At 45.6% G+C, this 576,716-nt stretch overlaps 1 protein-coding gene across 1 annotated transcript; it reads left to right on the top strand.

Annotated features, from left to right (window-relative positions):
- The first annotated feature begins 148,239 nt into the window (after window positions 1-148,239).
- On the top strand, window positions 148,240-419,816 carry FECH (ferrochelatase). The gene is made up of 11 exons (XM_078674860.1): window positions 148,240-148,456; window positions 170,582-170,699; window positions 179,723-179,845; window positions 195,486-195,634; window positions 257,887-258,021; window positions 262,605-262,711; window positions 324,420-324,518; window positions 334,160-334,267; window positions 335,531-335,695; window positions 384,481-384,540; window positions 418,570-419,816. The coding sequence occupies exons 1-11, from the start codon at window positions 148,387-148,389 to the stop codon at window positions 418,702-418,704; spliced, it is 1,269 nt and encodes a 422-aa protein (XP_078530986.1). The 5' UTR covers window positions 148,240-148,386; the 3' UTR covers window positions 418,705-419,816.
- The last annotated feature ends 156,900 nt before the right edge of the window (window positions 419,817-576,716 follow it).

The following is a 576,716-nucleotide window of genomic DNA, read 5'->3' as shown; positions in this document are numbered from 1 at the left end:
TATCGTAGTCTGCACACGATGTCAGGACACTGTCTGTAATGACCGTATGCTGCCGAGACTGCGTGACTAAACCCAGTCAGTCCGTGGAGTAATGAACAAAAGGTGTGCTGTATGAGAGGGATCAAGGTGGACTGGGATGGCAGAAATAGTAAGGGGTAAGGAGTTGGGCTATAGGTTATGTAGCACCATTAGTCAGGGTTTTATGGCAGGAGAGGGATGTCTGGGATGTGATACCATTACAGTGGGGGTGGACTGGTATTGGAGTAGAGGGTATCTACCTCGAGACACTCGCCCAGGGAATAGCGTCATTCAGCCCAAATGTATCTAGCTGGAGACGATGCACCCATCTCTGTTCAAGCCTGAACAAAGCTTGTCTAGTCATGGCTGGTTGGGACTCAAGCACTAGCCATTGGATGCTGTCGGCCGGGTGATTATGTTGTTTATAATGTTCATACATTCTCGTATGAGTTTAGGAACATCGTATGTTGCTTTTATGCTCCGTTATTCTCAATTTGACCTGTCTCATGGTCATCCCGACGTAAAATTTGTCACAAGGGCAGATAAGGAGATAGACACACTTGGAGCTGTTACAGTTAGTATGTCTATTCAGTTTCCAAGTGAAAGAGTCTGTTAATGTGATTTCTTTACACTGTCTAGATTGGGGACAAACGGCACAGCCTCCGCACGGGTAATGTCCAACCACGGGTGGAAGGTCCCATAATGTGCGTTGTCCACCAACAGATGATTTCTTAGGCCGTGTATGTATCAGGGAGTCTTTGAGGTTTGTTGTTCGTTTAAATGCAAACCTAGGCTTGGGTAAATCAGTACCCCCTGAATTGAGGATGCCCCAGTGCTTGTTCACTGTTTTCTTAATGAAGTTTGAATTCCTGGTGAAACTAGTGACACATGTTATAAGATTGTCGCGTTCTTTTTGGTGTACTTCTAGGAGGGCATCCCTATGGTTGTTAAGGGCTCTCTTACTAGAGTCTCGTATCAATTTGGTGGGGTACCCTCTGTCGAGCAGCTTACTTTGTAAGGAATTAGCTTCCTGTCTGTAATCGTCCCTTGAAGAGCAATTCCTACGTATCCTCAAGAATTGACCGAAGGGAAGATTTTCGCGTAGTGCTCTGGGGTGATGACTGTTAAACAGAAGGAGGCTGTTTCTGTCCGTCTCTTTACGAAACAGAGTGGTACTCAGACCGGCTGGTCCCAGCCGTATCGTGAGGTCAAGGAAGGGTAAAGCTGTCTCTGACATCGTCCCAGTGAATTTCAAGTAGGGATTCTGTAGGTTAATCCAGGTGCAGAACTGATTACAACTCTCTCGGTCACCCTTCCATAGTATCAGAATGTCGTCGATGTACCGACGCCATAGTGTAAGATGTTGTCGGAAGGGGTTAGAGTCGGGATAGATCAACTGGTCTTCAAAGGCCGCCATGTAAATGCAAGCAATGCTAGGAGCAAAGGTCGAACCCATAGAGGTACCTCTGATCTGGTGGTACAACTGTGAACCATATTGGAAGAAGTTTTCCGTCAATGCAATACTTGCACATGCCATGATGAAAGATATAGGGGTAGGCGAGGACCACTCCTGCTGCATCAAGGCGGATTCCACGGCTTCAAGTGTGGCTGCCTGGGGAATGTTCGTATATAATGCTTCTACATCAAGCGTGAGAAGTAGGTCTACATCTTCTCGCCCTTCAATTGACTCAATGAGACGTAAGACATCTCTAGTATCTTGGAGGTAGGAGGGTATTTCCTTTACAATGGGTTGAAGAAACACATCACAAAACTTAGATAGAGGTTCTAATAATGAGCCAATCCCAGAGACAATGGGTCTCCCTGGGACTGGACTGGTCCCTTTATGAATTTTAGGTAGAGTATAAAAATACGGGACCACAGGATGCTTCGTCAGAAGAAACTCTGCCTCTTTTTTAGAGATCCAGCTATTGGCTTCACCTTCAATGATCAGACTGGAGATGTCTGTAATTAGTCTGTTAGTTGGATCTGCTGGGAGGGGTCTATAGTGGGTAGTGTTGGCCAGTTGGCGCTTACACTCTGTGTCATAGTCGATGGCGTCTTGTATGACAGTTGCTCCCCCCTTGTCAGCTTGTCCTGTAGAGCCCATGTTAGGCCACCTGCATTGCCTGAAACCAGAGATTGTGACAGAGAAACACGTTGTGTGCAGCTAGGGTTGCCACTTTACCAAGAGTAAAAAAACAGCAATTTGTTGTTGTTTTAAGAGTCTGCAAGGGCCCAGACGTGATCTAAATAGGACTTTAAAGAAAATCCTATGTATTAATTTGCAACATGACTTTTTGATTCATATTTGCTGTTTGAAGTAGGTACAGATAAGAGCTAAAAACACTGCCTTGAGGTGATTTTGCTTATTTTTTTGTACCAGCCTAGACATTAACATACAGATAACGCCAGTAGAAAACCAGTCAGTTGCAACCCTATGTGCATCCCATTACAACCGTCTGATCTCATTCTGTATTGGTCTGGAGGCGGGAGACCCTCTTGACCCACCAGTATTCGTCTCACGAGAACCACTGCTTTCAAGGCTACACAGGCCCATCCGTGGTACAGACTGGTGGTGGCAGGTACATATCATTCCACAGGATCATCAAGGTCGAGCTATATGAACTATATATGTTATGGGGGATGGGTTCCTGAGAATTGACCTACCCCAATTAACCATTGTTTGCCGCCCTCTTCACTATGTGGATTACTGATCAGGAGAGGATGCTTATGACCTGCTTTAAGCCAGCACTACAACACTGATGTCCACTGACAGCATTGGTCATTGCCTGATCTTGGATCAAGTGTTACCAATATTTATTCTCTTTCAAACTCCCCCATATTTATCCTGCCTCCAATCTACAGGATCTGAGCCATCCCATACCTATCATTACCTCAACCTCTTCTATTGTACATTGTCGGGGTAATCACCATGTGCTGACCTGATGATCACGCACTGACTCATGTCAAAACCTAAAGCCACATGTCAGCTATTCCTCACAGAGGCAGTAGGTGGGATATCAAAAACAGACTCTAAAAAGATGGCAGATGTCACACTACCACATGCTCATGAAGGAACTTGCCATAATTCGGTTGACCAAGGACTCTATAAGAGAAGACACCATGCTTACTGCAATAAAGGTCAAGTTATTGAGGTTTCAATTGGCCTCCTTTCAAACGTGGATGGATCTGACACATAGGGGTCGATTCTGATCCGGTAAAAACCGCTCCGAATAGCCGTCCGCCGTATGTACGCCGAAGTACGATTCGTACCAGGAGCCGGACTCTGTACGAATCGTACAGAGACCGTACGACTCGAATCCCTGTACGAGTCTCCGTCGGAACCCGCTGTACGCGACATCCGTATGGTTCGTGGCTGGTTTATATGACCCAGCAAGTACGATACGTGTCAGGTATGCACCGTACGACCCTTTACTACGGGAGCTGAAAAACAGCCGTAAAAGCAGAGTTCGCGACGAAACAGGTACGGAAAGCCCCCCCCGGTACGGTGCGTACCCCCCATGATCGCAGGGGTACGCACCGTACCCTATGTACGCTGGGTGTACGGTGCGTACCCCTGCGATCATGGGGGTACGCACCGTACCCCATATACGCTGGGTGTACGGGGCATACCCCTGCGATCATGGGGTACGCACCGTACAGTGTGTATGTGATTGTGCGCTTTTCCGTACGAATCACCCTTACCTGACGTGGACCGTACGGATCGCGTCCTGATATCCCGTTCCGGATCGTACTCATCGGGTCGTACGGCGTGTGTATGAGTCGTACGGAGAGGGCTCCAGCTACGAATCGTACGGACGGTTTTTCTACCGGATCGGAATCGACCCCATAGTATGGTGGCAGCTCTGGAGGATCAAGAGAAGCTCATGAACAAAGCTCCCAATGTGGGTGAGGCACCTTGTCACCATCAGACAAAGACAACAGACATGGAACACAGACCCCACAAGGAACAATGTCTCCTTTTGTAGTGAAGGCAGGGCACACATTGCTATGTTAGTTTAGCCTTTTTGTCATTTAAATGCCATTTTGCCACTTTGCAGCTTTTACAGACGACACTGCATATATCTGTTATTGTAAGTTAGACTGCTTGACTTTTCTTCACATGAGAAATCCTCGTTTTCAACATCCCTAGACTTACACCAAGATCTCTGTCTGTACAGTGTGTGCAGAAGCCTCCAAAGTTAACAAAACAATGTAAGCTGTTACTCAGGCTGATCAGCTCATGCTCTAGACATAACATGAATACAGCTGCGGCTGACTGAAATTCTAGCGCCTTTAATATTTCACTGCATGCATGATTAGAACACTTAGAGAAAATCTGTTTCCTGAGAGAGAGAGCTTGTTGCAGATCCTGATATGATTCACCTCTTCTGATCTTTGAGGTATGGGGTTTCCCATTCAAGCCTAAGAGACCTTCTATTATTATTATAAAACATAGCTCCTAGCAAGGGAGGGTGGTACACTAGCACTATAGGTCCTGTTTCCACTAGCATTATAATATGCTTTCTCCTTTTGTGTTGTATGGAATTATAACAATGCTGATCGTATTATTATTAATCATATGCCTACTTATGTTTGCAAAAATACTGCATCTTAGAGCACGTCGTTAAAATAAACATTTTAAACTTTTCTGCGTCTCTATTTACTCATGTTGTGGACTGGTTTGAGAATATAACGAAAGAGTGTTCTTGATTCCCACCATTCCTGAGAGTAACCTATGTCGCATGTTCTGGGTTGTCTAATCATTGGTACCTTTGCTATAGGACGAATAGCTAATGAGACACTGATGCTAGTTGGTTAGGGGTTCTAGGTACTGAGGTGAGTTTTTTGGTACACCACAATTCACTGAGGTCCTGGGTATCTGTGCACAGTTCTGTGTATGAGCAGAATCTCCGCAACACTTTATGAAAATAGAGACTATTGATACGTAGGAGTTCTTGTCATCCTTCCTCCCAGACTTGATCAAACAACATTTAGGCCCCTCTAGAATTCCAACATGTTTACTGGGTCTGTGCAAATGACCCCCAAAATACAGTTATTCTCAACCTATTATAACATGCTTTCTCCGCAACACACTAAAGCACGTAAGGTCATCACTGCTGCCTGGAAACATAATGAGCTGCTGCTCCATTGTGACCCAGAATATATGACTTTTCACAGGATATACTACAGTAAAAAAGAATTCTCACACTATGCCCCCTGGTTTGCAAGCCCACTGGCTTGCAAGTTGGACATCACATATGAAACCAGCAAGGATGCTTCTGATTATCAATGGCAATATGGTACACTTTCACACAGATAACTGCGTGAAGGGGTTGTGAAGTGGGCGTTCCGCTGTGACACCCATTGCTTTTTGAGGCTGACCCAGATTTACAGGCAGTGCCAAAAACGAACGCCATGCAAAAAGCAGGTATTAGAGTGGCGAAACGAGAAGAAACAGTTTTATTTATCCTTGTTTTTACTTTTTCTTATATAAAGAGCAAAACGCCATTAATGATTGTTTTTGTGTATGAAGGTGTCCCTTTCTGTACAAAAACAATCTTTAAATAATGGCGATTTACTACATCTACCACACATTCGAAGTAGCAAATCGACATTACTGATGTGTAGGAAGGGACACTTGCATTCGCATCCTTGAACTATGACGCTAGGGTGTGTATGTTGGCTTTGGGCTGCTATTTTTAGTGCTAGGGATAACACAGAGGTGCACCGTATTCTAGTAAATATGGCACATCCCTGCATTTTGGAAATGGCGCAGTGCTGCAAAATTTGCCACTGCACCATTTCCTTGTACATATGCCCCTCATTTACAATGCCAATTATTCCCCAGATCTAAGAAACTGTGCAAATCCATTTTTTTTTACCTAAGTGCCTTTATTTATGGGCAGTATGTTTGTGCTGACAGCAGAGAAGACATCACAAACAGGGAGAAAAGGTGAGGAGGCTGTCTGCGGCCCAACACAGAGAGCATCTCAGCCCACAATTCCAGGGATCTACAAAGATGACTACATTCTTCTCCCACATACTTATAAGTGTACTTAATCCTTTGCCAACTTTTTTAAACCCCACTATACCTCCTTGTCCTGACACTACTGCAGCTGAGAGGAACTTCTGAGACAGCCTTTGCTTACATATTCTCCGAAGTTGACATCAGGGCTTTGCTTGATGGGGCAACTGACATTGAGGAAATTGAGACCGAGATCGCAGACTCACCTTACCGCAACCTGCTCGGTGAGGATGGCCTCCTGGGCAAATTCCACAGGAATTATAAATCTGTAGCTGCTCCTGTTCTGTTGGACATCTTTAAGACGTCAAAGGATACTTTTTGGGTTCGTCCATCATTTATCGGGGTGCTAATAACTTTGCTAACCTAACTGGGCATAAACATCTTTCAACATTTGAATTTCAAGCCTATATCCCCGGTCCACACTGATGGAAGACCCTGGCAAATCCTCCAGAAGGTAATTTCTAGTTTGATTCACAAATCACAGGTCGGTTTCGTATCTGGGCAGAACAACCACATATCATATGAGACTACTGTCGGATGTACTTTGGCAGGTGAAAGTGGTAGACTTCTTACTGTACTCAATGGAGTAGTGGGGGGATTTTTGTTCCGAACGTTGGGGAAGGCCAGCCTTGGTCCTCATTTCCAGACCAAAATCAGGTGGCTTTATCACAACCCTACAGCCTGAACGGACTGCGGAGGGTTCTTGTCTGACACTTTTTGTATCTGTGGGAGCACCAAGCATGGCTGTTCACTCTCCCAAACTGTGTTCATGCTTATGCTGGAAACTCTGGCATCAGCAATTAATCAATCAGAAACTATCATTGGTAGACACTGCAGCCGATAATACTAAGGTGATACTCTATGCACCTCCTCCTTACATTGCCAGTATTATTGATTCCAAGTCTTATTTCACTCCAACTCTTTTGCCTCAGTTATACGCCACAGAATAAACAGAGCTAGGTACAAAACTCTGCCCCTCACAAGGGGTATTACGATAGAGGGGATAGAATGGTCTGGCTTCAAATGCATAACATCCGATTTTAAGGCATTCTTGTCTCAGGCACCTGGCTGACATCATTATTTTTGGCACTTGTTAAAGCTTGCATTGGAAAGAGGATGGGCTATATTAACAGTAGACTGTTATTGACATGGTTGTAGTTCTCTTATCATTTTTTGACAGATGAGAGGCAAGGCACACACACCACCATGCGGACATTGCATTGATAAACCATCGTGGTGCGTTCATTATGCAACCACTGCATCATGTGCAAATATACAAATTACACTTTAGGGGTGCACTTTGTGTTTCACTGCAAATATAATGAACTCAATGGTCGTGACGTAATGTATGTTGCGTGGTATATAGAAACAGAAGACTGTTATGCATACGGTGGTAGTTTACTTACCGTTTTTTGACAGACGAGAGAAACAGCCTGTACACTGCACACTAACATGCGGACATTGCATTGATGAACCATCCTGGTGTGTTAATTATGAAGTCACAATGTCATGCGCACATATAAAAATGACATTAAGGGGTGCGCCTTATGTTTCATTGCAAATGCACTGAACTCAGTGATCGTGAACAGTGCAACGAGTTCCGATATTTTCAATGGACGGCACACAGAGCTACACTGCAACAGATAGACTCGCTGATACTTGAACAGAGTGAATTTCAATCCACTTGGAACAGTATCTGTTGTTATCACATATTTGATCGAGTTGTGCTGAACAAGAGAAAAGGTTGCCAGGGAGGTTAGTGCCACCCCACAAGTAGTAGTCACTAAATCAGAAGGAGACCGATGTCCAGCTCAATGGCCAGCTGCATATTGACCACATATTAGATACAGTTTTTATGCAAAATAGAGAGGCAACAGAAATAATTTTGAGTAGTCACACTAAATATTGAACAGGTGCTTGTAGATCTTGGTGTAGTATTTTCTTTTTATTGTGTACGTGTTGTGATTGATCATGAGCTTCATGAAGGAATATATCTAAGATCTCAGGGGCATATTATCAAGAACGGCGATAAAATTATCGCCGCTTTAGCGGTAGGAAACTGCCGCTAAAACGGAGATAATGGGCTTGATAATATGTCCTTGTGAATTCCCATAGCAGCCCAGGTACTGGTGTTAACCTGGGCTGCTATGGGAATTTACAAGGGCATATTATCAAGCCCATTATCGCAGTTTTAGCGGGAGTTTCCTGCCGCTAAAGCGGCGATAATTTTATCGCCGCTCTTGATAATATGCCCCTGAGTCCCTTAGGAGTATGTTGGGAGAAACCCAAGGATCTGATCTAGGGTGACCAACCGTCCGTAAATTTCACGGACAGTCCGTAATTTTGGCCGTCTGTCCGTTGTCCGTGAAGGATTCTTTAACGGACGCCATTTGTCCGTCATTTTAACTGGGCACCGGTCCCACTACCCTAAAGCCGGCACAGCTTGCACCCACCTCCGTTCTTCACTCCGATGCTGCACCAAAGCTCCTCAGATACCCATCAGCATTGGAGAGGCACAGCGGGATGGCAACCCTCACACCTCCAGAACTTGATGAGCTGTTAAGAGGTGCTCGAAGGTGACTGAGAGGGAGGGGCTGCAGCTTCAGGAGCAGGGGCATCCATTCAGATGCAAACAGCCCTGAATGGTCACGTCTCTGTAGTTTAGAGGGGGCTCAGACATTCCATTTCTACCCAGGGCCCCAAACATCCTAGACTCCGCCAGATTACACAGAGGCAGCACGTGGTTCTCTTCACAGAGCTTAATCACTGTCACTAAATTGTAAGCAAACCTTGGTTCTTCAAACATGCAGTCTATAATGTGATAAAATAAAGAAAAGGCACAATCATAACAAAGTATGGAGGACAATCAGTTCAATCAGTTCTCTTAGAATATCTCCTGTAAGTACTGTACATCACAGTGGGGGATGGCATTTTGGACAGAGAGCCGGTCTTCTCGTTGTCTTGTGCAGGAGGGGGCGAGGAGCCCAAGATGATACTAGAATACTGCATGCGCACCCCTGTGCCCACCCTGGTGGATCCTGTTCCCCCTCCTGTGATGGCTCCTGTCCCCCCTCCCCCCGCCTGTGATGGCTCCTGTCCCCCCCTGTGGTGGCTCCTGTCCCCCTCCTCCCCCCGCCCGTGATGCCTCCTGTCCCCCCATGAGAAGGATGGATGGATGGATGAGGGGATGGATGGATGGATGAGGGGATGGATGGATGGATGAGGGGATGGATGGATGGATGGATGAGGGGAAGGATGGATGGATGAGGGGAAGGATGGATGGATGAGGGGAAGGAGGGGAAGGATGGATGAGGGGAAGGATGGATGAGGGGAAGGATGGATGAGGGGAAGGATGGATGAGGGGAAGGATGGATGAGGGGAAGGATGGATGGAGGGGATGGATGGATGGAGGGGAAGGATGGATGGAGGGGAAGGATGATGGATGGATGAGGGGATGGATGGAGGGGAAGGGTGGGTGAAAGGATGGAGGATGAGGGGGAGGATGGATGATGAGGGGGAGGATGGATGATGAGGGGGAGGATGGATGATGAGGGGGAGGATGGATGATGAGGGGGAGGATGGATGATGAGGGGAAGGATGGATGATGAGGGGAAGGATGGATGGATGGAGGGGTGGGTGAAAGGATGGATGGATGGATGGATGATGAGGGGAAGGATGGATGGATGACGGGAAGGATGGATGACGGGAAGGATGGATGAGGGGAAGGATGGATGGATGAGGGGAAGGATGGATGGATGAGGGGAAGGATGGATGGATGAGGGGAAGGATGGATGGATGAGGGGAAGGATGGATGAGGGGAAGGAGGGGAAGGATGGATGAGGGGAAGGATGGATGGATGAGGGGAAGGAGGGGAAGGATGGATGAGGGGAAGGATGGATGAGGGGAAGGATGGATGAGGGGAAGGATGGATGAGGGGAAGGAGGGGAAGGATGGATGAGGGGAAGGATGGATGAGGGGAAGGATGGATGAGGGGAAGGATGGATGAGGGGAAGGATGGATGGAGGGGAAGGATGGATGGAGGGGAAGGATGGATGGATGAGGGGAAGGATGGATGGATGAGGGGAAGGATGGATGGATGAGGGGAAGGATGGATGGATGAGGGGAAGGATGGATGGATGAGGGGAAGGATGGATGGATGAGGGGAAGGATGGATGGATGAGGGGAAGGATGGATGGATGAGGGGAAGGATGGATGAGGGGAATGATGGATGAGGGGAAGGATGGATGAGGGGAAGGATGGATGAGGGGAAGGATGGATGGGTGGGTGAAAGGATGGGCGGGTGAAAGGATGGGTGGTGATGAGGGGAAGGATGGATGGATGATGAGGGGGAGGATGGATGGATGGATGATGAAGGGGAGGATGGATGGAGAGGCGAAGGATGGATGATGAAGGGTGGGTGGATGATGAAGGGTGGGTGGATGATGAGGGGTGGATGGATGGATGAGGGGGTGGATGGATGATGAGGGGGTGGATGGATGGATGATGAAAGGGTGGATGGATGGATGATGAGGGGGGTGGATGGATGGATGATGAGGGGGTGGATGGATGATGAGGGGGTGGATGGATGATGAGGGGAAGGATGGATGGATGATGAGGGGGTGGATGGATGATGAGGGGGTGGATGAATGGATGATGAGGGGATGGATGGATGATGAGGGGGTGGATGGATGGATGAGGAGGGGGTGGATGGATGAGGGGGAGGATGGATGGATGAGGGGAAGGATGGATGGATGATGAGGGGATGGATTATGAGGGGGAGGATGGATGGTGAGGGGGTGGGTGAAAGGATGGATGATGGGTGGGTGAAAGGATGGATGATGGGTGGGTGAAAGAATGGATGATGGGTGGGTGAAAGGATGGATGGATGATGGGTGGGTGAAAGGATGGATGAGTGGGTGGATGGCGGGTGGGTGAATGGTGGGTGAAAGGATGGGTGGGTGGATGGTGGGTGAAAGGGTGGGTGAATGGTGGGTGAAAGGATGGGTGCGTGGATGGTGGGTGGGTGAATGGTGGGTGAAAGGATGGGTGGGTGGATGGTGGGTGGGTGGATGGTGGTTGAAAGGATGGATGGTTGGGTGGATGGTTGGGTGGATGATGGGTGGGTGGGTGGATGAGTGAAATTATGGATGGATTGATAAGTGCAAGGGTGAATGAATGAGTGAAACGTATGAGTGAAAGGGTAGATGTAAGGATGGATGAGTGAGTGAAAGGGAGGGTGGTGGACAAAAGGATGAATAGATGTGTGAAGGAGTGAAATGATAGATGGATGAGTGATAGGGTCAATGGATGGATTCATGAGTGGATGAGTAGATTTGATGGGTGGGTGGATGAGTGGATGGAAGGAAGGCTGGCTAAGTGAAAAGGTCGATGGAGAGAGAAAGGGAGGATGGATGGATGACTAAACGAGTGGATGGGTGGAAGATTTAGTAAGTGAAAGGGTGGCTGGATTGGTGAAAGGGTAAATGGCTGGATGGATGAGTGAATGGATGGATGGATGGGATGAAGAGTGGATGGATGAGTGTACAGATGGATAGGGTGAAAGGGTGGATGGATGGATAATGGATGGATGAGTGTAAGGATGGATGAAGGGATGGATGAGTGAAATGATAGATGGAAGGATACATGATGGATAGGTTTGCAAATGGTTGAATATGTTTGGAAATGGCTGGGCTTACTTATATACTATTGCGCGACCTCTGACGTGTCTGTAAAACGTACCTATTGTCCTGAAGTTTTGTCCTGAATTTTGACCTCCTGTCCTGAATTTGTGTCCTGAATTTTGACCCTTTGTCCTGAATTTTTACACTCACCGTCCAGAATTTGCACCAATGCCAGTTGGTCACCCTAAATTCTGATCACTTATATGAACGAGAGGGACATATTATGTGACCATAGGGAAAAGTGACTGGAGCCTTTTTTGTTGAATCACAGCCTTGAAGAAGCGGGGTTACCAGTGAAACACATGAGTTGCTCACATCGAGATTTGGTGCTAATATCGAAACTGCCAGCTACACTGAAACTGCCAACTAATATTGAAACCTGAAGGTCTGTAATGTGAGACGCGACAGACAGACAGACAGACAGACACACACACACACACACACACACACACACACACGGGGTGTTCCTAAAAACCAATGTGAGCGGTGTGTATGATGGGAAAAGTGCAGTGCTGGCTTATAAATGGTTAAAACTAGCTACAAGGTAAGCCACATACAGTTTATTATTGCTACCCTGTGCTAGGATTAAAAACAAATTACATGTAGTGCTACTTCCGACATTAGATGCAGTCACACTGAGTAGTGATCAACATGTTTCAGCCTCAGACCTAGACAGTGTCATGGCTTTCAACAGCATCTATAATAAAACTACTGCTACGTGTAGGTGAAGAAAGGAAATAATAATGCTTGTTAAATAAAAAAAAATACTAAACCAGTGATCCTGCGACTCAACGGATTCAGTGGTAGTACCGCTTTCATTCCAGAGGAGAGCCAAGGAGTGTGTCGGTGGGACAGAAAGACCGATATTCAACACAGGTGCCATAAATAAGTCGATGATATGGGATTTTTGTTCTGTTTACGCAAATATTTTGTTAGAATTATAAGTCAGTGTATCTTAGTAGTAGGATAGTACTGTATGAAAGAAAAAAGATGTGGCATTACAAATTATCTTTAATGACATTGAATTTTCAGATTGTTTTGACATTTAGTTTGCCCATGTGGAAGAGAGGGCAAGATGACCTTTGAGAATGGTGATAGGTATGATCTTAGCACCTGGACATGATATTATTAGCATATCCCCTTACATGTTCCTCTGGAAGTTTCTGTACGTCTCCTTATCGTGGCATCAGAAAAAATATTATGTCAGGATATTGGAGAACCTCAATCATTTATAACTGGGAGTGAATGTGCCATAAAAACTGTAATAACAACTATCATCTCCTAGATAGGGTGCTTCCAAAAGCTGAAAAACGCCACATATGTGAGGATTGTGGCATATTACCAACAGCTTCAATAGCTCTTCTCTCTGAAGCTTTAAGAAACCAATGCTTTTAAAAAGAATAGAAAATATTATATTGGCTTTTTTCGAAAAATGCTATCCGTATGCCTAACTCGCCAGTAATCCTATTGCAAGCGTTGGAGAGAAAGTGAGGTGGCAATTGTGAGATACAGCAGGGTGCCAGTGCCCATAAAACTCTGGAGACGAGGAGTGAAGAGCTGCATAGATCTATAGCAGCCGGTGATTGTAAAACACAATGTCCAGCTTTTTTCCCTGTGGATTTTAGTCAATTTCATCATTGTCGCCCAGGCTGTCCACTAAGAAAACCGTTGTATAATTAAGCACACTCGGCTGTTTTCTCAAAATAGCATTGATTTTTCCATGTGAACTATAATCATCGCTCCTCAGAAGAAGAAAGAGTATTACCCCTCCTGCAGGACACGTGCAGGACACGTGAAGGTCACCTGTGGTGTTTTAGATCTTAACAACCTGGTCACTTCTCTATTCAACGATGGCATAAACTAGGAACATCCGCTTTGTAAAGATGTGCTTACACTTTTAGAACCTTGACTCTTCTACAAATAATGAAAGAGAAAAAATATTAGTATTTAAAGTAGATGGTGAAAATATAGAAGTTGGCATAGGAAGTTGAAAAAGGCTATTTACATTGATAAGAAGAACAATACCGGTTTTCTTGACTGGGATAGAAGTCAGTAATGTCTGTTCCCATATATAGATATGTAACCCCTTTAACATCAGGTGCAGTTAAAAAATGGTCCGCTTAATGTGTGTAATACTGCACCCTGGTTCTCCTGGCACAAAAAATGACTTTTTTTTGTTTTTAAACAAATTTTATTCATTATCTCCAGTTACAGTACATGAACAAATTATTTTTCGAGAGTCATTTTCCACATAGGAGGATCACATACATGTGCATGATGATTACATTGATTGCATAGTGTTATATTGCAACTTAAATTTATATCATAATTGTAGTCCCGACTCCTTGGAACTCAACTGAACAGTTTCCATCCTGCTATGGTATCTCTTTCCATCCTACTATTACAAGAATTGTACTATTTTCCAGGACGAATAATTAGCTGGTAATATAACAAACAAGCATTTGCAATGCAATGGGTTTCGCATTTGGGACCTTATACGTATTTAGCGTACAGACGTACTGTGTAACAACCAAAGTAAAAGAGCCTGTCCTCATGGGAGGTTACAAATGAAGACAAGACGGCACTAAGTAGGCTGAAAAGGGGGTGATTGCTGAAAATCTTTGAGAGTTGTTTAACATGAAACTGTCTTTAGTTCCATGTTCTCCAAAGTTGAACAGAAGGGCGAGTAGACGTTCTTCTACATTCTCAAGCACTTAAATGAACACTCACAAGCAGCTGGATGGGCCTCTTTCAACACTCTTCTCTGCAGTTAAAAACACTTGGATGTGCATTGACAGGGGTCAAGATTTGCATTCCCAACAACGCAGACGTGCATTCACAAGTGCTCAGACCAGGTGTGCATTCACAGGTGGCCAGTCTGTTCAGAAGGTTCAAATTTACATCCACAGGCTTCATAAATACTCTATATGGTGCTTACAAGGAAACAGTTTGCAGTTTAAGAATTCAGCTGTGCCTTTACAAACTTTCAGAATTAATACCCACACAGATGTTCATTCAAGAGTACTCAGGTTTGCATTCCTAATTGCAAAGCTGTCCGTTAACAGGTGAGTAGGTGGAGTATAATCACCTGTTTGTCTCATGCCTTTCTTGTTCTGCTCGGCCAAGCTTCTTAGGTCATGCGTCTAGATTTACTAGGATTGCGCAGGCACTTGTGCGCCGATACACAATTAACGCTGCATTTTTAGGCCTTTTGTACACCCTACTGTTTTCCCCTGAGACACTTCATTGCATCTGCAATTGCACCCCCACTGCTGTGCGCCAAAGCACCAACTCTGGCTATGTTGAATCCGCACCCCGTGACCATGACCCAAGAAAAGCTCAGCAAGTGCAGCCTCACTGGCGAAATCTACGCACCATATCCAAACATGGTGAAGCATCGTTCTCTGCCCTGGCCTCACATTTCCAGAGGTTCCCACCAACGGTGCTCGTTCACCTCTTAGCCAGTGCACTGCTCAATGGTCACGGTCCGTCTACAACTCCAGGCCCCAGCGAGTGCCTCAACTGAATAATGCTGAAATGGGACCCCTACAGAAATCGCAGGATTCTCCCTTTGCCCCAAATCACAAAATACGCACTGAGCCACATCTACGAGGCTCTGAAGCAACATACACACCACGCAGCACTCTACGAGCTTCTTAATACACTCACAAATGAGGCTACCCAAAGCGTAAAACACTCTCCCACTCCACACAGGACAACCTTTCGCTCTCACTTCGATGCTATGGCGCAGCTTGTACTGCACTCCGTGGAACAGCCATTCACTCTGGGGCAGCCTTTCACTCTTGATCAGGGCCGGACTGGCCGTAGCGGGCACCCAGCAATCCCCCGTTGCACCGCAGAGGTAGGGGGCCGTTTTTGTTACAGGGCCGTTTTCGCAGCATAGCTGCAAAATCGGCCCTGTAAGAAAATCGGCCGAAAACCGACCCTGGCAAAGAGCTCGGTGGCACCCCCAAAGGGGGGGGGGCGGGGGGCAGGGGGTGGCGTGGGGGGGGGGGGCGGCCGAGCACTTTGCCAGGGCCGGTTTTGGATGCCAGTCTGGCCCTGCTCTTCATCACCCAATGGGACAGTCTCTCACACACTCTCCTACTCCACAGGACAGCCTTTCACTCTCACTTTTAAGCTACGGCGCAGCCTGTACTCACTCGCACTCCGTGACTCAGCCTTTCACTGTATCTCCAAAAACGTAGAACAGCCTTTTACGCGCCGTCCCACTCTTTGGTGGGACGGCCTTTCACTCTCTCACTATTGCTATGTTTCAGCCTTGTTTTCTTACTCACACCCTGTGCAACATCCTTTCGCATTAAAACTGTGGGGCAGCCTTTTACTCTCTCCCCGCCCCATGGAAAAGATTTCATTCTCTTTCACTCTTCATGGAACAGCCTTTCACTTTCTCCCATTCCGTGAAACACCTGTCACTCCCATGCTGTCGAGCAGCCTTGCACTTTCACTGGAGCACCAGACGTGTCTATTTTATCACAGTTTTGCCCCCTTTTACATAACAGAAACCAGTCTACGAGTCCTCCTGGCCGCAACAAGCTCCTTTGGCTAACGTGCCACCTGGGTTGCATTTAGGCTCAGCAGCTGCACAGTGTATGCTCGAGGCTCCAGTGGCCACTGAGGTCCGTCGCACAATAAACAGACCACGCAGATGTCTTAAGTGTATAAGGCCATGTATTAGGACCAGGCTGCACAACAATAAACAGTAAACACAAATAAAATCAACATCAATAACAAAACCCCCACATCAACTCTTCCTCGCTTCACTCTCTTCACCCACTCTTACTCATGTCTCCAACCACTCCATGCCCATGCCCATTCCGTTCCTCATCCATATCCCCAAAACTCGTAGCATCCTACCCCGATATCACCTGGCATTCCAGTCATGCCTCCAGCTCCCCACATCACTCAAATACCCCCCCAGAGGGATGGGTGCGCCCACTCTTGACTCCCCAACCCTCCAAAGTATCACCTACCCCGCAGCCCGGCCTAAACTGGCATGCTATGCCAACCCTATCTCCAAACCCTCGCAACTGCAGGGTGCGAGGGTGGCCTCGCAAAAACTACCCTCCCGATGATGCAGAGCACAGGAAGAGGAAGTTGCCTTCCTCCCCTGCGCTCTTATATCAACCCCCTACCTCCACCCCTTGACCCTGCCTGGTCCTACCCCTGCGCGAAAGACCCTGGGGGAAGACTAGTCTGCGACTCTGCTTCCCCCAGGGCCGAGCATCGCGCAATAAACAGACCACGCAGATGCCTTAAGCGTAAAAGGCCATTTATTAGGACCAGGCTGCACAACAATAAACAGTAAACACAAATAACATCAACATCAATAACAAAACCCCCCACATCAACTCTTCTTCGCTTCACTCTCTTCACCCACTCTGACTCATGTCTCCAACCACTCCATGCCCATTCCGTTCCTCATCCATATCAACAAATCTCGGAGCATGTCACCTGGCATTCCAGCCATGCCTCCAGCTCCCCACATCATACAATCTTCCCCTCCCCCGAGGGATGGGTGCACCTGCTCTTGACTCCCCCACCCCTCCAAAGTATCGCCAACCAGGGAACCCCCCTTAGGGCAGTTACCTGAACCCCTCTCACCCCCGGGTCCCATACAGTGCATCTTTCAACCACACCCACTCACACAGTACTGCAACACCAGATCGACTCATTCCACAGCTTACTGACCACATCTCATCTCCATCATATAGTAAGCATTCCCCAATTGTGAAAGATGCACTCCGTCATCCCTGAACAGTAGCGGTTCCTCAAGTCGCAGTCCAGCATGCGTAATGACCTTAATCTCCTTGTCCCCACAGAAAAGTCTCATCACTCTGTTGAGCTTCCGTCGGGCCTTCTCCACAGCCCCATACTTTCCTGGGAACAAACTCAGTCCAGGCAATGCAAGTCCCTGCCAGTCTGTGTTTTAGCACCTCCAAGTCCCTCTGCATCAGCTGTAAGAGCGCCAAATCCGATAGCCGAACCAAATCGTTCTCCCCCAAGTGTATGATCAGTAAATCAGGGCATCCTTTTGGGGGACCATCTTCGCGAGCCAGGGCAATAGTGCCCCCCCATCGCATCCCCCCTTGCCCCCACCAATGCACCTCATGCTGTTGTCCTTTGAGTCCCAGGTTACGGCCGTACACCTGTTGCTCTGCATACTTGGATGCCCAGTGAACAAAGGAATCCCCCACGATCCAAGTGACCTTCTTGGCCTCCGGTCCACCCACGCACCCTATGAAAGAGAAATATGTTAGAAACAAAGCCTAGAACCCCGCACAAATTCCCCAACCTGTTACCCCATGCCCCCACACTCCTCACTTCCGCACATTCCACTCACAGCACCGAGACTTCCACCTCCCAATCTGCTGAATACTGTCCCAAGACCACCCTAGCTAGGCTGCTGCTGTCGTAGCCCCAATGCGAAAGAGTGAGTCCCGAAACAAGCCGTCTCCATCCCCAAGCACCGCAAAGCCATACACAACACCGCCAACAACTGCCCAGATGTCACCTTCACCCCAGACCTGTGACAAAAAATGTCGCCACTCGCACCATGCGCGGCAAGTAAAAACGTCTTCCATTCAGTCACCGGACACATGCCCCCCCACCAGTCTCGCACAACCAAACCCACTTGCCCCGACCCAACTGATCCGTCTTGGAGTGACCTAACCAAATCCCCAAGGGCCCACCATCCAACCTAATGTACTCATACCGTCTGCCACACACCACCCACGTGCCCAGCAACTCAGACACCCGAAAGGCCCCAAAGAACATCCATATCATGCACAAACAGAAAACATGCACAAAGCGGCAAAGCCCCAAGCAGCTGAACCAACAAATCAAATGTGATTGCCTCCCGCAATACCCCTCCTCCCCCCTGCCTCTCCCTGCTCCAACCTCGGAGTACCCTACTTATAATCACATCCTTCGTAGGATCAAACCCAAAGAACAAGCCACAATTAAATGACACTTCTTCCAATTTTCCTGATATAGTCGTAGCTGTCAGCCCCCTGTCAATGCAATGCAATACAAACTGCAACACTCCTTGCTCCACCGCTGAGCGATCTCCCAAAGCAGAATCCCCACTCCATCCCATAATGGATCCAAATTCCACCCAAGCCAGTTGGTATGTCCTTCTTGTGGAATCAGCAATAGATTTTTCCACCAGGCCTATCACCCTCACTACCCCAAGGCCCAGATGCCGTCCGGCAGATTGGTCTTGCACTGATCCGCTCCTGGTGCCAAACGCTGGAACCGCTGCCACTGCGAACGAGACAAAGCATATGCAATGTCATTATTCGCTCCAGGGACATGCTTGGCTCTAAAAACCACATTCAATCGCAAACATTTCAACATGAAACTTCTCAGCAGTCACAGCACTCTCAGGTCCCTTGCCCTCTGACGGTTAACCAGCTCAACCACAGTCATGTTGTCCACGTGGAACAGCACAGATCTGTTCTGAAACTCCGGACCCCACACTTCCAGTGCCACCAGCAAGGGAAAAAATTCCAGAAACGCAATGCTCCTCCCCTGCTTTACCCAGTGAGCCGGCCAGCTCTCTGCGCACCACCTGCCATCCCCGAAAATCCCAAAACCAGCTACCCCGGCTGCATCGGAGTAAATTTGACATTGCCAAACCATCCTGTCATCCTCAAAATCCAGGGACACCCCGTTGAAATCCTTCAAGAATGTCAGCCATGTCCTCAAGTCCGCCCGAACCCCCATGGAGATCTGGACCCTGTGGTGCGGAAGAACTGCCCACGGCATGATCATGCCGAGCCGCCAGCAGAACGTCCGTCCCGCCCTGACCACCCTGCATGTGAAATTAAAAAACCCAGCAGTTGTTGCACAGCCCTCAACGCAATCCTCTTGTTTCCGATCACCCACAACAGGCACGCCTGTACCTCTGTCACTATCGCGGCAGGGAGCCGAGCAATCCAATGTATGGAATCCAGCTCAATGCCCTGGAATGTCAGGCTGCCGCTGGGCCCAGCTGTCTTTTTGGCGGCAAAGGTGACTCCAAAGCACTGTGACATCTCCTGGAAGTGTGACAGGGCCCTGCCACAGTCCCCAGAGTGTGCCTTCTCCAGAAAGAGGAAGTCGTCCAGATAGTGAGTAACGTTCCGATGCCCGCTGATCTGTGTGAAGGCCCACTGCAAAAAGGTGCTAAACAGTTCAAAAAGCACGCAGGAAATTGCACACCCATGGGAAAAACCTTGTCCACATAGATAGCCCCCCGAATTGCATCCCCAGCAGCAAGAAATCCGAGGGGTGTATAGGCAGGAGTCGGAAAGCTGACTTGATATCACATTTTGCCAGCTCTGCCCCCGGCCCACACACCATTACTAGGCGGATCGCATCGTCCACTGACACGTAAAGCACCCTAGAGTCCTCCTCCGCAATAAAATTGTTCACAGACTGTCCTTCGGGCCACGAGAGATGATGTATCATCCATAACTCACCCTCCTCCTTCTTGGGAACCACCCCCAGCAGAGAGATGATTAAGTCATCCGCCGGCCAGTCGCTAAACGGGCCAGCTATTCTCCCCTCCTCCACCTCCTTCTGCAATTTGGCAGCTACCACTCCTGGCAACTCCTTCGCTGATTTTACATTTTCAGCCCATCTCTTCACCCTGTTACCCTGATAGCCCACCCGAAAGCCCTCCGTGAAACCCCACTGAATTCTCAAAGCCACCTCCTGATCCGGGTAACATGAGAGCCACGGGGCCATCGCCTCCACATTAACCGTTGTAGGCCCCAGTCTGTCCAGCCTGACCTCTCTCTTTCGAGTTACGCCACTGTTCCGAGGGGGTGACCAGTGTAAGGCAATGGGTAAGGGCATGCTTCCCACCACACTTGGAGCACTCATGTTTGAACTTACAAGGGTAGCGCAAGCAATATCCCCGGTTGTAGCTTCAACAGGCCCCTGTGTTATAACTGCCTGGTTTGGTGGTCTGGACTGTGCTACTGGCACCGGCGGTGTTTCCCCCCGCCCTGCTGTGGGCAGGACACGGCGTAAAAGACTGATACACCACCGGCAAACCGCTGGCAGTGTGGGTAGATGCGGACGAGTGCATGGATGCCATCCACTGCATCCACAATTCCTGATCCACATCACCCCAATGCTTGTCTGGATTAGCGCTAACCCTGGCCCTGAACTCCTCATCGTAACTCAGCCACGCAAACCCCCCGAACTGCATTTGGGCCTTCCTGATGATGTCCATATACTTCATTAGCGCTATGGCCCTATCCAGGTGCTTCTCACAGTAAATACTGGCGTAAATGAGAACCGCCGAAGTCCAATTCTCCATAGTCATGGGAACCCTGGGCCGTCTAGTCAACTCCCACTCCTCCTTCTTGGAATCCTCCTTCAACTGCACCTTCCTATGCAATAACTTAAACGTTTCCACATACTCGTGTTTCCAGATTCGACTCTTAATCTTATCAGACAGGTGGGAACCCAGGGGCATGGCCAGCCCCATGTAGGAAAGCTTTTTCTGGGGCTGACAACAGCAGGGTACTCCCCCCGCTCCACCCTGGGACCGGGGTACCCATCCTAGACCCCCTGGAGAGGTCAATGGGATCATCCTCCCAAAGCCCCAAACCAACCACCCCCCTCCATCCCCAGCACTCAATACAGGCACTATTCCCCACAAATGGGCACTGAGTCCTGAAAAACGCCCCTTCCTCCCCTCCCTCGCGCTCCTCCGCATTAGATAGAAGCTCCCTGGTGGCAGGCAGAGCGGATAGAGGCGCTCCCGCACCCTGGCCAGAAAACTTCAATTGTGGGAAAACCACACGGGAGGCAGGCTCTTCGGCCGGTGGGCTACTGAGCCGCGCCCTGCCCGAGCGCATTCAAACCCTGCGGCAGCGGCTCCTCTTGGCACGTGAGTATCGCCGCAGCCACCCCCGCAGAGGCCACACATGGCGCCCTCGCAAACCCCACCCACGCCTCCCCGAGCACACCGGGCCGAAGGAGATCCTCCCTCCCCGCGTGCCCGAGCAGCCGCAACGCCTCCCTCACCTCATCAGCAGAGACTCCAGACATGCCTGCAACCGTCGCGACCTCACCAGACCTGGGCCAAACCACCGGCCAGTGGCTCCTGCATGCCGACAACCTCCACAGTTAGAAAACCCGCAAAGTTAATGGAACACTCCCTGGCCTACACTACCTGACGCCCACTATCCTCACACCTCGCAAAAACTACCCTCCCAATGATGCCGAGCACAGGAAGAGGAAGTTGCCTTCCTCCCCTGCACTCTTATACCCACCCCCTAACTCCACTCATTGACCCTGCCTGGTCCTACCCCTGGGCGAAAGACCCCAGGGGAAGACTAGTCTGAGACTCTGCTTCCCCCGGGGGCCCAGCATGGGGTTGGGTCCCGGCAGTGGCAGGGATCCGATAATTCATGATTATTTTTAATTTACAGCGCTGCGGCGCAATCACTGCCATTATATTGCTGCAGCCTCCAAAAACAATAAGCAGCGGAAACATAAAACAAGTTATACCATCATCTGAGGAGGAGCAGCGTCCGGGCACGGGGGCAGTGGTGCTGTACAACGGCACAGAGGCAGCAGGCTGAAGCAGCTTTGGCGCAGCACGCAGGCACAGAGGCAGGCAGGAGGAGCCTTGTCGCTGCACACCAGCAGAGGCAGCCTTGACACTGTACAACGGCAGACAGAGGCATAAGTAAGAGAGCCGTTTGTATTGCGCATGTCATTAGGACAGGTCAGGCAAAACATAGTGCAAAGTCACCAACCAATCACGGGAAAAAAAGCATTGAAAATACAATAGGATTTGGATTTACCCAAGACCTATTGCATTTTAAATGTATTTAAATGGATTACTGCAACGCACTGTATGCAGACATTAATAAGAGCCTTATCCAACGCCTCCAGACTATCCAGAACGCGGCTGCTAGATTTGTCCTGATGTCCCTAATACCTCCTCAGCCACTCTCGCCAGGAAGAGTCTGCACTGGTTGCCGATCCAGTCCAGGATCTCTTTTAAAATGTTATGCCTGGTTTTCAGTGCCCTATCTGACGGGTGCTCTGAAGCTATTGGCTCCCTCCTGATCCCTTACACTCCTAGCAGAAGCCTACGTTCTGCCTCTAAGAACCTTCTATCTGTCCCTCGAACAAACAGAGTCAGATGGGGCGGAAGGGCCTTTCCTCTATGGCCCCTAAACTGTGGAATGCCCTCCCCTCCGAGTTAAAAACTCAACCCTCTATGGCCCTTTTTAAGAAAGTCTTAAAAACGCGGCTTTTCATCGAGGCCTATCAGTAAGCATGCCCTCTGAACCTGGACTATGTCTGGTTAGGCGCCTTGACGCCCATAGGGCAAAGTTGCGCGTTATAAGTTTAGCTTCATTCATAAGTGCGGGCATGAAAGAAGGCATGAACGGGGGAGGGTAAGGGGGTGGTTGTGGTACAAAAAGTAACAGACAGCGGGAGGGAACGGGGCGTGACAGGGGAAAAAACGGATTTATTAGTAAAGGGTTTGATAGCCTGAGAAGAGGAAAAATGACGCCATGGCAGTCAGGAGGGATCTAAGATGCCAAAAACCAATCAAAATGCAGGATTTTCAATTGTAGCCAATCAAATTTAGGCCGGAAAGTGGGCGGAGCTTCCCCCACTATAATGTATACAGCATCTCTCGCCGAGACAGCGCATGCGCTGCCTAGGCAAAACCTAAAAATGAACATCAGGTAGACTCTGCTCCGTATGCAGCTAGGAGACTTGTTCTAAAGACACCATAATGTTGTCTGGGTCTACTATTGAACACTGGAGAGAGTAGAACTGCTGTGTGTGTTTCCTTAAAGCATTTATTTCTTAAAGACACAAAGAAGAAGGTCAGGGCAACAATACCCAGCACCAGTCGTCATGGCGTGTCGTGGCTACAGTATGGTGGTTGAAACTAGGTGCAATGGACCCAGGACATGACTTTCATACATCCCAAAAGGGTGGTATATAACCCCGAAAAGAAGATTTAAGCAACAATGGCCCTGCACTCAAAACTACAAGTAGGTAATTGGTAAAGGCAATTAATGTCCAAAGTCCAACACAAAGAAGTGATGTTATATATTCCCAAATGAGAGTGTTAATCGACTCACGCTCTTTCTTTTGGGAAGATATAACTTCAAATTTTTGTGTTGGACTTTGGACATTAATTGCCTACTTGTTGTTTTGAGTGCAGGGCAATTTTTGCTTAAATCATTATTTTTTTGTTATGAGTATTTGTTGGGACGCCGCTATCAATCCAGCAGAGTTTCTCGGCATGGCACCTAAAGCAAAATTGGAGCAGGAGATCCAGAAATCTATGCACTCGAGTGTTCCTGTTGGTTTTTAATGTGCAGGACTGAAATTTTAAGCTCACTTTGCTTCCAGTCTCATTCATGAGATGTACAATATTTGTTTTGGGGTTTCCTGACTGTATGAATGGTTCATTTCCCAAAGAAAGTTTTTAAAAAGTGTTATGTTATTTTTTTTTTACAGGTCAGTCCCCATATAAATCCCATGCAGCTGTTCTTTCTGAGGCATACATGTGCTCTACTGCTTGTGGCAAGTACTGTACAACATTAAAGGGTCAGTGATTGATAGCAAGTGAAACTTAATCATTCTGCAAGGCTGTCATGTAAACATCACCAACCCCCACCTGCAACATCCTATAAGATTTGGGCTGTGCCATAGTGGGACATCTCATGGCTCACCTTCAGTAGAGATTAGCCTCCAGGCTGTGTGACACAGGTTGTGGTGTTGCGGTATTGGGGTCAGGTTCATGGATGTCAATTCACTGAAATGCCAGTGGTAGCGGAAGTGACATCACATGCCCTTTGACCTCCACTTTCACTCACACGCACATACTTACACATACACATCTAATTCTCACATATACACTCACACATAAACACACTCTCACAAGGAAGCACGCCCACAAGATACATTTAAAATAATTTTTTACTAACCGCAGCTCCCATGGAAGGGCATATTCCAGCTTATTTTACTCCATTTTTATTACACTATTAGTGAATAATGTATTATATTTATTTACTTTTAGTGTAATAAAAAATGACAGAAAATAAAGAATGGAGCCCCAGCTGCCCCTGTGTACATGGTACTGAATTTGCCACCTCTGAGGCGAGGGGTCGAAATCCACTGCCAGGGGTAGCAAAGCGCAAGTCAGGGGTTGCAGCTGCGAGGCCTGCCCATCCCTAAGTGAAGTCCATGGGCAGGTTTCGCTAGTGTACATGTGTACTGACAAAACAGAAGTCTTCTTGCTTGGCAAAAATGTTATAACGTGCTTCCAAGCTGCAGACCTTTGAAGTTTAAAGAAAGGCTTTATTTCTGTGGACGCCAGCAGATATGGGCCCAGGGGGTGATAAAACATTTAGACAATGGCTGATGTGGGTGCTTTGAGTTTAGAGCACTGACGGCATCAAAAAGGTACTACTTAATGATTGAACTTGAACTATTGTCATGTACCTTAGCATGGGGACATTAGTCATAAGTGTACTACTCACTATTGATATGTAGCAAAAAATGTGTACTTAAAATAACAAAGGAATGATATTGTATTGAGCGGATGGGTTACTGCGGCACAAACTTAACGGATATCCCGCCCGCCATATTACAAATGCCATAGGATATAATTCAGTTATAATGGGGGGGACAGGATACCCATCACATTTGTTACTGAGTAACCCTCCTGTAGAACTCTAAACCAGGCACTAAGTCATTGATGAATGTTTGGTCTCTTATGAGGAAGGATGCTGATAGCAAGCATAGTTTGCCTTGCTGCAATGTTTTAGACTGATCAATATGTAATATAGCAGATTTTCAATTAAGTTTGTCTTTGGTAAGTGTGGATGAAAGTAAGGGTGGTAGTTATTTGTATTGTGAGGTTACTTGAACTGGAAAGGAATAGCTGCTTATGATGTATGAAGAGAAAGTTAGTGGTGTTTCTGAAGATGATGGAGATCTGTGATGAAAAAGGATTAGGCAATGAAATGGATGAGCAGGAGAGAAAAGGTTTATTTTAAGAATTACAGGCTTTCACAGTGGGAGGAGAATTAGCTTGGGAAGACAAAAGTTCAAGGGCGATCTAGATTATTTCTCTTGTGAATACACAAGTTATTTTCATGTTGACTGATGTCATTTTGGGACACCTAGCACAAAAGGAAGAGTTCAGAAGAGTTTTAGACGGCTGGACATGGATGTGGTAAAAAATTAGTGCAGGTGTAAGGCTTGTCGATCAATTGACATGTCAATGAAACCTGTGGCTGTTCCATCATTGACCATTGGGTGACCATAAGGGCCGAGACAGAAGTTGGCAAAGTGGTTTTGGGGGATTTTTTGCATGTCATGCGTTTTGAATGTGGCTTCTCACCAATAAGCCACACCCAAACACTGCACTCCCACCTGGAAGGCAAATATATAATTACACCTTTGAATAATATACAGTTTTAAGCATGTCCTACCACCCCTGGCACAACAAGACTGCAACACAAAACAAACAGCACCTTTGGAAAAGGAGTTTTATTTAACAAAATGCAAAGATGCAAAGACTATCACTTTTAGAATAAGGCTTGGGGTTTATTACATAATACTCTCTAAACAAAGGCTATCTCAAATAGCAAATACATTAGATTCAAATATATGTAGCAAACTTCTAATCTAAAGGCATGAATCAATAACTGAGCAAACTATAATACTGATTAATAAACAAGCAATAACTGATTTAAGATAAGATACACTGGACGTCCTGCAAGAGATCAGAAATATATATATACACAGAGTAGAGAATCACTCTGGATGTGCACCTCCCACACCACAAAGAAAACACCTCAAACGATCACAGCCACTGGCTCACATCACAATGGCAATAATCACAAAACTCAATACATCACCTGATGCATACCCTGCCCACTTCTGGCTGGGGGAAGTCTTCACACAGCCGGAGATCGGAGCTCAGCAATCATGGTTCAATCCGAGATAGACACGTCTGCCCTCACTCAGAATCCAAACTCCCAAAACTTACACTTCCAACTTCCACCAGACCAGTGAAGGCTCCCCCTTTTAATACAAATGGAAACATTGGTCGAAGCTTCTAGCAAGCCACGCCTCCTTTTCCCATCAGATTAAGTACCACTCCGTGCCGGGGACACAGCATTGGTTGATCAGGCCTCTGCTATGCCTTCGAGAAGGAGCCTGCACATTCCTCTGATAAGAACCGGTTTCTACTAGCACACAGAGTGCAGAAAACAAGTGAAAGCAAAACATCACTTCTCACCTAGAAAGGCTCAGAAGATGGAGTCGCTTAAGCATAGGCCACTAATGCAAGATGGCATAAGATTATACCAAAGCCAATAGGCAAGCCCTGCCATTAAGCTATATAAAGTCAGAAAACAGAATGGTCAAAGCCAATAGTAAGAACTCATAATTCTCACCACTGACACATTCCTACACAACTGCACACCTTCAAATGCACATCCCACACGCTCTGCTCTTGGCAAGACTGTTCCACTCAGTAACAGCTCCCACTGAAAGACAGCAAGATTACAGAACAGAAGAGAAGCAGGCAAATGCAGGACCATCCTACATTAAGGAACACATTAAAATGAATTAAAATGGTGGTGGTGAGGGTCATCATAGGGTGCCAAAATCACAAGAGTGGCTCATTTATTACAGTCATGGGATTAGTTAGTTAGTTGATTATCTTTCTAAATGGCCCGATTGTTAGTAAAGCAGCCACAGTAGTGGCCATTGACATTTTGGAAAACATTTTTGAAAAAGAGGGGTTTTGGACAACAGAATGGAGTGAACATCTAAAAGGATATTTGTAGGAAGCTGAAATAAACACAAGAGGGTAACTTTGTACCATCTCAAGGCAAATGGACATTGTGAGTATATGAATACAGTAGTAAATAAAATGTGGTTTTGTTCCAGGGCGGGACCAAGACAGTCACCTACCTACAATAGCTGCTAATCCTGAGGTAGGTGTTTTTATTCCAGGAATAATAAATTCAGTCGTAAGACCTTCTAAATATCTGAAGATGGCTACGTATGAGTCCAAGAGAAACCTCGTTCTCTACCAAAGGTTATGCTTTATGTTAGACCTGCCATTTATTGGCATGGTTACCCCTGACTTTTTGCCTCTACCGCCTCCCTTTTTGATGCTGTGATAGATTTCGTTTTGCTGGCTTAGATGCTTTGGGCATTTTGCCACTGCTGATCAGTGTCAAATTGCAAGTGTTCCCTGTATAAAGTGTTATGGTAATTGGTTGTCCATAATTGGAATGTTTGTCTTACTAGTAAAGTCTCTAGTATAGTGCACTATGTGTGCCAGGGCTGGTAATGCAAATGATACTAGTGGGCCTGCAGTACTAATTGTGCCCTCCTCACAAGTAGCCCTAAAAAGAGATCTCAGGCCTGCCACTTCAGTGCCTGCGTGCAGTTTTTTAACTGCCTTGTTGTTCTGACAAGTGCCCCCACTTGCCAGACCTTCCCTTCCCTTTTTACGCAGATCAGACAACCATACAGTAGGCCCAAGGTACCCCCCTGGGCAGGGTGCAGTGTATGTGAAAGGTAGGACATGTACTGAGGTGTGTACCATGTCCTGACAGTGAAATAATGCCAAATTCGTTTTTCACTGGTGCAGGGCCATCTTGCCCATAGGACAGAATAGGGAATGTTGTGTCACATGTTTCCAGCATATCTCCCCATAGACATAAGATGGAGAGATGGAGGTTAGTGTTCCTGAACTCAGAATTTAGTAACATCTTTTTGTGAAGATGGTTTTTGAATTGTATGCTTAGAAACCATGCTATTAGAAGTGGCTGGTTTCTTGTCTCAAACCATCCTGTGTGCCTCTGCCTGTTTGTGTATTGACCATCTGGGTTTGGATGTGACCGGGTTTGGGGAGTTTCCTGACCTCAGAGAGGGGTAGGTGAGACAGCAACAGGCTGGTCTGCATTTGATGTGAAGGAGGAGGCGTATCCCCCCTGGATGTGATGAGGGCTGTGTTGCTGCCACAAAAGGATGTCTCCACCTCCTTCTGAGCGTCTGGGGCCCAGACCTTCACTATCAAAGGGTGTGCACTGGCAGGAAGACACCCAGGTCTGGTTTGGACTGGGGCCACAGCCCCCTGAACACGAAGACTTCAAAGGCATTTAGGGGTATAAGTGTGAGAGCTGAAACCCCTGAACTCAAGACTGAAATCCAGATTGAGGAAGGATTGGACCTACTTCGTGCTCAAGAGGAACCTCTGCCAAAGAAGAACAGCTGAAGAGACTGAAGAAAAGTACTGCCCTTGCTGTGTGTTCTGGGGCTGGCCTGCAGTTTGCTGATTTGACTAAGGAGAGGACAAGGTACTTTGCTGTGTGCTGTGTCCTGAAGTAGCGTGTCTCTATGGGCCAAAGGAATGCTGGTCCTTTGTAGTGGAAACTCAGGAACATAAAAGTTTCCAACCGTGTCTCAGCAACGCTTGGTGCGTGGTGCTTTTGCATGCCTGAGACTGCTGCGTGGGGTGTGGTACTGTTTATGGGGTGCCCCGTGATCGCATTGCCCCCCCCAGCGTGAAGCATCGCCCAAGCTGCTGTATTGCTGTTTGTGGCCAGAGTCGTCATCGTAACTGAGGATGTGGGTGAGGATTATCGCCGCAGGCCCGTGCAGCAACATGCTAAAGGATTTCTTGAAGCTAAGAGAGCTGCAGGGTGAAAGGGATTGTGATCGTTGTTCACCAAGACGAATCTGCCCAAGATTGTCAATGACGGAGAAGGCAGCGCCGTAACTCGTCCGGTTACAACATCGCCTAGCACCAGAGCTGCAACGTCATCGGGGCCGCTCAGCAGGACGTCCGACGAGTGGGGGGGGGAGAGAGAGAGAGAGAGGCAGCACACCCTCCTCAGGTAAGATTTGTACTCCGGTCGGGAGCCGCAAGCGTGTGTGGCCTGAAGAGGCATCCAGAAGGAGTACAGGAGTGCTCCACGCTCTCTCCCGCTGCACCGCGTAAGACGCACTGAGTCCCCGAGCGGCCCGTACTTGCCTAGCAGTACTGGGGCTGCACTTTTAAGTGTATGACCGTTGTCTCTGTTGTAGGGGCCTAGGGGGGCCCGAGTTGACAGCGCAGATTGGCGTACAGCTGTATTCCTTGCATTACGAACTGCCTGATTCTTGCATTACGAATCGCATTATTCTTGCATTACGAACTGCCTGATTTGTGCATTACGAATCGCATTATTCTTGCATTACGAACTGCCTTATTCATGCATTATGAACTGCATTATTCTTGCATTACGAATCACATTATTCTTGCATTACGACCTGCATTATTCCTGCATTACGAACTGCATTAGTACGTGCATTAAGGACTGTGTTATTACTACATTACGAACTGCATAGCATTGCATTAGGACTGCACTAGATCATTGTGAACTGCTCATAATACCACAAGAACCTAGAAGTGATTGCTGAACTAATAACCGGCAAAGTAAAATATTATGAATACGCATATGTTGGATTTCTTTCGTTTGGTCTCATCGTATTCCTTTTGATAAAGATACCGCTATTTTTATAAAAAACAGTGTGGTGTCCATTTGTGGTGTTATCACTGTGTTACTGGGAGTGTGGTTGCAAATACTTTACACATTGCCTTGGAGATAAGCCTGGCTGCTCATGCCAAGCTTCCAGAGGGTGAGCAGGGGTTATCTAAGAGTGCGTCCCTCCTTTCCGCAACTAGAAGCAAGGGTCCCTATTTGGACTAAGGTACCTACCTCAACCAACTAGAGACCCCCAGTTCTAACACTGTATTTTACTGCTTTTACATAAAAAAATAAGACATAACATAAGGGGATATGGGAGAATAAGGGGGTAGGGGATTCAGTGATCCACACACTGGGTTTTTAGGCAAATTGTCAAAAACACAGTCTACTTATGCTTTTAATACTTTCATACACACATCCTAAAAAAAGTAATGACATCATTCATCCTCGTTCTGATCAATCATAAACAATGTCATATATTAACCTTTCTAGAGGGCATTACAATTCTAGATATACAAATGCAATCCCGGGCTCAAATATCTTTACTGATGGGAGACTTTAACCTTTGGATTGACAAGGAACACAACAAACATTTTTCCAAAGTAATTGACAAATGTACTGTTCAACCAGCTGGTCTATGCTCCAAGTCAGAGCCAGTCACACCGTTACTCTACTGTTCTCCTATGGTATGAATTCCTCAGTTGGTTGGTAAACCTCAATCACTGACATATCACTCCATAAATACATCCTCCACATTGTGCTCTAATACTTACCACCAAAAGGCCTTATGCTCTCAGCCCTGATCACCAACGGAAGCCTTACAAATCCATAAGAGGAACAGTAAATGGTTCAATCTTCAAACAGTTCAGCAGAAGAGGTTGGAGCGCAAACCCAGTTGCCTTTTGGAAGATGACAATATAGAGGATACATTCTAATACAACATCTTGAACTCGTCCAACCAAAATAGAGCAATTTTCAAAACATTTGTATTGAATGGCTGAGCCACGTTCCACCAAAAGTGTGCCAATAGCCACACAAGAGTTCTGCAAATATCTACTCAACTTCTTGCTGATAGAAATAAAACAAATCCGTGCCAGATTGCTAGATCCACAACCCAAATATCATATTAAGCTTAGTATTTCTGCATTTGTTCACACACCAAATTCAAAAGCAAGTAATATTACACTCAAAGCAAATTAAACATTCTAATCTTTCAGCAGTCCACTGCTCAATATCTAGTAATAAACAATGAACGAACTCTCTAGTTTATAAAGTCATGGAATGACTGACTCATTTATCAAGCATCACATTGTTCCTAAACCCATACACCACACAATCATAGCGCACTTTTAAAAAAAATAGAATGCTGATCTCAATAAATGTGCCAATATCATGCCATTTCAACCAACCACCTGCAAGCAAGATCTTGGAGACACAAATTACTGTAAAAGACATAAATACTGTGTAATTCTCAGCTACCAGTTGGGTTCAGACTAAAAATAAACTAAGAATCCACATTGGCAGACATCAGAGAAGACCTTCTGTTATCCCTGGATTCCAAAAAAGAAAAGAAACCTGGAAATCCTTACTCTTCTGTGTCTATCTGCAGCATGACACAGTGAGTCTGGGGGTGCCTATGCAGCATCTACAACAAGAGGCCAGCATATAGGGCCCAGCACTGCAGTGGATCATTGTCTGACATATCCCAACAAGTTGCCCATGCCCCCGTCCAGAGCCATTGTACACGGAGTTCCATAAGGATCTGCCTTATCGCTTCTCAGTATATACATACAAGTGATGCACAACTGATTTCCTACTTCAGTCGCAATTGCAAATATATGCGGACGACCTTCAGATACATATTTCATATGAAAACAACCAATATCAATGTGTTGAGAGCTCCATCTGTATAAGGCATATGTATTTCTGGATGAGATAAAACATTTTTTATGTCTGAATTCTTCCAAAACAGATGTGTGCATGTTTCTCTTTGACCACCCCCTTTTGTACCGTGTTTCTCTTTGACAGACATATGCTGTGATCTACAAATGTCTCAGGTAAACAATTTTGATACTATATATAGAACATTCTTGGAAATTCTTGATAATATTTTTGTAATCTTTGTGATATTATGTTAATGTTGTATTATCAAGTGATCTCAGTAAAGTGCACTGACACTCCACCCAGCGCTTGGTTCACACTTAACAAAACTATGTTTAAATAAATGTGACCATTTTTTATTAACTGTTCAGGGAGTATGTATTCTTCATCGGCTCGTAAATCACAGTCATACCATTAACACTCAGATTTTCAGAGCTATCTAGTTTGCTTGTGACGCCAATTATGGTCTGGCACGAACGCCACTTATGCTTCACTTTATCCCTGGCCTCCATTTTCTCACTAACCTCTAGTGGGCCTGCTTTTTTAATTGGAGGTGGACAGAGCAGATCACAGGGAGGTGGTGGTGGGAATAGGCCATAAATGCAACTATTAAATCATCTGTCTGTGCCTTTCCCATCTGCTCCTTTCTTGCACTGTGCCTCTCAGCCCACATATCTACTCCCCCATAACTTCCCCTGGATGTACCTCTCATTTTTGCACCTGTACCGTACACCAGCACGTCTGCCTGCCATCACTTCTCCCTACCTAGGCTCCTCCCTCCCCAAACCTCTTCGTGCCAGAACCTCTTCCTGACCTGACAGAACCTGCCTCTTCGTGTGCTTCTCCTTGCCAACACCTGTCCCAGCCTGCTCTTCTCACAGCAAGCACCTTTCATGCATGTACTCATGCAGACTGCGCATTTCATTTTCTTTCTGCCCACATGTCTCTGCTTCATCCTTCGAGTACATGTTTCTGGCCATCCCTCTAACTCTCTCTGTCCCTACATCTTCCTGCACATCGCCCAGCCTTCACGCCTCCCTGTCTGCATCTCTCCCAACCGGCAACCAGGCCCCTCCTATACCAACCTCTTCCTCTTCCTGGTTATAGTTCTCCCCAATTGTAACTTTCCTTTAACCTCTTCCAGCCTGCTCTTCTTCTTGCCTGTACCTACCTCTGGCCATACCTCCACTGCCCATCCCATGCACAACCTGCCTGCTCCCAGCCCATACCTTTCCCAGCCACACCTGGCTGCTCACACCTTTCCAAGACAGTACCTCTCTCAGTCTTTCTGCCTGGATCTTCCCTTGCTCACACCACTTCCTCCTTTTACCTCTCACTGGCTGTACTTCCCTTTGACTGTATCTCTCCCTACAAGCCTTTCTCCCCACCCTCATCTCTCCTTCCGCATACCTCTCGTAGCCTGCACCCAACCAGTACTACTCATTGTTTGTAGGTCTTCCAGGTCAAACCTCTCTCTGCCCATACCTCTTATTGTCCATTACTCTTTGCCCTTTCCTTCCTATATTTGTTCACATACATTATTTAGGCCTCAGTATTAGAGAATGCCAATAGGTCTGGCATATAACCGAAAATAGATGCGAGACCTATTTGGTTTTGCCAATGCTTGTTTAATAAAGTCACCACCTTCACTTTCACATCTGCCACTCTATTGTGGTGAACATTAATGTTTTGTTCTGTGGAAGCGGCTGGGGAAGCCACCATTGCTTGCACTAGTGGTTTACCCCACTGGTGGCCAACACAAAAGCATTTCTGCATTGGCTCCCACCCCCTCCTAACGCTGATCAAGGACATCACTGCACCGTCTTTGATGCACTGGACCATGGCCACAGGTAGACTGGACGGTCTTGCGGTACTCCTCCAGTGCTAGCTCTCTCTCCCTCTTCCCCAGCAGCAAAATAGTCAGGAGAGGCGACGTTGGAAAGGGAAGAGTCTCCTCTTTATAATAGTGTCTCTCCCAAATCAATGTCTGTCAGGTATTATGGCCACGCTGAGATGCTCAAGCAGGAATCTGCTAGGCCACCTGAGATATGTTCCTTTGAGTGGGTCAAACTCCCCCCCCCCCCACCATATCCCACTTCCAGTCTAGGGTCCTGTAATGTCTTGCTGGGTATAAACGCACGCAGACACCGAGTTGCTAATCACAGCTTCTTTATTAGAGTCCTTCTTCCTCGTGGGCTAATGGCTAACTGCCGTCCCTAGCTCCCTTTCCGCCCGCCCTCATCCCCACTTAGTGCCTGACTTCTGTGGTCACTGCGGACATCATTACAGGGCTTTACCCCATGAAAGTAACACATCTTTTACAATTTTGATGATGAGGAAATGTTGCTGTCACCTAGTATAGCAGGTAAAGGGGCTGCACCTCCTTGGGTTAATAAATGTGTTTTCCCTGTCCTGGAGGGAGCAATTTTGCCCCGTCCCCTGGTGAGGGTAAAATGGTAGCTGCCATTTTCTCTTTACCCTGCTTGTGTTTGGGTCAGGTCACCAGCGTTATGTTTTTTTTAGGAGGCGCCCCCTCCGGTCCCAGATATAGACGTCGACCCCCATGATTGTAATCATTAATTAACTTTTACCCTTCCCTGAAGGGAGGGCACTGCCACCTAATTGCTTCCACTCCTGCCGAGGGAAGGTCAAAAGGTGGTGGCCATTTTGGATTTGTCTTTTCTGCACCTGGGGATCTTGTGTCCCCTTCCATTGGTGAACAAAGTATGCAAAAACTCCTCTGTCAGGTTAATTTTGCTTATGAATTCTAATCCTCTTTTAATGATGAGAGTGTGCGCCCTAATTGTGTTTTGTGTTTTTATGTTATTCTTGTATTTTCGCATTATTGGTTCATTGAATATTGGAATTACATTTCACTTTGCCTTGATGTGTGTCTTGCAAGTTGTAGGTTGCTTTTTAACTGTATCTTGAGGGCTTGCTTCTTGGCACTACACAAGACAAGATTTTAATGTATTGCTTGCTTCCAGTTGTATCCTACTGTCACTTACACTGTATTACATTGCCTTCTCACTTGCTGCACATATCACACATGCAACATTCTTAGTGTAATAACATTTGACCAAGTACCTCTGAATTCTGCCTACCACACAATAACCGAGAAAACTGTTCTAAATAGGAAACATTTTACACAAACTATAGAGCCCAGCTCGATTGGATCAATTTAAGAACCCTCCTGTGTACCTAAAGAGAAAAGAATCCTTTTGTTTTAAAGAACTCTTACCCACCAGGTGTACCCCTTGGTGGCATGCTCCATCATAGTGTTACTTCCCGTCCTATTGCGGAACACGGCATGCTACATCCTATGAGAAGCACATGAGAACTTTATTGGAAAAGGAATAGGATAGTGAATGGGGAATAGTATAATCATTCCTGATGAAAGCCACAAGCATTTGGGAAAATCAGTGGCGGAAACATGTTGACTCTAAGAGGAAGTAGGGGTAACTAGAGCCCCAGGACTTCCTAACTTTTCCTGTTTTAAATCATAACGGCTGGTGCCCCAATTTAAACGTTAGGGCTACCAGGCAGGTATTTTCTAACGAGTAGCCCTCCCCCACTCACTACCCTATTCTTTATAGTTATACTCTTTAAGTGGAAAATGTATATACAGGGGCACAGCTGTTAAGCGAGCTGTACAAAGCTGGCACCGTGGCTTGTGGTACAATTTGAACAACACAAGTTTGTGGGACAATAGAAATTCACTGCAAAGGAGTCCCTCTGGCGCTTATTGGTAAAATGCTTAAAAAATAACAACACATTGCATTGCAACAAACTTCTATCTCTGAAATTCTCAGACAGGAGGGAAGTACATATGCTCACTACAATTCATGACGAGAACACTTCTCGAGTCATGATTTGGGGTCAGGTGACAAAAGTGCACAAGCATCACTGAATACTTGAGTATAGCAAGTACATGGATAAAGGAGATACAACTGACTAGCTATTTCAAGCATATGATGCGACTCAAAACTCACACATGGTACAAGGAGTTGGCTGCCCACCTGATCCATATGGCACTGTACAATGCGTGCGTTATCTATAGTCAGACTACCACACTGCTCGGGCTTGTGCAGGTAAGAGCGGTGGGGCCTGGTTGGGAGGGGATTCGACAGACGACCACGAGGGAAAATTAAATAAATAAATAATTTTTCGTCATCTGTTGAAATCCCCCCCCCCCCCCACCACCACCACCGGTCTCCACCACTTTTACCTGCACCAGCCGCGCCTGCTGCCACTGTAAGGGCTAATGTCCTTCCTTAACTCTCAGTTGGTCATTAGTGCTAAACTTGCTTCTATAGTAGCAGAAGCTTCTACTGCATCTGCTTCATAGGATATTAGAAGGCTGTGCGATTGATATTTTGCAGACCTAATTCCTACAACATAGAAGAGTTAAACATATCACAGATGCAGAGTTTGTCTTCAGCAAGAAAAGAGGCAAGAGAGTCTACTACTGTCCCCGCCTCAGCTACTCCTAGTCATTCTAACTTGCTTGATACTAAACCTCACAAAAGTGAAGTCCTGGAAAACGGTCGGGAGTACTCAATTTAAGAGTTAGTATGTGACTTTGGATAGGTGTGCACCATGGATACATACATTCACAGCCCATTACTTAACTTGTCTACACAGCTTTTCAGATTGTTCCATCTGAGTTGGAAAAGCTTTTTGATCTCACCTAAATACATTTCCAGAAGCAGAGAATTCAATCTAGTATCGCGCTAAATTGGACAGCATGTAATTATGTGCTATGTGCTGAGGTGCTACGTAGCTACCGTGTCATTTGCATAAACTGTATATGTATGTCTGGGTCTGCTTTGTTTCTGAAGCTTGTTCTTTTGTTTAATAAAAAGAATATTAAAAAGTAAAATAAATACATTTCCATATTCTATACCTTTGTTTCTTCCTCTTTGGGCGATTGTCTTTTCATTCACTTCAGTAAATAGTTACACATTGGCCACACTTGTGGCTCGTTAGCCATCTTCATCCTCTGTCAAAACATGGCAGATATTCTGTACACTATATTAAAAATGCATAATAGTTAACGTGCTGCACCTACCACATTTTGACAGAGTATCCTGTCAGCCACACCTTAATGGTTCTTAGCCTTTCTCAAAACGCTTTTTTGAGAGAACTGCTGGCCCAGGATTTTTACTCCAATTTACAAATGTAGATATGCTTTCACTGATGAGCGAGTCAAAGAACCCCCCACCCCACCAACTTTGTACCACTGTGTGAAAGGAGTTGGATTTAGCACAGTGAAGGCATAAGAAAGACAAGTCCAGAGCGGCACTAGTAAAAGTTCACTTAGAATCCTGACTAATACTATGCAGATGCTGAGTGGGGCAGACATAAAACCATAGTAAAAGCTCAGCCTAAACTTGTTTTCATAGGGATCTTTACAGAGAGTAGGCAGATGGTCACGGTAGGAGTGAGACGCAGATCACTGAACTCATCAATACTCATTTAGATCTTGCTAAAAAAAACACATCTCTCTAACCACGCATATAGGTACACCTGGTAAACAACATGCCTGAGGCACCTGTACACTGTGCAAATGCCAGACAACACAAAAGGATATCCGATGATGAAACAGGCTATTCTATGTGAGTGAGTGTCTACCTTCCTATGCAGTTTTGACCTATAGTCATGAAAATTAAGAAACACACAAAAATGAGGTGTCAAAAGGTCATGATACACCACTAGTGGAATTTTGATATCCATGATATACTTGTTTATTGCCAATGTGGAATTTTATACCCTTTATCCTTCTTAGGCTTCTCCTGGCGACAAGTATTCTGGCAATTATGGACGTGCTGTCTCTTTGTGAGAAAAGAAGTTTGACACTGCATCCAAATGTAGTCAGTGTGACCTCATGTAGGGTGGGACTGGAGTTTTTGGCCCCAGGGTTAGCCGGCAGAAAGTTAAATTACCAAATCCAGACATTTCTGCAAAGTAATCACCCAATGGAGTCGAGAGTGGTGTGACTTAAGTGAATCCCGCTACATATTCTTACTCTGGTTGCACTGCAAATGTCAAACTTTAGCTAAAAATCATGGATTTTCCTTAAATTTTTTACTCATGGGCGGTGGGGGGGGGGGGGGGCGTTTGCCCAAGACAAGAACACACCAAATCAGTGACCATGCGAAAATCCCATTGACACAAACTGATAAATTCAGCCACACAAGTGAGGTACCTCTTTGATAGGGATAAGTGTGGCAATACTGGGTGGTAGGATTTTTATAGATCCCCACATATTCTGGAACTTCCCTGACAAAAATGTAAGAAAAAACAGATTTTAGCTAAAGTTTGAGGTTTACAAGGCATTCGCAGTAAGAAAACTAGAGGTATCAAAGCACGTCACATTACTTCCCTTGGTATATAGTTTTCAGAGCTTTCTGGGTTTGGTAGGTTTTTCTGGTTGTTGGCCAAGCCCAGGCCCAAATATCACTTCCTACCCACATTGGCGGTATGGGTCAATTTGAAGCCTTAATGTTTTCTGTTGCATTTTGGGGTCTTTTGAGTCATGTGGGATAAGTCAGCCACATAAGTGGGGTACCTTTTTGTATCAGAAGTATTGGAACTCAAACCAGTAGAACATTTGTTTTCATCAATCGAACGTCTCTACATTTTTTGCTTTCACATGTAAGCTAACGTGCAAAAAATAACACAATTTTCTAAATAGGCACTCTGAATCACATTATTTCATGGGTTATCTCATACAAATAACCACTGTTCCTACATTAATTATCTTGGGTACATATCAAAAATGCATTTTTCATTCATTACATTTAACCGTACAAATTGATTCATGGTCGGTGCAGAATGAAAAATCAGCACCTTAGTTGTTGGCTCTGGAAATTGTGTGTTTTTGCAAAAATAAACAAAACTGTATATCCCTATGACCAAAAGAGTCTGCCTGCCATAATGATGTATTATCACCCACTGGGGTCAAAAATTACAGATGAAAATGTTGTTCCCATTTCTATTTTTTCCAACTTATTTTCATTACTTTATTATTTCAACACTTTAGTTTCTTTGGGGAAGCCATGAGTGATCTACAAAAATGGCCTCTTCCTGAATTTGGAACTGGGTCTCCTTTTCTATAAATGTAAAGCCTTCCTGGTTCACCCATGTGTTTTACACCTGTACAGCAAGTAGGTAGAAATCATAAAAAAGAGAAATCTACTACTATTTCTAAAATTGACCCAAATATCAAAAAAGGGCTCAGCACGGAGTGGTTGGGATAGTGTCATGGGTGAACGGTTAAGCATCAGCACATTTTCAACATAGATGAGGCTGTTTATCCTTTACTTCTATTGGGGGAGCACTAGTTGACTTTCCCACCCCTCCAATAGTCACAATCTACTCCTGCCCCCACCTTCCCATCCAATGAGTTTTCCCTATAACTTGAGGTTACGTAGTTTTTGACTCCGCTTCGTATCTAGCCGCCATTTTGTGTCCAGCCGGCAATTTCTGTTGCCTCATTCAGGCAGCACGGCGAACACTGTGTTTCTGTATTTTCAGCGGTCTACGTATTCTTCGTGTCAAGTGAACCCCCTGCCCTTGTTTACGAAACCGATGTCAGGGTCTGGCCGAGTCCACTAATCCATGTCTAGGCTGATTGATCCCTGTCTCGACTGACTGTTTGGCTCTCACTATTCTTCCTGACTTTATCTTATTTGACTGGCCTTCGCTTTTCTCTTCCAGTATTCTCTTGTTACATAAACTATCCTTTGAAGCATTCAAACATGTTCTACCACCTGCAAATTGAATTACGGGCACTAGTGCTGATTAACTTGAGGGGAGGAGAGCACACGGGGTCTGAAGGAAGGGTGTGTTTTGGACATTAGATAGCTTGTTTTCGAACTATTCCTATTCGTCAGTTTTGTATGTTTGGGAGTGGGCATTGTAAATCTGTGTACTATAATAGATTGGGCCCCACGGAATTAAGTGGCAGTCTCCTGAGAATCAACTTTTTGTAACTTCTAGGACCACTGTGCTTAGCTGCAGGTAATAAACCTGATTTTCTACGCCCAACAGAGTGTCTTGTGTCTCTGTTCGACAAGGCAGGTGAACCCGGAGATATTAGGCGTGCCCTGCGCCGCTTGGCCCATAAGGCCCGGTTCTCCAATTGGCGGCCCAACGTGGGGCGACTTCAGTGGTAGTGGTTCAGCCCGAGGGTCGTGAGGAGCTTCGCAAGAAAATTCTGGAGGATTCGCGAACCACGTGAGTGACCCCTGTATGTCGAAGTGGACCAAAAGTCTTTTGAAGCGCGGCTACTCCTTTCCGACGGCTGCTGACGACTGCTGCCCTGACTGTCGCCCTGCTTTGGCCCTTTGGTGATGATTGGTATCGCGAGATGTTAGACGGACATCTGTTGGCTTGAGAAACCATTTAGTTAAGTATTCGTGGGTAGCGCCCACTCTTTGTTTTGTTTTTGTTATTCGATTAGTGCACTAATCGAAGCCGAGGGGTAAGTACGTTTGTGCTGTGACTATATTGTCTTAAAACCTCTTGACGTTTGAAAAATCCAGTTCGTTACGAAATGCCTGGATTTAGTAAGTTTAGGAAATTCTGTTTTGGTTGTTCTCGGGATTCCCGGCTAGAGGATTCTTGTCCAGTTCCTCCGGTTGGAACTCCCACTTATGAGCTCTATTCGAAACATGGTCTTGGTCCTATTATTTTTAATGAAACATGGATTCGATACAAAAAGAAAGATGGTGTTTTACAGTGGCCACAAAATGGTAGCTTTGAGCTCGATATATTAAATAATTTGGAAGCAATTTTGTTTAAGAGAAAAGCCCGGCCGGCAATGTTTGACTCTTTCCGCCTTTGGCGTAAGGAAGCCAAACAGAAAGAAATTAAACAAGCAAAGAAAGATAAAAAAGCGCAAAACATGACAATTTTACAGGCTGCCCAACAGTTTAAAAATGACGAAACTGATCAGCTGATTGAAGTTTCAGAAAGACAGCATTGTATGGCAATAGATAGATGTTATCCTGTTTTGCCTACTTCCTCAAAGAGTAAGGGTCCTGACGAAGATCCTTTCATGTCCCATTTACTTACACTACCTCCACCCTATGTATTAGGTGCTCCATTACAACCTGCTGCTAATCCAGTTATTCCGGTTCTCGCACATTTGCCTCTTCCAGTGATTCCACTTCCGCCTCCTTTGCCACCGACTTCTGTACCTCAATCTTCTGTGCTTCAGTCTCCTTTATCTTCAGTTTCTTTTGCTACTAGTTCTTCTCCTGTTTTACAGAATACGTTGTCTCCTGTTCTAGTGTTGGATTCCCCTACAGCTCGACAATGATTAGTTAACACTGTTTCTGGTCTCTTGTCACCTTTTCTTCGGCCTCTTTCTTTTTCTACTGCTTCATCTCGAAGGCAATCTCGTAGTCAGATTCCAGAATCAGAAGAGCGGATTAAGTTAGATTCTGTTGCTCGTAATTGGATCATGAGTAGTTTACAGTGTAGCGTGCGAGATATTTTAGACACTTTTCTTCAAAGGAATGCGCCTACGCAGAGATATGTCTTCAATGTTATGTGTAATACTCTTATCAAAGCATGGGGAGATATGGAATTGGATTTACCCCCTCAGGGTTTGTTCGAGATACAGGATCAATTTGATAAGGTACTTATTGTGGGTCCTGATGTAGAGCATGCTGTTCAAAAACTTGTTACTTTCCGGTCTTCCTTTTTCTCTCTCAAGCTTCTCTTGAACATGATCCTGCGGTTTGACGTAAAATGACACAATATCCTATGCAAGAAGTTCCTCCAATATGGAGAGATGCGGTTGCACAGGCAGGCAATGTTCCAGGTGTCCCAGCTCATTTTCAGCGTATATGGGTACATGATCCTTGGAAAAGATCGGAGGTGTTGGCGCTTAAACAGTCTTTACCGGATCCTCGTAAGAATCCTGCTGGGTATTATAAAGAGTTGTCCCAGACTGTTGATGCGTGTATCATGAATTTGGCAGATATTGATTTGCTGATGGGCAATGTAGTCCCACAGGCTATATGGGCTAAAATTCATAGGAAAGACCATGATCAAGCTTTAGGTGGTGCTTGGGCTGCTATAGTAGCCGCAGATGCAGGACAAATAGGTGGTGCCAAACCCGATGATTTGATCACGGAATTACCCGGTAGAATAATAGCTCTAATGAAAACGATGATGCCTGCTGTACGCGTTAACTGGGATAAGTTGGCAGCGTGCAAACAAAAGACGGATGAAAGTGTCTCCGATTTCTTTACTCGTTTCGAAGAAACTTTCATCGACCATAGTGGTCAAGATATGAGTACTGAAGGTGGACAGCGATTATTCGTAGATAAATTTGTCTTTAATCTACTTCCGGAATTATCTCATAAATTGAAACAATCAGAGAGTTCATGGGCCGTTTCATCGACTACCCAGATATTAGCTACTGCTCAGTATTATGAGAATAAATAGGGATAAGGAAGAAAAGGAAAAAGCAGAGAAAAAGACTAAAGAATTGAAAACGAAGATTCTTTTGCAACAGGCTTATCCCCACGTTCTGATCAGCCCCAATCGCAACAGCCTCCACAGTTTCAAAGATTATTGCAGAAACCTACACCTTTTGTTCCGCGACCTCTGTTGGGTCCTAATCAATGTGCCTATTGCAAAGAGGAAGGTCATTGTAAGATTAATTGTCCGGTTCTACTACAGTGTACTGGTGGACAATCAGTACCACGAGGTCGTGGTGGTTTCCAGTCAGCATCTAGGGGTAGAGGGCGAGGTGCGGTGTCTCAAGAACAGCGTTCCTTACATCCTCAGAATACTATGAATTATTTTGATCAGCAATGACGATTATTATGTCGAGAGTGAAAGTCCCGATTTTCAGACTAGCTAGGACAGCCGTAGACAAAGTAAGGGAGTCGTATCAGTTCCAGTGGATCAGAATGGACCTTATGTTGATGTTGTAGCATTGGGTGTTACAGAACCATTTCTTTTGGATACTGGTGCAATGAGAAGTTCTATTATACATTCCAAACTCCCTGAGGCACCTTTGTCTGGCTTAACGAATGTTTCCGTAGGATTCTCTGGCGCCCCAGTTAGTAACCCTATTTCTTGTCCTTTGCCTATTTCCATTGGTCCGTATGATTTAGAAGCTCCACTTCTTTTGACGACGGGTTGCGGAGAGAATTTATTGGGTTTGAATTTATTGAAACGCTTGCATGCTACATTGTATTGTTACCCTTCTGGTGTACATCTTACTTTGGGTGATAAATTGACTTCTCCGATGTACGTATCTAAAGACCAACTGCCACTCGAATTGCGTTCACTTCCTGCTACGCTTTGGGCTACGCGTCCGAATGATGTTGGTTTGCTTCAAATTCCGCCTTATGTGATTACTGTTAAGCCTGATTTTAAGTTGCCACGCATTCCTCAATATAAGATCTCTAATGATGGTGAGAGAGCTTTGCTGGCTATTGTTTATGACTTAGTTCAGAAGGGTGTGGTCGAGGAGACCAGAGGAAATGTTTGCAATAGTCCTGTTCTGCCTGTTCGTAAGCGTATTGATCCTTCTCAGCCACCTGTGTATCGTTTTGTGATTGATCTTCGAGAGGTCAACAAAATTGTTGTCCCTCAGTTTCCTGTTGTCCCGGACATTACTGCTTTGCTCACTATGATTCCTACTTCGGCAGCTTGGTTTTCGGTTATTGATATCAAAAATGCTTTCTTTAGCATTCCTATTGCTGAGGAAAGTAGGGATCTCTTTGGCTTCTCTCTCGGAGGCCGAAGCTTCCGATTTAAACGTGCACCTCAAGGCTATTGTGAGAGTCCCTCCATCTATAGTCAGGCTTGGAAATCTCAGCTTGACACTTTTTCTTTGCCTCCAGGTGCTACTCTTATCCAATATGTGGATGATTTGCTAGTGGCTGCCGATTTGGAAGCTGTTTGTAAAAATGTGACTGTGTTACTTTTGCAACATTTGTCTGACTTACATCATAAGGTGTCACTTTCTAAGTTACAATATTGTTGCCAAGAGGTTACCTATTTAGGTCATCTCTTGTCAAAGGAGGGAAGGCGATTGATCCCAGAACGTATCGATGCAATTGCACGAATGTCTGTGCCATCCACACAAAGAGAGGTGCGTGCTTTCTTAGGCATTACCTCTTATTGTAGACAATGGATCCCGAATTTTTCCCTGCTGGCTAAACCTTTGTTGGCACTTACTCTGAAAGATACACCCCATCCTCTTCCTTGGACTGATGAATGTCAGAAGAGTTTTTCTGATTTACGTACTGCTTTGTGTTCTGCTCCGGTGTTGGGTACTCCAGACTATAGTAAGCCTTTCACACTCTATGTTCATGAGAGAGAAGGTTGTGCGTGGTCAGTCTTGACACAACAATTTGGAGACAAACAAAGGCCATGTGCCTACTTTTCGGCTACTTTGGATCCAGTAGCCAAGGCATTACCGAGTTGTCTCAGAGCAACAGCAGCAGCGGCGATCTCCATTCGTCAATCTGCTGGACTAGTGTTAGATCATACTCTTAATGTTATGGTGCCACATGCAGTAGATACCCTTTTGAACAGAACAAAGACACAACATTTAACGAGTGCTCGTTTGTCTGGATATGAGTTGACGCTTTTAGCTAGTCACATACATATCAAGAGATGTAATGCTTTGAACCCAGCAACATTGTTACCTGTTTTAGATGAGAAAAATGTACAAGACCAGCATGATTGTTTTCTTCGTACAGAAGACGAAACTAAAGGTCGAATTGATTTAAAAGATACACCACTTGCGGATCCGGATGGAATCCTGTGGGTAGATGGATCTTGTTTTAAGCTTCCTAATGGCGAGACGACAGCAGCTTATGCTGTTACAACTTTGCATACAGTAGTAGAAACTGCACGCATTACACAGAATTCAGCGCAAGCTGCAGAGTTAATTGCATTAACGAGAGCATGCGTGTTGGCGAAAGGAAAGAGAGTGACCATTTACACAGATAGTCAATCTGCCTTTGGCGTTGCTCATAGTTTCGGCTGTTTGTGGAAGGAAAGAGGATTCTTTACCTCCCACGGCACTAAAATACAGCATGGTCAGTTGGTAACTGACCTTCTTGAATCACTTGTTTTGCCTGCTCAAGTAGCGATTGTGAAGTGCCGTGCACATAAAAGGATTACTGATGATGTGGGTCGAGGGAATGCATTTGCGGATGAAGTAGCGAGGGAAACAGCGAAAGATGTTGAAAGTCACATGTATGTTGCAGGCCCCACAAGATGGGTCGCAGAAGGAGGTATGTGAGAAGACACAGTAGAAAGCGTGAAAATGATTCAGAAGGAAGCGACTGGGAAAGAATTGAGTAAGTGGAGAGAGAGTACGGGAATGTTGGACACGATGGGATGTTGGACGGAGTTATCAGTGCATCAGCGGTGGTTGTTACCAGCTGCGTATGTATTACCTGTAGTTACTATGGCACATGGACCAGCCCATATCAATGCAAGGGGTATATGTAAACTTCTGGCTCCAGTATGGCAGAATGAAGGTATTCGCAAATGTGCAGAAAATGTGGTGAAGCATTGTATTGTTTGTTTGCTGTACAATCCAGGAAAGGGAACACCAACTCCGGCAGGTCATTTTGCTCCCCCTACGTATCCTTTTGAGGTATTACAAATAGATTACATTCACATGGAACGTTTTAACGACCTCAAGTATGTCCTGGTGGTGGTTTGTGCCCTTTCCAGATGGATAGAGGCCTAACCCCTAAAGGACAATACTGCTTTGTCCACTGCCAAAGTTCTTTTGAAGGAATTTTTCCAGAGGTTTGGTTTGCCACGCATTGTCTGGAGTGACAATGGGAGTGAATTCGTAGGTCAAATTATGCAGAAGGTGTGTGTGGGTCTTGGTATTAGACAGAAATTCCATGCGGCAAACCACCCTCAGTCAGTGGGTTTGGTAGAGTGTTATAATGGCACTCTCAAGCTCAAATTAGCGAAGATTCAGGCCAGCACAGGTCTCTCCTGGCCTGATGCCTTGCCTTTGGCACTTCTCTCAACAAGAACGACAGTTCATTCTCGTTTGGGGCTTAGCCCATATAAAATTGTTTTGGGATGCCCAGCCAATGTTTGGGGAGTACCTCGACCTAAGAAATACTCGGACATTCCATATCCATTGTTGGTTGACTATCTGCATGACCTCACCACTAAATTATGTGTTATTCGTCAACAGGTACAAAACGCTTTGCCGGAGGCCTCCTCAGATCCAGGACACTCCATCCAACCTGGGGATTGGGTGTGTCTGAAAAACTTCCAGAGGAAAAATAACGTGGAACCTCGTTGGGGGCCGCCGAGACAAGTTTTGATAACCACTCGTACAGCAGTGAAGGTCGTTGGGAAGAAAAATTGGATCCACGGCGTGCACTGCAAAAGGGTACCATTACCTTTACCTTATGACCAGTGGGTCCGAGAAGGTGTGGTGATAGCGAATGTGAAAAAGTACCCAGATTTGTACCATTTAGTAGTGCACGCCTGGACTGGACAAATTCTGAAAAAGAAGACTACGACGTTTTGCAGGAAGCTGTACCATCGCACTTGCGTCTGAATACGTCAGATCCAAAGACTTTGTTTAAATACCAAACGATACCTGGCAAGACGCGGCACAACCTACGACCAAGGTTGATCAAGGACAATTGAACTTTGTGTTTTATAAATTTTGCTTTTATTAAAAACATTCCTTTTCCATTATCCATCAAGTTGCAGGGTCACGGTAGGAGTCTTAGGCTGTGACCTGAATAGTGACTAGGTCAACAGGACTTGCAGTGTCATAGGACGGCTAACAATCACAGCCAAGTGATTAAGGAAGATTATCGTGAGCAACGCCTTTAGAGTAATGGATAACGAAATGGAAGGGGGCGATAATAAAATGATGAAAAGAAACCATTATAAGAAGTTACTGTTTAGTCGTTGTGGCATAGCATTATGCATTTTAGTATGTTTATGCAGTTTATTAGCATGTGTAGGATGGATTGTACACATTATGCAGCCAGCACCTGCTCCTACTTCTGTCTCTTTGATTCCCTCTACTACTATTTCTCCGCACAAATTCTATGCACTCCCAGACCACGAGCAAATGAGGAGAACGGAATATCTCAACAATTCATTTATCCAATTGTTACATCAGCATCAATTGGTAGTAACTACTACTGACTGTTGGGTCTGTGGGCTCATGCCCCACAATACAGAGAGAGGGATGCCGTATTTAGTTCTCCCATTTTCATATCAAGGTTCTGCTTGGGCTTATCTGGCTATGTTTTCTAATGCATACCAGAATCAACTTCGATATCCTCTTGGTGGGTCCTATAATGGTGGAGTAGATTTTAGCCACAGTCCTTTGATAAAGGGAATAGTAACCATGGCAAAAATTGCTGACATCAGTAAAATTCCCAAGGATGAGAAGCAAGCATATGATGGGTGGAATGTGACTCGTTATATCACTAGCCTCACTGACAAGATTAAGGAGAAAAGATCTTCACCAATCTGGACTATACCTCATAAAGATAATTTGTGTTTACAAATAAATGGCCAGAACACTAAAATCAAACAGGAAAAGAGTCATTGTTCCCATACATATGTTTACACACCCTCAGTTTCTTCACCGTTGGTACCATCTCAAGGTACATATTTTATCTGTCATGATAGAGCTTATACATGGCTTCCCACATATTTCTCGGGAACATGTTATATAGCTTTCCTTCTTCCTCCGACATATACTGCTCCTGCAGATCATCACAGAAAGAGATATGGTAGAGGGGTTATTGATTCTGAAGACACAGCTGGACAAGAGGGAGGAGATTTTCTGAAAGGGTTTCTTCCCTTTTCGGGTCCAATAGTTAATAGTAGAAACATCAGACGTCTAGTCCGTGTGGTCGATGCTACCATAAACATAACTTCTGGAGCATTGAATAATTTGACAGCTGAACTTCAGGTGGATCGTCTTATGACTTTACAAAACCGGATGGTTTTAGATATCGTCCTTGCAGATAGAGGAGGAGTCTGTAAATTAATTGGGTCTAGTTGTTGCTTTTACGTTCCTGATAATGCCCCTACAGTATACCAAGCCATTTCTAAACTACATGTCATCTCCGAGTCCATTCATCATGATACTGGAGATTGGTCTGTGATGGGATGGTTTTGGGGACTACTGTCCACATGGGGATGGAAAGTATTAACTTTCTTTGGAGCGATTTTAGCGATCATCTTTTCTTGTTGCCTCTGTTTACAGTGTGGCCCAGCCATCTGTGGACTTTGTGTCACTGTATGCGTTCCAAAACCAGTGTCACAGAAAACAGAGAATATTACAATGATGCTACAGCAACAACTCAATGACCTCATGACCATTGACATCGACTCAGACTAGCATGAGTCCTTTTGTGCTTTGCCTGAGTGTGGCAAAAGGAGGGTCTAAGGTTACATAGTTTTTGACTCTGCTTCGTATCTAGCCGCCATTTTGTGTCCAGCCGCCATTTTGTGTTGCCTCACTCAGGCAGCACGGCAAACACTGTGTTTCTGTATTTTCAGCTGTCTACGTATTCTTCGTGTCAAGTGAACCCCTGCCCTTGTTTACGAAGCCGATGTCAGGGTCTGGCCGAGTCCACTAATCCATGTCTAGGCTGATTGATCCCTGTCTCGACTGACTGTTTGGCTCTCACTATTCTTCCTGACTTTATCTTATTTGACTGGCCTTCGCTATTCTCTTCGTGTATTCTCTTGTTACATAAGCTATCCTTTGAAGCATTCAAACATGTTCTACCACCTGCAAATTGAATTACGGGCACTAGTGTTGATTAACTTGAGGGGAGGAGAGCACACGGGGTCTGAAGGAAGGGTGTGTTTTGGACATTCGATAGCTTGTTTTCAAACTATTCCTATTCGTCAGTTTTGTATGTTTGGGAGTGGGCATTGTAAATCTGTGTACTATAATAGATTGTGCGCCTCTGAATTAAGTGGCAGTCTCCTGAGAATCTACTTTTTGTAACTTCTAGGACCACTGTGCTTAGCTGCAGCTAATAAACCTGATTTTCTACGCCCAACAGAGTGTCTCGTGTCTCTGTTCGACAAGGCAGGTGAACCCAGAGATATTAGGCGTGCCCTGCGCCGCTTGGCCCATAAGGCCCGGTTCTCCAAACTCCACTTTTTCCTTGCCCTTACTTGCTACTTCAATTGCTTTCTTAATCCACTGTATGTTTGCCTGCATGACTGCCATGCACTGTAAATCATTTGACACTACACCTTACTGTCAAGCCCATATCTGTTGATTGTGAAGTGTGATGTTGGTGCTTTCCACAAGTGATGCAGGATATAGAAATAGAATTTCAAGATTGGATACTGTTTTGTGGCCCCCCTTTTTTAGGTCTTGTCTAGGCAGTACATGCGCGGTCTCTCAAGACGTTCTGTATCTACTGTATGGGCTTTTTCAGCACACCCATCTGTTTTCATTTGTTCACTCATGTGGCTTTCAAAATTACTTTGTTTTTTTTGGTGCACTCGAAACTGGCCCTGTCACATGGATCAATTCACTATTGGCCATATATCTTAGTTTCAGCTCACTATTTTTTCTTTTGCCTTGACTTGTTTGACTTTCCGAACGCACTCAGACGAGGGCTGCAAATCATGTCCTTATCTTGTTTTCCATTGTCTTTGGTTTGACAAGTACTTTTTAGGTCTCGTGACCTATCAATGCGCATGCGCATTGAGAGAAGCGAGACTATAGGGCTTTAAACAAAGTTTACCTAACTGTGGCGATTTGGTGCTGTGCCCGTGGCTTTTAGGTCAATGCGCAAGCGCATTGACCTAAAATGCGCGTGCACATCACCAAATCGCCGTCTGTTCCCTCAGCCGCACTCCTCCCACACCTTTGAAGTGAAGCTTAGCTTCACTTCAAAGGCCCCGGCTGCTTCACACCCTCATGCCGCTCTCCCCGCTCCGCCCCCTCCCCTGCCCGCCGTGTGCATTTCTCCTCCCCCCCCCCTCCCCACAGCAATGCCCTCCGTCTTGTTTCCTTTCTTGTTTTTCTTTCAGGTGAGATATCTTTTCCATCATTTGCGATAATACAGTTCTCATATGCTCTAAATCACAGTTGCCATTTGACCTGTGGTTTACCAGGAATCTGGAGAAATGGACTGGGTTAATGATTAAATAACTTATTTGAAGCCATACTTTAACAAGTCAAATAATTTTCACAATGAAACAAGCAGAGGAAACACACCTCAAAGCTAGTTAAGTCTTGAAAGTTGCCTCAATGCGTTCCTGCATATAAGCTTCTGTTGCAATAATAAACTGTGTGAGCAGTGAAAGGTTGTCTATATTTAGCGCACTCTACTCAAGCACATTATACTGAGCGTGTGTGACATTCCCAGCATGCACGGAGAAAACATCACACAACCATGACGGCACGCATTGGTACACAAATGTCTCAGGAGGCTGACGTGCACAGCTTGGAACAGCGCGCGCAATAGACTCAAGGCAGTAGGATGTGGGGTTCAAAATCTGCACATGAAGCACGTAACGATGTAGTGATTTTTTTGTTTGAATCTGTTATTTGAGTTTTTCAAGATTTCCAAAATAGTACAACATGCACATAGCTCATATAATTGTTCGAGGTTCGTGTCAGACAGTTACAGGGAAATTAACTCGTGATTCAAATACTGCTAAAAATAAAACAGAAAACTGTAATAATAAAACAAGCACTGGCATAGCCAATAGGCCTCGCCTTTGGAACCTTATATGAACCCATCTCAACCCCTCACCCTCACACCCTCAACCCCTCACCCTCAACCCCTCACCCTCAACCCCTCACTCACCCCCTCACCCTCAACCCCTCACCCTCTCACTCACCCTCAACCCCTCACCCTCAACCCCTCACCCTCACCCTCACACTCACTCACACTCACCCTCAACCCCTCACCCTCACTCACCCTCAACCCCTCACCCTCACTCACCCTCAACCCCTCACCCTCACCCACCCTCAACCCCTCACCCACCCTCAACCCCTCACCCTCACCCTCAAACCCTCACCCTCACTCACCCTCAACCCCTCACCCTCACTCACCCTCACTCACCCTCAACCACCCTCAACAACCCCTCACCCTCACTCACCCTCAACCCCTCACCCTCACTCACCCTCAACCCCTCACCCTCACTCACCCTCACTCACCCTCACTCACCCTCAACCCCACTCACCCTCAACCCCTCACCCTCACCCACCCTCATTCACCCTCACCCTCACCCTCACTCACCCTCACTCACCCTCAACCCCTCACCCTCACTCACCCTCACCCTCACTCACCCTCACCCTCACTCACCCTCACCCTCACTCACCCCCACTCACCCTCAACCCCTCACCCTCACTCACCCTCACTCACCCTCAACCCCTCACCCTCACTCACCCTCAACCCCTCACCCTCACCCACCCTCAACCCCTCACCCACCCTCAACCCCTCACCCACCCTCAACCCCTCACCCTCACCCTCAAACCCTCACCCTCACTCACCCTCAACCCCTCACCCTCACTCACCCTCACTCACCCTCAACCACCCTCAACCCCTCACCCACCCTCAACCCCTCACCCTCACTCACCCTCAACCCCTCACCCTCACTCACCCTCACTCACCCTCACTCACCCTCACTCACCCTCAACCCCACTCACCCTCAACCCCTCACCCTCAACCCCTCACCCTCACTCACCCTCAACCCCTCACCCTCACTCACCCTCAACCCCTCACCCTCACTCACCCTCACTCACCCTCACCCTCACTCACCCTCAACCCCTCACCCTCACTCACCCTCAACCTCTCACCCTCACTCACCCTCAACCCCTCACCCTCACTCACCCTCAACCCCTCACCCTCACTCATCCTCACTCACCCTCAACCCCTCACCCTCACTCACCCTCACCCTCACTCACCCTCACTCAACCCCTCACCCTCACTCACCCTCACTCACCCTCACCCTCACTCACCCTCAACCCCTCACCCTCACTCACCCTCACCCTCACTCACCCTCAACCCCTCACCCTCACTCACCCTCAACCCCTCACCCTCAATCACCCTCAACCCCTCACCCTCACTCAACCTCAACCCCTCACCCTCACCCTCACTCACCCTCAACCCCTCACCCTCACTCACCCTCAACCCCTCACCCTCACTCACCCTCAACCCCTCACCCTCAATCACCCTCAACCCCTCACCCTCACTCAACCTCAACCCCTCACCCTCACCCTCACTCACCCTCAACCCCTCACCCTCACTCACCCTCAACCCCTCACCCTCACTCACCCTCAACCCCTCACCCTCACTCACCCTCACCCTCACTCACCCTCAACCCCTCACCCTCACTCACCCTCAACCCCTCACCCTCACTCACCCTCAACCCCTCACCCTCACTCACCCTCAACCCCTCACCCTCACCCACCCTCAACCCCTCACCCACCCTCAACCCCTCACCCTCACCCTCAAACCCTCACCCTCACTCACCCTCAACCCCTCACCCTCACTCACCCTCACTCACCCTCAACCACCCTCAACAACCCCTCACCCTCACTCACCCTCAACCCCTCACCCTCACTCACCCTCAACCCCTCACCCTCACTCACCCTCACTCACCCTCACTCACCCTCAACCCCACTCACCCTCAACCCCTCACCCTCACCCACCCTCATTCACCCTCACCCTCACCCTCACTCACCCTCACTCACCCTCAACCCCTCACCCTCACTCACCCTCACCCTCACTCACCCTCACCCTCACTCACCCTCACCCTCACTCACCCCCACTCACCCTCAACCCCTCACCCTCACTCACCCTCACTCACCCTCAACCCCTCACCCTCACTCACCCTCAACCCCTCACCCTCACCCACCCTCAACCCCTCACCCACCCTCAACCCCTCACCCACCCTCAACCCCTCACCCTCACCCTCAAACCCTCACCCTCACTCACCCTCAACCCCTCACCCTCACTCACCCTCACTCACCCTCAACCACCCTCAACCCCTCACCCACCCTCAACCCCTCACCCTCACTCACCCTCAACCCCTCACCCTCACTCACCCTCACTCACCCTCACTCACCCTCACTCACCCTCAACCCCACTCACCCTCAACCCCTCACCCTCACCCCTCACCCTCACTCACCCTCAACCCCTCACCCTCACTCACCCTCAACCCCTCACCCTCACTCACCCTCACTCACCCTCACCCTCACTCACCCTCAACCCCTCACCCTCACTCACCCTCAACCTCTCACCCTCACTCACCCTCAACCCCTCACCCTCACTCACCCTCAACCCCTCACCCTCACTCATCCTCACTCACCCTCAACCCCTCACCCTCACTCACCCTCACCCTCACTCACCCTCACTCAACCCCTCACCCTCACTCACCCTCACTCACCCTCACCCTCACTCACCCTCAACCCCTCACCCTCACTCACCCTCACCCTCACTCACCCTCAACCCCTCACCCTCACTCACCCTCAACCCCTCACCCTCAATCACCCTCAACCCCTCACCCTCACTCAACCTCAACCCCTCACCCTCACCCTCACTCACCCTCAACCCCTCACCCTCACTCACCCTCAACCCCTCACCCTCACTCACCCTCAACCCCTCACCCTCAATCACCCTCAACCCCTCACCCTCACTCAACCTCAACCCCTCACCCTCACCCTCACTCACCCTCAACCCCTCACCCTCACTCACCCTCAACCCCTCACCCTCACTCACCCTCAACCCCTCACCCTCACTCACCCTCACCCTCACTCACCCTCAACCCCTCACCCTCACTCACCCTCAACCCCTCACCCTCAATCACCCTCAACCCCTCACCCTCACTCAACCTCAACCCCTCACCCTCACCCTCACTCACCCCCTCACCCTCACCCTCACTCACCCTCAACCCCTCACCCTCACTCACCCTCAACCCCTCACCCTCACTCACCCTCACAACACATATTGTGTTACAATAGGTGTCACATTTGCGAAAGATAAAACTATTGGCATTGTAAATAACAAAGCTATTAATTTCGCTATTTTCAAAACAAGCACATACATAAAAAATGTGTCCTTTACAATACCATTAGCTCAAACTTTCCTAATGCGAGACCTATTGCATTGCTGTGCTTCTCTCCCCTGCTGCACTCTCCTGCTCTCTAGAGATGTGGCCTAACGACCAGAGCTGCCATCTAAGTCACGTAAATACAAAACATGTTGCATTCCAAATGCTATAGGTGTCACATTCGCGAAAGTTATAACTATTGGCATTGTAAATGACAAAGCCATCAATTTAGCAATTTTAAAAACCAACAAATAAATAAAATATGTCATTTATAAGACCAATAACTCCAACTTTTCTAATGCGAGACCTATTGCATTTTCAATGCTTGTTCTAGCCAGTGGCTATGTTGTTTTTCATCCTATAAAATTTTTGGTTTCATTAGCACAAATTTCCAAACCTTTTTTTTTTTTTTAATTTTCAAAACCTTTATTAACACTCATACTCATATACACAGCTATTCGCCTACAACCATACATGGCCGGCAGCAATTTACTTTCAGTAATACAGTGCGCAACAGCAATATACTCATTTACTTGTCATTCAAGAAGCAGTTGTCAGCCTTTGGGCAGGTTACAGAAGAGCTCCACAGCAGCACTTTCAGACGCCACTAGTACAGTATCTGCATTGGCTTGGGGGGTAGTGTCAAGCGACAATCAGCAAACCCTTGGACACCAGAACAGTTAGCAGTTATACACAGCTCCATCTCATCAATTATTTAATCACCTGGTGGTATCTCAACTGTATCATCCAGCTGGAGCCTATAACATCATCAGCTAGATACCCCGTCCTCATATATGTGGAGGTTGAGTGACCTGTCCACCCCTCCATAACTCTGCAAGCTTATGATCCAAGCATCTCTTTTACCCCTTGTGTGAGCAATCCCAGAAGAGTGTCGGTCCCATTCCCTCCCATCCTCCTTATCTTTGATCGCACCTCACAGATTTCCAAACCTTAAATAATATATTTGTTTAATGGGAGTGTAGTTTAAGAAGACAGCCGACAGTAGGATCAACCTATTTACATTGTGTTTTTGACAGCGTGATTATTTGAATATGATTAAAGAGGTAACGTAAGCTTTCTGTTATTGCTCAGTTTTAGGAAAATGGAAGCAGCTTTAAGTTTTGTGCTTTCAACTCGTGATGCTTTCTTTTAGGTTTCAATTGTTGGTGAAATAAAACCAATATCAAGGGATCCCTCATCATGCTCCCTAACCAGGGCATGTAATGTGAGGTTACTTAACAATATATTATGCAAAAAGGCGGAGCACAACCACTGCAGCATCACCTCAGCATCAGTGTAGCACCACCTCAGCACCACCTGAGCATCACTCAGCAGCACCTGAGCACCACCACAACACCAGCACAGGACCTCAGCATCACTCAGCACCAGCGCAGCACCACCTTAGCACCAGTGTAGCACCTCCTCAGCACCAGCGCAGCATCACCTCAGCAGCAGTGCAGTACCACCTCACTACCAGTACAGCATTACCTCAGCATCAGTGCCGCAACACCACCTCAGCATCACCGCATCATCACTCAGTGCCACCGCATCATCACTCAGTGCCACTGCATCATCACTCAGTGCCACCACAGCATCACTCAGCTCCAGTGCAGCATCTCCTCGGCATCACTCCATACCAACACAGCACCACATTCTCATCATTGCACCAGCACAGTACCAACTCAGCAACCGTGCAGCCTCACCACAGCATCAGCACAGCACCACCTAAGCACCAGCAGAACATTACCTGAGCACCACCAAAGCATTACTCAGCACCACCTCAGCATCTCTAAACATAACCCCAGTATAACTCATCACCACTTCTGCACAAACATACTACCACCCCAGCACCATCACAGCCTAAGTGCAGCACCACCTCAGCATAAGCACAACACCATATCAGCACAGCACCACCTTATCAGTGCAGTACCACTTTAGCACCAGCACACCACCTCTACAGCACCAGCGCAGTACCACCTCAACATCAGCACAGCACCATCTCAGCATCAGTGCACCACCACCAGCACAGCACCACCTGAGCTCCAGCGCAGCACCACCTGAGCACCAGCGCAGCACCACATGAGCAACAGTGCAGAACCAACTCAGTACAGCACCACCTCCTCATCAGTGCACCACTGCTAGTGCAGCACCACCTCAGCATCAGCACATCACTACCTCAACATTAGCACAGCACCATCTCAGCATCGGCACAGCACCACCTCCACAACAGTGCACTTTCACCAGCACAGCCCACCTCAGTACCAGTGCAGCCCCACCACCACGACTCAGCATGCACCAGCACAGCATTACTCAGCATGCACCAGCACAGAATCACTAAGCACGTATCAGCACAGCATCACTCAGCCCCTCCACAGCATCACTCAGCACGCACCAGCACAGCATCACTCAGCACTACCACAGCATCACTTAGCACCACCTCAGCACCAGTGCTGCATCTCCTCGGCATCAGTGCACCACCACCACTAGTGCAGCACCAGCGCATCCCCATCTCAACATCAGCACAGCACCACCTCAGTACCAACGCTGCACCGCCTCAACAACAGCACAGCACCATCTCAGCATCATCAACATATCAGCACAGCCTCCGCATCAGTGCAGGCTGCGACACCAGCGTAGCCCCACCCCAGCAGCAATTTAGCACCAACGCAGAGCCACTTCAGCATCAGTGCACCACCACCTCACTATCAGAACAGCACCACCTCAGCACAGCACCAACTCAGCATCACTCAGCACCAGCTCAGCACCATCTGGGCACCAGTGCAGCACCACCACCTCAGCATGACTCGGCACCACCGCAGCATAACTCAGCACCACCTCAGTATCATTCAGCATCACCTGAGCATCACCTCTGCACTAGCACACCACCACCTCAGCACCAGGTCAGTGTACTTGGTTATATATTAGGTTACAAAAATGCTAATACCACTTTATTATAACTTTTCAACATGCTGCACAGCAGCCAGAATGCTCTATAACAGAGCTTAAAGACATTAGCAAAGTCAATGGCTCTGTGTTGCAGATTTGGGCATTTTCTACCATACATACTTTGCATGAGTGTCTTTATGCTGTGGGATCGTATTTAAGATATGGATGACAGTTAGGTAAGAAGACAGCTGTTCTTTAACCCTTTTGGGGCTTTATTCCCTCTTTTTGGATATTATTGCACTACCACAATGCAGCAGGGGCCACCTGGATTTCAGACTTGTGTAGGCTATGATCATCCTGTGTTTCCATTGCTCAAGGCCCCCTGTATATTGCGCTTTGTACATCATAAATGCTGTTATACATTGAGTTGGTAATCCTATCCCCTTGGAGGTTTGCAACTTAGTAGACCTTTATGATGTATGTTTGCCTGATCTTAAGTCTCATTGGGCCACTGAAGAGATTTGATTCCATCAGTGGGATATTATTAATGGCTCCACCCTTTTGTCCACAGATCTATTCATCATATATAGATCAATCTGCTTGGACCCACATATATTGGTAACACTGAACATCGCGGTTACTTCAATTGGATTATCATTGGATCTCCTGTCCTCAGTAAGTTATTCGTACCGACTCAAGATGATATTTAGTATCTAGTCCATTATGTTGCAGTGCCATGCATAGGTCAACTGATTTTGTTACTACCCATATTTCTAGACCTGGCGAGACGATCCTCTCCATCAATAGCGGTGCTACTCCCTCAGATCTTTATTTATTACACCATCTTTTTGAAGACTCCTCTTATCAGCATAAGGTATATCTTAGCCTATATTGCTTTCAGCTCTTTCTCTTTAGCCTACTCTCTTTATCAAATAGTTGGAGCGGCTTATCTGTTACGAAGTTAGAATATATAATACTATACATAACGTGCTTTGATTTTTGACTGTCCCGGATGCTTCAGGTCACCTTCTCCCATGTCAGAGAATCAAATTACACTCATGGGGAGGTTAAGATTCAACCGGTTGTCCCTATTGGTTATCTATAGAAAGAATTGTACTATTCACTACTACATCTTTTTCTCTCTTCAAACTGACATGTATCCTCTCATTTATTTTTCCAAATCAGTTCTTCCCATTTCTCCCTTGTTGGTTTTCAATTCTCTACTTTCTTTCCCTCTCGCATGTTCTCTCAAATAAATATTGAGCACCACTGGTGCACTAGAATATGCATTCTAGCAACGGGTTATGCTTCAAATCCAATATAGAGATTATGGATACAAAGAGATTACCTATACATTAATTATTGTTCAAGCAGTCTGTTTGTCCATGGTTTTTAAAAACTTTAATAGTCCTGACTAGACATAGACAACACTTTCTTGAATCTGTCAAATAGGAAAACATGTTGTTGAATCTGGTTAGGCCTTTTCATGTTCTTATGTATATATGCATATGTTTTTATACATTTTTTGATATGTGTCATATATGTTTGTTCATATATTTTTGTTTAAACAGCCCTGAAGAAGATCCTCTTTGGGACGAAACGCGTCGGCTGTATGGTGCTTCATTTTTTCTATCTGAAATAAAGAAATCAAACTGAGGAACTTCGATCTCCGTGACTCATTGGAACCGTAGATTAAGTACTGACTTTTCTTATGTTAACTATCGTGGTGCACCTGTGCTGTTATTCTTAACTGATTCCGTTCCCTAGGGAACGGCACTGTTACAGCGGGTGCTATTCAGTGTGCACACAAACCCCTGTGAAACCAGTGGGGGCAATAATTATCATCTGGGGCTACTTTATGTTAGGTGCTCATCCTAAGAAGGTTCCACTGTAAGGTCTCTTACTTGCATCTCTGTGTAAACACTTATAAAGTCCCAAAGGCAAGACCTGTTGTCAATGCCGGTGCACGTTTCCTCTAATGGCAGGCGTTTTTAGGTATCTTTAATTAAAAAGTGCACATTTCTTAACAACTGTAATGGTACCCTGCAACGTTATTTAGTTCCAAAGTTTATTAGGAGGGATTCTTCCCTTTTAATATGTCCTAGCGACCTTGTTAAGAAGGCTTTCTTTCAGAACCACTCGTTTTGGTGAATAACTGGTAGGCAGAGTCAGAAAAGCAGAACTTAGTCATCTGACTGATTATAGCGCTGAAGTATGATTTGTCCTGAATGCAAGCAAAACGTCCCAGTTATGCATGATATGAGTCCAAAGTGAGACGTGGACTTGAGTATCCATATGCATCTGGGAACAGTAGCAGAGATAGATAAATCTCTATAGTAAAGCTTTAGCCTACAGAATAAATTGTCTAGTCCTTTTCTATTACCAATGTATCATAGCAGTACATAATAAGTGGTCCCAGTGCAGTGGAAACATAGAAGTTAAATGGGGGGATGCAAACTATTCAAAGCAACATTCAAGATATATATGAACAAGGCTGATATTATTATCCCAATGTTATTTAATGAAATTGACATATGAAGACAATATGCTAGAACTGTTTGTGATTATATGTCACCATCACTTATAATCTTTGACTATCACTTCTCAATCACCCCCTCCCTTCTTTTCGGGCACTGCTATTTTCAAAGTTGCCATCCTTATATGCGACTTAAGATTTGTTCTGTGCATATTTTCAATGTGATTAAATAACATTGGGATAATATCAGCCTTGTTCATATAGATCTTGAATGTTGCTTTGAATAGTTGGCATCCACCCATTTAACTTCTATGTTACCACTGCACTGGGACCACTTATTATGTACTGTCTAGCACCCAGGTCTCAGTGACTCCGGGTTTGACCCTTTTTTGTAATTAATGTATCATAGCAGGCTGGCAATCTGAAGGGAGGCTACATTTTGGTGAGAACTCGCCTAAACCACAGTTGTCCTTACAAAAAAGGTATGCAAGCTTGTGATGGTGACAGCTCCTTTTGCAACTTTCTTCTCTTATAAGCTGTGATTTGATTGTTAACAGAAGTGTACCCCCCAAAAAAAGAAATGATGCAGCTAAGCTAAACTGTAAGCTATAAAATGTATGTAGACTATCACAGTTTTTAATGCACAAAATGTTCCATCATTTTTCACAGTGCCAGCCAAGCTACACAAACTAGCTAATCAAGAATTGGAAATGAAAACAAAAGCCACTAAAGTTAACCAAGATAATGTGTGTTGCCCTTTCTTGTCACAGTCTATCTGCATTTGACATTTTTGTGATTTTTATGGACAAGGTCAAAGTCTGAGGGCAGAGAATTTAGAAAAGGAATATCAAAACCTACATCAGGCTATCCAGATTCGGGTGGGACAGCACACCCCAAGACCAGCACTACAATGAATATATATGAAAAGAGCCGCTTTATGCACAGATGCGTATCACATCAAAATGAGTACTATTGAATTGGGTAACAATAAACATGTGCTATTGAGCGCCAAAATACCCAATGCGTGAACGTGCACTTTACAAATACACATGTTATGTTATTTTATCAATTAACATCCCTTGCCAATGCCTCACAGACTACCAGTATGCCTTGGTATAAAACTCAGGGGCATATTTACAAGGAAGTGGCGCAGCGCGGCGTTAGCCTCCTTGGCTCAACACCATGCTCTGCCACTTCTGAAATGCAGGGCTGCACAGCATTTACACTTTGCAGCCTTGCGTTTCCCCCTGCGCTGGCATTAATTTAGCCTCATAGTGCCAACGCAGGCACCTTTGCACCATAGTGCAAGAGTGCCTGCGTTGAGGGAAATGATTGCTTATGTGCAGGAAGGTGTTCCTTCCCACACAAACAATCTGAAATGGAATTTTGAAACTTCTACGTGTGCTGCTTAATGCAGCATACATAGAAGTTGCAAAACATCATTTTTTTAATGATTGTTTAGGTTTATGGCATTTAGTTTTTTCTATGTGTGCTGCACAACGCACACAGATGTAAACAGCAAAAACGAGGAGAAATTAAACATTTATCCTCCTTGTGCCAGGGTAAGACCAGGCTTTCCCTGGTCTTAATTTTGGCGCTGCCTCCTATTTACGCCACCCTTGTAAATATGGGGCTGCATCAAAATTAATGGGTGTTGCGGTGGAACACCCACCACAACACCCATTGCCTGCCCATTTCACGCTAAGTTTTTCGTGAAAAGGTGCCTTATTCACAAGGCAGCATCAAGCCACGTTTAGTGGCTTAACGCCACCTAGCGAATAAAGTGAAGCCCCTATTGCCAAAGGAACGTTGAAAAAAAGTGACATTCCTGTGACGATAGGGGCTTGTAAATCTGCCCCTCAATTCCTAAATAACACCAAAACTCCATCCCTAAAAGCCACCCTTACACCTTATCAAACAGTTCTTCAACAACTCATGCACATTTGATTTCCTCAATCTATTCTCCATCACCCAAACAACCTTTTTGGCAAGTAACTCCACTCATAACAACCTTCCAGCCCCTCACCCCTGTCCTTCCTCCAGCTGATCCACCAGCCCGGCAGTGTAACCAACCTTAATATGGCCTTACAACAATGACCATACCTGCCACCAACACATCTGCTCATCAGAGGCAATTTCCAAACAAAGAGTTCCCCTATGCACCTGTGTCACTCACCTAAAAGCCCTACTTCAATTACTCTACATCAGGGGGGAGGGTGGACCTACATGAAATGAATTGCCTGCTTGCTTCCCTACGGTGACCAACATGCCACCCGGAACCCAAAGAGGGACAACTATCTCATTTTTAACCCTTGCCAACTTCACCCTTGTGCCCACTGCAGTCCTTAGACTGAAAGGCTCAGGGGCAAGACTCCATTGTCGCCTGCCTCGGGGCCCCCCCCCCAACGCAAGTCCCTATTGGGTGGGACAGCGCCCCCGGAGAACTTCATATTTGAAAAAGGTTGCTTTATTAAGCCAAGTGTGTTTCACATCAATATACACCCGTCATGGCCGCACAGACTGCCATTAAGCCTCACAATACGACTAAATTCCTAAACTAAAAGTCACGCCCACAGCTGATTTTCTCAGCATTTTTGCTGTTTCTATGAACATATATATATATATATATATATATATATATATATATATATATATATATATATATATATATATATATATATATATAAACTCCAGCCTGTCCCTCGATGCACTTTCCGTGCGGACAAGAACGGGACACCAAATAACGCCACAGCCAGACTGAAGATATTTTCACAAGTGATATGCTTTTATTCGTGCATACAGGGTGCAAAGCCTTGTCAAACGCGTTTTGGGCACCGGCTGTGCCCTTGCTCACTGACCATATATATATATATATATATATATATATATATATATATATATATATATATATATATATATATATATATATATTACCTACTGGCGGTCGCCAGTAGGTAGTTATAGTTAGGACCTAGCTACCATAGGAAATCCGCAACATTCTATTGGCCACCTCCGCTCCGCTCCTTCCCTCAAAGTTTCGGGGGGATCCGTGAAGTGGGGGCTGAGAAAAAAGGGGGGTCCCAAAACGGGTTTTCCCCATGTTAATTTCCATAGGACGTTCTGACACGGCTACAGCCCGAACCGCTCAACGGAATTACGCCAAACTTTGCAAAATTGTAGGGACTGGTACGCAGATGTGCCTTTGCTATATTTGGTGAAAATTGCTCCAGTGGTTTTCTAAAATTAACTTCAAAAACACATATATATCTATAGGCACGCTCCGAGCGCTCACCGGTACGCGTACCGGTGAGCGCACCCGGCGCGCTACGGGAGTGCGCGAGCGGAAAGCTGATTGGCTCTCGGATGTCTGTCAACATTCTAAACAGTCCGGAGAGTCAACCATCATGTGTTTCGGTAGAATCGAGACACTAGAGGTGAAAATGAAAAGGGGGAAATGATTAAAAGGGAGCAGGGTAGACACCCCTTGACCCCCTAGGTTTTCTGAGGGGGACCTAGAAGGACCGTGAAGGGCAAAAAACATATTTTTTTTTGTTGAAATTTTCGCGGGGTAAGCGCTGGGTGCGTTCCCAGGTACGCTCACCGGTACGCGCACCCTGAGCGTACCACGGGGAAAAATAGTGTAAAAAAATAGAGTAAAAAAATAATTTAAAGTGCTGAGAGGTAAGTTAGCTCTGAAAAAAGCTGTTGTGTTATGTGGGTGTTTTTGTACCTACAACTAGGTACCAATGCAGAGTCTCAAATTTAAGAGGAAGACTCTATTCCCCTCATCTGTAAAATGTACACCATCTCTCCTATAGATGCCTTGCATGTTGTAACGCAAGTTGTTGTGGTAAATGGAACCCATACCATAGTCTCTGAGGAAAGCAGAAACAGATGTATTCACATGTTTCCTTGCTTTCTCAATCTGTGGACAAAATTGGTTGGACCAGTTCCATTTTTGCCTTTGGCATATATTAGAAAATACCAAGGCAGTTTTGGGAAAAAGTGACATCAATTGCCCAAAGATGTCCTTTAAAAGCATTTCCAGACCTACCCCAGTCAAAGTGCCCAGGTCATTTCCACCACAGTGCACAATTATGAGGTCAAGGTGTGGTAGATACATAAAGGATTTTATCAATGGTATCAATTGGTGACTTCTTAATCCTCTCTGTCCAATCCACACAATGTCCACATTTGGTAAATCAAGGTTGTAAATACCTCTGTTACTTGCAAATGTTTCACTCCAGAAGACATAGCTATGACCCACAAACCAGACTTTTGGCATCTTGAAGGTAGATGTGCTTGTATTCAGAGGAGTTGTGGAAATGAAATGGCAGTTTGAAAGTAGGAGTTATGAAAAAAAAGTGGTTGAGATTCAGTGCACTTGAAAAACAAGAAATGAGTGGTGCTTTCTTAAAATTCACCACTGAAAATTAGGGTGCATGCTTTTTTTTTTTTTAAGAAGTCATTGTAATGGTTGAGAAAAAGTTATTTAAAGAAACATTGCACATGATTAGCTAGTACATTGAGAGGTCAAACACCCTTGCTGGATTATTTTGCAACATAGTATGATGAACTTTTCAACTGTGTGCTGGGTTAGGAGGGAGTTACCATGGTAACAGGGTGAATGAGAACTGGGGGGATGGGTGAATATTATGTGAGTTTCAAAGTGTTGAAATGTACAACCAATTAAAATGTGCAGTTTGGTTTTGAATTTGTGTGGGAAGAATTTTGATTGGTTATGTACAAGAATATCGGTCTGAAATGAGAAAGAATCTGTGCCTTTATTCTGAGGCTCCAGTGACGGAAGCATTATTCAGAGATTCTGCTTAAGAAAATCTGTTGTGTGTGTGACTGACACTGTTCTACATCTTTCAAAGCATTTGTAAAGGGGAGTAATGATTTTTTTAATAAAGATAGACGCTGTATGCACTATGGGAAAGATTAAGAAGCATATTGTGCTTCTTTATTCTTGCATTTTGTGTCAAGTGTTTTTTGTAATGCTGTTTAAAAATAGTATGGTGCATATTGGTGATGGATTAAACCCAGATCAGTTGACTGGGGGTGAGTGTTTGATTTGCTCAAACGCTCCGTCCATCATCCCCTTTTGTATCGCTTTGTTCGCCCTAAGTGTGGCAGGGTATGCTCAGACGTGAGTCCCTTGCTCACTTGGCCATTGGATTCAAGATAGCCTGGCTGATGAGGATTATGAATCCGAAACCGGTCCCAGGATGGTTGTTTCCGGACCATGGAAGACATGGCTTGGCAGTTCGGGCTGGACTGTTCCCATGAGGCACAGGGTCAGACTGATTTGCATATAGCCATGTCTGAAATGGGGTGGCTGAGTGGGCTAAAGAATGGTGATGGATTAAACCCAGATCAGTTGACTGGGGGTGAGTGTTTGATTTGCTCAAACGCTCCGTCCATCATCCCCTTTTGTATCGCTTTGTTCGCCCTAAGTGTGGCAGGGTATGCTCAGACGTGAGTCCCTTGCTCACTTGGCCACTGGATTCAAGATAGCCTGGCTGATGAGGATTATGAATCCGAAACCGGTCCCAGGATGCTTGTTTCCGGTCCATGGAAGACATGGCTTGGCAGTTCGGGCTGGACTGTTCCATTGAGGCACAGGGTCAGACTGATTTGCATATAGCCATGTCTGAAATGGGGTGGCTGAGTGGGCTAAAGAATGGTGATGGATTAAACCCAGATCAGTTGACTGGGGGTGAGTGTTTGATTTGCTCAAACGCTCCGTCCATCATCCCCTTTTGTATCGCTTTGTATTTGTAGTGGTCATTTAAATGAGCTGTGCTTTGTGTCAAAAATGATTTACTATGGAAAATGTTTTCTGGTAAAAAGTCTGGCTTTTAAATTTTGGTCAAGGATCACACTGAGTGTCTGTTTGAAATAAGAGATTACATTTTCACATTTTTCAATAATGTCACCTGTGCCTTCTAACAGTTTGCCTCTCTTAGCTTAAAGGGTATTCTTTGTTTGTGTCTCACCTTACTCTGTGCCTGTGTGATCCATTTAAAATCAAGCTTCACTCACAGTGTGATCTTAGGCACATGACCAGGATGTTACATGTAATGAGAAATGAATGTTATGTCTTGCTTATATATAGGTGGCCTGTGTTTTGCCAGTAGAGACAATGAAATAATATGAGAAGAGACACACATACTGCTTGCAGAGACAGACATGGTAGATTATATGTAACATTCTGGTCATGTGCCTAAGATCACACTGTGATTTTAAATGGATCTGGGTGAATAATTTGCTTAGTTAATGATTTTAAAAATATGGAAATACATGTTTTCTTAAAGTCAGTTAGGCTTTAGACAAAACATTCATTTCTCATCTCAACGACACACCCTGGATCTTCATTGCACAGCTTAGAGCCTATTTGTAAAGTAAGAGGCCTAACAGACATGCTGCCTAAGATTTCCTACTAGTACATATGCTAACGTCTAACTGACTTTAAGAAAATATGTATTTCCATATTTTTAAACACATCAACTAAGGAAATTATTCACCCAGATCCATTTAAAATCAAGCTTCACTCACAGTGTGATCTTAGGCACATGACCATGATGTTACATGTAATGAGAAATGAATCTTATGTCTTGCTTATATATAGGTGGCCTGTTTTTTGCCAGTAGAGACAATGAAATAATATGAGCAGAGACACACATACTGCTTGCAGAGACAGACATGGTAGATTATATGTAACATTCTGGTCATGTGCCTAAGATCACACTGTGAGTGAAGCTTGATTTTAAATGGATCTGGGTGAATAATTTGCTTAGTTGAGGAGTTTAAAAATATGGAAATACATGTTTTCTTAAAGTGAGTTTGGTTTTAGACATAACATTCATTTCTCATTTGAACGGCACACTCTGGATCTTCATTGCACAGCTTAGAGCCTACTTGTAAAGTAAGAGGCCTAACAGACATGCTGTCTAAGATTTCCTACTAGTACATATGCTAAAGTCTAACTGACTTTAAGAAAACATGTATTCCATTTTTTTAAACACATCAACTAAGCAAATTATTCACCCAGATCCATTTAAAATCGAGCCTGACTCACAGTGTGATCTTAGGCACATGACCAGGATATTACATTTAATGAGAAATGAATGTTATGTCTTGCTTATATATAGGTGGGCTGTTTTTATTCATTTCTAATTACATGTAATATTCTGGTCATGTGCCTAAGATCACACTGACTGTCTGTATGAAATAAGGAATTATATTTTCACATTTTTCAATAATGTGACCTATGTCTGCTCACAGTTTCCATTTCTCTAACTCTCATCAAATTATTCACCTAGATCCATTTAAAATCAAGCTTGACTCACAGTGTGATGTTAGGCACATGACCAGGACGTTACATGTAATCTACCATGTCTGTCTCTGCATGCAGTATGTGCGTCTCTGCTCATACTATTTTACTGTCTCTACTGGCAAAAAACAGACCACATATATATAAGCAAGATATAACATTCATTTCTCATTTCAACGGCACACCCTGGATCTTCATTGCAGAGCTTAGAGCCTACTTGTGAAATAAAAGGCCTAACACACATGCTATCTAACATTTGTCAAAAATGTTAAAGCCATACTTTTTACCATGAAACATTTACCAGAGTGAGATGAGACACACGCAAAGAGAGAAATGACACACAAAAAGAGAGAGAGAGATGGGGCAGGCACAGAGTGAGATGAGACACAGTCACAGAGTGAGAAAATGGAAAGTCGCTCAGCTAAGTTCAATGTAAAGATTAACATATGTGGATTCACCGTTTTATAGTTCGTGAGGTATGCTGCCCGGGAGGCGTCTCTTGTCTGGGACTGTGATGTATTCTTATAGGTTCTGTATCGATCCCCCTATTCCTGACCCTGTTCTGGTTAACAAGTTAACTAGCAGCCATCCCATGATGCAGAAACCGTTATCTGATTAAGCCACACTACGGCACAGGAACGTGTTATCTGATTAGGTCATAACGCTTGCCATCTAATTAGACAAGCGATATTCCTCCAGCCCCTGATAAGGCATACGGAGTTCTCAAAACAAATCAAACCTATGACAACCTGGGAAAAACCCTGCGGCCATTGTTTTGATTTCATCGAGAACTTCAGCAAAAGAATGTGCTAACGACCAAGTCGTATGACATCCTTATTGACGTATCTATGTCCATCCTTACGTCAATCTCGGCACCTTACAGGTATAAATATTACCGGTATTGCCTTAAGCAAACACACGCGGTGGTGACGAGATCGGAGCAGCCAGACTTGCCGAAGCCCAGAGCAGAGCAGACCCCGCTGGCGCAGCCCCGCCTTCCTGACGCGCTGAGAACGAGACGCTGCTTTCTCCTGCCGAGAAATCCAGCTCCGGCGCTTCCGGGTAGCCCTCGCAGGCAGCCTGGAATATCGAGACCAGAGACGAGAGATACCATCCCTCATTCATCCTAGATTCAAGGTACAGAACTGAATAACCCCCTTGCAGAGAATTCTTGAGTCAGTCACTTGGCAAAACAAACTTAACTTAAACTGCTACTTTCTATTCCCGCCCACGTATTAGGCTTAGGTCAGGTACACCGGGGTAGGCGTAGTTAGAAACACCAGTTGAGTACGATTAGTCAAATGTATATGTGTATGTATCTATTTTATCCATTTTAAACCACCTTATGGCTTAGAAACCATATAAATGTTTTTACAGTATTATTTTATACTTCTGCTTTTATTGTATGCACTTTACTTAACCATAAGTATTGCGATAATATCGATCCATTTCTCTTGTATGAGAAAAGAGACTGATCAATAAATAACATCTTTTATTGAACACGCCCGTCTCTTCCTTTTCTCTACAATCTGGTGAGACTAAGAATGCACGTACTGACTGAGTAAAATAAGTTGTCTTTTGTTTTCACACGACTCTAGAGATACACTCTTGATTAGGGGAGAGCAAAGTTGTCATGTTCTATGGTTGTCAGAAACTAAATCCCTTCTTGTCTATCCAGGGAGGTTCAACTCCTCCTTGCCTATTCGAGAAAGTTTCTAGTGAACTCTGAGCTAGCTGGCAAACCCAAAACTTTAAGTCTAATATCGACAATAGAAGACCTAGTTAACGTCTGGTCTAGGCCTATACTATTGAAGGTATTATTCCAATGCGCAGAGCCTATTGGGATAATAGGAACTACACTACATGGCGCCCAAACGTTTGGAAAGGCGATAAAACTAACGCAAGACATTAGAGTAACTCAGTCGTGCTTTTTCACTCAGACCACTTTTTTTCCCATAATACTCCAAAGACGTCTGGAGTGGGTGAAAGGTCATATCCGCCAAACCTCGCAGGAGGAAACTCCTATGTATGGTTCTTGGTATAGTCAACGTTGAAGGATACACTGTTCCAAAATATTGTGCATCTAATCTTTGTTCCCATAAGAAACCTGATCTGCAAACAAACAAAATAACCTTCCTGACAGTAGAATGTCAGACACTGAAGAAGAAAGAGAGATAGCTAGAGTAGCAGCTGAACTTGTAGCAGCTGAGAATACTATGCAAGAAGCAGACCCGGATATAATACTCATCCCGGTCAACAAAAGGAAATCTATAACTTTAAAACTTATAGAAAATGGACTGACACCTAGAGGTGGCACAGTCATATTCGTAATAGAGGCACACGAATATCGGCAGACAGAGGTATTCTATTCATGGATACACTTTCCAGCAGCAAATGCTGTAACAAAGGTCTTCCACTATTACAAAACAGAGGAACCTCCTGATGAATACACTCCTTTTGAGGAGGTGGAAGTACCACTTAAATTTCAAGAGCACGCGCTCGTTTAATGGCGCCCTAAAACACAACAATCACATCACCAGGCTCGGTCCATTAGGTAGACCAGGAGCAACGTGGCCGGTCCTAGCCGGATACACACCACATCCAGACATCGAAAGAATGTCTGCAGCAGATCTTCTAATACAACTAAAACAATTAATAAAAGTACATAGACAATTAGTCCAATATGTAATGCGGACTTCAACAATCCAACCAGCAATTAAAATTCCACAGCTGACCCCTCATCAGGGGAACACAAATAAAATTACACCACAGAACATACAGTCCTGCCTAGGTAAAGTACCAGCTAAAAGGGAACAAATACCATTCTGGTTAGCACAAAAAATCACCCAAATAGAGGCGGTGTTTCCAGACACCACCCCTGTGGATAAACACAGGATTCTGACTATCTGTCTTCCAATGGGAATCGCACCACACGTGGAGGACTGTGACACTTGGGGTACAGTCTTTGCTTCCATCTACACAAAAACGCATGGTGTTCCATCCATCTCGGTAATACCAGATGTGCAAAAAAAAATTCAAGATGAATACGGTCCAGAACCCGCTTTAACTCTTGGTATGAAATTACTGAAAGACTTCAAGCAGGTCTCGGCTATATTACTAGCCAATATAAAGGGAGAAGCAGCAAACGTGGCGATCCGCCAAAGGTTAAAAGAAACAGATATAGCAGACCAACCAGCTGAAATTGCCAGAATTATAGAAAAATCCTATGAGGAACTAGGTAGAGATAGTTTAGGTGGAATACCAGTAAAACCCCAACTGATTGAAAGTCCTGAAAAAATATTTATTAAAAATCATCTAAACAGTCAAAAGAAGAACTGGGATGGAAACAAACAATCTAATCCAAAAGAAAAGAGATTCCAGTCCAGAGGAAGGTCTCCTCGGCGGAGAGAACGATCTCCGGACCAAGGACCCAAGTCTCCCCAAAGTGAGCCCTCTGTGAAAAAATACAACCTTAGAAATAGGGATAATATAAAGAAACCGGATAGATATCAAGATTTTGATACACGTCCCTCTCAATCTTTTCAGACTTCCTTGCAGAAATCGGAAAGAAGAGGACGATCGGAACCCAGGGAAGGGCACGTCAAGTCCAAAGACAAGGAACCTGCTCATCCAAATAAGAAATTACAATTTCCAAAAAAGAAGGTAGCCAGTATTAAAGTAGTTAACAATGCCGAGAATACTGAGGACACAACTGAAAAACGGAGAATGGGCTCAGACAATGCTAGACAGCGCAGCAGAAGTGAGCATAGCTCGCAAAGTCCTTATGAATCATCTGGAGACAGTGGACACGAATGAATATCTTCAAGTGGAAACTGCAGATACCAGAGTTAGCAAACCTCACAAAATATATGAAATAACTTTACGTATAGAAGGGGATAAGACTAGAAAAATAAGGGGACTATTTTGGGATAATCTCTCCAAGGGCTATGACATCCTTCTAGCTGAAAAAGACTGGCCACCAGAGTTTGTCAGGGACTGCCCTCATGGCGAAGAAATAATTATGCCTGCCTTCTCAAATCATATCCCAATTCATAAAAAATACACACTTGCTAGAAAGTGGGCAGTAGCTCAAGCTCCTGCTTTATATAAAAATCACGTAGGATGGGATGAGGACTCTCCTCCTCACAAAATCCAGTTAAAATCACAACCTACTGCACAAAGACAGTACCCAATTAAGCAAGAAGCTAAAAAACAGGTAAAAGAAATCCTAGATCAATTAGAATACCAGGGGGTGATTGAAACTTGCACCTCACAAATGAACAACCCTTTGTTTCCTGTCTCCAAACCAGACAATTCATATCGTCTAGTTTTGGATTACAAACACCTTAACTCATGTTGCAAAACTTTTGCAGTGCAAAACTCGCATAGTGCAGCGCTAATGAATAACATAGTGCGCAAAAAATACAAAACAACATTAGACATCTCTAATGGATTCTTTTGTCAAAATATAGCACCAGAGAGCAGATATTTGTCCGCGTTCTCAATAAATGGCGCTCAAAAACAATTCTGTCGGTTACCCCAAGGGTTCAAGAACAGCCCAGGATTATTCTCAGCGAGAGTAACAGAGTTACTACAAACATATGATGACGAAGCATTATCGTATGTCGACGACATATACCTAACAGATGATGACTTGGATACTCACTTGAAGAGAGTGAACACCATAATACTTGGGTTCGCAGCAGAGGGTTACAAATTCAACTTTAAAAAATCTAGAATTGCCCATCTAACAGTCCTGTTCTTAGGATATGAATTATCAAGTGAAGGCAAAAGCCTGGCTGACAATTTCCTAGAGAATTGTGCCGTACTCCAAGCACCTAGAACACTAAAAAACTTACAGTCAATTCTAGGCTTCCTAAATTTCGGAAAAACATACATTGCAAATTACGCAGAAAGGGTCAAGCCCCTTTATGATCTAATAAAACCAGATTTTAAAAGAACCAATTGGACTCAAATACACACAGAAATTCTGAGATCCTTACAAACAGACATGTTAATAAAAACAAAATTAGAAACACGTGATAACACACGCAATCTTGTGATTCGAGTCATCCCAGGAAGATGCGGATTCACATACCTGACCTCTAATGAGGGAGAAAAGGTACCAATTGCATTCAACTCACACTTGTACACAGAAGCTGAAAACAAGTTCAGCATTAAAGAAAACATTGTTCATGCAGTTCAAACCGCAATAGCTAGAGAAAAAGATAAAGCTGACGGTAGACGTATTACAGTCAGAACAGCAGAATCATCCTTTGAGACATTAACAACACCATGTAATTTACCAACAACAGCATTGAATCCGGAATGGATACAATGGGTGAATTCAATTACAACGGACAAAGTAAAATACTACTTTGATCCAGAATTAAAAGAATTGAAAAATCTAGAATATGAAAGAACATTCCCTCTGCCAATCGACATTCTGCCCTTACGACAATACGCCTGTGTAATCTATACAGACGGACATGCTCAACCCTCCGTTTGGGGAGAACAAGCATACAACCCCACATGTGAGATTACAAAAGAAGTGTGGCGCGGAGGTAAACTAAGACCTCTATTAACAAAAACACACTCAGTAGAAACTAATTCAGAACAACAGACTGAAATAATAGCATTGAAAATGGCGCTAGATAATGCAGATCGCGAATTCCCGACACTCATAGTGTCCGATTCATATTACTGCGTCAAATCATATAACAACGATTTGCAGACATGGATTCAAAACGGTTACAAAGATGACACAGGTGCAACAATAAAGCAAAAACTGATTTGGGAACAAATAGTTCTGTTAAAAAAAGAACTACCAAAGACTCACGTGATACACTCACTGAGTCATCAACGTGATGGCGTTCACGTTGCAGGGAATTCATTGGCTGAGACAGCCACAGCGGTAGCAACTAAATCGGCTTCCGTAGCTAGAAAAAAGCGTACAGTGAAATACATTGAAACAATGCTGGCGGTGAAAACGTCATCAAAAGGCGACTGCTCAGCGCTACCGATCAACTATCCACTCAATTATACATACATAATCGATGCAAACTCCGTCCCTTTTGCTCGAATCCCTGGAGTGGGGGATAGGGTAATTCCAAACAAGCTCCAAACAACGGGTGACCTCTTCACACCGTGCTGCTGCACTGCTGTAGATGAGGGTACTGACCTCACAACATCAACCTGATTCACCCATATTAAACTATGTAATCCACAGTAATCTCCATTGGTCCATAATATTAGTCCATAGTTCATCCATTTTTATAGTACTCACTCTGGTGACAGCACAAATAATAGAGAATGTTTTCATTTTATTTCGCATTTTCAAATGTCATTTGTTGCCATAAGCTTGAACAAAGACATGTGCTTGTAACATTCCATAGTCCGGTGTTATTAAAACAACCCAATGCATTTCGAACAAAAGTTCTTCGTCAGGGGTACTGTAAGTAAGTCAGAAAAAACCACATGAATAAACAATATTCTGTACTCGATGTTACATAAACACCACTAAAAGTGACATCACCTTTTAACCCTCCACGCCCAACTGAAACCCCTTATGTGTGTGCTTCATAAACAAAAACCTCAAGTGAACGTTAATTTCCCCAACATTCTCTTGCTTTTCATTCCACCCACCGTATCAACTGTCTGTGACAACCTCCCTTTCTGTTAACCCGTCTAAACAGCCTTACGCTCTTTACCTCGTTCCACCAAACCAGCAGTTTGTTTCTCAGTTTGCTTGCAAAGTAACGGCTCATTTCCCGTCGTCGTGTCCTTCTTAAACCCACCCTTCGCACATTAGCCCAATCAGTACCCAATTAGACTAGCCACGTAACCCGCCCTGTGTCGTAATTTAAAAAAGAATCATAATCCAGTGCCTACCATTCCCACAGTGCACCACCCTTGATGCCAAAAAACAATAAGCGTTCCTCTACTTCAATAACGTATCTGATCTTACACAAACATGAAATCATGATAAACGTGAGCAAAGTCCTCAGTGTTCATAGAAAAATATAAGATAAATAAATCATTCAGATTCAATAATGAAAATGTACGGATATATCATGTAGTCAAAACTGAATAACACCTCCGTAGGTCCATCTATGTTATTATGCTTTCGTGCTGTCATTATTCAAAGTGATTCTTTTACTTTAGTTCATCCATTCGTTCTCTTGTGGGGTGCAGCTTCGCGGTTGGACGTGAAATAGCAAAGCAAATACATGAGGGATAGCGAGTGCACACCTTCTCTTCTTCTGTTTTAATTACTGGCTTTAAACTACCTTATTGATTGTATGCGTGCATAACAGCGCTGTGCACGTCCTGCACAGCTAATCCAAAATAGCTCCAAACAACGGGTGACCTCTTCACACCGTGCTGCTGCACTGCTGTAGATGAGGGTACTGACCTCACAACATCAACCTGATGTTTTTCGAACAAAAGTTCTTCGTCAGGGGTACTGTAAGTAAGTCAGACGGGTTAACAGAAAGGGAGGTTGTCACAGACAGTTAATACGGTGGGTGGAATGAAAAGCAAGAGAATGTTGGGGAAATTAACGTTCACTTGAGGTTTTTGTTTATGAAGCACGCACATAAGGGGTTTCAGTTGGGCGTGGAGGGTTAAAAGGTGATGTCACTTTTAGTGGTGTTTATGTAACATCGAGTACAGAATATTGTTTATTCATGTGGTTTTTTCTGACTTACTTACAGTACCCCTGACGAAGAACTTTTGTTCGAAATGCATTGGGTTGTTTTAATAACACCGGACTATGGAATGTTACAAGCACATGTCTTTGTTCAAGCTTATGGCAACAAATGACATTTGAAAATGCGAAATAAAATGAAAACATTCTCTATTATTTGTGCTGTCACCAGAGTGAGTACTATAAAAATGGATGAACTATGGACTAATATTATGGACCAATGGAGATTACTGTGGATTACATGGTTTAATATGGGTGAATCAGGTTGATGTTGTGAGGTCAGTACCCTCCTCTACAGCAGTGCAGCAGCACGGTGTGAAGAGGTCACCCTTTGTTTGGAGCTATTTTGGATTAGCTGTGCAGGACGTGCACAGCGCTGTTATGCACGCATACAATCAATAAGGTAGTTTAAAGCCAGTAATTAAAACAGAAGAAGAGAAGGTGTGCACTCGCTATCCCTCATGTATTTAATTCTAAACAAGGACAGGAGAACGTTGTTAATAGCAGACGCACATATGGGCGAGGGTCTCAGACACCTCAAACTAAAAGATTCTCTGGAAGAATTACAATCAGTGTACTGGTGGCCAGGCATGAGCCTGCAGTATCACATTTTTGTAAAAAATTGCCCGAACTGCAACAGAAATCGCAGTGGCGAGAGAAACGGTATACTACCGTGGCGTTCCTCTCCAGAAAGGATCAACAGTAATAAGCCAAGCGTCCGATTAACATATACAGGCTAGTTTCGACTTATAATGTAGATCCCCAGCACTCGGCTGACGTCTGGACTGTTATACAAAGATTTGCGAGTCTAAATGGCATATACGCTAGGAGCATGCTACGTTTGACCAATGTTTTCACTTTAGCCCTCAAGCCTGTGGGGAAACATGGCTAAATGAGCATAGCACAGCGGGATTCTTCTCACTTCCTTCCTGAGGGATACGGGATGGTGTAAAGAAAAAACCAAGGCATAAAGCTATCTATAACAGAAAGGATATTAGGTTCGGGAGCTGGGTGGGTCAAACATCTAATAAGTGTCCAACGTAGTCTAAATAACCTGCCAAGAAATTCTCTGAAGGGATTCAGTCCGTACGAATTATTGTTTGGAACTAGGATGTTAGTCTTAGATCTTGACAGTCAGACTTCAGTGGTAAAGGAAAAAAGCTTTGATATCAAAGACCGTTTGGCTATTTTGCAGGACTTAAACAAAACAAGAAAAGACCTGAGCAACATAAAGTTGAAACAGCAGCCAACAACCACTGAAGAACCACCACCTGTCCCAGCAAGACCTGTCTGGATTCCAAAAGTCGGGGATCTAGTCAGAGAAAAGATCGCGGTAAAGAAGGAATTTGGGCCTTCTTACAGAAAAGCAGTTCCTGTCTTGTCTATCAACGGGACAAGATCAGTTGTACTACCGCCGCTTGCTGGTAAAAAGGAGAACCGAGTTGTATCCATCGACCTGGTAAAACCACAATCATGTGGCCGATAACAAACAGTAGGCCAAGTGGACTCCCGATAAGTAGTAGAACACCAAGATTTGCTACCAATACAGAGGTCCAAACTAAGAGGCTAATCACATTCGAAACGCCTACAGAAGAACAACAAGGACTATGCAACAATGCATTGGAACTTAAACCTCTGAAAACCCAAATAAAAACATTTAGTAGAGACACACTAACCTACAATGAAGTAACAAACGAATATGCAAGAAACAGTAATCCTGAAGCAATTGGAACAATTGACAGAACTGCATCCGGCTACTTCATAAACTTCGATGATTCCTCTGGAGACCTAAGTGAATCAAAAACACAGCCATCAACAAAAACCTTTAAAGATAAAGCTAAAGAACTTTTGAAACAGCTGAAAGAAACATATCTGATTTCTCCATGGATTGAATTTTGGGTGGGCTTTGGTGCATTTATCCTCATACTTTGGCTCATCATGGTACTAACTTTGGGACGCTTCATTGAGGGAAAATATGCTAAAATGGACACAGCAAGTCAGAAAATCAACTTGATCCTCAAGCCACACACATCTTCACACGTCGAGAAAAGAGAACTTTCTTCAGTCAACTTCACAGCCAATCCTATACCGGGTGGGGTAGCATGGGACAATACTGACTACGAAATTTATGGTCCGGTCGAAATCCTGAAATATCCACACCAAATCAAGATCTCATTGAGTGACTTTGTAAAAACAAGCTCATTTGCTGATGATTGGGACTTTGAAAGTATAAATAATATGATGTCTGACTTAGTGATGTCTGCTAAATTTACCAAACATGATTATTTGCAGGGTTCGACTAATTATGATAGTATGTACTGTTACAACCACTATGGTAACCATTTTCTACATAAATCTGCACAACCTAGAAATGTTTTAAATTATAATCAATGGGAACATTGTGCAACCCCTCCAAAAGGAAGCTCAAGAACCTTTTACGACAAATATTCATACTTTTCAGGGTTCAACACAAGTAATGCTGAAACATTTTATTTCAAATTGTCAAATAAGACAGGGACAAAGACCATGCTAACAAACACAAAATTGATATATTCAGACTCATTTTTTGAACAAATGAATACTTTTGGTTTTGATTATTGGGACAAAAATGTTGAAGTTAAAAGTGTTTGGGGTACAAAAGAATGGCAAGTACAAGGTATAGAATCATTGTTTAGAGCCTGCATGATCCCAGAACAAATTATATTTTTAAATGACACTGTTCAACAAACCACCTGTCTTGGCTTAGCCAAAATAAAAAAAACTTAAATAAACCGTCTATTCCAAAGCGAACAATGGACAGCAATAGCTCTACAGATGAAGAGATAGACGTAAACTATATATTAAACTAAAACAGAACACATCATGATTGGAAACAGTGGTTTATCTGGCCGACAGATACTAATAACTGTCAAGACAGATTCCTGAACAAAAAACAGGGGTTCAAATTGACCAGGCCAGACCCTAGATATTCCCAAAGACAACACCCAGGGATAATAACCACCTACAGTGTGGGCAAATTATGCCTTCAATGGCTACAAACTTCCACACTGACAGAAATTAAGCAACACCTAACTTTACTTACTGATGGTGCTGACTTGCGTGATTTCATTATGGGACCGCGCAAACAGCGTCAAAAACGCTTCATAGCAGCCTCTGTATATGCAGCTTACAATGAGGCCTGGAAGGTAACTCAAATTGAGACAGCGGAAAGTATACGGGAAATTGACCGTATTAATTTGGAAAAATCACTTTCTGTAGTGGACAATGGGTTAATGACTCTGTCCTCCAGAATTTTTTCTTTGGACAGCATTGTGTCTTCAGCAATCGACATAATATCGCAAGACTTACTGTTGTTACAACACGGTCAGTCTCAATTGCGTTCTATTGTACAGCTTGGCTGGACGTTACAAAATCTGCGTTCAGGCTATGTGCCTTGGCGTTTAATCAACACAACGTCACTATTCAATATCTTTAACCTTACTGATAAACAAATCAGTATGGCACAGAAGGGTGCTGATTATACAATCCTGAGCATTGAGAAACTCGATAGATTACCAGTGACAATGTCAGAACGACCTGTCAGTGAATGGATAATACATGGGATAATTAATATTCCAATATCAACCTTCAGGTTTCAATACTGCCAAAAATATATACAGGCTGGCATGTACGAAAAATTGGGAAAAGGGTACATTAAGACAACATGGAATTTGCCCTATTCACAGGCATGTGTCAGTAATAAAGGACAGAAAGTGTTTCTTAGTGGCAATAATTGTGCAATGTCACTAAGCGGTACACTTCTGTGTAATGGAATTAGTTTGCATGGAGCCTGTGAAGGGAACTCAAATAACCTTTCATGTCACCAGCTAGGCACACCTGCAACAGAGATAGAACCATTTTTTCAAAGACTCTATAATGGGAGTTACATTCTAATTGTGGACCGCAGATGTTGTAGTCTTATGCCCGGGACTCCTTATCTCGTAACTACGACTGCGAAGGTCAAGTGCTGTGGACGCTTATTGTTCCCCAGCTCCTTTCCAGACAGGGAGGCAAGGGCATGGCCTAACTTGAAAATTACTTCTATTCGAATAGATACTTTAAGCAGAATGAAAACAGTGCTTCTTCAGACGCCGACCAGACTCACGTCATCAAAAGAAACGTATGATCTCCTAGTCGCAAGGACGACTGCAGAGATTCACTCATTGTTATCAACTAATTCCCCCATACATTTCGCGGAAATCCTGAATGAAATCTTAAATATTTCTGATACCAGTGGAGTCTCAAAAGTATTTAAGACAGTATTTTCGATGGCATTAACACCATTCAAAGCCATACTGGGTATTTTTCCAGATTTCGTCCATTCGATTTTTGGCGGACTTCCCCTCATTTTGGGACTAATTGCAGGAATCCTATTCTTGGTCCTAATATTTCGTTATGGCAAACCATGTCACAGACAAAACACCTGCGACAAGGGAAGAAACAATCCGAGCCATTAGATACCGGGACCGGATATCAAAAATCCTGGGACTATCCCGGCTTAGAGACCTGAACATGACTTGGTTTCTTTCATTTCGACCAATGTGGCATCGATGTGTTTTACCTGTATTAAGGTGCCTGCTGTGCGGAGAAGAATGCGTGTTGGACACCTGTCTGACGCTACAATCAGATGCGCCAATGGATGCAGAAACATTGTGGAGTCCAATAACGGCTCATGCTTTGTGCTGCCCTCAACGGCTACCAATCCTGATGACGGCATTCGTGGAAACTTCACCACTACGATTTAGGGGTAGTGAAGTTCAAGATGAAAGCAGCATCGATCAGGTACGACCTTCTGTCAGCAATACTAATTAAAACGTCAATGGAGACAATCATGCGCACGAATGCATGGTTACACCTTTTTCCGAGTTAGTGCAACTCTCCCAGGAAGCTGTTGACAGCTTTTTCGACAGTCTAAATGATATGATGTTCTCACCAGAGCAGAAATAGAGACTTTTGAGCAAGCTAGCACACGGCGTTCCAAACACCCTGAATTTGGCCTTCAACTTTAATGATAAAATTACATGAACAATTTTCCCTCCAGTTCACGGACAGCAAATTTTTCGGCAGCCCCAAAATATTTGTACGATTTTTTCGGGACACTAATCATCTGCTTAAAGTAAGAACTATTCTTAGAGAACTACAATTTCTATTTTTAGAAACTTTATAGACATTAGCTGCCCGCTGGTATGTTCATAATTATGTTTATTCTGTGATGAAATGGTCTCGAACTTTTTTTCTGTATTAAGAGCCATTTCATGTGTAAATTCTCATATACAACTTAGCAATAGTGTATACATATGCGTGATTACTTTAGCATTATTCTACAGCGTGAGTGCATATAATACATATGACTGCTTTTTCCGTATATTAGATAATTTCGAAATGCATTATGTGTATTTTGGGGTGGTAAGGTATACACGATACTCTACAGTATGTTTTACTATGCCTAGATTCGTAAATATGGCCATAGTTAGCGTGGAGTGGGTGTGATGTATTCTTATAGGTTCTGTATCGATCCCCCTATTCCTGACCCTGTTCTGGTTAACAAGTTAACTAGCAGCCATCCCATGATGCAGAAACCGTTATCTGATTAAGCCACACTACGGCACAGGAACGTGTTATCTGATTAGGTCATAACGCTTGCCATCTAATTAGACAAGCGATATTCCTCCAGCCCCTGATAAGGCATACGGAGTTCTCAAAACAAATCAAACCTATGACAACCTGGGAAAAACCCTGCGGCCATTGTTTTGATTTCATCGAGAACTTCAGCAAAAGAATGTGCTAACGACCAAGTCGTATGACATCCTTATTGACGTATCTATGTCCATCCTTACGTCAATCTCGGCACCTTACAGGTATAAATATTACCGGTATTGCCTTAAGCAAACACACGCGGTGGTGACGAGATCGGAGCAGCCAGACTTGCCGAAGCCCAGAGCAGAGCAGACCCCGCTGGCGCAGCCCCGCCTTCCTGACGCGCTGAGAACGAGACGCTGCTTTCTCCTGCCGAGAAATCCAGCTCCGGCGCTTCCGGGTAGCCCTCGCAGGCAGCCTGGAATATCGAGACCAGAGACGAGAGATACCATCCCTCATTCATCCTAGATTCAAGGTACAGAACTGAATAACCCCTTGCAGAGAATTCTTGAGTCAGTCACTTGGCAAAACAAACTTAACTTAAACTGCTACTTTCTATTCCCGCCCACGTATTAGGCTTAGGTCAGGTACACCGGGGTAGGCGTAGTTAGAAACACCAGTTGAGTACGATTAGTCAAATGTATATGTGTATGTATCTATTTTATCCATTTTAAATCACCTTATGGCTTAGAAACCATATAAATGTTTTTACAGTATTATTTTATACTTCTGCTTTTATTGTATGCACTTTACTTAACCATAAGTATTGCGATAATATCGATCCATTTCTCTTGTATGAGAAAAGAGACTGATCAATAAATAACATCTTTTATTGAACACGCCCGTCTCTTCCTTTTCTCTACAATCTGGTGAGACTAAGAATGCACGTACTGACTGAGTAAAATAAGTTGTCTTTTGTTTTCACACGACTCTAGAGATACACTCTTGATTAGGGGAGAGCAAAGTTGTCATGTTCTATGGTTGTCAGAAACTAAATCCCTTCTTGTCTATCCAGGGAGGTTCAACTCCTCCTTGCCTATTCGAGAAAGTTTCTAGTGAACTCTGAGCTAGCTGGCAAACCCAAAACTTTAAGTCTAATATCGACAATAGAAGACCTAGTTAACGTCTGGTCTAGGCCTATACTATTGAAGGTATTATTCCAATGCGCAGAGCCTATTGGGATAATAGGAACTACATTACAGGACGCCCAGTAAACTATGAAATCGTGCTACCAATTGGAAATTAGAAGCATCCCCTGGCGCTCCACTCTCTGATAAATTCAAATAGATTCAAAGAAAAGTTCATACAATGTTTTGATTCAACGGAATCATATTTTATACATAGATTCAAGTTGTCAAGTATTTCATTCAGATTGTAAAGTTCATTGGGTAATGTTCAAAATCACAAACAACACATTTTCACGTCCGATGCATTTCGGGCTACTTGCCCTTCATCCGGGACAACAGCTAGAAGCAAGACAAAAAATACTATTCAAATCGCTGTGAATATCATCTATACTGCAAAACATTTACATTTCATGTCGTGTGTATAACTAAAACTGCAAAAGTGCCCGTGAACGTAGTGCTCTCCCCTGATGTGCGAGCATGCAAGACTTACACGGAACCATCATAAACTCACGTGTTGTTCACTACGATCTCACTCGAACTTTGCAAATGATGCTGGGGGTTAAACAAGGATACAGATAAATGTACAATTTGAGCTGAGAGGTTATAACAAAAGACTTGACTGCCCTGGTTTAGTTAACTTACTTTATGTACGCATAGCGTCTCCTGTGTGTGTCGAGAGAGTTCTGGATCGCGTCTGGCGCGAAGCAGTTAAAAAAATGGTAGCCATTCATGTCAAGTATAAGATACCTATGAGTATGCTGTTTCAAGGAAGACATAGCGTGATTGGCTGAAGTGCCGATCATGTGATCGGAAGTCCACCAATCGGTGGTAAACATTGTGAAATATAAACAAAAAGACGTGTAGATCGATTGCAAAGGTAAATACACATTAAAGTAAACACATGATGATTAAAATGTACTTGGATGCACAGATCAGCCGCCAATAAATTCCAACAACGGAAAAAGGTCATAAAGAGTTATAGTCATTATTATAGATAACATGCAAATTCGATGCGGTCTCAATGACCGCATCGAATTTGCATGTTATCTATAATAATGACTATAACTCTTTATGACCTTTTACCGTCGGACGTGAAAATGCGTTGTTTGTGATTTTGAACATTACCCAATGAACTTTACAATCTGAATGAAATACTTGACAACTTGAATCTATGTATAAAATATGATTCCGTTGAATCAAAACATTGTATGAACTTTTCTTTGAATTTATTTGAATTTATCAGAGAGTGGAGCGCCAGGGGATGCTTCTAATTTCCAATTGGTAGCACGATTACACAGTCACAGAGTGACATCAGACACAGGTACAGAGTGATATAAGACACGGGTACAGAGTGAGATGGTGCAGGCAGAGAGTAAGATTAATAATGAAACTGTACTGCACTGTTACTGTGACACAGTCGCTGTGGTATAAAGTAACTTATGTGGTAAACTAGTGTTTATATCGTTTACTTATTGTAATTGATATGTAGTATATTTGTAGTGGTCTATAATATGTTATTTTTTCTTTACCACAGATTGAAATCATCTATAGAAAGATAAAAGAATATGCCATCAAAAGAAATATGAGCAGCATTTAAGGTCCAACAAAACAGAAATACAAGACTCATCCAAAACAAAATCTTCAGTCAAAAAAAATAATGCTCCTGGTAAGCAAACTAAGGATTTCTTCAGAAAGTTATTGAAATGTCAAAGAAAAAAAAGACGTTGTTTCAAAGAAGAATAAGCCATCACTAAGTAGAAATAAGAAACTGTGCCCCTCAAAAAATGTTCGACCTGTAGAAGGAGATGATATTGTCTATTGCAATAGAAGGAGAAATCAATTTATTGAAATTCGTAGGCGAATGTTTTATAACAGAATTATATCCAATTTATTAAAAAAATGTAAAGAGGTATCAAAAAAGAGTGCTTTTTACAAAAAACAAAAAGCATAGTGAAGATTGTGGATGAAGCATTTAAAGTGAAAAATAAATTATATAGTTTAGTAATCAATAGAATTCGTACACTGGATAAGGTAATCAATGTGTTCAAATCAAAATGTAAGTGGAAAAGAGTAATTAATCGGACAAATTTTTGTGATGTTTTTTCTGGAGAATGGAAGCATAGTTCCAGTTGTGAGCCATTTTTTAATGAAGAAAGTTACTTTCAGGATAATGATTTGGTGCATGCAGTTGACACCAGTGGTCGAGCATATGAGGTGAAGGACGGTTGTCCGGTTGAAAAAGAAAGGATTGTACCTAGAAATACAGAAGAGGTGTTAGCTGATGAAGTTTTAGGGAGATGTCCTAAGGCTCCAGTGTATACTTGGAATTGTAGTAGTATTTGTAGTGTGCGACAGGAATCAATTGATTTGTTTCGCAGTTTCTTATGGACTTATACTAAGAAAAGTCTGAAGCAAAAATTGAAAATTTTTGCAAGAGTTAGATCCTTGTAGAGTGAGAGAAAAAAACAGGTTTGCATGGGCATTCACTGGCTTGTCTTTCAAGAAAAGTATGTCACAGTGTTTTTCACCATTTTAGGATGTTAGCAGTGCATCATAATAAAGTGAGGAAATTAGTGAGAAGGTTGTATTATGCAAAAAGTCCAGCACTTAAGCTAAAACAGTTAAACAGTGCTCTTTTGCATGGAACTGAATTAGACGTGGAGAAGATTTGTGAAGAAATTGAGTTTTGAAACTTTGGTGAAAAAGAGGACAGTGCAGAAAATGATACAGTAATAGAAGGTAATGTAGAACAGAATGTAGAGATTTCACGTACAGAAACATTTGACCATGAAATTACAAAGTTTAAGGCCAATTCAAATGAAAGGCCTAATTTTACTTGTGTGTGTTGTCGACGAACTCATAAGAATCAAGACTAGATTAGTTGATTTATATGTAAAAAGTGAAATGGAAAATAATAATGAGTGGAAGGATTTTGCAACTTATTTGTTGGTAGAAAATGGTTTTGATTTGGGTTCTGATCAACGTATTTGTAAATATTGGTATAATAAATTAAATGAAAACAGAATGCTTGCTAAAGCTTTTCATAATAATCTGGAGTTGGTAGACATTCCTTCTGAATTGATGGATTTAAATACCTATGAGTCTATTCTGATTCAATGTGTTCATCCTTTTCAGGCTATTGTTCGCATGGAGCCTAAGACAGGGAAATTGCCTCCTTCCGATTTACAGAGAGGATTACAGGGAAGAGTTGTTTATTTGCCTCTAGATTTTAAGAAAAATATTGATATAATTGGTGTAGAAAAAGTAGAAGAGGAACCTCTGGTTATTTTAGTTAATGGTGTTCCGACAAAGAGTAAAAAATCTGGCAAGAATTAGTGGATGTTAGGAAAGTCAAAAAGGCAAGGTTGTATTTGGTTAAAAATAATCACTACTACAGAAATGTATATATAGGAGAAGAAGAAACAACTGTAGAAGAGGACAGTGATTTCTCAGCTGGGCAAATTGAAAAAGTTGATGTCTCTAGAAGTGAAGAAATTTATGAACATTATAGTGTTCATCCATTGCATTCCAAAGAAGTAATGGGGAATGCTATTGACTTGTTTCAAATGAAAGAAGCAAAAGGAAGTCCCATTAGTGTATGGGAAGAAAGTTTGGAAGCTCGTTGTTTTCCACAGTTATTTCCAATAGGTCAAGGTAGACGATATGATGACCGACCTGTGCAGATACCAGCATCTGAATACCGGACATCTAGATTATATGCAGAAGATCCAAGGTTTCGTCAATGCATTCCATATTTGTTCCATCTACTGTTTGAGAGTGACTTGTCTGGACTTTCTTATGCAGTCAACCATATACTGAAAAGTGGAGTACATCTACAAATTGTTTCGGAAAGGGACTTTATGGATAAAGTGAAACTGGAAGACAGTGTTTTGGAATCTCACCTAATTAATCTCATGACATGTCAGCGTGGTACTAATGAGTATTGGTACCGTCGTCATGGGGAATTAAAATGTATGCTAAGAAACTTAGGAACTCCTACATGGTTCCTCACTCTTAGCTGTGCGGAGTATGCTTGGGAAGACTTACTTGAATTTCTACGAGAGGCAAATAAAAACATTGAAAATATTCCGGAGAAATGGAACTGTGTTCTTTGGATCCAGTTAATGTATGCAGGTATTTCGATCATAGGTTTGAAGCTATGATGTGTTTTATTACAAACAAAACAAATCCTCCGCTTGGAGAGATTTTGGATTTCTTTTGCAGAAAGGAGTATCAAGCAAGAGGTGTTCCTCACATACATATGCTGCTATGGATTAAAGATGCACCAAAATTTGGAACAGATTCAGATGAGAAAGTGATGAGTTTCATTGAACAGTATTCTACATGTGCTGTTCCGAAAAGTACAGAAGAAAACAATTTAAGACATCAAGTTTTACGCTTTCAAACCCATCGTTGTGGAAAATACTGTCGTCGAAAATACAAATCCAAGGACAAGTTCTACACAAAATGTCGTTTTGCATTTCCACGTCCAGTAACATCGAAAGGAAGAGTGAATAATTTTATGTCTTCGCTGCGACATACTGTGACAAGAAAATCACCTAAAAATACATACAACCTAAGAAGAAATGAGGAATCCAAATATATAAATGGCTACAACCCAGTCATTTTGTCCATGTGGAATGCTAACATGGATATTCAATATGTTGCTGACAACTCTATTGCTGTGGCTCGATATGTGACGTCTTACATCACAAAATCAGAAGAGACGGAACTGAAGGAAATGTGGGAAGAGATTTCACATGAAGAGTCTAAGCAAGAAATTATACAGTTATAGTCTGAAGATGTTGTCGCATCGAGAAATTGGAGCATATGAATGTTCTGATCGGTTATCATCAGCAAGTCTATATGCCAAATCTAGAACCATCATTTGGGTGAGTCTAGGTCTTGCTGCAACACGAAACCGAGTTTTGAAATCTGTACAAGAAATAGAGTATTTGGCGGAGAAATTACCAGACAGTACAGATATTTTGAAGACAAACATGTTGGATACATACTATCCAAATAGAAGTAGTCATCTTGAGAACGTTTGCCTCTATGAAGTTTTGCAAACCTATACTTTTAAGAGGAACGTCACAGAAGATATCAATAAAGGTATGTATGCTGTAATTGGATGTGAAGGCTGTCTGGTGAAACAAAGAAAAGGCCATTTGATTAATCATCGACAATTGAGTTGTGAATCTCCAGACAAAAGGGAATTTTATTACTTAGCTCTTTTGCAAATCTTTAAGCCTTGGCGTACAGAAGAGGAACTACTTGGAGATTTTTTTACTTATGAAGATTCGTTCAATGCAACCAAGGATACCATAGAATGTCCTGTTTTTTCAAATAATCTGCAAATGTTGAACGAGGAAATACAGCAAGAAGCTACAATTGCAGCAGAGATTGCTAGAGACAGTTCTCAAGACAGTCATAGTTCTGCTTCATTGAGTCAGGATCCACTAGGAGGACCAATTATACAAAATAAAGCTGCCACTGCCATGGATGAAGTTGAAAGAGCCATGGAACAAGCTCAGGAGGATGTAGTTAACTTAGAAGATTTGGAAAAAGAACTAAACGTTGAGCAGAGACAAATATATGACAAAGTCACAGAACAGATTGAGCATGGTTTATCTCATGAGAAAAAAGAGTGCTCATGTACATCATTTATACCTGTCCGACTCTACGCGAGTGGAGAAGCAGGAACTGGAAAAAGTTTTCTGATTAAAGCAATTGCAACTTATCTACAGAAAAGAACGGAGTCATCGCTGTCTTGTGTTGTTACCGCTCCAACTGGGTTGGCAGCACATAACATTAAAGGGCTTACTTTACATCGGTTATTGATGCTACCAGTAGAGCATGATAATAAATTACAATACCACAAGCTATCTGGAGAAGCTTGTTCTGAAGTTTCCCGAGTCTTGAAGAAAATTAAACTTCTTATCATTGATAAAGTAAGCATGGTATCAAATGTAATGCTTGCTTTTGTGCATTTAAGAATGCAAGAAATTCTTAAAACAGAGTATGATGTGTTATTTGGAGGCAAACACATCATTGTTTTTGGAGATCTACTGCAACTAACTCCAGTGAAAGGACAACCAGTGTTTAAAATGCTTACACATGAAGATACAAGGAAGTGTCTAGGAAGCATTGGAAATGTTAACATATGGTTAAATTTCAAATATGCAGAACTGCTACAAAATATGCGACAGGCAAAGGATGAAGATTATAAAAAGATTCTACAAGATGTAAGAATCGGAAAAGTAAGTGAGCATAGGAAAGCAGCTTTACATGCACGATTAATTTCAAATTTGTTTCCAAAAGAAAACATTCTCCCTGAGAATATTTTTAAGAAAATTCCAGAAAACAAATCTGTCATATGGTTGATGCCAACTCTGCAAGAATGTTCAATCTTCAACAACAAAATGTTAAAGTTGGAAAATCAAGAGATTGTGAAACTGGAAGCTATTGATAAAATAGAACATGAAGGAGCAACTATTATCTTGTCAGAAAAGTTTAAGTCAAAATTGGATTCTTTAGAGAATACAATATCTAAAACTGCTGGTTTGCAAAAGACTCTGTATGCATCTTTAAATTGTCGTATAATTTTACGACGTAATTTACATGTGGAAAGAGGTTTAGTAAATGGAGTAATGGGTCATGTTGTTGATTTTGTGAATTACCGAAATAGAGATGGAATTGAATTTATAAAAATTAAATTTGATGGTATTGAAGAAGTACAACAAATCAGTCGTTGTTCTGCCCGATTTTTGCATGTGAAAGATTTATATGTCCGCCGAAAACAGTTTCCTGTTTCTTTGGCATATGCGGTGACTATTCATAAATCTCAAGGTTTAAGTGTAGATAGTGCTTTGGTAAATATTGGAAGTTCTGTGTTCAAGGAGGGTATGGCATATGTTGCTTTATCTCGAGTCAGAACTTTATCAGGATTGTACTTGATTGATTTTGATGAGACAAAGATTAATGCAGATCTAAATTGTGTAAAAGAATATAATAGGTTAAGAAGAGAGTATGCTCCAAATTTACCTCAATATCCTTTATTTGAAAAGCGTGTGGTAGGCCGAAAAAGAAGAAATGAGAAAAATTGTAGTGAAGTTGTAGCAAAAAGAATAAAAATAGTTATTTCGATATAAAACCATATCATAAAAGCGATACATTACATCAATAAAAAAAACAATTTTAGCAATGCACAATGTAAAAACCCTTCAGAATCAACAACGAGAATAAAAAATACATTAGGCATAGTATAAAAAACTGGTACAGGCAAAAAACACATTACTGGATCAACAGTTTCTTTGCAGTTCTTATTCGCCAAGCCCAGCCCAGAAATTTTGCCATACAACAGGCAAAAAAGGGTCGGGCATCGGTACGCAGTATACGTAAGGCTTCCAAATGTGATCTAGTGCCCAAGCTCCTATATAAAGGCTTCAACCATCTCAACCTTGGCACCACGTAGGCATAGCACTCAAACAATATATGAGCAACAGACTCAACCCTTGAGTCGCAGAAGGGACAATAAGGTACAGTTTGTAATGGTGGTTTCCAGGTGGAAGTTAACAACCCTAAAGGGAGTACTCCCACCCTGAATTTGAAGTACAGTGACCTATCGCCCGAGTTATGGATTAGATCCAGATAGGGTTCCCTGTAGCAAAAACTGGGCAACAGATTTACAATGTTTAGGATTGCACAGTCTCTCGTTATCCACCCATGACCAATAAGCCTTCTTTAATAATTGTTTTGACGGTGCTGATCTATTAACCCACGCGTCTCCTAACCCCAACTCATAGAGAAGCCACTTTACCTCCCTGAGCCAGGGTACCTTATGCCAACCCGAAAGGGATAAGAGTTCACCTAAGGCATCTGCGTAGCAACACAATTCTGGGACGTTCCATATCCTGGCCCATAATAAAAGGGGGCGTAACCTTACTTGCTCACATATTGGGCGCGTGCCTGCATCTAGCAAGAGTGGAATTGTAGGGGTACTGTGGGGTAACTTCATAAGATCTTTGTGGAAGTTATTTTCGAGGAACGATAAGGTGTCAACTCTCTGAATGCCCCACAGTTCTGCACCATACAAAGCTGCACTCACCACCCTTGCCCTGTAAATGTCTAATAGTGCCCCAATAGGTTTTATAGATGAGGCACGTTGTTCTTTGAGCAGGGCGCCTGCGACCCTCTTATGGGTCAGAAACACCTTTTGGTGGTGTGCCTCCAACTCATAGTGTCGCAAAGTCGGATGCCCAGGTAGTCAAATTCTTTGACTCTTTCAAGTGGAACAGAATCTAAAGCAGGAGGGGCAACAGATTTCCTAGGGGGATTAAGGACAAGGAATTTGGTCTTGCCTATATTTATAGACAGGCCCCTGGTATCGCAGAAGGCCTTAAACCTGGAAAGCAACTTTTGAATGCCTGCTGGTGATTTTGAGATTAGGAGGGTGTCATCCGCAAATAGGAGCGTCGGAACTTTCCTCCCAGCCAGGGAAGGTGCATCTGATGGATGTTGAAGAAGATGCTCCACCACTCCGTTGACATAAAGAGAGAACAGAGTGGGGGCAAGCACACATCCCTGGCGGACGCCCCTATTTACAGGGATACTAGATGTTTTTTCCCCTTGAACACCCCACCTAATCTGAGCAAAGTTGTTTTCGTGGAATTTTATAAGCAAAGCCAACAAGTAAGGGGGTAAGCCTAACCTGTCGAGGACATTCCACAATTGGGCGCGTGGGACCAGGTCGAAGGCAGTTCGCAAGTCAATAAAGACTAAATACAAACTGCCCCCACCCAGCACCACTACTTTCCAATATATCATTAGAAGGCGAAATGTCTGCTCGATGGTGCCTGTCCCTGTTCTAAAGCCTGCCTGGAAATTTGACAGAATCTGGTTTTCTTCAGCCCACTGCAAGATCCTGCTTAGTACCACTTTACCCGCAACCTTTTGCGTTGAATCCAGCAGACTGATAGGGCGATAATTGGCTGGGTCGTCCCTACAACCTTTCTTGAAGATAGGGACGACCTCAGCACCCCTCCAAGAGTCAGGGAGAGAACCTCCCAGCATGGCCTCATTTAAAAGTGAAGCAATTAATCTGCTCCACAATAATGGGTATTTCTTCAGTAAGTCACCCGGAATCCCATCAGGGCCTGCGGCCTTGTTGGATACAATGCACCCGATTGCCCTTTCAACTTCCTCAGTGGTGAAAGGACAGTCAATAATTGGAATATCAACTGGGGGACTGGGCAAAAGATCCACAGTTGGATGGAGTGCCCCCTTGGGAGCAGAATAAAGCTTGGAGAAGTGGGCAAACCAGACGTCACCAGGGATATTACAGGTTAGCTGTTGATCAAGAGGCTTGTCCCTTGCTCTCAGCAAATCCCAAAACCCCTTGGAATCTTTCCTAGTGCTTGCCTCCACTAACTCACACCAAAAGTTATATTCATGAGCCTCCTTGACCTCTGCCATGGTTTTTTTATAAATTTTCCTTGCGATTCTGATATTGGCTGGGACCTTACTCTTCACTGCGGAGATAAGTTCCCCCTTGGCAGCCCGACATTTGGAGGAATACCACTTGTCTCTTGCCTTAGAGACACCTTTCGGTACAACCCTCGCACTGGAGTGGGGAATGGTAAACAGTACGCTTAATGCCGCAATAGTTTCTATAAATATCGGTAAGACAGCTTGCCTGGTGGGACTTAGGGCATCGAGCCGTGACCCCACCACTGACATGGTGGTCCCTGCTTGCGCCATCCTTACTTCATCCGCTGCTGCTTTTGCCCACTTTAGGCGCCTGCCACAGTTTGAAGGAACAATTTCATGGGTGGATTTCCACTTGTGGATGGACTTGTCTCGGTTCCCAACCTGCCAAGGAGGAATGAGGGTTAAGGAAAGAGGATTATGGTCACTATCACAAGTCGCTATGACCTCCATGTCTTGGTGGAAAGGCCAGAGATTGTAGTTTAGCATGATATAGTCAATTCTGGAGGTGTGTCCCGTCCTGTTATAAGTATGCGCACCCCTGGAATCCGAATTGGATCGTCCATTTGTTGGTCTCAGGTCGTGTTCCATGCAAAGTGCATTGATGTCTATCGCATTTTGCGTCCATTTAGGGATCGGATCTAGGGTCAGGATAGGGATACCTCTCCTTGTGTCCTCTTCAAAAGAGTCCAATATGTCCTCCCTGGCCAATGGCTCAAAACAGCAGTTGAAATCGCCTGCAAGGAGAACATAAGAATCGATAGTGCAGGCAGCTAAATCGCTGCTTAAACCTGTTGCGGTTAGACATGATGCCCCTCCCCTAGCTCCCCTCAAATAAAGATTGAAGACTTCAAGCTTCCTTCCCCCTTGGAAGTGTATAGTTATCCTCTGGAGGTCAGGAGATTGAGTGATCCTTTGGCTTACACTTACGCCTAGTGCGATACTGACCAATATAATAAGGCCGCCAGACGGGCGACTTTTGCATCCATGTTGTTGCGAAGCTGGGACAAAGTAGGTTGTGAAGCCTACTCTGTGCCTGGGTTCTAGGCACCAGGTTTCCTGTAAAAGGCAGATGTTGTAAGGGTCCAAAAAAGCGTTCCATTCAGGGATTTCAAGGTTGCGGGCAAGCCCTGCCACATTCCAGCTTAGGATCTTTAGCAAGGGTTCAAGTGGAGTAATTTCCCTTGGAGAATAGACAGATGTAGCTGGATAAGTCACAGTGCCTGCCACCCCTGCAGCCGCTCTAGATAACCTTGATGGGGATTCAATCTGCCAATGATTAGAGTGTATTGCAACTCCGGACGACTTCCTATCTATAGGGACATCCTGGGTAAATGTCAGAGGAATCATACAAGGTGAATCCAGCCGTTCGGCTACGCCTTGCGAATCTAAAGAGCGAGAAGGGAACAATCCCCCCTCTATAGACAAGGTATGTGGTATTCCTACAGAGCCTAGGGGGCTAGGAACTGGAGGATCGTTCAACAAGGAGAGAGGATCTGCGAGCCCTAAGGCCTTGGGTGAGGGTGGTTTTTCCATTTGCTGGTGGGCAAGTTGCCTAGGGAGTCAATCTACCTCCTCCAGGCTGGCAAATCTATTGGAGGTTGGAAGGCCATTCCAATGTAAAGGAAAATCCTTTTGGGTGTTAGGATAGTTCTTCAATGCGTGGTGATGTACCAGTGACCAGTCATCCACCTGAATATGTCTGGGAGGTGGTGGGTAAAAAAAGGAGAGTGGCCTAGGTATAACAAAAGAACCTTCGCTGATAGGCCAAGAACAGATGTGATGTGCCGTGTGCGGGTCCTCAAAGGTCACCACAATACAGTCCCCAGGGCTGGTTTTCCTTGTAGGACCCACCCAGGGAATTCTACGTACCATCAAAACTCTGCTTCTCCGGCCGTTGGGAATTGGTCTATTTGCATTGAGCCAATGCATTATCTTATTCCTCAGAGACCAGTGGTTCTCGTGTTGACCATTTTCGATCCGGGGGACGCCCGTCAACACGACCGCATAATCATTGGCCTCTGGAGGAAGATCAATGTAACCCCCTCTAAAGTTATTCTTAACAGAAGTGCCCTGGGTTGAATGGTTAGCCACTTCACTGGGAGGGGGTCTAAAAGGGACGCCAGCGTTGGGATTTTCTAATGGCTGTGGAATGGGGCGCTTAGGAGGCTTAGGTTTTGAGGCAACGGCGGTTTGCTCCACACCCATGGTCCGTGGTTTGGGAACCGGCCGTACAGAGGCTGGTACTGGGGGGGGAGGTTGCGGGGCATGTAATGTAGGGACTGATGGTAATGGGTCAACTACAAGGAGACCCTGATTTTCAAGACTTCTCAAGCCGAGAGTGGCCAGAGCAATAATGCTCTTTTCCATCTCTAGCAAGTTGTTTTCAATGCGTGAGAGTCTAAGGTCGAGGGGGGAAAGAAGTTTCTTAAGAGTTTCCCAAACTAGCCCTATAAATTCCCCTTCGTTCCTTTCCAAGCCCTCTACATGTAGGCCCACATCCTCTAAGGTGGTAGTGGAGGAAGCAACGTCTAACCCCTCTCCCCCTCCATCCCTTGGTGGTTGCTCACTAGAGGTGCACTCTTCTTTTACGTTAGGTACTGGAACGCTAGTCAATTTTAGATGTTGTGCAACCGCAATTTTTGCCTTCTTGCGGGAGTAAGCAGAGCGAGAGTTGCGTTTCCTTTTAGGTTGCTTGCCATTATTAATATTACAACTAGATGATTTGAAGAATACCGGGGAGGGGGGTTTAGAAATAACAGCCCGTTTGGGGGAAACAGCAGGTGGATTCGCTTCATCTGACTTAACTGGTGGCTCAAAAGGCGGGGGAAGGGAGGGAGAGATCGGGGTGTGATGAACATCAACCTGCGTGAGTATACAATGGGGAATGGCAGGACGCTCCGGGGTAACCGCAGTGGCTATATGGCCTAGGGAGGATTTTTTGGAAGTTGCAATGACCTGGGACAGTCTTCTAGCAGCAGCCAGTTCCAGGGAGACCCGAGTTTGTAATTTAGAAATTTCTTGATCTATGGCTAGGTTAGTACGAGTAATAAAGTCATCCATAGGGCCATTAATTGGTGGGCCACTCTTGGCGTCCTTACTCCGAGTTACCCTGGTGCACATAACTTAAGCTACACGCAGGCAACCGCTAAGACTAGGAGTGGAATTAGGTGATATGATGGTATACCCAATTACTCAATAGAAGAAATAACCCGGGAAGGGCGAAAGAGGGTGGGCCAGACCAGACCGCTCAGACCTCGAACGGCCTCAAACGGCCCGCTCTTAGCCCGGTCTTTGCCCCGGGCTGCGTCCCGCGCTGCGGGAGTCTAATTGTGTAATATAGGAGGCGTGGTGGGCGGGCCAGCGGGGAGAGCGGACCGGATGCTGTCTCCGTGGTCTCGCAGCGACTCCTGGATGCTGGAGTCCCTGCACGCTCGCAGCCCCGCCGAGCCTCAGCCCCTTACCTCCGCCTTGCTGCTCCTAGATACCGGTGAATGATGCACTGCGCACACCTGCGCGAAGCGGCACCCGCGTAGCGGGTGCGGCGAGGAGTTGGCTGGTTCTCCCTCAAGGACCTGCAGCGTCTGGTGAACAATGCCGGTAAAGTGAAATGCCCCAACAGGTAGTGGTGGGAGTCGCCTTTAACAGCCTCAGGCGGACGGGTGGTGGGCCAGCGGGGAGAGCGGACCGGATGCTGTCTCCGTGGTCTCGCAGGGACTCCTGGATGCTGGAGTCCCCGCACGCTCGCAGCCCCGCCGAGCCTCAGCCCCTTACCTCCGCCTTGCTGCTCCTAGATACCGGTGAATGATGCACTGCGCACACCTGCGCGAAGCGGCACCCGCGTAGCGGATACGGCGAGGAGTTGGCTGGTTCTCCCTCAAGGACCTGCAGCGTCTGGTGAACAATGCCGGTAAAGTGAAATGCCCCAACAGGTAGTGGTGGGAGTCGCCTTTAACAGCCTCAGGCGGACGGAGGGCGGGCCAGCGGGGAGAGCGGACCGGATGCTGTCTCCGTGGTCTCGCAGGGACTCCTGGATGCTGGAGTCCCCGCACGCTCGCAGCCCCGCCGAGCCTCAGCCCCTTACCTCCGCCTTGCTGCTCCTAGATACCGGTAAATGATGCACTGCGCACACCTGCGCGAAGCGGCACCCGCGTAGCGGGTGCGGCGAGGAGTTGGCTGGTTCTCCCTCAAGGACCTGCAGCGTCTGGTGAACAATGCCGGTAAAGTGAAACAAGCATTGAAAATGCAATAGGTCTCGCAATAGAAGAGTTTAACTTTTTTCGTTTTGCAAATGGATGAGTGGCGTTGCGTGGATGAGTGGCGTTGCGTGGATGAGTGGCGTTGCGTGGATGAGTGGAGTGTGAGTGGCGTTGCGTGTGTGAGTGGCGTTGCGTGTGTGAGTGGCGTTGCGTGTGTGAGTGGCGTTGCGTGTGTGAGTGGCGTTGCGTGTGTGAGTGGCGTTGCGTGGGTGAGTGGGGTTGGAATGCAATAGGTTTCGCATTAGAAAAGTTGTAGTTATTGGTCTTGTAAATGACATAATTTATTTATTTTTTCGTTGTTAAAATTGCTAAATTGATGGCTTTGTCATTTACAATGCCAATAGTTATAACTTTTGCGAATGTGACACCTATAGCATTTGGAATGCAACATGTTTTGTATTTACGTGACTTATATGGCAGCTCTGGTCGTTATGCTACATCTCTAGATAGTTTTATCTTTCGCAAATGTGACACCTATTGTAACACAATATGTGTTGTGAGGGTGAGTGAGGGTGAGGGGTTGAGGGTGAGGGGTTGAGGGTGAGGGGTTGAGGGTGAGTGAGGGTGAGGGTGAGGGGTTGAGGGTGGGTGAGGGGTTGAGGGTGGGTGAGGGTGAGGGGTTGAGGGTGAGTGAGGGTGAGGTGTTGAGGGTGAGTGAGGGTGAGGGGTTGAGGGTGAGTGAGGGTGAGGGGTTGAGGGTGGGTGAGGGGTTGAGGGTGAGTGAGGGTGAAGGGTTGAGGGTGAGTGAGGGTGAGGGTGGGTGAGGGTGGGTGAGGGGTTGAGGGTGAGTGAGGGTGAGTGAGGGTGAGGGGTTGAGGGTGAGTGAGGGTGGGTGAGGGTGAGGGGTTGATGGTGAGTGAGGGTGAGGGTGAGTGAGGGTGAGTGAGGGTGAGTGAGGGTGAGTGAGGGTGAGTGAGGGTGAGTGAGGGTGAGTGAGTGAGGGTGAGTGAGTGAGGGTGAGTGAGTGAGGGTGAGTGAGGGTGAGTGAGTGAGGGTGAGTGAGGGTGAGTGAGGGTGAGGGGTTGAGGGTGAGTGAGGGTGAGTGAGTGTGAGGGGTTGAGGGTGAGTGAGGGTGAGGGGTTGAGGGTGAGGGGTTGAGGGTGAGTGAGGGTGAGGCTGAGGGGTTGAGGGTGAGTGAGGGTGAGTGAGAGTGAGGGTGAGTGGTGGGTTGAGGGTGAAGGGTTGAGGGTGGGTGAGGGTGAGGGGTTGAGGGTGGGTGAGGGTGAGGGGTTGAGGGTGAGTGAGGGTGAGGGGTTGAGGGTGAGTGAGGGTGACGCACTGTGCACCCAGTAAATGCACATTACAAGGGAGCTCGATCTTGAACCAGTATTACCTTGACGACCAGGATAAGGGCCTAAGGGATCTAATGCCTTACTTACCAACACTTCACTCACCTATGCCTCATGTACAAACACCTACATAGATAAAAGGGTGCTTGCCCTAAATGTATTTAGTTGTGCCCTGGAGGTTTCAGCGCCGTGTTGCGGCGCCTGCGGGCCTGGTTAGAAAGAAGCTGAAAAGTTGAGCCGCTAACTCCCCTTTTGTTTTTTGGAACAACTTCTGCATTGTTTCATTCCATCTCTTTGTGAGTTGTGCTCTGGTGCGCACGCAGCTCGTGAACAGACTTCATTTAATAAATACTGCGTGACAGTGTTTAATCCAGTCACCTAATAAGGGAGTTTACGGAACACACAGTCTTGCGGAAATTAAACAAGTGTGATAGAAAGTATGATGCAAGCCTCAAGCCCTTGATTCGGCCATGCCCCCTTCCAGATTCCGGTTCCAACCTAGCCATTCTGCCTAGATTTAGCAGATCATGAGGCACAGCGCAGGCTCTCGAAAAGAGAAGACGACAGCCTTTGATGCAGAGCGCAAGTGAAGCTGCTGGCGGCAGATACATTCAGGCCCCTTTGTCCAGCCGAACCACGTGACCGTCTTTAAAGGGTCCGAGGTCGGGATGCTATCAGAGACAGTGTGCCCTGTGAAAAGATGGAGAGATAAGAGGTAGCTGCCCCGCCAAGTCTCTCGGGGGCTGGGAGCCACTGCACACCTTTGATGTCTCCCCTCCCCATACAGATAAAGCAGACCAGAACCAACTGTAAACTGCTGAGTAATGGCGTCACTGCAAATCACTCCAGGCCCGAGGTGTCATGGGATGCCAGCTCCACATACGGTGAACCCGAGCAGAGTCACACACATAGCACTGAGGGCTTAAAAGGTGAAAAACACTGCTCGTTAAAGCGTGTAAAAGAATACCAAAAACTGCCGTGAATGCACCCAGGGACGCTGATGGGAGGATGACGGACACCGGGCTGCAACCTCACACGAACCTTTTGATGGTTAAAGCAAACGATGCAACCTGCTAACGAACATTTTACTAAATGGACATGCCCTGTATGCCAGTTTTAGGAACTCACGTGCTGCTACTTAAAATCTCGTGGAAGGAAACATCTGTGCTGCGTCACCGCAAGTCTTTTAATAAGTGGCATCGTTAGGTTTGGAAGGGCCTGCAGAAAGGCGCATAATACACTGGCAAAAAATGCTTATGATTTATTTCCCTGTCAGGCCTACGCTGATATCTGCGTGTTTTAGGGCGGAATTAAAACAAGAAAAGTAAAATAAAGGGAGACGCCGTGAAAGGACGAGTGACTGGAGAAGGGAGCACAAAAAATGAGGAATAGAGAGAGAAGAGAGGAAGAAAGGAGGGGATTGAGTGCAGAAAATACAGTCCGAGAGAAGGGAAAAAGAAAAGAGGAGCGAAATATTCAGAAGAATTCGATGGTGAGAAGGAAAAAAGCGGAGAAAGGGTAGGTGTGAGAAAGAATGGAGAGAAAAAAGGGACAACGAGGTTGAGCATGAGGGGCGAGAAGGAAAACAAGCTCTCGGCATTACGTGGCGGGAGGGGGCGGGGGAGGGTAGCTGTGCACGTCGAGTCCGAACAAAAAACAAGTGAAAGCGGGATGTAATTAGGGGGGAGGAGAAGTCTGGGCAGGCAGGATGACTCAGGGGAGGGGGCGGAGCGGGGCAGAGCGGCATGTGGGTGTGAAGAAGCCGGGCCTTTGAAGTGAAGCTAAGCTTCACTTCAAAGGTGTCGGAGGAATGCGGGCGGCTGTGCACGCGCTTTTAAGCTCAATGCACATGCGCATTGAGCTTAAAAGTCACGGGCACTGCAAGGAATCGCCACGATTCCTTGCTTCTTAGTTAAAGCTTGTTTAAGCCGCAATAGGCTCGCAAGCTCGATGCGGATGCGCATCGACAGGCGAGACCTAAAAATAGATGAACCAGTAATTGTAAGCAGAAACGAAAAGGATTCAGTTAAAGATGTTATTGGATTTCAGTTTGAAAACAGTTCTGGTGTCAACTGCTATGCTAATGTAGTGGTTAACGTTGTTTTTTTTCTCCAAACTGTACAAGAAAAGATTGCTGAAAATCGTGATCAAACATTTTGTTGTTTATTGAATTCTGTGTTTGAGAAATGTAGCAGTGATAGAACAAAAATACAAAGTGTTTCTGAAATTCGAAATGTTTTAGACATATGTTCTGGTGTAAATCAATTTTCACAGAATATTCAGCAAGATTGTCAGGAATTTCTAATGTATATGCTTGTTGTATTGCAAGATGAAGGTGTAGATGTAGAAAATCTTTTTGGCCTTTCTTATAAATGGCAGCATGACTGCGACAATTGCTCCTTTTCAAGTAGTACTACAATACACACTAAAAGATTTATATATTTGACTTTACCAGACTGCAAATCAGTGTCATTTAATAATCTAGTTAGACAAGCAAATCAAAACATGGTCTGTACTCAATGTAAATCTGCAATGCTATCAACATTATTTATACAAATATATGGACAGTATGTAATTTTAATGTTCCAACGATGTAGACCTGATGGAACTAAATTGACAACTTTAATTAAAAATGTTGTGGCTTCTCAATTATCAATTTCAGGAAGAACCTTTGCAACTGCAGCAATTATTTACCATGAAGGTCCTTCAACAACATCAGGACATTACACAGCTTATTTAAAATGTCAAAAAGGCTGGAAACACTGTAATGATACTCAATTGACTTTCAAACAACGTTTGCCTTCTGACTTACAAAATTCTTACCTAGTGTTCTTACAACCGAAATTTTAGGGAAGGTAATTGGCCTATGAAGATTGCAGCAGTTAATAAAACTTAGTTTGGTGTTCAAAATTACTTTCCGAGTGAGAGTGATCAAGATAATAAAAAACATGTAGTTCTCATTGAGGTAGTATAAGTATATTATGTAGTGTGTGCTGTGAGTATTATAGAAAATATTAATAAAAAGTAAACTAGAGGTGGAAATAAAACTATTGTTTCATAATGTAAAAGATGTTGGAGCTTTTCTTTCAGAAACTCGGGTAAATGAGAGATTAAGAATACTCTTGAGTAATTTCCAAAGAAAAGGACTTTACATATACTATTTGGCCTCGTGGAAAAGTACGTGGATCAAAAGTGAGTTAAGATATGTTTTTTCTAAATTTTACATTATTTATTGTAACGTTGTATGGGTTTTTTAAACACAATCATTTTGATTGTGTTTTTTTTGCCCGCTGTTATATGATGAGTAGTATTGAAGTCACTGTTTTAAGTGAAATTCAATATATTCTGAGAACAGCAAAAATAAACCATATAACATATTGTACAAATTATTTTGTATTTTGTATTATCAAATATATATTATTCTCCCCTTGTCTTATCCTCACTCACCTTTTTCCACCCTCTATCACTCTTCTTAACTCACTCTCACTGGCCTTCTGTCACTCTCCCTTACCTCCCTTCCCTTATTCCACTTTCCTCACTTATCCTTATTCTCTATTCCTTCACTGCCCTTTCCCTCTCTTCCATCCACCACTTTCCAGCTGTCAGTCACTCTTCTTCACTCCCCTTCCCCCCTTTCTTTTCTCCTTCAATAATTCCCCTTCTCTCACTCAACTTACTCCACTTCACTCACTCCTTCGCTCACTCCCTCTGTCCTCTCACATCCTCACTCCCCTTCCCTCACTCCCTCTCTCTTAGCCTCACTCTGTCGGTCCTCTCAGTCTCTCACTCCTCTTCCATCACGCTCACTCCCTATAACTCATCCACACTCCCTTACTTACCTTTCTTTGCTCTCTCACTCAGTCCCTTTCTGCCACTCTTTCCTTCACTACCTCATTGTTCTCACTCCTTCACTTCCCTTGTCTCATGCTCACTTGCTTTTATCCTCTCTCTATCTTCCCTTTTTCCTCAACCTCACTGCCCTTCACTCACCCTCCCTCACCCCTGTTCCCTTACTCCGGTTCCGCCAGTTATCCTCATTCATCATCCTTAACTCCCCTTCCTCTTTCTCTCCTCACGCACTCACCTTTTCCCCTTCCCTTTGCTTCACTTCTCTTCCCTTTCTTTCCTTCCTTTGCTCCCTCAGTCATTCTCCTTCCCTTACTCACCTTACTGCCCTTTACTCACTCTCTCTCACTCCCTCTGTTCTCTCATATTATCACTTGTCTTCCCTCACTCCTTTTCTGTTACCTTCACTCCCATTGTCTCCTCACTGTCTTACGACCCTACATTCACCCTCACTCACCTTCCATCCCTCATTGTCATTATTCCACCGTCATTCACTCCTGCTTCCCTGTCACTCACTCCCCTTTCTTTACTCCCCTTTCTTCCTTTAGTTTTTCTAATGCACATTCCTTTAGTATCTTACTCACCTTCACTTTATTTCTCTCTAATGCTCTTCTTCTCTATCACTGAATGTATCCATGTCATTATCCTTTTAGTAATTTGCTCTCCCTCTATTTCTTTTTAACTCTCTCTGACCTTCACCATTCCTTTGTTTTCGTTTCTGAGTCCTTCACTCCTACTTTATCTCTTACTATCCTTTTATGACTTTTAATCTCCTACTTTGACTCTTGTATTGTAAAATATATATTAAAAATATTCTAACTTACTTTTTTTTTCTCTTTCACAGATATTAAATTTACTGAAAATATGTAATTAAGTTTACATTACTTATAAGGTAAGGTTGACGTACAAAATGTACTTTCTCAACACTCTTTTCCTTAACCTCACTACTCTTGTCTCATGCTCCCACACACCTGTTCCCTTACTGCGCTTCCCTCCTTTATTCTTAATCCCCACGTTTACTCCCCTTTTCCTCACTCCTCTCTCACACTCACCTTCTTTCAGACCATCTCCTTTACTTTCCTTCCTCTCTTCCCTTTCTTCACTCCTTCACTCTTTTCCCTTTGCTTACTCTCCTTACTCCACTTCACTAACTCCTTCTTTTACTCTCTTTGTCCTCTTACTTCTACACTTCCCTTCCCTCATTCTCTCTCCGTTAGCCTCATTCTCTCCGTCCTCTTAGTCTCGCACTCCTCTTCCGTCACGCTCACTTCCTATAACTCAGCCATACTCCCACATTCACCTTCTTTAAGACCTTCTCTTTTACTTTCCTTCCTCTCTCTTCCCTTCTGTAGTGTGCCTCATCCAGGACACCACACCTTCCTTCACTCCTTCACTGTTTTCCCTTCCCTTACTCTCCTTACTCCACTTCACTAATTCCTTCTCTTACTCCCTCTGTTCTTTTACTTCTACACTTCTCTTCCCTCATTCTCTCTCTGTTAGCCTCATTCTAGCAGTCCCCTTAGTCTCTCACTCCTCTTCTGTAACGCTTACTCCCTATAACTCAGCCATACTCCCACACTCACCTTCTTTCAGACCTTCTCCTTTGCTTTCCTTCTTCACTCTTCCCTTCCTTCACTCCTTCACTCTTCCCTTCCCTTTACTCTCCTTACTCCACTTCACTAACTCCTTCTCTTACTCCCTTTGTCGTTTTACTTCTACACTTCCCTTCCCTCATTCTCTCTCGGTTAGCCTCATTCTCTCCGTCCCCTTAAGTCTCTCACTCCTCTTCTGTCACGCTCACTCCCTATAACTCAGCCATACTCCCACACTCACCTTCTTTCAGACCTTCTCCTTTACTTTCCTTCCTGTCTCTTCCCTTCCTTCGCTCCTTCACTCTTTTCCCTTCCCTTACTCTCCTTACTCCACCTCACTAACTCCTTCTCTTACTCCCTTTGTCCTCTTACTTCTACACTTCCCTTCCCTCATTCTCGCTCTGTTAGCCTCATTCTATCCGTCCTCTTAGTCTCTCACTCCTGTTCTGTCACACTCACTCCCTATAAATGAGCCATACTCCCACACTCACCTTCTTTCAGACCTTCTCCTTTACTTTCCTTCCTCTCTCTTCCCTTCCTTCACTCTTTCACTCTTTTCCCTTCCCTTACTCTCCTTACTCCACTTCACTAACTCTTTCTCTTACTCCCTTTGTCCTCTTACTTCTACACTTCCCTTCCCTCATTCTCTCTGTTAGCCTCATTCTCTCCGTCCCCTTAGTCTCTCACTCCTCTTCTGTCACGCTCACTCCCTATAACTCAGCTATACTCCCACACTCACCTTCTTTAGACCTTCTCCTTTACTTTCATTCCTTTCTCTTCCCTTCCTGCGCTCCTTCACTCTTTTCCCTTCTGTTACTCTCCTTACTCCACTTCAGTAACTCCGGCTCTCAATCCCTCTGTCCTCTAACTTACTCACTCCCCTTCCCTCAATCGCTCTGTGTTACCCCCATTCTCTCCGTCCTCTTAGTCTCTCACTCCTCTTCTGTTACGCTTACTCCCTATAACTCAGCCACACTCCCTCACTTATCTTTTTTTCCTCCCTCACTCAGTCCTCTTCTCTCACTCTTTCCTTCACTTCCTCTGTCTCCTCACTCCCTCACTCCTTGTCTCACGCTCACTTGCCTTTATCCACTCTCTATCACCACTCTTTCCTCAACCTCACTGCTCTTCTCTTACCCTTCCTCACCCCCGTTCTCTTACTCAGTTTTCTTCACTTATCCTCATTCCTCTTGTTCACTCCCCTTCCCCTCACTCACCTCCCACACTCACCTTCTTTCAATCCCCCTACTTCACTTCCCTTCCCCTCTCGTCCCTTTCTTTGCACCCTCACTCATTTTCCTTTCCTCTCTCACTGCACTCCACTTCACTCACTCCTTTTGAAGTTGTAAAGAATACAGCTCTTTTTGGAGAATTGGAGGTAGTTCTAAAAAGAACAGTTTTTTTCTTCTTTTTTAGGTTGTATTTTTTTTTTACTTTTTCCGAACGTTTTAAATTTTTTTTTTTCTGAACAAAAACAAAAATAGGGAATGCCAAACTGCTCAACAGGAGCAAAAAAAGGGGAAAAATTAGGGATGGGGAGGGCAGCGATGGTCTTCTATTTTGCGTACAATTAGCATGATACTCTGCTCTCCGTAGCAAAGCAGTTCGTCACACTGCTTACATTGAATGGTGATATCAGTAAATACTGGTTGTATGTTGGGTATCAGCTCCACTGCTCTTCCTCTCCCCGATGATGTTGCTCCTCCGGTGGAAGTTGAGGCGCCATCTCTCGGGGGATTACGTGCCAGGTCCCTGACACTCTCCCGGGCATAGTTCTGGGGGTGCCTCCTTTGAACATGCCTGATCATTGTTGAGTTGCCAAAGCTATATTTTTTGGAGCGGTCACCACGAGATAAAACAGTGTGGCAAATCTTACACTCCACCTTAGGAGCATTTACCTTCTTTTCCCCTGCTCGAATTGTAAAAAATTTCCATATGAAGTGCTCCTTCACCTTTGGCTGAGGAGGGTCCTCCTGGATAAACTCATCAGAGTCCTCACTGCTGCTGGGTGGTCTTGCAGCCATTCTTTTCACTGAATTGAAGAGCAGAAGGAAATAGGTCTTGCTGTCTCCAAAGTGAAAGAGGTAGTGAAGGAAATGGGTGGGGTTTTCATTAGTTGTAAAAAAAAAAAACTGTTAACCAATGAAAAGTGTTATTTTAAGGTCACATGACTTGACGCGCTTACGCTGCGCGCACCGTAGCGCTTCTGGGGGCGCTTACGCGGCACGAACGTAGGCGCTTCCAGGGGCGCTTACGCAGCGCGCCTGAATGACGTTTTGCTAGCTTTTCGGAAATGTGTTTAAAGTTAAAATACGGTTATTTAAAATCAAAAATACTACTTTTATAAGTATGCCACTGAATGTCTTGCATTATTATTTACTTTAAATACATACTTTTTTTTCCCCGCACGCGGGAATAGCGCTCTCGCTGCACTCTTGGGTGCGCTTACCGGTGCGCGCACCCTGAGCGCTCCAAGACAAAATGATTAAAAAAAAAACATGAAAAATACATTGAAAAATGAATTTTAGGATAAAATAAAGAAAAAAAATTGTTATAAAAACAGCTACTAAAAATAATTAATAATTCACTTTAAAAATTGTAGGTTACAAACTCTATATAGCAAGGAATTAGCTTTTAAAAAACCTTTGAAATTCACTGAAAAAACCATAGGTTTCACACCAGTTATAGTTAGCTGAACATTTTACTCATACAAAACCATTGAAATTCCCACGTTACAGTTAGTTGGACTCACTATAACTCGCGCGCCCGCAATTCACTGCTGATGATGTCACATATTACATCATTCATGACATGGTCAGTGACATCACTGATGATATCACTGGTGACATCTCAAATGACATCACTGATGACATCTCAGATGAGATCATCCATGTGATAATATAATGCACCTCCTCACACTCTAATCTAACCTTTGATACATCCAGTGTTGAATACAGACTACCATTCCTAAAACCATTGACACACCCCAGTTACTACATACACACTCACTGATTCCTAAGTCTACACACACATCCACTCATTCACCCATACAATCACTCATACATACAGTCACTCATCAATACAACACTATCATATGCACTCATACGCCTATACAGACACTCACACACTGCCACTCATCCATGGAGTTACTCACAAACCTAGTCAGTCATGCAAAGAATCAATCACACTCCCATTTCCTCATCTATACAGTTATACACACATAACCTTACTTATTCAAACATATATTAACACATACTTACTCTCTTTTACAATCACTGATACAAGTACACATTGATCCATACAGTCACTTACGCAATCACAGGCTCTCATGTATAGTCATTGATATATGCCAACTCTCACATGCACTGTGTTTTACATATGTACTTACTTGGACATGTAGCACTGAGATATCCATTCACTCACCAACACACCCATGCACACAGGCAACCGCCCATACAGCTGTTTCCACATGCACTCTTGAACCCATACACCAAGTGAATCAACTGCTCACACATCTATGCACAGAGTCACACACCTTCCAGCCACCCCCACACACACTCACCCTCACATACAAATACTTATCAACCAATCAATAACCCATATAGCCACTCATATAGCTACTAATCAACACATGCAGCAACTTACACAACAACAGACATAATGATGCACACATTCAGACAGTTTAGTCACTAACCCATGCATTCAGTAAGACACATTTAATCACTCACTCATACAGTCAGTCACGCACCTACTAAATCCTTCATCCAGACACTCATTCTTCAATATGTAAAACATATTTTAACTTTACAGAAACACACAGACACTGGATGATGTCATCAGTGATGTCATCTGAGATGTCATCAGTGATGTCATTTGAGATGTCACCAGTGATCTCATCAGTGATGTCACTGACCATGTCATGAATGATGTAATATGTGACATCATCAGCAGTGGATTGCGGGCGCGCGAGTTATAGTGAGTCCAACTAACTATAACGTGGGAATTTCAATGGTTTTGTAGGAGTAAAATGTTCAACTAACTATAACTGGTGTGAAACCTATGGTTTTTTCAGTGATTATATTATATATATATATATATATATATATATATATATATATATATATATATATATATATATATATATAAATAATTTTCTCATTTGTGTCCCTAACGAAGCCGCACTCCCCAGCAACCTACATTCAGTCTTGTGGCAAATCGGCAATTACATCAGCAATACTCTTCTTTGCCCATCGCGTTTCAAATAGCCAATATCCTTGATCACAGGCTGACTTGATGGCATCACAAACACCACGGACCACTCGTTTGTTTTCACGTAAAAATGTGCCTTTATTCACGGGCTCAGTATCTGCGGAAGTGAGCAGCAAGAGGAAAGCACCAGTTGGACATCAGCCTTCGGTGCAGGCCCCAATTCTTCCACATGGTAAATCAGACAACAGAATGGATCACTTTGTGGGGTTTGAGAGTGATGAATAGAGTGGCATTCTTAATATACACTAGTTTGTATTGCGAGAAATTCCCTGAGCATTCAGGCACCTTGTTTAATTCCATTGACATCATGAGCAAGGCACAAGTGATATTTGGAGGGATGGCTTTGGTGTGGTATGGTGAGGAATTTAGGACCTGGTTAGCAGAGGATGCAGAAGGTAAATGGGGTCAGTTGGACATGACCCACTCCCACCACATACACAGCTAGTGGTGTCCAAAGGATTTATAAATCCCCTTACCAGGGAAGCACACCCAGGGAGAAGTGGACGGCGCAGGTAGGGGGGCAAGAAGGACAGGTGGGGCATGGTTATCTTAATAAAGGCTTTTGCAGTAGAGAATATTGCAAGTTCCAACTCAACTACTCTAAGTGTAGGGGGAAGCATCCCATCACCCACTATGCCCACTTTAGGAGCGCAGCAGTTGTCAGTCTATACAAGTAGGGACAATGGCAGATGGTGAGAAGTGGTGGGCAGGAATACCTAAGAAAGGACTCATACGTCAGTTAAAGTGGACAGGTTGACATGTAGAATGAAGCTTGCTGTTAGAAGGTTATACATTTTGTTTTGAATTATGAGAGTCCACATGAAAGACAGTGGGCAGAGAATGTATGGTCATTCAAACAACATAGAGGGAAGTTGATGAGGGAAGAATGGCAGGTCCATTTGTGGAGAGGATGTTGGTCAGGCTTATGGCCTCGCCCATTGTGGTTGTCTCCAAAAAGAAAAGAGCGAATTTCGTCTTATCCAGCATTTGTCACGGCGGAGGTACCTTTCATGACTGATTTCAGAGTACGGGGCATGGTATCAGTTAAATACATTATGGTGGATGATGCTTGGTAAACTTGGAGAGCCATTGCACAATATATTCCAACCGATGAAGAACGTAATTAAGGATAAAAGCAGGGAGATGGCTTCATATCACAAAAATACAAGCATCTCACTTGAGAAATGGTATGGAGAGCCAAGCAAAAAGGTCTTGTTTTGAAAAAGTTTTTCGAGAAGCTTTCAATTTTGCACAGTAATGTGAATTAGAATTGTTTTTTAATTTTCCCTATTTTTTCAGTTAAAAAAAACGGTCTTGGTTGTGAAGAGACCTCAAATACAAGGGATCGAAAAGCATCAACCTTTTCTGCAAAAAGAGAGTTGAATAAATTAAGTTAAATATTTTATGGGCAACCAAAGGACTGTGATATAGGCCCTGGATAATCATCAGTAGATACAACCCATGGGTATTGCTGGAATCTAAGAGTCCCCTTAATAAAGGGAAATTAACATAGACTTTTTTTGTGCTTATGAATAGCAGCAGACTGGTTTTGGGGATAATTTAGTTTGCTTGTCAATTTAGTGTTTGGAAATAGGTTTTGCTTTGGGAAATGGTTGTAATATGTGTAACCTAAATGCAAGAAACACTTGTTTTGAATGTGCTATATGTAATTTTGATTTGATCATATCTTTTTTTGTGTGATACAATGTGTTTGATACAAGGAATGTTTACAAAAGAAACAAAAAATTGGTAAATAAAAAAAAAAGAAATCAAGGTGCACAGTAATTAAAATACCGAACCTCAAAGAACAAAGTTGTTGCAAATAATTCCAGCCAAGGCAAAATAAAGCTGTTTATACTTTTAGAAAGAAAACATTTCTGTGCTCTTAACGTTGGTGTGTGTGCCTGCAGCCATCCCCAATACCTGCCTGGGTGACAGCTGAAGTCTGTGCATACTCTTTAGACAGCCACACACAGGAAGGGCTGGGTGTGACGGGGGATACATCTGCATTCATTTGCATATTGATAGTGTTCTTGGGAAGAGAAAGGGAGCGATGATTCACACATACATCTGAATAGGTTGTGTCTCACCCTCACACAAAGGGCTGATTTACCCCTTCCTAGTTTCTGAAGCTAGGGCTGGGCTAAAAGGAATCCTTGTGCACTTCGAAAAGGCTCTTTTGAATTTACCCCCTACATCATAGGCACTTTGTAGTCTAAGTATTAGGGCTCTGGCCCTATTAAATCAGTACACTAGTGGAACTTGAAGAAACTCTGCTGGAGTAAAGGCTGCTGTGCTGAAGGATTGCCACTCTGCTGTGCCTGACTGTTCCAAGGAACTGCTTCCCTGCTATGTTGAGCTGCTCTGCTGCCTGCTGTTCTCTGCCCTGCTGGAGGACCAAGAATTAAGCACCAGAGTGACTCAAGGGCTTGCCCCCTGTTCTCCCTGAGGTCATCAAAGACCTTGCTGCCTGCTTCTTCTACTTCACCCTTGCAGAAGCTTTCCATGAAAACTTCAGGGCACCACTCTGGGAAGAGTCAAGATTCTCATATAGTGAACAAGCACCCGGGGCTCAGCGCGCTTGACTTAGCAGAGACTCTGCTGGTGGCCCTTTTTGCTCATACCCACCATTTCCCCCCCAGAAACTAAAACGAAAAGCCTTTCTGATCTGTGTGCTGAATAAAGGCACCACCAGCTGGTTTCTTTAATTTCGCGGCAGTGGGAGAAACCCCCCTCAGCGCGGTCCCCTTCAGCAATGCATGGTTGCCAACTAACGTAGGTGGAGCCAGCACCGATCACCAGCTTCAGCCCTAGTAGCCTGACTGCTGCATCCATTCTGCCTCCATTCGCCTGCAGAAGAGGAACAGCGTACAGCAATGTGGGCCCCATGTCCGAGGCCTCCAAACACCCTCAACGAACCCCCACGAGGTACCTTGTAAATACAGTCAACGCAGGTGGGCCCTGAACTGTAGCCGTGATTCATTTAAATGTGATATCTCTTGCTCTATTGATTTGATTTTTGTTTTCATAGCCTTATTTAATACAGATCAATATCTCCTGTTTTTCTAAACCTGTGTGGAGTCTTTTTGTGGTGTATTCATTGTGTTACTGTGTGTTGCACAAATACTTTACACATATCTTTGATTTGTAGCTTGTTTACCCTGACTAGAGTCGAGGGTTCTGCCTGGCTGAGGTGCATACCCTAGCCAACCAAAAGCCCCATTTCTAACATGGTTCATAATATGCTGCAAAATAAGAAAGTGCAGGTGTTGTTGGGCCACTTAAATTTAGTGGGCAGGTGGTGTGTCCAGGACTGTAGGTTTTTGGCTCTTTGCCGAGCAGGGCTATCGCTATTACACCACAGGGTGCTTTTGATGGCAGGTGTCAAGGAGGACTTGTGAATATAAGTAGATTTTCTGAAAGGTTTAAAGAAGTGCCCTTACAAAGGCTGTGGGAGGAGGCAGAATGTTATTATTTCCAGATTTTTTCAGATGCTGCTGGCAGTGGTGGTTTTGGTTTGTACTGGCAGGGGTGGTGGAGTTCTGAGCAGAGGCCAGAGTAGTGGAGGCTGGATTTCTTTCCTCTGGTGTTTGTCCTTGTACTGAGAGAATAGAGGGTCCAGGAAAGAAGATGGTTTTCAATGTCGACAATATAGAAGTTGTCAACATGGGGAACAGAATCAGCTAGTAATGTGTGCATTGTGACGTTGTGAGTTTTTGTGTTTAAATGACAATTTTTTTTAGCTGTGTTTTCTTATTTGCAGTGGAGGAGATTCCGTGGGCTTGCACTGGGAGGGGAGCAGAAGAAGACACTGATTCCAGAAGAATTCTCCCAGAAAGAAGATTGAGGATGCTTCAGTTACTTGAAGGTTCCTTGGGTCCATCTACTAAGAGAAGGTTACATGCAGGCATGGGTGGATTTATAGCCTCAGCAGCAAAGGGGAGGTCAGTAGATGTAGAATGCAGGGGGATGTGTTGCCTGGATGTGGTTAATTTGCTCTGATTCATATTGCGAAGGGCTGATCTCCAGTGACATTTGCTTGCAATAATAGCATTTTATTTGGCAAATTTCCCTTGGGGGGGGGGGGTAGGACACAGGATCTAGACGTGTTGGGCTACAGAGAATGGTAAGACAAAGTTGAGAAGGCAGCCAATAATGGCGATATTGGAGAGAATTGTACTGAAAGTGGCGTGGTGTGTGCTACTGATAAGGAGATGTTACTCTTGTCATTAATGGTGGGCTTTTCTTCAGGGTATTTAGGGTGTTTGAATTTGTTGTTATCGGGGTAGGGAGATGTTTGAGGAGGCAGGACATGAAGGATACAACATCAGTACTTGAGGTCTCATTTGGGAAGTCTAAGCTTGAAAGTGGTAAAATTATTTTGTTAATTGGGAACAGAGTGTATGCCTCATGCGGTGGTTTAAACATTTTCTTTGGGGGAGAGAAGTGGATTTTTAACAATAGGGGGGATGTAAGGTATCAAGTTTACAATTGCTTTTTGTTTTACATAAAGTTTTACAGTTGCTGCAATTAACAGATAGTGCATTTGAGACACATTCTTTTAGTATAGGGGTGGCTACAGAAGCTAGTGGAAGGGGATGCTCAGGGGCAAATATGAGGGGACCAGGAAGATGGAGGACAGACAGCTGTAAGAGATTCATGCGCCCAAAATTATTACTTTAATAAATAGCTTAGTAACATTAAGTTTGTCACTCTTTCTTGCAGTTCGTGTTCCTGTCCTGGAGTATCATTCTATCTGGATTTGCAGCTATTCCTTTCATAGTGTTTGTTGAATGGTCAGCTGACCATGTGCTCTGAGGACCTTTTGGAGGCAGCTAGATTTTGACAATGCAGCCTTCCGAATTCAGTAGTGGGGAAAAGGTGGAGATCAGATGGGGGAGTTGTTACCATGCCTGGTTGCACAGATTTATTGTTGATACACTTGTACGAGAAGGATTTAGTACAGTTGAAGGGGTTGGTATTGATAAAAGCATAAAGCTGGATCTAACAGAGATAAAAAGGTTGCGATCAGGTATGACTTTTGGTATGGACTGTCTGATTGCGAGGAGAAGGGGTGCATCTTTCCGTCATGGGGACGGAAATCTACCAGCAGCAGCCGAGGGTTAGGCTTGATGGCCTATTGGCTTAACACCTGTGGAGAAAAGGAGCGGGGTAGAAAAACACCTCTGTAATTTTTTTTCTGAGTGGCAGGTATGGAGATTGTTGACAGGCCACAAGAAGGTTTATCAGGTGGAAGAATTAGGGCATGCACCGAAGCCTGATGTCCAACTGGTACTTTCCTCTTGCTGATCACTTCCGCAGATACTGAACCAGTGAATAAAGGCACGTTTTAATGTGAAAACAAATGAGTGGTCTGCAGTGCTTGTGATGCCATCAAGTCAGCCTTGGATCAAGGATACTGGCTATCCAAAACGCGATGGGCAAAGAAGAGTATTGCTGATGTAATTGCCAGTTTGCCACAAGACTAAATGTAGGTTGCTGGGGAGTGTGGCTTTATTTAGAGGTACAACAAATATAACTATTGTGGGCAGGGTAGGCTGCAGCTTTGATGTACTCTAAGCTTGAAAGCTTTCGAAAGGTATGTAGTAGCCTATGCTGGTTTAGAATCTCTCTAGTGCAGAACTTCACTGCATGGGTGTTCTGGTGATATTGCCGAGAATTGTACTGAAAGTGGCATTGGTGTGTGCTACTGGTAAAGAGGTGTTACTCTACTTCCACAACCGAAAGAATTCATGGAGAAGTCTTCTGGACGGAGTTCGGAGTTGTAGAAACTGGTATTGCATCCGATTCCCAAGACGGCTTCAAGAAACACAGTGTGACGATCGCGGACAAGTTTGGGGCAGAGTACAGCAAAACGGAAGTCAGTCAGTGGCTGGAACACACCACCGAGCCTGCGTTCCAGCAACGTTCAAGTTGTAGCATGAGTGACGTGAAGTCGTGTGGTGATTAAAACGCGTTACTGAGGTTCAATGCTGAACCGCACAGCTCTTTTCCTGGTAATACTTCACAGTGCCTCTATGTATAGCAGGAGAACAGAGGTGTAGCAGGGGAACGTTGTACACGCTGAAGTCTGCCAGCCAGCTGATTTGTGTCTGACGTCACAATAGGAGCGGAAGTGAGTCAAGACGCTGTTTTTTTCACTCTTGTTTTGGATTTATATCTTTATTAACATTGTGTGTATGGTGAAGAACGTCTCTACAAGGAAAATTTTATGAAACATTTGTAATAATATGATCTGTAGCCAGGATACTACAACATTGCTGAGTTGTTCTATAGTCACTACAATACAGATTGGCCAATAGTTGGTTCATTTTTTTGGTAACTCTGACATACCATGTTTCTCAAGTCTTAATATTCATTATTATTTTGTGGGTTTTACATGAATGTAACAATTTCTTAATTTTATGTTATTTACTTAGTCCTTGCATTTTGTTGATTGTAGAAATATGCTGTTTCATCACCTTCACCATTTTTAGAAACATCTGGTGAACCACCCATCAAATGGAAGCAGTGGTTTGATGGCTTTGAAACCTATCTTGGTACGATTGGTGCAAACAGATATAAAGTAGAACACAAAAAATATCTTCTGTTGCATTCGTTAGGTTTTGAAGGCAAGGTAATTTTAAAACATCGTCCTCCTCCAGTTGTTGATGGTGAAAACGAACTCAATGAATATTACGACACAATTAAAAGACTTAAAACAAGATTTGATGTTCAACCTAGCATAGTTGTTCTCCGCCACCCACAATTATTTTGTTTTATGTACACAAAACACAGGGGAAGATGTTGATAATTACGTCACAGCTCAGAGGAGACTTGTAGCAGAGTGTCAGTTTGAAAACTTTGCTGATCAATTGGTTAGTGATCAATGTATCTGTCACTGTACAGTCAAAACTATCAAACAAAAATTGCTTTCTAGGTAGCAAAAAGTATAGAGACTTCACAATTGTCTATTGGGTTTGCTTCCAGGGTTTTGTCTCCTTTTCAGAAAGGAAGTATTCAGTTAGTTATCGAGAAGGAGTTGCTGCCGTGCTGGTGGGCAATGATGATATTTAGAAACTTCATTTAAGGAAGTAAGTTCTGTTTTCAGACTGATCACAAGCCTTTGGTTTTCAATCTCAGTGGGTAGAATGTCAGGAGTTTTACTGCTAGGATTACGCGTTTATCCTCTAAACTTCTCCAGTTTGATTTTTGTGCTGAATACATTCCTGGAAGTAAAAATGGGTGTGGGATTTCCTTTCTTGTTCATCTGACATTGTGGAAAATGAACTAGAGATAGGTGAGGAGGATAAGTAGAAGTTTATTGTAGCTGCAGTGGCTCTCCCATGGTTATGTGCCATATCTGATTGTGAGTGGAGGCAGGCTCTCAGTTGTGATGTTTCTTTGGGCCTAGTTATGGAATATGTTGAAAAAGGGTGCCTAAGGAAAGGAATTTTAGCTTTGATTTTAAATGTGTTTGCAAGATACAGATGAACTTACAATTGAAGACGGGTTATTACTGAGAGGAGACAAGCTTCCTATTTCTTTGAGAGCAATCTTAAACAAGCATGCAAATGAGGGACACTTAGGTGCTACTTTGATGAAGAAAAGGGTGCGTCTCTCTTTTTGGTGGCCTTCCATGGACAGGGAAGTAGATGAGTGTTAAGCCTTGTGTGATTTGTTCCAGTTGTGACAAGACTGCTAAATTGCGTACTCCTCCTCTTAATCCTATTGAATTGCCATCTGCACCATGGGTGAAGCTAGGACTGGACATTGTAGGTCCTTTTCATGCTCTTGATCCGTCATCAAAGTTTGCTTTAGTCCTTATGGACTATTACTCAAAGTGGCCAAAGGTGTAGTTTGTGAGAGAGGTGAGTTCAAGAACTGTAGTTGAGTTCCTGAATGAGGTGTTTATGAAAGAAGGTTTCCCTGAGTCCTTAGTGACAGACAATGGTGCTCAGTTTGTTGCTCAAGAGGTTGAGGAGTTCCTTATCACTTCTGGTATTAAGCACCTCAAGAGTTCTTTGTACCATCCACAGACAAATGGTCTTGTTGAGCGAATGAATAGGGCACTTGGTGAGTGCATACAATGGGCTATTGTGAACAAATGTATTGTGGCCAATTCTGTTAGAAGCATGCTTTGTTTTACCGTACCACCCCTCATTCAACCGTGGGGATTTCGCCTTTTGAGTTTTTACGTGGTCGGAAGGCTGCCAGTGCTTTTTGTCCTATTTGGATGAGCAAATGGGTTAAAGGCAAACAATGGACGGATGAGAGTGTCAGGAATCATGTGATGTTGTCTCAGAACAAACAGAAAACTTATTTTGATTCTAAGAAGTGTGTTAGGAACAGAGACATCAGTTTGGGTGATTACGTCTGTGTTAAGAAGCCTATCCGAGGGAGGAAAGATTCTTCCAAGTTTAGCCCACCTATCAAAGTTGTAGATGTGAGAGAGAATTTTGTGAAACTTGTCAATGGACAGTGGTGGAACAAGTGCTTTGTGGTGAAGAGTGGTTTGCGTTGTAAGGATGTTCAAAGCGAAGGTTGTTAAGAGAGTTTAGATTGTGCAGGCCGCCTGTCCTGAGGAAGTGCTCGAGAAAGGAAAATTCATTTTCGCTACAGAGTTTAAGTTATTCTATTGTTCCTTTTTGTAGCTTTTCTTTCCACAGGTGCTGTATTTTTATCTTGCATTGTTTTCTTTGTTCATTGTTATAGCTTTTCTTTCCACAGGGGGAGTATTTCTACCATGAATGGTTTCCTTTTTTTCATTATTTTCTTTTGTTTTTATGTTATTTTTTTTGTTTTGAGGGAAGACCCATGTAGTAGCCTATGCTTGTTTAGAATCTCTCTGGTGCAGAACCTCACTGTGTGGGTGTTCTGCACCAGGAATTCCAGCTGGGACAGTTGACGTTTTATGTTGATCTCTTAGGCTGCTCCGCTTGGTGGCTCTTGTTAAATAAACAGCCTTTCATCTTACCCGACGTCTCCTGGTTATTTACCACAAGTTAATCAGTGTCCTGGTTATTATGCGGTGAGTTCACAGTTTTGCTCTCTAGTTTTCAGCTCTTGCATATAGACAGACTCATTATTTCCAATACTTAACATATACTTGAGTGGGCTCTAGATCAGTCAGTTGTACATGGTGCAAAGTGGAAGTGCATGTTTTCTTGCTCTCTCCCCTACTCTAGGTTATGCCTTCCCCTCCGCCCCCACAAGCACAACTTTCATTCCTCCTTCCGCCCCCTGCTTCCCATAGACTTCATTTAGGGGTTGCAGCAGCAATCCTTGACTTGCCACTTGTGACACCTGTTACAAGAGCTGACAAAATGAATTGCCGAGAACACTCAAGGATGGCTCCTCCACACCATACTGGTCTTAGATCAATCAATCAGGGGGTTTAGAAAGTGCGCTACTCACCCGTGAGGGTCTCAACGCAGTGGGGGGGAAGCGGCTCCAGACCAGTCAAAGAGCAAGGTCTTGAAGTCCTTCCTGAATGAGTGCAGGGTAGGGGAGCGTCTGATGTTCACGGGGAGCTTGTTCCAGGTCTTGGCTGTGATGCAGAAGCTCTCCCGCCAGGTCTGTTTCTGCGAGGGAGGAGGAAAAATAAAATGATAATACCAGGTTATTAATATTTCATTTTTCGCTACAGGGCTAGGTTAGTGCGGGCTGGGGCCACAGGGGGTGAAGTGGTTTGCACTCATAAGTGCTCAATGACTGTTTGGCAGGCCAAACAGTCATGCGCACTTTGCATGTTCCCCACCTGGGTGCATTACACAGCCTGGTGAGGAACATGCCTAGGCTCCTATTCCCTGTCTCAGCGCCAAACCACGGCACTCAGAGCAATCACAACGCTGCATTGCAGATTTGTGATTAGCTTAGGGGAGGGAGCCTGTGTATTTCCTGCTACCGCCGAAGCTGAGAAGACAGCGTGAGAAGGTTCGGAAGCGGAGGAGAGATGGCGGCCAGCAAAAGGAAAGTTTTTTTTGGTGTTTTTTAGGTTTCGCCTATGCAGCACGCATGCGCTGAATAGGAGAGACCTTTAGTAATGGGTTCGCTTTTTCACCCAAAAACTTGCACGCGTTGCATTGCTTTCCTTGGCAACGCGGGCACGTTTGGTGATTCCCGTGCAGGAGCGAGCTTTCAAAACCATTTTTTTGTAATAAACAGATGGTTCCTGCTCGCTCCCGCAAGGGAAACGGGCTCAGGCCCCCTCCTCTCTCCCCTTCCCCCTGCTGCCTCTCTTGAAACTTGTTTTTTTTCTTTACTTTGAGCACGAGGCGCGCATGCGCTTGTTCTCCTAAGGCATCATTCCAAGTGGTGTGTAAAGTGTACAAACCATTCTGTGTCTGGTTTCACACTTTGCACCAATTATGAGATTAGTGTAAATTACACTTACGGTCGAAATTTTCATGTGCAATCCCCCCCATGCAACACGCAGATGAAATAGTGCAGGCAAACAAAGCGGCGGGGATATAGCATTGTGCACAAAAGTAGTTGCAAAGACGGGCTTTGCACTGTTTTCCCCTTTTGAAACCACAAGACATGATACCGTGTGCAAACGGCATTTCATTACCCGGAGGTTTTGTGTCCAGGACACCGCTCTCCAAGTGAAGCCGTCAGTGGGATAGCCTCACCCTCAGATATTGAGGACATGCGACAAACCTGGACTATCCAGCTCATTGATTTTCTGTGTTCTCAGCCCCCTCCTTACCCCTGTTTGTCATCAATCTCCGTTCCCCTCCCATGGTGGTATTTAGACCGACGGCATCTGCAAGATGCTTCAAAAGCCATATATTCCGGCTGTGACAAGAGGCAACAAAGAGGCCAAAAGAGTCTGTTCTCCAACTATTTGTCCATCTGGGCCCACTGTCCCACTCAGGGCATCTGTCTATTTTTTATCTTGCTCAATTAACCGGTTCGGTTTCCAACTCTCGCTTCCTGTGGTTGACCATTCAGAGAAATCGTCACTTATCTACAGTGTAAGCAGCATTGGCTTCAAAAGCCTCCCAACGACTGATTGAAGTCGGCCGTTCCAGGCCAGCGCAATCTTCCTCCATATAAACTGCCCCTTGACCTATGGACCTCAGTGTGTTTTGTATTGAGACAGTTTCCAGAAACCCAGGAAGAGGCCACAGGCCAGGACTGTAGCCTACACTCTGTACCTCCTCTCTATGATCCAGGCTGTCACAAATGGCCTCCCTCCTGACAGGCAGCCGAAGGCCCCCCTCGCCCTTTTGACCCAGAGTAAGCGCATTACTTCCAAGTTCATTTTCAGCAAAGAATTTGACCTTCATTTTTATTGATCCCAGCGCTTTGCTAACATTATGCTTGACCTCTGATCACGCAAGGAGCTATTCGAGCTACTGCGTGCAACTTGTTAGATTTTTAAAACGACGAATTTTAAATTGTTGAATTTACATACTGTTTGCACTCAGCATACTTGGCACTCACTTGCCACTATTTTCGCCTTGTTCTGACGGTCCCAGCCGATTTTAGGGCTGTAGATCGAGGGTTAGTGATTACATCATCTACGGCGGCCATCTTGAGTGAGGGGGCGAGAGCGGTGAGAGCGCTCTAGTGTCCTGTATTTAAGGAAACGGTTGTTCTCCGCGCTAGCGGTCACGTTTGCGGACGCGCCTCCTCAGCGCCGGAGTCACGCCAGAGTCAGCCCGTCTGCACCCGTCCGCGCCTCGGACGTGCCTCAGGGCTATGGCATCACCATATGGCTCGGTCTCCGACCTTGTACAGGTACCTCCCACAGCCGATGTAGCAATAAATTCCATAGAATCCCCATACATCAAATATACGTCAGCCTACTTGAAGGCTCTACAACCGGCAATAAAACCCTCCTGCAGGTTGGTAAAATTGGGGTGGGAGAAGGATTCCTGTCAAACCTGCCAATTACACATTGACCCTGTAGGGATCAAATCCACGCTGACTGATTCCATCAAGAACCATCCAAAATCAAAGTCAAAATCATTTTCCTTCATTAGCCTCAATAGTCGCTCTTTATCAATGCATAAAACAGAAATTTTTAACCTGCTTTTAGATGAAGTACCCGACGCATTGTTTATAACAGAAACATGGCTCAAAGAGAGTTCAGGTCCAGACATAGCTATGGCACTTCCGGACTCTTACGCTATTACTAGACTTGACAGGGATAAGAAACCTGGCGGAGGAATTGCTATCATCTTCAAAAAAAAATTTAACTGCGAATTTAAACCTCTTTCATGTGGTGGTTGTGAAGCGGCGACCTTCAAACTCACACTAGCCCCCAATTTCACCCTATCCGGAGTCCTTGTTTATCGGCCTCCGGGGCCAGCATCCAAATGGGTGACTAATATGTCCGAACTTATCGGACCGTTAGTCATGAGAACTGCCAATTTCACAATCCTAGGCGATATAAACTTGCATCTAGAGGATGAGGAATGCTCTCTGGCCAAAGATTTTATTAATGACTTAGCAGCTCTCAATTTAACCTTAAAGAACTCAGGGCCTACACACCGTGCTGGACACCTGTTAGATCCTATGTTCTCCAATCTCAACAATATTGTGACGCATTCTGCCCAGCCTTTGCCCTGGTCCGATCACTATTTGGTTAAATTTGCTCTTCAGGTTGATCTAACAAATAAAGACAACACACCCTTACCCACTCAGTTTATAAGAAAATGAAAACAACTGGACATTGATAGTCTTAACGCCCTGCTGGAAGAACATCGTCCTTGTACTAAGACTACTGTCCAACAGCTTTCCTCTACAGTACAAAATTGGCTTTTTGCAGCCATTGATTCCACCCTGCCTAAAACAAAGCTAAAACTAAATACCCACCGCTCTCCTGCACCCTGGTTCAATGATATTTTACAAAATGAAAAAACTAGATGTAAAAATTTGGAACGTCAATGGAGGAGGAGTTACTCGCCTGCAGACAAGGAAAAATATAAAATTCAGTTAATAACATACCAAAAGCAGTGTAGCAAAGCTAAAGCAAAATTCATCTGCACTAAAATCACAAATGCTTTAGACCACTCCAAAACACTTTTCAAGTTAGTAAAAGAGCTGGCTGGCTCCAATACATCTCAACTTCCACCGCAACTTAACAAAACACAATGTGACCTGTTAGCCGCCTTCTTTATCAACAAAGTCGACAAAATTCACCAAGATATTAACCAAGCTTCTAATAAACATGATTCAACCTCTGAAGCTACCTCTAATTGTGCATCACCTCTTCCAGGTAAGGCCATAGGTACTCCTGATTGCCCTACTCTGGCTGATGCATTTTCTGCCACACTTGATAGTTGGCCCTTGTTGAATCCTGATATGGTTCAAAGGCTGCTAAAAACTATTAAATCTGGCTCACCTAAAGACCCATTGCCATGCTCAGTTTTAAAGCAACTTAACAGCAACGTTTTAGCTACTATTACTGATCTTCTCAATGCTTCGTTACTGGAACAAACTGTACCCGATGAATGGAAGCATGCAATGATTCATCCGCTTTTGAAGAAAGCTGGCGCAGACCCCAATTAACCAGCTAACTTCCGCCCAATATCCTTGCTGCCCATCTTTGCAAAAATATTAGAGAAGCATGTACATCGTTGCCTTACGGATTTTATCACCATTCATGACCTGTTACCATCCCACCAGTCGGGATTCCGTGCAGGTTTTTCTACAGAGACTACCTTGTTGGGGGTAACCGAAAATATCCGTCGTATGGTCGACAAGGGCCAAACAGTGGCACTTGTGCTACTCGACCTCAGTGCGGCATTCGACACCGTGCCGCATGCGGTCCTCGCCCAGACACTCCACTCTCTGGGCATCCGTGGGGCGGCTCTCAATTGGATTAGATCATTATTGGAAAACCGCACGTTCCAGGTCTTCTCACAAACTGCCTGCTCTGATACCATGACATTTAAACACGGAGTACCACAGGGCTCCATTCTTAGCCCGTTGCTTTTCAACGTATATATGAGTCCCTTGGCCAAGATAGTGGAGGAAACAGGGCTTTTAATGTTTTCTTACGCTGATGACTCTTAGCTGCTCTTTTCTTTATCAGCTGTAGACTCTGACAGTTCTTCTTCCCTACAACTCGGACTTAGTAAAATCGCTGAATGGATGCAAATAAACTTCCTAAAACTAAACGGCGAAAAAACCGAGTTAATCGTGTTGGGCAAAAATAAAGAACTTTGGGGACCCCAACACTGACCAACTGATATGGGCACCCCCCTTACCCCTGTCACTCATGCCCGCAACTTGGGCGTCATTATTGACGACTCACTCAGTCTACACCAGCAAGCGGTAAAGACTTCGGCCACCTGCTTTGCCATATTAAAATGGCTAAAAAATATCTGTTGGATGCTGCCTGAAAACACCAAGAAAACAGTTGTCAACGCCCTAATAACATCTAGGCTAGATTATGGCAACGTTCTGTACCTGGGGGCTAATAAAGCCACTGTCCGCAGGTTACAGTCAGTACAAAATGCAGCAGCCAGACTACTCTGGAAAATTCCCATCTCTACTCCAACCACTAAATATATCAGGAAGTTACACTGGCTAAAAATTGAGAATCGAGTCAAATTTAAATCCCTATGCTTTATGCATAGGATTTCCACTAATACCGCTCCAAAATATCTTCAAAACCTGGTGCGCCCCTATCGACCTTCCAGATCTCTTCGGTCTTCCACGGCAAATCATTTCGAAATTCCGAAGATCAAGCTGTCACGCATGGGTGGCAAGTCCTTTTCACTCCTAGGACCCTCACTTTGGAATTCAATGCCTCATACATTGCGGTCTGAGCCGAGTTACATCAAATTCGGAAAAGCCTTAAAAACATGGCTATTTAACATCTAGTTTTCTGTAACCGCATTGACATTGGGATCTGCTGCGCCGGGAAACCCTTTGTTGGGTAGCTGTGCGCCATATAAATATAAATAAATAAATAAAAAATAAATTGGTGGAATGGGTAAAAAAAACACAACAGATTCCAGTTTCCACCCTTATGCTCGACCAATATGGGTGCCAATTAGGGGCATTCGGGTAGTATTCACTATCCCTACTTTGTCCAAGGCTCCTGCCACTCTCCTTACTAAATTCGAACTCAGAGTTTCTGAAGTCAGTGGCAAGAAGAGAGGAACAGAAAATAAACAGGACTCCAGGCTACTCATTGCGACGTGTGCGTAACTGTCAGAAGGTAAAATCATTGGGGAGAACTACCTTTACTGTACCTTTTTGTTTTTCACCGAGAAGGTGAACAAGCATTGGCATAGCCAATAGGTCTCGCTTTTGGGACCTTATAAGTGTTTAACTATACAACAGTTGATGTTGTTGCACCAAGGATATGGTGCTGGATAACTAAACACTTATAAGGTCCTAAAGGCGAGACCTATTGGCTATGCCAATGCTTGTTTTTAATTGTTCCGCCCCCCCCCCGCGTTTCCTCCTAGCCGCCACTGAGAATACTTTTGGGCGTCGGGCTTCAACCTCCTTGTTTTCTGTTTATTTTCCATTACACTAATAGTGAATCATTTATTATTCCAGGACCTAGTGCGGGACCTTCACTGGCACCTTAGATAAGTAAAATAAAATGTATGTTGTATGCATGCATGTGGGTGAGAGTGTAGTTATGTGAGAGAGGGGTGGATGTGTGTGAGAGAGTTAGTGACAGGTAGTGAATAAGTGCGAGTGTGAGTAAGTTAATGTGAGAAACAATATGTTCTGTACTTAAGAGTCTGCCTGGCATACACCGGATAATTCTTGCTTTATGGAGGCACCCATGGCTAAATGCTGGTGCACTGGAGGTAAGTCTTCGCATGGGGCACCTTTAACAGAATGCTGGCACTTGCACATTGAAGGAGGCTCTTGACATTAGGAAGGACAATTGCGGCATATGTGGTGCGGGCAAACATGACAAACTGCCTTCGCTAACAAAATTCAGGATAAACGGATGTCATTGGCTTGGAACACCATGAAAAGACTTGAATATTTAATGAGAGTGTTTCCTGAGCCTAGGGCTTTTTAGAAAATGTACCTAAAAATGGTACTTTCAAATGCATTATTAGACCTAATTGTTTCAAAATGTTCTTAAGGGTACGTAGGACTCACTCACTTCCGTCGCTCATTAAAATATTGTGTTGGCACTGTCATAAGTGGCATCTAAAATGCTGATGCTGTTTTGTTATATTAATAACGAAGTTATCATGGAACTTCAGCAATGTCAATAATTCTGATGTCATCATGATTAAGATCACCTGACATCACTTTCTGGGATGATATAGACTCAAAGGTCACATGATGCCATTTCCTGTGATGTTGTTAAGCTTTTTATTTTTGATAAACAAATGTATTGCTTTTTACAGAATACAGGCACCAGTGACACGACATTGGATGGCACCAATATTGACACAATACAGTTAAAAGAACACAGACATTGCTTTAAAACCCCACCTTCCAGCGGTGAATACAAACATCATGTATAAAGAACAGGCTACTCCACAGCACCCAGCCATTTGCCCCATACCCTCCGGTATTTCTTAGGACACCCCCATGCCTCATACATTGGTTTTTCTTGTGCCACGCACCAATCCACCCCCCTTCGCCATTTCTCAGAACTTGGTGGTGTGGGAAGTTTCCAGGAGGCGGCTATGTCCTGCTAGGCCACAACCATGGCAGTATGGTAAAGTACCTTCTCGTTCCTGGACCCGTCCAGTCCATCTGTAATCCCGAGAAGGGAGTGAAGTGGGTCATGGGGAACCTCCCACCCCAGGACCTCAGACAGTTCACTTTCGATCTCTCCCCAAAAATGAGCCAGTTGGGAGCATGCCCACACCATGTGGAAGAAGTCGGCCGGGTCCTGACTGCATCTCGTACAAGAGGCGGAGTGTAAGTAGTATAATTGGATCAAGCGGAGTTTAGCGGATGTGGTGACCATCTTCGGTGACACGAGGGCATCGCGCCAGTCCTCCTCGTCCAGAGGACCTACCCACACCTCCCATTGGCCCCTGAGTCGGTCTAGTGAGGTCGGGGTGTGGTTGACCAGCGTCCTGTAGAGGCAGGAAATACCCCCCAAGTCGCCTAGCATGGTCTGTGCCTCGGGGAGACTGTATTCAGGGATCCTGGTATCATCTGGTATATGTACGTGAAGGATGTGTCGCAGTTGTAGGCATTTGTAAAATTGTGATGGGTGCAGGGAGTATCTGGACTGGAGGACTTTAAAAGAGCACATGTGGCCGCTCACCCACACATCGCCGAGCTGAGTGATCCCAATAAGATCCCACATTCGGAACCCCTGTAACCCACTGACCTCCCCGAGCCATGTACCATGCTATAGAGGCATGTGTTGAGTGAGTTTGTGGGTCCACTTGGTATGTCCTAGAGCAGCCCACCAGGCTAGTAGCACGGAGCACGTGACGTTAGGCAGGGTGGACGGGATAGATTCCCCGTACATTAGGCATTGGATTTTGGGCAGGCCGAACTCACTTAGTTCAAGCCTATAGGCTGGGTCAGACCAACCCCCGTTGAAGCAGTCATGTATACTCAATAGACGAGTCGTCAAGTAGTAGAGGTATAAATGTGTCATCCCCATGCCACCGTCAAATGATGGAATCTGACAGGTATTTAACGCTATCCGGGCCATCCCTCCCCCCCCAGAGGAATTTAGTAGCCATAGGGTCTAGCTCTCAAAACCACGTCTGTGGAAAACAGAATGGGGTGTTTCGGAGGACGTAAAGAAATCTGGTAAGAATCATTTTAAACAAGGCGACCCTCCCCAAGGGGTTCAGAGGCAGTGTCTCCCATTTGTGGAGTTCCGCCTTAGCTTTCTTCACGAGCGGGGTGATATTAAGAGACAATCCCAATTCTGGGAGGAGAGCAACCCAGATCCCAAGATATTTAAAAGACTGAAGCCGAAGCGGTATCATGGACTGCCAGCAGTAACATTCTCTGGAGAGATAGAGCGGGACCAGAACCGACTTATTAGAATTCATTCGGAGACCGGAGGTTAGTCCAAAAGAACGCAGGATCTGGAGACATCAGGGACTAGACTGGGCGGGATCGGTTTAAGAAGAGCAGGACATCGTCTGCGTAAGGAGCGATCTTGTCCACTTCAGAGTTGGGCCACTACCATCCCCGAACAAGACTCTCGGACCGAATCAAGGTTGCTAGAGGCTCCATCGCCAAGGTAAAGAGAAGGGGCACGAGGGGGCATCCAGGTCTCGTTCCCCTTTGAATGGGGAAGGCGTTGGAAAGAACCCCATTGACCAAGACGCACGCTTAAGGCCGGGTGTACAGAACCCCAACCAGCTGACGGAAGCGAGGGCCGAAACCCATCGCCGCCAGCACATCGTCTAAATACGTCCAATCCACGGAGTCGAACGCCTTCTCAAAATCGTTGAGAAGGAGCGCCAAGTCAGGGGAAAGCACTTGATGGTGAGCCAGGGCCAGGTGCAGCCGCTGGAGACAATGTCTGGTGCCTCGTTGGGGCATGAAACCACATTGGTCCGGGTGGACCAATGTGGTAAGGTAGGGCTTCAGCCATTGGACGAGAATTGTGGCGTACAGTTTAATGTGCGTGTTAATTAGGGAGATGGGACGATAGTCAGCACAGTGGGGAGATGGCCGTTGTGACTTCGGGAGGACTACGATGGTGGCCAGGCCCGTCTCGGGCAGGAAGGAACCTTTCTCCAAGGCCTCGGCATACAGGTCAGCAAGGCGAGGGCCTCTCGGTATGCTGCATAGTATTCCTGGGGGAGGCCGCCTGCGCCAGGAGTCTTACCCGATGAGGTGTAAGCAATAGCCTCAATCTCGTCATGAGAGATTGGGCGAAAAAGATCGGCCAGAGCAGTAGAGTCCAGCTGAGGGAGGTGGGCACCCGTCGCACCCATCAGCTCACAGAGCGACCGTACTGGGGTCCATTTGGCATAGAGTTGACGGTAGAAGGTGGCAAATGCGCCGTCCATAGCCACCGGGGACCGTTGTATCGACCCCTCGTGATCCAGTACCTCTGGGATAATACGGTTCGCTCTGGGATACGTGGCAAGCCTATGTAGGATTGTGCAGTTTTTGTCACCCCAGCCGTAACCTCTGGCCACAGAAGATCTCCACAGGAGCTTGGCAGCCTCCAGCGAGAGTTGCTGGATTTCACTTCGAATGCTCATGAGGCGCGCTTTTGAGCAGCGTCGCCATCCGTGGAGGGGGAGTGCTCAAGACGTAGAGCCTGCACCTCCAGTGAAGTGATCTGCAACAGTTGGGCCTGCCGCTGCCGTTGGATGTGGCCTTTGGCAAATCCACGAATAGTGGCCTTGCCCACCTCCCACAGGATACCCGGGGAAGGGATCGACCCCACATTGGTGACCCAGTTTATGCTTCAGTTCCAGTCCCAGCGCCTTCTTGAATTCCTTGTCCTGAAGAAACCAGGTGTTCAACCGCCACATTGGGCATGAGTAAGGAGGAGGAGCCCCTGTACTAAGGAGCAGCGGGGAATGGTCAGAGATACCTCTCGGGAGTATGCGGACATCTTGGATTGTGGTGCAGTCCGTAGACGGAATAAAAATTGCATCTATGCGCACCTGCTTGTGGTGTGCGGCGGAGGTGTGTGCGAACTGTTTAGCGTGCGGATGCCAGATTCGCCATGCATTGCAGTGGGCCAAGGGATTCAGCCCAGTTTGTTAACTGCTTCGCTTGCACCAGCCTGGAAATAGATGGAGGGCCTGTTGTGTCGAGAAGCGGGGTGAAGACCGCATTAAAAGTCACCCCCAATAATGGTGGACCCCAGGGGGAGGGTGGACAGCAGAGCGGTGGATTGTTTTAGAGATGTGGCGAGCATTGAGGGGGCGAGTACATGGACACAAGATTAAGGGGAGCACCCCCAAGTGTACCGCAAATTATCATGAACGTGCCCTGCGGGTCATGAAGAACTTGTGTAAGCACAAAGGGACGGGTGCGCCTCAGGATTATGGCCATGCCAGGAAGCCCGAGTGCCAAACCCTATTGTAGCCATAACGCGCTAGAAAGGGGCAGTGATTACCCATCAGGTGCGTCTCTTGAAGCAGAAGCATTAAAGTTCCAGGATAAAATATGGAGGGCTGCTTTCGGAGATGGTAGGTCAGTCATGGGGGCTGGAGGTCGTTACAGTGACTCATCGGACCCTGGAGAGCCGATGGCAAATGAGGGGCCTGGAGCAGGTGTGATAGCGCGCTGGTGGGAAGGACCATGTGTATTGGACCCCTATGGAAGTGGGTCCGAGTGTCGTGTAGGTGCAGCAAAACAACAAAGAACAATAATGAACCTTGGGAGCAAACATTCCCAGCCCCCAACAACAACAAAGAAAAAACCCAGTTCCAAACCCACCCCCTTCCCCCACCCTATACTTCGAGACCCCCCATTTAACTAGACCAAACTAAAACGCTCGGATTGGTTGCCTGGAAGACCCCTCCAGAAGAACGGATAATCAGTGCATCGGCATTAGACATTGTGAATGAACATAAGGACACATCGAAAGTCTGATGAGGAGCTCCCCCGCTACCCGATGGTGGGCATACGTCTGAGTCTGACTGCACTGCCGTTAAAGAGTGGGGGTGCGGGAAAGGTCCGAGTCCATCTGGGCCAACGGTAAGGACGAGCCCGTTAAGTTCTCGGTGGAGTGATGCCTATTGTGTGGCAGAGAGCCCAACTGGCTGGAGGAGTCATGAGGATCTGGAACTGCCGCACTCCAGGATCTGAGTGCTGGTGCTTGTGATTGGCGCCCCCCCGCACGATGCTGGCGTCCCGGCGACCTCTGCCCCTCAGGCTGCGACTCCATTCGTTCCGGGGAGTGTTGCTTCATTGGCAGAGGGGGCGCTCCTCAATCAGCCATGTTCTTGCCACCTGGGGTGAATCAAAGAATTATGTCTTGCCTTGAAAAATGACCCGGAGGCGCGCCAGGAATTGGAGCTGGTATTGTAGACCCAGGGCGCGCATATTTTTCTTGACTTCCGTGTAGTAGCGCCAGAGGTCTTTGACCTCCCTGGTGTCGTTGGGAATATCATGATAACGTGGTTTGAAACTTGGGGGGGGGACCAGCTGCCCGGGCCGCCTCCAGGATGGCATTGTGGTCCTTAAAGTTGGGAACTTTTAGGATAATGGGGCGGGGTGCGGCACCGGGAGGAGGCTTGGGCGCCAGGGACCTGTGGGCTCTCTCAACTACAAACCACGTTAACAGAGCATCTCCAGGCATCCATGACTTAAACTATTCAACAAAGGTGGCAGCCTGGCCAGCCTCCACCCCCTCGGGAAAGCCCACCAGGCGGAGGTTGTTACGACGTGCCCGATTTCCCACGTCCTCAGTATGCCTATGGAGCTCCTTGATGTGAGTGCAAAGATGGGCTACTTGTTCTTTGAATTGTGCGAGATAATCATCGGCTGTGGATATGCGGGATTCTGCTTCCGACAGACGCGCAGTGGTGTTGTGAAGATCCTGCCGTAGGAGAGACACATCTATCTTAAATTCTCCAATCTTCCCCTCAACGGATGCCTGTGAGGCCCTAATAGCCTGAAGGTTGGTGTCAAGGTCTCTGTCTTGAAGGGGGGGGGGAGGGGTGCCCCCTCCCCCGGAGGCTCCTGCTCGGAGGTGGTAAACCGGTTCATTTTAGTTTGCCTGGGGGCCGGTGTAGGCTTGGGACCTCTATCCCTGCCCATGACTGGGGGTAGCTGTCAATGTTACTGTGGTAGTAGGGAACCCGTGGGGACACGAGGCCGGCATGGGGGCCACAGACCCACAGAGGCACAGTGAGTGGAAACTGGAATAGGGAGGGCAATATCCAACACCCGCGCTGCTGCCCGAACCGACAGCCAGTCCCCCCACCCACCGTAAGGATCAGCTGCAGGACCAGAGGCCTCTCTAGCCTCGCGCTCTGAACGCCTTCCTCGCCCCCAACACCTCCTCTGCTCCAGCGCCGGCCGAATTCATGCTGGAGGCCTCACAACGTTGCTGGGCGATCTCGCCCCCAGAATGCAGGCCCACCACGGGGCAGGAGCAGCAAGCGTCGCACGGTCCCTTCAGGCGTTGCCATCCGCCGGTCCCCTTCAGCACCAATAATCAGCCGGTGCTCGGCCCCGCTGACTAGGGGCCGCGCACACTGGGACAGCCAGGCCGCGACAGGCCGCAAACCACTGGAGGCCACGTGATTGGAGACGGGGAGGAGGGGCACTTACCTGCACCCTTGCCGCTGCCCGGACCGACAGCCTGTCCCCCCCACTCACCGCAAGGATCTGCTGCAATGCCCACAGCCAGAGGCCTCTCCAGCCCCACGCTCTGAAGGCCGTCCTCTCCGCCTCCACTTCCATTGCCCCTGCACCGGTCGACCGATCCCAGGCTGGGGGCCTCAAAACATTGCAGGGCTGATCTTGCTCCCCAGTTACGGGCCTCCCACGGGACAGGAGCAGCAAGTGCTGCACGGCCCCCTCAGGCACTGACAGCCACCCGGCCCCTTTCAGCACCACCAATCACCCGGTGCCTCGGCCCCGCTGGCTAGGGGCTGCGCTCACAGGGACAGCAGGCCGTAAAAGGCTGTAAACCACGGGAGGCCACAGAAGCCGTGGTCTGGCACCAAAACACCAGATGGAGAGCGCCACTTGTCAGGGAAGCCACAGCAGTCAGGTAAGAGGTCCAGATGGGTGCCGATGATCGCTGGATTCGAGGCGGATGACGGAGGGATCCGGAGCACTCTTAGAGTGCAACCGCCATCTTGACGCCTCAGGCCACGCCTCCGATGTTGTTGAGCTTAAAGGGTATGGGATGTCACTTCCACTTCCCCTGATATTTGGGAGAATGAGCGTTGATGCTTTCTGCCTTGTCCCCTCCACCCCCCCCCCGATATTTCTTTTATAATTATTATCTTTCTCTCTGCCTCAGTGTTCCAGGCCCTCCCTCGCCGTCATTTAGTTTAATTCTTTTTTTCTTTTTTTACAGTGGCACAGCAGCTGCTTTTTTGCACTGGGGTGCACTTTTCATCTTTTTTTACTTTTAATTTATTAAACGTTTTAACATTACCATTCTAACCTGGCGGATGGCAAATAAAATTGAACATCATCCTTTCAAGCACTTCAACGGCTATCTTACTATTGATTCTCACTAGTGAAAACCCATTGTAACATTGCCTTCATGCAAGCACATGCGTCTTGATGCATATATTCACTTGTCAACGGCAAAAAGCATTGCCAAAGTCAACAGCATGCCCTGATGGAGTCCACATCTATTGACTTGGCCACTGCTTGTTGATCTTGAAGGTATTCTTGTTAGGTGTTGACATTTGTAGGAGAAGGTGCTTATTCGTCATGGGATAAATGGTATAAAAAGCAAATTGTTTATTTTTAAAATGTAAAACTGTAAATTATGTATGCCTGTAAAATATATAAGAAAAGCAATACACCAAAAAAATCTGAACCCATGTGATTAAAACGTGGCATTCGAAGCTGCACAGCTCAAAACGAAAGTCATTAACTTGAAGCCAAACAATGCAGAAATCACATTTCAAAAACTATTACCATTGTAGATTTGAATCCCTCTGCTACTCCATAAAAATGGTTTGGTTTCATTAAGTGAAACACATACTCGAGATCTCCATTCCAGCTAGTTCCATTTGCTATGATTTTCTACATTTGTGGGTTCATTTTACTCCACTTCACACTTCTACCCATTTACCTGCTAAGGTCTTTCTCATAACCCAAAATCAAAGCACCTTAAGATCAAGATGATGAATATGAAGAAGCAATGTTGAGGTTAGAGGAACGCTTTAACCAACAATCAGTAAAACTTTATAAAGATATTTTTATACAAGATTCAAAAGAGAAAATAAAAGCTTTGATGATTTCCCAACATCATTGAGAAGCCTGTCCACCACATGCTAATCAATGAAATGATCAAAAACCAGTTTATGTTCAATCCAAACAATAAGCGTAAAAAGAGCACCACTCGGTAATGAGTAACCAAACCTTAGAAGAAGTATGCGAGAAGGTGCCCTGGTATATGATGTCCACTAATGTAAGTGGGCACCTTGCACCAGTCCAGACAACCCTTATAGTGATTTAAGAGGTCTTATAAGTGCTCTACGTGGTAGCTGTGGAGAGCAGCCTTCAGGCTTAGTCTTGAAGGAGTGTAAAGCAGCTTGTTTAACCAGAATGCAATTGTATACTATAGATTAAATGAAAAAGAACCACACAAAGTATTTATAAAAATATGTATTTATTATGTAACACTAACTAGTATGTTACAGTATCTCCTACACGAAGATAGACACAAAGCACACAATACTTTAGCAAATAAATCACTGTAAATAGCACTAACACACGGTGGGCCTCGGGGGGGACCAAACCATATACTAAGAAAGTGGTATAAGAACGACAGCTTGAGTCAGGACAATGTCGAGAGGGTGTAGAATCACTGGGGCCCCAAGGAACCACCCAAGATGAGTAGATAGGGACACCACGGAGAGCCCGTGCAGTGTGTAAATACGACCTCGGGCTCCCTACAACTCTACATGTAAGTCGCAGTTGGAGTTTTAAAGATTAAGCACCCTTCCCAGTGTACCCTGATGAAACACCGTGGAAGACAGAAGGTTGGAGAGCCACCCCACCCATGGATTCCCTAGTACCCACGTTATCTACACCAGGGAAGCCAGGTGCATAGGGGTGAAGTGGTGTCGGAAATCGCCATTGACCCCAATTGAGGACTTCAGAAAAGTGATGCTGCTGTAAGAGGAGAAAGTGTCCATGGGAATCCAAACTTGGATTCTTGAAGAAGAGTACCTGAAAGCAGAGGGGACAGAGTCTATGTCACTCGGGAGTGACCAGGAGACTTGGAAGACAAATGCCCTCTGATGTGGGGTGCTTCAGGGATGATGTTGATGACCTTGACTCTGCAGCTGCGGGGGCCATGCGACACTGAGGATGACCAAGAGTCGTATACGAGCTGTCCCACGAAGGATGTCGAGTGCTGAGGGGTCGGTGTCTGATAGCTAGTAACAAATGAATCTCTGGCAACAGAAAAAGGCACAAAGGCCATTAACTAATGCATGTACTCTGCACTAACACACCAGCTACTGATCACACACAACCAAAGGGCTTGCCTGCAAAATACCAGTAATCTGTGGTCGTCACATGCAGGTCTGGGAATGTGCCTCAAGCCTGACTTGCAGTCTTCAAAGCATTACCAGTGGGAATAACATATCTCAGTCATGCAGTTTTAAACATCAATGTTTTAAAGAGTGTTTGTTGGTCCAGTTCTAGAGGATCAAGGCTACAGATACTAAAATTAATGTATTAAATTTAAAATCCAGGATTAGAACACATGGTCTCAGCTAGCTCCATACCTGGTTTCCTGCGATTGCAATAGCGCAGCCGTCACAAGGAGCTCTAGCATTATGATTCAGTTCTGATCTGCATCGACTCCCTCTGCTGATCTAGAGCCAGGACCATTACAATCAGATCTGCCAATGTGAATCAATCCTGACCTGTATCATCATCATCATCATCATCATCATCATCCTGCTTTTGCAGGTGTGGCAGTGCGTGTCAGTCCTGAATTGCAGGACTATTATCCTGCTGTTCCAGAATCAGGGCCTTACTAAGCAGCCCAACAATATTCATCAATCATGACCTGCTGCACAATGACCTTGTTGTTGACCCTGACATGCACATCTGCCTCTGTCTCTCCATAATGGTCTATAGCCCTTTTCAATGTCATGCCATGCCATGCTTGGACCCATACAAGCAAGACCATAATTGCACTTCAATCCACCTCAGGCAAAGGTTGAGCATGCAGCTGGCCCTCCGCATGTCTGGTGACCTGAAGGTTGGAACCCTAAAAAATCTTTCCAGTGCAACTTCTCTCTAAAAGAAGAATCAGCACACCATCCCCTGAATCACAGTCTAAAGACGCACTAACCCCTGACTCACCCTTCTACCCCTATCCACCCCTATTCTCATGACTCTCCTCTTTCAATCCACTCTCTTTAATGACCTTCATTTCCCCATCTTGTGGTCTACCATTATGAATGCCCTTTCCCCACAACCTCGGAAGGATGAAAGGCGGAGTTGTGCATTCATGGTTTCCGCACTTTACTGCACATGACCAACCGACCAAGTATCGCAGGTATGCAGATGCTTGCGTAACAATAGTGCACATTACAGTAGAGTGACCAGAGATATAGGGTCTGACAGATCAACAACAGTAAAGGGAAGTCGCTGGGGGGCCTCAGAGGACAGAACCCATATACGGTGGCAGTGCATGAAATCATCTCTATCCCAGCAATCCCATTCCCCACATACCCATCCTCACAGCTGTACCCATGCGGGAGCCCAGAGCCAGTCACATCACACAAACCAGTCAAGAAGCCTCCCCTGACTCTGAGACTGCTTCTCACGTTTCGGCAGCCAGGAAGGGACCTCTCGAGAGGGGTTCATCCCCCACGATTTGTCCGCCAGAACCCAGCCTGGGGCAAGCCATCAAAATGGCATCCCAAGTGGGTAGGATCAGCACCCTGCATACACCCCTAATCTCTTCCCTCCACATCGCCTCTCTCGCACTATGCCCATTTCACCAACTCTACTCTCCATCTATACACATCAGGGCCAGACGCCAATTTCCAGCTCTTAGTCAATTGTCTACAGGCAAGAATAATTTCCAAGTCCATGAATCGGTCCATTACCTTACGAGTTGAACTACGATCATGTAGGCCCACCAAACAGTTGGGGAGACTGTTGAAAGTTTGGATCCATAACCCGGCAAATGACCTGGAGGATGGTGGTCCAGTATGGGAACAACGTCAGGCAGGACTATACCACGTCTGCATCATCTGCATTGCACCTAGGACAGGCCGAAGCAACACCGGGGAACATGGCATGTATTTGATGGGGGATGAGGTAGGCCCTGTGCAGCTAGTAAAACTGAATAAGCTTGAAGCAAGCATTTCTAGATATTCTGGTGCCTTTTTCCAAGCCCATTCAGACAGCGGTGTCTCCTACTCCTCCCCCCATCATTGACAGAGACGCGTCAAGTCCAGCTGGTCCCTTTCAACAACGCCCTGTATAACAACGTGACCACCTTAGTACAGCCCACGAAGAGACAAATCTAATGTAAACATTCATCTTCTGGTGGTGCCACAGCACCTTGGACCCACCATTCATGCACCCCATGCAATAGAGCTCCGTGAAGCAGAAAGTGCCCCAGCGGGAGATCATATGTCTCCTGCAGTTCCAGGAGAGCACACGCCACGCCTCACCCTCCCCCCCCAAATAAATCATTCATTTTAGTGATCCCTGCCTACATCCACCTGTGGAGCCCCGACTAACTCCCTCAACCGTCCCCAGCCAGCAACAACAGAGCTTGCTTATTTATGATAATTTATTGAGCTTCCTCTTAAGTGCCCTAGCTCAAACAAAGGGTGCTGTTTGAATCAATACATTCATACTTAAAACTATGGTTGCGGGTGTGGGATTCTTCAAAATGCTAGTCAACAGGTTTTGGGGGGTAGGCCTCTCTCCTGATGGCCTACACCATCCCACAATTTAGACATACATCAAACCATCGACTGTAGCTGTGCCACTAAGCAATAAAGTTCAAAATCAGGTGCAGCTAGGTTAACTGTAGCGACCAGCAAGCTCTGTTTCTGCAGTGCCACATGATGTGCAAGGTACCCAATATAGTGTCAGTAGGATACTACCCAACTCCCAGAGGAACTTCCACAGGAACACGACCTGGATGGCCGCAAACAAGTAGAGGAAGCGGGGTAGCATGACCATTTTAGAAACAGTCACCCGGCCACCCACCGACAATGGCAGCGTGGTCCAGAAGGCCACCGAGCATCTGAGGGCAGCAGTTGTGTGGCAGAAGTTGCACTCATACAGCATGTCCTAGGTGCGGTCGATGGCCACCCCCAAACAGCGAATAGTGCTGGTGTCCCCTTGTAGGGCTGGGTCAGCGGGGGATGGACCTACAACCCTTTTGATCTCCCCGGAAAGGGTAAATACAAGATTTGCACCAGTTTACCTCCGGAATGGAGTAGAGCCCAAAATCCATCATTGCAGACACAGCTTCCCCAAGATTAGTCTCCTCCCCCTCATATACAGGAGTAGGTCATCGGCTTATTAGGAAGGATAAATGAAATCAGATGAAAGTTGCAAACCCTGGTAGTGGCACCCCTGTCGGACCATCTGGGCAAATGGCTCCAGCGACCAGGGCAAACACCAAAGGAGACAAAGGGGATCCCAGTCTGGTGCCCCACTCCATCGCACATGCCTCTGAAATCACTGGGCTAGTGCAAACCCGGGCCAACAAGCTGGTGTATAAAAGATTTGTCCAAAATCCATGCCAAGCAAAGTTGCATATAAGAACTCATAGTGGAGAGAGTCAAACCCCTTCCGAATACCTGCAGGATTGACCAGCGCATACGGAGTGAGTCGGTCCTGCTGGTCCAGAGCAAAAAAAGAGCTAACGAATGTTGGGCTTTGAACTACGAGTAGGAATGAAACCGGTTTGGTCAGGGTGGAACAGGAAGCACACATGGGGTAGTAATCTGTTTGCCAGAGACGCGTCAAGTCCAGCTGGTTTGCCAGAATTTGGCTCTGGGTCTTATAGTCGACCTTGTGCATCAAAATGGGGCGATACAAATCAAGAAGTGGATCTTTATCCTGCTATGGCAGTTACATAATGGTGGTTTCACGCAAGAAGGGGAGTACTCCCCATGTCAGAGAGTCCTTAAAGAGGGCCACAAGCTTAGGAACCAGTTCTGTAGCATACAATTCTATGGGGACACCATCTTATCCCTGGATTACCAACTTTATAGCCTCCCATTCCACCCCCACTGACGATGCCGAGCCTGTTATTCAGCCAATTGTTATCAATTCATTCACCCAGATAAGCCACAAAGCCTGATCCTCCAGCATCGTGGGGTCCAAATGCAAAGTGGGAACATTCAGTCTACATGAGGATCACCGAATGGAGCAAATCATGGGGATCGCAATAGCTTCTCACCAGGTACTCAATGTCTAGCACCTTACTATAAACTGCCTTGCAGCAATACATTCTATTAAGCCGTACCTCCAGGTTGTGTAAGTCAGAGCAATAGGCATCCATGTTCCTTGCCCTCCAGTAATCTACAAGGTCCCACTGTGCAGCTCAGGTGCTAGTAGCTTCAGCCAACCTAAATCCCTGGTGCAGTAAGTAAGGGTGGGTGTGGTCTATCCAAACCAAGCCTTCTTGCTGCTAGCGCCGGGACGCCTCTTTGTTGAGGCAGCTGTGCGCTTTATCAGCTCAGCTAACATAACAAGTTCTGCTGTGCAACTAAAGTCACCTCCCACAATCCTTGAATAGGGAATCATCAATGGAAGGACAGGGACCAAGCCAGTCAGAAAGTCAAATTGGTCCATATTCGGAGCATAAACATTCAGAAGGGCAACATCTCTATGATCGAATTGACACAGCACCAAAACAACAACCCTCCGGGTCAATAAATGCCCTATGTAAATGAAAGGGCACCCCTGGCCTGACCCAAATGAGGGCGCCTGTGCAAATGCGGAGTAAGTAGCGTTGTATAACTGTCCCCTCCATCGCCTATGGAGAGCCCGGCCCTCAGGTTCCGTAAGGTGGGTTTCCTGCAACAACACAATCTGTACCCCTCTACGCTTCAAGTAAGCCAACAGATTCTAATGTTTAGAGGGAGTTTAGATGCTCCACCCGATCCATGTGATCAATTTAATCTGGCCTGCCATTCAATCCACTCCAGGTAAAAGACCCACTAGCTCCTTCCACTCAGCCCCAACCCTGTTGATCCGGTCCATCCGCACCAGTCTCACAACAGAGCTTCGGCAACCATACACACTGCACTAAAAGACGACAATACCAAGGAACAATAAACAAAATCAAACAACAATCCCCTGATCTCTCCTAGGAATATGACACAAAAACAACATGTTCAAACAACAAACATAGGGCCCACCAAGGAGCCAAATATAGTCCAAGATGGGACCAAATGGCTTCAAATCAGAAAGGTACATTTAGGGGAATAGAGCTGCTGGCCAAAGAATGGGAAAGGGAGAAAATAAAAGCAATCCAATTCAATGGGACATCTTGGAGTCACCCCCGGAAGTATATTCTCTAGGCCCAGCACAACTGAGTCCTCTGATTCAGAGGTAGAGCTACGACATTTTGAGGATGCTTGCCGAAGAAGTCCTCTCCAGCCCCAAGAGCAACAACAGTTTACACCACCCTTGCCTGTTCCATAGTAGCCTAGGACCTAGTTGCCCGATTTGACCCCCTGTCGCCATGGGCATGGTGGCCGCCGTGGCTTTTAGTTGTAATCACGCCATACCCTTGTCATATAACTCCAGCCAATTTCACACCGCAGCCGGGTCCATGAAGAAGTGCACCACATCTTCTGTCTGGGCTCTCAGCCGGGCACAGTAGAGAATAAAGCAACACCAGTTCAAGCAGTCATTTATTAACTGCAAGTAATGACACTCTCCGAGTCTGAACATGGAGGGTGAAGTCAGGATATAAAGTCACTTTTACATTGTCCACCACAAAGGGGCCATGAGCACGGGCGTGCTGTAGCAGACGGTCCCAGTCTTAAAAACACGGATGGCGGGCCACCATCAGGCGTAGCGGGGTGGCCGTTTCAGGGGTGGTCTTCAGGCACCTGATTAGCTCGCTCCAGGGCATACAATTTGTGTAAACCCTCCAAGGTTACCAGCCCCTGGAGGCAGTCTTCCAAAAAGGCTATCATAGAGTCACCCTCAAATCGCTTCGGGAGGCCCACAACTCAGACATTATTCCGGTGGGCCTTCCCCTCCTGATCATTCAGCCGAGCAGCCAACTGCCATGTTTGAACCTCCAATTCGGTATGGCAGTGATCTGTGAACTGAACATCTGGTGCCAACGACAGTACAGTGGCCTCCAGAGCATTAACCCTCTCAGATAGTTTCCTTCAGTTATCTCAAATGAGGCCTAATTATACCACAATGGAGTCTATCTTACCATTCAGCCGTTCCCCAGAATCGCTGCCAGGAGTTTATGGAGCTTGTTGTCAATAAGAGACGTGTCACCACCACTGGTGCCCTGCTTAATCCCCCCTGGAATGCCCATCCTCGTTAGTCCATTGGGTACGACCCATGGTAGTCCCGGGGGTGAAGGAATGAGAGCCACCATAAGGTACAGGGCTAGAGGCCGGTCAGAAAGCACAGTCCAACAGAGATTCTATATCAGCAAAGGCTACTAGCAACACCCCAACAGCCACCAGGGAGCACCCAGATGATCATATTACCCGCTGCCAACGAGGATCCCAAAGCTTCCGGGACAATGACAGTCTTATTACTCTCAGCACCAGCCACACAATATGGCAATGGAGGGGTAGGATGTCATGAAAGAAAGAACCACACCATGCGCTCTGTGTCCCAAAACAACAGGGAAGTGAAGAGCAATGCCAGGGTTCAGGCTCACAATATCATGAGGAGTTGACTCCGGGCCATGCAGGGGTGAAACTGGAGCCGCTAGCAGACATCTGTGGTGAAGGGAAAGACCTAAGCCCAGTCGAGGTAGGCTAGTGTTAACATCCTGCCCATCAGGCCATAATACCGTGGGCTATTCCCAGCACCCCTTCACAGCCAGAGCATCTGGGCAGGTCTCCAGTGCAATCCCCAGGAATCTTTAGCAGAGAAGTTAAGGCTGCCAGAGCTGCTCCACCCAGTGCACGGGGACAAAGATGCCGCCAAACAGCACCAGGGTGCAGGCCCATGGATCTCAAGGGTACAGGGCCCCTCGCGGCGGCACTCACAGCTTTGTACACACCAGAGATTCCCTTCCGGCAGAGCGCCCCATCCAGGGGCTGCATCCAATGTCTTTGTGGCCCTCACTAGTCGAGCGGGCTTCCATCTAGGTTGTAACAGGCCACATGCCCGAATGGGGCTCCGTTGCCCACCCAGCGAGGTTATACAGCCCACAAGTGTACAAGGGCTCCCGCCGAGGCCCAGGAACAAGTAGTACTCTGTCAGGCCAGGGGGGGATATGGCTCCATTGCAGCAAGGTAGCATTTGGCGGTTTAGCAGGACTGCTAACTGCATGCCGCCATCTTGTGCTGCACCCAATGCTGCCTGCATCCTCGCACGGCCATCTCCTGGAACTCACTGGCCACCCAGAAGCCCCACCAGGTCTGCAGCAATCAGGAAGTGCAGCTGCAGGGCGAGCAGGAGGTGCACAGTGGCTGCTGGTGGCCAGTAGTTCGCGGTCAGCAAGGAGCTTGCGCCGTCTACTTCCTCAGGGCATGGCGGTTTCTGCTTTGGTTATTGCCGCGGAGGAGATCTGCATGTAGGTGGACAAGGGAGGGAGGACTGCTCTAATCCTACTCGACCTCTCGGCCTCGTTTGACAGGGTTAATCATTATGTGTTTTTCCACCGGCTGAAGACAGTAGGAATAAAAGATGCAGCCTTAACCCTACTCTTTTCTCTTGCTTAGAGGACAGACTGATATTTGGAGGCACACCTTGTTGTGATTACTAAACACCTCTAATCCGTTTTCTCTCCCTTGTGGGCTGCCTCAAAGATTGTCATTATCCCCAACGTTATTTAACATCTATATCAGCCCCTTGGCAAGGCTTATTCAGTCTCATGGTTTTTCTGCTATATCCCATGCGGATGATACAATCAATTACATCAGATGCACATAATATGGCCAGACAATTTAACAATTGTTTGGCGCACATCACAAGCTGGATGCATAAGAACCATCTCAAGTTAAACACAGAGAAAACGGAGGTGATACTTTTTGGGAATGATGTCTCCTTCTGGAACGACTCCTGGTTGCCTGTTGATTCCAGCCCCTGTTCAGCCCCAGTGTGTAAAGTGAAAAATCTTGGGGTTATGTTCGACAACCAGCTTTGTTTCTCTGAACAGATCAACCATATTACATCTTCGTGCTTTTATCTTCTAAAGATATTAAAAAGATCTTCCCCTTCATTCCATTTGATATGTAAAAAACAGTAATAGTTGCTTTTATCCTGTCCAAGAAAGATTATTGCAATGCTCTCTATCTAGGAATAGACAAACGACATCAATCAAACCTTAAGTATGTGCAGAACGCAGCAGCGTGGTTGCTGTTAAAAATACTCACTTTCAGCCCCATATCTAACAGCGTCAATGACCTTCATTGGTTGCCTGTTCAAGATTGGGTCAAATTCAAGGCATATTGCACAAGGCATTGCAAGGACTTGGGCCCCAGGGTTTCCAGAAAATTGTTGTCTGGTACGTCACTTGATGCCATTTAAAATCTTCAAATGCTCCGATGGTGGTCATCCCTAGGGTGAGGAAGGTAAAGTGGGGTGGTAGAAGCCTCGTCTACTTGGTGGGCAAACTATGGAATTCATTGCCTTCCTCCCTTAGGACTTAGCTGAATAGGCTCTGCTTTAGAAAATCTCTCAAGACCTGGCTCTTTGCCCCAATGTCCAAGTTAAGTCTCCTCTTCTTAGATCAGCGGCAGAATTATTTTAGCGCTAAGACAGCTCGGCATTTGTGCGCATTAGAAATATTTTACTTACTTATGATGAGCTGGCACTGCAGTGTGAGTAAAAGACCCTCTATGTAAATAGTAGGTGCTGAAACAGACTGAGCTACATCACATACACTACCCAGGTGAGTTGCACATGTGTAGGCTGACAGTGCTCCTCAGCCAGGACGACGATTGTGCAGGATAGCACAGTAAGTATTGACACAGCAAAACCAAAGGGGATGATGGACGGAGTGTTGAACATTGCAAGCACTCACCTCCAGTCAACTGATCTGGGTTTAATCCATTATCATTCTTTAGCTCACTCCGCCACCCCAGTTCAGATACGGCCATATGCAAATTAGTCTGACCCTGTGCCTCATGGGAACAGTCCAGCCCGAACTGCCAAGCCATGTCTTCCCTGGACCGGAAACAAGCATACTGGGACCGGTTTCTGGCTAATCAGCCGTCATCAGCCAGGTAAGCTTGAATCCAGTGGCAAAGAGAGCAAGGGACCCACGTCTGGGCATACCCTGCCAACTTAAGGCGAACAATGCAAAACCAAAGGGGATGATGGACGGAGTATTGAACATTGCAAGCACTCACCCCCAACTGATCTGGGTTTAATCCATCATCATTCTTTAGCTCACTCTGCCACCCCAGTTCTGACATGGCCATATGCAAATCAGTCTCACCCAGTTCCCATTGGGCGCAGGGTCAAGACTGATTTGCATATGGCTGGGTCCAAACTGGAATGGCATGGTGAGCAAAAAAACGATGGATTTAGGCCCAGTTCTTTGCACTGGGGTGAATGTATGACATTGTTCTGCATTCTGTCCATCAATAGTTCTTTTTGCATTTGTCACCCCGAGTGGGACGGGTATGGTCAGAAGTGAGTCCCATGCTCTCCATGCCACTGGAATCAAGCTATCCTGGCTGAAGAGGGGTGAAACCGCGAACACGGTCCTAGGATGCTTGTTTACAGTCCAGGGAGCACCTGGCCTGGCAGTTCGGGCTGGACTGTTCCCCTTGGGCACAGGGTCAATACTGATTTGCATATGGCTGGGTCCAAACTGGAATGGGATGGTGAGCAAAAAAAAACGATGGATTAAGCCCAGATCTCTGTACTGGGTGAATGTATGACATGGTTCTGCATTCTGTCCATCAATCGTTCTTTTTGCATTTGTTACCACGAGTGGGACGGGTATGCTCAAACGTGAGTCCTGTGCTCTCCACTCCACTGGAATCAAGCTATCCTGGCTGAAGAGGGGTGAAACCCCGAAACCGGTCCTAGGATGCTTATTTCCAGTCCAGGGAGGACCTGGCCTGGCAATTCGGGCTGGACTGTTCCCATTGGGGGCAGGGTCAAGACTGATTTGCATATGGCTGGGTCCAAATTGGAATGGCATGTGAGCAAAACAACGATGGATTTAAGCCCAGATATCTGTACTGGGGTGAATGTATGACATTGTTCTGCATTCTGTCCATCAATAGTTCTTTTTACAATAAGTCTTGACTCACAGGTAAAACAGAGCATGAATGAGGAGGGTGAACAAGAAGAAAAGAAGAGAGACTGCAGAAGTTGAAAGACCGGCATAGATAGAATTGGCAATCAACGTGGGTGCGCACGCATGACTCAGAATTGTGTTTTAACCTACATATGGTCACAAAACTGCCTCCTGGTGTGCTGTCACTGTGCGCACTGTCCGTCACCACCACTAGTGGGCCAACATGCAGAGCAGCAAATCACTCAGCAGGGCCAGTTCAGCTGGGGAGTGGCCACCACAGGGAGTGCGCACCTTACTTGTCACCTAAAACTAGTAGCACTGCAGCTGCTGGGCACATACCACCGTGACCACAACCCTCTGCCGTCAACCAGGTTATAGGCAAGCCAAGCGGAGTGGCTCAGTCTCACACTGGCTCAGTGTCAAAGACTCTAACGAGCAGTACCACTGCACATGACCATGACATGGGCCGTCCCGCCCCAGAGCAGAACCAGAGGAGACACCCAGGTCACAAAACTTGCTCCATCGCTCTCCTTTAGGAAGCCTAATTGGGCTGATCGTACTAGCTAGTCCCACTCCTATGACCAGGAGCAGGACCCCAGACACCAGGGATGGGCCTGAAACATTATTACAGCGACAAGAAACAGTTCGGACTGACTCAGGTGATGTGGTGTTTATGCAAAATCAATTGAATGCTGACTCTGAGCCCCCTCCCGACCAGGAGCTCCTGCCACCGCCCCCCCCTCACTGCATCACAGGGATTGAGGGCCCTGTTTTATGCCCCTGGTTAGACAAAGTAGTCCCAGCAAACATGCAGTACGCATTGGTCCTTATATATCACCACTCAAAATGTCCAGAAGTGATATTTATTGATAGAGTTTCCACTTTTGTGGTCCTTAAGTTTCTCATGGATATATTTAGTCTGAAGGGATTACCAGAATTTCTAGTTACTGCCAATGATGTGCATGCAGTTCACTTATACAGAAGTGTGTACATTTCCTAAAACTCACTAGGCATGTCTGAACAGTGTTATTTGACCCTCAGTGCAATTACCAAGTTGAACGCTTCAATAGCTAATACAAAGACAGCATTCATTTAGCACCACTAGGGTAATGTCTCTTGTTTTTATCCATCAGGCAAAGACTTTGGGCGCATAGTGCGTCTCTTAATTCAGTCACTGGTGTGTCTCCTCTTCTTCAGTTAATATAAGGTAATTGACAGAACCAACTTCGAATCAGGCAAAGTCCAGAGTATTCTATTACACCATCAAAGTAAGTTAACAATAAAGGAATCATCACACAAAATGTCTGATGCTAGAGCTTGGACAGCGTCAAAATGTACCAATGACTGTGCCACTTTTCTATGATGTTGATAATCTTAATTGTTACCATGGTCTCCATCCACCCAGACCTGTGCTTGGTAAATCTCTTATTAGGGAAGCCTCTTCACAAGCCTAAACCTCAAGCATCCATTTTTCCGATTAAGATCCATCAAGGTCTGCTAGAGCAGAGAAGTTACTCAAGTCGAGCTTAGTTCCATGGCTGAGCAATTGAAGACCCTACCAAAAGAACCACGATTTCCACGGTTAAGTGATCTACACCTTAACACCAAATGCTAGGACAATGGGAAAACAAAGACACACAGCATGCTATCACTTCACGATTCTTAGAAGGAAATACGATTTGGACGCAGGTTTTTGACTTTGTGAAACCCCTATTTGTAAGAGATATGCAAGCATTGTAAGAATGTCAGATGTATCAGTATTACATGAACAACATTTTTTTTTTCTTTGCGTCTTTACCCGCCAGACCTCGAGGGTTCCTGTCTTACATCGCAGCCTCCACACCTATGCTATTTGGATCATCAGCCAAAGCATTACGACTCTCATCCAGTATGTCAGCGCGGAGGTCGAAGGCAGTTAATTTTAGATCAGATTGCGTCATCATCGTTTACTATCATAACGTGAACATTGTTTCTACAATCTTGTGTCACATTTGAATTGATAGCGTGTACGGTCCATACGTTGTCCGTACGCCACTCCTCACAAAAGGAACATCATTTTCCTTAAGGTCTTGCTTTTTCCGGAGGTATACATTAACAAATTTGATTCTTTTTTATGATGATATCATTGGATTCCTAAATATCTGAATTGGAATTTTGATCCTTCATATCCACAAGGAATTATCAGCACTGTTTTCTATTTCATCATCCAAGATTCTAGAAAGTATCAAGTTCTTATATTAAAAATAAAAAAGTTGCCTTGTGGCTTTTCCTGAAGAAGGCGCTGGTCGCCGAAACGAGTCACGAGAAGATACATTATTGTGCCACATTTTTTATATTGTGTTTTTTATTCATTTATTTTTGTTTTCTGTATATGTTGTTGTATATGTATTGTATGCCCCTGTTAGGGTCAATTTTATTCTTTGGCTTCATTAAACGACTGTTTTTAATAAGTTTTATGAACTGATGTAATGTCAATAAAATTGTAGTACTATATCTTTGAGAATGGTCTTTAGCCTTTAATCCTTTTCTTGAGACAAGCGATTGCAATTGCCTAGATATATACCTACACACATGATTTTACCCTGATCTAGGAACTGTCTATTCTTTATTGCTCAGGGGGCCTTTGTTTCATTCGCTATAACAATTTAAATAGCACATGCTATTTTTTTAAATAGGTTTATAGCGCTATTCATCCCACTTTATAGCACATGTACGCATTCAACTTTGACAATAAATCATACAAGTATGTAGTATAAATCAGTGTACAGGATATTTCACAAGATAAAGAGGGTTTCAAGGTGTCACTCATCTTTACTGGAAGGGATTTAAAGCTACTATTGCATAACTGGGAGAATCACAAGTCAGGATTCAAAACGTAATATAGTACTTGGGGTTTTCCTTTAATACTACCCAAAGCAATCCCTTTTTAGCCGCCTTACAATAGCAGATTGAGGAAAAAAACGTTTTAAAACCATGTCTTGCAGGTCCTCGATGCCAGTCCATAGCGCACTGTGCTATATTAAAAGGATTGCAATTTATTAACTGCAAATAATAAAAAGATCTGTGTCAAAAGCAACCACTCACTTACCCAGCTACATATCATAATAATCTGTATTTGCACGTTACACAATGGGCTTTCCAGAAGATTAACCAACAAGGAGGACAAAGTTCCTGTGCCAGGGTGCAAAAAGTCACCCATGCATTGTGGTGTAAAAAGTCACCCATACTTAAAAAAATGGAAGGAAAGGAAAGAAAAAGGAGAAAAGGGGATTCCTAGGCGTGAAGGACCCAAACTTATGAGAGGGAAAGACACTGTGTTTCCTCTGTTGCCCTCACACACCCCGAAGAGTGTCATGCTTCATCATCGGGCGTTTGCTCCTCGTAGGGCCGGCGCTGCAATTCCCTACGGGTCCCCCGAAGGGTCACTTTGTCGGAGATCTTTTAGAGGAATGCCGGATGTTGCATGCGGGTGTGCGGGTTATGGGTCAAGAGGAGGGTAATGAAAATACGTGCCAGTTTGATAGATTTAAATTAAAACAAGGGTAAACATGCAGCGATAGGTTTAAAAGTATACCCTTGGCAGTCAATACTGCTGAAAAATATTGGCCCACGAGGCATATTTTGCCTAGGTGTCAATTATCAAGGTCAACATGTTTCGCGCTTTCCGTTGCCAATAGGTCGTTAGCGCTTCGTCAGGACCGTCAAGTAAAAAATATATATAAAGTGCACGTGAAATAGTGAGTGTAAAAATTACCCTCTTATCTCAATCAGGGCGGCGTAGGACCTGTATACCCTTATCATGGTCACAGCTAAATAGGTGGAAGCCACTCCTGAATGAAGCCTAGGAAATTGAAAGAGGAAAAAACAAAGTAATAAGACAGCATCGATGCCAACTTGATGCCGCAAAAATGTACCACAGTGTGTACATCAATTACACATAACCAATTATGTAGAAAGGCACACAAGACAGGTTATTCGTAACTGGTCAAAAGGGGGAGGGGGGTGTTTTGTGAGGTTCTGGCCTCTACCCTACATAATTATTGTATTGGAAAAGTGATCCTCAAGCCTAGAGAAGTACATAATATATGCCCCATGTAACAAAGCATTTCGTCCTGGTTTATTTACTGAATACAAGCGTCCAAACTGTAAAATTAAAAGTGCACAAAGAAATTGCTCACCAAGCACTGCGTGTAGTAGTCGTACGTGGTCAGAATTATGGACGCCCGCAAGTAACCGGGCTGTAAGAACAATAAACACAGAGACAGGAGCATCGAGGCACATTAGCCAATCGTCAGAAGTGCCGGGCCGAGTGCTCACAGTGCAGAATATTACATCTGTAAATTACTTACAAATAAGTGCGGGTGCTGCCTCCTTGCAACCTACCCAAGCCCATGCTTCTGCCGAAAGGAAACTAAAATCGGCAAAACCGCTAGTTTAAATACATGGACCGGGTCAGGTGTGAGGCGGTATCCTTTTCCGGGAGGGGATCCTAGTGAGAAGCAACTGAATGCGCATGTGTGAGCGCCGGAGGTGAACGCGCATAAGCTTCACTCGGGTACACTACTCCCCCGCTCAAGCGCAACGGCTCACTACATAATCAAGGAACGGCAATTGTCGCTAGAAATGCCCAGTACCGTGCAGGCAATTTACAGAAAAATGATTTACGTACAATGCCCTCCATCGCCATATGATTTACCATAATGGAGTTATCTTAATGTCATAACTGGACCGCACCTCGTCCCATATGTAATATAGTCCTAAGATACTGCTACCTAATAGTGAACACTCTAATGGACTCAAGCAATTTCATAAAATTAAAAAATAATAAATGTTATATTATTATGTTTAGGGGTTATTTATCGCGTGCCTTACACACATCTACAGTTACGCATTCAGTTGCTTCTCACTAGGATCCCCTCCCGGAAAAGGATACCGCTTCACACCTGACCCGGTCCATGTATTTAAACTAGCGGTTTTGCCGATTTTAGTTTTCTTTCGGCAGAAGCATGGGCTTGGGTAGGTTGCAAGGAGGCAGCACCCGCACTTATTTGTAAGTAATTTACAGATGTAATATTCTGCACTGTGAGCACTCGGCCCGGCACTTCTGACGATTGGCTAATGTGCCTCGATGCTCCTGTCTGTGTGTTTATTGTTCTTACAGCCCGGTTACTTGCGGGCGTCCATAATTCTGACCACGTACGACTACTACACGCAGTGCTTGGTGAGCAATTTCTTTGAGCACTTTTAATTTTACAGTTTGGACGCTTGTATTCAGTAAATAAACCAGGACGAAATGCTTTGTTACATGGGGCATATATTATGTACTTCTCTAGGCTTGAGGATCACTTTTCCAATACAATAATTATGTAGGGTAGGGGCCAGAACCTCACAAAACACCCCCCCTTCCCCTTTTGACCAGTTACGAATAACCTGTCTTGTGTGCCTTTCTACATAATTGGTTATGTGTAATTGATGTACACACTGTGGTACATTTTTGCGGCATCAAGTTGGCATCGATGCTGTCTTATTACTTTGTTTTTTCCTTTTTCAATTTCCTAGGCTTCATTCAGGAGTGGCTTCCACCTATTTAGCTGTGACCATGATAAGTGTATACAGGTCCTACGCCGCCCTGATTGAGATAAGAGGGTAATTTTTACACTCACTATTTCACGTGCACTTTATATATATTTTTTACTTGACGGTCCTGACGAAGCGCTAACGACCTATTGGCAACGGAAAGCGCGAAACATGTTGACCTTGATAATTGACACCTAGGCAAAATATGCCTCGTGGGTCAATATTTTTCAGCAGTATTGACTGCCAAGGGTATACTTTTAAACCTATCGCTGCATGTTTACCCTTGTTTTAATTTAAATCTATCACACTGGCACGTATTTTCATTATCCTCCTCTTGACCCATAACCCGCACACCCGCATGCAACATCCGGCATTCCTCTAAAAGATCTCCGACAAAGTGACCCTTCGGGGGACCCGTAGGGAATTGCAGCGCCGGCCCTACGAGGAGCAAACGCCCGATGATGAAGCATGACACTCTTCGGGGTGTGTGAGGGCAACAGAGGAAACACAGTGTCTTTCCCTCTCATAAGTTTGGGTCCTTCACACCTAGGAATCCCCTTTTTCTTTCCTTTCCTTCCATTTTTTTAAGTATGGGTGACTTTTTGCACCACAATGCATGGGTGACTTTTTGCACCCTGGCACAGGAACTTTGTCCTCCTTGTTGGTTAAACATTGAAATTAGGAGCACGGACACTGGACCTTCATTAGCTCCTTGGTCCCCCCCCTCTCTTCTTTTGATAAATGCTTTCCAGAAGATGCCATTACCTGCGAGTCAAAACTGTGAGCAAACACAACACAGATCACTCCAGCGGGTGCATTGACCACCAGCGATATCTACCCCTTGTTTGTATTCTTTCATATTTACTGGGCACACAGATCTCCCTGCAACGAGAGGTTTAAAAGCATAATATATTTTAAGATGCATCTTTTGCAATCAATTAAGGGAGAACAAATTTACCGTCATGTTTCTCCTAGGAGCCAATATTTTTTTGACAGAGTTTAAAAAAAACAAATGTATAAATTGACTGCGAGACAGCTTTTCTTGGCTATGCAACCCTTTGAGACTACCTACTTTTTGCTGCCCACCTTGACCCCCAATGTATAGGCTTAAGGCTCCCAGAATAAAGTGTTTCCAAGTCCAGAACTATTATCCACGTGAATCCTCATTAGGGATGTAAAGCCAGCATATCACGTTTACTGCTGTTGAAATAAAAGTATATTTTCTTTCCGCGCTCTCAAATGGATTTTTTCTGTCCCACGAATTTTGATGAAGAGATCACTTTGTTGGGCCGGTGTTTCGGGGACAGGGGAGGGACGAAAGGTGTACAACCTGGAAGCTCGTACACATGACACGCACGCCAGCCATGGGCTCGGCCATGTGAATAAGACATGGCGCGTGCCTGGGCGGGCTGCTGCCTGCCTGTCAGTTGGAGGGCGGGACCCGGAACAAGGTTGCCTCCTCCTCCGCCTATCCCTGACGCGACCGGTGCTGGCAATAACAGAAGCACACCGTCCGAGAGGGGGGAACGCGCTGGACGCTGGTACCGGGTCGTGAGAGGAGAAGGTGGCCTCTACCAGCTGCAACGGAATGTACTCCCACTGCACTAACATGGCGGCCGCCTTGAGGAGCGTGGCCTTCAGGAGACTCGGCGAGCAGTGTAAGTCCGCCCTGCCTGGCGCGTGTGCTGCTGCAACAAGCCTCGCGTGCTGCTGCCTGCGTTTTACCTCTTCTGCGGTCATTCCTTCGGTTCACTTCTCTCTCACTCTGGGGAACCCGCTCATAATTGTCACGTGCGCCTCCTTTAGCCAGTCGTTTCTTTTTATAGCCAACAGGACGTTTCATTCTGGAACTTGTAGTTTCAATATAACATTATGAACATGGGCCAAGCATCCGCTCATACAACGTGGGATAATAAGCAGGACTGGTTGGAGTTGACACATCTGACACGGGCCCACTATACCCGCATACTGAGAGCGGTGGTGGTTTGCATTGTGATGTTCACAACTGCAGCTATTGACTGCTGCTGCAGGGAGTGCAGCCTCACCTGTGAACTTAGCCGATGTTTCAAATAGCATCACTGTGCATGTTTGGGTTTATAGTTAACGTTTCTCTTATTAGCCGTGTGCCCCAAAAGACCTACCATGCTTAGTACAGCTGGTTAAATAAGGAGTGCCTGATTGTGTCACGCATTAAAAAGGGACCAACCGCCTTCAAGCAGAAAATACAGATTACCTGTTTTACCACAGGCAGTGAAGTGAGTGCCCTTCTAGAGCAGTTATTTCAGTCACAACATTCTTGCAAGGGACCGGTGCACTGGGCAATAATAGTGCTCCTTTGTTTTAGATAGGGCGTCATGCTGCCGCTTCTGTGCGCTGTGAATTACAAGTGGGCCGCAGTGTCACCAGTATTTATTCTTACGCCACCTCATCACCGCATGGCGTGGTTAATGGGTCTAGTTCCACGTGTAGAGTATTTTCGACGGCCTTTACCTTCGGTGAAAAGTACCGCAGTTTCTTGGTACTCCACGGAATCAATCTGTGTGCTCTGCGGTAATGGTGGCGCTATCCAGCGCTTCCTTCACCTGCAACTTCTGTGTACTTAGTGGTCCCTGCGGGGACGCCTCTGCAGGCATGGCAGAGCGAGGATGCTATGGTCCCTTATGCAAGCAAATAAAACGGGCACCCACCCCATGTTTAAATAGTGCAGTACAGATATGTGGGTGCAGAGGGCCCTTCTGATCTCTCGGCCCCGGTGCAACTGTACTTGCTGCGCTATCAATAGCAACGCCCGTCTTCACTTGTGGCTGACAGCTGGAGACCTGCGATACGGGAGGCAGGAGTCGATACGGGAGGCAGGAGTCGTACTAGCACATAAAGCTACAGTAACTTTACCAGCAGTACGACCGTCCTACACCGTATTTTCTAATGTTTACATTTTCCTAGCGCGTGTTCTCGTGCAGCGTGCACGCACCAGTAGCTGAGTTAGAACGGTGTAATTCGGGGTCCCTCGTATACACAGTGCTCCTTGCCTCCTAGAACTAGTTTTAGTTCATGGCACAGGGTTGGTCCTCCCCTTGTTCGTGCCAAGAGTTGTACGTTACATAATGCAGTCCCGATTTACATAACTACGCAACCACGTGTTCCGTTGGAGGATTTGGCTTTAGTCAGCTGCCCGCTCTGAAAGTAGCAGTCTCTTATTTACTGTGTATCTGTGATGTCAGAGCCTTTATCTCCCCTTTCAAAAGTTCGTGGCACCCCAAAAGTTTCTTATGTGCCGTGTTACCCCACGAATGTATGAATTTTGTAAACGAAGCTCTGATTAAGAATACATATGTCAGGGAGGCCATGGGAGACTGTTTATACAACATTGTTGGTACGCTGGTATGCAGCATTTAAGCAATGCAGCATAGCAGTCTTTTTTATCGAATGCGCACAAGCAGTACCTGCAGCCTCGCGAGAACAGTGCAGAATAGTGGATAGCATTACCAGTGATAGGCAGTGTCATTATAAGGATTTTGAGGGAGCCCGGCCAAGACATACTTGAGGGGCCCTGTTTGGAATAACTTTGTATTTTATTACCCATTTTCTGCTAAGTCAAGACCCCGATGCCAACCAATATTGAATGATATTGGGGAGAGGATATGGCAAGAGCTCCCGACTTTGGAATTGGGGAACCAGGTGAATTGGGGTACCAGGTTTGAGTGTCCACGTTGGCTCACCATCCTTTGATTTTGGGCAGATCACTTAATCCACCCATCAAGCCCCACTTAAAAAAATAAAATACATCAGTAATGTGACTTTGTGTAATGTAACTGGGGCTCATGTAAAGCACTTCAATACATTCTGGTCTAGTTCACGCTATATAAAAACGGCAAGAAAATAATAATAATACATTAAAGGTTGAGATGGAGAAATTGATAGATGTGAGATAAAAAGTTCGCTTTCCCAGGCAGACCCTAGGAAGGTGGGTGCCCTGGGCAATTAATAATAATTTAGTTTATAAAGCGCATAGCTACTTCGACATAAGAGTACCGGCACTGGTAGTTCTAGCTTCTGAAAGAGTCACAGAAGGCCAAGGAGGAGACAGTGTATGAAAAGGAGGAGACCAAGGAGGAGGTAGTCTATCTAAATGCTATAACTTAAGTGTGAGGAACACTTAACCTCTATGCACTGTTGCTGTTTTGTAATACCTTGGGTACTACTTTATTCAGATACTCTATTGGTTGTACATATTTATGTGGTTTGCTTCTTGCAAATTTCAAAAACTTATAATATAAGAACACAATTCAACCAACAAAAATGATTTCAAACATTATTGTATTAAATCACAATGAGTTACATTCTCTATTAATTTAACAATGTATTTAACATGATTCAAAATTGATACACCAATTCATCATTGAAGACTTGTCTTTCATGCCCAATGCATTTCAAGCTCAACAGAGCTCTTCATCAGGGGCCTGTGAAATTAAATGCAACTTTCAATTAATAAACTGTTCAGGTTTTTTGGCGCCAGAATTTACAAGGTACAAGGTATAAGGCTAGGGGGATAATGTCAAAAGGCTCGTGAAAAAGAAATTGCAGAAAGAATGCTCAAAGAACCTTATTCCCACACCCTAATGTGTTTGCAAAATACAAGAAAAGAACTCACTGGTCTTGAAAAGAGGTGGATCAATCCTACAGCAAAAAATCAAACGTTACTAATGTACACAAATGATCTACGAAGCCAACAAACAGCTACTCTCCCAATGTCTTACCTAATATTAATGCGGTGCGTGTTACCGGTGTTTCCAAAAGACTAATGGCGGACGTTCAGCTTCTCCTGTCGGTGGAAACACAAACGTGATACTGAATCTGATCTTGACAGCTTCCTAGTGCTATACTAATTAAATAGTTAAATGTCAATGCATTATTTGAAATGCTCTTTTTTGCTCTGTTTTTAATCTTGGGGAACTGAGTAAAAACAATAAAATACGGTGTTGCTAATTTACCCAATCCTAATTCACTTTTTTACACTCGCCTGCACTGCAATTTTTCTTTACCCATCACTCTAGATCAACAGTTAACATCTGTAGCACCGTACGGTGAGTCCAAATTTGATGTAGGACATTTCATCTAGTCCTGTGTTCATCATTTGTCTCATAATGGGAAGGTCAAAAGGTATCCCAGATGATGACCGGGGCGGTACCATGTGGTGACTGATGGGTATCCTTACTTTTTAGGAGAATTCCAGGATTACTTACACATTTTGTATCCTTTGCTGTTTTTCAGATCGCATCTTTGTAGAGGCAGTAGTTTTTTGCATTTAGACCCGTCAACATTGTTGATTACACCAGCTCCATTTTTATGGGAAACTATCTTAGTTGTCAAGCAATATATGTTTGCCATCATGCCAAGAACAGTCTGTTTCTTTCTTGGGCTCTTGATTATTTTTTACAGTGAGTCACCATTTTGGGATGCATTTTTGCTGTCAAGGAATCCTTGCTTTCTGCTACGGGCTTGGGACAGTCAGCTTGCAGGCAGCGTCTGTCATCTTTGTCTAGGGGTTTACAACATCTCGACTGCATTAAGAAGCAACGTTGGGGATAGGGGACCAATCTGAGATGCGGTCAGATGGATCAAAAAAATAAGTAAATCCTCTAAGGGGCCCTCTTCCAAACCGCTGTGTAAAGTGTCTTCATCATAACTCTGGGTTCTGGCTTCATTTACTCTTTTTTTCCATCTCCCAGTGGTTTTAAGTCTTCACCTTCAGGTGGCCCTCTGAATCTTCACAGAAGTCATCCTACTCCTTTTCTTCAGGAGAGAGTGACACATTATTGTTGAGGTTACTACACTCTGTTCCACCAAATAGCTAGGGCCTGCTTAATCGTTGTCATGTGAGGAAGGTGGCGGCACCATTGCTTGAGGGCCAACATAAAGGCCTATCTCAGATTGTCGAACATGTCCATGGTTGGGCCCCACTTGCCTGCTGTGGGTGAGTTGGACTTAGAAAATGATATTGATGTACCGCCAGCAGATAACACTTTGCCCTGTGGGCATGACGCGAGCCAGAAAACTGAAAGCTGGTACAGTTGTTTACCCTGAGGTTTAACAGTATATGCAACTGCTTTGTTACTGCACGTTGCAAAAACTTGCTTCTGAGCTCAAAAATTTCAGAAATCAAAGAATAAGATTTCTTCCTCTTCAACATATTCTTCTTGAATCAGGAAAACAGAACTCCTAATTTCTACCTATTGAAGTGCTATGTCCCACCAATGCATTGTGCTGAAAATAGAAACCCATATCAAACCCAAATAAAACCTGGCCACAAATTCGCACTACTAATTCGATAAACCTATTTGAAAATTGAAATGAAGAACCTAGAATACAGAGCCCTAATTGGAGGAGAAATCCGGCCCACCAAACATTGAAATCTGCCTGCTACTCAACACATAGGGGCTCGTAAATCCCATTTGCCGCTTTTAGCTGCTCGCACGGTTCCTGCTTGGTGACTCTGAGGCAGTCGATTGTGGACGCAGTGTTTGGCCCTTAACAAACTCCTTGACAAGGAGGGAGCTGCTCACACCACTTTAAAATGACAGATGTACAGCTTCAGAGCTGACAGGCAGAATTGGTAAAATGCTAGGCATGCCCCCTGTAACAGCTTTATGAACATGTCATAAGTAGAGCCCCCTACCCTGAAATAGAGCCCAGTGTCAATGGAGACAAAACTGTGAATCCATAGGAACATCAGTAGAATTTGGAAAGGAGCAAACTTCTGTCTAGTGTTGCAAGGCTTGTGGCTGTATCCTATAGGAACAAACGTACACAGGTCTAATTAGAGCTACTCGGATTGTTTGGTCAAACAAGATAATACAAGATAAAAAGATTAAGTTGGGGAAGATTCTTTAGAATGTCCAAGTAATGATGCAAGATAATTTTTTTGTTGTTGTAGATTTCCTGTATCTCTTGCCTGTTCACCGGGCAATGTCCGTGGATCTTATTCGATGACAGTTCCTTGACCTGAGACAACTTCTATAGAAATGGGTTTTCTCGGAGCATTATATGGCAGTCAGACAAAGTTGTGTTTTTCTCAAGTGGGTGCCTTAGAGTCCAATCAGTTCTCCAGTGGATGTCTGCAAAAAGTTGAAGTTTTCTTTGGTGATACATTTACTGATCAGCTGTAGTAGTAGTAATATTTCGTTGACATGTGGTAAACTTGCCCTGCTGTTAGGACATGCTGTCTCCTCGACCATTAAAACGGCCATGCAAAATCTCTACGATTACCCACAAATTTCTGTATAGCATCAAAAAATTGATCTGTGTTAAATATCCTCCCAAAATAATGTAATTGCTCATGCAGTATCCCCACTTTAAATCTTACTCACATGGTGGTGTGAATTTTCCTGTTTTATCTTGGCAAATCGGTTAATCAAAACCATAAATACCTTTAAGATGAAGGCAAGTCACATCCTCAAATTAGTTGGTATGCAGCAGCTCTTGTGCAATATATGCTCCCAATTTACCCATATTGTTAGAAATGGGATTCCTGGTTGGCTGAAGTATGCACCCAGGTTGGAACCATCATTCTAGTCAGGGTAAACTTGATACACACTAAAAGATAACCCGTGCTCACCCTCTAGTAGCTTGGCACATAGCAGCAGTCAGGCTTATCTAAAGAGGCAATCTGTAAAGTATTTGTGCAACACACTCGCACAGTAATAAAATTAATACACCCCAAAAGACCACACAGGTTTAGACAATAGAGGTTATTTATCTGAGAAAAATAAGACCATAACAATGAAAATCTAATCAGTAGAAGTAAAGATTACTAGGTCGTGTTGGACCGAGATAAGGTCAAAGTTTGGGACGACCTTGTGGAAGTGCAGGCCGGATACTGGACCCGTGCAGGCCCCAGTGAACAAAGCAATTTTTTGGGTTGCAAGCAATGAAATGTGCTGATCTTCTCCACGCATTGAAGGCAAAGCCTCCGTTTCGATTCACGCAGGCAGGTCAATGCGTCGCAGTTGAGCCTTGCGGTCGGGACCTCGGATCGGCGCTACATCGTCGTTGAAGCTTGCAGTCGGGTCGAAGTTGAACCTCACAGTTGGAACAGCGGATCGGCACTGCATCATCCCTCGTAGTCAGGTCTCATGTCATCACCGAGCCGCACAGGGCTGTCTCTGGATAAGCACTACCTCTGCATCCTAGGGTACTGCGTCAGGTCCAATCGGCGCAGCGATGATGATGCAATGATTTTGTTCCAGAACCCACTTCTGAGGCCCAGAACTTGGAGAGGGCACTTCAGATAAGGGTAGGACTCACAGAAGGCAGAATCCAGCAGCACCAGCAGAATTACAGGACGTTTTTTGTGTCTCTTAGACTTCAGGAGGCAAGCCCTTAGAGATCACTTAGAGGGAAGTCAGAGTCCAGACCTCCCTCAGCAGAGTCAGGGAGCAGCAGGGCAACAAGCAGAAAAGCAATTGTTCCAGAAAACCAGCCCAGTTGAATGCCTTAAGCGTGTTTTTTATCGGCACACAGTACGAAAACTTTACAGAACCCTAGTTGCGCAGGACAAGTGATCCATTCCCCATTTGAATTTTTTGATATACGACTAAGGAAGCTGAATGGATCATAGTTTCTTCTTTCTCCCCCCAATGATTTAACATCCCTTTAGCGGCACACCAGACCTTCTGACAGAGGTTCAGTTCAAGATCCAGAAGTGTCTGATTTTAGGGGTTCAGACACCCAGTACGTATACCAAAAAGTAAAACACACAAGATGATGGACGGAATGTTGCACAATGGCAAAACATTCCCCCCCAGTAACAGATCTGGGTTTAATCCATCGTTATTTTGCTCACCAAGCCACCCCAGTTCAGACATGGCCATATGCAAATCAGTCTTGACCCTGTGCCTCATGGGAACAGTCCAGCCCGAACTGCCAACCAATGTCTTCCCTGGGCCGGAATCAAGCATCCTAGGACCGGTTTCTGGCTATCAGCCGTCTTCAGCCAGGATAGCTTGACTCCAGTGGCGTAGGGGTCCCACGCCTGGGCATACCCTTCCCACATAGGGTGAACAGCAAAACACACAAGATGATGGACGGAATGTTGCACAATGGTAAAACATTCCCCCCAGTCACAGATCTGGGTTTAATCCATCGTTATTTTGCACACCAAGCCACCCCAGTTCAGACATGGCCATATGTAAATCAGTCTTGACCCTGTGCCTCATGGGAACAGTCCAGCCCGGAATGCCAAGCCATGTCTTCCCTGGACCGGAATCAAGCATCCTAGGACTGGCTATCAGCAGTCTTCAGCCAGGATAGCTTGACTCCACTGACGTAGTGAGCACGGGACCCACGTCTGGGCATTCCCTTCCCACATAGGGTGAATAGCAAAACGCACAAGATGATGGACGGAATGTTGCACAATGGCAACACATTCACCACCAGTCACAGATCTGGGTTTAATCCATCGTTATTTTGCTCACCAAGCCACCCCAGTTCAGACATGGCCACTTGCAAATCAAACTTGACCCTGTGCCTCATGGGAACAGTCCAGCACAAACTGCCAAGCCATGTCCTTTGGCAGGGCAGGGCAGCTTGTTCTGACACGCGAAAGCTATCAGTGTGACCAGCTTTCAGTGAACACGCAATTTCTAACTTAGAAAGTCCCCATAGAAACACAAAATGGGGCTGTTGGGCAAAATGGCTGGTAACAGAGGCTAAGCTAACAGAATACAATTCTTTTTTTTTTTTACCATTTAACACGTCCTTAACAATAAAAGAACTTGTTACCGAGGTTTCTCTGGCAGTGCCCCAAAGATAGGAAACTCTTTTCCACCGGAAGTACGCAGAGTCTCTTCAACGTAGCCTTTCAAATTGGAAGCTAAACGATTCCTAATGAACAAATTCTTACCCTGAGAGGGATAGGCTCACTTGCTCGTTGTCATTGTTCCCACTATCATGGTACCTCTATTTGTAACGGCTATTATTTTATGCACACTGTGACCCCTGCCTCGTTGCCCGTGTACACCTGCTTATTGTGTTACCCTCCTGGGCGCAATTGTCCCGCATTCTGCAACCATTCCAGTCTTTTTTCTCTTTCTACTGGATGTTGATATTGCATTTATGTTCATCCGCCCATCATATTGTAAAGTGCTCTGAAATCCTTCGGGATCTTGTTTGAGCTATATAAAACGTTATAAATAAAAATAAAATAAAATAATTGTGATGTTTCAACCCTCGCCTGCACAACCAACCCTTTTCTACTCTGTCTCCCCATGAATGGGCTTGCAGTCCATATATCAAGAGTACCCTGACCCCAGCATGAAGTAGGGCATGCCTTTGTCCCCTATATGAAACATGCAGCAGACTTGGACCCTACTTGAACACAACAGCCCATACTTGACTGTGGCTGTCACATTGACCAAGAATCTGCCCCTGCGTGAACAAGAACACAAGGGTCATAGCTAGTTATGTACTTATCCATGTTGATTTACATCAATTGTCTTTGATGCACCTGTTCGTTAACTCTTCTAACGAGAACCCTCTATCAGCTTTATTTAGTCTCCTAAAGAACACAAAATGTTGTGATCTTAAACGGCAGTGTGACAACACAGCAAACCCAGGCATGGACAATTGAGGAAAAAAGAAATGTTACGCCAGAGATAGACTGCTCTTAAGCATGTCAGGTACCTAGTTAGCAGGACTGAAAGAGTCCTGATATAATTCTGCACTACAATGTAGTTGTCTTTTTTATCAAGGAAACATTGTCCTTGTTTTCCCACTAATGTACTGTATATCCTGGGGCCTAGAATTTTATAAAATAGCCAGTTATTCAAAGGACCTAGATACCTCGGAAATCGAATTGCTTGTAAAAAGAAAAAATCCACTTGTTCCTCTTGATGCCATACAGTTAGGTGATAAATGATGGCAGTGTTCTCATTATATCAGAGCTCTGATAATAACCTCTCTGATGACACCATTGGTTACATTACATCAGGGCTTGAATTCTTGCAAGACTTCAATTTTTCCACAAATCATCATACGTCTGGAAAGAGGTGAATTGTGTTAGTTTCAGGATTGGAATGCCCTCAGTTAATGCACACCGACAAATTTGCATGTTTAAGAGTATGCAGCAACTCCTCTCAAATGTTTTGCCACACTGGAAAAGGTTGGAAATTTACTCTGTGTTCTCTTGGTTCGGGAAAAAAGGGTGCATGTAGGGAAAGTAAATTTGTAGTCGCTCTGATTTACACATGGGCTGTCTGTGTGCATGATTGCTCGTGTGAAAATTGAAGTCCCAAACTTTTTCTAGACTTATGGCTCCCACTTTTATAAACTCGGGTGAATGGTTGAAGGACATATATATGTACCAGTGAAAGGTCATATGACTGCAGGTACACTTTTGTGATTTATGTCTAAGAATTGAGACCTTCATTTATTTTCATTTTGCCCATAGCGGTTTTACAAACATCCTGGTCCAAGTGTATGTATTCTACGGGGTCAATGTGGTATAAAGACAACTTATCCTAGTTCTGCTGTCCTGGTTGTGGTCCCAGGAAGTCCTCCTTCGTGCCTCTCACCCAATAAAAAACAAATGCACATAACTAGCTGTGTGCCTTACTTGAAATTTTATGAACAGGTCTCTATCACTGCAGGAGAACTATAAGTAAGAACAAATTCAGAGCTCTGGAAAGCTGAGTGCACACATCACCATATGTCGATCATATAATCACCCAACACTATATTTATTCTCCCGCCTTGTGGCTCATGCATGTACTTGTGCAGGAATAAAACATTTCCTCAGCCATGGGCCATTTCCCTCCTTGCTGTTTTATATACCGAAGGGTCCAACGTCTATTCTAATGCTGGTAACTCAATAAACAGTGTGGTGATAATTCTGTTGTGCAAGCCGGTATAAGATTAGTTCACCCATGTTCCACTGAGCTCCAAAATGGTGGGCTATGCAGTTAGGTTAAATTCTGGAGGGATAATGTAAAGCATATGACAGTGGCCTAAAGACTGTGGGGGAGATCCTGTTCCTCCTACTCTCTTGAACCAAATTTCCACCTATTGTATGTAGCTCGCCCTTTTTTTGTATCCCTTAGTGGTGGCCTTTTAGATATTGCCAACGTACTGTTGCTAGGGGATTTCTTGGGTAGGGCAACTCTTCTCTTTTCTCTGTTCCTCGTGAGGCCAGGATGCTTGACAGGGAAAGCTACAGGGAATCTGCATGCTGGTGACTGGATGAGATCTTGTGCTCAGCCATCCACCTATTTTTCCGCTCAGTTCTGATCCTTCCTAACTGGGCGTCTTCCACATGTCCTAATAACTGTTCCCTCAAGTGCTTTGCAGGATGAGGGGTCTTGAAGGGCTTTCTCGCAGGTTGTGCACATGAGCACTGCTCCTGTCTTTCTAGTTTCCATCTAACTACTGAAAAGAGCCACTCACTCAAGAAAACGACTCCTAAACAATTCACAAATATGACAATATCCGCATCAGTCACTCATCCTAAAACCCGTTACATTGCCACAGTTTGCATCATCTTTACGTCATGAAGAAGATACACAGATGACTTCCTTCAAGGTCTGCAAACTTGTGGCTGACCCGCTCAGTTGAGTAGTGCACCTGGCACTCTGCCGCTTTCATGCACAGTCAGATTTACATGTAGGGGCGGAGGTCAAAAATGTGAATTTATTTTAGGAATAGCTTACTCTGGAGGCCATTTTGTCATCTATCAACGTAGGGTTGAAATGGGGAGGAGGTGGAAGTGCAATTATGAAGAAAAAAAAACTTGCTTATTGCCTTAGTTATACACTGCAAGCGACCTGCATTCTCCAAAATTTCTAACTCCAACAAGAACTTTCCTTGTCACTCTGTATTCCCGTGCAGATATGTTCATGGTCCCCAGTGCATAATGGGCAACCCCATAAAATGTTCCACTATTCAATACCAGGGAAAGCTAGGAAAATTCCAAATCATTTTAACAATGCTGCGGCAATCATTTTGTGCATAAATTAGAGATTTGGGAAACATTCATAAGCAGGGGCAGTCAAAATCTGCAGAAGAATATGTAAATATATGCAGAACTCATTGTAAATTATTGAGGGGAAGAAAATGCTTCTGAGACCAGTTCCAAAAATAATGAGCAATTTAAATCATACTGTTCTTGTTGTATTGATTTTAAAGTAAATGAAGCATGTTTCACACCGTTGTTAATTAAAGAACTTCGACAATTAACTGAGAGTACCTCAATCGTGCTTTAGTCCTGAAAAATCCATCATCCACTAAATGGGAATATTCCTCTCTTTCACATGGTTATACAGTCATATTTCGCCAATCCTTAGTCAGCTAAATTGAGTCCTTTTTAGATGTAAGGGTCAGGTTCAGAACACAGTGCTTCATCAACTATGTGATTCACCTCAAAGTGTATCGTACCTCTACAACTTACTAGCCATCTCTATTTGAGGTTGATCCCATCCTGGGTGGAATCCGGTCGCCAAAGATGAAGCTTGCCACAAAGAGTGGATGAGGTCTCCTCTTCCAATCTATTTGCTATCTCGTTAGGTAATTTTTTGTTACTCAACTCCGAATACCTTTGGCATAGACCTAATTAGTTCTATACCTTTTAGCCGTCGCATCTTGTTGTGATAGCTGAATATTAACTGTGGAGGGTGTGCCCTGTTTGACCTCCATCTCTCCCTTTGTGTTACATGGTCACCTAGGCCTCAGAATGAAGAAGTCTCTCCAACTGGAAACCGATTTAGAGCTTAACAAGTGAGGAATAAGTCTTTCAGAAGCGTTTAGAATACCATTGGTTGATGTTGCAACATAGTCATTTTGGAGTGGTGGACAGTTATTGTGTAAGAAAATAAAATAAACGTATTAGAGAAGGTACATTTAGAAGACTATCCAATGCAAATCCCCCTTAATTAAATAAATGAAAGTGATAAAGGAAGTGAAGAGAAGGTTAACAGACGACGAGGTTTCATGTGCTGGTATAAATATTGGGTGTTCAAAGTATCCGAGCCCCTAAACCCCAAACAAAATGTGCATTTACATATTTGAAGAACATTGTATTTTTTCTTGGAAGATTTTACATTTTAAAACTCCTCCGGTTTATCAAGTGACCTAAGTAACTGGCTCAGTATGTTATAGAACCTTTCTTTGTGGGTGATCAGATTTGTGATAACATTTACAAGGAGATTCTAGCATTTGGGCTCCTGTTGTAGAGTGGCTTCTGCATGTGCCATAGCACGTGTTCTGTGCAGCGACGGCTCCTCTGGCGGAGTGAAGTAACTCCACTGTTCGCAGAGGCAAATGAAAAACAAAATGCCCTAAATGCAGATCCTTTTATTTTTCGTTCTGCGGCTGAGTCTTGGGGGCCAGGCCACAGCACTGCAGCAGCAGCAGGAGGAAGAGGAGGAGGAGGAGGAAGAGGATGAGGATGAGGAGGAGGAGGGGGAGGGGGAGGAGTGGTGGGTCCTGCTGTCAGTGTGCATGGCGGTTTGGCCAGCCAAGCAGTCATGCGCACTTGCTTCTCTCCAACCCAGCTGCGAGAGATCAGCATGCTCAGGCTCCCAGCTTCCTATGGAGCACAAAACCAGTGCGATGTGCCCAAACCCTACACTGCTCTCATGGTGTGAGCAGCTTCTGGATTGGCCACAGGGGAAGCTGGGAGCTTCAGCCTCTGCCCAGAGAAGGAGAAGACTGCCGAGCAGAAGTCCGGCAGGTATGTTTTTTTTATCTCTGCCCCCCCCTGCGCGGCCTCCCCATCCCCGTGCTGGCTTTCCCGCACAGCCTCACCAGATTTCCGTGACGACATCAACTACTGGTTGTGTGTATCATTTATAAATCTCTCTGATAGTGTTTAGCTGTTTGTTGATGAACTGCCTAATGTATATAATAGCAATAATAATAATAGTGAATTTTGTGTCAGCCGATTGCTTATCACTGGTTGATTTCTTGTCAATCTGGATTTTTTGTGTGATGGATTTCCTTCCTCTTTTTGGGTTTGCCCCTCACCTGGAATATATCTTATTTACCTACCTATGGCCTGGATTAATTGTATCCTTCAACAGCTGACAACAGGAAACTACATTTTTCTTTTTGTTCCAGCACTGTATGGAAGTGTGTGTGCGTGTGTGTGTTGCTTTTCTCCACCAAGTGTTGCTTCCATCCTCACCCCCCTGCGCTCTGTATGTTGCTCCCCCATCTCTGGTTCATCTATTGGTTCTGCCCCTCCATGTTCCTCCGCTTTGCTTTTTATTGGTGATACATGTGTGTCATGACACTGGCCTGGCCATTTTGCTTTTTTTCCTCTTCAGCATGGGCAACAACAAGCATTTTTTTTCTTGTTGTTGCTCATGTTTCTTGTTCAGCATTGGCAGAGCCAAAAATTCACCTAACGCTTTTTAAAGTCAAGATCTATAGACTTTGTCACAGCTTGCTCAAATGGGCATCAGAGATTGGGGAGTCAGTTGAGAAATAAAATGGAATGAAAATGTATTTTATAAAGCGTGCTTCTGCCCGAAGGTGTCTTTGCGCTACCAGTGATAGAAGAAAAGCAGAACACAACAACAAAAGAAAGCTTAAAGGATTAGGCAGGGAATTCAAATAAAATGGAAAGTGGACCTAATGCCTTAAGAGCCATGTTTTCAGGATGTTTCTGATATGTGCATTTCCTCAGCTGTAGTGGCAAATAATAGCACAGCTTGGTCGTACCAAAAACAAAACTAGTTTTACCCCAAAGAGATCGTTTGAATTTCGATCTGATTATATTGAAGGCAGAAGAAGATCGCAGGGTTCCGAAAAGAACATACCAAGTGAACTTACCCTTTACGTAATCCGCCGCTAAGCCGTGCAAAACTTTAAAAGCAATACATAAAGCTTTGAAGTCGACGCGTTTACAAACAGGTAGCCAATGAAGCTGGACAAAAGCCTGAGATTCTGATTGATGCTTGGTAATCCCCAGCAACATTTGTGCAGCGGTATTTTGCAAAACTTGCAATTTGTTTTTGTAGATTCTGCCACTTGTTAGTGTATGAGGCATTGCAATAGTCGAGCTTCGAAAGCACAAATACTGTGCCAACCAACTTTTGCAGAACATGCTGAATAAACGAAAGGACCTTCCTTAGAATTTTTAAAACCAAAAAAGGTAGCTGAGGTTACTGCATCGATTTGCTTTTCAAATGAGTTTGTCATAAAAAATGAATGCCAGGTTTTTTGCTTTGGAGACCGGTTCTGTTAGGGTTTCTAATTCCTGTGGCCACCAAGCTGGGACCAAAAGGAGATGTTATTGCCTGGCTTACCGGAGTTCAATTTTAGACAATTATTGGACATCCAGTTGTTGATCTGTAACATGCAGCTGTCGAAGTTACCTGCCAAAACCTCTGGATTCCTGGATACAGAGACTACATTCAGAGAGCCTAAACTTTTTTATAAGCTTGGCCAAGGGAGTGACATAAAGGTTGAAAAGGGTGGGTTTCAGGCATGAGCCCTGAGGAACCACACATAGTACAGAAAAAGACCTGGATGTAAAACCTTCTATGGCAACAAATTGTTCTCTCTCCGGTAAGAATGACTTGAGACGAGCAAGTGGTGCTCCCCTGATAACTAAGGAATGGAGACGATCAATTAATACTACATGATTGGTCATATCAAATGCAGCCGAAAGATCAAACGGGATCAAAGCTGCATTACTACTTTCATCTAAAGTGGCTCTCAGTTCTTCTGACACCACATTCGGGGCTGATTCGGTGCTGTGTTCACACCCAAAACCAAATTTGGAATGGTCCAGGAGTTGATTGGGTTCAAGAAATAGAACACTTCCTTTGTTAAGCGCCTTTTCAACAATTTTTAGGAGCAGAAGAACTAAGATTAGATTTCTTAAGCAGTGGTAAGATAGAGGCTATTTTCTAAACTTTAGGGAAATAGCCTTGGCTGAACATTTTAGTAAATATGTTAGCTGGATAAATAGATATTGTCTTGGGGACTAATTGCAAACTCTTTTCCAGATTTAGATTGAAAAAATGTCCAACACTTGGTCAGCCGTCAGGGATTAGAAGGAAGAAAGAACTTTTGAACCTATATGAAAATATCTCTCCATCTTGACTCCGAGATACCAGGTAACAGATGCAGCCTCTGAACCATGCTTCTTGGGAGTTAAAGGAACCTGTTGTACTTTTGTCATGAAGATATTATAAATATCTTCTACCTTAGCCTGAAAGGAGGATACTTTGGTGTCACACAAGGATGGGTTACCTTAGGTGTTCTTAGTGTCCTCCGCATGTGGAAGTTTTTTTGAACAGTTGTAAATAACTCCTTAATAGAATTTGTCAATGTTAGAAACTTCTGCATAAAATAAGCAGATTTTTCTTTTATAGATCAAGGCTTTGTATTTATTGATTTTCTGTTGATATGACTCTTTTTCCCTACGAGCATAATTGTGCCTCCATCTATGCTCCTGTCGATGACCGAGCTGTTTCATAACTTAGTGTTTCAGAAAGCCAAGGTTGAGTTGGAGTGGCCCTCTTGTTGCAAGTAAATTTTTCGGGAGCCAACTGATTAATTGCTGAGTTTAGCCAGGAGTGATAGTGAGTTGTAGCTCGGTCGAGGTTCTTTGTGATTGTTGGTGAAGAGGCCAAAAGGATGTAATCTAGAGTGGTAGACTCCATGTTATGCCAGGGATGATTGGTCTTCATTGTGGGAGAGGTAAGTGTCTTAGTGAGTTTAGCTTCAATATTAATATTAAAGATAACCGCAGAATGATTGAACCAAGTCAGCAGTAGAGCCTCTGTGAAAGACAGAGTCTGATTATCAGAAACAATTCCATCAAGTCTTTGTCCAGCTGAATGGGTAGTGAGGGGTATTGACCAACTTATTTAGCCCAAGACTGCTCATTGGGTCTAGCAACTATTCTGAATCCCTATTTAGACTATTCTCTAAATGAGGACTGTGGACTGTGTAGTCCTCATAGTCGACCATGCCTTCCCACAATTCCCTTCCCACTAAAAACGCTGACCTGGGACCAGGAGGTCGATAGATCAATAGTCCATTAAAAGAGGTGTTACTGTTAAGAGCAAACTTAAAGGCAAGGGCGCCTCATTTAAAAATGTTGGAGGCCGCAGTAAAGCTACCGGTTAAATGGTTCCGGTATAATATTGCGAGCCCCCGTCCTTCTTTCCTACACAATCTGTTCTAAAATCTGAATAACCAACAGGGTTTGCTAAAACTAGGTCGGGACCTGAACTCTCATCCGCCCAGGTTTCAGTAATAAAGGCTGTGTCTAGGTTCTGAGCCTGAAGAAACTCGAAGAGTTCAAGTTTGTTCTTATTCAAAGATCTAGCATTAATCAGAGCCCAGATTAGCATTTATTGAGATGCAGGTATCTGATTACAGGGTGGCTTAACAGCTGTCTCCGTGCAGATTTTGAGATTAGAAATTGTGAGGCTGCAACCCGGACACTTCAGCGTGCCTACAATTTCAAAGGGTCAAGAAGGAGACAATGACAATTCCTACCGGATGGTAACATGTCTGCAAATCTTCCCTCTGGAAATGAAGTGCTGAGCTGGGATGAAGCGGCACACCGACAGGATGGGCTGGCCCTAGACACTGTCCGAAAACCGGACGGACTCAAACAGGTTTGCCTTTGGTGCACCAGTGGTGTGCCAGCGTGTGGTTTCTTTTGAAGCCTAACATCTAGGACTGTGTAGGGGGCGTGTCCATAGGTGATAATCACTGCAAATAATAAATTAGGGTAATTAAAAAATAACAAGGGTCCAGCAACCCCTGTTGTGCAAGCACAAACCCCTTTGTGGAGTGCAGATACTATGAGAAAGCTGCAGTCATCCTCCCAGCTCCTGTTGCAGACCCAGAGTTTTAAACGCCAGAGGCTCGGTGGGAGTTCTTCTGTGCGCAAAGCTGCTTTGGCTTGTAATGCTCTTCCCATGTCCTTACGCAGTATTCAAGACTCAGTGATCTTCAAAAAAAAGTTAAAAACCTTCCTCTTTGAATAGCGCCTTGGTTAGTGGTACCTTTTCCAGAGCGCGCGCCAGGACACTCTTCGGAGGCGCGATATATAAATGGATTTAACATAACATAAAGCAAATGAAAACGAAAAGTTAGAAACTGTAAAGACACATTAAATCAATATATAAAACAGATGAGAGCAGGAGCCTTGCATATGGCGCCTGTTGTGACGAAATGGGAGCTGGGCACCTCCCTGACTAGAGGCTTGTGCTACAAGGAAATGATCAACAAGTTGATGATATGGTATCTTTGGTTAGGTGATGACTAGCCTGGAGAGAGAACAATGGTCCCTACAACTATGTGTACACAGAAAATTTAATATACACTTAATGTCAATAAATGTTTAGATTTTTCACATAATAAGGGTATTATACTATCATCGAAAGGGAGTGAACTAAAAGTGCCTGGTGATAGCACATGTAACACACTGTGATAAAAATACATTCCAGGATGAAACACTTAGTGATTATCCATACTGCCAAACAAAGAAGGACAAATAATTTTTTGTTGGATCATAACTTATGGTTGACGACGTTTCGATTCCAAAACAATTCAGGATCAGCGAGACTGGGCAATATAGAAAGAGAACCAGAGAGAAATAGTATAGAGAAGCTGTAGGTACAGAAGGGGAGAGGAAGTCAGATTGACTGTGCTGGGCAACAGTGTGGAAGTGAAGCATGCAGTACTCGTATACATCGAGAATTGTTCTAAAGTGGAAATGACAAAATAAAGGAGAGGGCAGGTTAACAAATAATTAATTGTCACTAGCACTGGCCAAGATGCAGATCAAAGCAATGCGCATGGTGATAATTGCGGAGGTAAAACTCCAGTTCTAATGCCACTGAATGGGGACAAGGTCGTTCTGTATGGTAATGAAAGGGGAGAAATCTATCAATAGGAGGGGGAATCAATGTGTGGAAACAGGTACAAAATGGAATAAACAAAGGGATGCGCACATTAGACCTTGGACTGACCTGCTGCCGTAACGTGTTGATGAAGCCGGGGAAACCCTAGTTGTGCGTGGTGAAATAACTTTGACTCCTGGAGATTTCTAGACAGCCAAGTGCCAAAACAGGTAGAGGGAAAATTGAGAGGAATCCATAATAGAGTATGCCGAGCGACCAACATATATGTCACCTCCCCACTGTCATGTTTTATCAAACTGCACTAATCTGCTGGGTCTAATTCACAAAAATATTAGAAATCGGAGCCATTTCTTATTTTTCATCGTGTTCATAAAATTCCTTTGAGCATCCCAAGGGACCTTCACAAGTTACAACTTAACAAGCATACTCCTTCTCCTGTATATCTTTAAATGCATATTATTCGCTGCGTACACGACCCGTTGAAGTTATGTACATTTCCACAGTTTGAAGTTTTCTCTTTTTTTTTCCAAATAACTCACACATTCAATTGTTACACTGACTACGAAGCAAGGTTCGTGGTTAAAGTGGATGTGAAATGCCTTTGGAGTGTTTGTGACTACCAGAGTTAAGCGTTCATGGGTGTTCACCATATTTCCAATGGCCCCTTCTCCACTAATAGCAATTGTTTCCACTGCTAAATGCAAAATTTTACAACAGTGAGTCATCAAACATACAGATGAATTTCCCAGGTCTGTAATATATCATTATAAGTTATAACCTAACAGGGCATTCTAGCCGACTGATGGGCATACACCACAAGCTAGGACCTATAAGGAGTGAAATGGCCTTTAGTGACTAGTATAGCCCGAAGCAAAAAGGCTATAAAGTTATTACAACATTAGAATATTGCATCTACCTGGGAAGAAAGTTCCAAATGAAAATGGAAGAATCATTAAGGCAAACGTTGGAATGTTGGAGCACAAGTCTTTATCCGCCCTTATTGGCCCTCTAGCAATTCATTTTCGTCAATGAAGCTCCTAACATTACATGTTTCTAAATTCACAAGCGAATGTGGCAGATATTACCGCTTTCGTGAGGAAGAGACAGAGATTTTCTGCATATGCGACATCGACCACTTGAGAGAGGAACTTTAACCACTTTAAAAATAGGGAGGGAGACATTGGCATCTTCCAAATAGTACGTTTACAGTGATGGAATGTCTGTAGGTAAAGGCCTCTAGCTCACATTTGGAGGGAAATGGACTCTGCCAACAGGCTAGGATGCTGAACAAAAGAGGAATACACGAATGATAATCCTCTTTTTGGTTTCCCGAGCAGCGTGCTACTCGCTGAAAAGCGATTCAACGCCTCGAGAGGGGTAGGGCTATATAATTCCAATTCCAATGAACATGCTGCTGCCGAGTAGTGACAGATACCAACACGTGTGTGTGAAGAAACGATAGTCATTCAGAGGCCTTCAGCTGGTGGTCTCTTTATCTACTGTGCACTGGAGGCCCCTACAAGAACAAGCCCAGGGCGGCCTCTGTGACTGCTTAGGCCTGATAAGTCCTGTTATGATAATGCCAGGGTGGTTCCCGGGTTATAAAACAAAAAAAAAGATGAAGAGCTGTGGTGATCATTTTGCACAATTAGCAGGGCCCCTGCCTGCCGGGGACATTTAGATGTGGACTACTGGAAGGTCGATCCCACTGTAAACCTAATGTGCCTGCCCAAATTTCACCCAGGAGCACAACAAAGTTCCAGATAATCCACGTTACCCAATTTTGTTATAATTGAGAGCTCAAGTAGGGGTGTAATAAGCAGCATAAGTTTCAGCCTTGTCTCACTCCAGTAGTTTTTAATCCGCTATTTTTTCTAGAACTATTTCTACCACAAAGAGGAGCAGCCTTACTTATTTTTTCTTTAGTAGTCACCGGATAAGCTACATTTTGCACTTGTCTGCAGGAATATCTGTTTGTATATTCATTCATTGAGGAGTTTTGAGGCATGTCACCCTGTAGACTCCAGTGCTTTCACTATGCTGATGGTGCTGTAATGGCTCCTATTGCATGCTTTTCATTGGCCCTCCATGATTTTCCTGTATAGTGTCTCATTGCACCATGTTGACTTTACTGGGTGAATGTAGTCTCTCTGCACCCAGTCCCTGACTTTCCACGTTTTAGGCTTGTTCAGATACGTGGCACATGTCTGATGTGCTCCCTACTGTTCTGTAGGACCAATGAAAACTAAGTGGCTAATTTACCCTGAAATGTTTGGTCTTATCTGTGCATTGTCAATAAGCAAATGAAACCACCATTAGTAAAGCCAAGCCAAAAGGCATCGCCTTAGCCTTGCCATTGCAGACCTGTTGTTTTTGCCAATGTTTTCTGACATTGCTGCACAACATTGCCTATAAAGCGGTTATATCTGGTGCTGAACGACATAAAAAATACAAAAAACATAATGATGTATATGCACGTATGCTGCTGGAGCACAACTGCACATATGCATCAGCTAAGTGGGTCCCTGTACATCATGACATGGTTGCCATGTTTTTTTTATATTTCCATTCCAGGATGGCGGTCGACCTTGGATAGTAAATTTGAAAAACAGAAAAAAATAAAGATGCACCAAAAATATTTTCAGTGGACATCCTGGCAGCAAATTGCAGCTGCCGGCCCTTCATAAAAAGCAAACTGTTTAATTTGAATCCATTGTTATTTGCGATTTCATTAGCTCATCCAAATTCTTGTTTTTCATCAGTGAGTAGTCTTCATGCTGTTGAAGAACACAATAATGAGACTGTAAGCATGAAGGTGTCGAAGGGGTGCCAACTGAGAAGCTAGCAGGATCCCACACACATGTAAATGAATAGACTACTCTAACCTATTGCTCCTTTCAAAAAAGTAAGAAACAATACCACTGTGTATTCCTGATGTCATATTCCCACTGATATGTACTTCTGTCTGACTGGAAGATGCTTAAACACTGGTCACCAAGCTCACTGTACCCGAAATTACTTATCCACTCGTCATATGTGGGGAAAAAATGCTCCTGTGCTATTGCCTCATCAGACCTCTCAAAATAGTCTTGCACATCACCAAATCAAAACCTGATTGCTAAAATGTACGATGGGAAGGACCTTGTCACAAGATCCTAGAAGAGGCCGAGCTGTGCTTCACCTTCGGACCCAGATCTTGAACAATGCTGCAAAATTAGGTCATCACCTTTCATCCTGTTTTAATTACTCATGTTCCTAAATACCAGATTCTTTTTGTCGTAATAGTGTGTGAGTCTTCTGAGCCACACACTGTCTACTGATCTTCTTGGTTCTATTAACTTGGAGAAGAATCAAATGATTTCCGTCTTTCTGCTCACCTATTGCATAGTGCACCCCTTCAGGTAGTTGGTGTCTGACTTGAAAAAGGAGGAGGTAGATGCACAGTGTATGAAGATCTTCATTTGTTTGTTTTATGTTTGCAGAAGGCTCCAGGGAGTTTGTTGCATCTTTGGAAACCTAATCTAAGATTATGTCACTGGGACTGTAATTGCAAAGGGTGGTTACAGGTGTAATGTCTCTTATTGGACATGTCAAATCTTAGTGAAGCAAAGAGGTTGCTACACACTCTGTCTCTGAGTAAGAACTTTGAGTACCCTTACTAGCGAAAAATGAATGAAGTTGATGTTCACTAGTGATAGTGATCCCGAAAGAGAAAATGGGATGTTAGTAATGGGCTTACATTTTAATTACTCTTTGACAATTCAGGTAATTGTCCTTGAAACCAAAGCAAATAAAAGCAAGTTAAATACTTATTTGAAGTACATATACAAATTGCACCCATTTCTTTAAGTGCTAACCACTTCTATTTTGTAGTAAACCAAACATTTTGTTTTCTCATAGTTCTAAAAAACAATGTTTGTGGAAGAATAAGAGGCAACCATCAACTGCGATGGCATTCAAGTGCGATTCCTGCAACACAAGCGAAAGAATCAGAACCTCAGATCCACCCAGACAAAAGGTAGGCAAGTGTACATGTCGGGTATAGGGATTTAAAAAGCAATATCTGCTGATGGTACATGATCACAGTGTGATATTACAAAGACTGATTTCTTCTGCAATGAAACATGATTTAATCATTTTATTTCTTTTTACTGCTCCGCCCCTCCCCCATCCCCCATCCCACCCCCACTTTACTAGCTGATCCATCACATTCCGGAACAGCCTTCCATTTATGCGCCCAATAAATCTACTGAGTACATTTTCTTTCCAGTCTTCTTTAGCATGCTTGCCTGATTTATTCTCTTGTCTGCTTGGAAAAATAATCAGGCCATTGTCAGAAGCACAAACGAAGATCCAAGTAATTATATGATGCTCTAGATTTGGAATGTGATGAGACATACAAGTAAAATTGGTATTGCTGTATACAAATTGATTGAATACTGGTTTGAAGGCATGCTTCAAAGATAAGTAATGTCATTTTTCAAAGGCTATTTACACATGACAGTTGCATGGCATGCGTAGTAGAGATCCTTAGGATTGACCAATAGGCCCTATGACTTAATATATATAAACCTTCTGGTGCCGATTAGGAAGAATGTTTTTTTAATAATCGAGTATAGGCTTGCAATGCTGAGCAAAACTCACTAATAATACAAAAAATATCAGCCTCAAAAGAGATGCACTGTAGAGGCCTGATTTAGGGGCCAGTTACGATCTGTCGAAAAGCCTCCAACCTTAGATTGGAGGCTTTTCGACAGAGAGCGTTGGTTTTCTTCTGACCGCTTGGTTACAATTTAGGCAGTCAGAAGTGAAACCGGCTGGTCATTCCGGCTGGCTTCCGATGGGCTCAAGGAGCCAGTCGGAGACCGGCCCGTAATCCTTAAGGACAGCGTTTTACGCCGGGCTGTTTCCGGCAGGCTTTCCATGCCGGGCTTTCTGACATGGAAACCATCTCGAAAAGCCAGTTTTAGGGTCCCTAGCAGGGCCCCCTTCAACTAGCGTCCCACGGTTAGTGGCCGAGGGGGCACCTGTGGTGCCTACCTGTTTATCCCTGCACCATGTGGCAGGCACCATAAGTTGCCTGCCATGCGGTGCAGGGATGAACACAACCTCCAATTTCCTTATGGAAGCTTCTGCTATGGCCGGTTATGGACCTCCGGTTGGGACCGCCAACCGGAGGTCGGTTTGACCCGTATCTGCGACTGTGTCGGAAGGAGCAAGTCCACGAAACATTGTAATAAGCCCCTTTATGTTCATAAATGTCTTTTAATGCATGTGGGTCCAAATAGAACACAGTACAAACTAAATCAGGTGTGCCTGACGACACCAGGTGTCTGTCCCACTTGTTTGTCTGGAGATGGCCGCCGAGTAGGAGCTCTCGGTAAGAGCTCCAGTGCTGGGGATCCCATTCTTGGGTCTTATCCCCGATAGCGCCGAGCGGCACCGTGCAAAGCTACACAAAAGTAACTGGAACAAGTAACTGGATTTGCTTACCTGCTTGGTGAGGCATCTGCACCTGAAAACTGCTGAGGAACCCCGACTTGCCTGGAGGCAGAGACCCACGGGAGAGGACGGAGCCGTTCCCGCCTTCCTCCTCGGACCCTGGGCTCCCCGCTGACGATAAGGATGCCTGCTGCCTAGAGCCCGCTGTGGAGGTGGTGGACCGAGCGGAATCAGTGGTTGCCTACGGGACATCCGTGAAGTGGAATCGGACCAGGATCACTGCTGGCGCCTGAAGTACTATGGAAACCCCACTGCCACAGTAGTACGGAAACTGATCCCTGCCACCGGAGTCTCCAACCAGCCTGAAGTGATCGCTTGCACCTGACTAGGGGGGCTGGTACCTGATACCGGATCACTGCTGCTGACGCCTGGGAAGCTCCTGTCGACGGAGCCCAAGACCTGCGTGGGTGGGGAGAGGATCTGCCTGCCTGCGTTCGCCTCCGCCTGCATCTGGCCGCCTGCATTCCCCATCTGCGGGTCCCGGCGATCTGGGGTGGTTGTATCCTCGGTCCGGGGGCTGGATCCATCGCACCCCGGGGGGGATCACGGAGAGGTGACGCCCTGCTGCAACGGAGAGCTCATGCCCCCACCACCCCACCACAATCACCACCACTGAAACAGACGGAGCGGGGGCAAGCGGAAGGGAGTTGAAGCGGTCCGACCCAGCACGGATGATAGCTGGATGCCGCCCTTCCCCCCCCCCCCCCAGTAGATCATCATTGAAAATGGAGCAATCGACTTCTAGAGCGTCTCCGGTGTGCTCTGTTTACGTGTCTGGGCGGCCACCGCGCAGCTCTGCTTTGGAGGGGCCTGACTTGTAGCGGACTTGTAGCAGCTTTGTGCAGCCTGACGACCAGAAGGTAATTGAACGCTAAGCTATCTCAAAACGATCTTAACATATATGCACACAGGCTTCTCACTTTCTGCCCGGAATTTTACAAGCAAAACTACTAATTCAAACATTCATGCTGGTCTTTCATTTTATGCCCGGAATGCACTGTAGGCTTTGCATTTTCGCGGGCTTTGCGGTCTCCTCACTCACCATTGGCCAATATGGCTGGGGGCCATAAACTGGAGCCATAAATCGCCCTCCTGCCTAACAATTGACCATGAGGCCTCTTACCAACGCGGTCAGGAATCTGCAAAACAGAGATAAGACTCCCTCCCAGTAAGCTAGTAATTGGGCTTGCTCATACAGGAACTGAAACTGCCCTCCCCTGCTCTAAAAGCAACAACAACAAAAGAGGACTACCGTCTCGATCTCTCCTATTTGGTGGCCATCTTGGTCTAGTCTCTCTCTCGCTTTGGCGGCCATTATGAACTAGTCATTCCCACCATTTGAACATAACCTAAGAACTGGCCATTTATACCAATCCCACCCATCACAGACTTTACATAGCGCTGCATCTAATTCTTCGTGTGACTAAGTGTCTGCCTTTTATTGCAGTATTATATATTTAATGGTATTTTATACATTTTGTGTAACCTGCTCTCATATTTTACCGGTTGAGCACTAGAGTCATATTTGTCTATTGTAGCCTACGTTTGCACCTATATTGGTTCCAGTATATCTTTAGTATTTATTCCAGTATGTATTTAGTATTTTATCCCTATTTGCATATTGTATATTTTGTAAGCTGATCCCATCTCACTTTTATCCCTATTATGTACTGATTGCTACCTCATATACTTTATTAAGTTGTAAGCTGCACCCATTCACTTTCTACTACTGGATTACACCGATGCTACCTCTTACATTTTGGTTACTTTTGGCCACTCACTAGCGTCACTTTGGTTCCATTTAACTGATTGCTACCTCATATATCCTGTACATTTCTGTAAGTTGCATCTACTCACTGTTTACTCCCGGACTGCACCGATTGCTACCTCTCATATTGGCTATTTGGCCACTCACTAATGTCTCTTTTACGCTATGTAACCTACGGTTGACAGTTGTTTTTGCACATGTGTATTACTATCGTGCCTCCTCCCATACCCTGCTATACAGCCACCCCAACATGGATCTCATCGGCAAGCACACTTATAGAATCAACTACCCATCCACTCTCACCAAAAAAGCCGCTAAACGCTTCAAACACAACTTCCTGAGGTCCCACCCTGAAACCCCCTTTGCCGACTCCTACTTCTCACCGATCAATGGAGCCCTGAACATTGATATCATCTTCCACACCTCACGCAGAGCTCAATGGAGAAAAGCGTTCCTCACCCTACTCACCGTCTCCACCACCAGGAAAACCGCTCATGGCCTAACTCTCTCCATCACACCATCCCAACTCTTCCCTGGCAGTACCACCATTACTATCTACAATAACGGGATTGTCCTAATTCAAGCCACAGACAAGAACCTGGAACTACTAGACAACCTGTTCCCCAAGTTCAAAGAGCACCTTTCCAAGCTGCGGACCTCCACCTATAACTCCTCCAGCACTATCACTCCTGACGTCACAGCCCCCACCCACAACCCTTCTAACCTAGTTCAGCATCAGAACGACACGCACCTCACCTCTACCCCCAGCACCCTAGTCAATAACCCCCTTTGCCGACTCCTACTTCTCACCGGTCAATGGAGCCCTGAACATTGATATCATCTTCCACACCTCACGCAGAGCTCAATGGAGAAAAGCGTTCCTCACCCTACTCACCGTCTCCACCACCAGGAAAACCGCTCATGGCCTAACTCTCTCCATCACACCATCCCAACTCTTCCCTGGCAGAACCACCATTACTATCTACAATAACGGGATTGTCCTAATTCAAGCCACAGACAAGAACCTGGAACTACTAGACAACCTGTTCCCCAAGTTCAAAGAGCACCTTTCCAAGCTGCGGACCTCCACCTATAACTCCTCCAGCACTATCACTCCTGACGTCACAGCCCCCACCCACAACCCTTCTAACCTAGTTCAGCATCAGAACGACACGCACCTCACCTCTACCCCCAGCACCCTAGTCAATAACCTACATGCTGTTATCACCCCACACTCCTTAATCACAGTCACAAATCGCTGCCCCTCATACACTAGCCGCCCCACTAACACTAACCCTTGGACTCCCACACATACCACTCCCATTCCTCTCTCCCTTGACAGATCAACTCCTACCCACAACTCCTCTAACCTAGATCAGCACCAGAACGAAACGCATAACGACAAATCCCACCCTTTGTCCCCCCCACCCTCAGTCCCCACTACCATCCGCTAATCAACCACGCAAGGCACACCACACCCATTATCATAACTCCCCCTCCCCACGACAGGACCATCCCCGACCCCATCTCCCCCCCCACTCTCAGCCCTCACTACCCCTCAGGCTCCCCCATCACCACCAACATACACCCCACTTCCACCCCGCTCTCTCCGCCTGCTACCAATGCCCCCATCTACGCCACCAAAACCCCCCGCACCTCATCCACTCCCATCGCCCTCATGTCCTCTCTCCTTCCTAACACCATCCCATACGCCGACAGCACGGAACCCTGCGTGAACAGCAACCCACCCTCCCTCCCGCACGATAATCCCCAGGTTAACCACTCACCCACGATTGACACCCCCCACACTCACACCTATCCCACGCTGGACAACATTATGTCCTCCCTCCTTCAGCTCAAGGAAGACATCCACACCATCAAAGAAGACATTCACACCATCAAAGAGCTTCTCATCACACCCCCCAGACACACCTAACTCACCACCACCCCCCCCTCGCAACCTGCTCTCCACCCGTCCGGATGACGCTCCCAGGCTACATCCATCACACAGGACCGCGATCCATGCCCACAATCGCAACAACCGCACCCGTCGCCCACACTGGACAGCGATCCCTGCCCACAATCGCAACAACCGCCCCCGTCGCACATGCAACCCTCTTACGGATCTCGACACTCTCACCCTCCTCCGCTCCTACGACCCAGCTGCCCTAAACAACCCAACCACCTCGCACCTCCCCATTACTACGATACACTCAAATCCCAGTAGACCCTCTTCACTAAACAACAGAATCTCCGTCCCGAATAACCTTAGAAAAGTCCCCATCTCTCTAATACCCTCTACCTCCCTTGACACACCCCGTCTCAAATGCACTCTCCTAAACTGCAGATCGGCTTCTAGACACTCCTCCGCCATCGCCGATCTAATCCTAACATTGGACCTGGACCTAATCATCTTGACTGAAACCTGGCTAACCGAATCTTCTACACCTATAATGGACATTCTGGTTCCCCCCAACTACCACAGCATTAGGCTTGACAGGTCCGGCAAGATAGGTGGAGGAATCGCATGCATACACAGGAACAACCTTTCTGTGCTGAAAGTCTCCGCATCGTCCCTACCCTCCCCAACTTCTTACGAATACATCTGCCTTGACATTATCAGTGAGGGCAAACCAATATGCTCCCTTCACGGCATTTACCACCCACCCAGAGACAACCTCCCCTTCGTCCAACAAATCATGGACATGATTTCAACCAACGCTGGACGACAGCTCACCCAAATATACCTTGGTGACTTCAACCTCCACTGGAACGATCACAATGATGCGGTGGTAAATAGTCTTAAAAACTTCCTCGACGCCCTAGACCTCACCCAAATATGCAACAGCCCGACCCACGAGAAAGGCTCTACCCTCGACCTGATCATCGCCAAAGAGGACGCCATCCAACCATGTGACTGGTCAGACCATCATATTGTCACATTCATCATCAATGAAAAAGTCAAACTCAACACTGGGCAATCCTCCAGACCTAAAGTCTGGAAAAGAGACCTGAAAAAACTCAACCCATACTCCCTACCCCCGAACAGCCGCGATCTCCTGCTCCCTCCTACGGGCGCCACAGATGTCCAATCCTTGACTGACCACTATCTCAACGCCATGACCTCAATAATTAATGAGGCTGCTCCCCTGCAACTAAAGAGTCTCCGCTAAAATCTCCAATCCATGGTACGACGGGAGTCTCAATGAAGATAGACGAGCCATGCGAATGGCAGAGCGCACCTGGAGAACTGCTCCCTCTGCACTGCATCTGAAAACGCTGAAGAAAAAGAGAAACGCCTACTTTAGGAAAATAAAGCGCTCAAAAGCAAACTTCTTCAGCCTCCAGCTCGACCAAGCAAAAAACCGCCCAAGAAAACTGTTTGAGCTAATCAGAACACAAGCCAAGGAACAACCCCAACCTCTTAGCAATGCGTGCGAAGCACCCTCCTGTGAAGACTTCGCCGCTTTCTTTACCCAAAAAACTGACAACATTAAGAGTGATCTCCGCACTGACGCAAGCCTCTTCGCCACGCCCAACTGCATAACACACACCGAACCAAAAAACAACGCTACATGGTCTTCCTTTGACACCTACACCGAAGAAGAAATAGGCAAACTGCTCAGTACCTTGAAACCCTCCAATCACTTCACGGATCCCCTCCCCGCTAATGCTGTCAAAGATTTCACTACATTGCTACTTCCACTCTGGACCAAAATTATCAACAGCTCGCTCCAACAAGGAACCATCCCTGACTCCCTCAAAGTTGGACAAGTCACTCCTTTACTAAAGAAACCTACGGTCGACCCAACCGACCTAAACAACTATCGCCCCATTACCAATATTCCCACTCTCGCCAAACTATTGGAAAAATGCGCGCAACGACAACTGACTAAACACATTAATCAGTTTGATCTCCTCAACCCTCATCAATCAGGCTTCCGAGCAGGACACAGTACTGAAACTGCTATGACTCACATAATTGACGATGCCCTTCAGCATTCGACACTGTTAAACATGAGAATGTACTCGTACTTTTGAACACAAGGATGGGTATATCTGGGACTGTTCTCAAGTGGTTCACCTCCTTTTTACACAACAGATCGCAGAAATTCAAGAGTAACAACCTGATGTCCTCGCCAATACCGGTTTCGTTGGGCGTCCCTCAAGGATCCTCCCTATCACCAACTTTGTTCAACCTAGTTATGGAACCTATCACTACCTTGCTACAAGCATCCAATGTACTTTTTCACATGTACGCAGATGACACCCAACTATATCTCAAACTACAATCCCCCAAAGACATTCTACTCCTGAACTCAACGATCAGAAGCACCCAATCCTGGCTTGCCGATAATCATCTCAAACTCAATGCTCTGAAAACAGAGTTCCTTCTGATCTCACCTCCCGCGAAGATCTCTACTACTCAATCCTGGCTGAAACAGCGAACTGCACTCAATGTCCAACCCACCATAGTAGACTCGGCAAAATCTCTAGGCATAACTCTCGACTCCAATCTCAACATGCAGCATCATATCAGCAAGGCTACTAAGGGAGCAAACTTCCAAATCAATATCGTGAGGAAACTTAAACCCTTCCTGCCAGCCAAAGACTTCCAAACTGCAGTACAAGCACTAGTAATCCCGCGAATTGACTACGGCAGCATCGCCCTCTGCGGTCTTCCGTTAACCACTACTGCACCCCTAAGAGCTTCTCTAAACGCTGCAGCGAGACTCATCACGGGGTCAAAAAAACACTCGCATATCTCCCCTGACTTGAAATCCTTGAACTGGCTGCCTTTGGAAGCCAGAATTCACCTGAAAATCGCCTGCATGACACACAAGGCTGTACATCTGAGCTCTCCCGGATACCTCGCTCAGAAGCTGTCAATCTCTGGCGGCTCTAGAAACACCAGAGGCACTAACAATCTTCTGCTAAAACCTCAAAGATTCCGTAAGGAAAAAACTTATAAACGCTCCTTTGGCACCCAGGATCTTGAACTCACTCCCTCCTGAAACCAGGCTCCTCTCTTCCATCACACTTTTTAAGAAAGAAGTAAAAGCTATTCTCATGGCCAAATACACTTGACACTTGACCTATTAACGTTATCCGTATAGACTCTGCACCATTCTGTATTATTCTGCCTGATCACTACGACGATGTGTTTTACCTGTATTATTGACTTACCTGACTATATATGCACACATCTATCTGTAATATCTGCATATTGATGTACCTGTTTTACTTTACTCCCTAATGATTTGAGTTTCACTCTCTTGTTGGTATGCCCTGCTTTGTAAAGCGCTCTGATATCTGCAAAGATCTTGTTCGCGCTATATAAAACTTTCAAAATAAATAAAAAATAAATGCTGGTATGTAGCGGGCCTTTATATAGCGTGCAGTGCGTTGCAAAATCGGAGACCGCTTTTCAGTGATAGTTAACATGAAAAAGAGGAAGAATAATTCAAATCCAAGTGTTGGGAATATGTTATCACATAATGGAAGCTGGTTGATTGCCTAGTAATTTTTTTATTTTTTTTTAAGTGGGATTATTGTTTCTATGAAACATAATGAAAAATTCAAGTTTAAAGAATAGTGAAGGATTATTAAGCTAGGCATTCCCTTCCAGAGAATCAATTGAGAAACGTATTAGTATACAGCGCCAGATGATAATTTACAAAGTATGGAATGTATTATCCTGCATTGTGGAATTTGCAAAGTTACACAAAGGTGACATATTTGTTTGTAAACTGGTCTTTGTTTGTTTTCAGGAGAAAACCTAAAACTGGAATCCTGATGTTAAACATGGGAGGCCCCGAGACCCTGGATGATGTACATGGTTTCCTCCTCAGACTTTTCTTAGATAAAGACCTCATGACTCTTCCAGCACAAAGGTAAGGGATGCATGTTTATTCCTCTGTATAACAAGGATAATAATGCAACGTTTTAACACAGTTTTAACATGGTGTAAGAAAGTAAATTATGCTTTGGGGTGAGCGACTGCCCACCACAAGGAATAATAACTCATCCTGTAGGTGTGAACCCTCAACATCAGTAAGATAACCTCAGGTCAACTCCCTGACAGCTATGGCACAGGGCAGGCAGTCGTAACTTAGGGCAATGTGTGAAGTATTTATGCTGTACCAAAACGGTAATAAAGTAACACAAAATCAAAATGCTGACCCAAATTAGAAACGTAAAATAAAATGTAATTCATAAAATGACCTCCAAGCAACAAAAATTCAATAAGGTTAACTGGAACTAGGATTATATTTAAAACGTAAGTAAAACTGGCGCCAAAACCACAAAGCGACAATGATAGTTCTTGAAAGTGGTAGACCGGGACCTCTGCGCATTTAGAGGCCAACTGTTGAGTTCTAGTCGTAAACCACAAGCTGATCGGTCCCGATAAAATCCTGGAAGTCAAAATAGTTTCCAAGTCTACTCAAAGAGGGGCTGTGTCACTTTTTTTAATAAAAGCTTGAAAATTCTTCTAAGTCCAAACGCAGAATTGACCTTTTTGAGATAAAACATTCTCTCTGCACAGACTGCTGCTGTAATTGTAGCCGCCACAGTGGAAGAGAGCGTCGGATATCTGAAAAGGGTTGGTCCCTCTGGACCTCGTGAAATTTTTCACTGAATATATTTTAAGTTCCAGCGCAGAATGGGACTTAGTCATTTTTTTCCGATGTGCTAGGAGTTGAGTAGGATGAAGTTGAAATTCAATTTGTCGCTGTGAACTGCCTATACGATATCTCTTCTGGTTGGTCCTGCTGAGGTTGTGAAAGGAAAGTTTTCAGAAATTTCAAAACTTTCTTCTGATGCCCAAACAACTACAGGAGTACATTCTAAACCCCCTGGGACCTTACAGGAAGGCCTGTGGAGGTCCTCCGGGTGTCAGGCACAGGCCAAGCCCAAAGTCCAGCCCAGGTTCAGTTTCCTCTGGTCTTTTGCAGTTTGTTTTGTCCCTGTAGCCACACAGCAGGTCAGTCAACTGTCAATGTTGTTCCTGGACACTGCTTCTTCTGGGTGCAAGAAAAAACAGATCCCGACTTTCAGAGCTCCTCACAGGTCACAGACTGTAGGTTCAGTACTTCTCTGATCTACCGCAGGGCCAGTAAATGTTCTAAGAATGGTGACAGGTGATGCCACATTTATTTCTGGCACCAGCTAATGGGTGGGGTTGATTCCTGAAAACTACCTAACCAATGAGGTAAAAGTTCTTCGGAACAATCTACCCACTTTTTCAGATGTTCCTGCATGCCTTACCGCAAACAATCCCACAGTGCCGCTCACTCTCAAAATCCAAGATGGGGAAACCCTTCCCTCCTTCTGCAGAGCCTGGGTCCTCAACCAGGTATGTAGCTAGGGTAATGAACATTCCTCTCCTTTGTGGTCACTCAAAACCGGTTCTAAGGGTAGCTTTCCTCCCACTGGGTTTGGGGCCAGTCTGACTATTGGGATATAGCCTGGGGCCTTCCAGAAATCACAGGGCATTTACTTGCAACACAGCAGGTTCCTTTGAAGTAAATGATGTTCCTGGGCCCACCCCAAATTGGTCGTCCTGCTGGGGAAGAAAACACCTTCCCATTACTCTGCCAGTGTCTCTGTTCTGGAAGTAGGTTTCACACCTAATTCAAGCCAATTACAGGCTAGGCTGTGGATGGTGAGCTAATGAAAATTAGCCTGTGGTAGTTTCAGGCATGGCAAAAGATTATTTTCTAAAAATGAAAGTTCCAATATATTTAATAAAAACCCGAATAGAGAAGAAAATTGGATTATTTAAATTGTATAAATAATAAGTCTTTGAATTGAGTCTGTAACTCGCACAGGTCAAAAGTTTAGATTAAAGTGTATAATCTATACCTTGACTTTTCCTATGTGGTAGTTGCAGCCTGATCAGTATCAATGTAATTTTGGCCCTGGTAACTGGGAAAACATGCCATTTCTAATATCACACATGTTCCACTCCTAAGTATTATGCACCTTACCTTGTGGGCAGAAAATTATGCATAGAGTGACTTATTTAATATTTTAAATCCGATTCCTACCTGTCAAAGGGGTGTTTTTGACATGTCTGTGCAGTAGGGTTCAAGCTTCTACTGTCAGACGACATTGGGTAGACCTGAAGCCAATGTTATGCTGCCACTGTAGTAGATGGCACTGTAGGTGCTGCAGTTCACAGGTGGCTTTTAACTTTCATTGCCTGGGGCGAGTTTCCATACAATATACTATGGTCTTGAAGAAAATTTGATTGTGCCCATCAAGTTTAAGACAATTTATATTTAAAGGGGGAGCTTAGGCACTTTAATCTTGTTTAGCGGGGGTAACGTGCACAGGGTTCCAGGTCCAGAAATAGGCAGCAAATATGGGGGTAAAAACACAGAAAATACAGGTTGCCTACACAGTTTTTTATTACATTATCACAACATGTGTGCTTCACTCCCGCTTGTCCTAGTTACTTGCTACATAGCAGCTAAGATAGCGTACTGAGATCAGTGGTTGGAGTTGAGATAGATGTGTATACCGCATGTCACCAATTTGAATCCCAGGAGGCAAAACTGACCCTTTAACCTTTCTTTGACTGATACACTGAATACTATTCAATAGGGCATTATCAACACAATTTGCTTGCAGTGATATGAAAACGTAAAAATCTGCAGAGGCTAGAGTTTGATATGACAACGTTGTTAAATAATTCTCTCTTTTGATAATTACAAAGCTGTCATTAGGTTTGATCTGATGACGTTCTCTCCATTGATTTCAAATTATTGCTATATATATATATATATATATATATATATATATATATATATATATATATATATATATATATATATATATATATATATATATATATATATATATACATACACACACACACTAGGTGTTTAATATGTGAGGTGCAATTGATTAGAGCGAGAGTTGTGCTTCAGGAATCATGCTAGTTCGGTATGTGTTTTCATTAGTGGCTTACTGGTGAGGGTACAACGTGCAGTATTTACATAGACAACTTTGAGAAAGGCATTGGTTGTGATAGCTAAACCCATACTCTCTAGCTGGAGGTAACCTCCTCTTTTGCTGGAAAGATAGTTTAATAAGCTAAACGCTCGCTGCTGAGATAGTTGATAATCTGCAGGTTACTAGTTTGAATCCCAGTATGACCAACTTACATTTCCATCATTCACAATTCAGTAAACTTGAGCTTATTAATGGCTCTCCTTTTTTATTTTTTTAAACGATTTGGAAAGGCAGAAGTGAGGTTTGGAGTTATTTATTTTTTCAAAGCCGAGCCCTTTTTTTGTCAAACCATTGCGATGGTTTCTTGCATGAAAACTATTATAAAAAAAATAAAATAAACCCATGCAGAAAACAATATTTTATTCTCTTTCATTGTGGAGGATAGCTTTGGACATTCACTTGCCTACCTTTCGGTCTGACATGACCACCTTAGTATTTAGAACAGTTTTGCGGTGGGTTATTGCATGTCTAAGGTCTAATAAATTACCTGGACAACATTTTATATTGGAATAGGTGAAAGGGTGGTTACGGGTAAATACCCCCCAATCACGATCAGCTTGTTGTAAGTACTTAGTTTTGTGCTGAACTGGATAAAATCCAGTCTCGTTCCAGGAGTGGAAACTCAGCTTTTAGGATTTCAGCTTGAAATGGTGGAGTATGATTTGAAGCTGCCAAAGGAGAAGTGGATGGATCCCCAGGGGATATAAGAAGGCTTTTAAATGTGCAGGTTTCTTTTTTAAAAAACAAACTTTATCATGTTTTATCAAACATCACATAAACTAATAGCTTCATCTTATATCAGACGTGCATGTTACAGCAGGAACGCAAAAAAACAGTTACACATTAGAGATATTTTACATGTAGCATTACTCTATGCACAATCACAGCTGTATGATTGCTTGAATTGACGCGGTTATACCCTGCCACACATAGTTCCTCCAAGATCTATGGAGAGTTTGACAAAGAGAGAGTAGTGTCCCGTGTCTCACATAGTTTGCATATTTCATCAGGTCGTATTGTTTGCAGAGCCGGGTTCACATACAACAAATGACAATACTACACTTCAGGGGCATCCTGTGTGTCTTCTCCGAGGGGGAACCCTCTGTATGCTCATCTTGTGCCTGAAGATATGAAATCAATGTTCCCAAATATCTCTGGGACGGCAAGTGATCGGCAATAGTTCTGCATATGCTGTGAGTTGGTCTTTGCCATATATAAAATCTTGCAGCCACTCTTTGAATTTCGGAGCTCGCCTCCTACCCCATCTACAAGCCACTTTCCACTTAGCCAGTAGTAGCCCCATGGTGGTGAATTTTCTGTGTGTCTTGGGGATGTCTGCTGTGTAGCTTAGTAGCGTAAGCAGGGTAAAACACGAGAGTGGGATTGCAATCATCTTGGATAGTGCTGCAAGTGCCTCCTGCTAATACTTTGGAACCTGAGCACATGCACATGCCAGATGCAAGAAGTCGGCCCACTCTTGGTGACATCTTTCACATCTGTCCTCCACTTGTAGTTTGTATTTGCGGAGTAGTGTGGGTGTATAATACGCTCATGTTTAGAAACTTGAAGTGTATGATACGCAGACTGCTCCTGCCTGTGATTTCTGTGGTTTGCTCACAGCAGAACTTCCACTGCTCATCCATTATCACGGATTCTAGATCCCAATCCCAGGCAACTCTGGCCCTCGGCGGGGTGTACAGTCGCTCCAGCAGTGCTGCATGATAAATGCGCGACACAGTATGTGAGGGACCAGAAATTTTAAGCGTGACCTGCAGGACCACCAGCTGTTCAGGTTCCTGCGGAAAGCTTGGTGTGCTGGCTCACATATCATGTTTCAAACGTATGTACAGGAACATCTCCAGAGGTATAAACCCCTCCCTGGTCAGTATGTCCTTCTGATCTTTGAATCACCCCTGAGATACATATCGCCCCATGTGTGCAGCCCTCTTTTATGCAACGTGTCTCTGCATACTGCTTCCTGCATGACTGGGGCACTTGAGAGCTGTGGTAGAGGCATGAGGGGAGAGTAGAGTAGAGCCTCACCCATCATCCTGGTTAGGCGCTTCCAGGCATTATTGGCGCATGAGACTGTGTGGTATTACCTTTTTGCCCGGGACTTGCACTCCCAGCAAGGAGGTGATTGGTGTAGGTGCCATGTAGCCTTGTTCAATGACCAGATGGGGCATGAAAGGTGGTGGGTGAAGCCAATGGACTGCATAGTGGGCCTTAGCACTAAGGTAGTAGAGTTCCAGGTCTGGAGCCTCAAAACCTCCTCTAGAGATGGGCGGAGTCAGGTGTGTCCAGGCTAGTTTAATGAGTAAGGAGCGAAGAGTGTTAAAAAAAATTACGCCCTGGGTAGTAATGTATATTGATAAATCGGTAGGGAAGCTTGGGAACGATGTTCATTTTCATCAGGGCTATCCTGCTAGCCAATGAAAGAGGGAGGGCGATATAGCGCTCTATTCACGTGCCAATTTTTCAATTGCAGCACCGTAGTTTGCTCTTATGGTCTCCGCAGGGTCCTAGTAATGTTGATAGCCAGATTCTTGATTTTGTCATTACACCAGCTTAGTGGGTATTCAGATGCAAACCTAGGATTATTGGGGATAAGTAGGAAGATCTGTGATTTATTCCAATTTAGGTTTATCCCTGATATGTGGCCAAATCTGATGAATTCTCGCAGGATGGGATTGAGACTGACACTTAGCTCACGGAGATAGAGGGTGATGTCATCCGCGTACAGGGATATTAGGATTTGGCTGGAGGGATAGATTATAGCGTGCTCTCAATGATGTTGTCAAATCTTTGCGCCAAAGGGTCAATCGCTAAAGCAAAAGTAATGGAGAGAGCGGGCAACACTGACGAGTACCTCGCTTGACGGGGTCAGAGTATAGTCCTCTGATCTGAACCACCACTTCCGGTTTGGAGTATAACAGCTGAATCCAGGCCAAGAAAGGACGAGGGAGGCCCATACGACCCAGAATGGCATGCATATAATCCCACTCCAAGGATTCAAATGCCTTTGTGGCATCTAAAAAGACTTCTTTATTTTAATAAAACAGACGAGTTTCGGCTACAAGCCTTCGTCGGTGTTCACCGAAAAAAACCTTGTAGCCGAAACGCGTCTGTTTTATTGAAATAAAGAAGTTTGTAACTGCGTCCCCCCTGTGAGTGCGGTAATTCTTGCAAATATGGAGAATTAGAGCTGAATATATATTTAATATATATATCTATATATATCTCTATATATCTCTATCCATCTACCGCTCACAAATCTATCGGGTAATCGTACCCGTAACAGAAGACGGCACTCACGAGGGAAGGAGTTCAATAGATTTTATTCAGAACTCCGGGCAAAACAAGACACGTTTCGGCACTTAGCCTTTGTCAATTTCTGCACACTATATAGCCAAGATGTCAGGAGCATTTTATGCTATGATCTGGTATTTCTCCTCTTTTCGATTATTAACTGAATGAAAAGTATATAGTGTATTGAAATACATGAGAATGTTCTATTGAAGGATTGGTAAATGTATATATGAAATGTATACTGGTATGAAGGACGGAACAGAGACTAGCCCATCTGTGGGCAATAGTTGTTTTTAGTTTTGACAGTCAGAAGACAATGAACTTATCGAGGATAATTTGCTTTGCCGATACACGGCATTATGATGCATTTATACACACTTGGGAAGTAATTGTATCAACTGTAATACCTCGCTTTTATGCACTTGTCGGTTCATCTTTAGATATTCAAAGATGGCGGCTACAAAGACTGTCGAATTTGAGATTGGTCTGTTTTCTCTTTCCATACCGGAATACACATACAGGAAATATAAATGTAAACATGGCTGCGGCGTTTTGTGTGCAGAAATTGACAAAGGCTAGGCGCCGAAACGCGTCTTGTTTTGCCTGGAGTTCTGAATAAAATCTATTGAACTCCTTCCCTTGTGAGTGGCGTCTTCTGTTACGGGTACGATTACCTGATGGAGTTGTGAGCGGTATGTTGAAGCGGGAACACCCGCGCTTGACGAGCACCCGTCCTTGAGTGTAACTAGCTGGTGTTTTGGAGCAGTGATATATACAAAAGGTCTTGGCTAACCCCAGACCTAAAAAAAAAGAGCAAAATATGGGCTCCAGTGAAGCAAGCTAAGAACATGTAGACATATATTCCTGCTTTCATACAAATTCGGTGCTTTACGGCATTTGGTCTCAAAGTGGTAAAATGCATTGACCATCTTCAAAATAATACCATAGAACACCTGGTCGCTCACCAAACTCTTCCATGAGAAAAGAAAATGCTAGATGCTCCAAACAATATATGCACTTCTTCTTTTCTGATAGAGAAACCGCCTTCCTTTAGTCAACTCTGCCCATCATGTACTAAATCTACCAGTGTGTGTATATATATATATATATATATATATATATATATATATATACTTCAAATCCTGCACTGCCGCCACGTATCAATTCACGCAAAGCCGTCAAAGCAGGACACGGACCCAATTTTCGTGCTCGTTGTTATTTTATTCGCCCAAGTGTCTGAGACGCGTTTCGCAGCGCGAACGCCGCGAGATGCTCAAATGTTGTAACCTGGATTATGTAATGTTCCAATTCAATGTTTGAATTGGAACATTACATAATCCAGGTTACAACATTAGAGATGCCTATGAAAAGACATTGGACATTAGCCCACTTGGGCAAGACTGACGATTCCCTCTTTTAACCTGGATTACTTTTGGATTTGATGATTTAAATACCTTACTTTGGTTAATCGGCAGTCCTGCAGAATATATAAAGTTACAACATTGTAAACTTTATTGTTCCCAACAAGCCTTTGTATGCAACAATGTAACGTTGACATGTATTTCTTTTATGTTTACTGATCACGTGGCTTTGTCAAAAATGTAACTTTTCACTTTAAAAAGAATGGCCGTATATCGAAACTCCACCCGAGAGCAAGAGGTCGGCTGACCTCGAAACGCGTAGGGTGTTTTTTCTGTGCCAATAAACCTGCACTGCACTAACTTTGGGGCCTTGACGCTGGTTTCTTTTCTGAATGAAAGTTGGACCAGGAGTTTTGAAGATTTAGGGGTTGGCGACCCCATCGTGTGCCCGCCGTATCAAGTGGCAGAAGTACGCCGTTCTTAAAAGTGTTTATATATATATATATATATATATATATATATATATATATATATTAATATATATTTAATCTCTAAAAGACATTTGACACACTCGGACGGCCAATCCTTTCTGGTCGGGGTGTCTCTCTAAACCTATTCCAGAAGAAGACACGTCAGTTCTTTCCAAGACCTGAAAACAGGCCCACCAGCCAGTCCATTAGTAACAGGATTCATATCTTATCCGGGACAGTTCAACATCGCCACCTCTGTTTCTTTATCACATGTTGTTTGCCATAAATAGCAGATCTTTCTTATTGCCATTATGCATTTCCCATATGGGTTTTGCCATTACATATTATTATTATCATTCCATCCAAAATGACACATTGCTCTCCAAAAAGATACCCCTCCCCCCCCCCCCCCCCCCAATTTGCTCTATCATCAATCTCTTGATGAGAGAGGGTCAACTTCCAGCTGAATGGAAGGCGGCACAAATAATTCCCATCTGTAAGAACATCAAGGCCCCCATGGAGGACCTATCCAACTATCGCCCAATTTCTTTGTTACCTCTCCTGTATAAAATATTGGAAAAACCTATCAACAAACATCTATCTGATCATGTCGAAGCCACAGGATGTCTTGATCCATCTGAGTCTGGATTTAGGCCCAGGCACAGCACCGAGTCAGCTTTGATTTCTGTTACTGACAATATTAGGCTGTCCCTGGACAACGGACAAGCAGTACAACTTGTTCTGCTTGATCTGTCAGCTGCCTTCGACATTGTCTCTCATCAGATTCTGCCCAGGAGACTTAAAGAAACTGGAATCCTTCGAACTAAGACTATCAAATTACGCCCCTTCCATTCGAAGACTATGGGACTGTCTAAGGGAGTGTCCCAGGGCTCCTGTCTTGGTCACACTTTATTCAACATTTATGTTGCTCCGTTAGGGGTGTTACTTAGGAAGTTGGGTTTCACACCAATTTTGTAGGCTGATGACACTCCGCTTCTACTTTCCTTTGACAAATACACTCTGAAGGCCCAGTCTACCTTCGCGGAAGGCATGATGGCTATTGCTATTTCCTCCAGCTCAATGCGGGGAAAACCAAGATAATGCTGTTTGCAGATGCCCCAATGCTGTGGTCCCGAAGTTGGTGGCCAGAGGAGTTAGGCGACACCCTGGCTCCCAAGACTGTGGTCAGAAACCTTGGCATACACTTGGACCAGAAACTGACAATGAAGGAGCACGCTGCAACCACAGCAGGCCCTGCTTCCATCCTCTAAGCCTTCTATGGAGGGTATTTCCCTTCCTTACTCTGACCACTCGGGAACCACTCATTCAGGCATTAGTGCTGAGCCGCCTGGACTACTGTAACGCCCTTTTGATCTCAGCAAATGAGTCATCGCTGAGCAGACTACAAGTAGTCCAAAACAGCGCAGCCCACCTTGTCTCGAATCCCCCCCGAACTGCCTCTCTCCCGCTCCTACAACAACTTCATTGCCTTCCGGTACGTAAACGGATCAAATTTAAGATATGCTGCATTGGGCATAAAACCCTGAACGGTAAAGGCCCCAGTTATCTTGCAGGAAAATTCATTCAATACCTGTCACCCAGGTTTCTATGCTCAGGAACAAAATCTCTACTACCTTTACCACGTTTCAAAAATCATGCTTGGGTAGAAACGCTTTCTTTCACCTAGCTCCTTTCTATTGGAATCAACTTCCTATCCATCTTCGGCAATACCCTGGTCACCTTTAATTCAGAAGGCTCCTTAAAACTGCACTATTTTAACCTTGTGTCTCCTCCCGGCCTGCTGCAGCTCATCCACGGCGCAGAGATACACCCCTTTGGGGGTGATTTGGGCACTTTATAAATTAATAAATATCAAATACGTGTGGTCCTTATTTGTAATAACCTGTAGATACTGTAGGATGCTCATATAACATTTTTAACTGTGCTCCCTGCATATTTTTTCCCCCATCCACACTCTAATACATAAACATGTGTGGTGTTGCAACTTATCTGATCTTTGATTTCTCTGGTTTGTCCGTGTAGGAGGTCAAATGTAGTTTTATTCTGACCATACAAGCATGCCTTGCATTTCCAGAATCCTCTCTTCTTTGCTATTGGCCAATTCAGCGCACCTGGTTTTCTGCTGGTTATATGACTTTCTATTAAGAGATCACCTAATGCTGCAGTTTTGTTGTAAGTAATGTTAGGATGATCTGGTAGTAATTGTTTCAAAGTCCCATTACATTTTCCAGTTATTCTTCAAAAGATTTATAGATTAGAGATGTTTAAATCCATAATGTATCTCATTATTTTTTATCTTCATTATTTATCAGAATTATCTTCTTCTCTACCAGCAGATCTTCTTTCTTTGTATTTTTTGCTCTTTCAAAGGCATCATCCAACACTGTTTTCGGGTAACATCTCTTCGTGAATCAGTTCCGACCTTGCCCTGAGGGACTCCTGATAAGGCACACTCCACTTGAGTGCCTTGGGGTGTGCACTGTTTGCATGCAAGTTGCTGTTTCAGCTTGTTGGGGTGTGCACTGTTTGCATGCAAGTTGCTGTTTCAGCTTGTTGGTTTTCTATGGATTTTAGTGCAAATGTTACCATTCTCTATATAGATTCATGTGTCAAGGCAATTTATTTCCATTGCACAGATCTCATAGGTGAATTTCAATTTTATTAAATTATTGTTCAATGTTTGATTAAAAACCTCCAATTTTCTTTCCTCCCATATTAAAAACGGACCAATAGTATTACGTGTATCAGGACTACTTCATTCTGTTCAACCTATGCCGTCTCTGCCTCCCACCACCCCATTGTTAAATTAGCATATGTTGGGGCTAAGGTTGTAACTTGCTTTTGCAGGAATTAATGGTCAATCAAATAAAAACACAATACGTCTGAGGCAGAAGCCCATCATCTCTGAATGTTCTAGCAAGCTGATAGATCTTGATCAAAGAAAATACCTACTTGTGCTGAGACCATCCGTGTGTTGTATTGACGTGTATAAAGATTCAGCATCTATGGTTGCCATGAGGTACTCCGCTTTCCATGGAATTTCATTTCTTCAGTTCAGGAAATCCATTGAATCTCTGAGATGAGATGGAAGATTTGGTTCTTAGGGAATTAAAAAAATATCTACAAAGCTGGACATGTTCTCTAGAAGTGAACGTGTGGCGCTGACAACTGGCTGTCCGGGTGGGTTTATGTTCTGCGGAAACGTGTAATATTTTACATTAGCATAAGCAACAGCCATTTTGGCTGTAGCTTCCATTTAGTTTCCTTCGTCCTCTGCTGTTCGCCTTTTCACTCTGCTTGTGTCATCAACTTTAGTTGACCTCTTTCGACATGATTAAGCAATGTACGTGCTGGGGGGTTTGTAGCTGCCGGTGCACCTGGGTCTATCTATTGATTGTTTACTGCTGCCATAGGCATTCCTGCTCCCCCTCCCTATTTGCTGACCAAGTGGTCATCCAGCTGCCCTTGTTTGCAGATGGCTATTTCTGTGTTTAATATTGTTCTTTCCATTTCTGTCCATATGCTTACATTGCAACAAAACTGTATATAAGGACGATGGTTTGTGAGTTCAGGGTACCTCCTCCCACAATACTTGAGTGTTGTGTGGACGTGGTCCCGCTCATGAGTGATTAATAAACTTTTTGTTTTACTTCAGCTCCAGTGCCTCTCTTTTGTAAGTCTTTGGACCCGTGGATGAGAGAGTGACCCCGCACTAGTGTGCTCACTTTTGGGTACATTTCCACAGTTCCTTTGAGTAGGAAGTATATTGTGGGCCTTATTGGGTGATCTTTCTTGAGGTATCCATATTCTTCGTCCTCTAAAAGGCCTTGCTTATACAAGCTTATCAATTTTTTATGATGGATGACCATAGTTTAATTAGTTGGATCCTTAGACTGTTTTTCATAATGTTCCTTATCATTAATTTGTCAACTAGCTTCCTTTATACATTTTCCACAGTTCATAATGACTATATTTCTGTCTTTGTTGAATGCTTTGGTTATTATATTCTGATCATCTTGGAAATGTTTGAGGGCTGTCCAATCACTTTTCGTCACATTACCCTTGTTATCCTGCTGGTTTCTCATATGTTCCCATTGGGTTATTTTACTTAATCTCTCCATCAATATTTCTTGGAACAAATCTATTTTATTGCCAGATGGTAGCTGTGGACATAATCTTGACTTAGGTTTGCATGTATTTATTGTTGTTATGTCTGTTTCAATACCCATTACCTCACAATATCCACATCAGAAAGCTTTTCCAAAGTTATTTTAATCTTTCCGTCAGATTCAACCTCTTGCTCGAAATAGACTTTAAATGGACCATGTCCTTACTTGTGATAACAAAGATTTCCTAAAATTCCCTTAATTTGTTCGTCTTTTTTTGTGCATAATATTTTTTTATTTTCATTTTCTAGAGAATTTTTTAAGTCACTTCGGGCCTGTGCAAGATCCATTTTGATATTGGGGTAGAAGATTAGGCTTTTATTCAGCAGTTTGATATGTTTATCTAGTTGTTTCAAGGAAAGATTGATGACTAATTCCTTGTCAGCCATAGATGTTTTTACAGTTGATTTCGTCTGCCCCTGCTTCCTCTACCTGATTTTTGTTTGATCTCCTTGTTCTTTTAGGCCTAGGCATTTTGCTGAAGGTACCACTGCCACTTCTTTGGTGTTCTCTTGGTAGAGATGCATCTCTCCTGAAAAATCAAGTTTTGGCATAGATGTTTAGGGGCTTTCGTCCCCCAAACTGACCTCTGAGCTCTTTACACTGGATAATATAGGTTTTTTAACCCCATTACTTTATCCATTGTTTGCCTGCTGTAGCGATAATCAAACCTTACTAAGGTGTATACCCTACCAGTGATGTAATTCATTCTCTGTTAAACTTCTTAGCTTTTTTTGTTTGTATTTCTTTTTCATGTTTTTCCACTTAGTTTTCCCTGTTCTCTAATGCTTTTTTCACGTCATCTATGTCTTTAATTTGCTCCAGAGCTTTTTCAAGTTCTTTAATTTTTACTAACACTCCTTCTAATTTGCGCTCGGCATGTAGTATCAGTGTGTACATTAATTTTAGGGAGCATTCCACTGTATCAGCTTGCCCTTGTTTTAGAAGATCCATGTCATTTAGTTTGGGGAGTACAAAAATCCTGAGCCCCCTTGGTGTCCTTTCACTTTTGATATACTGTTTTAAGCTGGTAATTTTCCCTGATTCACACTGGTTCAAGCTCATTTATTAATTTACCAGGTGTACATTATTGGCAACTCCTTAGGAGATACAGAGATACCATCTTAATGCTACTGTTAACAAACCACTCCTTGGCTACCGGTTCATGATATTGATATATATCCATAGCCTACTTACTAGTGGTCCCCACTAGGTAGTTATAGTTGGGACCTAGTTTCTTAGGAAGAGCACTTTTTTTTGTTTTGCTAATAACTTTGGCGCCCTTTTGACAAATCCTAATGAAATCTTCGAAACTAGTTTGTCAGTCACTTCAGCTGCTGCCTGGAAAGTTTTGGGGTGTTCTGTCAAAAAGGGCTGAGAAAAAGGGGGGGGGCAAAAACAAGCCAAACTGCTGAAAGGAATTGCACCGAATTGGGCAGAAAGCTAGATCATTTCAGAGTGCTTTCTAGGTCGAGCCTAGAGCCAGCGCGCATGCGCTGCTCTGCGAGACTTGTTGTGAATTTTTGCAGTGAATTTTGAGTTTTTTTCAAGGTAAAGTTTGTTATTATTTCCATTCTAACTATAACCGCATTTTAACTTTGTTTTCTTCCCTGTGAATTTCTAGTTTTTTTTTATATTAAGTAAGATTTTAACCATTTATACGTCTTGCAACCACCCCCTCCTCTCTGCCCTGTGGGCCAATAACTCCCATTACTGCAGCTTTTGGTGGCGAGTTGCATAGGGTTGGCCACAGAGGCTCCCCTGCAAGCTCCCCACGGACAGCCAACCCTTTCAACCCAAACTGAGACACCAACATACATTTTCTTTTTAATTGTTTTTTCTTCTCCATCCCGAGTGGGCAGCTCTAGGTCCAGTGGGACTCCTATTGGAATCTAGGCACACGCACTGGCAGCATCCCAAAAACAAAACTTTATTTCTTTTAATATGGCCCTGAGGTGGTTATTAGTAGGAGCTCCCCCGCAAGGTCCGGGAACCCCTACCTTGCCCTTTGTACCTTAATTTATTTTTATTTTCGGGACACTGAGACCTAGTTGCCAAGTGGTATAATGATGGCTGTAACATTTTTGTTCAGGTCGCGCGCAACAGAGGTGGCCAAGGTGGGAAAAGTTGGGAGGTGAAAGCCCTCTTGGCAAATCAGATCGCTCTATTTTTTAAAGGGTGAGTGCCTGCAGAACTCCTGTGAGCTTCCCACAAAGCCACCCATCAAGATGCCCTATACATTTTGAACCTTCATTTCTCTAAAACAACGAAACTGATTTACATGAAATCACAAAAAGAACACTTTCTGGGTAAAGATCTAGCTTTCTGCAAAATTGTAGCTGTTTGGCTAGTAGCGCTGTTAAGAAACCCTATAGAAATTGTGTAGGGAATTTGGATTTTGGAATCCCCCTTTTGCTCAGCCCCCGCTTGATGGATGAGCCCTAAACATTCCAGGAAGGAGCATAGATCGACAAACCTTTCTTTGGAAGGTTTTGTGAAGATTTGTCAAACCGTGCCAAAGTTGTTAGCAAAGTAAAAAAAACTATTTTCTATGGTAAGTAGGTCCTATCTATAACTATACAATGGTAACAGCCACTGTGTAATATGTATATATGCTGTACATTCAATAGTGCCATATGAAGTGAATCAAGATCTTGTACATCAGTTGGTGATTAAAATATTTAAAATGTATAGTGACATTACATTTCACATATTTACAACTGCACGTTACAATTTTAGACACAGGTGGACCAAATAGGGGCTAACTTGATATTAGAAACATATTGATATGTTTTTGTTTGATTAATGGTGCAGGCTCTGCTGTACGGGAATGGATTGTTCATATACAACACAATTATTTGTAAATTGGGATCCTGCTCATGTACAAATAGAAAATGATACATCTCTAAAACTAATGCTCTGGATGATACAAACACTATGCGTTTGTTGTGTGTGTGCGCCTGCAATCGCTTCTTTATATGTTTAGGTTTTTTTTGAGTACTCGGACATGAGCTCACTCCTTAATCAATGTTGAAGTTTGCTTTCAGTTGAAATAGTATCAAATATCCATTAAGTCACCAGCAAAGCAATGTCACCTGTTTTTTCCCCTTAAAAATGTTTGTAAAGTGCACTGTTTCCTTTTGATTTGATACCGTAGTTAACCTTTGTTATGTTTGAACATTTCAGCAAGCTTGCACCTTTTATTGCAAAACGACGAACCCCCAAAATTCAAGCGCAGTACAGCAAGATCGGTGGTGGGTCCCCTATTAAAAAATGGACTGCAACACAAGGAGAAGGCATGGTGAAACTATTGGATGAACTCTCTCCTAAGACAGGTACATTGTGCACTTCAGTGCGTGGGGTGGAATTACAACAGCCATTGAAAGCAACAACAATTCTACATTCAGTGGCGATTTGTTTAACTAGCTCATGCAATTCAAGGCCCATGTCCTAATTCATGTTTCTGTCTTTGAGTGATGTTATGCATGTATTTGGTAGAGTAGTTTTATGTCAAACACCTAGAGCATTATATCCAAGACTGGACTGTGTTTAGACCATACATGTTTCGCTCTCGTACAGCCTTTTCAAGACTGAAGGGAACGCAAGTATAAGGAAACCAGCATTAGTAAACCTCATAGATCTTACCTTGTAAATGCAGTGCTCGTTGTTCCAGGCATAGATTATGGCCAAAACCATTCCAAGACAGCTGCCTGGTTGTATGCTTTTGTGTGGATACATGGACAGGTGTCCTGGAATTATTTGTTCAAAGTGTAAAAGAAACCATTACAAGAAAGCTGCATGAGCAGGCACTGCAGTCATATCATATTGGAAGTATGCCTTTTTTAATTAAAAAAAAGAGCAGTATAACAAATCATTAGATGATGGCCACCAGTGTGTGAGCAGCCGTCTTGGAAGGATTTTCTAAATACTTTTTTCTTACGCTGCTGAGCTAGTATGGCAGATCTCCATTTTAGAACTGTAGATTTAAAAACATAAATTATCTATCTGTGTTGATGCTGCACATAGAGAAAAGTGACCAGCCCAGTAGCAGTGTGCAGCTGCTAGGCCTTCACAAAAATAATTTTAAAATGTTATTAAAAAAGTGGTTTGGGAGGTAGGTGTGAGTTGAATGTGCAGAAGCAATTGGCCAAAAGTGAGCAGCCTAGTAGTAGCAGTGTGCAGCAGCCAGGCCATCACAGAAAGAAAAAAAAACACATTAAAAAATCAAACAGCTCAGGAAAGAAAACCGAGAAGTGATGCACTCCCATCTAGTGCTGAAAATAAATATAGACCACTCAAGTCAGCAATGAAAGGATACAAGCCATACAGTCAAACAATGTAATGAAGAAATGCAACAGAATCAGGGTAAAATAAAGAATATGGAGTGAAGGTGTTGAATAAAGAGCAGGGAACTGAGGTAGACCGCACTGCCATCAGTCATCAGAAAATGGCTGACCCAAAATCTACTATGTTTATTTTGCATAGTCGACAATAATACAGTGGTGGCTGCTATTAGTGGAAAGTGGTGGGGAAGCACAGGGGACAATAATATAAATAATAAAAGATCACTTACCTGCCGCCCGCTGCCTCGCCACTCCTCTTCTCCTAGTGCATAGGCTTCCAGACTCCCCTGCGCCAATCCAGGCGCTGCTCTCATGATGTGAATATTATTACTGAGAGAGAAGCGCCGGGATTGGGCGGAGGGGGCTGGCTTTATGCTCCTAAAGGGACTGGACTGGGAGCCTGTGCCTGCTGTTCTCCACCCGGCTTGGCAACACAGGTTGGGTTGGAATCTGTAGAAATTCCAAGTGGGCATGTCGGTATGGCCGTCCTTAGACAGCTGGCCAAACCGACTTACAGTCCCCACCACTCCTCCTCCATGCTTTGTTGCCGTCAAAGATGGCCCCTCCCCCAAGACTCGCTCTGTGATTAAGACTAAAACGATAATAAAATTGCTTTATTATTATTTTATTTTAAATATTTGTATCTACTGCCTTGGGCAAAGGGGTGATGCTTCTCCGCCATAACGGAGGAGCCGCCACTGCAATTAGGGAACTAAGCGCCAGGGCTGTTTGTAGGACAGACCATAAAACTAGTTCCAAGTGTGAAAATCAGTAGCATCAAAAGAACAAATATGTATTCATCAATGAACTGTTTCAAACAGTATGCAGATCATACTATCCGGATTGAATACTCTTGAAGTTCTTCTAGGAGTCCTTGTTGATGTATTCGCTATCAGAGAAACAAACTATAGAAGTTCTATTGCTCAACTCATGAAGTAACCCATAGAAGAAAGGACCTTTAGCTTCATTTTAGGGAAAGCTCCCTCGTATTCAAAGGTCTCATCTTTGAAAGTAAATGTTGGTTTGCAAAGGGAGGGTTTTTAATAATGGTCAGCTATCTCTTACTTAAATCAAAGAAAGCAGGATACATAGAGGTGCTGAATTAATTTTCTTTCTTCCTTAATCGCTTTATATTATATTTCTGACGGATACTTCTACCACAGTTTTCTCACCTTGAGACTCTTTCCAGGCAGCAGACTTGATCCAAAAATGGTTGCAGAATCTCTTCTCTGTACATGACGATATGGAGATACTAGCAGGCGCTTTATAAATGCAATTACAATACAGGCCAGGCCTGCATGCTACCCTCTGTTCCTTTTTTCTGTGCCTTTGACTTGGATCTGGAGCTCTGCTTCTTCTGTTTTTCTACTTACTTAGGTTTCTCCAAAATCTTTTGACAGTGCGCGAACATATTTTCTCCCATAACTACAGAGTTTAAAACGTGCTGCCTGTGTCAAGCTGATGCCTCCTAGTCTTGCAACAAATGCTCCCTGATGCACATAAAGGCCAATCTCCATGGTGCCCAGCAAAAGAAGCTTGGTTGATCCTGTTCTAATTCTTAAGGCCATCCCTTTTTCCATATTTGGGTAAAATTCCTAGACTAAGTCAAGACTCAAGTTGTAAAGAAAACATAAAACGTCTAAACGGGGCTCTTGACATCCGTAATGCTCTTGCTCCCGGGGCTGGCCGTATAGTTACTGTTTGGAAGGCTCAACTCCAGCTTCAGTGTCCGACTCTGATGCTATTCCAGGTCGCGAGCCGAAGATCTCTGGGCTACTGTGAACTCCGCAGCAAGTGGTTTCTTCGAGAAGGCCATGCGGCACCTCTTCAGATGGTTCCAGGTGCCTTTGGTGTGCCCCTGGACTCCCATGGATCCGTGAGGCCACGGTGCGGATTCTCCCCGTTCTAACTCCACCTGCTGTGCCTCTGGCGGTGCCTTGACGCCTCACTTCTTTGCTTCACGCGCTGCCATTTATTTTCCTCGTTAACGCCCCTTCCAGCAGCAACGACACCGGGTTCAGCTCCAACTCCGATTACGGATCCATATACAGTTTCAGCGGGGCCACGTCTGATGTCGCCCTAAACCATAAATAAGGCTCCGTCTCAAGTTGAGGAAGCTTTTGTCCTTTTCCTAAAGGCAGTACCGCTGCAGAATGGCGGCTATTGGGATGACGGACCTCTGGATGCACATGTGCTCTGCGAGTGGTACTTAATCTGGAAACGTTTGGAACAAAATTCACAAGTAATTAAAAACTGAAAAGATTGCTCTCTGCTGATGAAGACCAAATCCCAGAAATACTAGTCCAGCAATACCGAGCACTAGCTGTGCCAATAATGGCAATCACTGGATATGTGCGAGTAAACGTAAGACTGTTATTACGCATTGGATATTATACCATAATTAGGGCTCCCAGTTTTCCGTTTTTACTGACTTTAACAGATAAATACAGACAGAAAACTATTTTTATCCTGTCTGTACTTATTTTTAAAAACAGAAAAATACAGAAAATGTCTTCTTTGGATGTTTTTTTCTACTGTCAATCAGGAGTGCCAGGTCAGTAGGGGCCGGATGTAGGTAAAATTATTTTACCACCTCTTAAATACCGAATCATACCGATTCGGTATTTAAGAAGTGGTAAAATATAAGTACCGAGATGTAGGTAAATACAGATGTGCATTTAACGAATCGGTAAAATTCGGTATTTACCGATTCGGTAAATACCGACCGGTAAATGCCCATTCATTCCTATGGGCTTTGAAGCCCATAGGAATGATTGGGCATTTACCGGTCGGTATTTACCGATTCGGTAAATACCGAATTTCACAAGGGTGCAGGGGGTGTCACTTTGACACCCTCTAGCACCCCCAAAACGGGTTCAGGTGCCATGTGGCAGGCATACCTGCCCTAAGGCTAGGTCTGCCTGTCATATGGCACAGGTGTGCATGCACACATGTGCATGCACACCTGAATCGGTATTTTACCATCAACTTGTATTTGATGGTAAAATACCGATTTTTTAGGGCTTGTGGGACTCAGAAGAGTCCCACCTACATCTCGATTTTACCGATTCTGTAAAAATACCGGTCGGTAAATTTACCGACCGGTATATTTACAGATTCGGTAAAATTACCGAAATGGCCTGTTTTCAGGCACCTACATCTCAAAAGCCAAATACCGGTCGGTAACGGCCGAATTCGGCCGTTACCGACCGGTATTTGGCTACCTACATCTGGCCCCTGGTGTACAGATTTAGAGGTAGGGGAGATGAAAAAAGACAATTTCCTAATTAAGTTTAATTTAGTGCAGATCTACAGTTATTTATGCTAATCTGCAATGCAAGTGTTTTCATATAATGCTATTGCACTGTATACTGCTGAAACCTTTTGGACATTCAAATGGGAATGTACATTTATCAGTCAAATAAATGTGGAAAAATACCAATGGCAGCTTCATTTATACAGAAAACACAAAGTAGAAATGGATAAATACAGACAAAATTAGCAAAAAATAAATATGGATAAATACAGACGGAAATGTAGAAAAAATAAATACCATAAAACCGGGAGCCCTAACCATAATGCATCTGTGAGAGGTGTGCTCCACTCCCCTCCTTTAATGAGGTTACAAGACAGATTTTGCAGATTGTCAATGTTCTCAGTCTGTCCGTCATACAGTCATGCGGACTGCATAAAAGGCCATCGTAATCCGGGGTGTTAAAGTTATTCCCCATCCCAGGCACTTTAACACATGACCCGTGTCCCCTGTTTACTCCTGGGGCGGCACCTACTGGTATCACCCTCGAAGTTAACGAGGACGTCTCAATGAGGCCCTTATTTGGGCAGAATGCAATATTGCGCCAGTTATAATAAACCTTGTAAAGAAGTCTCCATTGAGATCAGATTTGATCTAGTTCATTTCATGTTTTGCCAGGTCTCCATTCCCCTTGCCCTCAGAAACACTTACCAAACCGCATATTGGACAAGTTGCAGCGTGATTGGGGTAGATTTCACTTTTTCCTTATGACGCAGCCAAATCTACAAATTGTGAGTTTTGGATCGGAATAGTGGAGAGATTGCATTGTGTCCACTCAGCTTTTCATCCTTCTGAGGTTGATACGATGATTACCATTAAGTTTGGATATTCAGCGCCAATATACCCTTGAGTGAACGTGCGCTTACACACACACACTTTATGTTATTGTGTCGGACCATGCATTTGAGTGTGCCCCCTTGGCATGTTAGCAGGGTCTGCTTTCACAACGAAGGTGGTGGAAAGTTCAACATAAAGTGAGAAAGCGCACTCTGCTTTCTAATGTATTGTGATTGGAGACGAACATTTAAAGACCAAATGATAAAAACAGAGTGAATCTAGCGTATACCTGTTTATTGATTCTTCATGGGGTGGCGCGGTGTGGGCTGGCGTTCACGTGCTGCGAGATTTCGAACTGCCTGGATCATGCTCAGTCGTCGATATGTCATTCATTGGATCACTTGTTTGATGAATTTTGTGCTGCTTATAAACATATTTATTAAAAGTTGAATCGTGCATAGTGCGACTCTTGGACACAATTCGTGACTGAACTATACAGGTTTTGACTAGTGATCGAGTAGGTAATCCCACTGTCGTATCTGAGCTCTAAGACCTCCCGGTTTCATGCACGAGTATCTCAAACGCCATCCTTTTTGCTTTGCATTCTGGCATTTGTAGTTCAGTCGATCCTAGTAAATCAGGACTACAAGTCACATAATGTAAAACAAATGCTTGCCGTGGACGTCATTCTGACACATGGACGCGGGAAACCTTTCGTGGAGATTGTCATGAAGGATGCCCCGGCTTCTGAGAACTGGGTGACTGTTGACTCGGATGCACTGGAGTGTTCAGCTGGGGGTGGGTGCAATCTCCATGAGACGAGACTACTCACAGATGCTGGTGGTCGAGGAGCTTCCGTTAGAAAGCTGCTCAGCAGAGGCATCCCCCAGAAGGTCGCACCGCCCGAATCCCAATAACTTCAGACCACACCAGTTTGTTTTATGGAAGAATTAAGGCCGCAGTTTATTAGGCATTATCACTTACAATCGATCCTTTACACGCCATTATTTCCGTCTGGCGACCCTGTGTCCTTACACCATCAGCTCTGCACTGTGCCCTACATTCAGTGCAGCTCTCTTTTTCAAAGTGACTTGTCCCCGTCCTTAACCACCATTGCCTCTGCACTGTGCCCTACATTCAGTGCAGCTATCGTTGCCAATGTAACCCCCTCCCTGGGACACTTGCTTGTGTTCCAGTTCAGGGAGGACACCTGGCTTGGCAGTTCAGGCAGGACTGTTCCGATTGAGCAGGGTCAAGACTGATTTGCATGTAGCTGGGTCCAAACGGAGGTGTGATACAGTAAGCAAAATAACGATGGACTGGGAAGCGGCCCGAGTGATCACCAGTGGCTGAGATTAATTAAAGAATTCCATCCATCACTGTTTTGTATACTTATTGTGTTGCTCTAAGTGGGACAGGTATGCCCAGATGTGGGTCCTGTGCACAGTGTGTCACTGGAATCAAGCTGTACCCGACTGATGAGCCCATAAGTAGGGCGAAACCGGCCCTGGGTTGCTTGTGGTCTGGACCTGGCTTGGCAGTTTGGCCAATTAGAGCAGGGTCAAGACTAATTTGGATATAGCTGGGTCCAAACCAAGGTGACAGTATGCAAAATAACGGCCACACGCTGAGATTAATTCAAGCATTCCATCACAAATGAGCAAATCCTACTTGCCCTAGAAGAATTCCCTTTCATCCTCCTTCTATTCATACATTCACCCATGTCTTCATCCATCTATCCACTAAACCATTAATCTGTCCATCCCTTCACATATGCATTTACCCAGTCATTTACCCTTTCATATATACATCCATCCTTTTATCCATGCACCCACAGATATATCCATGTACTCAACGATCCAACCATTCACCCATAATATATCCATGTATGCATCCTATCACCCATCCATGCTTTTATTCTTCCCCATCTGTCCATCTTTCTCCTTCCATCAATTCCCCCTTTTTCCTATTGATGCTGTGTCAGACAGGTCTATTGGGCAATCAGGCAGTGCCCAACGGCTGGTCTCACAAGTCAATGTATGGGCTGTTTCTGGGCCGTTTATTGGCTGTTTCTGGGCCTCTTGTAAGGTCTTCTGAGCTGTTTTTTACAGTTAATTTCCGTGATATTAAAATTAACATTGCCTGCAGCAAGCACAAATCAATGCCGCCTCCAAATCTTGCAAAAAACTTCTTCAGCATGCCTTTACAAGTTACAAACTGCCCCAATTTGCAAACATGCACCACTTTTTTAGCTATCCGATTCACTAATGGGGGCCAATATATATATATATATATATTTTTTTTTTAAACCTCCCGGTTTCATGCACGAGTATCTCAAACGCCATCCTTTTTGCTTTGCATTCTGGCATTTGTAGTTCAGTCGATCCTAGTAAATCAGGACTACAAGTCACATAATGTAAAACAAATGCTTGCCGTGGACGTCATTCTGACACATGGACGCGGGAAACCTTTCGTGGAGATTGTCATGAAGGATGCCCCGGCTTCTGAGAACTGGGTGACTGTTGACTCGGATGCACTGGAGTGTTCAGCTGGGGGTGGGTGCAATCTCCATGAGACGAGACTACTCACAGATGCTGGTGGTCGAGGAGCTTCCGTTAGAAAGCTGCTGAACTGATACAGCTGTAGAGTCAGCACTCCCATGTGCCCTGTGTTGGCGCCCCTCGGCTGGAGGGCCAGCGAGATAGGAGCTCGCGATAGCGCCTCGCGCTACAGCTTGCCTTTCATCTGTTCCTCGCCCTCCCAGACCCCCGTGCACGCCCTGTGGGGTGTGGAGAACGGTTTCCTAATCTCCGTCAAACAGATTCGCGCCTGAAAACGGAGCCTTGGATCTAAGATACGAAATCCAAGCCGCCTTTCGCCTCTAATTGCTAAAGCGAAGTAATGCGTATATTTTCATGAGTAGAAATTAATTGTTTAGAAATGATCTTTGTTTACTGTTTTTCGTAGCTTGGGAATTGGACATAAGATTTCAATACACATATTTAGGAATTGGCAGAAAAACTGAATGCCGTGGCATTATTTTAATTTGAGAATTCTTTTGTTGCTTCCACCAATCTCCTGAAATAAATATGAATTATGTATGCAAGAAGTGAAAGTGCATCCTCCCAGAATTCTAGGTCAGTTTTCCATAACCCTTTGACTAATGTGAACCCCCACTTAATTATTACTGGAACCCGGGGACCCCATTGAATCATTATTGGAATCTGGCAACACCCACTGTCTCATTACTAGAAGCAGGGGACACCAACCTAAGCTTTTTCGATGATATGAACTGCAAAAAATACAGAAAAAATACAAAACAAATTTTCATTCAACAAAAACACATGATGAAATGTTTTTTAATTCACAGACAAAAATAAAATCAAAACAACATTTTAATCAGACCTCCCATGATATTGCCGCATGGATTAGCAAAATTTGCGCAACAAGTATGGAAATTTTGAGGCACAAGTTTGGGCCTTTTGCTGCATTTTGTTTGCTATTCTGCATAAAATAAAGCTCCCCTGAAATAATGTACCTCCAGTTCCTTCCTATTTAAAAAGTACAATCTACTGTTTATCATTGAAATTTATAAATGAGATCATTTGAAATCACTTTCCATCCCTGGATACAAGATGTCCACGTTCATAACGCCTGATACCTCAGTGAAAGTTATCCAAGCACTTGGGCATATTTACAAGACCCGACGCATCGGCATTGATGCGTCAGATTTCCTGCACCAGTTGCAAATGGCCTGACAACGCCCTGGATGCGCTGTATTTACAAGACAGGGCTTCCATGGCGCAAGGATTTATGGATGCCTCAGAAATTCTGACGCATCTGTTGGCGCTAAAGTGATCCTTTACTGGAGTTGGTTGTAAGAACACAGATTGGAGTCCCATGTTAAAATCCCTGTATCAATGCTTACGCCTGGTTTGAAAAGGCATAGGTATTTTGACACAGTCAAGTCATAGAGTGACGCAGTGAAAAGTTGTAAATTTCACTGCGTCAGTTCTACGTGGCCTTTAACTTGGGAACGCCTACTCTGCATACATTATGCCTGGTGCAGGTATAATGTGACTCCGGCCTCTTCAAACTAACGCATTGGGCCCAATGCATCCGTTTGTAAATATAGAGCATGGTGGAGCACCGTTTGTACCTCTCCTGCATCAACAAAAAAACCGACGCTGCACCGGTGCTTGCTCCTCTTAAATATGCCCAAGAATCTTTTGTTGGTTACTCCCTTTTTATTTCTCATCTATTTTCAGACAGCAAAGTTGCCCTCCCTTCTCCATTCTTTCATCTTTTCTTTCAGTTCTCTTTTTTTTAAAATATATTTTTGTAAAAAAAAAATGCCATTTGAAACCTTCCATAGAACCATAACCTATTGTTAGTTTTTGATATCTCATGTTCTTTTGCAAGTATATTGTAGCGCTCGCTTCCTCGTACAATCAGTGCTTTAAATGGGCCGGTACTCACCGGTATTTAGTACCGGGACCTTTTCATTTTCTTGCATCGAGTACGGGCACTTTTCCTTGAATAAGGAGAGTACCGGTACTCACGAGGGCCCGGCTTTGAAGCAGGTGGCGATCTCTTCATCAATCACTTCGTTGTTCCTCGGCAGCACCTTCCTCTCTTATTCACAGTGGAAGCCGGGGCTGGACTCGCACTAGAGAACAGCTGCTCTTGTCACCGTTAAACAGTGATCTGCATGTGCTGCTCTGGAAGCCATCCGAGCAGAGGTGTGGCTGCAGGGATGTTCGTTTCTCCAGTATTAGGGGTTTCTTTCATAGCCTGAATCATTCCCCGTCGTCGGAGTGGGAGTCCCACGGTATATAAAAAAGCAATAACATGCTATAATAACATTGGAAAAACCAGAAATTCCCAACCAGGAAATAAAATACTACAGTAGAATAAACTTCCACACTCATGACTATCCTAGTCATTTTGTATAGTCCAAACTACAGCCAATCAGGCGACAGCACCCACCAGAATGTTCTCCCCAGAGGCTCAGGCTGTCAGATTTTGTACCGCACGTCGTGTGAAGGGAGTCTCCCTGAGCTCTGCTCAGTTCTTCTCTATTTTCCTCTTGGAATCTAGTGTTTTTGTCAAGATGTCTTCCAAGAAATCTTTATTCAGACCTTGTGAATCTTGTGGGAAGCTCCGGCTTTTTAAAGAAGATCCCCACAAGAAGTGCATTTATTGCCTTTATCCTGAACATCAAGTAAAGGACTGCAAGATCTGTAGAACCTTCCCTCAGAAGACCCTCAGAGACAGAGAGGGCCGCCTGCTTTTGTGGCTACAAAAGCTTAAGGATTCGGATTATCCTGCGTCTGAGGTAGGCAGTATTGCTTCTGGTTCTGCTTCAGCCTCTAGGAAGAGAGCTGCTTCTGAGGTGTTAACTTCTCCTGGGGCTAAAGTTGCTAAAAAACAACTTCCATCAAAGGGGTCTGAGAGGCCTTCCTCTTCCAAGACTACTCCCTCTGTTAAGGATTAAGCATGGGCGGATTTTGCGAATTGGCAATCCGCGAACTTGCGTATTTACGGATTCGCAATCCGCAAAATCCGCGAACTCTCGCAAATTTGCGGATTTTTTTTTGTGTTCGCAAGGATTTCTGCCAGTTCGCGAGGGTTCTGTACCAGTTCGCAGTTGCGAACTTACTTGTCGGCTCGCAACGGCCGCGACTATGTTGTTTCTACATCTGGTTCATCATCACAGGTTCACAGCACCCTCTGTTTCACCACTGCCACCCTCTGGTACACCCATGCCACCCTCTGGTACATCACTGCCACCCTCTGGTTGGTTTATCACTGTAGATTATGGGGGTGAAAAAAAGCAAGCACACCTGCCCTGCTTCAACTGACATGAATTAATTTGGGGTTGATTAATGTGTCACTGAATTTAAACTTCCAGTCTGGCTGGCACCTGCTTCCTTATCTGTAATTTGCTTTCTGTTGCAGTGCAATTTTTATTCACAGGACCTTTGTGGCCTATAGTTGCAAGTAGGCAACTGAACTCTGAAGGGGCCCCTCAGGAAGCACTACAGGGAATGGTTATTAATGATAAAATTGAACTTTTGCACCTGCTGAGTGCTTTCAGTTTTGTCTGTAATTGCTTTCTGTTGCAGTGTAATTTTTTTAACAGGACCTTTGTTGTATACTTGTAGCTATTCTCTGAGCCTGCTGTGAGGGTCAGAGCAGGGTCATAGAATAGTTGCAAGTAGGCAAATGAACTCTGAATGGGCCCCTCAGGAAGCACTACAGGGAATGGTTACTAATGATAAGATTGAACTTTTGCACCTGCTGAGTGCTTTCAGTTTTGCAAATATCCAGCAGCATCCACAAAAAGTAATCCTTCCAGGTCAAGATCCAAATCTAAGTGACCAGCACATGAAGAAAGCACTGGGAGGAGCCTGGTGGACAGGAACAGGAAGTTGGAGACTGTGGGGCACGTCCTTCCTCCCACCCCCACCCCCCAAAATGGACTCCTTACAAAGAAAAAGTGCAGGCAAATGTCAACCTGAGGAGTTATTCTGATAAAAATCATAATTTTCAAGGTTTATGCTGCCTGCTGGTGGATTTCTTGTGCGAAATTGCAAATTTTGCAATCTCGCAATTGCGAGATTGTCGCTGCCCGCCGCATCTACGTGTTCGCAAGTGTTTACTCCCGCGAAATTGTATAGTATTCTAGTTGGCAAGTGCGACCAAGCAAAAAATCCACTTCGCACGGATTTTACGAATTTTCGGCAAGTTCGCGAGAGTTTGCGGATTGCGAATTTACCGAAAATCCGCGAGCGGAACGGATTTTACGCCCATGCTTATTAAGGATAAAGGTGGAACAATATCAACAAGAGAGATAGGGCGCGAGTAAACACTCCTGTACCCCAAAAAGTATATCTTAAACAACCAAGGAGTGACTCAGTGGAACATAAAAATACGTGTAACAAAAAAGAAATATGTGTGTCAGGTTATGCAGAGGCCCCTACCCGATTTAAGGTAACTACAAGATTTCAGAAATTGCAATCTTGATAACCAGGAGGTAGCAACCCATAGAATTGGGGTGATTACGCCTAACTGGGAAGGGCAAGTAAACCTCTATGTTAAAAGGACCCTCACTCACCACTAGTTGGTGACATGCTTCATCATTGGGTCCCCGCTGGGGTGGCCGAATGCCCCCCCCAGCGTGCTACAACGCCTGATTTACAGCGGACCGGGTTGGTGGTGAGTGTAACAGTGGTATAACTAAAAAAATGTGCAGAATAAGTGAGTGCAGAATTAAAAAATACACGTTTGGGACCCAAACAAAATATTTAATGTGGGCCAACCTGTATTGAGGTTAAAAACGTGGAAGGCGGACAAATCTAGGTTCTGAATTAGGAGACCTGTGTCCTTAATTAAGATACAAGGTCAACATGTTTCTGCTGTGAAAATGCAGGATCGCACAGCATTCGTCAGGACCACAGACAAATTGCACTCCGGTGGTATGTACGTGCTACGGCACACCCTACTGTGAGGCACTTAGTGTGAAAAATGAAAAAAAAATATATAGTGAAATTACTCAAGGATATTGCCCGTGCCGGCCCGCTGTGGATCACAGCAGCCAAAGTTACCTGTAGAGGAAGGAAAGGAACACACTGACACATAAACATATATACCAACATGTAATCCATTTGTGCAACATGTGGCGAGGCGACGAGGGAGATATCACATCGCCTCTGTATCCTTAGCACCCTGATGAAATGGTGGGATATAGTCCCTTTATAATTAGGAATTAGATACAAAGGGGTGTCTTATTTCAGAGTACAAAACAAGACTGTTCATTTTAGAATTGTGGAACCAAAGAAACCAGGTTCCTGGAACGCAGTAGATTTATTTAAATCAGCGTATCCCAGGCTTAACTTTAGAGAGAGGCTGAGAATTCCTTACCCCTCCATAATTTGTAAATAAGCCGGGTATGGAAACAAAAGTTTATTTAAACAATGATGCAGAGACTAATGAACGGCAATGGGGGCCTCACTATGTGGATCCCCGGGTGACAACATGCTTTTAGAAAAAACAAGAATCGTTTAGCGCGTCAGCAGGGGGTTTAACGCACTTACAGATAAAAGAAAGGAAATTCACTCCCTGGGTCAGGACGGCGCGGGCACTGTTCACGCGGTGTGAAATCTAATATGCAAGGAGGAAAGCAAGAAGGTACCATTCCCTCCATAGTCAAAACGTTCTTAGGAGCCAAAGAAAACCGCACAATAGAAAAGCGGTTCGGGAACTTACTTTCTCACTTGCGGCTCCCCGCCCAAGACCTACACTTCAGGACCGCCGTCCGCCCGGAGGTAAAGGAAAACACCAGGCGAGCTCTTTTAATCACCAGGACTGTTCCGGCCTCGTGACCAGCGTGCCCGGACGTAAGGGGGCGTGGCACCCTGCGAGGCTCGGAGCAGGAGGTGAATCCTTAAAGAGACAAAGCTCCTAATGTGACCCCGACGGAGAAACGGTTCGAGACCCCGTTCCGCCTCGATGATGTAAAAACTCATAAAAGGGAAACAAGCCAACCCGGAGCTTAATATAATAAATCCCAGTGAAGGAGTCTAAAATTATGAACCAGAACGTTGGTCAGTAACCCAGATGAGTATATTACTTGGAATGGGGATGTCTGACTAATGGGAGGCTATGTTATGTTTACTGAAACAGTTAGATAGACAGCCGGTATCTCAGTGCCCTTAATAAGTGCTGGAGTAGTATATTCGGCCAAGTGGATCAATTGATGCAAATCAGAGTGTCATAACCCGAATACTATTTAGGACAACAGGACCCGCAGGGACAGACTCACTAGTGGTAGGGATGTCAGCTGGTATCATCAGCGCCTCAACACTGAACCCCACGGGATATCATCCTTAAGTCCGATTTTATTGGTGGACAGACGATAAATCCACCGTTGCTCTTTTTCAAACAACTTCGCTTCAAGTCCAGTTGCCAGATGTTCTAAAATTGTCCAACGCATGTCGTTCGGGGTATGATGTTTTTTCACAAAGTGGGCAGTCATCTTGGTTGTTGATTTCCGGCAGCGAATTTTGCTGCGATGTTCTCCTATTCTCAGTTTGATGCCCCTGGACGTCATGCCAATATACTGTAGGCCACAGGGGCATGTTATTAGATAAATAACATTTGCCGTGTTACAATTTGTGTGGTAACGTTGCCCGTTAGTCAGATTCAATGATTTAGTGTGGGTGGTAAGGTGACATATGTTGCAATTCCCACAGGGGAAATGGCCAGTGACAGCTGGTAGGCCCCAAGCATTCAACACGGTGGCGGTTGGCTTACTTGTTGTCAGGTCCCTGTAGTCAGGCAGTTTACTACAATTACGGCATAGCCGTAGAAACTGACCATAAGGGAGATTCTCCCGCAGGGCCCTGGGGTGGTAACTAGTGAAATGTAACAAGTTATTCTTTGCGGTGGGCTTAGAAAATTATTTTGTCTCCAGTTGGGTATTCTGTCTCCTGATAGTGACATCCAAGAATGTAATGGTGTCAGTAGAGTATTCATGCGTAAACTTGAGATGCTGATCACAGGTATTAATCCATGCGAAGAAATTCAGTAATATGTGCTCTTCCCCCTTCCATACCATCAGCACATCATCAATATAACGTTGCCAAAATATGATGTTGGCAAAGAAAGGATTCGTAGGGCCCATGTTGTTAACCTCAAAATTGAACACATACAGGCCTGCCACCGAAGGGGCAAAAGTGCTGCCCATTGAAGTGCCTGTGGCCTGGAGGTAGATATTACCCTCATGTTCAAAATAGTTTTTCTTAAGAGCCAAAGTGGCACAGTCCACAACAAAGGGACGTGACGTTGTGAAGTCCCAAGGTGCATTATCCAATGCCTCTTTTACAACTCTGATGGTTTCATCCTGTGGAATGCAGGTGTAGAGACTTTCTATGTCCATTGTGACAAGAAAGCAAGGCTCCTCTGGCAGAGTGATGGTTCTGAGCATGGAAAGGAGGTTCTTCCTGTCCTTAAGGTATATACTGGTGGATTCAATGATAGGTCTCAGGAAGAAGTATATTATAATATTTGGAAAGAGGTTCCAGGAGGGAACCAATCCCCGAGACGATCGGGCGCCCAGGTGTAGGCAACACATTGTTGTGGGTCTTTGGCAATATGTGGAAATATGGCACCCTTCTGTCAGATGTCACGAGGAAGTCAGCCTCTTTTTTGGAAATCAGGCCGTCTCTCTCGGCTGTGGACACTCGTTCACAAATTTCTTCATGTAGGTCTGTTGTTGGGTCCTCCGTGAGTAAGACATAGTTGGTAGCATTACTAAGTAAGCGTTTGCACTCATTATCGTAGTCCACTTTATCCTGGATGACAACGCCACACCCCTTATCTGCACTTTTAATGATGATGCCCTTGTTCTGTTTTAGGGACTGTATGGCCTGGAACTCGGCTGTAGTCAAATTCTTGTAGGGTGTTGGTTCATGTAACTGTTCCACCTCCTGGAAGACTGCCTGTTCAAAGGCCAGGATCTCCAGTGGAATCATGGTTGGAGGGGGAGTGAATGAAGACTTCAATCTAAAATCTGTATCACTCTTAGTCAATTGACTTGGCTCATTTTCCCTACTTTCAAAAAACTCTTTAGTCGCAATTTCCTAAAGAATTCATTCAGTTCGCAATGTAGTTTGAACCGATCTAGTTTGGGAGTTGGGATAAAGCCCAGTCCTTTTTCCAAGACATCGTTTTCGGCCTTGGTTAGACTGTAGGAAGAGAGGTTAGTTATCAAGGTTTCGCACTGCTTGGGCCTGCTCTCTGTTCCCCTGATTTGCTCCGGGTGTTGTCCCCCACTGCTTCTGGTTGTTCCCAATGTACCTGTACATTGTCCTTCTGTCGTCCCCTGCCCCGCCTGCCTCTGTCTAAAAAAGGATGCGGATAAGGTTGTGAATTGAACTGAGGGTGTGGGACAAAAGGTGCATTCCAGCCCAACGTATGAGGGAAAGGCGGTTGGAAGGCATTCTGATGATATGGTACCATCCCAGGTTGTGGATAGGGTAGTTGCCAACCCTGGAAGGGGTATTGTGGTTGGTGTTGCTGCCCTCGTCCTCTACCACGTCCTCTCCCTCTCTTACCTGTGCTGTCATTGCTGGACCCACTAGTATTTGAATCTACAGAGGTGTCAGAATTATATCCTGATACTGGTGTGGGTGTGTAGTCAGGGCATGAATATGGGTAGACCTTAGCGTAAGACCAACGTTTGAGGTCTTTTTGTAGTTTTTGGGACTTGGACTGAGCTAGATTTTCTTTAAACTCATTTTGTTCTTTATTAAGTTCATCAAGCCTTTTCTTAAAACCAGTGATGGTTGTTTTTATGTGAGTTTCAGTGGTTTGGATGTCTATAAGGAGAGCTTCTGATAAACCCAGTGCAGTCTTTATAATCAGTATACCCCAATCCCTGGTGCAGTGCCACGCAATCTGAGCCCATTCCTTCCGGAATAGTGCATCATCAAGGGATATTCTAGGGGCATTATTAACTAGTAGCCCTTTTGGCGCTGTTACACTCACCACCAACCCGCTCCGCTGTAAATCAGGCGTTTTAGCACGCTGGGGGGGCATTCGGCCACCCCAGCGGGGACCCAATGATGAAGCATGTCACCAACTAGTGGTGAGTGAGGGTCCTTTTAACATAGAGGTTTACTTGCCCTTCCCAGTTAGGCGTAATCACCCCAATTCTCTGGGTTGCTACCTCCTGGTTATCAAGATTGCAATTTCTGAAATCTTGTAGTTACCTTAATCGGGTAGGGGCCTCTGTATAACCTGACACACATATATTTCTTTTTTGTTACACGTATTTTTATGTTCCACTGAGTCACTCCTTGGTTGTTTAAGATAAGGATAAAGGTGGCCCATCTACGCCCCCGAAGAGATCCACCAAGAAGTTACCTCAGACATCTGAGAAGAATTTACCTCGGATTCCGCCCCTGTCGTCGACGACGCCGTCGACGACTCCTTCATCGACGAAGATCTCCGTCGGCGCTACAGCTACGTCGACGGTAACTTTTTCATCTCCAAAGCCACAGATGATCATGTCGACGGCGTCTTCTTCGCCTACGATGGTCTATGTCTCTGTTGAACCTCTTTCGTCGACGGCCATCGTCAGCGCCTCGTCGACGGCTGCTCTGAAGAAAATTCCGTCGACGCTGGCTCTACCGCCGACGAAGAGACTACAGTCGACGGGCTCATCGACGAGTTCTACTCCGTCGGCGACGAAGAACCACCGTCGACGAAGTCCATTCCGTCGACGAAGTCCATTCCGTCGACGAAGTCCATTCCGTCGACGACGTCAATTCCGTCGACGACGTCAATTCCGTCGACGACGTCAATTCCGTCGACGACGTCAATTCCGTCGACGACGTCCATTCCGTCGACGACGTCCATTCCGTCGACGACGTCCATTCCGTTGACGACGTCCATTCCGTTGACGACGTCCATTCCGTCGACGACGATAACTGCACCGTCGACGACGAGTTCGACGTCGTCTAAAGCCAAATCCAGTACCACGAGTTCTTCAGTGGACCCTCCGTCGACGCCGCAACTATCTTCTTGTACTACCTTGCAAGTGTGGTCACCATCTACGGTTTTTCAAACACAAAACCCGTCTTTACTTCAGAGGCGTAGTTCAACATTGGCGTTATCACCTTTGCATATTTCACCTCAAAGGGTACCCCTGCAGCTCCCAGACAAACTTCTTGACTCTGAAGACAGTGATGAAGAACTTGGGGACACCTTTGGTACGGCTACGAGTCCTTCCGAACTAAACATTAAACTTCAGGAAGATGACCTAGAGGAACAACAGTCATCTGAGCGGATGACGTCACCTGTAGCAAGTGTCCCTGCCACATAAGTGCCGATTGCATTGCTCACCAACCTCCAATGCATGCTTGATGATTATTACAGACGGTTTCCGCCATCTGAATCTACAGCTTCTCAGCCTCCTACTCCGGCGGTGGAAGCGCCTTTACCTGACTTTAGACCTCCAAGGTCTCCTCCACAGGCGCCGTCTAATCAGCCAGAGGGACAACAGTCTTCTGATGAAGAAGAACAAAGAGAAGAAGGAGAGGTTGATGACATGTCGGAGTGGGATGCATATCAGGTGCAAACTCCTTCTCCGTCACCTCCGGCTGCTTTGGACTCACCACCAGTAGATGTTGGTGGTTTTCACCTTTTAATGGAACGGGCTACTAAACGATTTCATATAGATATGGAACATACGGAACAGGAATGTTTCCTTTATGATTTTAAGGATCAGCCTAGAAGACAAGTCAAATCTATACCTATTGTTGACTTTATATGGCAGGAAGGTATTAAGGTGATGTCTACTCCAGCTTCCATACCCACGGTCCTTCCATGGATTGACAAGAAATATAAGGCACCAGCGAAATCACCTGCGTGCCTTATAGGACAATCCATACTGGATTCAGTTATTGTTCAAGCTGCTCAGAAGAGGTCTCGTAACCCTTCATCTCCAATTGCAGCCCCACCAGACAGAGATGGTAGGTGCCTTGACGCCATTGGAAAACTTGTTTCAACGATGGCAGCTACCACGGTCCGGCCTGCTAATTCATTGGCCATCTTGGGCAGATATGACCGGCAGATGTGGTCGGACATTGCGCCATACATAGACCAGCTTCCGGAGCCTGCTAGATCTGAAGCGCAAACGATCTTACAGGAAGGAGAAAAAATCTCGTCTGAGATTATCGATTCGGCGGTGGACGTTGCCTCCACTGGTTTCAGGCAATTAGCAGGTGCTGCTGTTTTACGTAGACAGGGGTGGCTACGATCTACGTCATTCCGTCAGGAAATTCAAACAAGGGTATTGGATATGCCTTATGACGGAGATTTTCTGTTTGGCCCGCAAGTAGAAGAGGCCTTGCAAACAATTAAAAAGGATACAGAAACAGCTAAATCCTTGGGCACCCTCCAATTTTGTAAACAGCCCTTTCGAGAAGCGAGAGGACGTGGATCGTCCTCCTAACAGAGGTGGATACACACAGCAATCCTCATACAGACCGGGAAATCAGCGCTACCAAACACAGCGCTATCAATCTTACGGCCAACGAAGAAAAAATGATTCCCAGAACAGAGGGAAACCGGCCTACCGCGGAAAAGATAAACGTCAATGAGACTTGTCACCTGCCACCGCTACTGCCCCACTCTCAGGAAAAAGTTGGAGGACAAATATCAAACTTTTACTTAAAATGGTCATCGATAACATCGGACAGGTGGGTCCTGGACATTGTGGCCAAGGGCCATGCCCTAGAATTCGAGCAATTTCCTCCGAATGTTCCTCCAAAGGGCCCACCTCCAGCTCACTTGAAAGAGCTTTTTGCCCAGATAAATCTGATGATAAAGAAGGGAGCAATCGAGAAAGTGCCTCAAAAGATGAGGGGAACAGGATTCTACTCCAGATTTTTCCTGATAAAGAAGAAATCCGGAGAATGGCGTCCGATGCCCTAAACAAATATCTGAAGAAACTAACATTCAGAATGTTGTCACTACAGGAAATATTGCATCTTTTAGCAGCAGGGGACTACATGGCCACCTTGGATCTCCAAGATGCGTATTTCCACATCCCCATCTTACCTCGTCACAGAAAGTATCTGCGATTCAGAGTGGCTGGCAGGGATTATCAATTCAGAGTACTTCCCTTTGGGCTGCGCTCGGCACCCAGAGTGTTTACAAAAGTCCTGGCCCCAGTAGCAGCTCACCTCCGGCTGGAGGGGATACAAATCTTCCCATATTTAGACGACTGCCTTATCAAGGCCAGTTCTTACGAAGACACAGACCGCCATCTTCAACAGTGTCTAAACCTCTTTCAGTCTCTCGGCCTATCTATCAACATCAGCAAATCCCAGTTAATACCATCACAGAGACGGGCTTTCCTGGGAGCAACTTTAGACACCCAGCTACTCCAAGCCTTTGTCTCGGACGAAAGGCAAGATACAGAATATGGCCCGGTCTCTGCTTTCAAAACAGTCAGTTTCAGTCCGACTGTTCAAGTCATTTCTGGGGATGGTGTCGTCCTGCATTCTGCTAATACCAAATTGCCGACTCAGAATGAGGCCTCTCAGGAGGAGCTCAGCCTACAATGGCTACAGATCTCCGGCACCTTTGAAGATCTCATCCAGATTACACCTCGCATGCGGGATGCCCTCTGCTGGTGGACACAAAGATCAAATCTACGACAGGATTGTGCATTCTTTCAGGATAGCCAAACTTTACACTCACCACCGACGCATCCCTTGAAGGCTGGGGAGCTCATCTTCAGGGCCTGACAATCAGCGAAGTGGAGCCCTCAGCGAAGGTGTTGGCACATCAACCTGTTAGAACTGAGAGCCATCTTCCTTGCCCTCAAAGCGTTTCGTGCAATAATCCAAGGGGCCAATGTGTTGGTGCGCACAGACAACACTACAAGTATGCACTATGTCAACAAACAAGGAGGGACAAGATCAGCTCTCTTGTCGCAGGAAGCCCAGGATCTCTGGACATGGTCAATACGACACAAGATCAATCTCCAGGCAGTACATGTTCATGGAACGGAGAATGTACTGGCAGACACGCTCAGCAAGTCAACAGTGTCCACTCACGAGTGGGAACTTCATCAGCAGACTGTGGATCGGATCTTCCATCTATGGGGGTCATCCAGACCTAGACCTCTTTGCAACCAAGTCCAACAGCAAATGCCGATTCTTTGCAAGTTGGCATCCCCACTAAGACTCTCAGGGGAATGCATTTTCGATCAACTGGTCTCTGATATATGCGTACGCTTTTCCGCCAATACCGCTAGTTCCCAGAGTCCTGCGGAAGATGAAGAAAGAACCGTGCCGGTTGATTCTCATTGCTCCCAGGTGGCCTCGCCAGTACTGGTTCACCGAGCTACTTCTCCTGTCAGAGTGCAAACCGATTCAGTTGACCCCAATTCCGGATTTGCTCTCCATTCAAGATGGGCTGATTTACCATCCAGATCCAACGTCACTGAGATTAGCGGCCTGGCGCCTGAGTACCGTGAGTTCGCCCATCTGAACATTCCTGCGGACTGCAAGGAAGTTCTAGCCAAGGCAAGAGCACCTGCTACTATAAAGACGTACAGTCTTAAATGGAAACGCTTTTGTATTTGGTGTCGTTCAGCTGGCATTCATCCTTTTTCAGCGAAACCTGAAGAAATCCTGCCTTTCTTCCTCCATCTAGCGAGATCAGAATTGTCTCATGCAACCCTTAAGGTATTCCTAGCAGCGATTTCAAGATACCGACAAGATGGGACAAATTCTCTTTATTCTACGAGAATTATACAACAATTCTTTAAAGGCCTTTTTAGAATGTTCCCTCCGGTACTTCATCCACCTCCAGCGTGGCATCTCAACGTTGTGCTGGCGCAACTCATGCGCCACCCATTCGAACCTATCCATCGAGCAAATCTGAAATTTCTCACATGGAAAGTTTCACTGTTATTGGCTAGTCTAGAAGAGTCAGTGATATCCAAGCGTTCACTGTTCAACATCCTTTCTTACAATTCACTAATGACTCTGTAGTGCTCCGCACTAATCCCAAATTCATTCCTAAGGTTCCTTCGAACTTTCATTTAAATGAACCCGTGATCTTAAAGACATTCTTTCCTAACCCACAAACGCCTTCGGAAAGAGCATTGCATACTCTGGACATTAAGAGATGTCTTAAGTTTTATTTACAAAGAACATCTACATTGCGCAGATCTGATCAACTATTCATCACTTATGGTGTAATTCGTAGAGGACAGGCAGTTTCCAAGCAAACAATCGCAAGATGGATATCTGCAGCTATTGCCTTTTGCCACGCACAAGCAGGAAGACCTTTACAAGCAGCTCCTAGAGCGCATTCTACGAGGGCAGTGTCTTCCTCTACGGCCTTATTCGCTGGAATACCTCTTCAGCACATCTGCAGAGCGGCAACCTGGGCCAGTCGCCATACTTTCACCAAACACTATTGTTTGGATGCAGCCAGCGAGGCCGATGCTTCAGTGGGTCGAGCAGTTCTACGAAATCTTTTCAACTAAGGTGAGCCTCTGTTTCCCACCTCCTATTACTGCTGTCAGACGCTTATTATGTCTCTATATGTTGGGTATGCTTTTATGATATGTTTCTTCACATATTGAATTGCTATATATGCTGTTAATGTTGACAAACTATGCTACCTGTAGCGTCTGACAAGCACACATATGTACTGCTATCTACTCTGATTCAGGCATGTGAATCTATGAAAGACACCCCTAATACTGGAGAAGAACAATAGTTACTTACCTGTAATCTGTGGTTCTCCAGTATTGGTGTCTTTCATAGATTCACATGCAACCCGCCCACCTTCCCTCAGAGGCTCTCAGGCTACTTTGGTTTACCATCACTCCTTGCGAGAAAATCTGACAGCCTGAGCATCTGGGGAGAATATTCTGGTGGGTGCTGTCGCCTGATTGGCTGTAGTTTGGACTATACAAAATGACTAGGATAGTCATGAGTGTGGAAGTTTTTTCTACTGTAGCTCGGGCTATTTTACTTCCTAGTTGGGAATTTCTGGTTTTTCCAATGTTATTATAGCATGTTATTGCTTTTTTATATACCGTGGGACTCTTACTCCGACGACGGGGAATGATTCAGGCATGTGAATCTATGAAAGACACCAATACTGGAGAACCACAGATTACAGGTAAGTAACTATTGTTCTTATCCTTTGTCCTTCCACAGCGGGCACTGAGCGGTAGCTATAAAACCTGATGGGCGTAGGTGTGCGAGAGCGGCATTGTTCACAGTAACAATGTGCTGCAATGACGCTTCTGTAGGAGAAATCGCTATATGTAAACTACTTCCATTGCATTAGACTCTTTTACACACATTTGCCAGTACATCTATCACAAGACAAGATATTTCGCACTATTTAAAAGTCAACAAAAGATTCTAAAGCAGTTCAAATTATCCAACAGACATTTTTTCACCATGTGTGCTGTGTTACATATATGCTGTAAACAACATTGCTTCTGTCTGGTATAGCTATTTCTTTGTGAGTTAGAAAAAATCATGCAAACAGTAAATCTTTTACTGTTTGCATGATTTTTTCTAACTCACATAGTAGTTGTACCCGACGGAACCATTGTTGTTAAAAGTATATAGGCCCATGTTCTGAGGGATACTGGGTTTTACATATACATATATGGGTGTATATTTAATTAAACAGAGTGTATGCAGAGAACAAAGTTAGATACCTTTTATTCATCTAAAATCACATGTGCAACCTGTTTATTTTGTCCACCACTCCTCCACTCCTTTTCAATCACATACAATGGAATGTTGAAAGGTTGAGCCACTAGCAGCAACTTCACCAGTGTCTCTCTGTCAACATTTCTTATCCAGTGGCAGCTAGAGAGAGAATATGCTGCTTACTGAAGTTACACAAAGTATGTACCTTAGAAACACTTGTTTCCATTTTAGACAAACTCCCACTAGTGCCGAGAAGGAAAAGAGTGTCTGAATTGCTCGCTAAGCATTTACTAATGGTATGAAACAGGAAGCCGGTGCCTTTCTCTTAAGTAAGTATGATTGGGGCACCATAAGTAGCAATAAAGTGGATACCTCTGGTGGTTAATACACTTGCTAGAAAGATCTGTGTGCATTCTAATCTAAGGTTCAACTCACCATAAATCTGCCTAGAGGGTCGTTGTGTTTGCTGGAAAGCACAGCATGCAACATGTAGATCAGATATATATATTTTTTATGTAGATAGCTTTTTTTATGTAGATAGCTCAATTGGATACTGTTTTTTGTTGCATAGATCCTTTTCTTCCCTGTAGGTCACAAGTTAACATCCTTGGCATATATCTTAGTGAATTATGCCACTGCAGCAAGGACCTGCATGCAACAACAAGATATATATTTATATATTGAACATAACTGGTTTTTTCCTCAATCTTTTAATTTTTTACGATTGCTAAGAAAGGGTTACTTTGGGTTGTAATAAACACTTATGAATGGTTATTAGTGCAAAAAGCTAATGGCAGATGCATCTGATATTCTAACAATGCATGTAGATTTCTTGCATAAAAACCTTGGAAAGGTTAAAAACTTAGCCCCGCCTCTTGTTCGGCCTTTCACACCACCCTTATGCCCGCCCCAAGCTCCACCCCCTGTCTATCCCTCCTTTTGATGAGTACATGCACTTATTTTTTTCCATTTAAAGCACTACGTACAATCTGCATAGATTTTGGAGGTGCAGTAAATCTCGCAGTAGACTGAGATAATCACACAAGGGGCCTCAATTATGAATTTTTGACGTAGGGTACGCGCAGCAAGTCACTTGCTGTGCTGCCTTGCTTCAAAAAGAAAGGGCAGAAATATGGTGTATTTATTCTATACGTTGCATTCCTGTCCCTTCAGCCAGCACTGGCGCACAATATGCTGCTTAGTGCCAACGTAGGCACCCTTGCACCATGGTGCAAGGGTATCTGCGTTATTGGTAGGATTGTTTTTGTGAAGGAAGGAAAACCTTCTTGCACAAAAACAATCCATGGAGGCGTATTCTTCGTTCTGTATGTGCTGCAGAATGCAGCTCTCATGGAGAGAGGAAAGAACGAGGAGAAATGAAACCATTTCTCCTCATTACGTCTGCTCTGGGGAGGTGTAAGATTTTTGCGCTGCCCCAGGTTTACTTGATTTTGAAAATCTGGGGCAGCGCCAAAATCCATGAGTGAACACCCACCGCAACTCCCATGGAATGTCTCCTTGACACAGAGTACGGCTACACAGCGCTTTGCTCTGCCATGCCTTACCCCATATCTATGAGGCCATGCAAAGCCACACTGTGGCTTTGCGTCTCCTCATTGATATGACTGAGAGGCCTGCGCTACCGTAGCGTCAAAAAAAGAGATGCTTAGGTGGCACAGGCCTCTTGTAAATGAGTTCAAGTTATTACTGTCGAGCCCATCAGTCACAAATGTTTTCACAAAATATTAATACTGCCACACAAGTAAAATAAAATGTAATTGCTTTGTCACTCAGCTGCTTAGTCACAATTTTGGGCAAATTCTTACACACATCCATATACTTAATTAGCCTCTCATTCATCTCTCACTTCTATTTCCCAAGCCTGATGGGGGAGACAATGATATCTGGGCAAAGCGGCCTTCAAATGATGGTTATGGGTGGACAGGATTGATGATGCATTTCTTGTCTACCCTGAGGACAGGATGAAGCCGAGCCTGCCGCTACTTCACCAGTCTTCGACTCTTCTCACAGTTTGAAGCACATTTTTGCTGTTTTGAGAATTTGCAACAAATCAGCCCAGAAATAGACAGGCGCTTTTTGATGGCCCCCGAGATTCACACCATCTGGCACCAGTCACGGCGAAGGCTTCCCTGCATGATATTTCTTCCATTTAAGACGCGCACAACCCAAGGCTGAAAGAGAGCAGAACTTAAATTGTAAAATAGCCAGCTAAGAATAGGAACAAAAATCACTTTCTGTCCCTGGCCACAAGATGTCCTCGTTTCCTTAAAGTTGGTAAAGGAGAGGCAAAAATATCTGTAAATTCTCCAGATTTCATGGGCACGTTTGTAAAAAGTGCAGCCTTTTTTTAAAACTGCTGATTTTGTTAATTTTTTTATTTTTGAAACTTGCGAAATTCTGGAGTATCGCTTTATTGGAAAGTTTGGAGTTTTTCTAAATTCAATTGAGGCCACTCTTCATCCATAGTTTATCTTGTTCGATGCACTTGCACTCTCACTCAATCAATCAGGACTTATAAAGCGTCACTAATAACCGATTGGGTATCCAGGCGCTGAGAACCCTGCTGCTGGTGGGGTGTTAGTGGAACACCGAGGTATCGAGCACTTTCCTGTAGCCCAGCAGAAAGAATGAGGTCCGGAGGGGAAGGTCGTTCCAGGACTCTGCAGCGAGGTAGGAGACGGAGCGCTCTCCACTGTTGGTTCGGCAGATGCAGGGGGTGTGAGAGAGAGAGAGAGACGGAGTGCAGGTGTCTGGAGTGATGGTGGAAGTTCAGGCGGTGGTTGATATATGCTGGTCCTTGATTGTGTAGTGCTTTGTAGGTGTGGATCAGCCTCTTGAATTGACATCTCTTCTAAATGGGGAGACCGTATAGCTTCTTGAGGTGGAGGTGATGTGGGTCTGCTTGGGGAGGTCGAGGATGAATCAGGTGGCTGAATTTTGTATGGTCTGTAGTCTTTTTTTCAGGAGGTGCAAGATGATTCCTACGTTTAGTGCATTGCCATAGTCCAGCCGGGTGGTGACTAAGGCTTAAGTGGCGGTTTGTCTGGTGTTGACCACTGCTCCAACAAATCAATCTGAGAATACTAACTTAATTTTTAGCCTCTAATTTTAAATTGCCATTCTGTATTTATGTAATTTTTTTTTTAATCTGTTAAACTTATTTAATTTTCCAAGCAGACGTTGTCCCCCTGGTAGGTTTCCCAGATCCCCAGAGGTCGACGGACCATAGGTTAAAAAACCTCTGTTTTAGGTGGGATGAAAAATACACTTTCATTGGTTGAGAATAGGTAGAATTTATAAATAGGAAATGGCTTTCGCCTTGTAACTAAAATCTCTAACTATGCTTGGATGTTTGTTTTGAAAGGACCTAATCACGTGTGTGCCTAGAATCCATTGCTTCTCAGATTGATAAATATGACCTCCCTTTGTGTAGACAAAAACAAGATGCTAACAATTTATAACAGGCATTTCTTGGGCCATTAAACACGATATTTGATCAATAATCTATTTTTGTGGAACTTCGTTATATTTTGGAAATTGTTTTTGGTCCAATCCACTAAGCTGTCTTGGTCGAATGACGCCGACCACCCCACTTCCACATCTCTCTCTGCAGGTTGATCCTCCTGCCTCTGTTACTACTAGTTTCATTGATGAGGCAGAGCGAGGGAATCCCAAAACCCACTGGTGAAAACCAGTATCCAGACTGGCACCTGAATGCTCCACTTTGTTTGAAAGTGCTGTTGTGGGTAAAACTTTGCGGCAGCTTCTGAGCATTTAAAAAGCAAAAATAATTGTGCATCTGTGTGGACCCTTGTTTATTTTCAGGCATTCCTTTTCAGGTTCAGCCCTCCTTTCCTGGGTCTCCCTCCCATTGCATCACGGTCACTCGGTGTGACCCCGCTGGCTGTACAGGTTACCTAGTTCCTGCCCTCCAGCACTCCCACTGTAATGATTGATTGACATTCACTACTTTTCCTTAATCGAACCTCTGAAGGATGGAGAGGTAATTTCACTGTTTGGGCATTTTAGGGCCTTGAGCCAGAACATAACCCCCACAAAAGGTGATGAGAGGATGCCTGCAATAAGTCTACCCTCTGGCAATCATACCGGGTAGTCTTCCAAACCATCGTTCTTTTGCACACCATATTACCTCAGATTACATCCAGCCATTTGCAAATCAGTCTTGACCCTGCTCCAGTGGGAACAATCCATCCTGAACTGCCAAGCCAGGTCCTTTCTGAACCAGAGCACAAGCAACCGAAAACTGATTTTGCCCTGATTGGGGCTCTTCAGTCGGGTGCAGCTTGGTTCCAGTGGCACAGTGAGTCAGAACTCCTGCCCGGGCCGCTGTGTATTACCCTCCCATGATGCCCTTCTTGTGTCCCATCATTGTTTGTAATATAAATAGACCTTTCCAAAGGTTTAGTCGACCAGCCACCCTCTTGTAGGCCCAGTATTACCAGGTCCTCCACTTCTTCTCAGTGTACCCAGATCCTATACAGTGGTTAGTTGCATAATGCCTATTCCATTTGGTTGTTCCTCTGCCACTCTTTGGTTGACCCAAGAGCATATTTAGTGTCTGGTTGCATCATACCCACTTTTATGCGTTGCTCCTCTGCTGCTCCTGATTGGACATCAGAGTATAGCATATACTATCACTGGTTGTTTAATGTCTTTTTCCATGGGTTACTTTGCTTCCACTCCTGGGTGGATTGTTCAGGGCACATAGTAACCGATTGATTGTCACTTCTTTGGTTTGCTCCTCCGCTGTTCCCGGGTAAATCATCAGCACATAGACTAAGAGTGACAGAGCATAGACTTCTGCGACTTTTCACTTACACAGCACTACATAGCCACTTTATGAGGGGCAACTAAATGCCAATGCACCATTTACGGCAGTTGCCAGCACCATTGGAATTGTGACATTTGTAGGAACACTGAAAATGTGATCCTTTCAACCAGAAATTTTGGCTGCTAAAAGCAACTGTTATCTCGGTGTGAACGTCTGGGTAACAAGATGAGTTAGTGGGGGAATCAGACATATAATTACGGATTTCCATGGTAATTCCTCATTCCTTAGTGGACCCTCAGGATCCAGCTTGCAATGGGCTGAATTTTCTCTGTCCCTGGATTTACTGATATTTATTGTCCGTGATTCTGTGCCTTATTATCCTAAACAATATATCACCTTTTTTAAGCTCACAGCTACAACCATGTCTTTTGAAACTTGATGGTGCCACCTGTAGACTCTTTATATAAATAACCCAACTATTGCATTACCAGTATTTTGCTCCTCACCTATGCATCTGAACTGTGGCATCTCAGTGTTCAGTTTTACTCCCACTACTTTTTCCCCTTACACGTGACCCCTGGTTGGTCTCCTACAGCAGTTGGGTCCCTGATTCTACATTTACGCGAATGACATGCATATTTTATCTGATCAGTCCAGTGCAAAAGATGATACTAGCTCAGAACTAGTCAGAAAAGCACAGTTTTAGTGTCTCTCTTTGACACACTTATGGATATCTTCAAATTTCTTGAACTTAAAGGCATCCAAGACTGAGATACTGCTTACACCAAACGCCTTCACCTCTGGCTGTCCGCCTACTAGCCTGAAACCATGCAAACCTCAGTGTCCTTGTCCAAAGATTTACCCAATCTGGGGCTCTATTTAGACCATATTCTCTCAATAGAGACTCCGGTGTCACAGGTATCTGGCCTTTGTTTTAGCTTACTAAAACACTTTAACCATATATTGACAGCAATTCGTACATAACCGTTTGTAAATGGCTTCAATCAATCAGGGAATTGTAAGCACGCTACTCACCCGTGAGGGTCTCAAGGTGCTGGGGGGGAGAAGCAACTCCATTCAGTTGAATAGCCAGGTCTTGAGTGTCTTCCTGAAGATGGTCAGGGAGGGTACGTGTCTGATGTTAATCGGGAGCTCGTTGCAGGTCTTCACCGCGATGTAGGAAAAAGCTCTTTCACCTGTTCTGGCCTTGCAGTTGCGCAGGGTTGCTGCAAGGGGGATGTCGGCAGATCGGAGGTTTCTCTTGGGTATGTGGAAGGAGATTCTGTCTATGAGGTATGGGGGTCCGGAGTTGTGGAGGCATTTATAGGCGTGTGTGAGTATCTTGAAAGTGTCTCTCTTCTCCACAGGGAGCCAGTGGCGGTTCCTCAGGTGTTGGGTGATGTGCTCGTGTCGAGGGGTGCTGAGGACGAGTCTGGCTGCGGTGTTCTGTATGGTCTGGAGTTTGCGGAGCAGAGACTTGTTGATCCCGGTGTAGAGGGCGTTTTAATAGTCTAGTCTGCTGGTTATGTGTGCGCGTGTGACGGTCATCCTTGATTTGGGGGGATCCACTTGAAGGTCTTTCGGAGGATGCGAAGATTGTTGAAGCAGCTGGAGGCGATGGCATTAACCTGTCGGGTCATGGAGAGGGAGGAGTTTAGTACGATGCCGAGGTTTCGAGCGTGATCCGTGGGGAAGTGGTGGGGGGGGGTGGCTGCCTAGAGCGGTGGGCCTCAAGGTGTTGTCCCATGCCGAGGGGGAGGGTCTGAGGACCTCGGTTCTCTCTGAGTTGCGCTTCAGGCAGCTGCTGCTCATCCAGGATGTGACGTCCTTCATTCCTTTCTGAAAGTTGAGTCTGGTGGTGATGGTGTCTCTTTGTGCACAAGAATTAATGCCTGCTCTTTTAGGTTTGTAATTACTGGTTATCCTGTTGCTGATAAACTTCTGCTGGGTTCTGGGTGCTTTAAAGACCGGTTGATTAGAGAGTCCATTATATCTCTTTAATGCCATTGCAAACCTTCCCCAGTGGATCATGGAGTTGCTGTGCCTGTAGCATTAATTGGTCCCACCTCTGTAACAGTTTAATAGACGGTCACTCTCTAGAAATAAAAAAAAACTCAGGTTAGGTAGACCTTCCAGGCCCTACCCGGCTGTACTGGGATGCTAATAAAATGTTATGCATTCTGATTCTATAGTGAAATGACACAACTGTTTGTTGCAAATAATCGTTTAGACCCTGGTGATAAAGGCTTGATGGGCAGGAATATATTTGGTGAATGTAAGCACACTTTGGTGACCCATACAGAGAAAATATCCAGAGGAATTCCCGGTGGTGCCCTGTATTCAATTATAACTCGTAGCGTTTCTCTAGGTTAGGGATTTATTGAAGAGATGGGTACCATAAGCTGAATGTTTTAATTACCTTGGTCCAGTAAGGTCCCTTGTCCCAATTGATTCTCAGATGCACTGTTGCACATTCAACTAAGTTTATGGTTAGCAACACTGCATTTTCTGGTCATTTAAATGTTACATTGGTCCTGGAACAGTAATGATTTGAGTCGTTCGTTATCTTGAATGGACAAATAGAAGCAGAGTGCCGATTCATCAATCTACCACATGATTTCATTACTTGATAAATCAGAGCAAACGTTTGCAAAAATAACATAACTGTCCCAGGAAGAGTGGTTCCAGGAAGAGAATGCTTTTACTACACCAGGCAGATTTTGTGGAGTTGAAGGCATTAATCATTATTGCTGTGCACTAGCTCACCTAGTGAGGAAGTACACTGGACTCGGAGGTGCATACTTATTGATGATTTAATTTAATGTAGTTCCACATTCCTTGGACCGGCTTATACACTCCAGGAAAAGTTTTTGGCACTGAGCTAAACCTGAATCTGACCATGCTTAACATAGGTTGTGCTCTTCATACAAGCACTTCGTGTTGGGTATGACAGAATTGAATAGGTACATGCTAAGTTAATCACTGTTTTGAAAAGTATCGTTCATTAACATTAGCTTAGTGCACAATCAACCATTAATATGTCATTGCTATGTCTTTTGTTAGTGAACTGTATATCTGATAGAGACGTCTAGCCGCAGATTCCTTAGCTTAGAATATCCCCAGGCGTCAGACTGGATCCGGAAAAGTTTGCGCAGCAGCACCTCTGCGCGCCGGGGGGCTGCGCCGTACGGCACCGCCCTGACGTCGTCCATGGACGTGACGACAGCGGAGCCATATATGCCACGCCACGCCAACATCAGTTTTCTTCTTTTTCGCGTCACAACGCGGATCCTGGAAACCAGCAGTTCCTGGCCTAGTTTTGGGCCTTCATGGCACCGCTAGTGTAGTACTGGAACAGTGTGCAATGCCCTCTTGGTTCAAAGCCTGTGAGGCCTGTGCGCGTCAGACGTCTGGCACTGACCCGTGCCTTATTTGCATGTTGTGCCTTGGTGTGCACCACGATTCCAAACAATGGGGCGACTGTCAACAGATGAAGCCGAGGTCTCTACGGGAACGCCATATGAACCTGTTGGCCGCACGGCTGTCCAGCCCAGCCACTTTTGGTCGCGGCTCTCCCTCTCCAGAGGGAGGTCGTTCCCGAGGCCGCTCCCGTGACCGGCGCCCTAAAAAAGGTAAGCGGGGCCGCAGTAAGCGTCCACTGGGTCTACCTCTCGTAGGCGTGCCGCTGGCGCTCACTCCCCTCGTAAGGGGTCAGCTAAGGGCACCCGAAGGTCACCTCCTCCATACCCTCCTTTTCCAGGAGTTGGAGCGACGCCTGCCCAAATGGAGGCCTACTCCCGGGCCCTTCAGGCCTACTTCGAGTCCCCCTCTCTCCCTGGCACGCCTTCGGGCCCCACAGAGGCGGAGGGTACTCAGGCCGGGCCCTCGTTGGCGGATCCTTCCCCGACCAGGCCTATGTGCACCGACCCCGGAGCGAGGCCCAGACCGTCCTTGTCGCTCTAGCGCACACCACCAGTCAGACGGTGGAAGCGGCATCGGCGACGCCGAGCTCAACGCCAGGCTCACAGCGCCAGTCAACGCATAGCCCTGTGCGGCTTCCTGTGCGGCGGCGAAAGTGACGTCGCTGGGCTTTGCGCCAGGCTCGACGCTCGACGTCCAAATCAACACCCGGCTCTCAGCCTGATCCCACGTCTGGAGCAACCCATGATCCGACGCAGGTCAACGTCCAGGTAGCGTCCCCAGTAGAGGCCGTCGACGTCCAGTCAACTCCGACACGGCGCCCACCGATGACTTTCGGAATTTACCGAATCGGTATTTCCCATTCATTCCTATGGGCCAAAAGGCCCGAAGGAATGAATGGGAAATACCGAATCGGTAAATACCGATTCGGTAAATTCCGAAAGTCCGATTCCGAATTTTACCGATTCGGTAATAAATACTGAATTTTTTCCTACATCTCATTTACCGATTCATGAATACCGAATCGGTAAAATTCGGTATTTAAGAATCGGTAAATGAGATTTACCTACATCTGGCCCATAGTCTAGCCGGAGATTTCTTAACTTAGAATATCCCCAGGCGTCAGACTGGATCCGGAAAATTTTGCACAACAGTAACTCTGCAAACCGGGGGGCGGCACAGTACGGGTCTGCCCTGACATCGTCCATGGACGTGACGTCTGCGGAGCAATATATGACCCACCCCGGCGCACCAACATCAGTTTTCGTCAGAAGACTTTTCCGCGTCAGAAAAGGCCCATAGGAATGAATGGGCAATACCGAATCGGTAAATACTGAATCGGTAAATACCGATTCGGTAAATTCCGAATCGGAAAGCAAGCAAAAGTGAAACTTAAGAAAACAGCCAATCAGGTGCTACCACCCTCCCCCTCCCTACCAGGAAGTGGCTACACAGGCAGCTGCAACTAATTAGAAGCTTCTGGAGAGGCAGTTGGAGCAGAGAGAGTGGGAGCAGCAGCAGAAAGAGTTTGTGCAGTTTAAAACCTGTAAAATGGCAACCAGCAAAGACACAGAGCAGACAGAGAGGAAGAGAAAGCTGAAATTCAGCAGCATGGAGCTACAGGTCCTTGTGGAGGAGGTGGTGAAGGTGCACCACAAACTGTTTGGCAGGCAGTCCCTCACTGTGGCTGAATCTACCAAAAGGAAGATTTGGCTAGATATCCTTGACAAAGTGAATGCTGTGGGAGTGACCACCAGAGTCACAGAGGATTTGAAAAAGAGGTTCTATGACCTGAGGAGCCTCACAAAAAAAAAATTGACAGACCACCACAAACAGGCATCGCGAACTGGTGGAGGAAAGAACACAGCACCCCCTCACTGACCTGGAGGAGATGGTGGCCTCAACCTTAGAGCTAGAAAGCGTCTGCGGACTGGGAGAAGTGGACAGCTCAGCCAAAGCTGCAAGTAGAAAAGGTAAGACGCATGCACAGCAATCCCCCTCACACCCTCATCCTTCCCTCACCCCTTGAAGCTAAGTGACCCCAGTCCCGGTGTGCCAGCACCAAACAGTAGCAATCCATCATGGCACATGTAGTCAGTTAATGAAAGACCATGTCATACAGCACAGCAACCACCAAGTTGGGCAAATGATTGCAGACATAATGAGGGCTGGCAACATGTACATTGTGCAATTTGAAAAGATTTAATTGTAGTGGCTGTGAGACATTTGCGCTTAGCTGATATACGCTCATATGTCCACAGGTCACACATCCAGAAGGCAGTCGTAGGAGACTGAAGGCACGGCACCCGAGAGGGATGAAAGTCAGGAGCCAGGTCCCAGTGCATCACAGGACACAGGTGTACCGAGTAGCCAGCCACCTTCCCAAGACCCTGAAATCACTCAAGATTTGCAGGCATCCCCACAACGTTCACAGTCCCCTCTGTTAATGTCTTCACCAGATATGCCAGCATCACTGGATGTTGAAACGCCTGCAGCACAACCAAGCAGGAGGCATGTCGTTCCCCCACTGATAGAAATGGAGACAGCTGCCGGTGAAATGGAGGTGGAAGACACACACACCTTGCCTGGAGATGATATCTCTGCAACACTGCAGTCCAGCGCAGAGGTTGCCCGTAGTAGCACAAGACGCCGCAGAGTACAAGGAAGGAGTGTAGGTGCACGTGGGGAGGGGTCCAGTGTGTTCCAAGGCCTGGAGGGGAGTATGGTAAAGATGCAGGGAAAGGGCATCATGTCCTGTCAACGCCAAATGCGCAGCCTGAATAGAAATATGGAAGAAATTGGAAAGGGCATCAGGGAACTGGTGGAAGTGAACAAGAACATGGCTACAGGGATACATGAAATGACACAATCGGTGCAGCTACTGTGCACCAAACTGGACACAGAAATAGCATCAAGGCGCAGGGAGAAGCAGCGTGCACAGCAACACAACAAAGCAATGCACCGCCTGGCCACAGCCACATCCCTGCTATGCAGGCGAAGCATAAACAGTCAGGAGGTGTTGACGCAAAATAGCAATCAGTTGACAAGGGGCATAGCCGGAATGACCGGTGCTCTTGAGGCGCTAATAAATGCTCAAACAGCACAAACTGCTGCTATTGATGTGCCAGAGAGTGAAGGGAGCACAAGTAGGAGCAGCATGGCAAGCCCCCTTGTTGTAGAGCCAAAGAGGAGCAGCAGGCGACAAGGTGAGGCAACAGGCCAAACGCCCAACGAACACAGTGAGCCACATACATCTGGCAGTGCTAAGCGTGGACGCAAATGAACAGTTAATATTATGGGGTAGTGACCCTGGACATACACTTTTGAAAGTTCAAAGTTTGTGTTGCACATTTGTGCCTTGGATACCTGTGTAGTGACAACATTAAACTACGTTGGGTCCAAACTCCACCTGTCTGTGTCTCTTTACTTACTTTAAAAAAGTTGCGTGTGATCTCTTCCCATCTGTGTCTGCCATCTGTTGGTGTTGCATGTCCAGCTGTGTGTGGCTCAGGCAGTGCTTGGTCATCATCATGGTCCACAAAATCTGATAATTCCACTTCAGTGCCCTTCTTAACTGCAAGGTTGTGCAACATTGCACAGGCTGCAATCATTTTGCAGCAGGTCACTGGTGTGTACTGGCGTGCCCCTCCACTCTTGTGCAGGCACCAAAACCTTCTCTTCCGCACTCCAAAGGTTCGCTCCACAATGTTCCGGGTCGATTTGTGTGCCCTGTTGTACCTCCTCTGGCTGGGTGTTGAAGGGTTGAGGTAGGGGGTGAGGATGAAGGACCGAAGGGCATATGCACTGTCTCCTATTTGTAAGAATAGAAATACATTACTCACATGCATATATCCACATACAGCTGCAATATGTATCATGGGAGATTCACACAGTGTATTACCTAGCAAGTAGCCTTCGCCAAATTCCCCCACTGTCAGCCGTGAGTAGATGCCACTGTTCTGAAAGATGTAGGAGTCGTGGGTACTCCCGGGAAACTTGGCAACTATGTCCGTGATGATAAATTTGGAATCACAGATTACCTGTACATTTATGGTGTGTGTGGATTTCCTGTTTCTATAAATGTACTCTGTGGCAGCAGGTGGGCATATTGGGATGTGGGTACCATCAATGCAGCCAATGACATTTGGAAAATGCGCCATCTGATAAAAGTCAGTCTTGGTCCTGACCAGTTCAGCGTGCGTTGCAGGGAAGCTGATGTATAAATACATTCTATGCAACATGGCGTCCAGAAAATTTCTGAAAAAGCGTGACAGGCTGCTCTGGGTCACCCCACCTACCGCAGCAACCACACTCTGGTAACTCCCAGGCGCAAGCAGGTGTAGGCTGCACAGCACGTGGGGTGGAATAGTGTGTGCCCTTGGGGTAGTGTGCTCCAACAGTGGTTGGAGGTCCCTGATGAGGTCCAAGATGGTGTCTGGGTCCAACCTGTACCTCTGGAGTATCTCTGCCTCTGTGAGCATGAACAAGGTGATCCTCTGTCTGTAGATCTGCTCCTGTCTCTGCCATTCCCTCTCTAATTCCTCCTGTAGCCGTAGCCATCTCGCAATGACATAGAATGCCGCCATTGTGAAAAAAGTATTGCATTTTGGGTCCTTTTTTTATAGGCTGCACCTAGTTACCACCTGATTTCAATCCATGGTAAATACCGACTCTTAAATACCGAATTTCAAGCAAATTCGGTATTTAAGAGCTTACCTACATCTCAATATTCAATTTGACCACTTCTTATTAACCCAATCGGTAACTTTACCGATTCGGTAAATTTACCGATTCGGTAACTTTACCGATTCGGACGATTTTCTGTCCCCTACATCCCAAATGCTCAATACCGGTCGGAAACGGCAGAAAATCGGTATTTTCGGCCGTTTCCGACCGGTATTGGGCTACCTACATCTGGCCCTAAGTCTCTACCAGATACATCGTTACTGAAGGTAAGTAACTCGTTTGGGGTTGGGTTGTGGACTTGCTCCACCTCTGTTGAAATTTTTCCTGCCTGATTTTCCTGGGAAGTTGATCTGAACAAAGTTCTCCTGGCCAGATGTCATGGCTGGAACCACACCTAATGCATAATGATAGTCATTGGTATAACATATTTATTTCTGAGATTTTTGGGGATTCTTGAGGACAACACTTATTCGCCTTTTAGAATGCAGTAGAGTCCCGTTGACAGTTAAATATAAATAAATAAAACCAACTCTTTCATCCCTCTGAATATAAACTTATAGTACTCCAAGAGTTGGCCAAGTCTGTTCATCAGAAGTCTATGCCTTTCGACAGTAACTTTCTCCTCTGGTGATCCACTTCCTAATAGATAATGCAGAAGCCCAGCGCCTTGAGACCCTCGCAGGTAAATAGTTGCGTTTTACCATCCCTGATTGATTGATTGAGAATTTAACAAATAAACAGTTAGATGCCTAATTTCCTTTCTGTAACATAATTAATTACTAATATGTATTAAAGAACCATACAATTAAGGGATGTAAATGTCCCTCTCCTCAATTCAGTCCTAGTAAAGAGGTTCAAGTAAACCACCCAGGTCTGTAAAGTCTTTGCAAATGCTTTACCTCCTTGATGATGAGAAACATTTAAGGGATAACTTGCTGTGTCTTGTTTACTGCCCTTCTTAATGATTGAAGAGAGTGCTCTTTAAACTCCCAAGACCATTGCTAAACTGATAGGGCTTACTGCCATTGATTTGCCAGTCTCAATGGGCAAACTTTCAATTTTAGGTATGTAAAAGGTTTGTAGCAGAGGTCTTCTACAGTGGAATTAAGATGAATAACTCTGGAAAATACTGTCCAGAAGATTGTTCTGAATGGATGTCTCGTAAGGGTTTGCTTAACACTTACACCATTACAAGCGAAGTAGCAGAACACATTAGAGCGGCTCTGAGGCCTTTACATCAAAGCCCTTTCCCCACTCTGTCTTTATTAGTGATCATGTCTGAAACTAAAGTTTAAGAACACAACCAAATCCAGACCCATTTATGTATTTTATATAACTGGCACCTACTGCAAAGTTTTTTCTTCAAAGACGGAAATACCATATATGTGGACAGGGTCCATGTCATAAGGATGCCTTTCAAGCCAGTCCTAATATTTTTTCCCTTAACACTAACAATGATTAGCGTTATTCACAAAGCTTTCTTCATTTAGTAGGTGTGACTTCTTTTGAGGATTCAGGAGTGACCTAAGAGTAAGTCACACCTACTCAAACGAATCTACTAGATAGGATTTGTGGATCTATTTTTCTAATAAGAAAATGACACTAGAAGTCCTAGCATGCTTCATGCTGTTGGCTGATAATTAGTACCCGCTGAAAGCCACCCTCATTTGCAGGAGCAATTGACAGCAATGCAGCGGTGACTGAGATCCTGGCGTTTAAGTGCTAGCGTCAGGACCAATGCTTGTTAGTTACTATTAATTAGTATTAAGTACTGCAAGCATGCATCTCTCCGTATGTTTTATGATGCTTGACAACTAGAGAGGAATCCGATGTCGGGAAGTAATGAAGGGATCAAACTCTTGTGACGGATTTCATATGTTTGGATCCACTCGGCTCCATTGTAGCCCCTTCTTAGGACACTGCTGGCTACCTGTGGGGGTGCCCTGGCCTGCGCTTGCACCCACGCACGGTTTGCTCATACAGGAAGTGTGGCCGGTTTGGGGATCACTGCTCTCGGCCCTTACCAAAGCAATTCACATCCTGCCAACCCTGTGATGAAAGGACACTCGGGTTCACCTCTTCTATTTTAAGCGCAGCCCGCTGAAAGAATTAAGAGATAAAATAAGCCGCGGGAACATTTGAACACGAAGGCAATAAAAGCCCTGTTCCTTCTGCTGCCCACCTAGAGGAAACGTTCTCTAATGGGCTCCCCCTTCTCACGACAATTAACCTTGTCAGGGGAAGGGGATGGAAGACAAATAGGAGAGGGCGGGGAGGCGCTGTGCTAGCCATCTCCTATAGAAATGAAAAGATTAAAAAAATGCTTGGAGCTGCTCTTAGCTGCTGAGTGGCAGGAGATTTACAGCCCCTAGTTTGTGCACATTTCTCTCTGCCTTAGAACAATATCAGATTTACGCGTCTTTGCAGTCCAAGCCGGTGACAGGAAGAGTAGTGGGAGATGTGCAGCGTTATTGCATTGATGCAGGTTCTTGGCTGAAGAAAAAAAAACATAAAAATGACAGCAATTGAGCACACCCAGGAGAACTGGTGCGAGTTTCCTAGGCTGATAAACCTGACTAATAAAATCCTGCTAGTTCTTCTCTTGTTGTCTGTATCATGTCTTAGTTGTTTTTACGATTTGAAAAAAACATAATATAACAGGTCGTGATCCGTAGTGTCGATATCGGCAACCCTACCCCGAAGCATAGTAAGGTACTTAGAACGCACTGCAATAAATAAGCACGCCACCCAAATTTTGTTGGAAAATGGTTTACTGCAGGTTTATTCCATAGATAGTATGCCAGAGTGGTGGGTTAACTTACGGGCAATCAAAGGGCAAAAGGGCAGGCAGTGCTGAGTAAACTGAGCTGCTCACTCACCTGATGAGCCAAACGGCACTTTGGCCAACCCAATCAGTGCCACCATATATCTGGTAATTTCCCCCATTAAATACCGTGGACATAGCTGCCAAGGTTTCAAATTGCTAGGTGTGACTTTTCTAGAATTTCAATGTAATTATGAGTGACTTTTCAACAACTATGAGTGACACTTTCTTGCACGCAAAATAAAGCAATAAAGATGAGGGAAACATATAAATATTATAAATTGCACGCATTTGAGCAACGAAAAACTATAATAAGATCTTAAAACGGTTGGAAAGCACCAGAAATGGATGGGCACACACATAGATAGGGGTCACAACCCAGCCGCAGTCTGTTATTTATTTTAAAAAGACATATTGAGCAGTTTAATAAAAATTAATTTGTTAATTAAAGCACTGTGCGCAGCGCCACCAGTTAATATTAACCTGAGGCTGAAAGTAAGTTGCATGGCTAGTCTAGCAATTATCATTACAATACAATGACGCATGATGGGGGGGGGGGAAAGGTGCAGGAGAAGAGCCTGACTGAGGTACACATAGCCTAGATATCTATGCTGTATTATTTGAAAAAGACACTTCGAGACACTGAGCAGTAATAATCCTTAAGCTGAACGTTGGACCGTCTTGGCCGGGGTCTGGTGTCGCCTGTGCTATTTCCTAAGAGTATTTGTACCAGTCTGTGTCATGCAGCAGCTGTAAGAGTAGTCACAAAACACGTATGGCACATAATTGTTTACTTTAAGACATACCAACTATTTAGCAGAAACATGCCGAACAGCCACTAGCCAAGGCCAGTAACCCACGCTACCGGCCGTAATGGCATCGTGGCATTGCTATAGTACCGTTAGAGTACTCCCAGGGAGCTCCCATGGCTGAACTGCTGGGGTATCTGTTGCTTTGCTAGAGAATATGCTCTGTGTCCCCAAATAGCTTGCTTCTGCCCACTGCATACCACGTCCTCCTAGCTGTCCTGGCTGTAGCTGCCTAGGAACCACGAGGTTTGCAACGCTCTTTGGGAACTTGCCTTACCACCTGAGCCTCTGGCTCGACTCACAGACTAGCTCTGGTTGCGCTTTAGTGCTGCTCTTCCGATCTCTCCAACTTGTGTACCAAAATTAAATATGCCTGCTAGGATCCAGCCCCAGCCAGACTCCCTCTTTGCATCCGGCTGTATCCGTGGCTGGGCATAACCCCCATAATCACGCTGCCCCCAACTCATGACTACACCAGTGAATGCAGCCGGTGCCTGTGCGGGGGAGCCCAATTGCTGTCCTCAATGTTCGGCCTCATGGGAACCATAATGAATGCACAGCTTGCTGCAGTGCAGTACTAGAATAGAAACGTTGTACGCGCTCCGAAAATTAAATTAATTTGATTGTGATATTAAGACTGTCTGACGCTAGTGGCGCAGGCTGGTTAACTTACAGCTGTTCGTTCTTCTTCCCCCTAGGCTGAGGTAGCGTGCCTCTACCGGTGAAGATAAGCCCTCTCACCACGGTCTCTTGAGTGCATGACGCAGCACTCTCCTTCCCCCAGTGGCATTGTGTCGGCCGGGCCGACCTGGGCTCTGTTGATGTTTGGAAATAATTCTGGCGGCATGGCAATTTAAATCCTGGGCCAGCCCCACAGCGTGGGAGGCCGGCTGTTCAGGACAGGGCTGAGTGAGGTCCGAGGCAGCGTACTATGATTCCCTGGCTGCTGGCAAACCAGATAGTGGGATTGAGCAACCGGGCCAGTGAGCAGCAGCGTCCTCAAGAAATTTAATAACTCTTCGCACTCTCTGGAAACAGGACATAATGTTACGTCCTCCTGCGGCGCTACAGCCAGACTGAGACTCTCTCTCGCTGAACCTGGGCCGGGCTATGACATCACTCAGGCTCTCTGCGCGCCCTGTGGGAATACAAAAAGATAGATATATTGTATCTGTGAGGCTGAGCCCGAACAGCTAGAAGGGCGCCCAAGCCTACGGGAACAGCCTGCGCAGACACTGGTGCGCACTTCTAGCTGCCACACACTGTTTGCAGGGTCCTTTATGTAACAGCTCTGAGGCTATGCTTATGCGTGACCATGCATTTCAGTGCGGTGATGCGGAGCACCTCACTGAAATGCGTGCATGTCACACCTGATGCGTGATACTTGACAGGACTGCGTGAAACACCAGTCCATATCTCTACTGTCCCCTTTTTAGTGGAGGAGCGTTGCAAGGCACGCCCTTGGTTGCTCAGGCTTAGAACCGCCCTAAGGAGTAGCGGGGTGCCGACTTTTCCATCCAGGGTCCTGGAGTGAAGACCTCTGGGGTTTGGCATAGAGCACCCCTGCTGTACTAATTGAGAGGGTACCCCTTAGTATTGATCAGCCTTCGGATCGCCCTGTAACTCAGACAGCATATCCAGTGGGGGAACCAAGAGGACTGCCAGTGGGTGGGTGCAGTTATAAGTACCTGACCCCCGCTCCTTGTGCACCAGAAATGGCCTAGCGAGGGCGCCGGATAGGGCGGACTCCCATGGGGGTCCCAGTCAGTGGAACGCAGTAGATGTTTCGGAATGAGGCTCTAAGGTGGCTGCCCTCAAAAAAAGGGCACACTGCGTGCACCGCAGGCAGACGCATTTTCTACCCTTCAGGCCCTGCCTCGGACAGCTGATTATAAGTTGGTCCTCCATGAATTCTGCAGCAATTTTGCGGGACTTTATTGAATTTTTGCACATTAGTTGTGGTTTGTTTTCAGACCAATAGGATATTTATTCCAATTTCGAACACACATGTTTAAAATTTTCACTGGTACATTAAAATAATGGTATTAGGTTGTTTAAACTCATGTATATCCGTCTGTGTTTGCATCCAAACTAGATCGATTTTTTTTTTTTAACACCTTCAGGCTTCTGCTTTGGTGCAAACACTGCACCATATCTAATGGAAACCTGGTGTTATAGTAGAATTTTTTGAAATGTTCCCTTTTATTTTAACTACTTTGCGCAACATTTTGTTGCAGTTCTCAAATAGACAGACATAAATCCTGCAACGCTTACAATGAAAATGTTTCCCTGAATGGTTGACAATACTAAATGTGTGAAGTTTCATCGGAAATGAAGCCTGAACAATTAATGATGTAATATATATTTTTTTGGTCCTCATCTCACCTTTCAAGCCTCTGCGGGTTTTATGAAGCCGCCTTCTCAATCTGTCGCCCCCACGGCTTACCGCACTCGCTTGGGTCATCCGACCTGCCTCTTCTTTTTGTAAGAGGCCATGGTGTAATCATAAGACCAAAGATGTTTACAGTAATCTTAGCGTCTTACCCCAGCACACGAGGGTATGCCATATGTTTGTTACCTTGTCCTTCACGCTCTCGTACTCTAACCGTGACATGATGAATGCAGCTTTGAGCCAGTCTTCCCTTTGGGGAGGGAGGGTGTCCTTCTACCTCTTGCACACCTCCCTTCTAGCCAGCAATATCAGATACAATAATAAACCCCTATCTTTCTGAGAAAGGGTCTGGCTGAGGCAGCCATCATCTCCAAAAAACACCAAAGACATGTTGATTGCTATACTGGTTTTGAAAATGTCTCGTATGTTGTCTCCCACCTCAGCCCAAAATTTTACAAGTGCTGGACATTCATGGAAAATATGCATATCGTCCGCAAGGAGTGTCGCACACCTAGGGCATTTGGGGGCGGGGTGTGGAGCGAACTTTGCAATTTTTGCGGGGGTGTAGTAAAGTCTATTTATAACAAAAAAATGGGGTTTTTTTTAAGCAGGCGGGCTTGACGTATCTGTACATAATCTTTAAAGACGGTTCATATAAGGAGTCTATTTGCGGCCCAAGTGGGGTATCTGTCCAAACTGCAGAGAAGGGGGGTACCGCTTGGTCTTCAACCTCCAGCAAGCTGTTATACCATATGGATACTTCTATATTTAGTGGTCGGTTAGCGCTCAACAGGTCTTCAATATCTCTGTTTCCTCCGGTCTCCCCCTTTTCTGCCTCGTACCATGATGTTAACTGCATATATTTAAATCTTGAGAGTCCTGGCCCGATCTTTACCCTTAGGTACTCCCATGAATGAACCCCCCCGGCATCCAGCAGTTGAGACCAGTTTGTGATACCTGCCCTTCTTATTGGCAACGCCAAACTGTCCTTCAAACAGTCCGGTGTACCTGGTGCATCCCATACAGGGGCATTCTCAGGATGGTACCCAATGCCCCAGGTGCGCCTGAGCCTATACCATAACTCCAGGGCTGCCCTCAGAACCTTCAGCCGCACCCTCTTGAAGAACCTCAGTGACCCAAACTTGTACAAAAACGCCGCACCTTCTCCACCTCCTTCCACCCGCACCATTTCCCCCAATAGCCTCCCCCAGGCTGATTCCCCCGGTTTCACCAGCAGTATCCGAATGCTTTTAAAGTGGAAAGCTGCCGCATACAGCCTTACATCCGGAAGGGCTAACCCGCCCTTTTTTAGTCTGCGCCTTAGTTTTTTCCATGCCAAACGGACCCCTTTGTTCCCCCAAATAAAACTCCTGATTTTGCTCTGTATTTTCATTAAGCTATTGCTTGCAAATGTTAATGGAATTGAAGAAAAAAGATAAGACAACTTGGGTAATATTGTCATCTTTACCAGATTTGTTTTTCCATAAATAGTCAGGGGGAAGATTTCTCCATCTGTTAAAAACGATTCAGAAAAGGGGGTGGTGATGAACAGAGTGTCTGAATTAAGCAGACCACTCTTACCCAGTCCAAAGATCAGGGTTTGATCCATCACCGTTATTTAGCTCACTGCCCCATCCCAGCTCAGAACCTGGCTATATGCAAATTAGTCTGTCCCTGGCCCAGTGCATCATGGGAACAGGGCAGACCAAACTACCAAGCCAATTCTTCACCAGAAAGGAGACAAGCTACCGGGGACCGGTTTCTGGCATTTCAGCCTCGTCGGCCCGGCTTGCTTGAATCCTGATGGAGCAGTGAGCAAGGGACTCATGTCTGAGTATACCCTGCCACACCTATAGTGGCCAAAAACGATTCAGAAAAGGGGGTGGTGATGAACAGAATGTCTGAATTAAGCAGACCACTCTTACCCAGTCCAAAGATCAGGGTTTGATCCATCACCGTTATTTAGCTCACTGCCCCATCCCAGCTCAGAACCTGGCTATATGCAAATTAGTCTGTCCCTGGCCCAGTGCATCATGGGAACAGGGCAGACCAAACTACCAAGCCAATTCTTCACCAGAAAGGAGACAAGCTACCGGGGACCGGTTTCTGCCATTTCAGCCTCGTCGGCCCGGCTTGCTTGAATCCTGATGGAGCAGTGAGCAAGGGACTCATGTCTGAGTATACCCTGCCACACCTATAGTGGCCAAAAACGATTCAGAAAAGGGGGTGGTGATGAACAGAGTGTCTGAATTAAGCAGACCACTCTTACCCAGTCCAAAGATCAGGGTTTGATCCATCACCGTTATTTAGCTCACTGCCCCATCCCAGCGCAGAACCTGGCTATATGCAAATTAGTCTGTCCCTGGCCCAGTGCATCATGGGACCAGGGCAGACCAAACTACCAAGCCAATTCTTCACCAGAAAGGAGACAAGCTACCGGGGACCGGTTTCTGGCATTTCAGCCTCGTCGGCCCGGCTTGCTTGAATCCTGATGGAGCAGTGAGCAAGGGACTCATGTCTGAGTATACCCTGCCACACCTATAGTGGCCAAAAACGATTCAGAAAAGGGGGTGGTGATGAACAGAGTGTCTGAATTAAGCAGACCACTCTTACCCAGTCCAAAGATCAGGGTTTGATCCATCACCGTTATTTAGCTCACTGCCCCATCCCAGCTCAGAACCTGGCTATATGCAAATTAGTCTGTCCCTGGCCCAGTGCATCATGGGAACAGGGCAGACCAAACTACCAAGCCAATTCTTCACCAGAAAGGAGACAAGCTACCGGGGACCGGTTTCTGGCATTTCAGCCTCGTCGGCCCGGCTTGCTTGAATCCTGATGGAGCAGTGAGCAAGGGACTCATGTCTGAGTATACCCTGCCACACCTATAGTGGCCAAAAACGATTCAGAAAAGGGGGTGGTGATGAACAGAGTGTCTGAATTAAGCAGACCACTCTTACCCAGTCCAAAGATCAGGGTTTGATCCATCACCGTTATTTAGCTCACTGCCCCATCCCAGCTCAGAACCTGGCTATATGCAAATTAGTCTGTCCCTGGCCCAGTGCATCATGGGAACAGGGCAGACCAAACTACCAAGCCAATTCTTCACCAGAAAGGAGACAAGCTACCGGGGACCGGTTTCTGGCATTTCAGCCTCGTGAGGGTATGCTCAGATGTGAGTCCCTTGCTCATTGCACCATCAGGATTCAAGCAAGCCGGGCCGACGAGGCTGAAATGCCAGAAACCGGTCCCCGGTAGCTTGTTTCCTTCCCAGTATAAGAATTGGCTTGGTAGTTTGGTTTGCCCTGTTCCCATCATGCACTGGGACAGGAACAGACTAATTTGCATGTAGCCAGGTTCTGAGCTGGGATGGTGCAGTGAGCTAAAAAACGGTGATGGATCAAGCCCTGATCTTTGGACTGGGTAAGAGTGGTTTGCTTAATTCAGACACTCTGTTCATCACCACCCCCTTTTCTGAATCATTTTGTCCACCATAAGCGTGGAAGGGTATACTCAGATGTGAGTCCCTTGCTCATTGCACCATCAGGATTCAAGCAAGCCGGGCCGACGAGGCTGAAATGCCAGAAACCGGTCCCCGGTAGCTTGTTTCCTTCCCAGTATAAGAATTGGCTTGGTAGTTTGGTTTGCCCTGTTCCCATCATGCACTGGGACAGGAACAGACTAATTTGCATGTAGCCAGGTTCTGAGCTGGGATGGTGCAGTGAGCTAAAAAACGGTGATGGATCAAGCCCTGATCTTTGGACTGGGTAAGAGTGGTCTGCTTAATTCAGACACTCTGTTCATCACCACCCCCTTTTCTGAACCATCTGTTAAAAAGACTATCCATTTCTCTCACCACCCTCTTAAGATTTAGCTCAGGTATCTTATCGAGATCTTTTACGATATGGATCCCCAAGTATCTCATCTCCGCACTCACTCTTCCTGACCACTCCGCATTCCAGCACATCACCTCTGTTTTTGTTTTGTTGACAAGAAACCCAGAGAGCAATCCGAACTCACTCATACACTCTTCCGCCCTCGGGATGGCTATCTCAGGGTCCCCCGCATACAGTATCAGATCATCGGCGTATAGGGCGATTTTTGAGCTGTATTGTTCTGATCTAAATGGAATTATTGAGTCATCCAATCTGAGCATCTGGGCTAATGGTTCCACATATAGGTTAAACAGGAGGGGTGATATAGGACACCCCTGCCTAGTTCCCCTCTGAATATTAAAACTCTCCGTCAGGGCCCCATTTAGAAGTATTCAAGCAGTAGCAATTTTGGAGAGTTTGAATAAAGACTGGGCCAAACCCCATGACTCTCAGAACCTCCCATAAATATGTCCAGCAGACTCTATCGAAAGCCTTGGCCGCGTCGACAGCGACCACGGCCAAGGGCTCTGTCCTCTGAATGGCCAGGTCTATGTTGCCAATCAGGAGCTGCGTTTGTTCCTGGATGTATCTCCCTACAACGAACCCTTTCTGATCCGGGTGTATCAAATTTGGTGTTAATTTAGCCAATCTCCCTGCTAAAAAATACCCATAAAGATCTTGTAATCTGCATTCAGCAGGGAGATTGGACGGTAGGAATCAGCCTTTTTTGGATCCTTGCCAGGTTTTAAAATCAGGACTATTATAGCCTCCTTCCATGTATTAGGGACCTTCCCTGTTATACTATAAATTGAATTAAAAGTGTCCCCCACTGCCTCTAACAGCTCATTCTTAAGATGTTTATAAATTTCGCTCGGGAGTGCATCTGAACCCGCAGCTTTTTTTGTTCTTTGATTTCATGATCTGAGCTGCTACCTCCTCCAACGTAAAAGGTGCATCTAAGATGTTTTACTTTCTTCTGAGAGTACCGGCAGTTGTTTACTTCCAAGGAATGTCTGTATCACACTTAACTGAGGGGCCAAGTCCTCTATATACAGCTCTGAGAACATGGATAGAAGGCAGGTCTGTATGTCCTCAATCTTGTTAGAGACTACCCCGCTATCATTGATACTAAGTTCCTTAATATCATTTCTGACTCTGTCAGACCTAGCTTTCCATGCCAGTAGAGCACCCGCCTTCTCCCCATATTCAAAGTTCTGCATCCCTCTCGCGGTCCACTGTGCCCTGCACTTGGCCTCCAATTTCCCTCTATATTCTGCTCTTGCCTCTTCAAGCTTGCCCGAGATCCGAATGAGTTGCTCTTGGTCTCCAATACTAACTTCATCCCTTTCTCTCTCCAAGCCACTTATCTTCCCCTCGATGTTCTTTAATACCTCTGCATCGGACTTGTTCTTATAACAAATAATTCCGTGGAGTTTCCCCCTAAGCCAGGCTTTATAGGCATCCCATATTACATCTGGTGTTGTGGAACCTGAGTTCAAAGAAAAGAACTCCAAAGAAGGGGCCTGCACCGCGGCGATCACATCGGGGTCTGATAGCTTCGCCCTATTAAGTGTCCACCTAGATGCTTGCCGATGTGCCTCTTTTATCTTATATACCACTTGTAAAGACGCATGATCAGACAAGTGACTCGGGAGGACTAGGATCGCCCCTAGGTTGCCTATAGATCCTCTATCCATAAAAATATAGTCGATCCTGGAGGAATGAGAGTACTTCTTTCTATAAAACGTAAAGCCCTTCTGGTCTCCCTTTATCTCTCTCCACACATCAACTAAATCCATACCGTGCATCATATTGACTAATGCCCGACGCACCTTCACAGCTCCCTTATAATGGCTTAAATTGGATCTGTCCTTAAGAGGATCCATCAACACATTAAAATCTCCTCCTATCACATATGGTGGTGGTTCCAGCATCAACACGGACTGTAGTTTGTTAATTTGTGACGGATCGTCCGTGTTTGGGCCATAGAAGGAGGCACAGACCATCTCACAGTTTTCAAATGTCAAACAGTCAACCACCTACCGGTGGCGTCTGATTGTTCTTTTCCTATAATGCAGGGAGTTCCTTGTTTAATCAGTATTGCAACCCCTCTGTTTTGTACTGTCTGTCTTGATGCGCTGAAAAACTTTACCCATTTAACCTTGGAGAAGACTGCGGTGCTCTCTTTCCAGCTCAGATGCGTCTCCTGCAACAAACATACTTGTGCAGTTGACAGTTCTAGATGCTTAAGAACTGACCTCTGCCTTCGGGTGCACCTCAACCCATTTACATTCCAAGAAACAAATATAATCCCTTAATGTCATACCAGCCATACCAGCCCTATTCCTCTGTTCCTACTGATTGACATTGTCTGTGTTTGGCGCAAAAAATTACTAAGGCTGTATAAAGGTTTAGATGAGGATGAATTTTTTTCTTTTTTTCCCACTGCTCCCCCACCGCGTGCCCCCCAACCACCCTCCCCCCCCCCCCCCCCTCTGCCCTGTGCCCCTCTTCCCCTGAGGAACCCTCCCAGCTAATAGGCAAACGCCTATTCAGCCTTCCTTCCCCCCCATGGAGTGGCAATTTCAAATTCTACCGTACACTTTTTCCTGCTGATCCCACATCATATTTTAGTGGAAGACCTATTCTCTTTATTTTATTTCTCCTGAACCCCTTTACTGACCCTTATCTTTGCAATAAGAACATCTGCTTCTTCCCCTGACCTGATCAAGTGCATTTTATTATCCCACATCACTCTCAACTGTGCTGGAAATTTCAGCTGTGCCTTGGCTCCTAAGTTATTCAGCACCTCCAGCCTTTTACCCAACTCCCACTGTTTTGAAGCGGTGATATGCGATATGTCCGATCTTATATGGAAGGTAAAGGGATTAGAGCTATTAAAATGTATGGAGCCCTCTTTTAATGCGGCCGAGAGAATCTGCTCTTTTATGGAATAGGTCAAGAAATTCACCAGGATCTTCCTAGGCTTTTGTTTTGCGAGGTTTCTCCTGAAAGGGTCACGGTGCACCCTTTGTATGTCGTGCATCAAGTCCATCCCCGATGAATCCTTTAGTACTGTCCCCTTCAGTAGGCATATTACGAACCCCTTTATATCGCCCCCCCCTCCATAGCTTCCGGTACATTCAATCTTCTTAAGTTGTTTCGGCGTGAATACATTTCCAACCGCTCGATGTCCTCTTTTAGCTCCATATTCTGAGCTGACAGCTTAGTGACCTCGGCTTCAGTGGTACTTAACGCCTCCTTGATCTTGGGGAGTTCTAACTCCACTGCCTCTGTCCTGAGTGTGACCTCATCCACCCTCTTGGTCAGCTCCTCACATGATGCTTTTATTGCTGCTTGGTTAGCCTCGGAAACTAAAAATCTATTAGCCAGCTCAGCTTGGTTAGTTTCCGAAACTGTAAATCTGCTAGTTATTACGTCCTTCATAGCCAATAATATATCGGCCAGTGTACCCGTTGTTGCCTCGGATTTAGCAGTATTATCCATAGCAAGCTCTTTGCCTGTTTGACCGAGGGAGGTTGTAGGGGTAGATTGCGGCGTATTCGGTTTACCCGTACTACTGTCTATTGCACTTAAGACCATATTACTTAACCCATCCGTCTCTAGTGCAGAAAATCGATTGGTCAAACCGATATCCGGATGCACTGTCACCACAGCCTCTTGATCCATAAGGTTATCTGCTCTGTCCCCTACCACTCCTCTCTGTGTTGGTGCCAGCGTGCCGCTTGATTCCTGGGTAACTAGGACGGGGTGTGGGTTCTGCAGGGGTGAAGGCAGGGACTGGGTGTCCTTAGTGCACTGGGTAGGCTGAATAAACTGTAAATGCTGCGCAACCTGAGCGGGCTGAGTGCTCGGAGTGATAACACTAACTACGGGGGCGAAAATAGAGGTAGGTGGAGTAGAAGTAGAAGTTTAAGTGAGGGGGTGACTTTAATACTGGCCTCTGCTGGTTTCACCACCTTATTTTTTCCCCGACTTTTAATATTTTTTGCGCTTAAATACTCTTCAGAGGTTTTCTGTTTTGCTTTCACCCTCTTTGTACGTTCCCTTACTTCCAAAATAGGGGGTGAAACTCGTGGGGGGTAAACAGGTTTTTCCTTATCACCAATGAACACTGTCCTGGCTCTCAGCGTATACCTGTTTATTTTTACGGTGCTTTGATTCTCCTCTTGGCCAGTACTTTCCCTTCCTCCTTCGCCGCCTGTACCCTTGTCTCCTCTCCCCTCAATTTCCATGCAGCTTACCGGGGCGTCAAGGAAACTGTTCGTGCTAGGCTGTGGGCGGCCCGGAAAAGAATCGCCACACGCACTTACATGTGCAAACCCCCCCCTGGCTTTCTCCTAGCCTCCTCGCAACCCTCCTTCCGTGAGCCTGCACACCGGTGAAACCAGCGCTTTGGACTACTTGCGGTTTCCGCCGATGCCGCCGTTGGCTCTGCCTCCACTGACCCGGAACGCCAACAGGGCGAAGTCGCACCTCTTCCTCTGCTTGGCCGCCTCCTCCCACAGCCAGCTCCGATTCGTCCAGACGCCGCCCTCTCGCCTCAAGCGGCACACCGCAGGAAACTCGGGAGACACGCCGGGGTCTGGGGGCATATCTCCGACCTCACCACTTCCTCACCGCTCGGTACGTTCCGATATTAAGTTGGAGTTAAGATCACTCGCAAAAACAATGGGTCTACCAATCTACAATTTTTAAGACATTACAGCAGAAACGCTCACTACCCCATGGAGGAGAGGTGGCTACGGCCGTTCACCTAGCGGCCGCCATGTTCCTCTCAAGCCACACCCCCATTGAGTATTGCTTCCCCATTGAGTATTGCTTTAATGATGTAATATTGGCAAAAATCACAAAACTGTGGTAAAATTACTGTTTATGGTGCACTGCTAATTTGATAACTGATATCAAACTCGGCAGTTTCTGCAAAGCATAAACACAATATATTTTCTAATTCTGTAAGGAAGTCATTGGTGCATGCCAGGTCTCCTTTGTTCTGATTGGCTGGCTGTTAGAACATGCAGAGCATGACAGTTGTCCGATTTTTGCAATACTGTTTCCAAAAGTAGTAATTCCCTCCAGTCTCCATAGTGCAGGAATATATCCCTGGCAAGTCATGACCCTGTGGTCTCTCCCACTCACCCCCCCCCCCCCCACCCTCTCATTTAGCCTCTTGGTCTTCTGAGCATGGAGGTACCAGACGTGGAATTTTTGTGGGTTGGGGTGTCCGTGTGGCCTGTCTTATTTTGGTCCCGTCACAGCCCACCTGACCAAAAAAACACAGCCCACAGTATGGATTTTCAAGTTGGCCAGGCCAGTCCAACACTGTCCACAGGTAATAAACAAGGTACAGCACATTTTGAAAGCTACTGCAAGTGAATTGTCATTTAGGCCACCCGTTTTTTGGTTTCAGGTTTCACCCCTGGGCTGTCTACCATTTTCTCATTCGAAGGTCTTTTTTTGCTCGGTGCCAGAACCATTTACCCTGACTGACTGGCCAAGACATTGTACTGAACATGATATTAATCAGATTTTTCAATTTTTTTATTTACCTATTTTCTTTTAGTAATCCCCACTAGCATCCTATGCAGGAACATATCCCTGCCAAGACCTGACCACTAGTTGTTTTCCTCTCTCGCTCCTAAAGTCAGGGGTACTGGACACACATGGGTTTTCTATAGATGTTCAGGAAATTTTGAAAAAGCCAATTAAGGCAAAATGCTGGTTTAATGTACTGGTCTACTGGTCGCACGTATCACCCCTGCACTCTTTAAAAATCTACCACAACCATGTTTTTCAGCATGGACACATCATACTGTTAATATTGCTGAATGCAATATAGCCCTCTCTGTGTTAGGCTGAATGGGACACTGCTGAACATGACATTTGTCAGACTTTCATTATTCTCCCCCTCCCCTTCCAAAACATGGTCGTGTTGTTCCATCTTCCTCACACAGAAACATGTCCCTACCAATCCTTGACTTACATCTGGGGTGCCCTGGGCCTTCTGAGTGTGGGGTTATCAGATGTGTGGGATTTCCATGGGTTTGAGCTTTGATCCATACTCCATTGTATACTTTTGAAGAAGGGATATTCCATGGAATATGCCTGCAGTATTTGGGCCTGGGGTCAGTCAGTACTCGGAAGGTGGGGGAGGGGGGGAACTTACCACCGTAGACATTTCGAAAAACTAAAGACCATGGGGAATCTGAAGTGATGTGTTTCGCATTAACCCTAACACTTATTTCCCAGAATCCTGCAAATGTCAAAATGTGGGTATACAAAATCACAATTGTGGCCTACTTTTTTATTTGCTGGAAGTGTGGGAATGCAGTATGGCAGGACATATGTTATTATTTATTGAATTTCTTTATATTTTATGCTTCTAATTGTAAGCTAGACCACACAAAATGATTTTAGCAAAATCTTCCTCAGAATCCCTTGGTATAATTGGTTATCCTGTATTTGGGATGGTATGAATGTTCCCAGCCCTAGACTCAGATTCTTGGGTACATTTAAAAATATATAGCTTTAATTCACCCCCTGTTGGAACAGAATGTCCTTTCCAAGTGTTTGGGTTAGAAATGGGGGACTCTAATTGCCAGAGGTAGGTACCTTTGTCTAAATAGGGGCCCTTGCTTCTAGTCAGGGTAAGGGGGATACGCTCCTAAAATAACCTGTGCTCACCCCCATGGTAGCTTGGCAGGAGCAGACAGGCTTATCTCAGAGGCAGTGTGTAAAGCATTTGTGAACACGTACAGTAATACAGTGAAAACACTACAAATTGGCACCACACCAGTTTAGAAAAATGAATAATCTTTATCCAAAACAACACCAAACAATAAAAATCCACAGTACAGTTATCGAGTTATCTTCAAAAATAGGTTATTCACTCAAATAAATCTTGTAGCAACAAATAACTCCACTTAGAGTTATAACGACGTCGTGACCTGTGAATATCCCAAAGTACGGCGCCAACCGCGAGGTGCGCGGCATCGGGCCCACACAGAACAGTACCTTGGAAGATGGTGAAAACAAACACAGTTCACAGCTTCGGGGAGGTGCGGCTTCGTTAGCGCTGCATGGCGTTCGACTCCTTATAACCACAGGGGAGGTGCAGCCTCTGTTCCTCCTTCAGCGCAGGGGAGGTGAGACGACCGGTCTGCGTCGGGGAGATGACGTCACGATGGTGCTGAAACAACTGTTCCTTACGATGGTGCAATGTTGATGGATTCGGGGAGTCAACCATGTCGAGGATCGGCTCCGCGATGAGGAAGTTTTCTTCGGAGTCTATGCGTCACACCAGCAGGCGTCGGTCCACGTCGCAAGTCGTAGCAGGGCTCACGGCTTCTGCAGGTTGCGGTGTCGCTCGCTGGCGTGGATGTGGCACGGTGGCTGGTGTTGGGTCTACTTCGCAAGTCGGAGCAGCGCTCACAGCTTCGTTGCAGATTACTGCGTCGCTCGCTGGTGTCGGTGTTGCAGTTTCCTTCTGTAGCAGCTAAAACAGTAGTTCTAGTTGCAGGCAGACAGAAGGAGTCAAGTCTTTGTGTTCCTGAGACTTCAGAACAGGAGGCAAGCTCAGCTTCAAGCACTTGGAGATCTTTTCTTTAAGCAGGTGACAAAGCAAAACATCAAAGTCCTTTTTCTCCTTTAATTGACAGCATGCAGCCACTGCAGGCCAATCCAAGATAGCAAACGGCTCAGGGGCAGTATTCCTCTTCAGCTTCTCCGGCTCTTCTCCTTGGCAAAGGTTTCCTCTTAATTTCCCGGAAGTGATCTAAAGTTCTGGGGTCTGGGCCCCACTTTTTATACACACACATCCTTTGTTCTCAGAAGGCAGGGAATGTCTATACCCAGCCAAAACCAGTGGTGCATCTTCCTGGCAGGAGGGGGAGACATCATTGTTGAAGGCAGACCAGGCCCATTCAGATGGAAAGGAGACTATTCCCCCTACTCCAAATGCAACCCAGGTCTATTCAGCCCAGTCCGGACTCATCAGATTTCTGGAGCTACAGCCCTCTCCAGCCCCCTGTCATCCAAAAGCCAGACAAGCAATAAACAAACCCTAGCAGAGGCACACTGGAAGGTTAGGCAAGAAAATACCTACTTTCTAAAAGTGGCATTTTCATAAACAGAATGTAAAAATCACCCTTACTAAAAGATGCATCTTAACATTCTGAGCTCAGGCATACTAAACTGTATTTTCCCATCTTGTTCCCAGGGTCAGTTAGGTTTATAAGATGTTATATACAAACTCCCCATTCTGGCCTATGGGAACAGATAGCCTTGCCATAGTGAAAAACGAAATTGGAAGTATTTGACTATCCGGACATGCCACACTCATCCGGGCAATGCACCCTGCCCACAGGGGTACCTTGGGCCTACCTTAGGGGTGACGAATATGTAGAAAAGGGAAGGTTTAGGGACTAGCAACTGTGTGCACTTGCCAAGTCGACATGGTGGTCCCAGCATACTGGCTTTGCAATTGCACACTTGAGTCACATTTTACAAGCTGCTTCTGTGGGTGGCACAATCAGTGCTGCAAGCCCACCAGCAGCATTTCATTTACAGGCTCTGGGCACACACAGGGCACTGTACTAGGGTCTGACAAGTAAATCAAATAATCCAATCATGGAATCACTAATCCATACAACAATTGACAAAGAGAGCACTTGCACTTTGGCACTGAACAGCAGTGGCAAAGTGCCCAAAGCATCTAGGCCAGCAAAAACAGATGAGGCAACAGCAAAAAACGGAAGGGAGACCTACGCCAATGGTGCAAAGTCTAACAGTTTGGGATGTGCATTCCTGTCCTATATTATCCAACTGTGAGTGAATCGGTTTGTTCCAGCACTCATGACATCCTGCAAGTATGCTGCAACCTAGGCCTGAAATTTACCCTGAGACTTTGCATTGAAGTTAAGGGGAAAGCACAAAAAGTGTGCTCATTTGGCAACACAAGACGACTTGTTTGTGTCCCTGAGACTTGTGCAGTGAGCGGTGGTGGTAGAACAATGCCGTTTGTGAATCATTATCATTGGGGACGGGTATTTTCTAGCTTCTAGAATTGAGTGCAGAGCCAGCTTGCCCAATTGTGTAAACTTCTGCTCGTGTGTCATTCCCAGACCCTATGCTGACATCCGTGTTTGTGAGTGCCCCGACCAGGAAGAGTGATGATGGCGAAAGTACACAGCTTCACACTTATTGTGCTCATGTTATGGGTATGTCTGCTTGCAGCCAATATCGCCACTACCAGCTGTGAGAGCTATCTATCGGCTTATATTCATAATTGATTGCTCTCCAGAAGGAAGATGGAGTTCTAGAAGGTAACTGCCCCAAAACGGGCTCCTGAACTGTAGACACTGGATTCACATCCCTTGTATAAAACAATCTGTATAAATGTGGAGTCCAGACCTCCCTACTTGGTTCCAATTCCAAACTGCTTCAGTGACCAAGGACAGTGGTACTCTGCAGAGTAGTTGAAGAGATGCTGTAATCCAGGGCCGTTATCACAAATAGTCCGGCTCCCAGAGATGAGGGGACTTCATCTGAAGCGGTTTGTACTGATGAGTGAGTTAAAGAGCAGGCCTTATCCTGCAGGAGCCACCTACCCAAGGAGAAGCTCAGCCTCCGAGTCTTGAATAGGAGCAGCCCAGAAGAGCCGGGTTGCCTAAAGGAGTGTGCCAGACCACCCTGTGTGAATTCCAAGGGCTTCCAAACTCCTCCATTACTTGAAGACCAAAAACATCATCGAGGATATTCACCTGTGTGCCCGCTTCTACGACTGCCACAGAGTTGACCTCCTGCCTTCTTCGTGCCTGACATCTGATTCGCGCCCAGACCGGAGTGAGCAGAGTTCGATTGCAAGCTCCAGAGGCTGTGTGCCCGTTGCAGAGCTGCTGTTAAATAACATAGAGCGAAGGAGGTGGGGTACTGAGCGAAGACTCGGTGACCCCAAGCATGTTTGCCTATCTGTGCTGAAGCACAACGACATACACGTGCTAGGACATCACAAGTGTGCCACAAAAGTTTTTTACGGCAACACCGGAAAACATGGACTGTGAACTTGCTAAACAGAACAGCTTGGTGGGACTTAAAACCACACCTCAACCTATAGAATTGCCTAGCAAAGTGCACGGACTGGCCTGCGGTTCACAGACTGCAGGAAAACTCCACCATTTTAGCCATAGTGGGCCTGCACTTAAATTGAAACTTTGCTATTTTGCTATAAAGTAGACTCCAGAGATTCTTTAGTGAACATTTCAAAAGTGCTGCTCTCGTTTTTATGTACTGTATTATGTTTTGGTGTGATTAAAGTACTTCTCTTTCCAAAAGAAGAGCTGTGGGCTGGACATTTTCTTAATGGACCTTTTGCTGTTGAATGATTGTCGAGTTCTGAGTCCCTATTCCTCCTCACATGCCCATCCCACACCCCCACCCCACTCTACCTCCCTGAGACACCTTAGACTGCTCGCCCTCACCACCCTGCGAGTCCAGTGTGGTAGTGTACTTTGCCCAATTTGGAGTTTCAGTGGGCGACAGACTGAAAGCTCGAGTTAGGATTGAGCCAGATGCCTGGCAGTGGCTCAGCTCGAGGTCCACTTGGACCCACGAGCCGATCTTTCATGTGACTACTGCTAGTCACCAGTGCTTAAAAACGCATGAGCATAGAATGTAAGAAAAAACAGTAATCTTTGATCTAAACATGCGACAAAAAGATATACCCATCTACTGGCAGAATGGCACAATATGAAATCCGAAAACCTGGGATTTTTCCAGCTTTCTCCCTTGACCAAATTGTTTGATCCTTGGCAAATAATTTATTTCACTGTGCTTCCTTTTTCCTTTTTGAAATATTTGAGTTTACAGTGTGTGCTATACAGGCACCTCTTTTGTTATTTTGGGTCTGAATTTAAATAAACTATCATTTTGCTCCCTGTAAGAATCAAGTTCATATATAAAGGGTGCTTTGTGACTCCTAATTCACTAAAGGAAAAAAGAACAATTAATTAATTCACTAATGCAAAAAGAACAATTGATGGACAGAATGCAGAACAATGTCATACTTCACTAATAGCATTATTGTCATGGCAGTTGGTGGGGAGGCATAAATATTTTTAAGTTGAAGTTTAAATTCTGTCACGTTTAATAAATTCCTCTCAATGCAGTGATATATTCTGATGTATTACGTTGCAACGCTTCTGTATGTTCAAGAATTACACTTTTTTCCCCTTGAATATTTTTCTTTGATTTACTGTTAGTGACTTAACAATTAATAGGATACACCAACAAATATTTGGCTACTGAAGGGCAAGTACATTTCTGATTGCAATATACATCGAAACCATTTGGGGAACACAGACTTAACATTGATAGACTGCATATCCATATTAAATTCATGTATGGTTGATCATTCAACATGAGGCTATGCATATCTGGGCTATTGTACACCACTTCCCAATTCTATTCCATAGTGACGCAACCAGGGACCCCAAATCTTGGTAAATTTCCTCAGGCAACCACTGACCATATATGTGACTTTTTCGGTGGCCAAAGTAGAGGTTCATATCAACTTTCCATTCTTAGAGCGTGGGGGGATTAGGTATACCCCAATGTTTTTTGCCCTAGAAGGTCTGTTTCCGTAGGGATGCCCAGTACTATGCATTTAGGATCCATCTGTATTGTTTCACCCAGGATCTTATTGAGTTCATCCACAACATTGGTCCAATATCGTTGGATGCTATGGAATTTCCATATCGGGTTTATTTATGTCCCCTGTTCCACCCCACAACGAAGGCAGTTAGGCAAGTCAGCTCTGCCGAAGCTGTGTAGACTGACCCTATCATAGTAAACCCTATGTAGGAGTTTGCACTAGATCAGGCAAAGTCGTGCTTTAATTGCGACTTCCCTAGGGTTCATTAAGGCTGCCTCCCAAACCAGGTCTTCGAATTCCCCCACTTCCACCATTTTCTTAATTTCGTCAGAGATTTCAGGTTATTATTAGCAATCATTTTATATGTCCATGACACTGCCTTTTCTAGTATCTCTCCCATTAGCAGCCGGCACTCCAGCGGCGCATACTCCGGTATATTTTCAACATTCAGTTTCGCTGTCACCTAGGCATTGCTGAACTGCACGTATTTATAATGTTGTGTCTTGTTAAGTTGATATACTCTAGTAAGGAGCTGATAGGGATTAAAGCACAATTTTTTATAATAAAAAAATTACACTTTTTGAACGTTGTCTTTATAATTTCTTGTATATGTAGTTTATTTAACAGTTTAAATGCTAAACATTTTCAGGGCTCGACCCGTGCATGGTATCTTAGATCTCAGCCAGACCCTTGGGTTTGCTCTCCCTGTTCACTTGTTTGCTTGCCAACCTTTAGGTTGCAGTGCCATAGTGAGACGGGCACCAGGGCATCTGCGGTAAATGACCCCAAACTCCATTGCTTGGGGCCCAGTAACTCTTGTCTGACCTGTGGTTCCAGACCAGGTTCTGACCACCCCAATTTCTGTTCCATTAGATTTTGTATTAAATGATGCTTGTTTGGGACTCCGTGGAAAACCATTGTAAACCACTTTTTAATTTCTGGCTCGGAATATTTGGGGCTTTTGAACAAACCACAAACACTATGCATGTCTGCTACAGGAAGAGTGTCGGACATGTGCTACATTATTTTTGATAATCCTACTTCAGTGCAAAAATGTATGGGTGAAAACCTTGTGATACAATGCTCTTTCTACCGCTCCCCAGTTCTGTGCTCCTGCAAGGAGCAATACACTTTTTGGATTTTTTATTAGGTCTGTGCCCCAGCAAGTATCCATATGCAGTCTGGATTTTCCCTTAGGCTAAGAAAAAATCCGAACAACGTCTAGCCCTTTGCTTGGGCACAGATGTCCGTGAAGCAGAAAGGAGCTTGAGGTTGGTTGGGTTTTTTTATTGGCCAGAACAATCTAAAAATTGTCTCTTGGACACAAAAGCATTCTGAGGCAAAGTAGCTATGTGAAATGAACCAGGAAGTGGAGATTGGAATGGAAGGGTGCTGGGTACAGTCCCAGTCCCTCCCCTTTCCAATCCCAACCTCCTGGTTTGTTTTGTCTGTAGGTGAGTAGGAAGGGATTGTAGGGGGAGCGGGACTGCTCAACCTGCCCTCTCGCCCATTAAAACATTGATTGAGTAGGTCAGCATGGCTAAGGAGGAGCTGCAAAGCGAAAAAGCAAAAAATGCTACCCTTAGTCGCGCAAGCCATCACGATCTTTGGATGGAACTTGGATGGGCTAGGGTCCATTAGGGAATTCCGCCCAGGTCTATCTGATATCTGAGTGACATCTTTTATGACAACACATGCATATTAATAAGGCAGCCGTCAGTGAGCAGTGGGCTGCCTCATTTGGGAGTTTGCTACATCCCAGAAGGATCTGGGCACCAGAAAACTCCTAACCTGCACCCCCATCACGTATTTGTCTTCCATTACGTGGGCAAAAAATACAATAAACAAATAAAATAATGAGCCCAGGTGCTGCAGATATGAGACACATTTATATATGCATGTCATATGACCTTCTAGGCAACAGCTTTTTATGCCTCTTTAATATGTCATTAGATCAACCATCGGGGTAAATGTAACGAGGAATGTATTTGGCGCTATGTTCGTTTCTGCTGAATTTTAAAGCCTAGATGAATAATAGCATGTAGTACCCGACTTTTGCCCATACCCACCGCACCCTAATGCAGACGGAATAATGGCTGCCCTCTCCTGTACCCCAGGGCGAAACATCTCAGGTGACTCCCCCCACCACCAAAAGTACTGTGCCCAATAAACGAAGACCATTCTTGTCTTCTTAGTGATGGCTTTTGTCACAAGTATTAGCAAAGCCAATGGGTCACGCCTTTCAGTAAGTTCACCCGACCCTTTGGCTTTGCCAATGTTTTTCTCAATGCTGGTCCGCAATAAGCAAAAGTGAAACCGCATAGGCAAAAACTATTTCTTTTAAATTCTAATTTACTGTTTGTAAAAATAGTAGAGGAGTGGGTGAGGGTGCCAGTCTACACTGCTGCGGGAGCCACAAGGACCTTGGAGGTGGGGGAAGATTTGGGAAGAAAAGGCACAGTAAGCATCACAAAGAGAATGTAGGGGAGTGGGGGGCGTGAGAGGCAATCTGCCCACAGAGCAGAGAGCAAGAAAACACATGCACACACATGGAATGCTGAAACCCAAAGAAATCAGTAGTCCACTGGTGCGGAGATGTGGAAAGATGGTAATTATACAATCAAAAGGATGGTAAAGAAACCATGGTTCCATGGGAGGGACAGGACACGCGAAAAGGGAGGAAAGTGTTGTAGTTAAGACAGTCAGGAGCCATTCAAGTAGATATTGCGTGTTAGGCCTTAGGTTACAATCAACTGCAGGTAGGTCCTGATCAGGCTCCATTTCTTTCTCCAGTTGTCTGTCTTCCTGCGTCTAGTCCACACCACAAACCAGAATTCTATTACAATCCTCAGTCTCGGCATTGCAGACACCATCTCAGACATCCAGGGAATAGCGACACAGGATACTACACAAAGCCACGGAGTACGGTGCCTGCTAATGAGACTGAAAAAAAAGCCAAATAATAATAAACAATGGACAGGGCCACAGCCCATTGTAGGTATTGTCCACAATAAGTCTTGGAAAACAGGCAGTTAAAAGCTGTTTGTGGGTGACATCTAAAAAAAATGATTGTAAAATCTTAATATACTCTAGAATCTGGTTTAAGCTCGGTACATATACACATTAAGCCACCTGTGTAAATCCTACCAAATGACTGAATTCACTTTGCCAGCTACTGTTTCTAGGCAATGCTAAAATAAACCTAACGTGCTGGGCATGGGCTACACCTCCTGGAAAGCAAATAAGATACTTTGTATGTGTTAGTGACCCTTAGGAAACAATATTAATCTCGCAAAATGTGTTGGACTGATAATGTTCTGCACAACTAAAAAATGTGGGCTTGTGCAAATTAATGGGAAATGGAAATAATATTAATTTCCCCCCAGGAAATCCACATTTCCAGTTACCATTTGAAGATCGCCTCAAATTCACAAATTTTCCTTAGTGAGGGATTTAGTTCTTGATGCTCTGTGAATGTAATCTGACAATTGGGAGAGAAGGTAACCTACGCTTTAAACTGGGATGCCACTCATGGTCTTTTTTTTCTTCCTCTTTTTGTTTTTTAAATCGGAGTTTTATATAATGCGAACTTGACCCTAAGGTATCAGAGCGCTTTACATGAGCACTAGTTGTGTAACAGATGGACATATTCATGTTTTTTTGTTAGGCACGGGGAGATTCTATATAAAATTTTATAAATAAATAAATAAGTGATTTGCCCAGAATCACAGGATGATTAGCGTCCCTGTCGAGACTCGACTCCGATTCCCCAGCTTCGAGGTCTACTGCTCTTGACGTTAGGCCACTCTTTTGTCCAGTAGACCTTGGAGATAATGAGAGGAAATAGGAGTAATCAAGCTGGCGGGTGGCAGGAGAGACTCTGCCTGCACGCTGAAAAAATAAAATTACTCCAGCACTGTTTCCACTGTCTTTTTTTTTTAACTGGAAATGTACTTTTCTGGTTGAAAAAATAGAAGAAACTACTCTTCCGCCTCTGCATTGCTTTTACATGTAACAAGCATTCCCTTGCAGGTTAAGAAAACATATGCTACATTTCTCAAACCCCTTTATGTCTGGCATTAGGCAAGACAGTTAGATTTTGCACAAAAAAATATATGTAATATGCTTACTTAAATGGGCTGTCAGCTAGTCCTGTTCATTCTTTGGTCTGCAGTAGTATCATTCTTGTATTAGTTCCTTTCTGTGTGAGTGACTGCATCCTGCCCAAGCGCAATGTTGTCAATCACACAGAAAGCAACCTAGCTTTGATCCCCCTATGTTGCTACCATATATGGTAGTCCATGCCTTATCACATGTTTTTTGTGTTTCACAGCAAGATTACATTTTTTTCTCAATGCAGATTTGCATTAACATTTTATACTTGAATTCCATCAACAGCACCTCACAAATATTACATTGGCTTTCGATACGTTAATCCTCTAACAGAAGACGCCATTGAACAAATGGAGAAAGATGGAATTGAAAGGGCTATTGCTTTCACACAGTATCCGCAATATAGCTGCTCTACGACCGGTAAGTATTTTCAGTGTAAGTGTTATCCTCAGGATTTCTTTTGACAATTTCTGTGAGTAATATGCCAGTAACAGCATTAGTAACAAACTTAAAAGATGTACTTGAATGGGAAAACATTTTTAAATAAAACACAGACAAAACCGAATGGTCTGGCCTTAGTGACCTGGTGGGATGAGCATTTAAAAAAAAAAAAAAATTATCGCAAGCATATGCCACAAAATATAAAGAAGAAAAAAAGAAAACAAGCCTTCTCCCTTAACACGGTGGCCACATGCAATAAAAATGTCAAATGTAAGAAAAAGTAGGATTAAATATAATTTTGTAAAAGACTTAACAACCACCTATTTAAATCCTATTTCGTCTAGTCACTTACATCTACCAAGAGAAATCTTTCCATCTCCTTTGCCCATCTCTCCCCTCTCTGCTTCCTTTCTCATGTTGAGCCCCCTTTTCTCTTACCCAGTCAGGGTAGACTCTTTCTAGGCTACCTGCCTCTGCAATACTCACAAACATCCTCTATGCTATGTACACTTGTAAGAAATGTGGATTATTATCCACATCCAACACTAAAATTCAATTTGAAGCAGACCTAGGGCACCTAACAAAAAATGACACAAGTTTGGTAAGACAAAGCTTGGTCCTTTAGCAACCAGACAAAAATTATGATCTTGTCCTGTTTGATTCCTTTCAAGGGCGCACTAGCCTCACGTGTGCCACAGACAGTCATTTCAGGCAGCATTTGACACTGTTTTGCCAACAGGAGAGGCAGCAGCCCCCAGCCTGAATGTCCAGCTGAGCTCAGAGTATTCAACCCTGCCCTTTCAGGTCAACCTTTCAATCCATCTAGTCTGTTGTGTGTCTCCTGGAAGGAATTTCACAAAAAAGCTAAGTACAGGCTCACCAGCTGTGGGATACAGGAAACATCCTTTACAACGCAACTTTTACCACGCAGTGCCTTTACGACACAACTTTTACAACGCAAACCATTACAACGCATTGCGCTGGGGGGCGCTCTAGGATAGGGAATGTGTTTAATGTACTATCCAACACCTTCCCTACTATCCATGGGGACTAGAGTTGGAATAGTAAATTAAACAATTCACTATCCAGCGCCTAAAAGCACTATGCGTTGTAATGGTATGCGTTGTAAAACAGCGTTGTAAAAGCATGCGATGTAAAAGCATGCGTTGTAATGTCATACATCCGTGGGATACTAATGCAAATTATCCTTCTGGAGCTTCTAGCGCTGGATTAAGGTACCTTTCTAAAAGTTACATTTCCTTAATACGTACTCAAAATCGGATTTCACCTTTGAACTGGATTTCTAATCGGAATAAAAAATAGTGGTTTCGCTTATGTCCCAAACTTGAAATATCAATTTTAGTATTTAATCTGTTTTCTGGTGTTATGTATAGGACAGCCAAGCCTGCCACTGTGAAAATATCTTTTGGAGCCTTGTCACAGAAGAGAAATGGTGACCTGAATTTTCTAGGTGGTCCACTTTTAAACAAGACCTAAATCAGGGTGACTTATTAATGTTTAAAAGGAAGGTCTTTGCCTGTCAACAAGGGTTATTTCGACAGGTTGCACTGCAGGTTTGGCACTGCAGCATTCCAGCTACAATGCTAGGCCTGAATCACATGTTCTGTAGGCTCACTCTCTGGGTGGCACAATTGGAGCTGTAGTCCCCAAGTAACTTTTAACTTTCAAACACTGGGGGCGATTTCTACACCAAATACTGGTGACATATAGGCAAGGTAATTGTGTCAATTATGAATATGCCATTTGTACTATGTTTACAGAGGAAGCAAAGGCACCTTACTCCTGTCTAGCACACAGTCCTAGAAAAAATATAGTTCAGAAAAACATGAAAAAGCTGGGACATCCATGCAGAAAAGGTGAATTTTGTGCCTTAGAAAATAGTGTCTCCATCATAAAGGGAGTTGCCCAGCTCGGTTGGCTTGTGAACCCTGTATTGGAAGGCAACAGGGAATTTTTCTGATAGCGGCTTGTCTGCCTTTTAAGTTACCTTAGCTTAAGAGTAGATGTAGATCAGGTGAAAATCTTTGTCAGTGCTCAGAATAGGAAATGGCCTTGTTTTGTGTCATACACTTACCTCTGAATGGTTCCTAGTGGGATGCCATCAGGCTGATTTGGTCCCTGGCCCTGCTACGTGCATTTCCACTGGTTACACTTCTGTTGCAGGTCCTGCAGAAGTTGTGGGAGGATTGAGCAAAACTGATCATTATCACCCCTAGATTGCGTAGGATCTGGTGCGCTAATTTGTTGGGCCTCGAAATTTGACCATCTTTTCCTCACCTGTGAGGAGTTGACCTAATCTCGTACCAGGTGGTCAGGTCTTTCACCCTAACTCATGTATGCTGCTGGTGCAGATTGAGCAGTATCAGCTTGACATTTTGCCTGTCAGGTGAAATTGTAGACGTTGTTGTCTTGATGGAACAAATTTGTTCAGTGGTGCACATGGAAATGCTTGAATTCTTTTTATTCATGCGTGCAATTCCCATTGTTTCTTGCCCTTCAAGGAATAGGGGTTATGGCTAAAGGATAGTCTTTAACTCTAGCCACTGCTATGTACGTCTTCACGTCCAGCCATCTATGCTTGGATAACCATTAGTAGAGTGCTTTCTAAAAGTAAAAGGTTACTTGACATGTTTCATGTTCAGTGTTCCTCAGTGGGATTTAAAGCTTGCTTTGACATTCCTAATGGAATTCCCATTTTAACTTATCCACAATTCTCCACTTCTTAATTTGAAGACAGTACTGATGGTGGCAATAACTTCAAACTGTAGGGTTGAAGAGCTTCAACTCCTCTTGGTTTGTCCAGTTTACTCCCTGGATACGTTGGTCTTTATAGCTGTGCATCCTTCCTATCGAAATTAGATCTGCTTTTCATGTACGTCAGTCTGTTACTCTTCTGTCTTTTTTCTCTCATCCTACTCCAACCAAGGAGGAAAAGTAATTGAATAGACTAGACACCAAATATGCAGTACCATATTACATGAACCACACTTTCTGGGACCAAATGGATAATCAGCTATTTGTGGCTTTCCCTTAAGTCAAGAAGGGCAAGGCAACAACCAAATGAATCTGCATAGTACACATAAAAAATCCTTTTGTGGTTGAAGCCTACCAGGCTGCACAGCTGTCTGATTTGCTAAACTTTAAAGACAGAGCCCTGAGGAGAACCTGACAATTGAAAACATCGGGTTTGAAACGCGTCGGCACATAGAGGAAATAGACATCAAATTGCCTAATAGACCAAAGAATTGATTTATGGTTTATTGAAATTCTTGTTGCATTTGGTTGTTGTTTATTTGAACCTTGAGTCCAGAGCGTGACTTGTGTCTTTTCAAAAAAGTACGAGCAGTAAAATATACTGTTCAAAATTATTGTGTATATATCAAAATATATTTGTGTATATATAAATGGTGTATTTATGTTGTAGAAATGTATTGTGTTTGTAAATGAACGAAAACGTTAAGTGTCCTTTTCATACATGAAATAAAAGAAAAAAACTCAAAATAATAAAATAAAAGGGTACGAATGAGATTTACCCAATTAACCTAGGAGTATCACTTGGTTTTTTCCTCAAAGTGGAGGACCTAGAGAAGTGTGTAGTTGGTAAATTGTGTTTGTATATCCGTTACCTATGGTCCAACCAACTACAAGTCCCAGGACCTGACTCCCCTGACTCCCTGTTTTTGCCCAAAAAAAAAAAAAAAAAAAAAACTTTAGCACTGCTGGCATCTGGTGCAACACTTTTTGTTGGTGGTTTCTAGAGATTAGGGTTCCCACAACCTCTCCCAAGAAGCAAAAATTCAGAGCAACATATACGGGCAAATGAACAAATTAAAAATAGCAGGAAAAGCAGGGCTGCTGTTGTGGCACTGTTCTTGTTCCATTAGACACACAGACTAATCTTTGAGCCTGTTTGTTCATATATCAGTGACCCATCAAACCACACACTACTGCAACCATCCTCCTGCATCCCTATGTTTGTAACTGCATGTGTGGTGTCTTTGTGTGGATATGTACCTGCGAGTTATGTGCAAACACGCTTTTATCTGAGTTGTTGCATGTGCAGTAGCCTTTGTGCTTGAAGGTTTGTAGGTGTATTGCTGCATGTGCATTTATTTGTGTCTGTATAACTTGAATGTTGCATTTTTCGATGTTGATATAGTACACAAAATCCAATCAATGCTTGACTCTCCCGCACGGATTCTTTAAAAATATATATATTTTATTGGTTTTGTACAGACAGAATAGTCATTGATTCACACATTGTTCATATTACAGTGTCATTCTATACACATCTATACATTAAGTGTGTCTCTCCCACACTGATGTTGCAGTGTTTGCATGCAGGAGCCCAGGTTTATGTATGACTATGTGGTCACTATAAACAAATGGATTGTAAACAAGAGATGATTTCGCTTTTCATGGTTTTAGTAAACAAAGTACACAAAAACATTCACTGTATTTGTCATTGGGTCTGTCTGAAATAATTGCTGCATATTACATGTTAAAATCATGGCTGACTTCCCTGTATTTGTTTTTTTTAGGAAGCAGTTTAAACGCAATATATCGATATTACAGCAAAAAGGGAGAAAAGCCAAAAATGAAATGGAGTATTATTGACAGATGGCCTACGCATCCACTCCTAATTCAGGTATTAATCTTACTAGCAAAGTCTTCGTTCAAGGTGCTCACTCACCAAAGTCTCGGCGCACCAATGGTCCTTATTTTAATTAGTTGACTCACTGATACTGATTTTGTTGACCTGAGTTAAATTAGCTGAGATTCTAGCCCATGGCTTGTAAGTTGTATTCATGTTTCTGCAGCAAGGCTCATAAATCACCGAACCCATGCCCACTTACCACTTTCTACAAAACCTGGAAGACGTGTCCTAAAGACATCTATTTTAAATCTAGAAAAAATGCTATACTAAATTATTAGTAGATGGAAGCAAACCTATACCACATTTCTGATGAGTAGTGGACTTCTCTGAATATTCATTTGCTCTGCTCCACAAAGCATTGTTTAATGATAACCATATGGTCCACTAACGTTATACCACCATTGGCTTTGAGGTATAAAATTGTGTCCGCAATTGATGTTTTAATAAAATGAACTAAGAGAGTAGTTGTGTTGGCTTATAGCAGACCGTGATTTGAAAGATGGTGTACCAGTGTTAGAAATGTTTGAGTGTCTTAGCTGCTTGTTTGCCAAGTTTGGGTACATTTCATTGGTATCGTCAGTTTATGGCCTTCTGTTGATAGCTCACTACATCAGTCCGATCATTACGAGTTGTCCGGAGGCACTAGCCCAATGGGGAATGAGGAAGGGGTGGGTGGGAAGTCTGAAACCACCAGACTGGTTTTATGTGGTTCGGATCTGCTTCCCCAAAAAACTGGGACAGGTGCAATTAGGATAGATGCAAAAGAAACAGTTGATGGACGGAATGCTGGACAATGCAAACATTCACCCCCAGTCACAAGGATCTTGGTTTTATCCATCATTCTTTTGCTCACCACACCTCCCCAGTTTGGACCAGCCATATGCAAATCAGTCTTGACCCTGTTCCTTGTGTGAACAGTCCAGCCCGAACTGTCAAGTCCGGTCCTCCCTGGACCAGAAACAAGCATCCTGGAACCGGTTTCTGGGCATCACCCTTCATCAGCCAGGCTCGCTTGAATCTATTGATATAGTTAGCACGGGACCCACGTCTGGGCATACCCTTCCCACTTAGGGCAACGTATGCAAAAGAAACAATTGATGGACGGAATGCTGGACAATGCAAACATTCACCCCCAGTCACAAGGATCTGGGTTTAATCCAGCATTCTTTTGCTCACCACACTACCCCAGTTTGGACCAGCCATATGCAAATAAGTCTTGACCCTGTTTCTTGTGGGAACAGTCCAGCCCGAACTGCCAAGTCAGGTCCTCCCTGGACTGGAAACAAGCATCCTGGAACCGGTTTCTGGGCTTTACCCTTCATCAGCCAGGCTAGCTTGAATCCAGTGATGTAGTGAGCACGGGACCCACGTCTGGGCATACCCTTCCCACTTAGGGCGACATATTCAAAAGAAACAATTGATGGACAGAATGCTTGACAATGCAAACATTCACCCCAAGTCACAAGGATCTGGAATGCCCAGACATGGGTCCCCTGCTCTCCATGCCACTGGAGTCAAGCTATCCTGGCTGATGGGGGCTGAAAACCCGAAACCAGGCCTAGGATGCATGTTTCAAGTCCGGGGAGGACCTGGGCTGGCAGTTCGGGCTGGACTGTTCACATTGGGTGCCAGGTTAAGACTGATTTGCATAAAACTGGGTCGAAACTGGAATGGCGAACAAAAAAAAGATGGATTAAGGGCCAGATCTCTGTACTGGGGTGAATGCATGACATTGTACTGCATTCTGTCCATCAATGTTTTTTTTTTGCATTCAGGATAGAAACACAACCTGCCTTCTGCCTAGCCCATCCAGAACCACAGTGCTCCCTCGAGATAGCCTAAAGCTTCCCAACCTCCAGACGTCCTCCCTGCCACCCTTCCCACACCACCCAACCCCATTAGCCCCTCAAACATATTTATCACCCACTTGTCGCAGGTGGTAAATATGTACTTTAACGCCTTAACCGCTGCGGTTTTTGCCGCCGCGGTGCGGGCGTCCTATTGAGTGGGCGGGGCTCAGTCGGCCGTTGACCGACGGCAGCACCCACGAGGTAGTGCTCCCGTCAGCCGACGGGAGCACGGAACGGGTTAAACTGCCCAAAGTCGGAGAAAACCAGTTCAAAACAGCCTTGTAATGCTAGTCCCAAAAGTTATTCTTCATTCCAGGGTTTTTAAACTTCTGATGCCTGTTACTTCACAAGGAGATATATACCAAGAAACCTCTAAGCCTTTTTGGATGGCCCGGAACCCCATTTCTTGGAGGCGACACAAAAAACTTAAAGGAGACGTGCATCTTACTGGGACTACGTTCTACATTGATAGACAAGAAATAACAATCCCACTTTGGATATGTAATTTGAAAGCACACAGTAGCCATAAAGGATTACTTTATTGCATCTCAAGAAAAACCAATAACGCTAGAGACTAAAGAATCCCCAGAAAGGCTATACACCATGTTACATTGAATTGAATTGAAACCATTCTTATATAGCGCATGGCTACCCTGGAGCATCCCAGCGCTTGGAACAGCAGAGAGATGGTAAAAAACTGAAAATTGTTCTTAAATATTCTTAATTATTTGGTTTGCGGGAAGAGCCATGTCTTTAGTTTCTTACGAAAAGAAAGAAGGTTGGGTTCCTGACGAAGAAAGAGGGGCAGAGAGTTCCACAATTTTGATGCATTGTATGAGAAAAGGCGACCTCCAGAGCGAGACTTGTTGATTCTGGGAACTTCAGTCAGGTTGAGATCATTAGACCGCAGATTTCTGAACGTTTTATAGGGTCTAATCAGGTTAGTGAGAATTGAAGGGCCTTTGCCCTGAAGATTTTTATGAACGATACAGAGGGCCTTAAAATGTATCCGTTCTTTTATCGGTAGCCAGTGAAGTGAGTTTAACGCTGGTTTGGCGGAGGAGCGGTGGTTGGTGCCAGTCAGCAGTCTGGCTGCCGAATTCTGGACAACCTGAAGCTTACAAATCACCGAAGTCGGAGCTCCCAGGTAGATCGCATTTCCATAGTCAAGCCTGGATAAAATCAAGGCTTGAACTAAAATTCTTTTGGCCTTCTCTGGCAACTGGGGCAGAATTTTGCGTATGGATTTTAGCAGACCAAAACAGGTGGCCGCTGTTTTCCTGGCTTGTACTTTAAACGAGAGATCCTCGTCTAACCAGAGTCCTAAAAACTTGCTCTCACTTTTAGGGATTGGACCAGGGCCCATACAGGGTGGCCATAGTGTGGAAGCATTGAATGACGCCTGCCTGCCCGCCCAGTAGCATAAACTCGGTCTTTTCGCCGTTAAGCTTGAGCTGAGACAGGCTCATCCAGTTGGCCACTTCCTCCAAACAGGCACTCAGACTCGTTGGGGACAGCTCTGCTTGATTCAGAGAGACCACGAGCTGGGTGTCGTCGGCATAACTGACCAGTTTGATGCCATAGGGAGCCACTATCTCAGCTAAGGGAGACATGTACACATTAAAAAGTGTGGGGCTAAGGGAAGAACCCTGAGGGACCCCACACTGCAAGGGTAGGGGAGAGGAATGACAGTCCCCTTCAAACACCTTAAAAAACCTTTCCTGCAGAAATGAGTCCAGCCATGCATGGGCATTTCCCGATACTCCAAGTTTGTTTAGGCCGAGTAAAAGGATACGGTGATTCACCATATCAAAGGCGGCACTGAGGTCCAGGAGGATAATGGCCACGCTACCACCTGCGTCCAGAATCCTCCTGGATTCCTCAACCACCTTTACAAGCGCCGTCTCCGTCTCTTGCCCAGGGCGGAAGCCTGTTTGAGATGGATGAAGAAGATTGAAGGCTTCCAGAAATGAAGATAATTGGTGTTTTATGAACCTTTCCGCCAACTTACTGATACCTGGGAGAAGGGAAATAGGACGATAACTGGACAGGTCTCCGGGATCGAGATTAGGTTTCTTAATCAATGGTTTGACCATGGCCAACTTCCAGTCCCGTGGGACTATACCTGCTTCGATCGAAGAGTTAACTAAATTAATAATTGGTGCAGTGATAGTGGGCAGAACTGATTTCAGAATGTTAATTGGGGCCGGATCGAGTGGCGAACCACTTTTTATTGCTTTAAGGAGAGGGAGTAGCAATTCCTCAGTGAGGGGGTAAAAGGAGGAGAGCTTGGGAGCCTTCCTTTGAGAGGGTGTATTAACTTCCATGAGTGGTTCAGGAGTAAGAGTAAGGGGGAGGCTCAGAAGAATCTTTTGAATTTTGGTATGAAAGAAAGTTGCAAGCTCTTCACAACGTGATCCCGTTGCATCTGGGATTGGAGGAGGGCCAGGGGCCTTCAAGAGAGATTTACTAACATCTACATCTAACTGATATTGCCGCCTAGGTCCAAGATGGGCCATCCCTGATTACAGTAACCAAAGAATGTCATAAGACAGAACAAATGGAGATGTGAAGAACCCCCAGTTTTATTAGTATGTATTTGTCGGCCCTGATGAAGGTGGCAAAATCCTATTTCCACTGAAACGTACGTAGGCCATCTACAAACACCTGAGAACTCCACCAAGGAGGAACACCAAAATAAGGATTAACAACCACAAAAATGTATGGGATTGTTACCATGTAAAAATGATATACATTGTCATATAGGGTCCTTGTATCTCAGTTGTTTGACGTTTTTTAACAATTTTGCATAGTATGAGAGTGTGTGTGTATGAGAAGAATGAATAGTGAGACCGTTTTGAATGATTGGACAATGTTGATATTGTTTAGTTTTTTATCTTTTGTATAAAAGTGTCTTCACTGTTGAAATAATGAATTGTAATTCACTATCATTTTCCATTAACAAAAAAAGTATAACAAATATAAAAAAGATTTTGGGGAATTTATGAAAAAAATAATCATAAATCAATATGATGAATAAAATAGAACTCTAATGAAAACGTATCAGTTGTTTATAATTTGATATGTGTGCAGTACCTTTGACAAATAGACATTGAGTTACACCCATTGGATACATTTCAATGGTCAGCTTAGAGGTTTCTTGGTATATTTAGTATGTTCTTTTCCCCCTCCTCTAGACCTAAAAGTACATTGGGGGTACCTTAGCTTAGTAATATATACTTCACAAGGAGATGACTTAAAAATGTTTTGGACAAGTTTAAGAAATGTGTAAAAAGTATCAGCATGGAACAAGTATTCAGTTATGGATGTCCAGGTCAATTGTTTTAGAAAATAGCATGCAGTTAACTCCCCCCTACCAGGTATTATACTTGGGGGATAAAAGATAAATGGAACAATGCATTGTCAAACAGCATACATGATGGCAAAACCAATAGTATGCCTTGAATGCCAATAATAGTTCATACATAAGAAATGAACATCTGGCTTAACAGTACAGTTGTTTGTATTACCAATTCACTAATACATGCAGAGTATGGGCTTTGGTTCAACCACTCATAAGTATCACTCTTTCATCTGAGGACATTGGTTGGTTGGTAATCATTTCGCCTCAATGCATGAGGGACTATTTTGCATCTAAAACCTACACTGGGTCATCTCACAAATTCTATGTCCTACCTGCATTGTGCACACAAAGAAATCCCTTTTAGGTCAAAGCCTACCAGACCAGATAATGCAGCTGTCTGGGTTGCTGAAGAGACCTTGGAGACATTCAGAAAGCGTTCCTGGGAATGCATTCTGCCTTAAGCTTACCATTGGCTTTGTAACTCACATTTCCTTGCCTTCTATTTGCTGACTTATTTATTTTAGGCTGTCCAGCTTGAGGTTGTCCCTTCACTGGCCCAAACCTTGTTTATTGCATCCTTCTGAGATCTCTCTTTCTGTAAACAGGCCATTAAATCTTGTTCTTACCTTGTCATGTTTGCTGTGCATTTAAACACAAAGGTCAAATGGCAGACTGTCTTCTGAGGGGCCTCGTTTTTTTACTTATCTTTCTTTGACTTCAAAGTGAGAGAGTTTATAGGAAGGCAAGAGGAGGGTGTAACATAACCCATAAACCAGGCCTGCAGGGAGCAGGTGCACGCACCTTCTGTGACAGTGTTAAACATATATTCTTGTCAAAGTTTTTCTATTAAATCATTGTTGGCTTTTGCTTAAGGTGACCCTCTACTGAATGTCTAATGATCTTCCTGTTTACAGTCGGCGACCCCCAAGTACCAACCACTTTTAATAACATGCATTGGTAAGCCAAAAGGTTTAGCCTACACAACTACACTTAATGAGCAATATCCTCAGTATATGCAACACATGCAGTAGCACTGTGCCATAAAAACCAAGACAACACAGATTACTGTTTTCCTGGAAATTACAAAAAGGAACCCTGAAACCCATTACATTATTTACTCTACAGCCTTAAATATCCTGCATATTTCAAAACATAGTGTTTGATGGCATGTGTGGCTGTAGATACACATGCTGTGCATACTCCTGCCATCCAGTGTTGAGTTTGGAGGTGTGCAACTTGTTTTTCTTGGAAGAATTCTTTTGAGTTATGAGGTAGAGTGACTCCTCTCAGTGATATTGAGCATAGTCATCAACTCCTTTGTTAGAATGTTTTCTCTCCACCGTAGGTGTAGACATGTGTGCCTCATCTTCGTGTTTATCTCTGTTCGGTACGAGTCTTTGGTCCTGTACTGTCTTCGTGGTATTGTTATCTCTAACACGCTTTTACATTTCTGCACCCCTTGAAATGTTTGTTGGTTCGGACACCGAACGATCGCCTCTTGCGACGCCCCCCTTCTCGGGTCTACTCTTCCATGTGCAATGTCAGTGCTGAAGATGTGTTCCTGATAAAACGGACACCTTTTAAAGTCTACCCGCAGTGCCTCACCAAATATCCACACACTGACCAACATCATGCCTTTTCGCCTGATCACCGTGAGACTGACTGCAATGCGTGCAAGTCTTTCTGGTAGAAAAAGACTCTGGGATCGAAGGGCATGTCGGCTGTAAATGTCTTTTTGCACTGAATATGACACCCCAGATATTTACACGGAGGAGCATGCCCAGGAAGAGCATGCTGCCATGGAGGAAGAGGAAGCTTTCACCGTCAATGAAATTTCTGGCTGCGAAATGTAGGAGGAATTGAAGTACACCCTGCCACTCGAGCAGCATGTGAGTAATGTCAACGAAGATCCTGCTCCACCATCCAAAAAGTCTACCAAACCCTCACCCTTTCCATTATTAGAGGACGCCGGACCACCACTGCCACCTAGCCATGATTGGATCAGATTTTTTTTTTTCATTTTGCTCTGCCTTTGGGCCTGGCACCGAAAAGTTCCACCAAGATTAAATCCTCAGTCTCGACCTCCTCTGATCGAGCCTTTGGCACGGAATCGGCAACCAACCACAGCTCCCTCGGTGTCAACCAAAAAACATTCTATTTGATAGAGACATCTGGCCGCAGAATCCTTATCTTTGAATTATCCCCAGGAGCCAGACTGGACCCAGAAACCTTTCTACAGCAGTACCTCTGCGTGTCGGTAGAGGGCGTTGAGCAACCCCTGCGGTGACATCGTCCACTGCATGAAGATTGATAAAGTAAAAAAAAAAAGCCCTTCACTATGCGCTGATTTCAGTTCCTTCCTTTCCGCACTTATAACGCGGCTCCGGAGAGCGGTGCCTCCTGCAGTTTTTTGGCCTGTCATAACATTTTGTTGATGAAACTGTATGCTTTTTCTGGATATTCTCAGGTTTCAAACCCTGTGGGTCCTGTGGATGGCAGATGTCGGCCACAGATCCTCATAGTATTTGTGTGTTGTGGCTTGGTAAATACCATGACTCCGAGGACTGCGACTCCTGTCACCAACTTTAGCTTAAGGCGTTGAGGAAACTCTGGGTGGCGGGGTTATCGCAGGCTCCACATCGTTCGCGGGCACCTTCTCGTTCCAAGGACTGATGGAGAGGCCGCTCCAGAAGTCCTTCCCACGAGCGTCCTTCGACCTTGACGGCAAAGGGTAAGTTGAACCGTAAGTGGGTGAAGTTGCGGCCGGCCTGCCTTTGCCACGTATGCGCGGCTTCTGAAGATCGTCCTCCGGTTTAGGAGTTGGAGCAAGAGTCTGCCTTGCGCCTTTTAGTATTTCCTGGAGCTGGGGGGACTCAGGACCAGATGAGGGAATATTATCACTTTCTTAATGCTATCTTTGGTTTCTCGCCTCCCTCTGGTGTGTGTCTCAGCCCCAAGAAGGCTAGAGAAGCCATGACTGAATCCATGTTGCTGGGTTCTCCCTCTGTATCAGTGAGGCCCTCTGGATCTGTTGTCCGATCCGGTGCACAGGACTTTGAGGTTCCCACCTGCGACGCCAGTGTCTGATCAGTCTACTATGATGTTGACTATGACAGCACTATGACAGCACGGTGCTACTATATCGCTCCTCTCCAATGCTGAAGCGTCGCCATATCCACGCCGGACGGCGTTGGCTGTGCAGTTCACCTCGGGCTAACTTCCTTCTTAAGCGGTGCCCCTTATTCTTCCTCCTTCAGGAGACTGATGTTTTGATGGAGACGGAAAAAAAATTAGGCCTCTTCCACCAATGACTGACACTGTTTGACCTCCTCTAGAGGTTTTATTGGAGTTCGAGGCATGTGGGCTGCTGAATTCACATCTTATGCATAGATCGCCGCCTAGTGTTGGGTCCGGATGATTGCACATTGTTGTCCTGGAAGAGTCTTCGAAATATCACGAGATAGGTGGCTCCTCCACTGGGCTACAGTGCGCATGGGCATCCTCTCCATCCTCAGATTGTTTTTTTCCGCCATTGGGTTCGGATGTACTTTTCTTGACTGCAGCTCGGAAACTTTTCTAAAAGGCCAAAATGCCTTCGGGGTCGTCTGTATTGTTTATTTCGATCGCTGCCGAGTTCTTCTTCCACTTTATTTCGAAGCAGGACGTCGAAGAGCGCCGCGTGGCCTTTTCTACACCAGAGGCCCGATCGTCGATGGAACGTAGCCCGTTCAAACGATGCCCCCTTTGTAATTCAAAATACCCGCACATCGATGTACACCCGGTGTGCAACAAGTGCTTATCACCAGACCACAACGAGGACAACTGTCTAGCTTGTGCTCGCGTCCGGTCGAAGAAGACGCTTAGGCTCCGACGTGCAGCAAGACAAACGATGCTGAAGCCAGCGTCCGACCCGGTGAATATCTTCGATGAAGACGACGATGAGATCGTCGACGCTCAGGATCCCGAACAGACGTCGGATCCAGGTTCAGACCACGACTCCATCTACTATAAAGAAGTCGAGGAGCACGTCATTGAAGATGAAACCGTCAAAGAGGTTGAAGGACTGGACTTTTAAGAACCAGCGGTGCCAGGGAACAACACCTGAAACCTTCGTAGGATACCTGTTCTGCACACAAGTGACAGAGACACGGGACACTTCCTTCGGCGTCAAAGATCAGCGTTTATTACTGCAGGGAGGCAAAAGTCATGGGAAGTACAACAGAGTGTAGGTTCCAAGAGTCTGCTTCGAATTGTAAATGTGGATCGCTCCTTTTATACACATTTTCAGCATTCAATAACGTAACGAACAAAAGGTTACAACTCCGTTCCCACAATAAACTTAAAAGGCTTAAATCATGGTGTCGGAAACCCGGAACATAATCATAGTAACATTTGTCGGTTCCCAACTGTAAAAACACATTATCCTGCTGCTATGCACATTCCACTCTAGTTGTAAAAGGACGAGAGTAAGAGACAGGAACAGTTGCAAGGAAGTCAGACAACAGAAGAAGAAGGAGTGTGGAGGAAATATCGGAAGCGCAATCCCAGGATCAAAGGATTCGAGCCGAGCGCATGCGGGGCTGAAACAATAGGCCAACGTGGGAAGATTACCCAGCTGCGGAGCCATCTGTCTTTGCCGTGCCATCCCCCAGTCTTGGGAATCACAGGATCATGAGGCGGACATTTGCCTGTTCGCTGACTACGTGAGGGCAAGAAACAAAATGGATGCCGTCTCTAAAATGGAACCCGAGGGTTCAAAATGAAGAACCTGTAAATAAGACGAACCCTTCTAAGTAGCGTAGCGAAAATGCGTACACCTATTAATCTCGTCATTTACGGTTCATAGATACCACACTCGCTAGCATCGTAACGGTTCTCATTGGTCCTCAGACGCTCCTTTTGCCCTCATGTAGGCAAGTACTAGTCGGAATCATAATCAATGTCGATATTCATCAGATCATTCAAGTGTTGTTGGAACATCATCTTATTCATCAATGTCTCGCCGGTAACAGATGGCCTTCTTATACACGCTGTAGCACAAAGGCCACATAAGGCAGGACCACACTGCACACAAAGACAACACGTGAACAGAAACGTCACAACAACCCCTATAATCATCAGAATTTTCCAACCCCAAGTTGACATCAGACCCCAACACCATCCTAGAAGCGTCCAATCTCCCTCGTCCACGTGTATGGACTCCGAGATTTTATGCAACTTCGAGATGGCTTGATAAACCGTTGGAGCGTTATCAGGTATGAAAATGCAGCAGCTCGAATGGATGACCTTACACACACCACCTCTGTCTGCTAGTACTACGTCTAGAACCATACGGTTCTGTAGCGTCATAAGCCTATCCGCTTGAAGCTCTGCTGTCAGATTACCAAGGGCGCTTGCAGTTATGTTAGCAGTTGCTTCCACTACGAGCTTCATTCTGTATCTTCTTCACACTCTCAACTGTGTCCTCACACATACTAGTCTCCGCTGGCCATCTTACTGAACTCGCAACGTACATTCGATTTGTCAGATCTCTAGCCGTCTCCTTCGCAATCTCATCCGCAAACGCATTACCGCGGCCAACATCATCCGTCACCTTCCGATGCGCACTACATTTGATTATTGCCACCTCTTTAGGCAATGTAAGTGCGTCCAAAAGGTCATTCACAAGCTGTCCGTGCTGAATCTTCGTACCATGCGACGTCAAAAATCATCTTTCTCTCCACAATCGACCAAAACTATGCGCCACACCAAAAGCATACTGGCTGTCTGTAAACACATTCACCCGCTTCCCTCTGGACAACACACACGCTCTCGTCAAGGCGATCAACTCAGCCGCTTGGGCCGAATTCTGACTCAATCTCGCAGATTCCACAACCGTACTCAATGTTACTACAGCATACGCAGTCGTCCCATCACCTTTTGGTAACTTAAAACATGAACCATCCACATACAAAGTACCATCGGGATCTACCAATGGAGTGTTTTTCAGGTCAATACGACCCTTCGTCTCCTCTTCAGTTCTCAAATAGCAATCATGTGGTGTTACATCACTTAATTCCATGTCGATCGGCAACAACGTTGCTGGATTCAACACATTACACCATTTTATCCGTATGTGACTTGCCAATAACGTCAACTCATATCCAGACAACCTTGCGCTCGTCAAATGTTGAGTTTTCGTTCGGTTCAAGAGAGTGTCGACTGCATGCGGGACCATCACCGTGAGCATATTATCCATGACCAGACCTGCGGACTGTCGAATGGACGCCGCAGCTGCCGCTGTTGCTCTCAAACAACTCGGCAAGGCTCTAGCTACGGGGTCTAAGGTCGAAGAAAAATATGCGCATGGACGTTGTTTGTCGCCAAATTGTTGTGTCAGAACACTCAACGCACAACCGTCCCTCTCGTGAACATAAAGTGTGAACGGCTTATTGTAATCAGGAGTACCCAACACAGGAGCCGAACACAACGCATCACGCAATTCAGAAAAACTTTTCTGACACTCTTCAGTCCATGGCAAAGGAGATGAAACATCCTTGCACGTAAGGGCTATCAATGGTTTCGCCAACAATGAAAAATTTGGAATCCATTGTCTGCAGTATGACGTAATACCTAGAAAGGCACGTACATCTCTCTGAGTCTTTGGCACAGTCATTCGAGCAATCGCTGCAATTCTCTCTGGGGTCAACCTTCTCCCATCCTTTGACAGTAAGTGACCTAAGTAGGTTACTTCTTGACAACAATATTGTAGCTTAGAAGGTGACACCTTGTGATGTAAGTCACATAGGTGCTGCAACAATGATACTGTAGCGGTTTTGCAAATAGCCTCTGTATCAGCTGCCACTAATAGGTCGTCAACGTATTGAACTAAGGCTGCGCCTGTCGGCAACACAAATGCATCAAGCTGACTTTTAAGTGCTTGGCTATAGATCGATGGACTTTCACAGTAGCCCTGTGGTGCGCGTTTAAATCTAAAACTGCGACCACCTAGTGAAAATCCGAATAGGTCTCTGCTTTCCTCAGCGATCGAATACTAAAGAAAGCATTCTTTAGATCAATTACCGTGAACCAGGAGGCAGAAGCCGGAATCGGGGTCAACAAAGCCGTGATGTCAGGCACCACAGGAAACTGGGGAATCACGATTTTATTTACTTCTCGCAAATCAATTACAAAGCGGTACACAGGAGGTTTAGTTGGATCTGTGCGTTTCAAAATCGGTAACACAGGACTATTACACGCATTGCCTCGAGTTTCTTCAATGACATCCTTTTCGATCAGGTCATAAATGATCGCTAATAGTGCTCGCTCACCATCAAAAGAGATACGATACTGTGGTATACGTGGGAAACGCACATTCGAATGCAACTGAACCACATAAGGTGGGATGTTCAATAAGCCTACATCGCTGGGACCCGTAGCCCATAACGACGCAGGAAGGGAACTCAATTCCGGTGGGAACTTATCAATTGATAAGTACATAGGAGAGATCGCTCTCTGACCTAATGTAAGCTCCACTCCCGCAGGAGAGCAGTACAAAGTCGCATATAACTGTTTTAACAAATCCAAGCCCAAAAGATTCTCACCACAACCAGTAGATAAAATCAATGGGGCCTCTAGCTCATGAGGACCAATCGTAAGGGACAAAGGGCTAGAGACAGGATTGCTAACAGGGGCGCCAGAGAATCCAATGGAAACATTTGTTAAGCCGGACAAAGGTGCGCCAGGGAGTTTCGAGTGCATGATGGAACTTTTCGTCGCACCAGTGTCTAACAGAAAAGGCTCAACTACGCCAGATGTAGCAACTGCGACGTAAGGCCCACTCTGATCAACCGGAACTGATACTACTCCCTCTCTCTGTCGGTGGCTGTCCTAGTAGTGGTTACCTGCATCAATCTCATGTTCGACGTAATAATCGTCCACATGATACTGTGCTGATTTATCGGACCTCACATTTCGTTGGTCAAAATAATTATTCGCGTCTGATGGGGTATGAGGGCGCTCATGATTTTGATTTTGAGGGGCACCGCGGCCTCTACCTCGGGGTGCTTGTTGAGGACCACCACGACCCCCTCGTGCCGACACACCGTTAAGCCGGTCACGCAAAGCTGGACAATCATATTTTATATGGCCCTCTCTTCTACAATATGCACACTGATTATACCCAAGCGTAGATCTAAAGTCGGAGAAGTCAGATCGTGACTGCATTCTAGTGGACTGGTCTCGTGGTCGATACTGCTGCTGCGAATCATTTTGATTCGAACGTGGAGGATATGCCTGCTGTAACAAAACCTTTGTTTTGAGCTCCTTCGTTTTCTTATCTGAACGATCACTTTCTTCCTTTTCCCTATTCTCATAATATTGAGCCGTAGCTAATATCTGTGCAGTGGTTGAAACAGCCCATGCACTTTCTGAATTCTTCAATTTGTTGCACAGCTCAGGCAACAAATTTAAGACAAACTTATCAACAAATAACCGTTGACCACCTTCGGTGCTCATGTCCTGACCACTATGATCGACAAATGCCTCCTCAAATCTAGTAAAGAAATCGGAGACACTCTCGTCTTTCTTTTGCTTACAAGCCGATAATTTATCCCAATTTACCTTCATCGCTGGCATGAGCGTTTTCATAAGCGTAATAATTTTCTGAGGCAGATCCGTAATCAACGGCTCAGGCTTAGCCCCACCAACTTGTCGTCCATCTGCCGCTACCAGTGTAGCCCAGTCACCACCCAACTCAACTAAATGATTCTCTTGGCGAATTTTCGCCCAAATCGGTTGTGGTACGACATTTCCAAACAGCATGTCGATGTCTGCAAGATTCATAATAGTAGCGTCTACCAGGTGAGACAACTCCTTATAATAACCTGCCGGATTCTTGCGTGGATCAGGTAAAGATTGTTTCACCTGCAAAACTTCTGATCGCTTCCATGGGAGGTGTATCCAAACTCTCTGAAAGTATGGCAGAATCACAGGATTAGCTTGCGGATCACCTGGCATGTATACTGGCGGAACCTCTCTCATAGGATACTGACCAGAGTTCGTTTTCTGAGTATCGGAATCGTCATCAAACGACACTCGAGAAAACACTGTGCACCGTAAGGCTAATAATCGCTCTAATGCACGTCGTACATCTCCACCTACAATCATGCCGTTCGAAAATTGACTCTGAAGTTCAGTCATATCGGGCGGTACATTATCTAAATCATCATTATACCATTCTTCTCTCAAAAAGTTACACATTTCTTCAAACACAAATCTCTGAGTGGGCTCATTAAACTGAGAAAACGTATCAAAGACCACGCGCGGCGGGTAGTTAGCAGGGTGTCTTATCCATCTACGCGCCATAGTTATCAACGTGGCACTCTCCCTTCCACCAGGGATTTGACTGCGCCTCTGAGGAGTTTCAGAGACTTCGGATCGAAGTAACGATCCAGAAAGTGGGGAGTAAAGAGTAGCGACAGTATTAGGGATACGATTACGAACAGAAGGAGAAAAAAGAACAGGAGCAACAACATTAGAAGTGAACGTAGGGACAGCAGAGATAGCCGGGACGGCTAAGGTAACAGGAACAATTGACTGAGGAGGTACAGACAAAGGAGCAGTAGGAATAGGACCAGGTGGTGGGACAAACGCAGGACCACAACAGGCTGACCAGCAGCCGCTGGAACTACAGGAGGAACTACAGGAGGAACTACAGGGGCTGTAGCACCCTGTGCATAAGGAGGTGGCGATTTCATCAAATACGCTAACAGCGGATCCTCCTTCGAGTCCTCTTCTGTCTTATCAAGACTAGTTGATAATACCGGATAACATTTGTCTATCCTCATGTGGTGTAGTCTAGTAGAAACTTCTATTTCTTTTTCTTCTTTATCTCGCTGACATTGTTGTACAACTTGCATTATCGGGACGATACCTTCTTTACGATTCTTTTTAAGCTGTTTGATTTCTTTCTGTTTGGCCTCTTTACGCCACAACCGAAGGGAATCAAACATAGCTGGACTAGCTTTCTTCTTAAATAATTTAGTTTCTAGATTATCTAAAATCTCCATTCCAAAACTTCCGTGTGGTGGCCAACTAAGGACACCATCCTTTCTCGTATAACGGACCCAACAGTCATTATATATAATAGGGCCCACACCATGTCGACTATAGAGCTCATATATCGGAGTTCCAACTGGAGGTATCGGACACGAGTCCTCCAACCGGGAATCCTTGTTGCAACATTTGAAGAAACCAATGAAACCACTACGGCTAGGCATCATGCACACTAACCAAGTATCAAACTTCAAGGGTTACCAAAGTACTAAATCTTCGTGAAAGACAAAACCCTCGGTTTTTGGCAATTGCAACTGTCAAATAACAACTAAGGACCAACAACTAAGCACCACAAATGCAATGGAACCATGCAAACAACTAAGCACCAACAACTAAGGACTGGGAGCGACCCACAAATACTTAACTGAGAGCTCGATGGCGTCGCCAGGAAGGCCCGTCTATCGTCTCGCCATACAAAGGACTACGCCAGGCACCAAAACAGGTCGACAGTCAGAGCATCGATCCGTTGCAGCCGTCAGGAGGCGGGAATCTTCGCGGGAAAAATCTTTGGACCACTTATTTCGACAACAGGATCGATGAAGCGGGGTGCACCTTTTCCTCGGAGATTTCACACGAAGTACCTCGCAATCGTCAGGGTTTGGACCGGTACCGCTGATGTCGCCCCACGTTGGGCGCCAACTGAAGGACTGGACTTTTAAGAACCAGCGGTGCCAGGGAACAACACCTGAAACCTTCGTAGGATACCTGTTCGGCGCACAAGTGACAGAGACACGGGACACTTCCTTCGGCGTCAAAGATCAGCGTTTATTACTGCAGGGAGGCAAAAGTCATGGGAAGTACAACACAGTGTAGGTTCCAAGAGTCTGCTTCGAATTGTAAATGTGGATCGCTCCTTTTATACACATTTTCAGCATTCAATAACGTAACGAACAAAAGGTTACAACTCAGTTCCCACAATAAACTTAAAAGGCTTCAATCATGGTGTCGGAAACCCGGAACATAATCATAGTAACATTTGTCGGTTCCCAACTGTAAAAGCACATTATCCTGCTGCTATGCACATTCCACTCTGGTTGTAAAAGGACGAGAGTAAGAGACAGGAACAGTTGCAAGGAAGTCAGACAACAGAAGGAGTGTGGAGGAAATATCGGAAGCGCAATCCCAGGATCAAAGGATTCGAGCCGAGCGCATGCGGGGCTGAAACAATAGGCCAACGTGGGAAGATTACCCAGCTGCGGAGCCATCTGTCTTTGCCGTGCCATCCCCCAGTCTTGGGAATCACAGGATCATGAGGCGGACATTTGCCTGTTCGCTGACTACGTGAGGGCAAGAAACAAAATGGATGCCGTCTCTAAAATGGAACCCGAGGGTTCAAAATGAAGAACCTGTAAATAAGACGAACCCTTCTAAGTAGCGTAGCGAAAATGCGTACACCTATTAATCTCGTCATTTACGGTTCATAGATACCACACTCGCTAGCATCGTAACGGTTCTCATTGGTCCTCAAGGTAAGGGACGACGTGTCCCCCATCGGAGCCGTCGATGACGACTCGAGTGATGAACCAGGCCCAACAGTGGGTACTGGGCCTAAACAAGACACTTTTAAACTTTCCAAGGCTCCGGTCGAGGCATCGCCGAAAGGCCTTAGCCAAGATCATATTAAACATTCTATAGCCCTGCGTCTCGGCCCGGCTAAGACTACGTCACAGGAGCGATCGGTCGCCCTACCAAAAGCGAAACCGAAAGCCACCGAGGAACATTCGAAACCGAAACTGATAAAGTCAGCCATCGGATCGAAAAGTGTCAGCACATCGGAATCGACGTCGAAGACAACTGTCGACGACCCTAAAAGGTCAATCGCAAAGGGTGTCGATCCGAAAGCCAAACACGTCAAACCGACGAGGTCGGCGCCGAAGGACAGCGACGTTAACAAGGGACTCGACTCTCAGACGGCCCTCGAACCGAGGCGCCGAGTCGAAAAACAACTGCTCGTCAAAGCCCTCGAGCCGAAAACAAAAAGTGCCTCGAAGGAGCAAGTCGAATCGACGAAAAAGAGCGCACCTCAAACGTAAGCACCAAAGTCGACGCACAGTAAAACGCACAACGACATGGCAAGGTCTGTCGGTCCCATATCGGCGCCAGGACAGCAACAGCCGATAAAATTCGGACTGCCCCCAACGGCACGGCCTAAGGCTACCGATCCAAAAAAAGGGATCGATCACTCCAAAACTGTGACACTTGGCAAACGGAGTCATCCTCAAGAAACAAGTGTTGTGCATCAGGAGCCCTCCTATAATGAACAGTCAAAGCTCCATATCGACGCCGACACTGGAACTCTCACTATTTATCAACGGAAAATCAGGTCGGAAAATCCAATGGAATCCTATAAAAGTCCACTAAAAAAGAAGAGGGACTCTTACACATCACCTGTTCTTTTTGAAAGTGTGCAGTACCATGACCAAGACACTTATGCATACTCACCCACACGCTCTACTGAGGAGCTAGGGTACAGCTATGAAGATCAATATAGTTACCCTGCGGACACTGATCAAGATGACCAGGCTCAGACATGGACAGACAGTGCTGACCAGGGGGAGTCACAACCTATCCCTGATACTCCCTCTTATCCTATAAAGACTTCACCCACGGAGGATACAGCGGCATTTAGCGCGCTCATAGAGAGGGCAGCACATAATCATGATGTGGACATGCATGCTGACCCAATCGAGGAGGATTTCTTATTTGACACTTTCTCCACTTCAGAGAAATCCGTTAAGACATTGCCAATGTTAAAGGGTGTCCTCATACACGCAGGAGTCCTTTTTAAGGAGACCACAAGAGCAAGGGTTATTAACCCCAGAATTGAAAGGAAATACAGACTGGCGCCTGTGGACCCTACATACATTAGGGGACAGTTGCCGTTGGACTCTTTGGTAGTCTTCAATGCTCGTAAACGTGCCAACTCCCAAACTACTGGTGATGCTCCTCCTCCAGACAAGGAGTCTAAAGTGTTAGAAGCCTCTGGGAAAAGGGTAGCTGCACAGGCAGCTAATATCTGGAGAATGTCCAACACACAGGCCCTATTAGCCAGATATAATGGGGCACATTATGACACACTGGAGCAACTGCTACAACATTTGCCTGATGCCTTCAAAGAAGGTGCGGAAACACTCATACAGGAAGGGAAACTCATATCCAACGCTTCCATTAAATGTGCGCTGGACGTAGCTGACACTGCAGCCAGGGCCATTAACACTAGTGTTATGTTCAGAAGGCATGCTTGGTTGCGTATCTCAGGGTTCAAACCAGAGATTCAAACAACTTTACTAAATCAGCCTGTAAACCCTGATTTTTTTATTTGGCCCAGATGTAGACTCCATCTTAGAAAAAAATTAAGAAAGACACTGAAACAGCAAAATCTATGGGGGCCTTGCAGTCTCAACAATTCAGAGGTGGTTCCTTTCGTCGCTCCGATAACAGAGGAGCTTCCAGAGGACAAGCATCCCAGCAGACTCAATACAACAAAGGGAACACGCAATCCACCTATACTAAAACAAGCAGAGGTGGATACCGTGGCAACAGCAGTAAAGGCAGAGGACGAGGGAGTAACAATACCAGATCCTCCGCCTATACTAAGCAGTGACGCCTTGTCGCTGCCCCCGGACCATATAACACCGGTCGGGGGCAGATTGCAACAGTTCCTGCCAGTCTGGGAAGGCATTACCACAGACAGGTGGGTAATACAACTCATTCGCTATGGTTATTGTCTGGAGCTAACATCCACTCCACCCAACATACCCCCAAAACACCGTCCTATGTCCGCAGAGCGCATAGTCTTATTGCAGCACGAAGTTATCAGCATGCTGCAAAAAGGGGCCATAGAACTCGTCCCTATACAAGAACAGGGTACAGGGGTGTACTCTCTGTACTTCTTAATCCCCAAAAAGGACGGGTCTCTCAGGCCAATACTAGACCTCAGGCCCCTAAACCAATACATCTTGTCAGAACATTTTCACATGCTCACCTTACAGCAAGTTCTACCACTACTCAGTCAGGGAGACTCCCTCGCTACCCTAGACTTAAAGGATGCATATTTCCACATACCTATACATCCAGCACACAGGAAGTATCTCAGGTTTACCATCCAAAACCAGCACTACCAGTTCAAGGTACTGCCTTTCAGGGTGACCACAGCCCCCAGGGTGTTTACCAAATGACTAGCGACAGTGGCTGCACACCTCCGCAGAAACCATATTCACGTCTACCCCTATCTGGACAACTGGCTCATCCAAGCGAAATCAGCCCAGCAATGTGCCAGTCACGTGTCCCGCACAATTCACCTCCTACACAGCCTCAGATTCTCATTAAACTACCCAAAGTCCCATCTTCAGCCAGCCCACGTACAGCAGTACCTGGGAGCCACAATAGACACTCTGGCGGCAAAAGCACAGCCAAACTCAGCCAGAATCAACAGCATGCAGTTACTCATTCAGAAATTCAGACCACAACACTCGCTCACGGCGCGGGTGTTTATGCAGTTGATAGGCATGATGGCCTCCTGCATCTTCATAGTCCCTCACGCACGACTACACATGCGTCTGCTCCAAGAGTGCTTAGCACAGCAGTGGAACCAGGCTCAGGGACAATTAAAGGACCTAGTGTTGGTGACCGGTCGCGCATACAACTCTCTGCATTGGTGGAAACCACAAAACCTTTGCAAGGGTCGACCGTTCCAAGAGCCTGTACCACAAATAGTGCTAACCACGGACGCATCTCTCTTAGGATGGGGAGCGCATGTCCTCCACTACACAGTGCAGGGACTATGGACGACACAGCAGAGGCGGATGCACATCAACCTGCTGGAACTGAGGGCGATCTTTCTGGCGCTAAAAGCTTTCAAAGTACACTTGTGTAACAAGGTCGTGTTAGTCCGGACGGACAACATGACTGCCATGTACTACATACAGAAGCAGGGAGGGACACACTCTCCACAGTTGTCTCATCTAGCGCAAAGTATGTGGAAGTGGGCCATTCAGAGGAACATCTTCCTCATGGCGGAACACCTCCCAGGCAAGGACAACCAGATGGCGGACCTGCTCAGCAGACACAGCCACCAGATACACGAGTGGGAAATTCACCCCTCAGTGCTGCAGCCATACTTCCAGCGGTGGGGCCACCCAGAAATAGACCTGTTCGCCACAAGGTAAAACGCAAAATGCCAAAGCTTCGCCGCCAGGTTTCCACACCCGCAGTCTCAGGGCAATGCGATATGGATGAACTGGTCAGGCAAGTTTGCGTACGCTTTTCCCCCAGCCCCGCTCATACCACTAGTGGCACGCAAACTGCGACAACACTCAATGACGCTCATCCTGGTTGCTCCAACATGGGCGCGGCAAGCATTGTACACCACGTTCCTAGAACTTTCCGTGGTTCCTCATCAAAGGCTACACTTAACACCCAGCCTTTTAACGCAGAGCCATGGCAACATTCAGCACCCCGATCCGCAACAGTTGAACCTTGCGATCTGGTTCCTGAGGTCATAGAGTTTGGTTACCTAAAGTTGCCTCCGACTGTATGAATATTATCAAGGAGGCATGGAGGCCTACCACCAGGGCATGCTATGCGGCTAAATGGAAACGGTTTGTCATCTATTGTAACAATAATGACATAAACCCGCTAGATGGATCTACTCAAAACATCATCTGTTACCTCCTACATTTACACAGATGTAATCTAGCTTACAGCTCAATTTGTATCCATTTAGCTGCAGTGGCAGCTTATCTCCAGAACAGGCAACACCTTTCCCTCTTCAGGGTACCTGCTATTAAAGCTTTCCTAGAGGGACTCAAACGAATCATTCCTCCTCGACACCCACCTTCACCTGTCTGGAACCTCAACGTAGTTCTTACCAGACTAATGGGACCACCTTTTGAACCGCTACACTCCTGTGAAATACAATTCCTAACGTGGAAAGTGGCTTTCCTAGTTGCAATTACGTCACTCAGACGAGTTAGTGAGCTGCAAGCCCTAACTATTCAAGAGCCGTTCATACAAATTCACGCTAATAGGGTAGTGCTGGGCACTAACCCTAAATTTATGCCAAAAGTGGAGTCCCAGTTTCACATCAAGCTATAGAACTGCCAGTATTCTTCCCTAATCCAGATTCCGTGGCAGAACGAGCTCTACATACCCTTGACGTTAAAAGAGCTTTCCACTACTATATAGATAGAACAAAAGTTTTTCATAAGACTAAACAACTGTTTGTTGCCTTTTCTCCACAACACAAAGGCAACCCCATTTCCAAATCCGGTATAGCCAGATGGCTTGTTAAGTGCATACAAATTTGTTATCAAAAAGCTAAACGCACATTAACAGTTCCCCCACGAGCGCATTCAACACGCAAGTTAGGGGCATCCATGGCTTTCTTAGGAAACATTCCTCTAGAAGACATATGTAAGGCAGCCACATGGACTACCATACATACATTTACCAAACACTACTGCGTAGATGTACACTCCAAACAGCAGGCAGCTGTAGGGCAGGCTGTACTCAAAACTCTTTTTCAGACTGCTGCAGCTGGCACGGGCAACCGCCACTAAGAGGGGACTGCTATACATTCTATGCATAAGATGTGAATTTAGCAGCCCACATGCCTCGAACGGAATATGCTACTTACCAGTATGCATCTGTTCTTGGCATGTAGGGCTGCTGATATTCACATCGCCCTCCCTCCTCCCCGGTGCCTGTAGCAGCTGTAGCACTCACAATTATTCTCTAGCATGGACATCACTTACTGTATCATACTCCATCCCTGCCACAATGGCGAAAAACAATCTGAGGATGGAGAGGATGCCCATGCGCACTGTAGCCCAGGGGAGGAGCCACCTAACTCGTGATACTTCGAAGACTCTTCCAGGACAACAATGTGCAATCATCCGAACCCAACACTAGGCGGCGATCTATGCATAAGATGTGAATATCAGCAGCCCTACATGCCAAGAACAGATGCATACTGGTAAGTAGCATATTCCTTTCTGAACCGGTTAATGCTAGTGGCCTTGAGTCTTCGCCTTTCTATAGCTTGTTTTCGCCTCCTGAGCTCGCTACTGAGGCTAGCTGTGCTTTTGCTGAGCTTCTGAGGAATGCAGCGGTCGTTCTGGAGCAGCAGCTCCCTTCCGTGGAGGTGGCCATTGACCCCTTAAGTGGGTGTTTCATCAGGGCCAAATGGGAGCTGAGCCTGTGCGCCCCTTCATTGAAGCCCTATTTGATATTTTGTTGGCTCTTGGGCTAAACCAGCTTTGGGGGCCCCAGTGGGACTGGTCCATAGCTCATAGGCATTGTCCTGTGCCGGGAGAACTGGGATGCCTCCTCCGGCAGCCTACTCTGCGCAGTTTTGTTGTTACAGCCCCCTTGACATCAGCGTCCTTCCTAATGTCCCTCCAGAGAGGGAACCCAGGGGTCTTGATGCTTTTGGTCAATATATTTTTTCTGCAACTAGTTCCTTTTGTGGTCACTTAAAACCCCTTGTGTTCTAACCCGTTTTTTTCACATGCTGTGGGATTCGGTCTTGTACCTTCTCCCATTTCTCCCGCATGAAACCTAGAAAACTCTTATTCAGTTACTTCATGATGGCCAACAGGCCGCTAAATTACTGATTCGATGCGGCATTGATACCACTTATTCTGTTGGGTGAGTCATAGCACTTTTAGTGGCACTTGGTCGGTGTTCCTGGCTATGCACCTCTGGTATTTCGGAGGCTGTTCAAACCACCTTTGTAAATATGCCTTTTGATGGTCAATCTGTTCAGTGCTCATGCCTATTCTGATTTGTGCCATTTTTGGGACAGTTGGGGTGGAACAGATTCTTAAACTGTGTTTTGCTGTACTATCTGCTCCTCTTCTTCCTCCCCTACTGAGCTTGTACGAGATATGGTTTCCTTGATTTCTTTTATATCAGCCGTTCTAGGGCAGTGCTCATGAACTTTTTCTTTCAGACTCCACCTATGGGTGGCACCCAGTAATGTGCTCCTGCCTCCTGCAGGTATTTTCTATTACTTCTAACACTATCAATGACAGATTATGATCCCCGTTCTTTGGGACGCATATTCTTTTATGACCCTGTTGTGTTACGTCTTTTGATGCGAGGTGCTCTTTTGCTTTTAAATGCAGGTTCTCATTGGGGTAGTTTGCTTGCATTGTGTGGATGCAATGTTGCCTTGTTCGGCATTACTACGTTTGTTTCTGGCACTCTAGTACCCCGTATAGAGGACTTCACATTCTGTACTTTGGTATGATGGTGCAAGGTATTTCTTCATGCTCCCCATCTCTCCTGTTTTGTTGAATCTATTCTCCTCACTAGCCAGGGTTTTTTCCTAACACACTAACTGGTGCCCTTTCTTTCCTGGCAGACGCAAGGGAAGAGAGCATAGTTCTTCGCTTAGGGTACATTGTCTGATCCTAGCCTAGTCTGTATTCCTTGTTTAGTTTCTTTCGGGCATTAGCACTCCTTGAGCTCGCTCTTGCTATGCATGGGCAAGAAGGACTCTTGCAATTTCTGTTTCTCACAAGGTTCCTGGTGTCTGTATCTTAGAATAGGTTGGTTACTCTGCTGTCTCTTTCTCTTTGCCACTGCCTGGACTGTTTTTAATCTGCTTCTGCCTTGCACAAAGCTGTTGTTCCTTTTCATTTTTGGGGAATTTCGTTGTACTTGTTGGAAAAATTACCATGACACTTCTGATACCAACCCCAACATTTAGTTACTAATCAGGTTGTTCTTTAGTTGTTGCCTTCTACCCCGCTGTGAGGCGGGAGACTTTGCGGGGTACAATAAAACGACAATAGAGTGGACCCCTTACCTTCCGCGTGACGAAGAAGATAGGCTCCCTAATACTACCATAACGGAGGCTCTTTTCCCCACCCCACAGCGCGACCACGGTGACCCGGAAGACGATCGTTCTGGGAAATCCTACACGTCAAACCTGAACCAATCAGGAGGCAGTCTGTCAGGTCACGAGGCACAGAAAAAGCAGAAAGCAGAAGACCACAGTGCACCAGCTCGAGAGAAGAAGGAAGAAGACTCCGACCAAGTGGAGGACGTCGCGACGCGGATGTATGACGTTACAATGCATACTTTTACCACGACTACCATTACCACGCAATTTTTACAACGCAGGATCCATTACAACGCAGTACCATTACAACGGATGTATTTACAACGCTGGTACCTTTACAACGCATACAATTACATCGTAAGTATTGGTAAGTTAAAAATATTTTTTTTAATGTACATTAATTAAAATTAATATAATTTAATTAAATTAATTTTTTTTAATTTCATTAATTAAATTTAATTTAATGTAATTACTTTATTTTAATGTAATTTAAATTTAATTGTATTTAATTTTTACCCTGTACCCCTTTACCCAAAAACCCAAAACTGACCCTTAATCTTAAAAATATCCCTTTACCCAAAAACCCAAAACTGACCCTAAACCCTAAAAATACCCCTTTACCCAAAAACCCAAAACTTATCCTAAACCCTAAAAATACCCCTTTACCCAAAAACCCAAAACTGACCCTGAACCCTAAAAATACCCCTTTACCCAAAAACCCAAAATTGACCCTGAACCCTAAAAATACCCCTTTACCCAAAAACTAAAAACTGACCCTGAACCCTAAAAATACACCTTTACCCAAAAACTAAAAACTGTCCCTGAACCCTAAAAATACCCCTTTACCCAAAAACTAAAAACTGACCCTGAACCCTAAAAATACCCCTTTACCCAAAAACCCAAAACTGACCCTAAAACCTAAAAATACCCCTTTACCCAAAAACCCAAAACTGACCCTGAACCCTAAAAATACCCCTTTACCCAAAAACCCAAAACTGACCCTGAACCCTAAAAATACCCCTTTACCCAAAAACCCAAAACTGACCCTGAACCCTAAAAATACCCCTTTACCCAAAAAACCAAAACTGACCCTGAACCCTAAAAATACCCCTTTACCCAAAAACCCCAAACTGACCCTGAACCCTAAAAATACCCCTTTACCCAAAAACCCAAAACTGACCCTAAACCCTAAAAATACCCCTTTACCCAAAAACCCAAAACTGACCCTGAACCCTAAAAATACCCCTTTACCCAAAAACCCAAAACTGACCCTGAACCCTAAAAATACCCCTTTACCCAAAAACCCAAAACTGACCCTGAACCCTAAAAATACCCCTTTACCCAAAAACCCCAAACTGACCCTGAACCCTAAAAATACCCCTTTACCCAAAAAACCAAAACTGACCCTGAACCCTAAAAATACCCCTTTACCCAAAAACCCCAAACTGACCCTGAACCCTAAAAATACCCCTTTACCCAAAAAACCAAAACTGACCCTAAACCCTAAAAATACCCCTTTACCCAAAAACCCAAAACTGACCCTGAACCCTAAAAATACCCCTTTACCCAAAAACCCAAAACTGACCCTGAACCCTAAAAATACCCCTTTACCCAAAAACCCAAAACTTATCCTAAACCCTAAAAATACCCCTTTACCCAAAAACCCAAAACGGACCCTGAACCCTAAAAATACCCCTTTACCCAAAAACCCCAAATTGACCCTGAACCCTAAAAATACCCCTTTACCCAAAAACTAAAAACTGTCCCTGAACCCTAAAAATACCCCTTTACCCAAAAACTAAAAACTGTCCCTGAACCCTAAAAATACCCCTTTACCCAAAAACTAAAAACTGACCCTGAACCCTAAAAATACCCCTTTACCCAAAAACCCAAAACTGACCCTGAACCCTAAAAATACCCCTTTACCCAAAAACCCAAAACTGACCCTGAACCCTAAAAATACCCCTTTACCCAAAAAACCAAAACTGACCCTGAACCCTAAAAATACCCCTTTACCCAAAAACCCCAAACTGACCCTGAACCCTAAAAATACCCCTTTACCCAAAAACCCAAAACTGACCCTAAACCCTAAAAATACCCCTTTACCCAAAAACCCAAAACTGACCCTGAACCCTAAAAATACCCCTTTACCCAAAAACCCAAAACTGACCCTAAACCCTAAAAATACCCCTTTACCCAAAAACCCAAAACTTATCCTAAACCCTAAAAATACCCCTTTACCCAAAAACCCAAAACGGACCCTGAACCCTAAAAATACCCCTTTACCCAAAAACCCAAAATTGACCCTGAACCCTAAAAATACCCCTTTACCCAAAAACTAAAAACTGTCCCTGAACCCTAAAAATACCCCTTTACCCAAAAACTAAAAACTGTCCCTGAACCCTAAAAATACCCCTTTACCCAAAAACTAAAAACTGACCCTGAACCCTAAAAATACCCCTTTACCCAAAAACCCAAAACTGACCCTAAAACCTAAAAATACCCCTTTACCCAAAAACCCAAAACTGACCCTGAACCCTAAAAATACCCCTTTACCCAAAAACCCAAAACTGCCTCTGAACCCTAAAAATACCCCTTTACCCAAAAAACCAAAACTGACCCTGAACCCTAAAAATACCCCTTTACCCAAAAACCCCAAACTGACCCTGAACCCTAAAAATACCCCTTTACCCAAAAACCCAAAACTGACCCTAAAAATACCCCTTTACCCAAAACTGACCCTGAACCCTAAAAATACCCCTTTACCCAAAAACCCAAAACTGACCCTGAACCCTAAAAATACCCCTTTACCCAAAAACCCAAAACTGACCCTAAACCCTAAAAATACCCCTTTACCCAAAAACCCAAAACTGACCCTAAACCCTAAAAATACCCCTTTACCCAAAAACCCAAACTTATAATATTTTTAATAAAATTATATACTTACCAATACTTATGTTGTAATGGTATGCGTTGTAAAGGTACCTGCGTTGTAAATACATGCGTTGTAATGGTATTTCGTTGTAATGGATCTGCGTTGTAAAAAATGCGTGGTAATGGTAGGTCGTTGTAAAAGTTGCGTGGTAATGGTTGTATACCCGCGACGCGTGTAGACCAACCCGAGGAGACCGCACCAGAGTGTCCAGAAGAACCCGACATCTGGACTGAAGATTGGTGGAGCCCGGGGGACACGCAGGAGCCGCCACAACTCAGGAGAGTTGTGGCACACACGGGTATGTGAACCAGTACCGCGGGAGCAGTGTGGGGGAGGGGGGAAGCGGCAGGGGAGCGACATGGGAGCGACAAGGTTTTAAACGGGGAGCAGCACTGGCATTGATGTTTTAATTATCACTCCTCGATAAAACAAGCTGCATGTCCAGTTGTAGGAATTCCTTGAGCACTTCCCCACCTTTTTGTCACGCAATAAGAGTAAAGGAAACCCTTTTTCCCCTCCCCATCTTCACACAACCCCAAGTGCACATGGTGTGGTGACGGTAGATACAATAAGACAAGCAGGACATAGGCAGTGACCCCTGTGTTTTTTTTTTCTATTTTCGAGCTGAACCCCCGGGGGAAGCCATAACTCCAAGAGAGGACGAAGTCACCTACAGAACATCTGATGAACCCCTTTTGATGACACCAGCCAAGAGACTCATCGTTTCCCAATGTTCTAAGACCCTAGACTACAATTTCCAAGACTCTTATCAATTTTTATTCCGTTTAAGATCCTGCTACAGGGTTGACCTATTTCAATAAAACCCTACAATATTCAACCCATACTGCCTCCTCACTTCTGTTTCCGACCATCCCTCCGACACCCGCTCAGGGGTTTATGGCTGGTTTTCTTCCTACATTCTTCTCAAGCATATGTTCATTGATTCTCTTGGGTTGGTGTATAAGGAGGATTGGTGATCCTTTTGGATCCTTTTCCGGAGAAATTCCTTCCTTTCTCAAAAGTACGGATAAGGTTCCAAACCCATGTGGGTTTGTTTTCCCTTGGACTAATGAGTATAGAAGTTGACTATCTTCGGTGACGTTTGGATCCTCACTCATGATGTCACGGGAATTGGTGACTGTGCACAGATTGTCCCGTGGAAACTGGAGGTCTCTTATTTTGTTGATTTTTCTTCTCTCTCCCCCCTTCTCTTTCTTTGGAAGAAACAGGGTTCTTTCTCCTCCATGGTCGTGTTATTCTAAAGGTTTCTTACTGTGTTTCGATTAACCCCTACTGACCTTTTTACGGGTCCTGTCTTTCTTATGTGACCGCAACAATTGTTATGCTATACGAACTGCCACTCCATCTGTTGTTTCAGTTCTTTATGCTAATCCTTGGTTTTGGACCTCCACTGGTGGCGTTTGGTCTCCCACAACTATTTACTCTCTACCCTCTGCTTCAGCCACGTTTCTTTTTCTTTCTGATATTCTTTTTTAAGAAAGAGACTAGTTATCTGAATGGGCCATCACTGTGTTGGCCTTTGTTCAACTCGATCTTTTTACAGTGTCAGATAGTGGTCTTCGTTCTCTATTCTAGTGGGGTTGTTTTCCCTGCTGTCTTCTTTTTCAATGATCTCTCAGCCGCCTGATTGTAACAATTCATTCAGTAGTGTTGTTTTATGGCCACTTGCTTTTATTTTTCTGGGGTGTGTGATATCTTCCACTCCCTCTATTCTTTTAAATGGTAGCATGTGGCTGTTTGCCAGCTCGCTATTGTCACATCTTTGGTCTATGACCAATGTTGTGAATGTTTATATGTACCCTTCTTGGGCATATTTTATTATACAGTGTATATGTGTGTGTATGTATGTATATGTGTGTGTGTGTGTGTATGTGTGTGTATATATATGTATATATATATATATATATATGTGTAAGTTCAAAAGAGCCCAAAAGCAACGAGTGAGCACTCCGCAGCGCTCTCACCATCAGGTTGGTCAAGCCTCGCTGCAGCTCCTCTTTTCAGCTCCCAAAATTCTTCACAATGCCTCTGCCGACGCGTTTCGAGGCTAATACGCCTCTTCATCATGGGCTAGTAATGATGCACTGATCACGCACTTCCATTTAAATCACCTTTTATTTATAGTAAACTTCCCGTGGTGGGTGTGGTCGATTCCATCAGCACAATAGCATGCTGGGAGATGTAGTTTTCTGGAAGTACTGTCCATTAATATTCTCAAGTAGATTCAGTGCAGGATTGCTATTTTCATAGTCCAATTGTAACCTTTAGTAGGAAGGGGAGTTTAAAAACGAGCATTTTTGCAGACAGAGCGCCGCACTGTAAGGTTTAAGATTGTTCTACCTCTCAGCCATCCAAACATGAAGTGGTGCTCTGCTCCACGGCCTGGGCAGCCGTGATATCTGTGTAAGTTCAAAAGAGCCTAAAAGCAACGAGTGAGCACTCCGCAGCGCGCTCACCATTAGGTTTGTCAAGCCTCGCTGCAGCTCCTCTTTTTAGCTCCCAAAATTCTTCACAATGCCTCTGCCGACGCGTTTCGAGGCTAATACGCCTCTTCATCATGGGCTAGTAATGATGCACTGATCACGCACTTCCATTTAAATCACCTTTTATTTATAGTAAACTTCCCGTGGTGGGTGTGGTCTCCTTCCTACTAAAGGTTACAATTGGACTATGAAAATAGCAATCCTGCACTGAATCTACTTGAGAATATTAATGGACAGTACTTCCAGAAAACTACATCTCCCAGCATGCTATTGTGCTGATGGAATCGACCACACCCACCACGGGAAGTTTACTATAAATAAAAGGTGATTTAAATGGAAGTGCGTGATCAGTGCATCATTACTAGCCCATGATGAAGAGGCACACGACATTTCTCCGCCTTCCGGGCTTCTCGCTCAGCACACTTCCCCGCTCCATGATTTAAAATGTGCCTGACGCGTTTCTGGGAACCTTTTCCCTTCATCAGGGGCTGACATCAAGGAATCCTGTTCACGCATCATTATTCGCAAGACATTTATCTACAACCACACCCATGGTAGGCGTATGCTAAGTGCATCGTCATACCAAGTTTTCTGGGATATGTAGTCCGTTAGATGCATGAGAGTCACATTGGGGATTCCTTGAGAATTAATGCCATTGTTCATGCCTATAGTAGGCTGGGTTTGCGGTTCAGTACGCTGTAAATTTCAGCTGGAGTCCTGTGCTCAAACCTCCAAATCGTTTGGAAGTGATTGCCTCAGACTGCTGCACTAGATGTACGCTGCCGCAGTCGATGGTGCTCTCCCCCCGACCAGGCGGCCGGTAAGAATAATTTTGTCCAAAATGCCTGAGCTTTCGGGGAGGCACACAACATTTCTCCGCCCTCCGGGCTTCTCGCTCAGCACACTTCCCCGCTCCATGATTTAAAATGTGCCCGACGCGTTTCTGGGAACCTTTTCCCTTCATCAGGGGCTGACATCAAGGAATCCTGTTCACGCATCATTATTCGCCAGACATTTATCTACAACCACACCCATGCTAGGCGTATGCTAAGTGCATCGTCATACCAAGTTTTCTGGGATATGTAGTCCGTTAGATGCATGAGAGTCACATTGGGGATTCCTTGAGAATTAATGCCATTGTTCATGCCTATAGTAGGCTGGGTTTGCGGTTCAGTACGCTGTAAATTTCAGCTGGAGTCCTGTGCTCAAACCTCCAAATCGTTTGGAAGTGATTGCCTCAGACTGCTGCACTAGATGTACGCTGCCGCAGTCGATGGTGCTCTCCCCCCGACCAGGCGGCCGGTAAGAATAATTTTGTCCAAAATGCCTGAGCTTTCGGGGAGGCACACAACATTTCTCCGCCCTCCGGGCTTCTCGCTCAGCACACTTCCCCGCTCCATGATTTAAAATGTGCCCGACGCGTTTCTGGGAACCTTTTCCCTTCATCAGGGACTGACATCAAGGAATCCTGTTCACACATCATTATTCGCCAGACATTTATCTACAACCACACCCATGCTAGGCGTATGCTAAGTACATCGTCATACCAAGTTTTCTGGGATATGTAGTCCGTTAGATGCATGAGAGTCACATTGGGGATTCCTTGAGAATTAATGCCATTGTTCATGCCTATAGTAGGCTGGGTTTGCGGTTCAGTACGCTGTAAATTTCAGCTGGAGTCCTGTGCTCAAACCTCCAAATCGTTTGGAAGTGATTGCCTCAGACTGCTGCACTAGATGTACGCTGCCGCAGTCGATGGTGCTCTCCCCCCGACCAGGCGGCCGGTAAGAATAATTTTGTCCAAAATGCCTGAGCTTTTGGGGAGGCACACAACATTTCTCCGCCCTCCGGGCTTCTCGCTCAGCACACTTCCCCGCTCCAAGATTTAAAATGTGCCCGACGCGTTTCTGGGAACCTTTTCCCTTCATCAGGGGCTGACATCAAGGAATCCTGTTCACGCATCATTATTTGCCAGACATTTATCTACAACCACACCCATGGTAGGCGTATGCTAAGTGCATCGTCATACCAAGTTTTCTGGGATATGTAGTCCGTTAGATGCATGAGAGTCACATTGGGGATTCCTTGAGAATTAATGCCATTGTTCATATATATATATATATATATATATATATATATATATTTCTCATCCAGGGGATACTCCTCAATAGTCCTAATCTATGAATAATCCCCACCCATGTGCGGGATTACTTCTCAATAGTCATAATATATGAATAATCCCCACCCATGTGCGGGATCCCGGAGCATATGGTCTTTTTGTGATCGATCGCCGAGATACAGGTGATCCCACGTCGACCTTCTGCAGCTGATATATATATATATATATATGTATTATATATATATATATATATATATATATATATATATATATATATATATATGCAGCCTAGAATGTTTCCAACATGAAAAAAATGCCAAAATTACATAGGTTTGCATTGCAAGAACAATACCCTTCTAACCCATAAGGAAAAGAGGAGGCAGTGAGAAATTGTCATCCAACAAAGCTTTATTGCCTTAAGGAAAGCTTGTAATTGCAGGCAGTTGCCTATAAGCTGCATAGCAGAGCAATGAAACAAAGAAAACTGACACCTTGCCTTCAAGGTTTTCAAGGGTTAGGGTACTGTGCCTTTAAGACCTGCAGGAGACCCACTGATCCCATGATGCACCACAGGTGACAGTTAGGCCAGTTCTTTTTTCCGGCTCCTTCTGTGAGGATCCTGGAGTATGAGCTCTTCAGTTTTTTTACTGAAAGTGATTTATTTGATATTTTCACAGAAAATTCGCCAGATTATGATTCCTAGAGGCATATTCTACTGTTTTTTTCCCAAAAATTTCCAGTCAGAATGCCTGCTTTATTTTGGAAATGTCTGGACAGGAAGAGCCTCGAAAAAAAAAAAAAAGATGGGCTTAGAATAGTAGTGTTTTTAGGTTCTTTTTGAAGACAGCCGGATCCGTAATCCTCCTGAGAGCAAGAGGAAGCTCATTCCAGGCTAAACCAGCCTTACGGGTGAAAGAGCAGCCCCCTAGCCTCTGGCGTGAAAAGCGCGGGTTCTGAATAAGAAGTTGATCCGAGGACCGCAAAGTCCTGGAAGGAATATAGAAAGAAAAGCGCTTCTGTAGATATAGTGGACCCAATCCATACAAGGCCCGATGGACAATCACCAGCATTTCAAGCGGGCCTCAACAGGGAGCCAATGAAGGTGGCGGAGAAGGACCCGCACACTCTGCCTGGAAGAAAGACCCCGAAGGAGACGCGCAGCCGCATTTTGAACTACTTGTAATTTTTTTATCAGATAGCCTGGACATCCCACTAAAAGCGCGTTGGAGTAATCCAGCCGGGAGAGGATCAATGCCCGGACTACAGTTTCTTTAGCCTCATCCGGCACAAGGGAGAGGAATTTGCGCAGGGTTTTAAGTATGCTAAAACAGGTCCCTGTAAGTTTTTTGACATGTGTCGCAAAATTCAAATTTTCCTCGAACCAGACACCCAAGTTTTTTGCAAGGCCCTTGTCTGATTGGGGAGGTGGATAGTCAGTGGGCCACAGTCTGGTTCGGAAACCCGCAGGAAAAACTCCAAACAGGAGCACCTCCGACTTTTCCTCATTGCACTTAAGTTGTGCATTGGCCAACCAGCGAAACACCGCGGAGAGTCAGCGCTGAGCCGTGTTGACCGAGTCCTCGCCCCTTCTCCAGGTAAACAATAACTGCGTGTCATCGGCATAGGCCATCACCCTAGCACCCAGTGACTCCGCCAGTAAAACCAGGGGAGTCACAAAGATGTTCAACAAAAGGAGGCTAAGGGAGGAGCCCTGTGGGACACCAGTGGAGAGAGGGGAGGGGGACGAGGCAAACGGAGGGAGCCAGACTTGCTGTGACCTATCCTCCAAAAAGGATTGCAGCCAGCTCCACGCCGAACCCGCAATGCCGATGTCAGTAAGTCGATCCAGGAGGAGGGAGTGGGGAACCGTGTCGAATGCTGCCGAGAGATCCAGCATCACCAGAGCTGCTCTCCCGCCGGCATCTAAACAGTCTCTGATAGACTCAGCCACCTCCAACAGTGGAACCCCGATTGCCCAGGATGTAGTGCGCCCGACATCGTCACAAAGTTGGTTAGCTGTGAGGTGACCGCCTTTTCACAGACCTTGGCCAAACTAGGCAAAAGCGAAATGGGTCTGTAATTACCGGGAAGCGAGGGGTCAAGAGTGGGCTTCTTAAGTAATGGAAGTAAGAGGGCCTGCTTCCAAGCAAGCGGGACGTGTGCCTCGCGAAGCGACTGGTTGATTAACCGTATCTAAAAGCTAAATCCCAAACTTTATTTTATGGATACGGGCGTCTCCTACAAAAACTGGGAGGCCCAAATTATACCCATCTTCTTAAAGTAATGGCCGCTCAGATCTTACCAGCTTTGTCCTACGGTCTGGTTACCTGGCTAGGGGGGGAGGCTGGTATACTAAACACTCTGCAAAACAAAATCTATAAAGTGGTATTTAAATTACCGAAGTGCGCCTCGCCAGCCCAGGTGCGTCTCGAATTTGGTCTTCAGAATCAAATCTTCAGGTCCAAATCAAGGTTCGTTAAATTTTGCCACAAACTCCGTGCTGCTGATCCACATACATTAAATAATCTCTGTTGGCAAGAAATCAATATTGTCCCTACCCAGCGCTGGGCCACCCACCTTCAAATTTGCCTTTCGGACATCGGATTGCTTGAAGCATGGAACAAAAAAATAGACCAGGCTAGTTTTTGTAAAATTACCAACTTAAATACAAAACTGAAGTCATTACTGGTAGACAAACAAACATTGACCCTCAGGCTTACTTGGCAACACACTTTAGCCAACACTTAAAAAAGATTCTTATCAACCTCCGCATGGGCCTCCACGAGTCCAAGGACCTAAGACCTTCCTGGAAATCTCAAGACAACTGCCCAAAATGTAGTCTCTGCGGCTACCAAAACGAATCTTTAATTCACTTATTTTGTGTGTGCCCATTCCTCATGGTAGCCAGAAAACAGTTTTTACGGGACATTTTATACAAAATGAACATAAGAACATGTCGCCAGGCCGTTATAATTTGGCTGGGAGGTTCATCACCAATTCTGACTTGTAGGGGTCTTAAATTTATGATTGAAATTGGAAAGCAGTTACAGGTCTGTGCATGATCTTGTTACACACTGCCTGAGGCTACTCCCCCACGACGCTCGCAACGGGTCGCGACAAAGTTTTAACCTTTTCTTTTAACTTTGACATTATCCTTTGTTTTAGCAATTTAATGAAATTTGTTTTGTGCATTTAGGCCAACTGTACCTTTGCTATTGTAAGGATTTTTATTAATTCAACAATAAAAAATTTCAGACTACAGATTAACCGTATCGGCTAAGTCAGCCAACAGCTGAGCCAGGCAAGGATCGTTGGGGGAACCAGATTTCAACGCCCAAGGATTTCGCGAGAAGCCAAGAGGTCAGTGGGGCAAAAGGCCGAGAATGAATGATCTGGGTCCTTCGCCACACTAAGCCGCCGCTGGGGCCAGGGAGGAGTCAGGTTTTTTGGAAAAGAGTCTTGGATATCCCTGATTTTCTCCCTGAAATGATTGGACAGAGTATTTGCCCAGATGACTGAGGGCGTGGCCACTATCTCCTGTGCACGCGGCACCACAAAGCTCTGCACAATAGCAAATATTTCCTTCGCATTATTGTTAGCCCTATCAATGCGCACGGCAAAATAGGTGCTTTTTGCCACGGAGATGGCTGAATAATACAGTTTCTGTTTGTCCCTGAGAGCCTGTTTGGCCATAGGACAATAGCCGCTGGCCCTCCATATTCTCTCCAAGACCTTACATGAGTGTTTGAGATCCCTCAACTCTGCGTTGAACCAAGGCTTGGAGGGGGTTTCTCTTCCCAGCTTAGGGGGGCCAGAGACAGCGTCACTAATCCAATTTGGGAACCTAGTAACGTTCCCTAGTAAAGATCCCTTGTTTCTTAGGTCTGATCCACCAGCGGACTCCGTCATTGTGGCGGATGCCATGAAAGCACACTCCGCATCCTCTTCCGCTTCAGTTCCTCCAGAAAAGGACAGTAAGCACACGGACTCTTATGGCAGGAAAATGTGCAATACTTCTGCATCATCTATAAAGATTGCGAGTGCCTCAGCCCTTCTTGGGCGATATGACAGATCTCTTTGGGACTCCCTTGCAAGGTTCGCCGACAAACTCCCCAAAGAAGATAGGCAGGACTTCCATGAGATCCTGCAGGAGGGTGGTCTAGTAGCCATCCAAGTCATCAGTGCGGCAGTGGACGCCTCAGATCTCGCAGCACATGGCTACTCACATGGCATCTGTTTGCGGCACTCAGCGTGGCTACGCCTCACAGGTCTTATGCCGGACACACAGAAGAAGATCCTTAACCTCCCTTTTAATGGTTTCTCATTATTCGGGGATCATGCCGATGAGGAGATGACTAAGATGAAGACCGAGCTGGATACGGTCAAAGCAGTTGGGCTGGAAAAATGGAAGAAGTTTCGCAAACTCTTTCGTCAGAACGACAAACGTCCCTTCCAACAGAAGGTTCAAACCCCTCAATGGTCCTCCCAATTCCAGCAGAAGTGCCCTTGCAGAGGAATGGAGAACGAGCAAAAGCAGTCATCCTCCAAGCAGCCTCCCAAGCAGTGAGGCATTGCTTCCTCCGCACCCGTTCCCCACTCCGGTAGGAGGGCTATAGTTTTTCACCTGGAAGAGTGGGAAACCATAACAAGAGACAAATGGATGCTGAATATTGGGCAGCATGGTTACTTGCTGAGGTTCGTCTCCCCCCGCAAGTGCCCCCACAATTGCAGTGCCCTCCTCAACAACACAATCTTCTGTTACGAAGCGAAGTGTCTACCTTCCTCTCCAAGAAGGCCGTAGAGGAAGTCCCACCTCACCAGTTAAACCAAGGGGTATACTCCCGGTACTTCCTGGTCCAAAAACGAGGAGCAGCCAAAGAGTACAGACCTATCCTCGACCTGCGCCTGCTGAACAGGTTTATAAGGAAAGAGATATTTTGAATGCTAGCCCTGCACCAGATTTTCTCACATCTTCACCAGGGAGACTGGATGTGTGCCATCGACCTGCAGGACGCCTACTTTCACATTCCTGTTTCAGTGAAACATCGCAAATTTCTCAGGTTCCTGGTTTCTCGCCAGCGTTACCAGTACGAAGTACTTCCGTTCGGGCTCAAATCCGCCCCCCGGACGTTCTCCAAGTGCATGGCGGTGGTGGCCGCCTTCCTCCGCAGGCGGAAGATCTTAGTCTATTCCTACCTAGACGACTGGCTCCTAAAAAGGTCCACACCTGCCCTACTCCTGAGCCATCTCTCGTACTGTCTCAATCTGCTGCAGTTCCTGGGGTTGCAAATCAACTACAAGAAGTCAGTGCTCAATCCCACACAACAGATACAATATTTGGGCGCTTCCCTGGACTCCGCAAGGGCAACCGTGTGTCCTTCGGAGGAGAGGTTGTCATCAATGCTGATCAAGTGCTGCACTCTTCTCAGCTCTACACATCGTACAGCAAGGCAGGTGTTATCACTGCTGGGATCGATGGCCTCATGCATTTACATTGTGCCCAATGCAAGACTTCACATGCAGCTTCTGCAACAGTCCCTCGAAGATCAATGGACACAGAGGTCAGGCCGTTGGGAAGATCGTGTCTCTCTCCCTCAGGCTGCCAGGGACTCCATCAAATGCTGGATGAAGCGCTCACACCTTCTACAAGGGGTCCCTTTTCATCAGGTTCCTCCAACCCAGACAGTGGTTACAGATGCCTCCCTACAGGGATGGGGTGCTCACATGGACCAGCTTCAGGTACAAGGTCTCTGGTCCGAGACAGAGAGAAGTTATCACCTCAACTTCTTGGAACTAAGGGCAGTCCATCTTGCTCTCAAGTCTCTGTACCCGTTCCTACAGTCCAGCTCCATTCAGATTCAGACCGATAACACAACAACAATGTACTATCTGAACAAGCAGGGAGGCACCAGGTCACGGGTCCTATCTCTGGAGGCCCAGACCATATGGAAGTGGCTTCTGGCGAGGAGTCTCCCGATCGTAGCCGGTTATCTTCCAGGAACCTTGAACGTGCAGGCAGATGTTCTCAGCAGAGACTTCTTTAGAAGTGCACAACTGGTTGCTCAACGACGAAGTCTCTCAGGACGTCTTTCGGCAATGGGGATATCGACCTGTTCGCAGACGCAGCAAATACAAAATGCCCTGTCTTCGCGTCCAGATTTCCTCAGCAAGGATTACGGGGGAATGCACTTTTGATCAGCTGGTCGCAGACATTGCTGTGTGCTTTTCTGCCACTCCCTCTGATTCTGGCGGTCATACAGAAGTTTTACAGGACCAACACCAGAATGATCCTGTTAACACCAGAGTGTCCGCTCTAGTCGTGGCAACCGATCTCCTGCAGCTGTCAGAAGCTCCACATCAGAGGCTACCCTGCCGCCCGGACTTACTGACCAAGAACGAGGGGAGAGTATTTCATCCCAACCTCCCTTCTCTACGATTGACTGCATGGCTCCTAAAGTCATCCAGTATGGACACCTAGACCTCTCTGCCTACTGTATGCACATTCTCAGGGAAGCAAAGAGACCCTCCACCAGAAAGTCCTATGCTTTCAAGTGGTAGAGATTCTACCTGTGGTGTAAGGACAACACTTTTGATCCGACCAAGGGTCAGGAAAAAGTGATCCTCCCCTACCTGCTGTACTTGGCAAAGTCAGGTCTGAAATACCCCTCCATCAGGGTCCACCTGGCTGCCATTACAGCTTACAGAAAGTCTCCTACCCAGACTTAATTCTTCCAAATGCTAGTGGTCAAGGACTTTCTTGAGGGACTCCCATAGGTTTATCCACCAGTGAGATCCCCTTCTCCACCTTGGGAACTTAATATTGTCCTTACTTAGCTGATGGGTGCTCCTTTCGAGTCTATTCACAAGGCTTCTTTGCAGCATTTGACCTGGAAGGCTGCGGTTTTAGTAGCCATCACTTCTGCCCGCAGGGTGAGTGAGATTCAGGCGCTGTGCTGCAAGGAACCTTACACTGTGTTTCATGCCAAAAGAGTGGTGCTTCGTACACATCCGAGCTTCCTTCCTAAGGTGGTCTTGGATTTTCCCATCAATCAAGTTACACTGCCCACTTTCTTTCCTCAACCATCCAATCCCCCGGAGAGATCATTACACTCTTTAGATCTCCGGAGAGTATTAAAGTTTTACCTGGCCAAAACTCTTACACTTAGGAAATCTGACTGGCTCTTTATCAACTACGGTTCCACGAACAACGGTCTAGCTGCATCTATAAGATCTATTTCTCGATGGATCGTCTCTTGTATAGCTCTATCCTACCAGTTAGCTAACAAGACCTTACAAGGCAGACCTAAAGCACACTCTACCTGAGGGAAAGCTTCTACCACAGCTCTCCATCACAACGTTCCTATGCTACATGGCGATCAGTGCATACTTTCACATGCCATTACTGTTTAGATTCTGATGCTCAAGCCGATGCCCAGGTTGGGCAGGCTTCTTTAAGAAATTTGTTTGCATGATTGCAATTTGAATAAGATATTTTTTTATGTTCTGAATACTCTATTGCTCGTCCGCAAAACTTTGGGTATGGGCTTGCTACTCTATTCATAGATTATGAGTATCCCCTGGATGAGAAGGATTAGTTACTTACCTATACCCCTAGTTCTCATCCAAGGGAATACTCATCAAAGTCATAAGCGACCCTCCCTCCTCCCCGGATGAGCATTATTGGAGTTCTTTTTATGTTAATTACATGTCTACTCCGGTGTCTGTACATAGTACACCGTCAAAAAGAACTGACCTAACTGTCACCTGTGGTGCATCATGGGAGTAGGGGGTCTCCTGCAGGTCTTAAAGGCCCTGACCCTAACCCTTGAAAGCCTTAAAGGCAAGGTGTCAGTTTTCTTTGTTTCATTGCTCTGCTATGCAGCCTACAGGTAACTGCCTGCAATTACAAGCTTTCCTTAAGGCAATAAAGCATTGTTGGATGACAATTTCTCACTGCTTCCTCTTTTCCTTATGGGTTAGGAGAGTATTGTTCTTGCAATGCAAACTTATGTAATTTCTGCATTTTTGCCAGTTGGAAACATTCTAGGCTGAATGTATATGTTTTCATTTATATATATATATGTGTGTGTGTGTATATATATATATATGTGTATTTTCTATATGCTCCGGGATCCTGCACATGGGCGGGGATTATTCATAGATTATGACTTTGATGAGTATACCCCTGGATGAGAACTAGGATTACAGGTGAGTAACTAATCCATACCCACCCACTCCAATTCTAATGTTTGCAGATGACACCCTGTTAATTTCACGAACACATATGGGGGCTGCAAGTAGAATTGAATGCCTTAGTCACTTTTTTGGGGGAAAAAGGACTAGAATTAAATCCATCCAAAGTCAAGATCATGAATCCCCATAAACAATACGGGGTTAATATGACTATCGAGGGACTTCCTCTTAAATAAGTCTCACATTTTGACTATCTTGGTTTGAGGCTAAGTGACAACCAAACATGGGGTCCATAGTTGGAAAAAAGTAAAGTTATCCTCCAACAGAAGGCCTCTGCAATAGGGAGAAAATACAGTGCAGCTTCTGGAAGTGCTGTGTCCCCAGTCCTTACTGTATATAGAGCAGTAGCGGTAACATCAGCGATATAAGGACAGAGATATAGGGCTATGCTACAACGGAGTCTTTAACCAAAATTGAAAATAAGTTAATTAAGGCCTTACTTAAACTCCCCCACCCCCCAAGCTCGCCCATCACACCACTGCGACTAGAACTAACTCTCAACCCTATACACCTAACAGTACTAATAAAACCTCTGTTATATTGGGTCAGATTATGGTCCACGCAAGAACTAGGAATATATAGAGATTGTGTGAAAGACCTGCTAGGCCTTGATAGGGCCCTGTGCACTCCATGGTTGAAGAACATTAAAGAAACATCACACGGAATAGGTATGGGTGGATTATGGGACACCCCCTGAGTAGATTGTTAAAGGAGATGCACAAAAAGTTAAACCGCTATATTGAGAGGCAGTCCTATTGCAAACGTGGGAAGCTTATCAGGACAGCAGCCTAACAGGCCAGTTTCTGAATCACAAGTGTGTTATAAGTCTTGAGCTCTATATGGACAGAATGTATCCATTTCAGTCCAAATGTTTATATGTGCAATTCAGCTGTGGGCTTCTACCCCTGAGAATTCATATTTCAAAATGGCCTAACGCACCTTCTCATTCTAAATTTTGCCCAAATTGCCCTAATATTGAAGTATCGGAGGATCATTTTATGTTTGTCTGCCCCTTATATAGGTATGTGCGTCAGAAATGGCTGTTAGCGGTATGGAAACGTATGGGTTTGAGACATTATTGGGAAGTCTCAAGACTTATCAAGAGTGACACAGGGAACAACTAGCTTTTGCGGTATCTCTGTACCTGCACTGTGCTTGGAAACAAAGGAAGATGGCCTTAGACAGCTTATAACCCTAACAGTTAAATTGCCAGAGAGAGCCCAAACAGGCCGCAGTGTGTCCTCTTTAAAACATTTTTTTTTTTAGTAAGCAGTTGATTGAACCTATATATTTATGACCTGCTTTTAGATTGCTATTTGCTCATGTTTTAGACTGCTTTTTGCACTAGAGGCCATATTTCCATTTTAAATAGAACTACTATATAGCAGAGACATAGCTATGAACCGTAATACTAATAACCATCTGCTAGTTGCGTTACCTTCTTTTTTTTTAAAAATGGTTTTATCTGCATCTTTGTTTGTGTAATAACTTTGATGTATGATAATTGCTACTATTGGATTTTATGTCTGTAAACTTTTTAATATATATATATATATATGTGTGTGTGTGTGTGTGTGTATATATATGTGTGTGTGTATGTATATATGACTGTGTGTGTATGTATGTGTATATATATATATATATATATATATATATATATATATATATATATATATATATATATATATATATATATATATATATAAAAATGTCCAGTAACAGGCTGGGAGCCGAAACTCGTAGACCGTCCTCTACCGTTCGTGATTGCACTATGGTTTGAATAAAGCACTGTTTTTGGATTACCTGCCAGTTGGGGTGTTGTGATCCTTCGCCGAGTTCCAGGAGTGAAAAGGAGGTTTGGAGGAAAATCGAATATATGTATATATATATAATCTCCTACATTTGGTGCCGTTTGACTAATCTTCACAAAATTTTCAAAACTAATGGGGCGCTCCTGTCTCGAAAGTTTTGGGGTGATTCGTCAAGTGGGGGCCGAGAAAAAAGGGGGTTCCAAAATGCGTTTTCCCTATGTTAATTTCCATAGGAAATTTTAGACACGGCTACAGCCCGAACTGCTGAACGGAATTACACCAAAGATTGCAAGAAGGTAGGTCTTGCTTCAGAAAGAGACTTTTTTTAAATGGTGTAAATCTGTTCAGTAGTTCCTGAGAAATTAAAAAAAGAAATCTTTCGATATCTGAGCACCGCGGAGGAGTCTCGACTTCTCCCGGGCACGAGCTTTATTCTGAATGGCTGCCAACACTCCAAACTAGGAAGTGTTGGCGGCCAGCTTGTGACTCTGTAGAACCGAGTCACAAGAACACAGTGAAATGCAGGTTAAAAATAAGAGAAGTGGGCGGGGTAAAAACGCCCTGACCCACTAGGCCTGCTCCGGGGGTTCACAAGGACCCCCAGGGTAAAAGAAAGCATTTTGTTTAAAAAAAAATAATCGTCCCAATTCGCGCTGGGTGCGTGAAATCGCGCAGAGAAACTTTTTTTTTAAAATGAAGCTTCGTTATTCTTAATACTTATTCACTCTGCTCACTGCAAATACCTTAGGATTGTCATAGCAGGAAAGCACTACCAACTTAAAGTTCTTCTATTTGGGGTCACTACTGCACCTCTGGTATTCATGAAGTGCTCTGTAGTAGTCTCAGTACATCTATGACGACAAAATGTTCATGTTCATGTGTTCCCATACCTGGATGATTAGCTCATCAAAGCCAGCACTCATTATCAGCAATGTCAACAACATATTCAATTGACAGTAGATCTGCTCCACAATTTAGGGTTCACCATCAATGTCCCCAAATCTCATCTTCAACCTCTTCAAATTTAACCATACTTAGGACCTATTGTTAACACACAGTTGGGACTAGCTTACCCCAATCCCACTCAAATACAAAACATTTCCAGACACTTCTACCTCCATTTCACTCAAACAAAACACTTACAGTTCGGAGTTTGATGTGTCTACTGGGAATGATGGCATCTCGTATTGCCATAGTTCCCCATGCAGGATTACAAATGCGCCCACTACCGCAATGTCTGTCTTGCCAGATGACAAATGCACAAATTGTTACATTTAGCTTCCACAATCTTAGAGCTACTCAGAAAAACCCACCTCCAAACATCCACTCGTCTAAACCCCTCCCAGCGCTCCTCTCCCTCTGCGTTTACAACTTCAAAGCTTTGCAATCTGCCTTTAGGTTCTTTTATCACTTTGGCTGACACTGTGTCTGCTTACACCTCATGTAATCATCACACGCTCTGACAACATTTACACTGCATCCTTCATGCCCTTCCACCCTGGTAAACAATTAAGAAAATATGCTCTTTCAGGGCCTGTCCATCATTTACTAAATCACATAAGCAACACAAACATGCCACTTGCATTTTAGCTTGTCTGGTTTGTTAACAACATCTTGGACAATCGGAAAGCTTTTTCCAATTACAATTGCTTACCATCGGCTTGGTGGTTTGTAACTCACAGTTGCTTTCTTTCTATTTGCTTGCTCTATTTGTCCCTTCTGTTGCCTATACCCGATTTACTGTAATCTTCCATCAGTCCTGGTTTTCTGCAAACCGGTCTTTAAATCTTGTTCATATCTTGTCACATTTGCTGCACATTCAAAGACTGAGGTCAAATATCTTACAGGCAGCTTGGTGTTTACTTTTCTTTCTCTGACTTCAAATTGAGAGGGTTTATGCGACCATCATACTGGCCACTGGCAGTGAGCTTGAGGAAGGCTGTGCAATGTTGTTTTTTTCCCTAGCACACAGTAAAATCTAAATGTCTGTAAATGAACTGTGCTGCTATTTCAAAATATATCAGAATTAGAAAAGCACATATGAAGCACATTTTGGGGTAATTTTGAGGTGTCCGCACATTATTTGTTTGCTGTATACTTTTATTAGTAAAACTATGTTTATGCTAATGCAATGGTTATTTCAATTGAAGATGCACACAGTACGCTACCATACCATGCATGCTCCACTCTGCACCACTCCATACTATGCCACTCCACTCACACTGTCACTGCACTCTAACCTGCACCACTCTACTCTGCGCCACTTCACTGTACGCCTCTCTACGCTACACTACTCTCGCCAATGTACTCTACCCCAAACTACTCTACCATGCACCACTTCACTCTTCACCACTGCACTCTACTCCATTCCACGCCACTCCCCTCTATGCCACTTTACTCTGCAACACTGCATTCTATGCCACTGTACTGTACGCCAATACACTCTATTCCAAGCTACTCAAAACCACTCTCCTCTACTCTGTAGTTTTTGCCATACTACACTATGGCACTGTACTGTACCGTGCACTGCTCCACCCAGGAACAATCTACTTAGCACGATTGCACTCTGCCCCATTGCACTCTGCCCCATTGCACTCTACCCCATAGCACTTTGCGCCATTGCCCTATGCGCCACTGCACTCCGCTCTGCTCCACTCTACTGAGCGCCACTACACTCTACTCTGCATCCCTCCACTCTATGCCAATGCACTCCACTACTTTACTCAAAACTAATGCAGTCTATGTCACAGCACTCTGCGTCAATCTACTTGGTACCTCTGCACTCTACTCTGAAACACTTTTCGCCACTACACTCTACAACATTATACTTCACGCCATTCTATTCTACTCTGCACCACTATACTCTACACCACTGCTCTCTACGCCTCTACTCTGCACCATTCTATGCCACTCCACTGTACACCACTGCACTACACAACAGTCTACTCTGTAATACTGCATTCTACACCACTTAACTCTGCACCACTGCACTCTGCCCTGCACCACTCTATGCCAATGCACCCTATGCCACTATACTCTGCATCACTCCATTCTACGCTGCGCCACTGCACTCTACCCTCACTAGTCCTCTCTCCACCACTCAACTCTGCAACACTGCACTCTCCGCCACTGAACTCTACGCCACTGCACTCGACTCTGAAATAATTGACTCTACGTGACTGCACTGTATGCCTCTCTATTCCATTGTGCGCCACTCCACTCTGCGGCACTGCAATCTACTCTGACACTCCATGCCACTCTATTCTACTTGCGGCACTCTGGGCCACTGCACTGTACGCCAGTCTAGTCTGTACAACTGTACTGTACGTCACTGTAGTCTACTCTGCAACCCCCTAGGCCACTGCACTCTACACAATTTCAGTTTACGTCATTTTACACCAATGTACTGTAACCCACTCTACTCTACACCATTGCACTCTATAGCACACTGCATTCTCTGGCACTCTTACTATGTGCTACTGTACTCTATGCCACTGCACTCTACTCTGCACCCTCTACTCTATGCCACAATACTGCACTCTGCCAGTTCACTCTACTCCACAACACTCTACACCAATCTAATCTACTGTGCATCACTTCACTCTGACACTGCACTCTATGCCTTTTCACTTTGCCTCTCTACTCTACTCCGCACCACTCTACTCCACTGCACTCTACCCCACTCTACTATGCACCACTGCACTCTTTGCTATTGCACTCTACACCAATCCAGTCTAGGTCACTCCCCCTCTACTCTACTCCACTCCATGCCACTCTCTGTACCACTGCCCTATATGCCATTGCACTCTAGCGACTACTTTGACACTGCACTCCATCCTTCACCACTCCATGCTGAACCAATCTACTCCATGCACTTCACTCCATGCCACTCTACTCTGCACCACTGTGTGACACTGCGCTGTATGCCACTACTCTATTCTACTTCACTCTACCCTGCTCCACTCCACTCTACTTCATTGTACTCTGAAACAATCTACTGTACGTCACTGCACTATATGTTGCACCACTACTCTGCACCACTGCGCTCTACGCCAATGCACTCAACACCACTTTACTCAAAAGCAGTGCACTATACGCCAACTACTCTGCACCAGGACACTCTGTCATTATACTGTAGTCTGCAACACTCTATGCCACTGAATGCTACACCACTCTATTCTACTCTGCACCACTCTACTATATTCCACACTACTCCATGCCACTGCACTCTATGACTGCACTCTCTGCTAATGAAATCAATGGTACTCCTCTCTGCACCACTGCACTCTATGCCACTGCACCACTCTACACCATTTCACTCTGTCACTGCATTCTACGCCAACCTGTTCTACCCCGTACCACTGTTCTCTGTGCCATTCCACTCTGTCTCTGCACTCTACTCTGCAAGACTGCTTTTCGGGCCACTGATCACACCACTCTACTCTGTACCACTGCAATATATGCCACTGCATACTACACCACTTCATGCTACGCATCTCTACACCATTGTGCTCTACGTCACTCTATTCTACTCTGCGCCACAACTCTCTGCCCCTCTCCTACTCTGCGCCACTGCAATCTGTGCCTCTACACTCTACTCTGCACTACTCATCTGAATGCCACTCTACTGCACTCTGCACAACTGCACTGGATACCATCGCAGGTGATTAGCATGCTATGCAAAACAATATAACAAAACATAACACTACAGTCTGCAGAACTCCACACCACTCTCATATAGCCTGCACCGCTGCACTCCACGCCACTACATTCTGCACCACTCTACTCTACACCATTGTACTCTGTGTCACTCTAACCTACGTGCTACCATGCACCACTGAACTCTATCTCGAACTACTCCACTCTACTCTGAAACAATCAAGTCTACGCCAATGCACTCTATGGCTCTGCATTCTACTCTGCACCATTCTACTCCACTGCACTCTATGCCACTCTACTCTGTCACTACACTCTACGTCAGTGCACTGTACACCACTCTACTCTGCACCACTCTACTGCACTCTGACACTCCACAGTGCTCTATTCTGACTCTCTACTCTATTAAACTCTACTGTGACACTCTACTCCGCTCTGTGCCACCCTACAAAACTATTAATCTCTGTGATTCACTAGAAAATCTCTCTATGCCACTTTACTCCACTCTATTCCATGACATACTGCTCCACCGTATGCCAATCTGATCCATTCTGTGCCACTACACTCTACAACAATTTACTCCACTCTACAATACTCTATGCAACACCCTCTATGCGACTCCACTCTGATCTGGACCACTCTACAACGCCCTGCTCCTCCACGGCACTCTTCTCCACGCCCTTCCACTCTACGACAGGCTACTCCCTCCACAACACTCCACTCAACTGTACTGCACACCACTCTACACCACTCCATAACACTACACTGTACTCCTCTTTGACACTCCACGCCATTCTCCTTTACACCACCAATGTTTAGTCATGCTGAACAGCAGCCACACTGGTGTGCAACAAACATGTCGAAAACATATTGGCAAAGGCAGTAGCTCTTGCATAGGCGAGACCTATTGTCTTTGCCAATGCTTGTTCATTCTGTACTTCACTGCAGCTGTGTTAATAAGCCAGCCCTGCCTACTCATCCATCCAGGCAATAAAAAAGTGTGTGACTGATTGGAAGAAAAACAACCCTTCAACTGCACTGCATGTTTACCTGGCCATCTTAAAAAAACGGGAAATTTAATAGAGCATAAATAAAAAATAAAAAAGGGTATGTCCCAGCAAAGCCTTAGTCTCACTGCAAGAACAGGAGTGAAGGAGAGATGAAAACAGACAGAACAATGCAGAAGATCACACAACCAGTCCCAGCATTTATTTTATTAATGTCCATGAAAAACAAGAACTTTCTGAAATGATACTATCCGCAGACACCGTTGTTATGTATTACAATGTTCATCATTGTAAGTGGGCATTACATGCTTTAATCCCTCTCCCTCCCTGTTGTCCGAGCTGCAAACCATTAGCTAGCCCTCTCCCTGCCCAAAGCCCCAGGCGCCCTGGCCAAGCTTACATCCAGCCCCCACAGACCAACAGCTAGTAATAGGACAATATTACAATACGGTCTGACATTATTATTGAGGCTGCTAGTAAATAGCATCTGAACCCAGTGCAAGCTCTTTTCTTTCCAATAATGTGAAATTGGGCCCGGTGGCTTGTCCATGTGGTCACAGGTTTACACGGATGCCAGCCGGGTCTGCCCTTGATCCTTCTGGGGTCGTAACAAGGAGTACTCCTGAGTTGAGTAATAATATACTACAGGTTTTTTTATCGCTAAGAACATGTTACTCCGGTATTGGAACTTTCATAGATTCACATGCCTGAATTATTCCCCGTCCTCGAGACGGGAGTCTCCGGTACATAAAAAAGCAATGCATAGCAGTATAGCAAACTGAAAAGAGGCCTAGGCCCATTTTCCGTTTGCAACCCATAGCCATCGTTATGTAAAAAAGGCCCAAACTTTTCCCTGAACCAATCAGCTGTTCTCACCCTCTAGAACACTCCTGAGAGAACCTCTTGCCCCTCAGATTTTTTACCGCACGTGGTGCTAGGGAGTCTCCTTTGAGCTCTGCTCAAAATCTTCATTTTATGCTCTTTGACTGGAATTTGGGAGTTATCCCTTATTTTAGATTGAGTTTTGGGAAACTTCTCTATTTCTTCTACCATGGCTGACAAGGAGAAGACAAGCTTATTTAGAGCTTGTGCCACCTTACCTAAGAAAAGGCTTTATACAGATGATCCTCATGAAGACTGTATATATTGCCTTTACTCAGATCATCAGCCGAAGGAGTGTAAGATTTGTCGCACTTTCTCCAATAAGACCTTGAGAGATCGTGAAGGAAGGCTTCTACTCTGGCTCCAGAAGGCAAAGGCCAGGAAGGAGATCCTCTCAAGTGACAGTGAGGAGTCGTCAACATCATCCAGGAGATCTCAAAGGAGGAACAGATCTCCACAGGCTCATACCTCAGATGAGAGGCCCGAAAAACCCCCTAAAAAGACCGCACCAGGGTCTTCGGGTCGCAGTCCCTCAAGATCTCCTTCAGGAAAGTCTAAGGAGAAGAAGGGTTATGCTTCAGAGGAGCAACAGGCTAAGAAGACTTCATCAGGGCCGTCGAAATCTCCTCCAAAGGTAAAAATTACCATAAAAAAATCTTTTTCTACACCTTCTGAGGTGTAAAAATCTGCGTCGTCGACGAGGAGAACATCGTCGACGAAAACACCACTGAGGTAAAGGCTGTATTGCCGTCGACGCTTCAGCCGTCGCCGACTCCGTCGTCGACGGCGGAAGCGTCGACGAGCCCTTCGTCGACGAAGTTAGAGGCTACCATGTCGTCGACGGGATCGTTGACGACGACATCGACCATGAGACCGTCAACGTTGACGACAACGTCTACGATAGCGTCGACTGTTATGATTTCGTCGACGGCAGCGACGACGATATCGTTGACGGGCTCGTCGACGACGGAAAAAACACAGAAGAAATGTTTTTTGGCCTGGAAAAGGCCCATCTCAACTAAAGGTTAAGTACCAGGAAGAAGAATCACAAGATGAGTATGAGGTTTTTCAGAGTCATCCCCAACATCACCACCACCAGGAACAACGAGAAGAGATGACTAGTGTGCCCTCTTCGTTGTTGAGAGATCTTCAATCCATGCTGGAAGATTATAGAAGAAGATATCCTACACCTCAAACGAATAAGGAAATCCCTGATGTTACACTTCGGCCACGCTCTGTGCCGGGTACGCCGGTGCGCAGACGAGAGATATTGCCGGAGCCTTTGCCTAAGTCTCCGCCATCGAGACCTCAGTGTGATCCCGAAACTACTGATGAGGAACATGAGGATGGGGAGATTACGGATCCTAGCAAGGAGTGGGACGATTACCTCATTCCTTCACCTGCGTCCCCTTCACCGAAACCCGTGGATTCCCCACCAGAGGACATTGGGGGGTTTCATAACCTGATGGAAAGGGCCACTAAAAGATTCTCGCTTTCCATGTCGGAGGATAAGACTAAATTCTTTTCATATGACTTTAAAGAAACCTATCGCAAATCGGTTCGATCTTTGCCGATTGTGAGTCATATTTGGGAGGAAGGCCTAAAGGTGATGGAATCACCAGCTACAGTGACCCCAGTACTCGCGAGATTAGACAAAAAGGATAAAGCGCCGGTAGATGCCCCAGCCTGCCTTTTGGGTCACCCCAAACCGGATTCGGTGATTACACAGGTGGCGCAGCAGAAATCAAGAAACCCGCCAGCTCCGATAACAGCACCCCCGGACAGAGAAGGAAGAAGGCTGGACAACGCAGGGAAGAGATTTTCCTCGATGTCAGCTCTGTTAGTAAAGGCCGCGGATGCTCTAGCCATCCTGGGAAGGTACGACAGGCAAATGTGGTGCGACTCGTCACCTTATATTGACCACGTGCCGGATGCGGAGAATCAAGAAGCCAGAAAGATTATTTTGGAGAGGGAAAGGGCTTCAGCAGAAATCATAGACTGCGCTATGGATATAGCGACCACAGCTTTCAGGTCTCTAGGAGGAGCGGCGGTGCTGCGCAGGCAAGGGTGGTTAAGGGCTACGGCATTCAGACCGGAGGTCCAAAATAAAATCTTGGATCTTCCGTACAACGGCGAAGACTTATTCGGCAAGCAGCGTGGATGACGCACTGCACAGTATCAAGAAAGACACTGATACTGCCAAAGCTTTGGGAACTCTGAAATACAGAAAGGTTCCTTTTCGTGGCTCTAAGGGTAGGGGCCAAGCATCATACAGAGGAGGATATCGGCAAGGGAGATATTTTTCTTATACCTCCACTTCTCAACCCTACCGTCAGCAGTACACACAGCGACAATCAGGAGGTTATTTCAAATCTGCTCCAAGAGGTAGAGGAGGACGTCAGGGTAAGGACGCCCGATGACAATGACTACCTGCGAATGCTGATCACACCGGATACACCGGATACACTGAGATCGTATGTTCCCCTGGGTGGAAAGATTTCCTGTTTTCTTCACAATTGGCAAATAATAACCACGAACCATTGGGTCCTCAACATTATTCGATTCGGCCACACTCTAGAATTTCTTCAGACACCCCCTCGGACGCCACCGATGCATCACAAGGTCAATCATTTGCATCAAATCCAGAAGGAGATTCGGACAATGCTCTGAAAGGGAGCAATAGAACCGGTACCGAATTCTCAAAAAGGAGAAGGATTTTACTCCCGATTTTTTTCTAGTCAGGAAAAACATCCTACAATGGTGTCCTATACTGGATCTCAGATCCCTTAATACCTATCTCAAAAAACAGTCCTTCCGGATGATTTCTCTACAGGACATCCTTCTACTTTTAAACCCCCGGGCTCCTATGACTACCTTGGACTTACAAGACGCGTACTTTCACGTCCCAATCCATCCTGCACACAGGCAGTACCTTCGTTTCATGGTGGCTGGGGAACATTACCAATTCAAGGTACTGCCTTTTGGGCTCAAATCAGTCCCAAGAGTGTTTACAAAATGCCTGTTCAGTGGCGGCTGTTTTAAGGAAACAAAAACATCAAGTTTTTCTTTACCTGGACAACTGGTTAGTCAAAGCACCAACAGAAGCACTAACCAGAGCGTCCACGGAGGCGTGCATAGACTTGTTCACCAAGCTGGGATTGACTCTGCACGAGAAAAAATCATCCCTTCAACCAAAGAAACAGATAACTTTTCTGGGAGCAATCTTAGACACGGAGAAAAACAAAGCGTTCCCCTCCAAGGAAAGATAACAGAAAATAGTGTCCCACTTCCAGGGATTTCTAAAAAAGAAAGTATCTTTCAGTACGCCGATACAAATCATTGCTGGGGATAATGTCATCTTGTATTCCCCTCGTGCCTCACTGCAGATTAAGAATGCGGCCGTTACAAGAGCAGCTCGACCTCCAATGGGGTCAAGCACAGGGATCCTTCGAGGATGTGGTGCGAGTGACACCGGTCATGCAACAGGCAGCAGCGTGGTGGACACAACAGCAAAACGTCTCAAGGACTCTCCTTTCTCACAGGTCCAGCCCCATTGTTAGTAACTACAGATGCGTCCCTGGAAGGGTGGGGAGCATTTCTGCAGGACCTGCAGGTCAGCGGTCGATGGAAGTTAGAAGAAAAACAACTACACATAAACTTGATGGAACTAAGGGCAGTGCGCCTCGCGTTGCTGGCCTTCCTGCCACGAATCAAAGGTTCGTCCGTGTTGATCAGAACGGACAACACGACTGCGATGCACTACTTAAACAAGCAGCGAGGCACAAGATCTCTCTCCCTTTCTCAATAAGCGCAGAACATATGGAAATGAGTTCTACAACAAGCAATATCCATGTCTGCAGAACACCTACCACGGAATCAGAACACCAAAGCAGATACTCTCAGCAGGCTCAAAACTTCTTGCCACGAGTGGGAGTTGGACCAGGGAGTCCTGGACAGCATTTTTCGAACATGGGGCAAACCAATGGTGGACCTCTTTGCCACAAGGGAGAACAAGAAATGCCGGTTCTTCGCAAGCTGGCTTCCCCAGGGGGGATCCTGGGGGAATGCGTTTTCAATGGCATGGTTCGACGTCTTTTGCCTACGCTTTTCCCCCGATTCCCCTCCTGCCAAGGGTCCTCAAGAAAATAAAGAAGGAACCGTGCAGGCTGATCCTGATAGCCCCTTGGTGGCCCAGACAGCACTGGTTGTGCTTCTGACAGCAGATTCTGCTGCTGTCAGAAGCACAACCTATTTGCCTCCAGTCGATACCATCGCTCCTGACAATGTCCCAGGGACAAGTGCTCCATCCGGACCCGAAACCCTTGCACTTAGCAGCCTTTTTTCCTGAGCACTGTGAGTTCCAACATCTGAATAATTCACAGGAGTCCAGAAACACCCTTTTGAAAGCTAGGGCAGAAAGCACAAACAAAACCTATAAGATGAAGTGGAAGAGGTTTTGTCTCTGGTGTCAACGGAATGGTGCCCATCCTCTGACGACGGCACCTCATGAAATCATCCCATACATCTTGCTGTTAGCAAAGTCTGGATTAGCTCACGCTTCTTTAAAAGTGCATTTAGCTGCAATATCCCGATACAGGAGATCTGCATCAGGCCCTTCCACATGGTCAGCCAGGATCATCAAGCAGTTTATGAAGGGATTATTCAGGGTTTTCCCTCCAATAAAACCTCTGCCACCACTCTGGAATCTCAACCTAGTATTGTCTCAATTGATGAAACAACCTTTCGAACCCACACACAGAGCAGACCTTAAATTTTTATCTTGGAAAATGGCGCTTCTCCTTGCTCTAACTTCAGCTAGAAGGGTAGGAGAACTACAAGCTCTCACAATTCGAGACCCTTTTTTGCCGTTCAAAGAGGACAGAATGATCCTGAGGACTAATCCAAGATTCATTCCTAAGGTGCCTACTGATTTCCATTTCAATGAGCCATTGGTGTTGAAACGATTCTTTCCTCAACCAACAACAGCAGCGGAAATAGTCTTGCATTCATTAGACGTTCAGAGATGTCTCCAGTTCTATCTTAAAGAAACCAAAGGTTTTCGAAAATCTTCAGCTATTTGTCGCCTTCAGTGCACCCAGGTAAGGTTTTCCTTTATCAAAACGTGGAATTGCCAGATGGGTTTCCAGTGCAATTGTTTACTGTCATCAAGCTGCCGGGAAGCCTCAGAACTCACGATTGCGTGCCCATTCGACCAGAGCAGTGTCCACGTCCACGGCGTTATTTACAGGAGTGCCTATACCGGATATCTGCAGAGCAGCGACCTGGGCATCTACACACTCATTTACCAAGCACTATTGCTTGGAAGCAGCCGCAGAGATGGAAGTAGCGGTGGGAGAAGCGGTGCTGAGAAACATCATCCAGTGACGGTGAGCCTTTTTTGCATCCCTCCATCCTATCTTGTCTTGTTTACGAAGTCACATTTATGATACTGTACTAAGATTTATAATACACAAGTTGTGTTGCACGAGGTTGGAATATAAGGAACAAATGTGCTTTGTGATATTACTGCTCACTATTCTAATTCGGGCATGTGAATCTATGAAAGTTCCAATACTGGAGTAAGAAAACAAGTTACTTACCTGTAACTGTAGTTCTCCAGTATTGGAAGCTTTCATAGATTCACATGCACCCACCCTCCTCCCCTGAGAGGCTCACCTTGGATTTGGCACAGCAAGTGTTTAGTATGCACAAGTGTGCAACAATCTGAGGGGCAAGAGGTTCTCTCAGGAGTGTTCTAGAGGGTGAGGACAGCTGATTGGTTCAGGGAAAAGTTTGGGCCTTTTATACATAACGAAGGCAATGTGTTGCAAAAGGAAAATGGGCCTAGGCCTCGTTTCAGTTTGCTATACTGCTATGCATTGCTTTTTTATGTACCGGAGACTCCCGTCTCGACGACGGGGAATAATTCAGGCATGTGAATCTATGAAAGCTTCCAATACTGGAGAACTACAGTTACAGGTAAGTAACTTGTTTTCTTGCTGAGGCTTCAGTGAATTATGTAGCATATTCTGCAGAGCCTGGCCTATCCCAGACATTCAAATAGTTGTTCCCGTCTGTCAAAGCAGCCACCACTGGTCTGCCAGTGTGTCCCATCGCATTTATTAATTTTACTCTACCGCGAATGGTAAAGAATATTTTGCTTCAGATTATTGCAGTTAAGAAAATCCTATCACCATCCTATCAGAAGCATGATAAGCATCATGCTCTTAGCTAGGCAGTTTGTTTAATGCGCACACCGATTTAGAAGAAAGAGGTTCCTCTGTTAACAGGCTGACCACGCAGCGTCTGTCCTGCGCTTTCTACTTTCAGAAGTACTGTTCATTTTCAAACCATAATAACCCTCATTGTCATAAAAGCCCATGCATGAGGTGTGGCGGGAGGCATCACGGCAACTTTTGGCAACAAACATCAATCAGAAGGTGACCAAGGATGGGTCGCTCATGCAGTACACTTGTGCTTTGTAGTCAATTTGTCTCTTCGCAAGTCTCGCATGCCATCATTTTTTCAGCTAATATATGAAATGAAGATGCTGCTGCTTCTTGAGTGAAAATTATGTGGTATTAAAACTCACATTTCTTATGGTCCAAATACTTCCTTTTTTTTTTTAGCAATCTTTATTTATTGTAAGGGCATAACATCAGAATATGATACAAGATACATGCCATATCGGAAGGTCGCCGCCTGTCTACCAGGTTTAAGCAGCCATCTCTAAGTTTATGCTCATCATCAGCTCGCCTGAACCCTTGGAACCCAGAACTCACCCACCCCACAGCACCTGCCGTAGTTATCTGGATCGTATACACAGCCCCTCTTCCAACAAGTGTGAGAGTTATCTTCAGCTATGTAACCCCCCTAATGAATGCCCATGTTACTGAAGAGTGAGCGATCTAGAGATCGGGTGAATTGAGGCCAGGGATATTAAGATGGCTTGGGACATCACCCTATCCAAGCACTCCATGATGACAGGAGCGACAAGGAAAAAATGGGCACCCGTCCCCTCACCATTTAGTAGACTCAATGTGTATTTTCGAGCTTTCTGTTCATTGGGAAATCCCCATAGGGGGCCCATAGTAGTAAGGCATAGTCAGTGTATCAGGAGTAGTACAAATACTCATAATGGGATAAAAAGGCAGATGTGGTCAATGCTCCAGTCTGGGAACTCAAAATCAATGATGAAGGCGCGTCAGATAGAGAACTTAAAATAAGAGAGATAAAAGGCCCTTTTCTGGTTGGGCAAGTGGTGAAAGACAAGATGTAAAAATTATAATTTTTTTGCTTAGAAAAGAAATTCTTTTTACTCGTACATGTCTTTGTAGAGCTTCAATAGTGTTTGACTAAAATTGCATTCAGCTCACTAGAATTATCATCCCCATAAATTTAATTAGAAAGCTTGAATTGGAATCTGTAACTAAAGTTTGATTCAGCAGTTCGGGACTTTTTCGGGATGGGAGAGACACAGAGAACTACATTGGACGGCCTGATCCCAAATGTGAGCTGGACAGTTTTGGTCCTCTTCAACTCTGAGGCCTCATTCGATCTTGCGACAATCTAAAAATTGTGCCTTTAACATTGATACATCCAGAAAATCACTGCAACCTGGACAGCCATTCGTAATTTATCGTACTTACAGGGATCACCTCATATTTGTAGGGAATCCATTTCACAGGGTTCTGAAGAAAGCCACAGTCCCGCTGGAGCTGTATGCGTCTGAAACATGTCAACCTCCTCATCAGATGTGTAGGAACATTAATTTACCTTACAACATCGCTTTCTCTTTAACTTTATCCTTCTACTTTTTATCGTGTTTCCCAATAAAGACCTTCTTCAGGATAGATCATTTTAAAACCACACGTCACCACTGCCTTCACCTAGACCGGTCTCCTCCTGGTAGGAGGATAAGTTTCACTCGGAGAGCGGGACACTCGAGTGAAATAGACCCTATGATGATGCTACCCACGACATCACCCCATCAGCTAACATACACTATTGGGGCAGAATACATGAATGAGGGTCATTAAGACAATCCTTTATGGTGCTTAGACATTGTGGGACACTTTTTTTGATTATTGGTATTGACGACGGGAGGCTAAGTGAACCTGTTGAATTGCCTCTATCTTCCTTTCCTTTAATTTGTATCACAGCCATAGCACCATAGAGAGACATTAGATATTAGAGGGCGTGACTTGAATAGGAGGAGCTTTGACCTTGAGCACAACATAAGGGTCCTGAAAATGGTCCCGGGAGGCTATAAACATAGGGCTCCTGAAAACGGATCAGGAGAAGCCCGTAAGTGAGTTGAACTTCATAGAATCACTACACACGAGCTGGACACTAGCTCTGTGCAGTTCTGTCAAGCACACTCAATGTTCACTGTGGGAAATCGGCTCTTTCTCCATGATCCGATGCAACACAGAAAACCTCACTAGCATCCCATCAACTCATTTCTCACAACAACCGACAAGTCTCCCTCCCTGAGAGAATTTCCCTTCTGTCCATAGTGCGTCATAAGTTAGACACCAAACGAGGACAAAGAAAGGTGGCTGTGAACGCAAGGTCATGTTCTATATTGGGATGGGAGGAGGGCAGGCTTGTGTTCACAGAACCTAGCGAAATTTTGGATCTGTTTTGTCAATTAGCCTTATCTGTGAAGCTTTAAAGTGGACAAAACTGTCTCTGGTAATTCATTTTGAAGATTCTAGAGCCTGTGGGGACTTACTAATACTTTTAATTGTGCATTCTGACCCACACCGCATCCCCTTGTCCCTGTAGTGTCTCGATTATTGCTGTGTCCCGTCCCTGAACCGTCCAAACTAAATTACATGCAGAAGAACAGGCGTCACACGTGCTCTTGAGATGTTTGTATCATTTGAAGTGTCTAATAATTTACTTATTCGACACTGAATGGAATTATCTCATATACTTATGGTGTCCTGGCCATATGTGCCAAAGTGACCCCATGTAAGCATTTTTAAATCGTTTTTTCAACTGTAGTTCTTCTCAGCAGTGTTTATCCATGTGTATTGTATTGTATTGTCAGAATATGCACACTGCACTGCAATGCCACACTAGTGGAAGGTTGTGCGCCATAACAGTACTATTTTCCCTCCCTACACAGGACTCATTCAGTCCTTGACTTGCCAGCACAGGGGTAAAAAAGAACTAGAACAAGTGACAAGTTTCTATGTGTTTTCCAGTTGAGTATTAGTATATCATAGCATGTTTTGCAGTATCGATCTTCCTCGGGTCTCACAGTTGCATTGCTCTGGAACCACATGGCTGGATGGGGAACAATCTGGAAGCAAGCATTATATCTCTCACACATAAGCCAATGTCACATACATTCCTTCCCATACATAACATTATGAAACACACAATGCTCTTAGATAAACCCACACAGGCAAGAATACTTTGGTAGTAGTATTGCTGGTAGTGACTGTGATGGTTGTAGTAGTGCTGGTTTTGATATTGGTGGTGGTTGTAGTAGAAGTGGTTTTGCTGAAGAGTGAGGCAATAGTGTTGGTAGTCATGATGGTGATATTGGTGAGGATGGCGGTAGCAGTGCTGGTGTTCTTGATGTTGGTGATAGTGGAGGTTGTGAAAGTGGCAGTGTTTATTGTGGTAGCAGTACTGAAGCTGACCAGTATGGTTTTAAAAATGGTGGTGGGGTAAATGATGGTTGTTGTAATATTGGGGGTATTTGTGGTGGTGTTTGTGATTTCAGTTGTTACTGTGGTAATGGTAGTAGTGATAAATTTGACCTGTTATGCTTGTAGGATCATATAAAGCTTTTAGGATCATCTTATCACTCAGCTGTTGAAAGTATTTCAGGAGCACAATATCTATGTATCCATCAATAAAAATTAACCGAGAAGCGGAACTTCAGAGTTATAATTTAAGACTGCTACTTTTGTAGTCTGATTTATCTAACACCAAGCTTAGTCCTTCATCACTAAAGTTAAGTGTGTCAATGATTGTACTTACTGGCAGTCCCTCAATTTTCTCCTAGAAGATCTATAACTGGGTGTACCGAGGTAAGTATGCTAGTTCTTTGTAGATCTTTCTCGCATTTAAGTACTGCCTGACGAATGCAAACATTGATTGTTGTTCCTCAACCTTTTGTCATAAGAACATTAGGTCTACAAAGGGAATAATTCAACCCTTCTGGCCTGGGTTTTCGCCGGCAAATACACATTCAAGCTTAAGTATTACGATTATTTTGGGTGGTGAATGTAGCCTTCTTTGTGTTCTTTCTAGGCCTGTTCTTTTTAGAGGATTCATTATTAATTTGGGACAGATACCTGTCTGAGGAATTTTATTTACAGGTAAAGGTTTCTTCATTATCAGTTAGTGATGCTACAGACTGATGATTCAGTTGACTTCTTGTTTGAGCATAAATCTTAGGATTTGCTTATAACGGTAACTGCTCTGCGTTGGGGCTCGGTCATCACCAGTGCTGGCCACCATGTTGTCACAATTTTAAAATTTCAAGCGAATCTTTTTTTTATTTTTTGTAAGTTATTGGAGTTAACAGGCTTACTAGTTCTAAGAGGCTTATTAAAAAATGTGTAAACTTGTTAGAGGTGTGCTCGGTGTGCCCTTTATTAGGATACATATAGGCTGTCTGTGCTATATTATAAGACATTATTTTTGAGACGCCGACTAATTTTGGGTAGCTATGTAATTAGGAGCCTGAAGAGCTATTGAGGTGAGCTGGACTCCTAGATGATTTATAGCTCACCTTTAGTCAGGCCCTGACAGCAGCACCCCATAGCCTCCCCAACCCCACTTTCACGTTCAGACTATTAAAAAAATTACATGTGCTGATATCATTGTTCATTCAATGTTATCTTCAGGAATCTAGTCAGAAATGTATCTAATTTGCCCGCAGATGATCAGGATGAATTCTGTCAGCTTGTTTACATGTATTAAATGATATAATCCGCGGGTGCTTGGTTATGATACTGCCAGATGTTAGTCTCTGTTTTAGATGTTGTTTATTCTCATAGCTCCTCCTTTTTAGGTTTCGGCTATCTAACAGCGACAGCTGTCTAGATGTGAAAGATCTTTTGTGGCCCATACCAAGAACGTAGATTGTGCTAAGAGCATGTCCACTTCTTTCGCTGATGCTTTTATTTTCACTTTCATTTTCTACTTAGTCAGTGGCTTACCTTCCTCTACCTTCTTGTTCTTGTGTGTCCCTTCCCTGGAGCATATCCTCTTACAATGCTTTTGATTGTCTGTCTTGTATCCTTCCCCTGCTCACCTTTATTGGAAGTATTTTTTTCTTTTTCTTCAAGACTGCATATGTTTGCTAGCTTTCTCCCCTACCAAACACCTGCTTCCCCATGTCTTCCCTCTCTCCATTGCGTCCCCTCCTCCGTTACTCCCTCAGTCCATTGCATCCCCTCCTCTGTTACTCCCTCTGTCCATTGCATCCCCATCTCTATTACTCCCTCACCCCTTGTGAGGAAAAAAGCAACAGAAAAAGTAAAGTTCTATTAGCTGGCTCTGTAGCTTCCAATTACTGCTGAGTGCTCCCATAAAACAAGTGCTTTTGCTCTCTTAAAATTTGTATTTTGTGTCCACCGTCTTAAATTGGTCAATAAAAAAATAAGAAAATGGCACCCTGGCATTCTGTCAGTGCATTTTGATGGATGCGCATCCATCATAATGGAAGCACGTACATCCGTTCTAATGCATGCACATGCATAAATCCTAATGTTTACACACGCATCGAAAATGATACGACTGCCAACAGTGGCTGTGTAATAGTATCTTTTTTCTGCTTTTACAAGTACTCTATAACTTTGACGAAAGGTATTGCCTAAGCCAATAGGTCCCATAGGCAAGACTTATTGGCTTTCCTATTGCTTGTATTTTTCTAACTGCGTTCATGATCCTTGCTTGATATTGCACTAAATTACTTATAAATTGTAAAGTAAATGAATATACAAACCCATATGTAGCTTCACTGGCTTCACTGCCAGTGTCCCCAAAGGCAGTGCGGGTAAAAGCCCAAGATGCATCGCACTTGCTAACACCCCAAAACTCACTAACAAGGAACTTTTGATCATCAGCTTCTCACCTCATCACCCAATTATCTTTGAAATGGCTTAAATACGAAGGCAGATCATTTGGAATTAAGGTCCTTGGCTAAGGAACACCATACACCCAAATCTTAGATACGAACTAAACTAGATTTGGTTAAGAAAACAACATTTGTCTAACCTGCCTGCACTGAACCTTTTCAGTCAAGAGCTTTTGCTTATAAAACATTGAAAAGGTCTTCGTTCATCAATCAGACTCTATATCTACTTTTTAGGTCTTGCCTAGCGCATGCAGTGCATGCACTGCCTTGCCTTGCCGAGACTATTGATGTCGGTTTGGTGAGCGAAAGGGACAAAACGTGCACGCCCGGACAGGCAATGTGCAAGAGATGTGCACTATGTACGCATGCACATCTCCTGTTCCCATGTAGGGCTAGCGTTACACAGCGCGCTCATCGCGCGCTTTCACTTTCCCTCCCCGCGTCGGCTCCACGGAGACAGCTTGTTTATAAGCTTTTGCTAAACAAGCAAGCAGAGGGAAATGGATTTAGAACACCTTATTTGTCTTCCAAAACCTTGTGCTACATTGAAAACTACGCGAGAGCCGATGCCCCCAGCCATTACCATGAGCGCATGTCAGTATCAGACAAACCTCATTTTACAGCAATTTCAACGTCTGTGAGTACCCTGCTGCCGTACCCGTTATTAAAAAAACATGGAATCCCCCCTGGCGCTAAACCCTAAGGTGATCCGTGTCATTATCTCTCCCTGGGGAACACCGTGTCAAATATCTTAATAAACTATGGGGAAGCAGTTTGCTCGCCTCACAGCACAGTGTTAAAGTAATGAAGCCATTTGACTGGCACTATAAGCAAGCATAAACGGATAGTTCTGAAATACAATTAGTTTGAGAGTAAAAAAGCGTAAAAGGGAAACAGGATAAAACAAGCATTTGCAATGCAATAGGTCTCGTATTTACGTGAGTTAGAGCTATTGACATTGTAAATGATAATGCCTTTTATATTTATTTTCGTTTTTAAAACATAAATAAAAGGCATATTCATTTACAATGCCAATAGCTTAAAGTCCCGTAATTGTGAGACCTATTGCATCGCAAATGCTTGTTCACTTTATCTTCAGAGTGAGAGAGTAATGGAAGGAGACACGTGGCACTCTATAAAATATCCTACTAAATAAAGCACCAAGTACCTAAATATTTGGACTCTAGCCTTCCTATGTTTGGTTTTGTTTGGAAAACCTTTATTTCTGATTTAATAATAATAATTTTTTTTTTTTACTTTTAGTGTTTTGCGGACCATATCCAGAAGGAATTGCTGATGTTCCCTGCCGAGAAGAGGGGCGATGTTGTCATTCTTTTTTCTGCTCATTCCTTGCCAATGTCTGTAAGTTATGACTCTTCTTTTAAAAGTAAAACTGAATTATTTCTGGCAACCCTGAGAAAAGTTTGCCATGATTAAGGAAAGATAGCCCATGCCTAGATATAAGTTTGCTTGCCTACTGAATGGTATGAGCACGCTTGGGTGAGTGGGGGGGGGGGGTGTTCACTGGAAAGTTAAGAAATTGATTTTACAGTATCTTTACTTAAATGTTTTAACCTTTTATGTGTTTTAAATGGGTTGGTGTGAATGCACGCGCTGTAAAATGGAAGAAAAAATTACTCCTTTATGTGGAGACTTTGAGAAAACGTGACCCGTTTTCATAAAATCTGATGCAAGTATATGCCATGCGAATTCATCGTTCAAAATACTGCTGTGCCATGCCTGAGTGGTGTTAACATGATTTTACAATTTTCAGAAAATAAAAAAAGGAAGGGTACATCATGTTGTTAAAGTTACTGTCAAAGTCTTTGAAAAATGATTCACAAGTTACTGATAATGGTGGTCAAATAAATAGTTAAAATACACACATTAAATTATAGTGTAGAGTAACAAAGAAATAATTTGGATTAATTGTCGTTTTACAGATGGCCATGCGTGTCTCAACCGAAATAGACAAGGAGCCCACCCAGGCTGTGCATTGTAATACATTAATGTTTTTTTAGGCATTTTATAGCATACATAAGAGCAATTCGAAATTCACAAAAACAGAAAATATTTAATACCGAGTGTATGTATAAAAAAACCTTTTATGTTTGTAGATTTCAGTTTCATTAGAAGTCAAGTTTTTTTCAAGTTAATGGATGGTTCTAGTGGTTTTGAAACTCTCCTTTGTCTCAAATCCTTGTTAGCAATATTTTATCCATTCTCCATTTTTTTTCTTTCTTCATTCACATTTTGACCTATATAAACATTTGTAATCTTTGCGAGGATTCCAAACTATATGTGTTTAGCCAAGGCTGAATCTACCTGAGCCCTTGTAAATTTTTGACCGGGCAATGTATTTAAATACATATGAGCAGCAGAACGTCCGGAAAATTCAGTGTTGCTTCTTACACAGAAGTACTGTAATTTGATAGGAAAGTGCATGTAAACTTATGGGTAGCTTTAGGTACTATATTTTCAGTAGACCGAGATATTATCTGTAGAGTTTTGAAAATAGTTGCTGTTAAATTGGAGATATAGTCGGAGTAGGATATAGCAGAACAGTAGTATATCCATGAGTATCTTATCGTCAAGAGTCAAATAAGTTGCTCATATTCATAACTGTTCTAGTTCATACAAGAGGGTTTGAGGAAACTTTAACCCACAAGGGTATTACTGTTGAGGGATATAGTTCGTTCTAGGAAAATTAAAAATGTTCCTGTATCAGATTTCAGGGTATTGTAGCGCAGAATAACCAATGAACTAATACACGTATGTGACTCTTGGTGCCTACTTTTAAATATCTAGCTTCTGACTGCTGGTTTAAGTCATTTCACATTCACGGGATAGGTCCCTAGAGTATGTGATGCTAATCAATCAATTAATTAATCAATCAAACAAGACTTGTACAGCGCAACTAATCGCCCATGAAGGTATCCAGACGCTGTGGATCTTGCTGCAGAGGCTTCAGTTGAACAGCCAGATCTTAAGTCCTTTCCTGAATTCTGCAGAGAAGGTGAGGTCCAGAGGTTCAGTGGGAGGTAGTGCCAGAATCTGGCTGCAAGTTGGAGAAAAAACGACCTCCGCTGTAGCTTCGACGTATGCCTGGAGTGTGAGCCAGGTGAAGGGAGGTAGAACGCAGGTATCTGGAGGACTGCTGGAAGTTCAGGTGGTGGTTTATGTATGCTGGTCCTAGGTTGTGCAGGGCCTTGTATGTGTGGAGCAGCATCTTAAAGTGACATCTCTTCTGAATGGGGAGCCAGTGGAGCTTCCTGAGATGGGGGTTGAGATGGATCCGCTTGGAGAGGGCGAGAATGAGTCTGTCCTTCGAGTTCTGTATGATCTGTAGTATCTTCAGGAAGTACTTGGGGATTCCTGTATAGAGTGCATTGCCGTAGCCAAGCTGACTGATGACTAGGGCTTGGGTGATGGTTCATCCAGCGTTGACCAGGAGCAACTTGAAGATCTTGCATGCGGAGAGTCAGGAAGCAGGTGGAAGAGACTGCGTTGATATGGTTTTTCATTGTGATCTTGCTGTCCGGAATAAGGCAGAGGTTGCGGGAATGGTCTGTTGTAGTGGAAAAGGGTACTAGTTCAGAAGGCCACCAGGAGTAGTTCAACAAGGAGGTGTTGTTCCTGAAGATTAGTGCTTCAGTCTTGTCTGTGTTGAGTTTCCGACAGTTGTCTCTCACCCAGTCAGTGATGCTTGTCATGCACCTGTGGAAGTTGGCCTTTGTGGTAGAGGGCTCATCTGATAGCAAGAGTATTTATTTATTTTGTGTTTTATATAGCGCGAACATGACCCTGAGTAGGGTGTCAGAGCGCTTTACATTTTCATTTCCAAAAATGGCGTAGGAAGTGTTTAGTCCATGGGCTCTGATGATGTTGGTTAGGGGGCCTAGTAGGTGTTGAACAGGGTGGGGCTGAGGGAAGAGCCTTAAAGGATGAGGCATTTGTGTTCCACGGTTAAGGTAGAAAGGCAGATTCTCTGGGTTCTTCCACTGAGGAAGTAGGCAATCCATCTGAGAGCGCCTCCTTGAACACCAATGTGGTGGAGCCTCTTGATCAGGGTGTGAATGGCTGTGTGTAGAATGCTGCTGAGAGGTTGAGGAGGATCAGGGCAGCTGTTTCTCCTCCGTAAAGGAGGGCTCTGATGTCGGTGGCAGCGATGAGGGCGGTTTCAGTGCAGTGGTAGGTGCGGAATCCGGACTGGGAGATGTCCAGAAGATTGACGTTCTCCAGGTGTTCCTTAATTTGGTGGTTGTTGGCTTTTTCAAGAACCTTGGCGGAAAAGGGTAGCTGAGAGCTGGGACGGGAGTTCTTGAGTTGGCTGGGGTCCGTGGATGCTTTCTTGAGAGGGGGTTTGACTTCAGTGTGTTTCCATTCTTCCAGGAAAGTGGCCATGGCAATGGATGCCGTAAAAATGGTGGTGAGCTCTTAACTAATCTACTTGCTTCCCAGGTTGAAAACGTGGTGGGTCCAGGGGTCCACAGGTGTTCCTGAGTGGACCGAGTTCATGATGGCTGTGGCGTATTGCGTGGTGAGTTCGTCCCAGGTGGTAAGCAGGTGGTCAGATTTTTCATCTGTGGTTGCGATGAGGCTGTCTGTGGCGGTGGGTTGGGGGCTAGTTTTTGTAGATGTCTGAGATCTTGTCGTGGAAGAAGACCGCCAGGGCGTTGCAGAGTTCCTTTTTTAGAGGCTGACCGGTTGGAGAACTTTCTGACGATATTGAAAAGTTCCTTACTGTGGTTGGAACTGGCCTCGCTGCGAATGGCAAAAGCGCTTGGTTTCGTCTTTTTCAGGGGTTGGTGGTATTGGGTGAGTGATGTTTTGAAGCTGGTTTGGTCTATGATGTTCTTGCTGATGTTCCACCTTCTTTCACGTTGCGTTTTGATTTTCTCAGTTGCACAGCCGGCCTGTTTGGAGGGTCTCTTAGGTAATGTGAGCTAGATGGTGTGAGAAGTTAGCCTGGCATATGATGTCCACTATTCTAGTGGGCACCTTGCACCATTCTAAACGACCCTTATTGATGGTGGTTGTAAAGTCAACCTTCTAGACAAGCTATCCTAGTGGTAGCATGGACCAGCAGTCTTAGGCTAAACTCCAAAGAGCATGTGAAGCTGTTTGTTTTACCAATTATAATCCCTTGAATACAAAATGAAAGGACACCACACAAGGTATATATCAAATATATATCTATTTATTTCTAACACAACCCCTCTGCACTCTTTATGCGGTCAGAGATCGAAGTACATCACAAGTTACTCAATTAGCATACTATAAGTTTCACAAATACAGTTACTCCCTAGGGACCTCACAAACCATATACTAAGTAAGTGGTATAAGAACCACTTCAGAAATAGTGAATAGGTCTAGGGCCTAGAGAATTGCTGGGGCTACACTAGACGCCCAAAGGTTAGGAAGTAGGAGGCCCACGGGAGACGCGTGCAGTGTCTAAACACAGTCGCGAGTTACCATTGACTTATAATGGGAACCTAAAAGTTACAAAGTTAAAGATTTAGGGAACTTCCGGATGGACTACAACAAAACCACTTTAAAGGAGGACACTTCGAGAGTCAAGACCCACGGGAGTACCGAAGTACTCGTGTTACCTCACCCAGGGAAGCCGGGTGCACAGGTGCCTTTTGATGTCGGGTTTCGTCGATCGTTTCAATGGAGATCTGCAAAGAAGTGCTACAGGCGACCAGATGAAAAGTGTCCGGGTGGATCCATGGGTGGATCGAGGAACTGAAGAACCTGAAAGCAGAGGGGACAGAGTCTGGGTCACTAGCCAGTGACCAGGACGGAACCAGGCGATGTTGAGTTGATTTCAGGTGAAGAGGTGAAGCTTGTCTCTGCAGCCATGAAGACCAGGACGCGTCAACGACGACCAGGAGCTGGATTCGCGCTGTCCCACGAAGGATCTAGTTGAATACGGCGTCGGTATCCATATTGGACCAAACAAGCCTTGGAAAACGCAACCCACGCAGGAAGTGAAGATTGGCTTCGAGTCAGACCAGCAAGGTCTGGGGAGCTATTCCTTTGGAGGGAGGCTGGAGCAAGCCTGGAGCAACCAGGCCAGCGGTGTAAATTCAAAAAGAAGTCTTCAGAGGGCTAACTAGCCAGCGGGCTAGCAACCGGGAAGACGCGTCGAGCTGAAATGCAGGAGCAGGCCCCACGCGGCACTCGTGGAGGGCTGAGCTTTGGTGCAAATGGCGCTCGGGTCTGGGGCTTCTCGTACCCCAAAGAACAACTGCGAGTTATCTCAGGAGTCGATGCAGTTAGCAAAATGCAGGAAGTCCAGAGTGTCCGGTCCCACGTCTCTCGTGCCCGCCACGGGTCTCAGCTTTGCTGTGGAGGTGGATCGGAGTCAGAGGTCTGGAAGTCCAGTTCCTGTGTCGCTGAGTCTTCGGGTTCCGGCGGGAGCGTCGACAAAGCAAACCGGCAAGTTACTGGTGGTGCCTGTTTGCACAGGGTGGTCACTCCTTGACCACAAGGGAGAGGTCTTCAGTCTTCTAGTCAAAATAGAACATCGAAGGTCCAAGAGTTTCGTATCAGAGTTTCGTTCCAGGATAATCTAAAGTCCTGGGGACACAGCTCCTATCTTTATACTGATTTTAGGGGCTGGATTACCTGCTAGATCCCTCATATGGGTGGACCTGGTAAGGGGGTGGTTACACCCCTTTGCCTTTGTCCAGGTTCACGCCAGAGCGGGGCTGGAGTGGCCCAGCAACTGGTTTGAACTGGGCTATGCATGGAGCACCTTGTGTGCCCCAGGCAGTGTCTGGAAAAGCATCTTTCCATTCAACCCACCCTACCCCAATACACTACAGGCTGTCTGGGGAGGTGCTAGAACCTCCTTCGACAGGAAAGCTATTGTCCAGGCCTCCCTTGCTGGAGTTTCATCCAGCAGCAGGAGGTCAGACTCATGTCTGTGGCAGCAGCATCCATTTTGTGATGCTGAGGCTCTGTTTAACTTTAACCGGGTAAAGCAGTAACTAAGGGTGGAATGCTACCCCTGCCGCCAGGACTGGGGAGGGGGGGCGGGAGTATTCCAAAATGTTTGACACCTTACACAACATGTTTTGATAAAGCCATACCAAAGTTTGCATTAACCGCGAGGATTATAATGCACTTGAGAGTATATGTTATGTCTATATCATAGAACAGATGTAAGGAGATGGTTCCGAAAGCTGTAGAGGGGCTCAGCTCATGCTAGGGCACCCTCTCACATAAAACCAAGCACTCTGCCTCCAGGATTGTTAAGGCCTGTCATAGGAGTGACTTATAGGTTACTATGTATCTATATATAAGGTAGATATAGATATACTATATCCAAGTAAGGGGTGATTACACCACCTTACCCAAGCTGAGTGATCAGCCTGTCGGGTCAGTTTAGATGGCCAGCCAGGGGTGGCGTAATACATACTGCAGCCCTTGGTAGGCCTTTGATACACCTATGCCCTGGGTACCTATGGTACACTATACAGGGGCTCACAAAGGTGACCCAATACCCAATCTGGTATGTACCTAAAGTACATGGTATCAATTTAGAGAGAGAACAGCTGGGTGGTGGGTCTGATTAGCAGCCCACAGCCACACTAAAGTAAAAAAAACAGAGAATCACAGCAAAAAGTGGGGGTGACCATAGGAAGCAGACCCTACTCTCCTACAGATGGGGGTGGCTCTGGCGCAGTTGGTGATCCAGGTGGAGAAGTTCTTGACAGCCTGGTCTAGGTTGTTTTATGTGTTCGGACAGTAGGAGTTGAGGGCGTTGGTCCATTGGTTCTCTCATACTTTGCTTCGGTGAAAGGTGTTGGGTAGTTTGGTGGAGGTGCCGGGAGGTTTGGTGGAGGTGCCGGAGGGACCCGTGATGGTAAAGTGTACGATGGTATGGTCTGTCCAGGTGATTTTGGTAACATGGCTGTACTTGACTCTGTCGCTGGCTGAGACTATGGAGTTGATTGTGTGTCCTACAATGTGCGTGCGGTTGGTGGCTAGTTGAGTGAGTCCGAGGGTGTTCATGCTTCCGAGGAGGTTGGCGGTATTGGTGTCGTCTGGGGTGGCGAAGTGGAAATTGAGGTCTCTGAGGAAGATGTAGTGTGTTGAGTCAGTGGTGAACGGGTCAATGAAATATGGAATAATGTCGCAGAAATGGGGCAAGGTCCTGAAGGTCAGGGGGGCCCTCTGATGGTGGTTTTGCCATCAGTGTGGAGTTAAAAGCTGAGATGTTCAATGATCGGGTGGTGACGTCTGCCAGGGTGGTCCAGTGGATGGTTTCCTTGTGGATGATGGCAATCCCACCTCCGTGTTTGTGGATGAGGTCACTTTGTGTTATCTTGTAGCCGTCGGGCGTTGCTGAGGCAATGTAAGGTGCAGATGCGAGGTTGAGCCAGGTCTCGGTGAGAAAGATGTTGTGGGTGTGGGAGGTGATGGTGTCCCAGATCTCGATGGCATGTTTGCTGAGAGATCGTGCATTGCTCAGGAGGCAGTGTAGATGTTCTGGGGTGGTGGTGGACGTGGCAGTAGTTGCCATATGTGCAGGTGATCCGGTGCAGCAGTTGAATAAACAGTGCTGCAGGCGAAAGGTCCTACCGTAGAATGTGGCGAGGTACGGCAGCAGCTGTTGTTGCTGGGTCCAGGGCTTGTAGCTTGATGGCGGTGTAGCTCTGGGTGGTGGGAGATCCATGGTTCCTAGTGCAAGGCTGGTCCAGGCACAGACTGGCTTGCCTTTGGTGCGCCCGATATGCGGCTGCACTTTGGCCTCCATTAAGTATGTTGTGGGAGGGGCGCTGAGAGGCGGGAAGCAGGAGGGAAAGGGCAAACCAACTGCAGCAAAATCAAACAGCAGGAAAACAGTGGAAACACAGTACAGTGATACACAATAACTAGAGAGAGTTAGACAGAGCGTATGGATAAGCAAAACAATGAACAGGCAAGGAATGGGCTAGTACAGAGTTAACAGTGCGTGGCAAACATAATGGCTAAGTATTGGCACAATACTGAATACTAGCAACAGAGTGATTTGGAGCTGAAAGAAACAAAACGGCAGGGAGTGAGAAGAACACAGCAGATAGGGGGCAACTGGCACGAGGACCTGCTCCAGTTCAATAATAGCATCACTTCACAGCTACTTTGGACCCCTTATCTCTCTTTTTTGTGATCAGTATTCCGGAGGACCAAACCAAGAACCCTCTGTTGAATGAGAACCTTTTTACTGTGTGCACCATTACCTGTATTTCTAAGGCTACTTCCCCTCACAGCAGTATTTAACCGAGACACCATTTGATCATAAGAAATTAGTCTTGGGTGCCAAGGATGTCATGCTTTCAACAGAACACACTGGTTACATCATTAATCCTTATTTCCATTATTTCTTACTTGCTGGCTCATTAGTCAGCTTCCTGGTGGTTATACCTTTTATCAACACACATATCCTGTGAGCCTACAGGATATGATAGCTTACCAGTGCCACATGGATGTGAGGAGTTGGCTCTGCTGAATTCGAGTCACAATTCAGGGGCCTAAGACACCTCTTATGGCTAAATGGAGAGCGTGAGGGCAGGTAGGTTTCTACTACAAAATCTCTACCCTGAGAACACCTCAATGAAGGTTCCTCAAGCGACCTGAAATGCAATTCTAGTTCTCGGCTCAATCCCATTCTCTGACATGAAGTGCCTCACATACTGTTTTCAGTCCGCTCCAACCCTAATGTTCAGTGATAGCGGCACAGCATGGGTGGCTCTAAAATGCCCCTGAGTGAAAGCACACTCACTGCATTCACTTAGACAAATTCCAGATGAAATGCAAACTCCAAGGCATACTAATCCCCCAACTACTCTGAAAGCATACTTGCAGCCAAAAAAAAAGCTAATGTACAATCCAGCTCCTGCCTAATTTTATTGCTGCAATGCAGCTCCCAAACACAGAAATCCAGACTGCGTGCCTTCTATGCGCTACATATTTGAATCTTTTTTCCAAACGTTTCCCAGACTGAAGTTGCATATGCAAATACAGTAGGTAAAGTCTATAAAATGCTTGTAAATATAAACAATGTTTTGACTGTTTAGGTGTTTTTAACATTCCCAATAGCCAATCTCTGTATCGTCCACTTTCCCACTTCTTACCCAAATTACTGTTGTGGAAAAGTATGGCGAGTGGTTGATTTATTTGAAGCATTAATTCAAACTCACAAATAAAAAATTCTGTAACTGATGATTCTGTGAAAACCACGTTTTACATTGGACACCAAGCAGCCAAGATGTTTATTTTTTTTTATCCCTTATACACTTTATCAAGGCTTTGGGCATTACGGTTCGACATTTCACGTGTTTGTGGTTCTTGAAGACGCAGCTGTGATCTGGCCCCATAGTTATTAGGAATGAGTCAACATATCTGAAAACAAAGTTTATCTTTATGCTTAGTCCACTGATAGGCCAGTTTGTTTGATCTTCAACACAGTGTGATTTACAGGGATGAACTTTTTTATCCGTGTGGCTGATGTCACCATTGGTGCAGAAAAATATAACCTTCCCCACCTCAAAATTTCCACAGTCTCCTGTTTGTGCCCTCAATATTATGTATTTATTTGGTTATATATTTAGTTGCAGTTTTAGGGTGCAGATGTGGTTCTGTAAGGGCAGCAGAGCACTTTCAATAGAACATCAAGATGTAAACCAGACTTGTGTGGTTATATGTAAAAAACTTGGCTTTTCTCATAATGGGGTTGTGGTGTCTATTGTTTTACCGCTGTTAGCGCTGGGATGCCCCCCCGGGTAGCTATGCGCTTAATAAATGCTTTTTTCATTTCATTTCGTTTCAGTTAAGGCACATATATTCAGGTCAGGCATCCCTTGAAGAATAGAGCACAGAGTGAATGCCTAGGATATTAATAGTGCAACCAAGAGGCGATAAGATAATATTTTTTGAAGTAACTACTGCAGTACTTGCAAATAATTGGTAAAACAACACTTTTAAAAATATCTCTTCATTTTGTGCAACAGGTAGTGAATCGAGGGGATCCTTACCCACAGGAAGTGGGTGCAACCGTCCAAAGAGTTATGGAGAAACTTGGCAATTCCAACCCATATAGGCTTGTGTGGCAATCCAAGGTATGTCTGATGTTTTCGTGTGAATGTAGATGGTATGGAAAGACGAATGTGAAATGAGCATGCTACATGTGTATTGCTGTGCAAAATCCTCAGGTGCTTGGCGCCTGATTTTCAGAAACTCAAGTGACCTGAACATCAAATGCACGATAGCTGCAAGCCATATTCAGTACTGCTTTGTATTGAACCTTTACCACCCAATACCTTTGTAGGGCCCATCAGTAGTCTGGCATCAAGAATTATCACCAGTCTTGCAAACAATGACTTCTTCTTGATTCACCTGCACTTTACCCCGCTTGACCTGCCTTCACCTCTGTAAAGATCTTCACATAGAATCCACAACCCACTTAACATAGTTTACTCTGAGCCTATGTCTGTTGTCCACTGTGAGTGAAACAGTCTACAAACCCCACAAAATAACAAGTGAACATTATGGTGATTTCTACAGTGGTCTTGGGTGTTCTTTTAAACCGAATCACACAAGGGGTGGGGGAACAACAGAGGTCTCAGTCCGAAGTGGAGGTAAAACATGGGATCATAAAATGCTAAATGCCGGGGATACGATGCCTACGGTAATCAATTATACTTTCCTAGAGCTGCAGAGAGCCCCACCAGTTGTCAAAGCTAGTGCAATGCTGATTTGATTCAGACATCCTAAAACACATATACTTTTCGCCACTACCACTATAAGGTATAGGTCCTAGGCTTTCGTTTCCTGTTTGTTATATGTAAAGCATGCTTGTGCTTCTGTTTGTTTGATTTGTTTTTAAACCCCCACTTATTTCTTGTTATATCAGAACAACAATCAGATCAATGCACCAACATACTTTTGAAAAACTTGAGTATTCAACAACTTTTAAATATGCAAAAAAATATAATTGATAGAGTAGGGACACGTTGTACATTTACCTATTCTAGCAAAGACGTGAAACAGTGAGATGTGAAATTTGTTAGTTATAGTAAAGTACTTAACATATTGCCCGAGTATCAATTATGTGAACCTTGAGAAAATTGTGTTTTCAGGTGAAAACCCTAACAGTCAACAGATAACCATTTTGACGAACATTACCTAGCATTAGGGTTTCAGTTTCTTTGAAACAAATTTTGTCATAATAATTGAATTGTTATTTAATTCTAGACACAAATTTTAAATGTATTGCTAAGTGCTTTTTATGTTTTTGTTGCATGGCAGTCATATTTTTGAGGATATGCTAATTTAATGGCCTCTAACTCCAGACTTTTCTTTTTACACTCACCTAATTTTAGGTCGGTCCAATGGCCTGGTTGGGGCCACAGACAGATGAAACCATTAAAGGTCTTTGCGAGAGGGGAAAGAAGAACATTTTATTAGTTCCTATTGCTTTTACCAGTGATCACATTGAGACGCTTTATGAACTGGATATTGAATATGCTCAAGTTTTAGCACATGAGGTAAGTCTTTTTATTAACAAACCTATAGTAGATCGATGTTTACTGATTCCTAGTTTTTTTTTTTGTCAAATCTGTTTTATTAGTATTTTAGAGTTACAGTTTACATTACAAGCATCACTTATAAAAGCTCAGTGGCAGAGGCACGTCAGTCATAGATGTATCATCACATTGTCACCTTGTTACAAGTATTCAAGTTTCGTAATGAATAAGACATGCGATGCTCGCCCAGAGTTGCCGGAACTGTAGCACGCCTGCCCTGATGCGGACTCCTGGGCTGTCTATGAGAACCGATATACTGATCTCACAATGGTCCGCATAGTTCAGGGCTGACCCTCCATCTTGAGCTTGCAAACAGATGGTGTATATATGAAACAGAAAACATTAATTGTGGCAACGAAAAAAACCCTCATTCTCTGACTCTCATTCTGTCTCCCCTCCTTCCCGGCCCCAATCCCCGCTCCCTCCACCCCCTCGCGTGCGCCCCTCATCTATGACTGCACTGACATGATTGTCTGTGTAGCCTATTGGATCAGAAGTTGAACATATCAAACTATCCCGTCAGGAGATCAGCCTGTGGTGTGTACCTACCCTCGCGTGTGCCTCCCATCTCAACCACGCCGCCCGTGCCTCCCTCCCTGTCCGTCTGCTGTAATGCATCAAGCATTTGCTCCAAGCGTGCCGCTATGGGTTCCTTTCTGAGCCCCGTCACCTCCTCCCTACGTATGGCGGTCCCTCTGCCCTGGCCCATGCCTGGAATGAGGAAGTTGACGCCTGTGCACATGGCGGGTCATGCGACTTCCACCTCCTTGTGAGGATTCGCTTTGCCACCACCAGGTCCAGAAAACGGGATGTCACCTTATCTTTGGGGGGGTCTCCTGAAGTGGTGCAGGATGTACTCGGGCCAGTCAAAGGGTATAGTTCAGTCTGTGCAACTCCTCAGCAGCTCACTAATTGTTCGCCAGTAAGAGCCCAGGCCAGGGCAGCTCAACAGCTGCCCTGGCCCACCCCTAACTCATTACATCTGGGGCAGAGCGCATCGTCTCGGCAGAAGTATTTGTTGATCAACTCGGGCGTGAGGTAGGCTCTATGAACAATAAAAAGCTGTATCTGGCGAAGTCGCATGTTTCTGGGGATGCGCACCGGATTTTTAAGGACCCTTTCCCACTCTGTGTCTGTTAGTGGCCGCCCCAGGTCTAGCTCCCATTTGACTTTAAGGGGATCCAAACTAACCGCCACGTGTTCCCTTAATGATGCCGCAAACCAGCGGACCAGGTGTCTGCCCCTCCCCATGACATGGAGGTACTGCATGGTTAAATGCTGCTTGGGCTCTGTTGCTACGTCTCCCCATCTAGCAGTCAGCTTCGCTATCAGTGAGCGGTGCATTTAGAACCCCCCCGGGTGGAAGCCCCTCCTCTGCTACCAGCGTCTCGTATGCCGTAAGCTCCCCATCCCTGTACAGATCACAGAGCGTGTGTATGTCGGCCTCCCGCCACTCCGCGAGCATGGAGGATGTGAGCACCCCTTCACCATTAGGTGAGCCCTCCAATGGTATAGCAGGCGCATAAGGAACCATATTTTGGGTAAGGTATAAGGCTCTCCGGTAGCACTTGTATGCCACCGCCAGGAGGAGCGGTGTTGGGTGCTCAGTCGATGCTATGGGGTGGAAAAGTTTAGATGTACGCTCTAGGGAGTGTGGCGGCATTACCGTGTCTGTATCATCTCTACCTCTGTCCGCCTACCAGCGAGCAACCCATTGTAGCTGCGCGGCTAGGTAGTAGTGTTCAAAGCAAAGGGCAGCCAGGCCCCCCCGATCTGTTGGCAGGAATAGCTTCGCCAGCGCCAGCCTATGCCTATAGGTGCCCCAGATAAAGTCCCGCAGTATCTTATTGAGCATAGTGAAAAATTAAGCCGGGATAAATAGCGGTAAATTGACAAAGTAGTACAGGAGGCGGGAAAGCATGACCATTTTAGCAAGTGCCACTATGCCCATAGTTGTCAGCGGGATCGTGTTCCAAAAGTGTATCTGAGACCTAAGCGCTGCAACCACCCTCCCAAGATTTCCATCAATCCGGTCAGCTGGGTGACTATATCTGTATCTCCAGGTACCTAAAGGTGTCTTCTTTCCATTGGACTTGTGTCCCCTTGAGGTCGTATCCCGGGTCTCTGGTCCCTTCACTGAAAGTGTAAAGGCAAGATTTACCCGCGTTTACTCGGAGCCCCGAGATGTCAGCAAACGTGTGCAGCAGCTGGGCCAGCTGCCCCGGTATGCGTCCCACATCCCTCACAAACACCAGCAGATAGTCAGCATATAGCGATACATGATGGACTGCGTTTCCCATCTGGATACCATGACCAAGAGTCTGGCGTATATGGCTACGGCCAGGGGCTCGATTGCTAGCGCGAACAGTAGCGGGGACAGAGGGCACCCCTGCCGGGTGCCCCGGCCCACCGCCACCGCCTCTGAGATGTAAGGGCCCAATCGCACTCGGACTACGGGGTTCCTGTATAATAGGTCAACCATTTGGAGGAATTCCACGTCCAACCCGTAGCGCGGTAACACCGCCGATAGATAGCCCTATTCTAGGCAGTCAAACGCCTTCTCCAGGTCTAATATCAGGCACCCTGCCCCAGGCCACTCCCTCGTGGCCTCAGCTGTCACCCTGAAATATCTCCTGAGGTTCAATGATGTATATCTCGCTGGGACAAACCTGTTCTGGTCAGTGTGTATTAAGTGGGGGATCACCGGCGCCAGCCGTTCCGCTAGCACCTTAGCAAAGACCTTATAGTCCACGTTGAGCATCGCCAGAGGCCTCTAGGAACCCAGGGCCGTGGGGTCTCTGTCCGGTTTAGGTTGGGAAACCAGAAATGCCTCCCGCATTGAGGGGGGCAGCGATCCTTCCTCCACCGCTGTAGTGTATAACTTGTGGAATAATGGAGTCAGGGTTTCCTGGTACGCTTTATAGTATTTGGCGGGCAAGCCGTCTGGCCCCAGGGTTTTCCCGGATACCATGGACTGGATCGCCTCCCCAACTTCCTCCAATGAAAGGGGCGCATTGAGTGTCTCCTTTTGTTCCTCGCAGGCCTTGGGCAATTGAACAGAGTCCAAGAACCCCTCAGAGATGTGCCTGCAGCCGACGGTATGGGCTCTATACAGCTGCGCATAGTGATCCGTCAGGGCACGGTGGGTTTCACGTTGCGTATACACCATCCTTCCTCCTGCTGTGCGGACAGCTCCTATTGGGGCACCGCGCCCCTCTTGCTTTATCAACCAGGCCAGCAGTCGGCCTGCTCTGTCTGCCTTAGCATGCGTTCTGGCTGTGTGTGCTGCATAGTTGTGACACCTTAACCTCTCTAAAAGCTCCGCATGCCTAGGGAGAAGGTCCCCCAGTCTGCGTGAGTGCCCGCCCCCTCCTTCCCCTTCCCGCTCATATTGTAGGAGCTCAGCCTCCAGGCGCGCCAGGGAGGCGGAGAGCACTCTGCGTATGTTCCATGTGACCCCCATACGGTGCCCCCAGACGGCCACCTTGTGTGCATCCCATTCTATCATGGCGTTGCTCGCTGTCCCTTCATTGGCATCAAAATACGCGAGGATGGCCGTGCCCAGCGACGAGCGGAACTCTGAGTCCTCTAGCACTGTAGGCTGTAGTCTCCACGTAGGGATAGGCGGGCGGGCCGCCTCCCAACTAATCTGAAACCACAGGGGGTTGTGATCGAAGTGCGTTCTACCCAGGTACTCTGATTGTGTAATAAGTGGGAGCAGGGACTGGGAACCCACTATCCTATCCAACCAGACATGCAAGTCGTGGACTGCTGAGTAGTAAGAATAGATTCTATCTACTGGATGCTGTGCGCGCCATAGCTCCTGTATCGCCCAGTGTGTAAGCCAGCGCTGAAACGCCTGCGCATTGGACGCTACTGCTGCAACTCGGAGGGGGGGGAAGGACCTGTCCAGGTGCACATCCAACACCAAGTTAAAGTACCCGCCAAGTAGCCAAGGAAGCCCAGCATAAGGGTGGAGGACCTGGGTCAGCTGTGCTAGGAAGGAGGGCTGGTCTACGTTCGGAGCATAAAGTGATCCTAATAGTACCTCCTGACCATTCAGCTTCCCCCGCACTAGGGAATACCTGCCCTCTTGGTCTACTTTCGTTTCTTCACATATAAAGGGAATGCCCGCCACTTACCCATATCAGGGTGCCTGGTGCATGCGCCGAGAGGCCGTACCATAGACTTGCCCCCTCCAAAGCCTGCGGAGCTTGTCAAGTTCTGTCTGGGTCATGTGGGTCTCCTGCAGGATGGCGATCCCTACCGCATGCCGCTGCAGGTAGGAAAAGACAGAGTATCGTTTCAACAGTGTGTGCATACCACGTATGTTCCAAGTCACGATGTTAGTGTGCGTCATGTGTCCGGGTAAGTCAACGCAGCGCGGGGCAAAGAGGTTTCTTCGGGGGGGGGGGGGCGGGCCAGAGGCGCAATCCAAGGGGAGCATATCTGTGTGCCGCAACTTAAACATAACAACAACCGCAAACAATGCAACTAGTGGGGCGAATCCCCGAAAGGGCATGCATTCAAACCTCAAATTAAACCACGTATGGTGAATTGCTAGTCCAGTGTAGTAGCTAGTGGGGTGTGTGTGGTGTCAGCAACTAGTCTGCGCTACGCCCCTATCTCAAGCCTCCCGTGCTCGCAAGAGGTGTGCATTGAGACATAGACTGGTCAATCTTGCAGGTTCGGATTGGACCACAACTGTAGGAGCCTGTGAATGTAGCAGCTGCGCAGCGCATCCCACCCTCTGACTCGTAAGGCATCTCTCGGACATCCACATCAATTACATTGAGTGACAGAAGCGCTTCTAGCATATATCACATTTCAGTAGCATGTGCGCGGACATATTAAGGAGATACAGTGCACACATGTGTGGGTTGTGAAGAGATGCATCATAGCCCTGCATGATCACATGATCTGGTCAGCCATCTGAGGTGTCACTACTGGCATGTTCAAGTCTTCGTAGAACACGGTGGATGGGGATGACAAACCACTGGTTCCCGGATCACTTTGTGCATGGGTCTCCACGCGGCTATTGTTGTTCACTGTCCCCCAGGGTCGCCACCACCTCGAGCGCTTCCTGTCGTTCCAGTCTTATCTTCTCTGGATTGGGCACAACTGGGCCCAGCCCCATGTCTCGGCGAGCCCCCCGCCGTCTGCGCCACCTCGATCTCCTCTCCTGCCAGCCACCGTCCTCCGGGCCTGGGGGTCTTGTTCCTTTCGACTTCCCCGTCTCCTCCAGCCAGTCCCAAACGTCCGATGGGGCATCAAAAAAGCAGATACCCTCCTTCGAGACCACTCGGAGGCGAGATGGGAATAACAGGGAGTAAGGCAACCCAGCTCCCGCAGTTGCGCTTCACCGCCATGTAGGTGCTCCTCCGTCTCTGAACCGCTGCTGTATAGTCTGGAAAGAACATCACTGACCAGTTCCCACAGTGATGTCGACCAGTTTCCTGGTCTTGCGGAACACCACGTCACGGTCCCGATAATTAAGGAGTTTGAAGAGGAACAGACAAGGTCGAGCTCCCAGCTTGGGCTTCTGCGCTGGCACTCTGGGCACCCTCACCACCACAAATGGCGGCGATAGAACCCCCCCGGGGCAGGAGATCAAGCAACCAGTTCTCAACGTACTGTTCCCTCCTCGCCCTCCGGAAGGCCTACCACGTGGACATTGTTGTGCCGAGAGCGCCCCTCTGCATCCTCTATGCGGTCCTCGAGTGCATGGACTCGGTCGATCATATCTTGGAGCGCTATAGTGTGGTTTTGAACCACAGGTTGAATCTCTTGAAGTGTCTGGCTTTGCAAGGCAACCGACTCCACTAACTTGCGATGATTGGCATGGAGAAAGGTGAAATCTGACATGACTTTGTCGATCTGTGTCTGCTAACACAGTGTCCATTTTGGCCGTGAGGGCCGCCGCTTGGGGCTCCATGCTTCCAATCTGTCACCCCCCCACCCCCCCCCCCCCCCCCCCCGGGAGGATCGAGACTGTCAGCCCTCTGCTGTCCATTTTTCGGTTTCTCCCTCAGCCGGCCCATCGCGAGTTGTTGCGCCGTTGTCATCCGCAGACGGTCGTTGGCTCAGACGAGCGCGATCAACTACAGGCCACCTGAACCTGGGCCTCTTCTTGAGGACAGAGGAGAAATCTGCTGTGTTAGTCCTGCGGTAGCGCTGTCAGTAGAGAAGGGGGGGGAGAAACCCTCCCCGGGATGGTCGCCGCCGTTATCTGGGGGTCCTGTCGCACCTCAGTAGCTACCGTCCTTAGGGATTGCTCAGTTTGCAGCGCGCCTACCCCTTGTGGCACAGGGGTATTCCTCCGCCGTCTTCACCAGGTGCCACCCCGCTGCTCTCACCCTTCCGTCCAACGCCGCTCGACCCCACCTGGCGCTCTCGGCCGGCGAGCGTTTCAATTCCACGAAAGGATTGGCACAGCACACCCAGGACACCTCTGGCCACCCAGGCCCTCCTCCATACACGATGCAGCTCTCACGCTAGGGGCATGCCACTCCGGCTGCGGTCTTGCCCAAGATGGCGCTGCCTCCAAAATGGCGCCCAAGTCTCAGTGTGGCAGGGCACAGTCACTCAGGCCTCACCAGCCGGGTCTACCTCCGCGCCTCCTGGCACTGCCGACACACCAAAGTCATGATTCCCCTGCACCAGTGGGTCGCTCTTAGATTATCTCACCAGGCGCAGTGCGGCGTCTCTCTTACTTGCCTGCCGGAGGGGGGCCTCATCGATTTCACCCTGTGGAAATGTCCGCCGCAATTGTCCCCAATCACCAGCCTGGCCTCTCACCGCGGTCTTCGCCATACCGTACACCAGCCGTGACAGCTCTCACAGACTCCGGAGTAGCTCCAACTTTGGGGGATCACCCCCTCACGCAGTCTCTCTGGGGCCACACCTCCACAGCAGGCCAGTTCAGGGTCTGGACCCAGTCCTTCTCTGAGCTTGCTGGCACCGTGGCCTCAGACCGCAGGATTAGCAGCTACCTTCTGGGCCCCCAAGCTCGCTCCCCCGGCCCATGCCTCTCGCTGCCTGAGGTCTCAACACCTCGCCAGCAGGCAGACGATAGCCGGCTCCCCGGGGTACAGATGGCCGCCTCAATGCGCAACTTCGGTGACAGGCCTCACAGCCCGCAAGCTGGGACGCCTCCCACGGCGCCTCAGTATCTCTACAAGCCCTCCTTCCGCCCCGGGGCCACACTCCTCGCCTCTGGTTGCAGACGTTGTGGCAGGTAGGGTGGGCCCGCAGTTCTTAGTAGGCCTCGGCGCTCAAGTGACACAGGGCCCAGTTCTCAGGGCCTCCGCCGTGAATCCCGGGGGGCAGTCGGTTCCTCCACCAGCACCTTCCCCCCCACTGCAGCATGCTGTCTCTGTGCAGGCCCTGGTGCACCACGCGTAGATGCTCTGCCGCTGCGGATTTCCAGATCCCGTCGCAGCTTTCGTAGCGTCCTACACAGGCCGCGGGTCAGGGCCTCACCGTTGCCGTCTCGCTGCCTTCGCACGCCCGCCTCCTACTCCACGCTCCTCCTCACAGCGCCCGATAGCGGACGCGGGCAGCCTGGGACAGTGAGGCCTGCTGATCCCGCGAGTCACACCGCCCGTTCAGCCTCACAGGGACGCCAGGCACCAGGGCAGTGCCCAGCGTCCCCGGCAGTGTCCCAGCGCCACCACAGGCCCCACCAGTGACCGTTGGGTCCCGGAGCACTTTTCGCGCCTTCGCCACCGGAGCCGCTCGGCTGCAGCCGGTCCTCAGTGTCCTCTCCTGTGCCTTCCGATCAAGGAACCACCGGGTCTCGCAGGCTCCCCGCTGCGTCCTCTCACTGTTCCTGCTCAGTGTGATCACGGGAGACACCTCAAGAGGATAAACTTCAGGAGAAGTAGGGGTCTTATGTCGGAGCGCTAGCAGTTCGCGTCCGCCATGATGGCTGGCTGGCCACGCCCCCTTTACTGATTCCTAGTTTATCATGAAACCCCAATGCCATTGTGCACCCCTGTCTTCTTACCGTACAACTTAATTTGAATTTCCGGCCTGCCTTATAGCTTCATAACATCAAAGCTTCAAATTTAAACTACTCTGAATGAATGAATTGAATGAAAGGGCATTTGTAAAATGCACTATTGCTTCAGGGGGTCTCCTGTTGGTCTGCACCTCTGCCGTCACTACATAAAAGATCTAAGCAGTTAGTCCTGGTTAAAGAGCCATGTCTTCAGTTTTATTTCTTAACTGAGAAGTGGCTGTGATGCTCCACAGCTTAGGGGGTAGTTCATTCCAGGCTAGAGGCCTTAAAGAAGAACGATCTGCCGTCTGTCTTAGAGTACCGGATCCTGGGGATTTCCGCTAAAAAAGCATTGCCTAAGCAAAGGCACCTAGAGGGGACATAGAAACTAATCCTTTCCTTGAGGTATCCAGCACCTGTCTAATTAGGTGCCCTATGGACCAAGACAAGGTTCTTGAAGAAGACTATATGTTCGAGGCATGTGGGCTGCTGAATTCATATCTTAGCATAGTACGCCGCCTAGTGTTGGGTCCGAATGTTTGCACCTTGTTGTCTTGGAAGAGTCTTCGAAGTATCACGAGATAGGTGACTCCTCACCTGGACTACAGTGCGCATGGGCATCTTCTCCATCTTCAGATTGTTTTTTCCACCATTGGGTTCCGACGCACTTCGATAACTCCAACTTCGAGACCGAAGTTTTCCAACTTTCGACCGCTATAACTTTATACTTTTGACGGTATTGTTTCCGCTCGGTATCCCTCTACTCGACAAAACTTCCATTTCTCTCCGGTCGTCGACGCGGGCCGTTAAGCCTTTTCGACGCCACGCGGACCTTCTGCTGATGGAAAGGACCCCGTTTAAAAAATGCCCAGAGTGTGGAGCCAAATTTCCACACGGCGACAAGCATAGAGTATGCAACAGGTGCCTATCTCCGGAGCACAACGAAGAAAACTGTCCAGCTGTGCTCTGTTCCGGTCCAAAAAGACTATCCGGAACCGAAGAGCCGCTCGACTAGAAATGCAGCGGCAGGCACCAGAACTGGATAACATTTTCAAAGACGAACATGAACTCCCAGAGGCAGAGGGCTCGGAAGATCTCGAAATAGTAGCCGTAGAGGACCAGTCGGACTCCGATGACCAGATCACAACGGGGCAAACCGTGAGTAGCAAAGCCCCTACCCCGCCTCCACCTCCACACAAGGCTCTGGTCAAAGCATCGCACAAAAGCCTTAGCCGTGACCGAAACACCACCTCCAGAAGCCCCGCCTTCCGGCTCTGCTCCGAAGACCATACCCAAGCCTTCCGGTACCCCGGGACCGAGCAAAGCCACTCCACCCCAAAAGGTCATCAACACCAGTAAAGCCGTCGATACGAAAAAGGCCGTCGATCCAAAAAAGACCTACGAGCCAAAGAAAGCCTTCGAGCCGGAAAGGCCCCTCGAACAGAGAAAGGTCGTCGAGCCGAAGAAGGTCGTCGAGCCGAAGAAGGTGGTCGAACCGAAGAAGGTGGTCGAACCGAAGAAGGTGGTCGAACCGAAGAAGGTGGTCGAACCGAAGAAGGTGGTCGAACCGAAGAAGGTGGTCGAACCGAAGAAGGCCATCGAACCGAACAAGGCCGTCGAACCGAACAAGGCGAAAAAGGCCGTCGAGGCGAAAAAGGTCGCCGAGGCGAAAAAGGTCGTCGAGGCGAAAAAGGTCGCCGAGCTGAAGAAGGCCGACGAGCCGAAGAAGGTCGCAGAGCCTAAAAAAGGCGTTGAGCAAAAAAAAGCTGTTGAGTCGAAAAAGGTGGTTGAACAGAAAAAGGTTGTCGACCCGGAAAAGGCAGTCGAACCGAAAAAAAGCGTCGAGCCGAAAACGCCCGTTGAGCCTAAAAAGCCCGTTGAGCCTAAAAAGGCTTCACACCATAAAAACGTCCAGCCTAAAGAGACACTCGACCCGAAAAAAGCCGTACAGCCAAAAAAGCAAAATCTTCAGCGCCACGGACAGAGGAGGAAGAACTCTTGCGCCCAGATCCACAACAAAGACTATATAGACTGTGAAACAGGACATATAGTCTACAATAAAAACAAAAGAAGACTGGACACTGAAGCCCCTTCTGTTCCTCCCAAGAAAAAGGACTTTGGCACATCCCCCTCAAGACCTTACACACCTCCTCCTTTCACTCCCAACATGCCTTATGTCCCATATTCTCCTTCACTTGTAGATTATGATCAGGAAGAAGACATGGGGGAAGATCCTCAGGATGATTTCATACCACCTGACGATCCAGGGAACCCAAATGACACATGGAGTGACCATAATGACCCCGATGACACAGATTACACACAACCCATACCCGATCCCACTACATACCCCACAAAGCCGTCTCCTACTGACGACACTGTTGCTTTTAACCAACTAGTGGACAGTGCAGCTCAGTGTCATGGTGTACACATGCACACTGGCCCTATAGAGGAGGATTTCCTATTTAACACCTTCCCAACATCAGAAAAGAGTGTACGTCCCTATGCTAAAAGGGGTACTAAAGCACGCACCAGACATCTTTAAAGACCCAGCCAGGGCGCGTGTACTCAATCCAAGGATTGAAAAGAAATATAAACCGGTCCCTACAGACCCCTCTTATATCAAGTCTCAACTACCACTAGACTCCCTAGTTGTGCCTAATGCTAGGAAAAGAGCTAACTCACAAACAACGGGTGATGCTTCCCCTCCTGACAAGGAGTCAAAAATACTAGAAGCATCAGGGAAAAGAGTGACCTCTCAGGCTGTAAATACCTGGAAGATTGCAAATACACAAGCTCTCATAGCACGCTATGACAGAGCACACTATGACAAACTGGAGGGATTACTACAACACCTACCAGAACCCTATAAGGCAAAAGCTAATGACCTAATACAAGAAGGGAAATTCATTACTAACGCATCCATAAAATGCGCCCTTGATGTAGCCGCTAGGTCTATCAACACTAGTGTATTGCTACGCCGGCATGCCTGGCTTCGCATTTCAGGGTTTAAAAATGAAGTGCAATCTACCATACTCAATCAACCTATTAACCAGGATTTCTTATTTGGACCTGCAGTGGATACCATCTTAGAAAATATGAAAAAAGATACTGACACTGCTAAGTCCATGGGTGCATTTCAGTTTCAACAGTCTAGGAGCTCTTTTCGTCGCTCCTCCTTTCGAGGCTCCGGCAGATGCAACACATCACAAACATCTTCATAATATTTAAGTACTACACAAGGCACCTTTAATAAAGGCTCCAATAGAGGAGGTTATAGAGGAAACAATAACAAAGGCAGAGGACGTGGTAATAATAACACCCGAGCCGCCACCAAACAGTGACTTTCTCACACTCCCTCCTGACCACTTAACACCTGTCAGAAGAAGATTAACACAATTCCTACCAGTCTGGAATGCCATTACTACAGACAGGTGGGTGAGACAAGTTATCCAGTATGGTTACTGCCTGGAACTCCAATCTACTCCACCCAACATGCCACCCAAACACTGTCCAATGTCCAAAGAACACATCACGCTGTTACAACAGGAGGTGAAATCCATGCTAGAAAAAGGTGGCATAGAGCCAGTCCCATTTCAACATCAAGGGACAGGGGTATACTCTCTATACTTCCTCATTCCCAAAAAAGACGACTCCCTCAGACCAATATTGGACCTCATACCTTTGAACCAATACATTCACTCGGATCATTTCCATATGATCACTCTACAACAGGTACTCCCACTACTCCAGCAAGGCAACTTCCTCGCAACATTAGACCTCAAGGATCCATACTTTCACATACCCATACATCCAGCTCACAGGAAAAACCTCAGGTTCACAATAGAAGGTCAGCACTATCAATTCAAAGTCCTCCCCTTCGGTGTAACCACAGCACCAAGGGTTTTTACAAAATGCCTAGCAGTAGTGGTAGCACACCTCCGAAGGCAACACATCCATGTGTTCCCCTACCTTGACGATTGGCTCATAAAAGCCAATTCGTACGTACAGTGTGCCAGCCATACCTCACAGACTATCCAGCTCCTGCACAATCTAGGATTCTCAATAAATTACCCAAAATCACATCTGCAACCCTCCCACATACAGCAATATCTGGGAGCAACAATAGACTCCTCCGTAGCAAAGGCATATCCAAATCCAGCCAGGATAGCCAACATACAATCTCTCATCCAAACATTTCAGCCACAACACTCCCTACCAGCTCGAGTGTTCATGCAGCTTATAGGCATGATTGACTCCTGCATATTCATCGTCCCTCATACTCTGCTTCAGATGCGCCCCTTACAGGAATGCCTAGCGCGCCAGTGGAACAAAGCTCAAGGACAACTAAAAGACCTAGTGTTGGTAGACAGTCACACTTACCGCTCTCTGCAGTGGTGGAACCCACAAAACCTTTCCAAAGGGCGACTGTTCCAAGAGGCGGTTCCACAGGTAGTATTAACAGCGGACGCATCACTGACAGGTTGGGGAGCCCATCTCCTTCAATATACAGTCCAAGGTCTCTGGACAGTCAAACAAAAGACTCTACATATAAACCACTTCGAGTTACTGGCAATATTCCTAGCGATGAGAGCTTTTCAGAAATACTTGTGCAACAAGACTGTGTTGATCCGGACGGACAACATGACAGCCATGTACTACATCCAGAAACAGGGGGGCACCCACTCTTTGCAACTATCTCACCTAGCACAGAGCATATGGAAGTGGGCAATTCCACAACATTTATCTCCTGGCAGAACACCTCCCAGGGATAGACAACCAGATAGCAGACCTACTAAGCCGACAGTCAGCAAGTACACGAATGGGAGATTCATCCTCAAGTTCTCCAACCATTCTTCCAAGAGTGGGGACATCCAGACATAGATCTGTTTGCCACCAACGAAAACTCAAAATGCCCATCCTTCACCGCCAGGTTCCCACACCCGTTGTCACAAGGCAATGCGAAATGGATGAACTGGTCAGGCAGATTTGCGTACACTTTTCCACCAACCCCAATGATTCCATTAGTGGCACGCAAGCTAAGGCAACACACTCACAATGATCCTGGTTGCTCCCACATGGGCAAGACAGCCATGGTACACAACGCTCCTGGAACTCTCAGTAGTTCCTCACCAAAGACTGTGCCTTCGCCACAACTGCTGACGCAGAACCATGGAGAAATCAGGCATCCAGATCACAATCAGATGAACCTAACGATCTAGCTCCTGAAGTCTTAGAATTCGTATATCTTAACTTGCCTCCAGATTGTCTGAACATTATCAAATAACCAAGGTGTCCCACTTCCAGAGCATGTTACGAAGCTAAATGGTAAAGATTTGTTATTTACTGTAATAATAATCAAATCAATCCATTGGATGCCTCCATCCAAAATGTAATCTGTTACTTGCTAAACCTTCAGAGATGTAACCTAGCATACTCATCCATAAGGCTACACCTCGCTGCTATAGCAGCATATCTTCAAAACAGACAACACGTGTCCCTATTCAGAATCCCACCTATCAAAGCTTTTATTGAAGGACTTAAAAGAATTATCCCTCCAAAGCATCCACCTTCTCCAGTCTGGAACTTAAACATAGTACTTACCAGACTCATGGGACCTCCCTTCGAACCACTTCATTCATGTGAACTACAATTCTTAACATGGAAAGTGACATTTTTAATTGCTATTACCTCCCTCAGGTGAGTGAGTGCGCTACAGGCACTAACCATTCAGGAACCTTTCATGCAAATTTTCCACAATAAAGTAGTTCTGCGTACAAACCCTAAATTTATGCCAAAAGTTATATCCACTTTCCACATCAATCAGTCCATAGAATTGCCAGTTGTCTTTCAAAACCCGCAATCTGTAGCGGAAAGAGCCCTACACACACAAAGAGCTCTTTTATATTACGTTGACAGAACAAAATCATTCAGGAAGACAAAGCAACTATTTGTCGCTTTTTCACCACAACATAAGGGCAATCCCATTTCCAAATCAGGAATAGCCAGATGGATAGTTAAATGCATTCAAATATGCTATCAAAAAGCAAAACGCACTTTAACAGTTCCCCCTAAAGCGCACTCAAAGCGTAAAATGGGGGCATCCATGGCTTTCCTAGGAAATATTCTCTTAGAAGACATATGTAGGGCAGCTACATGGTCTACCATACACACTTTCACAAAACACTACTGTGTTGACATGCAAGCCAAACAACAAGCTTCTGTAGGCCAGGCTGTCCTTAAAACTCTGTTTCAAACCACTGCAGCGGATACAAGCGACCACCGCTAGAGGAGAAACTGCTATACAGTCTGTTAAGATGTGAATTCAGCAGCCCACATGCCTCGAACGGCAAATGCTACTTACCAGTATGCATCTGTTCTTGGCATGCAGGGCTGCTGACATTCATTTTTTTTGTCAACTCTGTTTATTGGCATTTGTTTTTTAAACAAAGAGAACAATTCAACATTGCAATAGGGACAGCATTGTAGACAGTTTAGTTCTTCAGCCTTGCCCGGCCTGAGCTACCCAATCGCCTTTACATAACCATAGTGCATTATGACTTTACACACAGGTAATATGCACTGCCTCCTAGGGCGCCGGAGAGTGTCCGCAGTATAAAAAAGTCAATGCCCCCTAGCCTTGTATAAAGTGACAAATTATATATATATATATATATATATATATATATATATATATATATATATATATATATATATATATATATAACTACAGAAGATCGTTTGTAACAGAACAGAAACAATAGACTGCGGCATCGTTACATAGGTGCAATACTGATCGTTCCCATGCCCACCCTAGGAGCCCCACCCCCCTCATCCCTCCCCTACCCAACCCCCTGTAGGCCCACTTGTCTCAGCTGCTTTGCTTTCCCTATGTGTTTTCATGGCGTGCACCAATCTGTGTGTCAGGTGCGTTGTCCGCTTTGTGCCCACCCACAGCTCGCTGTGTCTGACTAATCTCCTGTCCCCCTGCGCTCGCAGCGATGTCAGTTGTCTGTAAAGCGTTGAGCATGCGCTCCCAGTGTTCCGCCATGGGTTCCCTGCGGAGGCCCACTATTTACTCCCTCCGGATGGCAGTCCACTCCGCTCGGGCCCACGATTGTAGGGACAGAACCCACGCCCGCACATTTGGCGCAGAGCTCGCCTTCCACCTTCTGGTAAGGAGGCGCGTCGCTGTTACCATCCCCAAATCCAGGAAGCGGGACAACGCCTTGTCCTTAGGTGAGCGCCTAAAGTGGTGCAAAAGGTATTCGGGCCAGACACATGGGATGGTGCGGCCTGTGCACCGTGCAAGGAACCCACTAACATCCCTCCAGTAAGTACCAAGCCCGGGGAAGTGCCACAAGAGATGAAGGAGGTCTGCGTTCACCACACCACACCTAGGGCAGGAAGCATCCGTCCTATGGAAGTACTTATTATTAAGTGAGGTAGGCCCTGTGAACTATGTATATCTGGATTTGGCTGAAGCGCATATTTCTGGGAATGCGTACCAGGCTTTTTAGAATCTGTTCCCATTTTTTGTCCGCCAGCGCTCGACCCAGGTCTCGCTCCCACTTTCCGCGTAGCGGGGTCAAGTCCATTTCTGTGTGTACCCTTAGCGAAGCTGCAAACCACTTGATCAGATGCCTGCCTCTGCCCATGACATGCAGGTATTGTATAGTCAGATGTTGCATTGGCGCCTCCGCGATATCGCCCCACCGAGCCGCCATGCGGGCTGTGAGTGAGCGGTGCAGGAGGAACCCCCCAGGTGGCAGCCCAGCGTCTGTGACCAGGGTCTCGTAGGGTATCAGTGCTCCGTCTTGGTACAAGTCGCCCAACGTGTGGACATCCGCTTCCCGCCATTGTTATAGCAAGCAGCGCGTGAGGACCCTCCCGGCGAGCCCTCCAGCGGCACCGCTGGTGCATACGGAAGCACCGTTCTCGTGAGCTGCAGTGCCCTGCGGAAGCATCGGGATGCCAGCAGCAGCGGGGCGGGGCGCAAGGGCGTCGCTAATGGGTGAAACAGTGCAGTGATCCGCTCCAGAGTGTAGGGCGGGTCATTCGTGGCAGTATCTTCTCTACCCCTGTCTGCTAACTATCGGGTGATCCATTGCAGCTGCGCCGCCAGGTAGTAGTGCTCGAAGCAGGGAACGGCCAATCCGCTTTTGTCTGTGGGCAGGAATAGCTTCCCGAGCGCCAGCCGGTGGCGGGACGCTCCCCATACAAAGTCGCGCAGGATCTTGTTGCGTTTGGAGAAGAAGGACGCGGGTACGAATAGGGGCAAGTTCGCCAAGTGGTACAGAAGGCGAGGAAGCATCACCATTTTGGCGAGGGCAACTCTGCCAGTGGGCGCGTGGACCAGAAGCCAATTTGAGCCCGAAGGGCAGTCACCGCCCTACCCAGGTTTCCATCGAATAAGTCTGCCGGTTGTCGGAAGATCTGGATCCCCAGATATTTAAACGTGTCCGCTTTCCATTGGACCCGAGTGCCAAGGAGGCTATACTCCGGATCAGCTACGTCACTGCAGAACGCGTAGAGGCATGACTTGTCTGCGTTTACTCTGAGCCCCGATAAATCGGCAAAGCGTTGCAGTAGGTGGGCCAGTCTCTCCGGTACACTGTTCACATCGCGGATGAAGACCAACAGGTCATCAGCATACAAAGATACGTGATGGACTCCATCGCCTAGCGGTATCCAGTCGGCCAAGGTTTGTCTCATGGCCGCAGCTAAAGGTTCTATGGCCAGCGCGAAGAGTAGCGGAGACAGAGGACATCCCTGACGGGTGCCCCTCCCCACCGCCACTGCCTCCGAAATATAGGGACCCAGCCTGACGCGGACCACCGGGTACAGGAGCCCCACCATCTGTAAGAAGTTTGCTTCCAACTCTAACTTCTCCAGTACCAGCGACAGTTAGCCCCATTCTAGGCAATCTAAGGCCTTTTCCAAGTCCAGCACCAGGCACCCTGCCCTGGGCCAGGCCCTCATCGCTTCCGCCGACACCCTGAAATACCTCCTGAGGTTCAGGGATGTGGACCGTGCCGGGACGAATCCGTTCTGATCTGGGTGGACTAAGTGCGGGACCATAGGCGCCAGGGGTTCCGCAAGAATTTTGGCGAGCACCTTGTAGTCGGTATTGAGCATAGCCAGCGGGCGATAGGATCCTAAAGACATGGGGTCTCTGTCAGGTTTAGGAAGGGTCACTAGAAACGCCTCCTGCATGGACGCTGGGAGGTGGCCCGCATCTACCGATGCCCTGTACACCCGGAGGAGGTGAGGCGCCAGGATGTCCCTGTTCGCCTTATAGTATTCAGCTGGCAGGCCGTCAGGCCCCGGTGTTTTCCCAGTCGCCAATACTTGGATCGCATCTCCCACCTCCTCCAACGTAAGTGGGGCACCCAGGTCCGCCTTCTGACTCTCCGGGGTGGCGGGTAGCGCGACCGACTCCAAAAAGTCAGCCAGCATGTGCACAGGGCCCGTGCCTCTAGCTCTGTAGAGGTCCCGGTAGTATCCTGTCATCGCCCGATGGATCTCACGTTGAGTGTATACCACCGTTCCCTCCCCCACGCGAATGGCGCCGATCGGGATATTACGCTCTGCCTTCCGCACCAGCTAGGCCAGCAGACGACCAGCTCTATCCGCCTTAGCATGTGTCTTGGCGACATTTGCTGCATAGTTGTGGTACCTCAGACGTTCGATGAGAAAGCGCGTGGTCGCCACGAAGGTCCCCGAGTATGATCGCATGCCTGCCAGTCCCCTCCCCTTCCCTCTCATATCTTAGAAGTTCGGACTCTATGCGGGCCAGGGAGGTTGACACCTGTGCGCGGATGTTCCATGTTTCACCTATGCAATGTCCGCGTATGGTCGCCTTATGGGCATCCCACTCCACCAGTGGGTCGCTCGCGGAGTCCTCGTTCTCTTCAAAGTAAGCCAGTTTGGCCGTACCCAGCGAGGACCTAAACTCGGAGTCCTCCAGCGCTGCCGGCTGCAGCCGCCACGTGGGGACTGGAGGTCGGTCCGCTTCCCAGCTAAGTTGGAACCAAAGGGGATTGTGATCTGAGTGCGTTCTGCCTAGGTACTCCGACTTAGTCAAGAGCGGGAGCAGGGATTGGGAGCCAACTATTCGGTCCAGGCGAACATGAAGGTCGTGTACTGACTAGTGATGTAATATGAGTATATTTTGTCTGTAGGGTGCTGTACGCGCCAGAGGTCATGTATGTCCCAGTGCGATAACCAGTCCCGCATTGCCTGCACCATCGATGCCGCTGTTGCTGCGCGTAGGGGTGGAAAGGAGCGGTCCAGGTGTGTGTCTAGGACCATGTTGAAGTCTCCGCCTAGTAGCCAAGGGAGGCCCATATACCGCTGGAGGACAAGGTTCAAGGACGCCAGGAAGGCAGGCTGGTCCGTGTTGGGGGTGTAAATGGAACCTAACAATATCTCTTGCCCATTGAGCCTCCCCTTTGCAAAGATGTACCTTCCCTCAGGGTCTACCTGGGTGTCAGTACATATAAATGGGACACCTGCTCGTACCCAAATCAAGGTGCCGCGCGCATGCGCTGAGTAAGTCGTTCCATGTACCTGACCTCTCCAGCGTCTACAGAGGCGGTCCAATTCCACTGGGGATATATGGGTCTCCTGGAGGAGTGCTATCCCCACACTATGCCGCTGCATGTAGGCAAAGACAGAATACCGGCGCGACGGGGTATGCATGCCGTGGATGTTCCAGGTCATGATGTTAGTGCACGCCATAGTCTGTGTTGAGGTGTGATTTGGGGGTCAGGGGGGACGCCATACTGGGCCAGGGGCCGGACTCTCGAGCGGGAGTGTCTGATTGCCGCTTCTGAAACATGTGAACTAGAATTAACAAGTTAACTTCATGGGCGAGTTCCCCACGGGGCATGCGTCCAAACTAGATGGTGTATGAACCTTTTAATGTAACGTGTCCGCAACTCAGGGGAATGCGGTGGAGCGCGCAGCCAGTTGTTACCTCGGGATGTCCCTTGACCAAAGGCTCTTAAGTCTACTGCGAGATATTTGAGGATAATTAAGTAGTGTAATGCCCCGAATTGGCGCGGGTTGTCCCCGAAAGCCCCCCCCCCCGTGTGGGCCTGGTACCCAGCCTCCCGCTAAACAAGAGCGCGGTGGCGTGTCTGCGCCTCGCCAACAGTACCTAGAGTCTGACCCACACAAAACGCTAGAGCTGGCTTACAGTGCTCAACCGCTCATCGCGGCAGACACACAGGATACAACTGACAATATGCTGCATACATACAGTCCATCAGTCCATCTCGAGGTCTTCCCCAGTCACATTATGAAGTCAGCTGTCTGGGGTGTCACCACCGGCAGGGTAGTGTCGTCTGACATCTCAGTGGAAGGCGAGGACGACCCGCTTGCACCGGCGTCGCTCTGTGGCCTGGAGCCCAGACCTCCTTCAACATTCTCCACCCCCAGTGCCGCAACCGCTTCAATTGCTTCATGCCGTTCTTGCCATATTTTCTCGGAGCTGGGCGCTGCTTGTCCCGGGCCTGCAGCCCGCCGGATCCCCCTCTTCCTCCGCCGCCTTCTGGAACGTTGTTCGTGCCAGCCACCCTCCTCCGGGCCCACTAGCCGTGCTCCAGACCATTGTCCAGTCTCTTCCAGCCAGTCCCAGACTTTCGATGGGTCCTCGAAGAAGTGGGTGCACCCCCTTGGCGACCACTCTCAGTCAGGAGGGGAACAACAGCGAGTACGGCAGTTCCAGTTCCCGCAACTGTTTCTTCACCGCCAAGTACGAGCCGCGCCTCCTCTGGACGCCCTGTGCTCCACAGAAGTGGACGCTCCTCACGCAGCTCCCTGCCCGAGACTGGTATCGTTGCGCTTTACTGATAAACTGCTTCTCACCTTTTAAGAATATCTGCGCTTCCGATTTCACTGCTCCTGCAACCATCTACGCGCCTGAATGCAATAGGGTTGTAGCGCTTTTCCTGATTGCAATTGTAACGTAGCGCTTGACCTTTGAGCTGCGCTTTAATCGTTTTATGCGATTGTACTTTGCTGCCTCACCTGCGTGTGAAATTTGGGCCTGTGTAGATTAATTTCTGCCTTTACAAAGCGTTTTTGGGGTCACGGTATTGCCGCATTTGGCTGTTGACTAGCTGCCTTTTTGTTGTTGTTGATTGTGCCCCCCAGCCCGGCCCTCCACCTAGATCCCGCCTCCCAGCTGCCCCTCCCTCGCCCCCCCTCCACCCCATGCGCGCCGAAGGTGCGCCAAAGGTAAGCCCGTCTACGCCTGGACCGCGCCCAGCGCCTTTCCCCCTGGTCCCCGCCACACCCAACCCACTAAACTCACCTATGATGCCGCAACTCTCCTCGCCCTCAACCCCGGACGCACACCACAATGCTGTGAAGCCACCCCAGGACGCACCCACGGCCCATTCGCCTGCCTCTCCTGCAAGTTCAACTGCTTCAGAACCCTCACCAAATCCACTTCCTCCATACACAACTCCGACTCTAACCGCCTGAAGTGCATCCTACTCAACACCCGCTCGGTCCACAAACACGCTACCGAAATCTGGGACCTACTCGACACTGCGTCACCGGACATCGCCTTCCTTACAGAAACATGGATGAACACATCATCAGCACCTGACATCGCCATAGCCATACCGAACGACTACAAGATTATCCGCAAAGACCGCTCCAACCAAACAGGAGGAGGCATCGCCATCATCCATAGGAACACCATCAAAATCACGACCAGCTCCGACGACAATCTTGCAACCGCCGAACACCTCCACTTTCAGATCCACACCGACCCCAGGACCACACTTAGAGGCACCCTCATCTACAGGCCTCCAGGAACCCGCACTCAATTCAGCGATGACTTCACCGACTTCATCAGCCCACATGCCCTCACCTCCGAGAACTACATTCTGTTGGGAGACCTCAACTTCCACCTTGAAAACAAACACGACAGCAACACCTCCACCCTTCTGGATAACCTGGCCAATCTCGGACTCAAACAACTTGTTGACACCCCCACTCATGTAGCCGGACACACGCTCGACCCTATCTTCACCTCCAGCAAGCACATTTCCTTCGACCGCACCACAGCTCTCCATTGGACGGACCACAGCTGTGTTCACTTCAGCTACAAAACCACCCTGAACCACAACCGCCCACAACCCATTCCTCGGAGAAACTGGAACAAAATCACCTCCGACCAACTCCTCTCATCACTCAACCAAAATCCTCCCACCCTCTCATTGGACCCAAACCAAGCAGCCACCGATCTCAAGCAATGGATCACCCACAGTGCTGACGAATTAGCACCCCTGAAAAAGCACCAGATCAAACCAGCCAGCAAAAAGACTTCCTGGTTCAATGATGATCTTAAAAAATCCAAGAAACTATGCCGCACCCTGGAGAAAACATGGAGAAAAAACCCAACCACCGACAACATGGCCACCCTCAAAGCAGCCACCCGTAACCACCACCAACTGATTCGATCCGCCAAGAAATCAGCATTCAAGGATCGTCTCGACAACAACACCCACAACAGCAAGGAACTTTTCAACATCGTCAAAGAATTCACCAACCCCACCGCAGCATCTAACGACATCACCCCCTCACAAGACCTCTGCGACGCATTATCCTCCTTCTTCTACAACAAAATCGCCGACATCCACAACCGTTTCGAGAACACTCCCAACGATCTACCCTCCCCACTCCCCTCAGATCCCATTCCGCCAACTAATTACCTTAGCGCCTGGAACACAATCACCACTGAAGACACCATCCGCCTAATGAACTCAATCCACTCTGGCTCACCAACCGACCCCTGCCCCCACCACATCTTCAACAAAGCTGACTCCATCATCGCACCCCATCTTCGTGATGTCATCAACTGCTCGTTCAACTCTGCCACCTTTCCAGAAAGTTGGAAACACGCCGAACTCAGCGCCCTCTTGAAGAAACCCACAGCAGACCCCTCTGAACTTAAAAACTACTGACCCATATCCCTCCTCCCTTTCCCCGCCAAAGTAATTGAGAAAGCCGTCAACAGCCAGCTCGCCGCCTTCCTTGAATCCAACAACTCCCTCGATCCATCTCAATCTGGATTTCGAGCCAAACACAGCACCGAAACCGCCCTCATTGCAGCGACAGATGACATCCGAACACTACTGGACAACGGAGAAACTGCGGCCCTCATTCTACTCGACCTCTCCGCCGCTTTCGACACGGTCTGCCACAGCACCCTTATACAACGCCTCAGCAACATCGGCATACAAGGAAAAGCCCTGGACTGGATCATCTCGTTCCTCGCCGGGAGAACTCAAAGAGTCCGACTTCCCCCATTCAACTCAGAAGCCACAGAAGTCATCTGTGGAGTACCACAAGGGTATTCACTCAGTCCCACCCTCTTCAACGTCTACATGAGCCCACTCGCATCCATCGCGCGCCAACACAACCTCAATATCATCTCTTACGCCGACGACACCCAATTAATACTTTCCCTCACCAAAGACCCGAACACCGCCAAAACCAATCTTCACGAAGGCATGAAAGAAGTAGCCGAATGGATGAAACAGAGCCGCCTAAAACTCAACTCAGACAAAACTGAAGTGCTCATCCTAGGATCCTCACCCTCGGCCTGGGACGACTCTTGGTGGCCTTCCGCCCTGGGCTCAGCACCCACACCCACTGACCACGCACGTAACTTTGGCTTCATCCTAGACTCCTCTCTCTCGATGTCCAGACAAGTTAACGCAGTCTCATCCTCCTGCTTCAACGTACTTCGCATCCTCAAAAAGATCTTCCGCTGGATCCCCCTCGAAACAAGAAAGACTGTGACCCACGCACTGGTCACGAGTCGTCTGGATTATGGTAATACACTATACGCCGGAATCACAGCAAAATTACAGAAAAAACTCCAACGCATCCAAAACTCATCAGCAAGACTCATATTGGACATCCCTCGCCGAGACCACATCACCGGACACCTAAAGGACCTCCACTGGCTTCCCGTCAACAAAAGAATTACGTTCCGTCTTCTCACCCACGCACACAAGGCCCTCTACAACCTAGGACCCGAATGCCTCAACTCTCGACTATCCTTCTACAAACCCACCCGCCAACTAAGATCGTCCAATCAAGCCCTCGCCACAGTCCCGCGCATCCGAAAATCCACCATGGGTGGCAGATCCTTCTCCTTCCTGGCTGCCAAGACCTGGAACTCACTCCCCTCTCACCTCCGCCTTACTCAAAACCACTTCTCCTTCAGAAAAGAACTTAAAACCTGGCTATTCGACAAATAATGAACCCCCTCCCCAAGCGCCTTGAGACCCTCTGGGTGAGTAGTGCGCTATATAAATGCTAGAACTTTAACTTGAACTTGGACTGTGGCAATGTAATCGGGAAATAACATTACGTGGCTGTTGCCCACTTTGAGGTCCCTCATCCTCCGGGTCTCGTAGAGCACAGCGTCCCGGTCCCGGTAGTTGAGGAGTTTGAAAAGAAACGGGCGAGGACGGGCACCGGGTCTCTGTGCTTGCGCTGGCACTCTATGCGCTCTTTCCACCACAAAGTGCGGGGACAGCGTGCCCGCCGGCAGGAGCATCTGCAGCCAGGTCTCTATGTAGTATTCGGGGTCCCTCCCTTCCTCTCCCTCCGGCAGGCCGACCACTCGGACATTGTTGCGTCGAGAACGCCCTTCCGCATCCTCTGCTCGGTCCTCCAATGCGTGTACTCTGTCCATCAGGTCTTGTAGCACTGAGGCATGGCTGTGTACTACCGGCTGGAGTTCCTGGACCGATTGGCGCTGCGCGGTGACTGATTCCGACAGTTTGCGGTGGTCCGCATGGCGCAGCGTGAAGTCGGACGTGACTTTATCGATTCGCGCTTCCAGGGAGGTCTTGCTTTGCGCTAAGGTGGTTCCGATTCGTTACACTGCCGCCAGAACCGTGTCCATCTTGGCCGCTCGCCTCTGCTCCTGTATGGGGTCAGGGCCACTCGCCCCCTGCTGTTTCACCTGTGTCTTGTCCCGAAGCCTGCCCATTGCTAGTTGCTGCGCCGTGGGCATCAATGCGTCCGATTCCGACCTGGGGACAGCCGCAGAGGGGATCTTCTGCCCCAGCAGTCAACTTTATGCACGGGGTGCGAGGATCAGTAGTTTGGTCCGACCCCCCTCTCGGCCCTCCACCCCCTGGACGTTCAAGTGCAGTAAATGTAAATGTTTTTGAGCTTGTAAAGCGCACTGCTACCCGTCCATAGGTCTCCTGGCGCTGTATAACTCTGGGGAACCCGTCCTGGCTTTCCCTGTGGGATGGTCCCTTGCTGGGAGTCCCCAAGGTGGAGCCAGGCATCCCCGGAATTGGTGGGGCCTTTGTGGAGATTAGGCAAGCTAATGCCCAGAGTTGCCGAGTGGAACCCCTGATTAGAGTAAGCACCGAAGCGAGAATTATCGAGTCCGCTGACCAAGGTCCACGACCCTGCCGCGTCGGGAATTGAACCCTGGTCCCGGGCCGACTTCTGCTCTCGGGCCTGCCGCCTCTAACCAGTGAGCCACACTACTCCACTGCAGTCCGTCGCCAATGTCAGCACTGCAACGCACCTAGCCTCGCGAGGAAGGGGAGTCGCTGTATCCTGGGTCCGCTCCGATTTCGTCAACTCAGGGGACCCCCTCGTCGCCCAGGCTGTCCGCAGTAACGGCAGGGAGGAGCGCGGTACCGGCAGCCCAGGAGCAAAGGCCGCACGATTCCGGGACCACCAAAATGGCACCTAGAGCAAGATGCAAGATGGCGCCCACTTGCTGCAGATCTCGTTTGGGGGCGTTTTCCTCTCCTCCTTGGCCGCAGACACCTTTACCCCTCTGTCGTCCCAGGGCCAGCTTCCAGCGCCCCCGCAGCTGTGCACAGACCGGCATGGGCGAGCAGCTCCTTGCTGTCCAGCGACCCCCCCTTAGTGGCGGCAAGCAGCTCCAGCCGCGCTACGCCTCAGTTGTCCACGGCGAGCTATGGGCTCCCACCCAGGATCACAGTGTGCGCCCGTAAGTGGCGTGGGAAGCGTCGCAGTGCTTCGCAGGGGTCTTGTCTGGACGTTGCTGTGCCCCCGGTGCTTCTCTGGTCCCGAGGCGCTCCACCGCCAAAATGGCCGCCCTGCAGCCGGTGTTGTCGCTGCCCTCTTCTCTAGCTGCAGGGGGGGGGGGACTCGTCTATGGTAGCCTCCCTCTGCGCTGCCGATGCGGTCCTGGGGGTGCGCTTGGTGGGGGCCCCCCTCCTTCCTCGCTCCTCACCTTATCACAGGACCAGTGTGGCTCTCCTCTGATATGTCTCGTCACCGTGGGCCCCACCGCCTTGCCTCCTGCCGCACCAAGCTTGCGTTAGGCGTCCGCTCGCTCGTGGCACCGCCGGCCACCTCCTGACGCCTTCCTGCTCCCGCAGGTTGCACCGCTGCTGCCTCCGGAGTGCTCTCCCCAGGCTGACATGCCTCGTCTCCGTGGGCCCCACCGCCTTGTCTCCCGCGCCGCACCAGACTGTCGCTAGGGGTCCGCTCGCTCGCGGCCCCGCCGGCCGCCTCCTGGCACCTTCCTGCTCTTGCAGGTTGCACTGCTGCTGCCTCCGGAGTTTTCTCCCCAGGCTGTTAGAGGCAGCCCACGGAGTCTTCACTCTCCAGCTTCTGCACCCGGCGGGCCGTTTCCTGGTTACCGCAGCCCGGGCGGGTTCCGCAACTTTTTCCCCCCGGCTCTCCGCGCCTCTGCACGGCAGTGTCCGTTCCGATGCCCCCCCCCCCCCCGCCACAAAAATCGCCGCAGGTCTCGTCAGCGGCTCGTACAGGGGTCCCGCGCCAATTCCGCTCAGCGCGGTGGAGATGTCCTCGCAATCAGGATAATTAACGGATAATTACAGTGCCATGTGGACGGGGCTCTAAGGAATCGCGTCCGCCATGCTGCCTGGCTGGCTACGCCCCCCCAGGGCTGCTGACATTCATATCGCCCACCCTCCTCCCCGTGCCTGTCACAGCTGCATGGTTATCTTCTTTACATACATTTACATGGTCATCTCTTACTTTACTATACTCCATCTTTGCCACAATGGCGAAAAACAATCTGAAGATAGAGAAGATGCCCATGCGCACTGTAGTCCAGGGGAGGAGTCACCTATACTATACTTCGAAGACTCTTCCAAGACAACAAGGTGCAAACATCCGGAGCCAACACTAGGCAGCGATCTATGCTAAGATATGAATGTCAGCAACCCTACATGCCAAGAACAGATGCATACTGGTAAGTAGCATTTGCCTTTTTATAGAAAGGCAGTGGAGCACCTGCAGATGCTGGAACACGTTTTAACTCAGAGGCAGCCCCAAATGTCTGCTGCATTGTGGACCACCTGCAACTTGTTTGTGAGATAATCAGGCAGACCCAGATACAGTATTTAATATTATAAAGGCTAGGTTATGGTAATGCCTTGTATCACCTGTTTCCTAGCTATGAAAGATAAAAAGTGTAAAAAGCGTTCTTAAAATATGCAATAGTCCAAAACAAGCTCAGACTCCTGAATTCACTCTAAGTATAAAGGAAGGACAATCATCAAGTTTGATTCCTACATGTTTTACTGAATTTGCCTGGTGCCCCAGAAAGGGGGACGTCAGCTAGCCAAAAGGATTACCATGTTTCCTGGGCCTTCACTGTACCCTGATAAAACTGTACCTTCATTATTCCTGTGTACTCTTCTTGACATCCCTGGAACACTCCTGCCACTCCCGAAAAAAAATAACTAATAACCACTTGAAATTGGAATCTGGCATACTTGCCTCATGTCGGGATAAAGGAGATTTGGATTAAGATTTTGGATCTCATTTGGTTGACCCTTATTGTGGGGTATTTTCCAGAGCTGCTATACATCTATTTCAGTCCTTTAAAGAAATTGTTGAATACTCTACTTGATATTTGAAGCCCTGATGAAGTTCCTTTGGAAAGGAACGAAACGCGTTGGCTGATGGCCACTTTTACTCCTATTACTAATAAACAAAACTAATGGACTTCCACGTAGGTTTCTGAGATTTGGATTGTAACTATCACAGGTTTTCATTTTTCTGAGTTCCATACACTGAGGACGACTGAGTTGGGTAATATTGAGCCCCATTGTTTCACTCTTAATTGACTGCTGGTCTAAGGTTACACATGCAATGTAAAAAAAATAACATGTACAAATGTGTATGCATGTTTGGATCTATTGCGTGCGAAAAAGGGTGCTGAAATGGAGCGAGCCACTTTTTTCACACGAGAGGTGAGGAAAGACTCAAGTCTGCTACATTCAGAGAACCATACCGAATGGCTATCCAAGGCCCCTCCCCTTCCATCTTCCAGAGCTTAGGCTTGGCCCCTGGGAAAGGAAAGGGGTGGTAGAGGAACACATTCCAGAATATCTGGGTAGAAGACCCTGGCTAACTAAGCCACTTGGACACACTTTTCCTGCTAAAGCTACTCTTAATATTAAGTTCTCTTAGGAAGGAAGTGACTGGAGAGTGAGTCTAAAGCCGGTGTAGGGATTATTTTAGGCCTGTGTTTTAATTTACAGTTCTCAGGTATTTTTCTATTTTAATTAGCATTCTGCGCATTGCTTTTCACGATTTGTTTATGCTGTCTTTCATTTTCCAGTAGACGTTTTTCTTGGCAAAGAGCTACTGGACTCTTTCTCATGTCTTTCCTTTAGGGATCTTTGTTTCATTTGTTTCTATGATAATGTTTGACTCCTCTTCCCTCAGGTTAAGTACTGTCCACTGCCCTTGGAAGCAGGCCAAGTGATGTTAAAACCCTATGCGTAAGCAAACTGAACTTGGTTTTTTTTGCTTTTATTTCTTCCCCTGTATTTTTCCCTTTTATTTATGGGTGCCTCATTGCACCACTCGTTCCTATTTTAGATTCTTTTTTTAATTCGTAACACTCTGGCACTTTTATTATTTGAATATTTGTTTTTATCTTTCATTTTCCTTTAACGGATTACCTGGAGAGCAGCTTCTGGGCTCCATTTTCCATCTACCCATTGGCTGTTCTTGTGATTTTGTGTCTATGATAATAGTTGACTGCTCTGCCCTCGGAAGGTCCCACCAGCTCCATATGAAACAGTCCAAACACTATTTAAGCCTAATACATAATATCTGTTGCATAGATGCGCACAAAAGGCACACCTCAACGGGCTACCAGCAGGCCCATCTGCACCTATCCACTTACCGGCCAGACAAAGGGCTGGGTGTCTAACCATTCCAGCTCTTTTGATAATACCTTGATACAAAACTTAAGAGAACAGATCTTTATTTTTTTCACCACACCTACTTGGGTGGTGGAAATCCAACTAACTACACTTTTTAATCATCTTCCGCCAACTCCCTCTTTCACATGGCTTCTTAGACGTTTCTTATAACTTTTTGCATTTTCATTGTCGACTCTTAGGGAGCATACCGCTGAGGAATGTGATTTTATTTTATAGATTAACCAGATAGTCTTTCCTAATGCAATGTGGCTCTGTATCATCTTGGTTCTTAAAATAAAACTTAAGTATACCTTTTTATGCTTACCTAATTGGTATGGATTCAGTCTCTGAGTGTGTGTCATCAGTCTTGATTGAGTGAATACAATAAATGCTTAACACACCCTCTGGATAAGCCTAACTGCTCACCCACACTACCACAAAGAGAGCTGTAACTACTTACCTAATTTAGCCTCCGCTGTACCTCTGGGAACCCTGTAATCTTTATATACTATACAAAAGTAAGGTATATGTGCGCAGAGCAATCTTCCTACATTGGCTTCTTATAATTTGCTTATCACTTTTTGTATTCTCGTGCTAAACTCTCTTAGAGAGCATACGCTGAGGATTGTGATTTGATTTTATGGACAAATCCAACAGTGTCTATCCTAATCCAGTGTGGCTGCGTGTCATCTAGTCAATCTATTTAGTAAGCTTTACCAGATGGCAATAATATATCTCCCGCTTGATCAGCCTTCTTGTTAGGGTGGCAGTCTAGCCATTGTCTCCAAACCCCATATTACTTGGATTGTTGGATGCGTACTCTGTCCGTGGTAGGGACAGATACCTTAAATCGATCTTTAAAGAATACCACGGTGTGGGGGGTGAAGGGGGGGCTTATGCGGTGAACTGACCCGCATTTTTAATACATTGCAATCTCGTTTTTTAAACTATATGCTGCTATAATGTGTTGAGAATTCTTAAAAATTGTTTTTTACTGCTTTTCAGCTTCTTACCTACTTGTGTCTTTCTTCTTGTTCCCGCCCCGGTCCGCCGCGTCCATTGTGGGCGTTTGCGCGGAGGGTGAGGAATACACCACTTCCTGCCTACTCAGCGCTCGCGTTAGCACTCTAGTTTATCCCTCCTGATCCCCGTATAATGACATCAGGGCCGTGGGGACCAATTAATGGGGTTCTTAATCAACTGCCGCTCATTCAAAAAACATGGCTTAGACATCTATGATGTCCTCACCGATTATCAGGCAGATTTGATGTTCTTAACAGAGACGTGGTTAGCACTGGCAAAGCAAGTTCACCATCAGTACAGAAAGTGTTGAGGCTACTCAGGGCAGATCAGACATCAGTAACAACCATCCCAACTGATGGCCCAGTACATACGTCTTTCCTTTAGGGCAGAGGTAGATCTTTTGCACAGCATCACCAGCAGCAGCTCCACTCGACACCAACTTACACTGACTCTGCTTCCTCAAACCTCTGTGATCCTCTCAATCACCTGCTTCCTTGGGGGTGGGTGGGCTGAGGGTTTACTATTTTCAACACAAAAGATTGCAGAGTGGTTCAGCTCACTTGCAGGGGGCATATCCTCCACTTAATTTTCTTCCTTCTGATCCGGTTTCCTTCAGCCTGGATGTGCTCTACAGTTAATGCTTCCATTTTAGAGGTGTTAGTTCTTGCCCTGTTGAGCAAAGGCTTCATACAAATGACGGTAGGGAGGTGGTGGCAGCTTCTCCTGACCCCGCTTGGCGTTACCAAATCAAATAGTGGCGCTGTAATTGTGAATAGTAATCGATTTTGAAAAACGACCGAATTGTTTTAGTTGCTGCTTTTTAAAATTGTGTTGACTGTGTTTTAAATATAACAGAATAATTGTTCTGAGGCACACTGTAAAGAATCTCGCATACCCGCAAGCATCAAGGCTACGGTAGTCTCAATCCCGACCTGGGCCTGCACGCTCGGCAGCCAATCCCGGTGTGTGGAGGGCGGGGCTGAGGCAGCACATACTGGGAAGCGAGCGGTTAGCGCTCTAGACTCTGGGACTTCCTGGGCTATTTAGGCGGCGAGGAGGCATCGCTTTTCGCGGTAGGGAGGTGGTGGCAGCTTCTCCTGACCCCGCTTGGCGTTACCAAATCAAATAGTGGCGCTGTAATTGTGAATAGAAATCGATTTTGAAAAACAACCAAATTGTTTTAGTTGCTGCTTTTTAAAATTGTGTTGACTGTGTTTTAAATATAACAGAATAATTGTTCTGAGGCACACTGTAAAGAATCTCGCATACCCGCAAACATCAAGGCTACGGTAGTCTCAATCCCGACCTGGGCCTGCACGCTCGGCAGCCAATCCCGGTGTGTGGAGGGCGGGGCTGAGGCAGGACATACTGGGAAGCGAGCGGTTAGCGCTCTAGACTCTGGGACTTCCTGGGCTATTTAGGCGGCGAGGAGGCATCGCTTTTCGCGGTAGGGAGGTGGTGGCAGCTTCTCCTGACCCCGCTTGGCGTTACCAAATCAAATAGTGGCGCTGTAATTGTGAATAGAAATCGATTTTGAAAAACGACCGAATTGTTTTAGTTGCTGCTTTTTAAAATTGTGTTGACTGTGTTTTAAATATAACAGAATAATTGTTCTGAGGCACACTGTAAAGAATCTCGCATACCCGCAAACATCAAGGCTACGGTAGTCTCAATCCCGACCTGGGCCTGCACGCTCGGCAGCCAATCCCGGTGTGTGGAGGGCGGGGCTGAGGCAGGACATACTGGGAAGCGAGCGGTTAGCGCTCTAGACTCTGGGACTTCCTGGGCTATTTAGCCCCTCGTCGGCTCTAGCGCGCAGCGTTGGCGCGCAGGGTGGCGCCTACTCCTGCGCCTAAGACGAGCCGAAGACCAGCCCGTCTGCGCCCGTCTGCGACAGGACGGGGCTATGGGGCAGGATATTATGGCGCGCCCATTACATGTCCAGGAAATATCGACTACAACACGAAGAACTTATACTTCGCAGGTACTGCTAGAGATATGCACTAACATTTCCAATACCTGTGATATTGGTTGTGATACCCCTGTAGAAGGTCCTTTTTCTTGCCACAGATGCCATAAGCAGTTTGACCTAGATACGAGGCAGAGCAGGCTATTACAGGTAGTTGATATCAGACCAGCCACAAGACTAGAAATTGCTCCTACTAATACACCAGGAGATAACTCCTTTACGTGGAGCAAAAATCTACTATGTAATGTTCGATCATTAGTGAGGCACTCTACCCAGGTCTGGGATCTCATATTGACCGAGGAACCAGACCTCTGTTTTTTAACAGAAACCTGGCTTAAGCCCCATTTAGTTCCAGCGATCACACTTAGTATCCCACTAGGATACAAGATTGCTAGGGTCGACCGCTTAAACAAAATTGGAGGGGGGGTTGCCATTGTTTATAAGGAGGAATTGAATTTAACTATTCTTGAGGAAATTATCAATCCTCAAATGGAATTACTAATTTTTAAACTTAGCTCAAATCCCAGAGAACAAAGGAAGGGTGCGCTGTTGTATAGACCACCAGGTCCGATTGGGACCTTTCCAGTCGTACTAATAGAGGCTTTAGCACCATTTGTGCAAGATAACCAGGAGTTCCTCTTGGTAGGGGATTTTAATGTCCATAGTGAGTTAGAGAACTGTAAGGAGGCAAGAACTCTCTTAATGGACCTAGACTCCCTAGGACTGAAAAAGATCAATGACGGTCCTACTCATGAGGCAGGCCATACTCTGGATTTGATAATGTCCAACTCACTTTTAATTAAATGTATGCTCCCTGAACAAGTAGAATGGACAGACCACTTCATCTTAAAGTTCCATACTGCCATTTATAATAAGCCCCAAAAGCGGAGTACTCTGGCCACTAAAAGGAGACCCTGGCACAAACTTACGGTGGAAGCCTTTAGAGATCAGTACAAAGCTCCCCTGTATGAACACAATACAGGAGATATAACAACAGAGTTGTACAGGTTTGAGGAGGCAGTAAGGGATGCAATAAATACTACTATCCCTCAGAAAATCTACAAACCCCGCCCAGCTAAAAAGCAAGAAATCTGGTTTTCTGAAGAGTTAAGATCTATGAAACAAAATACTAGAAAACTGGAAAAATTATGGAGACAGTCTAGGAGGCTGGAAGATAAAGTACTCTACAAAGCCTCTCTTAAGCTGTATCATAAAGCCATCCGGACTGCTCGGAAAAATCATATTGCAGCACAGCTTATAGAGGCAGGGAAAGATTCTAGAGTTCTGTATAACATCCTACAAACCTTTACTAGACCAGCAGCCTGCGAGACTGTGGAGGTAGCCACTCAAGAGTTGGGTAATGAGATCTCTACCTTCTTTATGAAGAAGATAGAGGCTATCTATGAGAAGATAGTGGCCTCAAAGACGGCTGAGGGAATGAATAAGAACAACAGATCCCAGTCGAGTGTACAATCAGAACCACTTACTCAATGCCTCTCCAGCTTTCCGCCTATTTCCTTGGAGCAGGTAAACTCATTGGTTGCACAAATCAAGAGTGGCAGTCCTTATGATAGCATTCCTGCCCGTATCCTGCCTAAGCTGGTAGAAGTTCTTGGACCAGAAATCCAGAACTTGGTTAATCTTTCCCTCGGTACAGGGCAGGTCCCCATGGACTGGAAGAGGGCGTTAGTAAGGCCACTGAGGAAAAATACTGCCATTCCCTGGACGGAGTTGGCGAATCTAAGGCCTATTTCTCTTCTTCCCTTTTTGGGGAAGATTATAGAGAAACATGTAAATCGCCATTTATCCAGCTATACTGAGCTAGTAGGCGGTCTGGATCCATCCCAGTCGGGCTTTAGACCAATACACAGCACTGAGACCGCCTTGCTGTCAGTCGCAGACGATCTACGCATGTTCCAGGATAAAGGTCATTCTGTTATCCTGGTTCTGCTGGATCTGTCTGCGGCGTTTGACACCGTGTCATATGACATCATGACCACCAGGCTAGCTAACATCGGCCTGGAAGGCAATGCGCTGTCATGGCTGAGGAGTTTCCTGATAGGTCGCACCCAAAGGGTTACGCTGGGGGCTTATCGGTCAGAGGAGTTGGAGATCTCTAAGGGGGTGCCACAGGGCTCCTGTTTGAGCCCTACTCTTTTTAACATCTATGTGGCCCCCCTAGCTAACATCATGAGATCGTATGGATTTATTCCTGTGTCATATGCAGATGACACCCAACTCCTCTTTCCTTTTGAAACCCTTACGGTGGAGGTCAGGAACTCCTTTGCTCAGGGGATGAAGGCGGTGGCACACTGGATGGCATCTAACTTCCTGCAGTGCAATGTTGCAAAGACGGAGGTGATGCTGTTTGGTGAGGCCAAACTTCTGTGGACTCCAGACTGGTGGCCTCATGATCTTGGCCCGGCTCCAGAGCCTAAGCAGGTAGTGAAAAACCTTGGCGTCCGACTTGATCAGGAGCTTTCCTTAAAACATCATGGCAATCAAGTGGTGGGCTCCTGTTTTCATATCATCGGGATGTTACGAAAGGTATTTCCCCTACTACCAGACTCTACTAGGAGAACGTTGGTGCAGGCCCTAGTATTGAGTCGCTTGGACTACTGCAATGGATTGCTGCTGTCAACAAATGAAGCAGTAATCTCTAGGCTCCAGGTGGTCCAGAATACTGCTGCCCGTTTGGTTTTGAACCAGCCCTCTCGCACCCCCTCTAAACCCCTTCTGAAAAAGCTGCATTGGCTATCCATCAAACAGAGGGTGAAGTTTAAGATCTGCTGTACAATGCATAAGTGTCTACAGGGGAAGGGTCCAGCATATTTGACTAATAAATTCTCCTGGTATACACCGACACGCTCTTTGAGATCGAGTGAGCAGGCCTTGCTACAGGTCCCAAGATTTAGAAAAGTAAGGCAAGGGGGAAGAGCTCTTGCTGTTGCTGGTCCCACTTTGTGGAACAGCCTCCCACTGTCTTTGAGACTGTGCAAGGACCACTTTCCTTTTAGGAAACTATTAAAAACCTTCCTTTTTCAATATTGATCCATACTCATGGTCAAGCCCCGCTAGCTGTTTTCGGATGCCAAAGGCGCGGAGATACTCCTTCGGGAGGTGATCCTAGCGCGGTATAAACATGCAAATAAATGCCTCTGAAAGAACGAGGCACTGGTTCGATTTCCTTTACTTTTTGGTTCCCAAGAAGGTCACAAGTCTGTAATCCACCCCAGACCTTCATCTCTTAAACTTGTTCATTGTGCAGCACTAGTTTAAAATCTGACCTGGGGCAGGTCTTGATGATCCTCAACGTGGGGGACTGGCTCTCTTCATTAGTAACTTGCATGTTCGAGGCATGTGGGCTGCTAAATTCATATCTTAGCATTAGATCGCCGCCTAGTGTTGGGCTCGGATGATTGCACATTGTTGTCCTGGAAGAGTCTTCGAAGTATCCTGAGATAGGTGGCTCCTCCCCTGGACTACAGTGCGCATGGGCATCGGCTCCATCCCCAGATTGTTTTTTTCCGCCATTGGGTTCGGATGTGGTCTCGACGTCTTACTGTCGGAACCAAGTAAATCTATCTTTTACCGGCCAAAAGGCCTCGATTTTCTTGCGTCGGTATTGTCTGCGCTCGGTCTCGAGTCTTCCGTCTCTTGGAGCCGGAATAAGCGGAGTTTTCTTCGCTTTCTAAACTTTGAGGCCTTCTCATCGCGACACGACTGCAAGCCTTTACGGACATGGAGCGGAGCCCGTTTAAACACTGCCCGCTCTGTGGGTCCAAGTACCCACACATCGATCTACACCCCGTGTGTAACAAGTGCCTTTCACCGGACCACGACGACGGCAAGTGCAAGGCCTGTGCACAGTTCCGCTCCAAGAAAACTCTCAAGCTTCGGCGCGCGGTGCGCTTGGAAGCTAGGCAAGCGGCCCCAGATCCGGAGAACATCTTCGGCGACCAGGAAGAAGAGGTCCAGGGTCACCATCTACAAATCTCCCCATCACAGACGGAGGTCGAGGCGGATCCGGGAGACGACGACGGAGTCGCGGGTCAGGTCCTCGAATACGTCGCAGAGGTAGGAGACGACGATGAAATTTATGGGGCCGCGGCGGATAGCTCAGCGGACGAGCTCTGCCCCGAAGGTTACGAGGATACCGACCGGGACACGGGATCGCCTGTCGGCCTTACCCAGGACCCGTTGCCGCAAGCCACAGCCCCGCCTTCGGGCCCGGCTACGGACTCACTTGCTGGGCACGCAGTTTCGAAACCGAAACTGAAACCATCGGGGTCGTCCACGCCTAAAATGGCCGACCCGAAATCGAAACTGAAACCAAAGGACTCGAGTGTCCCTAAGATGGCTGCCGTGCCTGTGAAGAAGTCGGTGCCCGTCACCCCGTCGGCTCCGTCGACCTCCGGTCCGCAGAAGCCGAGGAAGTCTGTCGATTCCGATGCTCCGAAATCGAAACCGACGCCCGAAGAAGGGGCCCCCAAGAAAGATGGTCGGCACGGATCAGCGGCTACGGCGCCGTCCAAGCCCGCCAAGGTCGGCTCCAAAGAGGCTACGCACAAGAAGTCTGCGCCCCGGCCTCAAGATTCGGAGGTGCCGAAGACGGTTTCCGCGCCCAAAACGCACAAACCCCGAGAGGACGTCGGATCCGAGGGACAGCTCAAAGCATCCTTGTCGGCGACAACCCACTGGCAGTGTACCGTCCCCCATTGCGGAGTCACTGCAGAGAATCAGGGAGAAAGCCTTTGCTCCATCGGCTCCGATGCCATTACCGCAGCCGCAAAAGGACGCTCCGGCTAAGCCTTCTGGGAAACTCCTCTTTCTCTTGCCACCTAAGGAGGCGCCGAAAGCGTTTTCGACGAAATCGGCTCCGAAACAGGGTTCCTCGCTGCCTGACCCTCTTCCACGTCGTGTACTCGAATCGGAAGACGATTCAGAGCATTTCATCGATGCTGCCACCGGCAAGCTGACACTCTATAAACGGAAGATCACTTCTGAGCCGGTGGACCCCTACGTCATCCCAATGAAAAAGAAGAGGGTGCCCCTTGACGCCTCAGGCCTCACGGAACCGATTCAGCCTCCTCCAAGACGGAGCCCTACTCCCTCCCCAGAACACTCTGTGGGTGAGGAATATGATGAGGATGAGCAGTACAATTTCCCTATCGATGAACCTGATGTACAACCAGATTCATACGACGACACTGGTGACCAGAACACCCACGGTGTGGGCCAAGACCCGCAGACCTTTAATGCACGTGCATCCCCGACTGAGGACTCAGCAGGATTTCATGCACTAATTGAAAGGGCGGCGGCCAATCATGATGTGGACATGCATGCCGACCCAGTTGAGGAAGACTTCCTTTTTGACACCTTTGCCATATCTGAAAGGACAGTAAAGACACTTCCTATGCTGAAAGGTGTTCTCAAACATGCTGGGGACATTTTTAAGGAGCCTACGAGGGCGAGAGTGGTCAACCCTCGCATTGAAAAGAAGTACAGGCCTGCACCTGCGGACCCCGTCTACATCCGGGGACAATTGCCACTGGACTCTCTTGTGGTTGCCAATGCCAGGAAACGTGCCAACTCCCAGACAACGGGTGAAGCTCCTCCCCCGGATAAGGAGTCCAAAGTGCTTGAGGCAGGAGGCAAAAGAGTGGCTGCACAGGCGGCAAACTTTTGGCGCATCGCAAATACACAGGCGCTCCTGGCGCGTTATGATAGGGCGCACTACGACACCCTAGAACAGGTTATACAACACCTGCCCCCACAGTTCCAAGAAGGCACCAAAATGCTTATTGAGGAGGGTAAGCTAATATCAAACGCAGCCATCAAGTGTGCACTTGACGCTGCGGACACAGCTGCTAGGGCTATCAACACTAGCGTTATGCTGAGAAGACAAGCCTGGCTCCGCATCTCAGGGTTTAAGCAGGATATTCAAACAACAATTCTGAATCAGCCAGTCAATCCTGATAGTCTGTTTGGTCCGGATGTTGACACCACCCTAGAGAAAATAAAGAAGGACACGGAAACTGCTAAGTCTATGGGGGCCCTGCAGTCCCAACAGTTTCGTGGCAGCAATTTTCGTCGCTCAGGTGCACGTGGAGTCACCAGAGGACAGATGGGTCAACAATCCCAGTTCTCCAAAGGTGGGGCGCAATCCTCGTTCACTAAACAGAACAAGGGAGGTTATAGGAATAACAGCAACAGAGGTCGCGGCAGAGGAAACAACAGCTCCCGCACCTCTACTCCAAGCAAACAGTGACTTTCTGTCACTGCCCCCCGACCACATAACACCTGTCGGGGGGAGACTGCAGCAGTTCCTGCCCGTCTGGAGAAACATCACCACGGACAGGTGGGTGCGACAACTAGTCCAGTATGGTTATTGCCTAGAGCTGAAATCCACTCCACCCAACATCCCACCGAGGCAAAGGCCTATGTCCGCAGAGCACTTGCACTTATTGCAGCAGGAAGTGGTGGCGATGCTGCAAAAAGGCGCAATCGAGCTCGTGCCGGTGGGGGAGGAAGGCACAGGGGTATATTCCCTGTACTTCCTTATTCCAAAAAAGGACGGTTCTCTCAGGCCCATTCTCGATCTACGTCCCCTCAACCTGTACATACTGTCAGAGCATTTCCATATGCTTACACTACAGCAGATTCTTCCCTTGCTAAACCAGGGAGACTTCTTAGCGACCTTAGATCTCAAGGATGCTTATTTCCACATTCCACTACACCCGTCACACAGGAAATACCTCAGGTTCACTATTCAAGGCAGGCACTACCAGTTCAAAGTCCTACCCTTCGGAGTCACTACGGCCCCGAGGGTGTTCACCAAGTGTCTAGCGACAGTGGCGGCGCACCTCAGGAGGCAGAATATCCATGTCTACCCCTACCTAGACGACTGGCTCGTACAAGCCAAGTCAGAGCAACAGTGCGCCGCAGACATGTCGACTACAATTCACCTTCTTCACGATCTGGGTTTCTCCCTAAATTACCCAAAATCGCATCTTCAGCCGGCACATGTCCGGCAGTTCCTGGGTGCTACAATCAACACCCTGACAGCCATGGCTCAGCCAAACCAAGTCAGAATCGACAGCATTCAGTCACTGATCCAACGATTCCGACCAAGACACTCCCTGCCAGCGAGAGTGTTCATGCAGTTGATAGGCATGATGGCCTCCTGCATCTTCATAGTCCCTCACGCACGGTTACATATGCGCCCGCTCCAGGAGTGCTTAGCGAATCAGTGGACACAGGCTCGTGGGCAATTGACAGACCTAGTGTTGGTTACCAGTCGGGCATACGACTCTCTGCATTGGTGGACTCCACACAACCTTTGCAAGGGCCGACTGTTCCACGAGCCCGTGCCGCAGATTGTCCTGACGACGGGCGCATCTCTCCAGGGATGGGGAGCTCATGTGCTCAATTACACAGTGCAGGGACTATGGACGACGCAGCAACAGAAGATGCACATCAACTATCTGGAACTGATGGCAATCTTCATGGCGCTCAAGTCCTTCATTGTACATCTGAGCAACAAGGTCGTGCTAGTCCGGACGGACAACATGACCGCGATGTACTACATTCAAAAACAGGGGGGCACCCACTCGCCACAGCTGTCTCATCTGGCTCAGAGCATGTGGAAGTGGGCCATTCAGAGGAACATTTTCCTCATGGCAGAACACCTCCCGGGCAAGGACAATCAGATGGCGGATCTGCTCAGCAGATACAGCCATCAGATGCACGAGTGGGAGATACACCCTTCTGTTCTCCACCCGTACTTCCAGCAGTGGGGTCATCCGGAGATAGACCTGTTCGCAACAAAGGAGAACGCAAAATGCCGACTCTTTGCCGCCAGGTTCCCTCACCCACAGTCGCAGGGGAATGCGATATGGATGAACTGGTCAGGCAAATTTGCATACGCTTTTCCGCCAGCCCCTCTAATACCGCTGGTTGCAAGAAAGCTAAGGCAGCACTCCATGACTCTCATCCTGGTTGCTCCAACGTGGGCACGACAGGCTTGGTACACCACGTTCCTCGAACTCTCAGTGGTGCCGCATCAAAGACTGCGCCTCACGCCCAGTCTTTTGACGCAGAACCATGGAGACATTCAGCATCCAGATCCACAACAGCTCAACCTGGCGATCTGGCTCCTGAAGTCCTAGAGTTTGGATACCTTAACCTACCTCCAGAATGCATGAGTATCATCAAGGAGGCGAGGAAACCAACTACTAGAGCATGCTATGCTGCTAAGTGGAAGCGTTTTGTCATCTACTGTACGTCCAATGACATCAACCCACTAGATGCATCTATACCCAACATCATCTGCTATCTGTTACATCTCTACAAGTGCAATCTGGCGTACACTTCCATTAGGATACATCTCTCAGCCATAGCGGCTTATCTTCAGAACAGGCAGCACCTCTCTGTCTTCAGAGTGCCCGCCATTAAAGCATTCCTTGAAGGTCTGAAGAGAGTCATTCCCCCAAGAACACCACCAGCTCCGGTGTGGAACCTCAACGTCGTTCTCACCAGACTGATGGGGCCACCATTTGAGCCACTGCACTCGTGTGAGCTCCAATTCCTTACGTGGAAAGTGGCCTTTCTAATAGCTATTACGTCTCTGAGGCGTGTCAGTGAGCTGCAAGCGCTCACCATACAAGAGCCGTTCATTCAAATTCACCCAAATAGGGTAGTGCTACGCACTAACCCTAAATTCCTTCCTAAGGTGGTGTCACACTTTCATCTTAACCAAACTATTGACTTACCAGCATTCTTTCAAAACCCGCAAACGGTGGCAGAAAGAATGCTCCATACCTTAGATGTACGGAGGGCATTGATGTACTACATAGACAGAACACAACCCTTTAGAAAGACAAAACAACTCTTTGTTGCCTTCGCACCACAACACAAAGGCAACCCAATTTCCAAAGCAGGGATAGCCAGGTGGATTGTTAAGTGCATCCAGATATGTTATCAAAAAGCCAAGCGCACTTTAACAATACCCCCCAGAGCGCACTCCACACGCAAACTGGGGGCATCCATGGCTTTCCTAGGGAACATTCCTTTAGAGGATATTTGCAGAGCAGCCACGTGGGTCACACCACATACCTTCACAAAACACTACTGTGTTGATGTGCACTCCAAGCAGCAAGCAGCTGTAGGACAGGCTGTTCTCAAGACACTTTTTCAGGTTTCTGCAGCTGGCACGGGCAACCGCCGCTGATGGAGGGACTGCTATGTATTCTATGCTAAGATATGAATTTAGCAGCCCACATGCCTCGAACTGAATATGCTACTTACCAGTATGCATCTGTTCTTGGCATGTAGGGCTGCTAACATTCATATCGCCCGCCCTCCTCCCCGGTGCCTGTCGCAGCTGCAGATATACTATTGTATTTATTCATTAGCATGGACATCCTTTACACTTTCACTCCATCTTCTGCCACAATGGCGAAAAACAATCTGGGGATGGAGCCGATGCCCATGCGCACTGTAGTCCAGGGGAGGAGCCACCTATCTCAGGATACTTCGAAGACTCTTCCAGGACAACAATGTGCAATCATCCGAGCCCAACACTAGGCGGCGATCTAATGCTAAGATATGAATGTTAGCAGCCCTACATGCCAAGAACAGATGCATACTGGTAAGTAGCATATTCATTCTACCATTTGGAGTGACGACTGCCCTGTGGGTCTTTACCAAGCCTTTTGGTCTTCCAAGCAGGGCATCTATAGCCGGCTGTCTTGCCAGACTTAATTGGCTGCCAATAATACAGAGGAATGTATTCACATGCTTGTGTGTATGTGACCCTCCTTTTGTCTCTTGGTTCACATTTTTTACCAATACCTCAGCATCATTTTACATATTTGTAATTTCCTACCAGGAGACGGCCCCACTTTGGTGACAGAGACTTTCCCCTTGTCACTACTAAGTTATATATTGTGCTTCCATATTGTTTCACTACTGAAAGCCTTTAGAGCCAGGGGTCTTATTCAGCGTTTGGCAGTTAGTATACTCCCGCAAAACGTAATCAGGAAATCTGCCACATTTGTGACTTGAAGTCGGTCATCCGCCATACTCTAAATAAGGCGTTTGGCTTTCTCCTCTGTGAATCATTAAGATTCAGCCTCTGTGATGTTTATCCGGAGAGCACCTAGATACTTTTCGAGTTGCAAATTTAAAGATGGAAACCACTTCACTCTTCAGGGACTCATGAAAGGGAAGCCACTCATGTCGCTGAGACCCTTTCCCCGCCATTCAGAATCAGAGCTTATCTTGTAAATTGAAAAAAAGTGCCATGGTCCAAGATATTTCTTAGAAGGCCATTGCAGCTTGCACCAACCACTGTACATTCCTTGGATGCCAAATGCTAGTACCGACTGTGCCTACCAACAATGACACTCTTACAGAACCCCTCCCAGACGTGCAAGTGACCACCATCCCTCCCGGCCTTCCTCATGCAACCTTTTTATCACATTTCAGTAAACACAAGTTGCGTCACTGTTGGTGCATAATGGGCGCAGTTTATTCACAAACATGGAACTTAACATGGCATTTTATTCGCATTTGGTCATTCGTACGCTCCATGATTTCAATACTTCATCACATCTGTCATCTTTATCAAACCAAGGCAAACACAAGGAGATGATGGGCGGAGTGCTGAAACTTTTCAGACACTCACCCCTAGTCACAGATCTGGGTTGAATCCATCATCATTCTTTAGCTCACTTCGCCACCCCAGTTCAGACACAGCTATATGCAAATCAGTCTTGACTTTGGGCCTCATGGAAACAGTCCAGCCCAAACTGCCAAGCCATGTCTTCCCTAGACCGGAAACACACATCCTGGGACCGGTTTCTGGCTAATCAGCCGTCATCAGCCAGGCTAGCTTGTATCCAGTGGCAAAGTTAGCATGGGACCCACATCTGGGTATACCCTGCCAACTTAGGGTGAGCTAAGCAAACACGTCAACCATGATTAATTTATCTACAGTAACTATTATAGCACTTCCAGCACATCCCCTTGATTTACCGCCATTCAGTGGGTGTCCAGTGTTCGCAGCCTGTAGACTTTCTTGATACAGAGATCTGAGTGGGTGGCTGTCAGGCCTTGCCTGGTCTGCAAGTGCCATGTTCGCCTGCTGCAGCCCCTTTGCTGGGCATTCGCCAGCTCCTACTGCCCCTGCCTTAAGGCATCCTAAGGACACTGTTTGAGCGTCTCCTTTTTTGCTGCTATTGTGCTTTCTTGGCTGTCTAAGTGTGCTGTCTCCGTGGCCTCCTGGACCGCTCTCAACCTGCGGTTGCGATGTCCGCAATCTGGTATTTCAACGTGGAGAGGTCAAGATATTTTAGCACTCTTTTTCCATAGCGCGCTTCCTTCTGATTGGGGGTTTGAACCATGCGGCTCAATCGCCTGCTTTCGGTTTTCACTGGCTCGCTGTGATTTTTTGCTGGCTTACTGCCTTCCATCTCCTGGTGGTCCCGCCCTTGGCAGGAGTTCATCGTGGGCCACTCATTGGTCCGGCTTTGCCTTTCTGTCCTGCGACTTATGTCACAATATGGACTATTCCTCGGCACCCAGACCTGTAAGAATAGACTGGATAGGCTGGTAGTATTATACCGAAATGTTAAACTCGCTGCTGCAGGACTCTTAAAAAAATATATATGGACAGCGCGACCATGTGGTTTATTAACATTTCTATGTTCCGGTGTTAAGAAATAAGTGACAGTGCCAATCACTGGCAAACCCCAGCACAGATTAAGCACTGTTTGAATGAAACAGGAACACATCTTTGCTAGCTGTGTCTTTTATCACCATTAGAGTTGAGAGTCCATTCAGCTCCCACTTCTGCCCTAAACATGTAGTCACACTTCTACCCTACAGATGTCTCTTCGTTCCGCCGATATGAACCATCCACATGTGGAGCGCCTACTGCTCACATCTGTGTGCAGTGTGCAGGTACTGATTGGAACCCTGACAAACCCCCTTAAAGCCCATTGACTGCTTCATCGTTCCATGGTCTACAAAGCCAGTACAAAGCTGCTGTTTGTAACGGTTTAGGGACCGGACCCTTCTGTGATAGGATAGGCTTTTTAAAGCCACATCTTAACATTACTAATTATTCTTGCTCTGTTGGAGCAAAAATCTATTTCCCGTTCCTAACTAACCATGAACGTTATTGGGGCTGAGAGCCCACTGCCTCACATCCCAGCATAGTTCGCCCCTTTGCATCCTGGTAAATGCAGTACACAGTTCATGCTTACTTCAAAATTAGCTGGAGTTTTTCACCAATGTTGCACCCCAGCTGATTTTTCTGTGCTCCTTAATAATGCTGCTCTCCACTGATGATGGGCTCAACCCAGAAAGGCATGTCTACAGATATACAGCAATGTCTGCGCCAACTTTGAAGAAAAACTCCAGCTAATTTTGAAGTATGCATGAACTGTGTACTGCATTTACCAGGATGCAAAGGGGCAAATTGTGCTGGGATGTGAGGCAGTGTGCTCCCAACCCCCATTCTTTTTAAACGGCCCCCTTGAGCCAGCAAGCTAACAAGCTTTGGAGATGCACCTGTGTGCCTGTGAGTGGCACTGTGACCTGAGCGGAACGTGGCAGCATTTCCTTCGACCCCAGTTGATTTTTAGGTCTCGGACTAGCGTTCCACGCAGTGGGCGGAGTCCGAGATTTCATGTTGTCTAGTATGGAGGCTAGAACACGCCCCTCTATTCCATTGGCTGGCCTCGTAAATGCTGGCCAGCCATTGGAGGAGAGGGGCGTCACTCAGTTCAGGCCCCGTCTTAACGCAATTCGGGGGCGTTTTTCTCTCTTTTTTAAGCCCCGCCCCTTTTCTAGTGATGGGCGTTACACCCTCCCTCTCGCCGAGGTCCTAGTCTATTTCTCCAGTAATGTACCCTTTGCTACCTCTTGTATTTTGTTTGCTCACAATTGTCACTTTTACCTAATGTAACTTAACGTCTGCTTTTGTAACGTGTTCACTCGTCTCATGGATAATTTCTGTTCCTATTGTGAAGCGCTCTGACCACCGTCTGCAGTGACCTGAAGGGGCCGCCGCGCTGCCCGCGGCGACCCGCAAGTGCTTCCCTCCAGGCCCCGGATTCAGACCGGGGTTCTCCAGTCGTTCTGGCGAGGTTCGAGAAACGTACATTTTTTTGTGGTGGTTTTTTTTTGTTGCAATTTTGCATGGCACCTCGTGGCCTTAGTTATAATTTTTTCAATCAATTATGTTTTCATTCACTTTTACGGCGTACTAATTAATTTTTAACAGGGCTCCTCGGGGCATTTTAATTTATTTGTGCGAGATTGTCTGCTCATTTACCTTTAACCTTTTAGCGGTACATCACTTCCGCTTTGGGCAACAATACTCTTACTGCCGGTCTAGTTGTGCTGGCTCACCCGGGCTGCCCTAATTTCCGGTCATACTCCTTCCTGTAAGGGGCCGCTCTAGTCTCTACTGGTTGGCTTATAAGCACTTCCGGCCATTCACCGAAGCCTCCGTATGCATTATACGTGAAGCGCTTTTGAAGACACCGTGCTGGGAGAACAGGTAAGCGTTTTTTCCTTCCCTGACTTTACTGTAGAGACGTCTATAGTCGGATTTTCAACCTTGACTCCGCTTCCAGATATTCTATTCTTCAGGTCTCCTCGTTTTGGATGCACCCGTCCAGACGATAGTTGTAGTGTCTCCCTACCTGAGGCACCAGCAGTATTCTATCGCCGTGAGATGCGATCACACGAGCCGGGGCCGGCAGAGGCACCCGGGGGCTCGCCACCCTGAAAGGATTATTTGCTATCATGCAGGCAGCGTTTTTGTGTAATGCAAATCTGCAGCTATGTGCATATGGACCCCGGTGGCATTCCTGTATATTCGCCAGGCCCTTGCATGCAGTCCAGCATGGACTCAAATGTCCCCCGCCCCCTACCCCCCCACCCCCCAGGCTCAAGATGGAAGTTGCCGAGCGAACACAGTCACCCGCTGCCACCCACCCAGGAATGCTACAAACTAGCAATCAAGCTGAAGGCCTGCTAGACAATCGGTGTCAATGCTCAAAAGTACCCATAAAACACGGCTGTGACGAATAGTCTTCCCAGAATGCATGCCGGTTTCTCAACAATGCGCCGGAGCAGTCACTAACTGGCCAAGAGAGGACTGCAGCCTAAAATCGCGGAGCAGGCCTCTGGGATTATAAATGTGTGTTTTCGTGCTTCTAAACGTGGGTCGTTTTTTCTTACCACCATTGTTTTCAGTGTATTTGTGTCTAGATTTTTGTAGATGTCAGTAAATGCATGCAGATAAATTTTATAGTTGTGTGTGCGTGTAGAGATTTATATATATATATATATATATATAACTTATATTCATGTATACATCTTGTTTATATATAGAGACATGAGGGGGCCTGCATCTTACTTTTAAGACGGGTCTCAAGGGGGTTAGTGCAGTGTTGATTCCACTAGTTTCTCTCTTTCCGCTTGGACAGGCTTTGCTTCAGCCTTGGCTAAGGGAATTTGAGAGGATAGATCTAAAAAACTTGATACAGGAAGGACAGAAATGTTTTTTAAAAAAAAGAAGTAAGGGCATTTGAGCAATAGTAACATCTGTAAAAAAAAACGTTTCAAGTCTTCTGTGTCATGCAACTTAATCTCCCCATGTCTAATATAATGAATGTGTTCGTCTGTAACGCAACTGGTGCTTATGTAAAGCGCTCTGATACCTCCGGGTCGAGTTGGCGCTATATAAAACTGCAAAAAAACGAATACAAATACGTAAGAGATAGATGTATCGTCCATACTTATGAACAACTCATCCAGTCCCCCACGCCAGTTACAAGTGCCTCCTTGCTGCTCTGAATTCCAATTTTCTGCAGACTCCTGAAGCTACCGCCCTCTGCTGGAGCTCATCAGACAAGAACACGACATTGCTTGTTTTCATGAACTAGCAGGGTTCTCTGAGTCAGCCTAAACACAGGCTTTAACAATGGCACTAATTATTGTCTTCCTACAGCGAAAACATGTTGCACTATTCAGCAGAGTACAGAACAGGTGCCACGTATGGATGAGCAGTGCACGCACCTCCCCTCCACGGGACAGGTGCAGCATAGCGGCATGGGACAGGTGCAGCATAGCGGCATGGGACAGGTGCAGCATAGCGGCATGGGACAGGTGCAGCATAGCGGCATGGGACAGGTGCAGCATAGCGGCATGGGACAGGTGCAGCATAGCGCCACTGGACAGGTGCAGCATAGCGCCACTGGACAGGTGCAGCATAGCGCCACTGGACAGGTGCAGCATAGCGCCACTGGACAGGTGCAGCATAGCGCCACTGGACAGGTGCAGCATAGCGCCACGGGACAGGTGCAGCATAGCGCCACGGGACAGGTGCAGCATAGCGCCACGGGACAGGTGCAAGATAGCGCCACGGGACTGGTGCAGCATAGCTCCATTAGCAGTGAAGATGTGCAGCTCTGGACCAGCAGCGCGAGCATCCCTCCCTCCCGAATACTTATAGCATGGCCTCGGGGTGGAAAGTTCCATCACCCTGCACAAGTCCATGGCAGGTGGTGGCAGCCAGAGTGCACGGTACCCTCACACGCGCCTAGTGCAGCACAGGATGTAGCAGTGCGACTTCCACACCCACTCTCTGCCCTGGGGAGAGTAGACAGCCATCTCAGCTTTTTTCTCTCTCTCTCTCTGCCTGTCTGTCTATATATTCTACGTTCTCTCACCTTCCCTCCCGTAGTGTGAGACCTTTTATTATGTTTTGGTTTTGGCATTGTTATTTGCAATGTCAATAGCTCAAACTTGCGTAAATACGCGACCTATTGCATTGCAAATGCAATAGGTCTGGCATTTGCGAGAGATTGAGCTATTGGCATTGTAAATAACAATGCCACTTATTTATCTGTTTTCAAAACCAACATATATTAAAAAGTTTGTCATTTACAATGCCAATAGCTCTAACTTTTGCAAAGCCGAGACCGTTGCATTGTAAATGCTTGTTCTTCTTTGCTATCTAATACTGCAACTCTCTACTGATGAAGGGTTCAAGCCAGAAATGCGTGTCTAGAGATATACAGCAATGGCTGTACCAACTTTGAAGAAAAACTCCAGCTAATGTTGAAGTAAGCATGAACTCCATTTACCAAGATGCAAAGGGGCGAACGGTGCTGGGATGTGAGTGAGGTGATACTTCCGACCCACACAGGGGTTCTGATGATCGTACTAGTCGCTATATGCTCTCATACCGAACACGGGATAAGATGGAAGCGGTAACGTTTTGCAGTACTCTTCTTGGCGATTTAAGAAAAATGAATTAATTGATGGATAACTTTGACTGGATGTACAAAGGATTTGCGCACATATAGCGACTACTACGATCATCAGAACCCCTGTGTGGGTCGGAAGTATCACCCCACTTACAAATTTTATTCTGGACATCATAGCCTTGAGAAAGTCGCAGGATTACAACCTGTTGCGACAAACTGCGTTGGCTGTTGCTGGAAAGATCTGAATAAAACGTGGCAAAGAAAATAGGAAAGAAATACTGTTTAAATGTGTCATCGTATTACGTTATATGTTTATCACTAAAAGGGAAACCTTGTCTTACTTTAAAACGTGGGCTTGGGAGTAAAAATTGTGTTTCGAGAGCTGTTCTCTTGCCTCGTAGAGTTAAGTGGTTCTCCATACCTTAGAGCACCGTTAATTGAATTCCTGAACCAACACTTATTTAGTGCAAATTTAACCTTAAGGCGCCAAATCCCTATACGCATAACCACACCGTTATTACCTTGTGCTGGGATGTGAGGCAGTGTGCTCCCAACCCCCATTCTCACCGTGAACGTGTTAAGGAGCAGAATATGGCGCAGCAATACATAAATCTTACATAATATACCCAGATTAGTACACGTGAAGAGTTGATGCTAGGCAGTCTTTTCCCTCATTCAAGACGCAAGTTTTCTCAAGCCCTAGAAGTTTTACCAACACGGATATTTATCTGGCAGATGTGATAGAGCATTCTGGGACTTGTAGTGTTTAATGTTTCCAGTCTAATGCTGTTAAAGTGGCAGGGTAGATGGCCACTACCAGTGTCAAATTCTCAAGTAAATTCTGTTAATTTTTGAAAATCTCTCCATGCACATTCATTCTTTTTACTAATAATCTGTTGAGAATATTTGTACCTTTTTCATTATGAGAGTGCCAGTAGGCTGTTCATGAATGCCACAACCTACAGTTCTGGAGCATGGTCTGCCTTATTACAGATGGCTTAAATAAAAGACCCAGATTATTCGTTTTACATTCCTTATCAAATAAAGATAGAGTGTAAGGTAAAACGCACCAGTGTTTTCTGCTGGCCGATTTCCACACAGATTGTAAACATTTGTTTATATTTTACTTAACTTTGTATAGCATTCTTTATTGTAGAGTTCTGCGATACATAAGTAACTTGCCTTTGTATAAACACTATAATGAACAATACTTTTTTATGTTTGTTTTGTTGCAGTGTGGAGTTGAAAACATCAGGAGAGCGGAGTCTCTAAATGGCAATCCGTTGTTTTCTAAGGTAATATATTGCTGCAAAAAACTTCCCTTCATGGCAACTTTTTTTTTTACAAATACTGTATCCAAGATGATTTCTGGTCCTTTAAAAAGATGATTTATTCGGAGGTATTTTAAAAAAAAAAGTTGCTTGTATGTTCATAGTTTAGTAACTTGTGCCTTAAATTTCAGTAGCTGCCTTACATCGATGATCACGTCCTGAGCACTGGCTCCTATGTGTAGTGTAAGGAGGGCCACCATGAACTACAGGAGGCTTTAGAGACTAACTGGGAAGGAGCACATACAAGCAACTGCTGTGAAACAAACATTGGCAAAGCCAGTAAGTCTCACGGTGCAGTGGCATTACACAACTTTTTGTGCTGTGCCAGTGCTTTTTGCGGATGCTGTTCCACATCCTCAAAACATATATATATATATATATACTTGTATGCAGATACGGAATAAGATTGTGCAAAGTATAAGCCCACAGTGTAAAGGACGTAAGAACTTGTATTTTACAATGCCCATACATACATTAGGTGCAAAATACTTATCGAAAGTTGCAATTGCTATGTCAAAAACAGTTTCATCCCCACTACCCAGAATCACTGATAACTGCTCAAAAACCTTCATCCCCAGAGGTCCCACAGAATGTAAAAATATAAGTTATTTTTTTGGTTCGGGTTTCATCTCCTCATCAATATCGATCGCATCTAAATAATTCTGAAAATTGGACTTCCCATGCGGCCATTTTATACATGGTTCACCTCCAGCCGGCTAAAATGCTTGTTGAGGAGTTTAAGTGCATAATTGTGGGTGCTCATGACGCTGTCCTTCGTTAAAGAATAATAGTACTGACTGAACATAATCACAACGTCCCATCTTCGTCTCCAAAAGGACAAGTTTACTGTAAGAACTATGTATAAACAAGGTCCAGTAGGTTTGTTTCCAAGAATATGGGAGCCAATAATGAGACTGAATGAAGGTAATTACTGTGTCCCTTCTTTACCCAAAGGGATTAGTTCACTGTAATTAACATGTATATCCTGGAAAAAGCAGGTTCCCCAAAACTAAATTTTGAAACCATAAAATATACTTTACTTCCGCGCAGTCCTGGCCATATATAGCTGCAGAATGGAGTACGTTCACATAAGAGTTATATCGCTTCAAAATTCCACACACAATGGAGCGCGCATTAAAGGAAAATAGCCCACACACAAAAAACAGCTGGAAGCTAAAACAAGGGCTTCTCTGGATCTGGAACCTAAAAGCACTCCCACGTCTCAGGGGACACCGCCTGCCTTAGCAGGACCTGGACAGTGGTAAAGGGCAAAGACATTGTCCTTCCTAATCTGCACCGATGTCACACATAGCGCAGGAACAAGGACTTTAGGAGTCCTACTTCACTTTCTATGAATGAGGAACAATAGCTAGAACAGTCAGAGCTGTGTAAGAGCTCCACGAACGAACCAGAATGGGGAGCTTTTCAAATTATGCCGACCCTAACCACAGCAAAGGCAACCAGTATAATGCCCCACGGTAAGGATTTGAATCAACACCTCACTACCCGGCAAAAACAATGATAATGTGAAGTTCCAATTTTAAAACTTCACCCTCAACCGAAATGTGGTTCTGTGGTGCTCCAGCCGCTCATTGCCAATTTTGTAAAGTATAAGCCCACTGCATAATGGTTGAAAAGGGCTTTTTTGGTACTGGAACAGCGTGTAGAGAAATGCAGCAAACACAACCATCTCCTAGCTCTGCCAGCTCCTCAGTAACTGTTCCACCTAACAATCTAGAACCCCTCGTTACCAGGGAGCAAGGCACCAGCCTAACAGCACACGACACAAGCTTGACAGGATAAACAAGTTAAACATAACCGATTGGCAAAACAAGCTGCCACAGCTTGATGCCATATGTGCAGCCGTTTTTAACTTGTAATTTACCATTCCTAGATGGCAGACGTCAAACTTAAAGATGGAAATAAAAAAAATGCATGAACGTGCTTTAAAGAAAGAAAGTGTGATCTGGTAACCAATTGGTGCTTCTAGGCCCGCCAACATAAAAGAAATTTAAAGTGCAACGGCCAAAGATACGCATTTCTGAAATACGAATTCCCGCAGAGCTTCTGTGGGAATCTGAATGCGTTGCAGTTTGTAATAGGGCTGTTCCTCATTGGACATTTGGTTAAAATGCATCTTTTGGGAAACCTATTTTAAAGCATTAAAACCATACTGTCTGTTTAACCTGTTAAGCATGTTCTTTCACTTTTATGGACACTGTTGAGCTTTTAAAAGACAGATCCTAGCCTCTAGATGTATTGAATACATTGGGAAGGCTGCCAACTTAACTTGTTTTATGAACAAAGGGAAAACAATTTGCAAATGCCTAAATAGGCATATATAGCCGCCTGCTATTCAGAGAAAAAAGTGTGTGGTTCCTTTAAGACTGCTAAACTTAGGGCTATGCCCATTTGTAGGTGTGACGATAGCCAAGGCCTTTTGATTTTAGTAAAATTCTATGTATAGTATACCTACTTATAGAGACTTTCAGCTAGCCCTCTTCATCTAATGCTCTATTATTATGTCAATCTGAAAGAGGCAGTTGCAGATTCCTTACCTTAGAATTTCCCCCAGGGGTCAGTCTGGATTCGGAAAAGTTTCTTTAGCAGTACCCCTGTGTGTCAGTAGGTGGCGTAGTGGACGCCAGAATGACGTTGTGGTGCCTACTTAGATGCTGCCCCTGCGCCATGACGTCAGCTTTTTTTCTTTCCCTGCCAGCCTAGCGCAGATCCGGAGAGAGCTACCCCTTAGCCTTTTTTTGGCTACTCCTTTTGCGACTTTTGTCGACATCTGTTTCAAGTCTTGGACTCCTGCGTGCGAGGGATGTCACAACGTCAGACCGGTTTCAAATCCTGCGGGTCCTGCCACAAGATGATGTCGGTGACTGACCTGCACCTCGTGTGCTTGTGGTGCCTGGAGCACGACCATGACCCAAAGTCGTACTCTGACTGCTGTGCCATGCACCCGAAGACTTTGCAGGAGTAGTCTCGAAAGTTGTTGGAGGCTTGGCAGTCAGCTCCACGTCGTTCCCAGTCTCATTCGAGAAGAAGGTCTCTGGACCATTCGTGGAGCCCCGACTCCTCGTTGCACTCTAAGTAATCGAGGTCTTCAGGTAAGTCGAAACACAAGAAGGCAAAGAAGCACAAGTGCTCTTCACCTTCTTCCCGTCTGTCCACTGACTCAACGTGGGACTCTGAGCGTCGTCGCTCAAAGACCCCATCTCCGGCATCTGTTTCAGGGCTGACTCTGCATCTCCCACCCTTTCCCAGAGCCGGAGCATCCCCTGCCCAACGTAAGCAATTCTAAGCGGCCTTACATCTTGTCTTTGGGCAACCCGACTGCCGGCGCCCCTTCGGGCCCGCGGAACGTGTCGGGGTTTCTGGGCCTTTGATGGGGGCTCCGCCGGCAGCGGGGACCCCGCAGCCCCCATGAATCCAGGCCTGGATCCAGATCGACCGGGGTAGATCTTACCCAACCGTCCCCGGTGCCGATCCCAATGACGACGCCCCCCATGATGCCATCCCCATCCTCATCCACAAATCTGAACCGAAGCCGGAACGATGTCGGCCGACATCAGAACCGATGCTGGAGGGTACTTTTGTACCCCTGATCATTCCTGGTGTTCCCTACCAACCAGAAGGTATTGATGAGGACTGGGAAGGGTCGCTGAGCCCTTTAACTGACCAGTTAGAAGAACCGGACTGGCGAGAGGACCTGGGTGATGCCAGTGGTCTGAACACCTCTCCAGACACTATTTTGCTTTCTCCACTTACCGTGGCTACGGAGGAGGGGGTGTCCTATGCTTTGGTGGTGAGAAGGGCAACTGAGTTCTTGGGCCTTGAGCTCCCTTCGGTGGCAGACAGGACTTACCTACCTACAGAGGTGCTTCAGCCTGTGGCTTCCTCTTTCAAACCGCTATTGCCGTTCAGTGAGGCCCTCACTGATGTCCTCCTGTGCACTTGGTCCAAGCCCAGCACAGGGTCTCCTGTGGAGAGGACAATTGCCCGCAGCCCGGGTGACCCAGTGTCCTTGACCTAACACTCTTCCCCGGAGAGCTTGGTGGAACAAGCCTCTTTTTCTAAAGGCGCATTTCCTTCTGTCCCTCCAGATAGGGAATCAAAGAAGCTGGACCATCTTGGGAAGCGAATGTTCTCTTCCACCAACTTGGCACTGTGGTTAATAACTACTGCATGCCTCTTGGGCTGCTGCTCCCATACCATCTGGGATAGGGTCGCCCAGGTGCAGCCTCAGTGCCCGGAGGAGGCCAAGGCCGTTCTCTCTCAGGCAGTTGCAGATGGGAGAGACGCAGCAAAATTCGCCTTTAGATGTGGACTGGACACCACCAACTCTCTGGGCAGAACGATTGCCATGTCAGTAGCCCTTAGGCGCTACGCCTGGTTGAGGACATCTGGCTTTTCGGGGGATGTCGAGTCAACTTTTATGGACATGCCTTTTGATGGCCGTCACCTTTTTGGCGACAAAGTAGACTCTGCGCTGGAGTGCTTTAAAGTTTCTAGAGCAACAGTCAGATCTTTGGGCCTCACTGTGCCTTTTCGCCCACGCCAGTCTGCCTTTTGTCCCTTTCATGGCTACAGAAGGGGCACCCAACCACATCCAGCCCAGTCAAGCCACCAGTTCACGCAAGCTGCCCAGCCTCTGCGTGGCCGCGGACGTGGGACCCAGCGACCTTGTGGGTCTGGGAGCCAGCGGGCGAGCCAGTCCACCTTCCCTCTCCTGCCGCAGTCTCCAAACCTTCCTAGCCTGACGTTTTAGGCCCATCAAAGGCCAGTTGGAGGCAGTATTCAACATCACCTTCTCCACTGTCAATCCATCAAGTTGGACATTTGGGTTTTGCAAATATTCGGCAAAGCCTACTCCCTCCCCTTCAAGACTACTACTCCCTCCATGCCACTGTCTTACAAACGCATATCCAAGGATCATTTGGCACTTCTCTGCCAGGAAGTCTTAGCTCTCTTGGCCAGGGAAGCTATAAAATTGGTCCTTGCACCAGAAGTAGTTTGTGGTTGTAATCGGGTGTTCACAAAGGTGATGGCGGTGGACGCAGCTCATCTGTGCAGATCAGGGGTTCCAGTCTATCTCTATCTCGACGACTGGCTGTTGAAGGCGTGCTTGGCCCAGGCTGTCGACTCCCACCTCTAGACTCTGCGGACCTCCTGTAATCGCTGGGGTTCACTATACATGTGCCGATTCATACCTGACTCCTTCTCCGATGCTCCCTTTTATCTGAGCTGTTCTGGACACAGTGCAGTTTTGGGCCTATCCTCCAGAGTCTGGGATATTCGGGCTATGATATCGATGTTTCAGCCTCTATCCCGGATTTTCTGTGAGAATGAATTTGAGGCTGCTAGTGGATCATGCCAGATGGCGCATGCGGGCTCTGCAGTGTGACCTGAAGTTTCAGTGGACGCAGCATCAGGGCAATCTTTCCGACTACGTTCAGATCTCAAATGCACAACAACTGCAGTGGTGGCTAACGAACCAAGATTAGGTCAGCGGCAGATCCCTTTTCCTTCCCCAACCAGATCAAACGGTGGTGACAGATGCGTCACTGCTGGGATTGGGCGGCCATCTGAGAGAGGCGAAGATCAGAGGCGTATGGTCTCTGGCGGAGTCGGTATCCAAATCAACCTGTTGGAGCTCCTTGCGATCCAAATTGCACTGAAGGCATTCCTTCCCTCTCTCAAAGGGAAAGTGGTGCAGGTGTTTACAGACCACACCACCGCCGTGTGGTACTGCAACAAACGGGACGGGTGGGCTTGTGGACCCTTTGTCTAGAGGCTCTTTACCTCTCGACGTGGCTGGAACATCAGGGCATGACCCTGGTGGTTGAACACCTGGTGGGTTCTATGAATGCCAGGGCGGACAAACTCAGCCATTGGTGCTTGGTCGATCACAAATCGTGTCTTCACTCAGAGGTGGTGCAAGGTCTCTTTCAGTGGTGGGGAGAGCCTTGGTTGGATCTGTTCGTCACCAAAGAGAATGCGCAATGACAGGAGCTTTGGAGTTTCCAAGGTGGCAATCTCTCTGCGACACTTTCCATCATGAATAGAACTGCGGCCTCCTGTACATCTTTCCGCCCCGAGTGCTCAAGAAGATCAAGCACGACCAGGCTCAAGTTATTCTTGTGGCTCGAGACTGGGCACAAAGAGTCTGGTACCCCAAGCTTCTGAGCATGGCCATTGATCCTCCAATCTGCTCTGCTCTGGGCACTCTCAAAGGGTATTTTGCAGCTATCTCTTCTTTTCTTTGGCTGCCTGATCAGCCATCCTTTTTCAAGGCTCATATTGTTACTAGGTTCTTTAAGGGCATTATTCCTCTTTTTCCTCCATCTCCTTTTATAATGCCACAGTGGGACTTGTATCTTTTTCTCACATACCTTATGTGTGTTCCCTTCGACCTCTTCATAACTGTCCTCAGGATTCTCACTCTCAAATCTGCCTTCCTTGTGGCCATCACCTCTGCTCGCAGGGTTAGTGAGCTTCAAGCTCTGTCTTCCGAGATCCCTTTCTTCTCTGTGCATCCAGACTAAGTGGTGCTTAGAACAAGGCCTTTGTTTCTTTCTAAAGTAGTTACACCATTTCATATAGGACTATCGATCACTTTGCCCACCTTTTTCCCATCTCCGCACCCTTCCAAGGAGGAGTAGAGACTCCATCGTCTGGACCCTAAACGTGTGCTGTCATTCTACCTTGACCGCACCAAAGATTTCAGGGTGGATGATCAACTCTTTATTGGATATGTAGGTGCCAAGAAAGGCCGGGCTGTTCAAAAACGTATCTTCTCTCGATGGGTTGCCCTTTGTATAAAGATCTGCTACAGTGGGGTTGCGTGCTCATTCCACTAGGACTCCGGCAGCAAGCACTGCATTGGCACGTGGAGTCCCACTCCTTGATATTTGCCAGGCAGCCACGTGGGCATCTCTGCACACGTTTACCAGAAATTACTGCCTGGAAAGCCAAGTCCGGCGGGATGGCTATTTTGCCTCCAGGACTTTCTCGTCTGAACTTGGTTTGCAGACCCTCCTCCGGGGATGGTATTGCTAGGGTATATATTCTAAGGTAAGGAATCTACAATTAACTGTCTCTTGCATATTAAGAAGTTATTGAGCTTCGGTATCGATGTATTTGTAAGAGACATATGTTAGTTGTAGAATCCTTACCGCTCCACCCATCCTCGCAGCTCTGCGAACTGATTTCTAGGGATAGGGACTCCCATACAGGGCCATAGTTGTGGTGCACCAGAGGTCAGTGTCTTGCATGGCTCTGCTCTTTTGGCATGGAATGTCGTGTTAGAACTGACGTCAGTGCGCAGGGGATTCATGTAAGTAGGCACTGCGATGTCAGTCCGGCGACCACGATGACGGTCGCGGTGTCAACCGACGCTACGTACCGACGTGCAGGGGTACTGCTAAAGAAAAATCCCCAGATCCAGACTAACGCCTGGGGGAAAGTCTAAGGTAAGGAATCTACAAGTAACATATGTCTCTTACATATACATTGTTACCGAAGGTAAGTAACTTGTTCTTCACTCTGTTCTTCCGCCCACTACAGCCTACAGCATGACCATTCTCAAGTCACTTCAGCCATCGGTTATCTTCACTCTGAGTGACCACTTTCTGCAGATTTATAAGGAGCACAGCCATAAGGAAAATTGTTCCTCTGAGTACAAGGGACTTTAGTGGCAAAGTATGATATCTTTTTTTTTTTTTTTTTGAGCAAAACATATTTTTGCTTTTAACCAATGTTTTCTTTTTTTAACTGTCTGACAGCTTTCCCACCAATAGTGCTTAGCAAAAATCATTACAAAACAAGCGTCAGCACTCTCTGGTACTAACAGATGTATCCTGTAGTAAACCAAATAAAATTAACAAAATTGGCAATTAGCACTCCAGTATGCTTTTAAAGCCTTTAACCTCAAGGGCACACGTTGTTAATCTCTAATGTTGCCTAGGTATTCAGCGTCTAACGGTAGATGATTGAGGCCAATGAGAATATCATCGTACTGTGGTAAATTAATTCAATACTACCTCATCTCAGAATTTCTATACTTAATAATCATAATTTCAGTCAAAGCAAAGAGAGGAGTCCGTGGTGCTTGAGTTACAAAAAAGGTCCAGTGACTTAAGGGGAGAGCTCCAGCACCAAGCGGGTACAGGAGTGGTATGCAGCTTTATTCACACATCAGAATATTTATACAGGTTTCAGTCAATAGGCAAAAGAAGAAAAGAGAAGTGACAAGAAAAAGGTAAGTGACAAGCAGTAATTTCCAACAGATGTGTCAAGGTAGGGGCGTGTCTTGTGTCTCATGAGAGGGCATGCGATGTGTGGAAATGTGTTCTCTTTCAGTTGAAGGCCCTTCCTCATTCGGGGGTTTATCTCTGGCTTAGAGTCAAGAACAGGAACCATCTTGTGTAAAACAGGAACTATCTTGCTAGTTCTGGGAATTGGCTGAACCACAATAGTCAAAAAGAGGAACTATCTTGTGTAAAACAGAGACCATCTGCTCTCTGGCTTGCAGTCAAGAACAGGAACTATTTCTTAAAACAGGAACTATCTGCTGCTGGTTCCCAGAATTGGCAGAACCACAGAAATGTGTGGTCAATGAACGGGGGTGCCAAAGGCAGGGTGTCTTGCTTGTGGGTCTGAAGACAAAATGGATGTCACACACAAAATGGGTGCTTGTCTGAATGAGAAAAATGGCTGTCAGGCAGAAACAGGGAAATGATGGGGCACAATTGTCAATTTTATTTCCACTGTACTTACTGTCTCCTTTGCTGTTGAGAGAAAAAACGAGGTACCATCTAACACTCTGAATAAGTATGTAATTCTTCCTTTGTCAGAAGGTCCCACAGGCAATAGAGTGGAGACTATTTAATAATGCTGAAGACTGTTGTTGACAATTTGCTGCACCTGTGTCAATCGCTTCTCCTGTTGCGTAACCAGTCACAACTCTGCCAACACCATCGCCTATGGTATCACTGATTGTGCTACAGCTGCCTGAAATGGCTGCACGACGAGTTACATAGTGAAGTATCAGTGAAATGCACCCCATCACCATGGAGACATTGCAGAGGTACTCAGCATAGGGAATGTGGAAGAGGAAAGAGACATACCCTGGACTGTGGGCAAGATACCTCTAACTTCTTCAACTGATTTAACCAGAATAAGTAGTAGTTCTCCTTCCAACACTAAGAAAGACTGTGGCTCACTATTTTTTTGCCAGGGGCACCAACAAGTGTTTTGCCTGAGGATGACGTTATTAAATTACACAATGTATTGGAATGGGGTAGTGACTAAGCTACCTACCCTTAACATGGAGTAATGCTGTAACTGTTTCAGTTCTTTTATTTTTTATTTATTTAATTTTTATCTTTATCGTACAGCAATACAGGTTATTTCAAGTCAGGCATGAAAGTGCGTGACAGTAAACTTCGAGTCTAGCTTATAATAACATTGAAACACTACCCCACTCCCCTCCCCATAATAACCCCCCCCAACCTTCCCACCCACACCCCCTGTAGAATCCCCAAGATAAACAACCAAGATATAAGTGAGGTCGACCACAGTGTTCACGAATGAGTCCAAAGTTCGGAATTGTACTCGCCAAGTGAGTCAGTGTCCCCGGATCGCAGTCAGATAGTCATTTCGAGTCAGCAAGATCCCCCCAACCTCCCCCTCCCGCATGCAACTCCCATGCTCCGCAGTCAACCCCCCCTTCCCCAACGCATTCTTACACCTGATTCACTCCTCTAACACAGCCTCAGCTCTGATTCCATCATGTTCCTCCTGAGTGTGATGGCCCAATAGATTAGACCACATGGGGCTCCAAATATTCCTGGGTCGGGACCTCAATGGCAATTGTTCTGCACATGCATGTAAATGCTCCTGCCAAGTGGACATGTCATTTATCCATGCCTTAAATGTAGGCGCTCTGCCCCTGCCCCATCTGCAGGCCACCTGTCTTCGAGCCAGAAGTATGCCCATTACCAGGAATTTGCGGTGTGGCGTTTTTATATCGGCAACCAGACCCAGCAGAGCCCTGACGGGAGTCGGCTCAATGGAAATTCCCAGCATCTTGGCCAGTCCCGCAAGGACCTCCCCCCAGTAAGCGGCCACTTGGGGGCAGTCCCATGCCAAATGTATGAAATCAGCTGGACCCCGTCTGCCTCGGAAGCATCTATCATCGTCCCTTAGATGGAGCCTGTGCAATCTCGCTGGGGTGTGATATAGCCGATGTAAAAATTTATAGTGTAGCAATCGCAACCTACTGCTGCCAGGTATCGCCTCAGTCTGAAGACATGCCATTTCCCACTGGTCATCAGTAAGAAGTTCAGTCAGGTCCATATCCCATTCGACCCCATAAGTGTATGTGGAGTTGCAGTACGAACACGTGCATACAGCAAGGAGATAACAAGAGCAGGGGCTTCTGCTTGTAACATTAAATGGAGTGAGACAAATGTTTCTGGCTCTTGAGGAAAGTCTGGGGTCTTGACCCTCACGCTCTGCCGTAACTGTTTCAGTTCTTTATCAAACTGCACATGGAATCTACCATAGCCTCCTCATGAACTCGATATTCTCTGATTTTGCTGGGACTCCGAATCTAACTCTGGATACACATCCCCAAATGAGCAGCAATGCCCCATCTGCCTGACAAGTAATTTCGACAACATGTATGTCAGTTGTTCCCCCACAACCCCTGTATATTGCCTCAGTTAGTGACTCATCAATTCTTCTTTAAATCCTCCATTGCTAGGGGGGGGAAGTGTTTTTCAGAACAATCAGAAGCCTGGACGGTGTATTCATAAGATGAGGAATCTGCAGGAAGGTTATGAGTTCACCAGAAATGTTGTTACTGAAGGTAAGTAACTTTCTTCATGATATGTCCAGTTACAATACATTTAACAGGTTTGTTAGAGCTAAAACCTGAAGGCGCTTTCTGGCTCATTTGCATTGACATAGTACTCTAACTCAGAAGATAGTGCCGGTATCATACATTAGTATTTTCTTTTTTGTAATTGTCTTTATTGAATTTTAAATGAAAACAAATAGACATTTGACAATTGCAAATTATCAACCGTTCACAACCATGAGCTTCACAGAATTATCAACAAAAGGTATTTGAGCCATTCCATATAGTATTAATCTAGCCAGACGATTAAATGTAGGTCTGACCCACAGACTGATTAAATGGTGAGGGTGTGGGCTGCCCATCGGCGGGTGAGCCAGGGGTCGAGGATTGATCAGTAGAGTCATGTGTTAGGGTATTGAGGTATGTGCAGAAGGGCGCACAGATAGCCCTGGGTCGGGATGTGGGGCGCTGTAGGTTGGCATAGTCAGCCCCCATGCTCTTGCAGTAGGCCATACTTCCAGCCAATCTGAAGGAGTGGGTGGTCTGACGATTCCCCAACATAGTGCTATCGCCCTCTTGCCCAGCAGCAGAGCCATAGAAACCAGGCAGCGAGACTCGTGGGGCACATTTTGTGTACTAGGGTGTCTGGGGTTATAGCGTGTTCAGACAAGGCAGATATGTCGGTGTGTATAGCCACCCAGTAGGAAGCTACTGCTGGGCAAGTCCAAGTTAAATGTGCAAAGTCCGCTCCGGGAGCGTGGCATTTTAGGCAGTTATCGGATCTGGAGTGATCAAATTTGGCAATGTGTACTGGGGAGAGATAATATCGGTGTAAGTATTTAAAGTGTAATAGCTTTTGTCTCTGATTAATAGAAATGCTTTTTATTTGTGCCCAGCAGTAGTTCCATATCTGGTCTGTAAGTGGTATCCCAAGCTCCCTTTCCCACGTCCCTTCCACCCGTGCAGTAGTATCTTGTCTCATGATCGTACATGAATGATAGTCTGAATGTCATGTGACTTCCGTCTGTGGCCATGACCACCACTGTCAAGGGTGGGAAGTCGTCGGTGGGAGTGGGTAGCAGGGCAAAAGGGATCGTAAAGTACACGTCACTATTTTCTTACGATGATCATCCTTGCTCACTGATATGTTGTAACATCTGTATTGCACTCACTGGACACTCCTATGCACAAAAAGGCACTTTATTAGCAACATATTGGATTCTTTCAACAAATCCTAGTATTGAGTAACCAGCTTTCACACAATTCACAATACATATAACAATACATATATCCAAGAAACAACACACACAAACTTGCAACAGAGCATTTAGCAAGAGCACCTCAGGTACATCCAAAATAGGACAAATCCCTTTGGTTATCACTGAAGTTTTCATTACGTTACATTTTTAAGTGCTTTATTTCACTACAAACCATTAAACGCTGCATTGAAGGCAGATTGTCATTTGTATGGCATTTGGTCCATGTGTTGTTTTTATGAGTGTGTGGGATCGGTCTTTTTAATGTCTCCTATTGCATTGGCAGTACTGTGCACTGAAGTATCTTTATCAGTTCTGTGTTTTGTGCGTTGTACTGGTGTGTGAGCTTTTGGTGGATTATGCTCTTTTAAGCAGATGAATAATCCTGCACAGAGCTTCGTGGATATCAAATATATTCGCATGGGTTGTCATTGTGATGTGTTTGTTTCTCTTACCTCATCTCGACTGACGGTCCAAAGGGGATGACGCTGCCTCACGTGTCCTTTATATATTAATGTGGTTGATTGGTTAATTAGGGGGTGGGGTTTTTGCTCGTAATAAAAAGGTCCTGGTATCGCCAGGACGTTGAACAGTCTAACCGGTGTGTGGTCAATCTTTCCTTACGACTTCCGACATAATATCTTTGGCGACGAAGGTGGGATCCTGTGGCTGTTCTCCAGCTTTTCTCCCGGTGTGGAGTTGCGTTGCTCCTTTGGGGGCATTTGCATACCAGCGTGCCATCTTGCCGAGGTTCCTGTATCGGGGAAAGAGCGATGCTTTCCGGACGACTTTATTGTGCCCGGTGATCCATTTGCTGCCTGCCCGCTCCGGCTGTGTTTGGGGGCGTGGCTAGCCTGCAGTTCATGACGTGCTGCTGCGGTGCTGTGCCGGTTGGCTCACGGCAGTGACAGCGCGTTTGTTGCTATTCTTGCAGTGTTTCTATGCGGAGCTGTGGGGCCGGAGTGCAAGGAAGAAAGGTGATTCTTAGCGGCCCGTTGCAGGAGCGCTTTTTGGATCCTTTCCAAGTGGACTTTGCGGTATTCTCAGGTTGCTGGCCTTAAAATTGTGCCTTGACATTGCTGTGGAGAGTGAACAGCAGTAGTCGAAATACCTTTACACAGGAAATATCTTTATGGACAGTGATTTGTGGCTGCCATATACATTTATGGATTGCTGAGTGGTATTACATTCAGAGTTTTGGTCACTACTGTGATTCATATACACAGGTTTATTTATTTATTTTATTTGTTAAATTTGTAGGGCGCTCAGCTACCGAAGAAGGGTTTCCCGGCGCCAACGGAGCGTAAAACAATGAAGCAAGACCTTTCGTAGATGTTACTGATCAAACAACCAGGTTTTGAGGTTTTTCGGAAATGCATGTCATTGGTTTCTGTGCGGATGGAGGTAGGGAGAGTATTCCAGATGAAAGGGCCAAGGTAGGAAAATGACCTCCATCCCATTCTAGAGAGTTTAAACCTGGGCACACAGAAGTTTGCCGCGGTTTCAGATCGTAAATGACGAGCAGGTACATAAGGACGTACTTGTGCTTGGAGATATTTGGGAGCAGTACCAGCTTTTATCCTAAACATATAGATCAGGGCTTTGAATTTAATACGATTCTCGACCCTGAGCCAATGTAGGTCACGTAGGTGGCTAGAGATGCTGGAGGTCTTAGGAATCCTACAAAGTAACCCGGCAGCAGAGTTCTGGATTAGCTGTAATCTACGTATCACGGCTTTATAATGACAACCATCCCCCCAGTGGAAAATTTCCTGTTGGATGGTCCACCATCTGCCCAGGCGGCCCGCTGGAAGAAGTGGGTGGACCGTTTGGAGAATTACTTTGATGCCATCGACTTGGTGGAGGACTGGAGGCGTCCGATGTTACTATATCTTGGAGAGGTGGCGATTCATCATTTGGGGCGGTCAGTGGTGGAAGGTACTCCACAGACCTATGACACTTTAAAACAAGCCCTGACTGCCCATTTTGAACCCCTGGCAAACCCTGATTATGAGAGGTTCCTGTTACGTCAGGTCGGCAGTTACCTGATGAATCTGTGGACATTTTCTATGCTCGTCTGCGCACTTTGGCCAGTACCTGTCGATTGCCCGATGCTGCAGACGAAATTAGGGCACGATTCATACAGGGATGTCATTCCAGCTAGCTCCGTGAAGCAATATTGCAGGTGCCAAATATGCCTATGGCTGACATGTTGACTTGTGGTAGATCCAAGGAGTTTTCGAAGGTCAGGGCCGCTCATATGGAGGCTGCTCTTCAACATGCTGTAAAGGTGGAGCCAGTACACGCTGTTTCAGCCAGGGTGTTTGATAAACAAAAGATGCAGCATCGAGGCAAAATGGAGCGACCCCGGACTTGTTGTGTGGGTTCGTTTGCTCATAAAGGGATTTGTCCGGCGGTTGTGAAGCGGTGCTTGAATTGCAGTAAGGCGAACCACTTTGCAAAAGTGTGTCGTTCTGCTCCTGCCCGAGGGTCTGTTCCGTCATCATCTGCCCAGGTGTACTCAACTGTTTCAAATTTGGCGGAGGTGGATATGGATGACGATGATGAGACTATACACATTTTGCATGCTTTGCAACCTGGAGGTGCTGTACGGAGAGGGTTACCCAAATGTTATGTACTGGTGAATGGTCATTCGGTGCCTGCCTTGATCAATACCGGTGCATCCATTAATGTGATGTCTGAATCCATGATGATGGGGCTGCCAATTATTCCTGTATTGAGTGGGACTTCTACTAAAGTGTTTGCCTTTGGAGCTTGTGGACCTCTTCCGCTGGCTGGTGTTTTTACTGCTAAGATTTCACATGGCTCATGTTGTGAACACGCTGGTGTATGTTACCAAAAATGGCCAAGGAATGCTATTGAGTTGCCGGACAGTCGAACAGTTACATCTGGTTGTTTTTGCATTGGCCATTCATCAATGGACTATGGATGATTTGCTGGTCCAGTTCTCCCCGTTGTTCGATGGCATAGGCTGTCTGAAGGACCGGATGATTAAGCTGCATATAGATGAGTCAATACAGCCCGTGGCGTTACGTCACCGGAGGGTGGCTTTTCATCTTCGGCCGAATTGGCAAAATTGGAAGAGGCTGATATTATTGAGAAGGTGGAGGGCCCGACTCCGATATTATTGAGAAGGTGTAGGGCCCGACTCCATGGGTTTCACCTATTGTGATTGCACGTAAGCCCAAACAACCTGGGGAGGTCCGTATTTGCGTGGACATGCGTTTGCCTAACGTGGCGATTAAGCGCGAACGGCACCTTACCCTTACCATAGATGATATTGTGGTGGAAGTAAGCGGGTCTAGGTGGTTTTCTAAAATGGACCTTCGTGCTGGTTACCACCAGTTGCTGCTTGACCCTGCTTCCAGAGCGATCACCACATTCTCTACGCATGTGGGCTTACGGCGTTACAAGCGCCTTAGTTTTGGCATTTCCAGTGCTGCGGAGGTTTTCCAGGACACTATTCGTGGGGTCTTGTCTGGACTAGAAGGCGTAATAAATGTCAGCGATGATATTTTGGTGCATGCCCCGACCTTGGATGAACATCTCAGCCGCCTTAAAGGTGTGTTTCAAAGGTTGTTAGATCATGGACTCACCCTGCATAAAGAGAAATGTGAATTTCTGAAGAATGATATCTCGTTTTTTGGTTATCGGTTCTCGAAGGATGGTGTGTCCCCATATCCTCTGAAAGTATGTGACATTCAGTCCGCCTCTGCTCCTGCGAATGTGTCTGGTGTAAGGAGCTTCATGGGGATGGCCAATTACTGTGGCCGTTTCATTCGTGGTTTATCTAATCTAACGGGTCCTTTACGGGAACTTACTAAATCGAATGTAGCCTGGGATTGGGGCCCGGAACAGGAGTCTGCTTTCCAAGCTACTAAGCAGGCCCTATCTGCTGATACTACTTTGGTGTACTTTAATCCATTGCTGGATTCTGAGCTTTCCGTGGATGCAAGTCCAGGTGGATTGGGGGCTGTACTTTACCAGCAGCAGGGGGATGGTGAGTTGGCTCCAGTAGCGTATGCTAGTCGTGCTTTGACTGCCACTGAACAACGGTATTCTCACATCGAGAAAGAGGCCATTGCGGTGCACTGGGGATGCCGTCATTTTCATTTATATTTGTAGGGCCAGCCTTTCGTTGTGTATTCTGACCATAAGCCCCTCATTCCTTTGTTTATGGGTTCCTCTTCAAAGCCTCCTCCTCATATTGATAAATGGATTTTACAGTTGCAGGACTACTGTTTCACCATAGTTTTTCGTCCTGGGGTTTTGAATCCCGCTGATTACATTTCCCGGCACTTTCGTCCTGCTACCGTTGCCGAGGAAAATGATGCTGAGGAAATTGAGGAGTATGTGCGTCTGGTGGTGGAACGTTCCAGGCCTCTTCCCATCTCTATGGAGGAAATTGTGGGTTCCACGGCTCGGGATGGGTGCCTTCAACTTTGCCTGTCCGCCGTTGGCACTGGGAAATGGACTGAGTTAATGATTTCCACTACATGTCGTACAGTGGATGCAAGATCTACTTTGGCATCTGTCTTTCAGGTGCGGGGTGAGTTGGCTCGTTCTCCGGAAGGGTGTCTTATGAGAGGTCCACGACTGGTGCTTCCTGCTTGTCTTCAACAGCTTGTGGTGGATCTGGCTCATTTAGTTCATCAAGGGGTTGTAAAGACCAAGTACCGTTTAAGATCTAAGGTATGGTTTCCTGGAATGGACGCACTTGTGGAGAGTACAGTGTTGGGTTGTGCGCTATCTCAGGCTGCTGGGGGAGGGGATGCTCTATCATCACGGAAGGGATCCCCTCATTCCCGTGGCAGAGGGAGAGTGCTGATTTCGGATGCTTACCTGATGGACGGCATATGTTGGTGGTGATAGATGACTTTTCTAAATATCCTGAAGTTCAAATAATGGACACCACCACTGCATGTCGCACTATTCCGCTGTTTGATAAAATCATGGCGACCCATGGTTTGATTTCCGAATTGCGCACTGATAATGGACCCCCTTTTTCTAGTCATGACCTTTCAACATATTTGCAGACTAGAGGTATTGTGCACCGTAGGTTTACCCCTTTATGGCCTCAGGCTAATGGAGAAGCTGAAAGCTTTATGCAAACACTTTATAAAGCAATCAGGATTGCCCTCACAGACCGTCAGGATTTGGATTGTGCTCTGTTTTTGTTTCTGAAGGAATATTAGATGACTCCTCATTCCACCACAAAAGTCAGCCGGATGTCTCTTTGTATGAATCGTCCCATAAATGATTTTATACCTCGAATGGAAGCGAGTCCAGCAAACTATGCAGCTGTGGCTGGGGAGCTGAAGAATCGGCAAGTGATGAATGATAAAGTGGCATTTCGTCGTGGGGCCAAACCCCGGACTTTTGTAGTTGGTGATCTTGTAATGGTGAAGACTCGGCATCGGGAGGGAAATTTAGTTCACCCTTCGAGTCTGAGCCTTGGATTGTGCAATCTGTTTATGGGACAAAAATCACTGCTGTGAGGGATGGTTTGGTTATTTCACGTAATGTATCTTTCTTTAAACCATATCGAGCTCCTGTTGCTGTTCAGAACCATGGACATGTGGTATCATCTGATGTGGACTCTGTGTGTTCAGATGACAAATTTAATGATGTGGGTTTGATTCCACCTGTTGTTCCACTGGCAGACAATGTGACACCTAGCCCGTGTGGTGATTTTTTCATCTGTCTCACCCTCTGATATGGAAGTCTGAGCCTGTTCTTATATCTCCCCCTGTTGAAGGTTTGTTACCCGAGTCTGATTCTCGACGACGGGGTGTGGCGAGGTATCAGTTACGTCCGTGTCCTGTTCGTTCTACACGTTTGAAGGATTATGTGACATGCTTAAAATGAATGTGTTTTTGTTTCATTTTGTTGATTTTTTTAGAGGAATGTGATTTGTTTGTTTCTCTTACCTCATCTCGACTGATGGTCCAAAGGGGATCGCGCTGCCTCACGTGTCCTTTATATATTAATGTGGTTGATTGGTAAATTAGGGGGTGGGGTTTTTGCTTGTAATAAAAAAGGTCCTGGTATCGCCAGGACGTTGAACAGTCTAACCTGTGTGTGGTCAATCTTTCCTTACGACTTCCGACATAACAGTCATGATGTCTTTCACTGCCCCAACTCGCTCCAACAGCTTGTATTTTTTCTGACACATTTATAGAGCTATAACTGGTCCCAAGGTACCTGTGCAACAATAGTTCTCGCTTTATGTTAAAAGCTAAAATGATTCTTCATCAGCAGTGTAAGCTTTCCTTGATCGTCAAACAGGTCATAAATCCAGGAGGGGCGCAGAGCAGAGTCCATGGTCCAGGAGATGAAGTTATGTCAGGGTCTAGGAAGCTGCTTATGGTACAAGGGCTGTGGCCTGCCTTGATGGGAAGTTTAGTTAGCAGGCAACCGCAGTGCAATAATACCTTTCCCCTAAGAGAACGGGTACAGCGTGGCACCAGCCTTGCGGCCCTTTACAGAAGAGAGGGAGCTGGAAGAGGTGGGGAAAAAGCAAGCAGATTGAGAGACAGAACAGGACACATGCATGTGGTGGATAGAGAAGATAAAGCAGCAGCAAACTCTCACCGTACCTGATCTGTGCGCAGGTGTCCTCCGTATGTCCTTGTCTTCTGTTGCCAGGTCGAGTTAGGAGACAGTGAACCGAAAAAGAAAATACATGCACAGTCATTCTGCATCAGGCCAAACCAGTACAGAGAGGGAGACTTTGCAGTAGGGGCAGCTATCAACCTAGAAAGGCGTTGGTTCTGTACGCCAACCAGCAGCCGCCAGAGAAGGGAGGATTTTTATGGTGGCAACTGTTGAAAAGAGGAACCCTCCACGCAGGTGAATGTTGTAAGTATACTTAATTTTACGTTCAAACCTAGGGAGCAACAAGGTGTAGCTGCCGATGGTCCCCACTCAAATTGTCACACATTCATCAGAGCACCACATCTCATATGTAGCTCTGCCCTACCATGACGATCAGTGCTGCGCCATCCCACACACCTCCCTCAAAATAACCCAAAACGTAACAACGAAAAGGTAACTCATCATATAATCCTTATGCTTATCTGACATAGCACATGTTCTCATGTGAAAATAGCAACCTAGGCCATTAACAATAAGCTTGTAAATTATAGTAAAAGAGAGGCAGTAAGATAAATAACATAAAAAATTATTGCTTTTTTATTGGTTCTGTGGAATTAACAAATCGAGTTAAAAATTTACATTATTAAAACAGCATACAATTCACAAAAGCAAAATGCAATAACGACAATAAAATTCATAAATTTATACAGTTATAAAGAAAAAGGATTTAATATAAAGACATCCAAGTGGCACAGTATTATTATCTCGACGAGCGTTTCGGCGACCAGCGCCTTCTTCAAGAGTAGCCACGTTAAATCTGTGAATATAACAAAAACTATTTAAAAACTCATTATAACCGACAGTTTAGTCAAAAGAAAAATTCTATTGGACAAAAAGCAATATATCAAATGTCAACACCTCTCATATTTACAAGCAGAAAAAAAGACAGTTAGATACTTCCCTTTTTCAAACATGGAAAACGTTTCATTGCTCAAGGTTTCTAATCATCGTCAATTTAATTGGGAATAGCAGCTGGATGAACAAAGGACAATTCATATTTATGCAGTTAATGGTGCACTACTATTGTTTTTAGAATAGATGAGATATAAGTATCATATTGCATTCTTATCGATACTTACAATGCTGACTATTTGGAGAGATACTTACTAAGTTGCAGGATAGGATACTCTAATACGTTTTCTATTATCGATACTTACAATGCTGAATATTTGAAGAGATACTAAGTTGCAGGATAGGATACTCTAATAAGCTTTCTATCCACCTCTTTCGGAAGATTAGGATTTTCTGAAATAATTAGAATCACATATTTGTATGATTATATGCATGTTTATTTGATAAAACATTATTTTTCTGTTTATCAACTTGTTTATTACCTTATTATTAGGCTTGATATCAACAATACTGCTGCTAGCTGTTGATTCTTTGTAGTTTATGCAGTGCCTAATCAGATCTTCACTGGGCTAAGGATAGATTATAAACGGCAAAAAAGTCATTATTATTTTATATATATATATATATATATATATATTAGGTCCTAGTTCTTTTTGGAGGGTGGCACATTGGATGTATTTACCTCGCTTTTCTGGTTATTAATATCTATGTATGGAATTCAGCATGATATTGCGAGTGCCGATCTACAGATAAGAAAACAAACGGAATGAACATATTAAGGTAATGACGAGGAGATGTTTTAAAATTAAATAGGTGGATCTTTATTTCACGATAATTTTATACTATCTAATTTACCTGGGCAGCCGAATAGAGCAAAAGATGGAGCTCCAAATAAAACGATTTCAAGTATCTTCAAACAATGAAGAATCTATAAAGTAAGCCAGAAATAAACTTAGCGATAAATTACAGATCGAGAGAGAATTCGTTCTCTACGTATGTAAGTACTATCAAGGATAAGTACCTGCATACAGCGATATTTAGATTTGCCACCTGGTCTGGAATCAAAAGTGTTGAAGATTTTTCATCTGAGATTTTGAAATGATGTGTATCACACGATGTCTTCCTGATATGAGGAAATTGGGATACTGTCTAGATATAAATGAATAGTACAGGCTCTTAACAATCAATTCGTTGTCTGCGCATGGATTTATTAGCAGCGATAAGTATTCTCAATACCTGAATAGAATGATATTTCAGTTTTGCCGCTTAGGTATTTCGGTTAAATATACCACGCAGTGACCTCATGGTATCAGGATATTCGGAGGCTATATAACAATAGATATTAGAACATTATATAAGCGACGGACTTAAGGTCTCTAATATAACTATCATTTACATTTCACGGCGCGCTTACTTCAAAAACACAAAATCACTAAGATCTTTAATTTCAAAAAATTCTTCTTTATGAGAAACTAGAATGTAATGCCAAGAGAGAATAAGAGGATGGAATTACTATTTTGTGTACGCGAGTCAAAATAGACCCAGCGATATATCACGCGCTTACCTTTTAAGATAATAAAGTCAACACGCAGACCAGGGTCCGGAACCGGTGCAATCTCGGATTTTCTAGTTTCATCACACACCGATCGGTAACGGGCGTTTTTAAGCCGTTACTTAATTAGATATGCCACGCCTTGCTCTGTCATATGACCTGCCATGATTAAGCAATGGAGAGATAGATAACGGACTGATGCATATGATTAAGGCAGGGAGACCGGGAGGTGACCCTGGGAATCCATTATGTTGGATTTAATGCCCCCACACACCCTTTCAGGTGTCATGCTTCATCATTTGGGCCTGCTCCTCGTTGGGTCGGCGATGCAATACCCAACGGGCGACGCCTCATAGAGGGGCTCTTTGGCGGAGATCTTTTTCCAACAGCCGTATGGATGAAGTGCGGGTATGGGGCCAGAACTAAAGGGTAGACGTGGTGTAGTGCGTTAAAATAAGGCTAGTGGTGCCGGGAAAGCTTTATTCAGGAGGGCCACTGCTTTAGTTAAAAACGATTATCTAGAGGAGAGTGTTGGAAAGTAATGTTTCCAGCTGTCATCTAGATTTTATTGTAGTCCGGTCACATATACTCAAAACCACACTATGCTTCAAACATGAGAAAGAAAAATGACTGACTACAAGGGTCTCTAGCGAGCAACGAAGATCAAATAAAGTACAAGAAAGAGAAGATAGACTATTGACATCTAATCAAATTCTCGTTATTTTGATGGGGGAGACTCAATTCGACCAATGAAATATGTTAATGATGGATTCATAATAGTCACCGCTAGAGTAAGTGATGGCATTACAATAATTATCAATCTAGGCGTATGTTATTTTAAATTATAAATAAATAACATAAATTACGGTATGCGATTCACTGCACATATATCGCATCCAATTTAGGTAATTGTATTGCCTATTAGTAATATCCTATACACAGAAGGACTGAACATAAGAAATACCAAAGAGTCAGTATATAGTTACAGTACTCCTACCGAATTAAAGATTAATGTATATTCACAGGCTTCGTATCTACGATCAAGATAGACAGTGGAGAGAATAATCTTCTGTGGAAGTTCAGCTCTTATATCAGTAGACATTCCACTCATGAAGACTTTGATGGAACATGTAATAACTTTCAAATATTTATCGCATTCTCCCATGGGCAGTCACTATTGAGCCCATTTCTAAACGTATCTAACACAAAGATCCAATAAACTTTGCGTTTCTTCCTAATGGACATGCCTCCTCTTGAGTCAGGAGTCTGAATTTTTTCTAGAATTCGCCATTTAAAATCATCTGGACCATGGTTATGTTCTATAAAATGTTTAACCATTGGAGCCAGCAGTTTTTTTGTTTTAATAGCTGAGCGATGCTCGGTTAAACGGACTTGAATACTTCTAGATGTTTCACCTACATATCCAGACTTACATGGGCATTGGATATAATAAATCACATTGGAGGTTTTAAAATTCCATAATTGGTTTGACGATTTACACAGCCAGTCAAAGTTTTTACAGAAATCAATTGATACTAATCAACCGGTGAGAGGTACAAAACCCTGTTCTTCATGTAAATCCTGTGGATCGATTATCTCTGGTGAACAATTCACACATAATGGCTTTACTACGACTCTAAGTTTATTGGATCTTTGTGTTAGATAAGTTTAGAAATGAGCTCAATAGTGACTGCCCATGGGAGAATGCGATAAATATTTGAAAGTTATTACATGTTCCATCAAAGTCTTCATGAGTGGAATGTCTACTGATATAAGAGCTGAACTTCCACAGAAGAATATTCTCTCCACTGTCTATCTTGATCGTAGATACGAAGCCTGTGAATATACATTAATCTTTAATTCGGTATGAGTACTGTAACTATATACTGACTCTTTGGTATTCCTTATGTTCAGTCCTTCTGTGTATAGGATATTACTAATCGGCAATGCAATTACCTAAATTGGATGCGATATATGTGCAGTCAATCGCATACCATAATTTATGTTATTTATTTATAATTTAAAATAACAGACGCCTAGATTGATAATTATTGTAATGCCATCACTTACTCTAGCGGTGACTATTATGAATCCATCATTAACATATTTCATTGGTCGAATTGAGTCTCCCCCATCAAAATAACGAGAATTTGATTAGATGTCAATAGTCTATCTTCTCTTCCTTGTACTTTATTAGATCTTCGTTGCTCGCTAGAGACCCATGTAGTCCGTCATTTTTCTTTCTGACGTTTGAAGCATAGTGTGGTTTTGAGTATATGTGACTAAATGAATAGTCCCACGTCTATTTTTAGTATCTTGTTGGATTCTTCCATAGAATTTATCAGTCCGTTATCTATCTCTCCATTGCTTAATCATGGCAGGTCATATGACCGAGCAAGGCGTGGCATATCTAATTAAGTAACGGCTTAAAAACGCCCGTTACCGATCGGTGTGTGATGAAACTAGAAAATCCGAGATTGCACCGGTTCCAGCCCCTGGTCTGCGTGTTGACTTATCTTAAAAGGTAAGCGCGTGATACATCGCTGGGTCTATTTTGACTCGCATACACAAAATAGTAATTCCATCCTCTTATTCTCTCTTGGCATTACATTCTAGTTTCTCATAAAGAAGAATATTTTGAAATTAAAGATCTTAGTGATTTTGTGTTTTTGAAGTAAGCGCGCCGTGAAATGTAAATGATAGTTATATTAGAGACCTTAAGTCCGTCGCTTATATAATGTTCTAATATCTATTGTTATATAGCCTCCGAATATCCTGATACCATGAGGTCACTGCGTGGTATATTTAACCGAAGTACCTAAGCGGCAAAACTGAAATATCATTCTATTCAGGTATTGAGAATACTTATCGCTGCTCATAAATCCATGCGCAGACAACGAATTGATTGTTAAGAGCCTGTACTATTCATTTATATCTAGACAGTATCCGAATTTCCTCATATCAGGAAGACATCGTGTGATACACATCATTTCAAAATCTCAGATGAAAAATCTTCAACACTTTTGATTCCAGACCAGGTGGCAAATCTAAATATCGCTGTATGCAGGTACTTATCCTTGATAGTACTGCCATTCGTAGAGAACAAATTCTCTCTCGATCTGTAATTTATCGCTAAGTTTATTTCTGTCTTACTTTATAGATTCTTCATTGTTTGAAGATACTTGAAATCGTTTTATTTGGAGCTCCATCTTTTGCTCTATTCGGCTGCCCAGGTAAATTAGATAGTACAAAATTATCGTGAAATAAAGATCCACCTATTTAATTTTAAAACATCTCCCCGTCATTACCTTAATATGTTCATTCCGTTTGTTTTCTTATCTGTAGATCGGCACTCGCAATATCATGCTGAATTCCATACATAGATATTAATAACCAGAAAAGCGAGGTAAATACATCCAATGTGCCACCCTACAAAAAGAACTAGGACCTAATATATATTTATATATATATATAATAATGACTTTTTTGCCGTTTATAATCTATCCTTAGCCCAGTGAAGATCTGATTAGACACTGCATAAACTACAAAACAGCTAGCAGCAGTATTGTTGATATCAAGCCTAATAATAAGGTAATAAACAAGTTGATAAACAGAAAAAGAATGTTTTATCAAATAAACATGCATGTAATCATACAAATATGTGATTCTAATTATTTCAGAAAATCCTAATCTTACGAAAGAGGTGGATAGAAAGCTTATTAGAGTATCCTATCCTGCAACTTAGTAAGTATCTCTTCAAATATTCAGCATTGTAAGTATCAATAATAGAAAACTTATTAGAGTATCCTATCCTGCAACTTAGTAAGTATCTCTCCAAATATTCAGCATTGTAAGTATCGATAAGAATGCAATATGATACTCATATCTCATCTATTCTAAAAACAATAGTAGTGCACCATTGACTGCATAAATATGAATTGTCCTTTGTTCATCCAGCTGCTATTCCCAATTAAATTGACGATGATTAGAAACCTTGAGCAATGAAACGTTTTCCATGTTTGAAAAAGGGAAGTATCTAACTGTCTTTTTTTCTGCTTGTAAATATGAGAGGTGTTGACATTTGATATATTGCTTTTTATCCAATAGAATTTTTCTTTTGACTAAACTGTCGGTTATAATGAGTTTTTAAATAGTTTTTGTTATATTCACAGATTTAACGTGGCTACTCTTGAAGAAGGCGCTGGTCGCCGAAACGCGCGTCGAGATAATACTGTGTCACTTGGATGTCTTTATATTAAATCCTTTTTCTTTATAACTATAAATTTATGAATTTTATTGTCGTTATTGCATTTTGCTTTTGTGAATTGTATGCTGTTTTAATGTATATTTTTAACTCTGTTTGTTAATTCCACAGAACCAATAATATATATTATAATTTACAAGCTTATTGTTAATGGCCTAGGTTGTTATTTTCACATGTTATGTCCCTGACCTAGGAATTATCTGCAATTGGTCAATCAGGGGGTCCTTGTTGTTCTCATTCATAGCACATTTTCTCTCCATTCTCACTTTACTGCACGGTACATCATGTTGTGACACTTTGCAGCGTATAAACACCCACCTTCACAGGCTGAGATGAATGGACACCATTGATTTGATTTAATATTTGAGTGCATCATTCACCCTCCATCATGTTCGCGTTTAAATTCATGTGCGGGATCGGTCATAATTCTCACATCAATAAAACAGCCAGGTTATCAGGCTCTTTCTGAATGTTTAATGACTAGTGAGGTAAACCGAATGAATGTGGAGATCCTTCCACTATTTAGGGCCCAAGACACTCGCGGCTTAGTGACTTCAACAGGCATGGTAAGGCAGGGAGTTGCTCGAATGTAAATTTACCATGAAAAAACAAAAGACAGATGTTTGGCAAAACAGGAACAGTTGGTTTAATAAAACTCTTCGACCGGGAGAACAGTTACAGGGTTGGGGTCCGAGGACTGTCTCAAAGTGCAATTGATTTGAGTGCCATTATGTATATTTCTTGGAGCATCATAAAACAATTCAGAGATCCTTTTTAGGAAGAGGAATGTGGGCCTAGTCATGGAGTCATAAATGAGTCCCAACTGATAACAAATCCAGGTGGGTCTCGACCTTGCGTGGACACAATGAGGGCCCAGTGTCCAGAAGTCCGGCATGAGGAGCACGTGATCACTGCGTTTGCTGTGTCCTGATTGACTGAGTGTTTGGAACTTCATGTGGCATCTAACTTTGTGGTGTTTTTGAATGCGCGCACACCTCTGGCCATGTCTGCTATATTCAGGCCAATCTCCCCGGACCATTGTGATGTCGTTGCCTATCTGTGGGACTGATATGGGTTTTTCCTGTTTGCGTGTTTGATCTACTGGCTACGTGCCACCACACCTGTGATCTGTCAATCAGTTGCCTCAGGCCTAGTTCACAGGACCTGCCTGACCACGTATTTCTGACTCTGGGTTGATGGAGAGGTCATATAAGGTAATTTCGACAACTGTAATGCGATCTTGTTTTTATATACGCATACATTATTGAGTACATCTACTTTTCCAATATTTACAAGGGAAGTAATGCACCTAAGGATAGTGAACAAGAAGGATGATGGGTCTCAAAACATTCTTCAAGCAGGAGAGTTCTGAGCCATTGTAACCTTGATGCATCAGGCACAGGACTTTGAGAGATGCACTGACATACCAGTAGGGACTTAATGTGGATGTGCGGCTGAAGGACTGGAATCTTTAAGATCCAGCAGTGCCAGGGAACAACACCTGAAACCTTCGTAGGATACCTGTTCGGCGCACAAGTGACAGAGACACGGGACACTTCCTTCGGCGTCAAAGATCAGCGTTTATTACTGCAGGGATGCAAAAGTCATAGGAAGTACAACAGAGTGTAGGTTCCAAGAGCCTGCTTCAAATTGTAAATGTGGATCGCTCCTTTTATACACGTTTTCAGCATTCAATAACGTAACGAACAAAAGGTTACCAATCAGTTCCCACAATAAACTTAAAAGGGCTTCATTCATGGTGTCGGAAACCCGGAACATAATCACAGTAACATGTGTCGGTTCCCAACTGTAAAAGCACATTATCCTGCTGTTATGCACATTCCACTCTGGTTGTAAAAGGACGAGAGCAAGAGACAGGAACAGGTGCAAGGAAGTCAGACAGAAGGAGAAGGAGTGTGGAGGTAATATCGGAAGCGCAATCCCAGGATCAAAGGATTCGAGCCGAGCGCATGCAAGGCTGAAACAATAGGCCAACGTGGGAAGATTACCCAGCTGCGGAGCCATCTGTCTCTGCCGTGTCATCCCCCAGTCTTGGGAATCACAGGGTCATGAGGCGGACATTTGCCTGTTCGCTGACTACGTGAGGGCAAGAAACAAAATGGATGCCGTATCTAAAATGGAACCCGAGGGTAAAAACGAAGAAACCTGTAAATAAGACGAACCCTTCTAAGTAGCGTATCAAAAATGCGTACACCTATTAATCTCGTAATTTACGGTTCATAGATACCACCCTCGCTAGCATCGTAACGGAGCTCATTGCTCCTCAGACGCTCCTTTTGCCCTCATGTAGGCAAGCACTAGTCGGAATCATAATCAATTTCGATATTCATCAGATCATTCAAGTGTTGCTGGAACATCATCTTATTCATCAATGTCTCGCCGGTAACAGATGGCCTTCTTATACACGTTGTAGCACAAAGGCCACATTAGGCAGGACCACACTGCACACAGAGACAACACGTGAACAGAAATGTCACAACAACCCCTATAATCATCAGAATTTTCCAACCCCAAGTTGACATCAGACCCCAAAACCATCCTAGAAGCGTCCAATCTCCCTCGTCCACGTGTATGGACTCTGAGATTTTATGCAACTTCGAGATGGCTTGGTAAACCGTTGGAGCGTTATCAGGTATGAAAATGCAGCAGCTCGAATGGATGACCTTACACACACCACCTCTGTCTGCTAGTACTACATCTAGAACCATACGGTTCTGTAGCGTCATAAGCCTATCCGCTTGAAGCTCTGCTGTCAGATTACCAAGGGCGCTTGCAGTTATGTTAGCGGTTGCTTCCACTACACGAGTTAACTGTCTCAGATTCCTGCTATTGACCATAGGGCCCCAAAACGGTAGGAAACCCTTAAAGAAATCTCCTGGTCCTTGACCGGCAGTATCTTCTTTACTAATGACACCTCTCACAACTCTGGTTTTGTGATAATCTGAGGCAACAGTGAAAGTTGGAGGCAAAAGATTCGCGATATAGCAGGTACCCGAGAAGTCATGAGGTAACCACGTATATGCGCGATCATAACATACAAAATAGGTACCCTTGGCAGTAAGAAAGACAGGGGACGAGAGCATTGGTAAAACGTAAGTATCAACACAAGCACTCTTCCCAAGCTGAGCTCTCGGATTTCGACCAAGACCTTGCAGACAGAAATGACCGAGATGAGGTACGATCCAGATTGGAGATGAGCTTTTAAACTGCCTATCATTCACTGATGTACTATACTCGACCTCACTCAGATCCTTATAAGCTCGCACCTCTTCCTCTGGGATAAGTGTTGCGTCAAAAATATCTCTATTTAAATCTGCAATTGCTATTGCCAAGGACTTGTGGTACGGGCCAGGACCAAGGTTTGCGGAGCGAGGCTCTCGATGGGGGTAGGAGTCTAGTGCACTACGGAACATGGTCTGGAATGCTCAAGCTGACCCTTGGGGGCTATAAGGAAGAACAAAATACGGGATACCCTTATCCATGGTATGTGGCATTAACCCACATACCCAACAATTGGTAGTGTTCATCACCAACTGATGCTGATGTAGAAGTTGAACAAAAGAATTGTTCATAAATTCCGCACGTCTGACCTGTTCATGTTGGGGCAGAAGATGAAAGGAATGTGGAGACATAGTGGAAACAGAATTTAAATCAAGAGAAGGAGGAGTAGGTAAAGTAGAAGGCAGCAATGATTGAAAACCAAAATATACTCCACCCACCAGCAACATAGAAACAGTTAGGAACAACATAAAAACCTGTAACAAAAAACATTTTTTCCGAAATGTCTTGTGCAGTTTGGATCTTTGCGCCACCATTTTCTCAATTTCCAACAGCTTAGAAGACTCCATCTTCTAAAAAAACGTCCGTGACGTTCTTGACGCACTTCGTTCTGAGTAGCGATTATCAATCCCCAGGAGTTCCCAGAAATCGAAAAAAGTAATCGACCTAGTGTCAGATACCTGCTAAACAGGAGGAAGTACCCGCACGGCCCTACGGTTAACCCAGATGAAAAGGTTTTTAATCAAGAGTTCATTGAGTTCAATATACGCCTCCTAGCTGTAAGGAAAAAGGTACACAATATATATATATATATATATACACGTCCACAATTTTTATGGCAACAATAGAGTTCATGTAAATTCGAAAAAATAAAAAAATAATGTATTAGTCTGTTAGCGCGGTCGAAGGAAGTATCGACTTCTTCCGGGGCGAGTCTGGTCTTCAAACAGTGGATCAGACGGCAAAGGAGTGTTCGATTGTCCACGCAATTGTTCAGAACTTGAATTCTACAATGTTGCTGAAAGAGGGTTAACTTCGGATGGTTCAACAGGGGTGTCGGGTCTTACTGTGTTATTTCCTACTAGCTGTGCGTCACTAAACGGCACGTAATTTAGAGGGACGTAAGTTTCAGACGAGCCGAATCCTTTTCTGATCCAACTATCTGCTGGCAATGGGAGCGGAATTTTCTTGGTGTGGGTGGCATGCACCCAGTGTTTTCTCCCTTCCAGCCGAACCGCAGTCCTCGTTGCCAGCAACACCTGGTAAGGTCCCACGAACCTTGGCTCAAGATTTCGTTTTCGTCCAAAGTTGCGGGTAAGAACCCAATCACCTGGTTGGAGCCGATGACCAGGACCCTCTGTTTGTGTCGGTAGAGCCTCAAAGACCTGTTGATGAATCAAACTCAATTTAGCAGTCAGATCATAGAGATAGTCAATTAACATTGGATATTCAAGTCTGTCAAATTCTTTAGGCCTCGGAACTCCCCAAATGTTCGCAGGACGGCCGAACACAATCTCATATGGGCTGAGCCCTACTCGAGAGTGCACAGTCGCTCTGGTCGATAGGAGAGCTAAAGGCAAAGCGTCGGGCCATGATAGACCAGTCGTTGCCTGGATTTTGGCAAGTTTCAGTTTCAGAGTGCCATTATATCTTTCCACTAAACCCGCAGACTGAGGATGATTAGCACTATGAAATTTCTGATTTATGCCAAGACCACGACATACACTCTTCATTACACTTCCCACAAACTCACTTCCGTTATCTGACCATACAATCCGTGGCATTCCATACCTGGGGAAATACTCTTTGAGTAGGACCTTTGCTGTGGACAGGGCAGTATTATCCTTTAGGGGGTAAGCCTCAATCCATCTGGAGAACGCACAAACTACAACCAAGACGAACTTTAAATTATTGCATCTCTCCATGTGGATAAAGTCTAACTGAATAATTTCAAAGGTACATGTGGGAGGAGCAAAATGACCACGTGGAGTGGGGGTGCCCTTGCCAGGATTATACATCAAACATACCATGCAATTCTTAACCACTCTCTCCGCACATTTAATAATTTCATCATTCTTCCATACGGGCGACAGCAATTTACATATGCCTTTTGTATTAATGTGTGATGTACCATGAGCCATAGTAACAACAGCAAGCATGTATGCATCTGGTAACATCCATCTCTGTTTTTCCGACAAATCAACCCAACATCCATTCTCGTCTAACTTTCCCGTACTTTCTTTCCACTGAGTCTTTTCCATCTCAGTAGCTTCATCCTGTATCTTCTTCACACTCTCAACTGTGTCCTCACACATACTAGTCTCCGCTGGCCATCTTACTGAATTCGCAACGTACATTCGATTTGTCAGATCTCTGGCCGTCTCCTTCGCAATCTCATCCGCAAACGCATTCCCGCGGCCAACATCATCCGTCACCTTCCGATGCGCACTACATTTGATTATTGCCACCTCTTTAGGCAATGTAAGTGCGTCCAAAAGGTCATTCACAAGCTGTCCGTGCTGAATCTTTGTACCATGCGACGTCAAAAATCCTCTTTCTCTCCACAATCGACCAAAACTATGCGCCACACCAAAAGCATACTGGCTGTCTGTAAACACATTCACCCGCTTCCCTCTGGATAACACACACGCTCTCGTCAAGGCGATCAACTCAGCCGCTTGGGCCGAATTCTGACTCAATCTCGCAGATTCCACAACCGTACTCAATGTTACTACAGCATACGCAGTCGTCACATCACCATTTGGTAACTTAAAACATGAACCATCCACATACAAAGTACCATTGGGATCTACCAATGGAGTGTTTTTCAGGTCAATACGACCCTTCGTCTCCTCTTCAGTTCTCAAATAGCAATCATGTGGTGTTACATCACTTAATTCCATTTCGATCGGCAACAACGTTGCTGGATTCAACACATTACACCGTTTTATCCGTATGTGACTTGCCAATAACGTCAACTCATATCCAGACAACCTTGCGCTCTTCAAATGTTGAGTTTTCGTTCGGTTCAAGAGAGTGTCGACTGCATGCGGGACCATCACCGTGAGCATATTATCCATGACCAGACCTGCGGACTGTCGAATGGACGCCGCAGCTGCCGCGGTTGCTCTCAAACAACTCGGCAAGGCTCTAGCTACTGGGTCTAAGGTCGAAGAAAGATATGCGCATGGACGCTGTTTGTCGCCAAATTGTTGTGTCAGAACACTCAACGCACAACCGTCCCTCTCGTGAACATAGAGTGTGAACGGCTTATTGTAATCAGGAGTACCCAACACAGGAGCCGAACACAACGCATCACGCAATTCAGAAAAACTTTTCTGACACTCTTCAGTCCATGGCAAAGGAGATGAAACATCCTTGCACGTAAGGGCTATCAATGGTTTCGCCGACAATGAAAAATTTGGAATCCATTGTCTGCAGTATGACGTAATACCTAGAAAGGCACGTACATCTCTCTGAGTCTTTGGCACAGTCATTCGAGCAATCGCTGCAATTCTCTCTGGGGTCAACCTTCTCCCATCCTTTGACAGTAAGTGACCTAAGTAGGTTACTTCTTGACAACAATATTGTAGCTTAGAAGGTGACACCTTGTGATGTAAGTCACATAGGTGCTGCAACAATGATACTGTAGCGGTTCTGCAAATAGCCTCTGTATCAGCTGCCACTAATAGGTCGTCAACGTATTGAACTAAGGCTGCGCCTGTCGGCAACACAAATGCATCAAGCTGACTTTTAAGTGCTTGGCTATAGATCGATGGACTTTCACAGTAGCCCTGAGGTGCGCGTTTAAATCTAAAACTGCGACCACCCAGTGAAAATCCGAATAGGTCTCTGCTTTCCTCAGCGATCGGAATACTAAAGAAAGCATTCTTTAGATCGATTACCGTGAACCAGGAGGCAGAAGCCGGAATCAGGGTCAACAAAGCTGTGATGTCAGGCACCACAGGAAACTGGGGAATCACGATTTTATTCACTTCTCGTAAATCAATTACAAAGCGGTACACAGGAGGTTTAGTTGGATCTGTGCGTTTCAAAATCGGTAACACAGGACTATTACACACATTGCCTCGAGTTTCTTCAATGACATCCTTTTCGATCAGGTCATAAATGATCGCTAATACACGGCCCTCATAGGGGGAGGATTGAGAATATAGTTACTAGCCACTCACATGGGTGTGCATAGCCATAGATGCCTAGGGGTATGGCATGACACTCAATATAATTGACCTGTGAACTCAAACTGTTATATTTTGATATGTTTAAAAGTTGATGGAACAGTACATCCTACAATTATTTACTACAGTGCATTCAATATTCATACAAGTATAAACAGAAATCAATGGTCCAGCAGCCCGGTGTGTCTGGGTGGCAGGTGGCCTTGTGAGTGCTGTTGCTACTGCGGGAAAGGAGCTTGCAGGATCTGCATGGCATTAAAGTGGAAAGAATGGAATTTGAAGGCATGGTGAAGGGGACATAGCAGGAGCAAGCTCCTGGTGTAGCTGCACTGTATACCATTGTCTATGCAGTACTGTTTGCTGACGTGGATTAATGCACTTGCAATGCCATGATTAGCTGTGACATTTATTATACATCCGGGTTCTCCAGAATCGGTCCTGGAGGGCCGGTTCCATGCCAGATTTTTAGCATATCCCCATTTAGATCAATGTAGTTATCTTACAAATCTGGCATGGATCTGGCCCTTCAGGACCGACTTTGGAGAACCCTGCTATACATTGCAAAGGGTGCCATTGCAGAGTTCTCAAGTTTCCCAGGTCTTCGTGTGAGTAACTCATCCAGTCCAGGTTTTTGAGTTTCATGCTAATATTTGTAGTCCTGAATATAGAATGGTGCACAGGCCTACTGGTATTTTAATGTAGATGCAATACAAGGACTCGAAAACTTGAGAGCTCAGCCCTTAATTGTTAAATCAAAGTCGAGGACTGGGAGCCGGGCATGCTGTTCTGCTGACACTGCACCGTCTGGCTTTTCTACTTCACTGAAATCATGCCTGTGTTAGTGCATATCTTGGGCCCACCTTTTACATATGTAGTTGTTGAGCAGCAGGAAAACCGAATTGTTCTGTGGTGTGCCATCGAAAAGGGGATAGCCTTCAAAGATAACATTGTACAGAAAGTAATGTGTGTAAATGCTCGGTTATATTCAAGAATGTAATTTAAATATGTATCTCTTTGTTTTTTAGGCACTGGCAGACTTGGCCTATTCCCACATCAAATCAAACGAAGTATGTTCCAAACAATTAACCCTACGGTGCCCACTTTGTGTGAATCCTGTCTGCGGAGAGGCCAAGTCCTTCTTCTCAAGTCAAGAACTGTGACATTAAACAAGAACTGTGACATTAAACATCTAAGTGCTAACGGCACAGGAAGATCTCCTGAGAGTTCAGCGCCCAAAGCACCTGAAATGTCGCTCCATATTTTTCCTTAGAATCTAAGACAAGTTGTTTTTTGGTTTGTTTTTTTGTACTCCTGCTTCCTTCCAGTCTCCTCCAATGACCACAACTATGTCACCGGAGAGGTTATGTTCTGTACATTAGAGTCCGATATTAACCACTAGAAAAACGTGCCATTAAAATGCCCCTGGTGGACTTTTTCATGAACTTATGTCACATCAGAAAAGTATATATTTCAGCCTTCCATGTAAATGATCAAATTAAAGTTCATGTGCAACGTTTTTAGATGCAATAAGATGTTTACATCTTGAGTTATTACAACTGGGTGCCTTCTGCCCTGTGCCCTAAAACCTCTGGTTTGCTCTCGCATTGGCCAGCAAAGGCTATTTGTAGAAGAAATACTTGAAGGCTGCATGCATACTCAGAGACATGCGCTACCAGGTAACTATGCATTGACTCTTCATGTTTTACAAATGTTAGAATATGTTGTATTCGCGCAGTATTCATGTACTGTTAATGTGCAAACGTGTCTTTCAGTTTTATATTATTAAAGTATAAGCACACTTAGATTCTGTGAACAAACTGTTTTCAAAGTAGTGTAGACTTGGAATTATTTAAAGTACCGATTCAGACTGCTTTGAATACAGTGTGTCCGCGTTGTTCAGAGTAGGCCTCATCCATAATGCTTTACAGCGGGTCCGTCCTGTCATCTTTGGTGACATTTTCAATGGTACTTGAAGTCCCAAGAGGAATAAAGTGCAAGAGAACATCGATTTACACGTTATTGATAGAAATAATGATGTATCCAGGACCTCCGGGGTTCAGTGTTGAAACCTACCTAAGTAAACAGGTTGCAGTCACAGAACAGCGTCTTCCGCCTAAAAGTTAAATTTTACTCTTGTGGAATCTGTTAAAGTCTATTTGGATTCAGTTTTTGTTGGTGGTGGACGCTGAAATATCACAATGAAGATGTATCTCTGCAAGTGCCCCCGACGTAAACTGGACTTGAAAATAAAATCTCATAAGAATGTGTTTAAGGAGCGGTCAGTTCTTCCTAAACCTTTGTCATTCTTCTACCTTTTCCAATTGCTGAAAAACAACATTACCAACCCCAGAGTAAATGATTAAATTTGAAATGTGGCAGTTTAACCGCGGCGGAACGGGTGATTTATGGCGTGGGCGTGGTTCGGACGGCCCCCAGCCGTCCTCCGCACACGCCGTCCGACGCATGCAAGGGGCTAAAATATATATTCATAAATGCTAGAAAGCCATACCACTTCATGTTGGAGCTGATGGCATTCCATCTAGCTCTCAAGTCTTTGATGACTTCTGTCCCATCAGAGACAGTCTTGGTTCAAATAGGCTACACAACCACCATGTCTATCTGAGCTCATAGAGAGGAACAAGTGTTTGAAGACAGGCCAGGAAGTCTGAGCGGTGCATAACCCTGGATATAACCATACAAGTGTTGCTGTCAAAGAGTTTTGGGTGGCCTAGGAGGTTTCTTTTGATTTTCCTTGTTCAGATGGATTCCTCTTGGCCTCGAAACCATTAGTGATTCATTGTAAACTCATAGAGCTGAGAAAACAGGCAAGCAACTTACTACAAGTAGCACAAAATGTTTTGTGTCCAGAACCGAAAGTTAATGGGAATGTGGAAAGATCCAATTTCCAGTCAATTTGATGAAAGATAAATTGCTTTATTGGAGAATAAAGGTAGATAACTTCAGCACAGCTTCACAGCTCACAGACTAACTCCTATAATCAAAAGCTAACATTCCATCCTAGCAACACGACTAACATTCTAATGATGACATGCAGAAGTATCAACTCTACACATCTCCTTACTTAATATATATTAATCAAAAATGTATACATTTTTACATATAAAAATATAACTTAAATGGATATAATAAAATTTCCATCTTTACATTCCAAAAATATAAATTTTTAGAAACGTGTACTTGAGCACGACATTTACATATGTTTCCAGTACTCCAGGCTGATCCATCAGAAAGAATAACAACATTTCTTTTTACAGACTTCACTTGTATCGGTGCAGAAATTTGCTATCACCCTTTATAGTTACACCACCACGTTTTACGATCACCCAGTCACCAATTCCAAATTCAATTTCTTTCACACCCTTCTTTCCATTATAATACTTAGCAGTCTCAGTTTGCATTTTTAAATACTTTATCTTCGACCACACTTCTGTCAACCCACACACAATCTTTCACTTTCACCAACCAGGAACCTCTTTGACACCAGGTTCACGTCCTTTCAAAGATATAAATGGAGAAACTCCTGTTATCGAACGCGGTGGAATTCTCTAAGACCACACCAATTTTTTTCAATTCTTCACGCCATGATAATCCATTAGCTAGGGACAACTGCATATTGTCCATAATTAGTCGGTTAATTCGTTCCACCAAACCATTGGCTTGTGGCCTAAACAAAGCAACTCTATCATGAATAATCACAAATTTAGAAGGAAATTCCTGCATTTCTCCTGACACCAGCTGAACACCATTATCTGACACCAGTGTCTTAGGTATCCCTTCATTCATAAACACTCTTAACATAAAATTAACAACCTTTTGAGTATTTATAAATTCTGTGCTCTCTACTACACACCACTTGGAATGGTAGTCAACAATGACCATCAAAAACCGACTGCGAGAACCAAGCTTAGCAATTGACCCTAGAAAGTCAATTGCCACTCTTTCCCATGGACGTTTAGGAAAAGATGTACGCACCAGTGGAGGTTGCCTTATAACTTTTGTTTTATCTGCTTGAGCACAAGCATAACATTCTCTTACTGCATCTTCAATCTCTCTATCCATTTCAGGCCACCAATACGACTGTCGAACCCTTCTCTTAATCATGTTTCTGCCTTAGTGTCCCTCATGAGCAATATTTATAATTTTCCCTCTCAAACCTACTGATGGTACAAATTGATATCTTCTCAACAAGTTTCCTTCACATACACTCAATTCAGCCTCAACATGGTAGAAACGTCTGAGTTTAACATCTTCAATATTGTTTTGATGCCACCCATGAGAAACACAAGTAATCACTTCTTGCAGAAGTTCATCATTTGACATTACGCTTGTTCATTCTTCCTTGCTAAAAGCATGTTCAACTCTTTTAACATCATGTACTACATCAATCATGTCATCCATAATATTTTCCACATCCTCAATTGGCATCCTTGATAGATAGTCCGCTACCACATTCTTGAGACCCTTAACATATGCAACAACAAAATTGAAATCGAGAACAGATCAAATCCATCTTGAAATTCTAGGGGTAACATTTCCTTCTAACCCTGTACCTCCTTTGAAAAGATGAACTAACGGCTTATGATCAGTTCGCACATTAAAAGGAAGACCCCATACAAAGTACTTAAACTGCTTGATCCCCCAACAACACGCTAAGGCTTCCCTCTCTATTACAGAATATGATTATTCTGCATCTCGTAATCTTCTGTAAGCAAATCCAATGATCTTTTCCATTGCTCAACTGAGTCAAAACTGCTCCAATCCCTACTGCACTTGCATCAGTTTGAACACATTTTAACAAATGTTCTATCCTTAACGTTAAAATGGCCAAGAGTAGGAGCACTAATGATCCTGTTTTTTATATTGTTGAATGCCTTATCACAACCACCATTCCAAGAAAAGATAAATCCTTTCTTCATCTGCCACTTCAATGGTTCAACAATTTCTGTAAAACCTTTGACAAATTTTGAGCAATATTCCGCAAGTCCTAAGAATGACTTAAGTTTATCCTTATTTTTTGTGATGGAAGAGTCTCTGACTGCAGCAATGATACATTTCTTACGCTTAATACCATCTTTGCAAATTTCATGTCCAAGATATGTTAAAATCTCCTTTTTCAACTGACATTTCTCTTTCTTTATAGTCAATCTATTGTCATCCATCCTTTTCAACACCTCATTCAGAATCGTATCATGGTGCACATTATCTTTCCCCACAATCAAGACATCATCCTGAAAGCATAAAACATCATTCATGTCTCCAAAAATCTTTTCCATGACTCTGAAATACTGCAGAGACAGATGCTAAACCAAAAGGCATCCTACAATATCTAAATGCCCCTAACTGCGTAACAAAAGAGGTCAGATGTCTCGACCCACTTTCCAAATCTATCTGATGATACGCTGAAGACATGTCTATTACACTGAAAACAGTACCACCTCCCATAGCTGTAAGCATTTCAGAAATATTTGGCAAAGGTTGCCTATCCACCCAAATATTCCTGTTTAAATCGCGCAAGTCCACACACAAACTAATTTTGTTCCCATCTTTTCGCGCTACGACAATCGGAGCCAACAATTCAGAGGCCTCAATTGGTTCAATAATTCCTTGAGCGAGAAGCATTTTGAGTTCACATTGCAATGACGCTCTCATTAGATGGGGAACATTTCTAACCTTGTGTACCACTGGAACAGCATTTTTCTTTAAAATTATTTTGTGCGAGAAGTCCTTCAATTTTCCTAGATCATCAGAGAATACTCGAGAACTTCTCAAATAAGTCATTTTGATAGACAGAATTAACATAATGCACAGCAGTAGACATAGCAGGTTCTTCAGCATTAGGGTTAAGGATAATATTTAAATCTTTTTGATGACGCCAACCCAACAAATTTGAACCCTGTTTAGTCATACACTCTTCCATAAACTTTCTTTCCTTTAAAAGATATTATCCATTTGAGTGCAATTATGTCAATGGTGTTTTCCCCCCACACCTGACAGCTCTGTCAGGCTTACTCCATGAGTCAGCATCAGATTTGTCTTTCCACACTTCACAATACATTTCCATGGATAACAAAGTGTAAAGACTGCCTGATTCTGGACAAGCGGCAACATATTGGTCATCTGACTGGTGGCCCGTGGAGCTAGGTCCTGTCCCCACCCCCAAGAGTTCTGTTAGGAACCTGGGAGTGCTCTTTGATCAGCAACTTACTTTTAAGGGATATGTAAATCAGGTTGCTGGTACCTGCTTCCGGGCTATTGGGATGTTGAGACGAGTCTTCCCCTACATACCAGACCATCACAGAAAAACGCTTGTGCAGGCTCTGGTCATCAGCAGGGTGGATTACTGCAATGGGTTGCTCCTCGGAGCTAACGAGGAGAAACTCAGTAAATTGCAAGTAATCCAAAACACAGCAGCAAGGATTGTCCTGAATGTTCCAGCAAGGACTCCTTCCAGTCCCCTGCTGGTGAGACTCCACTGGCTTCCAGTGAGGAAGCGAGTCCAATTCAAAACTCTATGCACTATTCATAAGAGTATGATAGAGGAGGGCCCTAAATACATGACCAAAATCTTTCAGTCTTACATCCCTGGGCGATTTCTGCGCTCCAGTCATCAGCAGCTCTTGCAGATACCAAGAGTAAAAAAGGCCAGACACGGCGGCCGTGCATTAGCTTATGCCGGACCAGCACTCTGAAATTCTTTGCCCCCAGAACTCAGATCAATTTTCAGTCATCTGAGTTTTCGGAAAACTTTAAAAACGTATTTGTATCCTGATAAATAATTGCCTCCCAGCTCCTGCACCCCTCTATTGGACACACTCTCGGAATTAGTACACTCTCGTGTTGCAGCAATAGCGCGGAGATACCCCTTCGGGGGTCTAGTCTGGCGCTTTATAAGAATATAAAATAAATAAATAAATAAATTCTACAAGCATATTAACATCATATGAATCTAATTTTTTGATGCAATGAGGTTTGGTTAATAATGAAGTGCTCTCCCTAACTACATCACAATCCAAAATTGAGTGATCGCAAAGCGATTCTAAATCATTACTGTACACCTGACCGTACTCAGAAGTGTCGTTGTAACCATCAATACATAACATAAGCTCTCGCATATCATCAGAAACATCACTCACTTCATGTACTTGGTTTGATTGAGTTTGTCCTGATTGGATTTTGGTTCTACACGTCTTAGCTAGATGTCCCCTTTTACCACAAATTCTACATAGTGCATTTCTCGCAGCACACTTAGGACTAGAAGCAATGTGACCAGGTGCCCCACAACGGTAACATTTAACAATTCTTGTGTCAAATTTTTACATATTATTATTACCAACAAATCCATCAGACTTGGCAGTATTTTTTATAGATTTAACTAACTTAGTTTTATCAATATAAGCTTGTATTTCACAACTGTTATTACTCTGATCTTTAGTTAATGGAACACTGCAAACTTCCATTTCTTTAATCCACATTTGGGTATGTTCTAACCCTTTAGCGATTTGAATTGCTTCCTCAAGAGACGGATCTTTAATAAGTAATTTCTCTTGTATTCTCTAATTGTTAGTGCACCTTACTATTTGATCTTGAATAAGAGAATCAGCTAAGTTTTCAAATTGGCATGTAAGTGATAAACCTCTCAGCGCAGCAACATAGGTGCCAATATCCTCATCAAGGACCACATTCACTTTAGTGGTATAACGCAATTCTAACATTTTCATTGACATCTCATATACATTAATAGGTTGACCATCCCCTGTTCCCAGAGAAATCTCAGGTAAATCTTCATACAATCGACGTCCCTCAACTCCAAGATGATGGAGTAATATGGCTGGCTTCCGTATGGGTCCATATTTATCTGCTCCTGTCGCTACAATATAAGTGAGAAATAATTTTTTCCAATCTTTTCTCAGAATTGCTAGATCACCAGGAGTAGGAAGAAAACTTGGAGGAGCAGACATCGATTGATCACCCATATTGATAAAAAAATATAATTACAATGAAAATATAGATCCAATACAACGTAGCTAGAAGGAAATGTCAGTTAATAAAATAACAAGTCAAAACAATAAGTTAATATAAAAAGATAAAATAATAGTTTAAAATAACAAACCAGAAAGTTGATCGACTTTATTCTTCTGAAATCACTGGTCCACTTATACTGCTTTTCAATTCCAAATGTTCCCAATTTGAAGGAAATAGCACTTCTTCCAGGACTACAAGTTTCCCAAAACTGTAGAAAATGAATGTTGTAGAAAACTGGTTTTCTCTCCTTATTTCTGTTGCTTTCAAAATCGCGATCGTTTTTCAATAACAATCTTGTTAACAAGTCTTTTCAATAAAGCATTTTCCAATCTCTTAAAATGACTGCCAAGAAAAACATTCAGGGTGTTTTCGGAATGAATTAGAGCATGTTTTAAAGAACATCGAGCATGTCCGTCATCAAAAATAATTGGACAACTCTCTCCTGGAAATAGAGCTTGTTTTCCAAAATGGTCGCCAGTAAAAACATTCAGGCTGTTTTCGGCAGGTATTAGAGCATGTTTTTCAACATGGCCGCCAATAAAAGAATTGAAATTTTCGGGAGGAATTAGAGCATAGAGTAAGTAAACGTTTTTTTATATATTTTATTTATTGAATTTTATGAAAAAGGGTGCAACACATCAGTACAATACAAGATAGAGGTTCCATACTGAGACACAACGCGAAGAGACAAGGTACATTCCATCATAGTAATTTCAAAAATAATGATCGGCAACATAGCAGCAACGCAAAGGTAGCCGGGGAGGCAACAGCAAGGGGGCTTAGCATCAACCAGCACCGGCAACCGTCGCGGATCAATGGCCGGCGGGGGGAGTGGGAGAGGGAGTGCCAAGAGGGAAACACCAGGAGAAAAAAAAAAACAAGGAAGAGGGTCAGGTACTGGCCATCTCCGCGGCTGGCGCGGGCACAGGGAGTGCGGGGGAAGCAGCTTCGCTTGGGGGTGAGCGGGAAAGGAGATAGGCAACGAGAGGGGCCCAAATGTCGATAGGCCGAGACCTAGCAGGCAGCAGGTCCCAAAATTCAGAAAGAAGCGTCTGACAACGGGAGGCATCCTCTAACCAGCTCGCAACCACAGGAGCAGGCCGACGGCCCCAACACATAGCAACCCTGCGCCTGGCCAGAACTAAGCATTGAAATCAACCGGCGTGAAGCGTCGGGGCAGTATTTAACAAAGCCGAGAAGGCAGAGCATGGGATCCGGACGAACCGCGGTACCAGTGATTTCCGAAATAGTAGAGCAGACCTCCAGCCAAAAAACCTGCACCCTAGGACAGAGCCAGGCCAGATGAGCAAAGTCAGCGGCCGGGGAAGAGCATCTCACACAGGAGTCCTCGGGGATGAGCCCCAGGCGGTGGAGATGCACTGGGGTGTGATAGAACCTGTGCAGAAACTTAAAAAGAATCAAACAGAGCCGATAGTTCGGGGAAAGCTTAGTGGTATGGTTACAGCAATAAAGCCAGTTGGCCTCCGAGATGTTCACGCCAAGGTCCGCACTCCACGTTTCGCGCGCTCGAGACGATGAGATGGGCAAGGATGCCAGGGTAAGAGTATATAACTTGGTGACAAGCTTGTGCGGTGACGCGGAAGTATATACAAAATCCAGTGCTGGGAAATTAGGGGGGGCTGCGGAAAGGTTGGGTGTAGTTTCCAGCAAGTGGCGCGCAACTGGTAATACAGTAAGGTGTTCCTTCAGCGAAGGGGATTCAGAAAGTGAATAGAAGGAATCCTGGGGATACAGAGCAGCCACCGTCTTGAGGCCTCGCAGCGCTGCATGCCGAAACATACTAGAAGACTGGAGGAGCGGGAAATCCGGATGGTCAGCAATGGGCACAGCGTTGGCGGAAAGGAAAGACAGGCCTGCAAGACGACGCAGGAATGACCACGCCCAGCGCAGCGTCTCCACCGTATTCACCTCAGCCCTAGGGCGTACTGTGGGGTAAACATCGCAGTAGATAAGGGAGAGGCAACGTCCGATTCCATCGCAACATGGGGTTGGTAAGGAGTAGGATGCAGCCAAAAGTGGAGAAAGCTGGCCTGAGCGCAGAGCGCGTAAAGTCAGAGGTCCGGCGCACCCAGTCCGCCAGCCGACATAGGCAGGGTCAAGATGTCATAGGCAACCCTGGGCTGCAGCCCCGCCCAAACCAGCGAAACCACTAGCGAACGGAGCCGGCGAAAAAAATAAGCGGTGGGATTGGTGTATAGGAGCCGAATGTTCGGGAGACAGTAGGCACTGAAACCCATCCGCGTCAGAATATAAAAAAGGAAAGGCCATTTCAAGGTGTCGAAAGCCTTCGTGGCGTCGAGCAGTGCTGCCACGGCCGGGAGGTCAAGGTTAATTTGATGCAGGACGGAAAAAATGGTGTGGAGATTGTGGGAGGTGGCCCTACCGGGGATAAAACCAGATTGATCGGGGAGGGCAATAGTGGGCATTAATAAGAGGAGGCGAGAGGCGATCAGTTTGGCGAAGATTTTATTGTCCACGTTTATAAGGGAAAGGGGATGATAGGAATCGCATCGATCGGCAGGTTTATCAGGTTTGAGGAGCAGGGTCAGCGAGGCTTCGCGGAGAGATGGCGGAAGCATGCCGTTATCGAAGGATTCATTAAACATGGCAGCCAGATGTGGGACCAAGATTGGGGCAAATGTCTTATAGATGGAGGCTGCCCAGGCCCGGCGCCTTATCGCCAGGTAGGTTGCTTATGGCCGCCAGTATTACCCCTTCAAGAAGGGCTCTTCAACGAATTTGCGGTGATAATCCGCTAACCAGACTAGGGCAATGGATTCGAAGTAGCGGTCAAACTCTTCAGCAGGAGGAGGGGAGCCCGCAGAATAGAGATGGGAATAGCAGGAAAGAAAGCGGGACGTGATTTCTTCCGAGGAAGTAGTGCGATCCAGACCCCGTCGCTGAGGGCAGTGATGTAGGAAGCGGCGTACGGCGGGCGCAGTAGATTTGCTAGGGTGCGCCCCGGGCAGTCCCCCTCCCAAAGCGGCGGGCCCACCCTCCCTCCCGAGGAAGGACAATTCGTGGCCGGCCTCGTCTGAAAATTCAGAATGTTTTTGGTGCAATAGCGCCAGGTGTCAGGGCAAGGGCCGACCCGCCAGGGCCGCATCTAGGTCACAAATCTCTCCTTCCAACCTGGCCAATGTGGAACGGAAGCAACTTCAATGAGTTGAAGACATGACATGTAAGAAAGCACCTTGCATCGGAGTTAGATAATCCAAGTCTAAAGCACAGCACAGCATCTACAGTGGAACAGATAGGAACAGGAGGACTCAACAGGAGGGTAGTAAACCAGAACCACCACCCCCCGGGAGAATCAAAAACACCCCCCCACCCTCCAATACAAACAGACCAGTTTCTGTACGAGGTCCACAGTTCAAACATCCCCCCATTCCCTCCCCCCAAAAATAGCCCCATCCATGACAACAAACACAGCACAGTGTCAGTAAGCAAATATTTGATGGAAGCATGAAAGAATAGACCAACAATAGTTCAGAGACACCCCAAGGACGTACTAGTGGCAACAAGGAGGCAACAAAACATGATGTGGAAAAACCACATTGCGGCAACCTGAAGCCGCTCCCACAGTAGAGGAAACAAAATACTCCCATCCCCTCCCACCCCCACCCTCAGCAAACATCCCCAATACCACAGCCCCCACCCACTCCAAACCCCCAATCAGGCTGAGAAAAACACCCACCCCACCCCAGGGACCCACAACCAGGAGACAACAAGATAATGGAAGAGTTGGTAATCATCCCGCGGGGGCATGGCAGGACCCGGCAAACACCCCTGGAGAGAAGCAGGGTGGCCAAGCCTAAGAGCGACAGACATCAATCAAAAATAGTAACCAGATAGACAATGCTCATTCAATGTCACTAAGGTGCCCGGACCCATCAGGCCAGGGTGTGGAGGAAGCTGAGCGGGCCTCTCTGTCCAGTTTTTTAGCAAATGCCAGGGCCTCCCTAGGATCCGGAAAGACCAACGTCTTCGCCCCCTGGCGAACTCTCAATTACGCCGGGTAGGCCAACGAGTAGGAGACCTCATGCTTGAGAAGAATCCGTTTGGCAGGGAGGAATTCCCTCCGGGCGGCCTGCACGGAAAGGGTATAGTCTGGGTAGAAAGAAAGGGCGTTGCCCTGGTGATTGATGGTCCACTTCTCGCGCGCCGCGCGGAGGATGGCGCCCGGTCCCGGTAGTTCAGGATCTTTGCTATAATAGGGCGCAGGGGAAGACCAGGGTGTGGGCGGGGTCACAGGGAACGGTGTGCACGTTCAACGATGAAGACGGTGGACAGGACTCCACCAAAACCCCCCCTCATCAACTGTTCCACAAAGCCCTCCATCCTTGTGATGTTCGTGGATTCCGGGAGGCCTGTGATACGCAAGTTGCATCTCCGAGAGCGGGCCACCAGGTCCTCGTTCTTATCCCGGATTATGGCCAGGAGCTTGTCCATCTGCAGCAACTTTTGCCGGTCCTGAGTGGCGGAGTCCTCCACATCTGAGACCCAGGACTCCACATGAACCAGGCGGTTGTCGTGGGAGTCTACACGGGACTTCACCTGGTGGAGGCGAACCGAGAGCTGGTCCAGCTGGGCGGCGATACCAGTGACAGTAGACTTGACGTCCAGCATGATGGTGTTTAGATCATCGTCTCGGGAGGACGGGACATCCATGCCCCCCGCAGCAGAGTCTGCACCCCCATCTCCCGCAACGTCCTACCGGGAAGATCTGCGCAGCTCAAAGGCAATCTTGGGCTGTTTGGGATCACTCTTCCCCATTTTATGAAGCAACAGTTGACTCGCTGCAGCCCAGATGCCCGGGGTAGTGCCAGCGGTGTAACAGCTCCAAGAACCAGCGGCAAGAGAGGGGAGGCACCACTGGATATTCGTTCAGGGGGGCACCAGAGGCGGCCCGGGTGCAGCGGCCAGCGGCGAGCGGGTGGTCAGAGACGACGTGTGGCGCCGCCGGGACAGCCACAGCACACACCAGAGTAGGATCACCTAGTACACCAGGAAGGGCTAATTAGCAGGTCACCAGTCAAGCCGCCCACGCACAACAACAAGGCAAATGATGGTCACCACCGCAGCAAACAAGAGGGCCAGGTCGCCTGTGGGCTCACCAAACCAGGGGGGCAACCAGATCGCAGCCCAAGGGGCTAGGCTAGAAACAGGCCACTGAGGCGGTAGCTTAGGGCTTAAAATGGCAAACAGATGAGCAGGCTTACAGGGGTTGGTTGGCGCGGCGCACTGCTTCACGGTGGGAGTTGAAGGTATCTAGAGTTTGTAGGGTTTTATGGGAATATCTAGGTGCACCAGCAGGTGGCGTTACTGTCCTGGAACGCTGGTGATAGAATCTGGGGTCATGTGCATTACCTCACGTGTACATGCATCCCTGCTATTCGGGCACACTAATGGTGGTTCAAGGTTGAATAAACAACCGACTCCAAAAGCTGTATAACAATTAATTCATTGTTTAATAAACATAAAGTTTCATGTTTGATAATGTCTCAAAGTTTTTGAAGTTTCCAAAGGAGTACATTCAATCAAATGAAGTTTCAATAGATCACTAAGGGCTCCGATGCATTTCGGGCTGGGGTCGCCCTTTCTCAAGGAGCGCTGTGGAAAGAATGCAAAATGCGGGCACATCAATGTATTGAGCAAAAAACGCATATGTGAATTCAACTACGAAGTGCTAGACAGGTGTAGGGTTGGTGGCAAACTCGGTGCGGGTGTCAGATAAGCAAGCATGCATACCGATTTATGGGTCTCAGACAGAGGTTGTGAGGGGTCAAGCTGCGGAGAGTGAGAGATTAACAAATATCATGCTGTGTGTGAGTTCCCTTAGCGGAACACGGAATGACTCATTTAAGTGACTAAGGTGCGTTAGTGAACGCGATTAAGTTAGTCTTGCGTGATTCAATATGGGATAAAAGTGAAGTCGGAATCAAAAGGATTGAACCCCGTGTGAAAACGGGACTTACGCGTTCCGTTGAAGTCCCAGTGTGCAGGAACCTAGATACAGAATGGCGACCGTTAACGGTGTAGCCTTACAGGTGTGATGATAATACGTGAAGAGGTGGTGGCGAACTTACGTTTGTGGAGGTTAGTCTCTTGTGAACACGGGCTCGTTCATGATCAAAGTTAGGAAGCAACAGGGTATGCGACCTTCGTTCAGGATCAACCGGAGTGCTGCAGTGAAGCTGACTTACACAACCAAATTGTGGATAAAAGAAGGACTATGGGATCATGCATTAGCGTGGCGGCCATATTGGAATGGTGTGTGGTGAATGATAAACCATAGGGTGGTGGTGCTAAGAAGTGTTACAGTGAAGGAACATGCGTTGGTCCGAACTACTTGTTGACAATGCGTGTAATAAGTACCACACAGGGTACTATAAATAACAATTAAATTCGAGGCGGTCATTAAGACCGTGCGGCTTCATGGCCTGGAGTCTGTAAATCCATGATGTTTCTTTTTGTAGGAGTGTCTTGTTCGGGTCTTTACCTTCCAGTTTAGGTACCATCTCTAGGACTAAAAACTTCAGTTGCGCAATATTATGGGCAGCTTCGATGAAGTGGTTAGCAATGTTCGATTTGATGTTCTTGGTTCTGATGTTGGACTTGTGTTCCGTGATGCGGGTTTTGATCTTCCTAGATGTTTTGCCTACATAAATCATGCCACAAGGGCATTTCAACAGGTAGATTAGGTTGCACGAGTCGCATGTGGCGTTCACTTTAAGTTTTATGTCAAAGCCCTTCATTGGGTGATTGATGGTGTTCCCTTTTATAATGTTATTGCAGTTGCTGCAATGATGACACGGGCGGGTGCCAGTATATGTCACATTTTCCAAGATTTTTTTAGATAAAGTTTCTTTGATGTTTTGTGCTCGGGTGTAAGCAAAAATCGGGGTTTCTTTGAATAAATCTCCAAAGTCGGGTTCTGAGGCTAAGATGCGCCAATGCTTCTTGATGATTTTTTTGTATGTTTGGCTTGAAGTAGAATATTTACTGACAATTACCGTTCTGGTATGTGTAGTCTTTGGGACGCTTTGAAGAGCTTGAGAACGTGAAATTGCAGATGCCTTTGTGAGTGCCTCATCAATAATTTCTTTGGGATAGCCTCTTTCAGAGAATCTGGTAGACATAGTTTCCATTTGTTTTTTGCTTGTGACTGGGTCTGACACGATGCGTTTTATTCTCAGCATTTGGCTGTAGGGCAGATGTTTTTTCAGGGAGTTTTGGTGGAAGCTCGTGAAGTGCAAAGTATTGTTGCGGTCGGTGTTTTTCCGATACAAGTCTGTTTGCAGGCCTCGGTTGGTGGATTTAATGAGTATATCCAGGAAAGTTATTTCATCACTGCTGATGTTCCACGTGAGTTCGATACGGTTGTGTTTGGAATTCAGTGACTTTAGTGATGTTTCTAGGTTTTCTCGTGTGTCCTTCCATACAAAGAAAAGGTCATCTATGTATCGGGCATAGAATTTGAGGTTGTCCGTCCAATTGCTGTCAGAGTAGATGTAGTTGGTTTCGAATTCACCCATATAGATGTTCGCGTAGGTGGGTGCCGCGCAATTTCCCATGGCCATCCCTGACAATTGTAGGTACCAGCTTTGTTCGTGTGAGAAGTAGCTATGGTAAAGGGTAAAAACCATAAGTTCCATGAGGAGAGTTTGGAGTGTGAAATTGCGCGGCACCCACCTACGCGAACATCTATATGGGTGAATTCGAAACCAACTACATCTACTCTGACAGCAATTGGACGGACAACCTCAAATTCTATGCCCGATACATAGATGACCTTTTCTTTGTATGGAAGGACACACGAGAAAACCTAGAAACATCACTAAAGTCACTGAATTCCAAAGACAACCGTATCGAACTCACGTGGAACATCAGCAGTGATGAAATAACTTTCCTGGATATACTCATTAAATCCACCAACCGAGGCCTGCAAACAGACTTGTATCGGAAAAACACCGACCGCAACAATACTTTGCACTTCACGAGCTTCCACCAAAACTCCCTGAAAAAACATCTGCCCTACAGCCAAATGCTGAGAATAAAACGCATCGTGTCAGACCCAGTCACAAGCAAAAAACAAATGGAAACTATGTCTACCAGATTCTCTGAAAGAGGCTATCCCAAAGAAATTATTGATGAGGCACTCACAAAGGCATCTGCAATTTCACGTTCTCAAGCTCTTCAAAGCGTCCCAAAGACTACACATACCAGAACGGTAATTGTCAGTAAATATTCTACTTCAAGCCAAACATACAAAAAAATCATCAAGAAGCATTGGCGCATCTTAGCCTCAGAACCCGACTTTGGAGATTTATTCAAAGAAACCCCGATTTTTGCTTACACCCGAGCACAAAACATCAAAGAAACTTTATCTAAAAAAATCTTGGAAAATGTGACATATACTGGCACCCGCCCGTGTCATCATTGCAGCAACTGCAATAACATTATAAAAGGGAACACCATCAATCACCCAATGAAGGGCTTTGACATAAAACTTAAAGTGAACGCCACATGCGACTCGTGCAACCTAATCTACCTGTTGAAATGCCCTTGTGGCATGATTTATGTAGGCAAAACATCTAGGAAGATCAAAACCTGCATCACGGAACACAAGTCCAACATCAGAACCAAGAACATCAAATCGAACATTGCTAACCACTTCATCGAAGCTGCCCATAATATTGCGCAACTGAAGTTTTTAGTCCTAGAGATGGTACCTAAACTGGAAGGTAAAGACCCGAACAAGACACTCCTACAAAAAGAAACATCATGGATTTACAGACTCCAGGCCATGAAGCCGCACGGTCTTAATGACCGCCTCGAATTTAATTGTTATTTATAGTACCCTGTGTGGTACTTATTACACGCATTGTCAACAAGTAGTTCGGACCAACGCATGTTCCTTCACTGTAACACTTCTTAGCACCACCACCCTATGGTTTTTCATTCACCACACACCATTCCAATATGGCCGCCACGCTAATGCATGATCCCATAGTCCTTCTTTTATCCACACTTTGGTTGTGTAAGTCAGCTTCACTGCAGCACTCCGGTTGATCCTGAACGAAGGTCGCATACCCTGTTGCTTCCTAACTTTGATCATGAACGAGCCCGTGTTCACAAGAGACTAACCTCCACAAACGTAAGTTCGCCACCACCTCTTCACGTATTATCATCACACCTGTAAGGCTAAACCGTTAACGGTCGCCATTCTGTATCTAGGTTCCTGCACACTGGGACTTCAACGGAACGCGTAAGTCCCGTTTTCACACGGGGTTCAATCCTTTTGATTCCGACTTCACTTTTATCCCATATTGAATCACGCAAGACTAACTTAATCGCGTTCACTAACGCACCTTAGTCACTTAAATGAGTCATTCCGTGTTCCGCTAAGGGAACTCACACACAGCATGATATTTGTTAATCTCTCACTCTCCGCAGCTTGACCCCTCACAACCTCTGTCTGAGACCCATAAATCGGTATGCATGCTTGCTTATCAGACACCCTCACCGAGTTTGCCACCAACCCTACACCTGTCTAGCACTTCGTAGTTGAATTCACATATGCGTTTTTTGCTCAATACATTGATGTGCCCGCATTTTGCATTCTTTCCACAGCGCTCCTTGAGAAAGGGCGACCCCAGCCCGAAATGCATCGGAGCCCTTAGTGATCTATTGAAACTTCATTTGATTGAATGTACTCCTTTGGAAACTTCAAAAACTTTGAGACATTATCAAACATGAAACTTTATGTTTATTAAACAATGAATTAATTGTTATACAGCTTTTGGAGTCGGTTGTTTATTCAACCTTGAACCACCATTAGTGTGCCCGAATAGCAGGGATGCATGTACACGTGAGGTAATGCACATGACCCCAGATTCTATCACCAGCGTTCCAGGACAGTAACGCCACCTGCTGGTGCACCTAGATATTCCCATAAAACCCTACAAACTCTAGATACCTTCAACTCCCACCGTGAAGCAGTGCGCCGCGCCAACCAACCCCTGTAAGCCTACTTTCACTGCCCAATTGGCAGGCAGCACGCACCTCGAACATGCAATACGAGGAAATATCCAAGTCCACTGAAGCACACGCCAATGTACTAGCATTCGATAAAGATGAGACAGAACGCATCTACGCGCTCATCAATGAAGACCTAACCCAAGCCACGTCAAGCCGAACGAAAGAACAATGCGTCAAACAGCTACTTTACCTTTCTAAAAGACGTATCAACCAAAGACTTCACGCCAATACACTCATCAAATATCACAAGGTCCTGCGCATTCCCAGAGGACTAAGGATTGCACTAAAACCTTCTCTATGTAAGAACTCGTCAGCTTTTCAAGAACGATGGAATGCCATTTTAAATAAATGCAGCTTGGACCTCATTCTTCTTATAGTGGAAGAACTGTCTGGAATTCTCTCGGAACAGTCTAAAGAAATCACAGATATTGAACACGAAATGGAAGAAGCAATTGATCCCGAAGAATTGAAACAGATTCTTGAAGACGTTAACAAGCAATTAGACAAACATGCGAAAGACATCAACGACCGGAAGATCCGCAAGTTCCGCCGGGACACCCTGGATTACAAGTTAGGAGAAGTCTACACTTGGGCGGACATCTACGCCCAACGCAGACGCAATAGACCCTTTAACCAGAACACTGACACCTCATCTTCAGGGAGTGACACCACCAACCGTCCACCAAGACGCACCACAGCGGAGAAACCTACGTCTTCTGATTCACATGATCAACCACCCAATTGCTCTACAAGCGACCCTTCCACCCCGGTGCCTTTTTTAGAATCAGGCCAAAACACAACAAACGACCCAGGCGGGGTAAGAGAGCAGGCAAAAGATACAGAAGAGGCCCAATCATTCACAAAGACGAGACAAAAGACGAAGAAACATCGCTAGTCATCAACATCTCAGACACCCAACTAAACGACCAAGAGACAAAGGTACTTCAAAGAGGGATGTCATTTGTTCCCACAAACCACACCAATCTTCTCGAGTTGGAAGTTAGCACATTTAAGTTAACACGCAAATTGCGTCTGAGACATTTTTTTGAAAAGGTCGTGGAACCACCCACTGAAGTCAAACCAGATTTACTAATGGGCTTACGACCATCCAGCACCTACATGCCCCCATGCAGCCACAAAAGTATTGACACGTTCGAAACACTGGTGAAACAAGACATTTCCAAAATAAATTTCCGTAAAAGAAGTCATCAAAATTTAAGTACTAAGGACAAAGCAACCCTGACAAAAATAGCCAACAACAACTCTATTAAATGCCTGAAAGCAGATAAAGGCGGGGCCCTTGTGATTTTAAACACGGACCTATACAACCAAAGAGTCATGGAACACATAAATGACCCAGACACCTACATGCCGTTAAGTGGGAACCCCACTAACCAATTCAAGACAGACCTTATGACCATCATCAACAAGGCTCTCAACGAAGAAACCATTGATGAAAGAACCAGAAGATTTCTGACAGTGGAACATCCCAAATGTCCCACTATAACGATGTTACCAAAGATACATAAGGATCTCACAAACCCACCATTTCGCCCTATCATCTCCACCAGAGGTTCAATCCATGAACCGATTGGTAAATTTATTGATCGGTACCTTCAACCTAGTGTCACCAGTTTGAAAAGTTATATTAAAGACACGACTGATTTCCTCATCAAATTGTCTCAAATACCCATAGACCAAGACGAACACATCATCATGTGCACAGCCGACGTCAAAAGCCTCTACACCTCCATTCCCCATGGAGGCGGCATCGAAGCCATTGAGAAAGCTTTACTCAACAGCGACATCGCAGACCACTCCAAACTCTCCTCATGGAACTTATGGTTTTTACCCTTTACCATAGCTACTTCTCACACGAACAAAGCTGGTACCTACAATTGTCAGGGATGGCCATGGGAAATTGCGCGGCACCCACCTACGCGAACATCTATATGGGTGAATTCGAAACCAACTACATCTACTCTGACAGCAATTGGACGGACAACCTCAAATTCTATGCCCGATACATAGATGACCTTTTCTTTGTATGGAAGGACACACGAGAAAACCTAGAAACATCACTAAAGTCACTGAATTCCAAAGACAACCGTATCGAACTCACGTGGAACATCAGCAGTGATGAAATAACTTTCCTGGATATACTCATTAAATCCACCAACCGAGGCCTGCAAACAGACTTGTATCGGAAAAACACCGACCGCAACAATACTTTGCACTTCACGAGCTTCCACCAAAACTCCCTGAAAAAACATCTGCCCTACAGCCAAATGCTGAGAATAAAACGCATCGTGTCAGACCCAGTCACAAGCAAAAAACAAATGGAAACTATGTCTACCAGATTCTCTGAAAGAGGCTATCCCAAAGAAATTATTGATGAGGCACTCACAAAGGCATCTGCAATTTCACGTTCTCAAGCTCTTCAAAGCGTCCCAAAGACTACACATACCAGAACGGTAATTGTCAGTAAATATTCTACTTCAAGCCAAACATACAAAAAAATCATCAAGAAGCATTGGCGCATCTTAGCCTCAGAACCCGACTTTGGAGATTTATTCAAAGAAACCCCGATTTCCGCTTACACCCGAGCACAAAACATCAAAGAAACTTTATCTAAAAAAATCTTGGAAAATGTGACATATACTGGCACCCGCCCGTGTCATCATTGCAGCAACTGCAATAACATTATAAAAGGGAACACCATCAATCACCCAATGAAGGGCTTTGACATAAAACTTAAAGTGAACGCCACATGCGACTCGTGCAACCTAATCTACCTGTTGAAATGTCCTTGTGGCATGATTTATGTAGGCAAAACATCTAGGAAGATCAAAACCCGCATCACGGAACACAAGTCCAACATCAGAACCAAGAACATCAAATCGAACATTGCTAACCACTTCATCGAAGCTGCCCATAATATTGCGCAACTGAAGTTTTTAGTCCTAGAGATGGTACCTAAACTGGAAGGCAAAGACCCGAACAAGACACTCCTACAAAAAGAAACATCATGGATTTACAGACTCCAGGCCATGAAGCCGCACGGTCTTAATGACCGCCTCGAATTTAATTGTTATTTATAGTACCCTGTGTGGTACTTATTACACGCATTGTCAACAAGTAGTTCGGACCAACGCATGTTCCTTCACTGTAACACTTCTTAGCACCACCACCCTATGGTTTATCATTCACCACACACCATTCCAATATGGCCGCCACGCTAATGCATGATCCCATAGTCCTTCTTTTATCCACACTTTGGTTGTGTAAGTCAGCTTCACTGCAGCACTCCGGTTGATCCTGAACGAAGGTCGCATACCCTGTTGCTTCCTAACTTTGATCATGAACGAGCCCGTGTTCACAAGAGACTAACCTCCACAAACGTAAGTTCGCCACCACCTCTTCACGTATTATCATCACACCTGTAAGGCTACACCGTTAACGGTCGCCATTCTGTATCTAGGTTCCTGCACACTGGGACTTCAACGGAACGCGTAAGTCCCGTTTTCACACGGGGTTCAATCCTTTTGATTCCGACTTCACTTTTATCCCATATTGAATCACGCAAGACTAACTTAATCGCGTTCACTAACGCACCTTAGTCACTTAAATGAGTCATTCCGTGTTCCGCTAAGGGAACTCACACACAGCATGATATTTGTTAATCTCTCACTCTCCGCAGCTTGACCCCTCACAACCTCTGTCTGAGACCCATAAATCGGTATGCATGCTTGCTTATCAGACACCCTCACCGAGTTTGCCACCAACCCTACACCTGTCTAGCACTTCGTAGTTGAATTCACATATGCGTTTTTTGCTCAATACATTGATGTGCCCGCATTTTGCATTCTTTCCACAGCGCTCCTTGAGAAAGGGCGACCCCAGCCCGAAATGCATCGGAGCCCTTAGTGATCTATTCAAACTTCATTTGATTGAATGTACTCCTTTGGAAACTTCAAAAACTTTGAGACATTATCAAACATGAAACTTTATGTTTATTAAACAATGAATTAATTGTTATACAGCTTTTGGAGTCGGTTGTTTATTCGACCTTGAACCACCATTAGTGTGCCCGAATAGCAGGGATGCATGTACACGTGAGGTAATGCACATGACCCCAAACAGATGAGCAGCACAGTCCAGTATGAGTAAAAGCGGCGGGAGACAGGCAAGACGACGGCCCTAGTTTAAAGCAGTTGGGCCCACCACACCGGAACCACCGGCGTGATGGGGGGGTTAGCGCATACAAGCTCCAGGCGGGAGGCAACAGCAATTAGCCCCGGGGGGGGGGGCCTAACCAAGAGCAGAAACACAGGCGGTGGCAGCCAGCTCTCACAGTTGCAGCCGCGGGGCGCCGCCACAGCAGGTCGTGAAGAATCCGCAAATAAGGACCGCAATCCTCCGGAGCGCCAGGCGCAGATGGGGAAGGCGGCGGAGACCAGCACCAGGACCAGGCCACTCCGCTCGACAATTGCAGCAGCCGGGCACCTTCACCGCAGGCGGCCGGTTCCCCCAGCAGGCAGGGGTGCTCTCAGCGGCTACACTATGGAGATCTCCCCGCCCCGCCGTGCAGGTAAGGTCCAGGAGCGAAGAGACAACAGTAGCAGGAAGGCCTCAACACCGGGCCCCGTCAGGACAGCACGGGCGGAATATCAGTGAAGGCAGGCCGGCCCGTTGACTCGGATCGTCGACACCAGACACAGGGCGGGCAAAAACCAGCGGAGGAGGCAAGGGGGGCCCACCGCTCCCTCAGCCGAGTATCGATGGCGCCGCAGCCCACGCAGGGCCGAGGCAGAGCGACCAGGCCTCCGCAGGGCCGCAGCGCCACAACACCAGGCCGCTCACCCGGCAGCCCCCACCCCCACAGGCGTCCACCCAGGCAGTGGCACGACTCACCGGAGAGACCGGGGGTCCAGCAGCAGCGTCCGCAGTAAGCCCTCAGCACCGGATCGCCCCCAGAACAGCAGCAGGCCCAGCGGTGGCACGGGCCGACCGAGGCCGGGGGCTCCGCTCTCACCACAAGGCAGGGAACCGCACTGGGAAGGCACACCGGAGCACCGGAACCGGCCAGGTAGGCTCAGGGCGCCCTCAGGAGCCGATGTGTTGATGAGGAATGTGCAGAATATGCCGATGTCTGCAGGATGTTGGCGGATTTAGGTGCTTGGCCGGCAGAGCCCACTTAAGGTGTGGCCATCTTGTAGCCGGCCAAGCCACGCCCCCTCTAGAGTAAGTAAACGTTTGTTACAGTGTTTACCTTCAAATAATCTTCAACATTTCACTGTGGAAAATATTTTTAATGCGAAGAATGAAGTTTCAATCAGATGATTTTCAGACTTTCAGCTCTTAAAAATACAATGAAAATTATGCTCAGAGTATGCTCAGTTTGCTCAGTTAGATCAAGCTCAATTTCAGTTCAGCTTCAGTTCAGCTACAGTTTAATAGATACACTTCAGCTACAGTTTAATACATGCAGTCCTGAAATGACTCTTTCTGGTTCATAAAATTTGCTAAGACCTTTTTTAACCATCATTGGTTTTTTGATTCTTACCCAATCACCAACTTTCACATGAACCATTTTTACATTATTATGTAAATCATAATATTCTTTGCTCCTTTTCTTATTTTCCACACGTTTTTTCATCACCTCTTCAGGAGACCATTTAAAAACAATACTATCATTTAGCCACTTTGAATTAAATTTACATCTAGGAGATCTACCTCTCATCTTTAAAAAAGGAGATAATCCAACTATGTCATTTTTGGTTATTCTGTACGCCCAGACGGCTTTCTTTACAGCTAATTTCCAATCAGTCCCTTCTGTAACAGCACCCTGAATTGCTCCTTTCAACACTCTGTTGAACCTTTCAACTGTGCCGTTTCCACTTGGATTATAAAGTGCAGTAGTTTTGTGTTTTAAACCAATTCTAGAAAAATACGTTTTAGCTGCTGAAGAAGTGAATTGTACTCCATTATCACTTAAAAGAGTGACAGAAATACCTTCAGACAAGAAAATACTATCTAAAAACTCTAAAACAGTGTCAGTGTCTGCTTTACGTACAACATCAATATTTGGCCATTTGGTACATAAATCCATTAAGACAATAATGTATTCATGAGACTCACCAACTGGACCCATAATGTCAATAGCAACATTTTCCCAAGGTTGATTTGGAATTTCCACGATAGACATGGGAGGTCTCAAAGTGTGGAAAGTTGTATCTGAAGAGGAACAGACAATGCAGTTGTCAACAAATGTTTCAAGTGCCTTATCTATAAAAGGCCACCAAAACGATTCTTTGACTATATTCTTTGTTCTTATGTTCTTATTATCCCAAAATGTCCTTCATGACATAAACTTAAAATCCAATTTCTCATGCCATCAGGTGGAATTACTTTGCAAACTCTAAAACTATATCATTATCTATTGAAAGTTCAGATCTAACTTCCCAATAAGCTTTACATTCTTTTGACAGGAACTCCTTTTTAGGCCATCCCATGTACTCGAATGTCGACATGTTCTCGAATGTCGGAATAACAGGCGGAGCATGGCTCTGGATCAAATCATTCTTGAGCAACAGGTCCTTCCAAATTTTTGAGGGAGACACGGTATCTACAAGCAGGCCACTGAGGTGTGGAGTCCCACAGGGCTCCTCCCTAAGCCCCGCGCTTTTTAACATCTATATGAGACCACTGGCTGAGGTCGTCCGTCCGTTTGGTGTTAAAATCATTTCTTACGCGGATGACACTCAGCTAGTGGTCTCTGTGGCGCAGGAGAGTGGCCGCCCAGCATCAGTGGGGATGAGGAGGTGCCTGGAGGAGGTAAAGGGATAGATGACCTTGTCCTCCCTCAAACTTAATGGGGACAAAACAGAGCTGATGCTCCTGGGTCCCACGAACCCCACATCTTTTGATTCCTTGTGGCCCCCTTGCCTAAGCACCCCACCAGCCCCCAAGGATAGTATAAAAAGCCTGGGGTCTGGTTGGATAAAACTCTATCGTTTAACATTCAGGCCACAAACATTTCTGCCACCTGCTTTGGTCTGCTCAGGATGCTGAGGAAAGTACTTCCTCTTCTGCCTTTGGAGGCAAAGCGGGTGGCCATTCAAGGTCTGATTCAGTCCCGCCTGGACTTCAGCAATGTTTTATATCTTGGTGCCCCTGAATATACATTGCGCAAGCTGCAAATAGTGCAAAACTGTGCAGTCCGCATATTACTCCAGCTGCCGTGTAGACAGTCAGCTAAAGCTGCACTGAGCAGTCTGCACTGGCTGCCGATACGGCAAAGGATTGCCTTTAAGGCTATGTGTATATCGCACCAAGCCTTCTGGGACACAGGACCAGCCATCATTCGTGATCTAACTACTCAGTATCAACCCAGCAGGAATCTTCGCTCCAGCCAGGCGTTCATGGCGGTAGCCCCAAGAATTAAAAAGGCAAGGACGGGCGGCAGGATGTTTGCACATAATGCCGCCAAGCTTTGGAATGCACTCCCCATTCAACTTAGGTCCAACCCGAATCTGTCCTCCTTTCGGAAACAACTGAAAACTTTCCTTTTTAACATACCTCTCTAATTCCTCATCAACTCTCTCTTTTTTAGGCAACCTCATGTGCTGTTAGCGCTTGGACGCCTCAGGGCAGCAATCGCGCTGTACAAATTTACTTTTCATTTCATTTACTTGATAATTTCAATTAAAACTTTATCTTGAAAATGTTTCTCAAACCAATTCTTACGTTCAATGGCGGCAGTACCAGAATCGTATGCCAACGCAACTTTATAATCACTCCATGGATCATCTTCACACATTTCTAATGGATTAGGTAACCTCGATAAACAATCGCCAATTACATTCTCTTTGCCTGGAACATAAACCATTTTATATATATAATCTTTCATCCTCATTGACATTCTAGCTAATCTAGCCGATGAAGATGTCATGCCTTCAGTTGAGAGTATTTTAATCAGCGGTTTATGATCACTACGGATGACTACAGGTCTACCCCAAATGAATGCTTTAAAATAAGCAAGTGCCCAGGCACAAGCTAAAGCTTCTCGTTCATTTGTAGGGTATTTTTCCTCAGTAGGTGAAATGGATCTAGATGCAATTAAAATGATACTTTCTTTACCTTGAGCATTCTTTTGAGAAAGAACTGCTCCAAGACCTTTATTACTTGCATCTGCTGTGATGTAACTAAATTAGGGTCAAAACTTGTTAAGTGTGGCACTTTCTCTAAAAACTCTACTCTTTAATATATTGGAATTCTTCTTCACATAGGGAATCCCAACAAAATTTTACATATTTTTTAAGAAGTTGTCTTACGTTGAAGACTTTTCCAGCAGAGTTGGGAATACATTTTGCGCAGTATTCCACCATTCCTAGGAAGGATCTTACCTCATCCTTACTAGTAGGTGACAGAACACTTGCGATAGCATCAATTAAAGTTGGTTTAGGCTTAACACCTTCCTCGCTAATAATATGGCCTAAATATGATATGTTCCTTTCTGCAAATTTACATTTGCTTAATTCAACAGTCAAACCTTTTCCATTAAAAATATCTAAAACATCATGTAACCTCTCATCATGCTGACATTTGTTATCTCCAAAAACTAAAATGTCAACCTGGAAGAATAACACACCTTCCTCCTTGCCAAATAAGTTATGCATAAGTCTTTGAAGTACGGCCGCGTCTGAAGCCAAACCAAATGGCATACGTTTGTAGTGGAAGCATCCAAATGTAATAATAAAAGCCGTGGTTTTACTTGATTTTTCTGAAAGTAAGATCTGGTGATATGCATTTGAGAGATCAATGGTTGAAAACCGTGAAGCTCCTTTAGGAGAAGAAACCATTTTTGTTATTTTAGGCAAAGGAAAGCGGTCAATCGATATATTATTGTTAACATAGCGTAAGTCAACACATAAACGGATTTTCCCATTGCTTCGTCTGGCAACTACAACTGAAGAAATCCAGTCTGAACTCTACAGGTTCAATCACATCCATGTTTTTTAGTCTTTCAAGTTCCTTGGAGACTTCATCTCGTATAATTATAGGTAGCATCCTCATTTTATGTATTTTAGGGTTTGCATCCTGTTTAAGAACAATTTCATGCTCAAAATGTTCTAATGTGCCCAATTATTCTTTAAAAACAGGAAATGTATTTACCAAATCTTTACTGATTGAAATCCATTGATCCATGAGTAAGACTTTTTCGGCACTATTAGGGTCTAAAATAATATGTAGGTTTACTTGGTCGTGCCAACCTAACACTGATGGTCTGTTTTTAGCTACGTACAATTTTCCTCTTGCACGTCTGCCTTTAAATGCAAAAGATAACCATCTGCAACCAATGATGTCTATTCTATCACCAGTAAAGCTTTCCGGATTAATATCAGAAGGCGATAAGTACTCTCCAATTTTCCCTTTGAATTGTTCTCTCCACACCTCTTCATTCACGATAGTAACTGGTGAGCCAGAATCTGCATACATTTTTATCTTAACGCCACCAATTAGCATATTGCATTTGGGTTTCCCTTTAGTATTCTTGTCATCAATATTGAGTACCAATCTTTTCTTCTCAGAGAGGTTTAAAACACTTCCATGTTTATCATTATCCTCCTCTTTCTCACTTCTGCTAGAACTTGGAATATCATAAACACATTTCACTTAAAAATTCTTCTTACTGCAAACTTTGGAATAATGTCAACCACACCACAATTCCTGCATTTATTGTCTGATAGCAGGGCATGACTTACTGTATGCTAAATGGTCTTTACTACCACAGCGATAGCATTTCCAATCTGATTTGTTGGTTTTCCAATATGTGCTACTTGTTTTCCCTTTTTGCTCATATTTCTTTTTATGATCAAACTTACGATCACCGGCTTTGCACACACATGAATCTTCCTTCTCTGGGTGTTGCAATTCATTTGCACATCTTCCAGACAGTTCTGTTTTCCGCACTATATTAACTACCTCTTGAAGAGGTTAGTCTCATTAATCCACAAACGATCTTGAATGGTATTGTTATTACTATACATCACTATTTGATATCTTATAAATTTGTCGTGGTTAGTTCAAAATTTGCAATCTATGGCAAGCTTTTTAAGTTCCACAACATAATCAACTACTGCCTCCCCTTTGAGTTGTTTACGTTGAAAAAATGTGTACCTAGTGATACCAATGCACACCTTAGGTGTGAAATACTTGTCTAAATCTTGTAAAGCAACTAAGAATGCATCTGTGTCACCACCAACAGCACTTTTGGGCATCATGTTATAAGTCTTTAAACCTATTGGTCCTAAGGAAAGTAAAAGGATTATTTTCTTTTGTTCAGCTGATATCTTTTTATTTTCATCCATTGCTGCAATATAGTTTTCAAAATATTCTTTCCACTCTGACCATTTCATTGTAGGCTCACAACCAGTAACCCAAAAATTGTGGGGAGGATTGATGGTAAAGTTTTGTTGAGCCATTATATGTGTTTTTTTAAGGTTGCCAATTGAATATCCATTAAATGTTCCTCGCATCAAATTGCTCTTGCCAAAGAAGTAAATCGAAAATAAAATAAATGATAATCAATTTTTAAAAGCTTTCTACCTGTTTCCTGTGATAAAGGTAGTTACTCCTGTTAAATTAATTTTCCCCGTATGCTGTAAGCATAGTTAATGTGAATAGCCGTATTTTCCTTTGAAATTGACTTGAAAAGCAAAACAAAATGGCCACTGTCTCGGGTCACGTTGCGTGACCTCGCTGTCACTTACGTAGCGTGCACGCGTAATTAGAACACACCAGTGTTCAGCGCACGGTCAAGACGCGTCGTTGCGTGCAGATGTCAGAATGCAAGACGCGCAAGTCATCCGAATCCTGCACTCTGTCAAAAGATGCAGGACCAACTCAACTTCCAACGGCACAAAAAACACAGCAGATCAACAATATCACACTGTGAAAAAATAACAAGTTAAAAAAAAAATCTTTCACCTTTGAATGTTTTACCTGACATACAACTCTTCTTTTGTAAAGTATAACTCGTTCCGCCTCTATCTTGAAAACAATTCACAGGTTTCTTTAAAACGATGTTTCCTCAAAATACCTCTTGTAGGGAGTTAAACACAGAAGTAAAAGGTCAGGGTTCAATCCGCCAGCTCGTCGCCACAATTTGTAGTATAAATCCTGGCAAGGATGTGGTAAAGTAAACTTCTTTATTTCCACACACAGGAAACAGGTGTGTCTTTTTCCAGCAGCAGTAAAAGTACTGACTGGAATACAAACATCACCTGGCAACATTGCAATACATTCCATTACTGTGGCAACCTTACAATACATTCCAATACCTCATAGGTTCTAATAAAGAATACATATATTGCACCAGTCCACCAATAGCGTTGTTTCAATAAAAAAAACAGTGGCCGTAACTCCTGCATTTGCAGAACCTATCCCTTCGTGTGCTGCTAAAATTAAACCTAACCTACGATCCATGTTTGGAATTACTATATCCCCCACTCCAGGAATCCTAGCAAATGGAATGTTATTGGTACCTAACTTGTAGGAGTACTTGAGTGGAAATATTTTTGGTACTGCACCGCTGTTTTTGCATGAAGCAATAACAGCTACCATAATCTCACCATCTATTTTAGTTTTAGAACGAGTGATTGCAGCTACGGAACCCGTGCGAACAGCCCCCTTTGCAGCTTCATCAGCCAATGAATTCCCTTCAACGTGAACACCATCACGCTGATGTCCCATTTTGAACTCAGTATTGCAGGTATTTATTATATGACGGCACACAGTAAAAGAATCAAACACAATTAGTGTGGGGAATTCTCGATCCGTATTCACAAGTGCCAGTATCAGTGCTTTTAATTCTGCCAACCGTGCTGTCTCCTAAAGATTACGTTTTAGTGCAACTTGGATGGAACTTTCCATCCCACATGCGACCTTTAACGATTGCACATGCGCTATATTGTAGATCTCCCTGACCTGTTTTTTAGCTTCTTGCTTTATTAGATACTGCCCCTGTGCATTTGAAATATTTTTTAAAGGAATTATGTGGTGGGATGAACCCTCATCCCATCCAACATCGTTTTTGTATAATGCTGGAGCCTGGGCTACTGCCCACTCCTGCGCATATGTGTGTTGCAATTGCCTGGGAATATGGTCTGAGAATGCCAGTAGAATTACTGTTTCTACCTTAGGACAATCCATGACGAATACTGGCGGGCAATCTCGTTCGGCTAACAAAATGTCATAGCCAAACGTAAGGTTCTCGCAAAAGAGACCTCCCACTGTTCTATTTTTGTCCCCCTCCATCTGGAGTGTTATTTCATATACTTTATGTGGAACACTTACTCTAGCATTGGGTGTTTCTACCGTGATATAATCATTCAATTCGACTATCACCAGAAATTCCATCAGGTTCTGGTGAGCTATAGTTACTTTTGCCACATTGTTTAGCATTGTCAGAGCCCATTCTCTATTTAGTAGTGAAGTCCTCAGAATTCTGGGCATGTCTCATCTTTAGACCTGCAACCTTCTTCTTTTTGGACTGTGGCTTTTGCTTTGGCTTCTCTTCTTTATTGGAAGTGTAATCTTAAGCGTGCTGCTTGTCTCTGGACTTTGTACGCTCTTGTCTTTCTGACCGTCCTTCCCTCTCTGAGTTTTTCGATGAACCCTGAAAGGAACAAGAGGAACATGTATCAGTATCCTTATACTGGTCAGGTTTCCTAATATTATCCCTATTCCTGAGGTAATACATCTTTTTGGAGGGCTCCTGTGGAGGAGCTCTACCTCGGGATTGAGATCTGTTTCCTTTCAATGTTTGTTGTTTTTTATTATCCCACTTCTTTTTAGTTGAAGCAGGTGTCTGCTTGAAAGTGTCCTTTTCAGAACTGCCCATCAGTTGTGGTTTTAAAGCTTTCCCACCCAAACTGTCGCTGCCTAATTCTGCATATGCAGTTTCAATTTTTTTGGGTACTTCATTTTCCTGTTCTAAAGGACTGAACTTCCTTAGGCGTTGGCGGATAGCCACTGATGCTGCTTTGCCTTTAATATTGGCTTAAAATTATGGCTGATACCTGGACATAGTTACCTAGTAACTTCATACCTAAAGTTCAGAGCAGGCTCTGCCCTGTACTCATTTTGTATTTGTCTTAACCCCTTCCAGGCTGATGACGAGCTCAGGTCGTCATGAGCGTAACCTGCCGTGCGCTCATGACGAGCTGAGCTCGTCATGTAACGCAGTAATTTTAAAATTGCCGCGTACAGCGGGAAAAGCTGCCGCATTGATGCGGCTAATACATCGGGTATCACTGCTAATGAAGGAATATCATGAGTCCTGGTATAAATGGCAGCAAAGACTGTACCTCAAGTGGTACAATCCTCTACTTGTGGTGTTATCTCCATGGGCAAGCAGATTTTTAGCATTCTGTGTTTTTCATACGGGGTAGTATTCGGGAATACTGCCTCTAGCTGTGTTATTTTCTGAGCTACCCAGAATGGCATTTGTTCGCGTTTTGTGGGCATTTTGCCCATCAATACATGTAATGTTTATGGTGTGATTTTAGTTGCTGTACCCTGAGATGGAGTTCCATTTGGTGCAACTATTGCTGGTTGGACTGTAAATGTCCTCATGACTAATTGTGTCATGATTCTATAGATTTTAATTAAATCTTTATGTTGTATGAGTAAGTCTCCTACTGGCATTGTATCAATGTCAGGATATGGTGTGTAGGCCGCTAATATCGGCCATGTTGCCCCTTCTCCGAGTGTGCCGAGTCTTACTCTTCTTCTTATATGGGGTAAGGTGCCTTTAAACCAGTATAAGTTTTCCTGGTGCGTGAGCGGAACCTCAATGTCCTCAAACGGACAATATTCTGCTTGTGCATCTCCTTCTGTATAGTAGTGAAATGTCTGTGTTCTTGCATTTGCTGCTGGGAATGTAACCCAAAAATAAAATACCTCTGTTTTGCTTGATTTGTGTGCCTCAATCACGATAGCTACTATGCCACCCCTCGCTGATAATCCATGCTCTAGCAATTTCAGGGTGACTGTATTTCCAAATGTTTCTGCAATTTGTATCGCACCTGCATCTTCTTAGTCTGAGATGGGCAAATTTTGCACAACTCCCCCTGCGTTCTCGTCTTCTGTCATTTTTTAGAGGAAGAAGTTTTCAAGGGAACTAAGATAAGGGGTTTATGCACAATTCTAAGAACACTGTGTCCTTCAAACTTGATTAACCAAAAGCCACTAAATAGGATTTTCGCCTAATCAGCTGAGGCGGAATTTGTGCCCACCCACTCCAGACGTCTCTGGTATTTTGTCAGTAGTGGTCTCTGAGAATCGCACGACTGAACTACTAAGATTCTACTGTTAAATAAGTACCTAACCAACATTGGCGGCACCATGTCGTGTAGTTCCTACATATCCAAACAGGATCTACGCGTTCAGATAACATAAAATGTGGGATTGGTGGCAGACTGATTCCGAGCACCCCCTCAGGATATGTTAGCGTGTCTGTATTAGTTAGCTCTGAGTGCCACTAGAATCTCCTCTTATCGGGGAGAGAATCGTTTCTGGCAACCTCAGAACATGACAATCCTGATCCCTCAGAACTGTGGAAACAATAGACTGCCTTTCGCTCAGTTACTCGTGCTCACTTAGTTTCTCTCAGAGATACACAGAATAAGCAGTCTGGGCGTTGCAATAAGAATTTATTGAACAGTTGTTATTCTAATGTAGAATAGATGTGCTGTAACAACCATTAGACAGTAGTAGATATATATGATTAGCAGTACTACGAAAGTAAAGGGATGGTACAGTTCTACCATTTTGCAATAATCATGAATATATACAAGTATACAAAATGCATGACAAAAAATGCGTACTCCTACAATGCCTCCCTAACTAGATGTACCTAAATGTACCTAGCATCAGTGTAGGTGTTATGCCAAGAATCCCTTTAGGATCTTGTCAACCCCATTACCTGAGAATGAGAGAATATGGGACCCCGTCCTGGTCTCGAGTTGGACACCCCATGAGGACTGTTAGACCACAGCTAGCTGGAGCGTCTGCATGCAGGAACCTCAGCTTCTCTGGTCAATGTGTCAGCCGGGAAGTCACTATCTCCTCTGTCTTTCTAAGCAATACATGATGTATATATACCCACAGGTCTCCCCAGGGGTCCTACCTTGCTGTATTACTGTGTCGGCCTAAAGGATGACGTCGGCCCTGAACTTTATATAGAGATATTATACAGGAGATGTTCGTCCTGCAGTCAGTCCTGCTGTGCTTCCAAGAAGCGTAAACGTAGAGTGGGAAGGGTCACCTCTCACTAGGATGTGCGCACAGATACAATAGAAGCCTGATTGTTTCTTAACAGTTCATCTTAATTTTCCTCCATTAGTAACGAATCTCATTCCAATGATTTCATTCAAATTTAATTCCAACTATCAGAATTTTCATAATGATAAGCTTATGATGATTTAATCATTCATTCCAATCCTTTAAAATACCCAATGCATTTCGGGTCAATGATGGAGACCCTTCGTCAGGGGTCTGTAAAAGAGTGATACAGGACCATATTAGATACTCACTCAACAATATGGGCAAATAGTTCTGAACAGTCTACACGTGTATGGGCAAGGAACCTAAACGATTGGCGTGGTCATGCATTTAAAGAGAAATTGGCGTGTTCAAGCATTTTAAAGACAAACTCTCTGAAGCGAAAAAAATGAGTACATGTACCGACTCAGTTGCCATAAATAAACAGTGTCAGCACTTTGTTCACCCAAAAGTGAAAACGTGATAGAAACGAGTATTTTATGTGCCTACGAAATGTGGAAAACAACCAGTGACAGGTATTGATGAAAAACTAAAAGGTGCCGAAATGACAGCAAAACGACTTACATCCGGACCGGACAACACTCTTCTCCGTGTGAGCGTACAGGGTGTTTGGGAACCGTTGGTGGTAATGAACCAATCAGTAACGTGGCTTTCGCGTGTGACGTATGTCACGTGATAAGAGTGCAGCGGCTTCACGGAAATGTGAGCGAAAAAGCATGCAAAAGATGAAATAAAGTTGCATGGTGCGCCAAGCTGAAGCACAAACGTAAATAAAATAAAGCACAATGTCATGCGTAAAGTGGGTGAACGTAATGGGTCATGCATAAGCGCGCCAAAAATGCACCTATCAAAAGAAGATGCGAAAAATTAACTACACGCGACTGTGGTCATAATAATTAAGTTCAAATATACATGATATATTTCTAATAGCCCCTCATTATTAGCATACAATAACAAACAAAATGAAACATCAGGATAAACAGAAATCAATAGCGTTCCAGGACTCAGGACAGTTCATCAGCCAATGTAATGCTTAATGTAAGGATAAATTTATAAAAAGCAAGCGTATTCAATCCTGTCATTCATCCCCACTGGTTGAAGGGAATTACGTTTTTTAATCCAAATGTACTCCGCTTGCAGTCTCTGTTTGACGGGATCCATGTCCCGGCGTTGTGGAATGACCTCCAAAATCATGCATTTTAATTGTGAAATCTGGTGGCGGGCTTCTTTCCAATGATTGGCCACAGTAGATTTGATGTTAGATAGTCTTATGTTACTTTTGTGTTCGGTAATACGTACTTTCAATTTGCGCTCAGATTGGCCAACATATACTTTGCCACAAGGACATTTGATGACATAAATAATATTCTTTGTGTCACAAGTGCTAGAATGATGCAGTTCAATTTGATACCCCTTTGTGGGATGGGGAAAACTGTTCCCTACAATAACGTTACTACAATGAACACAGTTTTGACACCTGGACATGCCCTTATGTGCTGTTTTTTCTTTCTTTGGTGTGTTCAAAATTTCTTTCAGGTTCCCTGATCTCTGAAATGCAAAAGTGATCCTCTCATTATATAAACCTTTAAAATCAGGTTCAGTTTGAATTAGTGACCAATGGTTATTAATGATACGTTTGATGCGTAATGCTTCAGTGGAATATTTCAAAACACAAACCGTTTTGTTGACATTAATCGGAAACTTTTCTTCCAATAAATCCTCCCTTGGTTTTGCCCTAACTTTTTCAAGGGCTTCATTAAGAATTTCCTCTGGATAACCTCTTAAGTGATATTTATTAGTTTGTGCTTCCCATGCTTCTTGTAAATCCACATCGTGAGTGGTAATCCTTTTCAATCTAATGTATTGAGATGTGGGTAGATGTTTCTTTAATGTCTCCGGATGAAAGATTTGAAATAAAAGGCTCGAGTTCCTGTCCATCTTTTTGATGTGTACTTTAGTGCTAAGTGCATTATTTTGAAGCAATACTTGTTCATCCAAAAATGCAATAGCTGATTTGTCTATGGTGTGGGTAAATGTAATCCGCTCATTGTGTGTGTTCAACAAAGCGATGTTCTCTTCCAATGCATCTTTTTACCTTTCCAGATTAGAAATATGTCGTCAATGTAACGTTTAAAAGTCAAAAGACTATTTGTCCAGGTGGGATTGTTCAAGATGTGATCGGTCTCGAATTTGTGCATAAATATATTGGCGTATGAGGGAGCCCCCCCAAAGCCCATAGATGTTCCGTTGCATTGATTAAAGAATTTCCCTTGCCTCTCAAAGTGACTGTAATATAACGCAAATTGCATCAATTCCAAGATGAATAATTGTTGTGTTTCATCAAGTCCGCTGTTGAGCAGACTCCATTCCAGAGCTTCAATGCCCTCATTATGGGGTATAGACGTATATAACGCTATTACGTCTATAGTACATAACCAGTATGTTGCCCCTTCTTCAAGTTTGATGGAATTCAACAGATTCAAAAACGATGTAGTATCCTTGATGTAAGTTTCACTCTTTTGCACAATCGGTTATAAAAACTTGTCTACAAATTTTCCAATTGGTTCGGAGATTGAACCACACGCCGAAACTATGGGTCTAAAAGGAGGATTGACTGGGTCCTTATGAATCTTGGGCAACATGTAAAGTTGCGGTCTTCTAGGGTGTTTCATTTCGAAAAATGTATGAGTTTTGTCACTGATCCAGTTCATTTCCAAAGCATGATCGATATTTTTCGGCAAGATAGATTGATACTCGTACATTGGATCACTCTCTAGGGGTAAATAAATGTCTTCATTGGACACATGATTATGCACACTCTTCACATAATAATTCATATCCATGACAATAAGGGCTCCTCCCTTATCTGCCTTCTGAAATATTAGGTTTTTGTCTTGACTCAGGTTCTTCAAAGTGTTCCATTCTTTACTGGTCAAGTTCGTTTTGTTAGGTTTAGAGAAAGAGATTCTTTGGACATCCGATAACACTGACCTTTCGAAGGCTTCTATCATTTTATGGGGAAACGGTGCGCAAAAAGTACTCTTTGGTTTAAACTCTTTATCCCAAGTGTCAGCAATCTGAGAAGCTTGAGCGTCTTTGAAGAAAAATCTCAATTTTAACATCCTGAAAAGTTTGAACAGGGCAATTTCAGACTCTCCTAGATTTGAACGATATGTCGGAACAAAAGTGGTGCCTTTGTTCAATAATTTCTTCTGTGCTTCAGTAAGTTCAGACATGTTAAGAACTATTTGCCCATATTGTTGAGTGAGTATCTAATATGGTCCTGTATCACTCTTTTACAGACCCCTGACGAAGGGTCTCCATCATTGATCCGAAATGCATTGGGTATTTTGAAGGATTGGAATAAATGATTAAATCATCATAAGCTTATCATTATGAAAATTCTGATCGTTGGAATAAAATTTGAATGAAATCATTGGAATAAGATTCGTTACTAATGGAGGAAAATTAAGATGAACTGTTAAGAAACCATCAGGCTTCTATTGTATCTGTGTGCACATCCTAGTGAGAGGTGACCCTTCCCACTCTACGTTTACTGTTAAGAAGGCACGGCTTGACTACGTGCGTCGGATGTGGCGCCAACCCGAATATTGATTATCTCAGTAGAGCATCATATCAGAGAAAGTTGAGTGCACGGGGATAACACAGCCATACCGTGCTTCCAAGAAGCCTCATGCATAATTTTTGAGTTTCGAACTAGGGAAAAACCTGCGTTCTGAATGCAGTGTTGTATCTAGGTAAAAGGTCAGTTCGTATGAACCGTTATGTATGTAATGTAGGGAAGGATATAGGTGAAAGGTTGTAGTGTTACCTGCACCTAAATAGGCCCAGGTGACTGAGTTGCATTGCCCCCTCCCATTTTACCTTTGCATTGATGTATGCTTTAATATTTGTTATTGTCTGTCTCACTCCATGACTGAAGAGTTTCAGTTCTGACGAATACTTCTAACTTCAGATTCCATTTGTTGTGAGTATCTCCAGGTGCCAGACTGAATCCAGAATGCTAAAAAAGCAGTGTGCCCATAAGCGGCATCATGCAACTCTGCAACAACTTTGTTCCGCTCCAGAAGTGACGAGCGGAGCTACATATAAGTGCCACTTTTATGCACATATGTCAGTTTGTTTCTTTTCATGCCTGCAGATGAGGATCTGGAGCTCTGCTTCTTCACACCGTGGAGAGAATTTTTCTTCAAAGTTCTCAAGTGTGTAAGGGTCTGTCAATGATGTCACAGCTGGTCAAAGCCTTTTGACATGCTTCTGACTCCCTCTGGCCTTAATACACTGAGGATCCATAGGGACCTCCAGTCAGGTTACCGCAACAGATTAGTCCTTGACATCGTCTGTGCCCCTTGAACCGATTTCGGGTTCCGCACCGGCTTCCGTGCCAACTTTTGGTCCGGTATCAAAATCTGTGGCCCATTGTAGGCCACAATTGTCCATAAGGCCTTCTCACCTCAAAGCAGTCTTTATGGTTCTGATAACATCTTGCTCCGAAATTCTGTGTGCATGCTGGGTGCTTGTATGTGTGTTTTTTTCTTTCTTTTTTTCTGAGTTTTATATAGCGCAAACTTGACCCAAAGGTATTGGGTATCAGAGCGCTTTACATGAGCACCAGTTGCTTACACAAGGACACATTCATTTTTGTTAGGCACTTGGAGATTAAGTGATTTGCCCGGAATCACAGGATGTTGAGCATCATTGCCAAGACTCTAACCCAGTTCCCCAGTTTTGAGGTCGACCGCCAAAGTCGTTAGGCTATATCCTCTCCCCAGTGGTTGGTATGTGCTATGTGTATATTAATACGCCTCTCAGAGTCTTGAGAGGTGAAACCAGTGCAATCCATTTGTATATCCTCTGATTTAGATATCAAAAGATGGAGGATGGGTGAGGTTTTCCTAGACAACAGAAGCATATTATATTGACTGCATTCCTGAGGCTAGAGGTTGGAAAGCCAGTTGCTGATGTAAAGGAGGATTGCTACAGATCTACTCTTAGAAATTCTGAGGGGGTCCCTTTCAGCAAGGGATTGCAGATTAAACTTTCCTGAGCACTTCCATTCTGTTGTTCAGAGCGACAAAGTTTCTCAAGAGGGTCTGCCCTTTGTTCCTTGATTGATTCAGGAAGGCTAATGACTGCTAGCTGTAGACTTTCCCCACTTCAATGTGCCCGTAGTTTGGATATTCCCATTGTGAACCAAGATCATAACTGCCTCCTGTAAGTAACGTGGCACCAATTTGCACGAAAGCTACAGCCCAAAAATTACATTTGAAAGAGTACCAGGCTAAACCAGTTCCAGAATTTTAGACAGAGGATTAACATACTTTGTCTGAAAAATTAGTATAAAAGTGTGACCTAACCACCCTACTTTGTTCCTATTCGAAGCTGCTTTACTGTCCAAGGAAAAGTGTGCTCTGCACAGTATTTCAAGAGCTGCTGCGAGACAAGGGTTCGTGTCTGCATGACAACCAGCCTCCAGTAGTGAAGCACATCACCAGAAGTCTTCACAACTTTCTGAAGAAGCTGAGGGTCTCCTTAGTAAATAAAAGCAACAGTCATTGACCAACAAATGAAAGGTAACCGGGTCTTCTAGGTATTTTGTGCGGTAAACTGTGTGGAAAAAAATGTGTAACTCAAACCAGCCTGTCCAACATCCTGCAGTGTACCCAGATCGATTGGTACTGCTGCAGCTCATCATACAACATACCCAAAGAAGATCCCTGGAGTCACTGTAGTGGAGAGCCCGCCCAGCAGTGGTGCCTGGTCCATAGGGGGCGCAAGGGCGGCGACCTCCCATCACCGACACCCAGGAGGAGAGAAAAGCTACTCTGTGCATTTCCAGCCTCCAGAAATGCAAATGGGCGAACTGACAGATTTGTCAGTTCGTTTCGCTTTCATTTCTGTGCAGGTGTCATCGGAAGTGCACAGAGGAGCAACACAGGGCATGGGTGCTTCAGCTCTATGTTTTGCGCATGTGTGAAGAGCGCTTTTCACTTCAGCTCTCTTCACACATTCGCAACCCATATACTTGCTGTGCATGCTCTTTGCAGCGCAGCGCAGCTTGTCTAAGAATGGATGCGTGCACGGGCGGTAAGATACAATCGCCCCAGGCCCTATCAGGAGTCAGGATGGATCAGGGGTGAAAAGAGGGTTAAAGCTTAGCTCTAACCTGATTCCTGATACGGCCGTGATCAGCTCGTTCCTGGCGTTGTAATAAAAAGACGGTGCTAACGCGTAATTTCTGGTCTATGGTTACCTTACCAGATCCCAGCTCAGGTCGACTGAATCGTTGGTACCTGTCATTGAGTAAAAGGCAATCCACTTCTAGGGTAATCAAGAAAGAACTTACACCACTCTAAAGAACCACTTACCACTAGAAAAGGTTTAAAAGTTTATTATAAAGCCAAAAGTATCTTGAGATACAAACATCTCAGAATAAGATTCAAAAGATATACAGGTATCAATATAAAAAGATATTCTCTGAATGCTCTTAATCGGCAAAAGGAAATTATCAAAAATATCTCAAATACCATGAGAGTTGCAAGAATCGCTATGAGTTGCAACTTGAGAGTCATTTACAGAAAGGAAAAATACAGGTTAGACTGTCCCTACACTAGACTAAGTGACATCCCTACTTAACAAGATCTTTACCTAAAAAGGTGTCAGCAGTGGTGACTTCCAAAGAAGATCACACACTTCCCTTAGTCTCTAAATCAAGTTGAAGTCTTGCAGTTCTCTATCTGCCTACCCATCCGCTCTCTTAGGTTCCTCAGATCATCTGCTCCAACTCCACCCCGGGGTGCTGTCCCTAATACAAAATCACATTTCCAATAGGAACGCCCCTGGAGACGCCTCTCACGTGCTGTAGTTTCTGGCGGCAAATTCCATGCTGGTGCTCCTCGGGACCCTTCATTAAAGTTGACCTTGCTTCCCAGGCTTCTCTCCGACCAGGCGGTACCCCCTAAAATTCCTGAAGACTCCTACAGGCCTGTGCCTGGCGTCTCTGAACAAAAGTCTATTCATCATTTTCTGATAAAGCCCCCCTCGCACCTGCAAACAGACACTTTCTGGGTAGGCCCCAAATTCCGGCCTTCCACCATATCTTAAAGTCGTAAACCATGTTACAGACTTTTCGTTCGTGCTCTATGCGAACTCTCCTTAACGAGCACATGCAGATCAAAGAAGCGACTTTATCTATTCAGGCCTACTAGAATTACATGAAACGGGCCTCTGCAATATACACATTTAATTTCTTTGTTTAAACAGTATTCTAACTAACACACATTACTATAATGTAACACATCTATTTAAAACATTATTTCAATTCTATGATTAACAATACTCTATAGTAAAATGACATTAGAATCCAAGTTACTTAAAAGTGTAGCAGCATCTTTCGTTTCTTGTGAAATGCCATGTGGCCTACACATTTCCATGGTTTGCAGAATTACATTTCTTTTTCACACAGCCCCATAACGTGAGTCTCCAACATCATTCTAACATTTCTACACCTCTACATTAGTTTTTCACACTGATATATGTATCCCTATTCTAATTAAACACTCATGTATATATTTTCTCTATATAAGTTTGACACTCTTGTATATTATCTACTAGACTAATACAACGTGCTTGTAAATATGGTGCACTACATTTTTCAGATTTGTGCTCTCTCAACGGAATGGAGCTATAGAAGGCGTGCAGAAACACAGAGGTAAGTAAACAATAGAAAGGAATTCTTCATTTAAAAACATTTCCAGTAAGTTTGAAGACCGCACACAATGGTTAAGCACTCTCCTCCCTCGGATAACAGCTTTGCAAGGGTGGCCCACAGTTCAGGGGCGTAACACAGGTCCACGCATCCACGCAGTGGGGGGGGCCCTCAATCTCAAGGGGGCCCCCTCAGCGCTGCACTTCGGCCTGAGAGCTCCTAATAGAGTCCGGAGGGGGGCCCTCCACGTACCTGGCAGGGGGCCCCCTCAATTATCGTTATGCCACTGCCACAGTTATACACTGCCACTGCCTATTGTGGGAGAAAACTTACACCAGGTTGCAAAATAGGAGGCCCTGTTCTCCCTGCTTGTGGAGGTTTACACTGCGCTACTATGGTTGGCTGGGGCCTTACTCACTACTCCAAGAGTGCAAGGGGGCATCGGCGGTTGTAGGCACCAGCACCTAAGATCTGCAGGATAGGAGTGGGCATTCATTGTGAAGAGTGCTGTATATTGTGATCAAGGGAGTTACCTATCTGAACGCTGTGAGGAGTAATGCCCTGTTTTTCTTAGTGGTAAAGGTCCTGGGGAGGTACCAGCGATTGACACACACTACTAGAGCTTAGTGTTTAATGGGGGGGGGGGTAGACTGATAGGCACCCATCTCTATGTTTGCGCCCTTTCAGAAACCTAGGAATCTATGGCATTTTAAACTTAGCATTGGTGAGAGGAATGCTTCTTTGAGATTGCAGTATTTGAGAATCCTAGGAAATCAGCAGTGCTAGGCACCTTCACTAATGGCACTCTTCGCTGAGATAGCAGTACTTCAGATTCTTGGGTTATTGGCAAGGATCGCCACCTATGGTTGGTGAGAGAGAAAATGATGAGTACTTTTTGGTAAGATTGCGGTTTTTCAGAATAATGGAGATCAGCAGTGATGGGCACATTCCTCTAGGGGTGACATTGTGAGTGAGCACATGATCCTGGAAAGGCAGCAGTTATCAGCACAATTCTCCAAGACCGCATTGTTTCAGAATGCTGACGTTTTGACCTTAATTCCCTGACTAGTATCCACCACTTAAATTACTTTCATATTTCACCATATTAATTCACCACTAATCCTTTATGGGTTTCCGGAGTAGCATGCTCCAAAACCCCATCAGGGGTAACAAGCTCTATATTAAATACAAACCCTTTTTTCCTCTTCTATCGTTCTACTACCCTTCCAAATCAAAATAAAGGACTAACCTATCCACCACCTAAAACTTACTTACAATTTCACTATACTAATTTAACACTTATCCTCTATGGGTCCTGGAGTAGTATGCTACTCGCCGAAAAAGCGCTTCAACGCCTCGTCAGGGGTAGTAGCGCTATATAAATACAATACATCTTACATGACAATCGCGCTTCTGTACACGTTTTATTTAGATATTCTGTACTCATTGTTTAGTCTTTGTTTGCTTTAATTATCAGGGAGTGGAAGTGCTCAATTTTCAAAACAAAAGACGCTAATATGTGACAAAGGAATGGGGTTTAAGTCATAAGGGCCAGAGCTTGAAAACCAGAGTCTGACAGTCAATTTCCAAATGTATTTCAAAATAAATCTACTGCACTGAAATTGGCATCAAGCACATATTTGACAGTAAATCTGCTTTAGATGACCTAACTGGTCACAAAGAGGCTGCATTGCAAATTATTTTACAGGGTTAAGACACCTGATGCAGAAGTCTGTGTCTGCCAAGCCATTTTGAGGAGATTATGCTGGAAATGATGACTCTAGTGATTAACACAGCTCTTGGAGAGTTCTTTCTATTCACAGTTTTGATTCATAAAGTAGTATAGAGGATGCATGTGCATGGTGCAAGGCACACTGCGTAACATGCAGATCACAGAATATTTAGCTAGGTAAGTGGGTTACTGCTTCTGACACTGAGGCCTTTTTGTTCCTTCCAGTTTTTAAGTTAAAATATTCTAATATTGTACAGTGATCTATTTACTGTCAAGAAGGTGCTGTATGCAAACTGTACGTTTTGGGTTTACATCCTTCTTTTTTCCCAATCTGTTGTTATTCTAAGATTGCAAAGTAGAGTTCCTTTGGGAAGTGATAAAGTCTTGTTAGTACTAATAATTACAATAAACTACATTACGTTTTATATTCTAACTATATGGTCCTCCCAGCCATTCACTCTTTACCTAGAGCATCTAGAGGTGTGGATGATGAGATTCCTACACCCTGTAAGAGTCAATATCTTGTTTAACATTTCCTCTACATTGATTTACACACTTATATATCTTATTGTATCTCTCTGTGTGATGAAAGCACTCTGAAAGCCTACACTTAGGTGAGTGGTGCTATACAATAATTACATAGAAGAATTTAGTAGATGACAGGTATATCAATATCACGCTATTTAAAAAAAAAATATTTTCAGTGTTAGAACTCCCTGCCAAGTCCCACCGGGAGTCAGGCTTGCTCCCTTCGCACACTCCTATGATAATATACAGTGATATAATGTTGCCTCACCACTTTCAAAGTTCACCAGCCGCCACTGCCGCCCAGTGCCTGGAGCTCACCTGCTGCACTATTCATGCATGTGGCTGTAGCAAGGACTAAGGCTGATGCCCACCATCCCACGCCTCCTCCAAAGACACTGCTGGTGTGAACCTCGCAAGCACGCTGACCAGAGCTGCTATAGCCACCACTGCTGTAGGTAGGTAACACAGGTGAAGTAATAAAGACGCTTGAGGCAGCAGGTAAAGAATGAGCGTCTTTAATGACAGTCATCCATTCTCGGTATCCCGGTTGTTCACAGGCAACGTTTTAACGCGTACTCCTGGTATGATCCAAACAGGGAGGGGAGGAGGGAATATACCAAGGGGCAGAAGGAAAAGAGGAGAAACTACAGCAACAGGGCCTGAAAACAAAGGACTGATACTGTACCTTGGGAAGGAAACACCAACCTATAGTGGGAAACCTAAAGTTCCCAGCATAAACTCTTTCTGCTCCAGCTCAAACAGCCTGACCTAAAGGTTGATGATGCATAGAGATTGCTAGTACAACCTGCACCTACGCCAGTTGCTACCTATGTTACCTATGTTCTCTTATCTGTATTAGATACTGCAGACTGGGAGGATCCCTATAGAAACTGGGGAGAGGGAGCAGGAGGTAGCGGGTCACCTAGCAGGAGGCTTGTATTTGAACCCTATTTGTGTGTAATATTTCGTTTGGCTTCTCTTTTCTTAAGACAAGTGCTGGACTGGATTATTGTGTATATTGTTGAATTCTGAGTCTTTGCCATCCCACACTGACCCTTGAAAATCATTTGAGTGCTCGCCCTCGCTACCCGGAGAGTCAAGGGCAGAAGCGGTTTCCCTGGCTCAGTTTGCAGTCATAGTTAGGTGGAAGCCAGGACACAAGTGGTAAACAACTCCAATCCACATGGTTTTGACCCGGTAGCCCTGTCTGCCAAGTGAACCCTCGAATGGGGTCTGTCACCAAGTTACACTCTTTCAAGCAGCTTGAGCTTTACGTGTTGAAGTGACATTCTGGCAGGGATGTCCTCAAGCACTTGGTTATGAATTAAACATCTTTTAGAGAGGAAATTTCAGAGCTGTATGTCTTGGTATCTTTGAGGAAGATAGTAAAGAGCTGGAGGTTCAGTTTTGTTGTGTATGCCAATGGCACACATCTGATGCTATCTTTTCAGCAAATAGATAGCTCAGTTGTGGATTATGCTCACAGCTGTCTTACTGCTGTAGTAAAGTGGATCGAACACAGTTATCTAAAGCTGAATTTAGAGGAATCTGAAAGTTTGTTTTTGAGCACCTCTGGCTCTCCTAATGCCAGGTTATTGTGGCTGGATGATAAGGGGTCTCCGCCAGTATCTAAATGCAGGGTTAGGAAGCTGGGCATAAAATGCGACAAAGCAAACACAAGGAGATCATGGACAGAGCACTGAAACTTTTCAGACACTCGCCCCCAGTCACAGATCTGGGTTGACTCCATCGTTCTTTAGCTCACTTCACCACCCCAGTTCAGACCCAGCCATATGCAAATCAGTCGTGACCGTATCCCTCATGGGAATAGTCCAGCCCGACGTGCCAAGCCAGATCTTCCCTGGACCGGAAACAAGCATCCTGGGACCGGTTTGGGGGTAACACCCCTCATCAGCCAGGCTAGCTTAAATCCAGAGGCAAAGTGAGCAAGGGACCCACGTCTGGGCATATCCTGCCAACTTAGAGCGAACAAGCAAACACAAGGAGATTATGGACAGAGCTCTGGAACCTTTCAGACACTCATACCCAGTCACAGATCTGGGTTGAATCCATCATCGTTCTTTAGCTCACTCCGCCACCCCAGTTCAGACCCTGCCATATGCAAATCAGTCTTGACCCTATTCCTCATGGGAATAGTCCAGCCCGAACTGCCAAGCGAGGTCTTCCTTGAACCGTAAACTAGCATCCTGGGACCAGTTTGGGGGTAACACCCTTCATCAGCCAGGCTAGCTTGAATCAAGTGGCAAAGTGAGCAAGGGACCCACGTCTGGGCATACCCTGCCGACTTAGAGCGAACAAAGCAAAAACAAGGACATGATGGATGGAGCACTGAAACTTTTCAGTCTCTTCCCCACTCACAGATCTGAGTTGGATCCATCATCATTTTTTAGCTCACTTCGCCACCCCAGTAGAAGTGGCTAAAGAACGATGATGGATTCAACCCAGATCTGTGACTGGGGGTGAGTGTCATAAAGGTTTCAGTGCTCCGTCCATCATCTACTATTTGGCATCTAAAAGATGGATCTCACTCCCTAAAGCTTTGAGAGATATAGATGCGGAGAAGGCCTTTAGTACTAAAAACTCATCTTTTGAGGTAATTTTAGAGCTTCTCTCTGTTCTGCTCTTCAGGCTTATTGATCGCTGGGGCGCTTCCTGGGAAGCAGCTGCTTGCCTTATAATTGACTTTCTTTCTTTCATAACAATAGAAGTGATATGAGGCAGAGTGGAGGCTAGAGGCTCTATACAAAAATTGAATCGAATTACTGCATACTAATTGGAGCTCATCTAGTCGGTCTTTTTCTTCAACGTCGTTTTTTTTTAGCTGTGTCTCAACACTGATCTCTGGGAAGGTTGGAGTGAAGATATTTCGTTTTATTTTATTTTAAGTAAAGGTCTGGCCTAATTTTAAACAATTAGGATTGATTCCCGGGCAAACAAAGTATTGTTCAGATTCATGCAGGATGGAGTCACAGAGGAGCTTATTCCCGCTAGAAGTGTGGTAGGAATTGACTCGGTTAAATGCGAGGAATTTTGTTATCTGGAAGTTGTACTGTGCAGTTCGCTCAGCGTGACTCAATTAAAGGGAGAGTTATAGCACCTTTATCTGCTCTTAAAAGATGTGCAGAACTCCACACATTTTCCATTAGCGATGTTCGTGGCGCCCTATGATTTTATGAGAGATTGAACTCTCGCTGTTCTCGCGATTCTTTTGTTCAGACATTTTGTTGGTTGATTTACTCACTTTGGGCCCGATTCACAGAATGAACTTAAGACTAAATCCTAATCTTACTACTATTTGGTATTCACAGAATGCACTTACTACTTTCGGGATTCACAGAGTGAATTTACTACTTTCGGGATTCACAGAATGAACTTACTACTTTCGGTATTCACAGAATAGATTTAAGACTACTAACTTTACGTCCGCACTCGGGCTGGAAATTCCGGCCCGGAGGCGGAGCTTGCGGGCCAGAGGTGGAGCTTCCGGCCCACAGGTGGACATTTCTGCCATGGCTAAATCCCCACCTCCGAGCCGGAAGCTCCGCCACCAAGCCGCAAGCTCCGCCTCCGGGCCGCAACCTCTGCCCCCAAGCCGGAAGCTCCGCCTCCGGGCCGGAATTTCCGGCCCGAGAGCGGACGTAAAGTTAGTAGTCTTAAATCTATTCTGTGAATACCGAAAGTAGTAAGTTCACTCTGTGAATCCCGAAACTAGTAAGTGCATTCTGTGAATACCAAATAGTAGTAAGTTTAAGATTTAGTCTTAAGTTCATTCTGTGAATCGGGCCCTTTGTATATGTCAAACTATCCACAGCGGTTGTTTTCGGCAAACTATATTAGGATGATCTGAGCTGTTTCCTACCTTTTTAGAGTATGAATTCCCTTTTTTTTTACTTTAAGTATTTTCTTTTGCAAATATTCTCTTGTTATACAGAGCTGTGATTAGATCTCTTATCCATTGCTTTAGTCATCTGCCTAGGCCAATGAATACAACTTCAAAGCACTGAAAAGAGAGTAGAATGAGGAAATGGTCAAACTCGCACACAGAGATTGGAATATTCATCTCTGCCATCCCCTCTTTTATAAGACTGTTGTTGAGTAAGGATGATTGTCCATAGATGACCTTGGATGAACCTTGTTTTTTTTAACAATTCATTTGTCCGATTGGTCTGACATGTTGATGCAAAGTGGTTTTTAGACCATGTCCTGTTAGAATGCCATACAAGTGGTTGTAGTGCAAATCATGTAAGAATGACCCCAGCATCTGCATTGAGAACCTTCCATTACTGAAGCTGCAGTGCATTTACATGAACCTCCCTCCTAACTGCATAAACATTCTGAAAGAGAAGCAGTCGTTCCCAAGGTCCTCTTATGTATTCAGTTGAAAGAGATTCTGCATGTAGACATCAGTTGTAAGTTGGATAGAGCAGTAACTGTTCAATCAGAAGTGGCCCGGTTTTCCCGCACCCTCATTTTCCCTGGTGGAGGAACACCAGACTACATTTTACCAGATGGCAAATCCAGCTAGTAAAATAGTTTTTGATAAGGCTGCAAGTGCATCCCAGCCCCAACCCTTTCCTGGCCCAACTTTGGTATTGGAGGAATATGCAATGCTCTCTCCTGCCAGGCCACATCCTGACTTCTGCCATCCACAAACCTACTCTCCACCCTCCACCCTCCAATGGCCCCTCTGTTCACATTTACTGCCTACTCAGAGCAAGCAGTAAATGTGAGGATAAATCCCCATGCATTTGAGAAATACTTGGAAAGTTTAGCCCGAAAAAAACGCTCTGCACAGTTATTCATTCCCCGTTCCATGAATATTGAATGTTGATACCTGAATTTTCTTCTATAGAACTTCACAGAAGTGGACTCAAGTAAGGCAGTCAGATGACTTGGGGACTAAATTTAGCTAATTCGATGATAATGAGCCATGTATTTGAACCAATACACAAATCTGACCTGCAACATCTCTCATGGAAAGTAGCCTTCTAGAAGACCACACAATTGTGCAGTAGGGTCAGTGAAACACACGCCTAGTGTTCATATAAAGCTCATACATTACTCAAGGAGTGTTAGTGTTTCTGACAATCCAATCCCTACCTCTAGAGAAAACTTGTTTTGGATTTTCATATAAAGATTTCCTAGCTGTCTTTTTTTTTCTCAACTGGATCAAGTGAGAAAGATCACTTCACACCCATATCTCAGTCTACCACTGTGTAGAGCAGCCTCATCTGGATACGCCCACCTTGGCGGCTATTTTCTAGATCTAACGCAAAAGAAGATTTTAAAATTAGCCTTTATTTACAAATCTTTTTTTTTTTTGTTCTATAAGTTTATTAGTTTTAAAAGGTATAGAAATAGATAAATATAGTAAAAAATGATACAAGGGATGGAAATACATCAAAAGGTAATATAGCAATTGGTCTAGTTACAAATAGTTGGTTCAGAACTTATTAGTTAATATGATGGAAAGGGAAGAAGAAAACAGGGCAAAATACTACAAGAGCCATCCAGTGTATCATCATGATAAAATATGAAATAGAAAAGGAGAAAGGAAGGAAAGAGATAGAGAAAGAGAGCAAGAGCCAGAAAGTGAGGGAAAGCAATAAGAGTGAAAAGAGAAGAGGAAAGAAAGAAAAGGGAAGGAAGGATCTACTGCAGTGCTACATAAAGATAATACATTCTAACATCAAACAGACTCCACAAAGGGATATTGAGCCACCAATCCTTTCACAGCCAGCTCCATATATGTGTCCAAAGCTCTCCAGACACCACTAGCAATATTCGGGGAAAGATGAGCCTCATTAACCGAGGAATGTGCACTCCGTAGAAAGGACACCCATGCCCACCAAGTGTGATATGATATAGAAGAGAAGGATTTCCATTCCATAAGAATCACTTTACCAGCTATAGTCAATAGAAGATCCAGTAGTTGCAATTCTAAGGAATCCAAGGGCAGAGGGACTCGGGAGGCCAATGGACCCAACAAAATTATGGGAAGGGAGATCTGAAATTGCATGTTAAAAATTAACATAAGATGTTTATGTATTAAATCCCAATAACTTTGTAAGAGTGAACATTCAAAGAACATATGTGTGTAATCCCCAGGAGATAACCCACAACTCCAACAAAGATCATCTTCCTTCAGGTGTAGGGCGCGTAATCTGACTGGAGTCCAATGTAGGAGATTGATGGAGAAGAGTTTAGATTGAATTAAGGAAGGGGCAATTTTATTACGAAGCGAAAGCTTCCCAATCATATGCCAAGTGTCTAAAGAAATGTGATCAGTGAGTTCCTGATCAAAATGGCGTGACCATTTTTGTTGTGTAACAGTAACCGAGATAGAGGGAGTTGAAGATAAAAATGTATAGATATTAGAGGCCACATGACCAGATTTAAGCCATAACCGAAATAACGTAATAGTAGGAGAATTTGGGACCAAACGCAATTTAGAGATGGCTACCTTAATTTTTTTTTAAATGTACAAATCTAGATTAGTGAGAGAACATTTTTGGGCTAAGGAAGAAATCTTTTAGAAATTATATTTCTCTTTAAATATAGGTGGCCATTTTGCATGTAGGTGGAGATATTCTAGAAGAATGAAGATGCCCTCAATGGAAAGCTAGCACTGTAAGGCCATTTTATGTGTCTCCACAGAGATTTTACAGGATCAGATACATATGCTTGTTCAGCTGATGTGTTTATAAATTCAAAACAACACAGTACCAAGTATCAGTGTATGTGGGGGCGCTAGAGGGTGCCAGACAAGATGGCCGCTCAATAGAGTAGCTCCGCCGGCTGAGCCATCCATCCGACTATTATCCTGCAGTTCCCGCCAGCAATCTGTGCCCTACCTGCAGTAGAAAGGTGGTGTAGATCAGTGGGAAGCCTTTCTTGGGCAGAGCTGCCTTCCACGTCCACCGCTGACCGCAAGAGGGGCTCAGCAGTCTTCTGGGCCCACACCGCCGCACGGTGGCCTGGGCTGGGCTCTAACTGTGGAACCGTGGTGAGTGCTGTGCCATGCTGCTCAGACCCGTGGCTGGAGGGCTGTGCGGGCTGGGTTGGAGGGCGTCGGGCACACCAGTATGGCCTTTTCTCTTTGGCTCACTGGTGTGCACGCCCTCTCCTGATCCCGGTGCTTATGGCGGTCTGGCCATGAGCCGAGGACTGTTGGTGCCGCTCCTGTCTCCGCCTGGCGTTCCCGGGCTGGCCCTGCTCTCGCATCTGCGGGCCTCCCTGGAGAGTGGGCCGTGGCCCGGGCCTGTGCTGTGGCGTGTGCTGTGGTGTATGACCTCCCCTGACCTCTCTGTGGCTCCAACTTGCGGGGCCCCCCTCTGACCAGCACTATTCAAACACATACGGCGCTACGTTCTGCAGTCTAACACCAGGTGACCAGAGGTGTAGGCTCCTAATGGCGACTGGAATTGTAGCTGCGCTGGGAGCTGGTGTGCAGTGGTGAGATTGCGGCTGCTTACACTGTATTCCCCGGAGCCGCTCCAGCGTACGTTATGAGCCCTCGCCTGCAACATGGCCCTGCTTTGCTGTAGCCTGCTGGAAGCGCCCACATATGCTGACAGACACTGACACTCGCCTCCTCCGTTTGTCTGCCGTGGCATGACCGGAGGCGACACCGGTCATCTCAGTGCCTCCCGCTGCTGACAACCACCGAGACCCATCTGACAGGCACCCTATCTTCTACACATTTGCCCGCCGGCTCTACCATTCAATATCACCTCTCCAAGTGGACTGCTGAGGGCCCTCATCGTTATTTCTGTTTCGCTTTTGGGTCTGATTGTGGCAGCGGTTTGCGTGATCTGCTCTACAGTGGAGACTGCTGCCTATTATGTGGGATGTGTGCTGGGGCGTGTGGTACACTGTGGGCCACCTGCTGGGATGTTGATTGCGCAGTGCTAACTGCCCGGGCGCTGCTCCCTGCTGTTGCGCCCCGTCCCCAATTGAGGATCAATCTGCCTCTGTCTTGACTGTACTGGTGTTGCTGTACGCGGGCTGGCACATTGTCGCATGGTGCCCTGTCTCCTGCACCGCCGCTGCTGGACTCCTGTTCATAGCGCCCGGGGTGCCCTTCGCACGGACATCATCTTTCTGCCTAGCTGCTTCCCGCCTCAATATCACTGCTATGGGGAAATCTGAGCGACGCCAGCCGCGCCTCACTTTTGAGCCCCGAAGGTTCACAAAAACCTCTCAGCAGGCCGCATCAGACTCCGAACTTGACGCACCAATATCGAAAAGGCTCTCCTTGCAGTCCAAGCCAGCCTCCAAACTATCGACAGGAAGATCGACAATCTGAACTTACGTATGGACCCCATGTCGCAGAAACTAGACAAACAGGCAATGCGCCTAGGAGGCCGAAACACGTATATCGGAGGCAGAGGATGGCCTACAACAAGTGACTGTGAAAGCGACATCTATGCGAAGGGTATTGGCTGTCATACAAGCCCGTAACGAAGATTTAGAGGCCCGATTGCGTTGCAACAATGTGCGCATCACTAGACTGCCAGAGTCCACAAACACTGGCCGCTTGAGACCTATCAAGTGCTAACTGTGGAACGGGCGCACAGATCTCTCGCTGCTCGGCCCCCACCAGGAGGGGCACCAAGCCCCAACATTGCTCCCCTGCTTAATGACCGAGACCGCGATGCCAACCTCCGCATGCACAGGGAGAAGGGCACTATAACACATGGGGGCAGCACCCTTGCATTCTACCCTGACTTCACCGCCGCAGTGCAAGAATCTCGACACGAATACCAGCCAGTGAAAAAACTTCTTATAGCGACACAGATACCCTACACCATGCTCTACCCGGCGCGGATGCGCATTGATGACAATGGGAAGCCGCAGAACTTCACCACTCCAAAATCCGCCATGGACTTTGTGAAGACTATAGCCCAACGCAGCCGGGCTCCCTCCTCTGAGATGGGTGGTGGTGGCAGTACATCTCGTGAGATGCCTGACGAACAATGACACTTGAAGGGCATGTGAGTTGGGTGGTGGTTTTGCCCCCCTTTGTTTCACTCTAATTTGGGACATCCTCACTTCTGACTGCAACGGGACTTGACACTGTGGCATGGGAAAGTTACTCAGGGGCTTACATTATGGTGCATGTCATTTTCTGTATTTTTTTGACTACTGCTATTCGAATTCAGGTAGATATCTTATTAATTTGGTATACCACACGTCATTGGCAGGATGACACCAATACTTTTGCTTAACCATCTCCAATTACAACGGGAGGGATTTCGTGCTCCAGCGCTCCCACATGGGGGATCCCCATTCCTGTTCACTACTTTGGTGCCACATGTTGGGGCTATCTGGGGGTTTGGGATGGCTTTGGCATGTTGGGGTTGGTGAAGAGAGTGGGGGTGAAGGGGGTGTGGGGATTTCGTAAGGTTTGGTTATGTGGCTGTCTATATCATTACTCTCGAGAACACTGTAGATGTGCTTTTCTGTGATGTGGAGGTATCATGCTCAATGTATAATATGTGTTTGATTTGCACGCTGCTCACTCTGTAATTACCTGTCTCACATGGAATGTCCGGGGGCTTAACTCATCAAAGAAGATACGCCAGGTTTTAGCATATTTAGATCGCCACGATATCGCAGTTGCCCTCTTGCAGGAAACACACCTGGCCCTGCAGCCCAATGGTCGTGCTGGATCACAATAGGCTGGTTATAGACTAGCCTCCTCCTACTCCTCTTATTCACAGGGGGTACTCCCGTTGGCCAAGAAGAATGTCCCGTTTACCATGATCAAAACTTGCACTATGATGCTGGGCATTATGCCATGGTGCATGGGAAACTAGCAGGCAGCCTAGTCACAATTCTAAATGCATACGGACCAAACATTGATGACCCTGCCATTTTCGAGCGCATAATTTCTACATTGCGTGGCTGGCCTGAAGCTGTGACACTATAGGGAGGGGACTTCAACACACACTTTGACCCCAACAAAGATGAAGCCAGTGGCAGAGAAGGGCACTCCTCCAGAATGGCCCGGGTCATTAATGATGTAATGGTTGGGCTAGGGTTGATAGATGTCTGGCGTCAAAGAAATTGGGACAAGCGGGAGGGCACACATGTTTCCACAGTGAAGTTAGCTGGTCCTGGTTAGATTACTGGCTACTGAGCGAAACGGCGGGATGCTGGGTGTCTCGGGTGGAGGGACTGCACACTGATCATAATCCAGTCTGCATCGCACTTTATTTCCCGCACACTGCCCACTGTTCGTTCACCTGGTGACTCCGTACGGAGGCCCTTCTAGATCCTCTCTATGTCACGACTATCCGTGACGCCATCACGCAATATTTTCCCCACAACAAGGGCTCGGTTGTCAACGCGATTACTCTTTGGGAAGCCTTCAAAGCAACTATACGGGGCACTTGCATAAGTACAGCTACTGGTATGCTGACTGATCTAAGAGGACAGCTCACTACACTTGAATCCAAATTACATAACTTTGAACGTGCCTACGAGTCCTCGCCATGCGAACGGACGTTGGCGTCGATCAGGGAGACCACACTGGAATACACTGAATTAGCTGAGTGGGAGATCAAATACAATGCTAGACGACATGTTGCCCGTGCATACGGGGCGGGGGATGACTGGGACGCCACCTGGCACATAAGATTAGGGATCATCTGCAATGCCACGTTATCACTAAGATCACTGACGATACTGGCTGTGACCACTACACCACACCGAGGATTTTAGCCCAATTCCGTACCACCTATGCCGAACTATACACTTCACGAGGAGTGGTCGACGATGATGAATTAGATACATATCTTGCGGACATTGCCTTCGCCTGGCTAGCGGATGGCCAAAGAGAGTTTCTGAGCCAACCGGTCACGGTAGAAGAGATGTACGCAGCGATTAAGTCCCTCCCGAACAAAAAGGCACCCAGTCCTGACTGATTCCCTAGCGAATTTTATAAAGAATTTGCAGAGGAACTTACCCCCCATCTGCTAGAGATGTACACGAGGCATATGATTCTGGAAAGCTGCCTCCCACCCTTCGGGAAGCCCTGATCATTGCGCTACTCAAAAAGGACAAACCACCCCATTGATGCAATTCATATAGACCGCTGTCGCTAATTAATACAGACGCCAAGATATTGGCTAAGATATTGGCAGTCCGGTTGCAGCGCTTATGCAGGGTCTGGTCCTACCGGATCAGTCTGTTTTTATTCCGACAAGATCCACTTCGCACAACCTGCAAACTCTTTTTGCCATGTTTCATCTCCTTGATCCGGGTCTGCAGGCGGCGGCCATAATGTTGGATGCCGCCAAGGCCTTTGACTCCATAGAATGGAGTTATCTTTTTAACATCCTGTGTCGTATGGGTTTCCCCCCATGTTTGTCCAATGGATACAGCTCCTATACACAGAACCGATGGCCCGTTTCAGGGTGAAGGGTAGCACATCCGACCCCATATATATTACTAGAGGAATGCAACAGGGCTGCCCCCTCTCGCCCCTTCTTTTTGCACTGACGCTGGAGCCTCTTGCCTGTATTATTAGGCAGCAGCACCGTGCCTCGGTCTTGCTCTTTGTGAATCGTCCTGTTTGCATTTCACTATGTGCGGACGACATGCTTCTCTTTATACGTGAACCGCATACCTACCTGGTGCCAATACTCCGAGAATATGTCTGCTTCGGACTGTTCTCCGGCCTACATATTAACTGGTCCAAATCGGTGGTGGTCCCGCTGACAGAATGCACCCTACCGCACAAACTCGACTTCCCTCTGGAATGGGCAACGGACCCCGTGAAATATCACGGGAGTGGGTGCACAGAGACCCCGGCATGGTTATGCGTGAAAACTATGGCCCTGCATATGCGAAGCTGGAGCAGCAGTTAGGCAAATGAGTGAAACTACTGCTCTCGCTGGCCGACCGTACTGCTCTAATCAAAATGGTGGTGCTTCCCCAATTTTTGTATCTATTTAGCAACATACCGATCGTTCTCACAAAACAATTTTTTAAAACAGTGCATTCCTTGCTCCTTAGGCTTGCCTGGGGAGGCAAACAAGCCCGTGTGAATTGGGAAACACTAACACTGGATTACAAGCATGGTGGATTTAGCGTGCCAGATTTATATTTGTATTATCTGTGTGCTCATGCACAATAGGCACACTATTGGCTTGGCGCTCACAAATTCATCCCACACGTAACAGTGGAGGATGGAGACGCCCATCTCATCCCGCTGGGTTCTATGTTGACACACTCCAGACGACAGACAGAAATCAACACCGTGGGTGCCACAATAGGGGCCTGTCAGGCTTTAGATCGCATGGCTGGGAACTTGCCGCTGTACTCCCCCCCCCATTTTGCCTTTAGCGAATCACTCAAACTTATCAGTGACACACGACGTGGGTGCTATACGTGTTCTGCAGCAAGTGGGACTAGTCAAGATGCAAGATCTGTTTCCAAACGGGGTCTTTCTGAATGACAGTGACTTAAGATTCATAAAGAATAAAACACCTCTATTCCTATTCCAATTCCACAGGCTCAAAAAGGCGATATAAGCCCATTACTATACCTTCCCTGCAGAACCTTTGACGTTACAAACCCTAAACACCCTATTGATCAGCCCTACGGGGCACAAACTTCTCACCAAATTATATCGCTCAGTTAGGGAGGAGAAACAAATAAATGATCGCTTGACCCCACCGCTTATACTTAAGGACTGGGAATATTGCTGCCAGCTCACGGGCGCTCTTGCATTAAACAGTAATCTCCAGATAATTCACTTCAAATACATACACCAGGCATAGTATACCCCACACAAGCTGTTCAAATATGGACTCCGGGATACTGACACGTGTAAGAGGTGTGGCGTGACTGGTGCTGACTTCTGGCATCTATCTTGGAGTACAGTGCTCACCGCATGTGTGTCTACTGGGTCTTGTGTCCTCGGTGAAGTTGCTACAGGTAAACTGGCAAAAATTGCTCTACACATGGCTAAAAGATGTGTAGCGATGGTGTGGGAAAATACAACTGGACCGGTGGCTCCGAGATCTGCAGTCTGCGGAGACAAATTGGTACTCTATGCGGAGGAACTGCCCACCGCCTCCAAGCATCATGATAGCTGGGAACCGTTGCTACAGTACTTGAGGTCAGTTGAGCAAGCTAAGTCCCCAAATAACTTGAAAGACTGAGTATGTGATTGCGGCGTGGTTGAGCGTGATACCTTATCATATTATGTAGAACACTGCTATACTGTACCTGACTGACATTTATGTGTCTGCCAACAATTGTTCCGTTAGTTATGCAAATTGCCAGGTCTATTGCTGATAGATTGGAAGCTGCATATGTTTAATAAAACATTTTTTAAAAGATATTTAACTGTGGATGCCAGCAACGTAAAAAAAGAGTGGAGGCTTACCTTTGATAAATGTCTTCTTAGACTGAAACGCGTCAGGACTGCCGTGCTGTTTCATCAATAATAATAAATATCTTTAAAACAGAAAAAAAAGTATGAGTATATGAAATGTGGATACATGAATGGTATGTTACTATGCATTGAGGCACAGTGCTGCTACAGGGGAAGCTGAAATCCTGGAGTCAGGAGATTATGCTTTCTCTCGGTTCTGAAGAAGGCATATAACATTGGCTAATAGACAGTGTTAGCTGACTGGGGCACCACTTCATCTCCTTAATGGTACTGCCTAATTAATACGGCTTTATGCATGCTAACCTCAAGTGTAATAATTATCCGGCTTAGTGTAACTGTCAGACCATAATAGGGGCTGTGAGAATCTCAGTTCTCCGTAAATTGTTGCGGCTTCATTAGACTCCTGTTTGTTTCTTCTATTCTGCAAAATAGCATCTCGCTGTTGTGAAACGCGTGAAGCAGCATCATTTAAATTTAAGACAACCGAGGGAGGGAAAACCACCACTGACAGAAGCCCCTGGAATAAATCAATTGCCTTACCTAGAAATGCTTGCCTGACCGGTGTCTGCAGTTGTATGTCCAAGGAGCAGGCATCCCCGTTTATTGAAGGAGAAAACAATGTAATAACAAACATGTGTATTACCCCAAGGTCCCTTATGTCCTCGTCCCATTCAATACTATGTGGAGATAACCATCTCCCGACAGAAAAAAGGATCAGAAGAATGCTGGGACACTAACCCCGCCTCTCCCACCGGGAGTACATAAGGGGTACTTACCCAGCATTCCGCCTGTTCTTTTTTTCTGTCTGTCGACAGAATGGACTTGGATGCTGGTGCTGCTCCTGGTCCTGCTGGGCTGGGGTGGCATGCGCTTCTTCTCATCTCCCCCCGCCCGGCTGCCTGGCTTCGCGGGCGGGGTTTTTTCGTTAGTCTGCCTCCTGGCCTGCCGGGCTTGCTGGGAGGTAGGGCTGTTCCTGGCTGGAAATCCTGGTTACCGGCCCTTTGTGGCTGATGCGCTGCCTCCCTAAGGTTTCTTCTGGGTCGCTGAGCGTGTCTTCCTGTGACCTGGCCGGGTGGAAGACACGCTGCGCTTGTTGTCCCCTGGATTTCCGGAGCGAGACGGTAGTTGGGGTTGGGGCCGTGTTCCTGTTGGTGTTCCGGCCCCCACTCCGGGTAAGTCCTGCGTAGCGGTGTTTGGTTCTTACGCTGGATTGTTCCCTGTTGCATGATGGTAGGCTGACTCTGTTTCCTGGCCGCCTGCTTGTATTCTGCCAGGAGTCAATGTTCCCTCATTTCACTTGCGGGTATGGCGCAGACCTTCTGTTCTGTCTATTGAACCTGCATCGCCCCTGTGCCTTTCAGTCCATCTGTTTGTGTGGCTGGCTTGAGTTATTGAGAGGTCCATCTACGCTTTTGAACCTTCCTTCCTCATGCTGCCTGAGTCGCTTTTTGCCTCGTTACCAGGCTCTTGGCTTGGTTTCCCCACGCCTCATTGTTTGGGGTGAATCAGTCTGTGCTGCATTGGCTCATGGACGGTTTCACTCCTGTCCCCTTTCTCAATGTTGCTATGATATCGCCCTATCTGTGTGGGGCTGTGTCACGTTTGCTGCAAGATGGTTCTTGTTGGTGTGTGACTAGGACATGGCTGGTCTGCCTCCTGCCTCCTGTCCCTTGAATGACGCACTGTTTCGGAAGGCTCCATTGGGTGTTGTGCTTCTTGGTGCTGCCGGGTTTGGGGCCTGGAGTCCCGTGTTTGTTATCCCGGACGGTGCACTTACTTCGGGGTTGTTTGATTCTGGGCACATCCCTTCCTCTCCCATGTTTGTGTGATGCGTTTCCTATGTGGTTTGGGATGTATTTGTATGTTCCCTGATGTATGTGCATACTCTTGTGACACACGTGGATGCACCTTGGCGACGTGCACTCCCGCCTTTGCACCAGGGCAAACGGTATGTGCTTCTTGTCTGCCATGGATTCTGGCCCGGTGGGGTTTGTTGCACATTGTCCCGGGGTTGGACGTTTTGTTTGGCTGCTCATCGCACGGTCTCCCAGGTGGCGTGCTTCTCTCCGTTCCTTTAGGTGTGGCATGCTTTGCTTTTCCTGCGTTTTTTGGTGGCAGAGTGTCCTTCATCAGTGCCATGGACAGGCGGTGTCTTTTACATCCTGTTCCTTGGGCTGCTCATCCAGACGGGGCTGGGGCGTGTTGTTGGGCTCTACGCTGGTCCTGTGTTCTGACGCTGTTGTGGCTGGGCACGGGCTGTGTTGCAGTGCTGTTTCTTGTGTTGGGTGGATTTGTACTGCATTCTTCTCCTTGGTCGTCGGGACTGTGCTCTTTCTTCTCGCCTCTGGCGTTGCCATCATGGCTGCCTTGGGCTGTCTGTTGAGGTGGGGGCCTTGTTCCTGGTGGTGTCTCGGCCTCCTCTCTGGGTTTGCAGGGGCTGGGACCTTCGTGTTTCGGTGGGTGCTCTGCTTTTTCCCCTTTGCGGGTTTGCGGGGTGGGGAGGTGCTTGTCTTTGGCTGCCTCTCCTCCTGTGTGCTGCGATCCTTCTCTGGTGTTTTTCTGAGGGTCCTTTTCTTTGAGGATTTCTCATCCCTGGCCTGGCCTTGGCATTCCCTGTGTCCCTGGGGTGGTGCTCCGTGCACTGGTGCCTCTGTGGGTCTCTGCCCGTTGCTTCTCCTGGAGGATGTCCCTGTGGCTGCAGTGTCGGGTTGCTGTCTCTGTCATCCTGCTGCTATTCTGCCTCTCCTGGGCCCTTTCCGGGTTACCTTTGTCTGCGCTTCTGCGTAGTTCTTCCTGGCACACTTGTTTGTGCTGCATTTTGCCCTGATTGTCTGCTATCTCTGACGGTGGGGATTGGTGATGGAGCTCCTTGGCTGTGTCCTGGGCCTGGTTGTTGCAGTCCTGGCCTCCTGTTTGTTTTGCCTGTGGCCTTACCTCCCTGGGGATGACTTCTCTCCTGGATGGGGTTGCCCGCTTGGGTTTCTGGTTGAGGTTTGTTTCCTCTTTTTCGGCTTCCCCTGGATGCTGGTTCTTGGTGGGCGCTGTGGTGCTGGTCTGGCCTCCTTTCGGGGTCTGTCTCCCTTACCAGTGTGCTTGGGGATGCCCTGGTCATTCCTCTCCGATCCTCACTGCTGCATGGTGTTCTGGGCACCTCGTCTGATGTGGTGCCTCGGTGGATTTTGGCTTCCCCTGGGGTGTCTTGTGTTTGGCCTCTTGGCTGTTGGCTGTGCTTCTTCCTTTGGCCTTTCCTCCCTGCTTCTTCTGGTCTATTCTGGTGTCGATGGTGCTGCTTTGTGGACGTTGTGTGTTGCCTGGATGGGTTCCCCGGGTGCTGTTAGCCTCCGCTGGGTCTCTTCTGGCCTGCGGTGTTCTTCTCCGGCTTGGTTCACTGAGGGGGGTGGGGGTGTTGTGCCTGCCCTTTCTGGTGCTTCTTTTTGCCTGAGTTGTGCCTCAGCTTTTCCCTGTTCTCATGTTGTTCAGGGGGCCGTGTTTTGGTCGCTCCTGGTCTGCAGGCTTGGGGTTGCTTCTGCTTGGCCTTCGACGGTACCTGCTTGTGGTTACCTATTGCCTTTGGCCTTCCTCCCTGTACTCCTGTTCTTGGCTTTCTGGCCATGTATGTTTCGGTCTGTCTTCCACTTCGGTTCTCCCTGCTTGCTTCCTCTTGGGTTTCGTTTGGGCGACGCCGGGGCTGTTTGCTCTCTGGCCTGTGCTCTGCTGGGGTCTTCCCTTCTTTGGCCTTCCCCCGTTTTTCGGGTCCTTCTGATCGTGCGGGTTGCTTGGCTTCGGCTTTGGCTTCCCGGCTGTGTCCTCAGTTGCCATTTTATGCCCTCGGGGTTCGTCCCCTGCGCGTGCCCTGCCTGGAGTCGTGCCGGGCTGTGGGGTTTAGTTTGCTTCTGCGTTCCGCCCTGGCTTCAGTTGCTTCTGGGGTCGGGATGTTTTTGTTTTTCCTAACCCCTGGTGGGTTGGAGTTCCTTGCTGTGATGTTTGGGCCTGTTCCACTCCTTCGGGACCTCTAGGGGTTGTTGGCCCTTGGTCTTGCTGGCCTCTGTGTTTTTGCCCCTGCCTTTTGCTTGGGCTGTTTGGGGTCGTCTCTGCCTGACCTGTCTCTGGTTGGGCTTGTCTGTTGTGGTTGTTGGCTCCCTTGTGGTTTCCTTGCTATGGTCTTGGGTTCTCTGGGTCGTCCGGTTGCTCTCCTTCTCTGGTGTTCCAGGTGTGCCTTCTTCAGGCTGTGGCTACCTGCTCTGGTTTCTGCCGGTTTGCGGTTGGGGTGTTTTGCTGGAGCTGTGTTCTAGGGTTCATGTGGTGCCTCCTTTTCCCTTTTCCTCTTTGCTTTTCCAGGTCTCTTTTGTCCTGGTTGGTTGCCCTTGTCAGTTCTTGCTGCTCGGGTTTCCTGGAGGTACTGGTTCCCTTGGTGCCTTCTTTCCTGGTCTCTCGGGCCGGGTGGGTTGGCTTCCGGGGTTTGTTCTTCCTTACCCAGTGCCTTGTCCGTGGACTCTATCTCGCATTCCAGGCTGGGTGATGGTGGCCTGTTGGCTGCTGCTGGCCTTTTTTCTCATGGGGCCTGGTGCTCTTTCTTGGGGTTCCGGGGGGTTTGTCCTCTGGTCTCTCTGGGGTCGGGTCCTTTGCTTCCCTTCTCTTCTGGTTTGGTCTTGCCCTTTGTGGGATTCTCTGCCTTCTTTTTTCCAGGGCGACTTTGGTTGTTTCTGGTTGGGGCTTCGCTTTTCTCTGGTACCCTTGTCCCCTGGGTGTTTCTTTTCTTTCCGGGGCCTGTGTTCGACTATCGTGGGTTCTTTGTGCATGGGTTTGGCTAATGTTGCCCGGTTCTGGCTTGCTGGCCTGGTGGCTCTTGGCCTTTTTTTCTTTGGGTAGCCTCCTGGCTGTTGTTTTCTACTTTCCTCGGATGGCTTGTGTGTCCGTGCTCTCCCATTCTCTGGTTGACTGTGGGGTGTTCCTGCTGTGGGCTGGTTGGTCTCTGTGGTTGTCGACCTGGTTGTCTGGTTGTTTCCCGATTGTTTTGTTGGGTGCATCCAGGTTTGGTGAGGCTCCCTCTTGTCGCTCTGCCTTGGATTTTGCCGGTTCGGCCTCCGGCTTCCTGCAGTTGCTCCCTCAGTGTGGTTTCCTGGGTTGGCTTCTGTTTTATTTGGGAAGGCCGGCTTTTCTGCTTGGTATTCTCCACATAGTATTGTATGGGACGAGGACATAAGGGACCTGGGGGTAATGCTCTATTACTTACCGGTAATCTTCATTACTCCGGGTACCGTTGTCCTCGTCCCATTCATACGCCCCACCCTCTCTCCGGGACGGCCGGCCTTCCTGTTGACAGCTTGGTTGTTCACACGGAATGCTGGGTAAGTACCCCTTATGTACTCCTGGTGGGAGGGGTGGGGGTAGTCTCCCAGCATTCTTCTGATCCTTTTATCTGTCGGTAGATGGCTATCTCCACATAGTATTGAATGGGACGAGGACAACGGGAGCCGGAGTAATGAAGATTACTGGTAAGTAATAGAGCATTTGTAAAGCGCAGCAACGGGGCATCTTGGCGCTGAAATAACAGATGTATATTGTTACCCAACGATACTCGTTTTATCGATCTCAAATAGATGAAAGGCGGAGTGGATCCGCCGGGATTTGAACCTGTGACCATGAGGTCGCACACAGGCCGCTGCAGTGGATGCATTAGTTCACTGAGCCACCAGACCCGGCGGGTGCCCTAGGAGCTCCGAGGCCGGTTTAGGATGCAGGGAGTCACTGGATTCACTTTCTCCTGTTGCCTTCATTGCATAAAGGCAGCAGCTGGCGGTAAACTCGCTTTGTGCCAGGCATTTTGTTAATGTCACTCTAGGATGGTATTTTCTGACAGTGCTGCACTTTAGGCTTTCACCCACAGGAGTGCTTTGTTTGTGTGAATGTCCCTCGTGCACGTGAGGTCTGCTTCTCACCTTGTGGGCAGTGTGATAACGTTTTAGTACCACTTGGAGGGGTATCGCTGTGCCGAATAGGACCAGGCTTATGCTTATCCCATTCTAGATGGTGTTACAGAGGTGCAAAGGAAGGTGTTCTAGTGATCACCTGGATTGAAGAGGGTGGGCGAATCCCTGGCGGCCTTGTCTTGTCATGTGGGCTGAGGGGCCACCGTCCACGACGGAGGCAGACACCACACTGCCCCCTGCTGCTTGGCAGTGATACTTCCACTCTAAAGATATAGCTGGGCAGATGGGAAAATGACAGGTGGTAAGATAGCCCGCTCTGAACTTTTTACCAGTCACCCAGATGGAGACACAATTCCATTTGTAATATCCCACCACCTGAACAGTACTGCTGAAGGACACCATTCAACCTTCTCTAGCAAGGGCTTGAGTGTGCGACCCAGGGCAGCTCACTCCCCTCCTCAGCCTCTGTGTAAACTGGAAATACTTAGAAGGAGGTCTAATAAATCCCTGAATTATCCATGCACTATCACTTATTCCTGTGTTCACAAGTGTTTACTTGATTAACATATGTATCATATTTAATAGACTTGCAATATATATACATACATAGGACAACATGTATTATTTATATGCGTATGTGAATATTTCTTTTATTATGACTTGTTTTTTTCTTAATTTGGTCGTTGAAGGATTGTAGAGGTTGGTTGTTTCAAATGCAGATTGATTTACTGTACGCGTTGCTTTCAGTGTTTTTAACATTCCACTTGGAAGAACGCAAAATATGTGGTGGCATGCTTTATAACTGAAAAGCCTTAACTTTATTTTTTACCACACTGTGCTTGCTTACATAGTTCTAGCAGCTCTTTCTAAATTACCTTTTGAAGTTTCTCTTCTAAAATATCTTTATTGTAAATAGTGGTGTTGTTATGGATAAAAGAGTTCTCTCTTCTCGCAGGTCTGTGATTATTCGTAGTAGTACTGTCTTCTGGTACTGGAAAGTCAAAATGAAGTCTTTCGAACATGGAATATATCTGACATACAGATGTTGTCACAATATCAATCATATAATATCTTAATGTGCTCCTGCTGTGCCAGATGTCAAGTCAGTTGCATCACACTTACATGATTGTCATCCCAGCAATTTCCAGAAAAGATGATAAACATAGCCATTGTGGGACCACATGGCCATTTTCTTTTCAATTATGACCCAGTATAATCCATCTGCTCCTTGGTTCTCTCCGGCTTTGAAAGCAGCACAGCTGAGGTGCAGGTGTGAAGAGCGCTTTTGGAGGGTAGATTATTCCCCTGTGAAAAAAGCCACATGCAAAAAAAACCTTGTGAAGTATAAAGAGCTCATTAAAGCTGAAAAAACTAATGTTTCGCAGGGAAAATTAGACTGCCAGCACATTCCCCCAGGGAACTTTTTAAAATGGTTAAAGATTTGTCGAATTGGAGCAACAGCAACTCCTTAGTCCTGGACGAATCTTTCTGAAACAAGCTGGCAGATTTCTTCCAATGTAAGGTCAACTCTATGTAAATGTTGTGTAAATGTTTTTGAGCTTGTAAAGCGCACTGCTACCCGTCCATAGGTCTCCTGGCGCTGTATGACTCTGGGGAACCCGTCCTGGCTTTCCCTGTGGGATGGTCCCTTGCTGGGAGTCCCCAAGGTGGAGCCATGTGTCCCCGAAATTGGTGGGGCTCTATCTTTCAGGAATTCTCTCAGGAGTCTCCTAGCACTGACCTCATCTTTAATTTGGAAGATGCCTCGAATTCGGGTACATTCATGGGTCGCGAGGTATCTCCCACCATTGAGAAGTTTTCTCTTCTCACATGGGATAAAACAATCAGCCTCATGAGTTCCATAAAGTCGGGCCCCCTCTGACCCTTGGCCTCCGGGGATCATCAATAAGCTGGTTAGACAGGTGGTTGGACCACTTAAAGATCTACTGAACCAAGTACTGAGTTCAGGGCACTACCCTGACATCTGGAAAAAGGCCTATATTCTTCCTTTGGTGAAGAAACCCTCCCTGAACCCCAAGTTGGTGGACAGTTATAGACCATTTTCCCGACTCTCGTTCCCGGCTAAGGTGTTAGAGTAGGCCATGAATGTGGAAATTCTAACATTTCTGGATACCCATCAATTGCTGGACCCCGCTCAAAACGGGTTTATAGCGAACCACTGCACGGAGTCCGCACTGGTGGCCGCATCAGAGGAAATTGGAGTGAGAGTAGACACGGGCGGTAGAGCTGCATTAATTCTACTTGATCTCTCTGCCACATTTGATACAGTCCACCACGTGCTTCTTAGGAAATGCATGCACTCCTTAGGCTTTAGGAGCACTGCACTATCTCTGCTGAGCTCATTTCTCGAAAATAGGCAACAGTGGGTCGAGATGGGAGATGTAAAATCCAGCCCCTTTTCCCTCCCTTATGGGTTGCCGCAAGGTTTGGCGCTTAGCCCCACCCTTTTCAACGTGTACATCACTCCCCTGGTAAAGCTTATGCTGAGCTTCGGCTTGACCGTACTATCCTACGCAGATGACACTCATCTGAGTTTGAAAATGATGCTAAAAATTTCTGCAGTTGCATGGCTGCAGTTGCAAGCTGGATGAAGGAGAATTATCTCAAATTGAATTTGGATAAAATTGAGGTACCGCTCTTTGGGATTGAGACTTCCTTCTGGAATGCATCCTGGTGGCTCCAGGAACTGGGTGACCTGCCTAAGCCTGTGCAGAAGGCTAAAAATTTGGGAGTAATTTTTGACATCAAACTAGGCTTCGCTGCTCAGATCAATGCAGTGCGCTCTGGGGAATACTTTATGTTAAGGGTTCTTAAATAAATCCTCCCTTTCATCCCAACGGACCTTCAGAAGACCGTAATGCTGGCCCTCTGTAGTATTGGTGATTAATCATCGTGCAGCTAGCATGAGATGCATTAGAACCATATTTAATGTCCGCCAATGTTTATCTGAAAGAAGACATTCAGGACAATTGTCAATTACATTTTTAACCTGAATATCCAAAGAGGGCCACCAGTAATGCTGTTTTTTATCTTCATTCCGGACTTGGTAGAACCAAAATGCCCGAGGTGTGCCTTGTTAATAATAGAACAGCATAACTCAGTGGGTGGTACAAATCTGTCCCCCCAACGCATTATACCATTTTCAACAGACAATTCATCAGATACCTGGGAAAAAATTCTCAAATCACCATTCAAACATCTTGGGTCAGGCCAGCTGTGAGTCGTATATTTAAATACCTTTTGCAAAACCAGATCACTCTCACAGGCTACCTTCCAACCATCCTCAGATAACACGGAATCATGCTCGTGCACAGCGTTCACTACGGTCACGTACTCGATGTCCTCCACCAACATATCTTCATCTTTGTCCATAGCATCCTGGATAAACAGTAAGCACGGAAATTTCTCCCGTCCTGAATATGTTTAACGGTAAGACTATAATCTTGTACTTTCGACAACAAACTCATGAGCCTGGCAGATATGCTGTTGATGACCTTATTGAAAATCTAAACCAAGGGTTAATGATCCATAAACAATTCAAAATTACGTCCCCAAATATACATCTTAAACTTTTGAACAGTCCACACGCATGCCACGGTAGGGAGGACGGTGGCAGTGTCTCCCCGACCCGCTGACGCCCAGGTCACGAGCAATTGACTAATGTTGCACTTGATTTTAAAATTGTATATTGAAAACTGAATGATTTTTAATAGCGTCGTTTTTTAAAACGTTAATAGTCCTTTGCTGTATGATTTAGCGCTACTTGCTTAGGGTGAAATTCTAACACTCACATTAAACCCAGCCTGGGCTCGATCTTCCGTCCTGCCCGCCCCGGTCCGACTCGGCAACCAGTGCCGTTGAGCGGAGGGCGGGTCAGGCAGAGCCAGGCCACTTCCGCCTACATGGAGCGGTTAGCGCTCTAGTTGCTACACGCTGAGGGGTATTTAGGCAGCGAGGAGCAGGCGGCGAACCGCGGTAGGGAGGACGGTGGCAGTGTCTCCCCGACCCGCTGACGCCCAGGTCACGAGCAATTGACTAATGTTGCACTTGATTTTAAAATTGTATATTGAAAACTGAATGATTTTTAATAGCGTTGTTTTTTAAAACGTTAATAGTCCTTTGCTGTATGATGTAGCGCTACTCGCTTAGGGTGAAATTCTAACACCCACATTAAACCCAGCCTGGGCTCGATCTTCCGTCCTGCCCGCCCCGGTCCGACTCGGCAACCAGTGCCGTTGAGCGGAGGGCGGGTCAGGCAGAGCCAGGCCACTTCCGCCTACATTGAGCGGTTAGCGCTCTAGTTGCTACACGCTGAGGGGTATTTAGCCCCCTCGTCACAGCAAGCGAGCAGCGGTCGCGCGCAGCGAAGCGCCTGAGACGCGCCAGAGAGAAGTCCGTCTGCGCCCGTCCGCGACTGGACGGGACCAGGGGCCATGGCAGTACCATCTGGGGACCTGAAGGTATCTAGGCTAACTTACACCCCACAGGCCCTATTGTGCTTACGTTCTAACGAGTTAAACTGTAAGCAACAACTTCATTGTTTCCCTGAAGGGCCTTTTTCATGTAAGTTTTGCCATACGCAATTCCAGACTGAAAAGGACTCCTCCTGCCAACAATGTACTATTATTAACATTCCTATTGTTTTAGTTCAGGGAGGAAGGAATCTATTCTGTAATGTCCGGTCTCTAGCAAAACACTACATTGAGGTCTGGGACCTTATTTCCTCACATAAAGTTGATTTGTGCTTTTTAACGGAAACATGGCTCAAGCCCCACTCTACCCCTGCAATCACCCTTGGAATACCGGAGGGTTATAAGATTATTAGAATGGATAGACCGAAAAAAGTTGGTGGGGGAATAGCAATTGTATTCAAAGACAATATTTCGGTTTCGGTTATCGATCAATGTTGTAACCCGGCCTTTGAAATGTTGATCTTTAGGATCGGTTCATCCGCTAAATATAGTAGAAAAGGAGCTTTGGTCTACCGCCCTCCTGGCCCCATAAAAAACATTTCTAAACAGTTAGTGGAAGCACTAGCACCTCATGTATGCCCAGATAAAGAATTCCTGCTGCTTGGGGATTTTAACATTCACAGTGAGGATGAAAATAACAGTGAGGTACAGTCCTTCTTGACAGACATATCCCTTATAGGACTGAAGCAGTGTAATAGTGGACCCACACATCAAGCAGGGCATACCTTGGATATGATAATATCCAAATTCCCTGGTATTGAATGTTGTGTACCCAAACAATATCATTGGACAGACCATTTCGTGCTTGAGTTCTCTATGCCTATGAAGGACCCACGGCCTATTCCCCAGGTTCAAATTCCCTCTAATCGAAGGCAATGGCACAAAATCACTGACACCGCTTTTGAACATAAATATTTCCTCCCTCCTATTCTTCCCACGGATGACATTAATATCGCTCTCTCAAATTGGGATTTAGCAGTCAATGCTGCAGTACAACAAATTGCCCCCCAAAAAACTTTTAAAATGAGCCTTGCCAGGAAACAAGAAGTCTGGTATTCGGAGGAACTGCGTAGTCTTAAACGCATGGCCAGAAAAACAGAAAAGACATGGAGAAAATCTCATTTGGAGGAAGATAAAACTGATTATAAAAAGGCCCTCAACATCTATCACAAAGCCATATGATCTGCACGTAAGAATCACATTACGGCACAATTAGAGGCAGCTGGTAACGATTCGAAAGTATTGTACCAGATTGTCAATGCTTTTCTAAAACCTACAGCTTGCGAAAGTGCAGATATGGCCTCACAACATCTTTGTGATAGTATTTCCAGCTTTTTCATTGAAAAAATTGATGCTATTTATAATAAAATAGAGGCATTTATCCCTGCCATGAGTAATCAGGATAATTATACTTTGGTGCATACAGCGCCCACCAATTCTTACTCCTTTAATGATTTTCCTGAAATATCCCTAATAGAGGTTCAGAAACTGCTCATTGATATCAAAAGTGGGAGCCCGGCGGACTTGCTTCCAGCCAGACTTATGGGCCCTTTAGGGAGAATATTGGGCCCTGATGTCCAGAGATTGGTGAATCTCTCACTTACAACTGGAGTTGTCCCACAGCACTGGAAAAAAGCCCTAATTAGACCAATTAGGAAGTATACATCTCTTCCGTGGACCAACATGTCTAACCTTAGGCCAATCTCCCTGTTGCCATTTCTAGGGAAAATCATCGAAAAGCACACCAATAAACATCTATCCGCCTACCTGGAACAATCTGGTAGTCTTGATCCGTCACAGGTTTCAGGCCAAAATATAGCACTGAAACGGCCTTGCTGTCGATAACAGACGATCTACGGTTGTACCAGGACAAAGGTTATTCTGTTGTCCTGGTGCTGCTGGATTTATCGGCAGCGTTCGATACCATTTCTCATACCATCTTGATCGAACGACTGTCTGTAAGCGGAATCGGCGGTAGGGCACTGGAATGGATTAAAAGCTTCCTCTCAAACCGCACCCGATCTGTCACCATGGGTGAATTTAGGTCGGAAGAGGTTAACATCACCAAGGGGGTCCCGCAGGGTTCTTGTTTGAGCCCGACCCTATTTAACACCTATGTGGCCCCCTTGGCAGAAATAACCAGAGCTTTTGGTTTCTGCCCAGTGTCCTACGCTGATGATACACAGCTGCTTTTTCCCTTTAAACAACTAACCCCGGAGATCTTACAATCTTTCTCCGATGGGATGAAGGCAGTTGCAAGATGGATGTCTTCCAACTTTCTTCAATGTAACGTTGGAAAGACGGAGGTGATGCTATTCGGTGAAGCAAGGGTCCAATGGTCCCCCGATTGGTGGCCTCCTGATCTGGGCCCAGTCCCCGAACCTAAAACAATAATCAAGAACCTGGGAGTTCGACTGGAACCGGAGCTGACCATGAAACAACACGTCATCACTAACGTGGGATCTTGTTTCCACGTGATAGGTCTTCTCCGAAGGATATTTCCTTTCCTTCCTGACTCCCATAGGAGAACTTTAGTTCAGGCTCTAGTTATCAGCCGTCTTGATTATTGTAATGGTCTCTTGGCAGGTGCTAACGAAGAGGTTTTGGATCGTCTGCAGGTGGTGCAGAACACAGCAGCTAGGCTGGTGCTTAATGCACCACCCAGATCTCCATCCAAACCTTTACTACACAAACTTCACTGGCTGCCTATACGTCAACGAGTGAGGTTTAAGACCTGCTGTACCATTCATAAGGGCCTCAACGAATAGGGACCAGAATATTTGGCTAGCAAATTTGTCCCTTATGTCCGCACCCGTACCCTCAGGTCTAGTGAACAGCTGTTACTGAGCGTTCCTAAGATAAATAAAACTAGACTAGGAGGTAGGGCCCTATCCGTGGTGGGTCCTAATCTCTGGAACACTCTCCCACTCTCGCTGAGACAATGCTCTAACCATCTTCATTTCAGAAAATATCTGAAAACTTTTCTGTTCAATTCACTTTAGATAAACACTTCGGATGTGACTAAATGAGCTCTAGTGGAATAATTTTATTATCACCTTTTCATTTCTCAGTTCCTCTGCCGGTGTTACAAGCACGGAGATACTCCTACGGGAGTGTATTCATAGCGCTATAAAAACCTGCAAATAAATAAATAAATAAAGCTTTGCGCTCTATTGTACTGTATTGCTGTTCAAATTGTGTAAGTGACCTAGATGTGAACACCACGGTGTGGTCCGAACCATCCACCCTGACTAAGTGCCACCCCAAGCCCGTAAACGCTGACATCCACAGTTATAAGGGAAACACAATCATCCCTGAATGCATGCAATGCTTGAGCAGATACAATTAATTTTTTCACTTTTCCAAATGCTACATCCAATTCCTCTGTCCATTTAAAACTTTTACCTTTTCTAAGCAGTACCCATAGAGGTTCTACTGTTTGTGCGTAACAAGGTACGAATCTGGCATAATATGTCAGGCTCCACCTTCTTGCTTCTTCGGGATTGTGCTGACTTGCCTATGGCTTCCCCCTCACGACGTCCCCAAGAGTCTGGAGCATATGCACAGACTACTAGGATAGTCAGGCGAGGGAAGGAAAGGAAGGGGACGGCAGGGAGGGAGACCTGAAATGATAAGAGCGTACACTAAGTATATTTATCCAGCAAGCACTCAGTTTAACATCAACAAGAACACTCTACTTCTGACCCCTGTACTATCCTCTTCCTACCTGTAAAGAAAAATATTGAGGGCGTAAATCAGGGATGAGGAATGAGGCGAGATCAGAGGCTCAGCAACTGTAATAGAAAAGTATAAGGCAGGTGTTGAGGCTCTCCTATCTTTAGTGCAAAACAATATCTATTAGCGTATCCACAACATACCTATATGCAAATGAGTACACGTCTTGTAGATAGATAAATCCCTCTGAGTCTCCCCCAGTTCGTCTCCCCTGTATTAGAACATAATGATGTACAGCAAATGAAGATAACGAAAGAACATAATATCCAGCCTGGGTTAATCAATTCTTAACCTTGCCAGTTGAAGACAACAACCTTGAAAAGTCTGGTGATTTAGAGCTCCCTAACGCACTCCCAGGTTAGGAAACAAGTAGATAACTGAGTATGGCTGGAGCCCCAACCAATCCTTAATCCACTCACTTTATCACCAAATGTATTCTTTAATACTCGTTCGGCACAGGTCTCCTGATTACAAGGAGTGCTGATGGTGCCTTGTTGCTCTCCGTACCAAAACAGCGGAATGTCTGTTTCGCCAACAGCAACTGTAGCTCTACTTCTCTCTCTTTCCCTTCTGAGAGAGAGAAAACCCCAGGTTACGTTACTTGCACGAGACGGACTCCGCCTCGCCTCTTAACAGGACTTGAGCCCAACTCCGGAACAGGATTCACAGGGAACGATAAATGACATACACAGAGGTAGCGCTTACCGGCAGTTCAGAAATGTACAAACCACAGCCTCTGACTTCAGCAGAATTATCAGCTCCGCCATCATCTCAGGTGCCTTGTTTTACATCCGGTATTGCGTGCCTCACGTCAAGCACGCAACGTTCTCCCCGGGCATGCCGGGAACTGTAGTTTACGGCGGTTTGTGTCCTCGCCGATGCCGATCAGTGACCTATGAATGTTCAGGTCCTGACATAATATTCAAACAGGACGAGGAATTAACATAATGCGTCCTTGTCTGCAGGTGCTTTTGCCTCTGCAGTTGCCCGTACAACTGAAAATGTAGATTTAATGCCATGACATGACACTGCGTGGCCTAAGTACACCAACTCTGGTACAGCAAATGTACACTTATCTGCCCTCACTGTCATCTCTCTGGTCCTCAGAATAGATAGTACTCATCTTAAAATGATGTTATGTTCTTCGAAAAATTTAGCATAGATCAGTATATGATCCAAGTACGCTTGTACTCCTTTAATATCATGAAGTAACGTGTCCATAAGTTTCTGGAACATGCTACCAGCCGATGCGAGGCCGAAAGGTAGATGTAAAAATTTGTACGCCCTGATACGAGTCACAAATGTGGTCAGGTCTTGTGACTCGACAGACAAAGCCACTTGGTGGTAGGCTGATCTTAGATCAATCAAAGAAAACCACTGTGCTCCTCCAAGGTTTGCCAACAACTCTTGAATTGTGAGCTTTAGAAGCTTAAATACATACATACAAAAGGCCCTCTTAACTTAGCCACTTGAGACAGGCAACGCCAAAATAGCCAGTACACAATTTGCTAACTCTGGCCACAGACATAGCTTCCCATACACCTGAAGATTTTGATTCTCTGTGACAGGTTCTGCAAGATATGCGTTGAACTGGGTGCATATGCCCTCAGAGTTATTTAAGCGGTCAAAAATGAGGCAGCACTTATGAAACACAGAGAAAATTTCCCTTTATGGGAGGGATTTATAAGTTGTGCAGAGTACCACAGTAAGGCTTCATTGACTTTAAATGCCATGTTTGGTGAAGGGCTATTTCTCATACATTGTAAAATAAAAGTTCCTGAATTGCTCCTCAACCTTTCTTTGCTTACCAAGAGCCAAGCTCATGTTGCAATGCCAAAGTCACTGAAAGTGTCGCCCAGACTACTCTCAAGGCGATGTTTCACATCTACACCAATTATGCTGAACACTTGGTAGACAAGGGTGTTTTCAGACTCTAGTTATTTAGGGCTCGGGCCTACGCCACCACGAAGTGGGGGGCGGAGCTTCCGAGCTCTTATGCGTTAAAAAAAAAAAAGAATTCAGAAAGGGGTCCGGCTGGCACATTCCTTAGTTTTTTATGGCATCTGCCTAGTGATTCGTCTTCGCTGTGCTGTCTATTTAGTAGCGTTGACGTGATAGGCTATATGTAATTTACGCGTGCCCGATTTGGCATATTTTCGGCGGTTTCGCGCACGGCATACTTATTAATCTTAATTAGGAGCTGTCAGAGTGCCCGTGTAATGCAATCCAGATGGTGCGAGCGCGTTCACCATTGCATTGCATGTATCATGCGCGCGTTTAACATTTACCTTTCGCGCACGGCAGTCCATTCATTTTAATTAGGAGCTGTCAGAGTGCCACGTTCACGGCGGAGATAATGCAAAGAAGTTTCCTGTAGCTTCAAGGGCAGTCACAGTATAGAGTGCAGAGTGCAGAGTGGTAGTGCGTAGTGCGTAGTGCAGAGTGGTAGTGCGTAGTGCAGAGTGGTAGTGCGTAGTGCAGAGTGGTAGTGCGTAGTGCAGAGTGCAGAGTGGTAGTGCGTAGTGCAGAGTGCAGAGTGGTAGTGCGTAGTGCAGAGTGGTAGTGCGTAGTGCAGAGTGCAGAGTGGTAGTGCAGAGTGGTAGTGCGTAGTGCAGAGTGGTAGTACGTAGTGCAGAGTGGTAGTGCGTAGTGCAGAGTGGTAGTGCGTAGTGCAGAGTGCAGAGTGGTAGTGCGTAGTGCAGAGTGCAGAGTGGTAGTGCGTAGTGCAGAGTGCAGAGTGGTAGTGCGTAGTGCTGATTGCAGAGTGGTAGTGCAGAGTGCAGAGTGCAGAGTGGTAGTGCGTAGTGCAGAGTGGTAGTGCAGAGTGGTAGTGCGTAGTGCAGAGTGCAGAGTGGTAGTGCGTAGTGCAGAGTGGTAGTGCGTAGTGCAGAGTGGTAGTGCGTAGTGCAGAGTGGTAGTGCGTAGTGCAGAGTGCAGAGTGGTAGTGCGTAGTGCAGAGTGGTAGTGCAGAGTGGTAGTGCGTAGTGCAGAGTGGTAGTGCGTAGTGCAGAGTGGTAGTGCGTAGTGCAGAGTGGTAGTGCGTAGTGCAGAGTGGTAGTGCGTAGTGCAGAGTGGTAGTGCGTAGTGCAGAGTGGTAGTGCAGAGTGGTAGTGCAGAGTGCAGAGTGGTAGTGCGTAGTGCAGAGTGGTAGTGCAGAGTGCAGAGTGCAGAGTGGTAGTGCGTAGTGCAGAGTGGTAGTGCGTAGTGCAGAGTGGTAGTGCGTAGTGCAGAGTGGTAGTGCGTAGTGCAGAGTGGTAGTGCGTAGTGCAGAGTGGTAGTGCGTAGTGCAGAGTGGTAGTGCGTAGTGCAGAGTGCAGAGTGGTAGTGCGTAGTGCAGAGTGGTAGTGCGTAGTGCAGAGTGGTAGTGCGTAGTTCGTAGTGCAGAGTGGTAGTGCGTAGTGCAGAGTGGTAGTGCGTAGTGCAGAGTGGTAGTGCGTAGTGCAGAGTGGTAGTGCGTAGTGCAGAGTGGTAGTGCGTAGTGCAGAGTGCAGATTGGTAGTGCGTAGTGCAGAGTGCAGAGTGGTAGTGCGTAGTGCAGAGTGCAGAGTGGTAGTGCAGAGTGCAGAGTGCAGAGTGGTAGTGCGTAGTGCGTAGTGCAGAGTGGTAGTGCGTAGTGCAGAGTGGTAGTGCGTAGTGCAGAGTGTTAGTGCGTAGTGCAGAGTGGTAGTGCGTAGTGCAGAGTGCAAAGTGGTAGTGCGTAGTGCAGAGTGGTAGTGCGTAGTGCAGAGTGCAGAGTGGTAGTGCGTAGTGCAGAGTGGTAGTGCGTAGTGCAGAGTGGTAGTGCGTAGTGCAGAGTGCAGAGTGGTAGTGCGTAGTGCAGAGTGGTAGTGCAGAGTGGTAGTGCGTAGTGCAGAGTGGTAGTGCGTAGTGCAGAGTGGTAGTGCGTAGTGCAGAGTGGTAGTGCGTAGTGCAGAGTGGTAGTGCGTAGTGCAGAGTGGTAGTGCGTAGTGCAGAGTGGTAGTGCAGAGTGCAGAGTGGTAGTGCATAGTGCAGAGTGGTAGTGCAGAGTGGTAGTGCAGAGTGCAGAGTGGTAGTGCGTAGTGCAGAGTGGTAGTGCGTAGTGCAGAGTGGTAGTGCGTAGTGCAGAGTGCAGAGTGGTAGTGCGTAGTGCAGAGTGCAGAGTGGTAGTGCGTAGTGCAGAGTGGTAGTGCGTAGTGCAGAGTGGTAGTGCGTAGTGCAGAGTGCAGAGTGGTAGTGCGTAGTGCAGAGTGGTAGTGCGTAGTGCAGAGTGCAGAGTGGTAGTGCGTAGTGCAGAGTGGTAGTGCGTAGTGCAGAGTGGTAGTGCGTAGTGCAGAGTGCAGAGTGGTAGTGCGTAGTGCAGAGTGCAGAGTGGTAGTGCGTAGTGCAGAGTGGTAGTGCAGAGTGGTAGTGCGTAGTGCATAGTGGTAGTGCGTGTTGCAGAGTGGTAGTGCGTAGTGCAGAGTGGTAGTGCGTAGTGCAGAGTGGTAGTGCAGAGTGCAGAGTGGTAGTGCAGAGTGCAGAGTGGTAGTGCATAGTGCAGAGTGGTAGTGCAGAGTGCAGAGTGGTAGTGCAGAGTGCAGAGTGCAGATTGGTAGTGCAGAGTGCAGATTGGTAGTGTAGAGTGCAGATTGGTAGTGCAGAGTGCAGATTGGTAGTGCAGAGTGCAGAGTGCAGATTGGTAGTGCAGAGTGGTAGTGCAGAGTGCAGAGTGGTAGTGCAGAGTGCAGAGTGGTAGTGCAGAGTGGTAGTGCAGAGTGCAGAGTGGTAGTGCGTAGTGCAGATTGCAGAGTGGTAGTGCGTAGTGCAGAGTGGTAGTGCGTAGTGCAGAGTGCAGAGTGGTAGTGCGTAGTGCAGAGTGCAGAGTGGTAGTGCGTAGTGCAGAGTTGTAGTGCGTAGTGCAGAGTGGTAGTGCATAGTGCAGAGTGGTAGTGCGTAGTGCATAGTGCAGAGTGGTAGTGCGTAGTGCAGAGTGGTAGTGCGTAGTGCAGAGTGGTAGTGCGTAGTGCAGAGTGGTAGTGCATAGTGCAGAGTGGTAGTGCGTAGTGCAGAGTGGTAGTGCGTAGTGCAGAGTGGTAGTGCAGAGTGCAGAGTGGTAGTGCAGAGTGGTAGTGCAGAGTGGTAGTGCAGAGTGGTAGTGCAGAGTGGTAGTGCGTAGTGCAGAGTGGTAGTGCAGAGTGCAGAGTGGTAATGCGTAGTGCAGAGTGGTAGTGCGTAGTGCAGAGTGGTAGTCCGTAGTGCAGAGTGGTAGTGCATAGTGCAGAGTGGTAGTGCAGAGTGGTAGTGCGTAGTGCAGAGTGGTAGTGCGTAGTGCAGAGTGGTAGTGCGTAGTGCAGAGTGGTAGTGCATAGTGCAGAGTGGTAGTGCAGAGTGCAGAGTGGTAGTGCGTAGTGCAGAGTGGTAGTGCAGAGTGCAGAGTGGTAGTGCGTAGTGCAGAGTGGTAGTGCGTAGTGCAGAGTGGTAGTGCATAGTGCTGAGTGGTAGTGCGTAGTGCAGAGTGGTAGTGCGTAGTGTAGAGTGCAGAGTGGTAGTGCAGAGTGCAGAGTGGTAGTGCAGAGTGCAGAGTGCAGAGTGGTAGTGCGTAGTGCAGAGTGCAGAGTGGTAGTGCAGAGTGGTAGTGCAGAGTGCAGAGTGGTAGTGCGTAGTGCAGAGTGGTAGTGCGTAGGGCAGAGTGGTAGTGCGTAGTGCAGAGTGGTAGTGCAGAGTGGTAGTGCGTAGTGCAGAGTGGTAGTGCGTAGTGCAGAGTGGTAGTGCGTAGTCCAGAGTGGTAGTGCAGAGTGCAGAGTGGTAGTGCAGAGTGCAGAGTGGTAGTGCAGAGTGCAGAGTGGTATTGCGTAGTGCACAGTGGTAGTGCGTAGTGCAGAGTGGTAGTGCGTAGTGCAGAGTGGTAGTGCATAGTGCAGAGTGCAGAGTGGTAGTGCGTAATGCAGAGTGGTAGTGCAGAGTGGTAGTGCGTAGTGCAGAGTGGTAGTGCGTAGTGCAGAGTGGTAGTGCGTAGTGCAGAGTGGTAGTGCAGAGTGCAGAGTGGTAGTGCAGAGTGCAGAGTGGTAGTGCGTAGTGCAGAGTGGTAGTGCATAGTGCAGAGTGGTAGTGCATAGTGCAGAGTGCAGAGTGGTAGTGCGTAGTGCAGAGTGGTAGTGCGTAGTGCAGAGTGGTAGTGCGTAGTGCAGAGTGGTAGTGCGTAGTGCAGAGTGGTAGTGCAGAGTGGTAGTGCGTAGTGCAGAGTGGTAGTGCGTAGTGCAGAGTGGTAGTGCATAGTGCAGAGTGCAGAGTGGTAGTGCGTAGTGCAGAGTGGTAGTGCGTAGTGCAGAGTGGTAGTGCGTAGTGCAGAGTGGTAGTGCGTAGTGCAGAGTGGTAGTGCGTAGTGCAGAGTGGTAGTGCGTAGTGCAGAGTCAAAGTCAAAGTCAAAGTCAAAAAGTTTATTTGTACTGGTACTCAACAGAGGACCACAAAATATACAAGTTACATATAAAATGAGATTCAACATTATCAATACAGAGATAAGAACGATTTTAAAAATTTATAGAAGTTAAAACAAACAAATTCATTCGGAGGTTGCTTACAAAGAGCAATAAGTTCACTTACTGTCGTGATTCTACATGAGCAATATATTGGTGCTAAAAATCTAGTGCGTGCAGAAATTACAATCTGGTTCGGACATACAAATAGAACATGTTCCAGAGTCTGATCACCCCCAGCGCACAATGTACATAAAGCAGATCCCCCCGGGGACCATCTTGAGATAAATGAAAGTAAGGGAAGAATGCCTAGTCGAAGCATAGTGATTGATCTCCTAGCTCCATGTGTTAGGGTTAGCCCAATATAAGGCCGACTTTGTTTAAATTCTAAGGAATCAGCAAATAGTTTATAAGTGGGTAATTTGGTGCAGTGTCGGGAATCCATTTCGTAACTGAGCTTTGGGGTAAAGCATTTTAAGAACAGTTTTAGTTGTGCTGGTGACCAATTTTGCAGCATATCAACGGTAATATTTGCTACACGAAATGCTTCAGCCATGTTCCCTCTAAAAACTTGCTTTTTAGCATCGGACTCAAAGGTTTCTTTTTTCAACAGTGACCTTAGTGTGTTCTCTTTTGCGTGCAATAAGTTGTAGGCCCACCTTATTACATTTGCAATTGCTACTGCATAAGAACTGGTCACTGATAGTTCCAGTCTCAGTGCTTGGACAGGAACTGCATCTGACAGTTTCATAATTTTCCTTAAAATCTTCCCCTCTTTCCGATCCATAAAAGCCCATTGTTTTATGGGGATGTACTCCGTCGCGTAAGAAAGTACAGGAGGTATTTTTACTTTATAAATGTTTATCAGAGAAGAAAAATGTCTATTCCCTGTTGCGCTATATAGTCTCAGGAGGGCCGCTACATGTATATCTGATTTCCTTGACAAATTATTCAATTGCGTGATGTTAGATAAGTTTTTTGAAAGGATCCTGCCAAGGTAGGGATAGTTCTTAACTTCTTCTATCTTTTCCCCTCCTAATCTCCAGGTATATTTCGCACTTTGTTTCCTCCCTGAAAAGGCCAGCACTTTTGTTTTTTGTATATTTGGGACTAGATAGTTTTCTTTAGAGTATTTGTGTAGAATATCTAGTGACGTTTGTAGTCCGAAGGGGGTAAGATCCAACAACACTATGTCGTCAGCATACAGTAAAGCAATTATTTTTTGATCAGCAATTTTTGGAGGCAGGTTAGAACCCAATTGCAGGTAATGGCACAGGTCGCTTAAGTAGAGGGAGAATAATATTGGGGCTAGAAGGCACCCTTGCTTGAGTCCATTTTCCGTTTTAATTCTTTCCGTATAACCTCTTTCTCCCCCCATTTGAACTTGACACCAAGTATTGGTGTGTAAGCTGATTATAGACTGTAATAGTTGTTCATTTATGCCAAGTTTCCTCAATTTTTCCCACAAGGTTGGTCGGTCCACCCGGTCAAACGCTGTAGAATAATCTATGAAGGCAGCGTATACAACCTGATTTTTTTGTGTTATATATTTGTCGATGATGGTTTGAATAACTGCGATGTTGTCAGTTACCGAATGTTTAGGCCTAAAGCCTGCTTGAAACATCGGTATCCGGCCAGTCGTAAAGGCCCATTCTTTTAGACGATGTAAAATTTCTGCTGCAAATACCTTGCCCACGGAGTCCATAAGTGCTATTTGACGAAAATTGCTTGCCCGGGTTTTGCTTCCCTTTTTGTGGATCGGGATGATTATACTTCCCTGCCATGATTTTGGGATATGGCCAGTATCTAAGATGTAATTAAAAAGGGGATGTAACAGCTGACTCCATTCCTTTGGGGCAATTTTTAGTGCTTTGATCGGGATCTGATCTGGGCCAGACGCTCCTGTAGATCTTGCTTTACGTATGTTTAATTCCACAGATGTTGCGGTGATTTTATTTAATGAGAGTTTAACTTTTTCTTTGTTGTAGACCCCACTGCTTTCTGATGAAACTATTGAGTTTGGTCTGTAAAGGTCTGTCAGAAAATTTTCCCAGGCATCCGGAGGGACCGGTATTGGTTGTAGTTTCTTTTTGGATCCAGTAAGTTTTCCTATTAGGTACCAATATTTGCGCTGGTCGTTCTTGTTCGCCGCTATCTGTATATCTACCCAGTTACGATCTTGTACAGTTTTTTTATGTCTCAGATTCTCACGTCTTAGTTGATTTTTGGTTTTATTTATTTCCTTTTTTATTTCTGGAGTAGGATTCATATATTGGGCGCGTATATATTTGTTTAGTTTTTTCTTTACCTCAGAGTTCTTAAGGGTACGATTATTTTTATCTTTATTCTTACTGTTACCAGCTGAATCCTTTACTATCATCTTAAGGATAAGAGATCTGTACTCTATTATGATGGATTCAAAATTTTCGATGGGATTTTCTGAGAACGTTCTCGTTAAAAGTTTTGAATGATCAATCAGAGACGTAATTTTGTCGATGGTATAAGAGTTCCAGAATATGCGTCTCTTATCTTTATTCACAACTACGTTACTTTTTAGATATGTTATATGACAAGGTGCAGAAGATTTAGGTAACCAATCTGTTGTCAAGTGCATTTGGGTATGATCGCTCTCTTGACAAAACTGGTTAAGCAGATATGAAACTGTTTCTAGCAAGTCATAACTTGTGATTACATAATCAATTATAGATGGAGTCCCATTTCCCCGTCTGGTATAGTTTGCAGGGATATCCCCTTCCATGCTACCATTCAATATTACTCCATTGATGTTTGTAAGAGTTGATAATAACAGTTTCCCTCTTTTGTCGGTCTGTATGCCCTCCGGGAATTGTGGAGATATTATGTCTAGACCTTCATCTAAATATAGTTTTGCCCATTTATTAATTTCAAAATTAGAAATTTTACTGTTGAAGTCGCCAACAATTAAAAAGGATGAGTGAAGATGGTTTTCTGTTATACTCTCAATCCTTTCCATGATATTTAAGAGTGTTATATCATGCTTTTTTCCTGGAGGAGCATATACATTAAAGATGAGAATTGTTTTAGGGTGAGCTGTACTGTGTGTTTTAACGGAGATTTTGATGCACTGGAGGTTGTCTGAGTTGGTATCTAATATTTCCTGGGCCCACAGATATTCTTCCCTTAACAAAATAGCTAAACCGCCTTTAGCATGACCTCGATGTGTGTTTATTGCCGGGATTTCGTAAACATAATAATTTTGAACAGTTGTAGGTTCGGTTGCCCATGTTTCTTGTAAAATCAAGATATCCGGCCAATTTCTGGTGGCCATGGACAATTTGTTCTTTAATCCACCTGCGATGTTCCAGGAGGATATTTTTATGCCAGTGCTAAACAGATTGTTGTTGAGATCTCTTGGGTTTGTTGCTATTTAGAGTCTCTGATACCCAAGCCCAAGACTTTATGCTATTACCGTTCTCAGGTATTTTGGGAGCTTGATACCAAACGGCCCGTTGACCTTTGTTCACCAGAATTTTTAGTTTCTCTTGCCCTATAGGGTAGATGTCCGAGTGCTTGATTGCTAGGTCTTCCAACACTCCATTATCTCTTGGAAATTGATTCCTGTATGAATTGGAGAGTGCACTAATTTGGGCATCATACCCAATTGAAACTGTACTGACCATTGGTTCTTTTTTTTCCACCACATCATATCCTTGTTTGTATAGTATCTCCTTATCATTCAAGATGATTTCTGGGATAACAGACGACCAAAATGTTACCCTTGCTAATTTATTGTTGTCTTTAATAGGAAAAGTTACTAAATCAAGTTCGTGGCTACTCAGTGATTGTAGAGATTTAATATGACGTAGTAATTGTATTATCCTTCTTCTGTTGAGTGGGGATGAATCACTGGGAAAAAGTTCTTCGAATTGTATAGTTTTGGGAGAAGACTCTTTTTCTCTTTGTTTGTTCCTATCCAGATGTTCCATGGTTTTATTATTATTATGATTTTGAGTTGGATCCTCTAGGGGTCTAAAAGAGACGAATTCTTGAGCTCTTGGATCTAGTTGTAACGATTTCTCTTCAAAGTTTTTCCTAGTTACTGATTTTGATATACTTTCAGATGCTGTTATTTTTCCAAATTCTTCCTCTTCCAGGTTTTGTTTTCTAGCCGACTGTCGAAATTTTAGTTTGTGAGCTTTCTTTTTTTGTATCCTCCTTATTGGTTTTTTTCTCCTTCTTTTCCTTCCTTCTATGTTACTTTCCAGATTCTTTTTTTCTGTAGATTTTCCATTATCTTGTGCTGATATATTAGACATAGGTATTTCCTGGTTATCAGATATAGAATTATTTACCGGTGTAATTGTTTCGCTTCTTTTTTTAAATATTGGGAAATTGTTAATTTTTTGCTGATGTTTTTCTTTGAAGAGTTTTTTTAAGGAATATATTGTTGAATCGTTTGGATGTTTCATCTTTTGTTTTTGTTGTGTTTGAGTCTTAGAAGTTTGAGTGCCGAAATCACGTGTACTTTTCTTCTGTTCATTATTATGTTCTTTCAATATATCACTTTCCTCAGATCTTATTTTCGTTGGTAAATTGTTTGCCTCTGCTAAGCGGAGGTCTTTTTTCTTTTTCTTATTAACTAGATGTTTTAGTATCCCTATCTGAACGTCCAGGGTTTGATCAGAATTATCAAGAATATTTCCCAGAAAAGAGAGAACAGATTCTAGAATCTCTTGCAATGAAAACAGGGCTTTTGATATGGGTGGTGTCGAGTCGATAATGTTATTATTTGTTTTGGAGTCGATATTGAAGGGATCAAATGAGAGATCAGTTAAGGTAATTGGTCGAGATGTTTCATCTTTATTGTTCTGGCTTATTGCATGATCCAAGTTTTGCAGTCCTAAAACAGATTTGTTGACATTTAAATCAACCGATAGCGCTGAGCTCCCTTCAATTTTAATAGGAGTAGAAGTTTTTAGAGTAGTCTGGTCTTGTTGAGGGTTAAGTAGATCAACTGGAGTGCAAAGTAATTTACTACTTAGATCAGTGACTAGAAGACACAGTTGTGATTGTTGGTTAGGAATCGTTGGAGTGCTTTCTAATTCCCTTAAAATTACGGAAACGTTGGAAGAGGTTTCTCTGACGGATGTATTCAATTCTTGAGTGTCTTTCGTTTTAAGTGTGGTAAAGTATGTACTAATTGCCGGAGTAACCGTTATCCGACCAGGTTTAATTGCCTTGTCGGTAGATTTCCGAACAGCATTTTCTGTCCCCATTCTTTTCATGAATATCGTACGGGAACGTAATTTTTTGAAACCCATGTTTTTGCCTATGTACTTTAGATTGTTACGGGTTATGGGTTCTCAGACGATAACACCGATGTAGGTTCTGATGTGAACTATAGGTTATAAGTTGACTTACCGAGTTCTGTGTTCTCTGTAGTAATAATCGGGGCGAAAAGGGGGGGGGCCCGGCCCGTCCTCGGACGTCCCCGGACGGCCACAGACGGCCCGCCCTTTGCCCGGGCTTATCCCCGCGCTTGGTCCCGCGCGCGTCCCGCGTCGCGGGGATCGCGATGTTCTTTGAACGTTTCGTTGGGGGCGTGTCCGTGGGCGGGTCACCTGGGGGAAGAGGAACCAGCTGACCTTCGCTAAGGTTTCTGGTCCTCGCAGTCCCCCAGGCTAGGTGCTCTCGCTGTAAGTGCCCCGGCCTCAACCCCTCTGACTCCAGCTGGGAGCGACAGGCAGAGCGTGCCGAGTGCAGCTCGCGCTCACACCAGCGAGTCAGGGGGAGGCAGCACCACGACGCGGAGAACTACAAGCGTCAGCCCCAGACAGCCAACACAGGCTTCAGACAATGAAAAGATTTTCTTGCACAGTGGTGCAGAGTACGACGATTCAGCAGCAGTTCTCAGCTCCAGTGAGTGGCGTAGTGCAGAGTGGTAGTGCAGAGTGCAGAGTGGTAGTGCGTAGTGCAGAGTGGTAGTGCGTAGTGCAGAGTGGTAGTGCGTAGTGCAGAGTGGTAGTGCGTAGTGCAGAGTGGTAGTGCAGAGTGCAGAGTGGTAGTGCAGAGTGGTAGTGCGTAGTGCAGAGTGGTAGTGCGTAGTGCAGAGTGGTAGTGCATAGTGCAGAGTGGTAGTGCGTAGTGCAGAGTGGTAGTGCGTAGTGCAGAGTGCAGAGTGGTAGTGCAGAGTGCAGAGTGGTAGTGCGTAGTGCAGAGTGGTAGTGCGTAGTGCAGAGTGCAGAGTGGTAGTGCGTAGTGCAGAGTGGTAGTGCGTAGTGCAGAGTGGTAGTGCGTAGTGCAGAGTGGTAGTGCAGAGTGGTAGTGTGTAGTGCAGAGTGGTAGTGCAGAGTGGTAGTGCGTAGTGCAGAGTGGTAGTGCAGAGTGCAGAGTGGTAGTGCGTAGTGCAGAGTAGTAGTTCGTAGTGCAGAGTGGTAGTGCGTAGTGCAGAGTGGTAGTGCAGAGTGGTAGTGCGTAGTGCAGAGTGGTAGTGCAGAGTGCAGAGTGGTAGTGCGTAGTGCAGAGTGGTAGTGCGTAGTGCAGAGTGGTAGTGCGTAGTGCAGAGTGGTAGTGCGTAGTGCAGAGTGGTAGTGCGTAGTGCAGAGTGGTAGTGCGTAGTGCAGAGTGGTAGTGCGTAGTGCAGAGTGGTAGTGCAGAGTGGTAGTGCGTAGTGCAGAGTGGTAGTGCAGAGTGGTAGTGCAGAGTGGTAGTGCAGAGTGCAGAGTGGTAGTGCAGAGTGGTAGTGCAGAGTGGTAGTGCATAGTTCAGAGTGGTAGTGCGTAGTGCAGAGTGGTAGTGCAGAGTGGTAGTGCAGAGTGGTAGTGCAGAGTGGTAGTGCAGAGTGCAGAGTGCGTAGTGCGTAGTGCAGAGTGCGTAGTGCAGAGTGCAGAGTGCAGAGTGCAGAGTGCGTAGTGCAGAGTGGTAGTGCGTAGTGCAGAGTGCGTAGTGCAGAGTGGTAGTGCAGAGTGGTAGTGCGTAGTGCAGAGTGGTAGTGCGTAGTGCAGAGTGGTAGTGCATAGTGCAGAGGGGTAGTGCGTAGTGCAGAGTGGTAGTGCAGAGTGGTAGTGCGTAGTGCAGAGTGGTAGTGCATAGTGCAGAGTGGTAGTGCATAGTGCAGAGTGGTAGTGCGTAGTGCAGAGTGGTAGTGCAGAGTGCAGATTGGTAGTGCAGAGTGCAGAGTGCAGAGTGGTAGTGCAGAGTGCAGATTGGTAGTGCAGAGTGCAGAGTGGTAGTGCAGAGTGGTAGTGCAGAGTGGTAGTGCAGAGTGGTAGTGCAGAGTGCAGAGTGGTAGTGCAGAGTGCAGAGTGGTAGTGCAGAGTGCAGAGTGGTAGTGCAGAGTGCAGAGTGGTAGTGCAGAGTGCAGAGTGGTAGTGCAGAGTGCAGATTGGTAGTGCAGAGTGCAGATTGGTAGTGCAGAGTGCAGATTGGTAGTGCAGAGTGCAGAGTGCAGATTGGTAGTGCAGAGTGCAGATTGGTAGTGCAGAGTGCAGATTGGTAGTGCAGAGTGCAGATTGGTAGTGCAGAGTGCAGAGTGCAGATTGGTAGTGCAGAGTGCAGAGTGGTAGTGCAGAGTGCCTAAAACACATTGCCATTTACAATGCCATTATCTCTAACTTAAAACAAACCCGAGCCCTAATGCATTCCTAATGCTTGTTTAATATGTCCACTACAGCAGTCATGCTTTCCTGTAAAAATCTAAGAATGCAGTAGAGTGTACTTTTTTTCAAATCACAATCAATATGTGACCAAAGATCCTCACATTTGTTGCCTTTGGCATGCAGCAATGTTGGGCCTCTATGACTGAGAACCACCAGCTAAGTGACACAGTTGGGATGACTCTTTCTCTGATGCCACACAAAGCACAAAATGAGAAATATTTGCGTTTTAGTTTCTCCGCATAACAAAATAGTGCACCAGAATGGAGTAAAAAGTCAATAGCATTCTTGATTAACTGAAGATGCTTTCAGTATGCCATCTAACAAGTGGCAAGGATATCTTACAGGGAAGCACTTCAGCTCAGGTATCGATTTTGACAGGTCATCACACAACTTTTTCTAATATGTAGCTGGATCACTGCAAATACAAACAATATCACTCCAATCTTTTTTTGCAACAGCAACCAAATTGACACTGTGTTCCATGTTTTCCAAAAGTCTGGTGTCATGTTTTCACCGGTATCCTAGATGCTTTGTGACTACACTCTTTCACATATACCTGTCACTATACCTTGCATTGAATGTTTAAAGCCTGGGGTGTTTGGCAATTCACATGCTATCAATACTGACTCACTAGAAAAGGGGGCTGATGTATCAAGAGTTTTTACCCATTCTCTGTGGGTAAATGTGATAGTACATATTGGGAAAGATTCTTACGAAACCTACATTTTTCCTATCAGTGAAAGACTCAAATTTGAGTGTTTATGGGCCTGAGTCACAGAACTAACTTAAGACAAAATCCTAAACTTACTACTTTTGGTATTCACAGAAGTTAGGATTTTGTCTTAAGTTAGTCTTAAGACAGACTTAAGACAAAATCCTAACTTAAGTCTGTCTTAAGTCTGTCTTAAGTTTGTCCTAACTTCTGTGAATACCAAAAGTAGTAAGTTTAGGACTTTGTCTTAAGTTAGTTCTGTGAATCAGGCCCCCCATGTTTACACTGGTGAGGGCTATTTCCCTTCCGGTGGGGTTTTATCAGTCATTATAGGTTTAAACATAAAACCAGACAGCCTAACTATAGGCTTCAAGGCCTCTGAGAACTTTGTTCACCAGACTTTGGAATGTGGCAGGTGCATTCTTCAAACCAAAGGGCGTCACATTAAATTGATAATGCTCACCATGGGGCTGAGAATTTGGTTTTTAGTTTGGCATCCTCCTCTCGTCGGATTTACTAATCAGGTCAAATGTGCTCAAGAACTTGGCTGAGACCAAAGTGTCAATAAGCTCATCTGCCCTAGGAATTGGATAAGCATCAGTTCTAGTGACTGCATTGAGTCCCCTGTAGTCAACACAAAACCTCATCTCTCTCTCTTAACACCCTGGGTGTGAGGTTTTGGTACTAAGACCACTGGACTAGCCAAAGGGCTATCTGAGGGTTCAATAACTCCCAACTCCAGCATCTTTTGGACCTCTGTCCTGATGCAATCTCTGACATGGTCAGGATGCCTGTAGATTTTATTCTTGAAAGGTAGACTCTCACCTGTGTCCACTTCATGGGTACACCAGGTGGTTTGACTGGGTGTCAAAGAAAACATATGCCTATGTTGATTGAGGACCTTCCTCAAATCAATCTGCTGTTGTGGGTGAGCCTGCCTGCCAAGGCTACACCATCAACTGGCCCATCATCAGGGTTTTGTGAGAGGAGATCGGGTAGAGGGTCACTCTCTTTCTCCTGTCCCTCATCAGTTGTGATGAGCAAGCCCATGTCAGCCCTATCTAGAAAAGATTTGTACCTGTTTACATGGAGCATCCTGTGCCGGCTCCTGAGAGTGCCAAGGTCCACCAGTTAGGTGACCTCACCTTTTTGCTCAATGATAGTGTGTGGTTCACTCCATTTATCTTAGAGAGCTGCTGGGCCCACAGGCTCCAACACCCAAATCTTTCTGGCCTGGCTAGTAAACAGAAAGCCAAGCTTTATGGAATTCTTGACTGGTCTCCAGGTTTTTACCTGCCTTCTTCAGGTACTCAGCCATCCTAGAATGGAGGCCAAGTACATAGTCCACTATGTCTTGTTTGGGAGGTTTGAGGGGTAACTCCCATCCCTCCTTCACTAAACATAAGGGGCCCATAACTGGATATTCAAACAGAAGTTCAAAAAGGCTGTAACCAACCCCCTTCTGAGGGACCTCTCTGTAGGCAAAGAGAAGGCAGGGCAGAAGGACATCCCATTTTCACCTAAGCTTTTCTGGGAGGCCCATGATCATTCCCTTCAGGGTTTTTGTTGAATCTCTCAACTAAACCATTGCATTGAGGATGATAGGGTGTGGTGAATTTGTACTTCACCCCACACTCCTTCCACATTGCAGTAATGTAACTTGACATGAAGTTTGTACCTCTGTCAGTTAAAACCTCCTTAGGAAAGCCCACTCTGGGAAAAATCCCAAGAGGGCCCTGGCCACTACAGACCTGTAGTGGTCCTAAGGGAAATTGCTTCTGGGAACCTAGTGGCATGGTCCACCACCACTAGTATGTAACTGAACCCAGATGCTGTAGGAGGGTTTATGTGACAATGAAACCACTCCCAACCCTCTCAAATGGAACCCCCACCACTGAAAGTAGTATCAGGGGGGCCTTTGTGGTGCCACCTGCCTTACCACTGGCTTGACATGAGGCACAGGATCGATAAAACACCTTGGTGTCCTCATACATGTGAGGCCAGTGAAAGTGAGGGGCAAGCCTGTCCCAAGTTTTACTTTGGTATAAGTGTCCTGCCAGGGACATTTCATGTGCTACGGTGAGTAGGAAGCCCCAAATCTTCAGAGGTATAACCAACCTCCTGGTAGCACCAGAATTTGGGTCTCTACCCTCCGAATTAAGGAGTCCCTCATCCCACTAGATCCTTTGGGACCCATTAACATTCTCAGCAGCCTCAGCAGCAGCTTGCTGTCTGAGGGGTTCAGGAGAGGGGCAGGTTTGCTGCTCCAAACTCAAGTCTGCCCTCTGAAGGGCCCCCGTCCTCAAGAACTCAACCTGATCATGTTTGAGCTTATCTGGGACAGTCCCTACATAGGGACTGAGATCATCTCCCTCAAGAAACTGATCCTCACTCTGAGTCTGGGGGGAAGACACACCCTTAACCCCTCCTGCTTCTTCTCTTGGAAGGCACCTGGTCCATTGTTCCAGGATCCAGGGTCTATTCAGTGGATATCAGTTAGTCCTGTGACCTAGTCACAGCAAACACATCTGCAGAGATGCCCAACATTGCTGCATGCGTCCTAGATTCATCCTCAGCCCAGGATGAGGTTTCACAATCATTGCCCAACAAACAATCTACTGGTAGGTCTGAGCTTACCCCAACCTACTTAGGGCTAGTTACCCCTCCCCAGCTGAAATTAATAACTGCCAAGGAATGGTCAGTCCTGACATTGTTTGCATTGGTCACCTGGTACATTTCACCAAGTATGATCTGTCCAGTAGACACAGGTTTCTCTCTCACCATGGTGACACTGGCCCCTGTGTACCTGTAGGCCATTGCCTCTGTTCCATTAATCAAAGGTGTTGTCTGTACTTGCCCATGTTACTGGGACTGACAAGTAAGGTGGCAATACCCATGCTACCATCACAGAGTATAGAACAGCCTGAGCTGGAGTTCTGACTAAGCCAGAACCCACCTCAGATTCTAAGGTTAACCCCACTAATTCCTTTTTCCCTGTACTACCTCTTGTACTTGTGCTAGGGAGAGCAGGTGCCTTAGGGGCAGTGGTGGTAGGAGTAGTTTCCTTGGCTTTTGGACAATCAGGATCTTTTGTCTAATTGGTTTGTACCTTACAAAGGTAACACCAAGTTTTCGTTTTGCCTTTTCTCTTGTTAGATTGTGACCCCCTCAGGTGCAGGTTTTTTGAGCCCTGATGAAGACTCTTTTTTTGTCTTTACCCTTGCCCTCTCCCTTATCTGGAGTTTTTGAAGAATCTTGCTTCTTCTGGTCACCCCTATTGTTCTTGTTTTTCTGTTTCACCCCGGTTCTGACCCACTTATCTGCCTTCTTATCCAATTCTTGGGAAGAAGTCAGATCTGAGTACACTGGGTACTGATGCAATAGCTGAGTTTGGCAGTTATTAAGAATCTGCTCCCTCATAATCAAATTGTACAATCCATCAAAATCATGCACTTTGCTGCCAAGCAACCAACCTTCCAGAGCCTTAATAGCACTATCAACAAAGTCTAGCCAGTCCTGATTCAGTGCCTTCTGGGTGTCTCTGAACTTAATCCTGTATTGTTCAGTGGTTAAGCCAAACCCATCAATGAGAGCACTCTTTAAAAGTGAGTAATTGTCAGCATCCTCTTCTCTAAAAGTCAGGAGCCTATATCTACTTTCATCAGCAAAGGAAAGCCGCAAGATACCTACCCACTGCTCTTGAGGGACCCTCTGCACTTTACAGGCCTTCTCTAAAGCAGGTATCCATTTGTGAATGTCATCCCCAACATGGTAGGGAGGAACAATCTTGCTCAGGTTCCTATGGTCAAAGGAATGTTCCTTCCTTCTAGGAACACTGTTGCTGCCTCCATGGGACTCTAGTCCCAATTTCTTCCTAGCCTTCTGAAATTCAAGAGACTCTCTGTCAAGGGCCAACTTCTCTTGCCTGAGCACAAGCCTAGCTTTCTCAAGCTCTAGACATTTTTGCTCCCTATCTAAAGAGTGCCCTCCCTTACTAGAAATGGAGGTCTGTACTGAATGTCCTGAGGCATTGGATTCTCTTGAGGAGGATCTAGATCTCCTATGTCTAATCTGCACTCTCCCAGGAGGAACAAAGGGAGCACCGTCTGGGCCACCTGTTGTATCCTCTGGGTGGTCTGGGTTGTCCAGGTGAGGGCCATCAGACTCCACCTGGTCAGGGTTAGATTCTAGGTCAGAGAGGGATTCTCCTCCTGCCCTATCTTTATTCCCTGGCTCACACACTCTGTCCTGTTCCTTTGACCTGGAGGCTTTCCTCAGTTCATCCAACAGTAACACCTCCCAAAGTGTTGGCACTGCTCCCCGTCTTCAGCTTTCTAGATGCACACAGTGCTTTCAGTTCTTTGAACAAAAGTTCACTGTATCTAGTAGGCAGAGAGCCACTGCCATCACCTTTAGTAGTTATACTAAGTGAGGTGTGGTTTTGCACCTATCTAACCTAGTGGGAACTAAATTCTCTGAGGTTGGGGAAAGGGTGTGCAAGAGCCTTGTCTTACCCAACCCTAAGTTCAGTTGAACTTACTATTTTGTATTTATATGTGCCTAGTACCAGTGGTTCTTCAGTTAATCAATGCAAAGATGTATCTGGTAAAACAATAAAGGCTTGAATCCCAACCGCTGCACACCAATGTGAGAAGCTGGCCTGATGTATGATGTCCACTACTGTAAGTGGGTACCTTGCACCAGTCCAGACAACCCTTATGGTGATTTAAGAGGTCTCAGACAACCTTAGAAAGCTATCCAAGTGGTAGCTGTGGAGAGTAGCCTTCAGGCATACTCTTGAAGGAGTGTAAAGCAACTTGTTTTACCAGAATGCAATCCTATAGTATAGATTAAATGAAAAAGAACAAAACAGAGTGTTTATAAAAATATGTATTTATTATATAACACTATTTAGTATGTTACTGTATCTCCTACATGGAGATATTCACAAAGCACACACTACTTTAGCAAAGAAATCACAATAAATAGCACTAATACACAGTGGGCCCCACGGGGGGGGACCAAAACATATACTAAGAAAGCTGTATAAGATCCACAACTTGAGTCGGGATAATGTCAAGAGGACGTAGAAATGCTTGGGACCCACAGAGCCACCCAAGGTACGTAGAGATCGTGTGCAGTGTGTGAACACGACCGCGTGCTCAGTACAAGTCTATGTGCAAGTCGCGGTTAGATTTTTAAAGATTAGAGACCCTTCCCAGTTGACCCTGAAGAAACCCTATGAAAGACTGAAGGTTGGAGAGTCACCCTACCCGTGGATACCATGGTACCCAAGTTCCCTATCCCAGGAAAGCCAGGCGCATAGGAGTGAAGTGGTGTCGGAAAGTGGCATCGAACCCAATGGAGGACCTCAGGAAAGTGCCGCTGCTGGAAGAGGAGAAAGTGTCCGGAGGAATTCAAATGTGGATTCTTGAGGAGGAGTACCTGAAAGCAGAGGGGACAGTGTCTATGTCACTCAAAGATGCCCGGGAGACTTGGAAGACGGATGCCCTCCGATGTCGGGTGCTACAGGTAAGATGGCGGTGACCTTGACTCTGCAGCTGCGAGGACCAGGCAATGCTGAGGATGACCAGGACCTGAATATGAGCTGTCCACTGAAGGATGTCGAGGACTGAGGGGTTGGTGTTCGGCCGGAGCACCAACAAGCCTTGGCAAATGCAACCCATGGAGGAAGTCAAGAAGGTGCACGGTTGGGACCTGCAAGTTCCAGAAGACTCACCATAAGCAGGGGAGTCGGGGCAGGCCCCAAGCAATTAGGGAGCCCAAGTAAAACAAGAGTGACCCTCAAATGGATCCAAAGGCCATAAGCACAGGAGCCGCAAGAGGACCACAAGAAGCTCACCAAAAGAGACAGGCCATGATGCACACGATGCAGTGTGGCCAAAGATTCTGGTCACTGAAGGTGCTCGAGGTTGGGGCTACTTGGAACCTTAAGATCTTCTCACAAAGATGTCAACAAGTCATTGCAAAGGGGACGTGGTGCCCAGAGGTTCGGTTATTGCAACCCCACAAGGACTACTGGCCTCAAACTTGGTAAGAGGGTAGAACATGCCTCGGGAGCTGAGAAAAACCACCACCTGTGTTGCAGAGCCCACGGAGTCAGGAGGAGCTTGGGATCTGCAGACCGGTCAAATTAGTTGTGGTGCCTGCTAATGCAGGGGAGTGATTCCTTCACTCCAAGGGAGATTACTTTGACTGTCCTTGATGCTTCACAGGCCTTGGAAGGTTCCTGTATGATGCACAAGCACAAACCGATGCAGCAGACTGGAAAGGACACGAAGTCAGGTCCAAACAAAGTCCAGAATGCCCAGATGGTAGAAGTGCAGTGGTTTCAGTTCTGAATCTTATCCCACTGCAAATCTAGGGACCTACACCCAGGTAACCCCTTAAGTACCCTAAGGAGAGGGTTGGGAATATTCAGGGGACCCTCCCTGTCTGGACAGGGGGGAGGTTACTCCCATGTCCTTTGTCCAGTTTTGCACCAGAGCGGGAGCCAACGGCTCTCAGGACTGGTTTGAAATGGACTATGCACATGGACACCTAATGTGCCCCTCATGTAGACTTTTTTTTTTTAGGTTGTTTATTGAAATAAACTTCTTCAGTTATACACAGCCTCACGCCTTCAACCCAGGGGCCGGCGGCATGTATTAAAGAGCATTTCACACAGCTGTAAGGCCAACATCCCAAAGGACAGGCAGTGTCTCTTATCCGAATTATACAAATGTCCATGTATACATCACATCATTGTCTCACACATTATATTATCGCAGGTGGGAATTTTTACCCTACTTATGGCATATCTGAACATTCCCAACAGAAACATATTAATAACATATGTAGTATCCCTCATCACATTCGGCTCTAGTCCCGTCTGCCCACACATCCAAGCCAACAACATTGTCTGTAACTGTAAGTGCCTTCTAAGTTCACCATGGGGAGATCACCTCTGTGGTCGTGTCACATATCACAAATTATAGGGCTAAGACTCTACAGGTACCTCAGGGTGCAGCGTAGGTTCGTCATCTGGTTCCACATGCTCCAGATATGCTCTGTAGAGCCCCCAGAAGTTCTTAGGCCTGCTGGGAGTAATTCGCTGATAGTTTCCGATTGTATGCAGCAATAAAGCATGTCACGTGACCACTGTGACACTGTGGGGACAGGGCCTCTCATCCAACAAATTGCCACCCTGCGCCTTGCCATGAGTAAACCCATGTCTTCTATTCTACGTATTGCCTTCGGCAGCTTCTTCGTGTATCCCAGGAGTGCCATCACTGGGTCTGGAGTAAGCTCCGTATCTACAATGTTCCCCATTTCCAAGAATGTAGCCTCCCAATATTTAAATACTCCCGGACACTGCCACGCCAGGTGCATAAAATCCGCTACAGGGGCTTGGCACCTATCGCAGGCTGAATCCTCCCTCAAACCGTACCTGTGTAATCTCTCCGGTGTGTAATACACTCTATTCACGAATTTGAAGTGTATGAGTCTCTGTCTGCCATGTAATGATATGTGCTTCGTATTAGTGCAGCAGTAGGTCCACATTGAATCATCTACTGTAATTTGTAGATCTCGTTGCCATGCCAACCTGGCTTTAGTGTATTAGTGCGCTCTGCGGCTCATAGCCAACTTATAAATGTTCAAGACTAGTTTGCTGGGAGATTTCGTCTTTATAACATACAACAGTTCCAGCACCTTCAGAGGTTTGATCAGGTTGTCCCGCAACATGTCACGCAAAGCTCTACGTACTCTATAAAACTGAAAGCATTGCAGCAAGGTGCTATCTTCCACCATACCTGCTGCTTCATCCCAAGTTTTAACTACCCAAATATCGTGGCTGGGAGGGGAAGTGGGTCAGCAAAAAGCTTTTCCATACGCAAAAATGGTATGTCCGGCGCAACGTGAATCCAGTAATCAGCTTAAGCGCTTTGTGACGCTCTGTAATATAAATTAAAGTCTGGTGCCCCCCAACCCTCCCATGTGAAACGGTAATGTGAGTATCTGCCACTGCACTCTGGCTTGCTTGCCTGCCCAAGCCAATTTTATCAATGTTTGATTGAGTCTCTGGAAGAAAGAACAGGTCAAAACTATCGGTATATTCGTGAAAAGAAACAGGAAACTGGGCAATATCACCATCTTCAAAACGTATACCCGACCAAGGAAGGACAACGGCAACATGATCCAGGTCTCAACGTCATCCTCTAATTTAGCAACTGCGGTGCCATAGTTTTCTCTGAACACGATCTCTGAATCTGTGTGTAGATGTATCCCCAGATAGCGAATCGCATCTGTGGACCATTTTAAAGGGTCATCCATCTCAAATTATACCGCAACAGTAGTGAGCTGAAAGACAATTGACTTAGGCCAATTGACTCGCAAACCAGACAACGCCCCAAAGTGCACCACCTCTCTTAGGACAGAGGAAAGATTATTTTTTGGGTCTCAGACATATAATAGAGTGTCATCTGCATATGCAGACAGTATATTCTTATAGTTGGGGAATCTTACGCCCTTATGCCCATGATACTCCCTCAGTGCACATGCAAGAGGTTCTGCAACGAAGGCATATAGTATGGGGGACAAAGGTCATCCCTGCCGCGTCCCTCTGGATATCGCGAAGGAGTCCGTAACCAGGTTGCCCAGGTATGCGTGCCGTGGGAGCAGTGTACAATACCCCAATTAGTTAGAGAAAGACTAAGCCCAGTCCCATCCTGGCCAACGCATGAAAGACCACTCTACTGAGTCAAAAGCCTTTACCATGTCGAGAAAGACCGCAACAGCCCTAGTATCCGGCCTCACGTGTTGCATAGTTCCGAACACCGTGGGGAGACTGTAATTAGGATTCCTATCCGCCTGTTTCGGGGCCACCAGAACCAGGGCCAGGGGGGCTAAGCAGTTAGCCAATATCTTAGCAAATAACTTGGTATCTACATTCAGCAATGATAGGGGCCAATATGACCCACATTCCTCCATAGGTTCGCCCGGTTTAGGGATGGCGACTATAATCGCCTCTCTCATAGTCTGAGGCATTGAGCCTGATACACACATATCGTCAAAGAGTTCAGAATGATGGGGGAGTAATATGTCAATAAAGGTTTTATAAAAGACAATGTGAGGCCGTCCGCCCCTGGTGCGCTGGTTGACTTCATTCCTGCAAGAGCCTCTGTGATCTCATCTTTCTCTATGGTGTGCATCAGGAATTCCCTGTGCATATTGGTGAGGAAGGGCAGCTGGATATTTTCCAAATTATCAAGAATCTCATCTTCAGCCCCGAGGTGCTGGAAGTATACAATTCGGAATAAAACTGTTTTAACCTATCCGCGATATTTGTTTCCTCAGTCAGCAACTCCCCTTCGGCAGTCCGAAGCTCAGTGATCAGCGATTTGCTGCGCTTAGCCTTCAAAAGTTGCGCCAATACAGATCCTGGCCTGTCTCCCTCCCCGTATACAAGGGTCGTGGCGTATTTGCCCAGATGTTTGACTTTGCTGTCTGCTGCCTCCTGGTATTCTCCTAGCAAATCTTTTATTTCGTCATGAAGCTCCTCGCCTTCACCAGCTATTTGTCGTGCCTCCAAGACTCCAAGTTTTTGTTCTAGGTCTGCTAGTCTCCGACATATAGAACGGAGAACCGCCGAGTGTCTAGCCATGGCCACACCCCATATATACACTTTGAAGGCCTCCCAAACGGTCTGAAAACTATCCACTGACCCTATATTCACAGGAAAAAATGTGTCTGTCACGTCTACAAGTTCTTCTTTAAAAGGGGGTCAAGTAGTGAATAAGGGGGAAACCTCCATTTGAACAGAGGAATGGTTTTCTTGGGTGTAGCAAGGACCAGCAGGATGCAATGGCAGGCCAGTAGTTCTATTTTGAGCGGTCTCTCAAGGGTGGCATAATACATGCTTCAGCCCAAGGGAGACCTATGGGGTACCTATGCAGTGGGTACCATATACTAGGATCTGACAAGGGTACCCCAGTATCCAATTCGGGGTGTACCTAAGTACATAACACAACAGCTCAGCTCGTCATGAGCCACGGCGCTCCGGTGCGTCATGACCGCGCCCGTTCCAATGGAACGTTCAGCACAGCAGGGGAATCAGCCCAGCGTGCGAGCGTTCCACGGAACGGGCGCGGTCATGACGAGCTCAGCTCGTCATGAGCACCGGAGCGCCGTCGCTCATGACGAGCTGAGCTTGTCATGAGCATTCAAAAGGTTAAGGAGGAAGCAGATAGGCTGGGGTCCTGATTCGCAGGATCCCAGTCAGACTAGTCAAAAATAGCATCACATCAATCAATAAGAAGCAGATCCTACTTTCCTATGAGGGGCATAGAGTGTCATAGGGTGGAGAGCTGTAGAGTGGCGGAGTGTAGAGCATCGTAGGGCCAAGGGGCATAAATGGGAGTAAAGTGTCATAGATTGAAGTAGAGCAGAGTGGCATGGGTTGGCATATAATGTCAGAGTGGAGTGTCATAGAGTGGAGTATAGTGACCTAGGTTATGTGGCATAGAGTGGTGTGGAGAGGCATAGAGTGGAGTGGCATACAGTGGAGTAGCATGGAGGTGAGTAGAATGTCATAGAGTGGAAGGGCATTATTGGACTTGGCCCTTTCTGCAGGGTCCTCCTCAAACTTGTGGTAATCACCTTCCTGTTTTCTGAACCCATTTTCGTTGCCTTTTAGGACTCTGCACACTTTACCACTGCTAACCTGTGCTAATGTACTTGTGCTCCCTCTTTAAAACATGGTAGAATTGGCTTACACTGAATAGGCATATTTAATGTACATGTACGTCCCTGGTAAAGTGGCACTACCTGTGCCCAGGTTATTTCAATTGAAAGCTACTGGTGGGCCTGCAGCACTGAGTGTACCACCCACTTAGGTTACACTTGAAATATGTTTCAGGTCTGCCATTGCAGCCTGTGTGTGTGTGCGCCATTTTAAACTGCTATTTCAACCTGACGAAGTAAATCTTTTGCCAGGCGCAAACGTTCCTTTTTAATACATGTCACCGCTAGGGTAAGCCTTGGTCAGCTCAAAGGGCAGAGTGCAATGTATTTAAAAAGTAGGACATGTACTTTTAAGTTTTATATGTCCTGGTTGTGAAAAACCCTCAAATTCGTTTTTCACTAGTGCAAGGCCTACCTCTCCCATAGGATGACATTAGAGTTACCATATTACATTTAATAAGATGTAACATCTAAGTGGGACCAGGTAAACAGGTTGAGGTTGGTGTCTAAAGAATTATGATTAAAAACCCTCTTTAATGGTAAAGATTTTTAGGCACAATTCTGAAAATGACACTTTTAAAAGGTTGGTACGCAAACAAATGATAAACGGAATGCTGAATAAATCATACATTCACCCCCAGTTAAGACATCTGGGTTAAATCCATTGTTATTTTGCTCACCATGCCACCTCAGTTTAGACCCAGCTATATGCAAATCAGTCTTTGCCCTCTACCTCATGGGAACAGTCAAGACCGAACTGCCAAGCCAGGTCGTCCCTGGACCGGAAGCAAGCATCCTGGGACTGGTTTCTGGGTATTACCTTTCATCAGCCAGACTAGCATGAATCCAGTGGCACAGTGAGCAAGGGACCCACGTCTGAGCAAACCCATCCACTTAGGGTGAAAAGTGCTACGCAAACAAATGATGGACGGAATGCTGAATAAATCATAGATTCACCACCAGTCAAGAGATCTGGGTTAAACCATTGTTCTTTTGCTCATCATGGATTCTACCCAGATCTGTGACTGGGGGTGAGTGTCTGAAAAGTTTCAGCACTCCGTCCATCATCTCTTGTGTTTACTTTTTGAAGGTTGCCATTTTCTTGTCCTAACCAATTGTTCCCTGCAACCTGTTCCTGGGTCACATGATTAGGTGTAGCTGCCAGTTGGTGTCTGTGTGTTTTTCCCAGACAGAGACACAAAGGAAAGATAAATGTTGGCAGGATGTGCCTCTCTGAGTTAATGAGGGGGGTAGGGCTGTCACCTACTACACTTGAACACCACAAAGGCTCTGCCTGTGCACTTTTGACAAAGGGCTCATCACTTGGCTGTTGTGACCTCAGACAAGCTGGGGCCAGGACAGGGAGGAAAGGGATGTCCTACACCTCTAGAAGCTTGTTACCACTTCAAAGGCACAACTGGGTATAACTGCTGCACCTAGGACACCACGTCTTTAGTACACTTCTGGAACTGTGGATACTCTGCCAGGAAGAAGGTCTGTAGGGCTGCTGAAGGAACTGCCACTCTGCTGGACTGCTGCTTTGAAGGACTGCTGCCATGCTTTCCTGACCTGCTGCCTGAGAAGGACTGCACCTACATCTCTTAAACCCAGAACCCAGAGTGACTTTATGGGCTAGTTAGCTGGCCTCCTGATCTGAAGCCTCTGGGACTAAACAGGCTTCCAACAACCTAGCACCTGAACTCTGGCATCTATGAGTCTTCCCTGCCAAGTGGTGCCACCCCAGTACTGGACCATTGGAAGTGCGCTTAAGGTGCTCTATCAGCCTCCATCCAGTGGAACTGATGCATTTCGTTTGCTGCATGGCGCAAACCCGGACAGAATTGGTGCAGTGCAGCTGTTGTATGGATTAGACCCAATGCAAAGGCCTGTATCGAGCCAACCAGAACTGCAACTGCGCGATGCATACTCAGCGCAGGCTCTCGCATCCCTCGTCAACAGCAGCCTCGAAGACCATGACGGACTTTGTATCGGAGGCTTGCATCTGAATCATTGCCCTGATGGTGTGCCACATCCTTGACACCAGACTTCACATCGCAAGCACTGTTGACGGGGTCCTCTGCCTCACAGCCTCACTGCATCTTGGAACTTGCACCCTTCTTCGAATGCACGACGCATCTTCGAAGCGGATCATCGCAACACTCCATAACCCAGGATTTAAGATACTCTGTTCAGCAGGCCTAACTGGGTCCCTAAAGCCGGCATGCACTCCATTGCAGTCTACCTGAACTTGTGACTCTGTTCCGGTCCAGCACGACCAGATATCCACAGTTGCAACTTTGTGCTTTTTGGTGCAATTTCTACTAAAATGTTTCAAATGCATATCTGCAGTTCTACTGATTGAACTTTTGTCATTTTGGTCTTGTTTATTTATTTAAGAAGCTCTATTTTTATAACTTGGTGCTGGATCCTTTTTGCATGTTGTTTTCACGGATGTATGACGGTACGACGCGGGCTATTACCACGCGTACCGTTACAACGCGTGTTTTACAACGCAAGTCGTTACCACGACTTGCGCTGTAGAGTGCGGACTTAGGAATAGTTTAATTTACTATTCCAACACCAGTCCCCGTGGATAGTAGGGAAGGTGTTGGAATAGTAAATTAACTATTCCTTGTCCTTGAGAGCCCTCCAGCGCAAGTCGTGGTTACGACTTGCGTTGTAAGAGACGCGTCGTAATGGTAGCGCGGGGTAACATCCGCGTCGTAAAAGATGTTCCCCTGTTTTCACGTTATTACTGTTCGAAGTGTTGCATAAATACTTTACACAGTGCCTTTAAGTTAAGCCTGACTGCTCTGTGCCAAGCAAGCAGAGGTTGAGCACAGGTTAATTTAGGGTTGAGTTGTACTCCACCCTGACCAGGATAGTGGTGGTTGCTGCTTCACCAGGAGTTACCAGTCAACCAACACAAAATTTCTTACAGGCATAGAGTGGAGAAGCGTAGAGTGGCATTCTTTTTTTTAACAAAGTTTATTAACAGTTTTTCATTTTTCGCAATATGATTATTGCAGTACAATAAACATGAGGGTCAGTACAATCAATATCTCCACTAATGTGAGCTCTGCAGTATAAGAAGGAAAGAGGGCCGACAGAACCAATTCCTGCTTTTGCTCACACTATACATATTCTGCTCAATCACAAATAATTTCCATTTAAACATTGTACAAATAGTCATATACTCCAATCTGGAGGTATGTTCATATCCAAACACGCCCTTGACTGCTATGTTCAACAAAGAAACCCCAACTAGTCCCCCATCACCCCTCCCACCAGTCCTACTGACCTCATATAGCAGTGTCCAAGGGCACCTTGTTGCCTCAGACTTGGCGTAGCACATCATTAACATCAACATAATTACTTCTTAGATTAGATTGACAACGACACTCGTTCATCGGTATGCACTCTTGCCATTGTAAATTAGCCCTAAGAGGTGGGTTTGGAGTTTCTATTGTGAGCCAGCTTTCTATTGTTATGTTATGTTATGTTATGTTAAATTAGGGCTTATATAGCGCAACGGCTACTCCAAAGGAGTGTCCCGGCGCTTTGAGCTCCAAACCAAAAGGGGGGCAGAAAACATAACAGTAACAAAAAAAAAAGGGGCCACAGAGGGGAGAATTATCCGGCAAATAGCCAAGTTTTCAAGTTTTTCCTGAAAATAAGCAAATTAGAGGTGCTCCGCAGAGACAACGGCAATGAGTTCCAAAGCTTAGGAGCGAGAAAGCTAAAAGACCGGCCGCCTAGCCGAGCCTTTTTGATACGTGGAACCCGAGCCAAGGCCAAAGTTTCTGACCTAAGGGAGCGTGCCGGTCGATAAAAGTCCAGCCTCCTCTGAAGATACTTGGCACCAGTGCCATATAAGGCCTTGTGGGCAAGAGTCATAGTCTTAAACAGTATCCTCTTCCGCACCGGGAGCCAGTGAAGGGATGCAAGAAGATGAGAGGCACTAGTCCGACGATGAAGGCCAAAGATGGCACGCGCAGCAGCGTTCTGGGTGATCTGCAGGCGTTGGAGGAGGTATTCAGGCAGGCCCAGATAAAGAGCGTTAGCATAGTCCAATCTGGACCCTATGAGGGCCTGAACGGTAATCCTCCGATGTTGCTCCGAAAGTAAGGGGAAAAACTTGCGCAACATTCTGAGGATCCCGAAACAGGTTCCCGTAAGGGTGGACACCTGGGATTTGAGCGACAGCTCATTGTCGATTTTGACTCCCAGGTTCTTAGCCCACTTAGATGACTGTGTGGGAGGGAACTTGTCTACAGGCCACCAGCCTCGCCAATCTGGTTCAGAGGGGCATCCGAAGAATAGTATCTCGGACTTATCCGAGTTGCACTTGAGGCTGTTTTGTGAAAACCAGCTAAAAACAGCCCCAAGGCACTCGCGGATCCCTTCGCCATCAAACTCTTCACCCTTACGACAGGTGAAGAGGAGCTGAGTGTCGTCAGCATAAGAGACGATCCGGGCCCCATAGGACTCCGCCAATGTCGCCAGAGGGGTCATCAAGATGTTGAAAAGAGTGGGGCTCAGGATAGAGCCCTGAGGCACTCCGACTCCCAATGGCGGCATCTCGGCGGATCCGGGTGGAACCCAGACCGTCTGGCGGCGGCTGGCCAAAAAGGAAGAAAACCAGTTGAGCACCGTCCCCCCAAGCCCGATGTCATGGAGCCTAATGAGGAGATCCTCATGGGGGACGGTGTCAAACGCCGCCGACAGGTCTAGCATGACTAACAGCACCCTGCCTCCCATATCCAGCACCTCTCTAATGATCTCCGAGACTTCCAAGAGCGCCGTCTCGGTGCTTAAGTTGGAACGGAATCCCGATTGGGACTCATGGAGCAGATCATTAGACTCCAGGAAATTGGAGAGCACGCCATGTACGTGCTTTTCCAAGATCTTGGTCAGTGCTGGGAGGAGCGAGATTGGTCTGTAGTTGGAAGGAGCCTCCGGGTCAAGATTAGGTTTCTTGATCAGAGGAATGACCATGGCTTGCTTCCAGGTCGGAGGCAAAAAGCCCTCGCTCAAAGAAAGATTAAGGATGGGATTGGCTATAGGATTTATAGCATCTGCCACTCTCGCCAGAAATTTTGCCGGGCATGGGTCTAATGGTGAGCCCGACTTAAGGTTCCTCATCAGGGTTAAAGATGTGTCAGCCGAGAGAGGAGGAAAATCGAGCAGGACTGGGCCCGGTGGAGACAGAGGCACTGCCTCAATCGGCCTCACAGACACATTATCCAGGTCTCTCTGCGGAAAGGAGGCCTGGATTTGCCTGATTTTGGTGGTAAAAAAGTTGGCAATAGTGTTGGCCCAGATCTCTGAGCCAGTTAAGCATGGGCGTAAAATCCGCGAACTCTCGCGAATTTGTCAAAAATCCGTGAATTCGATCGCGTCGGACTTTTTGCTTGGTGATACAATATTGCGGCGCGCGGCGTGGTGCACGGCGTTCACTTTCCGTCATTAAGCGTTTGCCGAGTTGTTTTTCTCGATCATATTTTGCGAGTGCTGCGCCATTTTGGATCTTGCTGCGGGATCCCGTGGGAGTTTGGCGCCCGCGAATACGTAATCACGGCTTGCCACCTTGCAGAGCACGCCTCGCGAGAGTTCGCAATTGCGAACACGTAGTTGCGGCGGACAGGAACAATCTCGCACTCGCGAAATAGAGATTTTGCAATTCTGGACAAGAAATCCACCAGCAAACAGCATAAACCTTCAGAAAATGATGATTTGTATCAGAATCACTCCTCAGGTTGACATTTGCATGCACTTTGTTTTTGCAAGGAGTCCATTTTTTTGAGGGGGGGAGGAAGGAAGTGCCCCACAGTCTCCAACTTCCTGTTCCTGTCCAGCAGGCTCCTCCCAGTGCTTTCTTCATGTGCTGGTCACTTTCATTTGGACCTTGACCTGGAAGGATTACTTTTTGTGGGTGCTGCTGGATATTTGGATTTGAGGTCTTTTTGACTTTCTTTGGATCACTTTTGGATTAGAAATCAACTTTCACAAGTAAGTTTGTTTGGGGCATTACAGTTGCTGCAACTTCAATTTTGGAACTTTTTCAGAACATTAAATAAAATATATTGTGGGCAGCCACAGTATCCAGTAGGACCAGGGTTGGTTATGGGTGCATGATGCAACTGTTTTGTTGAATTTAAACACCATTGAGGCCATGGATGGGCTGGGATTGTGCTGGTTTTTGTTGTTTTTTTGGGGCTGCTGGTGGGGCCCTTTGCCCAGGGGTGGTGAGTGTTGCATGGGCCTAGTCTTTCTGTGGGGTGTCTTCTTGAATTTAAACATCATTGAGGCCATGGATGGGCTGGGATTGTGCTGATTTTTGTGGTTTTTGTCGTTTTTTGGGGCTGCTGGTGTGGCCTTTTGCCCAGGGGTAGTGGTGCATGGACTGAGTGTGCCTGTGGGGTCTCACTCTCTCTAATGTAAACATCCTGGATGGCATTGGATTGTGGTGATTTTTGGGTGTTTTTCGGTTTTTTGGGGGTGTACTGTTGATGTGGACTGGCCATGTGGGTTGTGGTGGTGGCCATCTTGAGTGCTGGTACAGGCAACATGTGCTTGGGGTGCAAGGGGCCATTTTGAAGAGAGGCAGTGTCTGAGGCCTGCACTTATTTTGCCTACTTTTCATCCATTATGCCCAGGGGTAGTGAGTGGTGCATGGGCCTAGTCTTTCGGTGGGGTGTCTTCTTGAATTTAAACACCATTGAGGCCATGGATGGGCTGGGATTGTGCTGAATTTTGTGTTTTTTTGTCGTTTTTTGAGGCTGCTGGTGGGGCCCTTTGCTCAGGGGTGGTGAATGTTGCATGGGCCTAGTCTTTCTGTGGGGTATCTTCTTGAATGTAAACATCATTGAGGCCATGGATGGGCTGGGATTGTGCTGATTTTTGTGTTTTTTGTCGTTTTTTGGGGCTGCTGGTGTGGCCTTTTGCCCAGGGGTAGTGGTGCATGGACTGAGTGTGCCTGTGGGGTCTCACTCTCTTTAATGTAAACATCCTGGATGGCATTGGATTGTGGTGATTTTTTGGTGTTTTTCGGTTTTTTTGGGGTGTACTGTTGATGTGGACTGGCCATGTGGGTGGTGGTGGTGGCCATCTTGAGTGCTGGTACAGGCAACATGTGCTTGGGGTGCAAGGGGCCATTTTGAAGAGAGGCAGTGTCTGAGGCCTGCACTTATTTTGCCTACTTTTCATCCATTATGCCCAGGGGTAGTGAGTGGTGCATGGGCCTAGTCTTTCGGTGGGGTGTCTTCTTGAATTTAAACACCATTGAGGCCATGGATGGGCTGGGATTGTGCTGAATTTTGTGGTTTTTTGTCGTTTTTTGGGGCTGCTGGTGGGGCCCTTTGCTCAGGGGTGGTGAGTGTTGCATGGGCCTAGTCTTTCTGTGGGGTATCTTCTTGAATTTAAACATCATTGAGGCCATGGATGGGCTGGGATTGTGCTGATTTTTGTGTTTTTTGTCGTTTTTTTGGGGCTGCTGGTGTGGCCTTTTGCCCAGGGGTAGTGGTGCATGGACTGAGTGTGCCTGTGGGGTCTCATTCTCTTTAATGTAAACATCCTGGATGGCATTGGATTGTGGTGATTTTTGGGTGTTTTTCGTTTTTTTTGGGGTGTACTATTGATGTGGACTGGCCATGTGGGTGGTGGTGGTGGCCATCTTGAGTGCTGGTACAGCAGGCAACATGTGCTTGGGGTGCAAGGGGCCATTTTGAAGAGAGGCGGTGTCTGAGGCCTGCACTTATTTTGCCTACTTTTCATCCATTATGCCCAGGGGTAGTGAGTGGTGCATGGGCCTAGTCTTTCGGTGGGGTGTCTTCTTGAATTTAAACACCATTGAGGCCATGGATGGGCTGGGATTGTGCTGAATTTTGTGTTTTTTTGTCGTTTTTTGGGGCTGCTGGTGGGGCCCTTTGCTCAGGGGTGGTGAGTGTTGCATGGGCCTAGTCTTTCTGTGGGGTATCTTCTTGAATTTAAACACCATTGAGGCCATGGATGGGCTGGGATAGTGCAGATTTTTGTGGTTTTTGTCGTTTTGTTGTGGCTGCTGGTGGGGCCCTTTGCCCAGGGGTGGTGAGTGTTGCATGGGCCTAGTCTTTCTGTGGGGTGTTTTCTTGAATTTAAACATCATTGAGGCCATGGATGGCTTGGAATTGTGCTGATTTTTGTGTGGTTTTCGATTTTTTGGGGTGTTCATGGGGACTGGCCATGTGGGTGGGGGCCATTTTGAGTGCTGCAACAGGCAGGCCCTGGCCATGTGCTGGGAGGCAGGCGGACATTTTGAATGCAGGCAGTGTTCTTAGGTCTGCAACCATTTTGCTTAGCTTTCAACCTTTATGCCCAGGGGTAGTGAGTGTTGCATGGGCCTAGTCTTTCTGTGGGGTGTCTTGAATGTAAACATCATGGATGGCATGGGATTGTGCTGATTTTTCTGTGTTTTTCGATTTTTTGGGGTGTATAACTGAACTGATGTTCCTCTGTCTTCCATTGCTTTTAGGTGCACAAGACTCAAGAGAACCACCAGTGCCAGGAAGAAGTCCTGCAGCAGTGTGTGTGTGCAGCATAACGTCACGCGACGTCACGTCTGGACACAGACAACTCTGCAACTCGAGCAACTGCTGCCTGCTGTTCTGACCTGCTCTGAAGAAGATGGCCCCAAAAAAAGTTACCCGTAGCTCCTCTAGCAAGAAAGTTGCCAGTAAGGAGCAGAAGAAGCAAGTTACCAAGGAGACTGGTGTGCCAGCCGCCCCTTTTTTTGGGAGTAAAAAAAAAAAAGTATGCCTGCAGCAGCAGCGGGATCTGCTGGGGACCAAGCTGGGAGCAGCACCCCCGCTCCATTGGGCTCAGTGCCACCACCACCACCACGCCAACTTAAGTCCAAGCCCTTCACTCCTGCAGAGGCACTTAGTCTAGTTGTTCAATCACCATCGACCAGTGATGTTGGCTCATCGCAAGAAAGTAGCAGCAATGTCCCTCAATCAACACAGGTTGTTGTAACTTATCTGACGAGTGTTGAACAACCACAGCCGCAACAAAAACCACATGTGCAAGTACAAGCCCAAGTACATGTGGAAGGAGAGGCAGCGCAAGGAGATGCGCAAGCAGAGGTGCATGGAGGGTCACAAGTGCCCACAATAGTTGTTCCTCCCGAAGTAGGGGCACATCAGGAAATCGACAATCAAGGCGAGGTATCATTTGAGGAAGCCACTCCTCCTGATGATCATTCATTGTCTTCCACACCCCTAGCAAGGAAGAGATCAAGGGTGGTGTCTACATCTTCTTCAAGCACACCACCTTCTGATGATACGGATCAAAATTGGGAACCAGCACTACTGCCGTCTGAGAGTGAGGCACACCATGATCTGACAAAGGTAGTTAAGCGTAAAAGGAAGCTCGTCCAAAGTCTCAGAGTTATGGAGTGTGATGAGGCTCAACAAGAAGTGGCGGATACTGCTGCTGATGAAGACTCTGACAACGACGACCCAGTCATCATAAAGGTCACTGCAGCCCCAGCGGGCATGCAGCAAACAGACATTTTGACCCTAGCCCGAAGAGCTGCTGAGCGTGATGATGATGATGTTGTCAACGAGGAGGCAGTGGAAACACCACAATCATTTGAGTTAAGTAGTACACCAACTCGTACCGCTTCCATATTTCTTTCTCGCAAGAAGGGACCTCCATCCACCTTGACCTTAATTAGTGGCGGTGAAAGTGCACAACATACTAAAGTTCGGCAATCCACATCCTCCACTTCATCTGGCATTAGCAGCATGACCACCACCACCAGTATCGCCGCCTCCTCAGACAATTCAAGTCCCCAGTTTGGGACTTCTTTACTGTTTGCCCAAAAAGGGAAAAGTTCGCCATTTGTAGCATTTGTAAGATTGCAGTTAGTCGTGGTAAGTTTGGTACCAACTATGGTACCGGAGGCCAGAGAGGTCATCTTAGGAGACAGCACGCTGTCCAATGGTTTGCGCACCTGAAGGAGATCAAGGAAGCCCGAATTGGAAGTCAAGAAAACGTTGATGTTTCATCTGATGATGACGAGGAGGAAGAAGACGTGTCAAACACTTCAATACACCCAGTACCCCTGTCAGCAGCACACCCCATGTGAGGCACACTAAGAGTGTTGGAGCGAGTGAGACACCAATGCGAAAAAGTTCACCAGCGAGCAAAATTGGGTCAACGAAGTCATTATCATCCCGTAAATGCTTGGTCCAGGGCAACATTAGAACCATGTTTTGTTCAGACGCGCCATATGAACGCAACCACCCACTGATGCGTCTGTATAACACTAAGCTGGCTAAAATGCTAGCTCTGGACCTTCTCCCTTTTTCTTTTGTAGAAGCGGTAGGTTTTCTAGAATTAGTGGCAGCGCTCTGCCACTAATTCTAGAAAACCTACCGCTAATGGAAGGTTCCTAGCCGGTTCTATTTTGCCCGAGTTGCGGTTCCAGCACTACATGAACATGTGCTGGAGGTGATTGGGGCAGCTTTGCAGAAGAGTGCTGTTCACACTATACATCTGACAACAGACATGTGGACCAGTGGCGCAGGCGCTGATTACATGTGCATCACTGCACACTGGGTCTCTTTTTCAGGGGTTAAAGCAAAGCTAAACGCAGGTGTTGACCCGGACCAAGTTTTTAAAGCTGCTCGGAAACATGCAACACTAGCCAGGTTTGGCTTGGAGAAACGTCACACAGCACGAAACATTTTGGACGAGTTTAACAAAAAGGTCTTTCACTGGCTGTCCCCAAAAAAACGCCAGATTGGTTATGTTTCCATGGATAATGGCGCCAATGTAGTTAAGGCCATGGTGCTGGGTGACTATTTCAGAGTGCCGTGTTTGGCGCACTGTATCAACCTGGTAGTTCCAAAATTCTTAAATGATAAAGACAGTCCAGCGTGCGAGGTAATGGCCACTTGCTGAAAAATGTGCAACCATTTCAGCCATTCTTTTAAGGCCCGGAAGCATCTGAGGAGCCTGCTACATCAACGTCGAATGCCAGTGAAAGCACTCATCCAGGAGGTGTCAACACGTTGGAACTCAACCTTCTACATGCTTGAGCGTCTGTATGAGCAGTATACGGTACTCGATCACTATTTCTTAAAACAGGGTACAGCTCAGAAGGACCTGAGGATGGATGCGGCGCAATGGGACATAGTTAAAAGCATGACAGAAATGCTTCGTCCTTTTGAGGTCTTCACGCGTGCAGTCAGCAAGGAGGACTGTAATTTGGGAAAAGCTATCCCATTGTTGTGCATGCTGGAGCACCAACTGAAGGCGGTGTCTTCTGAGTTAGAAAAAGATGAAAAAAACAAAGACCCTTTTGTTTTGTCGGATAAATTATTAGAGCGCCTACGTGGTGATGAACGTCTTAAAATGATCAACTCAGAACAGCATTACATTTGTGCTACTATTCTGGATCCACGCTACAAAAAGGCGCTGGCAGGCCAAGCATTATTTCCTTTTGCTGATGAAGATGTTAAAAAGTACAAACTTTGGCTAGCCAGGTCAGCCAAGAGGTTTGAAAAAGAACGGCAGGATATTGAAGGAGAAGGCAGTACATCAGCATCAGCATCAGCAGGCCATCCCCAGTCAAAAGAATCCACTTCTGCACCTGTGGCTGTGGCACAAGTGACCTCTCAGCCGTTAAAGACACCGGCAACCGGATCATCTGCACCACACACAAGAGTAACATTGGCTGCTGAAGAGGATTGGCTATCTTGGCTTGGGTATGGTTCTCGAAAAAAGGTCACAGGCACAGCAAAAAGTAAGCAAAGTGGAGGAACCGTTGAGGACCTTGAGTCGATGGTGCAGGACTATCTGAATGACTCAACAGAGGTCTTTCTTAATGATGAGCCATTGGAGTATTGGCATGGGAAAAAACAATTGTGGCCGCAGCTCTCCAACCTGGCTATAAACTACTTGTCTTGCCCACTCGCAAGTGTGTCTTCTGAACGTGTTTTCAGTGCTGCTGGTGGCATTGTAACTCCCAAACGGAGCCGCCTCTCGCCCAAAAATGTGGAGAGGTTAACAATGATAAAGATGAATCAGCACCTCATATCACCAGATTACAAAGTACGAGAAACCACGCCGCATGAAGACGAGGAGGACAGCAACGTAGATGAGGGAATTTGTTCTCTGTTCGGTGACACTGACCGCATCCTGCCTGAATTCGCAGAGTATGATGACGAACTCTTATTCTTATTCCCTGACACCGAGCCCTGAAAATGAGACAATGAATAAATAACTTTCTTTTCGTCCTTATTCACTTTTATTCCTGTGTGTCTGTCTTTCTTTGTTTTGCACAGTTAATTTAATTCAAACTTTAATCACCTAATGACAAAAACAAGCCCATCAGCAGAACTGTCTTCACTTGTTTGCTTATTGATTTGAAGGTGCCGCAGTGTACATTCCTCAGGTTCACAAGTTCAGAAGAACATGCTCCTCTATCCTCCTCCTCCAGACTCCTATTTCCCTCAAAGCAGAGGGCTGGATTACGCCCAATGAAGAAAGACTCAGCACTTGTGGGGGTGTTCTACTTCTTTGCGGGTGAGTTGAGGGCTCTGGGGCCATTGCTGTGAAGCTCTAATAACGGATAAAAGTGGTTTGGACCAAATATGAGGCGGAAATTTCTTGCCTTTTTTGCTGACTTGCTTGCCTTTGAGGTGCTTTTTGGCGGGGTTCCGGTTGTTTGTGGGTGAGTTTTGGGGTCTGGGAGCACTGCTGCGACAGTCTAATCTAGATTGCATTTGCTTTTCAGGAAATCCGTGGTGGAAAACAGGAGTTATGATGATGACCTAGCTGCACAGCGCGTTTGGACCGAAGGCCGAGAGATATTGTAAGTATGAGATTTTGCTTTTTGGCTGTTTGGGGGTGTAGTTGCGTGCTTTTTTGCGGGTGGGTTGGCGGGTCTTGGGGCATTCCTGGGAAGGTCTAATACCGGATAGAAGTGGTTTGGACAAAATCCATAAGGAAAAGCCTTTTGGCACTTTTTGTAACTTAGGGTTCGTTAGGGTTAGCCCTAGCAGCAGGATTGCATGTGTTTCGGGGTGTTCTAGATTTTTGCAAATGAGTTCTGGGGTCTTAGAGCACTCTTGGAGCGATGATGGCTATGGATACTTTTGCTTGCTTGCAAGTGGTTTGAATACAATCCACGGTGGGTAAGGGGGTATTTGGGCCTACTTTTACTTTCAAAGTACGTTTTGTCACCAGTTTTCTGCTAGGCCTCGTTTTTTGAGATCTGATTGGGGATCTTCTACATTTTTGCGACTGGCTTTAGTAAGGGTCTGGGTGGGAGCACTGCTGGGAAGGTCTAATTTTGTTCTAAAACACAGTTTACAGTACACCTACCTTGAGGGGAAAGATCCGCTAAATTAATTTGACCATACTTATTTATCCTTCAAAAGGTGACTCAGACAGAGTACGCACTTTCAAAAATATTGTACTGTCTATTAGGAAAATCAAAGTGTGAATTTTTGCACCACACAGCGTACATACCTTATATTTATTTATCAGTGGTATTGTAATAGCACTTACTGTTTTCCGTTCAATAATTACAGGCCGGGTTTCAGTCTGTGCAATGGGGAAAAAAGATGGAGTCAGGCTTCACATTAACGAGCCGCAATTCAACATCCGCCAGGCAGGCAGTGGACAGGGCGTCTTCTGTCAGTGGTCACCAACATTGATGGACGAAGCGTCAGCTGGAATGGAGGAGTGCCGCTAATAAGAGGAATTGTTTGCTGCATGCAACTTACTTACCAAATTCCACAGGACAACTCCAACAACATACAGATACAGTATCCATTGTTTTCTTCTATGAGTGTGACTGCATTTCTTGGATCTCTCTCTGCTTCTAAATTGATCCCTACAGCCATTCTATAGGTTTTACTTCAGCTAATTTTTAAACCTAATTTAATGTAAGAAGTGTTTCTCTGAGTGCAGAGATAGGCTAGTGAAAACGCTGCAGCCCTGTACTGTCGCATTCTAGTACTACTTATTTTTCAGTAACAATGCATGCAGTAGGGCATGCACTTCCTTTATGTCACTTAAAAGATTTGTGATTAGCTTTAGTTTGTACCCAAAGATTTCTTTATCTTCAATTATTGTTTGTCCATGCTGTGCTTTTTTTTTTCTTCTCTCAACAAAACCTACCCAAAAAGAAACCCCCATTCCCATCCATTTTCCAAACCCTAACCCTCTTCCCCCGGGCTGTGTGGTTTTGCTTGATGTGTGACTAAATGACATCAATAATTCCACACACTTGCTGGGGAGGATAAGGTCATAGCAACAGGCTGGTGAAGGAATCCGAGGATACATTCTAGACTTACTCAGCTTCAGTACTATTTCTTGTAGTAGTAGGAGCCAATGTCAAATAAATTCAACGCAAGTACTAGTTATACTTGCAATACTTTACCATTTGTTAGGCTACATTGTGGCACTATTCTAGTGTACTGTCACCTGCTATATTCTCTATCTTACCGTAACCGTTGTAATGCTACAGTAAGGACAAACCAGGTTTCGTTTTCTTTTTTTCCATATGCATGCAACTGCCACTGTGTCACACCACTAGTACCACCGCAATGAGGACATTTCATCCGCCCAGGATTGCCAACCTTAATCCCCATTTCCCGTGGAGCCAGCCCTGGGCCTAGCCCTACTTTCAAACACAAATTACAGGTAAAATAAGCGTTTGGTGGGAGGTAGTATAATGGAGTATTAGGACTAGACGAGAGATTGACGGTAGTACTACTAAAGTCCTAGTACTCTTCAGGAAAACAAACTTACTGTTAAACCCCCACCCACCAGACTCAAAAGCAGTAAAAAACAGGTATGGTCAGATAAAGTTTAAAAAATAATATTTATGTAGCCCTAACAAAATAATCTCCCTCAAGACCCTCCCTAACCCCAACGATTGTCTTTCAAAAGTCCCAAAAATAACCCAACTCCCAAATCCCACCCCCCAAAAGTCTCTAAAAAAAGGGCAAGGGACACTACACTACTGGAGGGTGCTGTTGAATTTAGCGGCCAGTAAGCATGGGCGGATCTAGCGAATCTCGCGTACGCGAAATTGCGGATTTACGGATTCGCAATCCGCAAAGATACGCGAACTCTTGCGGATTTGCGGATTTTCCCGTTTTTTGTGTTGGCGAGCGTTCGCGCCGATTTTGGGACAATTTCGCAATTGCGAACTTACTTTTCTGCACGCAACGGCCGCGACTATGTTGTTTCTACGTCTGGTTTATCTCACAGGTTCACAGCACCCTCTGTTTCACCACTGCCACCCTCTGGGACACCCATGCCACCCTCTGGTACATCCTCACTGCCACCCATTAGGTTTGTTTATCACTGTAGTTTATGGGGGGTGAAAAAAGCAAGCACACCTCCCCTACTTCAACTGCCATGAATTAATTTGGGGTTGATTAATGTGTCAGTTATTTAGCAAGTTCCAGTCTGGCTGGCACCTGCTTCCTTCCTTATCTCTAAATTGCTTTCTGTTGCAGTGAATTTTTTTTTCACAGGACCTTTATGGTCTACTTGTAGCTATTCTATGAGCCTGCTGTTTGGGTCATAGCAGGGTCATAGAATAGTTGCAAACTCTGGAGGGGCCCCTCAGGAAGCACTACAGTGAATGTTACAAATGTTAAGTTTGAACTTTTGCACCTGCTCATTGCTTTCAGTTTAGCAAAAATCGTTTTTTCTGCAATTTCGCGCGTTTTTTGGGGCGCGAATCCGTGCGAGATCGATTTCGGAAGCCGCGAATGCTTGCGAATACACTAATTTTTTTTTGCGACGTGTATGTTCGCGTGCTTTTGCGCGTGTTCGCGAGGCGCTTGTAGCTATACATTTGCCAAGTTACCCTAGCGGTCGTACACGGGCGCGGCCATCTTGTTTGCGTGACGTAATTCCGTTTCCGGCCGCTATGTGTAATCTCGCAAACTGTGCTGCTCGCTAGTACAATTTCGCGCGTGCTCGCGAGGAAAATCTCGCGCGAACTTACCCACGCGGTCGTGAACGGGCGCGGCCATCTTGTTTCTCATTCATTGCCATGGTTCTGGGCATGCTTTCTGTATCCTCTCTGAATCTCTGCCATCCTTTGCTTGTTTGAAGTTTATTTAATCTATTTTACTTATTATCTATCCCTCTATTTTTCTAGCTGTATATTTTTGTGTTTTCTGCTACTTTTAGTTACTTTTAAACTACTTTTTTAAACTCTTTTCTTTTCTTCTTCACTATTCTATTTCTTCTTTATCATTTAAGTTTATTTCTGCCCAGACCATGGTAAAGGGAGCCGGGAAGCACCCTGAGAAGGGGAAGGGTCCCGCACCCCGTGCCCGGCTCCCGTGCGGGCATTTGAGGGGGGAGCAAGTGGTGCCACGGGAGATCTTCAGCGCGGAGGAGGTGGCCGCGCTCATCTTCCACGTCCAGCGCCGCCTCCCGAAGACGATCCTGGGAGGCGGCAAGATCGCAACTGGCTATGGCATCCGGGAGCGCCGGAAGCGGTGGGAGAAGGTGTGCCGGGCCATGTATAAGCTCTCTGGGGTCCGGCGCACATATAACCAGGCCACCCACCGCTGGACCGATGTCATGGACCGGGAACGGGACTTGCTGGACGCGCTCGGCGTAGAGGTCCCCGGGCTTGGTGAGTAGTAGTAGCTATTCATCACTACTCTGTTTTATCCGGCTCTGTTATTTGCAAATCTTTGTTCTTTACCTAGAGCAATAATGCTGCCGATTACATTGTAGGTAAATTATATTTCAAAATCTTCTATGCATTTCAGGTGCACTGCTCTCCTTCTCAGTAGCCTTGCTTGCTACTATGCTTATTTGTTTTGTAAATTGTGTTCATTTCATTGGCCTGAGAAATTATGTATGAGTGTAGTGTATAGATAAGAACTGCGTAATGCTAGACACTAAGGGTCATATTTTCAATTACCGGCGCATCCCTGCAAAGTAGCAGGGATGCGGCAGTAATTGTGTGCCATGCCACCACCACCCATTGGCCCAAAACGTCACAGAAGCCTTACGCATCTGTGCCGTAAAGGCGGCGCATTGCTGGAGTTGCGTGCCAACGATGGCGCAGCTCCAGCAATGCTCTGGGGTACCCTATCTCCCCAATGCTGCATCAAGCCGTACGTCGGCTTCAAGCGCGCAGGGTTTGACTCATGCATCATTGTCTTAAAAGTGACTGATTGACATCTTGTAGATTTCCCTCAGCCACTTTTAGGATTCGTCCCTGCGCAGGTACGCCCTCCCTTGCGCCGGAACGCCCCCTGATGGCGCAGGGCTTTACAACGTGATGCATCGCCCATATTTTTTTTTTTAATATATATGCCGCACCAACACCATGGCGAGTCTTTTGTTCTGCCGCTGCGTCACAAAAGTCACGCAACAATGGAGGAAAATGAGCCGCAAGGGACTTCTAAATCAGCCCCAACAGACTGAAGTCCAGTCCTTCCTTTAGACACATGGCTATAAGAAGAAATAGTGGTGGTGGTGGGTGGATTGATAGTTTGAGTATTCACTGATCTGCAAGCAGGATGGACTTTGTCTGTCACTTCGCGTGCTGCGGACTGCTGCCTGCAGTGCCAGGCCTAGGCAAACCTCTTTAGTAGTCTGTTTATTGAGTTACATAGGAACTTTCTAAGTCAACGGTCCGCAAATCAGGCAATACGAATAACGTAGTATACCACATGAGATAGATCCCGTGGAATAGTTGTCTATCTATTTGCTATTTCTCCAAAAAATGTTGTTATTGTTCTTTTGAAATGGTTGATTTGGTTGACAAATCTCATCCATGTTTTCTGGTCTTTCTTTCTTTCATGTTGTACATCAGCTCCCCCCAAGGGCAAGAGGACACAGGAGGAGGAGGGTGCTGTTCAGGATGCAGGCCAGGATCGGGCAGGCGAGGGCTCCTTTGCTGGCCCCAGTAAGTTTTAATTGTAATAAAGAGTACCTATTTTTTCCTAGCGTTCCTCATTCGATTTTTTCTAAATCGTCTTTGATCTTCTTGTAGACTGGATATAACTTCTTATCCTGGCTCGAATATGACTCCCTGTGGTATTAGTAGATTATTCTTATTAGTCTGTCTGTGTAGCTAACTAAGATTGGACATTTGGCAATTCCATTGGACTCCCATTCTATTCAGCAATAACTCTATGCACTGTCTCCTTACTGACTGGATAGTGTGGCAGAGTCATTCAGCTCCCGAGTCCCGAAGTCACCGATGATTGATCCCCAATGATCTCTAGATTATCGTACGCAGGACAAGAGAGTACGGAGTCACAGCACAGTCAAGAAGTGTCAGAGGCACTCATGCTTGCAAAAATTCCAAAACCTTTAGCTCATCCACTCTAGTCTGGAGGACCAAAAACCACAGAGTCTATTTAAGTTTAAAAGCTTTATTAAAAGTAAACACATTTATTAAAATCTACTTTGTCATAAAACTATTTAACTGAAAACGGAAAAGTGCTTAGTGCTGACGATTAATTGGACACATTTCTTGTGGTCGAGCCGAGCTCTCACCTGGTTTGAACTTGATCCTGGTCGTGTTCTTAGGAGTCAAGCTTCTGTCTGTTAGGAGAAAAAGTGGTGCGTGTTAAAAATAAAAAGCAAGCATTCATCAGTTGTGCATAAAAGTGCAGCAAGACAACAGCCTTCCCTGGGAAAAGTGACATTTTTACTTTAGAGTAGACAGTCACAAATTATTACATTGTATTCTGTTTTTTTAACATTTCTCCTAGACCAAATATTATATAGTAGTGAGTGGTGTATTCTAACATTCTTAAATGTACTTTGTAGGTGTAACATCTGGTGACGGGGCCAGCGCGGAGGTGGCGGTGTTGGGCGAGGACTCTGAGGACTCTGGGGAGGAGGCGGTGCAAGAGCCGGCGGACGGTCCTGTGGGGGTTCGCACGGTGGTGGCGGGAACAGGTAAGCTATATATTCCTTACTTATTGAGATTGAAGACTGCATAGTGTGCTTTCTGCACGGGTGTATTACAAATCAACCAGGTAGTAGCCTCCTCGAAATGTACTTCGACTTAGCTGTGAAGTTTTTGGTGAGAAGAATCCCAATAAGTTCTTAGACGAACGTGATGGATGGGATGAACGAAAAGCGAAAGAAGGGTGTAAGTAAGTGGGACGCGAAATTGTATGATGGCTGGCAAAAAAGAACGATATGTGTTTGCTTGGCCCCCGAGGTGGCTGGGAAGGAAAGAATATGGTATGGTGCATGGCTGGGTCAATGATGAAGCAAGGATGGGTGGAAGGACATCAGCCTGGATGGGTGAAACAGAAACTGTATGTATGCGTATACTTTGAATGAATGGATGCCTGGAGCATGGTATTCTCTGACTCTTAGATAGCACATGTGTATCTATAGAGAGTAGATGGTCGCTGGATGAACTAAGTGTTACCTTGAAGAGCATGTACCACCGCACCCGCACGTCCGTTCCAGTGTAGGGAAGGCAAGGAAAAGAAATTGTAAATGTGTCCAATACTACCATGAATAGTAGCAGTACTTTCTATTGCAACTGCAAGCACAGCATATATCTGGTTATTACGGTGGACACTCCGTACCTCTCTTAATAACTTTAGTTTAGTTGTAGTGCGTCATTCATGTGTGGGTGTATCACTGTTCACTCAATATTAAGCAAAGCACCTAAAGTCATCCCATATGTCATCAAATACGTCCCATGTGAAGTGATAGATAATCAAATTATTTAGCTTCTTCATTTTCCTTTTCTAGTACTCATTTGCACTGTAGGGTGAAAGGTAAATTAATTAAGCAGTAGCCCTTGTAACAGAGTATTCTCAGTGCCACCCGTAATAGAAAAGTAATAGCTTCACCACCCGCATGTACTGGACGGGTACAGTAACGCAAGTCTGTCTCACTCATCATGGTGTGCAACTGTTTTTCTCGGGTGCAAGTTCACTGTGCTGCCATTCTGCCGGCTTGCATAAGATAACGTACCAATTTTCCTAAACAAGAGAGAAGAAGAAGAATAAGACTGGTGTACTGTCATAGTCGACTGTAATGGAAGTCCATAGTGGTCGTAGAATTTGTTCATTAAACTACCACTAATGTTAGAGCAAGGATGCAGAAGTGGGAGGTTACATAGATACTGTCCTCAATAGTTATGTACTGTGCTTTCAATTTGCTACTTGTACTGTGACCCAACTTTCGGCTCAATCACTTTGTGTTATTAATGCTAAGGAGCATTGGTTACAGACTATGTCTTTCTTTCTTCATATAGTTGCTCCTTCCAAATCAACATCACGGAGGGAGCAGGCGCGAATAGCCCGGCAACGGAGGCTGGATGCCACTGTCGCCGAATATCGGCGGCTGGTGGCCCTGGAGGAGGAGGAGGACACGCAGTCGACCGGTGCAACAACAACATCCTCGACTGGGACCGCTGCATCCTCCTCCGTGACCCCACGGGACGCCAGCATGCGCAGTGCTCCAGCGGGACCGAGCCGGGCTAACAAAGACAACCGCCACCGCCAAGCAACAGAAAGACCAGCTGCCCCCCACAGGAGCTGCAAGGCACGCCAACGCCGCCTAGGAGTCCGAATGTCCTACCTGGAGCAGGAGGTCCAGAACTATAAGAACTTGGTAGAGGGCCTCCGCTTCGAGCTTGCCACCCTCCGCAAGGAGTATGATGCCCATGCCGCAAAATGCACCAGGTCCAGCACCCTCCAGTAGTGGAGTGTCCCTTGCCCTTTTTTTATAGACTTTTGGGGGGTGGGATTTGGGAGTTGGGATCGTTTTGGGACTTTTCAAAGACAATCGTTGGGGTTAGGGTGGGTCTTGAGGGAGATTATTTTGTTAGGGCTACATAAATATACATTTTTAAACTTTATCTGACCATACCTGTTTTTTACTGCTTTTCAGTCTGGTGGGTGGGGGACGGGGGTGTAACAGTAAGTTTGTTTTCCTGAACAGTCGTAGGACTTTAGTAGTACTACCGTCAATCTCTCGTCTAGTCCTAAATAATACTCCATTATACTACCTCCCACCAAACGCTTATCTTACCTGTAATTTGTGTTAGAAATTAGGGCTAGGCCCAGGGCTGGCTCCACGTGAAATGGGGATTAACGTTGGCAATCCTGGGCGGGTGAAATTTCCTCATTGCGGTGGTACTAGTGGTGTGACACAGTGGCAGTTGCATGCCTATGGAAAAAAAGAAAACGAAACCTGGTTTGTCCTTACTGTAGCATTACAACGGTTACGGTACCATCGAGAATATAGCAGGTGACAGTACACTAGAACAGTGCCATAATGTAGCCTAACAAATGGTAAAGTATTTGCTTGCAAGTATAACTAGTACTTGCGTTGAATTTATTTGACATTGGCTCCTACTACTAGAAGATATAGTACTGACGCTGAGTAAGTCTAGAAGATATCCTCGTATTCCTTCACCAGCCTGTTGCTATGACCTTATCCTCCCCAGCAAGTGTGTGGAATTATTGATGTCATTTTAGTCAGACATCAAGCAAAACAACACAGCCCGGGGGAAGAGGGTTAGGGTTTGGAAAATGGACGGGAATGGGGGTTTCTTTTTGGGTAGGTTTTGTTGAGAGAAGAAAAAAAAAGCACAGCATGGACAAACAATAATTGAAGATAAAGAGAATCTTTGGGTACAAACTAAAGCTAAGCACATGCAGTCACACTCATAGAATAAAACAATGGATACTGTATCTGTATTGCGTATGTTGTTGGAGTTGTCCTGTTGAATTTGGTAAGTAAGTTGCATGCAGCAAACAATTCCTCTTATTGGCGGCACTCCTCCATTCCAGCTGACGCTTCGTCCATCAATGTTGGTGACCACTGACAGAAGACACCCTGTCCACTGCCTGCCTGGTGGATGTTGACTGAAACCCGGCCTGTAATTATTGAACGGAAAACAGGAAGTGCTATTACAATACCACTGATAAATAAATGAAAGGTATGTACGCTGTGTGGTGCAAAAAGTGACACTTTGATTTCCCTAATAGACAGTACAATATTTTTGAAATTGCGTGCTCTGTCTGAGTCACCTTTTTAAGGATAAATAAGTATGGCCAAAATATTATAGCGGATCTTTCCCCTCAAGGTAGGTGTACTGTAAACTGTGTTTTAGAACAAAATTTGACCTTCCCAGCAATGCTCCCACCAAGACCCTTACTAAAGCCAGTCGCAAAAATGTAGAAGACCCCCAATCAGATCTCCAAAAACGATGCCTAGCAGAAAAATGGTGACAAAACGTACTTTGAAAGTATCAGTAGGCCCAAATACAGACCGTGGATTCTATTCAAACCACTTGCAAGCAAGCAAAAGTATCCATAGCCAGCATCGCTCCAACAGTGCTCTAAAACCCCAGAACTGCGTTGCAATAGAACCCCCCGAAACACATGCAATCCTGCTGCTAGGGCGAACCCTAACGAACCCTAACTTACAAAAAGTGCCAAAACTGGTGTTTCCTTATGGATTTTGTCCAAAACACTTCTATCCGGTATTAGGCCTTCCCAAGAATGCCCCGGGCAAGACCCGCCAACCCACCTGCAAAAAACCACCCGACAACACCCCCAAACAGCGAAAAAGCTAAATCTCATACTTACAATATCTCTCGGCCTTCGGTCCAAACGCGGCGCTGTGCAGCTAGGTCATCATCAATCATCATAACTCCTGTTTTCCACCACGGATTTCCTGAAAAGCAAATGCAATCAAGATTAGACTGTCGCAGCAGTGCTTCGACAGAGACCCCGGCCGCAACCCACCCACGAACAGCAGGAAGCCCCCCAAAACGCTACATTGAACAAGATGTCAGAAGAAATAGCAAAAAAAAGGCTGTTCCTTAAGGATTTTGTCCAAAACACTTCTATCCGGTATTAGGCCTTCCCAGGAATGCCCCAGGCAAGACCCGCCAACCCACCTGCAAAAAACCACCCGACAACACCCCCAAACAGCAAAAAAGCTAAATCTCATACTTACAATATCTCTCGCCCTTCGGTCCAAACGCGGCGCTGTGCAGCTAGGTCATCATCAATCATCATAACTCCTGTTTTCCACCACGGATTTCCTGAAAAGCAAATGCAATCAAGATTAGACTGTCGCAGCAGTGCTCCCAGACACCAAAAATCACCCACAAACACCCGGAACCCCGCCAAACAGCACCTCAAGGGCAAGCAAGTCAGCAAAAACGGCAAGAAATTTCCACCTCATATTTGGTCCAAAACACTTTTGTCCATTATTAGAGCTTCACAGCAATGGGCCCAAATCCGTCAACTCACCCGCAAAGAAGTACAACACCCCCACAAGTGCTGAGTCTTTCTTCATTGGGCGTAATCCAGCACTCTGCTTTGAGGGAAATCGCAGTCTGGAGGAGGAGGATAGAGGAGCATGTTCTTCAGAACTTGTGAACCTGAGGAATGTAGACTGCGGCACCTTCAAATCAATAAGCAAACAAGTGAAGACAGTTCTGCTGATGGTCTTGTTTTTGGGATTAGGTGATTAAAGTTTGAATTAAATTAACTGTGCAAAACAAAGAAAGAGAGACACACAGGAATAAAAGTGAATAAGGACGAAAAAGAAAGTTCTTTATTCATTGTCTCATTTTCAGGGCTCTGTGTCAGGGAATAAGAAGAAGATTTCGTCATCATACTCTGCGAATTCAGGCAGGATGAGGTCAGTGCCACCGAACAGAGAACAAATCCCCTCATCTACGTTGCCGTCCTCCTCGTCTTCATGCGGCGTGCTTTCTCGTACTTTGTAATCTGGTGGTATGAGGTGCTGATTCATCTTGATCATTGTCAGCCGCTCCACATTTTGGGGCGAGAGGCGGCTCCGTTTGGGAGTTACAATGCCACCAGCAGCACTGAAAACACGTTCAGAAGACACACTTGCGAGTGGGCAAGACAAATAGTTTATAGCCAGGTTGGAGAGCTCTGGCCACAATTGTTTTTTCCCATGCCAATACTGCAATGGCTCATCATTAAGAAAGACCTCTGTTGAGTCATTCAGATAGTCCTGCACCATCGACTCAAGGTCATCAACTGTTCCTCCACTTTGCTTACTTTTTGCTGTGCCTGTGACATTTTTTCGAGAACCATACCCCATCAAACTTAGCCAATCCTCCTCCGCAGCCACTGTTAGTGTTGTCATTGTGTGTGGTGCAGATGATCCACTTGCCGGTGTCTTTAACGGCTGAGAGGTCACTTGTGCCCCAGCCACAGGTGCAGAAGTGGATTCTTGTGACTGGGGATGGCCTGCTGATGCTGATGTACTGTCTTCTCCTTCAATAACCTGCCGTTCTTTTTCAAACCTCTTGGCTGACCAGGCTAACCAATGTTTGTACTTTTGAACATCTGCATCAGCAAAAGGAAAGAATGCTTCGCCTGCCAGCGCCTTTTTGTAGCGTGGATCCAGAATAGTAGCACAAATGTAATGCTGTTCTGACTTGATCTTTTGAAGACGTTCATCACCACGTAGGCGCTCTAATAATTTCTCAGACAAAATAAAATGGTCTTTTTTTGTTTCATCTTTTTCAAACTCAGAAGACACCGCCATCAGTTGGTGCTCCAGCATGCACAACAATGGGATAGCTTTTCCCAAATTACAGTCCTCCTGGCTGACTGCACGCGTGAAGAACTCAAAAGGACGAAGCATGTCTGTCAGGCTTTTAACTATGTCCCATTGCGCCGCACCCATCCGCATGTCCTCCTTCTGAGATGTACCCTCTGTGAAGAAATAGTGATCGAGTACCGTATACTGCTCATACAGACGCTCAAGCATGTAGAAGGTTGAGTTCCAACGTGTTGCCACCTCCTGGATGAGTGCTTTCACTGGTATTCGACTTTGAAGTAGCAGCCTCCTCAGATGCTTCCGGGCCTTAAAAGAATGGCTGAAATGGTTGCACATTTTGCGGCAGGTGGCCATTACCGCGAACGCTGCACTGTCTCTATCACTCAAGAATTTTTGAACTACCAGGTTGATACAGTGCGCCAAACACGGCACTCTAAAATAGCGACCCAGCGCCATGGCCTTAACTACATTGGCGCCATTATCCGTGGAAACATAACCAATCTGGCGTTTTTTTGGGGATAGCATTTTCAAGACCTTTTTGTCAAACTCGTCCAAAATGTTTTGGGATGTGTGACTTTTCTCCAAGCCAAACATGGCTAGTGTTGCATGTTTCCGAGCAGCTTTGAAAACTTTGTCCGGGTCAACACCTGCGTTTAGCTTTGCTTTAACACCTGAAAAAGAGACCCAGTGTGCAGTGATGCACATGTAATCAGCGCCTGCGCCACTGGTCCACATGTCTGTTGTCAGATGTATTGTGTGAACAGCACTCTTCTGCAAATCTGCCCCAATCGCCTCCAGCACATCTTCATGTAGTGCTGGAACCGCAACTCTGGCAAAATAGAACCGGCTAGGAACCTTCCATTTACGGCAGAGCGTTGCCACTAATTCTAGAAAACCTACCGCTTCTACAAAAGAAAAAGGGAGAAGGTCCACAGCTAGCATTTTAGCCAGCTTAGTGTTATACAGACGCGTCAGTGGGTGGTTGCGTTCATATGGCACGTCTGAAGTAAGCATTGTTCTAATGTTGCCCTGGACCAAGCATTTACGGGCTGATAATGACTTTGTTGACCCAATTTTGCTCGCTGGTGAACTTTTGTGCGTTGGTGTCTCACTCGCTCCAACACTCTTAGTGTGCCTCACATTGGGTGTGCTGCTGACAGGGGTACTGGGTGTAAGGGAAGTGTTTGACACGTCTTCTTCCTCCTCGTCATCATCAGATGCAACATCAACGTTTCCTTGAATTCGGCCTTTCTTGATCGCATCTAGGTGCGCAAACCATTGGACAGTGTGCTGTCTCCTAAGATGACCTCTCTGGCCTCCGGTACCATAGTTGGTACCTGGCTTACCACGACTAACTGCAACCTTACAAAGGGTACAAATGGCAAACTTTGGATTTTTTTGACAAACAGTAAAGAAGTCCCAAACTGGGGACTTGAAGTGTCTGTGGGACCTGGAGGAGGCGGCGATACTGGTGGTGGTGGTCATGAAGCTAATGCCAGATGAAGTGGAGGATCTGGATTGCCCAACTTTTGTACGTTGTGCACTTTCACCGCCACTAATTAAGGTCGAGGTGGATGGAGGTCTCTTCTTGCCAGAAAGAAATATGGAAGCGGGACGAGTTGGTGTACTACTTAACTCCAATGATTGTGGTGTTTCCACTGCCTCCTCATCGACAACATCATCATCATCACGCTCAGCAGCTCTTCGGGCTAGGGTCAAAATGTCTGTTTGCTGCATGCCCGCTGGGGCTGCAGTGAACTTTATGATGACTGGGTCGTCGTTGGCAGAGTCTTCATCAGCAGCAGTATCCGCCACTTCTTGTTGAGCCTCATCACACTCCATAACTCTGAGACTTTGGACGAGCTTCCTTTTACGCTTAACTACCTTTGTCGGATCATGGTGTGCCTCACTCTCAGACGGCAGTGCTGCTGGTTCCCAAGTTTGATCCGTATCATCAGAAGGAGGTGTGCTTGAAGAAGATGTAGACACCACTGTTGATCTCTTCCTTGCTAGGGGTGTGGAAGACAATGAAGGATCATCAGGAGGAGTGGCTTCCTCAAATGATACCTCGCCTTGATTGTCGATTTCCTGATGTGCCCCTACTTCGGGAGGGACAACTATTGTGGGCACTTGTGACCCTCCATGCACCTCTGCTTGCGCATCTCCTTGCGCTGCCTCTCCTTCCACATGTACTTGGGCTTGTACTTGCACATGTGATTGTTGTTGCGGCTGTGGTTGTTCAACACTCGTCAGATGAGCTACAACAACCTGTGTTGATTGAGGGACATTGCTGCTGCTTTCTTGCGATGAGCCAACATCACTGGTCGATGGTGATTGAACAAGTAGATTGGCTGCCTCTGCAGCACTCAAGGGCTTGGACTTAAGTTGGCGTGGTGGTGGTGGTGGCACTGAGCCCAATGGAGCGGGGGTGCTGCTGCCAGCTTGGTCCCCAGCAGATCCCGCTGCTGCTGCAGGCATACTTTTTTTTTTACTCCCAAAAAAAGGGGCGGGCGGCACACCAGTCTCCTTGGTAACTTGCTTCTTCTGCTCCTTACTGGCACCTTTCTTGCTAGAGGAGCTACGGGTAACTTTTTTGGGGGCCATCTTCTTCAGAGCAGGTCAGAACAGCAGGCAGCAGTTGCACGAGTTGCAGAGTTGTCTGTGTCCAGACGTGACGTCGCGTGACGTTATGCTGCACACACACCGCTGCAGGACTTCTTCCTGGCACTGGTGGTTCTCTTGAGTCTTGTGCACCTAAAAGCAATGGAAGACAGAGGAACATCAGTTCAGTTATACACCCCAAAAAATCGACAAAACACAGAAAAATCAGCACAATCCCATGCCATCCATGATGTTTACATTGAAGACACCCCACAGAAAGACTAGGGCCATGCAAGTATGCAACACTCACCACCCCTGGGCATAATGGATAAAAAGTAGGCAAAATAAGTGCAGGCCTCAGACACTGCCTCTCTTCAAAATGGCCCCTTACACCCCAAGCCAGTCCACATCAACAGTACACCCCAAAAAAACAGAAAAACAGCCAAAAATCACCACAATCCAATGCCATCCAGGATGTTTACATTAAAGAGAGTGAGACCACACTACATGCACACTCAGTCCATGCACCACTACCCCTGGGCAAAAGGCCCCACCAGCAGCCCCAAAAAAACGACAAAAAACAATAAAATCAGCACAATCCCAGCCCATCCATGGCCTCAATGGTGTTTAAATTCAAGAAGACACCCCTCAGAAACACTAGCCCCATGCAACACTCACTACCCCTGGGCATAATGGATGAAAAGTAGGCAAAATAAGTGCAGGCCTCAGACACTGCCTCTCTTCAAAATGGCCCCTTACACCCCAAGCACATGTTGCCTGTACCAGCCAGCACTCAAGATGGCCACCACCACCACCCACATGGCCAGTCCACATCAACAGTACACCCCCAAAAAACAGAAAAACAGCCAAAAATCACCACAATCCAATGCCATCCAGGATGTTTACATTAAAGAGAGTGAGACCACACTACATGCACACTCAGTCCATGCACCACTACCCCTGGGCAAAAGGCCCCACCAGCAGCCCCAAAAAAACGACAAAAAACAATAAAATCAGCACAATCCCAGCCCATCCATGGCCTCAATGGTGTTTAAATTCAAGAAGACACCCCTCAGAAAGACTAGGCCCATGCAACACTCACTACCCCTGGGCATAATGGATGAAAAGTAGGCAAAATAAGTGCAGGCCTCAGACACTGCCTCTCTTCAAAATGGCCCCTTACACCCCAAGCCAGTCCACATCAACAGTACACCCCAAAAAAACAGAAAAACAGCCAAAAATCACCACAATCCAATGCCATCCAGGATGTTTACATTAAAGAGAGTGAGACCACACTAAATGCACACTCAGTCCATGCACCACTACCCCTGGGCAAAAGGCCCCACCAGCAGCCCGAAAAAACCGACAAAAAACAATAAAATCAGCATAATCCCAGCCCATCCATGGCCTCAATGGTGTTTAAATTCAAGAAGACACCCCTCAGAAACACTAGGCCCATGCAACACTCACTACCCCTGGGCATAATGGATGAAAAGTAGGCAAAATAAGTGCAGGCCTCAGACACTGCCTCTCTTCAAAATGGCCCACACCCCAAGCACATGTTGCCTGTACCAGCCAGCACTCAAGATGGCCACCACCACCACCCACATGGCCAGTCCACATCAACAGTACACCCCCAAAAAACAGAAAACCAGCCAGAAATCACCACAATCCAATGCCATCCATGATGTTTACATTAAAGAGAGTGAGACCACACCACAGGCACACTCAGTCCATGCACCACTACCCCTTGGCAAAAGGCCCCACCAGCAGCCCCCAAAAAAACGACAAAAAACAATAAAATCAGCACAATCCCAGCCCATCCATGGCCTCAATGGTGTTTAAATTCAAGAAGACACCCCTCAGAAACACTAGGCCCATGCAACACTCACTACCCCTGGGCATAATGGATGAAAAGTAGGCAAAATAAGTGCAGGCCTCAGACACTGCCTCTCTTCAAAATGGCCCCTTACACCCCAAGCACATGTTGCCTGTACCAGCCAGCACTCAAGATGGCCACCACCACCACCCACATGGCCAGTCCACATCAACAGTACACCCCCAAAAAAAAGAAAACCAGCCAGAAATCCCCACAATCCAATGCCATCCATGATGTTTACATTAAAGAGAGTGAGACCACACCACAGGCACACTCAGTCCATGCACCACCACCCCTGGGCAAAAGGCCACACCAGCAGCCCCAAAAAAACGACAAAAAACAATAAAATCAGCACAATCCCAGCCCATCCATGGCCTCAATTATGTTTAAATTCAAGAATACACCCCACAGAAAGACTAGGCCCATGCAACACTCAGTCACCACCCCTGGGCAAAGGGCCACACCAGCAGGCCCAAAAAAACGACAAAAATCAGCACAATCCCAGCCCATCCATGGCCTCAATGGTGTTTAAATTCAACAAAACAGTTGTATCATGCACCCCTAACCAACCCTGGTCCTACTGGATACTGTGGCTACCCACAATATAATTTATTTAATGCTCTGAAAAAGTTCCAAAAAAATTGTACTTGCAGCAACTGTAATGCCCCAAACAAACTTACTTGTGAAAGTTGATTTCTAATCCAAAAGTGATCCAAAGACAGTCAAAAAGGCCTCAAATCCAAATATCCAGCAGCACCCACAAAAAGTAATCCTTTCAGCTCCAGATCCAAATGAAAGTGACCAGGAGATGGACAAAGCACTGGGAGGAGCCTGCTGGACAGGAACAGGAAGTTGGAGACTGTGGGGCACTTCCTTCCTCCCCCCCCCCCAAAATGGACTCCTTGCAAAAAAAAAGGCCATGCAAATGTCAACCTGAGGAGTGATTCTGATAAAAACCATAATTTTCTGAAGGTTTATCCTGTTTGCTGGTGATTTTCTTGTGCAGAATTGCAAAATCTCTATTTCGCGAGTGCGAGATTGTTCCTTTCCGCCGCAACTACGTGTTCGCAATTGCGAACTCTCGCGAGGTGTGCTGTGCAAGGTGGCAAGCCGCGATTACGTATTCGCGGGCGCCAAACTCCCGCGGGATCACGCAGCAAGATCTAAAATGGCGCGGCACTAGAAAAATATGATCGAGAAAAACAACTCGGCAAACGCTTAATGACGGAAAGTGAACGCCGTGCACCACGCCGCGCGCCGCAACCAAGCAAAAAATCCGCCGCGAGCGGATTCACGGATTTTCGACAAATTCGCGAGAGTTCGCGGATTGCGAATTTGCCGAAAATCCGAAAAATCCGCGAGCGGAGCGGATTTTACACCCATGCTTAGCGGCCAGGGCATCATACTCCTTGCGGAGGGTGGCATGGTAGAAGCGGAGGCCCTCCACCAAGTTCTTGTAGCTATGGACCTCCTGCTCCAGGTAGGACACTCTGAGGGATAAGCGGCGTTGGCGTGCCTTGCAACTCCTGTGGGGGGCAGCTAATGTCTTTGCTGCTCGGCGGTGGCGGTTGGCTTTGGTAGCCCGGCTCCGTACCGCTGGAGCACTGCGCTGGCTGGCAGCCCGTGGGGGCACGGAGGAGGATGCAGCTGTCCCAGTGGAGGATGTTGTGGTTCCACCGGTTGACTGCGTGTCCTCCTCCTCCAGGGCCACCAGCCGCCGATATTCGGCGACAGTGGCATCCAGCCTCCGTTGCCGGGCCATTCGAGCCTGCTCCCTCCGTGATGTCGATTTGGAAGGAGCAACTATATGAAGAAAGAAAGACATAGTCTGTAACCAATGCTCCTTAACATTAATAACACAAAGTGATTGAGCCGAAGGTTGTGTCACAGTACAAGTAGCAAATTGAAAGCACTGTACATAACTATTGAGGACAGTATCTATCTAACCTCCCACTTCTGCATCCTTGCTCTAACATTAGTGGGAGTTTAATGAACAAATTCTACGACCACTAGGGACTTCCATTACAGTTGACTATGACAGTACACCAGTCTTATTCTTCTTCTTCTCTCTTGTTTAGGAAAATTGGTACGTTATCTTATGCAAGCCGGCAGAATGCCAGCGCAGTGAACTTGCACCCGAGAAAAACAGACGCACACCATGATGAGTGAGACAGACTTGCGTTACTGTACCGGTCCAGTACATGCAGGTGGTGAAGCTATTACTTTTCTATTACGGGTGGCACTGAGAATACTCTGTTACAAGGGCTACTGCTTAATTAATTTAGCTTTCACCCTACAGTGCAAATGAGTACTAGAAAAGGAAAATGAAGAAGCTAAATAATTTGATTATCTATCACTTCACATGGGATGTATTTGATGACATATGGGATGACTTTAGGTGCTTTGCTTATTATTGAGTGAACAGTGATACACCCACACATGAATGACGTACTACTACAAAACTAAAGTTATTAAGAGAGGTACGGAGTGTCCACCGTAATAACCGGATATATGCGGTGCTTGCAGTTGCAATACAAACTACTGCTACTATTCATGGTAGTATTTGGACAAATTTACAACTTCTTTTCCTTGCCTTCCCTACACTGGAACGGACGTGCGGGTGCGGTGTTACATGCTCTTCAAGGTAACACTTAGTTCATCCAGTGCAGTGACCATCTACTCTCTCTAGATACACATATGCTATCTAAGAGTCAGATAAAACCATGCTCCAGGCATCCATCCATTCAAAGTATATGCACACATACAGTTTCTGTTTCACCCACCCAGGCTGTTCTCCTTCCACCCATCCTTGCTTCATCATTGACCCAGCCATGCACCATACCATATTCTTTCCTTCCCAGCCACCTCGGGGACCAAGCAAACACATATCATTCTACTTTGCCAGCCATCATAAAATTTCTCGTCCTTCCACACTTACTTACACCCTTCTTTCGCTTTTCGTTCATCCCATCCATCAAGTTCATCTAAGATCTTATTGGGATTCTTCTCACCAAAAACTTCACAGCTAAGTCGAACTACATTTAGAGGAGGCTACTACCTGGTTGATTTATAATACACCCGTGCAGAAAGCACACTATGCAGTCTTCAATCTCAATAAGTAAGGAATATATAGCTTACCTCTTCCCGCTACGACCGTGTGAACCCTCACAGGAACGTCCGGCACTTGCACCGCCTCCTCCCCAGAGTCCTCCTCCAACACCACCACCTCTGCGCTGGCCCCGCCACCAGATGTTCCACCTACAAAGTACATTTAAGAATGTTAGAATACACCACTCACTACTATATAATATTTGGTCTAGGAGGAATAAAGAAATGTTAAAAAAACGAAATACAATGTAATAATTTGTAACTGTCTACTCTAAAGTAAAAATGTCCCTTTTTCCAGGGAAGGCTGTTGTCTTGCTGCACTTTTTGGCACAACTGATGAATGCTTGCTTTTTATTTTTAACACACACCACTTTTTCTCCTAACAGAAGCTTGACTTCTAAGAACACGATCAGGGTCAAGCTCAAGTTCAAACCAGGTGAGAGCTCAGCTCGACCACAAGAAATGTGTCCAATTAATCGTTAGCACTAAGCACTTTTCCATTTTCAGTTAAACGTTTACTTTTATGACAAAGTTGCTTTTAATAAATGTGTTTACTTTTAATAAAGCTTTTAAACTTAAATAGACTCTGTGGTTTTTGGTCCTCCAGACTAGAGTGGATGAGCTAAAGGTTTTGGAATTTTTGCAAGCATGAGTGCCTCTGACACTTCTTGACTCTGACTCCGTACTCTTGTCCTGCGTTGGATAATCTAATCATCATTGGGGATCAATCATCAGTGACTTTGGGAGCTAAATGACTCTGCCACACTATCTAGTCAGTAAGGATATTGGGGGTTCTTCAAAGTCTGATATCACTGAGGTATGTGGAATGAAAGTCTACCTGCGCCTATTATAATTGATAAACAATGCACTATTTAGTGTTCATAGTTCGGTTTGTGCAGATTTGTCCCTGCAACAGTAGTAGAATGGATTGTCCTCCTATCCAAACCAAAAGTAAAGTAGTATCTTATTCTTTCTTGGTGGTCATTCACCTTTTTATTGTTGGCAATTGTCAAAGCATAAACATTTAGAAGACTTGAAAAGACATTGTGGACAATCCCAGAGGACTGCACTCAGTGCATAGAGCTATTGCTGACTAGAATGGGAGTCCAATGGAATTGCCAAATGTGCAATCTTAGTTAGCTACACAGACAGACTAATAAGAATAATCTAGTAATACCACAGGGAGTCATAGTCGAGGCAGGATAAGAATTTAGATCCAGTCTACAAGAAGATCAAAGACGATTTAGAAAAAATCGAATGAGGAACGCTAGGAACAAATAGGTACTCTATATTGAAATTAAAACTTACTGGGGCCAGCAAAGGAGCCCTCGCCTGCCCGATCCTGGCCTGCATCCCCCTGAACAGCACCCTCCTCCTCCTGTGTCCTCTTGCCCTTGGGGGGAGCTGATGTACAACATGAAAGAAAGAAAGACCAGAAAACATGGATGATATTTGTCAACCAAATCAAAAATTTCAAAAGAACAATAACAAAATATTTTGGCGAAATAGCAAATAGATAGACAACTATTCCACGGGATATATTGACCAATCTCATGTGGTATACTACGTTATTCGTATTGCCTGATTTGCGGACCGTTGACTTTGAAAGTTCCTATGTAACTCACTAAACAGACTACTAAAAAGGTTTGCCTAGGCCTGGCAGGCAGCAGTCCGCAGCACGCGAAGTGACAGACAAAGTCCATCGTGCTTGCAGATCAGTGAATATTCAAACTATCAATCCACCGACCACCACCACTATTTCTTCTTATAGCCATGTGTCTAAAGGAAGTACTGGACTTCAGTCTGTTGGGGCTGATTTAGAAGTCCCTGGCGGCTCATTTTCCTCCATTGTTGCGTGACTTTTGTGACGCAGCGGCAGAACAAAAGAGGCGCCATAATGCGGCGTATATCAACAAAAAAAATGACGCATATGGGAGATGCATCACGTTGTAAAGCCCTGCGCCATCAGGGGGCGTTCCGGCGCAAGGGAGGGCGTTCCTGCGCAGGAACGAATCCTAAAAGTGGCTGAGGGAAATCTACAAGATGTCAATCAGTCACTTTTAGGACAATGATGCGTGACTCAAACCCTGCGCCTGCTTGAAGCCGACGTACGGCTTGATGCAGCATTGGGGAGATAGGGCACCCCAGAGCATTGCTGGAGCTGCGCCATCGTTGGCACGCAACTCCAGCAATGCGCCGCCTTTACGGCACAGATGCGTAAGGCTTCTGTGACGTTTTGGGCCCATGGGTGGTGGTGGTGGCATGGCGCACAATTACTGCCGCATCCCTGCTACTTTGCAGGGATGCGCCGGTAATTGAAAATATGACCCTTAGTGTCTAGCATTACGCAGTTCTTTACACTACACTCATACATAATTTCTCAGGCCAATGAAATGAACACAAAATACAAAACAAATAAGCATAGTAGCAAGGCTACTGAGAAGGAGAGCAGTGCACCTGAAATGCATAGAAGATTTTGAAATATAATTTACCTACAATAATAATAAAGGGGTTTATAGAGCGCATGGTGACGCCATCCCGGCGTATCCCCGCGCTGTGGAGAGAGTCGGACGAGAGGAAGAGGGCTGGAGACCTAAAGAGTATACAGGTAAGTTTTTAGTAATTTCCTAAATTTAATTTCCGTATCTGCTACTCTGATGTTCATAGGAAGAGAGTTTCATTTGTTGGCCGCTAACACCCGGAAGGAACGTCCTCCCATTCTGGCTTTTTTTATCCGGGGGATTTTGAGTAAGCCAACTCCCTCAGAGCGGAGAGTTCTGTTGGGCACATATGGGATGGCTAGATCCGTCAGATAAGCAGGGGCTTTGTGCGAGGTAATCTTATAGCACATTAGGAGTGCTTTAAGTAAGATCCTCTTTTTATTGGTAGCCAATGTAGAGCTGCCAGGGTGGATTTGGCGGCTGCTCTTTTGGGTAATCTGAGGACTAGTCGAGCTGCCGTGTTTTGTAGAACCTGCAATCTCCTGATGTTTTTTTCCGTAGTTCCAAGAAGTAGCACATTACCGTAGTCTAGCCTAGAGGTCACTAGGGCTTGGGTCATGGTTCGTCTGGCTTCTAAAGGAAGAAGGTCCAGCGTGCGATTAAGGGTCTTCAAGACCCCAAAGCATTTTCCAACTACTTTGTTAATGTGATCATCAAAAGAGAGTTTAGGATCAACCCATATACCTAAATTCTTTGCTGCCTTACACGGGGTGGGTAAGGGACCAAGACAAGACGGCCACCATTCTTTGGTCCAGCTAGAATCATTACCTCCTATTATTACAACCTCCGTTTTGGAGCCGTTTAGTTTCAAGCAATGTTGGTTCATCCAACCTGCAAGATCCTGCAAGCAGGTTTTAAAATTGGCAGCTGCACAGGTGGAAGCTTGGGACAGGGAGATAAGCAGTTGGGTATCGTCGGCGTAAGAAACTAATTCGACACCGTACGATTGAACTATCTCTGCCAAAGGAGCCATATACAGGTTGAACAGGGTGGGGCTAAGGGCAGAGCCCTGTGGCACCCCCTGTTCCAACGCTATGCTGTCTGAGAGGAAGGTACCTCTCTGAACCTGAAAGCAGCGGTCTACGAGAAATGCTTTCAGCCACCCCAGTGCCGCCTTGGTTACCCCGGCTTTGTTTAGACACTGCAGCAGGATGGAATGTGCTACAGTGTCAAACGCGGCACTGAGGTCTAGCATAACAAGTGCCATAGTATGACCCTCATCTGCTCCAACCCGTAGGGATTCGGTCGCTCTTAGCAGAGCTGTCTCAGTGGAGTATCCCGACCTAAAGCCAGATTGTGAGCTATGAAGGATGTTGTTGGTTTCTAGATGGGCCATAAGCTGTTTATTGGCTATTTTCTCTGCCACCTTCGCACGGTAAGGCAACAGAGAGATAGGTCCAAGGTTTTCCAAGGACTCTTGGCTCACATTGGGTTTTTTCTTAATAGGGAGTACGATGGCTCTCTTCCAAGCTCCAGGAAGACTGGCCGAGGCAAAGGAGACCTGAAGCACATGTCTAAAGTAAGGTTCCAGTACTTTTAGGCTAGCTACTAGTACCTTGGGAGGGGCAGGATCATGGGGGGAACCTGACTTAATACTTTACAGATGTTTATGAGAGTTTCTGGGAGGGGGACCGAGAAGCACTGTAGGCATGACTCTGTGATACTAACTCCTTCCTTTTCCATAAAATCATGGCCAGATGTCACGTTCCTAGCAAAGTTAGCCTAGATGTCTGTTATCTTTCCAGAAAAGTATTTAGCAATTTTGTTGCATGTTTCCACCGAGTCAGTGAGGGACGCACTATTAGTGGTCAACACAGAAATTTCCTTAAAAATTTTGAAAAGCTCTCTGGAAGAATACTCTGCTTCCTCAATGCGTGTTTTAAAATGCCAGGCCTTAGTTGTCCGTAACTTTTTGTTGTATTCCTTTTGAGCTATTTTATATTGAGTTTTAACTGTCGGGCAAAAATTGATGCGCCATTTCCGTTCTAGTTTTTTACAGGCGGATTTAGCTAACTGAAGTTCAGGAGTGAACCACAGGTAGGATTTCTTCCTCTTCATGGATTTTTCCAGGTTGCGGATGGGAGCCGTGCTATCTAGAGCAGTTAGAATCCGGTTTTGTAGGAGACTATACGCTGTTTCACAGTCACCACCTCCTGGAGGTCCATCTGCTTCTAGTTTTTTTTAAAAAGTGTCTTGAGAGAAATTTCTCCACTTTCTACATTGATAGCGTTGTTCACAGTCTTTTTTTGGATCAGACTCAATTAGCTGTACATGAAACGGGATTAAGGAATGGTCTGACCAGGGTACCGGTAAAGAAGGTTGAACTTGTATCCCGGTCCAATTCCCGAAGATTGGGTCCAACAAGTGTCCCAGTCTGTGAGAAGGATCATGATTTTTAAGATCTAATTGAAGGGAGTGTAGTTCAGACAAGATTTCCTTAGCATCTTTGTCGAGGAGAACATCAAAGTGAACATTCATGTCTCCCAGCACCAAAAATTTACTCTTTCTTATGGCTAGATGAGCTGTAGCTTCCACCAGGCTAGTCGTGAAATCATACAGCCTGCCCGGGGGTCTATAAACAAGTATACCCGAAAGGGAATGTTGAGGCCCAATTATAATGGTAAAAGAGCCCGCTTCACAATGATCAATCGTCAGGGGCGATAGGGAGCACTCGATAGGGGCTTTAAACGCGATTGCAATCCCTCCGCCCCTGCCGTCCTTCCTATCCAATCTGGTGAGAAAGTAACCAGGTGGCATAGCCTCAATAACATCCGGGTCTGAACATTCTCCTAACCAGGTCTCAGTAAAGAACAGAATATCAAATGCTTCATCCTCCAGTAATTGATATATTTGTGTGCTGTGTTTACTGAGAGACCTACAGTTTATTAATCCAGCCTTTAATTGTCCTTTATCGGGTTTAGCAATAGGGTTTACAATGGGTGTAAAAGGACACACTGAGCAACTATGTAGAGATATTGCCTCCATAGTGTGTTTACAGGGAAAGGTGGGAGTAGGACATAGATCCAGTAGTTCCTGTCTGCCATACCGTAATAATAGGGACTTTGGATGAGCCGGAATCGTAGCCCTGAGCCCCGTCCGGCCGCGGACGGGCGCAGACGGGCTAGACTTTGGCTCGACTTCGGCGCGCTTCCGGCGCGCCCGCTGCACCCGTACGCTGCGCGGTCGCGGTCCCACACACATTTATAGAGGGAGGGGCAGTTAGAGCGCTGACCTGCCGCCCTGAGCCCGGAAGTGCTGGGCTCCTCCTCCACCCTCCGCTACAAACGCCCACAAAGGACGCGGCGGACCGGGGCGGGAGTCAATGCGTGCTACACCAGGAAACGTTACTCAGCCCCAGGTGGGTCACAACAAAGTTAATTAAAAATTATACATAAGATTTTACAAACATTAGTAAATATAGCATCAATCGCTAGATTTGTACAATGTAATCTGCAGCATTATTGCTCTTGGTAAAGAACAAAGATTTGCAAATAACAGAGCCGGATAAAACAGAGTAGTGATGAAATAGCTAGAAATAGCTACTACTACTCACCAAGCCCGGGGACCTCTACGCCGAGCACGTCCAGCAAGTCGCGTTCCCGGTCCATGACATCCGTCCAGCGGTGGGTGGCCTGGTTATAGGTGCGCCGGACCCCAGAGAGTTTAAACATGGCCCGGCACACCTTCTCCCACCGCTTCCGGCGCTCCTGGATGCCGTAGCCGGTTGCGATCTTGCCACCTCCCAGGATGGTCTTGGGGAGGCGGCGCTGGACGTGAAATATTAGTGCGGCCACCTCCTCCGCACTAAAAATCTCCCGGGCTGTCACTGTCTCCCCCCTCAAACGCCCGCACGGGAGCCGGGCACGGGGTGCGGGACCCTTCCCCTTCTCAGGGTGCTTCCCGGCTCCCTTTACCATGGTCTGGGCAGAAATGAAGTTAAATAATAAAGAATAAATAGAATAGGGAAGAAGAAAAGAAAAGAGTTTAAAAAAGTAGTTTAAAATTAACAAAAAGTAGCAGAAAACACAAAAATATAGAGCTAGAAAAATAGAGGGATAGGTAATAAGTAAAATAGATCAAAAAAACTTCAAACAAGCAAAGGATGGCAGAGATTCAGAGAGGATACAGAAAGCATGCCCAGAACCATAGCAATGAATGAGAAACAAGATGGCCGCGCCCGTTCACGACCGCGTGGGTAAGTTCGCGCGAGATTTTCCTCGCGATCACGCGCAAAATTGTACTAGCGAGCCGCACACTTTGCGAGATTACACATAGCGGCCGGAAACGGAATTACGTCACGCAAACAAGATGGCCGCGCCCGTGTACTACCGCTAGGGTAACTTGGCAAACGTATCGCTACAAGCGCCTTGCGAACACGGAAAAAAACACGCGAACATACATGCCGCAAAAAAAAAGTGTATTCGCACGAATTTGCGGCTTCCGAAATCGATCTCGCACGGATTCGCGCCCCGCAAATCGCGCGAAATTGCAGAAAAACGATTTTTGCAAAAATGAAAGCAATCAGCAGGTGCAAAAGTTCAAACTTAACATTAGTAACCATTCACTCTAGTGCTTCCTGAGGGGCCCCTCCAGAGTTCAGTTGCCTATTTGCAACTATTCTATGACCCTGCTATGACCCAAACAGCAGGCTCATAGAATAGCTACAAGTAGACCATAAAGGTCCTGTGAAAAAAAATTGCACTGCAACAGAAAGCAAATTACAGATAAGGAAGGAAGCAGGTGCCAGCCAGACTGGAAGTTTCAAAATTACTGACACATTAATCAACCCCAAATTAATTCATGGCAGTTGAAGAAGGGCAGGTGTGCTTGCTTTCACTGCAACAGAAAGCAAATTACAGATAAGGAAGGAAGCAGGTGCCAGCCAGACTGGAAGTTTCAAAATCACTGACACATTAATCAACCCCAAATTAATTCATGGCAGTTGAAGCAGGGCAGGGGTGCTTGCTTTTTTTCACCCCCATAATCTACAGTGATAAACAAACCTAATGGGTGGCAGTGAGGATGTACCACAGGGTGGCATGGGTGTACCAGAGGGTGGCAGTGGTGAAACAGAGGGTGCTGTGAACCTGTGATGATAAACCAGACGTAGAAACAACATAGTCGCGGCCGTTGCGAGCCGAAAAGTAAGTTCGCAATTGCGAAATGGTCCACAAATCCTCGCGAACGCTCGCCAACACAAAAAACATAAAAATCTGCTAATCCGCGAGAGTTCGCGGATTTTGCGGATTGCGAATCCGTAAATTCGCAAATTCGCGTACGCCAGATCCGCTAGATCCGCCCATGCTTAGAGCCAGTTCGAGCCTCCGTAATATCTAATTCTTGCCTTTTAAGGGTTTCCAGCATAATGTCCCACTCGAGCTCTATCTGGGTTTTACGCAAGCCCCTGACCTCCTCCTGTCTGATGGCCGCGCTTTCTGCACTACCGCACCAAATCAGTTTGCTATGCCACATGTGTATGGAAGGTGATTTCTTGGATTTCCACCCCATGGAGAAAAAAAAAGCCTTTTGTGAATAAATAAAATTACTTTGTAGAATGCACAGTGCCCAAAGGTGTCACAGCGCTAGCAAAACCCATAACCTGCAACAGTGTCAGGGACAGCAAATGAAAAAGGCAAGAAAGCCCTGCACAGAATCACAGGAAAGAAAGCTGTTCCCTTCACACACTCGGATTGTCAGATAAAGCCTCTCACTTTGAAGTTAGAGAACGAAAAGTAAACACCAAGCTCCCACGGAAGACAGAGCCTGACATTTGACCACTGTTTTTGAGTGCACAGTAAATGTGACAAGATAAGAACAAAAAATAAAGACCTGTTTACAGAAAGTGAGCACTTGTAGAAAAGTACAAGGAGCGATGGTAAACAGGTAATGCTCCACAGGAGGGACAAACTAAAGCTGGACAAATAAAGCCAGCAAATGGAAAAGTGACTAAATATGAGTTAACAAACCAAAAGGCCAATTGCAAACAATGGGCAGAATAATTTCTAGGGAAGCTTTCCGAATGTACCCAAAATGCCTTTTAGCAAACCAGACAGCTGGGTTGTCTGGTAGTCTTCAATCTAAAAAGGATCCATGTTGCTATGCTGCTGGGGGAGTGGATTGGGATGGAAAAGCTAACTTAATGAATTCACCCAAAGTTGTGAGAAACTGGGAGGGTGGGGATCTTCCGTCCTTGATCATGGCTACATTTCGTGTGCTTTTTCGGAATAATTTACAGTAGCCAGATCTGGCAACTAAGGCATCAGCTTAGTCAGGGGCAGAACTTGTAGTAAGCTCACGTCAATGCCAAAGTTTAGACCAAGCAAAAGGCCAATGGGGTAGTATGGGCAGAGAAAAGATTGTGATATGAATACGGAAATGGGTTCTAATAATGATTTCCTGTTTACAATGTTTTCCTACACACTAGAAATAAGTGTTTATCATTACATGCACAACTTGCATAATTAACTATAGCAGGAACTATAGTGTTCTTTCCTTTGGCAGACTAGACAGTTTAATTGTGCCTCCCTGGACTGGAAACAAGCATCCTAGGACTGGTTTCGGGCTTTCAGCCCAAATCAGCCAGAATAGCTTGTCTCCAGTGGCATGGAGAGCACAGGACTCACATCTGGGCATACCTGTCCCACTCGGGGTGACAAATGTAAAAACAACAATTGATGGACAGAATGCAGAACAATGTCATACATTCACCCTAGTACAGAGATCTGGGCCTAAATCAATTGTTTATTTGCTCACCATGCCATTCCTGTTTGGACCCAGCCATATGCAAATCAGCCTTGACACTGCTCCCAATGGGAACAAAAGAACGATGTATTTAACCCAGATCTCTTGACGGGGGCAGATGTATGATTCATTCAGCATTCCGTCCATCATTTGTTTGCATAGCACTTTTCGCCCTATGTGGGATGGGTATGCCCAGATGTGGGACCCTTGCTCACTGTGCCACTGGATTCAAGCTAGCCTGGCTGATGATGGGTGACATACCCTGAAACCGGTGCCAGGGTGCTTGTTTCCAGTCCAGGGAGGACCTGGCATTGCAGTTCGGTCTGGACTGTTACCATGAGGCATAGGGTCAAGGCTGATTTGCATATGGCTGGGTCTAAACTGGGGTGGCATGGTGAGCAAAAGAACAATGGATTTAACCCAGATCTCTTGACTGGGGGTGGATGTATGATTCATTCAGCATTCCGTGCATCATTTGTTTGCTTAGCAGTAGCACTATAAATAATACATGTGTCCTTGTGTAATGTAACTGGTGCTCATCTAAAGCGCTCCAATACCTTTCATCGAGTTTATGCTCTATTTTAAAAACTGCAGAAAAGTGCACTAAGGGGTCAAAACAGTCAACAGAAGGAAAGACAAATAGATACCAATTTACCGGGTGTTTGTACAAACATTTATACAAATATTTAATTTCTCAGAAACTCGTTTTTCTTCATTATTGCGCATGAAAGCGCATTCAAATATGTGAGTTCTGACTACCAATTGTACAAAACTTTCACTTTTACTAAGTACTTCTCGGTGCAGTGCTATACTGTGCCGTATTAATGTCAAAGCTTCCATATGTTGAAGAAATGTTTTTGAATTATGAATGGACTTTATTATATTTTATGTGGTTTGTTGCATGATTTACATATCAAATATTTTCAGGACTCGGCTCGTACATGGGCTCTAAGATCTGAGACAATCAATCAATCAATCAATCAATCAGGGAATTTGTAAAGCGCACTGCTTACTCGCTAGGGTCTCAAGGAGCTGGGGGGATGGGGAGGGGGGGAGCTGCAGCTAGTGATCGAAGAGCCAAGTCTTGAGCAGTCTTCTGAATGCCGGAGACAGACCCTGGGCTCGGCTCTCCCTGTAAATGTGTTGGCTAGCCCACCTTTAGGCCCATGGCTAGTGTGATAATTTCTGCCGATCTTGACTTTTTAACAAGCATTAAGTTACCGCTAAAGACATATAACTTTGGTTTGGATAAAAACCAAAGCTGGTGTAAGGTGTCACACATGACATTAGGCAAGTGTTTGAGATAAATATTAGTTGTACGCTGTGTTCGCTCATGAAGCCAACACACTTTCCACAGATGACTATTAAGCATCAGTTGAATAAAGCATGGGTGTTCAGCATATTCCCTGTTATATGTACTGATTTGAAAGGCAGGTTCATTTGAAACAGCCATTTTGTCAATTAGTGATAGAATAAAATCACTGCCAAAATATCAAATCGAATCTCAATTTCTCTAAATTCTCTTCAATGTAAAAAAAAACTTTTAAAAACTGGATAACATGAAAACCTGGAAACCATGAATTTCTAAGGTAAGCTAAACGGAATAGTAGAAATAAAATAGTACCGTTTTTAGCGACATGTTTCAACATACAACTGTATTCATAGTATTTTCCCTTGCAGCTGCCTTTTATTTAAAAAAATATTACGTGTTGGCCCCTTCAGCAAGAAATCACAATTACAGTCTCCCTCAGTTCATGTTCTTTAGGTAGCATCGAGGTTTCTAGGAGTGCAATTAAATAGGTGCCTGTCTGTTTTTGATGCGTTTTTTTTAACACCCTGGTCTCCATCAGAACTGAGATTTAATGTTTTCAGTTTTAAAAACCATCCATTTTTAAGGTAGGGCGCCCTGCAGATGGTGACTGATTTATTTGTAAGTATCTTGGCATAAGGGTCCAAAACACCCTTCACACGTGCTCAAGAAGTGTCCACAGACAAGCTCTAGACATCCCTCGTGGTCCATGTGGGGACGTTCTGTCGTTAACCTAGCATCCCCTGAGCACAAGGGATGGATTGAAGCACCTGCTATACCAGCTCGAGCGGGGGTGTCACTGGGAGGATTTGATAGTTTATTATGGTTCTACTCGCAGGTGAAAAGACTTGAGGGGGTGATAATAAATGACACAGCAAGAAAGAATATACCATGACAGTCATAAGGGGTGGTGAGGGAGCCAAGCACGGTTACAAAGCGAAAGAGAAATGATGAAAGTCGTAGAGAAAATGTCTGAGGCAAATGGAGCGAGAGCAGCAAAGAAGGGAGGAAGGAAAATGCAAAGAACGAAGGAAGTATGGAAGGAAAGCAGGAACGGAAGACAAACGGAAAGGATAAAAAAGTATGAAAGAGGAGAGGAGAATGGAATGAAGGAAACTGTGTTTGTGGGAAACGACCCTGCATACCTTCCTTTAAAGGTCTGGGGTTCCATACTTAACGCACTCAGTGGAGGCTATGGAGTTCAAAGAGAGGGATGTTTTGGTTTTTCTGGCTATTCCTTTGCCATATTGTGACCCGAAGAATGAACTGTTGTCAGGGCCCTTGACGATTTCCCACGTTGAGAAACAAAATAACATATTGAGAATTAGCCATGCCACTCTGGCCGAGTGCTCTATTGCAGTCTATTTCATATCCAAACTCAGAGAGGACCCGACATACCCAATTTCTTTGTGAGAGGTATGGGAGAGGAACATGCTGGCTTCAGGAAGAGGTTGAGACGACCCAAACAAATGTTGAAATCCTTGCACAACAAACTGCATCATCTTTTAGAATGATTACTCGGTGCAACAGAGTGGGGTTTAAGGTCACCCTCGGTATTTCCTTCAATGACGAGGTGAGCCTTAAGTTCCCCAGAGTTCCGCGGCCAGACTAGCTGCATCCATCCACGTCACATTAGAAATCAAAGAAGGTGCCTCTGGCCACGAGGGTCAGCTGGGAGCGCCGCGCGCGCCCACAGAAGGACCACCTCACTCTGAGATGATGCTAAGTGGAGAGACATCCGGTGGGTGAAGAACAACTTGCAAAGGCTGGGTGACGACACGGCAACTTGGCGTGCGCTAAACCACTTCAGTGGCACGAGGGCCTTTTTAACTTGTATTAAAGACGAGAAATGGGAGCAAACAATGTGTCTGTGGAGAAGCAGACACAGGTCTTCAAAGGACAACCGTGGAAATGTATCCAGACCGCTGGAGATGGAGAAAAAACAGACATTGCTGCCTTAGCTGAGCTCATCTGGGCTTCAGTGCTCCCGAGGCATTGGGGACCTATGGGGGCTCACAGAGAATGATGTGCAATGGGAAAGAGGATAAGATAGGGATTGATCCTCTGTTCACCGGAAGGCGTGTGCTTTGACAGAAGCGGAAGAGCCAGCGTTGAAAACACCATTTCAAAGCACTTCATGCAAGAGCAGAAACACTTTATTGTCATACAAAGGACAACAGTAGGAACCCTGGAGAGCCCGAGAAAAGTAAAATCTTGCGCATGGCCGGGTCCAAAGGGGGTTGGGGTAGGATGGGACCACAGGGTGGTGGTACAAGGTGCTTTAACTTGTATGAAAAAACTGGAGGGTCTATTAAAGGGGCGTGGCTGATGTAATTAGGGGCGTGACTTTAAACACGTAAACTAAAAATCTGACTAGGATAGTGTCCCGCCCGACTGGTATTTTGCTACTTCTGTCATTGCTTCCAGATATTTAACACAACAAGTAACATTATACCTACAACAAACCTTAACTACTGGATGTGTCAATGCGTGTTAGTTTCCTAAGATAAATAAGCGACAACTACGGCGTCATAGTACAGAACACTAAAATGCTCACGGTTTTGAAATGATGAGTCTTAAAGAAATAAAACGAGTTTCTTTGAAGTGACCTAAAATGCAGGGAAGTGGGTGCTGCTGCAGAGTTGATCTTTTTTTCACCCTGAGGGTGAGGGCAAAAATGGTGAGACCGATAGGGACCCGTTTCAGCACCTGCTTTTTAGAACTGCCAGTGCTGAACACCAGCAGGACCCGGCCCACTTAAAGCACCACAGAGGGCCGTTGCGGACGACATCTCCCTCGTGTTCCTGGGTCTCTAGCGACATATAGAAGAGGACAGCAGTGACCTGGCTGACCCCATCTGTTCTGTGAGACCCAAGGGTCAAGGGAAAGAAAGGTCAGCTCGGTTCACCTTTCCTATGGCCCTCCACCCAGAGCCTGTAGCGTAGTATTTTGACACTGGCCCTAAACACGCCCTCTACGTGAATTCGAAAAAGTACAGGGGCTAAAGTGTGCCACAGCAGCAAATATAAGCTGATTTTCTGGTCTCATTTCTCAGGGCATCTAAATGCGCCCTGTTTTTGTCCAGATAACAGCTACCCTAGTATGTATAAATCTCAGCGTGTGGTTTGCTACAGAGGAGAACATCATAGAGCCCGGAGGGCTGGGTTCTTGCCAGTTTTTCAGATTATCCAAATAAGATAAAAAATACACAGAATTAATTTAAAGTGAAGTAGTTGACTTAGCTGCGGGTTATCCGTAAAACCTGGCATGGATTGAGAATCGCGACCTTCGTTGAACACTTTTTTTTTGCCCAAAACCAGACAAGCATGAATCCTGCGATATTCCCACTGCTTTTGAGGATATCGACTATGAGAATTTTGCCTTTCCTCCTCGCAGAAAATATTTTTATGTCATATTTTTAATATATATAATTCTAGCAGTTTGGTCGGTCGAATTCAACATACACATGAACAAACGACGCAGAACGGCCATCTGGTAATGCCTCAAAAGATCACTTGGTGGCGCCCGAGGAAGACTTTTGATCTCGGTAGCTGTTAAAAAAAAAAAATCTGACGAACGATTTGAATCAGAGATTGCAAAATCATGATGAAAATGACAACTAAAAAAATATTAATTTCGGCAACTTGCAGTATGCCAAATAAATGTTTAATTTTCGACGGTTTCAAAGATTCACATGAACCGTTTACAGCGATGTAACAGTCAGGCCTATTAGTAAATTGGTCACTTTATTTTCAAAACCAAATCAAAAAGGCACTATAATGCTTTAAATGGTCTATCTTTTCCGAAAATTCCAGAAGGTGAGCTAACATATGATTCTGATAAGTCAAGGTATCCACGACCACTATTTCTACATAGTTCACCACGTTGAGAAAATATTGCCTCCCATATACACAGGTTGCACAGCAGGCGTCGAATTGTTTTAAAGATTGAGGGGCAGATTTACAACTTCTGGCGCATCTCTGCAAATCAGCAGGCATGTGCCAGAACAGATGCGTCACGTAATCCCCCCTTGCGCCATCACGGATGCGTCGCATTTACAATGCGGCGCACCATGGTGCAAGGAGGGGCAGATGCGTGACGCATCTGATGCCGTAAGGGTGACACAGTGCTGGAGTCGTGTTGCAAGCGTGACGCAACTCCAGCACTGCTCGGGAGCGCCCTATTCTAGCTGTGCTGCGTCACTCCTTACGCCTGCTAGAAGCAGGCGTAAGGTTTTGACGCAGCGGGGTCGGAAAAGTGACTGAGTGAAATCTCACTTTTCCGAGGCGTTCCTGCAACAGAACGCCTACCCCTGCGCCAGAATGCCCACATGAAACCTGACGCATGTTTCATGTGGCGCAGGGCTTTACAACGTGACGCATATCCCTAGATGCGTCACTTTATAAATACCCCGCAGCATGGCGCTGGCTTTGCGCTGCCGCTGCCGGTGCCCCACCAAAGTGACGCAACGGCGGCGCAAAAGTGGTGTATGGGGCTTGTAAATCTGCCCTTTAGAGGGCTATTTATGACCCTGTTTGCGCAAGAGGGACACAAACTGTAATTCAGATTTTTTTAAGCCACGTAAAGCCGCTTTGTGTGGCTCTCAGTACTTAACAAATCTGGAGCAATGCAACGTAGCACAAATCGCGTCATTGTGTTACTCTGCCCTGGGAAGTCGGTCCAGGCGAGTTTCGTGTTCCCACGCAACTCCCATGTATATTTTTGCATCCCCAGATTTATAAGAACTTGTAAACCAGGGAATGCGCCAAAATCTTACACCTTCCCAGCGGAGTGGTAATGAGGAGAAATAGCTCTTTTCCTCCTCGTTTCTTCCTCTTTCTAATGCAGCACACATAAAAAGAGGAATTGTTTTTGTGCAGGAAGGTGATCCTTCCTGCACAAAAATAATCCTGCTTAACAATGCAGGCATCCTTGCACTAGGGTGCAAGGATGCCTGCATTAGCGCTAGGCAGCCCCTCATGCTCCAGCACATGGGAAAGGACAGGAATGTGCCGTGCTCATTAAATACAGTGCATTCCTGCCCTTTCCCTGTCGTGCAGCGCAGCTAGGTGACTGGATGCGCTGCACTTGCATCACAAAATTCATAAATGAGCTCCTTATATTTTTACTCATCATTAACAATTAGTAATATGCATTTTTGTATACAATTTTACATCTACCGACTGATATAGTGTAATTGCGTTTCAAACAAATTTTCCATGAAGTGTAAAAGCGTATTTAATAATGTGTTTTAGTCATGCCACATTTCTGAGCAGATGCCATAATGGACAACATGCAAGCCATTTTTGTCACACACTCATTCTTTCCACCCTTGCACACTTCCTCTCCCCACAGGCTCTGCAGCATACAGTCAAGCTGAGGGCATATTAGTTTATTTTCCTTGCTGTATTGTTTTGCTTATGAGTTATGATGAACTTTCCATGGTGTGGATGTAAAATTGTTATTTGTAACTTCATCCTCCATTTCTTCACTGGATCTATTAATATGAAAAAAGTCTTATTGTTAATGTTTCTTATTTTGTTTAACATCTCTGGATGACAGCATAGAAAGTGTTGAATAATTATTTTAAAATGAGTTAGCGCTTAGGTAGTAAGGCTGTATTATGTTCATATTCTATGTGCTCTGATTTCCTGAAGAAATGACACATTTGCTCACACCACTATGAAACTGCAGAGCTGTTGAATTCATATGCAAGAATTGTGTAATAAAAGCCCTGGTTTTGGGGGCTGAGCCAGATTTTAGTGAAGACTTACTACTAGGAATGTTGTTGATTTCTATTTAGGTTTTGCCTGCACAGCACAGACTTAAAGGCCGCCCATTACTTACCTTTGTTTACCATTGACTGGCTCTCACATGGCTTACACGTCACTTTACTTACCATTGGCCGGCTCCCATGTGGCACACACGTCACTCTCGTTTCCTTGCTTCCTATTGGTCAGCCCCTCCTCCTCACCTCCGTCTTCCTCCTGGGCTTCAGTTCTCGTTGTGCTGTGAAGCCTGGAACAAGTACTGCTTCTGGTGGCCAGTGTCCTTCCACTGCAGGCTCCCACAGATACTCTTCCTTTAAAAACTATTCAGGCCCCTCCTTGATCCCCAGCTTCTTCCCACTTTCTGTTGTGTTTTTTAAGAGCCATACCTCTCCCCTGATCTCCTTTATTTTTAAATCTCCAACATGGGCTGTTGTTTTTAAAACCCACGCCCTCCTCCCGCTCTCCATAGTTTTTTTTAAAACCCACTCCTGCTTTCTGTTATTTTTATTCCACCCCCTGCCCTCCGGCATTGTTTTTAATCCTCTTCCCTGCAATCTTCATTTCAAAAGCCTTCTCCCTTTTGTTGCTTTTTTCTCCAAGGTTTATGTAGCGAAAATGCAAATCAAAGGTATTTTAACGCTTTACATGAGCTCCAGTTACATTACACAAGGACATGCTCGTTTTGCGCACAGGGAGGTTAAGTGATTTGCAGAGAATCACAGGATGTTGAGCTGATGCCAGTCCCACAAGCGGCAGTTTGCCAATGCTTGTAGTGGCGTACCTCTGAGTGAGTGTAATGGCAGTGTGCTCTTTCGGCTGCAGATGGCCTATATGTCTGATGGTCTCCTGCCCTTGTTCCTTGTTTGGTCCTCTTATATAAGAACAACAAAATAAATATACTGCACCAGCAAATAATGGGACGGTCGATGACAAGGTACAATTTCATTATACATAGAAACAAAACCCCTGAAACAGTGCTGAAGAAGCATTTATAGAATCAGTGTACAGCATTTGTATGTATTTACACACAAGCAAACACACACACACCAATAATTCATTATTCGTTGTATGCCAGTAGATTGTGTAGTATTACATCCACAGATAAGAGTTATTTCTCTCAGCAAATATCGTACAGATGTTACTGTGAGATGAAGAAAGGGAAGGTAATGCTCATCACAGCCAATATCGGTGGCAACTAGTGTTTAACTCACATAGACTTATTGCCGGCGAAAGCCAATGCTTTATTCAAGCTAGGGTTCGTAAAAAGAGGGATACGTAAAGCAGAGTATAGCTTGTTCGACTGACCATCCAAATAAACACAAAGTATAAAAAAAACATGCGCACTGGAAACATTTTACAAATTGTTCTCGTGATAATTTTAGGGCACTTCTGACTCGCTGCCTCCTGAGACAATATTGCTTTACTTTGCACCATTAACATAATTATAAGTGACTAGTTCTGCCAGTCTTACATCGCAGAGGGCAACTGCTAGATTTTTTTTTTTAGTTAGAATACAAACACCTTTACATGCTTTAAAGTTAATTGGAAATGTGTCCGCTTATAACGCGTGAGAAAATAGTCTACTCAAATTCAGACAGCTTAAGTGGTGGCACGGGGCGTATTATTTTGTTGTTGCAGTTTTTATATACTGCTGTGCAACATATAAAAAACATTGACAAAGCCAATAGATCTTGCATAGGCGAAACCCATTGGCTTTGACAATGCTTGTTTGATTTTGCTATCCATTGGGACTTAGAATATTTTTCTGCTTTTGACATACTTTGCATAATTTAGCATCTGAGAGACTTCATGGCATTTACTCTGTACTGCTTAATGTTTACATTTTTGTAATAAAACCCTTTAACTTCTCATTGATCTAGAACTCGGTTATTGAGTGGGCCTATTACTTAATGAAGTTTTACTCTGGTAATTTGATGTTTGTGGAGGTGCCTTAATATGGGGATACATTGCCTCATAAAATGAGGTTTAAGACTGTCTCCGATCCAGTAAATATGGGAAGTTTGATTCAGGTACATTTTTGGAGTGTCTGTTGGGGAACCATTTTCCTCTCACACATTTTGGTAGCTGAGCTGAGGATAGCACATTAAAGAGGACCTCCTTTTGTTAGAAGACCACTCTAGCTTTCCTTGTGGTCCCCGAATCTTCCTTTGCCCAGTCCATAAAGACAGTGAATTTTCTTTGTGGAGTTTCACAATCCTGAGCTTTTGCTGAGAAACCAAACTCCCAGTGCTGGTCCTGAGTGAGATGGAGTGTAAGTATGTATAGGTCAGAGTGATTTTGAGGATTGCATGAGTGTTTACGGTATGCTGTTGAGCTTCATGTTGTGAAATTGATTTTTATGCTATGTGTCAGATGGCTGGCTATGTAATGCTGATTTTGGGTTCAATTTGTGGTTTGATCACTTTCGTTCTGATGTATTATTCCTATTTGTGATTTTTGTTTGCGAAGGTTTATCTCTTATGTTGATCTGTTTGGTTATGAAATTCGTAGATATCTGAGAGCTTGAGTTGTTGTGGTTTACTTATCTGCATAAGGTAGTGTGTATTGCGAGGCGCTGCAAAGCACATAGATGGGGGTTTCTAAAGTAAAAATGTTCTTTTTCAGAGTTCTGTGTCTAATGTAGGTTGGTGTCTTTTGCTACTTGGTCTACGGAAATAATCGTATTATCCAGGGTAGATTGCCGCTGGACGGGAGTCTGCCAAGTGTGAATCGTGATGTAAACAGTGCTTCAAAGAGAGCTATTCTTGCTGCTCCCGTTTCAATTGTTTGCAAGATTTGTCTTACTTTAACTTGCTTACTTCTTCCTATTTACGTTGAGCAGGCAATGTTTATTTTGTGTAAATTCATTGAGAAAGGCTTTTCAAATATTTTCATCATTCACAGAGAAGTCACACTGTGATTGGTTAGTCATTGTAGGAATCAGCGAGACGTCACTATTAAGCGGTTGCTCATAGAGCCATTTCATGATCGGCTGACTTTTGACAAAGCCATGCTAGGATTGGTTTTTCTTCGTTTTTTTTTTTTTTTAGCAAAAATAATTGGGGCTGTGTTGAAAAAGCCATCAGTTTCAGTTGTATAATCTTCTGAGCTCAGGAAATTACCTGCTGAGGGAATTGCTGCATACAAAATGATGATGGACATTGGGCTTTATAAATGTAGCTGCATTTCTGAATGACATGAATATACCCCTTCTAATAAAAAAAAGTACAGTTTCTTTTAGAGGGTACCTTTAACATTAGAAAGCTAGATTTTCTGAGAAAAACTATCAATGACAGAAAGCTGTTACCTAGAACTACACAGTTTGAGTGGCTGAATAAATGAGATTGTATGGCTACTGAAAAGGAGAGAAAGAATATAACAAAGCAAGTGAAGGGTTTGTGTAGACAATGTTTAGAAAACAAGTGGGATAGACAGGAGAAGTGCTGGAGGGAAAATACAATGGAGGGAGGGAGATTTCCCCGCAATAGTCAAGGAGACAGGTGACAAAAAGAAATTCAAAGAGGGAGAAAAACAGAATCATGATTCAGATGAGGAGGATCATTTTCTTTTTAATGCTCTTCTAAAATCTAGACCTCCTCCATTTACTGACAAGGACATGGAATGTGTCTTGGTGTTGGTGGAATGCCAGATATGGTGCAACAGGAGATAGTACAGTGGTTCAGAGACAGGTACTAGCTACATCAGTGGTTGTGAGTACAATAGTGAATGTCCCACCTGAGACGGCAATGACGGCATTGCTGAGTACTTGCAGAGATAACTCAGCTGTTCCTCAAACCCATTATGATCCACCTGTTAATATAATTATGGTGAGGAGTCTCCTAAGGAGAGAGTTATTAATGTCAGATGTGTGAAAATAGAATTTGGAGAAATGCAATGAGGGGCAATTGATTTAAACAGATTATTGACCTACAATGTTGATTAAATGATATAGTTGATGAAAAAAGCAATCATGTGTAAATGAAGCACATGATAAATAGGATAGATTGACTGATAAATATGAGGTTGACATCAGCAAGACGAGAAATGTGTGAAGGAATTACAAAATGGATTTGACCTATGATGAAATAAAATATTTGGGTTTAATGACTTTAAGAGCTCATAATAAGGATTTAGTTGAGAAGATTAAAGAATTGGGTGACTTGAGGAAATCTAAAGAAAGATGGAAGAGAGGGACAGCGAGACCCCATTCTGGGTTCAATATTGAGCACTTCCTCCTTTCACCAGCGAAAATGCTCCTTCTCCCCCAATCTCTAACCCAGGGATCCGATAGTGACCCTGAACCTGATATTGGCGATGATGGCATTGGCCTGGAGGCTGGGGCACCTCCTTCTGAGTGCTCCCCTACCTCCATCAGAAGGCCCCCTTCTGACACAACTCAAGCCTCTGTACCCTAATACAGCGCCTCAGCAACATCGGAATCCAGGAGAAGGCACTGGAATGGATCACCTCCTTCCTCGACGGAAGAACACAAAGAGTCCGCCTACCACCGTACAAGTCAGAGGCCACCGAAGTCATCTGCGGCGTCCCTCAAGGATCCTCACTGAGCCCCACCCTCTTCAACGTCTACATGAGCCCCCTCGCGACCATCGCACGCCAACACAACCTCAACATAATCTCCTACGCTGACGACACCCAGCTGATCCTCTCCCTGACCAACGACCCCGCCACCGCCAGAGCCAACCTGCACGAAGGGATGAGAGACGTAGCCGAATGGATGACGACCAGCCGCCTGAAACTGAACTCAGACAAGACGGAGGTCCTCATCCTGGGCTCCACGCCCTCCGCCTGGGACGACTCCTGGTGGCCCCCCGCCCTGGGCACCGCACCCAAACCGACGGACCACGCACGCAACCTGGGCTTCATCCTGGACTCCTCCCTCTCCATGACCAGACAAGTCAACGCCGTCTCCTCGTCATGCTTCAACATCCTGCGCATGCTACGTAAGATCTTCCGGTGGATCCCCACCGAGACGAGGAAGACGGTCACCCAAGCCCTCGTCACCAGCCGACTGGACTACGGCAACGCCCTCTACGCCGGAACCACTGCAAAACTCCAGAAGAGACTCCAACGGATCCAGAACGCCTCGGCGAGACTCATCCTCGACATCCCCCGACGCAGCCACATCTCCGGACACCTGAGAGATCTGCACTGGCTCCCGGTCAACAAGAGAATCACCTTCCGTCTCCTCACCCACGCACACAAAGCCCTACACGACCAAGGCCCGAGCTACCTCAACAACCGGATCAACTTCTACACTCCCAAGCGCCTCCTCAGATCAACCAACCACGCCCTCGCCGCCGTCCCCCGCATCCGAAGAGCGACAACAGGAGGAAGATCCTTCTCCCACCTGGCCGCCAAGACCTGGAACTCACTTCCGACCAATCTGCGCCTGACCCAAGACCACCTCTCCTTCAGGAAGAAGCTCAAGACCTGGCTGTTCGAGCAGTAGCGGCACCCCCCCCCCTCCCAGCGCCTTGAGACCCTACGGGTGAGTAGTGCGCTCTACAAATGACCTGATTGATTGATTGATTGTGTTGGGGGGGGCACCCACTTTACTGGGCAACTTGGAAATGCTGCGGTATACAATGTCTCAATAGTGTTCTAAGGCGAATGTACATTGTTTGACTAACTACAGACGGCATTCGGACTCCTGTCGGAGGATCTCTAGTATTTCTGCCAACTGTTCCACTGCCTCTGAGCAGTGCACTGTACCCTACTAACGGAATTGCCCTTATCTCCCACACTCCAATATCTTCAATTCTTTGGTCATTACAAGGGCTTAGTGTCTGGCCTCTATGCAGTTCTTATCAAAGGGCAACACTCCCTCCTGTACCTCTCGGGTACCTGGCTCCATTACTGTGGAAGACCCTAATGGAAAAAGCATATTCCCTTGAAAACTTGGTCACTTCTCCTAAATTATGATAGGACCCTAAGGGAATCCTGGTTTAAGTTACCATACTTAATATTCTGCACCATTGGTATTATTGGACTCCAAGGAAACTCCATAGGATGCACCTACTAGCCCATAATAAGTGCTGGCAATGTGACATAGTCCAATGTGACCTGCTTCACGTCCTGTGGGTCTGCCCGGCCTTGCCCCTTGCTAGACAGTCGTTTGGGTCCAACTACGACAGTACAGTGCCCTCCAGCTTACTACCGAGCCGCACCTAGCCCTCCTCCATGACTTCTCGGACTTGCCCGACATGACCACCGATGATTGTGGAAGGCTCATCACTTCGCTTGCTACAGCTATACTCTGCATACTCCTTCATTTACGACCACCCACCCTCCTGTCCCAGGCGGAGTGGCTCCCTGATCTATAACGCATAGCGGGTTATGAGAGACTCACCTACAAACTGAAAGACCAATTTGACATTTGTTAGGGTATCCGGTACGCCTTTATGATGGCAATGGTATTTTTCCCCATATGAACCCTCCATAGCGTAAAATACAACAGAGCCCAGATCCTGCAGCAACACAACTCCGAGGAGGCAGGGTAGAAACCCGTTAGCCCATGCTCCATTTTCAACATTCAGAGATACCCCTCCCTCGCCATGTCCCCCCGTTCTCCCTCTTACCCCAATCCTGACTCCCTCCGCTTGTGCCCCCCTTCCTTTCCTGCAGTGCTACTTTTGTTTATCAAGGGGTTGATATCCACAGAACAGAGATTCCCCATGTACACAGGGGATGGACATTGCAGACTGCAGCAACTAGGACACTGCCTTCTGGAAATGATACGACTTGCAGTCTAGTCTCTCTCATGTGACTTCATGACCCCACTATTGTAAATGTTCATATACTCCCATACACCCTCTGCAAAGTATGCCTTCTGAGGCACTTACATGTATATGTAAAGCAGTTTATTGTTAAAATCCCAATAAATAACTGTTGCAAAAAGAGAGAGAGGTAAAGCAAGTAAAAAGAAAAGTAAGGAGTGAGGTAAGTAGGCAAAGGGGTCTGGTAGTAATTCAGAAATAAGGACAGTGACAGAAGTACATGAAGGGAATTTTGTGCATGAACCTTTAACAAGAGCTGATCTTTATGCTTTTATTACAAAGGGGCATATTTACAAGCTCCTTTCGCTATCACAATGTCCCTTTCAGGGACCTTGTGCTGTCGATAGGGGCTTTGTCTTATTTACAACCCAGTGTTAAACCACCTAATGTGGCTTAACGCTGCCTTGTTAATAAGGCACCCTTTCACGCTGTATTTAGCATGAAAGGGGTGGGCAACGGGTGTTGTGGGGGCACTCCAACGCAACACCCATTTAATTTTGATGCTCCCCCTATTTACAAGAGCAGCATAAATAGAAGGCAGTGCCAAAATTAAGACCAGGGAAAACTTGGTCTTAAATAGGCAAAAATGAGGAGAAATGCTTTATTTCTCCTTGTTTTTGCTGTTTGAGCCTTGTGAAGCACACATAGAAACAGCAAATTACCTATGATTGTTTATGTGCAGGAAGGGGACCCTTCCTGCACATAAACAATTATTTAAAAAAAATGCAGTTTTGCAAATTATATGTGTGTTGTATTAAGCAGCACACAGACGTTACAAAACAGCATTTAAAGATTGTTTATGTGCAGGAAGGGTAACTTCCTGCACATAAACAATCTTCCCCTCAACACAGGCACCCTAGCACTATGGTGTAAGGGTGCCTGCGTTGGTGCTAGGCAGCTAAAGTTAGCCCCAGTGCATGGGGAAATGCAGGGCTATACCATATTCTAGTAAATATGGTGCAGCCCAGCGTTTCTATAGTCACGAAGCATGTCGTTAGCCTTCTTGGCTTAACAACACGCTTCGCCACTTTATTGTAAATATGCCCAAAAGTTACCAATATTGCAAGAAGGGCCTGAAAGATGGTACAAGGATGTCCATAGGTTGAATATGATTTCGCAAATGCTGTCGACTGAATTCAATTCATAGTTTGAAATTGTAGCTCCTAGTGACTTGAGGTCCGGGTGTTAGGTTGCAGCTGCTTGGCCAACTGAAGAACCAGCTACCGTTGTCCCTAATAATGCTCCTTTTGAGGGGGCAGCTAACAAATATAGACAAGTGATTGAGCATTTGAAAAAGAAGGTGCCTGAAATGGAAATTAATTGGGTATAAGTTTTGAGAACTTCACAAGTGCTGAAAGAGTCAGTGCATGCTTATTATGGGAGACTTGTGTAAGTTTTCAAGAAGCATACTAGAGTTGAAGATCCCAAGAAAGGTGCTGTCAGTGGTTTCATCTCTGCTTTTGTTATTGGTTTGCATCCAGCGCATAGTAATCACATACAGCAAAGTGAAATGTGCTGGTAAGATAAAGAGTACTGATGAGATTTTGAAGCTGGCCAAATACTGTACTGATTGGTTTGACGTGAAGCAGAAGAAAGTCAACGAAAAGCTGATGGTAGCTCAGACAAACCAATTTGAGAGCAGTGATCAGAATCAATTGATGGGTTAAGATTTGGAGTTTATGCAATCTGGAAATGCTGGAGTGAATGAGATGTCTTAAATGCAATGTATGAGAATGGTAAATGGGTCAATGCAAATACAAGGTTGTGGAAGAGAAATGATGAACAATTCTCAAATTATTGCAAATTTAGAAATTTTGAAAAGAGACACTGCTCATCATTCTTATGGTAAAATCGGGCACTGGGAGTGTGAATGTACACAAAATCTAGATAGAATTCAAAATGAATTGGTTCCCCAGATGTAGACAGACTCACTGCCATTGGTCCCGGCCCAATCAACTTCTGTGCAGAGTATGCATGTTCAAAAACAATTTGGCATGCCAATGCCCTCAGACACATTGATGGAGCAAAATATTAAAAGCAAAATGCCACACAGTCCAGGATACAAACAGAATCCATTGATTCTGCATAATGATTCTTTTTAGTTTTCTTCTGGGAATAATTCACTGTGATGCCTGAGGAGGGAGGATTACCTACTCGGAGCAGCCGTGGAGCTAAACCAAAGCAGACCATAAATTGATGGTGGACAGTGGTCACCCCCTTTCATTTTTTTTTTTTAAAACCTTTATTTGCAAGAGATAAATAGAAACAAAGATGTGCCTACAACCCTCTGGGCCGGCCGGTGCAACATCTCAAAACAACGTTAAGGTACACAGCTCATCAGCTGACAACCAGGGGTCCGGCAGCCATGGTGCATGACATCGATCAATCACAAAACGACAGGATATAAAAAGGTTTCATTTTTTAAAACAACTAAACAAACGAAGAAAAAAAAAAAAAAAAAAAAAAAGACAAGGCTATGCCCGAATTGGTACGTCCGTTTCATAAGATGCGGGGCGAGTCAGACCTAAAACAATAGGGAAAGACAGGAGAATCTACAGAGGATAAAAGAAAAAGGGAGGGGGGGATATGGGGGACCCAGCGCCAGCGGTCTAACAAAAATACAGCACGGGAAAGAGCCGAAACACACAGCTAAGGGGAACAAGGAGTATCAGGGGGATCAGTGAAAGGGGGGTCGCAGACATCCCCACGGAACGAGTTCCATTGGCCCCATATCCTACCCCATTTTTTGGGCCTGCCACGGGAGACATACACAATCTTTTCCTTGAACATGCACCAGTCCATACTATCTTCCCACCCGGAGACCGATGGAGCCCTCCGAGATCCCCACAATTGTGCAATGTCCCTCTTTGCAACCATGTTCCCCAGCGTCACCCATTGAGTCTGAGCAACATTACAATCAGTCGGCTCCCATACATTCAAAAGACAACGCCGGGCTTCAGGCAGCAACTGAACAAGCGTAACTTCACTCATCACCGCATACACTCCATTCCAAAAAGATACAACCTCCGGACACTCCCATATAATATGGAGGAAGGTAGCAAGCATACCACAGCCCCGCCGACACAATCCATCCTCTGAAAAACCCATATGCATCAGTCTGGGACCCGTGACATAGACCCGGTGTAGAATTTTCAGCTGAACGAGTCGCAGACGCGCCGGAATCGCAACCTCCTTAGGAGAGGATATCGCGGCCTGCCAATCCTCATCATCCAGCTCCAGTCCGTCATCAGTCCAGGAAGTACGCAGATGAAGAAGCAAATCCGACCGAGTATTAATAAGCTTCTTATATATAAGAGAGATAGTGCTGTCCGGCACATGTCCGTCCAGCACCCTGTCTTCCAAGGGGGAGCTCTCCGGGATGGCAGACCCAGCCGGAAAAACCGACCCAATGGCATGACGAACCTGAAGGTACCGGAAAAACTCCGAATCAGTCAAACCATATTCCTGTTGCAATTCAGCAAAGGACTTAACCCTGTCCTTAACCCAGAGGTCATCCAACTTACTGATCCCGATGAGGTCCCATCTATCAAACCCTTTCGAGGTCCACAACTCACCCAGCCTCTCCGCGGCAAACAGAGGGGTCGCTCTGGTCAGCCTATCTGTCCATCCGGTAGCCGCGGTCGCGCTGCCCCATACCCGCACCGCCACTCCAGTGGGTCCCGTCAAGTTCTTCCTAGCACCCCGAGAATAGAACGCCCTGTAATAATTTCCCCCGGGCAAGAGCCACCGGTCCATTTCGTAAGCAGGGTTCGGAACTGGACCATACATAGCATGATTCACAGCACTCAGTTGAGATGCCCAATAATACCGTCGTATATCAGGTAACGCAATGCCCCCATCGTACCAGGGTAACGTGAGCTTAGCCAACGCAATACGAGGCCGGCCAGCCCACACCAACTTCCTTTGGAGGCCCTCAATTTCGCGGAAATAGCTAGCCGGCACTAGATCAAGTGTATTTTGCACAGCATATAAGAACCGGGGAAGAGACATCATTTTAAACAGGGCCGCCCGTCCCAGGGGGGATAAGGGCAGATTACACCAAGCCGCGACGTCCGACCGAAGTCGGGCGAGTGGAGGCAACAGATTCCGATCATAGCGCAACACAGGGTCAAGTGAAATATAAATACCCAAATACTTAAAACCCTCGGTGCGGACCGGGATCGGGCACACTCGGGGCAAAGAGAGAGGGTCACCGGTAAGCGGGAAAATACAGGATTTGGGCCAATTGATAACCAACCCGGAGTTACGTCCAAAGGAACGCAGGACATCAAAGAGGACTCCCAATGACTTACGGGGGGACGTCAAATACAACAAAATGTCGTCGGCATATAATGAAACACGGTCTTCAAAATCAGGGGACCACCGAATACCCTTCAAGGAGGGTTCCCACCGGAGCCAGGCGGCCAGCGGCTCGAGCGCGAGGGCGAACAACAGCGGTGACAAAGGACATCCCTGCCGCGTGCCTCGCCCAAGAGTGAAGGGCCTTGAAGCTCTACCATTTACCACCACCTGCGCCAACGGTTGCTCATACAGGAGTTTAACCCATGCAATACATTTCGGGCCAAAACCAAACTTGGCGAGAGTAGCCCACAAATACGGCCACTCAACCGTATCAAAAGCCATCGAAGCATCAAGAGAAACCAAGATGGCCGGCACACCAAGAGATCCCGCCCTCGCTATGACGCCATGCAGTCGACGAAGATTGAGTGCAGTATTACGCTGGGGGATAAAACCGGACTGATCAGGGTGAACCAGTCCGCTAATCACCGTGGCTAGTCGGTTTGCCAGTAGTTTCGCCAATATCTTGGGTTCTGCGTTCAAAAGCGAAATCGGGCGATAAGAGGAACAGCACTCACGGGGTTTGCCGTCTTTATGAATGACCACAATAGAGGCCAGCCTCTGGTCTCTAGGAAGACAGCCGAGGTCACGCGACGCCGCAAACATACGCAGCAGATACGGCGCCATTTTATCCGGGCATAGCTTATACAGCTCGACCGGTATGCCGTTAGGGCCCGAAGCCTTTCCTGAACGAAGAGAGCGAATAGCGAGCGCGACCTCATCGATGGAGAAATCAGACTCCATTAAAACCCCGTCCGATTCCGCGAGACTGGGCAGCTCAAGATCACGAAGGAGCAAGCGCGAGTCCTCCTCCGGCAAGCCCGAAACCGGCGCATACACAACCCGAAAGTGCTGGGCAAACACCTCAACTATATCAACCGGGTCCACAACTCGCACTCCATCAACTCTCTCAACCACAGGCACCACACGATTCAGTCTGTCTCGCTTATCCAGCCATGCGATCAACTTCCCCGCTTTGTCACCCACGTCGTACAGACGCCCCTGTTGCATACGATGCAGTGCCTCAGCCGAGGTAGTAACCAAGGCTCTGTAATCAGATTGCTTAAGAGCCAAAACATGCAGCGTCTCAGGCGTAACCTCAGCCTCCAACCGCTCCTCCAACACAGTAATCTCAGACTCCAATCTCACCACCTCTTCTTGTGTGCGTCGCTTCTTGTCAGCAATTAGGGATAAAGTCTGACCACGGATAACAGTTTTATAGGCCTCCCATAAGGAGACTGGGGAAGACACCGATCCCTCATTTTCAGCAAAATAAAAATTCATGCATTTGACCACCTCTGCTCTGATCTTAGGGTCCTGAAAATGCCATGGATTTATCGGGGCAATTCGGCCCCCATTCCCCAAACAGATATCCAAGTGGAGCCATATCGGGGAGCGGTCTGAGATCCCTCTAGCCAAGTGTTTAATTTCACGCACAGAGAGCAACTGCACGAGGAAATAGTCAATTCTCGAGAGACTGCCATGTGCCCCCGAGTGGAAAGTGTACTGAAGCCGGCCAGGGTGCAGCTGCCTCCAGCAGTCGGCCAAACCAAAGGCATCGAAGAATTTCCCCAACCACAACTGCGAGGCAGGGAGGAGCCTGGGGGGGCTACGATCACTCTCTCCATTTGCCACAGAGTTAAAGTCCCCACCTAACACCAGTAAGCCATCGGGCAAACCAAGGACAACCTCACCCAGGTCGGTGAATGTGGTAGATTGCAGCCCAAGCGGGACATAAATAGACAGTATGGAAATCAATTTCCCCTCCCATCTCCCCGTAATGCCAGCATAGCGGCCCCTGTCATCCAATACCGTGCTATCTATCTCCAGGGGAAGGGAATTCCTGACCAGGATACCAACCCCTCTCGATCCCGAAGTAAAGCCGGAATGTGCCACCAAACGATAGCCTCTTCTGTCCAATGCATGACATGTATTACCCACCAAATGGGTCTCCTGAAGCAAGACCACATCCGGGGTGTGTCTCTTCAAATATTGTAGCACAATCCCACGTTTTATCCTGTCCCCAAGACCGTTAACATTCCAGCTCAACACCCTGAGTCCCCTACCCCCCATCCCGGAAGAAGACCGACCGCCCCTCCCATCCCGAAACAGACACAAGAAAGCAATTGTAAAGCAAAGCACAGCCTCGAAACCAACAAAGAGAAAACAACCCCACCACCACCCCCAAGGAACCCATCAAATTCAAACCCCCCTCCCTGCACCCCTGCGGTAGACCTAATAGCCACCCCAACTTGCAGTGTGCCTGTCGCCCCAGTGAACTAACCTACAGAAAGAGAGAAAAAGTCCCCAGAGGAGGAAGATCCCCGAACCCCCCCCACCCCCGGGCATTCACACAATGCTTGAAACAAAGTCTCTAAGCCACTGCAGCGGATGATGGCTCGCCGATGTAGACTCACTGCTCCTGGCCCTCCACGCCTCCCTCAGCGCCTCTCGAGTCCTCCGGGCCCTCATGATGCGTCGACAAAGTGTCCAACCATTCACTAACCACCTCAGGGTGGTCAAAGAAGAATGCACGATCAGCATGTTCGATTCTCAGGCGGGCCGGGAAGAGCATAGCATATTTCAGTCCCAGGTCCCTGAGTCGTCTTTTCACACCCGTAAAGCCCATCCTCTGCTTCTGAACTGCCTGAGTAAAGTCAGGGTAAAAACTAATTGAAACGTTCTCAAATTTAGTGGGCCTATTGGTGCGCGAAGCTTGCAGGATAGCGTCCCTATCACGGAAGTTGAAAAGTCTAGCAATTATAGGCCGCGGAGCGGCTCCCGACTTTGGCTTGCCACCCGGAACACGGTGGGCGCGCTCCACAGCGAAGAATTTACTGAGGCCTTTCGGCACCAGATGCTTCAACACGAGTTCCTCCACCAGGATATCAACAGGCATGTCGGCAGAAGTCTCCGGGACGGCCACAATGCGGACGTTATTGCGCCTGGCCCGGCCCTCGAAATCTTCCAACCGA

This window comes from Lissotriton helveticus, chromosome 2_1 (genome assembly GCF_964261635.1).
Source record: "Lissotriton helveticus chromosome 2_1, aLisHel1.1, whole genome shotgun sequence".
In the NCBI taxonomy this organism is placed as follows: domain Eukaryota; kingdom Metazoa; phylum Chordata; class Amphibia; order Caudata; family Salamandridae; genus Lissotriton; species Lissotriton helveticus.
The sequence above is the reverse complement of the archived record's forward strand: the minus strand, read 5'-3'. Positions and strand labels throughout refer to the sequence as shown.

Excerpts from the sequence above, each read along its gene's own strand:
- FECH (XM_078674860.1), top strand. The coding sequence starts at position 148,387 with ATGTACTCCCACTGCACTAACATGGCGGCCGCCTTGAGGAGCGTGGCC. Across the intron at positions 258,022-262,604 it reads ATATAGCTGCTCTACGACCG|GAAGCAGTTTAAACGCAATA; the intron begins GTAAGTATTTTC and ends TGTTTTTTTTAG. Across the intron at positions 334,268-335,530 it reads GGCTTGTGTGGCAATCCAAG|GTCGGTCCAATGGCCTGGTT; the intron begins GTATGTCTGATG and ends ACCTAATTTTAG.